The sequence below is a fragment of the Drosophila elegans genome, unplaced genomic scaffold, assembly GCF_018152505.1.
Source record: "Drosophila elegans isolate 14027-0461.03 unplaced genomic scaffold, ASM1815250v1 contig_476, whole genome shotgun sequence".
Taxonomy (NCBI): domain Eukaryota; kingdom Metazoa; phylum Arthropoda; class Insecta; order Diptera; family Drosophilidae; genus Drosophila; species Drosophila elegans.
This window is the reverse complement of record NW_024545863.1, coordinates 4658871-5214346: the sequence shown is the minus strand read 5'-3', so window position 1 is coordinate 5214346 and position 555476 is coordinate 4658871. Positions and strand designations below refer to the sequence as shown.

General features: G+C 43.0%; 75 protein-coding genes and 1 non-coding gene across 115 annotated transcripts in view; 29 read left to right on the top strand and 47 right to left on the bottom strand.

Annotated features, from left to right (window-relative positions):
• Positions 1–43622, top strand: part of LOC108140374 (serine-rich adhesin for platelets) — a 51164-nt gene extending 7542 nt beyond the window's left edge. Inside the window, exons 2-5 of the mRNA XM_041709201.1 lie at positions 8264–8327; positions 25799–25956; positions 36454–42314; positions 42651–43622. Coding sequence (XP_041565135.1) covers positions 25833–25956; positions 36454–42314; positions 42651–42938 — 6273 coding nt within the window. The 5' untranslated portion in view covers positions 8264–8327; positions 25799–25832 and the 3' untranslated portion in view covers positions 42939–43622. The remainder of the gene's footprint in view (positions 1–8263; positions 8328–25798; positions 25957–36453; positions 42315–42650) is intronic.
• Positions 43485–44632, bottom strand: LOC108140776 (tRNA-specific adenosine deaminase 2). Its single transcript, XM_017263763.2, has one exon. It carries the CDS (start codon positions 44535–44537, stop codon positions 44055–44057), a length of 483 nt encoding a protein of 160 aa, XP_017119252.1. The 5' UTR covers positions 44538–44632; the 3' UTR covers positions 43485–44054.
• Positions 44633–45202: 570 nt separating this feature from the next.
• Positions 45203–47404, bottom strand: LOC108140774 (single-strand selective monofunctional uracil-DNA glycosylase). Its single transcript, XM_017263762.1, has 3 exons — positions 47210–47404; positions 45791–45931; positions 45203–45733 (listed from the first exon to the last, which is right to left on the bottom strand). Exons 1-3 carry the CDS (start codon positions 47402–47404, stop codon positions 45203–45205), a joined length of 867 nt encoding a protein of 288 aa, XP_017119251.1.
• Positions 47405–47676: 272 nt separating this feature from the next.
• LOC108140777 (baculoviral IAP repeat-containing protein 5) lies at positions 47677–48438 on the bottom strand. Its single transcript, XM_017263764.1, has 3 exons — positions 48195–48438; positions 47961–48140; positions 47677–47899 (listed from the first exon to the last, which is right to left on the bottom strand). Exons 1-3 carry the CDS (start codon positions 48342–48344, stop codon positions 47768–47770), a joined length of 462 nt encoding a protein of 153 aa, XP_017119253.1. The 5' UTR covers positions 48345–48438; the 3' UTR covers positions 47677–47767.
• A 519-nt stretch (positions 48439–48957) lies between these two features.
• On the top strand, positions 48958–54899 carry LOC108140715 (protein fem-1 homolog C). The gene is made up of 6 exons (XM_017263677.2): positions 48958–49703; positions 50883–51205; positions 51973–52603; positions 52666–53209; positions 53269–53397; positions 53697–54899. The coding sequence occupies exons 1-6, from the start codon at positions 49456–49458 to the stop codon at positions 53919–53921; spliced, it is 2100 nt and encodes a 699-aa protein (XP_017119166.1). The 5' UTR covers positions 48958–49455; the 3' UTR covers positions 53922–54899.
• Positions 54900–57638: 2739 nt separating this feature from the next.
• On the top strand, positions 57639–58884 carry LOC108140431 (mediator of RNA polymerase II transcription subunit 15). Its single transcript, XM_017263157.2, is given in 3 exon segments — positions 57639–57749; positions 57832–58092; positions 58094–58884. Coding segments are annotated over 3 exon segments (945 nt in total). The 5' UTR covers positions 57639–57734; the 3' UTR covers positions 58763–58884.
• A 485-nt stretch (positions 58885–59369) lies between these two features.
• On the bottom strand, positions 59370–61472 carry LOC108140382 (carnitine O-acetyltransferase). Its single transcript, XM_017263086.2, has one exon. It carries the CDS (start codon positions 61344–61346, stop codon positions 59418–59420), a length of 1929 nt encoding a protein of 642 aa, XP_017118575.1. The 5' UTR covers positions 61347–61472; the 3' UTR covers positions 59370–59417.
• Positions 61473–61560: 88 nt separating this feature from the next.
• Positions 61561–62596, bottom strand: LOC108140395 (chymotrypsin-2). Its single transcript, XM_017263103.2, has 2 exons — positions 61871–62596; positions 61561–61808 (listed from the first exon to the last, which is right to left on the bottom strand). Exons 1-2 carry the CDS (start codon positions 62577–62579, stop codon positions 61696–61698), a joined length of 822 nt encoding a protein of 273 aa, XP_017118592.1. The 5' UTR covers positions 62580–62596; the 3' UTR covers positions 61561–61695.
• An 834-nt stretch (positions 62597–63430) lies between these two features.
• Positions 63431–64536, bottom strand: LOC108140396 (chymotrypsin-1). The gene has a single exon (XM_017263104.2). The coding sequence runs from the start codon at positions 64430–64432 to the stop codon at positions 63614–63616; it is 819 nt and encodes a 272-aa protein (XP_017118593.1). The 5' UTR covers positions 64433–64536; the 3' UTR covers positions 63431–63613.
• Positions 64537–65446: 910 nt separating this feature from the next.
• On the bottom strand, positions 65447–67752 carry LOC108140394 (chymotrypsin-2). The gene is made up of 2 exons (XM_017263102.2): positions 67536–67752; positions 65447–66092 (listed from the first exon to the last, which is right to left on the bottom strand). The coding sequence occupies exons 1-2, from the start codon at positions 67733–67735 to the stop codon at positions 65465–65467; spliced, it is 828 nt and encodes a 275-aa protein (XP_017118591.1). The 5' UTR covers positions 67736–67752; the 3' UTR covers positions 65447–65464.
• Positions 67753–68256: 504 nt separating this feature from the next.
• Positions 68257–69423, bottom strand: LOC108140403 (chymotrypsin-2). The gene is made up of 2 exons (XM_017263117.2): positions 68528–69423; positions 68257–68466 (listed from the first exon to the last, which is right to left on the bottom strand). The coding sequence occupies exons 1-2, from the start codon at positions 69389–69391 to the stop codon at positions 68395–68397; spliced, it is 936 nt and encodes a 311-aa protein (XP_017118606.1). The 5' UTR covers positions 69392–69423; the 3' UTR covers positions 68257–68394.
• A 330-nt stretch (positions 69424–69753) lies between these two features.
• On the top strand, positions 69754–70765 carry LOC108140399 (chymotrypsin-1). Its single transcript, XM_017263107.2, has 2 exons — positions 69754–70547; positions 70611–70765. Exons 1-2 carry the CDS (start codon positions 69811–69813, stop codon positions 70681–70683), a joined length of 810 nt encoding a protein of 269 aa, XP_017118596.1. The 5' UTR covers positions 69754–69810; the 3' UTR covers positions 70684–70765.
• A 1046-nt stretch (positions 70766–71811) lies between these two features.
• LOC108140391 (chymotrypsin-2) lies at positions 71812–72799 on the top strand. The gene has a single exon (XM_017263098.2). It carries the CDS (start codon positions 71831–71833, stop codon positions 72704–72706), a length of 876 nt encoding a protein of 291 aa, XP_017118587.1. The 5' UTR covers positions 71812–71830; the 3' UTR covers positions 72707–72799.
• LOC108140400 (chymotrypsin-1) lies at positions 72740–73737 on the bottom strand. Its single transcript, XM_017263108.2, has one exon. The coding sequence runs from the start codon at positions 73625–73627 to the stop codon at positions 72824–72826; it is 804 nt and encodes a 267-aa protein (XP_017118597.1). The 5' UTR covers positions 73628–73737; the 3' UTR covers positions 72740–72823.
• Positions 73671–75078, bottom strand: LOC108140398 (chymotrypsin-2). Its single transcript, XM_017263106.1, has 2 exons — positions 74356–75078; positions 73671–73875 (listed from the first exon to the last, which is right to left on the bottom strand). The coding sequence occupies exons 1-2, from the start codon at positions 75070–75072 to the stop codon at positions 73780–73782; spliced, it is 813 nt and encodes a 270-aa protein (XP_017118595.1). The 5' UTR covers positions 75073–75078; the 3' UTR covers positions 73671–73779.
• A 194-nt stretch (positions 75079–75272) lies between these two features.
• On the top strand, positions 75273–76374 carry LOC108140397 (chymotrypsin-2). Its single transcript, XM_017263105.2, has one exon. The coding sequence runs from the start codon at positions 75280–75282 to the stop codon at positions 76093–76095; it is 816 nt and encodes a 271-aa protein (XP_017118594.1). The 5' UTR covers positions 75273–75279; the 3' UTR covers positions 76096–76374.
• Positions 76375–80003: 3629 nt separating this feature from the next.
• LOC108140375 (filamin-A) lies at positions 80004–112294 on the top strand. 10 transcript variants are annotated; one of them, XM_041709700.1, is made up of 18 exons: positions 80004–80214; positions 85092–85449; positions 91629–91773; positions 91834–92169; positions 92843–92857; positions 93798–93889; positions 93946–95238; positions 95303–95689; positions 95797–96363; positions 96848–97652; positions 97713–98165; positions 98225–98360; positions 101380–101460; positions 101934–102024; positions 108529–108669; positions 108728–108897; positions 108960–110991; positions 111591–112294. In XM_041709700.1, exons 1-18 carry the CDS (start codon positions 80200–80202, stop codon positions 111773–111775), a joined length of 7302 nt encoding a protein of 2433 aa, XP_041565634.1. In that variant the 5' UTR covers positions 80004–80199; the 3' UTR covers positions 111776–112294. The 10 variants fall into 10 exon arrangements, with proteins under 10 accessions (XP_041565634.1, XP_017118562.1, XP_017118566.1 ...); XM_017263070.2 differs by lacking the exon at positions 80004–80214 and adding an exon at positions 82948–83303; XM_017263073.2 differs by lacking the exon at positions 92843–92857.
• Positions 112295–112370: 76 nt separating this feature from the next.
• LOC108140377 lies at positions 112371–115900 on the bottom strand. Its single transcript, XM_017263081.2, has 2 exons — positions 115732–115900; positions 112371–115674 (listed from the first exon to the last, which is right to left on the bottom strand). Exons 1-2 carry the CDS (start codon positions 115810–115812, stop codon positions 112402–112404), a joined length of 3354 nt encoding a protein of 1117 aa, XP_017118570.1. The 5' UTR covers positions 115813–115900; the 3' UTR covers positions 112371–112401.
• A 485-nt stretch (positions 115901–116385) lies between these two features.
• LOC108140381 (serine/threonine-protein kinase svkA) lies at positions 116386–118890 on the bottom strand. Its single transcript, XM_017263085.2, has one exon. The coding sequence runs from the start codon at positions 118600–118602 to the stop codon at positions 116653–116655; it is 1950 nt and encodes a 649-aa protein (XP_017118574.1). The 5' UTR covers positions 118603–118890; the 3' UTR covers positions 116386–116652.
• A 470-nt stretch (positions 118891–119360) lies between these two features.
• LOC108140385 (suppressor protein SRP40) lies at positions 119361–123933 on the bottom strand. The gene is made up of 2 exons (XM_017263090.2): positions 123812–123933; positions 119361–121535 (listed from the first exon to the last, which is right to left on the bottom strand). The coding sequence occupies exon 2, from the start codon at positions 121500–121502 to the stop codon at positions 119853–119855; it is 1650 nt and encodes a 549-aa protein (XP_017118579.2). The 5' UTR covers positions 121503–121535; positions 123812–123933; the 3' UTR covers positions 119361–119852.
• A 512-nt stretch (positions 123934–124445) lies between these two features.
• LOC108140401 (thioredoxin domain-containing protein 9) lies at positions 124446–126687 on the top strand. Its single transcript, XM_017263110.2, has 3 exons — positions 124446–124555; positions 124765–125002; positions 125561–126687. The coding sequence occupies exons 2-3, from the start codon at positions 124826–124828 to the stop codon at positions 126032–126034; spliced, it is 651 nt and encodes a 216-aa protein (XP_017118599.1). The 5' UTR covers positions 124446–124555; positions 124765–124825; the 3' UTR covers positions 126035–126687.
• Positions 126688–127223: 536 nt separating this feature from the next.
• LOC108140393 lies at positions 127224–128579 on the top strand. Its single transcript, XM_017263100.2, has one exon. The coding sequence runs from the start codon at positions 127505–127507 to the stop codon at positions 128336–128338; it is 834 nt and encodes a 277-aa protein (XP_017118589.1). The 5' UTR covers positions 127224–127504; the 3' UTR covers positions 128339–128579.
• A 45-nt stretch (positions 128580–128624) lies between these two features.
• LOC108140387 (thiamine transporter 2) lies at positions 128625–130608 on the bottom strand. Its single transcript, XM_017263094.2, has 5 exons — positions 130132–130608; positions 129751–130052; positions 129349–129680; positions 129051–129292; positions 128625–128997 (listed from the first exon to the last, which is right to left on the bottom strand). The coding sequence occupies exons 1-5, from the start codon at positions 130338–130340 to the stop codon at positions 128739–128741; spliced, it is 1344 nt and encodes a 447-aa protein (XP_017118583.1). The 5' UTR covers positions 130341–130608; the 3' UTR covers positions 128625–128738.
• A 487-nt stretch (positions 130609–131095) lies between these two features.
• On the bottom strand, positions 131096–134190 carry LOC108140386 (thiamine transporter 1). 2 transcript variants are annotated; one of them, XM_017263092.2, is made up of 6 exons: positions 133582–134190; positions 133138–133473; positions 132994–133076; positions 132281–132582; positions 131660–132221; positions 131096–131599 (listed from the first exon to the last, which is right to left on the bottom strand). In XM_017263092.2, the coding sequence occupies exons 2-6, from the start codon at positions 133261–133263 to the stop codon at positions 131311–131313; spliced, it is 1362 nt and encodes a 453-aa protein (XP_017118581.1). In that variant the 5' UTR covers positions 133264–133473; positions 133582–134190; the 3' UTR covers positions 131096–131310. The 2 variants fall into 2 exon arrangements, with proteins under 2 accessions (XP_017118581.1, XP_017118580.1); XM_017263091.2 differs by having other exon boundaries at positions 133138–133531; positions 133629–134190.
• Positions 134191–134290: 100 nt separating this feature from the next.
• Positions 134291–140147, bottom strand: LOC108140402 (methionine-R-sulfoxide reductase B1). 6 transcript variants are annotated; one of them, XM_017263115.2, is made up of 4 exons: positions 139922–140147; positions 138116–138280; positions 137579–137743; positions 134291–134823 (listed from the first exon to the last, which is right to left on the bottom strand). In XM_017263115.2, the coding sequence occupies exons 2-4, from the start codon at positions 138225–138227 to the stop codon at positions 134600–134602; spliced, it is 501 nt and encodes a 166-aa protein (XP_017118604.1). In that variant the 5' UTR covers positions 138228–138280; positions 139922–140147; the 3' UTR covers positions 134291–134599. The 6 variants fall into 6 exon arrangements, with proteins under 6 accessions (XP_017118604.1, XP_017118600.1, XP_017118602.1 ...); XM_017263111.2 differs by lacking the exon at positions 139922–140147 and adding an exon at positions 139493–139666; XM_017263113.2 differs by lacking the exon at positions 139922–140147 and adding an exon at positions 139493–139661 and having other exon boundaries at positions 134291–134790.
• Positions 140148–140952: 805 nt separating this feature from the next.
• Positions 140953–142963, top strand: LOC108140392 (tetraspanin-33). The gene is made up of 2 exons (XM_017263099.2): positions 140953–141827; positions 142078–142963. The coding sequence occupies exons 1-2, from the start codon at positions 141278–141280 to the stop codon at positions 142398–142400; spliced, it is 873 nt and encodes a 290-aa protein (XP_017118588.1). The 5' UTR covers positions 140953–141277; the 3' UTR covers positions 142401–142963.
• A 406-nt stretch (positions 142964–143369) lies between these two features.
• On the bottom strand, positions 143370–144887 carry LOC108140389 (alcohol dehydrogenase class-3). Its single transcript, XM_017263097.2, has 4 exons — positions 144764–144887; positions 144609–144698; positions 144069–144530; positions 143370–144015 (listed from the first exon to the last, which is right to left on the bottom strand). Exons 1-4 carry the CDS (start codon positions 144782–144784, stop codon positions 143449–143451), a joined length of 1140 nt encoding a protein of 379 aa, XP_017118586.1. The 5' UTR covers positions 144785–144887; the 3' UTR covers positions 143370–143448.
• Positions 144888–145174: 287 nt separating this feature from the next.
• On the top strand, positions 145175–146833 carry LOC108140388 (HSPB1-associated protein 1). The gene is made up of 2 exons (XM_017263095.2): positions 145175–145241; positions 145495–146833. The coding sequence occupies exon 2, from the start codon at positions 145543–145545 to the stop codon at positions 146743–146745; it is 1203 nt and encodes a 400-aa protein (XP_017118584.1). The 5' UTR covers positions 145175–145241; positions 145495–145542; the 3' UTR covers positions 146746–146833.
• Positions 146759–150472, bottom strand: LOC108140378 (programmed cell death 6-interacting protein). Of its 2 annotated transcripts, none has more exons than XM_017263082.2 (6): positions 150155–150472; positions 149823–149941; positions 149479–149760; positions 147446–149041; positions 147192–147377; positions 146759–147137 (listed from the first exon to the last, which is right to left on the bottom strand). In XM_017263082.2, the coding sequence occupies exons 1-6, from the start codon at positions 150364–150366 to the stop codon at positions 147019–147021; spliced, it is 2514 nt and encodes an 837-aa protein (XP_017118571.1). In that variant the 5' UTR covers positions 150367–150472; the 3' UTR covers positions 146759–147018. The 2 variants fall into 2 exon arrangements, with proteins under 2 accessions (XP_017118571.1, XP_017118572.1); XM_017263083.2 differs by having other exon boundaries at positions 146759–147134.
• Positions 150473–150896: 424 nt separating this feature from the next.
• Positions 150897–154627, top strand: LOC108140380 (protein CASC3). The gene is made up of 3 exons (XM_017263084.2): positions 150897–151045; positions 151119–152737; positions 153342–154627. Exons 2-3 carry the CDS (start codon positions 151168–151170, stop codon positions 154079–154081), a joined length of 2310 nt encoding a protein of 769 aa, XP_017118573.1. The 5' UTR covers positions 150897–151045; positions 151119–151167; the 3' UTR covers positions 154082–154627.
• On the bottom strand, positions 154562–157959 carry LOC108140383 (peroxisomal carnitine O-octanoyltransferase). Its single transcript, XM_017263087.2, is given in 7 exon segments — positions 154562–155046; positions 155107–155219; positions 155221–155524; positions 155580–155710; positions 155776–156573; positions 157036–157423; positions 157864–157959. Coding segments are annotated over 6 exon segments (1857 nt in total). The 5' UTR covers positions 157414–157423; positions 157864–157959; the 3' UTR covers positions 154562–154913.
• A 774-nt stretch (positions 157960–158733) lies between these two features.
• On the top strand, positions 158734–162680 carry LOC108140761 (RNA exonuclease 1 homolog). Its single transcript, XM_017263747.2, has 6 exons — positions 158734–158949; positions 159002–160402; positions 160698–161217; positions 161362–161955; positions 162013–162272; positions 162433–162680. The coding sequence occupies exons 1-6, from the start codon at positions 158841–158843 to the stop codon at positions 162510–162512; spliced, it is 2964 nt and encodes a 987-aa protein (XP_017119236.1). The 5' UTR covers positions 158734–158840; the 3' UTR covers positions 162513–162680.
• A 9867-nt stretch (positions 162681–172547) lies between these two features.
• Trnat-cgu lies at positions 172548–172619 on the bottom strand. The gene has a single exon. It is a non-coding gene; the product is annotated as a tRNA-Thr (tRNA).
• A 12413-nt stretch (positions 172620–185032) lies between these two features.
• On the top strand, positions 185033–198663 carry LOC108140637 (DNA-binding protein D-ETS-4). 2 transcript variants are annotated; one of them, XM_017263558.2, is made up of 5 exons: positions 185033–185718; positions 192499–193279; positions 193338–193498; positions 195162–195348; positions 196946–198662. In XM_017263558.2, the coding sequence occupies exons 1-5, from the start codon at positions 185680–185682 to the stop codon at positions 197368–197370; spliced, it is 1593 nt and encodes a 530-aa protein (XP_017119047.1). In that variant the 5' UTR covers positions 185033–185679; the 3' UTR covers positions 197371–198662. The 2 variants fall into 2 exon arrangements, with proteins under 2 accessions (XP_017119047.1, XP_017119048.1); XM_017263559.2 differs by lacking the exon at positions 185033–185718 and adding an exon at positions 191853–191872 and having other exon boundaries at positions 196946–198663.
• A 22079-nt stretch (positions 198664–220742) lies between these two features.
• LOC108137378 (obscurin) lies at positions 220743–343746 on the bottom strand. 2 transcript variants are annotated; one of them, XM_017259030.1, is made up of 13 exons: positions 342859–343746; positions 322770–322846; positions 283895–284442; positions 253924–254037; positions 246994–247194; positions 241636–241776; positions 240915–241046; positions 239835–239932; positions 233704–233933; positions 231383–231784; positions 230423–230481; positions 223526–223564; positions 220743–222836 (listed from the first exon to the last, which is right to left on the bottom strand). In XM_017259030.1, exons 3-13 carry the CDS (start codon positions 284115–284117, stop codon positions 222718–222720), a joined length of 1758 nt encoding a protein of 585 aa, XP_017114519.1. In that variant the 5' UTR covers positions 284118–284442; positions 322770–322846; positions 342859–343746; the 3' UTR covers positions 220743–222717. The 2 variants fall into 2 exon arrangements, with proteins under 2 accessions (XP_017114519.1, XP_017114520.1); XM_017259031.1 differs by lacking the exon at positions 223526–223564.
• On the top strand, positions 295425–296746 carry LOC108137351 (odorant receptor 98a). Its single transcript, XM_017258986.1, has 3 exons — positions 295425–296185; positions 296240–296597; positions 296657–296746. Exons 1-3 carry the CDS (start codon positions 295425–295427, stop codon positions 296744–296746), a joined length of 1209 nt encoding a protein of 402 aa, XP_017114475.1.
• LOC108137380 lies at positions 315612–316485 on the bottom strand. Its single transcript, XM_017259033.2, has 4 exons — positions 316342–316485; positions 316104–316283; positions 315845–316038; positions 315612–315780 (listed from the first exon to the last, which is right to left on the bottom strand). The coding sequence occupies exons 1-4, from the start codon at positions 316390–316392 to the stop codon at positions 315714–315716; spliced, it is 492 nt and encodes a 163-aa protein (XP_017114522.1). The 5' UTR covers positions 316393–316485; the 3' UTR covers positions 315612–315713.
• Positions 343747–351857: 8111 nt separating the features above from the next.
• LOC108137387 (nucleosome assembly protein 1-like 1) lies at positions 351858–353521 on the top strand. Its single transcript, XM_017259046.2, has 6 exons — positions 351858–352104; positions 352165–352334; positions 352390–352513; positions 352750–352978; positions 353031–353122; positions 353176–353521. The coding sequence occupies exons 1-6, from the start codon at positions 351997–351999 to the stop codon at positions 353359–353361; spliced, it is 909 nt and encodes a 302-aa protein (XP_017114535.1). The 5' UTR covers positions 351858–351996; the 3' UTR covers positions 353362–353521.
• On the bottom strand, positions 353505–356824 carry LOC108137383. Its single transcript, XM_017259043.2, has 5 exons — positions 356434–356824; positions 355708–355981; positions 355530–355652; positions 355311–355472; positions 353505–355247 (listed from the first exon to the last, which is right to left on the bottom strand). The coding sequence occupies exons 1-5, from the start codon at positions 356718–356720 to the stop codon at positions 353832–353834; spliced, it is 2262 nt and encodes a 753-aa protein (XP_017114532.1). The 5' UTR covers positions 356721–356824; the 3' UTR covers positions 353505–353831.
• Positions 356825–357401: 577 nt separating this feature from the next.
• On the top strand, positions 357402–358734 carry LOC108137384 (28S ribosomal protein S22, mitochondrial). The gene has a single exon (XM_017259044.2). It carries the CDS (start codon positions 357491–357493, stop codon positions 358670–358672), a length of 1182 nt encoding a protein of 393 aa, XP_017114533.1. The 5' UTR covers positions 357402–357490; the 3' UTR covers positions 358673–358734.
• On the bottom strand, positions 358631–359908 carry LOC108137385 (zinc finger protein 627). The gene has a single exon (XM_017259045.2). The coding sequence runs from the start codon at positions 359822–359824 to the stop codon at positions 358748–358750; it is 1077 nt and encodes a 358-aa protein (XP_017114534.1). The 5' UTR covers positions 359825–359908; the 3' UTR covers positions 358631–358747.
• Positions 359909–360281: 373 nt separating this feature from the next.
• On the bottom strand, positions 360282–361618 carry LOC108137354 (protein FAM50 homolog). The gene has a single exon (XM_017258989.2). It carries the CDS (start codon positions 361524–361526, stop codon positions 360450–360452), a length of 1077 nt encoding a protein of 358 aa, XP_017114478.1. The 5' UTR covers positions 361527–361618; the 3' UTR covers positions 360282–360449.
• Positions 361619–361921: 303 nt separating this feature from the next.
• Positions 361922–408829, top strand: LOC108137372 (ankyrin repeat and fibronectin type-III domain-containing protein 1). 8 transcript variants are annotated; one of them, XM_017259014.2, is made up of 14 exons: positions 361929–362011; positions 375293–375704; positions 380295–380497; positions 381308–381725; positions 382312–382644; positions 389960–390342; positions 401786–402337; positions 402471–402549; positions 402623–402726; positions 402795–402932; positions 402996–403220; positions 403559–403765; positions 403821–404031; positions 404101–408829. In XM_017259014.2, the coding sequence occupies exons 2-14, from the start codon at positions 375574–375576 to the stop codon at positions 406577–406579; spliced, it is 5463 nt and encodes a 1820-aa protein (XP_017114503.1). In that variant the 5' UTR covers positions 361929–362011; positions 375293–375573; the 3' UTR covers positions 406580–408829. The 8 variants fall into 8 exon arrangements, with proteins under 8 accessions (XP_017114505.1, XP_017114503.1, XP_017114504.1 ...); XM_017259016.2 differs by lacking the exon at positions 401786–402337 and having other exon boundaries at positions 361922–362011; XM_017259015.2 differs by lacking the exon at positions 361929–362011 and having other exon boundaries at positions 375267–375704.
• A 1384-nt stretch (positions 408830–410213) lies between these two features.
• LOC108137374 (glutamate--cysteine ligase regulatory subunit) lies at positions 410214–411424 on the bottom strand. The gene has a single exon (XM_017259025.1). It carries the CDS (start codon positions 411284–411286, stop codon positions 410417–410419), a length of 870 nt encoding a protein of 289 aa, XP_017114514.1. The 5' UTR covers positions 411287–411424; the 3' UTR covers positions 410214–410416.
• A 392-nt stretch (positions 411425–411816) lies between these two features.
• LOC108137393 lies at positions 411817–412631 on the top strand. The gene has a single exon (XM_017259052.2). The coding sequence runs from the start codon at positions 411954–411956 to the stop codon at positions 412416–412418; it is 465 nt and encodes a 154-aa protein (XP_017114541.1). The 5' UTR covers positions 411817–411953; the 3' UTR covers positions 412419–412631.
• Positions 412628–415644, bottom strand: LOC108137392 (wolframin). Its single transcript, XM_017259051.2, has 4 exons — positions 415511–415644; positions 415350–415448; positions 413721–415288; positions 412628–413653 (listed from the first exon to the last, which is right to left on the bottom strand). The coding sequence occupies exons 1-4, from the start codon at positions 415572–415574 to the stop codon at positions 412823–412825; spliced, it is 2562 nt and encodes an 853-aa protein (XP_017114540.1). The 5' UTR covers positions 415575–415644; the 3' UTR covers positions 412628–412822.
• Positions 415645–415862: 218 nt separating this feature from the next.
• On the top strand, positions 415863–420049 carry LOC108137391 (nuclear pore complex protein Nup133). Its single transcript, XM_017259050.2, has 8 exons — positions 415863–416156; positions 416213–416387; positions 416449–416952; positions 417007–417319; positions 417378–418222; positions 418287–418965; positions 419026–419567; positions 419626–420049. Exons 1-8 carry the CDS (start codon positions 415981–415983, stop codon positions 419998–420000), a joined length of 3609 nt encoding a protein of 1202 aa, XP_017114539.1. The 5' UTR covers positions 415863–415980; the 3' UTR covers positions 420001–420049.
• Positions 420050–420152: 103 nt separating this feature from the next.
• On the top strand, positions 420153–424165 carry LOC108137355 (chorion peroxidase). Its single transcript, XM_017258990.2, has 4 exons — positions 420153–420454; positions 421051–422910; positions 422969–423138; positions 423621–424165. The coding sequence occupies exons 1-4, from the start codon at positions 420285–420287 to the stop codon at positions 423932–423934; spliced, it is 2514 nt and encodes an 837-aa protein (XP_017114479.1). The 5' UTR covers positions 420153–420284; the 3' UTR covers positions 423935–424165.
• A 608-nt stretch (positions 424166–424773) lies between these two features.
• LOC108137394 (probable cytochrome P450 6d4) lies at positions 424774–426757 on the top strand. Its single transcript, XM_017259053.2, has 3 exons — positions 424774–425525; positions 425580–425776; positions 425840–426757. Exons 1-3 carry the CDS (start codon positions 424837–424839, stop codon positions 426493–426495), a joined length of 1542 nt encoding a protein of 513 aa, XP_017114542.1. The 5' UTR covers positions 424774–424836; the 3' UTR covers positions 426496–426757.
• A 394-nt stretch (positions 426758–427151) lies between these two features.
• Positions 427152–428693, bottom strand: LOC108137359 (cardioactive peptide). 2 transcript variants are annotated; one of them, XM_041709093.1, is made up of 3 exons: positions 428622–428693; positions 427659–427722; positions 427152–427601 (listed from the first exon to the last, which is right to left on the bottom strand). In XM_041709093.1, the coding sequence occupies exons 1-3, from the start codon at positions 428652–428654 to the stop codon at positions 427309–427311; spliced, it is 390 nt and encodes a 129-aa protein (XP_041565027.1). In that variant the 5' UTR covers positions 428655–428693; the 3' UTR covers positions 427152–427308. The 2 variants fall into 2 exon arrangements, with proteins under 2 accessions (XP_041565027.1, XP_017114485.1); XM_017258996.2 differs by lacking the exon at positions 428622–428693 and adding an exon at positions 428017–428222.
• A 31-nt stretch (positions 428694–428724) lies between these two features.
• On the top strand, positions 428725–431661 carry LOC108137396. Its single transcript, XM_017259056.2, has 6 exons — positions 428725–428955; positions 429608–429728; positions 430549–430887; positions 430948–431148; positions 431208–431321; positions 431404–431661. The coding sequence occupies exons 2-6, from the start codon at positions 429615–429617 to the stop codon at positions 431521–431523; spliced, it is 888 nt and encodes a 295-aa protein (XP_017114545.1). The 5' UTR covers positions 428725–428955; positions 429608–429614; the 3' UTR covers positions 431524–431661.
• On the bottom strand, positions 431573–435928 carry LOC108137395. Its single transcript, XM_017259054.2, has 11 exons — positions 435915–435928; positions 435604–435820; positions 435343–435543; positions 435015–435281; positions 434600–434954; positions 433980–434165; positions 433756–433925; positions 433552–433699; positions 433261–433502; positions 432460–432934; positions 431573–431804 (listed from the first exon to the last, which is right to left on the bottom strand). Exons 2-11 carry the CDS (start codon positions 435745–435747, stop codon positions 431668–431670), a joined length of 2325 nt encoding a protein of 774 aa, XP_017114543.1. The 5' UTR covers positions 435748–435820; positions 435915–435928; the 3' UTR covers positions 431573–431667.
• An 807-nt stretch (positions 435929–436735) lies between these two features.
• LOC108137382 (GPI ethanolamine phosphate transferase 1) lies at positions 436736–439788 on the bottom strand. The gene is made up of 2 exons (XM_017259042.2): positions 438929–439788; positions 436736–438865 (listed from the first exon to the last, which is right to left on the bottom strand). The coding sequence occupies exons 1-2, from the start codon at positions 439707–439709 to the stop codon at positions 436881–436883; spliced, it is 2766 nt and encodes a 921-aa protein (XP_017114531.1). The 5' UTR covers positions 439710–439788; the 3' UTR covers positions 436736–436880.
• A 26-nt stretch (positions 439789–439814) lies between these two features.
• Positions 439815–450527, bottom strand: LOC108137381 (protein winged eye). 4 transcript variants are annotated; one of them, XM_017259034.2, is made up of 11 exons: positions 449510–450527; positions 449301–449447; positions 446413–446547; positions 446172–446288; positions 443730–445944; positions 443086–443665; positions 442759–443020; positions 442022–442608; positions 441238–441417; positions 441007–441168; positions 439815–440940 (listed from the first exon to the last, which is right to left on the bottom strand). In XM_017259034.2, exons 1-11 carry the CDS (start codon positions 449964–449966, stop codon positions 440662–440664), a joined length of 5121 nt encoding a protein of 1706 aa, XP_017114523.1. In that variant the 5' UTR covers positions 449967–450527; the 3' UTR covers positions 439815–440661. The 4 variants fall into 4 exon arrangements, with proteins under 4 accessions (XP_017114523.1, XP_017114524.1, XP_017114528.1 ...); XM_017259035.2 differs by having other exon boundaries at positions 443730–445941; XM_017259039.2 differs by having other exon boundaries at positions 443730–445908.
• A 481-nt stretch (positions 450528–451008) lies between these two features.
• On the bottom strand, positions 451009–454256 carry LOC108137390 (cytoplasmic aconitate hydratase). The gene is made up of 7 exons (XM_017259048.2): positions 454187–454256; positions 454041–454133; positions 453790–453959; positions 453003–453729; positions 452848–452948; positions 452013–452784; positions 451009–451957 (listed from the first exon to the last, which is right to left on the bottom strand). Exons 1-7 carry the CDS (start codon positions 454197–454199, stop codon positions 451128–451130), a joined length of 2706 nt encoding a protein of 901 aa, XP_017114537.1. The 5' UTR covers positions 454200–454256; the 3' UTR covers positions 451009–451127.
• A 467-nt stretch (positions 454257–454723) lies between these two features.
• LOC108137402 (E3 ubiquitin-protein ligase Rnf220) lies at positions 454724–456272 on the bottom strand. The gene has a single exon (XM_017259061.2). It carries the CDS (start codon positions 456132–456134, stop codon positions 454914–454916), a length of 1221 nt encoding a protein of 406 aa, XP_017114550.1. The 5' UTR covers positions 456135–456272; the 3' UTR covers positions 454724–454913.
• Positions 456273–456598: 326 nt separating this feature from the next.
• Positions 456599–460865, top strand: LOC108137377 (transmembrane protein 47). 3 transcript variants are annotated; one of them, XM_017259029.2, is made up of 7 exons: positions 456599–456743; positions 458541–458821; positions 458895–458970; positions 459037–459223; positions 459355–459504; positions 459566–459628; positions 459686–460865. In XM_017259029.2, exons 3-7 carry the CDS (start codon positions 458920–458922, stop codon positions 459844–459846), a joined length of 612 nt encoding a protein of 203 aa, XP_017114518.1. In that variant the 5' UTR covers positions 456599–456743; positions 458541–458821; positions 458895–458919; the 3' UTR covers positions 459847–460865. The 3 variants fall into 3 exon arrangements, with proteins under 3 accessions (XP_017114518.1, XP_017114517.1, XP_041565249.1); XM_041709315.1 differs by lacking the exon at positions 456599–456743 and adding an exon at positions 456973–457081; XM_017259028.2 differs by lacking the exon at positions 458541–458821 and having other exon boundaries at positions 456599–457081.
• A 1037-nt stretch (positions 460866–461902) lies between these two features.
• LOC108137376 (mitogen-activated protein kinase kinase kinase 7) lies at positions 461903–463120 on the bottom strand. Its single transcript, XM_017259027.2, has 5 exons — positions 463067–463120; positions 462712–463011; positions 462476–462655; positions 462278–462419; positions 461903–462216 (listed from the first exon to the last, which is right to left on the bottom strand). Exons 1-5 carry the CDS (start codon positions 463112–463114, stop codon positions 462032–462034), a joined length of 855 nt encoding a protein of 284 aa, XP_017114516.1. The 5' UTR covers positions 463115–463120; the 3' UTR covers positions 461903–462031.
• A 238-nt stretch (positions 463121–463358) lies between these two features.
• Positions 463359–470595, bottom strand: LOC108137375 (endoribonuclease Dcr-1). The gene is made up of 5 exons (XM_017259026.2): positions 469689–470595; positions 467788–469625; positions 466122–467727; positions 463943–466062; positions 463359–463877 (listed from the first exon to the last, which is right to left on the bottom strand). The coding sequence occupies exons 1-5, from the start codon at positions 470497–470499 to the stop codon at positions 463467–463469; spliced, it is 6786 nt and encodes a 2261-aa protein (XP_017114515.1). The 5' UTR covers positions 470500–470595; the 3' UTR covers positions 463359–463466.
• Positions 470596–470660: 65 nt separating this feature from the next.
• Positions 470661–472681, top strand: LOC108137401. Its single transcript, XM_017259060.2, has 4 exons — positions 470661–471503; positions 471738–472349; positions 472409–472462; positions 472521–472681. Exons 1-4 carry the CDS (start codon positions 470757–470759, stop codon positions 472587–472589), a joined length of 1482 nt encoding a protein of 493 aa, XP_017114549.1. The 5' UTR covers positions 470661–470756; the 3' UTR covers positions 472590–472681.
• On the bottom strand, positions 472535–475237 carry LOC108137400 (protein vreteno). Its single transcript, XM_017259059.2, has 7 exons — positions 474843–475237; positions 474556–474783; positions 474303–474494; positions 473419–474235; positions 473169–473353; positions 472923–473116; positions 472535–472863 (listed from the first exon to the last, which is right to left on the bottom strand). Exons 1-7 carry the CDS (start codon positions 475145–475147, stop codon positions 472706–472708), a joined length of 2079 nt encoding a protein of 692 aa, XP_017114548.1. The 5' UTR covers positions 475148–475237; the 3' UTR covers positions 472535–472705.
• Positions 475238–475487: 250 nt separating this feature from the next.
• LOC108137357 (zinc finger protein 239-like) lies at positions 475488–477442 on the bottom strand. 3 transcript variants are annotated; one of them, XM_017258992.2, is made up of 3 exons: positions 477347–477442; positions 476634–477292; positions 475488–476556 (listed from the first exon to the last, which is right to left on the bottom strand). In XM_017258992.2, the coding sequence occupies exons 2-3, from the start codon at positions 476787–476789 to the stop codon at positions 475771–475773; spliced, it is 942 nt and encodes a 313-aa protein (XP_017114481.2). In that variant the 5' UTR covers positions 476790–477292; positions 477347–477442; the 3' UTR covers positions 475488–475770. The 3 variants fall into 3 exon arrangements, with proteins under 3 accessions (XP_017114481.2, XP_017114482.2, XP_041565248.1); XM_017258993.2 differs by having other exon boundaries at positions 475488–476376; XM_041709314.1 differs by having other exon boundaries at positions 475488–477292.
• Positions 477443–477519: 77 nt separating this feature from the next.
• On the top strand, positions 477520–478488 carry LOC108137399 (chromobox protein homolog 3). Its single transcript, XM_017259058.2, has one exon. It carries the CDS (start codon positions 477609–477611, stop codon positions 478314–478316), a length of 708 nt encoding a protein of 235 aa, XP_017114547.1. The 5' UTR covers positions 477520–477608; the 3' UTR covers positions 478317–478488.
• LOC108137398 (mitochondrial ribosome-associated GTPase 1) lies at positions 478330–479458 on the bottom strand. The gene is made up of 2 exons (XM_017259057.2): positions 479207–479458; positions 478330–479154 (listed from the first exon to the last, which is right to left on the bottom strand). Exons 1-2 carry the CDS (start codon positions 479403–479405, stop codon positions 478382–478384), a joined length of 972 nt encoding a protein of 323 aa, XP_017114546.1. The 5' UTR covers positions 479406–479458; the 3' UTR covers positions 478330–478381.
• A 405-nt stretch (positions 479459–479863) lies between these two features.
• On the bottom strand, positions 479864–481312 carry LOC108137353 (O-glucosyltransferase rumi). Its single transcript, XM_017258988.2, has 2 exons — positions 481105–481312; positions 479864–481044 (listed from the first exon to the last, which is right to left on the bottom strand). The coding sequence occupies exons 1-2, from the start codon at positions 481238–481240 to the stop codon at positions 479945–479947; spliced, it is 1236 nt and encodes a 411-aa protein (XP_017114477.1). The 5' UTR covers positions 481241–481312; the 3' UTR covers positions 479864–479944.
• An 8912-nt stretch (positions 481313–490224) lies between these two features.
• LOC108137364 (neprilysin-1) lies at positions 490225–492850 on the bottom strand. The gene has a single exon (XM_017259005.2). It carries the CDS (start codon positions 492478–492480, stop codon positions 490261–490263), a length of 2220 nt encoding a protein of 739 aa, XP_017114494.1. The 5' UTR covers positions 492481–492850; the 3' UTR covers positions 490225–490260.
• A 76-nt stretch (positions 492851–492926) lies between these two features.
• Positions 492927–495151, bottom strand: LOC108137365 (neprilysin-4). Its single transcript, XM_017259006.2, has one exon. It carries the CDS (start codon positions 495109–495111, stop codon positions 493024–493026), a length of 2088 nt encoding a protein of 695 aa, XP_017114495.1. The 5' UTR covers positions 495112–495151; the 3' UTR covers positions 492927–493023.
• Positions 495152–495691: 540 nt separating this feature from the next.
• LOC108137367 (endothelin-converting enzyme homolog) lies at positions 495692–497898 on the bottom strand. Its single transcript, XM_017259007.2, has one exon. The coding sequence runs from the start codon at positions 497822–497824 to the stop codon at positions 495764–495766; it is 2061 nt and encodes a 686-aa protein (XP_017114496.1). The 5' UTR covers positions 497825–497898; the 3' UTR covers positions 495692–495763.
• Positions 497899–498318: 420 nt separating this feature from the next.
• On the top strand, positions 498319–508990 carry LOC108137368 (ubiquitin carboxyl-terminal hydrolase 46). Its single transcript, XM_017259008.2, has 2 exons — positions 498319–498423; positions 507332–508990. The coding sequence occupies exon 2, from the start codon at positions 507529–507531 to the stop codon at positions 508843–508845; it is 1317 nt and encodes a 438-aa protein (XP_017114497.1). The 5' UTR covers positions 498319–498423; positions 507332–507528; the 3' UTR covers positions 508846–508990.
• Positions 498321–528234, top strand: LOC108137363 (probable serine/threonine-protein kinase DDB_G0282963). 5 transcript variants are annotated; one of them, XM_017259002.2, is made up of 8 exons: positions 514704–515072; positions 517563–518456; positions 520398–521221; positions 521342–521900; positions 521963–522152; positions 523094–525676; positions 525915–526256; positions 526897–528234. In XM_017259002.2, the coding sequence occupies exons 2-8, from the start codon at positions 517853–517855 to the stop codon at positions 526916–526918; spliced, it is 5124 nt and encodes a 1707-aa protein (XP_017114491.1). In that variant the 5' UTR covers positions 514704–515072; positions 517563–517852; the 3' UTR covers positions 526919–528234. The 5 variants fall into 5 exon arrangements, with proteins under 5 accessions (XP_017114493.1, XP_017114491.1, XP_017114490.1 ...); XM_017259001.2 differs by having other exon boundaries at positions 520398–521900; positions 523127–525676; XM_017259003.2 differs by having other exon boundaries at positions 520398–521900; positions 526047–526256.
• On the bottom strand, positions 498908–500113 carry LOC108137370. 2 transcript variants are annotated; one of them, XM_017259011.1, is made up of 3 exons: positions 499506–500113; positions 499368–499444; positions 498908–499306 (listed from the first exon to the last, which is right to left on the bottom strand). In XM_017259011.1, the coding sequence occupies exons 1-3, from the start codon at positions 499521–499523 to the stop codon at positions 499039–499041; spliced, it is 363 nt and encodes a 120-aa protein (XP_017114500.1). In that variant the 5' UTR covers positions 499524–500113; the 3' UTR covers positions 498908–499038. The 2 variants fall into 2 exon arrangements, with proteins under 2 accessions (XP_017114500.1, XP_017114501.1); XM_017259012.2 differs by having other exon boundaries at positions 498908–499319; positions 499506–499539.
• Positions 500336–501081, bottom strand: LOC108137371. The gene is made up of 2 exons (XM_017259013.2): positions 500881–501081; positions 500336–500823 (listed from the first exon to the last, which is right to left on the bottom strand). The coding sequence occupies exons 1-2, from the start codon at positions 500890–500892 to the stop codon at positions 500431–500433; spliced, it is 405 nt and encodes a 134-aa protein (XP_017114502.1). The 5' UTR covers positions 500893–501081; the 3' UTR covers positions 500336–500430.
• On the bottom strand, positions 502378–503269 carry LOC108137352 (mucin-5AC-like). Its single transcript, XM_017258987.2, has 2 exons — positions 503258–503269; positions 502378–503195 (listed from the first exon to the last, which is right to left on the bottom strand). The coding sequence occupies exons 1-2, from the start codon at positions 503267–503269 to the stop codon at positions 502494–502496; spliced, it is 714 nt and encodes a 237-aa protein (XP_017114476.1). The 3' UTR covers positions 502378–502493.
• Positions 503788–507325, bottom strand: LOC108137369. The gene is made up of 2 exons (XM_017259010.2): positions 504331–507325; positions 503788–504275 (listed from the first exon to the last, which is right to left on the bottom strand). Exons 1-2 carry the CDS (start codon positions 504418–504420, stop codon positions 503871–503873), a joined length of 495 nt encoding a protein of 164 aa, XP_017114499.1. The 5' UTR covers positions 504421–507325; the 3' UTR covers positions 503788–503870.
• Positions 528235–539989: 11755 nt separating the features above from the next.
• Positions 539990–542749, top strand: LOC108137358 (alpha-protein kinase 1). 2 transcript variants are annotated; one of them, XM_017258994.2, is made up of 2 exons: positions 539990–540077; positions 540463–542748. In XM_017258994.2, the coding sequence occupies exons 1-2, from the start codon at positions 540060–540062 to the stop codon at positions 541834–541836; spliced, it is 1392 nt and encodes a 463-aa protein (XP_017114483.1). In that variant the 5' UTR covers positions 539990–540059; the 3' UTR covers positions 541837–542748. The 2 variants fall into 2 exon arrangements, with proteins under 2 accessions (XP_017114483.1, XP_017114484.1); XM_017258995.2 differs by having other exon boundaries at positions 539996–540077; positions 540466–542749.
• Positions 542750–552074: 9325 nt separating this feature from the next.
• Positions 552075–553475, bottom strand: LOC108137361 (putative mediator of RNA polymerase II transcription subunit 12). The gene has a single exon (XM_017258998.1). It carries the CDS (start codon positions 553470–553472, stop codon positions 552075–552077), a length of 1398 nt encoding a protein of 465 aa, XP_017114487.1. The 5' UTR covers positions 553473–553475.
• Positions 553476–555476: the final 2001 nt, after the last annotated feature.

The following is a 555476-nucleotide window of genomic DNA, read 5'->3' as shown; positions in this document are numbered from 1 at the left end:
TCTTTCTGACCACTCAATATATCCTATGCCAGAGTAATTCGGAGTTAACGATGTGGAAATACTTAAGGGCTTAAAATGCAAAGACCAGTGCCTCGCCTTAACCAAACCGCAATTATGACTACACCAGGGGGGTTGGAGTTTTGGGGTGCTGAGCCTGGCAACCAATTACTTCTGCCCTTTGGCCATGATTTGTCCCCGGTTCCTGAAAATGGTAACAAAATTGCAACCTCGTTTGCAGCACAAATGAGCCACATTGTAGCCAAACGAAATGGTGGAAAGGGAAACCGGCCGAGACAACTAATAGACCACATGGACACAATTACCGACAACCACAATTACCCGCCGGCAATTTGCCGGCATTAACACCCATCTCACACACAGGCATTGGCTTTTATAACTTCTTCAGAGCCGGTAAACTGAAAAACTGGAAAACTGAATAACCGAAGAACCGAAGAGCCCAAGGGAGTGAGGCTGTACCTGCATAAATTTATTATGACCGCGATGAGATTGCAACGGCAGACGGGCAAATACGACCTTGAGGAGCGCCTGGAATGGTCTACGTGATGCCCTCGGGACAGGGCATCGTTGCATTGTTATTCTCCCCTCCTTAAGTCCAACTCAAAGTCCGTCATCATCATTAAAGCCTGGCCAATAAATAAGCAGGGACCAAAGCGATTTGCTAAGGTTTTTATTGTCCGGCCAGCATCAGGTGTGGATGGCTTAAATTGAATTAAATGCCGATGCTGTCGGAGACTCAAGAAGAACTCCATACTAAGAAAAACATATATAAAGCCATGGAAAAGTGTTAATGTGTTTAACTTGTATACCAAAGGACTAAGATGATCTTCCCTAATTGCATACATTTTGTTTCTTTTTGATTTATGAATTTTTATAGTGTTTTAATGCTAAAAAACCTATTTGATAAATACAATAATTACCAACATCTTTTAAAATGTTAATTTAAATCTATTACTCTTTTTTACTGTGTATCTTTTGTTTTGCTTAATGCATCAGTTAAAACTCGCCCAAGTCAGAGATCAAAGGGAATGGTCCTGAAACCATAATAAACCAGAAAAAAGATATACATCCTAGGAGGCGTTTTTGAGCCTAGACCCATGGGCCACGCCCCCTCCATTGCTGGCCGCGTGATTTAATGAGTTCCACAGACACTGATTTATGCCTAATGACTGGGCCTAAATCGTTCCGCCCTTACACAATTCTCTTCACCCGCCAACCGCCACCGTAAAGGCCCAAAAACATGTATGCAAATTAAGCAGCCAAGTCAAACAAATGCAAAACTAAATTGCTTGAAATAAAACTTTTTGGCAGATTTAAGCCGCACATCGAGTGGGAGGAATGAGGCCGAGATTGTCGAGGGCTGCTTTGGCTGCAAAAGAATGGGAATCACATCAGAAGTGAGCAAAACAGATTTGTCACAAAACCACAACAGCCAGTAAATCAGCATAAAAGGCGAATGCAAGTCAAAACATTTCAGAAATTATGACCCCGGCCAAGGGCCGCTCCGCCAGAGGGAAAAGTGCGGGTCAGGGGTCCGGGGTCGTCTGCCACAAGACCAAGCCGCAAACTGAATGGGCCTGCCAGCAATGGGAATGGAGCAGTCGGAATCGCGCTCGGACTCGGATTGGGGTTCGGGTTTTCGAAGCGGATTGGGGCTTTCTGCGGGGAGTTGGCCAATGATAATTGCCATTGCTGCATGTGGCGGAGGGGACTCCCCAAGCGACTCGCAATCCCAAAATTTAACAACACCCAGAAAGGGCACTCCTTTTACATGCCCTTTCCGATCGCAAGATTTCAATTTTTCAATCCTTTCCCATTTGATATAAATACCGGCGTAAAGTACTCAGTTGACATATTAAATATAAGTTCACATATACACATTACAATATTTGAAATTTCAACAAAACCCACAGAGAAATAAGACTGTGTATGATGTCGCAATATCGAGTTTCAAAATGAAATGAAATATGTGATGCCCCATGAAAGCGTATAAGAGCAGGAAAAAGAGGGTTCTGTATTCAAAAGGCACATACTAAAGTCGGCGAATATTTGTGAAGTAGCTGCTGCAGCAAAAGTAGCTGAATTTCATAAATGCAATAATTGCTGCTCCTTCAACTGGTGTGAGTGTGTATCTGTGTGTGTGCCATGAGAATGTGTGTATGTGTGTGTGTGTCTGGATGCATGCACAAAAGATGCAAATCAGTCGGACATCTGGACATAGGCAGACGAACGAGCTCACTCTGGTAAGCATAAATAAGTCGTCTGCCCCGCATCCCAAACCACGCCAAAAATCCAACGAGACCGTATTCATTACAACCGAAAGTGCAGCAATGCACTGAGAAAAACCCATGTATAACTAGGCTCTGGAAATTAATCATGTTTTTACTTTAAATAATAATCCTCTATTATTATGTAGGTGAAGATAACGGTAATGAAAGCAATTAGTAGGGTCAAATGGATATTATTATGAAATAATTAAACACCTATATATAAAAAAATTCAAGAAATCAAAAAAAAAAATTCTTGAATCTTCATGGTGAACGTGCTTTACCAGATAAATTATTCTGTCAATTAAGTTACATATACATACATATATAGGTAAAAACTAGCCAAACGGCTTGCCTTTTTTCTCAGTTCAGTTCTTCTACACATCTTGGTCAACTGTAGATGGCCAGAAGAGGGAAATGGATTGAAGAGTTAGGGCGGTGGATGGGCATAACAAACAGCTTGTTGTTGGCTGGTTTAGTTGAGCAGACATCGGAGTAGCAACAGCCCACTGACACTTCCTTTTAGGCTTTGTTTTTTTTTTGTTCTCCGCTATGTTATAACTCATGCTTGCAAAAACAAAGCAATTAAAAGCTTTAACTTAAAGCACAACATCCCAAATCTAAAGCAAATTAATTGTGGAGTTACAGTGGGTGTTTTCCTAACAAAAAATTATATTATCCCAAAAACAAAGCTATGAGCCTTTTTTACTTGATTAGCAATAATTTGTTTTTTTTTTGGTTTTAAATCTTAACTTCAATTTTCTCGACAAAACTATTAATACAATGTGTTTAAAAGATTTGCAGAAAACTAAATAGCATGAAAATAATTCAAGCAATTTGGTATATATAATATTCACTGTATTTAAGCACACACTTTTCATGCTGTTATTTATTTATGGTCGGTCAGTCTGATGCTTATTAAATAGTTTTGCATTCGAAATTTATTTTGGTCAAAAATCTTCTTTACTGGGGGTAATAATTTTTGGCTTTTGGCGCATGTTCACACACGCACAGACTTTACAGGCATTTGACTTTTAAAAGTTGAGTGCGTTTCTATTTCATGCTATGGATATAAGTATTGCAGGCATTTTCTATGGCATTTCAGGCTTTTAATTGAGGCAAATATCATTTAAGAGCATAAAGAAGAAACAGAAGCTGGCATGGAAAACTAAACGATAAATTCTAACCGTTTTTGGATTAAAGTGTGTTGTAATAATTGAATAGAAAAATAATTCAAGTATTTCAAGAACAGCTAGATATCTAGCAATTTTCGCTTTAGATCTCAGGGGAAAGATGTTTGGGGGCTGGGTAAATTCTGTGGAAATGACAGGGCGTGTCAGGTCCTGCCAAACAAAACGCACACATGCGTGGAGGCCCCACCCGTTTTCCCACTTCATGCTACTTAAACTTCAGCAAAATGTTCTGTCATTTTGACAACATTTTCCCGAGCGAAAGACAAAAACCCAGAGAGGAAAACTATGGCCATGAAGCCAAGTATTAGGCGACGTGAGTGTTGACAAAAAAAAAAAACGACGCAAAAAATGTGAAAACCAAGGAAAACTAACATAACTGCGGAGCGAAATGTGCTTGAACAATAATAGATTCCCACACAACGAGAGATGGGTTCGGGCTTGAGTTTGAGTTTGGGTTTGTGTTTCAGGCAAAGTGCAGATCAAATGCAGTTAACTAGCTTGTTGACATCTTCACACACAATTTGCTGACAAACACAAACAGATTCAAGCGCTTTCTGGGTTTTTTCTTATCCGGTCGTCTTTGTTTCACTGGCGTTTACTTGCGTCAGGAGTTTGGGAAAATGTTTGCATCCAGAGCGCTTTACACTGCATTGTTGCAAAAGCCACAAGAACCCACAACACCTGACAAAATTTTCAGAGTATTGAATAATTTTTATTTGTGCTTAACGAAAAGCTCATCAATTTTGAGTCCTATTTTCTTCGACTTTAGAATATTTATGAAATTAGTATTCCTATTTAATACTCTCAACTCAAATTTTGTTAGTTTTCTTAGCTTTTTATTATAACTAACACAAGCCGGCTTCATTTTACGTATTTTTCCTAGGTGTACCTACACAATTTGATACAGCTGCACATATAAATAAATGTGTAAGCGTGCGGCACATGAATGTATTTTTCATAAGTAAAGTAAAATGAAGAAAAACAATGTTGTTGGCCAAAAAGGATTGCCATTGCCAGCAGTGCGATACCTACGTGCGTTTGCAACAAATTGCAGCATAAACACTCCACAACGTCCACTGCGTCCTTCAATGGGGCCACTCATGAAAGAGTAAACGATTTTTAAATGCAATTCCACAAATGGCTCGGCCAGCACTCTCCTTCGTCTGGCATTGTCGCAAGCAAGTTGTCAAAATATATTATATGGGGAGGTTAAAATTTAATGCCCAGCCAAAGATGAAATTTTTAAAAGCATTTTGATTTGCTCAGGCCGCACCTGCGGGCCAGGTTATAAAATGTCCCATGGAGTATTCATGTCGGACCGTAAAAAAACGGAATCGGAAAATATTTGTATCTAGTAAGCGTTTGAGTCTGCATTCACGACTGCCTCGCATTTCAGTGGGGACATTCAAGTCCATACCGAGTTCGTGGCAGGAAGAAACGCCGAAGATTACGAATCCCAGATGCTCCGGAAGTTGTTTAAGTCCAGGCCTTGACCCCCCGCAAAAGCCCACGAAACTGGTGCTGCATGCCACTTGGTAGACAGACTCAGGCTTTCGCATTCGCTTTCGCATAGTTTTGCGGCCTGCATGCCAAAAAGGTGCTCGCCCCCAGGACCTTTGGCAGAAAAAAGCCAGCTAATCGCATACCCTAGCCTGGAGTTGTATCAGAAACACTGTACAAAGATGTTAATATATAAAAAAATAAATTTAAACTTAAAATAGGTACACCCAGAGAAAAATCATGGTAAATCCAATTATTTTGACTTTGAATTAAATATTTTCGGTACCGAGGGGTGTTTTGTTAAAATTAAAGTGTTTAATACTTTCATTTTTATTTAGTTTAGTTTAGTTTAGTTTTAAATAAAAAAAAGGAAATCTACAATTTTCCTATTAGATAAACGAATTTAATATGTTTTTTTAAAGCCTTTATTACTGATTAATAAATATTCATGATACAAGCGAAAATATTAAACAAATTGTTTCCGATTGAAATAATACTATAAATATAATTTATAATTATAAATTATGTAATGTAGTCAGAAACATGAAATTAAAATATACTTCTTTCATAGGAAAAGTTGTTTTTGTATAGCGATTCTAAGTTCGTAAATGGAATCGTAAAGCTCAAAATGTTATTTAAGTGCCCAAAATGTCGTGCAGTGAATTGCTCCTATTTTATTTCCATTGCAAGAGCGTGTTGGTCATTGTGGTTCAAGCGGCCAAGTAAAATTTCTTTACAACTCACTTAAGGTTCTTGTTTAGTATTCAAATCTCTGCACCGGGCAAACACTCTTCGATTGTGCTGGGCAGCCATGGTAGTGCATTTCCCCAGTCACCTACGAGTATTTCCGTTCAATTTCCTTCGCTTTTCACACACTTGCCTTGTAAATCTCTGCCTTCGATTATGAAACGTTGCATACTTCGGCGCACAGGCTTACACAAAATGTCAAAAATATGCTGGACCAGTTCGTGTGCGTATCTCGAGCCCATCGTGGGTGTATCTGGATCTATATCTGTTTCTATATATGCGAAATTGCTTACTGTTACTCAGTTTTTTTTGTGTTTTCCGCACGGACGAAAGTCAGTCAATGATACAGACAACAGACGGCAAATGGGGAAAACAACAGGAAAAAGTTCGTAGCCAAAAGCCAAAGCAATGCAATAAACGTAATTACAATTGAAATGTCCCTGGATGAGAGTTGGTTACGAACGCAACAACAACAACAACAACATGTTTGTCAACTGGCATACATAGGAATTTATTAATAATTCCCAAACAGACAGCTCCGGAGTCCGTTCCTTTGGCAATTACACAGACGGACTGGTCCTGAACTCAGACTCCTTTGACTCCATTTTTCAGCTTATCCAATACAATACCCAATGCACGTGTTCCTATCCGTTTCGAATGTCGAGCTGCCCTGCCGTTTTTCATTGTTTCGCCCGCAGCCATTTGTACTCATTTTTATTTCCTTATTTTACCAGTCCTTAAAGCTTTTAATAAAGATATTGGCAATATGCGTTTAAATGAACATTTGAATTTTTAGGAAACACTTTATAGTCGACACATTTTAGCTTATAAATGAATCTGGAGTAGTAGGTTCTTATATTGGAAAAGCATGCTCTTGTTTTATACATTTTACAAGTAATCTATAAAAGTTGTAATAATTGTAACTAGAAGCAATTACAATCGGTATTGTTGTAAAACAATATTCACTGGAGATTTAGCAAACTCTCAATTTAAATGTAAATTTATGCTTTTTGCGACCAAGTAAGAATCCATTCTTTAATGCTTAGAACAATTCTTATTTCATTTTACACACCTTGTGCTTTAAAGTTCAGATGGATTTTTGTTGGCCGTTGGCCTTAGTTACTCGACGCTGCATTGACTCAGGAAATTCAATTAAAATTGTTGAGCAGGATGCCAATTGTTGACGGATTAGAGAGACCGAGATTAAAGGCATTCCAACCGACTATGGCTTTAATCACAACCCTTGGTTTTTCAACTCAATAACTTGACTCAAAAAACGCATTTACCCTGGGCGCAGTTTAGTTTTTGGGGAAACTATTCCCTTAAATTATTTATTTGTTTTTGTATTTTTTGTTAAAGAAAAAGCTGCACACATATAATACAAATTTGAATTAAAGACAAGTCGTAAATGCAAATTAAAAAATTAACTTTAATATTAAAAGTCGAAACTTGATGGTAAATATTGCATTATATATTTTAATTGAGATGCTTTTTGATCGTGTTGTTTTAATGAAAATGAATTTAATGAAAATCTCCAGAGAATTTACAAAAAACAATAAACTTAATGTTTTAAAAACGTTGTAAATGTGGATAGGTATAGCAAAAATTATTGCAAAATTGGTTACGCATAACAGTTTGGGATTCTTTATGTACGAAGTATCAGAATTTTCCGCGGTGCCTTAGAGCTGGGTCCTGGCAATTGATGTTGCTGTTGCGATTTCTGCAGTTGCCAGTTTTTGGCTTGCTGAAAGTGGCAGGCAAAGGTGGCCAGCAATGCAGCCAGCCACCGCAAACACCCTCGGGCAGCATGGCCAAGTTTTCGGACCGCGTTCCGAGAGGCGAAGGGGGCTTCCTCTTTCGGGTAAACAGGCCTACTACTCTGGCCTGGTGAAAACAAGCGTGAACAGATCCCGCCCACAACAAAAAACAGGATGCAGTGTTGCCGTGCATCCGGCGCCTATGGCGGTTGCCTTACTGCCCGAAACTGCGACTGCCACTCGAATTCTGAATTACGAGCAGGATGGGCTGGCCGCGTGTTTAGATCCACTTCCCGGCTGCCTTTGAAAGTTTTATGCCCTCACCCATCCGCCGTTTCCCGCCAACTTTGCAACTGTACATAAATTTAATTTCGTTTTATGAGGAGGCCCAGCAACAACTTAGCAACTTAGCGCACCGCACACGCACACAAAGAAAATGACACTAAAATTCAGTATAAATTCTACAGAGAAAAACGTTTGCAATTTAAATACATGCTCATGATACTCATACACTTTTAATAGCGAACAATTTTTAGTAAGTGGATTATTTCTTCAACGAATTAAGGTCTAACCAATCAAAGAAATCTTACCAAATTGCTAACGTTTATTATTATAAGTTCAAAGAGTTCCAATTGTTAAATAAAACTAAAATGAGAACGAAAGGGATCACTAAAAGAAGAGATTTTTATGGACTTAGAGTGTATATATTGTCAATTGATTTCTTTTCGTGTATGCACCACTAAAGCAATTTTATTTCTCACTCTGCCATTTTTCATTGCAGCTAGCCCTTGGCCATTTTGCACAGCTTCCTTTTTAGGGCGGCACTTTTCGGGGAAACTGTTTCGGTGAGTTAAGTATGAATTATGTTGTTTTAGCGCAGCGCTTCTGAGTTTGAAAACTTATTGAAATATGCGACGGCCGTGGAAGAGCAAACTTGTGTGTGTCCTTTCAGCTTAATTGAAACTTCGGGGCCACTTACACAATATGCAGGCGATGGAAAAGTTTTACCTTGGCTGTAAATTAGCGACAGCTGTTGGCCAAAAGGTAACAGAATTTCCCAGGGCAACGGTTCAATTGAATTTACACATTCCTATTCACATTCACATTTTACACAGCCACAAAATGCTTGTCAATCAGAAACATTGGGACACTGCGGCTGACATTTGAAAAACCAAAAATCACGCTCACCATCAGTCAGTCACACGGAAAAGTTCTATCTTCATCTTGAGAACTTTTCACGCACAACAAATTTTGCTGGTGGAAAACAAGTTGGAATAGAGGAAGTGCAGAGCAAAAATCTAACGAACGACAGAAATCTTTTGCAGCTGCTCATAAAAATGTCAGAAAATGTCTCCATCCTCATGCTCCTTCAACATCCAAGTTGCAGTTGCTTTTGTGAGCAATTTGTTATTCGATTTTTATACGGCCATGCAAAACTTGAACAGTCGAAACTTTACTCCGCCAGAAGAAGAAATAGAAGATGTGGAAGTGACTTGGCTGGCACCACGGAAATGGCTTGAAATTGTCAGCTGCGCAATGATGCACATTAAGTGTCAAGTGCCAAAAGTTGTTGACAACAACAAGAGAGTGGGATAGATTTGTCCTCCACTGACATATCGTGTCATTCCCCCCCGACCAACTCTTAATATTTATTTTGTTTGTCCGTCACTTTCCCCATTCAATTCTTTGCGATTTCCACACGTGCTGCTTTGTGTAAACAAAATTCCAGAATGCCGAAAAGAACCCAACCCAGTTTTGGTTAAAGCTTCAGCACAACAATGAAGCAATGAGGCCACGATGTCGCCAATCTCGATATTTATTTACGTTTTCAATTCCATTGAGAAGCTGGGGGAATGCCTCGGAGTCTTACGTGCTGCACTTTCAACCAGCAATTATATAGATGCAATATATAATATTCTGATGCATGTTTGCTGAAAATGCAATATGTTTTTATTACTTCTTCGCAGCTCGAGCTGCACTTGGAGTGTATATTTGCAGTGCGCGTTTTGCAAACATTTTGTATTTTAAACTCAGCATTTTCATCAAAAATTGAAAAAAGATGTGACACTGAGTGAAAATCACTTTTCACCCAGGCACAAACATGAGTTTTCCTCTCCTAGCAAGATCATTCAATTGGAAAAGTTGTAAAATCAACAAGTCATTGGCAAACAGCGGGCCAGACGACAGCGCAAAAAACATTGCTGTTAAAATATTTTGCTTATTTGCATAAAAAAATACACATGGTGCAGTGAGAAAGAGATAAAGCGTTGGGAAATGTTAAAAGAATACATTCAAAAAATATTTTGATATTTTTATTTTATTGAGTAATTGCCAATTACTTATTTTAATTAACAACTTTGGGAGCCATAGAAGCTTGGAACTTTATTTCTTTATAAGCTGGAAATAATAGAGTGATTATTGAACTTCAGAATTTATAATTCATATTCATATTCATACGTATTATTTTGCAGTAAGGTAAACTCTTGATTTATCGAATGATTGATATAATAGCAGTTTGTGACTAAAATTTGTTAATTTAATAACCTATTTCTTTCTGTGCTGCCAAGCTTTGTGAGTGAGCAAACATTTGCTGCCGGGACTAGAAATGGCTCCGGGTGGACTGAGTGCCGGAATGCCAGGCGGACGGACAGGCAGTCAGTCAGTCAGGTGGCTGATGCTGCTCAAGTGCCTGAAACAGTTGCAATGGCTGCCAGCAGTGCAGAAATAACAATATTTAGAACCGGAAACGGAACCGAGCGCATCCATATGTGCTCGTGTGTCTGCGTGCGGAGCAGATGCAGCTTTTCTGGCAATTGAAACTGCCGGGATTGTATTTTCTATTGAAAAACTTAGAAGGATCGCAAGCCACCCTTATTTTGCTTGCGGAAAGGACACTCCCGGCGAATGCAAACATCAAATGATCCGAGCAACGTCAAGTACATCGATTGGGACTTTTTTTGGTCACTTTGAAACCAAAAGCATTATTAATTTAACTTCCCTGGAAAAACGTAGCAATTTCAAAACGAACTCAACCATTCTGTATATAAGCTCATTCAAACAACACGCATCCGTTGCGTTGAACTAGCTTTCTCTGAGACTTTCTTTCAAGACTAAGCCGAAAACGTCGTATTTTATAACTGTGAGCATTTTTCAGTGTTTATTTAGTATGGTAGAAGCCAAAGAATAAGAAGCCGCCAGTTAATCATAAATTTCCAAAAAACACTTCTGGTTTTAGAAAAGCCTTGAATCTCAAACCAATTTTAAGTATAGATATTGGTTGTATCAATATATTTTTAGAAAACATTTTCTTTAATTAATTTATACTTTTAATGCTTTATCTGAACTTATATAAACAAAACTAACTTTAAAAAGAAAGGTCGTTAGTTAAAATACTATACTTTTCTAGAAACAAAAATTTGTATAGTTAAAGTGTCGCTTTTTCATTTTTTAAATCCCAGAGTTAAAACAGCCAAAACGGCTGCTAACTTTTTGTTTGCAAGCGCCAAGCGGCCGGACGGCGAACATTTTTGCAATTCTTGTGCAAATGATGCCCTCCGGAAGAGCCGGACACATGGCTCACGGCGTCCACACAGCAGATCTGCCGTGGATTCGGAAAAACAGGGAAATCGGGGAAATGGGCGTGGGTTTCCGAAAATGGGACCGTGCCCCGCGTATCCGCAGAATCAATGTTAAGCTTGTAACGTGCAAAAGTTAATGCCCAGTCCGCCCAAAAGAGCAGCAAAAACTGACCACACAAGGCCGGCCCAAAGCGCAACTAAAAAGCCAAGCGGAAAATGGCCCCAAAACAACAACATACGGCGGAGCAGAGGCAGCAAAATAAATACGCAAAACAAAACCAACCGCGAAAATAATCAACGAGACGTAAAAATGCTGCCATATTTAATAGGAAATTGTGTGTGTGCAAGAGAAACACTGAAACTGAAAATTATAAATGCAAAAACGATGCTCAGAACGCCATGAAAACCGAATGAAAATCGAAAAACCGAACTCCACATGAATAGATATTGCTTCTATATACATAAACATATTTATATACACATATAGCATGACGGACTACTACAGCGAACAAGGGCTTCAAAAAGAGCAACTACTCGTGTACGATTTTTGGCTACACCACTTGACTGGCATTGTTTTTGGCCTCTATTGTTGCATTTCTGTTGTCATTTTTAAGCCAATTTCCGTTCATTTTGACGCTTCCGCTGCGCTTTCCCACACCCAAAAATATATATGTAGATTTTAAATGGTTTGGAGATGGGTTGTTTATCGAGTTTTGGTCTCCAAAAATACTGCAAACAAAATGATTTGAACTTTAAGCTTGAGTTAGCTTGGGTTGTTTCTTCAAAATAAATAACACATTATTTGTCAAAATATGAAAGAAAATTTTTCGTTATCAAATCGCAGTTGGCCGATTATGAAAACTAATTTATCCAACAAAAAATTTATCAGCACTTGCAGATACTAAAAAAAAGTGTACAAAATTGATTACCCAAGCACTTTTCCAATGCCGCATGTAATATTGACGGCCAATAACCAATAACGTCAGATATGTGCAGATATATATGCATGGCATCGCAGATATAAACATATAAAGTTTATTTTTACACAATACAAGACCTAAAAATATTCAAACAGCAATTGGATGGGCTATAAATAATATAATGGGTTGTAATAAATAATTGCAGTACATTTTAGTTAAATATTGGATACAAAAAAGTTACTAATGATCGTCTATGTTTATGTATTCTTAAAACATTGCGGTCTATTGAGAATAGCAATTTTGAGATTATTGGCTATTACTCCAGTTTTTAGATGTATATTCGTCCTCTCTCAGCTTAAGATTTTACGGTCATCAAATGTTTGTCATAAATATAAAGCGAATATCTTTGATGATATTAGAAACATTCACACAAGAATTAAATATTGAAGAGATAAAAGAAGAGAGATTTTTGATAAATTAAAGGTGTGTAAATTCTGATAGAGGTCTTCCAATAAAGTGGAATAATGTTCGATTCAAGTTTCTTTTTTTGCATATTGAGAGCAAAAATATCACTCATGCCATCAGAACCGTACACTATAGTTACAACAGCCGCAAGCGGGGTCGTTGCCACATTGAAGGCCCAAATACAGGGAGTATTTGTTAATATTTTCGCCCCGAAAGCCGCTGACAGTTGCCGGACAATGTCAACAAGGCCGTTGGAATTGCATAGGTCGCTGAAAATGGCAATATGTGTGGCCCATTCAGCCGTAGGATCTGGGATACGATATGGCACACAGTTGTCACGCTGTTTGCCGGATAACCGTTATTATATCCTACTCCGGCTGTTTGTTTGCACGGCCCCGTTTGGGCTTCGATCCATTTGACATTATGACAACGCATCACCGGACAGAGTTGGCAAATGTTCGCCACTGCATCAGTCAGCAATTTAATTGGCGCGTTCTGTCCACCACCGATATCGCTGCGTTGATTATCACCTTTGGGCCGGTCATTGCAACTTTTTAATAAGCTCGTTTTGAGGAGGTTTAATTAAAAACTGTTGCCCAAACAGCGTCCACTCGAAGAACAGTAGAACACTTTCTCTAAAATAAAATAATCTTAGTATCGAAACGTTGTGTATTTGTTTTATTTAGTTGGCTTAAAAAAATCAATTCAGAAACTTCTTTAATTGCTGTACTAAAAATCATATACAAAATAGCATCACCAAACTTTAATTACGTTGTTCTCCAAATTTCAATTTTTTTTTTGCTATTTACACTATTTTTTTTAAAGTGCACAGTGCAGTGATGCAGAGTGTTTGCTAGCTTTGACCCCATGGCAAAACGTTTGCAGGCGAGGCATTAAAGAAATTTCATTATTGCGCCAGATGGACGCCGATCCAAAACCTATAGTTCTTACCGATGTTTGTATTTCCCACATACGCGTATGCACATGAAAGCTTTATTATTCCGGTTTCGGCGAAAAGTTTCACTGCCCCGAAAGGGAAACATCTGCAGGCCACATTGTTAAAGGGCAAAGAATTTTAATAATACATAATGAGATGCAGTTTGATGAGCATTTTATTAAAAAAGAAATTGCATCATAAAAACGAGAGCAAATATAACTACAGTTTTGGGTGGCGAAAGGTGCAAAAAGTTTATTAATTTCCACAGCCAACGAATATCGTTGCCTACTTATGCGCACAAGAACAAGACAAATAGGGGGTGGCAGACAAACAGCCCCTAGAACACACAAACACACATGTTGCCCAAATATTATTGCCTTGTATTTCATTTTTATGTTGATTTTTGTCTCAGTTTCCCTGCTTAACCCACCGAAAAAATGTTTATTTGGCGTGTTGCAGCAACACAAATAATTGTCGAACAGCATGTTGCACGCGTGTGCGTCTCTGCGGTTATTTACGATTGTCGTACGAAACTTAGATAAATATTAAGTATACGCAACATTGTCAAGTCAGGAACTAATGAAAAATTGCTCAAGGCCTTGGAAAGAATGGTTCAGAATTTATGCTGATGGAAAACTTTAAACGATAAACCATCGATAAAAAGCAAACGCTGTTAGTTTTTCCGGAAAATTCAAACGGCAACAGCTGGGCGAACAAGGCAGACTCAATGCATATATTGTGCCACCCATATATGTACACTGTAAAAATAAAAACGTTTCCTTAGATACATTCTTGATTTATATTTATTAATTTGAATTTTTTAGATGGTTAACGATCAATTGGTCCTTACTTTGTGATTTTGAAATATAAGATATTTTAATATTTTAAATAAACATTTATCCGTTTAAAATGGGTTCTCATCTTTTCTAAATTAAATGACTTAAAACTGATTTTATCATTCTGCAAACAATCTAAAACCTTTTTAAATGTTTTTTCATGTATAGATACAAGCCTATCTATGTCTCTATGCCATCCGCCAAAAGTAAGCTGCAGAATAGAAAAAAAAGGGAACCGCTTTTCAGGAAATTCGGAAATGCTCCTGCTGCTACTGCCTGCCAGTGTCCATGTGCGCGTAAAGTCCATTAACATGAAAGACAAACAAACAGCCAGGCCAGAGCACAGTTTTGGACACTTCATAAACAACCGGGCACAAAAAAATGGCTCAAAACAAAGCAAACCCTCTCGAAAAAGCGAAATTCCAGCTGCAGTTTGCAGGCGAAAAATGTGTTTAAGGAAAGCGCACACATTTTGAGTTAGAATTTGATGGGGGAATTTGATGACTTGCAGCATCGAAAACCTAAACCAAACCAGAAATATATTAATTAAAGCATACCTTTCAAGGACATTTAGTGTAACAAAATACATTGCTTGAAATTAATTATTAGTTGCGATAGCAGTCTGGAATGTGAGCCAAACAAACAATGTGTAATTTAAGCCATTTGATTTTATGTTGGGAACTCATCAGTGAGTTTCCTCTGCATTTGGAGTGTCGGAAATTGAAGTACTCCTAAAGTTTGCAGGCCAGAAAGGTAAGTGAGCTACTAATTGGGGAGGGGGGGGGGGGATGGTTTGTAAGGGAAAATAGCAAATAACAGGAATCAGGACAATTATTGTTGGCAGTATCGGTTAGGTCACGCCTTTAAGCCAATCAACTAAATCAACAATACGCATACGCCATGTGTGCCAAACACACACACACGCAGAGGCGCACACAAACGCTGACCCAACCCGAAAATTCAAGGCTTAAAATCTAACCAAATAAAGGGATTGTGATTGTGAGGGCTCGGACTGACAAATATTATGGGAAATGTTTTTCGGGTGTGGGAGCATTTCATTGAATACAATGGCATTAACAACAATAACAAAGATGCGCACACAATCGAGCAAATATTTAGTGAAGGGAAATAATTTCTAATAGGTTTTCCTTCCAATTGAAATCGGATATTATGTCTGGATGCGGGTTCGTGTGTGTAAGTGGCTGATTGTGTTTAAACAATGTTAGGCAGCATTACACGCAACTTCATGCAAATATTTGCCCTTCCTTTGATTTTGACCCCAAACTTTTTAATTAAATATACATGCGGCACTACAGCTGCCAATCGATGGCTAAATAATAAGGAGTTTATTATTTAGCAGTGAATTTAGCTAAGTCCTTTAAGTTGCTGCCCAGACCAAATAACTAGTTATGCAAAGCACATAACAAGAACTATGCTTAAATGGGTCAAGACCCGAACTAATTTCCAATAGCACAAAGTATACAAAGACCAATAATTAAACCAGCAACTGATGTTTGGTCCGGTTCACTGCGAAATTAAGCTGTTGCCCCAAAAAAAAAATGAAATGATTGTGAGCAAATATTTCGAGATGCACGAAGTTTCTTTAGCTTCTAGGATCCCTGCTATATGTACATACATGTGTGCTTATTTCACACCTGAAGTGTGATGAAAATATGACAACAGAACAGTAGCACATCCCACCTGCAGACAGGTGCCGAGTGAAAATTCTCCTGTTCGCTTGGCATCTTGAACGTGTGACTGTGGGGCATTCGTGCTTGAAGACTTTTCTCCAGCTCTCCGAAGCCAAACATAACTGAAGTTCTTATTTCACAAGCAGCCTTCCCCTTGTTGCGATTGCACTTCGAAAAACATCTAAATGGAAAAGATGACTAAGAATGATGTGTGGTTTTGTTACGGAAATCTCAAAAAAATAAGAGAAAAGGAAAGCACAGTACAAGCAAAAGACACCATTTGCAATAAATTAGATAACATAATTTGTACTTTCCTATATCAAACTTTGCTTTCCAAATTAAATTTATTTAGTATATTTATTGGGTAAGAATTTTTTTTTTTTTGTTATATTTTATTTATTTTATGGTTTCTCTGATTTATGTAAATTATTTTGATCCCACTACGAGTAATGTTCCTACCATTTGGCCAACATACTTGACATCATCATTGTTTGTTGACATCGATATTGTTTTTTCTCGTCACCGACACTTTGAATGAAAATGCAAATCGCCAAAAGGTTGGTAGATATGAACAATCAGTTCAGCGTTTCGCTTGCTACTTTTTGTACTTAGTCAATAGTTATCAGCCTTCAATCCATATCCCTTTCCTGACACTCGAATAAACTGTGCCCCTTCATCATGATAATCAACTTAATCGACAGCATTCCATTGCAGACGTCCAAAAATCTGACAAGTCACCAAACTTTACCCAACTCCCAACCCTCATGCTATATTATTTCCCCATATTTATTAGCATTTGGCTGATCATCCAATGTGAACTAAACACACGTGCAATAGAGCAAATATGTTCGTTTAATGTTGTACGAGAGCAAATATTTTTATGGCCTTGACAAATCAGTTTTCCTCTTATTTTTAATAATAAGCAGCATGACAAAAAGCCAAACTTACCCACACAAAAGTCAATCGATTGGGGAGCTGCCGAAATTCCATTGGGAACAGAGGGCGAAGCTTGATGACAAAAAATAGAAGCCGTGCTAAAGTCATTCATACATGGCCTGAATTGATTTCGGAAACGGCAAAAATAAGCGAAGCAAGTAAGCACAATATATATTCACAATTATGGGCAAAATAATAATTTTGAAAATAATTATTATTTTGCCCATAATTGTGTATATATATATTGTGCTGACTTGCTTTGCTAACACAATAATTTGGAAATAAATACTGCTGCATGAGTTATTGTTAATAACAAATATTCTGAATTTATTAAAGTTTTTAAAAATGTTCTCTAGACTTTTGGATAAAAGCAGAGACACCTAAATAAAACTAAAAATAAAACTATGTTTTTAGCTCTATTATTTTTCTTTTGACTGTACCTCTCCCTGGATATACATCAAGCTCACTCACACGGCCCGCAAAGAAAAGAGCAAATTTTGGTTGCCTTTTGTGAGTTGGTTCTCCAGTTGCGAGAACGACACGGCATTTATAAAAATCATACGCCCTGTTGTACCAGCAGCACACGGCAAGAGTGGCGGCATGACAAAGGCAAACGGCAATATATTCGTATCGCTTGTCAGCCAACATGTTCGCGAACGATTTCCGCATACGTAATGTCGATTTCTGACAAAAACTGTCACCTTATTTGAGGGCGTCTGGTGGTTCATAAAAACTTTAGCTCCTTGGCTCTGAAAGCGTTCGAACTTCGAAGCGCCAAATCAGAATGAATCCCCATCATTAACAGGCCTAATCCACTTGCCGGCGGTGAATTGAAGTGTGAAGGATCCGCCCAGTTAAGCAAATCACTTGACCATTGTTTGGATGGCTTCCACTCTGCCAACTTTTGCCTCTAATTTGGCCATAATTGATGTTGGCAGGTGAAGCTCAATTCAACCACTAAAATTAAATTTATAAGGAAAATCTTAAGGAAAACAGTCTCAAATTTCTGACATGCTTAAGAACATCTTTCTATTAAAATAAATTATTAAATGTTGGTAATTACCTTCCCACATTATTACTTTAGTGTTTTTGTATTCATCATGACATTAACAAACGAGGTTAAAAACTGAAAGGTATAATTTAAGTACCGCCCAGCTAATTTTTTAGCAAAAGAAATTTCTGTATATTCTGCGGAATAAAAATTAAATATCTAATTTGAAAGAACCGATTTTTGGGTTTTAAAATAAAACGTTATAAAATAATAACTCAAATTTTTAAGTTAAGTTATTGAGTTGCGAGCGAACAGGAAAGATAAAAACAGCACTTTTGACGTCATGAAAAACTACAACTCAATTTATAGGAAGCTCCGCCACCCGAAAGATACCTGCTGAAAGTGGTTAGAAGTTGTCTATCGGCAACATTTACACCTACGAACACACGCACGTCAAATGTGACAGGAAATTGAAGGGGCGTGTGTGAGTGTGGGCGTGTTCTTAGACAAGTCCTTCAATTGCTGTAGCAAAAAAACTTTGCCCAATTTAAAAAGGAAAAATATTGAGAGTGGGTGCACAATAAATAAAATCGCAATTAAATCAAAAGTTGGATCTTAAAGTGCACATCGAGGGCTTCGATTTATAGAATTCACTCATTTTGGCTATAATATGTGAAAATAAAAGTTTCAAAAATCGGATTTTACATTTCATTTAAAACAATTTCATGACAATATTTCCAGTGTCAAGCCCGAAAGAGATCAGGTATTAGTAGCGTCTTGACAGATTCCGGCCAAATTAAAGTGTCTTTCGTAGGCAATCACTCCCTCGTCACTTGGCAACGATTTTGAATCCGAGTCTGTCAATCAGCACTGGCTTGTATTTGCTGTTTTGTTTGTTTAAGGCAACACAAAAAATAACAAGCCGAACAAACCAACTAATTGGTTAAAATGCAAAGCAGAGCAGCAAAGCAAATTTTTTGGGCCTGACAAAAGTTTTACGCTTATTACACCAAGAGCAAAACAAAGTCAAGTGATGCAAAAAAGAAAAGCAGAAATGGTGTTGAGATATTCATGATTCATTAGGAAAGTCTGAGCGGCGCAAGTGGGTAACTTTTCAGCCACGTCTATTGCACCCACTGGCAGCTGCCTTGGCTAATTTGAATTCTTTTGGAGCCGCCAAAGACGCAACCACCGCACCGCACCGACGACGGCGGTGTCCCATTGGAAGTAGTCGGGCATGACAGCTCCTTAAGCGCCTGAGTGATTGACATCAAAAAGGTCTGAAGCAGATAATAATGAACGTTCCTGCACTCAGAAGAAACCCGACTGAAGTTAATATTATTTGAAATGCTCTTTGTTTAATTAAACATCCCAAAATGATGAATGATAAAGGTTGATGAAACCGATAAATTCGTTCCACTATGTATATTTAGTACATATTTTAATTAATTATATGTATAATTTTAAAAGCCCTTCCTATTTAAATGTATCTTCATTTATTTAGTTTTTAATTAAATGATTAGCTCATCCTTGTATTCCTTCAATGTATATTAATAACTATGAAAACTTAAAAAATTTTTCTTCAAGAGAATAATTATAGTTTATTTTCCCACAGTGTACATATTGTACGCATGTATTTAAGGTATATAATTAAAATTGCGCATCATTAGGAATTCGTAAATTTGCCTAAACTTGTTGCCAAAGTTTAAACAGCCAATGCTGAAAGATTGAATGAGAGAGCAGTTTTTCCAAACTGTTTTTCGAGATGTCCGCACTTGAAAATCCCTTAAAAGGAAGTTGCCTAAGCTCACTAATGATACAAAAAAAATAAAGCCGCCTAAAGATGAGGGAAAATTCACCCATATTTTCCCGAAGGTTGTTGGGGACAACGTTCTCGACACTTGTTCAAAGGTAATTTAAAAATGCTAAGGTTTCCCGGGACAACAACAAAAGACTCTACAGTTTTCCGAATCAAATATTGTTAGAAATAAAAGTCTGGTTCAACACAAAACCTTTCCATCTGACAAGCGTCTTAAGCAACTGGCTAACAAATCTTACTAAATGCCAAGACAAAAGTAAATGAAATTGCACTAAATCTACGCGGAATTTGTCTTGGAGAAATTTCAACCTTTTGCCCCAAGCTCGATGGGGTTTTCGGGGATTTCTCGAGGATTGTTGGGCTGGCATCATCAAAAAGGTACGAACAGGCCTAGGCCAAAGTGATAAACCGTTTGCACTGACATTGCATATAAATCTGCGACAAAGTTGCGTCTGCCACGGATAGCTCCAAAATCGTGCCGGATTTGTCACGCCAAATCGCTGGAAATGCTTTGGCCTTGTTTATGCCCAACTTTCCTCCCACTTTTCCCTATTCTAGCTTACGAATTTCGCACAACAACAATGAGAGAGTCGTAAATCTTTGAGTAGCTTATCTCCAACAAAACTGTGCGCTTTTTTAATTCGCTGGGAAAATATATGCAAAACAGGGACAGTCACAGAGAAATCAAGAAGAAATGTAACCGAAAAATGCACAGAGAAAATGCTAAATGATTATTTAAAATGAGGCACATGATCTACGCGGGGGAGGAATATTATTTATAGAAGAAAGTGGGGATAACAGCTCTGGAAATTAGGTTGGCAAATACAATGTTTTTCCTCTGGTCAAAACTAAGATCAACAACTTGTAAGCCGCTTTCAACTCGACACCCACACCGAGATATAAAAAAAACAAAAGCCAGAAATCCGCTTTCACATTTCCCAGCCATTTATCATAAAATGCCAACACAATGCCTCCGATGTGCAGACAAAACCAAATTCGAAGATTATGTCTTTAAGTTGATAAACGAGATGTCACCGAAAGTATTTTGTGTTGTAGCCTTAACACCTCGACGAATCGCAAATTGGTTTATTGAAAATGGCCCAAAACCAGCCGACAACATCAAAGTTTGGCATCTAATTTGCGATTATTTTAGTTGGTAATTAGTCCAGGACGAAGGGAAAAATCAAAACAAGAAAAGCAGTGATAAATCTGATGATAATTTGATGAATTCAATGAGACTTTGATGTGCCAAAAATAATTGCATGCAAATTTATTTTAATGCATATTTACCCTCGTAATTGCTGCAAATTTACGTTTCATTTAATCGGCATTGTCGGAGGGTCCAAACCAGACAAAAGGAACAACACGATTTTTATTATTTTTTATTATATTTTACGGTGAATAAAGGAGGTCGACTTAAGAATTACCCTTTCAATTATATAAAATATTAGATTTAAGTCTCAAATTTTGAAATTGTGTGCTTATTACATTACAAATAAAACTATCTTTAATTTAAAATTTTACAAGCTATTAGCTAGATGAATATTATATTCCTTGTAAATTAATACATTTAAAGTAATTGGCAACTAACCTATATTTATTTCTGATTAACGTTTTTCGACATCATTATTTATTATTATCAGTTATGTAAATAATGTCACCATTTAATTGACATTCGTTATGAACTTTACTTTACTTAATATACCCTTTTTTCACTGCTGGGCAGTCAAATGGCGACCATGAAAAAGCGGCAAACAGATTATAACTCCCAACTGACATTTGGGGACTTTATTATTTGGCCATTGAAAAATGCGAGACTATCCGAGGGGTGGTGTTTTTTTTTCGCTGTTGGTTTTCGGAGGGGTTGGCGCAAGGGACCCAAGTGGATTTTAATTTTTCAAAGTTAAACAGCGTCGGCGACCCTTTTTTTATGCCCCAGTCGCTTGACTGGACACTGGAATTTGCGGATCGAGCTATGTTGTCCCGAATGACGCGGCTGGAGCTTTATTGTTTACCTTCGCGACTTTGCACTGATTGATCCCTTGGGTGTCTCAGCACGCCTCGATTTTGACGGGGTGCTGGGTGTAATTAATTTCGCTTTTTGATTTGCGATTTGTGCCTGGGCAAAAGCATCAAATTGTCACGTAATTATATTTGCGTTAATGATGTTTTCGGACCGGCGCGACGAGACGGCCAGCGGAAAAGTCAATTAATATTTTTGGTGAATGAACAACAATTTAGACCGTTGCGGTGCTGGACGACTTTAATTAAAATGCTTTTGGCCGCAATTTCAATGCATGGTGGGATTTTTAATGTTCATTGAAATCGTGACAACCGATTTTATTCTCCCTCCCTCTTTGTCTGTATTTCTCGCATTCTTTTTATCATTTGTATATGTACGTATTTTATTTTTGCGGGCACGCGACTTTAAAAACCTGCTACCAGTCATCGACGTAATGGCCAGAAAAATATTTGGCCATTAAATTATATGAGCCCTAAGTGGTTGTTAATCTCACTTTAATTTTATCAGACAAAACTTGATTTGGTTTTGTTCTGTTTCGTAAAACTGAGTGCTGTATTAAATGCAAATTATAAATGTCTGGCGTATTATGTCACAAATAAGATTTCCGATATCTCGACATTAAGATATTTTTTTTTCTGCCATGATTTACATTAAGGAGGATTCGTTGGCAGCTAAATCTGAAAATATAAGTCATACGTAAGAAGTTAGAAATTCCTTCGCTCTTCAATTAATCGATATTTTATTCTGACACAGATTTAAACAGCCAAACAAACATATCATATTATACCGTTTTAAAACTCGGGGTCTTGCAACTTTCGGAAGCCATTTATTTATAGAGTTCATAGGCATACTCATTTGAGAACGCCTTAAGCATTTCGAAGTTTGTAATTATCATAGCATGATAAGCTTATATCATAACAATTATAATAAAACTGTTTTTGATTTTAAATGAAAATTGCACAGACGCAAAAGTGCACAAGCTCAAATAACATAACAGAACTTTTTAATAGAGAACACAAGCACTCAAATATATTACGAATTTTCAATTTTAATGTTGTCCGACACTTGACCGTCATGTTTGATGGCTGATATTGTTGTTTAACACACTTTATATATGTATTCCTATATAGGTGTACACATGTGTAGAGAAAAGGGTATGAAAGCGGACGTGATGTACCCATTCGTCTGCTCACGTGCTGCATATTCATGTCGGGAACTTGACTTTACTTGGCTGGAGTTAAGTAGAAGTGTGTGTCACTGTACACAGAGAAAAATTCCAACAGAAATATATATTTTATATATATATTTTTTTTTATATAAGAGTAAATTAATTATTTACTTAAAATATCAAGGACACGATAAATTATTATTTTTGAAAGCAAAACGGTGACTATAAAAACGTTTTTTTAAGAAACGAGTCGAATAATATTGTTTTATTTTAATACCTACTATATTAAAACACAAATAAAAATTCAACTTAAAATGGATAAAAAGCTTTTACCGAAAATGTAAAGTAAAATAAAATTATGTTTTAAGATAATGAAAATCTTGATTTATTAGCTTTTTTCTCTGCACCCAGGTAGTGTGTGGCATCAGTATGAATTACTATTAATGACTTTTATATAAATCGAATTTCATTACATGACGACGTCAATTAAAAGCATGTAAAACTCAATCGGCAATGACGTTTTTTAAATGCAGCCAAGCCATCACCGAGAAGAATCGGAATCAGGGCCACAGGGGAAAATTGGGAGGTGGTCGTCAGAACATTGATGTTGGCTTAATGAGTCGGCAAATGGCTGATAAAAATGCACAATGAATATGAAAATCGCTGGCGCTGACACTCGTGACGTCGTGACGTGGCGCAAAGTTCTCGAAACTGACAGGAAACATTGATAAAAGTGCCAACTGACATTGCGTAATGATGGTGCGCCTTAATAGCCGGCTCATTAAACCAGGCGTGCATTAAAAATACAACAACAAGGAAAAAAACGATGAAAATGGAAAATCACAGTGCAGTAACGCAAAAAAAATAATATAACATACATCACGAACGAAACTTTTTTAATCAAACTTGCCGCGCCTGACATATTTTACATTTGGTAATATTAAAAATCTAATTAAAACTTAAACAGAACTCTGTGTTATGCACTAGCAGTGCAGCGGCATTTTCGCAGTAAAAATTCGTTTAAGCTAAAAGCCCATTAACAATTATGACTTTCCTTTGCCGCCCAAGTAGTTGAAACTTAAAAGGAGGAAAACGCGCTGTTAGTGACGCAGGCTCTGCCTTTTCTTTATCCCCTTTACCCCCTCGGCTTTGTCATAAGTAGTCGACAGTTTTTGTACGGCTGTCCGACTTCCCCGATTCAGAAACTACTATAGTACTATATATTTATATATATGTATATATATAGAGCAAAAGCTCCAGCAACATCGGTTCAACAGGGCTTTGGCTTTGGCTTTGCTTCATTTTCAGTTTTACTTTTCAAGTTTTAATTCTTTGAATCTTAATGACTTCTCGTAATAAGTTTTCATTTCTCATAATTTTTCGGGTTAATAGAATCTCCGCAGCTTTATGTGTATGGCTGCTGCCGCACTCCATGTAGACCAACTTTAAGTTCTATAACCGTGGGCACCGATTAAATTTCAATTAAATTTAGTCTTGCTTTGGTATAGTTTATTATGGCTTAAACTTCAACACAATCTCTTATATATACAAAATATTCTAAATTAAATAAATTACCATTTGAAATGAATTAAATAAGGCACATACATATAAAAGAATTCAGAACTTAAATCGAAAGAGTTAAAGACCATTTATGTTATTATTTTCTGAACACGGTAGTTTAATGCTCAATTTTAGAAGTCATTAGTAATTGGTTATTAATGTTAAATACAATTCTTAAGCACCGAGTGGAAGAAGTACACTTAAGCATCTCAAAACCACTGTGCCCAGCTCAATAAAAGTTTTTTGTTGCAAAAACTATAAGAAAATAGCAGAAAACTATAATTATGAAGTTGACACAAAGTCAGGCAGCAGTAATAGCGGCCGCTGCCAGTGAAAAAGCAGACGACAATAATGACTCGGACGAGTCAAGATGCGATGGAGGTTGTGGAACGGAGTGGGTCCTGCGACGGGGGAAACAGGACTATGTGGAGTCCTTGGCAGCTAAGAATTCTATCAAAGAGGAAGCACTATAAATGCATAAAAGTCGGACTGCATAAAGCGCAGCAGGACCGCAGCAGTTGACATTTATGAGGAACTGTCACTGCTGGCTTAAAGTAAACTTGGCCAACTCGAACTGGCTGCCCAAATGGGTGGCGTAGTGAGTGGGAATATGAGCAGTGGATGTGGACCACGTCTTGGAAGTGGAAGTCCTTGAACATTAAATACTTGGCTTCTGATTGCACCGCTCGGTGGTTGCGGCTAATCATAAATTCAAAAGCAACAAAAGTGCAGCAGTAGTAACAATTAACTTATTAAATGGCGAAGACAAAAGCCGAGAGGATGAGCGAATGGAAATTGTGGAAATGATAGCAAACGAGGCGTTCGGTGGGGTTCCAGAAAAAGAAATTAATGTGAAATAATAAAGGGGACTACAATATACCTTTCTGCTCACCAATTAATATTCTTGGGTCTGGATAAAAAGCTCGGGAATAAAGATATTTAAGTAATACAATAAAGCTATTGTGTATTCTGCAATATAAAAATACATTTCTTTTCTTGATTGTTCATTTAAAACTAAACAAAATAAGCATTATTAATATTTAATTTTTCTGTATTAAGTAACGAACAAACGTAAATAAAAGTTATTGTTTATCCAAATTTTTAAGTTCTGTATAAGTTTCCTGAGTAAATAACAAATTTGTTTTTATCCAAAGTTACTAGAGACTTTTGCTAATTAGCGAAATTGATTTGAATTTTATGGTGCGCAAAAATGTGCTGCCTGAAAAGTGGGACCATTGAAAACAGCACGGCACCAATTGTAATTGAAAGTAAATGTTTTGCATTAAATTTACTGACTCTAGCTAAGAAATAAAACTGTTTTGCAGTAGGACTGCGAGTTGCACGCAAATATCTCAACACTTCTATCCATTTCTTTCGCCACTCTCTTTTCAGCTATTGTGACATTTTTTTGGCAAAGCAAAACGCAATGGCGCCAAAGACGCCAAAGACCCCGCCATTTTCGCAGCTCGACAAAATGGCGACAAGGACATCCAGTTGGCTCTGCCGCCTGCTGCTATTCGGCTTTTGCATTGGCGCCGCCGCCGCTCGAGGTAAATATCCATAAACATTTATATAAATTCATTCCCAGCTCTGGTGCATAAAATTCGCCGGCATAGACGGCTTTTGTGGCTACAAAAAAATACACGCATTTTATATATATAAATTGTCGGAGAAATAAAAACAGCAACGGCACCTGCGGCCTTATGGTGTGCAAAAACTAATTATGTATCTGTCAAAATCGAACGAGCAAACAATGCTTTCCGCTGGTTTCAGCGTGTGCCCAATACCGCACATAAATATTATTAATTAATCTGATAGTTTCGCTTTAAAAACTGCATGAAATTCAATTAAATTTATTTTCTGGGCATCGGCACAAAATCATTTGCTTTTGTAGGCTTACAAAAAAAAATAGCGAATATTAAACCTATTGTTTCAGCAGTCACAACATTTTGAAGAAAATTACTTAAAAGCACAAAAGCACTGATGTATTTAGGGATATATATTTATTTTAATTTTTTATGTAAGGTTTATGAGAAGGTTTTGTTTCATAAATTGAATTTGAATATAATTTTTAAAAGCACATTAATTAGCCGTGGCTGCCTAATGAAATGCAACTTTTGTAGAGCAAAAAACTAAAAGACTTCAAAAGTCACAGGTACCAACTGGATTTGAACAATTTAAATACCAGTTATGCAAGCACATCGAGCTCAGATAAAATTTCTGACTTAACAACAAAATCCCCAATTCAACTGATACATACAAAGAGTGCACAAAAAAACTAACGCGATTAAATTTATCAAAATAGTGTTGCAGTTGACGTTTCAAAAAATACGATTGCATTTGCACGTGATACCCATGGTTGTTTTAAAAATCAAAACATGCCTGAACCGAGGAACAGGACGGTGGACCGCCAATCATGCGAATTTTATTGCAATATTGCGACAATTTTTATTAAAATTTTAGAATTTTCCATTTATTTAGCACTCGACCCAGCAGGCGGTCTCCTTCTGTAGAGTCGCCAGCATTTTGCTCTTTGATTTGCTGCAGCTGCGTGAAATTTGGCCAGCAGATATTGGCCAGTAACGAAACGGACACTGTACGTGATTTGATTTCGCTTTACATGCCGGACTCTTTCCGTTCAGTCAGCACAATATTGCCGCTGGCCATTCAAAGTATTCGCTAGTTTCGGATTTTCGAGTTTGAAGGATTCCCCGCTCTTTGTTGGCCATTTAAAGCGAATCGAAAGCGAATGTGAATCGAATGTGTGGCTAATAGAGTTCCAATTGAATCGGCCATTTCGTTAATATTTTTTTGCCCTTAAAAAAGTTTATTGGCCAGACAGGAAACGGTTTAGTATCTATCCACTTATAGGAAAAGAGTGAATGGGAAATGCATTGGCATATAAAACAGGCCAACGATAGAAGATGCTCTCAAAGAAAAAATTATTTATACAAAAGTATGTATACCCTAACTTGAGAGGCTTTTTATTTTTATAACTAAAGAATATTCCAAGTAATTTAAATGTAAACTTATAGTAAAAAAAACCCTACTTCTTTTCTGAGACAACTTTTATTTTTTTTTTTCCCCTCATTAAAAACTGCTTGAGTAAAAGTCTTGCAATGTTCGAAAAGGGTGTCTTAATTCTAGGGCAGTATCTCCAGATTGTTCAGTGGCTTCCTTGTCTGGTCGGCGGGTCTGTCAACACGCTGATAAGTTTTGCCGTTGCCGCCACACCCCAGTTGTCCTGCATCCTGTGACTGCTGTCCTGCTATCCTGCTATCCTGCTGTCCTGCGACTCCTGTTGACCCAGGCAAATGCTAATTTTATTATGACAAATGCGCAGTAGACTCAGGTAGAGAGTTCTCCTTTTTTCAACTTTCTGTTTCGCAATCATAAGTCTAGACAACACCCAGCTCCTTCCATCAACGAGAAGCCTCATTTATTACGAACGCTAATCTAACAACAATCTACAAAGTGCTTCGAGTCATTGGTTCGTTAGCTTGGCTTTATAAACGATGCTCCCGCACTTATCCCATAATCGGAGTCAAGCTACCGCCTTACCCACAACAGCTTCTAAATCACGCCCCACGATGGGGTCCCTAATTGAAAATGATCACCGGTTCGCAGCGGATTCGCCCCTCAATTACATAGTTGCTGGGCTTAACCTAAGTAGACGGTTTGTTAGTTTGTTGAACAACATAAACACGCCTCTGGTCAAGCAAATAGAAAAAAACCAAATTGCTGGGGAATGAAGATCTTGCAACCAGTTGCGGATATATGTATCTGTATCTATGTATTCGCGCCTGCGTGCTGCGGCTCCCACTTCTGGCTGCCTCTTCCCCCACCTAGCTTGTCAGCTCTAATCTAAATAAGCGATTTGTCTGTGCATAACTTTGGAGCGAGACCAAGAACCCAGCCACATGCCAAGAAGTGCACAGAGAAACAGTGGTTCGGAAATTTTAAAATGTTAACCAAAATGATTTACGGCTAGGTATGTTAAACTGCTGATCTTGAGCATAGACGTACAGTTGAGGTCGAAATAATACCAGTTTTTTAGCTATGGAAATTTCAATCAAAAATAGTTTTGAAGCAACTTTTAAATATTTGTTTATATTTTCGTAAAGCTAATGCTATAAAATACGTTTCGCAAATGTAAAAATTCACACTTATCAAAGGTATAAACGTTTTTAATATTTAAAAGAAATTGATCCGTAAAAAATGATTTTTCCACAACTATTATTTTGACTGCTGTTATTTATGTATTCCATTTCTAGAATGATACACCAAGGTTCAGAAATTCTTTAATAAGTATTTCTGTATTTTTTCCCACTGTATATGCAACTCCAATTGCAAGTCGTTTGTGCCGCAAGGAGTTAAATAATAATTTGTATAATTTATCCAAGGAATTATTTTTCTTGCGCAAAAGCCGGAATTTACCAGGCGATAGCTTCTTATGGCCAGTTGATTTATCGGACCGGGCGTGGAATTTGTTCTGGGCAAGGAGTTGGGCATAAATAATTAACACGTGCATATTTTGAATTGCACTTTGCGACTGCCGGTTGGCGTTTTTATGGCAAGCTGTTGACTCTTTGATTGTCCAGTTTGAAACCTAAGAAGCTGCGACTCTATTCTTTTCTTGAAAGCAGCGAATAAAAGCACTTCCGGAAAGTTGTTGAGTGTGGGTCTTTTGTTTTTCCCGAGAAGTTCACTGTCTGTCTTGGACACTCAAAAACGTTTAATTGTTTATTCATGGCATTGTTTGGCCAGCTAAATATATGTAAATGACCTCCTCAAAGGATATAAATATTTGATTGGGAAAAGTGTTGAATGACTGCTCTTCAAACTGAAATGGTTCTCTTTTTTTCTAGGTTTATTTGGTTGGAATTGCTTGGTTGCAAATTACGAAATAATGTTTATTTAACCAACTGATTGTCACACAAAATCCAGCGTAAAGTTCTATGCTTTAGTCTGTGTGCCCACTGTGGGGAATTTTATTATTATTGACAGAAAACTAATGCAATAGAAAAGTTTGGTGTGACATAACCATAACCAGGAGAAGAACAACTTCAATTGCCACAGCAAAGGGCAAGGATTTAGGGTCTCATCAAGGGGCTTCCGCTGTGGCGGCTGCTTTGATTGCCGCTCTCAAAGTTTTCCAGCTTACCACAGCTGACTGTGCCAACAAATTCAATTAATTGTCAGCAATTCATTTACCGAACAGTGTGTAACTTTGCCCAACTCCATTGTCGTGTATTTCTGTAATTGCTACAGCACAAACGTCTACGTCTTCTCGAACCTACATCATCACCTATTTCCCACATTTAATTGTGGCTTGTTTGCGGGTTGATTTTGAACAAGGTTAGACAGACTGAAGAGCCTTACTTCTGAGTTTACTATAAATAGTATATATATATATATATATATATATATATACTTGGGTATTTATTTATATCTTGGGTATTTAAATAACTAAATCTTACGTAATATTTAATGTAATTCATCTTTTGAACTGGGTGCAGTTTAGAACTTATAACGGAAGGCTTATGCTTATGTGTAAGAAAAGCTTTTAATTTTCTTTATTATTTTAATCGACAATCGAGGGAGTGCACAAGAAAATTCAATTCCAGGAAAGGATAACTGACTTCTCTGCAAACGATTTCCTTTAAAGCATGCTGCTCTACTTGTACTCGCACATGTTGTAATTGTTATTATTCTGCTGGTATTGCAGCAGCTTAATTGAAAATATTGTGTGTGTCTGGCTGTGTGGTTTCTTTTGTTTGAATGTGTTTAGCTACAGCCTGCGGCCTCCTTGTGCGCCACTCCCTAAATGAAATTAATTGAGGACCCCGGGGCCAAGTGAACACACTCCCTCAATTGGTAACTAAAGTTACGCCATACATATGTAACTTTTTATACGCCCAATATCCGGGAGCTATTGTTGCAGTGTGGCGGAGTCTTCACCAATCTGGGGGCATCAAAGGGGTACAGGCAGGAATGGATGCTAATAATGAAAGGGTGTCGACCGACTCCAATACATGAACACAATAGCTGGAAAGTTGATCAATTGTTCGGGGCTGGACTTTCTTTGGCATATGTTGGGCATCTTTAAGGCGAATGTATGTATGGAACATTATGTTTAAGCTAGCTGACCGAGAACATTTTCGCAATTTATTATCAATTAAAGTAGGACTATATTACACAAAGGAAGGGAGTGTTTAATAGTAGATTATTTAAATTTAGTTTTAGTTTAATTAGATTTGTGTTTACATTAACCAAAAAATAATAAAATATTTTTATGTATAACCCGGTCGAAAACATATTTTATCCTTATTAAAGTCACGAAAATTGAAGAATTGACATCAAATTTGATGGCAAATTTATTCGCTATAGCTTAGGAAAGAAAGAGGAAGCATGTGGGGATGAAGTCGGAGCACGAAGCTCTCCTAATGACATTAGCTTTCACGCAATGTGATTAACTGTCTGAGTAAATTGAGCAGCAAACAAAACATCAAGCTGCCTGGCACACAATTCATTACACGACCACCTCACCACCAGAGCACCAACGTATATATATATATATAAACATATATCTTTGGGCCAGGTTTGGTGCACAAAATACCTGCTAACACGCCATAATCCTACGGCAAGAACATAACATAAGTCGTGCAGAAAAACTCCAATGATAATAATGCAGCCCCAAGGAGGTCAGCGGCGCCAAATGAAGTAACTTGGCCAAGTGACTGGTAGCTGGTATCTGGTAACTGGTAACTGGCCCAAAGGACTGGATAACCGGACACCAAGTTAAGTCCTGGCTAAGACGAGCACGTTCCAGTTTCGAGGAAGCCATGGGCTGACCTTCACCTTAACGGCTTTGGACCAACCTCCACCCACCACCCACCACCCACCACCCACTACACCGGCCACTCGCTGTAAAAGCCTTTGCCGCTGCCTTCATCATAATTTCAGTTAGCAGCAGCAAAATGGGCAACATTGTCTTTGCGCGTGTCCTTTTATGAGGCATTGTGACTTTGTAGTTGTATTGGTAGTTGTGTGCGTGTGTCTTTATGCAATTAAATTAAATATTAAACTTAATTACACCGGGAAACTAACACGCCAAGGCAGCAGTGCCCGTAAGGAGCTCCTCGAAGGAGCTCCTTCGGCCTGTCAAATATGCCCAGCACCAGGCCTCAATAATGCAGCCAGGAATGTAAGGAATAATGAAAGTCAATTGTCAGTCAGGCCATCGCTAGATTTTGTCCTGCGTCTTGAGTCCTTTTCTTAGGGCTAGAAGACAATGCTCTTATCGTTGCTGCACTGAAAATATTATTGTGATATTAAATTAAAATACTAAAATGTCTTATATTAAAAATTAAAGAGTGGTTGATAATTCCGAGCATTGAAACTTACAGAAAAATTTTAATAAGCTTATTATTAGTTTCTTATATCCCAGTCAAGAGAAAATATAAACAAAACATTTTAGAAAATTTAGTTAAAAAAAAAGAATATAAATGTTGTTTATGCCAATATTAAAAAAGGGACTATAAAAGATCATAAGAAATATTCAAACTCCACTTAATTCAATGTTTTATTCAAGTTTTAGTTTTATTCAAGACACTTAAGTAGGACTTGTCTCAGTGTACCTTAGATGCCATCGCCTGAAACCGTAATGACAATGTTGCTTTCATTTCGTGCTCCTGTTGCCTGCTAATTGAATTTAATGTAGTTTAATTGAGACGAACGTGATTGTAACTAAAAGCGCTTTATGCTTAATTTACCGGCAGGATGGCAGGTCCTGGGACCCAGTTACCCCATCCAACGACCCCTTACGAAGCAAGCGGATGCCTCTAAATAGTTCAAATTCAAATTAATTGCTCATAGTGTAAGGCAATTCCCAGTGAGCTGGTTTTTAGCGCGAGGTTGGGGTGCCGAAGGCATTTAAATATTTAACATTTCCCTGCCAGCTGTCGGCAGCTTTTCCGACAAGTTTATCCAGCGTTGCCGCATCGCCATGAATAATGCATAGTGGCGATTGTGTCACACGCAGCGTATGAGTAATGACTGGAACTGCCGGCCAAAGCGAAATTTCTAAGGAACAATCGATGCCCTCAAGGACGTTTGCCAATATTAAAATCTGTTCGAGCGCAGCGCAGCGCGAAATTCAAATGCATCTGGCGCATCGCATTCAAAATCGGTGTAGGAATAGAAAAAAATTCAAAGGAGACTCCAAAATGAAGTCCGACAGATGCCAGAATTAGCGAGAAGTTCACTCATTTTTATTTTTCTGTTTCATTTTCATCCGCTGTCAAAAAGCAGCAGCTCAGGATCAGGAAAGTAAGGAGTATTAAACAGAGAGAAAAAATTTGAGGGTAAAATAAGAGTCATTAAATCATAAATTAATATTAACTTTGACTTTGTTCTAGGTTAAAAATATATATGCAAAGCCTACCTCCATTCATCTAACAAAATAATATTGAAGTTTAAACCAATTACGTTTCTTTTTCAAGAATGATTTTGTATTTGTTTTGGAAGATCTATGATGTTACAGATTAAACTTTTTCTTCTATACCCTTATATTCAAGTATTTGTTCTCGACTAGTATTTTTGCAGTGCAAAAAGTGGAGCAGTAGAAACAGCTGCCATCTTAGAGAGAAAATGGCTAAAAACTGTCAAGCTGCATAATAAATTGAATTTCCTGTAGTTGGTCATTTGCCACCATGAAATTTGAGCGGGGCCGGCGGAACAGAATGAAATGGGCGTGGCATAAACATGCACTTCAAACGAAAATACGGTTCTCCACTATCCGGATTCCGGACTATCCGGCCAACACGTACGTAACATGAAGACACAGGCGCAAAATGCCACCAGAGGCAAATGAAATTACCGAGTTGCCAGCCCGGCGATGGGCGAAAGCTCAAAAATCCAAATATCATATTTACAACTTTCAACTATAAGGTCCTCGGGGAGTTTTTTCATGGGAATAGTGATAGAGGCAGATGGAGAAAAAAAGACCCGGAGTTAAGGATATTAAAGAATGAGACAAGCGACTAATGTCAAGCTGGTAACTGGCATTTGAATTTCACTTGTTTCATTGCACTCTCTGAGCCATGTAATAGAATCACGTCACCAGAAGCATGATAAGGATTGAAGTTTGGATAGAAAAACTATTATATAATTGTCTTACTTGCTATTCTCGGAAATACAAAAAAAAATATTAATATAAATCCCAGTAAATGGCAATCTGAAGAACAAGTTACCATTTTTGTAGCATTTTTAAATTTTAAATTTTAAATTACGAACTCAAAATCAGAAAATGTATAGTACTTAATTTCAGAATAATAATAATAATAATAATAACTATTGTTTTTGTATTTTATTTATACCCAAAAGTATTTAAATTTCCACCAACTCCCCTTTTTCGGCACCCTCAATTCACTATCTGTGCAAGTTAAATTACAAAACGCCTGCGGTAGCAGTATCAAAAAAAGGCAACAAAATCAGGCACAGAATATAATGGCGAAACTTTTAATGACTAATTAAGGGACATTTGCTCTGACTGCTTGTAACAAAATAGCCCATCAAACACACACCAAAAACAGCCTCAAGCGACATTGAAACGCTTATAAGCGTTCCCAGTTGACATTTTGTAAAACCTCCAAAACAAACAACTATAGGGACAGAAAAAGATATAAAAGTTGTCCATTTGTGAAGATTTCTATTTATTAAATGCAAATGTAAATAATAGACATTGCTGTTCAACGAAGCAAACTCAATGACAGCCAGCTGTGGACTGGGCCACAAAAAATTAAACCGCACAAGCCAGCCGCTCAATAAATATTTAATTATCAAGGAAAAATAGAGCGAAAAATGGAAATCACAATTTGTCACTTTCGCCAGCTGGCTGGGCCATGAAAATGATGCCTTATAAAAACATGGGAAAGGGGGAAATTGCACATGGTGTACCTGTACTTATGCATGCTTTTATAACTAAATTTTCGTAAACCGTAACGTGCCTAAATGTTGAAAATTGAAATTTTAATGCAATGAACTGGTGGTGTTGGGGCATGGGCATTGCTGGCTGCTGCGTGGTGGCTGTGGGTGGCAGTGGCAATGGCATATCCGAAACTATTTGCGGCCATGCTCTGCGGTCAGATTGTGGCTAACCATGTTACGCCTGCTCCCGGTTGGCAAATGCCAGCGAATATATATACATATTTATGGAGGGAGGAGGGGATAGCAACGCATAAGTTTGCGGTCGCATTGCCGCGCTCTCCTTTCGTTTCATTTTGCATAAGTTCTAAAGTACACATCATATATAATTAAAATCGTAAAACGGTCAATTTTCCCTCAACTCTAGAGGACGGAGGCAAGGATCCTTGCCATCCTTCCGACTGCTCCGACTGGTACACATCCCCATCCTTTTGCCGCCATTTGTGTAATGGGTTTAGCATTTTTGGGCTTTCGTGTACAAATTGAAACTTTATGTTTGTTTGCCAACGAGCAGCGGTCCAAGCCGTGTGCTGTGAGGCGTTCTACTAAATTAGTTTACATTTAAAATTTAAGCGTTTTACCATTGATGCAGATGGGCGTGTAAATACACGGGGTCGTAAAGAATTCAAGTGGCATTTTGTTATTTGTTATTAATACAATAATTTTTTACAGACTCATATTAAGTTATGACTCTTTAACATTGTATTCATTTCTACATGAAATTTGTTGAAGGTAAGTTTTTTAGGACTTTTAAGCCGATTTATTTCAGTCATAGGAAAACTTAACGGAAATAGCATTACTTACCTATAATTGGTAGTTTTAAATTAAATTTCATACAAACATATTCACACATTTCGCCTTCCTTACACTGAAAGTTTCCATCAATCTGACACAATTTTCCACTAATAAATATTCTCGTCTGTTCGTCCTAACCACAGTTGGTATAATTAAATTTTATGGCCATTAAATTTGGCAATTTTCATAAGAATTATGTATTTGGCCTCCGGCCATTTTAACCATAAACCATTGGCCAAAGCTTACATGCTCCAAAAATAACAACAGAAGGGCGAGGAGAAAAAACGAAATCAAATATATTAGACAGTGACTGATGTAAATTTATGCCTAGACCCGGTCTAATTTTTAGCCGCGCATTTACAATGTTCACAGCCTGTTGGCCCCCTTTATTACCAAGACTTGGTATAGGACAGACAAGAAATGTAAGGGCGGATAAAAAACATACCGAAAAAAAGCACATACTCACAATTCATTTTCGAAATGAATTTGTTCCGCTGTAACGGGCATAAATGCATTTAAATTTATTAGAAGGCAGAGTCTGCTACCAACAAACAACAAGAAAAACAGCAACAAATTGAAAAAGAGGACTCTCGCACATTGAATGACAATAAATTATCAATTTTATTTTGACAGCGCGAAAAATCCCGAAATGAAAAACGAAAGATGAGCGCGTAAAATGTCAAACCAAATTGAGCAAAATATATGTGGATAGATGTGTTTGATATCCATGTACTACATATATGTAATATATGCATTCGAGAGAATTTGTGACAGAAAGTTTCAGTTCAATGGTTTGTTCCAGAGGGCGATTTCAAATTGCCTGGCCATATATACTCAAAAAATAATGCTAATTTGTAGATTGATTCTCTTCAGCACAAAAACAAGTTAAGGAAACGCATTTTTTATTTAAGTAAATATTTTATTGAAAGATAATGCAGTTTTATTGAATTTATTTGACCTATGCTGTCACCAATGAGACAAAAACAAAAAGATTTATTCTGATTGTTTTGCATTTTGATTTAAACATCATTTTTTCCTTTGATTCAATGTTTATCGAACTTCTCTTTTGAGTTCATTAAGCCAGTTTTAAATTAAGTTAGTTTGTTATCTTATTTCACTTATATATAAATTAAGACCGTACAAAGTTGTTAATGGTTTTCTAAGCTTTGAATAGTGAGAAAGTAGTATACTACATTTATAATCGCATTAATTGAGTTGGTACAAACATCAAAAGCTAATGGCCTCTTCCCTTGCTTTTATTGCAGACATCCCATCGCCAATGGCCCAGACAGAGATGGCCTTCTACTGTCCCGGAGAGGGTCTGTTTGCGGACGACTACGATTGCCGGATTTATTACCGCTGCGAGCGGCGGACGGGCCAATACATTCGACCCTATCTTTTGGCCTGTCCAGAAGATGCAGTCTTCTCGCGTTCGCTGCGAATGTGCCTGCCACCAGCGATGGCTGGAAGGGATGAGTGCGTGGACCAGGTGAACGAGGTGGACGGCGGCAGCGTGGAGAAGTGGGAGCAGAACGACTACGGCCAGGACGGCCATAATGCGATGCTTAACCTGGCCGTCACACCTGCGGCCAATGAGCTGCGAACCTATACGTCAACCCATCGGCTGCCCACAAATTATGGCCTGACAGGTCTCAGCGGTGTCTCTGTCATATCCTTTTCCAGCTCATCGTCCCTGCGAGCTATTGGCTCAGAGGAGGAGGACGGCGGTGCGGCAGCAATATGTCGGGATGATGGCTTCATGAGCGATCCCAGCGACTGCACCGTGTTTTATCGCTGCATCTCGAATGGTCGGGGCTACAACAGAATCGGCTTCCGCTGCTCCGATGGCACTGCGTGGGACGAGTCCCTGCAGTCCTGCAACCACATGTTTGACGTACGTGCCAACGGTGGCTGCCGCAATCAGGCGGAACCACAGAACGATGGCTATTACGCCGGCCAAACGTCAACACAGTCGTCGCAGTCCAGCCACCAGAACTCCACCTCAAGCAGCCAGCAGAGCTCGTCCACTAGTTCGTCTCATTCCTCTCAAAGCTCCAGTTCTTCATCCAGTTCGACATCTAGCTCGAGCTCGAGTCAGGAGTCCTCCACATCCAGCAGCAATCATCAGTCGAGCTCTACGTCTAGCAACAATCAGGAATCCAGCTCCGGCTCTAGCAACAATCAGGAATCCAGCACGAGCTCCAGCAGCAATCAAGGCTCAAGCTCCCAAAATTCCGGCAGCAACCAATCCTCAAGCAGTAACCAGAACCAAAACTCTGGCAGCACTCAAAGCTCTGAAAGTAACCAATCCTCAAACCATAACCAAAACTCCAGCAACAACCAGAACCAAAGCTCTCAAAATTCTGGCAGCAACCAAAGCTCAAGCAGCAACCAAAGTTCTGGAAGCAATCAAAGTTCTAGCAGCAACCAATCCTCAAACAACAATCAAAACTCCGGAAACATTCAGAGCTCTGGCAGCAATCAATCATCCAACAACAATCAGAGTTCTAATAGCAACCAATCCTCTAGCTCCAACAGCAATCAGAGCTCCTCGGGCAATCAAACTGCCAGTGGATCCAATAAACCTGCACCCACTGAATGCGAAGATGAGAACACTTATATCCCCGACAAAGAAGACTGTGCCAAATTCTACAGATGTCGCAAAGATAAGGATGGAAAATTGGAACAAGTGCCATTTACCTGTGGTCCCGGCACTGTATGGAACCAGGAAGATAAGGTCTGCGATCTACCCAATGAGGACCAAAAGAAGAAGTGCAACATTCAATCGAGTTCAACCAGTGGTAGCAACAACTCTGGTAGCAACAACTCTGGTGGCAGCGGCAGCTCCTCCAATCAAGGCTCATCTAGCAATCAATCCTCAAGCAACCAAAACTCGTCTAGCAATCAATCCTCTAGTAATCAGGGTTCGTCCAGCAATCAAGGCTCCGCCAACAACCAAGGCTCCTCCAGCAATCAAGGCTCATCAAACAATCAGACATCAAGCAACCAAGGCTCATCGAGTAATCAATCATCCAATCAAGGCAGCAGTCATGGCTCATCGAACAATCAGTCCTCCAATCAAATCTCATCATCGTCTTCCACATCCAACAACCAAAGCTCATCCTCCAATAATAATTCATCTAGCACTCAAGCAACAACTCCCAAGCCTTCCAATCCCGATGGTGAATGTAAGGATACTGAAACATATTTGGCAGATAAAAAAGACTGTGCCCGATTCTATCGTTGTGTAGAGAACGGTAGCGGTGGCTTCAATACTGTTTCCTTCGATTGCTCTCCGGGAACGGTCTGGGATCCCGATACTAGGGGCTGCAACCATCCTACGGATGTGCAAAAGATACAGTGCAGAGCAATGGCCAGTGGCGGTGGTAGCTCATCCAACCAGGGATCTTCTTCCAACCAAGGATCTTCCTCCAATCAAGGTTCTTCCTCCAACCAGGGATCTTCATCAAACCAGGGATCATCATCCAATCAAGGTTCCTCCTCCAATGAAGGGTCATCTTCCAATCAAGGATCTTCATCAAACCAAGGATCCTCATCTAATCAAGGGTCTGCTTCCAACCAGGGATCTTCTTCCAACCAGGGATCATCATCCAATCAGGGATCTTCATCCAACCAGGAATCATCCTCCAATCAAGGATCTTCCTCAAACCAGGGTTCCTCTGCCAACCAAGGCTCCTCTTCCAGTCAAGGCTCCTCTTCCAATCAGGGATCTTCTTCCAACCAGGGATCATCTTCCAATCAGGGATCTTCCTCCAACCAAGGATCTTCTTCCAGCCAGTCCTCCTCTAATCAAACGACGTCCTCTCAGCAATCATCTTCTTCTAACCAAACTTCGTCCTCAAGTACTGAAGAATCCTCATCCTCTACCACGCAGAAACCCTTTAGGCCCGCTGAGAAGTGCGAGAGTGAGGAAACTTTCCTGGATGACAAAGAGAATTGCTCCAAGTTCTACCGCTGCGTGGACAACGGTAAGGGTGGATTTAATAAAGTCTCCTTCACCTGTCCTCCCAACACTCTGTGGGATCCTGAGGCCAACAGCTGCAACCATCCCGATCAGATTCAGACCAACCCGCTGAAGTGCAAAAAAGTGGTCAATCAAGGCGGATCCTCGTCTAGCAGCAGCAGTTCTTCTTCGAATAGTACATCAAACAACAGTGGATCTTCCTCGAACAGTGGTTCATCCTCTAACAGTGGCTCCTCCTCAAACACTGGATCATCAAACAACAGTGGATCTTCTTCGAACAGTGGCTCCTCCTCAAACACAGGATCTTCAAATAACAGTGGATCTTCTTCAAACAGTGGTTCATCTTCAAATAGCGGCTCCTCCTCAAATACTGGATCATCTTCCAACAGTGGCTCATCTAATCAAGGCTCCTCGTCCAATAGCGGCTCTTCATCTGGTGCCAATACATCCGGAAGTGGATCTACTTCTTCATCTTCATCATCATCTTCATCCTCTTCAAGCAACAACAATAATCAGGGTTCGTCCTCATCATCCTCTAGTTCATCCTCATCCAGCAGCAGCTCAACCACATCGAAACCAAATCCTTCTGAAACCTGCAAGGTCAATGGCCAATTTGTTGGCGATCGTAAGGAGTGTAACAAGTTCTATCGCTGCGTGGATAATGACAGAGGCGGATTTAACATGGTGGCCTTCAACTGCGGCCCTGGCACAGTTTGGGACGCCCAACTTCAGGCCTGCAACCATGCTTGGGCTGTAAAGGAATGCGGTGGCATTGCTCCTACTCCAACCTCTCCTCCCCCTACCACATCACGACCATTAACCACTACCACACCCAGACCTTCAGGCCCATCCTCCACATCCAGGCCATCAAGCCCATCCTCCACATCTAGGCCATCAGACCAATCCTCCACATCCAGACCTTCAGGTCCGACCTCCACATCCACTCCTTCCAGTTCGTCTACCACCAGACCAACTACTTCCTCCCCAACTTCATCACCTCCTACCCAGTCACCCAATACTGATGGAAAATGTGCCTCAGAGGGCTTTATGGCCGATCCCAACAATTGCTCCAAGTTCTATCGCTGTGTTAGGAACAACAAGGGTGGCTTCACTCAAATTCCATTCCAATGTGGTGCTGGTACTGTTTGGGATCAGGATCTACAGACCTGTAACCACAATTTCAACAACTGCAACACTGGCACTGAAGCACCCACACCGAAACCTCCCTGTGAACCGACAACCAATGGAACTTCGGCCACAGAGCTACCTACAACCACACCAACGCCATCAAGCACTACGACTTCTTTACCACCAACAACAACAACAACTCGTTTGCCTTCCACGACAACAACACGTTTACCACCCACCAACACCACAGGAATACCACCCACAACCACTACAGAGATACCAATCAGTACCACAACTTCTGTACCACCCAGTACAACAACAATAAGTTCGGAATCTGAGATCACAACGTTAACGCCTCCCATAACAACAACGAATCAGCCATCTACAACCACTATGAAACCTCTACCAGCTGGCACTGAATGCACCGGTGAGGGTTACATGGCCGATCCTGAAGACTGTAGAAAGTACTACCGATGCATCAGCGCTGGAGCCTCCTACAGAAAGTACAACTTCACGTGTCCAAAGGGTACAGGATGGAATGAAGATGTCCAGACCTGTGACTACATGGAGAACATACCAAGGTGCTCGAAGTTACCGTCGACCACAAACTATCCAGAGACTACAACACCAAATGAAGAGTCTAAAGAACCTGGAAGTACTACCCCACAGCCATCGGATGAGCCCACAACGGTGACAAAACCCATCACAAAACCTACCGAAGAGCCAACAACGGATAAACCGCAAAAACCCACTACGACCGAATATCCCGGAAAGCCAACTTCAACTGAAGAACCTACAACAGAAAGTCCCCAAAAACCCCCAACAACCGAACAACCCGGGAAACCTACCACCCAGCAAACCACTACCACAGATATTCCCGGCTATGAGCCAACAACAACAACTGTTGTGGTAGAAACTACAACCGCTACTCCAGGTTATAAACCCACTACCACCGCTGAGCCCGTAACAGAACCCATTACAAGCACGATACAACCCAGTACAACAACCACTGTTGGAGAAACCACGACCCATGTTCAACAATCCACTACCACACCGGAACCCACATCAACAACCCCGGAAATGCCAGAGGGTCAGACTACCACAATTCAGCCTGAGCCCCAGCCGAACTATAACTGCACCGCCGAAGGATTCTTCCCCGATCCCGAGGATTGCATGCGCTACTATCGCTGTGTGGATGCGGCAAAGAATGGAAAGTACCAGGTCTATGCTTTTAAGTGCGGTAAGGGAACTGTTTGGGACACATCCACCGAAACTTGCAATCATGCCGATCAGGTGTCGGGCAATTGTTCATCTGGACAGACGACTTCATCGCCAGGAACTACGGAAAATACAACCGGTTCTAGTACCCCTGAGACAACAACCTCGAAAGTCCCCGAAACCACTGCCACAGAAACGACTACCACAGGAGCTCCAGAAACCACTACCACAGAAGCTCCAGAAACCACTACCACAGCAGCTCCAGAAATCACTACTACAGCAGCTCCTGAAACCACTACCACAGGAGCCCCTACAACCACTTCCACAGGAACCCCCGAAACGACTTCTTCCGGAAGCACTGAAACCACTAGCCCTGAAACAACTACAACTGAAACCCCTGACACCACCACCACAACAGCCAAGCCAGAGACCACAACCACAAGTGGGGGAGAAACCACAACCAATAAGCCAACGACTGAGACCCCAACCTCTACAGAAAGCCCTACTCCCGGCTCCAATATCACCGCACCTTGTCCGTCAACCGGTCCCGGACAGAATGTGTACGTCTGTCCCACCGGATTCCGCCAGCATCCGGAGAAGTGTGGCATGTTCTACCAGTGCAGCGAGAGTGCGGATAGCAACGATCTAAACATCGTGGTATTCCAATGCCCCAATGGTACTGTCTACCATGACAAGACCTGCAGCTGTGGCAAGCCCCAGGCGGGTGACAAATGCTCCAAGGATATGAAGAGGACCACCAATTTGTTCGAACAGGAATCAAAACTTCAGAACGTGGTAAGTTTTAATAAACCTATAGCTCTATAAGCCTGGAACACTATAGTCTATATAAAAATAATTTTAATTAAGGTGCTTTATAGAGTTACTCATAAGAAATGGATGCTCTCTGTTTCTTGGATGCTCTCTAATATCAAATTTAAATCCTTAAAAAACTTTTTTTTTTAATTGTTGACTTTATTTTATAATGCTGGTCTGACTTGACTTGTTTTTTAGACATGAGCTAGAAATGACAATCAAATTTTAAATTGTAGAACATATTGTTCAAGACTCTTGCTACTTTCTAGAACATGAATTCACATTAACAACACAATTTTACTCTACCCCGTGTAATAGGTACAAATCAGCACGACGGCACCACTCTGCCCGGATGAGGGTCACTTCGCGCTCAACGACGACCAGTGCGGCCAGCTGTTCGTGAAATGTGGCTTCTCGGAGCTGACGGGACGCATCGAGGGCCAGATCCACCGCTGTCCCCAGGGTTTCGCCTACTGGAATGTTAGCCGGCGATGCGAACCCGCCCGGAAGCTGCTCAACTGCACACCAACCACCTACAATGTGGGCGGAAATGTGCCGCTGGAGTGGCTAAACATTGGCCATAGACGCCGCAGCATGCGCATTTAATTAGATTTAGTCTAGATTCGCTTAGTCGCCCGCCATTGTTTGTTTGCTGTGCCTGCACTTGATAGCCAGATTAACCAAGCCTAATCGGATCGAGGAAATTAGCTGGCACCGCAAACGATCGAACAGAAGAGTTAGCTTAGGACGTAGGGAAATTACAGTAGGTTAAGAACGGGTTTAACCCTCCGAGATCAAAAGTCTTGAAAGGGAAATACGAAAAATATTAAATTTAGATGAACTTTAAGGACAACAACTTGTGAGTTTTTGAACAGATTTAGATATACTTCTATACATTTTGGTACAACTTTATCTCTATATCAAGAGTATTTAAATTCTCTCAAGAAACTAAAGCTAAATCAGCTTCAAAGAAGTCACATATGATTTAAATGCTAAATTTCCCCAAGTTTTGATTGTTGGAGGGTTAAATAGATTCTTGGTGTCGGACTGCAAGACTGCACTTTACGCAAGTGGAAAGGAAACAAAAGGTTTTATGAGTAGTCTTCCTATAGTGGAAACAGGCACAGCCTTCACTACACACACGTAATGTTGTAGCTTTCATGCAGTAATTGTATTTATGTTTAGAGTTTAAACATACGTTCTGAACGCCATATACATATATATATATATATCTTAGACTATGCTTAAAGATTATAATAAATTGAAACATATACAGAAATCGTCGACGAATGCTACAGTGGAACTTATTTGACTTTCGGGAATTAAATGTTTTTTCGGGATGCAATTGTGTTTGGATTTCTTTTGTAATTGCTGTTTTCTCCTCCGAATATCTTCTTTAAGATTACTTTCATAAATATGACTTTGGGTGGATTAGTTGTTCCTTTTTTAGGGAATAATAGTTTTTTTCATTTGTCCCTTTTTAAGGCAGCGGTTTAATAAGTTCTGCCTTTTGACTTTTAAGAAGTAGGTGCTATTCTTGTTTTACTTTGTTGGTAACTGTTTTTCTTTCTTGAGAAATAGTTGGTATATGGTGCTTCTCCTCCTTCTTCCCCATGTTTTTGGTTCATTCTCTTCTTGAGTGAGATCCTATGACCTATCTCGGCCTGTGGATCCGTAATGAGTAGTTCCGGTTCCCGAAAGTAGCTGGTTCCTCTGACTGATCTACTTATTCTTTTTGGCCTGCGGCGGTGCCGCCGGGTTGTCGCCCTTGTAGAACTCCTTGAGCAGGGCCATCGCCTCGTCCGCCCGCACGCCTCCGGTGATGTCGATCCGTTGGCCAACGACGGCGGCCACGTCCACCACAGTCTTGCCTCCGAAGCGGTCGTTCTCGCAGCCGAAGATTATTTCCTTGACACCGAGGGTGTGCAGGGCGGCGGAGCACATGATGCAGGGCTCCACGGTGACCACCACGGTTATCTCGCTGAACAGCTGGCGGGCGGGCAGACGCTTCTCACGGCAGGTAGCCAGGATCGCGTCGATGCAGATGAACTCCGCGTGGCGGGTGGCGTTCCGGTGGACGTTCACCTCGTTCCCGCCACGTGCGACCACCTTGTCCCCATGAACGAACACACAGCCCACGGGCACCTCGCCGGCGTCACGTGCCCGCCGAGCCTCCACTAACGCTTCCTCCATAAAGGCGGCCATTTGGCATGGAAATAGACTCGGGCGAACTAGATGAAAAGCCGCAGCAGGTCAACAAAAACAATAGGCGACCACGGAACAGCTCTCACTCTGGCGGCATTTTGCAACACTGCGCAGCAGCTGGTGGTCACGGTGAACGGTCACCTTGCGAGCAGTCACGGTGACGCAGCGAAATCACACTTCACAGAACCAAAAATTCAGGAATTTACTGCATTTAAAGATAATTAAAAAAAAAAACAAATCACACTTATTTTTCTTTTTTTTAAGATTCCGAATGCACTTAGTTTGGAATTGAAAATAATATCTATCGACAGTACTTTCCTGCTCCTTCATAAAAACGTATTATGCAGAATCTATGTTACTCATAAAACCTCTTTTCAAATTAGTACTATTTACTTTGTAAAATAAATCGAAATTGGTTTAATTATGATTTTTGAATCCTTTATTACGCCAAATTATTATAATGTTATTTGCACGAATTGACAATTACATTTTTTAATTCATCTTAAATATGTTTAAATTAATAAAATCAAATTTTAGTTGAATATTTATTAAAATTCTTATTTACGAATTACAAAATTTGTACTTTGTATTGAGTATTGCCAATTTTTAAACGTTAAAATACTTTCTCTTTGTTCATAAATGCATTCCGAATGCATAATTGTCCTTTAAGCTTCATTCCGCATAAAGTGGATAAGGTTGTTATCCTCTAAAAAAGTCTGAGCCTTTTCCGGCCAATTGTTATTGTTTGCAGATCGAGGACTTGGATGTGGCAAACGAAGCACAGAGACGGACTCAGATTTGCAGTAAGCTGAATGTTTTAGTGCGGTCATAACGTATTCTCCAACAGCCACAACCACTTGGGGCTTTAGTAGAACCAATTGCTTCTCTAAGGCTTCAAAACAATAATCTCGCAGCTGCTTTTTGTATGGACCTTTCAGTTCACTGGGTGTTAAGTTCTTGCCCGCATCATCGAAAAATGAAAGAGGACAGAAATTGTGAACAAAGCATTGCTGGGAGAAGATCTCCATGTTTCCTGCTAATCGCAAAAACAGTTCCCAAAGACGAACCCCACTGGGTTCCTCGATCCTGCAATCCAAACCATTTACAGGACGTTTGGGATGCTCGACAGGGGGTTTATCCACGGATCCTGATAGTTGCATTAGAACCTTAACAGTCCGCACATTTCCAAAGGGTATCTATTAGAAAACATACTAACAAACTATTTGCTAGGATATAAAGCAATACAGACTTACGCCGGTTTGAGCCATTCCATTGGGTCCCGGATTCATCCCAATAAACACCAGCTTTTTGGGACCATCCATATAACGACGCAAATAATCACAATGCAGCTGTGACGCATACACTATCGGGTTATACAGGGTGGGCCCAAATAACTGTCGCACTTAATTTTTGAAATAAAAAACAAACCATGAGATATTTTAAGTAACAAATATTATTTATTTAATATATATTAATATAGCTTACATTACTAAGACTTAAGTTCTAATCTTTCCCCTTTGTATTTTCGGGCGAGCTTCAAACGTTTCTTAAAACTATTGCAAGCGGCACGCACCACATCATCAGGAATTTCATTCCAAATTTTTGTCAAGTGTCGCTTAAACTTTTCCAAATTCATCTTTTTTAAATCCTTTAGTCTATCCAGCATGTAACCCCATATGCAGAAGTCTAAAGGATTTAGATCTGGTGACGATGGAGGCCACTCATCAACAGCCATGAAACATGGAATGTTATCTTTGCACCAGTGCTGAACAGTTTTGGCCTTATGAGCCGGAGCAGAGTCTTGCTGGAAGCAAAATGGCTTATTCCCGAACAGCTTTGATGCATGGGGATAAAAATGGCCCACAAGCACTTCATCCAAATAATATTTGGCATTGATTTTCACGCCTTTATCGATAAAAAGAAGGGGTAACTTACCTTTTTCAGATATGGCCCCCAAACCATGACAGACGTTGTGTTTTGGAATCTCTCAACAGCAATTTTTTCTGTTGAAATATCCTCCATACTTGCTGCATACACCCGATCATTCTGCGGGTTCAGGCTTTTTTGCAATATGAACAACTTTTCATCAGAAAACACAGTATTGCAACCTGCGTGCCGCCGAAGTAACTGCCCACTTCTTTCCTGTCGCATTTTTTTTGACGTTCTGTCAGACCATGAATTCTTTTTTTTTGTAAGGTTTCAGTCCCAAGTCATCTTTTATGATGTTTCTAATTGTTTTGCGGCTCACATTCAGCTCATTGGCTAGTTTTCGAGCTGACCTCGCACAATTTCGCCTAATTCTTTCACGCACATTCTTTATTATTTTAGGGGTTCTAACACTTCTTTTCCGACCAGTTTTTTTGGCTATATCAACACTTCCAGTTGCCTTCAATCGAGCCACAGTGCGCTGAACAAATCGCCTATTCACATTGAGATTTTTTAGCAACTTCACAATTTCACTTGTTTTTTTCCTTGCAAATGCAAGTTTTGCACTAGCTCCCGTTTTGCTTCCATCGTCGCCAAAATTCTAACTTGCACTGATCTTATCAGCAATAAACCCCGTTAGTTACGAAATAAGATAAAGAAAGAAGAAATGAAAAAACAAAAAGAATAGAAGCACTTGTTTAAGAGTGCCGAAGCTTTGAAAAAGTGCGACAGTTATTTGGGCCCACGCTGTAGATGCACGTAATGTTTGGAGGAGGGATCAAATTGTCTAGCTCCTCGTTTAAATTTTCTTCGATTTTATAGAATTTCAACCACAGGGGCTGGACAAAGAAATCGGATGTACTTCCTTCATGAGGATATGACTTCTTGGGCTCGTCCTCCTTCAGGTTATCTTTTTGCTGGTTCAATTTGCGTTTTAACATAACGCTCAATTCGACGGATAACCGCAATTTAAAACGAGTGTCAAATGGTAGGGGGATTCTTAAAACTGCTTACAATTTACTTTTGGTGGTTTCAATCAGCTGTTTCGAAAAGGGTTAGTATGACCGTGAAACCAAGCGAAACTTTTGATTTTGGGTTCGCTGTAATTTTCATGGCAAATTTAACAAGTCCCTGATTTTTAGATTGTTATTTATGAATTCTTTCGCAAGCCTCTAAGCATCTACTTTTGACTGTAATTTGTGATGACATATTGTACGGCATAAACATTCCTTTTTATTATAAAATCTTTATACATGACATGTTAAATATATGTTATATTATTTTAAAATTAAAAAACTAGCGCTCTATTTTGCATTATGCGTAAACTCATTTAGACGCTCTTCGTTTTCCCGGATGAAGCTCATTTTAAAGGCTTTGCATGTTTTCTCTATGCTGCATTTGACAACGGTTCCGAGTATTTCGAGGAATTGTGAGACCTATAGAGGGGGTATCACGGGTTACAGATGTTATATGAGTTCAGGGACCATGCAAACTCACAGTTAAATCCTTTTCGGCACACGATAGCTTTACGAACTCGCATTGGGGGGCATGTTTGAGGTGCTCCTTCCACGGATCATCCTCGGATTCCCAACCATCGAGGGTTTTTCCGCACACAAAGCAAGTGGCGGTGTCATTTTCCCGTTTGGTCCCTGTCCAATAGAATCCCGCCTCAGCCATCTGTCGAGAGATGCTTATAATAGATTATATTAAATATTAAAGCCTCTCTTTTACCTTGGAAATGCTGCATGAAGACGTCTCGGGAAAGGGCCAATCTTTGAAGCTCTCCACTCGATGCTGTTCCAGAAGGTTAAGCTTTCGGAACACTTCCAGCTTTTCGCCACCCAAGCCCGCTGCTATTTCGTTTACCGCCGAAGATTCCATCTGCTTTTATTACTCAATTTCGGGGCACAAACAATAATAATTGAAAATTTTCGCAAGCAGCGCGTCGTTGTTTCTGTGGTCTTTGAAAACAGGGTTGCCACCAATGAGTAAAATATCGATATGTGGCAACTATCGATCATGATCGAGGGACGCCGAAAACAGCATAAAAAAGTCACAACATGCGGTGGTTGGTATAATTTAAAGTGTTTTTTAATGCATACTGAAAAAATATTTCAAAATTAGCTGAAATTTTGTATAATATTTTTTAATGAATAGCTGTTTTTTGCTTACAGATAACAGATTTTAGATTTCATTTCTACAATAATTATTAAATTATAGGAATATGTAATATACAGCTATAACCCTTGCAATTTGATTTATCGAATTAATTTGCTTGAAATTTTAAAGAGTTTAATCCATTCCTAAAAATAAATTGCTTTGATATGAGTACAATAAATTTGTTTCTTAAAATCTTAAAATAATCGATAGCCAAAGTTATTTTAATTTCGTTCCAATTCTCGTTAGAGATGGGAAAACTTCGATGAGACCCTGCCAAATTAAGATATACCGATGCCTTGAAAACGTCGATGTCATCGATGTTTCCTCATCTCTAAGGAGCAGCTGTTTCAGTTATTGTCACCCCTGTACACACTGTTTTGACGTTGAAGTTGTGCTCACTTTTTATTTATAAACAGAAAACACGGAAAAACATGGTGTAAACCGTGAGGCGAACACCTACACCAACACACACACCCCGCCCTCGTTGTTGTTGTTCAGTTTTTCCAATTGCAAGTTGCGAAAATCGCCCAAGGAGCCTATAGATAATGCACCCAAGTTGCACGCTGCACAGACACAGAAATTGATTCGGAAAAAAGGAAAAGCAACCAACCAAGCAGAGATACAGAGAGAAAAAAAGAAAGTACTCGGACGGCCTTGGTCGAAATCGGGAGCAGCGCTAGATAACCCAATTAAGTAGCCCAGGCTGGTGGGTTTAGTAGGTCACTGCCGCACCGTTTTCGCAAGGGGCAGTGGCCCAAGGACATTCGGCAGGAGGAGGCCCACACCCACAGCACCCAGGTTACGGCCCACCCAATGAGACGGTGCGCTGGCAATGCGCTCACTTGAAGGCAGCCGTCGTCAGGTCGAGCAGCTGGAGCTGGAAGCCAAGGATCAGGGTCAAAATCCCCGACAGGAGCAGGCGCTGCAGCAGGCTGACCCACGGCCATCGATGGCCAACGAACGGAAGCAGAGCAGTCCCAAAGTGGAGCTAACCAAGCTTAGTCACGAGCTGATCGAGGAGTGCAAACGCAGCCAGGAGGACTCGCTGCTTTCGCGCCACCTGCGCCACGAACTTGAAAAGTATGTACTTCAAATAGAGCCTACGATTATCCAATTCTGTAGAGAATAAGCCATCTGAGTAGGGCCTTTCGAAATGTTAGTCTCTACTATGAATTAACCTAATTTCCTATTTTGTTTGTATGTCTTATAAACTTAAAAACAAAATGATTTGCTTATTCATTATCTTAAACAAGGCAACTTAAGGATATAGTAATCCGATTTCCATGCTTTTCTACTTACTTTTGTACTTATGCAGTGTTATTTTAAAAGCTTTTTGATTGCCTTTGAAACGTACATATCGCCTGATTATACTAAGAAATAATGTAATTACTGTATAAGAAACCCCCCCACCAATTGAAAGTTCCAAGGCATAAGCATCCCAAACAGAAAGACAAAAATACATTAACCATTAGGAATTATCAATTATGCTTTGCATATATTTCTTTTTTTTATTTGATTTCCACAAAAAATGTTGCTTACTCAATATTAACAAGAAACTATTAAGCAGTCAGAACATTAAAAGTTTTTGTGCAGTGTTGTTTTAATAGCTTATAAAGAGCCATATAAACGGACAAACAAATGGAGTATGTCTTAATCGTATCGCCTGACTATTCCGATTAATAATGTATACAATTTGCAGGGACGCCACCTGCTGCACGCAAATTACATACGTCATCAATTGAACTTAAATGAAATAGCTGGGTTTACCTTGACTTTTATATTCGAACTTAATAATTCTAGTTTCACTAATCACAGTTATATTAATTTTTTAATGGGCACATTCAGCAATAAAATTACAATTATATTGATAGCTTGTAAGGACGATATAACGCTCATTAATTTCAATTATTTAATTATAACCTCTATTTAAAATTCCTCAGAAACAAAGTAAAATTTAATTTACAAATTTACAGTATTCTAAAAAATGATTAAATTTGAAACTGGAATATTTGAACATAATTTAGTCAACCATAACTTTCTAGTCAGTCGTAGGTGTGATTTCTCAGCCAAAGGCACTCAATGATTGGACGTCGTTGAACGCTAAATCTTATCAAGAAGTGTATTCGTCAAATCATTGCCCCTGCACGTGCTGATCATTAGCTATTTCCGATTCTCTACCCTTAACCTTACACAAAAAAACAATTCTTGATTTAAAAACCGGAACTGTACTAATAACAATATATTAATTTATGTTTTTAGGTTGCAACGCGATGCCCGTCGCGAGTTAGTGCGAAAACAGCGAAATGGCTGCGCACCCCTCTTCATCGCCAGCAAACGGGGCGCCGTGGTTATCGCCGAGTATCTGATCACCATCTGCGAGGCGGACATTGAGCAACGCGGTCACTTCGAGGTGCCGGAGGATAATAGCTTCCACTATGTGTCGCCCCTTTGGGCGGCCGTTGTCTCCGGGAAACTGGCCATGGTCAAGTACCTGGTGCGGATCGGATGCGACATCAATGCCACCTCCGATTCGGGATCAACTCCCGTGAGGAGTGCCTGCTACATGACCCACGTTGATATCGGTGAGAGCTCATGATATACAATTGACTTTGAACTATTGCTTTCTGTACATTTCGTTGAGAGCTATTTATTATTTATTGGCATTGAGGATTCCTTGAGTGCTAGACCTGTTATTTTTGTTTTTAAGTCACACAAGTGGGGTGCTTAATTTATTTTCACTTTTCATTTCCACAATATTAACCCAAGCGCCATTTGTTAATTTAGTTGCAACTATGATTTGACGCACACACCCACCTTAATTATACTAGCACTAATGATTTCTGTAAACCATAAAAGAATTTTACTGAGCGGGTGTACAGATCTCACAACTAAAACTTATGCCCTCTTAAAACAACCACATTTCATTTCCAATACTTAAAAATACCAATAAATGTTTCCAGTAAAAAAAAGCAAAGCTCAGATATTAAAAACATTCAACACAGTTTTTTTAATTTCCAAATCTGACTTTTAGATAAGTTAAACGTAAATGCAAATTATATTACTTTTTGGCAAATGTGAATTGGCCCAATAGAAGCGATTTGTTTATGATTTTTAACCAATTAGGTCAGTGAAAGCTGCTGGGTTATGCTGGAACGGAGCTTAGATTTCAAGAGTTTTGGTAAATCTTGTCAAAGTAGCTTGAAGCTATCTTCTAAATTTTTTCAAATATTTTCTTCAAATGGTTTGTTAGTTAAAATTGTGCAGAGTAAAAAAAACCTATATTTTGAAAAGTATTCATACAACTTGTAATTATATAATTCATATTAAAACTTCTCACTTTACCTTACAGTCAAGTTCCTGGTGGAGAATGGAGCGGACATCAAGCGCCCGAACATCAACGGCGGAACTTGTCTCATCAACTCGGTGCAATCGGTGCAATTGTGCTTGTATCTGGTGCGGAAGGGGGCGGACATTAATGCCAGAGACATTCAGGATAAAACGGCGCTCCATTATGCAATCCAGGAGCACCGGCTGGACACCACAAAGATGTTGATCGAGCAAGGAGCCGACCCGTATGCCAAGAGCCGGTACGGAGACGATGCCCTTCGCACTGCCTGCTTAAAAGGAGCCCATCAGATATTCGACTTCCTGAAGAAGGAGCTCAACTATTTGCCTGCAAGGCTGGCCGAGGCACACGAGCTGATGGGATCGACGTTCCTGGACGAGCACAACGAGTCGCGGGTGTGCATCTTGCACTGGCGCATGGCGCATCACATTCGGGCGGCGTATTCGCCTTATATTGAGAAGAAGCCGCAGGTACCACTACGCACTGCCTACGAGAATGCAGTGGAGTTTAGTACGCTGGAGGAGCTGGACAATATTGCCACCGATATGGATGCGATGCGAACGCAGAGCCTTCTTATTTGCGAGCGCGTCCTGGGACTGACCCATAAGGATATGCTTTTTCGGTTAACTTTCAGGTAAGTAGTTGAACTGCATTGTGCTTGAATCTGTATTAAAGTAATATATACAATATTTTAAGGGGCGCCTCATATGCGGATTCGCTCCAGCTGCAACGTTGTATTGACCTGTGGCGCTTCCTGCTCGAGGTACGCGTGTCCAATTGGTCCATCCTGCACTTTGAGACTTGCTTCGCGGCCCAGGCGCTGGTGCGTCTGATGCTGGACTTGCATGTGCAAAACTCGAGTCACATACGAAGCGATGCGAGAGCCAGATTTGTGCATCAGGATAAGGTGCTGCCCAGGTTCGAGGATGTGCTCGGGGTCTTTCGAACTCTGGCGGATAGCGCCATTGTGGTGAAGCACCTGCTGCTCCTGAGGCCTGTATTCAGGAGACAGCAGGAGAACTACGATCGTGTGATGAGGTGTCTGGCTCACCTCGTCTACTTGCTGATCAATACCGTCCACACAGAGGCGCAGAGCAAGGTCATCTGCCAGGCGGTCCACGAGACAGTGGTGGTGGGCAACCTGCGCAGCGCAAGCACCGCCGACACAATGCTCCATCTCTGCGCCTCGCGGTTGAACGTCATCAAGAGCGGCTACATTACCGACGACAACTTTGCCGATGTGCGTAGCATTTGTTTCCATTAGATCTGTTTTCTAAACGTCCTCTTTAACACCCTCAGAAGACTGTGTTCCCCAACGCGGATGTCATCAAGCTGCTCATCCAATGCGGCGTCGATGTGAACATCAAGAACGAAGCCAAATCCACGCCCCTGCATGTGGCCTGCCAGCCGTACAACTATGACAATGAGGTAACTGAGCCGATAGTCATGGTGCTTGAATCCAAAAACCAATGCAGCAATACAAATGTATACCCTTGGGGACATTTTTAAGCCTTCAGAAACACTCGTTCCCAAAAGTATTATTTTTCCACTATAAATTCCCTTAAAAACCACAACGAAAAGTAAGCAAATTCTGCCATAAGCCTTAACTGTAATGAGTTAAAACCTTATGTCTTTGATCTACACGTTGGTTATTTGGAACAAAACTGTCTTTTCTGGTATTTAAAAAAATATAGTACAAGCAATTAAAGGTAAATCTCTCCCCCCAGATTGTTCACCTGTTGCTCAAGTGCGGAGCGGACATCGATCAGCCGAATCGCGCCGATAAGCGGCCCTACGACTTAATAGCCTCAAATCCCACCAGCACCATTCCGCTGCTCAATTTTGTGTCTCTGCAGTGTTTGGCGGCGACGGTGATCAGCAAACATCGGATACCCTACCACAATCAGCTGCACAGGCAGCTGGAGAAGTTCGTCCGGAGTCACGAGCCGTGAGGAGGTCGGAGCCGGGAAGCGTGTTTTTAATGTCTATGTCTTATGTCTAAATTATAGGCGTTTCAGCCTAAGTTCATTTCCCGCTTTCGGAAATTTCCAAAAATTCACCAATGTCGGTAGCTTTGTCTCGCTATATATATAAAATACATATTTACAGATATCTATATCTATTGTTATCGGCTTAACGTAGTCTAAAACCACAATCGAGATCAGAAGTGTTTCTTCAGCAGAATCAGAACAACATTGTAACAGAACAAGCAAAAAGTGTAAACGATGAACGTGATATTAAAAACTATATATATATTGAGAGTGTATCGGAAACATTAATATTTTAGAGAACTTACAAAGCGGATGGCGGATTTTAGTACTTAACAAATTCTGCTCTGCTGTTTGATTATTAGATCCTAAAGAGAGAAACTCACTGTAACGCCAATAAAGTTTACACATTATCTACATAAATACAATTACGCCTGAAACATATACTAAATATATACTATATATATATAATATATACATACAACTAGAATAACTAATTGAACACTTGTTGAACCACTTAAATCGAACTCGATAACTTCTTATGATTACCACTCTTTTTAGACCTATGTACTTTGTGCATTGTCTTCGCCCGCACCAAGTATTTTAACAACAATTTCTGTGAGACCGATGATAATTTAAATGTGAATTACAATATTTGAGACGGTCAAAGTCCCTAAAAATGTTCGACAGAATTTGTCACCAAGTTCTTATTGTTACCACGCATTTTAGACCTATGTACTTCGTGTATGTGTGCGGGCCAAACTATTGTCTTGGCCCGCACTAAGTATTTTAACAACCATTTCTGTGAGACCGATGGATTGAGTTCGTTTAGCACACGTGTTGCATAAGACAGATCGAATAATTATCTACTGAACTCTGAGTAAAACGCAAATCTAATCAATAAATTGAATAGTTTTCAGTTTACGTTTACTGTCAATAAAATGCTTGAGGAGAGTGTTTTATTGGGTGCTTGCCTTAGTCTTATATCTTAGCTTTACAAAGACCATTTTGATCATTTGAAATGGTTCTGATAAAATCCACAACACCTAAAGAAATTTTCTAGCTTATATTGTTCTCCTGTTTTATTTATTTTAAATGTCCTTCGCCCTTACTTTTTGATTTTATTTTTTTAAGTATTTTGGTTACATTCTAAATGTGAGACACGTTTGTGTAATTAAATGTTAAGTTAAGGAGGGCTTTTGAAAAATTATCTCTGGTAAATGAAAATGCAAAATTATAAAATCAATTTTTAACATATTGGCTCCTCTGAAGCAACTTGTAATGCGTTTAAGTGATTTCTTCAAAAAGACAACCACTTAAGTGGTTTCGGATATAATTTGTCAATATTTATAGCATAGCCCATGTAAAACTGTCAGCTTAAGCGCAGAAATGACAAAAGCTTATTCGTTCCACATGCTTATTATAAAAGTCTTGGTTTTGTCTTTGGTTTGGTGGGCATCCCAAAATAGTTGTGAACTCGGGTTGTCCCATAATTAATTTTGACTTATTTTTAGGCCAATAATTAAAAACGCATTTATTATGCTCGGCTGGTAGGCCTCGCAGCGTCACTTATCGCCCAGTCAATTGGATGTGATGGATTTGGGATGCGGATTCGCAGACGGACAAAGGTTGGGGTTCGGATTCGGTTGCTAATGCTATGTATAGAAATGGACAAAGGCCGCCAGTGTCAAAACCTCTTCTCCCATGGTGTGAATTAATAAATTAAAATAAAATAGTTTTGTTACGCAAATCATAATTTGTGTCCCGTCAACATTCACTTTTGTGCTTTGGCTAATCTGTGCAACGAGTGTTTTGCATTCAATGGATTTTAGCAACTTATTCGCTTTGCATAAAATATGCAAAGTGCGGCAATAGTAGGCACGCATTAATCACAGGTCAGATTCCATTTCCATTTGAATTTGTTATTTTTTTTTTTTTTTTGCTACTTTCGTCCTAATGCATTTGGGTCTATTAATTAATGACAAGGTAATTTTGGTTTCCCATTACAAACGACAATTTATCGCATATTTCTCTGACAGATCGTTGCATCTTTAATGCCCCACATAAACAAAATTTCGGATTCATTTCGCTGGTTTTTCATGGCTCACGAAATTGGCGTGAGAAAGTGGGAAACCTGTTTTTTGGTTTCGAACAGATAACAGCCGTTAGAAATGTGGGCTAACTTATCACACGTTGGCCAGTTCGCCCTTGGCAGGTTTTGTATGATTTGTGGGCAGAATTCCCTCCAGCTAATGAGATGCACTTTGTTGAATGCACACGATGTCGCGATACATATGCCTCAGGTGGGTGAGTGGATAAGTATAAAATTTGGAAAGGAAACAGGGAATCTTACTATCTCTATTTCGATATTGCAGTATACATTCACCGCATATTATAAGGCCTGCCAATTAGCCCTATAAGGCCTATATCTAAACTCATTCCGTATGCATCGGTTTCGTGTTTGTTATGACAACTAATTTCCTCTGGAAGTTGGGCACAGCCAATTGACAAGGTATACTTTCGATTTTATCGGGTGATTTACCTTCACTTCTTCGGCTCGAAAACCGATACCAATTCCAAGACCAAAAATACGAGCATTTTGTCTCAATTTGGCACATTTAGAGCTGACAATATATCGCCCAGTATCTACGCCCCATCGAATGGACACATAGACCTAGACCTTGGGCCAGAGCCCAAGACAGATGCGAAATACACTAGTCCCCGTATATACAATTTTAAATTTCCATTTGATAGCTCAAGCGTAGGACAATAAAACAAATTGAAGACAATGGGACCTAAGACAAAAGTGCATTTTAAGTTGGGCTTGTAACCTCGTCGCCTATATTCGTCATCGATATTTACATATTGGTCTGTGCCGCTCAACTGATCTGCAAAAACTGCCAAGAAAAACAACACTTTTGTATTAATTAAAACGAGGCTTTGATTGTTTACTTGGCAGCCAAAGCAACGTTGCTTGAACATCTTAATAATATTAATATTTGCAATGCCTGAAGAAAAAATCGGAATGTTTTTGTTTTGATAGTTTGTTTGTAATTTGGATTCAACAGGTTTTGGTGAGATATTTTGTATTAAATATAGTGCAACTAAGCCCATTTTCTGCTATTAATTTCATAGAAATAAAGTTATTTGTTCCATGATAAAATTCCGAAAAGTATTTAAAACATATCCCTTTTGCTAACATAGATTACTATTAAAATCCAAAATGAAATATATTAATATCAGTCTGTGCATTGAACATATGATTCCTTACATATTATTGTCATGTTCTTCAAACGATTGTTTAACACTATCATATGCACTATTTTAAAATACACTTCCCCTGTCTAAAATGTAAATCAAATATATATGTAGTTTCTATGTGTCAAAGTGATTACAGATCTACTAACTTGTTAACAACGATGGCAGGTTTATTCCCGTATGTGTATCACCCATTGTTGGGATTTCCTCTCGCTCGACTTTTGTGGAACCCCTTGTAAAGTTAACACAAAAGTCCACTTGCCACCCAACCAGATGATGGGTCCAAACCAACCTCTTCGCCAAGCATAACAAATGTTTTATGACCCACCGACTGTTGCAACTGTTTTGGCTGCTGTTTCACGATTTGTTTCCGATTATAAACAAGTTGTGATCGCGGATCGGTATAAAAGGCCCGGTGCCCGGTTGACCCATCATCACAGCACCAAGACACTCGGACAGCGAGGTAGCATCCGGTTGAAGACAGCTAACCAGCAGAGAGACACCCATCCAAGCGACAGCATGAAGATATTTGTGGTGCGTTCGACTGGGTTTTGGATACGGATTGCCCCCGAAATGGATAACCGAGGATTATAATGATTACTTTTTCTTCTCGCAGACGGTACTCGTGGGGGCCATGTGCCTGGGCCTCGGCCAGGCTGACATCAGTTTGACCCAGCCGGGTTACAACTACCGCATCCAGCAGCAGCAGCAGCATCAGCAGCAGCAGCAGCCGCCGGTAGTGGCCCACCTGCTGAACCAGCAGCTTCAGCAGCAGCAGCAGCTCCAGCCGCAGCAGTCCTCACACCCGGTGCTGCCGCCCCTGCCACTGCCCTATCTGCCACCTGGTGGCCAGTTCCAGTCCCAGTCCCATCCTGCCCCCCCGTCCAACCACCGGATCGTTCCCCATGCCCACCAACTTCCCCGTCAACTTCCAGACCGCTCCCATCCAGCAGCAGCGGAGGGCTCGTCCGCGAGTGAGGATACCCAAGCGGCCCATCGTCACCAAGAACTTCTTCATCCACTCGGCGCCGGAGGAGTCCGAGGACGAGGTGCAGGACGAGCTGAACCAGCTGGCCCAGCAGCCGCGCAATCACTACAACGTGCTGTTCGTCAAGACCCCGGCCCAGACGAACCGGGCGGCCGCTCTCAATCTGGCCAAGACGCTCAAGCAGGAGAAGACCGTGGTCTATGTGCTGGCCAAGAAGACGACCGCCTCCGATCTGCAGGATGCCATTGCCGAGACGCCGCAGCACATCAACAAGCCGGAGGTGTTCTTCATCAAGTACCGCACTCCCGAGGAGGCCCTGAATGCCCAGCGGCAGATCCAATCGCAGTACGACACCCTGGGGGGCAGTTCGACCATCACGGACGAGGGTGTGGCCCCCATCACGTCGGTGGTTGGCTCCCTGGACCCCCCCGAGGAGGAGGAGGAGGTGGAGCAGCCGCTGCAGCAGCCATCCGAGGGGCACTTCGTGGAGAACGGTGCTGGAAATGGCAACGGAGGACCCATCATCGGCAATCACTATCTGCCCGCGAACCAGTTCTAAGTATTCTTCATTGCTCGCCACATCAGATCTAGTTAGCTGTCATCAATGTCCATAGTTTTAACTTTTAAGTGAATTCCAATTGTTACCTAACTCCGTATTAAAATAAATTCATTAAAAAAAGAGGTTTAATGTTTTTTGGAAAAGGGTTGTTTGGTGTACTGAAGGTGTTCAACTGAGGAAGGGCATTCCACTCCGACTCTGACTACATAAGATCTACAGATTGCATGATTGGAAACAAAATATAAAAACGGTTATAGAATTCATATAGTTTTATTTAATTTAATTTAATTTTGTTTATCTTAAAGATCAGGTAGATAATGTAACTTTCCTCTGTAGTTACCATTTGGTTTTACCTTAATAAGTTAATATTAAATCATTATATTGTACTATGTTAAATACAATGCATATTAAATTTGATTATTTAATATTAACATATTTTAATTAATGTGGAAATATTACATTTTAAACAGTGCCATCTGTTTTGAATTGACTAAGTTTGAATTGACTACAACATATTTGGATTTACTTCGTGAATTTTACCACTCTACTTAAATTAAGATAAATTTTATGATTAAATTAATGTGTGATGAAATGAATATCAGTGACGTTCCAATAATAATCTCTGCCAAAATTTATTAATTTAAATAAAAAATATTCAGACTTTGCATTTTGGCTCAGGTGGTTTCTCTGGCGGCTCTGAGCACTCAAGAACAAGCTTCATTTCCATAAAGGACTTTTCGAGCATCTTGGCAAACTTCCAGGGATCTGTGACCTGACAATGGCGCCAAGCAGATATGGCCAAAATGATGTCACATTCACGTGGATTGTAGCAACAGGCATATCCATCGTCCGTGGCCGGTCCATAGCCCATGAAAGCATCATTTTTGGAGGCTACCTGTGAGGTTGACAGGCGAAAGTGACTGGACTTGACATAGCCTGGTGATTCGAAGAACTCTGGGATGGGCAGGCAGTTCTCCAGAGCCATCAACTTCAGTCCGAGCAGGTGACGATCGACTCCTCGACCTTGAAGAGCCAGCTTCGCGTACATCTGATGGCAAATTACAGCCTCCCGCAATTTTTCGACCCTCTCCTCTGCTGAGACTGTCAAATCCTGCATGGCGATGCAAAAATCCAGGGATTCATTGGAACATGACCTTATAGTCTCAGTTCGTCCGCCATCGAAAATGCGTAAGTGAGCCGACTCGTATTGCGCAGCTGGCACTGAGTGCATTTTAAAGAAGGCCAGCTGCAAGGCCATCTGAATGTAGCTATCCGGTCCCAGTTTTTGTTTCTTAATGAAATCCCTGCCATAGCCGTCGAACCGCAGGACCTTCATTTGCACATTCCTGACAAGTTTATCGATGTTTCCCTGGGCAATAATCAGCCACTGCTCCACACATTTACTGAGTGGACAGAACTGTATTTTCTTGGCTGGCGTAACATCCTCCGATCCGCACTCCCCATAGCAAGGATCCTCCTGCATCTTCTTCACCACATAGTCCATCATCATGGCGATGGGTTGGCCCTCGGCTGGGGAGTGCTCATAGGTAAACCCAACGTTTCCATTCGGATTGACCACCAACTGAATCGTTTTGTCCATCCAGCGGTTGGCACTGTTGCATCTGCTGCCCTTTCCATGGATCAGTGAGAGAATTAGCTCCTCGTCTTCCTGACCTTCTTTTGGAGTGGTGCACTTGTCCAGTGAGACAGTGAACAGGGCACCCTGAATAGTCTCGAGGGCTCCCCGATTACGAGGACTATCCGCCAGGTGTTCGTAGGCCTCGGCCCAGTTGTCTCTCGAGTCGGTGGTCAAAATACCATAGGGAACCCCCAATTTGGTCTCCTTCCTCATGATCTCCTCCAACTGACCGGCTAGACATGGAGCCACAATGAGTTTTCCCTCCTTATCATATATTTGCAATTGGTAAAAATGATTCTTGTAGATAACGACCACATAATCGGAGCATGGATTGTAGACCATTTCGTCTGTCATCCGTTTTGGTATCCGACTTGTGCCGAATACCTTGCCAAACTGACTGTTGTCCAGCTCGTTCTTGCCCATTTTAACAATTGGAATTTTGTTGGCATGCACCAGGTCATTGAACTCACCCAAACCGAAGATTACTCTAGCCGTGTAGCCGATAAAATCGTGTGCACTTTTAAAGTTTTGTCTGGGGAATGTCATGCCTGGACTCACAAAGGCGGTGACTGGTGATCGAAATTGAAGGTAGGCGACTTTAAGCCATCGCGGGGCCAACCAGTTCTTCTCCTTACTACCAACTTCTTCCAAGAGCTTTTGCAATTCAGGTCCTTGCTTTTTCATAAAATTAGCAGTGATTTTCTTTTGCTCCTTGAGCTCCTGTTCTGTTAAAAGTGGTTCAACAGTGGTCATAAAGCGTTTCATCGTTTCTTCCAGCGGCAAAACATGATATGGCAGTAGATTTGGCTGCTTCGAGTTCGCATTTTCGCTGGTTGAGCTGTAGCTAGCTGTTAGCAGTTTTTTGGACAGCGCATTTCGACTCCGCAGCCTAAACGAGCTCTTTGTCAAGTTCAATAGAATTTGTCCAGTGCCAGGGCACTTCATCTCGCCGTCCTTAAAAGAGGCAGCACCAAACAAGCGGCTCCAATTTATAAAAGTGAAAATTACGAAATTTCCTAATAAATGAACATTGTTACAGTAAATTTCCAGTGTGTTTTGTTCAACAATTTTATGAATTGTGAATCTAAAAAGCAGAGACATATGTTGTTTCCTGCAATATGAGTAATTGAACAAAGATTTTATTTTATTTATTAGAAAATTCATAAATTACGGATAAGAAACGTAGAAAGTTTTATATATCATAATCGACTTTTTTATATAATATATAGACGTTTTTTAATTAGCTTAAAACGTTGTTGTATAGGGAAATTACTTTATAAGCACATGTTAAGTATTAATTTCCGACAGTGATCAGCTGCTCCTGATTATCATCGATGCTGTCCGTTTTAGAGAGACTCAGGTGAGTGCGTATGAAGTCATGATAGTAGGCAATGGAAGCATGTGCATCTGGAACGGGTCATTAATTACTTTTAATATTAAGTTAAACCCATTTTAACTCTCGCTCTCACCTGGATAACCTTTGGCACAAGGCAGTCCCCAATTTACCAGAGCCACCAGCTTGCCATTGTGCACCAGTGGACCACCGGAATCGCCGTGGCAGGCTCCGCGTCCCTTGTCGTTGAAGGTGCAAACGTGGCCAATGTCCACCCGAGTGCTATTGTCGTGGGCCGCTCGACACTGCTCGAAGGGGACATATTTCACCTCCAGACTTTGGAGGCGGGTGGGCACATCTCCGCCCAGGGAAAGGGTTCCCCAGCCGGTTAGAAGGAGTCGGGATTCGGGCACCAATGCCTCATGGTCCAGTTCCACCGGTTGGGTGGCATTGTCGAACACAATCGACTCGTTCAGATGCAGCAAGGCTATGTCATTGCGATATTTGCGAGGCGCATAGTTGCTATGCTCGACTATCCGATCGGGATAATAGTACTTGGAGCTATTCTGCCGCAGATCCTGGGTGCCTGTGAGGACTCGAAAATCTCCCGCCTGTCTGCCTCTGGTACAGTGAGCCGCCGTTATAATCCACCGCTCATCGATGATTGCACCACCGCAGGAATGGGCACCACTTGCCAGTCCTTGCAGGGAAATCTGGTAGGGTGCCACGCCCTCGGCAGCCTCCTCACCGCCCACAATGCGACTATGGGTATACTGCGGTGGATACAGAACCTGACTGGTGGCAAAAGAGCTGCACAGGATAAGCGTTAGTAGGATCAACAACATAATGTCAGCTTAAGCAACTTTTTAAGCAACTGAACTTTTCTGCCTTTTGGGAAAGTTTCTTATAGGTAAATGAGGTCTTACCATTAGCAATCCAGTCACGGCTCGCAGTCGATATCATATCTGGTTGGAAACGTCCAGCTGAGTTTTGTATGGAACCCTTCAAACTATGTAGGCACTTGTGAAGCCACAAGGTTAGCCGCTGATAACTGAAACTTTTGTAGCCATCAAATAAACATTTACGTAATGTGAAAATTAACTTAGTTGATTATGAGTGGTTTTAACATAAATAGACCCCTTGTGGGTTCTGCTAGTAAAAGATATGCTACCAAAACATTATGTATAATTTTTTTAGTTTTATTTTCTATTTTCCGTCACTATGTATTAAGAACGACTTTAAGCATTTAAACTTTTATTTAAGTTCAGAAACTTACCGAATAAATTTTAGAGATGATATTGTATTTTTGTTAATCTTTTGAAAAAAAAAGTTCATATATTTAATCCAAAAGATTTAATTTATTTTCTCCAGTGCTGTTATAATATTGTACTTAGTAATATAAAAACTACTTCAGTAATATATGGTTATTGCAATAACCAATCATAGTTGTGGTTCTTATCTTCATATTTAGTAATTCCCAAAGTAATATAGTTATCAATACTTTTGATTCCCACTTCTTCCGAACTGGCGCTTGTTTATTTGTTGACTCATTTTTGCGAACTAAATGTTATGATTGATCGTAGGAGTGACTGATGGGTGGAATTATCTTAAGTGGGGAATTTATTTAAAAGAGTCTCGAAGACTACAATTACTTCTACCACCTCCTGAAGTATAGAAAACAAGACATATGAAAAAGTTTAGTTAAAAGTCAAGCGCAATTGCTTATTTATTTGTTCATAAATAATTTTGGGGCTACGATATCTGAGTGATAAAATTTACGGGCTAATTTGATCATTTGGCCAGTGCCATAAATTGACAGCACACGTGCTATTTTTGTTCGTTTTGTGGCTTTTGCCCCCCTCGGGTGACTTTGAGACCTTTAGCAGGCGGTGCCCGAAGCGGTCATCATCTGCTCGATCCAGTCGCGGTAGTAGGCCACTGAACCGAAGACATCCGGATAGCCGATGGCGCACGCCTCGCCCCAGTTGACCACGCCGACGAGAGTCTGGTTAGCATCCACCAGAGGACCACCGGAGTCGCCGTGGCAGGATCCCTCGCCCTCCTGGGTGTACGTGCAGATGTGTCCTTCGCTCAGCCAGTTGGCATTGCGCACTCGCGTCGCGCAGTTGTCGTGCTCGATGTAGTTCAGCTCGATCTTCTGCAGCTGGGTGGCATACCTGCCCCAGGTCTTGGTGCTGCCCCAGCCAGTCAGGGTCAGCTTGTCACCCTTCTTGGGCAGACTGCCCTTGGTGGCCAGTCGGATGGGTTGGGTCAGTGAATCATAGACTATCGGCTTGGCCGTGTGGATCAGGGCAATGTCGTTGTGATAGGCCGGCTTGTCGTGACCGCAGTGGATCTTGGCACCATCCACCAGATACTCCGCTCCGGGCTTCGTGTAGTCCGAGGTGCCGGTGACCACCTTCAGGTACTGGGTGGGCCACTCCATGCAGTGGGCGGCGGTGAGGATCCATTCGGGCGCAATGATACTGCCACCGCAGACATGCTCGCCAAAAGTGTTCATGATGGACACCTGGTAGGGGGCAAATCCAGTGGGGGAATCGATGCCTCCTACCACCCGGGTCTCGGGCTTCACATGGCCCAAGTGATGGTTCAACTGAGGACGACGGTGGATTTTTATATTCTTCGCCGAGCACTGCGACAGGATCACCAAAACACTAATCAGTACCAGCCACTTCATGTTGGTAAGGGTTTCCTTTTTTTTTTCAAATTAAATGCAATAGTATTTTTTTTTAAGTGTTACGTTGTCTTCAACTTCCGTAAACGGTTTGCCCACTTTTCGGCACTCGTATCGCTTTTATAGTCCCGTGGTCTGTGCGAAATGTGCTTATCATGCCGAGAGTTTCTTTTTAAATAAGTTTTGCGATAAAGGGGCTCAGTTCGGGAGTAGCTTCGGCAATGACATTACCATAGCCAATATAAAGCTCCTGATAGGGGGAATTCGACAGTCAGTTGGACTGTGAGTGATAGACAACTAGCACACGACCATAGTAAGATTACTCATACGCAGCGGTGGCGGACTTCGGACGTAGCTCGTACTAGGGAGATCTTCAGACGAGTTTCCTTGATAGGGCCGTAATCGAATGGAAGTTTACTCAAATTTCAGCTGCAATAATTGCGAAATGATTGAAGGCCCCTCAGAGATACAGAAGTTGGCATACCCTTAGGGTAAACAAGTTCTGTGGAAACATTTAACTTTATAGATAAGGCAACCGCAAACAGAATTAATCGGCGTATTAAAATATAATTCAGATAAAAACACTTTAGAACCACAACTATTTGTATTTGAAAGTATATCAAACTGTGTTAAAATAAACAGCCCATTTAATTTGGTATTGTTGTATAAGTGGGTAAATACTCAACGCTTTCTTTAGAGTATTATATTATTTCTGAAAAACCAAGTACTTTTATGGCTTCAATGAAATTTGAACAACTCACTTATCACTCAGAATTACAAAAACGTATAGACGTCTGGTCTAGGGATTATCAAGATTTTAAATTAATCAATTTCCAATTTAATGTTTATATAGTGGACTTTGGACATTGACATAATTTAGGGGATACATTTTTAGCTAATTTAACTGTTACTTTAAGAAGCACCACAATTTTAAGGGTTTTGCTATCCAACGAAAATTTAAGAAAACGTTCCTGTGAATGAGTTTGTCACCATGACTGATTTAGAAAGTCGGACCACAATTTTCAAACAGCTTTATTACTTAATAGCGCAACCGTTAATCGTGGATATAATCCAGCTGTAGTAGTAGCTAATGCGCGCGAAGACGTCGGGGAATCCGTAGGCGCAGGGCACGCCCCAGTTGCCCACGCCCACCAGGCGACCCCGCCTGTCGACGAGGGGTCCTCCGGCATCGCCATGACAGGCACCGGCACCCACCTTTCCCACGGCACAGAGATGACCCCAGTCCAGGTCTCCAGTGCCACCGTACGTGGCATTGCACTTCGCCGGCGTCACGTAGGTCAGGTCCAGTTGGCGCAGCTCCCAGGCGAAGTCGCTGCCGATCTCCGTGCTGCCCCATCCGTACATGGTCAGGGTCTCACCCTCCGTCAAATCCTCCAGCGGAGCAATGGTGATGTTCTGCGTCACCTCGTCGTAGGCGAACAGCGTTTCTGTCTTGAGCAAGGCGATGTCGTTGTGGTACATCGGCTCGTCGAAGTTGCAGTGCATCACGATCTCCTCCACGGCATACCACCACCCCGCTCCTCCCCAGTCGTTGTAGGTGGTGGTCACCACCCTCACGTTGTTCTTTCGCAGTCCAGCCACGCAACTGGCCGCAGTGGCCACCCACTGGTCGTGGATGATGACGCCGCCACAAACGTGGTTACTAGAAACGGTTGAATTATGATCAGAGGATATAGGAATTATGGTGATCATGAGACTTTAAAAAAAATACAAAGATTTTAAAGTTATAAATCAAATGGTACTAGAAACGGTTAAATTATGGTATGCGAAAAAAAAATATTGTGATTATGAGGCTTTAAAATAAAGAAAAAGATTTTAAGTAATAAATCAAATGCTATTGAAAACTTTTCTATTATAATTATAAGAAACAAGAAAGAAAGCAAACTTCGGCAAGCCGAAGTTCATATACCCTTGCAGCTATTGCATGAATTAAATACTTTTGAAAACATTTAAATTATGATTTACTTCAGTATATACTGAAAAACAGTGAAGCTATGATGATTTGCAGCTCAATTATTAGATAGTTATTTTATATATTTTTATTAGTTCTATGGGAGCTATATGATATAGACGTCCGATTTTGATAAAATTTAAACCATAATTCAGAAATAATTAAACATTGCCATATGTCGAAGAACTAAACAAAAAATTAAAAAACAGAAAAGTTATAATTTTTTTCATTTATTTCTCCGATTGTTCCTATGGGAGCTATATGATATAGTCGTCCGACTTTGATGAAATTTAAACCGTAAATCGAAAATATTTAACCATTACTAAATGTCGAAGAACTAAACAAAACATTAAAAAACAGAAAAGTTATAATTTTTTTTCATTTATTTTTCCGATTGTTCCTATGGGAGCTATATGCTATAGTCGTCCGATTTGGATGAAATTTAAACCGTAAATCGGAAATATTTAACCATTACTAAATGTCGAAGAACTAAACAAAAAAATAAAAAACAGCAAAGTTATAATTTTTTTTCCTTTATTTTTCCGATTGTTCCTATGGGAGCTATATGCTATAGTCGTCCGATCCGGCTCGTTCCGACTTATATACTACCTGCAATAGAAAGACAACTTTTGGGAAAGTTTCATGCAGATAGCTTTAAAACTGAGAGACTAGTTTGCATATAAACGGACGGACAGACGGACAGACGGACAGACGGACAGACGGACGGACAGACGGACATGGCTAGATCGACTCGCCTAGTGATGCTGATCAAGAATATATATACTTTATAGGGTCGGAGATGTCTCCTTTACTGCGTTGCAAACTTCTGACTGAAATTATAATACCCTCTGCAAGGGTATAATAAGAATTATGGAAATATTAAATAAATAAATAAAATAGTAAAAATATAATGGAACTGGAAAAAAAGCTATATTTGTATTTCTAATCTAAGAAGTTATTCAATTATTCAACATTTCAACGAATTCTTTAACCTTTTAGTTTAACTTTCAATTAAAATTTACGTTTTTCTGTGCACGCAAGAGTTCTTTTTTAGACTCAATCACAAAACTATTGTATAAAAATATCCTGAAAGTGACTTCACTATCGTAGTGGTTTAATAACTAAGTTTAATACCCATAAGCATTTTGAATCGAGACTTGATAGGGAGCAGCTAGGACATCGGACACTTCTCCTCCAACGATTCGGGCGCTGAACTTATTCGCGGAAGTGGAAATATCAGAGGTTATTTCGCGATGACGAAGACTAGCCTCCGAAAAGGATATCGTCAGCAGGACGAGAACGAGCAGAGAAACCGCCCTGATTTTGCAAGACATCTTGGACGAGCAGCTGAAGTTGGACTAATTACAAGGGAGTGCAGCTGAAAAGCAACTAACCTCCGATAAACGATATTCGGTATACGATATTAGATAGCTGGCGTGATATTAATGAGCTGCCACAAAGGTTGTGCAATCTCAATCATGGTCAGCCCGACCGAAAACCAAGAACTCTCCTCGAAAAATCCCATAACTTTTATTGAATCAGCAATACAAATCATGTCTACACTGAGGACAAAATTGAATGGCAATATTAATTGATTCTGTAGAGTAATCAGGCGATATTTTTTTTTTTTCTTTTCAAATATCAAATGAAAACGAAAACAGGTTTTCAAATCGAAAAAGTTGTACAACTTTTGGAACACTGGGATCAAAGTACTTTTTAGCATTGATGAGAAAAGTATTCATACTCATAGTTAAAGCCACACACTACTAAATCTATATAATCGCAATGGTCAATTTTACTTGATCTTTCATTTCAAGTTAGTATATGAAACCCTTCCCATATTGTGATTCAATCATTCAAATCGTCATAGTTCAATATTTAATACTTATTCAGAAAATCAATTGCCAATAAATCATATACAATCTTATTAAAAAATGTATTTCCAATCGAAAATCGAAATTTCCGCAGTGCACAGATAAGAGCTGGCCAATGTCTAGGCGATCGTACACCCGTTCATGGTGGTGCGGATCCAATCGTGGTAGAAGGCGGCCCGCGCATACACATCCTAATGGAAATAGGGGGTTATAAATACAAGTACTATTCGATATGGTTGAACAGGTACTCACCGGATAGCCACGTCCGCAGGGCACGCCCCAATTGCCGATGCCCACCAGGCGCTGCTGTTCGTCGATGAGTGGTCCGCCGGAGTCGCCGTGACAGGCGCCCTTGCCCTCGTCCATTTGGACGCACACATGGCCCAGATCCACGTCATCGTCGTTCTGCAGAGTCTGGCGGCACTTGTCCACCGGCAGATAGGTGCCCGAGGCCTCCTGCAGGTACCGACCGTAGGTGCCCATGGCCTCCGAACTGCCCCAGCCCGCGAAGGTCAGCTTATCGCCCTCCTGCAACTCATCGATGTCCGCCAGGGTTATGTTCTTCGTGAACTCGTTGTACTCGATGTCTTCGGACAGGTGCAGCAGGGCTATGTCGTTGTGGTACAGCGGCTGGTCGAAGTTGCAGTGCACGTGTATCTGGTCCACACTGTAGTAAGGGGCGTACAGGTCCCACCAGTCCGAGGTGCCGGTGACCACGAGCAGATTGCGGGGTCTCAATCCCGCCACGCAATTGGCAGCCGTGAGTATGAATCGCTTGTCGACGATGATGCCTCCGCACAGGTGATACGAGTAGACATTCTGGATGGTCACAATCCAGGGCCAACTGCCCTCGGCGGCAGTGGAACCTCCGGCCACGCGACCTTGCGCTCCAGCAGCCACCTCCTCGCTATTCCGGTGCCTATTTACATTGGCCACACCCGCAAGCGGTTCCCCTCGCATCCGCATGGCCACGGTGGACTCCTGGAGATGGAGGATGATGCCAATCAGGCAGAGAAGCCAACTATATCCACTCATCGTATATGGTATATTCACAGTACAATCGAAACTAAAACCCCTCGAGCGGACCACCTTAAAATTACGCCTCATAAGGCGCATCTTATCGCCAAGTTATTTGGATAATAAGAAATTTATGGATCTGGACGGAGGCGATAAGTGGCATTCATAATGCCTTGCGGCCGTGGGCATTGTGAGCTGGCCAGCAAGTTGGCCCGGTGCATTTATAGAGTGCCGAGATTTGCCAACTCACACAAGTCCAAGTCGGTTTACGGGCTCGCCTTCAATTGAACGTCCCGCCGTTACCGATTGGATTTTATCCTTAAAGCCGTAAAGATACCTCTGGGTGCTATAAAGATTACTGACCAGTGGTCAGTGGTCAGCACCAAAAACGACGGGCAAAAAAACCCGAATGGGGTGCGATAAAATGGGTTTATTTGGGAATCCATATAAAAACGCCCAGTTGGGTCATACAATTTTCCATTGCTGGTCATTAATTCATCGTCTCCGGAGTCTTTGTGATGGCTGTCCATTTGTCTCTGATTTGGCTGCTTCTCTTGCTGTTGGGCATTTCCATTGACGTCACGCGCGGCAAGCGTTTGGATCGAGGTCGTAAACCGAGGTCCGACAACCGAATTGTGGGTGGCCAGCAGGCGGATGACGGGGTGGCCCCTTATCAGGTGTCCATTCAGACCACCTGGAAAACGCACATCTGCAGCGGCGTCATCCTCGACGAAGAGTGGATCCTGACGGCCGGCCATTGTGCGCTGGACTTTAGCATCGAGGATCTGCGGATTATAGTGGGCACCAACGATCGCCTGCAACCGGGTCAGACTCTATTTCCGGATGAGGCTCTGGTGCACTGTTTGTACGACGTTCCCTATGTTTACAACAACGACATAGCCCTCATTCATGTCAACGAGTCGATTGTCTTCAATGATCGCACCCAGATCGTTGAGCTGAGCAGGGAACAGCCACCGGCGGGATCAGTGGTCACCCTGACGGGTTGGGGTGCTCCGGAGAGCAGTTTTCCCACGGTGCAGCACTTGCAGACCATCAACTTGACCGTAATCGGTCACGAGGATTGCCGCCAGAGATGGGACTACCACAATGGCATCGACATCGGTCACATCTGCACATTCACGCGGGATGGCGAGGGTGCCTGCTCCGGCGACTCTGGAGGTCCGCTCATGTGGGAGGGCAAACTGGTGGGCCTGGTCAACTGGGGACGAGCCTGCGGCGTTGGCATGCCAGATATGTAAGACTAAGCCTTGGAAACCCCATCTCCGACCTTAGGTAATCTTCTTGATTTCTCCTCAAGGTACGCCAACACTGTTTACTACCAGGACTGGATCCGGAGGACTCCCACTGGATGCAAGAATCGTGTTAACTAGTTGAGGTCAAAGGAGTTTAAGGGCGTATTGCCATGATGTGTACTGGCATGAATGTGTAAAATATATTTATTGATCAAAACAACACTGATAGCATATTCCCTTACTCATTTGGTCATTAGCTGCTTTAAGATGGGCAATCAATGCTTTTATGGATCTGTTTACCAACACATTATGACGCTAGATAATGATTTGCTTGCTGGCTGTCCAAATTTAGACCGGAAATGCTTAAGACACATAAACAAATACTTTTACTTAATTTAGTATTTGCATCTCAATGACTAAAACTCTAAAAAGTCTTACTTTTTATTACTATGTCTCTTGTCAATAAACTATTTGTATACCCATGCAAAGGGCATTATAGTTTCAAAGAGTCGAAATACCTATGTCCGTCTGTCCGTCCGCTTCTAATGCACAGTTTTAAAGCTATCTGGGTGAAACTTTATTTACTATAACATATATCTTCGACAAACTAACAATCAAAAAAAAAATGTTATAACTTTGCTATTTAATTTTTGTAATTGCTGCGATTACTTATAAAATTTTTTTGGTCTAAATCTAAATTAAACATTTTTTTAGAACTTGGTCAAATTGGTAAACATAAAGATTTAAATGCCAATAGACTTTTAAATGTAAAAGTCTCAAATAAATCTTATTTACAGTCCCTGCTTAGAGTTTAATCGGAACACACAATTTTATTAAATTAATAGTACTACTTTTTTATAATATCCAAGTGACTAAGTAAGGCTCATTTTTTAATGTTTTTATTGACATAATGGCATTTATTTGTGCCCATTTATAAAAATGTTACTTTAGAAAAAACAAGTAAATCGAAAGAGTTGCAGCGCCTGCTTATGATAAGATCCATAGTGCCAATGTCCAGTGAGTGACCATTGGCATTGAAATTTCCTCTGCTGGCATTGCTAACAATGATTGCCCTGTCACAAAATCATAATCAGTGTGCGTCTATATCTTTTTACGATACCAGACTTTATGGCTTATATATAACTGGATAACATATGACTGGGAACATCGATTCCGATTTACGATAAAGCCGCAAGACTTACGATATAACGCTGAATTGTCCGAGTATAAAAGCAAAATCACGACCCATATGCAGGCTTAATTGTCCGATCAAGCAGCTGCAATAATGGTTCGATTGCGTCCATTTGCCACCACGATCCTTGTGATCCTGCTGGGCTGGAGTGGCTACACTCCCAGCACAGCCATTCGCCTGGCGCAGCTCAGTGACCAGCAGCTGGAGTGGATTTCGCAGTCGCGAGGCGGAGCCAACTTGCAGAACCGCGTGATCGACGGCCAGGATGCGGAGTTGGGCGAGGCCAAGTACCAGATATCGCTGCAGGGCATGTACGGCGGTCACATATGCGGCGGATGCATCATTGACGAGCGCCACATCCTGACGGCGGCCCACTGCGTCTACGGGTACAATCCCTCGTACCTGCGCGTGGTCACGGGCACTGTGCGCTGGGCCCAGCCGGATGCCATGTACTTCGTGGAGGAGCACTGGATTCACTGCAACTACAACAGTCCCTCGTACCACAACGACATTGCCCTGATCCGACTGAACGATACGATCAAGTTCAATGAGTACACCCAACCGGCCGAACTGCCCACTGCTCCGCTGGCCAATGGCACGGAGCTGCTCCTCACGGGCTGGGGCTCCACGGTCCTCTGGGGCGACACCCCCGATGTCCTGCAGAAGGCGTACCTCACCCACGTGGACTACCCCACTTGCCAAGAGATAAACAACCGTGATCCGCTGAACGGACCCTGCCACGTCTGCACCCTGACGAACGGCGGACAGGGTGCTTGTCACGGCGACTCTGGCGGTCCGCTGACCTGGAAGGGCATCCTCTACGGCCTGGTCAACTGGGGCTACCCCTGCGCCGTCGGTGTTCCGGACAGCCACGCCAACGTCTACTACTACCGTGAATGGATCATTAGTATGATTTCGGGGCGCTGCAGCACCTGCCACTGCTACGCCAGCAACTATGCCAGCCGGTGATTGAAACGCTTTATTTCAAACTCTTTTTTTACATAGGGCTTCAGTTTTTCTTTATTCTCCTCTGTTTAATACATAAAGTTTTGATAAACATTAGCTATTTCCATTTGCTAAGTACTTCTAGTAGTAGCACTTGTCGTTGCCGCTGATTTTGCTGCGTATCCAGTCCAGGTAGTAGTACACATTGGCCTGCACATCGGGGAATCCGACCCCGCAAGGTCGTCCCCAGTTGACCACGCCCACCAGGCGGCCATCGCTGACCAGCGGACCGCCGGAATCGCCATGGCAGGAGCCCTCGCCCTCCTGCGAAAAGGTGCAGATGTGGCCCACGCCCATGCTGCTGGTCTGGTTGAAGATGTCGTAACACTCCTTCAGCGGCACAAATCCCAAGGACAACTTGTGCAGGTCCTCCACGGAGCCACCGTAGGGCTCGTGGGCACCCCAACCCGTGAGGACGATCTCGTCGCCGGAATGCACGGGTCTAGTGGGCAGTGCGATGGGTTGGGTCAGCTCATCGAAGGTGATGTTCCGGGTGAGCTTCACCAGGGCGATGTCGTTGTGCATATAGGGCTGATCGTACATGCAGTGCATGTGGATCTCAGCCGTGTAATAAACGGCACCCGGCTCTGCCCATTTGTTGGTGCCCGTGATCACGTTGACCAGCTCAGGAATAAGCTTTTCCACACAATGTCCGGCGGTTATGACCCACTGTTCGTTCAGAATGGCCCCACCGCAGTTGTGCGAACCCACAATGGGCTGCAGCGAGACCTGGTACGGGGCAAATCCGACCTCCGCCAGCTCGCCGCCCTTGATCCTGCTCGATGGAGCCGTGGCATAGGGTCCCACCACTCGCTTCGCCTGGCTGGGATGCGGGGGCTGCAGCAGCAGCAGGAGGATCAAAATACTGGGGCAGAGCAGCTGCATCTCGAGCGTTTGGACACGTACTGAACACTAAAAGCCACCTCCATCGCTATCAAAAATTTATTCATTAGCCAACTCTTATCGAGGGCTATTTTATCGAGGCCTTATAAACGGGTCTGCTTTATGGACATCGATAGCCGCAGAATACGGAACCTTTAGGTCTGGTTAGAGCCGAAGCCAGTGCATTTGGCATTGCCACTCATGACATCGCGTATCCAACTCCGATAGAAATACACACTGGCATGGACGTCCTGCAATGAGGGTGATATTTGTAGTTCTGGGCTTACAAGTTAAGTGATTTGTTAACTTTTACACGACTCCAAGAGATGTGGAGCATTCAAATATTTGTCACTATTATTTTGATATAACATCTAACATATCAAAAACAGTTTAAGTTTCATATAATATTCATGCAATCAAAATCAATATTTGCATGGTTTTATCTTATCTTTCGATGTTCTATGGAAGTTGTTAAAATATGATTATCTTAAACAAGTTTAGTACAAAGGTTGTTCTATGACTTCATTGCTTAGGATACTTATATACTGCTTTGCAAACTTTGCAAACAAAATCGAAAATAAGATATTTAAGTAGATTGTGCAAAACTTAAATGGCTAGAGTTTCTTTTGGTTTGAGTTCACTGCTAAAAATACTGCTTTAAAACTCGAGATCGATAATTCGAAATGTCGATCGCACAAGACTCGAATGGCTGGAAATTCCTTATCACTCACCGGAACTCCAGTGGCGCAGGGCCATCCCCAGTTGACCAGTCCCACGAGGTAGCCATTGCTGATCAGGGGTCCGCCGGAGTCTCCGTGGCAGGCACCCTCTCCCTGTCGCAGAGGGTGGCCAACATCGCAGTCCTCGTCGCCGCTGAGCAAGATCTTGCACTCCCGATGCGGCACGTACTGAAGGTGAAGAACCTGCAGATCGATGGGACTGGCGCCCCAGAGGACCGTGGATCCCCAGCCGGTGAGGATCACCTCGTCACCCGGCTGCATGGGAACCAGGGGCAGTGGAATCGGCTGGGTGCGTTCGTTCCACCCAATCGGCTCAATCAATTGCAGCAGGGCGATGTCATTGTGCATCTTGGGAGTATCGTAGTTGCAGTGGATGTGGATGGCTTTAAGCAAATACCTGCCTCCGGGTTGGTTATACTTATTGGTGCCCGTGACGACCACCAGCCATTGGATGTTGGCACTGACCACGCAATGGGCTGCCGTCAGGACCCATCGCTCGGAAATGATGGCACCGCCACAGGAATGGGCGCCGGAGATGCCTTGCAGCGATATTTGATACGGGGCAAAACCATCGTCAGCCACCTGACCCCCAACGATCCGTTGATTTTCGAAAATCCCTTCTTCGGATGAGTTTCCTTTAATGCGAATGGCTGAAATGGAAGAGAATCCTTCGAGTACCAGTAAAATGAGCAAAACCACTGCTGACATCTTGGTTCTGGCCCCAGTCGGGTAATGAAGTTTGCAACTATAGCCCGGCAATGCCTTTTCTGACCATTTATCGGAATCAGATAAAAAAAATCAGTTTATGGCCCGATTGGTAGAACCTTTGGTCAGGCCGTGTTGCCTTTACGATGGCTCTATCAAAATCGCAGAGGGTAAACCCAAACAAGTTCAGTCTGCGATTGCCATTCAACCATGTCGTTTGCACGGTTCTACCTACCTACCTACCTTTTCCTTTTTGGTTCACTTTTTGGCGACCTCCTGGCTCAGGAGGACTTCATAGTGGGCGGTCAGAATGCCGCCGAAGGGGATGCTCCGTACCAGGTGTCGCTGCAAACGCTGGTGGGCAGTCACCTGTGCGGTGGCGCCATCATCTCGGACCGCTGGATACTCACGGCGGGTCAGTGTGTCAAAGGATATCCAGCCAGCCGGCTGCAAGTGGCCACTGGAACAGTGCGGTATGCGCAACCAGGCGCTCTGTATTATCCGGAAGCCATCTACCTGCACTGCAACTTCGACAGTCCCAAGTACCACAATGACATTGGGCTGCTGAAAGTGAACGAGACCATTGGCTTTGATGCTCTAACGCAGACTGTGCAGCTTCCGACCTCCCCACTTTCTCCACAAGGAACTTTTGAGCTGATCTTCACCGGCTGGGGAGCCCAGTCGGCGGCGGGCAGTTTGCCCTCCCAATTGCAGCGCGTCCAGCAGCAACATCTCAGCAAACAGGCCTGCCGATCCCTGCTCTCCGGCTACGAGGATCTGGAACTGGGTCCCGGCCACATCTGCGCCTATCGGCAGGCCAACGTTGGCGCCTGCCACGGCGACTCCGGAGGTCCTTTGGTCCACCAGGGCACCACCCTGGTCGGCATACTCAACTTCTTCGTTCCGTGTGCTCAAGGCGTGCCGGATCTATTTACGGATGTCATGTACTACCGCGATTGGATGCGGCAAACGATGAGTGGCAACGGCAAGTGTGCGCAGGTCAATCAGCAGACAATAATCGGCTAAATAAATACGCTTAAGCAAGCTCAAATAAACGATGTCTATGATGATAAGCAAAAGGGAAATCTAACTTCGATAAGACGTAGTTTCTATACCCTTGCAGAATGCTTAAATCCCGATCCAACTAGGGAACAAAATGTAGTTTTGTTTGTACAATATATTAAATGTACTCATAATTATTAATAGGCAGAAGAACATGAGTGACGCAACTGATGATTTCAATCAATAATGCTGAACTATCGCAAGTGTAAGAAGATTAATTTATTATGATTTACAAATTCTTAGAGATCTGTTAATTGTTTTTAAATCTAAGAAAATTTTATTATGGCTTGAAAACATAAGTAAATATTTTCAAAACAAATTAATCTATTGTTAATCTGAATCTGCTTTTCCCAAATTCCTAATATATACTTACACAAACTGTGAAATATCTTACTACTTTCTAAATTCTAGTTTGTAAAATGATATCATAGTTTTTGAATGAATATTGACTACGGATAATTTGAATGCTCCAGGAGGTCAATTGAATTCTTGGCCACGGGCCAGCAGGCTTTGCAGACAGACAGCCGGAATGTCCGACTGATTCATCCTCGCGCCGCATTTTCATTTCTGATTTATGCCGGAGACAGGGAAGTGTCGCATTGGCCACACGTGTAGCGGTGCTCTAATTGGATGCAGGTAGACCCAAAAGAATCAGACAGCCGTGGTCTTAGTCATGTTTTCAGTTAGGAGAAAAATGTCGACAGAAATCGCTCACGGAGCATGGAGATTCTGAAAATATTTCTCGCTCGCCATTCAGCTAGGGAAAACCAAAAAAAAAATGAAAATCAACAAGCAGAACAAAAACACTCAGTTGTGGGTTGTGTTTTGGCATTTTCGAAAAGATTTTCAGTTGCTGCATTGACTTGGACGTGTGCGGTGCGGATTTTGATATTCTTTTGGAATACGCGGCGTATACGCAGTCCGTAAACTATATGTAGGCGCGTGTGTCGCTCATATTTCTATATATACACGAATATATAGCAAGTGAAATTTCGCAACTAGTGCATAATCGTGGGTTCAATTGTCGGAAAGCAAGGGAAAATGCTAAATTATGATTAAATAATGTCTCCAATAAAGGCAAATGTGCGATAAAATATCCACGACATATCTACAAAGAGTGATGAATAATACGGCCAAAAGTGTACGGCCGGCCAACTATACATTTTAAATAAATATATGCAAGAAATATAATAGATTCCGAATATTTCATGTTATGTGAATTTCTGGTTGAAATATTGCGTACAAGGCGTTGCCATTTTGTGATATATCCCGCCGATGAAAGCCCTCTTTGCTGGATGCCAGCAAAAGAGCCATTAATGTTTAGCTGTGAGAACGTAAAGTGCATTTATCTGTCGGGCGCCAGATGTTAACCCCGCCTGCGATCTTTATTTAGCCACGATCGCACGCTCTGGCTCACCTGTGGTACTTTCGGGGCATATCTATGGGAAATTGAGCAATTAGTTTTTCCAAATTATTTATTCTAGACAGATTTTCGATGACTTCAATAGAAAAAGTAGAGTTTCTGGGCGCCCTTAATTAGTTTGTCGCAGGGTCCTTGGATCTTCTCGTCACAAGGAGGTGACACGGGAATAGGTGCAGGATTCGGCCAGTCCCAAGTGGAGGAATCTTGGTCAGAATACCAAGAGGAAGTTGTGCTGTCTTGGGCGAGAGCACAGGCTGCCAGGGCACACAGGAGCACAATGATGGTTAAGAACTTCATCTCTGCAGATTTAAATACAAACTGATACATCGTATATATATTTTTTTTAATTTTATATGTTCTATCTTATTTGATTTTGATTGTTAGACAAATTGCTACAATAAAACAGTTGGACATGTGGTTTATTTTTAAAGTAAACAGCGTCATTACTCTTCCAAATATTTAATTTATTTATACGATTTCCAAATTAAGGGACAGATGTGAATTTAAAGTGTGTATTTATTTTAGAAGTTTGAAAAGTCGGAACCACCTTTGTAACCTTTACGCACAATATTCTTTTTGTCCCGCTGAGCCTTTGTTAATTGTATGTAATTAGTAGTCGGCGTTAAATATGTAAGTGGCAGAGGCAGAACTAGGAAAGCAAAAAAAGCAAAAAAAAGCTTTGGCACGTGTAATTTCTTGTTGGCAACGAGGCGTATGCGCAGCATAAAAAATTAACAGCCGAAGCAGCTGTTGGATAAATTTGAAATCAATGAATAACGATTACCAATACAAATAAAATTTATTAAAAGTACACGCGCTTCGCGTCACAGGCAACGTCAAAATTAATTGGTTAATTTGAAATAGAAGAATGTTTAGTAGTGAGTTTGAATGTATCTTGAATTGGTGCAATGGTGCTTCAATTTTTTAAGGAAGAGCTCTTCATTTTTTTTTATTAAAAATGTTGATAAATTTTTTAATTGGTTTACCCAAGTTTACTCATAAATTTTATTTGTTTTTCTCTTTAAATCGAATCTTACCGAGTTTTATCATAGTTTTTAGTGCTGGTATAACATTCACGAAACTACACAGCATAAATAAAAACGGAATTTCTTATAATCGCTTTTGGTTTTGGGGTTTTCTTCAATAATTGTATTTAAAATTCCTAAAATTTGGGCTACTACAAAAGTTTAGTTGTCTACTAAAACTTTACTTACACTTCCAAATTTTAAAATGACATTAACTTATTAATTTAATTGACTTATTAAAATCTTATGTTAATATGTTTAATTTGAACAGTGTTTGCAGAGTGTTTAGACTGGAATTTAATTGGAAGAGTTTAATTGAATATTTCCTTGTTTTATGGCAATTTTTGATTTAGCTTTAGCATATTTTATTCGCCACTCATGAGTCAACCGGCGGGGCAACTCGGAATGCGGAATGTACTTGGTGCGACCGCCAGCGATGGCCACAAACGAATCATTTTTGCAGGAGGCACATTCAATTGTGGCCAGCAACAGAGAACACCTAAAAAATACAACAAAAAACTGAAAAAAAAAACACAAAAGACCACAACCAGTTCTATGAATAGAATAACAACAAAATCAGCTGCGCGTCGAAACTCACATTTGCGATGAGTTGCAGGGGGTTGTATGGGGGCAATCGGTGGGTGGTGATCGGGAGTCTTATGGTAGCGTCGCCAAAAACCTGCCAAACAGAGTCAAGAGTGCAGTCGACGTCTGCGTCAACGTCGACGTCAAGTCAACGTCACATGCAATACCAAAAACACAACACAAAACATGAAGCGAAATAAATATTGAACAAATTATGTATTGAAGACGCGACACACTCGGGGATATCCACTTATACATTTGTTAGTTAAATCCATATTTGAAAAATTTTAAACTTTAAAAAAATGATTCCATACTTACAATATTAATAGGCTTTGATTTATTGGCTTTTTAATCCTATGTACTGTATACTTTGTTACTCTTCCAACCTTCAGCTCACAATAAAATATCTTGAGAAAACAGTTTTCTGTAGACTTTAAAACTCCAACTTAATACAACTAATTATAATGACATTTATGTTGATTCAATTTGTTGCTAAAAATTAAAACTTTGTTAAATAATATCAGCATCCTGCTTTCACTTGCTAATGATTTTAAACAGGTTTTTTTAATGAATAAGATTTCGTATACCAACATTAGATTGCTTTAACAAATTTAAAGTTCAATTTTAGGCAACCATCCTCGCCTGTCTGATTTATCTGAGAAAATAATAATAAAGAAATTGAGAAATAAGCTGCGCGCATTTGGCTGCATAAAAACTTTGAGCAAGGAGGCGCACACAACTCAGTCGAGTTGAGAAATTGTCGCGGCCAGTACGAGTACGAGTACCGAAGAAACCGAAGGCACAGCGCGCAGCTTGTGCAAATATTTTCAAAACAAAAATTTGAAAAATCTGAAATTTGTTTACGAAAGAAAGGAGGGGCTCCTAGTTTCTTTGTGTTGTGTTTTTGAAAAACGTGCTCGCACCGCCAGGCATTGTGTAATTAGCGGGCAATCAAGTGATCAGTATTAAGTACCCACTGAAGTATTACGACTTGAGATCATTCGGCAGCAATTCATATCAACAGAATCCATCGATATGGCGTCCCGAAAAGTGAGTGTATATGGTGCAGGGGGTAGCCCTTATCTGACCTCTGATTGTTGCATTCACCCACATGATTTTCCATCGCTGGCTTTTATTTACGTTATATTTACGACGAAAATGGAGGACATGTGGTTTTCATTACCTTTTCATAAAAACAAAATATTTGTCAATTTATTTTTAGTCAAACAAGCGAGCCAATTTCGTTCACTTGCGCCTTCGGCGTGTAAATGTGGGGTGTAATTTTAGTTTCAGATAAATTCAAATTAATTAAAATGGAAGTGAAAATTTATTAAGCATTTCATTGGCGGCGCTTTGCGACGCTGATTCACTCGATTCCCCAGCAATGCAAGTGGCGCCTCACGTAGTCGCCAATCGCTTCGTCGCCGTTTTTGACCCGATTTGCTAAGTTTATTTCCATATAAGGGAATCCAAGCTAGACGAACACACTGTATTTGGGCACCAGTCAAAAGTCGCACTCCCTTGTGGAATTTGATAAAGGACTGGTTTTCTAAAGCGTCATAAGATGAGTTGTACATGCATCAAGCATGCTCATTGCTTTGGGCTTTTAAAATTTCGACATTATTTTTAATATGTGGTCCAAGACGGGTGTTGATAAGTAAGGATACCCTCAAAAAAATAAATTTATTTCTACCTTAAAATATTTATTTTTTGATTAAGAGAAGATGTACAATTTCTTGCCACCTCTTTTGCCGAAAGGTTTGGTCATTCTTTCTACTAAAACCCAAGATATATTTGCGAACTTAATAGAAGCGTTTACAAAAAGTGCTCTCTGCACTGAAAATTATGTCCCAAAAATAATATATTTTTTTACCTTTTTTTAGATCTAATCAGACTTACTTTTACATTTCAATTATAAGCAATTCTATAGACTTAGGGGTATTTATGTTTCGTTCGTCAAATTTGTGACAAAATTAACAAATCACAGAAGGAAAAGAGTAGCGAACAACTTCATTTTGGCAACTTTGTATCCACAGTGATAATTAAATGGCAGAACTTATCTGATTTATACTTTTGGCTTTTCAAATATTGACACAAATGCTAATGTATGCAAATCTAATCTTAAGAAACGAAACAATTGGGTAAATAGTACTAAGCATTTACCCGCCTTTTGTCTAGAAATGTGGCAGCTTAATTTTAAGCAACACACGTCGAATAAATCAAGTTTGGCGGTTTACGACCCATATAAGAGTCATGAGATCTCCCTTGGGGAATTTGGAGAAGGATTCGCAGCCAAAAAAAGGCATTACGCAGTCCCCGGGCATCGATCTGCCATCAATCATACATAGCTACTTGCTTTGACTTTGACTCATTTGGCTAAAATAAACGATTCCTAACCATATCGAGAAGGTCGCTGGTTGTCAGCCCCATTTGCTTAGCTCATTCACTTGTCTGGCCGTCGCAGTGCATTTGTGTCTGCCTTTCGTTTTTGCATTTGATCAGGCGGAAAAAGGGGGAGTGGAAATAAAAAGGCATTGCCAAAAGCAATCCACAAAAATGCCAAATATTTACCAGAATTATTTGCTCATCTTTGGTTATGGGTGCGCAAGGGGATCGTGAATCATTTTATTTGCTTTCTGTTTTGGGTTCCCGTTTTGAAAAGGGTCAGGACTACCCGCGTATCTCGGGTTTGGTCTCTGAAGTTTCAAGGTCATGCTGTTTATAATAGTGTTCCCGATAAAAAAAACATTTATTTTTATACATTACAAAACTCTTGTTTTTAATAAAGCGGACAAAATTAATCGTGCGATTCGATGACAAGTTTATTAGTCATTGCTTCCAATACAATCCGAATTACGTTCTCACCAATAAACAGTGATGAATAACATTTTCTGAATAGTTAAAACAAGTTAACTAATGTTGATTCATTGGTAGGATCTAGAAATAATTAAAAATTGCATAAAAATTATAAAACTTTTTTTTTTTTTATTTAATTCCTTAATTAAGATAAGAAATGTACACATGTATGCATAATTTTTATAAGTTGAATTTAACTGTCTATTATTAAACATGAAATAAGAACTCTTAACTCACAACTGAGATTTCTGTATTTTAAACCATCGAATTACTATTTTTTTTATTTATTTGCTGATGAAATTCTCCCTGTGAAAGAGTAATCAACAAAGCAATTTATTAGGTTATAAATCTAAAAAACTAATTTAATTTATACAAATCTTTTTTTCCTGTATTTGTTTTTTATTTCTGCAATTAAAATTATTCTTGCAAAACCCAAGTTATATTCCACCGGTAAACAAAGCTTTATGTCAACGATAAGAAAAAGCGTTAATATTTGATAAGCGCCTTGCAAAGCCTAGTGCATACTTTGGGGCTCAACGAAAATTCCACAAAGTATTTAAAATTATATTAATAATCAAAAACAAATATCAAACCTTACGTTCTCACACTGAACTTGAATTCGAAGCTGCTTTTGTAAATAAAACTGGTTTTCTTTTACGCATGAACTTTATGATCAGAGAGCGCTGACTGAGAGAGAACAAAAGAGCGGCAAACACTTTTTTGTAAGCAAGAGAGAGCGGTAAACAAACTTGACAGCTGAAAAACAACAACAAAGACCTCTAGCAAGAGGGAGAGAGAGAGATAAGAGAGCGATCACGATCAGAGTAAGAACAAGCAAGATGTACAGCGAGCGCGAGCGAGACAGGGAGATGGCACAGACGGAGAGAGCGAGAGAAAATGCCGGTGCGCGACAAAAAACTTCAACGTTGAAAAATACAAATTTATTTAACGGTGGTACGCGCAAGAGTAACAACGCTGACGGTCCCGGATCGGCAAATATTACACACGGCGGTGAATTAGTGCAAAACGCGAACTATACAAACGGTCAAACGACGCAGGCGACCATATTTCTCAGCCACAACAATAACACTAACCACTACCACAGCAACAATAGTCACGGCAGAAATAACCCGCCAAATTCGCAACAAACTCAGCAAAACGCGTGTGTTTACACAAACAACAATAACAACAGCATCAACCATTCGGAGCAGAATTTTAGCAACTTAAAGTTCTACGCCCAACAGCCGCTACAACAACAACACTACGACGTTTGCCATCAACAGGTGTGTGTGTGAGGGAGAGAGAAAGAGACTTCCTGCGGCAGTGTGCGTGTGCCACAGGAGAAATTCCCTAAGTAGAACTTTCCAAGAAATCAAAATAAATGGGAAATAGCTTTTGGCAGAAAGAAATAATTTTGAGTCGATAAAATCAAAGGGTATACATAAATATAGTTTTAACTATTCTTCGAGAATATTTTTCTTAACATAAAATTTAAATATATTTTTATTAAATTTAAATATGCTTAAAACCAATTAAATTACGTTAAGCATTCTGTTTGGTAAATGTGTAGCGTTTCTAAGAGTTTAAGTTGACATTGTTTTAAAAAATTCTTGAGAACCAATAAATTCGAGGAACTCTAATTCAAGTGTTCGGTTTGCAGCATACCATTTTGAAAGGAAGTTCTAAACCTTAAAACAATTAATGTATTAAAAAAATTTGTTTTAGGTTGAAAAAAGTTTAGAGCAATAATTTCATATTTAATTAAAGTTCTACATATATGCTGGACGAATTTCTAAATGGATTCTTAAGAATTTTTGAATTTAAAGAACTTTAATATCATGTTTTTCAAATATAATGAAAATTAATGTGTATTCTTTTTGTATTAATTTTTCGGACACAAAAATACTTGCCACTAGTTTTAAATTATGTCAGTTTGAGTTCGGTTTACTAAGGCCCATTTTTTAATTGCTGCAGTTCCCATTGCGTTTTGTCGCGGCATTTCGCAATTAATGAAAATGTTAATGAACTTCACACGCTGCGCACTCGAGCACTCCACTCCATCTTCTTTTTCTAGCCATATTCTCTTTTTGGCCTGGCCCAGACTAGACGGGCAACAGAAGGGGCATCGGGGGCCCTAATTCTCTATTTCTGTTGGTTTTTGGGGACGACACGCGAACTCCGTTTTGCTCCCTTGTCCGTCGTCTCCTCTCCTTTCCTCCGCTTTGTGCTCTTGCTTCGCGGGCATTTCTGTCTGTATACCCTTTTCGGGAACTTTTTGGGCAAGTTGGTAAACAATGTATTAGGCGGAGTTACCTGGGAACTTGTTTCGCCGGTTAAAAGATAAGGGCAGCTCTGAGGTTGAAAATATACGGACTTCTTCAACTCGAACCTCTAAAAAATTATTTTGCATTTATTTTCCATTATTTCGAAACAAAGCAAACACTTTTCTTTATCATTAAGAAGATATATATGCTTTAAAAATAGCTTAAGACTTAGTCAACTTCAGGGATATCTTTATAAATTATATACAGCCCAATATTCGTAAAACATATTTACCGAAATTGCTAAATGAAAGCATATCTTTTTTAATTGCCTAAATCTCGAAATAAAATGATACATTACTGAATTTTGATCATAAAGTACTTCGATTTTGAAGATATGTAAGTTCAAACTAATATATGTCCCTAAAAAGCGTATTCAATGTCGCCAGTGTATCTTTTCTTCTTGATTGCCACTTGGCTGTGGGACATGTGTGGAAAGTGGACAGTCCACTTCATTGATACTGAAGTTCTTTTTGGCTGGCCTTAAGAAAACTAAAACAAGTCTTGGCTTAAGCCACACCTTGTGTGATCCGATCCGATCCGCCGCCGTTCGAGTCAATTTGCTCCACTGGCTCCAGATGTGGAGTTGACGGTTTTTAATGGAGATCACCTTTGCATAGTTGCTAAGTGATTTTCGAAGTAAAGACATCCCACACGCAGGCACCCATACACTCATTCACCAGCACCACTACCACACCCATCCCTAGCGAACCCGGCTAACTTGATCTCTGCGTAATCGCTAACCCACAGACGAACGACTACTACCAGCCAAGCCAGGAGGGCCAGCAGGCGGAACAGTACGAGGAGAACTTCGACGAGGACATGGAGGCCGAACGCGATCTCGCCGAGGATGCCCAGTGGAAGAAGATCCAACAGAACACCTTCACGCGCTGGGCCAATGAGCATCTGAAGACGATCGATCGGTCGATCAACAACCTGGAGACGGACCTGTCCGACGGCCTCCGACTGATCGCCCTGATCGAGGTTCTGTCCCAAAAGCGAATGCCCAAATACAACAAACGCCCAACATTCCGCAGCCAGAAACTGGAAAACGTCTCGGTGGCCCTGAAATTCCTCCAGGATGAGGGTATCAAAATCGTTAACATTGGTAAGTAACACATATGAGCATATTCTCAGAATTCTCAGATTAACTTGAAGTCCAGAGAGTGGGTTGGGTCTCATATACATGTGTATCTCTAACAGTTTAGCAACCGCACAATTGTTGCGGTCGTGAATCAACTTTATGAATTAATTAGAAAAGCTCGCATCGTTGGCCATCAAAAATGTTTCCATTGCAAATTGCATAATTCGCTCTTTGAACGAGGAGATAAGTCAATTGAAGATGAGCCGCCAACGCCGCAAGAGTCTTGGGTTAACACCAGATCCGCAGTCCGCTGCATTCCGCACGATCCCATGTGGATCTGTTGTATTATTTATTTGAAATTTCAGCCTTTAACGATACGCTTCCAGACTACAAAACAAAATGATGTCATTGCCGCGTTTATTCAAAGCGCCAGCTTCAATGCGAGTTTTACTTTCATTTGTATTTATATGCATAATTCAAGATTGTGTTTAGCAATTTGCAGTACCTGCACAGTACGCAAACAACAGAGTTGAATACCCTTTAAAATGGGTATATTCGGCTAAGGCCGAATAGTAGAAAGTTTGTCCTTACTTTTTTAGATATTTTGTGTATATGTAAAAGTATAAATCAAACAACATTATATCTATGATATTTGTTTTTCACACTTTCGGCTATGAATTGGATACAAACAAGAGAGCACCAGCGAAGCGTGGACAATTTGGATGGTTAATTTCATTAGAGCACTATCGCTTTCAAAGACCATTTCCATTGCCAAATCACGAGCGTAACAGAACCCGATATATCAATGGCCAACTAACTGCATCTTGCTAATTTGCTTGATTGAAAACTATATGGAGGGAGCATGTGATACGGCGGCTTTTTGTGACTCACAATAATGGCCCTAGCTCAAGCATCAGTCGGTCATTGAAGCATTCAGTCGGTGGATGATTCTCCCGGGTATTACATTTCATTCACAATGTAATCAGTTACCCTGTACGCTTTTTAATGGCCCCGTGACGTTATTGATAAGAGCGTGTTTATTTGTCAATCTCGCTTGAAATAATTTTAACCATTCAGTAGAGAGTTGCTACGCCTTATAAAACAGATAAACAACTTCAGTATCTAAATGTTCCAGAAAAAAAGGCAGTTTGTCAATAATTGCCAGCTAGGTAAATAATGTTTACAGATATGTTTACATACACTTTTTTATCAACACAAGGGGAGCTGGAGCTGCCTTAAAACGTAGATACTAAAAATGAAAGCCAAACAAAAGTGTTCGTTCACTGAGAGCTAAGTAAATGCAATTTAAAAAAAAATTTAAAGCGTATTGCTTTTCGCGTTTTGTTGTTAGCGGTACAATCGCCGGATTCAGAGGTATTTTTATAGCTATCAGCACTTTCGTTTTCGTGCGATAAAAATATCATCCAATTTGGACTTAAGTTAGCGATAAGACGGTTTCATATCTACCTCCGAAATTTTTTTCGTTTAAAATCCAAAATTCGAGAATTAAATTTGTGTTTGTTGAAAAGTTTTTCCAAGGAGAGATGATTCATCTGTTTATTCAGGTTGACTCTTTTTCATCAGCTTAGTCATTAACTAAATTTTGCTTAAATGGCATTATTCACAGGAATACAAACATTAATTGCTCGTTTATTTTGGCAAACATTCCCATAACAGATAACGGAGCCAATTTCGGAAATTATCGTTGAGCAAATAGGAAAATTATAAGAAAAAGTAGTTAATTAATTTAACGAGCCGCACCTCTTCCTATTGTCCAATTTTTGTGGTTTCGACCGACATAAATTGGTACAGTGAAAGCTTCGTGTGAAATTGTGGTTCTCAGTGCTTAGAAACATTTGTAAGCCTGCATTTGGGGTTCCCACTGTATCGCTCAGATCATTTGTGTTCAGTTATTTCCTTCCAAGATGTTTTTTCCTCTCTTGTGCTGTCAATTGAATTAGCGCGAAATTTCGTGGAGTTATGTGTGTGTCGACTTGTGTGCCAAAAACCACGCAGCTGCCGGCTCAAGAGCTTGTCTTTGAATCCAGACCACCGGCTCCAAGTGGGATTGTAGATTTCCATGGAGCGCCGCTGCTCGTATCTACAAATGTTTGCGCTAAAAAGCCCCAAAAACAATAATAAAGTCTCTCGGGCGGTCGAAATAAAATGCAAAAAAATAACAAAAACAGCATATAAGCAAATAAAAATAACAAAATTAAAAGTACAAAGCAGAGGGAAGAAAAATCCTAATACGTGCCGGATAGAGTAGAGATAAAGTCGCTCAGAGTCAACTCCATGACATCATCTGGTTTTGGGGTATCAGGCAAACTTCGCGTTTTGCCTGAAGTCTTGGAACCGAAAAACTTACCAGCCAGCAGCAGCAAACCTAATGATTCCTATAAAGTCAGGCTCAATTTGTCACAGGCAATTGATTGTTATTGATGACGCCATCATCGCCCGAACATCATTAAAATTATCATCTATGGAGGGTGTTGAAGATTTTTCCAGGCGATGAGTCAAGCACATGAATGCATATTTTACTTAATGGAAGCCCCCTTGATGATCCATTTGAACCAATTTCATTCCTGTTGTGTGCTTGTTAATAATATGTACAAATTTTTGTGATTTAACCATGATGTGTTGATCACCATGAAGGCAAGAACTTAATTAAAATGCATAACAATTGAAATATACATATTTCTTCATTTTATCTTTTCTACGAAATTTTCTTAAAAAGATTGTATAAAATTCCTTGCAATTTAGTCACTTTAATTGTTTGCAAAAGCATAGCTTAAGTAAGTGAGTTAAAATGCGTATCATATTATACAAATTTTGGTTTTATCAGTGTTTAAAAAAAAACTGCCTAAAAAATGGTATAACATTCTTGACAAATTAGCAATTAAAGTTGTTTTCGTTCATGCTGACAGCTTCCGGTTCCTAGTTTAATTTGTAAGACCCATCTTAAGGTGATGAATCAGCTTGAAGTATGGAAATATGCAGAGCCCACACTGTCAGCTAAATTTCCGTTGAATTTCTGCTGAAACGCTCAAAAAATGACACGACTTAACATCAATACTTGCATTGATCACCCAGCACGTACTCACCGGTGTTTTTATAAATCATTTGCAATGGTTCAACATGACGCCATCGATTCGGATACTTCACCGTTGAGCTGCGTTGAAAATAGAAATGATGGCCAATTCCTCGTCACACTCCAAAGGCAATTGTGATAAGATTAAGTTGTTATGAGCATCGTACCTACTCGATGGAATGGAATGTCGAGATTCCCTGGCCACGACACTCAGTCAATTATTTAAATTAGCAAAAGCCGGCCGTTAGAGAGATCGAGAGACCCGGCTCAATTAACCCCAAACAAGTGAAAAATACACAGAAACTTTCAACGCTTGTGACACCACCCGAATGTGGGGCAACCCACATCAGAAATGCGCCCAAAATGGAGCTCTGAGCGGCTTAAAAAGTCTAAGCCAGACTGGCTCCGACTTTCCAAGCAATGTCAACGATTTTTTGCAGCTTAGCCCTGCCCTGGCTCTAATTTAATTAGCCGCGCAACAGTTAGACGTCTGGATGGATGATTGGCCCCAGACCGACCAAACGGAAACAGGTTTTTCCGTTCGGAAAATCTCTTCAGACGCTCCATTGTATCGTGGCCGTTTTTCCAACTCCAACTCGGGACTCTGGTATGCGCGTGCCGCTCAAAGAACGTGTCTGTTGACCCAAGCCGGTTACCGGTGACTGCAACTGCGACCGGGATTGTGGCCTCGGAATCCGAGCTGCAGCCTCAGCATTCTTGCTATCTGAATGTTAAATACTTTTCTGCCGTTGCACTTAACATCATAATAACTTTGCCCGCTGCAAGGCGAGAATCGTTGCACATAAATCATGTCATGTCATCATTTGACATGGCCAAACGATTGGAGGCTTCTGTAAACGAGTCTGAATCGAGATTCTGTCTCTGGTTTTTGGGTGGACATATCCGATTGCTGTGGCCAATGACAGCGAAATTATGATACATTGCGACCGAGAGATCTCAGAACTTTCCAATCGTCGCTATTTCTTTAATTTAACGCTGCCTTCCGCATCTAAAAAAATCAAGTGTTTGTCTCGATTAAAGATAATAGAGTACTCTGTCCGCATCATATTCCTATAAACAGATAAACTTATCTTAACCAACTAAAGGGGTTATCTTTGCTGTGCAGTGTCTTTGATTCTTAGGGGAGACTCTATTCCGTTGAACAACAAGTGTATATTCTAAAATCTTGATACATCGTTAGACCTTAAATTTTTTACTCTACCTTGAAATTCCCAAACAAAGAAAGTACGTCCGATTCATTCACCCCAAAATTGGTCGACAGTATAAAGTTTTATGTCAAAGTCTGAAATTTGATAAGATTATCATGAAGGAATATGTGTCAGTGAAATTATTATTACTAGTCGAAAAGCTATTAACTTGTAAAAGAGTACTAATAAAGTGTTATTGTAGGCTAAAGGGTTATTTATATAGCGGGAAATGAAATTTCTTTCATGGATTCCAAGAATGCTCGTGTAATTTTAACCTCGATCACATTAGTTTGATCATGCACTCATCGGGAACCCAAAGAGTTTCTTTGTACTTTAAAGATTAGGCTTACCCTTTTGAAGAACACTCGTTGGAGCAGTTTCTTTTCTTGTTCTCCGCGATGGAGTGTATGGAGTGCCTGTCTGGTTAATATGGATTACATATTCCTATCGCAGTTATGGCATCTCGTGCTTCTCACCAGACATTAGCATATTTCTATATAATTTACAGCATATTTTCTCGTTCGCGCTGCCGTGCCAAAAACAAACTTTGGTGTCTTGGAGTTGACGAGGAACCTGTTTGAGTTCCACAACGACATGCAGTTGGAGTGGAGTTTTGGCCAAGACAGTTGCCGAAGCTCACCGATTGGCATGCCGACTGCTGCCTAATAAGCCAAATCATTTCTGGCTATTTAGTTTTTCCATGCCGTTTTAATTGCGGCTTTCTTTCGACGCGCGAATGGACCTGTTGCGCAGCGTCTTCGATGTATTTTTCATAAATATGTCAACGGGCTGGGTTTACAGATTGGCAGCTAATTCATTTGTCAAGGCACCACTCGACCGTAAAAGTATTTTAAACGTCCAAACGCAGAAATGGCCGGCAATTTGATGGCTTTTAGGAGAGGCCGAGCGGCCAACAAAGCAAAGCCATTCGGCCGTTTGGCCATTTGGCCATTTGGTCAACCCATCCAGCCGGTTTCCCTGTCCAGTGGCCGCAAGTGGCCGGCTACTCAAGTAAACAAAGCCAAATTGCAAATTTTTTTGTAGCAAAAAGTGGTTATTGCTGTTGCGGGTGTTGGACAGTAAGTGGCTGGCAAGAGAGCTGGCTCTATCAGCAATCGTTTAACGGCTCGTTGAGCAGGCCAAAAAGCACAAAACGAGCCCGGGTTCTAGTAGAAAGCCCTCGCGGTCAAATACAAAGAAATGTAGAACATCTAGTACGTCAGTGGACGTTGCTGTCTGTCGTCACTTGGCATATTCGGTTACCATCATTGGCCAAGCACTGAGTTTTCCCCGTGGCAACTTTCCCCCATGATGGAGGCGGAATTCCAATCGCGTCATGGCTCAGTGCATGCCAAATGCATGTGCCGAGGGCCCCGGTGTTGACTAATCGGTGATAGGTAATCAGAACGATCCCCACGTCTTTCACCTTGCGGTGTTAAAGCGCTATTAAAGATCCCATTATTATCACAGGTTCAATAAACCCACCAGCGACTATCTCTCTGAATGGCTTTAGCATGACAAAAGACAATCCGTCTAAAGAGCAGGCTATGACCAAGTTTAAGGTCGACGGCGACGGAGACAACGATGGTCCGCCGCTAAACCGGCAAGACCTGTTGATTGCGTGAATAATCAGCCCTGAACTTGACCAGGAGACAAAGTGGTTGTAACAGTTAGCGGACATCTCTGTCCATAATTGGCAGGTTGTCGAATGGCAACAGGTTTGCAGCAGCCCCATCAAAGTGTTGCCAGTGACAGATGAGGCTGCCTGCAGCCGTTGCAAATTGTCGGTGCAATTAATAGAAACATTAAGTACACACTTCGACTGGTAACGGTGAGCGTTCTGGTTTTTGTGCCACCAAAGCCAACAAAGTAATACAATCTCTGTGTTATTCTCTTGCCCGCAGACTCCTCGGACATTGTGGACTGTAAGCTGAAACTGATACTGGGCCTGATATGGACGCTGATTCTGCACTACTCGATATCGATGCCCATGTGGGATGGCGAGGACGAGAAGCAGCTCAACGGATCGGGCCACACGCCCAAGCAGCGGTAAGTGACGCCTACCCACTTGGATTGGTGGCCAGTACTAAATCACTCTTCCGTTGGCAGCCTGCTGAATTGGATACACGCCAAAATACCCGACTTGCCCATCAATAACTTCACCAACGACTGGACCACGGGCAAGGCGGTGGGCGCCCTCGTCGATGCCTGTGCCCCCGGTCTCTGTCCAGACTGGGAGCTCTGGGACCCCAAGGATGCCGTCCAGAACGCCTCTGAGGCCATGGGCCTGGCCGATGACTGGCTCAATGTGCGCCAACTGATCAAACCCGAGGAGCTGGTCAACCCCAATGTGGACGAGCAGTCCATGATGACCTACCTGTCGCAGTACCCCAACTCCAAGCTCAAGACCGGAGCTCCCTTGAGGCCCAAGACGAATCCCAATAGGTGAGTGCAAATGCTTTCTTAGTGGAACTAATCTAACTCAAACAGTTTCTTAAGGGATTCTTTTCACACTCTAAGTCTTTACATATTTAAATTATTTATATAAAATTATTAAATTAAATTATTTTTTCATGGATCTTTATGGACAACTTACTTTACTTTGGAAAAGATCTTATTTAAAGCTTTAACAAGAGATATAAACATAACGTATAATAAAAAACCTTTCAAAAGAAAATAATTTAACAGTTATTTTTATCTTTGAAAGAAATGATTTGAAAGTTGTTCTGTGGCTTGAAGTCTTGAAGTCTTAGAATCTTGAATATGTAATATGGCAGGTTCCAGTTTGAGTTAGAGAAGTTCAATTTCATTAGAAGATCTTTGAATCCAGCATTGTTCTTTTCTACCCAACTCTATTCCAAATTCAAATTGTACGTTTTAGTCCTTCGTCTGTTTTTCTGGCTAATGCATTTCTCTGGTTCTAATCTACACTATATCTATCTTTCTTCTCTCTCTTTCTCCTTTTATGTCTTTTTCCTCCGTGTACATTTGAGCAACGATTTTAATGTATTTGGATTTTGTTCTTGTTTTCCCTATCCGCTCCGTATACATAATGTGTATATATACTGCCAAACCAAACCATATATATTTATTAAACGCCTCAAAATGCAAAAATCAGCATTCCTCCGCCGCGGTAAGTTTCTTCGGCATGCCTCCACTCGTTCTTATTCGTTCCGTTCTGTTCTGATCTGTTTTGGCCACCACCACTTCTTTTTGGCCAGCGTTCTTTTTCGTTTGATTTTCGGTTTTTAATTTATTGACTTCTTATGGCATTTGTGATTTAAGTGTTCCACCAGTTTCGGTTACTGTTGTTGCTCTCCGCTTTCCGCGCTAGCCCAGAGCAATCCGTATCTAATGGATACCTCAACGCTGCTGCTTTCCTGTTTGTATTGTTTTTGTGCTGTGCTCGCTGGCGGCTTTTATTGCTCTGTACAATTAGCGCTCACTAAACGCATTCATCTTGGCCGACGCTGATTTCATTTGCCGCTTTGTTAAGGTACCGAGATTTCGATTAAAAGTTGGGGAACCTCGGAAATTGGTTTTTCCCTTAATTTTGGAAGCTTTTTCTCTCTTTCTCTCTTTATATATTGTGTTAAAAAATAACTTTGCTAATATTTGTTCTATTTTTTAATAATTTTCATCTTAGGAAAACATGTAAATACAACGAATTTAAATTTTTAATCAAGTTTTAATATTGCTTATGACTGTAAAATCTGTTTATTTACAAAATCCAAAAAGTATGCTTTAGAAAATGTATTTTTGAAATTAGTTCTGTAAATAAAAGCATTCTCTACGCATTCTAAAGTGGCGCCACCACTAAAAATATTTAATTGCAAGTGTTAATTTAACAAATATTTTATTTATAATTATATAAAATTATTATATTTTGGTAAATTTAAATACTTTAGTTCTTTTGCAAATATTTCAATTAGACTGCAAAGCCCTGTAATTAACTGCTGAGCTGTCTGCGATTTCAATGTTAGTCCATAGTATCAGAATTGGCTTTGTAGAACTCTCTGCGTTTTTGAAAATGTTAAAAAATATAAATAAATAAATAAATAAAATATCCACAGAGTGCGCGCCTATGGTCCTGGTATTGAACCCATTGGTCCTGTGGTAGGAGCCCCAGCCAATTTCACCGTTGAAACCTTCTCCGCCGGCAAGGGTAAGTATTTAGAGTTTTACTTACGGGAAAACCAATTTAAACTATTCGATATGTAGGTTCTGTGGATGTGAACATCGAGGGACCCAACGGGGAGATCGAGAAGGCTGATGTGCGCTTCAACAACGACAAGAACCTCACGTACACTGTTTCGTATATTCCCAAGGTTGAGGGATCGCACAAGGTGGCCGTTAAGTTCTCCGGTCGCGACATCCCCAAGTCGCCGTTCCCCGTGAAGGTGGAAGGACACGCTGGTGACGCCTCCAAGGTAAAGGTTACGGGTCCCGGAATCCAGCCCAGTGGCGTGACTATCAAGAAGCCCACCTTCTTCGACATACTAGCCAAGGATGCGGGTCGCGGCGTGCCTGAGGTGATCATCATCGATCCGGCTAACCACAAGACTTCCGTGGCGGCCAAGGTGCGTCAATTGGAGAACGATACGTGGCGCTGCGAGTACGTGACCGCCCTGCAGGGACTGCATTCGGTGAATGTCTTCTATGCCGGCACTCCCATCCCGAACAGTCCGTTCCCCGTGAAGGTGGCTCCGCTGTCGGATGCGCGCAAGGTGCGCGCCTCCGGCCGTGGACTCCAGGCCACGGGCATTCGTGTCGGCGACGATGCCGACTTTAAGATCCACACCGAGGGAGCCGGCGAGGGTGAGCCCGAGGTGCGCGTTATTGGTCCGGGCGGCATGAACCAGAACGTCATGCAGTCGAAGGTCGACGGCAATACGTACGAGTGCCACTACTATCCCACCAAGGAGGGTCGCTACGTGATCATGGTGACCTTTGCCGGCCAGGAAGTGCCCAAATCGCCGTTCGAGGTAAAGGTGGGCCCCAAGAAGGAGTCCTCGATTGTGGCCTACGGACCCGGACTGAGCAGCGGCGTCATTGGCTACCCGGCCGCCTTTGTGGTGGAGACCAATGGCGAGACTGGAGCCCTCGGGTTCACCGTGGCCGGTCCCTCGCAGGCCGAGATCGAGTGCCACGACAATGGCGATGGCTCTGCGCTGGTGAAGTATCATCCCACCGCTGTGGGCGAGTACGCCGTGCACATTCTGTGCGACAACGAGGACATCCCCAAGTCGCCGTTTATCGCCCAGATCCTGCCGCGCACCGATTTCCATCCGGAGCTGGTCAAGGCCAGTGGTCCGGGACTAGAGAAGAGCGGCGTGACCATCAACCAGCCGACCAGTTTCACTGTGGACCCCAGCAAGGCGGGCAATGCCCCGCTGGACGTTGTCGTCCAGGATGTGTACGGCACCAAGTTGCCCGTGGAGCTGAAGAACAACCCGGATGGCACCAAGAAGGTCACTTATACCCCTACTTCTGGAGTTCCCCACACCGTCGAAGGTGGGTCTACGCTTATTTGCCTTTATTCTCTTTACTAATATGAAGTACAATCTCCGAACTTCAGTTAACTATGGCGGTGTTTCCACGCCCAACTCGCCACACCGCGTTTACGTCGGCGTTCCGGTTGATGCGGCCAAAGTACAGGCCTTTGGACCCTGGCTGCAGCCCGGAGTGCGTCCGAATGTGGCCACCCACTTCAACGTCGATGCCCGTGAGGCCGGCGATGCCGAGCTGAAGGTAAAGGTCGTCCACGAAGAGTCCAAGGTCGAGGTGCCGTGCCGGATCATTGACAACGAGGACAACACCTACTCGGTGGAAGTGATTCCACCCTCTAAGGGTGCCTACACCACCACAATGACTTATGGCGGTCAGCGAGTTCCCTTGGGACAGAAGGTCGTCGTGGAACAGACGGTGGATGTGTCCAAGATCAAGGTGGACGGACTCGAGCCCAGTAAGTATCCGTAGATTAGACAGCAAATTTATGTTATATACAAGTGCCCATCTTGAGTGCGTCATGGTCTAAGTCCAAGTCATCATTTCGTTCACCCAAAACAAAAGCCGCGCCCCTGAACAGTTTACAGCAGTTCCGGATCATCACCCATGGCCTGCCCAAGGCGGATCTGGCGGTGACCATCACCAGTCCGTCGGGCAATCGCGTGAAGGCGCACATCATACCCACGGCGGAGGGTTTCCTGGTCAACTTCACGCCCACGCAACTGGGCGAGTACCTGCTGAGCATCTGCTTCGGCGGCACACCGATCACCCCGCGACCCTTCCGGTTGCAGTGCCTCACGGGCAGCGATTCGAACAAGGTGCAGGCCTTTGGACCCGGCCTCGAGCGTGGCATTGTGGGCCAGCCGGCGGAGTTTATGATTGACACCCGTGGCGCCGGCCAGGGTGGATTGGGTGTGACGGTGGAGGGTCCGTGCGAGGCGGCTATCAATTGCCGGGACAATGGAGACGGCACCTGCAACGTGGCCTACTTGCCCACCGAGGCGGGCGACTACACCGTCAACATAACGTTCAACGAGCGCCACATCAACGGCTCGCCCTTCCAGCCACTGATCGTTCCGGTACCCAATCTCAAGAACACCCGCGTCAGTGGCATCGGCATACAGCCGCATGGTAGGAGGACTTCCAGTTGCCAATTGCCAGTTGACAGTTGCCAGTTCCGAGTGTTCCTGCTGCCATACAGCTCTAATCCACTGCGCTCTACTCACCACCTGACCAAGGTTGCTTGCTGCAATCGCCTTGCCACTCCTTTTTATTGTTGTGATGTCCCCATTGTTTGTTTGAATTGAGCTAAACCATAAACTACTAATCGCCTTTGAAGTAATATTTTTCGAAGTTTTATGAATAATCTCTTCGGTATCCGAATTATGTGGATAGACCAAGTTTAAAATCGCCAGGTCAAATTGATGTTTCATATACCTTAATGCTCAATTATTAATGGAGATAATTATTTACTTTAAAAACCTTATACCTAGGTAAATAATTTCCCAATTCCATTACTTTTAAATGCATCGTAATCTTGTTGATGTTGTGCCTTGATGTTTTAAAGTTTCCCAGATGATTGGCTCTTTCTTAGTAATTGTTGATTTCCCCCCAGGTGTGATCATGAATGCGGCCACGGACTTCATGGTGGACATGAGCAAGGTGGGCAGCAACATTGACTCTGGCAAGTTGTCCTGCGCCATCTTCGACCCCATGGGCCACGTGCTGCCCAGCAAGATCGTGCAGGGCCCCACAGACGACATATTCCGCATCATGTACACGCCCTTCGAGGCTGGACGTCACACCATTGAGCTGATGTACGACAACATCCCGGTGCCGGGATCGCCGTTCGTGGTGAACGTGAAGAGTGGCTGCGATCCCACACGCTGCAGGGCATATGGACCGGGTCTGGAGAAGGGTCTGACCAATCAGAAGAACAAGTTCACGGTGGAGACCAAGGGCGCGGGCAACGGAGGACTTTCGCTGGCCATCGAGGGTCCCTCGGAGGCGAAGATGACCTGCACGGACAATCGTGACGGTAGCTGCGATGTGGACTATCTGGCCACCGACCCGGGGGAGTATGACATTACCATTCGGTTTGCCGACAAGCACATACCCGGGTCTCCGTTCCGCGTGGTCGTCGAGGAGACGGTGGACCCCAGCAAGGTGAAGGTGTACGGGCCGGGCATCGAGCACGGCCAGGTGCGCGAGAGCGTGCCCACGTACTTCAACGTGGATGTGGGCGAGGCTGGTCCTGGCCGCATCGCCGTCAAGCTGACCAACTCCGAGGGCATACCCGTGGACAATCTGCGCGTGGAGGACAAGGGCAATTGCATTTACGCGGTACACTATGTGCCGCCCAAGGCGGGATCCGTGCTCACCTGCCAGGTGAAGTTCTCCGAGGTGGAGGTGCCATGCAGGTGGGTGGCCAATTAACTACTTCTAAGTTTAAACTCTATAAAAATCTCTTTTTCGTGCAGTCCATTTGTGATGACCGTTTTCCCCAAGTCGGAGCCCACCAAGGTGAAGGTGAAGGGTGTCAACGAGAAGAAGAAAACACCCGCCTCTCTGCCAGCCGAGTTTGAAATTGACACGAAACAGGCCGGCCAGGCGGACATCAATGTGGCCATCAAGAACCCCAAAGGCAAGCCGATGCAGCCGCGCCTGGAGGAAGTGTCCACCGGAACGTATGTGGTTTCGTTCGTGCCCGACGAGTGCGGCACCTACCAGTGCAGCATCAAGTACGGCGACAAGGAGATCGAGGGCTCGCCCTTCAAACTCGAAGCATTCCCCACCGGCGAGGCGAAGAAGTGCAAGCTGGTGGAGCAGGCGCCCAAGATCCAGACATCGGGCAGTCAGTCGCACCTGAAGGTGGATGCCCGTGAGGCAGGCGACGGAGCGGTGACCTGCAAGATCACCAACAAGGCGGGCAGGTAAAGCTCTTGATTTGGGGTGTATAATACATGTTTAATCATACCATCAACTTCGCCAGCGAAATTGTGGACATTGATGTGATCGAAAAGGATGGTTTCTTCGACATTCTGTATGCCCTGAACGATCCCGGAGACTATGACATCAACGTGAAGTTCGGTGGGAAGGACATCCCCAACGGCAGCTTCTCCATTAAGGTAGCCTGAACTACATTTTCTATCGAAACTCTCTTTCGACTTAACCATATCAAACCAAAAAGAATACAGACACAGCCAAATCTAGTCTAGTCACAAATGGGAATTGTTGAAAATTAGCAATTATTTTAAAGTTTATCTATACTTAAGCGTTTCTCTAGTCATTTAAACCAGGTTGAAGCCGTTTAAAGCTCAGCCGCATCGACATTATTTTCTAGTCAAGTCCATTGTCATTGTTTTGATTTTGTGTGTTTCGTGCGTCCCCTCAAATTGTTTTCAAATTTTTGTGTACATTTTTCATTGGGCTTCCCCGAAAGGAAAAACACGCAAACAATTTTCACATACGAATTAAGAGCGCTCAGCAAGAAGAAACAAAAGAATACGATTTAAGTGCAACATTGTAAAACATGACAACAAAAATAATAATAAAAAAAAACATTTAAACAAAAGAAACAACTTTTAGATTGCCCACCAAACAAGCTCAAAAATCTCTTACGAAAATTTTAAAATTAATTGCATGAAAATTGTTTCGTTCTCAAAATTATTTCCGCTATGCTACACTGCCAATTGCGCTTTGTTTTACATTATGCATTTAATGAACAATTATTCTTAATGCTTCTATGTTTGTAAGCTAGCCAGCCCTAGTCTATGTAAGTTGTTTGTGTGTCTGTTTCTGTATTTGATTTAAGACTGATCCGGACGCACTTACGCAACAAAAACCAAAATGAAAACCCAGAACTACACAACTGGTTGCACTCACTTGACGCTTGAGCACAAATTTACCAAAAAAAAATGTTGATTAATCACAGAATAATTGCTAATTTAACAACAATATTCCTAACCCACGTAGAGCCTTTACTATGCACTTGCCTAAACATTTTCTTTCAGCGGAAAGGGGGTTTGTCCTGTAAGTAGAATGGCGAAATCCTTTACGTGTGCCGCCTGCGCTGACAAGCTGAAAAATGAAGTCTCATAAATATTGGGCAACAATCATGCGACCTGACAGCCACAAGAACAATGTTTCTAAGAGTCGGGGACTTCGGGCATAGTGCCCAAAATAAAATTTTTTTTTCTCGAGTGGTTGAGTGCTCGATTCGTGAACCCAAGATTAATTGAGTTGTCTGTTGTTTTCGCACAAAATTTATGTTTAACAGATTTGCACAATTAGCTGGCTACAAAATTAATTTTATCCGCATTTCTCAATTTGTAAAGGGAGCCCAGAACAACTTCGTTATTTGGGCTGTCAAATTGTCTACGTGATTTGCCGCACATAAAAAGATACATAAATGTTTTTGAGGCTTTTTCTCAACCACATTTGCTATTAAAGAATAATATCTTTTACTAGTTTCGTTTGCCAAAAACATTTAAATTGTTATATTTAACTGCACATAAAAATATTAATTACTGAGACACGGCAAAATTTGATGTATACAATTATGTGAAAAACATTTCTTGTTCGTAAGTAAGATTTATTGTGAAGGTTAATATGTCTTTAAATTAATGTTGATATTCATTAAAACACGTTTCTTGTGCCAGAAAATATTTAATTGTAATATTAAAATGCAAAATACTGCAGACACGCAGAAAAACTTAACGTTCACACTTCGAATTTAAGTTGTTACTTTTGAAAATTTAGAATCTTGTGAGAATAGAGTAATTGTTTTGAAGCCAAACATTAGATTTATTGTATGGGTGAATGATTCTTTTAGCAAGGCTTAAATGATTCCAAAGAAATGTGTTTATAAAGGTTTTTTAGAACAGACACCCAAACAATTTTAAAACATCTCAGATATTTGTAGACGTCTTTGTTGGTACAGGGTGCTCTGTAGGACTTAAAATTAGATTTTATTGCGACGAAATCACCCTAAAGACTCCTCCATCTACGCCACTGCAGTCTATAGAGGCACCAAAATGATATCGGGGCGGGGCGGGGCAGTGTTGACATCCCACGCTGAATCAGCATGTTCTATTCGCTGTTTTTGTAATAGTTGCGCTGGTCGGCCGTTGATGCTTTCGGCAGGTTGCAACAAAATCAAGTATACGCCGCCTGGCACGACGACTGCATATGAAAAAAAATGAATTTGTATTGCAAGCAGCGGGGCCAGCGCACAAAATTCGCAAGTAATTAAAATAGGAAAATGAAATTATGTATAATGAAAATGGCGCAAAGTGTGTTGTGCTGATTTCTGCTGCCAACGCCAGTGGAAGCGCCATAAAGTGTGGCTAGAAGAAGACCGGATTCCCGACACTAGTGGCAGCGGCTAGCTAGCCGATCTAGTCTAGTGTTAGTCATAGATTGTCCTGTACTGGTCGTTGTCGTGATCGTGTCGCAGCGGTAACTGGAAATTGAAACTAATTCGGTGTGCAACATTGCCATCTTTTGATGGCCAAGATGGATTTCCCGTCAATGGGCCAACACACATATAGTGTATTTAGTATACGGATTCAGATGCTGAGCAGGAGCCACATCTGTCGCCCGCTGGCAATTCGATTTTGCTTGCTGGTCTATTGATTGGCCGTGCATTGGCGTACTTCTTATTAATAGCTCAAATATTTTATAGCGATTTGTATCTTTGACTTTTTCGATCTGGCCACGGATACGAAATGATTTCGATATGTACAACGTCGTATATAAATATAATTATTTGCTTATGTAACAGCTGCAATTGTGGAAATTCTTTTGCACAATCGTGCCCGCGTCAATCAATCCCACTTCCTCTCCAATAATTTCAGTCGTTTATTGTTGGCTTCCATAGTTTCGCACTTTCAAGTTCCCCATATCACTCACTACGCCCAGTTTTAATAATAAGCAGATCCCTCTAGTTCCTCAATATTCACAAGTGCAAAGTAAATGGGCCCGAAGAGTTAGCCCAATTCGGGCATTGTTCTCATTCTCCAGACTGTCATGCTAATGATCTATTGGCTGCTGGTTTGAGTGTGTGTTTGTTTGATTTCTTTCGAAGATTCCATCGAAACAACATTCGGCATTTTTAATTTTTAATTTTATTTTCATTGACCTCAGGCTGTCGAAAGCATCGAACAATACTCGCATAGTGAATATATCGAGGAGCACACGACCAAAGTGGTGCAGCAAACAACGCAGGTGAGTTGGCTTCGCAATGAACATTTAAAATACCAGATATTAAAATGAGTCAGGCCATAATACTAAGAAATTTGATTTGATAAAAAAAACGACACATTCATAAATCTATTTCTATGAAAGGATAGACAATTTTGTAGATCTAATGACTATATTTAATAAATGACGTGAATTTTGGCCTTTTTTTGGTAGAAAGTTATTTATTGCAATTAATTTTTAAATACTGTGAAAAATCAAACTAACGACAATAAACAAAGTTAAAGTTAGTTCGCCAGATCAACTGCAAAATACAAAATTTAATCGTTGAATGCTTTAAAAGAATGTTAACTTAGTAAGAACATAATTAAGTAAATAATTTATATACAATTTTAAATAGCTTTTAACTTTTTACTTTATTTACAAAAATTAAATTGGGTTCCGCGGTTCCAAATTAAACATAATAGCAACGAACTAAACATCGAACTAAACATTTCCAGAGCGAGCTCGTCAACGGAAAATCTGAGATCACTTACCGCAGTGTAGCATTTGAGAAATTACCTCTACCCACGACAGGCGGCAACGTAACAGGTATGCACAACCAAAATTCACTATAAATATTAATATTAAATAAAAATATTGCGTCACAGCAAAGTTAATCATTTGCGAAAACATACACCTAGCCGAGCATAGCCATGCGTTTAATTAAATCGCAATGTAAAAGAGTTTATTTAATCTAGAAAGTATTTATGCGCCATTAAGGCGCGGCCAAACATGTATTTCATATCTGCCAGAATCTAGCGCAGATGGGGAAAATATAAATATCATAGGTGGTCTATTGTCAGACGAAAATATTCGTGTGTCGTAGATCTCTGAAATGAATACAGAAATATAAATACTCAACTAAACATTTGCGATGCGGCGCATTTGGACGGGACACCATGGACAAGTGGCAACGCACCCAAGATTTTGGGTGGGGGAAAATGGTCGGACGACGGGCAAGTGACGGCTTATCAGGCTAAAAGCTGACAGGCGACAACTTAATTAGACAATGCCTGAGTTCTGGGCGGTCTCTAGTATTTTGGCTGCATTTCGCGGCTATTTTTCATGGTGGGCTTTCCTTTCCTTTGTTACCCATTCCGACACGTTCATTGACTTGGCCACTTGTGGGAAACTCGTGGGAAAGTAATTGGGTATTCAATTATGTGGAGGCCTGGTAATTACCCACATTTATTTAGCCATTTTTGGACGGACGAGCGATTTACGAGTTGCAAAACGCTGCACCGCAATTTAATGAACATTTTCAACAACATGATTAATGAGGTTTCCACCCTCGGCATGCAAATCATTGAACAGCATTTGCACTTTCCTCTCCGTGCAAATATTTGTTCGATTTTTCACGCTTCCATGCAATTTTCAAGCTGTTTTGCCTCTTTGGACGTTTGAGGAGGACCAACGGGGGGGCAGTGGGTACCGGTCCTCCTGATCATCATTAAGATCACAGGCCGCGCCACGTTTCATTTGGTGGTTTTTTTCTGGACCACGCCTCGCCTTGTGGGTTTTGGTTTTCTATGTCGCGCTCCATTTGCTTTGAAGATGGTTTATTGTAAATGATTCGTTTTGGCCAAATGACATAGATTTGTTGCGCATTTGTTGCGTTGATTTTTCATTGCCCGTCAAATGAAAGGGCAAAATAAATATAATTATAATAACGGCTAATGATCGAGTCGCCTTCTATAAAATAACAAAGTTTTTATTGGCTGGAATAGCGTTATTCGAGAAAAACTAATTATAAATCGCATATTTATTTTCGCAAGGGTATGTAGATTTTGATTAGTCAATCATCGCTGCCAAGTACTCATCAAAATGTTGATTGATTTTGGCCAATTGCTTCAGTTGTTGTTAGCCAGCTAGCTGGCCATTTGCAATTTCAAATTGATTTCGCATTGCCAAAAGCTATTACATAAGTATTGGATAAAAGCGTGCGGCTCATCGAATGGAATGTTTTCCACTCTAACGATTAATACGACATAATACGGATATAGAAACGAAATGATTAACACATTTTCGGCATACCAACAAGACTATATTTGTATTCTATGGGTTTTATGGCCGAATCGCTGCTTTTACGCCAATAAAATAAAATATCGAATTGTCCATATGTTTGTTCGTTTTATTTTTAAACGCTTCCCTCGCCGGTTTAATGCTAAAATATTAATAAATTCTATGTCGTCCGAGCTGCAATAAGTAATAAATTTGATTTCGCTGACGATCCTCCATGGTTATTCACATCCAAATATACCATATACCTATGGTTTTGACCCGAAGTCCCCCTTTTTGCACCTTTCGAGTTCGAAACATTCGAAATGGCGACTGTTAAACCAATACAAACACCAAGATCGAGCAGAAATGTATGCTAATACTTGTATATGAGATATATATACATATACGGCACACATAGATTCGGGCGCATAGCAAATATTTCCAATTTTCTATCTTTTTATCTTTCATATGTCGTTCATTGGTCTGATCTCTCCTGCCTGCCTGCCTTATAGCATAGCAGTCGGCCATATTTTCGAAAATCCCCGACTATATTGGAGTGTGTGAGTGTGTGTGTGTGCGCTGCTGCTGCGCTGCTTTTGGGCCACGGCAGCAGACGCATCTTGGTGGTAGGAACCGATGTGCTTTCATATTTTGGCCTTAATTTCGATTTGGAACTGTCGATGTTCACTTGAAATCGGGACGTGGAGACGCGTGGACCTACAAACCGTCGCTGGCAGTCAAAGAAAAAAACAAACCGTTCTCAACCGAAAGACACCACTAATTTAAGCAAATAATCCAAGTGCATAGCAATCGATTGTCAGGACTCTCTAGTAGCCAGTGCAGGACATTCGCTCAAAGAGCCTCCGAGATCGTATAGATTTTATTGTAAATACCATTATATAACCTTTCTAGTCGATTGCCCAAGTGTGAGTGTCCAAATCAATTAATTTCCATTCCGAATAGTTTCGAATATCTCAGTCTTTTTGGCTTTGGCCAGCAAGGATATGTCATGCAGTTAATGCGAAAATTTATTCCTTGATTTGAAATTTTCTCGCATATCCTTGCTGTTTGCTTGGCCAGGAGTGGTATTGTTTCGTTGTTAAATTAAATTGTTATAAATTTTAAGTGTCTTTTTTTGCAAAACCAATCGCGTACTCTCTCTGTCTGTTGCGAACCAAAAATCGAATTACGGGAAAATGCACTTCAGTTGGTTGACGGAAAAACCGCCCACGCCGCTAGCCACCTGGGCCGATCACTCGTATTTCTTCCGTCCGCAATACTATAAGGTTACGGTATCCGAGCGCGATCATCCGGAGCGGACGCACGTGTACTTCAATGAGACGATAATACCGGAAAACCAAGGACTAAATGGTTCAGATTTTATGCCAGTGAATTTCAAATCATCGTTTTCAATTGTTACGCATCAAGGTAAATTGTTCATTCTGGAGGGCCCAAAAGGGTGCCCACTTTTTATTCTTGACGCTTTGCCAAACGAAATGACGTCCATAATGTCACATGCAGCCACCGTATAATCCTGACTAAATCCCCAAGAATTTCCCATTTGTGTTAATGACAAATCTGACACCAAATTCACATTCAGATTCGCAATCGCATTTGTATTCACAATTTTCAATTCAACTCAAAGCGCGGTCAAGCGCCAAGCGAGCCCACACAGAAAGCACTTGCGAACTGGGCAAAGAATTTTGAATTATTACTCAAAATTCGTCCCCCGGTCGGATGTCGTCCTCCGCTGGGGCCCCCAAGGCCCCATAGGCATTTGTCTGCAAATTATATTCTATGATTTATTATCAGAATATGCAACAAAGCGTAAAATTCGTTTGGCTTCTTCCACATGCAATTTCTCAATGGTTGCGTACTAGGCACCGAGATGATAGTTTACACTGATCAACGTGGGTCTTTGCCCATTCCAATCATTGCCAAGACTGGTTCACGCCGATTAAAGTAATTGATGGCAACTGAAAAGAGGTCTTAATGAAATAGTTATACAAAAAAAACAGATATACTACAGTTGAATTTGCAAAACTTAAACTTTACCAAATCTTTTAGAAATGTAAAAGAAATTATGTTATATACAACAAATAGCATCCTACATTTAATTGGGGAAAAAAATTCCATTACAATAAACTAAAAATAATATATGTTTATCTGGTTTTCTTATTTTAGAGCCGAGCTCATAGTTAGTCAATCCAAATAAATCCCTTGTTTTGTGAGAACTTTTGTAGCAGAAAAATATTTTAGTTTGGAACTCATTCATTGGTATGCTGCATTCAAAGTATTTGTAAAATTGGCTAACAGGATGGGAGCCAGCAAGTTTGAATCCCCTCAGCAATTTGCAATTATTTTTTGGTGCATACAATCAATTATTGAACTGCCATAATTCAAACTATTCCTAAAACATTATATTTCGGTGATATAAGTTAAAAACACAAGTTTTAAAAGATCTTTAACCTTTTGTTTATGGAATCACAAATACTTCAGAATTAAGGGAAAGCTAGTTGCTTGCTGACCTGTGTACAATTTTTATTCGCTATGCGCAAATGGCAAACTCTCGCAGATATATCGAAACCACATATATATGCGACCCCCCCCCAGCCATCTTTGGCCTGCCCATAGCGGCCCAAGAGTCATTAAATCTTTCATTTGTATTGCCAGCGTCCATTAGATGCCAAAGATGTCCGAGTTGTGGTGGCCACCGCCTCGTCCTCATCCTCATCTTCATCTTCATACCCATCCCCAGTCGCAGTCGTATCTCATGCTTCAATGGGCGGCGATGGCAGGTGATCGGCAGTAGAGGGGTAAAGGAGAGGCGTTCAACGACGGACAGCAGCAAATGTTTAAACATAAATATTAATATTTTCAGCTTTTTTTTTTAAGGGGCTCTGGGAGACTCAGAAATTCACGCATAGGGGATAAAGTTGTCTTGGCAGCCATTTTTTAATACATTCAATTTCTCAAGAATTTTTATAAAAAGCTTTCTTTCCATCAAATGCCTGCACTCGACGCAATATTTTATCGTTAATTTGCAAAATTCTGTTTGAAAATATTTCGAGTTCCCCTTTTGAATTTTACAAGTCATTAAAAATCAAAAAAGCGAGCAGCTGAAGGCAACTGTTGGAACATATTCTAAAAATGTGCTTTTATAAACTCGATATATGTGTTTGATTTGAATTTTTATTGACTTCTACATGTGAATTGCATATTTTCTTTAATTGTTTTGCATTCTGCAAATGTTTCTTGCCTTTGCCAGCCCATAAGTTGGCTATAAATTTTGCCATTTTCACTTGCCAGATTCTTCAAAGACATGTTCGCATTTTTCTTTGGCAGCCATTGTCTTCAGTGTTTTGAGGTGCTCACATATAGTTTCTTGTTCTAAATTTTGGTTGGGCACGCGACACGCTCCCCTGATTTATCTTTGTTTTTTGTTTAGGCTTCTAATCGCAAAAAAAATGCTCATGAATTCCAAGGGATCAAAGCTAAGCGGAATACTATTCCGATGAAAGTCAAAAGCTTAGTGGCTGCTTTGAACATATTTATGATTGGTTCGACATCATATTTTCTTGAGAAATTAAATGTTGTTTTAATAAAACAAAATTTACGACAATAATCACGTGGAGTGTCATCACATTTCTATATTTAAAGTGATTAATATATTTGATTGTAAAATTTAACTAAGAGGGTGATTCACCCCTTTCTATATCAACCCCTTGTATCTTAATTTATTCAAATAATTTTGTCAACAACAGACTTTCCTTTTCTAACTAATGATCCGCCTTGCAGCATATATGAGATAATGTTTTGACAGCAAAGAAAATCTTTGGAATGCCTGTGCATATAAAGATTCTTCCCGAATTAAAAAATATCGATAACTAAATACAATTTCAGACACGTGCATAATAAAGTCTTTCCATATTGATCGGTCCAGTACATAGATATTGGTTTATAAATACTTTTTTATGCATTTATGACATATACTTTAGGTTGGGAAGCGAGGGATATGGATATATAATGTTTTATGTGGAACATATACCTACATACGTGACTAGGAAGCTTAAAAAGTGTGTCCTATATTTGACCTCAAAGAGATTCAGGAACGATGTTGTTTTTACTTTTCTTGCTTGATGGCGTGGGAAAGTATAAAAGCAATTGTAGGCGTTGGTGAAATTTTCTTTGGAAAGCCACAAGATTACTTGCCACTCAGTCGATGCACAGCATTCGTTCAGTTGAGAAGTGTTTTGGACTCCGGGTCCCAAGTGACAAGGATAATTAAACTAGAATAATTAAACAAGGATACACATCCAGCCCAAACCAGAATTACCTTTATCTATATATTTTTGTGGGTGTGTCTTCTCAAGTACTAAAAAAGTATGTGAAATTCTGTGAAGTATTGTGAAATACAAAAAATAAATTTATTGGTTTATTAATAAGAGTGGTTTATAGTTATATGATATCCTGTTCGAAAACTTTGGAATTCTTTTGAGGCAAAAAACATTCGGTCCAATCAATTTACTTTTCGGTGCGGCACAAAAGCAACACGGTCTTCGATCTTTAGATCTGTGCAGAGACCAGAAATAGATTTTTTGGAATAAAAAATGGCACACAAATTCGAACATAAAAATGAAATTATGATTTTTTCAAACTTGTGGCGCTCGCCCACGCAAATTATTTAAAAAATGTTTTGGTGACATAATTCAGTGAATACAAAACACATCCATTAAATGGTCTCCAAATAGAGTTTTCGATCGTATGTGTTTTAAGAGGTACTGTACTTTTCGAACTACCAAGGAAAATAATTATTCCGGTTTTGATGATCCCAATATTTATAAAATATCTTTTATTATTTTAAAACACTTTGCTATTGTTGGAAGTTAAGGATTCGAAATCAGTCTGGTTTTCCTAAGAAAGCAGTACAAATATTTTATTTCCTAATTTAATCAGAAAAAGCTTTTAGAATTTAAAAGTCTTAAAGATAAAAATATAAAAATTGAGGCTTGATTACTTACCTTTATTGCTTTCCTTTTTTATAATTTATAGCTGAAGTCAGAATGCCGAGCGGTAAAGTAGACAAACCCGTGATCCAGGACAACCGTGATGGAACCGTTTCCGTGAAGTACGATCCCCGCGAGGAGGGATCCCACGAGCTGGTGGTCAAATACAACGGAGAACCCGTGCAAGGTGAGTGTTGTGCACCAAGATTGTCTATTTTAAGTGCTAATTTCTGTTTGACAAACAGGATCTCCCTTCAAATTCCACGTCGACTCGATCACCTCCGGCTATGTGACTGCCTATGGACCCGGCCTGACCCACGGAGTCACCGGTGAGCCGGCCAACTTTACCATCTCCACCAAGGGAGCCAGCGCCGGTGGCCTAACCATGGCCGTCGAAGGACCCAGCAAGGCGGACGTAAGAGTAATTCGCCACCCAGCTGAAGATAGTTAACTAAATGGAGCTAAATCCCTTTGCAGATCAACTATCATGACAACAAAGACGGCACTGTGTCCGTGCAATACCTGCCCACTGCCCCTGGCGAGTACCAGGTGTCCGTCCGCTTCGGCGACAGGCACATCAAGGGATCGCCGTACTTCGCGAAGATCACCGGCGAGGGACGCAAGCGCAACCAGATCTCGGTGGGCTCCTGCTCCGAGGTGACTATGCCTGGCGACATCACCGACGACGATCTGCGCGCCCTCAACGCCTCGATCCAGGCGCCCAGCGGCCTGGAGGAGCCATGCTTCCTGAAGCGCATGCCCACGGGCAACATTGGCATCTCGTTCACGCCCCGTGAGATCGGCGAGCACCTGGTGTCGGTGAAGCGCCTGGGCAAGCACATCAACAACTCCCCCTTCAAGGTGACCGTGTGCGAGCGCGAGGTGGGCGACGCCAAGAAGGTCAAGGTCAGCGGATCCGGCCTCAAGGAGGGTCAGACGCACGCCGACAACATCTTCTCCGTGGACACCCGCAACGCCGGCTTCGGCGGCCTCTCCGTGTCCATCGAGGGTCCCAGCAAGGCGGAGATCCAGTGCACGGACAAGGACGACGGCACCCTTAACATCTCGTATAAGCCCACGGAGCCGGGCTACTACATTGTCAACCTGAAGTTCGCCGATCACCACGTGGAGGGTTCGCCCTTCACCGTCAAGGTGTCCGGCGAGGGCAGCAACCGCAAGCGCGAGAAGATCCAGCGCGAGCGCGATGCCGTCCCGATCACCGAGATCGGCAGCCAGTGCAAGCTGACGTTCAAGATGCCCGGCATCACCTCGTTCGATCTGGCCGCCTGCGTCACCTCGCCCAGCAACGTGACCGAGGATGCGGAGATCCAGGAGGTGGAGGACGGCCTCTACGCGGTGCACTTCGTGCCCAAGGAGTTGGGCGTGCACACGGTGTCGGTGCGCTACTCCGAGATGCACATACCTGGCTCGCCGTTCCAGTTCACCGTGGGCCCGCTGCGCGATTCGGGCAGCCATCTGGTGAAGGCCGGCGGATCCGGCCTGGAGCGCGGCGTCGTCGGCGAGGCGGCCGAGTTCAATGTGTGGACCCGCGAGGCGGGCGGCGGCTCGCTGGCCATTTCCGTGGAGGGTCCCAGCAAGGCCGACATCGAGTTCAAGGACCGCAAGGACGGCAGCTGCGATGTGTCGTACAAGGTGACCGAGCCCGGCGAGTACCGCGTCGGTCTGAAGTTCAACGACCGCCACATACCCGACTCGCCCTTCAAGGTGTACATCTCGCCGGACGCTGGCGATGCCCACAAGCTGGAGGTGCAGCAGTTCCCGCAGGGCAACATCCAGGCGGACGCCCCCTACCAGTTCATGGTGCGCAAGAACGGCGCCAAGGGTGAGCTGGACGCCAAGATTGTGGCCCCGTCCGGAACGGACGACGATTGCTTCATCCAGGTGATCGATGGCGAGATGTATTCGGTGCGCTTCTATCCGCGCGAGAACGGTATCCACGCCATCCACGTCAAGTTCAACGGCGTCCACATACCCGATTCGCCGTTCAGAATCAAGGTGGGCAAAGATGTGGCCGATCCGGCTGCCGTCCATGCCAGCGGCAACGGACTGGACGAGGTGAAGACCGGCCACAAGGCCGACTTTATCATCAACACCTGCAACGCCGGCGTGGGCACGCTGGCCGTCTCCATCGACGGCCCCTCGAAGGTGGCCATGGACTGCACGGAGGTGGAGGAGGGCTACAAGGTGCGCTACACCCCGCTGCTGCCCGGCGAGCACTACATCACGGTCAAGTACAACAACATGCACATCGTGGGCTCGCCCTTCAAGGTGAACGCCACCGGCGACAAGCTGGCCGACGAGGGCGCCCAGGAGACGTCGACGGTGGTCGTGGAGACGGTCCAGAAGGTGGCCAAGGGCGGCAAGAACACCGGCGTCCATCTGCCCACCTTCAAGTCGGATGCCAACAAGGTGGTGTCCAAGGGCATGGGCCTCAAGAAGGCCTACATCGGCAAGCAGAACCAGTTCAGCATCTGTGCCACCGACGCGGGTGAGTTTAAAGCTTGATGGGTTTTGGGGACTTATTTAGATCGAAATTCTAAGACTAAAGATTGGATTTTAATTAATGTATCACTATTTTTTCCATTTTCGGATAAACTACGTTTTATCGTTCTTTTTAAATAAAAATATTGTTTTAAGCCAGATAACTTTTGGAATAAATTTGGGATAGATTACAGCAGTATTTAAAAACGTCACATTGATTTTCCTATACTTTATTGGAGCGGATGAGTTTTTTCTGAAAAATATTAACATCAACAATTCTTGGGCTGCACTCAAATGAGAGAGTTTAAGATTTGCTAACTTTAAACTTTGTACATTCAATAACTAAATAACTTGCCTTTTAAATATTAGGATTTAAATTAAAACATTTCCAAATGGAAAATATTTTATTTTTCTGAATTTGTAACTTCATGTTTTTGAATCTAATATTGTTATTGATCATTACAAATCTAATAACATGTTTAAATGATATATTATCAAATCATTAAAAAACAAATCCAATATTTTTATTTTTACAATTTTTACTCAATTGAAAGTAAAAGATATGTTGCTAAAATTTGTTTTAATCACATATATTCTTCCTTTCAGGCAACAACATCCTTTATGTGGGCATGTACGGACCGAAGGGACCCTGCGAGGAGTTCCACGTGAAGCACGCCGGCCACAACAACTACAATGTGCAGTACTTGGTGCGCGACCGCGGCCAGTACGTGCTCCTAATCAAGTGGGGCGAGGAGCATATACCCGGCTCCCCATTCCAGATCGATGTGTAGGCTGTGGACTGTGGGCTGTAGGCAGGCCGGCCAGGCATATGTGTACGTGTAGATGTATGCTTCGCATGTGTATGTGTGTGGGCGCGCATGTTCCAGGGTCAAAGGTCGTGTGTTTCTTGTTTTCATCGTAAAGCTCTTTGTTTAATTTTAATTTCTTGATTTATCACCATATTTTAGGTAAGTTTTTTGTTATTTGTACATACATGGAAGGAAGAAGCTTCTGTTTTTCGACGCGCCATTTTCAATCTTTAAATTGATCCTACGTTTTATTTGTTTTCTTGTGAATACATCAAATTAACAATAGCCGATATGAATTTAGATAAACTTTTATGAGAACGAACTTAAGCACAACTTTGACACACAAGAATTACTATTGCAATGCGAATAAATCTCTTAAACAATTATTTAATACTTAAGCGAACATTTATGATGATTATAATGATTATGACGTATTATGTTTTCTATTATCACTATCGATCATGTAATTTACGTGAAATAAATCAAAACTTAAAAAATAAACATCAAAAAATGTTCTTAGTACCTTTTACATGGATGTGTTTAACACAGCCTAAAAAAGCGTCGTAAATAAAGCTTAGAAATAAGTGCCAGTAAAGGAAGAACAAAGCTTAAGCTTTAGCCTTATCGACACCGGTTTTCTCGAGCACGCTGTACACCGTTCCGTATCGGTTGAATTGCTCGAAGATGTCATCATCGCTGGAACCGGAACTGGAACTCGAGATGTTGGCGAGGGTCTGCTGCACATCCTGCGGAGCACTCAAGGCGGCGGCCAACTGCGGCGTGGGCTGGTAGTAAACCGAGTGCCGGCTGTCGAAGCTGCGACTGCCGATGTGGTATTTGAGGTACTTGCGGGCCCAACGCTCACCAATGATCTTTCCAAGAGCCTGCTCGGTTAGTGTGAAGTTGCCGGCATCCGGTGCCGTGGAGCTGCGCAGCAGGATGCCCCGCTTGGTGAGCTTGAGGGGCGGCCGAATTGGCTCACTGGCAGCCGGCGGTTCGCAGCAAGTGGTGGATGTGACCACCGTGCAGTCCGGATCGCCGCTCGTGGCGCCGACCTCCGCCACTGAGCTACCCGTTGGTGAAGTCGAGTCGTTCGTCGTCGCCTGCTCCTGGGTACTGCTCACGGCGGCTGCCCTCTTAACCGTTCGTCTCTTGGGAAGAACGCGATTGCAGGCCGTATCGTTGGCCAGAGCTGTGGAATTGCAGGCAACACTTTGATTGTTAAATATCGACACAGATTGCTCGATCGGCGGGAGGTCCTGTTCCTTAGAGGTCTGTTTTTTTGCTTTCCGTCGCTTCAGTTGCTCTTCCTTGTAGGTGGCCTTTGACAAAGCTAAGGCTTTCTTTACATCCACCTCCGAGTCGGATTCCTTGTTGGTGTTATCTTCCAAAATGCCTTCCGCAACAGAGCTTCTGGACTTTTTCAAATTTGTCTTTGGAACTTTTAATGATGGATTTAGTTCGGGCTTAGTCTGTGAGTCAGATGATCGGTTGGGCGCCTCCTCAATAATTTGTGGCAAAGTTGGAGTAACAATTTTCTTTTTTCCTGAATTTCTTTTCGTCTTTTTTACTGACGGAGTAGGAGCCTTTTCGGTGGCCTCCGATTCAGCTATTATTTTGACATTTGAGGAACTCTTTTTCGGCTTTTCCCTTGATACAACAGGATTTTTATTCAATATTTCATGCGAGGTTGATGAGCTAGAGTTGTTTATTTCCAGGATATCGAAATTTGTCAATTCTTTGGGAACTTGAAGTATGGTGGGGTTTTCATCCGGATTCGTTGTCTGTTTGGAAGCCTTCCTAGCAGCAGTACATTTCGACTTAACACTTCGTTTTCGCTCTAACACTTCCTCGCCGCATTCAGCGGAAGTTTTGCTCTCAATACGTGCATGAATTTTCTTCGGAATGTTCGATTCTTTGTCTTTTTTATTTTCTTTGACCAAGAGAGTTGTAATGGTCTTCTTGGTTTTTTTCTGGCCAGATCCTGGCAGTGGCACAGCTTTCTCTTCAACTTGTGGGAAACTCGACGGATCTGCTGTAATAGCCTTTGGATTGCATTTCTTTGCTGAAGTTACCAATGGTGCAGACGACTTAATGGAGATTTCTGGATTGGCTTGTTTTTTTTCAGAATATTCGCCTTCGATCTGTGCATGACTTACTTTTGTACTGATCAAGGCCTCATGTCCACTGATTTGAGGCAAATTTAAGAAAGGCGCCATGATGACCTGTTTTGCTGCTGGTGTAGACGCCCTGATCGGTTTGGCATTTGCCACGGAGAAACTTACTAAGCGTTTCCTTCCCTTAATCTCAACATCGCTTTCATCGGAAGACTCGCATTTGGCATGTGAATGAGTTAATTTCGGAATGGACTGACCTTCGCTCTCTCCAGACGAATGTACCCTTATTATGTCTTCTGATGAAGTAGACTTTTCTTCTTTGATTTGTGGCAAACACTTGGATGTCACTGGATAAGCCTTCTTGGAAACCTTCTTCTCGCTAAAAGCTATGTATTTTGTGCTTCTTCCCGACGTCTTCGGAGTTGTAATTAATTTCCCTTTAATCCGCTCCGAAAAGTTTAACAAACGCCAATTTTTCAAGTCCCTTTCGTCATCGGAAGTGTCACTATCGAAATTCGGCATGCAGTTAGCTTTAGATCTAACCAATTTTGAGGCGGATGCAGCTTTAATTTTCGATACTCTCTGCTCGTGGCCCTTGGATCGGGTGGATTGCGGAGCCACCTGCTGCTTGTGCTTTCGGGCCTTAACCTGCGCCTCCAGGAGCTCAGGGCTGCTGCGGTTCTCCACCACCCACTCCTCGGTGGAACTGTTGGCAATGTGCACCACATTGGAGCAGAGGCGTTCGCTGTTGCAGCAGCTGCACTCGTTTTCCGGCAGCCGTGGGCGCAGGTCCATGTCCATGTCCATGTCGAAGGTGTGATGGCGAAGCGCGGTGTGCATGGTCCGGGAGGCCGCTTGGCGGTGGTGATACTCACGTTGACTCCTGCTGTAGGGGCAGTATTGGTAGGCACTCCTGGATAGGGCGTGATGTCTCCGGCATGTTTGGCAGTCGCAGCCGTTGAGCGATGGACCTTCCTCACTGCTGAGCGACGAGTCACAGAGCCAGGAGTTGGCGCGTCGCTTTCGCAGATGCTTGCGCCTCACATGAGGACTGCTAGAGTGGATGCAGTGCATCGGCGTGGCGGCCAGGTAGGCCAGCTTGCGCTCTTTCTCTTGCCGACGGTGCAGCAGTGCCTGCATGTGGTGGTGGTGTTCCTGCTCGTCATCGTAGGCGTACTTGGCCCTCAACTCGTCCCGTTTGTGCGGGTTCTTGCGGTACATCTTAATTGTGGTCATGTTGGAGTTTTTGCTGGTCAGGTGGGCCTTGCGCCGGCGACTTTGTTGGATGTAGCGGGCGGTGTCAATGGAGTGCAACGACTCGTCGCTCTGGTCCGAAATTGAGTGGGCCTCCGAGTGGAGGTATTTGGGCGAAGTGGCCTCCAGATAAACGTTGTTGTGGCGCCGCATCCAGCTGCCCACATGGTGCTCGATCTGCTTCTCATCGAAGGTGTCCAGGATGCGGTCCAGCCCCGCCTCACGCCACTTGCGTTTGTGCCCCTCGACGACGGGCACCGTCTGGTTGAGGAACTCCTCTATCTCGGCCTTGGTCTCGTCGTCCTTGCCCGCGCACAGAAGGAGGGTCAGTTCTGCAACGCTGGCGGTGGTGGTGTTGATGTGGCCCAGCTCCAGTTTCGCGTCCGGCACATTGTCCTCCGCGGCCTCCTCCTCGTCCTGCAGGTCGGGGTTGTCGTCGTCCTCGTCCTGGAACAGGTCATCGAACTGCGCCACATCCAACTCCATTCCGTCACCCATGTTCGAAAAATCCTGCAAAAAACACAGCAATGAGAAAAGGACGCCACTTGGAAAGGGCCGAGAACTCACCTTCAACACACTGGACCAGACCATGGACCGCTCGTAGGCCATCGCCTCCAGCGTTTCCTCGTTCACCAGTGCCTGCGACATGTCTGGAGGCTCATTGGCTTTTCAAAAATGTAGTCAAATACAGTGGAAAACTATACAATAGTGGGAAAACGAAACAAAATGGCTGGAATGTTGTCACCAGTGTGACCGTGGTTAGAGCGCCAAAAAATACCAAATGGCAACGGTGGTAATTTTAACAAGTTTTTTTTGTAACGGAATATTATTTCAAAATTGTAATATTTTTTGAGGCTAAGCCAATATACAGATAGCTCTCGGAAGATACACCTGTTTAAAAGCTATAATTACTTGTTCAGGTTTTAAAAAATTTGGTTATTAAATCAATATTTGCAGACGTACAGTACATAGCATCGGATGAAGGGACAATTTATCTAACAATCTTGAAAGGTGATTAATTTACAAATTATAAATTTTTTTTTGTAGTTTTTGTTCAACTTTTAAGACTTCAAAATTAGGTTTACCTTTTTCGAAATATTTTTATAAAGCTTCTAGGCTTTTCAAATGTAAACATATCTCCTAAAGGAACCAACGTGGCCACATCGAGTCACTACATCGCCTGTGCTGCCACATTCCCACATGCGCGCCAAATTCAAATGCTGATTTTTGTGGGGTTTTTATTCTGAAGTTATATATGTTTTACATTAGATTAATATTGCAGATAAACAAACGAATACATATTGTATGCTTAAATAACTGTTCAATTGAAATACATGTACATCGCTCCCGCTCCTCCGTTGGCCACTAAATGTCGGAATCTGTTTCGCTCCAGCGTTTCAGTTTGTTTTGTCTCGTTCTCGTTAATATTGTTGTGTGTATATAGTAAAGTAGGTTGCTTGGAATCGGAATTGGCTACGTCTTCGTCAGCTACTTGCGGTTACGTATGGCGCGGTCCATGATCGTATTGATGCGCGTCTCCGAATAGCCCGGAACGAGCATGTGGATCAGCTCCTTCATAAACAGGTCACTCACGCCGGGACTGGAGCGCTCGGCCAGCTCGAACACGGACTTCAGGTCGCCAATGTCGCTGCCCACGCCCAGGTTGCGTCCGCCGCCACCAGATCCTCCTCCGCCACCAGATCCTCCGCCGGAGTACTTTCGCTGGATGTCGCTCAGCACGGGGAATAGGAAGTTGTTCAGACAGGCGCTGTTCGTTTGGACTAGGCGTTGTCCCGCCGCAGAGTGCTTGACATGGCTTGCCACATGGTTGGTGGCCACATGCTCCTCGTGGCTGTGGTTGTTGCTAATGCTGCTGCTGCTGGCGGCCAGGGCGGCGTTGGTTGCATGGAATGATTCACGCTGGCTGCTGCGACGCTGCTGCTGCTCAGCCAACGATGTAGTCGAAACTGTGGCCTGCAGGGGCAGGCCCAAGGAGGCGCGGCGATCCTCCACCTGATCCAGGGGGGCGGCGGAGCGCGACTGGCGCAGCTCCGGCTTGGAGCTGGAACGCTTCTGCTGCAGTTCATTGGCCGACGAGGAGCTGGTGACGCTGCTCGGCGACGGAGTTGCATTCAGCATGGTCGTGGTGGCGTGCTTGTTGCTCAAGTTGCTGATGTTATTGTTGTTATTGATGTTGTTGTGGACGTGGCTATTCTGGGGGGGCAGGGCGGATGTGGATGTGGATGAGACAGCCTCGTTGGCTGTGATGACGGATACGGAGGAAGCTGACGCCGCCACGGCGGAAACAGACGAAGCTGATACGGATGCGACTTGAGGGGCCTGACCACCACCACCACCACCGCTACCGCCACCGCCGGCGGGAGAGTGTGTAGTCTGCATCAGCTTCTGCATGGTGAGCTCGTGCTCCTGCAGCTGGAAACTGTTGACGCCCGCCCGCGGAGCACTGTTGATGTGCAGCCCCTTGACGGTCATGATCCAGGGCTCGTCCTGGCTGCTGCCGCCCTGCTTGGCATCGGAGTCCGAGTCGGAGTTCTCCGACTCTGTCTCACTCTCGTCGCCCTTGGAGAGCTTCCACTTCTTGAAGCGATCGATCAGGTCGATCAGGTAGGCGTTCTTCTTGGCCTTCTTGATGAACGGGTACTTGAGCAGCTCCTTGGCCGTGGGCCTGTTCTCCGGGTCCTTGTTCAGGCAGGCCTCTACAAAGTCCTTGAACGACTTGGTGTAGTTGCCCGTCAGCTGCGGCGGATTGTTCTTCGGGATGAGGAAGAGCACGCGCATCGGATGCAGCTCCGAGTTGGGCGGCTCGCCCTTGGCCAGCTCTATGGCCGTGATGCCCAGCGACCAGATGTCTGCCTTGGCGTCGTACTGCGACTGCTTGATCACCTCGGGCGCCATCCAGAAGGGCGTGCCCACGAACGTGTTCCTCTTGGAGGTGGTGTTGGTCAACTGGCCGGCGACTCCAAAGTCCGCCAGCTTGACGTCGCCCTGCTCGCTGAGCAGCACATTGGCCGCCTTTATGTCCCGATGCAGCTTGCGCTCCGAGTGCAGGTAGTCCAGGCCCTTGAGCACCTCGCGCAGAATGATCCCGATGTGCATCTCCTCAAAGGAGCCGGCCTTCATCAGATCCAGGGCGGATCCGCCGCCCAGATACTCCATGATGATCCACAGCTTGGTGCCCTTGAGGAAGCTGCCATAGTACTTGGTCACGTACGGTGAGTCGCACTGCGACAGCACCATGATCTCCTGCTGGATGTCGTCGATCTCGTCCTCGGCCTCCTCCAGGTCGATGATCTTGATGGCCACCACCTGCTGGGTGCGGTTGTCGATGCCCTTGAACACCTCACCGAAGGAGCCCTTGCCGATGCGCTCCTGCTTGGTGAAGATCAGCTCGGGGTCCACTTTCTCCGTCCAGGACATGTTGGCTGCTGATTACCTGGCTGCTTCTACCCACTTCCCACTTCGTGGCTCTTCAATTCCTCCTCCTCCTCCTGCTGCTGCTCTATTTCCCAGATTCCCTGGCTGCTCCACTGGCTCTCGACTGGCGTGGAGTGGACCCGACCGAAGTGGACTTCTCTATGGGCTATTTGGTGGCGCTGCTTCTCTGTGGGGGCACTTGACTAATAATTTTCGTTCGTATCTCATCTAATCCGAGAAATCTCTCTCTTTTTTTTGCTGCGAACAACTTTGCCGGTGTGACCAGAGGCGGGAGCGCCGCTTAATACGGAAAATACTAAACAGAAAGTGGCGCCACTCTGCGACGCTTTACAACATTGGCTGCCACAGAATTCCCTTTTTCATTTTAGTTCCCAGCATGTGTAAAATGTACATTATTTATTATTTTCGACAAACATAGACCATTTTAAAATTGATTATTATTATGTTAGTTTCCAAAAAATTATTCTTAGCTAACCAGTTAATGTATTAAATAATTTTAAAATTTATTTTTATCAAGAACTAATACCATAAACTCAGTTTAAAATTAATTTTTAGCACGGCCTTTAGATAATCGTATATAGTAATGTCAATAAATGATATTTCTAAAAACCATTTAAAAATATATTAAAAAAGTGAAGTTTTTTATAATTAACGATTTAATTTGTTATATAACTTCTCGAAAAAATTAAGGTTTTATAAACACCCAAGAATATATACAAGTATTTAGGTAAACCACTTTGTTTTTAATATACTTTATTTATGTATTACATGTGTTAATTTTTACAAATCAAAAACTTTGTTCCTTCTGTTGAATGTGTAAAAGGAAGTATTTTGTTGGCGGAAAGACGAAACTTTCACAAATATGTGTATGCATATAAAACTTTTTTATGTTTCTTATACAAATACGGCTACATATATTGGTTTTTTCCCGGTTTCGGTACCCACTTTACCTGGGTACCGATTATACGATTCGTCGGTGATTGGCTGGGACTTGAAAATTCTGAGAGAGCAGCCAACCAGCAAGGAATCCTTTCAAGATTGGTTAAAACTCAAACCTGGCGTAAATTTCCTTCGATGAGAAAATACCTGTCCAGGACTGGCTATCAAAGTATCTGGCGGAAGCTCTCTCTTAACATGTAACTTTACGTCTGAACACAAATTACCAAAAAGGAGCAAAACGGATATGCTAAGACATAGACTTATTAACTAGGGGAAGGGTCTGTTGGGCCGTATTACATAATTGAGCAGCGGGAGCGGGCCTCAGCTCCAGCCACATCGGCAACCTCCACAACGGGAGGAATGTTTTCTCCGTCACTGGACTTCTCATCGACATCCTGGCCATCGGCGTCCTGACCCTCGACCTCCTTCTCGGCGGGGATTTCCTTATGGGGCGAGCCCGCCTTCTTTGGCGTCTCCAGACCGGCCTCCTGGCCCACGGTCACATTCTTGCTTGCCTGCTCCTCCTCGCCCTCAACCTCTTCTGGCAAGCTGTTTGAACATGTGTGTACTTGATGCTCCTCCACGCCGGAAACGTTCGGCTCCAGACACAGACGGGTTGGAGAACTGATTGTTGTCTTTGAGAATCTTGATCGCAGCAGACTGAAGGGCGAGGCCAGGTTCAAGCTGAACAAGTCAAAGCGGGCACGCTTTGGCGGCGACATTTCCACATCTTGACCCAGCTCACTGGTCGACTGTGATGCCGTTAGTGGCGGGGGAGTGCGCTCGCGCTTGCGGCCACGGCCAAAGAACGAGAACGAAAAGGACGAGCTATTGGGAATCTCCGATCCCACGGTGGCATTCATGCTGGCGTTCGTGCAGTTTGAGGTGTCCAGATCACTGTTGCCGCACCTGTACGTGCCCACTTTCGAGGGAGTCAGCGAGTCGATGGCTCGTATGCTTCGCCTGCCGCTGATCTGGGCGAAAGTGCGGGCCGGAGTTCCTGCCGGCGAGCTAGAGGGCTGGGCAGCCAGCCCCACGTCATTGATCTGCTTGCTGCTGCTGCGGAAACCGAAGAGATTGCGTCCTGGTGTAGATGTGGCCGTCGGCAGAGCATTCAGATTGCCAATAACGGTGCGTATGGGCGAGGCGTCCATTTGAAGCGGTTCCATGTCCGCATCTTCCTGTGGAGTCAAAGAGACAGCATCTATTTCAGTTTCCTTCTTCTGGGATGGCGAAGCGGGGCTCAGCTTGCTGACGGGCGACTTTTGTTGGCTGCCTGCCTTGCGTGTAGACCTGCGATCCTTTGAAGGAGTGCTAAGTTCTGGAATGACCTCTACAACATCTTCGAGGTCCACCGTGTCCAGAGCTGGTTGAGAAGCGGTTGTGGTAACTTCAGCGGTAGCTTCCTTTTTGGCCTCTTGGTTTTCCATCTTGTCGGAACTTGGGGCCACATCTTTATCGCTCGTCTCGACCACCAACTCCTTATCATTCCTTTCATCTAACTCATCCTTTACCTTCTGGTCGGCTTCAAGCTCCGTATCCATTTTTTCGGCTACAGCCTCCTTATTCTCGCTGTCCACCTGCTCCTTCTTTTCCGGCACATTATCTTTAGATTTTTGATCCTTTTGATCCTTAGAGTTTCCGTTCTGGGACTTCTCCTTGCCATTGCTGGGCTTGTTGACGCCATTTTGGTTGGATCCGCTGGACGAAGAGGAGCTGGTAGACGAGGATCGTTGCTGGGTTGGCTTTTTCAACGCTTTGAAGGATTCTGTAATTTTTTTGTTGCCATTCTGGGGGCTAATCGAGCGGCCGTTACTGCCCGACGACTGCTGCAGGCGGGACACGGTGGTTCCACCACTCAGCGAAAGCGGTATACGACGTCCACTGCCGCCGGAGCCACCTCCACCTGCGCCACTTGAGTTGCTAGCCATTTTGCTTAACATTGGTTGGGTTTCCTTTGACGTGTTGCACGATGTCTGCAAGGGACACAAACAAAAGGAATGATTTATTAAATGATTACGGACTGCTTACAATTCAAGTGCAGTGGAAATGAAAATGAAAAACCGATTGACTTGCGGTTTGTTTACACCACATTCCTCTCGAGGACCGGCTTCGAAATCAATACCACCATCCACTTACCACAGTTTTGCTGTTCAACATGAGAATTTTTTAATCACAGTAGGTCTCAGAGTTGTTCCACTATGATAGGATTCTAAATCTGAGAGACGCTTGGCGTTTAATATTTTCGGATTCGCTAACACGTCCTCTTGGTTGCGTGTCTGAAGCTTAACTTAAACGGATTTTTAGACCGCGCTGTGTTAAGTAGCGAACTGAAGGACCAGGACGAGTGCAGGTAATCGGAATATTAACCAGCTGAGCAGAAATGGACAACCTACCTGTGGCGACAGCTGCAATTTATTGTCCATCATAAATGCGCATAGAGATTAGGATGTGCTAATTACCAGAGAGGAGGAATTACCCGACGACATATGCTAATTTTACTTCGAAATGTCTAAATTCAGGAAAAAACGCTTTAAAAATGTCTTCTTTTTAATTTCGGGGTGGGTATTTGCGTTTCCCTCCGTACTTACTATATTTTTGGTTCTGCCTGAGTGATTCGCTCCCCCAATATTTTAAACTGGCTTCCGTTCTATTAAATGTATTCGAAACAAAGTGAGACACTAACTTTACAAATAAGGTTCAACACGCAAAGCTAGAAGCAAACAAACCACTTTTCCCCTTTTTTTTCGATTTTCTTGAAAGAATTCTAAATGGTAAGAAAGGCACAAATAAAGAAACAGTACAAAAACAAAAATGCAAGGAGAGGGAAAATTTCTTGTCAAAGGCCGACCTACACTGCACAGACAGTTCGATGCCAGATAAATGCGAAAACGAAAATGGAAATAAAACGAAGTTTAAATACTCTAAGAAGTCAACTTAAATATTATTTGTCTATATAGTTTTTGTTGGTGGAATTAACTATTTTTTCGATCAAAATGTATTAAACTATAGGTAGATATGATTTTGAAAAGTATGGGTTCACACAATGATTTACTGGTCTCAAAACCAGGGTATGTTTTTAATTGATAAAAATAAGTTAATAAAATAACCAAAAAAATTAATTTTTGCATTAATAAATAAATGGATACAACCTAAGTAAGGGTATAAAAACTAGTTGCACCCCAGGTGTATTTATTTAGCAGAAGTGATGGGAAAGGTAGGGGACGGCGTTTAGAAAGAAACTGCAACGAGCAGCGCGGTATTGGGTTTTCTTTTTAGAAAGTGGAAATGCGAATGCTGAAAATCGCGGACAACGAACGATGCTGCGAAAAATAAAATATAATGAACACAATTGCAGCGACAGACTGCAGATATGATATGTACATAAGTGTGCGTTGGCATATGTGCATGTATTTTTAGCCAAGCCCTCTTTGATGGGGAATCATTATTGTAATGCCTCTTTCGCCGTTTGTTTTGGTACTCATTTCGCGGAGTTGATTAAACTCGGCGGCAAGACGAGCATAAATGCCTGTTTATATGGTCGAGTGGTTAATGGAGGTTCTGCTCCAAGTCAAGTTAATCAATTTCAACGAGTTGTGATCGGATCAGCAGACAAACATAAACATACCAAGGAATAAAAAATCAGAAACACACACACACACACATGTGCTCTGCAGTCTGTCTGTGTAGGTAACAAAAAAAAAAAGGCGGCTTACAGTGCGCGCCAAAATATTGGGCAGAGTTTAAAAACAACGAAACTAAAGGGATGTTTCATATAAAAAAATATTCAAGAAAACATATTTTCAATGACAACAAAATCTTTTTTCGTGCTAGTTGCAATAACAAAATTATCTTTTTTTTTCACAGTTTCATTGTCAACGTAGACCTCTACGCTTTGCCACCACTGTACTAGGCAATTGTCGGAGGCTCAGATACCGCGTTCGTTTTTTAAAATGGCGGCGCGACAGTCGCAATTGGCGATAATGCATTTGAGAAAGAAAAACTAATAAACTCATGTGCCAGGGCTTTAAAATAGACACTTTTCGGGACTAAAGCAGGTGTCAATAGCCGCTACTTCTATTTTGTCATACTTTTCGCAATTCAGAAATTCATTTCCTGTGTCCGCGAAAAAATGTATGTATGTACACCAAGCGCACAATCCTACCGCAACAAAAAGGATGCTCGGTTATTTCTTGCAAACGTCACACATTTCAAGATTTTAGTACAAAAAATATTACTTAGTCTCACCCACCTCGTTTGTTTTTTAATTTTGGCAACACAACAGTTATTTAAGTAGCAATTACTTTAAGACAAATAGCTTGATTCCAATCCAACCGACGCCGACACAAACAAATTAAAAGCAACGCTTCAGTGTGACCTTGGCTGTTTCGTGAAAATATACCGTTGGACACAAAAAGATATACTTAAATTCACCGAGGTATTTAGACTAGCCACAACATATGCGAGCGTTTCCACCGCACCGCTTCTTCAAAATTATCGGTGGTCGTAATCAAAATATAATGGCGAAGAATCAATTTTAATTTAAGTATGGCGATGGCGACCAATCGCAATTTTTTTTGCAGTGCGTTGCGATTCATATCATCGACAGGTTCCTTAGAAAAAAATGTTCCAACTATTATTGTTTTCGTAAATAAGTACAACTTTGGCGGAAAGTCCTTAGAGTTTTATTAATGCTTGCTTTTTAACTTTAACAAATTATGGAAAAAACTACCTTTAACCTTAGTTACCTCTTTCTGCAGCTAATATTAAAAAAATAAAAAGGCAAACAATTTTAAATAAATACATTCAAAAAAGCTTTGTAGAATATTGTCGCAGCTATTCACGCGTTATGTTATTGGTACATTTATGGTATTCCCAAATGTTAATTTAACGTGGAAGCTTGGTATTTTTTAATGTAAAGGCCGAGGTCACACCGATTCCGACGTCTAAATAAACTTTAAAGCAGTAAAATCAATGAAATAACTGGAAAATAAGCGTGAGTACCCTCTGAATAATCGATTTGTGGCCGCCTTTGCCACTACACGGCCCAAATTCGCCACAACAATGCTTACTTAACTGAATTTTCCCCAAAACATGACGCATCTGCGGCGGCTCCATGGCTACGCCTTTCCATTTGTGCCGGAACCACACGCACATACACACTCTCACCGACCGTCGACGCCAACACAAACGCACCACACGCAGAGGGCGAACAAACGGAAATACTGAGAAACCAAGAGGAGCAGCAACTGGACAACTCGACATCATGGCACATCTTCTGGAGAACCAACTGTTCACGGCGGCCAAGACCATTGAGCAACAGCTGGACCAGCAGCTTGACCGCCTGGACAACCTAGACTCCGACGATCTGAAGGCCCTTAGGGAGCAGCGCCTCCGCGAGATGAAGGACCTGAACAACAAGAAGCAGGAGTGGCTGAGAAACGTAGGTGGTTCTGTCCGGGGTTTTCTCATAGGCAGGTCCTACGATCTACAAAGCGTTATGGACCATTTTATTGTGTAAACGACGTTTAGTGCATTCTGCGTATGCACTTCCCATTTTTGTTTTATATATTAACCTAAACCAAACCAAAGAATTAATGTGATTATCATTTTCTCCATAAATACCAATAAGACTCCTACATTTTGATCTTAATGGTATTTTACAAACGGTTCCAACGAGCCTCCGATATTTTGCAATTTTGTACTTCGCTAGCAATAATTTTTATATATATTTTGGAGCCCTTGATTTCCCGTAAATATGCGAAGTTTAATGACTAAAATGAAGAAAAAAGGTAAACAACTAGTAATAATAATATATTATTTAAAATCTCTCAACTGGCTTCAATTACTGAACCCAAAGTCTTAAATTTTAAAGTCAGGGTAAAAAGTTCACAAGTTAGCTAAAATATAAAAAGTCTCATAGTTTTGAAAGTTATACTAAATATTACATTCTTCCCTGTCTATTTAACTCTAACTAATGGTTTTAATATCTACATTATAGGGTCACGGCACCTACACCGAGCTAGCTGACGAAAAAGAGTTCTTTGAGATGTCGAAAAAGTCGCCAAACATTGTGTGTCACTTCTATCGGGACAGCACCGAGCGCTGCAAGATCGTGGACATGCACCTGAAGATCCTGGCCGCCAAACACGTGGAGGCCAAGTTCTGCAAGGTCAACGCCGAGAAGACTCCCTTCCTCACCCAGCGGCTGCGCATCAAGGTGATACCCACCATTGCTCTGGTGAAGGACAGTAAGACCAAGGACTTTATTGTGGGATTCACCGATCTGGGCAACTGCGACGACTTTGCCACGGAGATGCTGGAGTGGCGCATCGCCCACTCGGGGGCCATCGATTACAAGGGCGATCTGATGCAGCCACCAGATGTGAAGCGTAAACCATTCATCAACCGCCCACACAAGACAATACGCGGCGGCTACGACTCGGATGACTCCGATATCGATCTGGATGACTAACTGCGGGCAGCCCGTCCCACACTCTCGATTCCCCCAGCTCCAGCTCCAGCTCCAGCTCCAGTTCCACACTCCCACACAAACACTAAAAAGCGATGGAGAAACGAAAACAGACACACACAAATCAAAACCTAGCACATGGATCTAAACCAATTAGGCGTACTTTAGCGTTATTTATTTAATTATACAATTCCGATCACTCTGCTGCGGTCCCCATCGCCACATAGTATAAGTGGCTATTCGGTTGCCTTTCCCCCGATTATGTGCTTTAATATCTATCTGTTCAATCAGCCGCCTCGAAGGCTGAGCCACTCTAGCGAGCTTAAGCGTACTCAAAATTTGATCTTTATGGTATCTGCAATTTCAAATCATTGTGCACCTCTCAAGTATACATATATGTTTAGTGGAATTATAGATTTACAAATCGCTCTCGCTCATGAAAGCGATCAGAGTAAAACAAAAAACAAACAGCATAAAAGACAAGCAAAAACACATCTGGCATATATATATTTTTAACAGTTCAACAAAAGGTGTACTGCATTTCCTACTGTAGAGGTAACTAACACTTACATATTGTACAAGTTTTTTATATTTATTTTTGTAATTCTACAAAGCATCAAAGAAAATCAAATATTAAATTGCATGTTAAAAACAAAGCAACCGTACTTAATTACAAGTGTCTTGGTAATTGGCTGTAAAAATGAATGGTTTTTATTTCAGATAAAACAAGAGAACGTTCTTGGGTAGCTTATTTCCATGAAATTGAAATTATTGTCTTGGCAGTTTTAAAATTATTTTTCGCTGGATACCGTTAAATGTGAAATGATTATTTAAATTGAGTTTGGTTTAAAATAAGCCCGTAATTTTTCTTCAAACAAGTTTTGGGTTATCACAAATATGAGAATTTTTATCAACGTAATTTTAACAAACCTTTACATTTCAAATTTCAAAATAATAGTTAAAGTGGAGTTTAAAATATAACGATTTAAGTTAATCCAGTGCAGGAAATTTAGTGTTTTTTTAGCTGCAAAATTTAAGTTTATGAGATTTTCAATTAGGCGTTAATATAAGGAACAACTATTTACCGCTACAATAGATTTTTCGAATGATAACAAAGTTGTTTGATTCGCTTGTTGGTATTTCACAGCTGACGCCGAGATTTAAACATTCCTCCCTTAAAACAGCTGCTTCATAAGGGTTGCCATCCCTGCCGAGTACAAATAACGGAAAGGCCGCCAAGGGTAAAAAAAGGGACGCCGTGTGACGCTATTTACCTGAAATGCAACGACGCAGTAATCCAGCTTGCTCGCCATAAAGTACGCCAACGCCAAATTCACCTATACCTGCAATTATAGTTTACGTTTGTCAGAATATTCATGTTATCATACAAATAACGAGTAAACAAAACAGGGGCCAGCATTCGCATCGCGAAACTTGAAGAGCGAAGAGTGTAGAGCGAAAAGGTTATCCAAAATGGTACTGGCTCCAGAGGTTCGGAGTATTGTGAAGGCGCTCAAGGGTTCGAATAGCTGCGAGGAGATAGCCCAGATCCTGGAGTGCGACGTGGAGAGTGTGGTGAGCTGCATCCGGGAGTGTGAGCTGCTCGAGGGCAAGACGGCCACATTGAGATTGCCGCAGAGGCCAAAGGCAGCTGCCACGCCAGTTAGCGCCCAGGAGGAGGAGAAGAGGCGCGAGGTGGGCCGACCCAAGGTCCTGGAAAACCGGCAACTCGTCGAGCGGATGCTTGCCGACCATCCCCACTTCACCTCCATCGATGTCCAGCGGGAACTGGCCCGGCACGGCATCGAGGTGAGCCGCAGGACCCTACAGCGCAGGATCAGCGAGATTCGCTCCAAGAACAACCAGCCACAGACTTGCTCTCCGTCCCCCAAGAAATCCAGCAGCCATGGCCTCAGCGAGGAAGCCAAACGGAAGAGATTGGCCTGGGCCAAAGCCCATCAGGATTGGACGGTGCGCGACTGGCGCAACATCTTCAACATGGACGATCTTAAGTTCGTGGACGAATCATCGCCGCCCAAGGAGATCTTCCTGGACACCTTAATGGGACCCGAGGGCAGCGGCAGCGTGTGCAGTGACCTCAATCTCCTCGAGCAACTGATGGCCATCATCCAGCCCAGGATCCAGAACCAGGCCCCCAACAATGTCGGCGAGTTCCGTGCTGTGCTGTACGACGTTTGGCACTGCGACCAGGACATGGTGGACAAGATCGAGATGCTCTACGAGTCGATGACGTGGCGGGTCTCGGCGGTCCTCCGCTCTGGCGGGGATCAAACCGAGTTCTGCTAGCCCAGCTATAGATCTAAATTGTATTCCGAATTCCAAAGGTTGGATTAAAAATGTACATGCATATATTCTTATTTTAAATCATATTTGATTACTTTATTAAGTTTTTGGTGGCCATAATATGTACATGGTACACTCTGATTGGTTTTCATACTCTAGTAATTAATAGTTTTTCGACAAATTGTAAAACCTTTTTACTTTTGACAAAGGAAACTATTAAATAAAGTTATTGTAATTAAAAATATTTCCTTATTTCCTTTTCCTTATAAACATAATAAAAAAGGCTCGATTAATTGTGATGTATTTTATTTAAGAAAAACTACTAAATTCTACATTTTCAACCAATAATAACAAACAAATATCTAATCTTTTTTCAAACTGTCTTATAAAGTTCAGTAACTGTTTAGTTAACTTGAATCGACTTTGATCTCCTCGAGCATGACCATAAATATTGCAGCACAACGGCTATAGAATATACTACTCCAATAACTATGAAATAAAATGCGTAGACTGTGAACTGCTGGAAAACATCAAGATTTAGATTCGCTTTCTCTGAGACGACAGCGAATGTGAGGATGCATTGCAGGATGAGGCCTACAAAAGTGTTGAAACCGAACACCAGAGCGAAGCTGTCCTCCAATAAGCTGCTGGCCAACTCCGAACTACAAGAGCAGAGTTGTTAATACATATTGGAATAATTAATAAATGAATTTACCTGGCCACCGTTATGGTAAAAGCGAATAACCCGCCGTAGAGCACATAGCCCAGGTAGGAAAGGTATATGTTGGCGGTCCAGCAGGAAAGGAGCACACAACCGCCCTCGAGGATCGACAGAAGAGCCATCGAGAGCAGGCTGCTCCTGGTGCTCAAACGTCCGGCATGGAAGTAACCGGCGAGGAGGGCGAAGACAGCACTCAGAAGGGTCAGAGCAACGTCCACAGCTCCATTCCAAGCAATCTGTTCAGGACTGACGCGTTAACTATTTACTCTTTGGTGGTTTATGATTTACTAACTGTTGGCTCATTCTCGAAAGACTTCCACACCACCTGCATGTAGGTGGTAATCTGCAGAAATCCAGCCAGGCTAACGGCATACCATAAACTCCATTGGATCACCAGGCCATTGGTATAGGCACTACGGAAATGTGACCAGATGAGCTGCCAGGCTGGTAACTTCTCACTGGGACTGGACGATGTCTTCGACTCCATTTCCTCTGGCTTTCCCTGATCTGATCCCTTCTCCTGGGCTCCACTATCCGCCTTTGTGACTTCGGTTTGGTTGTGGAAGTACAAACTCTTTTCCACTTTGGGCAGGCCAAAGGCCCAAAGTAGTGCCGCAACTTGAGCTGTTTAAATAGTTGATTAAATAGCAATCAGACTGGGTTATCTCTTTTAGATTGCTCGCAGGGAACCTACAGCTCACGGAAATGTAGAACAGTTGCTTGTAGTTCATCCACTGCATGCCGATGACCAGCTGCGCCAGGAGTCCGGCCACCAGTTTGCCCACGAACATGGCCGCCCGGGTGTGCGAGGTCACCCTGGGATAGTACTGCTTGTCCACCTTGGCGTAGATGTATGAGTAGTAGGCCACCTCGGCCGCCTGGTAGAAGCCATAGAACACCTCCACTGCCTGCAGGCCACCCAAAGTGCTCGTCCAAATGAGTGTGCCCCAGATGCAGATGCCCGTTATGGCATTTGCGATGATCACGGGTTTGTATCTGCAACGGACCAACAAATCCAGGGCTATGGCAGCCAATAAAGATTGCATTTAGGTTATTACATGGCATACACATATACCTGAGTAAGTCCGTTATGAGGAAGACGAAGATTAGGAGCGACAGGTAGGCGTAGGAGCCCACCGGATAGACGGATCGGTTGACCTCGTCCTGGGTGACGTGGTACCACTCGCCCATCAGGATCTCCGCATGGTAGGGCTCCGAGGGGCGGAGTTCCCGCAGGAACCCGAATATGCAGAGCAGCCACGATATCTTCAGCCAAGACTCCATCCCGCCACGATTGTCGACTTCGGTCTAATCGCAATATTTACGCTAGCCCGCGAATGACTTGCTATATGTCTGGCAGGGTGAAGCTTCGACCAGCTATTACAATAATTGCACATTCTTCCGAGGGGTGAGCAGGCTAGCTCCGAGTATAGAGATTTACTTACCTTACCTTCGACGCTTGTAATCAGCGCCGACCCATTCGCGATTTACGATTTTGTGCTGGGAAGCGGAGCAAAGGGTGGTTGAACGGGAAGTTTCCGCTTACACCGAGCATGATCACGATCTTGATTGAGTTGCCCGCGACCGGTGTGGTTCCCACTCCAAGTTGGCCATATCAATTATTAACTAATTAGCCCATTAACGTTGCTTTAAAATTCTCAGTCAATCTAAAAGAGCCAGTCTGTTAATTAATATTAGTGAAATGATTAACATCAACGCTGATAAGTTTATAATCAGCAAAAGACTGTTTATAATTGGAACCCAAATTGTTCCGGGTATATTAATAAATCTAAAGGGAATTCCGCTCGTTTAATTGCTTCAAGAAAAATCGCTTAAGTAATACTTAAGTCCAACTGAAGCGAACAAACATATGTATGTATAATTGCTACCACTTACTCCCTGGTGTTTATATATAATCGACTTTTTAGACTTGGAAATCGCTATCAGCTATCAGGGTACCTCATCGATCTTGTCTATATATAAATTAAAGCTTATTAAGTTCGGTAATCGTCGAGGTCTATTAGTGAAACACAGAGTGATTCTATAAAAACTCGGTATCTTTATTCCGCACCACTTGAGGCTGATTGTGCGTTTTTTTAATGAAAATCTGCACAAAATACTTGGAACTCGGCAACAGATTGCAGGTAAATAGATGACTTGAGTATTCTGGGAATACAATCAGCCATCGCGGAAAACCATCTAATGGTATTCCATCAATAGGAACATGCATTTCTTAAGTAACAAATTTGTGCCCTTAAGTACTTGCTAAATGCATCTGGAAACAATCCAAAGAATTCTCCAGCTTCTCGATATCGCTGTCGCGGCACCAGATCCACTCAACCAGCACGGATATCAGATAGAGCAAGCCCACGGCAATGAAATAAAAAGCATAGACCGTGTACTGACCAACGGGGTCGAGCTCAAAGCCTGTATCCGTGACAAGGATCATGGTTAAGAGCGATTGGAAAACGAGGGCCACCAAAGTATTGAAACCGAAGACTAGTCCAAAGCTGTCCTCTTCCAGATTTCGGGCCACCTCAGCACTGCAGAGATTGAAAAGAAGCCAGGATTATAAATAATACTGGATGTTAGAGTATGCTTACCTGGCCACCGTGATAGTAAAGCCGTATAGGGCACCGAAGAGCACAAAGCCCGTATAGGACCAGAAAATGTCCTCCGTCCAGCAGCAGATCAGCACACAGCCGCCCTCGACGGCGGACAAAAGGGCCAGGATCAGCAGCGAAGTTCGCGGTCTGAGGCGACCAGTGTGCAGATAACCGGCGGCGAGTGCACACAGTGCGGCCAGAGCTGTCAGAACAGCGTCCACGGCTCCGTTCCAGGCTATCAGAGGCTCCGGCTCAATTACTTTCCACAGAACCTGCATGTAGTAGGTAACCTGTAGATAGCCAGCCAGTCCAATGGCGTACCACAGACTCCACTGAATGACTCGCGGATTGGTGTAGGCATTGCGAAAGTGAAGCCACAGGAGACCCAATGCTCGTGGCTGCCTGGGAGTACCCTCCTGATGCTGATCCGCCACCTCCATGTGGCCTTCTCCGGGCAACTGGGTCTGCTGATCCGCAATGGGCAACTGCTCTCGATGGAAGTAAAGACTTTTGTCCACTCGGGGTAAGCCAAACGCCCAAAGCATGGCAACTAATTGAGCTGCGAATGAAATTCAATTTATTTCTGTAAATACAACAAGCTCTTATTCAGTTTCTTACTTGCCAGCGTTATATAGTTGAGCTCTCTGTAGTTCATCAGCTTCAGATAGAGCATCAGCTGCGATATGATCCCGGAAAGCAGCTTGCCGGCAAACATAGCCGCTCGGGTGTGGGAGGTTACCTTGGGATAGTACTTCTTGTCCACTTTGGCATAGATGTACGTATAGTAGGCCACCTCTGCGGCCATATATGTGCCGTAAAAGACTTCTAAAATCTGCAGTGAAAGCAGACTGGTGGTCCAGATGAGCATGCTCCATATGATCACACCAGTGGCACCAATAATGATGATCAGGGGCTTGTACCTATTAAACAAATAACAAGTTATAGGTGAAAGAAAGTCACTCGATTTTCCGATTTAAAATTTTTGGTGTTGCTTTCACGTATCAAATTATTTTGGCTGACTCGAATTAAATTTTGCGATATTAAAGTCAAAATTATGACTTTGTAGAGTCAAATTATTATCAAACTTTTTTGCTTAACTAATTTTAGTCAGATTAAATGTTTAAAACAGTTTTTAACTATGTGCTTTATATGTTTGCAGAAAGCACTTTAGTTTTAGTCGTTAACACGATAAGGAATTAAAAAAAAAAAAACAAAAAAATATCTAAATAATGTAAGAAGATTTTAAAATGAATCTATGATGATTTTCCCGTAAACTTAATGCTTGAAATTACGATGAAAGCTTTTTACTACTATAATTTTTTTGTATTTACCTGAGGAAATCTGTGATCAGGAAAACAAAGACCAGCTGCACCAAGTAGGAATAGGTGCCCACTGGGTAGACATCATGCGTTAGCTGGAACCAAAACAAACTATTATTGTTGTGACTGGCTAATTAGCAACACTATACTTCACACCTGGTCCTCTGTGATATTCCGCCAGGGACCGAGCAGATATTCCGTGACGTAGGGCTCCGACGGACGGATCTCGCGGATGCAGCCGAAGGCGCACAGCAGGCAGGAAATCTTTAGCCACTCCTTCATTATTACAATTGTGTAACGGTCACTGACGTAATGCGTAACGTAACGACACGTAACACCACTAGATCTGACGTAGAGCGGTTGATTCGGATGCCGTTAGCCGGCTTTCTGCTTCTGGACAGGTGAAGCTCAATATATTGCCTAGGTTCACGGGCAATCTGGTGTTTCATGCCATGGTCTCGTCGTCGTCGTGGGCTCAATCTAATCTCTTCACTGCGCGGATCCGAAATTATCACCACCAAGTGCCCGCAATGTATTTACACAGAAATCACTGTTAGATAATTGCGAATTTATAATACGGTCTGTCACTCTATCGTTTACCTTTCGAAATTCATATTATATACAAACAATGGCATTTAAAAACGCACAGGTGGGTCGGTTTTCCAATTTTCCATACACCCTACACACGTGTTGAATGCTTAAAACTGAATGATCGGCAATTTTCATAAAGCCGTTGTTATCGATTTGTCGCCAGCACATCACTTTGGGCAAAATTAACATTTATTCACCTTATACGGCAGCGGCAATTAAAATCAATTGACTTCTGAGCCATAAATAAATTCGGTTTCATGTTGTTGCGTTGCCGGCTGTTACGTCACGCGAAAACAACAACTACGACGCAGCATCTGTTCGCTGAAACAGCTCGAATGGTTGGCAACGCGGGTCAGCTGTTCTGTTCTCACCTGGCCTTTATTTACAGCTGTGCTCAAAATAATAGTATTCAATATTAGAAACCATTTAGTAAATAATTTAAAACTTTACAAAAAAGGTTTTATGTTCGATTAATACATTCGAATTCAACATACTGAAATTGAACAGGACTCCACAGTATAGTTTTGACGTTGTCTAGTGTTTTCTTTGAACCAAATATGTTATTCTTTTGTATTGCAACATAACTATAAGTGTGAGCACGGCTGTAAATGCTTTGTAAGCTTAAAAACTTTTGCAAGAATAGAAGACGCGAGGCTCTGTAAATATTCTCCAAACAATTATATTCTACCCATCAAGGAGTGTTATAAAAACATAGATATTGTAAAAAACACACGTTTATTTAGCGCGCTCAGTTTAAAATTAGTAATTAGTTGAGTGTGGTACAGAGTATTCGGACTTGTATGCATATCAAACAATTTTAGAGGCACAAAACGTTAGCTATTTACACAAACAGAGGGGCACACGTAGAATTTAGAAGGGGGTTTTGACTGACTACGAGCTAAAATTGGCCACGGAAAGTTTGAAAGATACACGTAGAAAAGTTCTTAACAGCAACGAGACACTACGGTTGGGCTTCTCTGTTGTCCGTGGATGGTTAGCCATGGCAATGGGGGTTGCCCTAGTTTCCTCACTGCTGCGCAATGGGCGTCGAGGTGGGCGTGGCCACGGGCGGGGTGGAGGTGGCGGGATCTGCGTTCACGAACTCAATGGAGGCAGAATTGATGCAGTAGCGCTTGCGGGTCGGCTTTGGACCATCCTCGAAGACGTGACCCATGTGGGCGTTGCAGCGGGCGCAGCGTACCTCGGTGCGTATACGTTCTGGATGTGCGATTAGTAGTAAAATATTGCCCCCTATTTAGTTTGCAGTTTGCCATTTTGTGGGATTAATTGGATACGTTTTGGTGGTTTTTTGTAGCGCATTTGTTTCACATTTTTTTTTTACAATATTTTGATTTTTTTTGGATCGTTTTTCAAGGTTAATTTAAAGTTTTCATTGTAAACAAATCAACAGAAATAGAAAATTGATTGCATAATGGGTGATAAATGAAAAGCACAGAAGAGAAAAACAGAGACAGATCGAAGAAATAACGGCAAATAAATGGGAGGTGCATCGAAGAGCGAAGAACGAGGCGAATGAGGAGGTGCAGGAGAGAGCGATAAAAAATAATGGACGGCGGTAGTTGAAAATTATGAAATGATATCAATCACATAAATTAGGTGAAAAAACATGACGAATCAGATAAATTGACAGTTTTCCGAGTGATTATGTGTACATGTTATTTTGGTTAATTAAGCATTTTATGTGTCGTGTTTTGGGTGTTACAATTTCAGCAATGAGTAGTGTTTTTTGTTAGCAAAACAAACCCCCAAATAACGTTTACAGGCGTACATTTAGTTTTTTTTGTTTTTGTTTGGTTTTGGAAGCGAGTTAAAAAAAGAGAAATAGAAAATATACGAAAATACACATTATTCGATTTGCTTGAGACACTCTATATAGTTTATGGATAAAATGTTGGTTACAATATTGGAGTTATGTTATTTAAAAATCATTGACCATGAGTAAGAAGCAATGAAATCAAAATCATAAACTTAACCAAACTACAACACCAGCAAATAAAATACATATGCGAAATATTTTAAAATAAAAGCTCTTCACACTTACAAACATACACATGAATGGCCCTGGCCCAAAAATAAAACCAACCGACCTTGGATAGTAATCGAAATGGGAATATGAAATAAGCTCTTATGTTTTCCATTTGTTGTTTGTGGATTTATAACCAAAAGTGGGGTGAAAAATGAAATTCAACGGAAAAACGTAGATAAACCAAATAAGGAAAGCCTAGACCGATCCTTAATACATTTGTTGCTTTGCGCAAACATAACTTCATATTAAATATGTAAGCTCCTACGAAATATGTTAATTGTTATTTACCTACAATAGTTCCTAAGATTGGGAATGCTAAAGAAGTAGAGTTTGTTGTTCTATCAAGTAAAAGATGAGGGTCAACCAAAAAGAGAGCTCAAGCCAAAGCAAGGAATTATAGATTCCTTATTTCGTTTACAAAACGTGCATAAACTTTTATAAAATTTCTCCATTTTGCCACCATCCGACAGTTAATATAGAGGTTTGAAACCGAAACTGAGTAGTCTTAAAATTAAAAGGTAAAATAAAAAATAAGTAAATGGGATCTTGGGCTGATCTACAACACTAATTTCTCACTTCACGTTCCATAATACATTTTCAAACACCGTTGTTGTACAAGCTTTGTTTTTTGTTAAACTTTCTGTGGCATAATAAACTCCTATAAAATTGCTAAATATTTTTTTTTCAGGCATGAAGCTCTTAAGAGACCCCCAAGAGAAGTGCTGCAGAGATCTTTCTGCTCTGGATCCCCGCGGAACATATAGTATATCGTCCAGGTCTATATAGGGCTCCTCCGGATGTAATCTTCCTGGTGGTTATTTTTTGGACGAGGCCGTCGGGGGATCCGCCTTCGATGGCGCCGCACTCTTCACAAAGTCGATGGACGCGGAGTTGATGCAGAAGCGGCGGTGCTTGGGCGGCGGTCCGTCGTCGAAGACGTGGCCCATGTGGGCGGAGCATCGGGAGCAGCGCACCTCGGTGCGCACCATGCCTAGCGTTTTCGAAATGACTACTGTTGGTTTAATCGGTTTAACAGTGATACTCGGGGTTTTGGGTACAGAGTCGAAATGAAATTCGTTTTAGTTTTTTGTGTATGTTTTGGGTTTCATTTTTTTTTTTTTTGAGAGAAAGAAATTTTGAGAAAGTCAGGCGGGATAGAAGAGGGGGATAAGAGAACACAATACTCGGTTAGGAATTAATTTTAGTCGCTTCTCCTCGCTCAGTTGCACATTCAGGTGCTGCAACGGCAGCAGGAACACTCACAAGACACATTCAACGCCACAAGGCTAGACAGTAAAACAGTATAACAACAGCAAGGCCAACCAAGGCCAACGGCACAACTACAGTGAAATCTGGTCAATGGAACAGGTTAAAGTCGAGTTCAAGTCTATGGTCAAGACAAACAAAGCCAAAACATAATTACAAACAAGGCAACACAAAACAGCACAGATCAGGAATGAGTATTTAACTATTTCTTGGTTCAATTTTACTACGTTTATATGCCTGAGTTTTTGTCCCAAATATCTACTCTTACTTAATATAAAAGCCAATAATTATTTTTTTATGATAACCAATGGTTCTACATCATTATAAAGAATACATACTATAGACCGTAGAAATGGGCCACTAACTCAAAGTAACAAACTTTTTAAGGCGTATGTACCTATAAACGTAGTAAATATTTGATTACGTTTCTAAACACTACTCGTTTAATTTTATGACCGCTCTTATTTGCACATGATAACTATGCATGTTTTTGTTTAGTCCAGACAGGGCTTAATTGTCACCTAGTCGCAACGCAAAGTACATTCTCAACTTTTGGGTGCGGCAACGAAACAGCAACTCAAATAAAAAACAGAACTCAAAACGGTTTGCAAATAACAGCTAAAAGTGCGGAACAATGTCTAGGCCATCAAGTGGCTAGCTGGCCTGGAAGTGTGCCGCATGGGCGGTACGCACCTGGTATGCTGGCATCGCGGTGCAGGGTGACCTTGCCCTTGTCGAGGACGTCGTTGAAGGCCGGCCATCCGCAGCCGGAGTCGTATTTGGTGTCCGAGCTGAACAGATCCTGGTGACACACGATGCACTGGTAAACGCCCTTCTCGTAGTGCTTATTGTAGCAGCCTGCAGAGTTCAGAGACATAATAATTTAGTTGCAGTCTTAACACTTTTAATTCCTGTACTCTACTGTTGTTTTGGAGCGTATTTGATTTTTAAATGCTTCACATTAGGTGGTTTTAGAAAAGATTTTTAACTTCTACAATCAAATTTGTCCATCTAGATTCGATTTAGTCCAATAATAATGACTTTAAAGTGTCTTTTGAATTGATTTTCTTAATAAGTCGTTATATCTGATATTAATTAGAGATTTAAATGCTTCCCCTCCATGATCAATTTAAATTAGTGAAGTGAACTATTGGACAGAAGGATTTTCTAAAAGTAATCTAAGCTAAGGTGGAGTGTATTCTGTTGTTGATAGTTTAAGGGATGGCCCACCTGTGAATGGGCGCTCTGTTCCTGCCTCCTGGGTAACTTGATACTGCATCGGGGTCAGGCGCTTGCGCAACTCCTCCTTGTTCACCGTAACCTTCTCGCTCTTGTTGTCCATAGTTGCTCCGCCGGAATACCTCTTCGTCGGGTTGTCGCTGTCTTGACGTGAATCTGAAATTCAATACTTCAGTGTTTATTCTGCGGTTGAGTTATGTGTTTGCTTTTCTGTACCCGCCTCCTGTCTAGCTTACCACCACAGTTGGGTAATGGAAACTGAGTAATTGCTGTGAGGGCTGTGAGGGTTGCCAAGCTGCTGTAAGATTTCCCTCGGTAATCTTTTACTTATCAGAGGGACTTTGAACTAAACCCTGGGGAATCAAAATATGCTGATTTAAATGCCATTTTGTGGCACACTACCCGATAAGAAAAGGCTGATTTGGACTATCTGCGATGAGTTGCGAGAAATATTTTCTCAAAACACTTTATCATCATGTTTTGGTGGAAACTCGATTTGAGCCATAAACGAGACGAAAATAACTTGTCTTTATAACCTTGATAAAGAAAATAACTTACAATAAAAACGCCTAAATTATAAATGATTAGTCAATTCTACATTTTTGTCTTAAGGATAGATTTGCCCTTTTTTGAATACGTAGTTTTATTTTTTGTGTACATTGTAAAGCATTTAATGTACACGAAAATGGGAATTAGCATTTCCCAATAAAGACATAGGCTAGAAATAGCAATGAAACGAATAAATTGTGTATTTTTCCCCCAACAAGAATGTAAAAGCTTTCACTCAAAGCGTAGGCGGTGGATATACAAATCTGATCACTTCCAATTCGGATCATTAGACCCCATACATAAGGAATTCCAGATTGGAGTTGTGCAGCCATCGAATTTGTATACAAACATCGCGGCTAATTGGTGAAGGTGTAAACAGATTTGTTAAGTGCAGCCGTCAAATGGAGTGGAGAAACAAAAACGCATTCGGCCAAAAATAGTTTTTCACGCTGGCCGCCGGCAATTAGGCAAAGTGGCGCCTAAAGAAAACACACGAAAGCACACACAATCGGAGGTGGTGGTGGGGAGTCACCTTTTATTTTGGGTTTTCCGAACGCAACAATAGAAAAGTCAGCGAAGTGTGTCGCGGGCAATTGAAGACAATGAATTAGTTTCGAGCAGAGGCTGAAAATAGCGGGGGAAATTGCGTTTGCTATTATTCGTTCATAAAGAATGCAAACGAGGCGGCAGTTTGAACTAGAAATTGTGTCTAAAATTAGAGGATGGCCAATCGATGCGAGTGGAGTATTGTTTTTGGATGAAAGCGGGACACACCCACAGGTATTCCAAACTAATTAATTTTTTCCACCTGTCACTCACCTGAAACTGAAAAGTAGCAATTTGTGGCGAAAACTCGAGTGCGCCGCAGTGCGTGGCGAGAAAGTGAAAACATTTTCGTCCAATTTCAGGCGACAACTATCTGGTTATTTAATCAAAAAATGAAAAGCGTCGGAAAGTCAATGTTTTGTCTACTGCGCCCACGCGAAATAATATTTATGCAATGCGCGTTGCCACTTCCGTCTTTATTCGTATTTTTATTTCTCCGTTCTATTTTCGTTTGGCTTGCACCGTGTGTTTGTGTGATTTGCTGGGAGAAAGCGCATTAGAGAGAAAGCAACGCTCATAAGCGGAAAACTCGTAGTCGCTCGCAATTCTTCGCCAATGTCAATAGAGAAAAACACACACAATCACATTTTTCCACACTAAACACGCGTGTCCTTGGGTTGTTTTCCCTGGAAAACTGCTCACCTGCTAAATTGCACCTGAAATGGTGTTGCTTTGCTTCTATTTTTGGCCTTTTGTTTATGAGTCCGCCAAGCGCACAGCAAGCGTGCGTCGCAATGTTGCACAGCGGTGGAAAATTAAAAACTAAGACAAAAAAAGCTGACCGAAAAACAGCTGCCCATGAAAAACCAAAACAGTTGGTTGTCAGTGTTGCCAATCAAGTTGATGTTAATCGAATGCATTCGAAATTTTCAAAACATAGGTCTAATCGAATTTTGACTCAATATAAATGTTGCAGTATGGTAACACTTATTTGCAAACAGCTGACTGGCCGCGTTGCCAACCACTGCGAAGTTGGACAGTTAGCTCGGCAACTCGTCTGGCAACGCTGGGTACTTTGTTATTTTTTTTCACCATAAAATGGTTGCAAGCGTTGCCAATCAAGTTGATGTTAATCGAATGCATTCGATATTTTCAAAACATCGGTCTAATCGAGTTTTGAGTCAATCTAAATGCTGCAGTCTGATCGAGTTTTGAGTCACTCTAATTTCTGCAGTATGATAACACTTATTTGCAAACAGCTGACTGGCCGCGTTGCCAGCCACTGAGAAATTGGACAGTTAGCACGACAACTTGTCTGGCAACGCTGGGTACTTTGTTATTTTTTCACCATAAAATGGTTGTCAGCGTTGCCAATCAAGTTGATGTTAATCGAATGCATTCGATATTTTCAAAACATCGGTCTAATCGAGTTTTGAGTCAATCTAAATGCTGCAGTATGGTAGCACTTATTTGCAAACAGCTGACTGGCAGCGCTGCCAACCACTGAGAAATTGGACAGTTAGCACGACAACTCGTCTGGCAACGCTGGGTATTTTGTTATTTTTTCACCATAAAATGGTTGTCAGCGTTGCCAATCAAGTTGATGTTAATCGAATGCATTCGATATTTTCAAAACATCGGTCTAATCGAGTTTTGAGTCAATCTAAATGCTGCAGTATGGTAACACTTATTTGCAAACAGCTGACTGGCCGCGTTGCCAACCACTGAGAAATTGGACATTTAGCACGACAACTCGTCTGGCAACGCTGGGTACTTTGTTATTTTTTCTCCATAAAATGGTCTATCAGTATTAAAAACAAAGAAGCAGGGCAAATAATTACAGCAGCCTTGGCGAATTATCAGATTTGGGCCACTGCCACGAGCCACTGCCGCAGTTTGAAAAATGCGTTAATTGCTTGAGCAGGCCGCAGAAAAGACCACACGCAAAGAGGGCGTCAACGGAAAATAGTGGGGGAGGAAACCAGAACAAAAAGACCAGGAAAAGCGATACTCATCCGAAAACTCCACTGAAAACCGGAAAGCGGAGCTCCCGAGGCGATGAGCAACCACAGATACCACCAGGGGGGCAACTACATGCATCCGAGGATGTCATACCCCCACCACTTCACCTACGTGTCCTCGTGCGTGAAGTACATGATCTTCCTGCTGAACTTCCTCTTCTGGCTATTCGGCGGCCTGCTCCTGGCCATCGGAGTCTACGCCTTCATGGACAAGCTGAAGGACGGCAACGGCTGGGTGAGATTCGACACCGTCTACGACGTGATCTTCAACATCTCTCTGGTGATGATCATCGCCGGGGTCGTCGTCTTCTCGGTCAGCTTCGCCGGCTGTTTGGGCGCACTGCGTGAGAACACCTGCCTCCTGAAGTTCTACTCCATGTGCCTGCTCATGTTCTTCATCCTCGAGATGACGCTGGCCATCATCTGCTTCGTCTTCCCCCAGTACATGAACTCGTTCCTGGAGTACCAGTTCACGGACAAGATCATCCACTCGTACCGCGACGACTCCGACCTGCAGAACTTTATCGACTTTGCCCAGCAGGAGTTCAAGTGCTGCGGTCTCAGCAACGCCGGCTACCAGGATTGGAGTAAGTAGAAGGAATCTGCACTTTAGCCATCCAAATCCATTGGTTCCCGCCATTAAGAACATAAAAGACACTAAAAATCATTAGCGCCTAATGGTTGAACTTGGATTTGAACTGTATTTGTAATTGGCAGGGTTTCAACAATTAAAGGGTTGATTATATATATGTTTCTTTTCTGTGTGAAAACATTGTTTTGTTTTCCAATGATCAGTGGTACAGGCATTTAATCGAATCCATCTCTCCCCAAACACAGGCAAAAACGAGTACTTCAACTGCTCCTCGCCGTCGGTGGAGAAGTGCGGCGTGCCGTACAGCTGCTGCATCAATGCCACCGACATCAGCTCCGGCCTGGTGAACATAATGTGCGGATACGGCGTGCAGGAGCAGTCGGTGGCTGCCGCCAGCAAGCGCATCTGGACCAGCGGCTGCATCGAGATCGTGCGCGTCTGGGTGGAGCGCAACCTGTATGTGATTGCCGGCGTGGCCTTGGGCATCGCCCTGCTGCAGCTGTTCGTGATCTATCTGGCGAAGACCCTGGAGGGCCAGATCGACCTGCAGAAGTCGCGCTGGTCGTGAGTGCAATGCCACCATCCGTACATGTACGGATACCCGCCCTGCGAGGACGACCCGTACTACAATTCGCGGATGTGAGGCGGACTGTTCTGGTCCTGCCCCTGCTCAAATAGTTTCAAGCAGAAACCAACTCCTAGAATAATCCATAGCTCCCTGTACACCATCTCTTGTGTTTTTGATAGATTCAAGTTCTAGTGCCCCCCCAAACAGTCTTGCAATCGTATTCATACTCTTCTAGATCTAAGGAACATATTTATACTCGAATGTATTTGAAAATTGCAGCTCTGTGTGTTTTTAACGACAGCGAAATTCTTAGTCACAAGCAAAGTCGATCAAATTAAACGTTTTACTCGTATATGCAATATCGTACTATTTAAAAGACACTTGTATATAAGCTAGCCAGTTCCATGAGAAATATGCATTTAAAATGAGAACTATATTTAAACGACGAAACCAAAACTGCATGCACGTTTGTTGAACACAGCAACATACTAGACTTATTAGCATTTTTAAGTAATTGCGCGCGTGTAAGTGCGTACTCAAATACAGGCATTCTATACGTGTAACCCTGACTTTTCATTGCGGGCATATCTGGTTTATCCATCTTAATTGGTGCGTAGCATAATAATACTTAGAGCAATGCAAATATTTTTTGTTTTTCTAACGAATCAGTCTAATTAGCTTGGCAAAACTTGTTTGTTCTAACTAAGACGTCACGACTGCTTAGTATTCATGTGCTATTTGCAAAATATTTGATACTGCGGAGGATGTCCGGCTTAGAGTCCATTTTGGGTCATCGGGATGCCTTGATAATTATTGACCAATGTCACGAAATACTTTATTTAAAGTAGCCACAATCTCGAAGAATTCAAAGTCGTCGAACTTTGAGCCCGATAGCCTTAGTGGGCCAAGGCAGATAAGCAAAGCCGAGCAATTATGAGTGGCGGAACCAGACCCCCAATGCAGATAGTATTACATACAAACTGGGTGTTTATTATTCTAAGCAATCGCATGGTGGTATAAAAAAAACGTGAAAGAGAAACAATCATCTTCAGTACTTGATAATGGAGCGAATGCTCTCGCCCCTGTGCATCAGGTCGAACGCCTCGTTGATCTCCGCCAGCGGCATCTCGTGGGTGATGAACTCGTCCACCAGCAGATCCTTCTTCAGGTAGTCCTCCACCAGTTTGGGCACATCCGAAACGGAGCGCCAGCCTCCGAAGGCGGAACCCTTCCACACGCGACCCACGACCAGCTGGAAGGGTCGCGTGGAGATCTCCTGGCCGGCACCGGCCACTCCGATGACCACCGAGGTGCCCCAGCCCTTGTGCGTGGCCTCCAAAGCGGCTCGCATGGTGTTCACATTGCCAATGCATTCGAATGTGTAGTCGAAACCACCATCGGTCAGGTCAATCAAGTAGTTCTGGATGGCTCCCTTGTCGGCCACATCCTTGGGGTTGACAAAGTCGGTGAAACCGAACTTCTTGGCCAACTCAAACTTGTCGGGATTGATGTCGATGCCATAGATCTTGCCAGCGCCGGCCTTTTTGCAGCCCAATCCCACAGCCAAGCCTACGGCTCCCAAGCCCCAAACTGCGCAGGTGCTGCCAGGTTCCACCTGAAATGACATTTTAGGTAACCAATAAGAAAGAGGAACTTTAGTGGACCCACCTTGGCTGTGTTCAGGGCGGCTCCATAGCCCGTGGAGATGCCGCAGCCCAGCAGGCAGACCTTCTCCAGCGGCGCCTTCTCGTTGATCTTGGTCAGTGAAATGTCGGCCACCACCGTGTACTCGGCAAAAGTGGAGGTACCCATGAAGTGGAACAGCTGCTGGCCCTTGCAGCTGAGACGGGAGGTGCCCTCGGGCATGACGCCAGCGCCCTGGGTCAGTCGGATCTTTTGGCAAAGATTCGTCTTGCCGCTCTTGCAGAACTTGCACTCGTTGCACTGCGGGATGTACAGGGCGATGACATGGTCGCCGGCCTTGAAGTTGGTCACTCCCTCGCCAACGCTCTCCACGATGCCGGCACCCTCGTGGCCCAGGACCACTGGGAAAAGGCCCTCCGGATCAGCACCGCTCAGGGTGAAGGCATCCGTGTGGCAGACGCCTGTGGCCGTGATCTTTATGCGCACCTATTTGGGAGATTCGAGGTGATAACCGAGTCGGATTATCGGGAGTGGAATTTTCCACTGAGATATCTATGTACATACCTCATGCGCTTTGGGCGGCGCCACCTCGATGTCCTCGATGACCAGCGGCTTCTTGGCCTCCCACGCCACTGCAGCCTTGCATGTGATTACCTGGGGGTGAAATTGACAAGCAATGAAGTGTTTCTGCTAATTAACATTCCCGCTGCTGTACTCACCTTGCCCTCGGTAGCAGACATCTTTTTAGTTAAGTGGAAAGTTTTACGACAAGATCCAAATGGCGAGTGGAGAACGAATGGCGATAAGACAGAGGAGGCGGGAAAAGCCGGGCGGTGGCAGTGTGACCAGGTAGCGATCGACGAAATACCCCAAAAAGCTCATCTGGAGACAGAAAAAAAGATTTTAGCTTATACGGCGGACAAAACGAATAGTTCTTGTAAGAAATCAACAAAATTGTTAAAGATCGGCTTAAACAAGATAACTTTTAATGTTTACATTTATCTTTTCATTTATGTAAACCATTTAAAATATTACTATATTAAATTATTATAACTATTACCATATACCAAACCATCATCTGTAGGCAAGTCAAAAACAATTGAGCCGTTATTTCATAACTCTGAAGAAAGGCGAATTAAAGCCGTTATTTTTTTATTGAAAAACAAAAGACAACATTTTACTGGTATTCAATACAATGTAAGCCAGGTATTTAATTAGTATAAAACCATTTTAAATTTAGTAGAGCTAATGAAGTTGTATAGTATTAAACAAAGCATTCTTACTATATGGTAAGAAAAATTAAGCGGATCTGTAAATCTCCTAAATAAAACTTCATCTTAAATTTAAAAGTATCTTAAAAGTTTTACATTGGTTGAATTCTAAAGAAAAGCCGAATAAACTGTTTTTTAATTAATAACAGAAAACATAACGTTATTTTATCAAATTTTAGGTATAGCCACACTGGCCCCAGTATAATCAAAATAAAAACAATTGAAAAATGTCACTGAACTCCAAGCTGAGGGAACTCATCCTAAACACCCGCGTCCCTCTTATCCTGGACCAGTTCCCGCTGGAATGGGAGTGCTTCGGGGGCTCCCTCCACGATTGGTGCGAGCGTTTCGACCAGGAGGCCACCGATCCTCCGGAATTCGAGCTGATGGCCCTGTCGGACAGCACGACACCCCAGTGGGAGCGGAAGCGGACCAAGACCAGCCACCTGGGCATGCAGCAGTTCCTGCGCGAGTATGGCGTACTGGAGGAGAATCAAACCCACTGGGCGGCATATCAGTACAAGCGTGCCCACGAGATGCCAGCCAGTTGCCTGAAGGGCATCGACTTCTCCTGTTTCGGCTTCCCGGAGCACGGCAACGACTTCAGCCTCTGGCTGGGATCGGAGCAGGCCAACACGCCGTGCCACTACGACACCTTCGGCGTGAACATCGTGGTGCAGGTGCACGGCTTCAAGTCCTGGCTGCTTTTTCCGCCCGAAACGCCACTGCAGAGCACGAGGATTCCGTACGAGGAGTCCAGTGTCTACTGCCTGGACAACTTCTACGCCCCGGATCCGGACAAGATGCAGCGGTATGAGGAACTAGGCCGCGATGCCTATCATTGCACCCTGCAGGCCGGCGATGTGCTCATCGTGCCACGCCACTGGTGGCACTACGTCGAGGCCATGTCCACCTCGCTGAGTGTCAACTACTGGGTGCCGCTCAAAGCGGACATGGATCTGGCTCTGGACGAGTTCCTGGTCAAGCACATCGTGGAGAGCTGCGTCAAGGGCGAGAGCCAAGAGATGAAGCAGTATCTCCTCAATCCCAACCAGCTGGACGATATCTCGGCCAAGCCCAGCGAGCTGTTTGCCCAGTTCAAGCAGGCGGTGCAGAACATGGAAAGCGGCCAGAGCAATCGCAAGCTCTGGGAAACCGACTACATCAGCCAAGCGGATTGGCAGAGCCTTCTAAACAGCATCAACCTGTCCGTGCGACCCTTGGATGTGATGCCCCAGGAGGAGTACAAGCTGCTGCTGAAGAGTAACGCCAGGAGATTCCAGATTCCTGGGGCAAGTCACCTACCACCTGAGCCCACTCCGATATGCTCCACCTGGGAGCTTCTGGTGAGCAGCATGTGTGCTCCGCGGGTAATTGCCGGAATGAAACGGGAGTTCTTCCGGAGACTGCGACAAAGTGAAACGTCTTAGCTGAACAGACAAATCTAGGGAAAGCACTTTACTGTGATAGGTGATAATATTGTTGCATATATGAGATTAAAATCCAGTAAGCCATCAACATGTATGATACAATTTTCAAACAGAACCAGAACACGGAGCATTAAATGCCGAATACCATCCCATCTTGCCTCTCCATCCATCCATCCAACCAGACTCAACCGAGGCTCTGCCATGCGATTGACCCTTGGGCGGAACATGCTGTGCACTTGTGGACATGAACTTGATAAGTTTATGGTTAATGGTTTACCAGCCCGGTGGCTTCTGGTTGGGATAGCCGCCCTGCTGGTTGGCATAGCTGCCGGGGTAGGTGCCATAGTGGCCGGGTTGAGGGCCCTGCGGGAATCCCTGGTACTGATAGGCTGCTGGAAAGATTACTCATTACCGGAAATCCAAATTATTTGGGCTCTATCACTTACTGCCAGGATACGGCAAGGTGGCGTATGGATTGAAGCTCTGTGGCATGGGCGCGGGTACATAGGCGGGATATGGCACACCTGGCTGTGCTCCATACGGCACAGGCATGCCGTGCACCTGAGCCGGATACGGAATGTTGCCCGTGGATGCCACTGATGGCACACTCGGGGCGGAGCCAGGTGGAATATCTAAGGGAAGAAATCATAGTTGATATACGTTTCCATATTAAAGTTAAGAGAGAAGCTCCTCCACTTACCGCTGCCACTGCCCGAGGTGGAGGCGTAGTGCGAGGGCAGTGCCGGAGTGGCCGGACAAGCCTGGCGACTGGACTCCGTGGTCAGATCCTTGAGCAGCTCCTCCTTCTCCGTTTTGCGGGCAAACACAAAGTCGCTAATCTTGTTTTGAAAGACGACCAACAGCTGTGTGAGGTCGTTGTAGAACTTGGTGCCCTCCTGTAGGTTTCCGGACAGCTCTATGTAGCTGTCGTAGGCGGTGGCCAGTTCCTGGTACAAGGTGTCCCGCGAACTGCCGCAGCTGCCTGTCTCCGAGACAAAAGCACCGTGGGCGCTCTGGATGTCGGCAACCAGCGACTGCTGGCGCTCCACGCTTTCGCGCACCTGCTGCTGCAGGGGATTGAGCACCTGGCCAATGCGAGCCAATGACAGAGCGGGCTCATCGATGGCACCATCCTTCTGCAGGGCAATCAAAAACTCGTCCTTCATGTCGAACGTAGCCGCCTTCAGTTCCGACTCCACGGCTTCGCGCTCCGCCTTGATGGTCTCCACGTCGTCCATCAGCTTCTTAAGACGCTGCACGCTGGAGCAGTTGGGATCCACGCTGCCGCTGGCCGAGGGAAGGGACTGCTGGATTTGATCGGGTGGCAGGGACAACAGTTGGATGCCCTTTTGGTTGGCCTCGAACTTCTGGCGAACCACCTTGTCGGCTTCAATGGCATTGGTGATGACTTCGCGGTACTTCTTCGCATTGGTGCGGAACATCTCCGTCAGCTTGTCGGAGCCGATGCGAGTCCAGCGCTCCTTGAACTGAGTCCGCAACTGGTTGTCGGAGTCGCGTTCCTCGTCCAAAAGTCGTTCGGTTTCATCCAGGATCTCGCGGTTGCGGTTTAGCAGCTCGGGTAGATCCTTGAGCAGCGTCTGCACATTCTCAATGCCGCCCTTTTGGCGCACTTCAAGGGCCTTGTCCTTCAGTGACGGCGGAAGACCACTGTTGCCATCAGCCGTCTCTACAGCGGCTGGTAGATTTAAGCTGGCCAGCACTGCGTTCAGAGTCTGCGTGGCCTCACGCAGCTTCATGATCTCCACATTTACGATCTCATTGCGGCGCATATCGGAGGCGGTGAGGGCGCGATGCAACTCCACGGGCACGAGGCTGGAGAAGATGTCCTTAAAGTTTGCTGCCAGAGGCACACCGATGGGCAGCGGCTTGGCCAACTGGGCCTTGCCCGGCGAGGGCAGCGTGCTCAGATCGGGTATAATTTCGTTGTAAATAAACTCATTGTCCTTGGTGGACTCGGCCAGGTTGCGCTTGGCACGGCTGAAGTATTCGTCCAAGTAGGTCTCGTTTCCACCGCGAGATTGCGCCGCCTTGAAAAGTTCAATGGCATTGCGCAAGCGGGCAATCTCCTCGCCAATTTTCTTGGAAGCACGGCACACGAGACTCTGGTACAGTTGGGTGAGGGCATGGAAGCCGGCCTGCTTGCCAGCCACTGTCGGGATCCACTCCTTCTCCCACAGACTGCGAACAGACTCCTTTTGCATTGCACGCAGCACATCGGCGTAGAACTCCTCCGCCTGGCAGCACAGCTTGGCGATGATCTGGTCCTTCATGTTATCTGAGGGTAAGTTAAAGTACATAGGTCATACCTTTGGATTTGGATTTATCTTTGCAAAAGACTTCTGATAAATTTAATAAATGAATAAGCGTTCCATTAAATACAGTATGTATAAGAATGTTAATCTAAAAATGCAATTAATATATTTGATTGTTTATAAAGTGTAGGACCTACGAGTTTTATGTTCAAATTTTTTAGGATAACAATATATAAGATAATTTTAAAATGGATTTACAAAATAAACTAACATATTTTAAAAGATTTTCAATTAAGAGCTTTTCAAAATCTATTTAAGTTATTAAACGACGACCTATTTAAAGAGACTATCAACTGATATAATAGCGATAGCCTTTTGTAAATAAAGAAACTAAACTCATAGATAAGAGCAGTTTTTTCTTGTTGTTTTTGTGCCATAATTCGAATAAGTTTCAGCATACCTTTAATGGCCTTCAAGATGAACACCTCCTGGGCTTGAGCGACCATCAAAGCCTGAAGCACGGTCAGCGTGTCCTGGCTGAGATCGGGCGTGGGCTCCGAAGGCACCGCTGCCGGCGTGGCCCCCTTCAAGTACTGGAAGATGCCGGCGCTCTGCTGGAGCAGCTTAATGGCCAGCTTGAGCCCCTCATCCGAATCTAGTGCCTGATTAGCAGCGATGCTGCTCTGAAGGGCGGCAATGTTGAAGAGGACACATACCTTCTCGTAGAGCAGGGAGGTGTGGGCTGTTGAGATTCGGATGGGAGGTCAGTGGTGAAATAAATAGGCCTATGGATGAATCACTCACTCAGGCTGATCTTGCCGCCGAAAATGGAGCCCTTGTCGAAGGCATCCTTCCACTTGAAGGGTATCTGCAGTTCGCTAACTGAAATCTTTGTCTCCAGCGCACAGATCTGATCATAATAGCTACGGATATAAAAGAGATGATAATACCCGGAGGCAACAATACCGATTAGTAAACGACTACGTCATCCGATAGCTTGTTTACGTCTGACCACTCACTAATACAGAAGCACCAGGTAGCACTATAAGTATGAGTGTGATTGGCTCCTACTTTTCAGCCGGTGACTCATCCGGATATCCCCGGAAAAAGGCCACAAAATACCTCCAAATACTCACGCATATACAATCTCCAGTGAAGCCTCGTATTTCTCAAAGAATTTCCAAATCGCCGTATTGCGTTGTTTCGAAAATTCGTTTACTGCCTCCGCATACTTGCTTTTCTCCTCCTCCGTCGCCCCGTTGTAGGTACTTTGTATTAGATTGTTCAGTGGCTTGACCACATCCACCTCCGACGGTTTCTTCAGCGGCACGCCCAGAAACTTCGACATCTTTTCCTGTTCTGCGGAGTTGCTTTTTGCCCGTGATGTGATATTAATTAACCGTCTGTCTTTATTCGAACTCCGCTTTGCGCTCTCTTTCTCCTCCAACAGCTGGCCTAGAGATGACACAGCGCCGATTACAGTTTCGATTACGGGGATGGGATGCACACACTGAAAGAAAATATATAGGAATTTGAAAGAAAATACGGTTTTCCACGTACAAATATTTCTAATTTAAGAAGCAATTGGACATTAAAAGAAAATGAATTCAAATAACCTAATTGTACAATGACCATTTTTGACTTGTTTTAGTCCTAAATGTTACAGATAAAAGTATGAATAAATTTTACACATTAAGTAAATATATAAATATAGTCACAAATATAACAAAATTAATTTGTTTAATTTTTTTTTTTTTTGTAAATTTAAAAATGATTAGCTTAACCACCATGGCCAGTACTGCAAAACGTTTTATTGCCACGTTACGTTTTCTCACCCAAGGCTTACGTACTTGTGCTGTGTAGCATTTTGCAGCACTGCGGCGAAGGAGAAAGGTAACCCTAGACTTTCTATTTTCTGATTGCGTTGTTGTCGAGAAAACTCAGCGAAAAGATTGGTTTTTCTGCACAATTTCCATTTCCGAACAGCATAATTAATAGAGCAGTCAGCACTTAGCGAGGATTTGCACGTGAGTTGCGATAGGAAACTGTAGCGTAGCCGTCCCAGTGACACCTAGAATCCCAACCCATTCCATTCCCCAGAAGAAGCAGCAGCAGCAGTAGCGAGGCAGAAAATCGAAGAGACCCCGCGATGGCCGAAGTGGAGAAACCGACGGCGGCCACGCCCCCGACCGACATCCCCCAGGCCACGCCTCCCATCGCAAGCGAGGTGGCCGTAACGCCCACAGCGGATGCCGCCGGGGATGTTGAGCCGGGCACCTCGCCCACTCAGGAACCCAACTCCAATTCGCATCCGCACGACTCGGAGTACGACACGGCCAGCGATCTGGAGGGAGGAGAGGATTACGACGACGAGGAGAGTGCCAGCGGAAGCGCAAGTGGCAGTGGAAGCGAAGAGGAGTCGGAGACCGACGACGAGGACGAGGAGGTGGGCAGCGAATCGGAGGATGCCGAGGGGGAGCAGGCAATGGACCGCTCCGTCGCCGACAGCGAGGCCCAGAAGAAGGTGGACGAGGACCGTAGCAATCCCCAGTACATCCCCAAGCGGGGCACTTTCTACGAACACGACGACCGAACGGCGGAGAACGAGGGCGAGGTGCTGATCGAACCGGAGAACGGTGCTGGCCAGGCACCGACGGAGCCAAATGGCGATCTCAACGGACTGGCGGCCGCCGGAGCAACGCCCACTGGCCAAACGCCCCAGATCTCACAGGCCTCCAAGACCATGCGCAAGTGGCAGCCAGCGTCGGGCGGCGATCGCTGGTCACACGATCGCTTTGAGGCCGCGGATCAGGGGCCCAAATCCCGGGCAGAGCTGTTGCAGACCTACGGCTACGATATAAGGAACGAGGACGCACCGCCTCGGGCCCGACGCCGCCGTCGATATACCCGCGGTCCGAGCAAGTACTCAAGGAACTGGGAGGACGAACAGGCCTATCTAAAGGCCAGCAATAAGGAGCGAAAACCGCCACGTCCACAAGACTTCCCGGCCCTCAATGAGCGGAAGCCACGAGGGCCAAGAACATCCTCGTCGCGCGAGGAGAAGGAGAACCGACGCTCGATCGGTGGCGGAGCTTTGGTGGCCGAGAAGCAGCAGCCCTTGGCCAGTGGCTCGAATCCGCACAGATCGCAGGAGCGGGAACGCGAGCGTGAAAGGGAGCGGGAGCGGGAGCGTGAGCGGGATCGCGAGCCCAAGAACCGCAACTTTGGGCGGATGAACGGCGGCCCAGGACGTCAGAATGGCATAGAGTTCAAGAAGAACAACCGCGGACAGCAGCCACGTGAGCGTGAGAGGGGACCCGACCAACTGGACAATCGCAACCAGAAGCAGACCACTCCACGCTCCAACCAGCAACAGCCGCAGCAGCAGCAGCAGCAGCAGCCTCAGCACCTGCAGCAGCCACAGCAGCAGCGACAGCCGCCCCAGCAACAACAGACCGCGCAGACGCCGCTCTCCACGACCAACCTGTCGCAACGCCTGCAGCAGGTGCAGCAGCGCAACGATCCCAGCCATGTGGGCAGTGTCCAGATGCACTCGCTGGCCAGCCAGAGTCAGGCGCCACAACAGCACCAGGAGCAACGAAACGCGCCCAAGCGCTACTCCAGCTTACGACGTTCCCAGCAGGAGGCCTCCCAACACCTGGCGGATCAGCAGCAGGCCCGCTATCCCCAGCAACAGTCTAGTCTGGAACAGCAAATCGGTAAGTTGAAAATTCAATATCGGTAATATTGTTCATATCTTTTAAAGATATGCATTACGTAATAAGTTACTTGGTTTCCTGCAACTTAATATTATTTCAAACTTATAAATAACTAGAAATGTTAAACAAGTTGACAAGACAGATGGATCTAATTTGGAAAAGTTGTAAGAGTTCTTAATTTTAAGATATGGCGGCTATGTGATATAGTAGTCCTACTTACAATTAAATACTTTTGGGAATATATTATTCGGACTGAGAGACTAGTTTCAAAATGATCCAAATATAATATTTCTTTACAAAAATGACAGGCAAGAATTTTCAGGAGCTATTTATGTACATTTTGTATCAACGTTTTCATTTCAAAAGTGTAACCCTTAAATCCAAACTGACTGTTACAAACAAAAAATAATACATTTTGCTTCACTTGGAATCGATTTTATATTCCTATTTTTAACATTGAAATTGATCAAATTTTTAAAGGAATACGATATCTTTAACGTTATCACCAGGCGAGTCAAAATACATACGTGTGTTCGCCTCTCTTTTTGGGACACAGTTTACCTTATACATTTCTTTTCTTTTGGTATCATCTAACATCTTGCAGGATTGTGTCACCAGCAACAACAACAGCCGCAGCAATCGCAGATCATGATCCAGGACCCACACATGCTGATGCAGATTGCCTACCAACAGCAGGAGCTGCAGGCACAGCTACAGACCATGCAACTGGGACCCACTGCAGCAGGAGCAGTGCCAGCGCCACCAAAACCACATGCCCCGTCGGCCGCCGCATATCCACAGGCCCAGGCGGCACCGTATTACGTGACCGGGACGGAGCCAGTGCCCGTGGCGGTGCCCCAGGCACCCTACGTAAATTCGGCCAGTGCCGCCTATTTGCCTCCCACTCCAGCTGCCGTGGCCTACGCCCAGGCAGCGCCTTCGGTGGTGCCGCAACCCACACCGCCGCCCGCCCAGGCTCCGCCCGCAGCGCAGCCCGCCCAGCCGTATCAGAACTACAACACGGTGGGCGGCACCACCTACTTTGTGCCGCCGGCCCAAACCGCCAGCCGACCAGCTGCCCTGCCCCAGCGTCGTCCCACGAACGCCATCCCCATCCTGCCGCCCTCCGAGAAGCACAAGGGCAAGGGCGGGGCCAAGGAGGAGGGCATATCGGACAACATCGATCACATCATCGACAACATGTTTGTGCAGCGACCTTCGGCCTTCCAGGCCACCGGCGAGGGCGCCGCACCGGGAGGAGGAGGATCGAAGGACGAGGCAGGGGCCACTCCACCGGCTGCCGAGCAGAACCTCCAGCCGGTGCCGGCCACTGGGCAGGAATGAGTGCAGGCGTACGCCGGCTTGCCGCCACAGCAGCAGCAGCAGAGACGAGGTCAAAGGATCGCTCCGCCTCCCTCCGCCGGCTACTCAATGCTGCCGCCGCACGCTGGCTACTACCGACCTCCGCCCCCGCCACACTAGGTGAACGAACCAGCTCCAAACTCAGCTCATCTGATTTTTTTTTCCCCCATTCTGTCCTCGGGTCTGCGACTCGGCGTGTTGCATTGAAATGTAGAAACGCAGTAAGAACCATTTGTAATTAGCATTTAGCTCTCAGATAATCGAACTTACTAACGAAAGCTTTTCGTATATAGAACGAGTATATATATTATGTAATCCGGCGCAAGCTCCAATTAATTTTTACGTAGTTTCTAGGGCCAGCTGCAGCGCTCGCTTTTTAAGTCGAAAGTCAAAAAGTGTTGAACGTATTCAAGCGGCTAGGCGCTTAGCTTATTTAGCCGCATTTTAGAGTTGAAACAAGAATTACCGAGAGAAATGTATTTGCCTAAACTAATCGAACATTGAATTTAAATAAACGTTTAACACGAAGTTACTTTGGAATGCTGCACACCCTGTGTTGACATATTAACTTACACACTACCTACAAAGGGTCAGTACTCAATTATATTCCGATCAAAGGTGGGTAGAATTAGGAAACTTCTTAATAAAATGAATCAGCAATCAATTATTTGCTGGAGCAAAAAGTTTTATAAATTCGGTTCAGTATTCATTAAAAAGTAAATAAGCATTGAAAAGTGTTCTGTTTGATCGAAATTATAAACGAGAACAGGAATAGATAAATTAAATAATTTCTAAATGTGCTAAGATGTGCTTTTTACAGCTTTGACACCTTGGCAAGCTGCTCCAACAGAACGCTAATGCGACGGAACGAGTCCTTGAAGATGTCGTTGAACTTGCGGGCGCTCGTCTTGATGCTATCCCGATAGGCGGTGGTATTGATGAACACACTGGCAATGGCATAATATTACATTTTGGCGGAGTATAACAAACAGATAGAATAAGCTTACGCTTCCGAGGTGATGGAGTAAAATACGCCATAGCCATCGAGTAGCATGGGCGCCACAAAGCCCACGTTGGCAGTGAAGCCCAAAGTGCTAGATGAGAGCACAAAGTTGCCCCCCGCCGCCGCTCTTCGTGTACAATGGATCATCGTAGAAGGCGGGAATGTCCATTTTGTTTTCGTATGCCGCGCACCACAGGCCAAACAAATGTCTGTCGATGCCATGTCCCTTACGGGCCTCGTTCATAAAGTGCTTGTGCTCATCGACGGCTTTGCGGAAAGCCCGGGCCAATGACATGTCACCGACTTGCTTGTTGGAGGAGGCTTTCAGAAATTCGGCCACAGCATTTGTGCAGGATCGCAGCGTCTCCGTCCGTCCATTGTAGTACTGTCGCATCAGGGCGGTCTCGTAGGTGGGAGCAATTCTGTGGGGTATAAAGTTAATCCAAATTGTGCTTAGAACACCCGTATAACAATTACTCTTTATGCATTTGGTAGTAGGTCCATTGCATGACCACCTGGACAAAGGAATCGGGATGCAGGCGGTGGGTTTTCATAAACTCCTTGCCGTAGTCATCGAACACAGTGAAAGTCGTTGTAACATCAATGCCCTAACAAGGTTGAAAAAAGAAATGAGTTAATTATCGAAATGTATATATATATATACTTTACATACCCTATCATCGATATCCTTTTGAACGCGCTTAATCTCGCTCTTGAGAGTGTCGTCCAGCTGGAACTTCAGCTCCTTGATCTCCACCACTTTGCCGTGCTCGGCCTCTGTCCAGTCAGGTTCTGGCACCTCCAAGAAGCTCAGCTGCATGAAGGTGGCGAAACTGATGCTGACGGTGCCATCGTAACAGCTGTGCTCGCCCGTCCAGTTGGAGCGTCCGTTGCGGAAGACATTGATGCTGCTGCTACGATCCGCCCAGCGGGAATGGAGGTCGCCGAACAAACCCAGCTGTGAGGACTCCTCGTAGTCCTTGGGCGATTGGTCGTACCAACAAATCTCCATGCTGGCGCTCTCCACCAGCAGCAGAGTCTCCTTGTTGGCCTCCGAGATCTCCCTCAGTCTGTTGCGGTTGCGAGCCCACGTGGTCCGGTCGTCATGGCTGAGAGTGGGCACACAGTCACCCAGCGGCTCGTAGTCCAGGATGCTGCGCAGTCGTTGCACCGCCACCAGAATTTCGGGAGCCGTCAGAATAGTGTCGTCTTCATGCACACAGTCCAGGATGAATTGGCGTCCCTTGCCGGAGATCAGGATGTGACTGGGCGTCTTGCCCTCATCCTTGGTTAGGAAATGCTTCTCGATGTGGTCCTGCTCCTCGCCGGGAATACGACACGTGGAAAAGAAGTGCTTGTAAAGTGCAGAAGAGTATTTAATCTTCCCTCCGTTCGAGGAAAGTGGCTTGATGCTGGAGTTGCGAGTCAGATCCCAAAACTCAAGGGTATGGTGAATGTGCCGGGCCAAACTCTGAGCAATTTTGAAAGTCAACCAAGAAATTACACAAAATTAATAAAATATAAATACAGTAGATTCTTCAAATTATACTTCGATCGAAAGAGTTAAATTAAACAAAACATGAATATTTAAACACAAAGTAGCTTAACGGACAAGTTTGCTGCCTGGGAACAGTATGTCTTTTTAAAACCAAACTGTTTAATTGCAAACACAATTTGCTACTCAAATTTGTTCTAAGTATGCCAATTTTTTTGTAGCTTACTAGCGTTAATTGAAATTGCACATTTTTAAAATCGACCTCTGCATTGTTGAGGTAGTAACAAAAATGATGTGACAACGGCACCAATCTAAAATCTTTGCAAAACACCAAGCTTAGGTAAGATTGATTGCTTTTTATACAATTTATATTCCAATATTCTACTATCTTACGATTTGAATTGCTCTTATTGAGCTTGTCTAGGTCTGCAAACTCACCTTGAGCATGTATTCCGTGGTCTCCGGCACACCGACCATCTCCAACTGACAGGGCATCACCATAAGTTGGTAGGGCAGGAGCGGCATTCGGGTCAAGTGGTATGCGTAGTCCTCCCACCAAGTTCCCAGCCAGTTCTTCATGCTGGCCGCCCGTTTCTTGAGCTGTTCGTGGAGCTGGGCGCCCACTCCATTCTGGAACTCATTGATGGTCTTTCTTGCCTGAGTCAACTCCTCCTTGGTCCCGAATGGCTGGATGGCGGTGAAGTACCGCTCCATGGTGTCCTTTAGTTCCGGCAAAGGGAGCGACGGCAGCGTCTCGTCAAAGTCAAAGGTGTTCTTATCATCTTTGTTCATGAAATATAGGCTCGCCCGATCCATGGTGGTTTATCTGCAGGGAATAGTGCAGAGTGTGAAGATTAGTTTGCGAGTGGCTAACAAAAGGCCTATGTTCAGACTGAAAGCAAAACACTAATCAAATCTGGAACCACTTTCGTGTACATTTCGGGTCCAAAGTTCCAACAATAAATACATTCAAACCGAAAAGAACTTGTTATCAAGATATATTTAACAAATCTAGTAGGATAGAGACTAGGAATGTTTGCTAAAATCACAATTTAATGGTAATTTAATATGTAACTACGAGGTGTGAATGTGTGAAGTTCAAAGTCATATGTTTGGTTGGCATAAAGGTAGACAGCGAGATAATCCACCAATCAGGGGCACAAAGTCCGTGCTTCTCTGTCGGATTGGGTGCTTTTTAAATATTTATATTCCCAGAGAACTGCCGGCGCGCTGGTGAAATCACTGGCCAATTTCTCGGCAACTGACCTTTGGACTCGATTGAATTTACGTTTGTCTAAGAGACCCGAACCGCCAGACTGCCGTTATACGACTGAACCCAAACAGAGGTCTGCTATCGCAGCAAACCTCGTTGAAGCTCTATATACATACTATCGCATCGCGGGGTCCGCCTACCGCGTCCTCTGACTCAGTGTGATATTACATTTATCACCTCACTCATTAGCAATCGATGGCAGACTGCGTCGGCAATTGATAAGAACCGGTTTCATTTGAATTTCTATATAGATTTCTAGATTATAAATTCTAGCGTACACACCCACACACCTGCAAGCGAGACGGCAGATAAATAACTGAAGTTTATACCCGATTTAATGTGCTACTGCAGTTAGACTTATAACTGATAACATTTGAGCAGATAAGCAAGCGAATTAGTAGTTATTTTAATTAATAATTGTGTCATTTAACTGAAGACACTTTGTTTACAAGCGATTGCAAAACCGCTGGCAGTGCGAACAGCTGACTATTAGAGTTGCCAAGCTTTTCGCATGCCTTTGTTATTATTCGCTATTATTAAAATACAACTTTGTTCATGATTTGTAATAATTATTCCACAAACTGACGTTATTATTTTAACATTTAATCTCAGAGTTTTTATTGTGTCGGAATTTTGCTGAATGAAGTTTCGCGCCAAGCAGACGACGGAAATATCACACATATCAACTGTCACTATTTCTAATATTATTAATTATTATAAACTAAACTTATTCTTGCACTTACAAAAATTAAATTAATTATATTAAATCAATAAAATAAAAAATATATATAAACAAATGAAATGCCAGTCATAGCACCCAAGCTGCCACCCATCTGGTAACGCTGGAGAACAGCTGTTTGTGACAACTGACGAAATGAGAGAAAGAGACGGCAACAGAGAAAATAGAACGAAATTTGGGACGCTTTATTGAGCGGCTTGAATAAATTGCGAATCCTCGCCAGCGCCCGAAATGCTGCCGTCCACGGGCCTCTTCAAGGGCTTTCTGTGCCCGTATTTCGACGGCAAGGATGCAGAGGCCTGCCGTCGTCCCTTTTGTCACTTCAAACATGCCCGCAAAGGTGAGAGCTTGCAGTCGATTTGCATGAAACACTAACCACTTCCGGTTTTCAGACGATGTGGAGGCCGCTCCGCCCGCAGAACCCGCCCCCGTGCCCGAGTACAAGCCGGCGCCCAAGCTGCTCTCCCTGCCACTGCCCCAGATCGCGCTCTGTGCGCCGCGGAAGAAGTCCAACCTGGAGTACCACCCGGAGAAGCCGGCTCTGAACGCCTCGCCGGCAAAGAAGAAACAGGAGGCGGCCGTGGACAATGCCCCCAAATATGTGCCCGGCCAGCCATCAGCCACAAATGGAGGAGGCTACGACGATTGGCAGGCGGTTCTGGAAAAAGAGATCGACGAGCAGATGCAGGTGGAGATCGAGGAACAAAGCCAGGAAAACAATGACGAGGAAGAGGTGGTCAAAACACAGTCGGAGGAGCAGCCACAGAAAGTCGTTGACTGCCTCAAAAAGGAACACAAGTCGAGCAAGGAGCGGGAAAGGGACAAGGACAAGGAAAGGGAAAAAGTGAGAGACCGTGACAAGGAAAAGATCAATAATAGGGAGAAGGAGAAAGACATTTCAAAGGACAAAGAGAAGTCGAAAGAAAAATCCAAAGAAAAGGACAAGGAAAAGGAGAAGGACAAGCGGAAGTCATCCCAAAACGAAAAGGATCGTTCCAAGGACCGCCACACCTCCAGCTCAAGTTCCTCCAAGCACAAGTCTTCCAGCTCGTCTTCCAGCAAGAAGTCCTCCAGCAGTGACAGGCAACGGGACGAGAAGAGCTCCAGTAGCAGGCACAAAAGCAGTTCCTCATCAACCGCCTCGAAGAGTGACCACCACAACTCCAGGTCCTCGAGCTCGCGCTCCAAGTCAAAGAGCAGTTCATCGTCCAGCAAGAACACCGGCACCTCCAAGAGTGAGCCAGAGGCGGAAAAGGAAACGGAAGCAGCTGCAGCACCGCCAGAACCCATTGATTGCCCCGACGAACTGGACTTTGACTTCGAGGTGGACACCTCTGAGGGGGAGATAGTGCGCCAATGCGAGATGATATTCGACGAGATGGAGAAGAAGTTCGCCCAGATGCACAAGGACGAATGCGGCGAAGCCAATCCAGAAAGCTCTCGCAAGCGAAAGGCTCCTTCGCCGGACATCGACACCTTCACAGAGGCGGCGACAGCGGCTTTGCAGAAGCGGCGGGTGGCCCACGAGAAGGCGGACAGGATCAAGCCACACGCGGCTGCCTCGGTGGCGGTGCGCAAGCCCAATCACATCCGGAATGCAATGCAGGCAATCTTCGACCGGCGGGCGGAACTGAGGCGCCAGGAGAAGTTGCAAGCCGAGGCCGCTGCCGAGCAGCTACGACTGGCCCAGGAGCGAGTGCGCCAAGCGCAGGAGGAGCTCCGTCTGGCCAAGGTCAACTCCAACCTTACGCCCCTCATCCCGCGAAGCGCTTTGACTCCCCCAGTGCGTTCAGGTAAGCACTGTTGTAACCAAGTTAACAAGAAACTGATGTCATTATTATTTCGATGAAATTATGGTTATTGTTTTGGTCGCTATTTCCTTTTTCGTTGTACGTACCTTCACACAGGTAAAATAATGAGTTCATTTTGAAGATTATCTTAATTTCACATGAAAATGTAATATTTAAGTGATAAGTAACTACTGATGAGATAATTCTAAAAAGTAACGAATTATCATTAATGAATAATTTAGATACACCTAGAAATTATGAAATGTATATAATGTTGCTATCATTAACTATTTTGTAGCTCGCAGCATTGCGCCAGTGGCCAACATAGTAGCCATAGCTCGGGCCAAGAAGAAGATTGAGGAGCTGCAGGCCGAGAAGAAGCCAGCCTTCACGCCTGCCCAATCCTTTAAGAGCGCCGGTCGGGTGGCCCACAAGCCGACGGCTGCGCTGGACAAAGCTGCGCCGATGGCCAGCGAGGCCAATCCAGAAAAGCCCACCGTTCTGGATCCAAGCAGCTCCAAAATTTCCTACAACGTGCGCATACAGTATTACGAGATGATGGTGAAGCACTGCACCATCATCTATCCGCAGCTAGCAGACGCATGGGAGCGGGCCCAGGTGGAGGAGTTGGCCGTCTTCAAGAAGTGCAACACGCCTGCCATCTACAAGAACAGCTGCATGCTGGCGATTAACAAGCTTCGCAAGGAAGCTATCGAGGCGGGAAACAGACCAAGTGTGGCCAGCAAGACGGTCTCCCATGAGATGATGCTGGGCGGCAAGCGGGCGCTCACCACCTCCTGGAGCGTAGAGAAAAAGGAGTACGTTAGTGATTTACATAGTGGATATTGTTTTAATGAACCACGGCTCTTACTAACAGCTCCGTTTCATAAATACAATATAAATTTTTATTTATTTATTTATTACATTAACAAACATTAATTAGGAATCCCTTCCTTTTCCAGCAAACTGGGCTCCTTGGGCAATGGCGAACCTTTCGACGCTTTGGACGCAGAGAAAGCGTACGAAATGGTCTTCGATCTGCGCCTAACGGAGGAGCAGTTGGTGGAGAACGGCTATCCGCGACCGGGCGAGAAGCGGGGATCAGCAATAATACGCGCCTGCCGACCCAACCGCCGGCCCAATCAGAGCGAACGTTACTGTTCCCGCTGCGGCAAGGTGTTCAGCTTGGATATATACGAGCACAAGGGCTTCGATATGTGCAACTATCATCCGAAAAGCACGGGCTACCGGCGAGGATTCACGGACAACCAGCACCGCTGCTGTCAGCAGCCGGCTGGCACTCCGGGCTGCACCTATGCCAATTACCACGTAAGCGACTACTACGATCCGGACAAGCTAACCTGTTTCGTGAAGACGATCGAGCGGGGTGAGGAGTTGGTGCCCACCAAAAAGGATATCTTCGCATTGGATTGCGAGATGTGTTACACGACTCATGGAATAGAGCTGACGCGCGTCACTGTGGTGGACATTAACGGACGCAGCGTGTACGACGCTCTGGTCAAGCCGGATAATCAGATTGTGGACTACAATACCACGTAGGTGTAGATGGTTTAGACGAATATCTTTACTGATCAAACATATTTCGGTTCTAGCTACTCGGGCATCACAGAGGCCATGCTCTCAAAGGAGACGCGCAATATACGCGATGTTCAGGCCGTGCTGATGTCCATGTTCCATGCCAAAACCGTGCTCGTTGGCCACAGTTTGGAGAGCGACCTCAAGGCACTCAAACTCATACATGACGTGGTGGTGGACACCTCGGTGCTATTTCCCCACAAGATGGGTCCGCCAAAGAAGCGCGCCTTAAAGACACTCTGCATCGAAAACCTAAAGCGTATAATACAAGAGAACGGTGAGTTTGTCACAGGAAAAATAAATATAGCTAGGCATGGTTTATTAGTAAACATTTGGTTTCTATGGTCTACCAACCATTTTTAAATATGCCTTTATTTTAAAAATAAGTATCTTTGTGCGGCGAAGAGTGTTTTGTTCAATACGTTTTTCCTCCACAGAGGCCGGCCACGACAGTGCCGAAGATGCGGAGGTGTGCATTCAGCTCATCAAATACTATCTGCGCAACAAAATCAGTTAAGCTGCCTTAATGTACCACCATCAGCAATCAGTTCAAAAGCATTACATACATCTGTTAATTTGTATATCATGCCCATTAAGAAATCAAAGCCTTAGCCCCTAACTGACCCATATTTTGTAAGCTCAATCTGTATTTATAAATAAACCATTAAGCTTTCACAGCGGAAAAGTACTGGTCCTTTTTTTTTGGCCATATAAGTGTAATCCGGTTTCCAAGGCATGAATTATATAAATATACCTTTCATACATAACATGAGATTTTAGTGATTTAAGTTTGATACATTTTAATTTGAGTATTCGAGTATTTTATTTATATTCTCCCTAAATACCGAAATAAACAAAAAACTTAAAAATATATGAGGAAACCTTTTTATTTTTAACTATTTATTACGTTAACTCTAAACGAATTTATTGAGTCCTTTTGACAATTTCGTTTTTCCACTTTCAATCCCAGGCATTCTTTTATTTTTCTCTATTTAATTTAGCCCTGGTCATTTTTCCTTACTTTTTTGGTTCTCTTTACTATCGATAACAATTCAATGAAAAGCAATTGGAAAGTTTTGTAAAGTTTTTTACCTGGCACAGCGTTACAAACTGTAATTGCAAGTTTCGTGCCTGACGCACATCACAGAATGTTCGCTTGTGGCTCGCTGCTGTTCTTTCCCGCCTCCAGTATCCTGCCATGTTTTTGTTGCTTTTATTTAAATGTAATTTTAATCAGATTGCGGCGATATTTTATATTTTTCAATTACACCCGGCTTCGTCTGCTGGCCGTGGGCACCATCTGGATGTTCGCTTCATGTCCTCCGCGTTGCCGCATGATTTTTCAATTTTAACGTTTTATAATTTTCTGTTTCCCGATTCGCGGAAAGTTTAACTTATTGAACGGGGCCCATGGTATGCAGGCAAAGTTCCAGCACTTAATTTGGCATAATTGTTGCCGCCGGCAATGTTCCATCGAATGACAGGGCATGTCATAAGCACAAGGTGGGGTTCCCATTCCCCAAAACCCCCTTTATTCGAGAAATGGGTGATGGCGACACGTGTTTATCTATTGAGCTGGCACAACACAACCTAACGAAAAGTAAATAATATTAGTGGTACTTGGCAGTGACAATGTGCATATGTGACCCAGTACGAGGAGGAGGCCCAAAGGCCACATCAAGCACACAAACCAGGATGCGGAAGTGCTGCTTGAGGCTTAGCAACAAGAGCAGCATCGCTAGAAACGCAGTTACACAGAAAGTAAATATTTCAATAAAACTTATTTCACACTTTTGTGATTAAAAAATTCACACATAAAATGCATGCCTTTATAATTTAATATAAGTTCGATTCTAATTCACTAAATATCGCTACCAATTGCAGTTATTATAAAATCCCCTTACAGAAATACCAGGACTTACATTTTCAAAATCTAGACTTGACTAGCTTGCTTTAGGTTGTATTTAAAATCACTGTACCATTTTTTTGTTTTACTTTTTTTAAATCTTTTCTGAGTAATGAGTTTTAGAAGTCGAATTGCCATAATTTTGTAATTTTTTTCTCTGTGCATTAGAACAAGGCGGCTTGAGTGGAGCCAGTGGGCAAAACAAACACTGGGCCAAATACAAACACAAATAAAAAGCCAAAAACCAAGGGGTAGTCGGCGGTTGGGCTTGGGAGTTGGCTCTGGGTCGGTGCTGCTTGACTTGTCACACATTGTTGTTGGGCCCCAGCCTGGTCGGAAGTTTACTTAAGACCGTCGAAATAGAGGCATTAAGATCTTTACAGTTAATCCCTTGAGCAAATGCTGTGTGGTCGCGACGACAACACCGTGTTGTGCTGCGGTATGGTGCGGTGCGTGTGTGTAAGGATGGGTTGTACAACCTCGTCTAGTTTTAGTTGTAGTTAAGGCATTAAAAAAGGCTTAAAGGCTTGCCGAGCCTTTTCGAGCCCCAAAGCCCGCATAGGTAAGTATATTGGCCGGGCCCCGACTGCCTATGAATATTTCATTCCGCCTTATGACAACATGCATGCCGACTAAGTGCTTTAAACATTTAGCCTAATGCGCCGCCCCCTTTTAATTTGCTCTGGATTCGTCACTTATTTAACCAAATTGCGCATACGCCGCATCGTTCGACTGCAGAAATATTAAAGTGCTCTTCTCCTTTCGAGTGCGGGTCTAAGCCTGCAGCGCATCTGGCCTGGGCCAAGAAACCTTTTTAGAACTTTTCCGTAGCGCAAGCAACCAAAAAAAAAACTGATAAGCTGCCGCTATGCCCAATCTAAATAAGGTAGAGGCTAAAGGCGGCGGTGGCAAAGGAAAAAATTGCGACCGTGGGCGGACCGAAGGGAAAATAAAGAAACCTGGCAAAGCAATGCCGGGGGCCAAGAGCCAGATGAAGGCAAAGCTGGCGGTAAACGCAAAATAAAGTCATCACAAACATATTAGCAGCTAAAAACACCTGAGCAAATAGATTTATATGCACGATAAAGCACGAAGTAATTTCCCCTAGATCCTGTCAACCACCACTGGGTAGTATCCCACCAACCCAGCCACGCCCACAAGCCCACACGCCCACACGCCCACACGCCTACACGCCTGTTGCCTAAGCCGCAAAGTAGCAGGAAGCACAAGATAACATCACTTTATTGTAAGAAAGTTAAAACACAAAAATGCAAGCCAGTCCCAGCTGGCAGTGAGTGTGTGTATGCCATGGAGCACTAAAAAAATATCCAAAAAGTACCTTTGTATGTGCCAAATTTGTGGGCTGGGCTAGGCTGGGCTAGGCTGGGCTGGGAAACAACAAAGCCATGGCGTAAAACTTCTCAATGCCGTTTGCCGCTGTTTTACGAGCCATTTCCGTTTTTGGGAGGCTGAGTGTGAGAATGAGGATGAGGCTGATGTTGCTCTTCCGTTTCCTTTAGGTGTGAAATTATAAAATTTGTAGCATAATTCTAGGCTGCGCCGCCGGCAAGCAAGTGGAGCACGCGTGCGTCCACGTTGTAAATACATAAGTTCAGCGGATCCGGGTCGCATTTGTAGTTACGGTATATGCACGGAATGTCCCGCGACTCCGGGGAAGTCGGCCAGTTTATGGCCCTGGCAAGTGCACGTCAGGACACACACGTAACGCTTTTATTTCGTACTTAGCAGGACATTTTTGTGCACTTGCCCGGAGTGGAATTACTCTCGCCCGGGACTGAAGAATCGGGTCGAAACTTGACTCGGCTCAGTCACACAGAAAGATTTTTTGCTTCTTATTTTTTTCTTAAATTAAAAATTTTAAACAACCATTTCGTTACCTAACAATAGCCAATTACAATGTCTATTCAGTTCTTTTTTGACTTTAAAAAAAAGAATAAATAAATTTTTGATGTTAACCTATTTCTTAATTTAATATCTTGTTAACTTCTTTACCTTAAAATAGGCAATTATAAATAATGTCTTTTTAGCCATTTTTGTCTTTAAGAAAATATTTCTGTAAAGTATGCCTGTAAGATAATTTTATTAAGTGTTTCACAGGAGTTCCACATCTGAGGTTAAGTTTTTGCATTATTTTATACAGTGAACCGTATGCTTTTTAATTATTTAAACAATAAACAAGCCAAGAAACATTTTCTTGAACATGACTAGAACGTGAACATATAAGAAAATAATAAAACAGTGGGTTGGCCACCTAATTTCCTGTGCAGCCATGAGCTTAAATTATCAGAACTTTAATTCTTTTTGAAACGAAGCAAACTTGGTTCATGTGTGGATTCCCATTCAAGCCGCCATTCAGAAGCAATTTCCCCAATGAGTTGTCGAGTGCATGTGAGATTCGTTAGGCGAAAATTGTCATCGGTCCCCTCTTTGTTTTTTTTTGCGAACTTTGAAAAGCGTGGGTGGAAGTTGGAAGGGCGACCCAGGCCATTAGCAGAATGCTTGACAAATAATAAGGGCAAAAACTATTAAGTTGTCGCCCGTACACTCGCCACACTCACATACATGACTGATGACGTCCAGTGAAGGATGGCACGCAGGACTCGAATTGACATTGCTCAACATGCCAGTCAAGTTGGCGACCAAAGTTCAGGCAAAAACGGCCAAGATTTGCCGCGGCTGGCAACTAAAAAAGTTAATTGCAGTTAATGACGACATTAATCACAAGAAAATGAAGCCGGGCGCAATGACAATAAGCACAAAGCGACAAATGAAGAGCCAACTTGAAGCGTCCGCTTCTAAGGCTGTTGCACTGAGAAAAAAAATTCATCTTGCGGAAGCAATAACTGGGGATTTTTGACAAAAATTTCGAAAAGAATTTTCCTAGAAAAAAGCTTGTATTTAATTTCCTTAAGCCTATTGTCACTTCTAAAACGGAAAACCTTTTCATATTAAATTATTAGGTTTTTAACTCTAAGTTTAGGATGCCTTGATTTATGATGTATGAATTTTAGAAGCTAAAGTGGTAAATGTGGTAAACTAATGACATAATTTTTACCAAAAATTACATATGTGAGGCAACTGCAAATTCAAGGTTTGATAATTTAGAACTTTTATAAATTAGGTAAATATTTTAGGATGGACTCTATGTCCTCCTGGTAAGCGGAAAGTTGTTTCAAACCAGATAACAATTATGGATTTTGGCTGTCAAAATTCTAATTTTTGCTTTTGAATATAAAAAATAAACGAAATAAAGCTAATATTTGTTTAAAATATATTTATTTTTGGCAGTGTCTTCTGTGTTTTGTTGCTTGTTGCAGGCGAGTCCGGCAGCCAGGCGTCTATTAACACCGATCCCTGGGACTTGGCCGGCACTCACAAAGCCGGCCAGACAATGGGAAAGTTGCGTCAGCCCCAGACTTTCGAGAGCGGAGCGCAACAAGCGGCAACAGGAAGTGAGCGCGTAGTAGGAAAAGCAATTTTACTGCGAGTTTCCTCAAGACAAATAAGTCCGCTGGATCAAAAAGGACTTTCAGACGGGGCACAATAGAAATGAATTATAAGCGACAAGCGGGCGAGGAAGTGGGTATTTAGGGTGTGTAGTAGGTGGGTAGTGGGTGGGTAGTGGCTGTTCTTGGGGTGGCAGTGTCAGCGATAATAATGAAGTAGCATGACTGATGATGCCGCCTTAGTGCAGCCTGGAAAAAGAACAACTTCGACGCGGTCCATTGCGATTAGGCGGCAATAAAGACAGCGACAAGCCAGTAAAATGTTTTCCTTTGTTTTCTCTCTTCACCTAACCGCTTTTGTTTTTGCCAGCCTTTGTATATTTATTGCTTTTGTCTTAGGCATTTTTTTTGTCCATCCCCCAGCTGTATGGAAATCAAAGTGGCTGCGTTTATATAATGAAAATGAGCGCTCGGCAAACGCTTTTCATAGTTGGCATTAATTAAGCCAGATTCCCGGCGAACTTCCATTGATTGTGCTGACGTGGGGATGACAGTGGTCGGCCCAGGGAGATAAGGGAGCCAAGGGACTTCTCCTTGGCTGGTGGTCAGGTAAATGAGCTGCACGTTCTCCAGAACTTGACGCACGACCGCACAATTTCGCTCAAGGAAGCTGCAGCTGCTCCGGGTTCATTGGATTGGTGGTGTCAAAACAAAGGCACTTGCGGAATTTATGCAACATGAGCATCTATAACTTATCCAATTAAAACTCAATAAACGCCGCCTGCCAAAGCCCGGCAAACAGATGAAGACGCCATGCCAACACCCAGACAGTCAGTGGCATCTGCCAAGTTGGATGTTGGGCTCGGAAACTTCCGCCCGGTTCAATAGCATCCAACACCCATCCGCCCTGGCTTAACACAGCGATTACAAGTGCCTTCATCTTGTAATCCACTTTCGGAAATGCACCGCACACACCCATACCCACACCCGCACCCGCACCCAAATCCCTTCGAGCGATCGAATGCCTCCAGGAAGCCCGGAGTGACAGACACAAATTGAAGATGACAAAATGTCTAAACAAGTGAGTGGGAGTTCAGTCGATGGCAGTGGCACTGGAACTGGCAGTGGGGTGTGTGTGGGCGTGGCATAGAGCATATCTAGCGGAATAATCAATAAATTACACACCTGTCTGGTCACAGCAAATTTATATATCCCCCCGCATTGGCAGAGTTATGGTCATGGGGAAGGATCCGCAGTAAGAGCAGGACAAGAGCAGGAGCAGAGATAAAAGGAGCTAGATAAGACAGGAGGAGTGCATAGAAATATTTTTCACAGAGATTCCAGCGAGCGTCGGCGGCATTCCGCAGGTGCCGTCTCCACAGGATGCCAAGGAAAGGTCCTCGTCCTGTCCCATTGGACATCGCCGTCCGAGTCAAAGTCCTTTGCAGTCAAGAGAAGAGATCTTAGCTGCACTCAGAAAAAAGCAGGCAGTTTGCAGGCTCAATTATAGTAATTCCAAAAGCATTCCACTCGTTAAATACACTTTAAATACTTTTGAATAGTCTTACAATAAGAGTAAATAATGGTTTTCAACTAACTATTTAAGGCCTTTTGAGAAAAATTCCCCTTATTTAAGAAATATTTTCTTGTTTTTAGAAAGTAGTAATCGTTTCTTGGACTTAAATTAAATAAAGTTTTATGGCAAATTTATTATATTTAGAGTGTGTTTTACTTTGAGAGTGAGCTGTAATTATTTTTATATTTATTTAAAACAAAAGTAGATTTGTTATAGTTCGTTTTATCTCATTAGAGATTCGATATTTGAAGAGCTCTGCATTTCTCGCAGTGCAGTTATTCCGCTTGAGCCTTAATATTTCACGCTAGCTGGGTTTTCGATTGTGTTCGGCTTAGACTCGCCGTGGACTTACCTCTGTACTTGTCTGGTAATTGCTCTGCCCAAGGCCTGGACTAGCGCTTAGCCAGGAATTTTTCATGACGAGCGAATGGGGAGGGGGGTGGGGAAAGCGAAGAAGGACCTGGAACTGAAACTGGAGCTGGCCAGGACTCGTGGCACTGAGTGAGTATTTGTGCGTGCCACACTGACAGGCAGAAATGCGAGGCGGCACTGAATTTTTGATTTATGTGCCTTACTTATGCTTTTACTTAGTTGTCTGCGGCGAGTTGCCTCAGATTCCCAGACTCCGAGCCGAGTCTTATGGACGAGCCACCAAATTGATGCTAAGTGCTTGGGTGCGCGTGCGAAATGGGTTGGCTGGAAGCGGCATGGAGAAAGGAGAAAGGAGTCCCTGCCCACACGAGACTTTCACACACAATTCCGAGCAGCTACACACTCTTTAGTTTGCCAACACATACTCACACCCATTTACGCATATTAAATACCATCCTTGGAGAGTCATCAGCATTCCTCGAGCGGTTTTTATTTCCGTTTTCATTAGTTGCTTTTTACACAAGCGACACTCACTCACCCACACAAGCGTAATAGCATTAATGTCTCGTTTACTTCTTCCCAGGACCCTTTATGCAGTGTATGTGTGTGTGATATGTGCTATATATGTGTTATGTCAATGGCAGCCATTTCTATGTTTGCTCACGTATTCAGCTGTTGACATTCCAGTGCACTGAAGAGCTACACCATCGGACATCGGACATCGGACATAGAACATCGGACGCTGACCGAGTGAAAAATGAAATGAGAAATTGCCCCGTATATTTTGCAGCATCAACAGGCGATTTATCCAGCACTCAACAAAGGATTTTAATTTAACCCGTCGTTAGGCAAGCAGCTAATTTGTATTTCATAATTTTTGGGTGAGAAAATAAAGCAAGCAAGAGGTTTGGTTTTGTTAACTTATTTGACAAAATAGCGCGTTTGTTGTATCAAGTATTGGCATGGCTTTTTGTAACTGCTAGAATGTTAAGTGAGTTATAGCTTTTCTATGCATTTTTGATATAAATATTAAAAGTATTGCACCCTCAATAGTAAAAGACTGGCTTGTTGTGCCAGGAATCTTGCAACAGAAATTTTAAATACAAGTTAAAACACTCATTGTATGCATGTTACATATATATATATATATGGGGTTTGTCAAAACATTACCCTAAGTCCAATTTAAACAAATTAATAAATTTAAGACAATGGATTTATTGCAAATACAATAGTTTTGCCTTATCTCTAACAAAGCGTTTATTTCTCCGTCTTAGCTGCATTGCTGTGTGGGCCGGATTTGGACTCAAAAACAGGACGAAATAGGATTTTGGGCGCTAATCAAATCACGTACTTAGCGAAGTAAAATACATGCGCACAGACCCATAAGCACAGAGGACGAAATGAAAGCAGCTCAAAAGTGCGCCACACATTTTGTACTCTACACATTTCGTGGGAGGTGGAGGTTGTGGGTGAGTTGGGTGTTTTCGAGGCCGTCTTCTAAGGAGGCGCATTAATATCACATCTACACGAGAGTGTGTGTACGTGTGTGTGTGTTTCTATGCCACATGTACACACACATGTGTATGAAACTTTGCTGGCACAAAGGCAAATTACGAGCGCATTTAAACTGGGGCGCGAGTGCTACTTAAATAACTCATTTAGGGGCCCAGTTTCCAGCAGAGAAAGAGATGGCTGGAGGGGCAGTAAGGAAGATGGAAAATGGCACACACACCGATGCCCACACCCAAATACACACACGAACTCGTGAGTGTGTGGCCACACAAAATCAACAATAAACTTTGTCATCTCAATTTGCTTATTACCAGTAGGATGCCACCGAACTTTCTTATTAATGGTGGGCGATTGCAACATGTCCTTGCCTCTGTTCCACCAACATGCACTTGAAGAAATATCGCGATCATAAGGACATTATATTGAAGTTTACCATCTATTTTTAAATACTTAATAAAGTTATAGCTTAATTTTAAATTTAAGTAAAGAAATATGAATAAATCCGTTCAAAGCTAGGCGAATTAAGACAACAGCAGCTTATTAAATTTTACCACAAAATATTATCAATTATTTTTGATTTCAAAAATCTTAGATGTGGAATTGAACAAGTAGAACATTGTTGAAAGTAAAAAGTCTGATGTTATTGAAGAATTTAAACCCTCCTCTAAAACCTGTTAAGGGCTATTATCTATTTGTTTTTTCCGCGTGCACTCCGGCAGCGCGGCAAACTTTTCATTCCAAAGTGTTGGAAACCCTGACCAAGACGCGCCGTAATGCGGCCAATCCCCTTCGAAGAACCGCAAAATGGCAGCGCGAATGGCAGTGAGGTGTGTCCTGTGGCACATCCTTCCTGCGTCGCTGCCATGTCTTGCGGTTAGCTGCACGTCGCAAATTACAGAATCCATAATTAGTGTCTGTCATGTCGACCCCCGACCCCCGACTTCGTCCCCATACCCCAAAGCCCATCAGCCATCGCCCATCGGGCACCTTCAATCCACTGAGCATCCGCGAAGGCGCGGCTGAGCTGCACTTGAGTGGCTGCTGCTGCTCTAATTGCAAGTAAATATTTTATGCGGCAAGCCAGTTTTAATTGCCAGCTGAAATAAATACGGAATCATTATAAAATTATTTAAAATGTGTTGCGGCAGGGTAGTGGTAGTGGTAGTGGGTCTACTGGCCCACATTTGTAGTGGCAGCAAGTTTTAATGATGCCCCATCCTCTCCACTCCTTTCCTCTGCTCCCCCCATATCCAGTCCTCATCCAAATCCACTTTCATATGCATTCGCGTTGCTCGTTTCTGGGCCGGATAAATGCAAAAATCACGCAAATTATCGAAACATGCGCAAGCACACTCCACAAACTTCTGGCGACTTTGCCGCATAAATCTTGCCAAAGTCAAAAAACATAAAAAAATACTTTGACCGGCGAACGAGCGGGAGCGAAGGAAAAATATTCTATAAATCTTGAGGTAGCAGCGTCCAGGCACAAAGACGAACTTTCCACTGCCGCAAATTGCAAAACTTCTGCATTATCGTATTAAGTGCGAACACGGCGCAATCGATTGGAAATTGCAGCAGAAGCAGCAGCATCAGAAGCAGCAGCAGGAGCAGCCAGTTAAGGCCAGTTTCGAAAAATCACCACAGCAAAAGGTGCGGTATATATATGAAAAAAATTATTACATTTTGGACAAAAAAAAATAAAAAAGATTTTCAGTTTGTTGCCCCCTGTGAGGGTTGAACTCACGGCCTTTGGTTTACGAGACCAACGCTCTACCACTGAGCTAAAGGGGCGGGGTGAAAGTTGACGGTCGGATCGTATTAGATCTTAACTGCTTGCAACGATCGTTTTGGAGAACATTCTGGAATTGACTGCCTTATCGATGCACTACCTTACCGACATACGATTGAGAAAAAAAATAAGAATTTCAGTTGGCAACATGAACCAGCTTAGAAAAGTTGTTGGCCACGCGGTCTTGATCGTTCTTCAAGTATTTTCATTATAAAATAAAGGCACTCAAAAGTGTATTTGTAATTCTAGGATTTATTTTTGCCTTTTTAAAATAAGACATGTTTGACATTGAAATAAAAATTTAACCGAAATCGGGAGGCTGAATTTTTAATACCCTTTAAGTTAAAACCGTAAATGACTAGGTGAGTTTGGCTCGATTACTTCTACGATTTTTTAATTTTGAATTAAATCAAATAAGTTTTAAGTTTTATGTTGATGTGTTTTGAAATCTGTTCCACACACTACGAATAAACTGCATGGAAAAGATATATTACAGCTCATTCGATAAATAAATGGCTATCAATAAAAAATAAGTGTTTAATATTAAATATTTCTACCTGCTTTAACACTGAGAGGTGTCACACCTTAGAGCTGTTTTGCTTGGTTTAGTCATAATTTTGAAGTACCATTCTAGGCTTAAGTGTTTGCTAATACTGCAGGACAAGTCGCAGACTTTAATGGCCTTCGGCAATCTACCTAATTGCCAAACACATCGCCGATATCAATGTCCCGTCATCTTCGCGGTTAAATGAGGCGTGATATGGCCAATGCCGTGGACTTTCATTACCCCCCTCCTCCGGGATTTCTGCACTGTCTGATTCATTGTTTTCTCAGCTCGGCTTTGCCTGAAATTATGGCCAACGGAGCGACGTAAAGTTTTTTGCAAACTGCCAAATGCAATTTACTTGATAGGATCAAAATCTTTGGGCCTTCCCTTCTCTATCGCGGTTTCTGACTTTGTCCTGTCATCGTTCTTTCTTCTCCGCCTTGGCTTTTTCCTACTTTTGCTGGCTGCATGTAAAGTGACTTGCTGGCTGGGGGAATTTTACGATTTAAATGCGATTTACGGCGCTAATTCGTTGTGGCAATGGCAGCCAGAGCAAGTCGCCGGCAATGCCAGGCAATGCCAGGCAATGCCAGGCAATCGAATGGGCCAAAATGGGCGGGAGCTCATCCTTCGGCTCCTGCCGCTGTCTGGCTGCCTTATAAACCATAGCATACTTTTCAGCATCATTTGATTCCGGGCGCATTTATCATAATGGCGGTGGCAAACGTCGGCGCATCCGCATTTGCCGCCGCACAATGGCTGCGAAAGCAATTTTACGCTGAAATGTTCCCAATCTGATTTCAATGGCAGTTCGAGCGGGTCAATTATTTGTTTGGGTATTAGTTCAATTACCGTACATCCAAAAGCGCTGAACAAATGTGGGTTTTGCCGGAGGAACTGAAGTGCCCTGTGTTATTAAGTGATAATGAACAGCCAGCTGGCAATTAAGAGCAGGTAGTTTTAGTTATTTTATCCCTTTGTTGGTTTTCAGAAGTGTATGGAATTTTTTAACAAGAATTTAAATGCATAACATACAATTTATAGACTTTTGTTAAATTTTTAAAATGTTTTGATTGCATTGTTTGCTTGAGTCTTATAAAGGTTTAGTTGGCATGTTCTAGTGGTCAAAGTATTTAATGTATCTAATAGCGATTTTGTAATTGTACGGAATACAATATCAGAAATAGAATTTAAATTCCAGAGATTTTTCAACCACTTCAAATTGACTTGCATTGTACGGAGCACGCCATTGTGGCATGACCGGGTGGGTCCTCATTTTCCAATTTTCTTGCAGCCAGCCAGCCAGCCAGTCCTCATCCTTCCGCCCGGTCTCCCTTCTGGTAATCTTTTTGATTTCCCAACTATTTCTAATGCGATTGCTGCCGTGCATTATGGCCGGGCCAACAATTGGTTTTTGTGGAGTCGCTCGCATTCGTTGTCCCCATCTTGTGCCACCTTATTGGGTTCTCCAGCTTCGCTTGTCTGCAAGCCTCGAGTGCACTCGTCGGCGCTTGAGCTCCTCATCTATGTGCTCTGCTGCCACTAACAGTGCCACAACCACATCCGCATCCGCACTCGCATCCTTTGAGCCGGCTTCAGTCTCAGCCAGTGGGATTGTCAATGGCAATGCAAGCCTGCTTATAATGGTAGGCAAATTTCGTTATCAGCAACGCGAAGACTGGTTTTAATGCGAGTGTCTTCTGACATAACCACCTACCTCAGTTTATGTCTTCCTGCACGGAGGAAAATGGATAATAGTGACAATATTATACATAAGTATTACGAAATGTAGTATTCTCTTTTAACACAATTCGCTCATTTCGCTTTAAAACACTTTTGATGGAATGAAAGAATCATATTAAACCTCGGGAGAACATTTCAAAAATCTGTTGACTATGTAAATTACATAAAATATTAATACATTTCTTTAAATCTAAAACTTTAACTCAAAAGACGATAATTTTGTAACACGTTGAGTTTAATAAACTAAAACTTACATGTTTTTACAAAACTAAAAATTTTCTGTTAAGAACCAGCCTGAAATTCGATAATATTTCTCCGTGTGTACGCACCATTTGACGCGATTTGAGTGTGCGATTATTTAATCCTAATGGCTTGATAAATGAGATATTGAAATTGAGCTGGTGCAGAGCATTTAATTAAATAAGCACGATGTCAGCTATCAGCGCCCACATATCGGTACCGCCCCAGCCGACAACCGAACTCAAAACGCAAACACAAGCCCTCAAGCCAACTAATTGGCAACTAATTGCGAGCGTGTTAATATCAACTCGCAGCGAAACTAAAGGCATTCCGGATACTGGAAGTAAATAGGGCGCAAGTGAAGGTCAGTTGCTGAAATCCTGAGCCTCCTGTTTGATTTATGGCTGTGACTTTAGCGGTTGTGCTTTGTGTGGCTGACAGCAAACTAAGTGCGAATCATTTAGAAACTGCCCTGTAGTTGAACACACAGGGCAGAGGGGGGATTGGTGGAGTGGCATTGGAGCATCCGTGGCAAGTCAAGACAAACTTTTAATAATAATTTGCAAATAAATTACAAGTGAGTTGGCGGCCATTAGGGGGAACCAATTGCTCTGCCACTGCCGCTGTACATTAAGAACTCATTGGCATAAATTGCAATTTAATGTCTGCCCGCTGTGGCCTCCACAACATCATCTTGCTGTTGTTGAATTCGTTTTAAACTTGCCAGCCGCCATTGCCAAATAGTTGAAGCGTATTTATTGCCGCCGCCGAGCTCCCCTCCCTTGCAGCCCTTCATTCCTTACTGCCATGCCTTTGATACGTACACTGAAATAAAATTAACTTTGGTTAAGTTTTAATTTAATGTTGATTAGTTTTAGTAAGTTTAAATAAGTTAGTTTTTTTCATTTTGATTGAGGCAGTAATAGCAGAAAATTACAAAAAAACTCTTGAGTCAATTGTGTTTAAATAAACTTTTAAAGATAAGTAAAAATACCTTCTCATTTACTCATTACTCATACTTACCTATAAAATAGAATTTTCTCGGCAATTTAATTTGGAATAGTCCAATTAATTATCTCAGTGTATTGCCACTGCCACACTGGCCACAATTCACACTAAGGGAGGAATTGGAGGACCGGAAGCCGCTATCAGCTGGTGCTGCATTACGCATACGCCCCATTGGCAAGCAGACAGCATAGCACACTTCGCCGGGCGCCGGCATTTTATAGCTTCGCACTTGTGTGTTTATGGATTCGCACCTTAATTTGCCTGTTGTCTGATTTACCAACCCGCCCCCCCCCCTCACCACACAGCGCCCCGGGGCCAAGTTGAATTAATGTGCTTATATTTCTGGGAAATTGTTCGTTGCCGGATCGCTGAATGGTTCATGCCTTGGCTCGTTCGCCTTTCGGTTTGTCATTTATTTGTGTTGCCCCCTGTTTAAATTCCCTTTGATTGTTCCACGAGCACTTTAATTAAAGTGCCGGTCCGAGTTAATTACGTTGAGAATGAATGAAAGACCTGGTAACGATGGTCGGGGAACGGCGAAAATATTTCCCGGGTCGTTAATATGGCTGCAATTCCCATGGAGAGAGCGAGAGAAAGGGGGAGGCACAAACGAAAGGAGAAATTTGTTAAATTCAATGGCAGCAAGTGCATAAAAATGGCAGCCGGCCAAGTGCAGTGCGAGTGGGGTGGTAATGAGCGAGTGTCCTGCATCTTAACGTCCCTTTTCCCCTCTTCCCTCACCCCTCTCCCAGCGACCATAATTGTGTATGTAATTGTAAACGCTGAATTAAACAAGCGTCATTAAAATGTAATTAATTGTAATTTACGTTCACGTTCCACTTCCCGCACGTCGCAAGGTGCTGGCATCCCCTTCCTGCCCGTTTCTACATCTTTTCCCTTTTTTTTTTAAGATCAGTGCACGGTGCGTGCAATGAAAATTGTGAGCAGCGGCTGCCAGACATCACGGCTTAATGACTTTTTCATGGCTTTCATGGCCTTTATGACTCTTTAAGGCCTGCCTGCAGATCATGTCATTCCACTCCACAGCGATTCTCACTGAGATTGCGACCTGTGTTTCTGGCTAATAAATTGAATTGCAATTGATATGAAAAGTTAATTTACATCTTTACTGGTTAATTTGATTAAGGCCACCGCTGGGCCCACGCACGAATCCATTGCGTAATTTATGCCCCAATATGGTGGCAAACACGGAAAAACAACGGCAAAATCAACCGCAGAACAAACAAAAAAAAATGGCATTGCGTAAATATTGTACTACGCTGCGTATGCGCAATCAATTGAGCGGCAAAACACTTGCCCGAACTCAATTATAATCGTCGCGGGAGGAGGTGGGGAAACGCAATAAAATGGATCGGAATGGAAGGGACAGCCACAGCCACAGCAACAGCCGGCTTAATGAGCGCCACAGTCTTGGAAATTGATGTGAAAACATTTGCATTTGCATAAATAGCGGAGCAGCGGGCAAACAAAATAATTAAACGCTCGGGATGGGCGAGCTCAAGAAAAATGGCGCGTTTACATGCAAATTATGCCAACTCGGAGAGCTCGGCAATAAAATGTGCGCTATGTGCAGCGGGCTGCATAAATATTTACATGTGGCAGCCCTGCCGCTGACATACCGTTCAACATTTGCATATTTTAATTATAAGTGCAGCAGGAGCAGCGGCAACAGCAACAGCAGCAGCAGCAGCATTTGTCATTTTCATAAGCAAGCGACTAGCGGAGGAGCTGGCTCCTTCGTTCTTAGCCGCAGTTCAATGAGCAGAGCAATGTCCCTTTGCCTTTGCAAAGACCTTCGATGCCAGGCAGCACACTCGCCCGCCAGCTCAACTAAACATACATATATATATGTGTGTACTATATATACCCTCTCATTTATCTGTGTTGCGACTTTGATGGCTTTTGGGTCCGAGCACTTTGGCTCGGACGAGTTGCTTGAGTCTCGGCGATATCCTGCTCGGAGAAGGCACTTCAAGGAGTCCTTGGAACAGCAGGGTATACGAATCTCGCTCATGCACGGCGATAATCTCGTTTAGTTTCCAGTTTTCTATTTAATTTTGCAGCACGCTTGCAGCTGCTGGCGGAAACTTCACTCCTTGCTGCTCCTTGGCTTGAAGGATAACTCGTGCAATGACATGGGAGGGCTAGGTGGACAAGGTGGATGGTAAGGAGGGCTAGGAGGGACCCCTGGCAGTACTTTCTGTTGAGCTGTTACCCCTGCTATATATTTAGATTTCGTTTTATTCCCCTGCGGGCGCACTTTTTGCCCGCTTCGCGTTTAATTGACTGTGGCTAAGTTGGCAACATCCAGCAATCCACTTTCGCACATCCAGCTTAAGCTGAAAACTTTCGCCCAACTTGGCACGAGCGAAAGCTGCTGCTGCCTGCCTGCCTGGTTTCGATCGTCTTCAAGTCGGGCGGGTAATCTTTAAATAGCATTAGAGCCCAGCCAGGCTCTGCCAAATACGGCAGTTCAAAAGGTGCAATCAGGCATTTTCATAATCGCATAAGGTATTTTCCTACTATTCCGCTATTATACTACATAGTAGTAGTAGTATTCACTATACACATCAAAGATTTAGACACACGGCAGCTTGCAGTTATCAAACAAAAATTGCACAAGCACAATTCAATTTGTTCGCAAAAAGGATTTAACATACAATTCCGGTGCGAGGGACAACAAAGCCATTGAAGCGCACCACCAAAGGGGCGGAGGGGTGGAGGGGTGAACGTGGGGAGTGGCGGCATGCAAATAGTGAGGACTCGAATGGTGATGCACGTTATGGGACAGCACTAATACACAGCAATAAAAGGGGTAAATTATTGAAATCGTTTGTCTTTTAAACATTCGGAGGCATATAAAATTAATCATATTTACACTTATTGAACCAAATTTCAACCAAATTTTTAACAGGCATAAATATGCTTTAAAAAATACTGATTGATTGCTGTCCAATCTACTAATTTATTGGTATGCGTAAAGTGAAGTAAAGATTTTCGGCAGTATTTCTTTATATGCACAGGAGGAAGTCGATGAAAGGTATGGCGCTTACAGCCATGCAGAGGAGAGGTGGGCAGGAACTCTCGAAGATGCTCAAAATGCTCCGATGGCGTTTGCATTTGGGGAAGACAATGGCAATGGCCGAGATAAGTGCGGCCGGGAGGAAAGGGCTCAAAGGCGGGCCAGGTGATTGGGAGCAGGAAACTCGGAGCTGGGAGGCTGTCGGAGCCAGTCAAGCATTTGGTTTCGGGCTACGCCATTTGCTGCTCGATTGTCTTCTCTAGGTCGACTTCTGCCATCGCCTGGCCCTGGCTGTTGTCTATCGCTGGGGAGCCCTTGAGCAGGGCCATAATTCAATTGATTCCTGGCAACATTATACACGAATGGCCATTACGTTCCTCGCTGCCAATAATAATAGCTGCTCGCCAGCTGGCGGAGACGCTGGCGGGGGCGTTCACCTGTTATCCTGTTAGCCTCCTTTCCAGTTTTCAATTGCCTGTACTCGGCTTTCAAGGCAAATGAGCTCTACATGATTACGAATTGGTTCAAGTGACTTGCCATTGCCGTCACTGCTGCTGAGTGGTAAAAAGCGAAGAAAGAAGCAAAGAACGTATATGGTACACGTGTACATATTTTGCCCTGGAATAGAAACTGTCAGCTACTTTTGTATAAGGAGATCGGCCTTGCTTCAACCCAGGCACTCCACTCTCGAGTATTCGTAGAATGCAAAAAAAAAAGAGCAGGCCCAGAAATCCGGTAAATGAGGGCAGGGAAAGGCAATGTCAAAGGCAACTGATTGCACTGAACCGCAAATTTGCAATTAATTATTTGATTGAAAACGAAAAGAGATTGATTCGATGATGATGTTGGCAAAGTAACCCCAAAAGGAGATTGGGAAAAGTCCGAGTATCCGAGTATCCGAATAGAGGGGGTCGGGCTAACCGCCAGGGCAAACAGAAAGTGGTGGTTGATGCTGTCTTCCTGTTTCCGAAACTCAAATAAAACGTTTCGCTTTAATTAATAAATAGCAAAGACAATGGAATCATAATTCGACAAAAGGTTTTGATTATGCAGAAAGGAAACACACAAAAACAAACACAAACAGTGAAACACTGAAGTGCCCAAAAAACGACAAACTGCAACAAATTAATCAACTTCTGTCCGGACGGACAGTAGGTTACGGTCACTGGTCAGTGGTGGGTTCTTCATTTGCATAACATCAAATGCATTTGCCCGTGGGGTTTGTTTGTTTGTGCGCAATCATAAATTTCGGCTTAAGTCCTCAAAGTACCATGCTCTGCCTAAGCTTGACCTTTGACTTTTCACCCATTTATGTGTGTGTGTGTGTGTGTGTGTGTGTGTGTGCTTCCCTTTCGCCGAGTTATGTAAATGAAAGCAACGAAAGTCTTTGTCTTAGGCCTTTAAGTCATTACTTGCTTTATTTATTATGCATTGAAGTTGTGTCATGAGCAGGTCCGTCTGCCTTCGAAGAAGTCAAAATAACTATTTATAATATGAGACCGCAAAGCACGCAAATTCAACCAAACGAAATAGTCCGTTTAATTAAGAACCCTGCTGCGGAAATAATACTTTAAGTGGACAGTTGTGGCCCGTCGTCGAATGCTCTCGAATAGCTGACAATCGGCACGTGATGAGCCTGCGAAAACAGCCCTTGTCTAGTAGTCTCATAGTCCGTAGTCCGCAGTCCGTAGTCCGATTTACGTAGCTCCAGGACTCGAGCCGTGATTTAAAAATAATTAAACACGTACAGCGAATAACTGTAATTTCCAGGCGGAGGGCACAGCGCATTTTTAAAATTAACATTTTTATTTATTTGAAATCAACGCGTCGGCTCATTGAGCTGACACTCAACATGTCGCGCTTCCTTTCTCGCCGGAGTTGAGGTGCCCGGAATCGAGGAGAAGCAGGTGGATGATTACGATGGGCGGCACGGAATCGCATCAAGTGCCCTTCTGGGACACCGGTCAAATCGCTAACGGCACTTGCAATTATTTACATACCCGCATATTGAGCTGGCTAGCGGATTACATTTGTGAATGGTTTTTGAGCGGATTTCCAATCCATCTGACACCGCAACGATTCGTTTGTCGATTCGATTCAGACAAAATCCTGCCACAAAACTGGGATTTGCCGGTAGCATCCCCCACTCATATTCTACGCTTTTAGTGTTGACAGATGCAAATGGGAAAAACTGACGAAACACACACCATTAACATCATGCGAGTATTGGAACTCACATAAAAGCTTTTTTTTAAGAAACGTTATAGGTTTTTATCAAAAAGACTGATCGATTGAACTTTAAATGCTTGTATGCAAACTTTTTATAAGCGAAAATAAAACATTTTTATGGTTTCAAGTTATTGTTAACCATGCAATAACATTTTAAATCATGAATTTTCCAACAGCTTAAATTTATTTTTCCAATATAAATAGTTATCAATATTTCGGTTTTTTTGCGTGGAAGTATTTTTTAAATTGGGAACCTTTTTTATCAGTAAAATTGATTTTGCAAGGTAACTAAGACAATATTTTTTTTAATATTATAATACTTAAAATTTATAGATATATATATGCTTTTTAAATAAAACACTTTTAAATAGTTCCTCATATAAAAACAGCATTCAATTCCAAATGAATGCCAGTAAGCAATGGAAAAAGCTAAACTGTTGGAACTGCTCTCAGGGGTTAGAAGTGCCCAAAGGACTGCTACTCGAATGTCGAACGGGCGTGCAACAGTTTGCTCGGCGATCCGACCCGTCGAGACGGGAGATGTGCCCACGCCCACGCCCTCGCCCACCTATCCCCTCGTGGATGCAGTGCTTCCGGAGTCCGGAACGCGCACGGACCATTGTGCTCGGCTTAAGCGAAACGGCTTTCATTTACATCAATGCTCCTGCTGTGGTCTCCTCACCGGAAGTGTCTCATTGACCATCCATCCGGCTGCATGCGCTGTCACGCCTCACGTCGTCTTTGCCCCGCCCATGTGTGAGGCTTGTTTTGACCCTCTTCCTGCCCGGACTCACTCCGTCCAGTCCTCCATTTGTATTTGTCTGGCTGGGCGGCGGTGGCGGGGCCACCCCTTCCGCTGCCACCCCTTCGACTAACGCATTAATCCTTGCTTTGATTTAGGACCAATGAGTGTGAGATCCCAGTGGCAGGCCATGCAATGCACATTGGGGCCCCTCAGTCGCATTAGCTCGGATCTCTTGGTACTCATAAGAGTACGACATGATGTCTGACCAGTCGAATGAACTCTCCGGGTCTCAGCACTGGGCCTAATTCGAATCGACAGTCAGCCGCAGTCTATTCTGCAGCCACAGAGTGTCCTGGCCTGGCCCACATGTCCCCGATTGGCAGCTGATTTAACTTGCATTAGACTGATTAAACGATGCTTTGCGGCGGCTTCTCTTTTCTTCGATTAGCAAATCTTGGAATCGGAAAGGATACATACCTTGTAAAATCTAATTGACTTGTCATAACTTTGTGCAAAAACAAGATCAACTTCTGATATGCCTTGTTTTAAACAAGTCCAATTTTTAAATTATAATATAAAACTTTTCACCTGAATCACGATTCTGCAAAGCTGTTGTAAGTAAATTTTAAAAATTTAACGCCAGAGTAACAAACTCAAAAATCCGATTTTAAAGGGTGAAATTAAATGTTTTAAAGTGGAAAAGAAAGACAAATTTTTTGGCTAACCGTGTGCGACCTTTTGCGACCTATTATTTTTTTGCAAATTTGTTTCTTGGAAATTTGAAATGTGCAAATGCAGATTAATAGGGAATAAAATAGCAAGTTTTAAGAAATTTTAAAGGCTAAATAAAAAGCTCAAATGTGAAGAGGAAAGCCATTGGTTAAGCATGTGCAACTCGCTCCCTTTTATCATTGCTTAAGGGTAATTGCAACTGCCGCTATAGGAAACGGAAACCATGCAGCCTTTCACTGGCCATCCCTGGCTTTTAAGTCCATCCCCAGCCGGCATGTCTAAGCGGGTGGCCCATGGAGCTGTCCCAGCTTGCAGAGTTGGCTTCATTTCCCCATTGAACGCTCTTCAGCCCCAGGAGCTGATTCAGCTGTTCATCGCATCCTTTGCGTGTCCTGCCACTTCGGCACGTTTGCCAGCCAATCCAACGGAGCCGTGGGTCAATGTTAATGCTGCCCCATCAGGAGTTGCCCCACCGGTGCTCTCGGCGGTAGCAGCTCACCATTAAGCACGCCGTTCCTTTGAGCCGGCTGTCCATCGCGGGACACCGCTGAGAGTGATAAAAGAGCTGCACCCCCAACCTTCCCGCTACACAGAAATTAAAAACACATAAATGCATCTTGAAGAAAAATTAGATTTCTACTGTCTGATATTAAAAGAAAATATTTTGATGTGCATTGGCTTGAAAAGCAATTGAAAAATGCATTTGTTTTTAAAGCTTTTCTTAGTTTGTTTTCAATTAGAATAAAAAAATACTGTTTATCAAAGAAAAACAAAACGCCTTGTTTTATTTTTGCTTTAAATTGGTTTTAAAGATTTATGTGATGGAAACTTGGGTAATAAATTAAGAAAATATGAATTATTTTGTTGCTGTGTATGAAGCTGTCCGCTGCTAAACGCAGAGGGTCCGGTATCTGGCATAATGATGGCCATCGGCGGGATGCGAGCCGGCTCATCCGCAGAGTATCTCCGGCTGGTTGGCTGGCTGAGTGGCAATTGCTGTTGACATGCCTTTCATTTTAGGCGACAGAGCTTCCTGCGAGGCCAATTTAACCCGGCTCAAAAGCATTTGTCAAGGTAAGAATCGACGCAGAATCGATCGAGCTTAACCATCTCCAAGTTTTACTACCTCGAAAATGGCGGTGAGGTTTTGAAATTCAATACAAAAGATTATTTTGTTTAAGAATCAAAAATTTAAGATTAAATTTTACTTTTACATAAATTACCTTAGGACCGCACACTTCAAATCATAAATCAACAGAAATTGTCATTTTTGTATTTATTGCCAAATATTTGTTTTAAACAAGTGCAATTTCAAGTGTGTTTATAGCATAAATTTATATTGGAACGACACAAAATTAGCATTTAAATAAATTAGATCAGCTAAAAACAATTTATTGCTTATGAATGATTGAAATGATGAGCTTAAAATAAATGGTGTTCAAAGGTATTTTGATTTTAATAATTTTGTACGTTTCTCTTAAATGGAGTCTTCAATTTTAACACTTTCTTGCAATGTTGCTTGGTTGGCTCAATTGGCATGATAGCATCGCTCGGTTCCTTCCACGGAAGTCAATGGCCGCCAGGACCCTGGCCAAAAGTATTGAAGAGGGGTTGGACGGCAGACGGCGTCGCCGTTTTTATGAGATGTCAAAAACCAGTGAAATTGTCCTTGTCCCATGAAATATAAATGGCAGACGAAATTGTATTTCGGCTGCAACTCAACATTCAGGCAATTGCTTGTGGCGACGTCTTCGCATCTTATGCCACAGAAGCGGAAATGATAATGCAGTTGACGTGCATCGGCCAGGAGGAATGGCAAATGCTGTTTGCCACGAAACTCTTCTGGTGGCCGTGGCTGCGGGCCATTCAATCTCAATCACAGTTGCACTTGCAGTTGGCCCAGTTTATGCAAGTGTGTCAGTTTATGCGAGCAAATAAATTTCATCTCACAATTTATGGACTTTTGTTTGGCATCGATGGCTCGCGCCGATGGCTGAATGGCAAAGCTGGGGTGCCAAAAGCTGGCCCTGTCTCCAGTTTCTGAGCTTCTGAGCAGCAGCAGCAGCAGCAACCAGTTTGGCGGCTCAAAAGCTCCGCGCATGAGGTAAGCGGAGCGATCGATCCGCATACCGCTCACAGAATCGAGCTTGAACACTTGGCGAACGGTCGACCAGCGGACCGAGCGAGAAATAAAGACAGCGTCAGAAATAAAGACAGAGCGAAAGAGAGAGAGAGAGAGAGAGAGAGACAGCCAGAGAGACAGTGAAAGAGAGAGCAACAAGTTTGCCAGTGGAAATTTTAGTAACGAAATGCAGTGAATACCCGTCCAGTGAATGCAAAAAACTGGCTTAAAAACAGCCAATAAACCAATCTTAAAAAACAACAACAATCACAAAACAAAAAAATCGAAACTCGAAACTATTCAAAAGCTCATTATGAACACAAAGGCCGAGCCAGTGAAACAAAACGCTGAGTGAATCTAGTTGAATATTTCGAAGAGACAGAAACAAAATCAAAATTAAAACCAAAACAGCAACAAGTGAAAGAGCCAGAAAGAGACGGCCAGACCGGGAGGCCGCGAGTGAGAACGAGACAGGCGAGACGAGACTTTCGCATCCGAGGTTGATTTTTGCATGCCGAGAGATACAGCTACAACTATAGCTACAGCTACAGCTACAGCTACAGTAGCTAGAGCCTGAGAAATATCTGCAAATACCAATTCTTTGTTATTGCTGAGACAGCCAGTCAGCCAGTCAGGCAGTCAGGCAGTCAGAAATGGAGTACGAGAAAATGATGTATATGCCAGGCGGTGAGGTAAGTCGAGCACATCGAGCATCTTGGCGATAATGTATCTGTATCTGCTTGAAAACATGGCTGTAGCGCAACTACAGCGCCGATAGTTGATAACCTTTTGCCCGCCATTATCATCGGCCAGTGAAGTCGGAATTGGAATGGGAATTGAAATCGGAATCAGTATCTGTATATTATGCGCAGTTCGTTGCGGCAGGAAAGCTGCGGCTATTTTAATTAGCAGCGCATCTCGTGTAGGCGGCAGAAGTATCTTGCAGTTTGCAGCTCACATCTTGCAGCTCGCGAATGCGTGTCACTGGGTGAGAGTAGCTCCCATCCACTTTTGTCTTATGGCATTTCGCTTTAATTACAATAACAGCAATAGCAATAGCAATGGCAATTGCAATAGCAATCGCAACCAACGATGGCAGCAACTTTCAAAAGATGCTTTCATTTTGCAAGAAGTGATTCTAAATGATTGTCAACTATGGCATGACAACAAACAGTGCCACAAACGCCGAGTAAGAGCTGCCATGTCGGCCGGCCTGAACTGGCATTTCACTCGGAAAGTGCATTCCAATCCAGCAGATACTTTTTGTTGGACCTACTTAGGCCCCATAGGCGATGTGCGCAAGTCTTTGACGTTTGTCGCTGCTGCCCCAGCATTGCAATAGAAGAAAACACATGAGCAGCAGCAGAAGCAGAAGCAGTAGCAGCAGCAGTAGAAGCAGAAGCGACGCGGTTAAAATGAGGGAGAAAAAAACTTGTATTTACCATTTTTGATTGATTTGATGGAAATGTGTCTCCGCGCTTTTCCAATCGCTGACACAGAAGCAGACGGCTTGCAACACCGCTTAGAAATGCACTGCAAGATGGCAAGATTGTAAGACTGCATGACTGAAAGACTGCCTGCCTGACTGACTGACTGACTGCCTGCGGCAGCCACACTCATGTCTCATTATATTTATGGACATAATAAAATAAATACTACTGCCAACAATTATAAATGCAAGCCGCTTTCGCAGCTCAGCCACGCTAAGCCGAGACGAGTCGAGTCGAGTCGAGTTGAGTCTAGTTGAGTTAAAGAAAACTCGACATGACATAAATACTTCAACTTGTCAGGTTTTCTTTCCCTCAGCGACAGGCCTTTCCATCGAGAATCCATCGAGAGTGGCATTTCTAAGTTTGCACCGACAAGGGCCCTATCCAATTCTATCCAGAACGGCTGGTTATCAATCAAAACGATTATACAATAATAATCACTTTTTGGGTGTGGTTCCCTTCTCGGGCATTGTTATGGCCACAATGCACTCAGCCAAATTAGCTTCTCAAGTCTTGTAAAATATCTTCAGTGTGCTATCCTCGTTTGTTCAATTTTATTATATGAGAAAGCAAATACCGCAATTTGAGAACATATTTTCTTTTATTTTTTACTTTTACGAGATCACATCATAGTTTTGAATACCTTAAACCAAATTTATATTATTTCCGAATACTCATACCTTCCATTATATTATATAAATTATTTGATGTATATTAATTTTAAATGCATTTATTTTCTTTCAGTACTGACTTCATGGTAAAGCCATAACCTTTTATTGTAGAATTTTCTGAGTGTAAGGCTAAATTATGGCCACGGCAGCCTGTGGTATCGGGTCTTGTCTTGTGGCTTCAGCATTGAATCTCGCCTGGCTTTTATGCAAATTGAAATGAGTTGGCTTCGCATCGTCTTTTATACGGAATAATTGTCAGTGCGTGCAGTGCATAATGAGTGCAGAAGGGATTGGGTTTGCAGGGCTCGGTGCCTAGACATAAGCGCATTCCTGGCCATTCCTATCCCTATTCCTATTCCTGTCGAGAGTGTGGGATGGGCCGAGAGTCCAGGGTCCCAGCCGTGTCATTCAGGCGGTGGTTGGATGGGTGTGGGTGTGTGTCTGGCCTGTCCATCAGGAAAGTGTCCAAATAGTTAGCAGCTCTTGAGCTCTTGAGTAAGTGGCCAATCAAAGCAGGGGCGTTAATTAATTTCGGTTAGTTTCCAGTGGCTTTCCCAGCGACAAGCCGGAACATACGCATTCTGAGTCGTTGCAGTTGTAAAGACACTTGGCACATTAAGCGGACTACAAAGAATTCAGCATTGCAGCATAATTGAAATGTTGCACCCATTTGAGATATTTATTAACTTCGCCGCCAGCCATTTATCTAGCATGAAATGTCGACAATTAAATGCAATGCAAATAGCGAAGAATGGCGGGAACTGCATACAGAGTTCGCCCCGTCACGAAATGGCTACAGATACTCGTTTAAAAACAAAAAAGCCAGAGATACAAAGATACAGATACAGATACAAAGAATAATGAGTGAAACAAACAGAAGGCAGGCAGGCAGTCAGGCAGGCAGTCAGGCAGGCAGTCAGGCAGGCAGTCAGTCAGTCGGGCGATGTAAAAATAAGCAGAAATAAGTCTTGTCTCTTTGACAGCTTAACCCACGCATCCGAGAGCTGGTAGATTGTACGTGGATACCGCCGGGGGATTTGCCAGAGTATCTGTATCTCTATCTTTTTATGTCTAGCTGTGTATGCATGTTGACAGCGCACTTCAACATGCCCTGCCAGAGCGTATATATATACATATATACCCAATCCCATCCACTCCAATCCAAACCCTAAGTGCGCGAATAAGGCGAACTTTTCATTAAACAAACAATTTGCGCTTGCGCATCGGTCTAAGGGAGGGGGGAGGGGAGGTCAGTTTGGCTTGGCTTGGCTTTTTCTGGCAGCTCCATGGCCATAATGCGATTAGAACAGATTACCTGACAATTGTCGCCAGTTGCCAACACAACTCTCAGCTCCGAACACCTGAGGTTGCGACCGTGCGGCATTAGCATAGTTTGTTTATTTAGTTCAAAGATACATATAAATTAATTTAAATATCACCTGGCCATAACTCAGCGACATGTCAGCACTCAAGGCCTGCAAAGCTGCAAAGCTGCAGTTGCAACTGTTCTGTACTGGTACTGGCCAACTTAACTACCTTTTGTCTGACGTCGATTCGGATAGCGATACTCCGATTCTGATTCTGTTTCTGATTCTGCTGGGGCCAATCAAGGTCTCCTTTGTCTATGGGCCTGGGCGCGCCCCGTGTAAGATCTGGTTAAAATGGGATTTATTTAGATCGGTCGTGAGTTCGCCTTAGGCGTTGGCCCGTCCATTCGTTCCATTTATTATACTTCTATACGCGGGGTACGACAATAAGCTGACTGCTGCCTGCTGCCTGCTGGCCAGAGTGCTATCTGATCGCAGCTTTTAATAATGCTTTTGTCGTTCTTAAAACGTAAACTTGATTTTATTATTAGGCGAAGCCACAAGCAAGCACAAGCACCAGCAGCAGCACACACTCACTCGCAAAGGCAAATAAATAAATATGCCACATTCTTGACAGTGGCTTCGACTTGTTCTAATGAATTTTGTTTGAGTTGGCCAGCCACAAAAATCATAAAACTTGTTTTTCTGTTGCCTTTTTTTTTGTGGCCTCGGCCCAAGTTGGATATTTTCAATTTATTACCAAACGCTCTTACTCTCTCTCACACATTTCTGCCATATTATTGTTGCTAATTCGGGTAAGGGTTTTTCAATTTACTGGCTCTGAAAGGGAAATCAAGTCCAATATGCCACTGCCTTTGACAGCGCCGCAAAATGTTTGCTTTAACATTGTCTTTATATCTGATTTTCACAACGCCATCGTAGGCTTTGCTCTGATTTGAATTGATTCGGTTTGGTTTGGCTTATTTTGTTTTGGCATTTGTTTGGCTTCATCTCTTGCTTTTGCTGGAAAATGACCTTTTTGCAGCCTGCTGGAATTTTAATAAATTCGGCATATTTGATTTTTTTGCTCGTCTCTGCCCGTTTGAAATGAGTCAGCTTTGAAGTTATGGCAATTTGGCTGCTCAACATTGCTATAATTTAATTGGAATCAAATTCTTCTGGTGCCAGTGCGTGTCAGTCGACATTGGACGTGTGAATTCCTGGCCATTGGATCGGATCTGTGTTTCCGAGTGAGCAGCATTAGTCATAACGTGTCATGTTCGTGTTCCTCGATAAGAGTTTTCATCGAATCGAGCTGCTGGATACTAATGTATCCTGTTCGTATACAGGTGGAAAGCCCAGAACTTATCATAATTCCCTTTCACCACTCCACCCTCGCACATGCCATATCAGTTTGGTGGCTTTTGTAAATTTGTTTAAAAATAGAATTGCCGGCTAAATGTGTCTATTATGGCGCTGTGGTTTTTCTAAAAATACAATCCACACCTGACAGCCACTTGTCCAGAGCCGGGGCCAAATCCTAATTACTGCCGGGCTCATTGTTTCCATGTCCCGACTTTGACACCGACCGCTTGGTGATCGATAACGAACGCAAAACAAACGCAAAACAAGCCGAAACAAGCCATTTGTGACGTGGATGGGTGCGGGTGCTATTTGGTATAGACCGTCGGACAAATCAGTATTCCAATATATTATATATGGTACATGCTGCGATTCGATATGTTCCATTCTGGACCCCGATCTCCTCTTCTCCCCCCAAGTTTGGCCCAAACAAAAGCGTTTATTGACAGACGCCCCATGTCGGACACGCCAATGAATTATTACCGGCCAAAGCGTTTTGGCCACAAAAAAGCCTTTTGTCCGCATCTCTCTCCGGCATCTGGGAACTCCGATTCTGTCAGAATTGTTGAGCTTGTTTTCTCGGCTTTTGTAGAACGAGATTTAATTAAAATTTACGAGTACGATCAGCAGGAAATTCATTTACTGGAATAACCCGAGTGATCTAATTCGCCCAGCTGCGAGGATGTGGGCTTGTCTAAGGGTAGGAGAATATAATGCTAAATAATCAAAGTTTGTCAAGAGCAAACGAAAAAAATGCAAATTCCGTCCGTTTTTATTGGTCTAAGATGGGCAATATTTATTAGCCTTATTTTGCATTAGCTATTTAGAGAGTTGAAGACCTTTTTAAAGGGAAATTTAGGGGTGGTAAGTTAATGGCCATAAAATAGTTATTATTTTCCATAATTTTTAGAAACTGTTGTGGGAAGGCAGTGTAATAACTAGCTGACATTATTTCAGCCAGTATGTCCGTCCTTTAATGGTCCATAAATGGCCCGTAGCAACTCAATTTATTATGCAATTTTTGCCCAGCAATCACAATTTTTATGGCAATTCGGCTGAGTCATTGGCTGCAGCTGCTGAATCATGTCCTAGGTTTTCCTTGGTACTTGGATTTTAAATCGTATCCAAGCTGGGATTCGGGTGAAGTACACGGCTTCGATATTGCTCTAATAATATGCAGATTACGCAAGGTAATCACCAAGTGCTGAGGCGAAATCAAAATGTTTGCACTGGCAATTAGCGGGCAGGCGAGAAAAGCAAACTGAAATCGCTCATACGCCCCGTTGCTGAACAATTAAAAAACAGAAATTGTAATAACATCGTGACTAGTTAGAACTATGGCGTCGTCGAGCGCTGCCAATACTAATAATGCCCACCGGCCTCCCCTGAGTTCCAAAAGCAAAAAGTACTATTCGGAAAATCCAGTATGAGCTGTTTTATTAATAATAAGCACACAGCGCATAGACATATTCAATGCACCTCCTCGTCCCCCTGGGCACCAACAAACCTAGCTGCTGCATTTAGTTGCTTAATGAAAAACCAGTTTCTCGGAGGTAAAAATTGGTAGCGCATTCGGGCCGAATTAGCATCGCCTACTTCTATGACGCTTTGCGAAAAAAAATAAATAAGAAAAAATAAATAAATAAAACACCCTAGCCTAGAGAGAGAGATATGGCGGTGAAGCCCAGAGCTGGGAGACCGCTTTGATTTTGATCTAGTCATTGTTTGGCCGTTCGTAAAAAGCACACACCCCCCTCGTCCACGGGGGCTCTGGGTTTTTTTCCTTTTCGCAGCTGCCTTCTGTGGCGTCACAGTCGAAGTCGCAACTTGATAAATGAGAAAATCAATGCCACTCCGAGCTTAGTACGCCTCTTGCTCTTGTCTTGTTGGCTTCGATTCGAATCTATACAAATCTTTAAAAGCATCGCCAGCCGTGGATATTCTAAGGTTAAGCTCAGTCCCCAACTCAACCCAATCAGAACCGAATCAGAACCGAAAATTTCAATACTTTGTCAGGTAGGTGCTGCGAGTACGAGTACGAATTAGAAAGGCGTCCGCACATACGCACATATTCGAACTGGAAGCGGGGAAATAAAACTAATTAACTTTCATGGGCGCGATAATTAAGACAGGTGGCCGCGATTTGGCATCTCAGATGGCCGGATAATTAGTGAGGCCCCGGCAAGATGGCGCCATAAGTGTTTTGATTTTCAATTAGCAGCCGATGGCCTGGCCCTCTTATTTTCTTAGTTGTAACCAAAAACTTCAGTTCTTGTGTGCACTGGCAAAAATTGGGTTTAATTGTGTTTGAAAAGCCCTATATTAGAATAATGGCGAAGCGAAACAATCAAATACATATTTAAGGCATATACAATTTTTGTTGTGATTTTTTAAATTTTACTTTTGTAAGTAATAAAAAAAGGAATAATAAAAATATTTTAAATAATTTCTAATTTTTTTATTTGTGGAAATTTTATAGATTTTGTTAACTTTTTATGATATTGGATAAGGTTTCTTTTTAAGCTACACATAATGCTGTTAAAGTTTTATAGCTCTTTAAAAGATTTTTCTTCTGTGAACAAAAATATTATTATTTTTTAATGTGTACTTAAGTTTTGGCCCACTTTTTTTTTCCCGCACAGATGCCGCATAGTCCGCAGCTGAAGGCACATCAGTTCCAGGCCCAGACGCCGCCGGACCAGTACTCTGCCTATGCGGACAACTTTGACCTGTCCTTGCTGCCGCAAGAGTCCGCCCCCATTCCCACCACCGTCTTCCAGTACAACGCCCCCCAGATTAAGGTCGAGTGTGCCTGGGATAGTCAGCCCCTGCAGCAGCAGCCGCAGCAGCAGTCGCAGCAGCCCGCGATTCCTCACCCCACCTCCGGCCACCAGCTGATCCCGCCGCCCGCCTACCCACACAGCGCCTACCCCTCGCCGCAGTCCAGTCCGCTGCAATCGGAGTTCGCGGCCTACGGATTCGGCCGCTACGACAGCCTGAACAGCCCGTCCCCCTCGCTAGAGGCGGTCAGCATCAAGCAGGAGCTGCACATCCTGCCGCCCTCGCCGCCGGAGTCCAACTGCGAGACGCCCTCGCCGCGATCGTCCTGCGGGGAGAGCATCAAGGCAGAGCCCCTGGACGCGGAAATCGAGGGCCTCATCGACCTGAACTCGCTGCTCCAGCAGCAGAGCCTGCAGCAGCAGATACTGCAGCAGGACACCAAGCCCGATCATCAGCTGCTGCGCGAGTGCCTGGAGGACACCAGCTTCCAGAAGCGGCACAACCTGAAGCCACTGGCTCTGGAATCCTTCATCGGCGGCTTGGCCGAGGTGCGCGGGGACTTTGAGCCGGTCATTTCGCTGGCCCTGGAGCATGCCAAACGCGAGGCGGACGCCATCTGCGCCGAGCTGCAGATATCGCAGGGTGAGTTAACATTTCTTAAATCAAATGCAATATAATCAAATATGTATTTCCGATCCAGATCCGAATGGCTGGTCGCCCGCCCAAGTACACGCATGGCTACGATCCACCTTGGCCCAATTCAGACTGCCAGCGGTGGCCGATTTGGAGCTGCACTTCTGCGAAGACGGTGCCGCTCTGACATTACTCAGCGAGGAGGAATTCGTGCGTCGATTGCCTGAGGTAAGTCGAAAAGTCTTTCATAAAGGTGTCACTGAAATACCTTTGCGATTTTCATTTCGTTTGACTTGCAGAAGTCTTGAAAATAATTTCAAGATTTTATTATACAAATAATTGGGAAACCATAAAACTAATATTTAGATTTCTATACTGCTGAACTGGTTTGATTTAATGGAAGCTACTAAATATCAAATAGCTGAAGCCATTTCACCGAAAAAAGTCTTGGGTACTAATCATTAACAACGGGTTTTAAATTATCGAATTGAAGAAATACTTAAAAGCAAGAAATTTGTTAGCTGTTAACTTTATTATTAAATTAATTTTATGTTCAACCACCAAAAGAGAGTGTATTTCGTTATATTTTGAAAAATTATGGCACATAAAAAAATGGTTCTGTTTCAATGGGTACCAGCTATGTGTCCAAATTCCGCGAATCTAAAAGAAACCCACAATTAGCCATTTCAATGACACCTAGACTTTAGCTATGGAATTAGTTGGAAATATAAAAAGCATAAGAAGTGTGAGTCAAACACGTATGACTTAACTGGGCGAGTGCCAAAATAGTTGGGCATATTACGAAATCGATCAGCACAAAGCAACGGGCCAATAGCCCATGGCGCATAAAACAATAACACAATGCAAACGCGAATAGCAATAGCAAAGAGCCAATATGCGAAGAGGCCCAATCAATGCGATTGAATTGAATTTCGCGTGCGGGCCGAAAAGGAATGGAAATGGTTAAAGACAACAAAGAGCAAAACAAAACGAAACGATGCGATACGATACGATACGAAAACTAAAACGAAACAAGTTTCGTAACTGGCGTTGACGTCATGGCTGGCAGCCAGAGCGACTTACAGGCCCAGTCGGAATCAGAAATCAGAAAGCAAAACGCAAAACTTTAAAAGCCAAAGCTCAGTCCTCAAACCCCCAAATCTGTTGCCAGCAATTAGGCAGAGATGGCGGCGTCTAAAACTACTCCACATCCACAACACATCCACATCCACATCACATCCATCCAGCGAACACATGTGCTCTCCGATGTTGTCGAGAGTTTTGCCAAAAATATATCAATGATTAAATTCGCCTAGGCTCGTTGGCTGCTGCTTTTGCTACCAAAAGAGAGTGCAGTGAAAAAGGCCAGAAATCAAAAGACTTAGGCAACGAACGTGAACGCGATCGCGAACGCCAACGAAATCGGAGAGCAGTAAGCAGTAAGTCGCAAAAGAAACAAAATTAGTAACCGTGGTCATGGCTGTAAAGGTGAAAGAATGTGTGAAGGTTGTTTGGTGAAACTGCAGCACTTGGACGGATTATTACGAGCCATCGCCGCAGCTCGGATGACTGCCAGAGGGGCGGAAAAGGGGGCAGGGACGGACTGGCAGCACTGGCAGCAGTCGAACTGAGCCAACGACCAGCAACGACATTGCAAGGTGAAAGTAAGTCGTCGTCGCCGTTGTCTCTGGTTGCCACTACCACTACCACTTCCACCACTACTACTTCGACAACGGCCAATGCAATGCGGTTTGGACCACGGAGACTGCACATAATTTATGCACTTCGATAGCCTAAGAATTCCCAATTGATATGCCGTCTAGATTGCGATCTAGCCAGGATTAAGGCTCTGTGCCCATTCGAAATGTCTCACTTTCGGCTTTCATTTCAGAGTGGGAGCACGCTGCACGCCCAGTTGGAGATTTGGAAGATGGCCTACGCCGACCAGCCCGCTCATCAGCAGAATCCGCAGCAGCAGCAGCAGCATCAGCAGTCGCACCAGTCTGCAAACGGCAATCTCTGGCCAGCCAGCTATGCGATGCCCAATTTGAACCTGGACTACAACGAGGACAGCGAAGGTGAGTTGTGTGGCTAGAAAAGCGAAGGTGATTTGCATAGCGGAGGGAACAGAACATTTTTATTAGGTAGTCGCGACTTAAGGCCATTGTAATTTAAAAGCATTTAATTAATTTTGAAATATTAACCTTTTAAAAAATGTACTCATACGTACCTTTAAAATTCGAAATTTTTAATAGCATAGAAATATTTACCTCTTAAAAAATGTACTTATACATTAACCGTTCGAGCCATCATATCATAAGATTTTAAAGATTTAAAATTTATAAAAGTTTCTTAAAAATATTTTAAAACAAGAAAGAAAGCAAACTTCGGCAAGCCGAAGTTCATATACCCTTGCAGCTATTGCAAGAATTAAATATTTTTGAAAACATTAAAATTATGATTTACTTGCGTATTTAAACCATAATTCTAAAATATTTAACCATTGCTATATGTCGAAGAACTAAACAAAAAATTAAAAAACAGCAAAGTTATAATTTTTTTCAATTATTTTTCCGATTGTTCCTATGGGAGCTATATGCTATAGTCTTCCGATTTTGATGAAATTTTAACCATAATTCTGAAATATTTAACCATTGCTTTATGTCGAAGAACAAAACAAAAAATTAAAAAACAGCAAAGTTATAATTTTTTTTCAATTATTTTTCCGATTGTTCCTATGGGAGCTATATGCTATAGTCGTCCGATTTTGATGAAATTCAAACCATAATTCTGAATTATTTAACCATTGCTATATGTCGAAGAACTAAACAAAAAATTAAAAAACAGCAAAGTTATAATTTTTTTTCAATTATATTTCCGATTGTTCCTATGGGAGCTATATGCTATAGTCGTCCGATCCGGCTCGTTCCGACTTATATACTACCTGCAATAGAAAGACAACTTTTGGGAAAGTTTCATGCAGATAGCTTTAAAACTGAGAGACTAGTTTGCATATAAACGGACGGAAAGACGGACAGACGGACAGACGGACGGACAGACGGACGGACAGACGGACGGACAGACGGACATGGCTAGATCGACTCTACTAGTGATGCTGATCAAGAATATATATACTTTATAGGGTCGGAAACGTCTCCTTCACTGCGTTGCAAACTTCTGACTGAAATTATAATACCCTCTGCAAGGGTATAAATATTAATTTTAATACATATACGGTTTAAACATTTCAAAAAATTTGTAATTTAATTTAAAGCTTTTCAATTTTATTTGCAATTTTTAAATTGAATTGAAAAAAAAATTATTTTAAATTTGTTTAACAGAAATTAAAAAATTTGCCATAAAAATGATTTTGGAATTTGATTTTGGTCTTCAAATTTTTTTAGACACATTATTAATATTAGAGGGTAACAGTAACCAGTCGTGATAAAAAAAATATTACAACAATTTTCTTAGTCTTTAAATGTTTTTGGCTTCTTTAAATGTTTTAAAGATTTTTAGTTACTATGATTTTATTTAATGTTTTGAAATAAATTTTTTTTTTATATTTAAAGGGAAATCTATGAATGTTTAATGTTGTTTTTCATTTGAAAACTAGAAATATTGCTTAAATTGACGTTCAGTGATAAACCAACTTATTTCCTCTTTTTGCAACAGATGATGAAGAAATGGAGACAGAAGCCGCAATTACAACACTTACCACCAGCAGTTCCACCTCGCCGCCTGCAGCCACGCCCACCAACGGCGGTGCAGCCCCGCAGCCGGCAACAAAACGGCCGAACGGAGGACGGACCGGCGGCGGTGGCTCCCACATCCACCTGTGGCAGTTCCTCAAGGAGCTGCTGGCCTCGCCGCAGGTCAATGGAACGGCCATCCGGTGGATCGATCGCAGCAAGGGCATCTTCAAGATCGAGGACTCGGTGCGGGTGGCAAAGTTGTGGGGTCGGCGCAAGAACCGGCCGGCGATGAACTACGACAAGCTGTCCCGCTCCATCCGGCAGTACTACAAGAAGGGCATCATGAAGAAGACGGAGCGGTCACAGCGCCTGGTCTACCAGTTCTGCCATCCCTACAGCCAATAACAGGATGAGCACTGGCCAGTTATTTATTGCTAGTTGTAGTTGACCCCGCTGTCCCACTCCAATCCGATCCGATCCGATCCGATCCGCTGACTATGCTCGACTAGCCTTGTGGGCCTAGCGAGTTCTAGTTGTCCAGTCCATGTACATATCCACTTCCACTCACAATCTTGTTAGGCACGAAGGTAAGTTCGTGCATCGATTAAGTTTGGCTTTAGGTTAAGCTCAAACCTGTGCCCGCTGGCGAAGGTAAGTTCGTCGGGGCAGGGTTTTAAGTGACCCCACATCCCACATCCCAGTTTCACCGCAATCGATCGTAGATGTAACTCTGATCCCGCACTGCAGCATGTTTGTTTAATTCGGCTGCATCTGCGCATGTTTGACTTACCGGCGACATCTTTATTCAACTGCTGCCTGTCCGTGCGAAGGATGACCAACCGCCAGAACGATGTCCTGTGGCTGGAGTTTCGTCTGGAGCTGTGACCGCCATTAGTAGTCCGAGGCGAAATTGGCCAAAAAGTTGCAGCAACCAGAGCTCTCCACAAAAATGGCCACTGGACTAAATCTGGCGGGAGCATCCTTCGTTGGAAGCATGAAGGTGTCGAGGTAATTTTAGGAACCATATATCTATGATATATCAAAAGTAAGTTCTATGAACAACTTAATAAGCGAACAAATGTTAATAGTAGCGTTAAGGACCCTCAATTAGCCATAGGTTTCCTTGAAAGTTTTTTCTCTCTTGCACGCAACAAAAAAGTTAAAAACCTTTCGACTTCGTCCGCATAATGCTATGCTATAACTCACAGCGATATCAATTATTTATTCATTACCAGGTGGCGGTTCAATTTAGACATATTTTGTTTCACTTTATTTCGATTATACGCAATTAGCATAATTCGAGCATAATTTTTCTCTAGTTTCGTTTATGTGACGGGTAGCGAGTTTAAGTTAATTTTAATATTTATTCGCTGGCCCAGCCGAGCGGTGAAATTATGGAAAGTCAATTATTTTTCTGCTATTTGCATTAGCATTAATGCAGGCGCTTTAATTGAATTATGCCACTGCCAATTGGCTGCTTGGCTTATTTTGTTAACCAAATAGAACAGTTACCGTTTATGAAAATATTTATACGTATATTCTTCACCTAATTAGGACATTGCCGGCCTGGCAACTAGTTTAATGCACTTTACACTTTTTACAACACACCAATTATTTATTTATTTATTCAACAAACATATTGTCATGCTACACTATCAGATAATAAAAATCACAGCAAAAAAAAAAAAAAAACAGTTGCCAATTACGGGTGTGTATTTACATTAAATCTGTGCGGGCATTTTTCAGTTGGCAATTGAACAGAAACGGGAACTGAATCTGAATCTGAAACTGAAACCAGTGGTAATTTTGCATCAAGGAGGCTGCTCTTGTGCAGCCAGCAAAACATTTTAGATTGCCCTGTCAGTCGGTCACTGCATTCGTGTGTGACCGATGCAATTTTCAATCAGCGAAAACTATTTTCGGGCCCTGGAAAATCATGGACGTTTTGTAAAGGAGTAGATAACACCAGTTGAAATGCATGCAAAGTGGGGTCCGTATTAAGTTGCTGCCTCAAGTGAAATTAATTAAATAAGCGAAAGCTACTACCCTTGGGTCCCTGGATAATCATCATTGCTCTGGAGAGGATAGATAACACCAATTCAATACTGAAGGAAAATCATAGACGTTTTGTAAAGGAGTAGATAACACCAGTTGAAATGCATGTGAAGTGGGGTCCGTATTAAGTTGGGCCCCTGGAAAATCCTCATTGTTTTGGAGAGGAATAGATAACACCAATTAAATACTTAAGGAATAAGGAATTCAATACTTTGGAAGCGGATTAAGTTGCGGCTTCGACTGTGGTTAACTTGCTGCAGTAATTAATAACATTTTCAGTTAGCGCTAACTATTATTGGGCCCTGCGAAATAATCATTGTTTTGGAGAGGAGTAGATAACACCAAATCAATACATGAGGCAAACGGGGAACCGGATTATCGTGGCCCTGTATTAAGTTGCTGCCTCGACTGGGCTTAATTTGATGCGCCCCAATGAGTCCATCGTCTTTGTTGTGCCACGACCAGGGCCCAAACTCCAGTGCCATCCCCTTCATTTAAATACGAAATCGCATTAAATGCCATCAACTGGAAAATTCCCAAAAGCAATAAATTCATTCCCGCCAGCCGCCAGGACTGCTTTCACTTTCTGAGTGAAAGCTCCGCCCAGTTCCGCGCTCTCGACAATATTTGCATTATGCCGAAGCCGGGACGGCCTGTTCATCCTGAGCCGGCAGCCTTGGCTTTCTCGTTGCCTACTCATCTTGGGATTCAGTCCTCATCCTCGTCATATTTTCAAAATCCCTCCTGCGCTCCTTTCGCCGGCGACAAAAACTACAAAGACAAATATTTAATTGAATTAGTGCAGCTAGCGTTAAGTTGACGCAGACAATGTGCAAGGACACGCCCATTTCAGGGCTTAAATTTGAATTTCGTGTTTGATTCATCAACAGGTTCGTTACCGCTCGAGGGCATAAGATATGCTGCCTTCTCTCCGTGCAACGTAAACGTTATCCCTTCTACATTCTGCTGCTCACTTGGCTAACCATTCTTATGTTAATTTGTCAATTCCAGAAGGCAGAAGGCGTTTACGTCTACATATTTTGATAATTACGCCTTGGCTGTCAATTGACCCAAGCCCTGACCAGTTGGTTAGCCCTTTTTTGAGTCTCGTCCCCTTGGAGCCTGTCAATTTTGCCGTTTAAAAATATCCACTAGGCGTAAAAACCGCCCTCAGTCATAAACGGAGACATTTTGCGCGCATTGTTGAGCTTGGGCTTTTCCACCTCCGCGAACGAAAGGCTGGCAGGCACCTTTAATTAGCATAATTGGTGACATTGAAGCGGGACGCGGACCAGCCATCAAAGCATTATGAATGTGCTCAAAAGCCAAGCCGCAATGGAACAGAAATATTCACTGCTAATTAAATGTCGGGCCTAATCAATTAGCAGCTCAACCCCGTTCTCTGGCCAAAGAAGACCAAACAACTAACGAAGAGATGAGCAGATGGGCAGATGGGCATACCAAAACTGAACAGAAAACGCCTGAGTTAGAGCTTAAATTTTACATTAGACTAATTCAGGACGTAAATTGCCGAGTGTCTGGGCTGCATACGAAAGTCCGGGCCCATTCTCATCCGCAGGTAAGTGAAAATTCAATTTAAATTGATGTCGACTGGTCGAGGCCGTGGCGGGGAGGAAGGTGCATAGTATATGCCATTTAAGTTAAGTACCCTGGCCACATACTCACCCGCTCCGGCTCGCACTCGGGCGTTTTGTGGAAACATAAAATGGCTAACAAGTGGCCGGGCATTTGGGTCCTGTGGCCTCACGGCTGCCCATGACTGCGAAATCAGCGCCGGCAGCCGCCAAAACAGCAACATTTTTAAAAATTCATAAAAAGGCCTTAGTCGGCAGTCGGCAGACAGCGGCAAGTGAGAGAGAGAAAGAGAGAAATAGAGAGTTTTGGGCACCTTTGGCGTTTGGTTGCGGTTGTGCTTTTCCGGGCACCTTCATTTTTCAAGTGTGTTTCAATTTTTGCACTTGCTACCCAAGACCCGCGTCGAAAAACACACCCACCTTCGAAGTAACCGCCTGTCGGTGGTAATGAAATTACAATTTTTATAGGCCAGGCCATGAAAAATAAATGAGACTTAAGCACATTGCCGGGCACTGACTGAACCTAAGCTGTTTGCCGGCCAGGAAGTTCGGACAGGAGATGGCGATCCCTGGCTGGGCGCCACATATTCGTGGGCCATTCAACAAGTCCGGGCCGCCCTTCGAGGCCTACGCATGGATATAAATATCCTGGCTCGAATCCCAGTTCTGATCAAACGAAAACTAAAGTTGAAACCTTTTCTGTTCGGCATTTTGGGGTATATGGGTAAGGTATCTCGACTGTTCTCCAGTTTTGTGAGTGGTATGCGCATTGTCCATACCCTTGCCGCCGAGTCAGAGTTTCAATTAACTTAAACAAGTTTCCAATTGGGAAGGAAAAACGTTATCGGTCGGTCCCTTTTAACAATTTTGCTTTTCCACTCAAATGAAATTTATGCTGCGCGCAAATCGTTGCCTACTTTGAAGCGCAGCGGGTAGAGAACGGAGAACTGAGCACTGAGCACTGAACACTGAACACTGCGACCACATTTAGTTTAGTTAAGTGCATTTGATTTGGCCTCTAAATACCCTCGGGGCGGGTTAACAACATGGAATTGCAATTTATTATCTATCCGTGACAGCCCAGATATGCCGGGGACAATAATCGCATTATGCGGCCAGCTTGGTTCATTACGAACACATAGTTATATTAGTACATATTTGGCCATTGGTCAACTGGGCCAATGACCTCGATTGGCAATTGAATTTCGGCACAACAAATTCCTTTCACGGTCCCTGTCACGTCGCATTGTTGGGCGTTTTTAATTAGTTGTGTCGTCAGTTTCCGATTCGAACTGGCCCCGGCATTGGCATTTAATTTAATCACGCACAGTATACCGTATACCGTATGCCGTACGCTGTATGCCGTCAAATATTTGAGCAGCCAAGGCAGTGGAAATTGCGTATGCGCCATGTGGGCCGGGGACTCAGACCATTGTCTGACGACCTCGGAATCCTGAGGGAGACAATGCCGCTGCTGCCGTCGGCTGGCAAATGTGTTGACGCATTTTACAATACACACTGGGACCTGGTGGAGCATGGAGTGTGCGTAATTATGAATTCCATAATCATTTCGTTAATATGCGCAGCACGCAGGATAAATTGCAGCAAAGGCGAAAGCAAAGGCAAAGGCAAGCAATTCAAGGCCTCTGGAGTCGCAGGCGGGCTGCTCGTTTCATGTGCGCTAATCCGGCGGGGAATTAAAAATAATTTGGGTCGTTTTGGTGTTATGTTCCCCTGTCCCACCCTTCAGCTGCTCCTCTCCCAGGACCTTTATCCTTTCTCCAGCTGCCGCTTGTTGTTTGCCATTTGCCGTTTCCCATTTGCTGGCAGGTGTTTGCCTCGGCTTCCCAGTGCGTGTGTTGATTATGGCTTAATTTTTAGTAATTATATTAACATGATTAAATTTGTTTGTGATTTCGCAGCCCTTGCGGTGTGCCAAAAATTATGGAAAATACCTGGCAAGGGACTATCAAATGGAATTAACCGATATCGGAAATTTAGCTGACGCATAATTAGACCGAGTAATCCAATATTGAATGTTAACTCTGCAGCCGGCATTAGTTTAGTGCGATATTTGGCTTCCGCCAGGCATTCATCCCAATACAATGCAAATGCGCTGTAGCGTAGCCCCGGGAAATTATTTTACTAAAACAAGCAATGTTTCCTGCTGCCTCATGTGTGTTGGTGTGTGTGTGTATGCCATCATGTTTTGGGGTGTGGGCGAGCGTGCTTTGTTATTAATTAAAAACGCACATGTGCAACTCATTAAATGCTCACAATTTGCAAATTCATTTTTATTTTTATTGACTCGCCCATAACGCGTTATTATGGCAAGTAGCTAACGGTTTGTTCTCACCCATTAAGGAACAGCTAGCGGCCAAGTGGCGATGGCAGGCGTTTCGCGGGGAGGGGGTTGCACAAAAAATAAATCTGAAATTATGCAATTAAAATCGCACGTTCCGCAGCCAAAGCGCCCAGAACAAAGGCAACACGAACGGTGGCAATAAAAACAATCACACGCAGAAGCACAATGTTTTCAAAAATGACTATCAATTATCAATTCACTTACCAATAACGAACCAAAAATTTAATATTAACAACAAATGGTTTTAGCAGCATAATTATTAAAAATAAAATCATCATAGAACACTCAAATTTCAATTAAATAAATGGAAAATGCGTTTTCATGCCATTTGAAAGACGACCAGAATTTTTTTTCTAAATATAAGACAATCAATTATAACATTAGTTTAGGTGTTAAATCATTCAATTTTCAGGAAGGGAAACGTAGAGATTTATTTGTAAAAATTATTTACTGTCTTAACTTATTTTTCTAAACATGAAAAATGATTAAATTTTTTTATGATTTCCATATGACATTTTGTAAGTGGCCCATTATAAAATGGTTTTCTGGATACATATATGCCCCGTTCAGCAAAGGCAAACGACGGGGGCAATAAGGTAAAAGCGCTGGGCGGCAAATGGGTTGAAAAGTGTATTAATTCCTTTTAAACGCAAGCTCGCGTGTCAAAGGAGGGGCCCAAATGGGCGGACTGCGACCAAGTGGGTGCGATGGCAACTTCATCGCCCCGTCCAACCAGTTAGTGGCCTGCATGTGGGTGGTGATGCTGAATGCCAGCGGGTGGCTCAGTTGCCGTGAAAACTACCTGCGAGTCGCGAGTGTGAATTGCAGCTAACGAGGAAACTCGCAATATTTTCGAATTACCGGAGAAAGTATGCAAGAAAGCGGAAGGTGTGTAAAAGAATGAGCTACGAATCGCTCGCCGGGTATCATAAGTTGGCTGAACTTTGCGTAAGTCGATGACTTGTGCTCTGTAATTGCGAGCACTGGTCCTTGGTCCTTGCAGGACTTTTCAGCCAACAGCTTCTAGTAGTTGTCGTTGTCATATTGGCGCATTGCTTTGTGCTGCTGCGTTTTTGTGCTACGCTGAACGAAAATATATTAACTCTTAAGCCATTAATCACAAACAAAAATAAAGGAAATACAAATGTTTGTTGTTGAAGTAATAGCACATCATATGTCGGATTTCTCAATGCTAATTCTGTTTCAGAAATAAAATCTTTCTCTATATCTTGTATTAGTTTATGTACTGAAAACTATTACTGAAAATTAATTTCTGGTTATTTCAAAACATTTGAGTGGAATGACTACATCCAAAAAAACAGTAAGTTTAGTTTTAATAAGTGTGCCTTGAAAATAAACTACCAACAGTATTTAAGTAAGTAGTATTAATTCAATACTAAATAATAAAACCCATTTACATTTCAGTTTCATTTTTATATCGAAAAGTTTAAAACTGTACTCAAAGGCCCTATTTTCAAACTACATATTTTGTATTTTGATAATTTCGTGGTACTCATTTAGCACTCATCTTATTGAGAAATTTTTTATACCGTATAGTTTTAAACTCATGTAACAATGGTTTTTTATGACAATTTTTTCTTGGGTGTAGGGATTTTACTTTCTTACCTTTTCTGCAATTTGTTTGAATGAAGTCTATTTAGTAGTTTATGGATAATAGCATTTTCTGAGTGTATGATGAATGTCCGTTTCACAAATGAAAAAATATCCAATCGATCATTGCATTAGATCTGTTTTCTTTCGGTGTGCATTGGCTGCCCCCGATGCAGTTCGTTATAGCATACGCAACTCATAAATAACGCAGGGGTCGCGAAAGGGTGGCGCTGGGTATTCTACGAAAGGGGGGGATTTCGGGTGACGTGACCCCCCCGCATCACCCCACGGCAAGTCGAGCCAAGCCACGTACTTGCACTTTTGCCACTTTTCTACTTACTTGCCGGAGACGGCTCGCGTGTGTGTGTGTGTGTGGCACTTCAACTCTAATATAAAGTTTGCACTCGAAATGTGCTGCCAGCACTTTTTGGTATTACGCAAAGTTTTCGCACCCTCCCGCGGGGTAGCTGTGTGAGAGGTGGGCCAATAGGACGCAGTCAGGATACGGAATCCGGGTTAAGGGATACGGGCTACGGGCTACGGGCCACGCGATAGGGAGTACCAGCTAGCTGATTCCCACGGAGAGCGAGAAAAAATTAAATTGCTCGCAATTTGCACAGTTCAATGCGCTTTAGCTAAGAGAATTCTCGCACAGATTTTCATAACTTAGAGATGTGCAGTCAATGTCTTTGAGGGCTGCCGCCTGCAACTATTTTATTCGATGGAAAGTTGTGGCAGGCGTCGCCTGTCATGTGAGTGGGTGAGTTCACTGTACAGGTGTGCGGAGTTGTAAACTAACGCAATGACAAACGCAATCACAATAAGAAATTTCACAGTTAGTTAAGTTTGTCTTGTTGGGGTTTTGTTTTGTTTTTCACTGTTCTGGTGCGATTCTCACCTGGAAATTTATGCTTCCCTGTACATGTACAGTATATATACATATATTTCGGTGTGTGGGCGGCACACGCCTTTGTTCGCTCCACAAATATGCATAAATAAGACCCACAGTTTCCCCACTGCTCCCTGCAATTACAAAACATTTTCGGCTTCCTATCCTGCTTCTGCTCAAATGATGACAAATTATCATTAAGACGAGCAGGCAAACTCCCCCCTTTTTTCGTAAAAAGGGCAATAAATTGCGACTCAAGCGAAAGTTAATAAAAAAAAAAATAAAAAGTTCAATAAAATCGAAAAGGGTGCTGATTTTGATGCCATGGGAACTGGAAAGGGACAACGAACCCTCATCATAGTTCATTAAATGCGTAAAGAAATAAAAGAAATAAAAAAAATGAACTTCCCAAAAAAAATATCACATAAAATTCAGCCTATACCCGCCCACTCAAAAGAAAGGGGGCATGGAGCGGCCTCACACACATAAAAGCATTTAGTTTGTCTGCTGCCGGTATTGCATTAAAGCAAAGGCAAACGGAAAGCGACCCGGCGAGCATAAATAAATTTTGTTTTATGCGTCAATAATGATGAAGTTATTACGACTCTATTAGAAGGCAGGCGAACTTCAGGTCCTCATCCTTTTCCGCCCTCCCCTTCCTCCCTTTCCACCTCACTCTCCGAAATGGCTGCATTAAAAAAGTTTATAAAAAGCGTGGGGAAGAAGGGGCGCAACACACTCACCTCTAGGACCTCTGGATATATATTGTATAAATATATATACATACTTGTGTATTAACCGCAACCTCGCCCTTTTGTCCGACCCACTTAAGCGACGCCGAAACTTTTTTATTAAACCGTGCAGTCGCAGTCCGGCTAATAGATGAGGGCCATGAGCCGGGATGAGTCGCCGGATTCGGCTAGGGATAGAGATAGACAGGGATAGGGATACCCGTAAGCAGGGTCTTTTTCCAAAATGGCCGCTCGGCTGCGCTTAATAAAATTTATGATTTCGATGCACGGCTTTGACAGTTCAAATTAAAATGGGTGCCCCCTGAGCACCGGAGCGGCCAGGTGGGGACATCGGACTCGGTGGAGGCGGAGGATGCTGCGCCCCAAAAACTTGATGGTCAAGAAAGTGGAAAGCCAAAAGTTAAATACAAAGTTGGGCGCACAAATTGATAATGTTGGGCCACAACTCATCTCCTCTGGTCGGTCGGTCGGTGGGTGGGACACAATGCAAAAACTGACATGGCAGCCGCACAATATGAAAGATTATGGCATGCAGCGCAACCAGCGCGGAACGAACTTTTCAGGCAAAGGAGCAAGTGAGTGGATTAAGGGGAGAGAAAGTAGTGCGGAGGGCTTGGCTCCTTCCCCGGATACGGCCAAGACGAGGACGACTTGAGGCGGAAACGCCGCTGCCATCAAATCATTTTGCAAGCGGAAAATGGCGCTTGACAACGTACTCAGGGCCCCCGACGAGTCATTGTTGTTTGCCATCGGTGCATGGCCAGCATTTGCGGAGCTCCATAAAAAATTGCAAACATTTCCAGGCAAATCAGGAAAAACTTCACTCAAATAGTTGCGACCTTACAATTACCTTGAATTGAATATGTAATGGCGGGATTTGCTTTTCAATTTTGACACTTTTTGTTAGAGTGCTTTTCATTTCAAGGGACGATGTTAAAGTAATGATTTTTTATATGATTAAATATAACAACTCTAAGAGCCTTTATAAGCTGTACTTAATATAACATTTTAAACATTGTATATGAAATCGGATCTGATCTTTTGGAGAACTACAATAATTATTATTAGGTTTAAACTTATATTTTATGATATACTTAGGTATATGTTAGCATTAAAAGAATTTTAAAGGTACTTATTTATTATTATTATAGTAATTTCCTTTTATTAATTTCAGCACAAAAATAACTTTATAGGTATTTGGTTGTATACGAAAATAAATTATACTATTAAATAAATTTCCTCATCGAGCTTATGCTGAATATTACTTGTTTTCAGAGGTTTTTATTGAATAATTTCTCTGAAATGGGCAGAATTTTTGGAATAGTTGAAGCACGCGAGTAGTAAGTAATAGTAAGCGGAACACACTGGAGAAGTCTGAAAATTAGTTTGGCCAGCTCAGCCGGGGGAAGCACATAATCAGCAGGGACATGGACATCGACATGACTGGCTGTCCGGGCGGAACTCGCCGCTGACCAACGGCCACGTTTCGTTGCGCTTAGTTATTTTATAAAAATTTCTGTTCTTCATTTTTTTTTGCCGCTTGCTCGTCCTTGCTCCCTGGTCTTGTCTTCTTGTTGGCTCCGCCATTCAGCACGTTCCTCTGTTTGACTTTCATAAACTTTTAACGACTTTTGCCTTTGCCGCCAAGGCTTACATGTGGCAGAAGCGAGCTGAAAGCGGCGCTGAGAAAAATTTTTCAAAAACTTTCCACTTTTACCTATTTGTTTGTAAGTAATTTTGCCGCTCCCCCATCCGTCAGGGCCATCATGGCCAACACGACCATCATAGCTATCATCGGTCAGCCGAGCCGAGCACGCTTCATTGCCGCCTTGCTCCCGCTCGATTGATCGGGATTGAAGTTCATCTTGTCCGGTGCTAAATGCCGGATTAATCTGCGCTCCTGACTCCAATCGAATGCAACTCCTGCAGAATAACCAAATTAAACACATCTGTGTGGTGCCGGTCAACACAAGAGGATGTCGGATGAAAGACCTTGCGGGTGTGCATTCATCACGTATTTATATGCCCACTCCACTCATGTCGGCATATTTCGACTTGATTCTGTGGCTGTATCATCCTAGTACACTAAAATATGTACTCTTGGTCAAATATTTTCACCACTACACTTTCATCTTTAAAATAGCTTGACTTTTACTTAAAAGTTTGTTTGTCATTTAGAAAATAAATGATATTATATTTGTATTTCAATTAAAAAAGCAACTACTACTTTCAAGCAACAAACATCTCTGTGGTGTAAAAGTAATCTCCCAGATTAATTTAAAAAAATATACAATTTAATAAGTATAAAGTTGAGGTTGGTTTAAATTTGTAAAAGTGTTATTTAAGTTCGCAGATGAACGAGCTAAATAGATATGGGATACTATAGATTATTGCCAAAGTTCTTTATTTTAAGTTTGTGAAAATCTTAGATTTGTACGTAGTTGAAAAATAAATTATTTTTGTGGCACCTAATAAACAAATATTTTCTTTTTATTTGTTGCCACAAATTATTGTGAAAGCTTCTCAATCTATATCAAGAAATATACTTATGCATGAGGTTTTTTATTAAATTTGTCATAATCTCAGACTTCCAAACAGAAGAAATATAAATGGATTTTGAAGCACCCAATAAAAAAATTTAGTTCAAACAGCACGTTGCTTATTGTTTGATACTACAAATGGTTGTTAAATTTGGGGAGTGCATACTGCCTTTCGGATGCGGTCGAGCAGTCGGTCTGCTGCTAACCCAATGACCCCATTCCGAGTGCGGATCGTGTGACAACATGGAGCGGGGCCGTGGTCCTTGCAATTAGTCAGTGCCGGGGGCAAACTGCTGCTCGACTCCACTCCTCTCCACTCCCCTCCATACCACTCCGCCGGACGTTGGCCAGTGGCCACAAATTAAATCATATAAATGCACAATTATTTAATGTCAGAGCGGAAGAATCGGGAGCGAGACAATAAATTAACATTGTTGTCGACCCGGCGGCATGAGCTGCGGCCAAGTAACAGTTTCGCTTATATTGAAAATACGCGTGGAATAAATGTAAATTAAAATACATAATTTATGTGTTTTTTGCAATTATTTACAAAGAGACACATTAAAACGGCCAGAGAGATAATGCGGAGTGCCACTGGGGAAGGTCACTGGGTGAGTGGGTTGTTTTTCGGAAGGGGGGGGCGTAGTGGGGCAACAACAGTCAATTGCTCATTTGGTTTTGGCAGCACGCAGCTGCTGGCCGCAACAATGAAGTCCCTGCGGACCAATGAATGCGTAATGGCCAACACACACACACTACCGTTTGAGTGGGTGGCAGTGGCCCTAATTGTGCGTGTGTGCGAAAACCGCCTTATCAGAACCGCTGAGCGGGTGTCAGGTCTCAACTGAAAGTCGCTTATCGTGTGCGCAGCTGACCCCTTTGGCGCTCCACTGCTGATAATTATATAAATTAAATGGCAGCCCTACTGACCCAGCTCGAATTACAGTCCATTACGGCCCATGGCTACATCTACATCTCCATCTACACGCCTATCCCTATCCCTATCCATATCCCCAGAAGGGTTTATGGTTACTCAATCGAAATGTCAAAGTCACATGAGCTGCGAAATCGTGCAAAATGCATAAATAAATTTCCTTTAAGCGCCAGGTGAAATGCCAACAATAGGGCAATCGCAATCTGTGACAAACACTCGCGGTGGTGCGATTGAGCGATTCAGTGGTTCGCTGGGTTGGTGGTACGGTGGGTTGGTGGATCGGTGGTTCGGTGGTGCCGCAGTGCCGTGATACCAAGCCAGTGTTACTGTAACTCGAGCTTAGCAGCTCATGAATATCGTGCTCATGCAAACGGGTAACGAGCTGTCAGAGATTAAGTTGCAAGCGTTATTTTTTATTATATTTAGCGAGAAAGGGGAGTTTTAAAACTGGGTGAAGATAAGGGGCAAAAACACACAGCCAAGGCAACAGGAAAAGCAAGAAAAAGCTACATTTTGCATATGGTTAAGAGGGTCGGTTGGTTGGTTGGTCGGTTGTTCGGTTGTTCGGTTGGTTTGTTGGCAGAGGGAAGAGGGAAGAGGGAGAGACTGTTGCCAACGAGCCAAGGCAAAAATCGTTTTGACCAACTCGCTGGCAAACAAACAAGCCGGGGTGGCAAAAAAAAGGACCCCTCGAAACAGGCGAAAGGCAGATGAGAAAGCGCAGCAAGCCAAAACGAACACTTTTGCGGGGCTGATCAGCGGGGGCGGTGATTGGGTGGCGGACTTGAGGCAGGTCAGCACCATCCACCATCCGCCATCCGCCATCCGGGTGGCCAAGCCACCCCCGAAAAAAAAGCGACCACCCCTCGGTCCTGAGGACACAGTTGCAAGCGAATTTATGCGCTTTGTTAAACAGCAACAGCAGTGGCGGCGGCAAAAGAAAAAATATGGCAAAACGAGAAACAAGCAATCCGCGTTGCCTTCGAAACAGGGGCTTGGGGCGTGGCAGGGAGATAGAGAGGTATAGGGTCAGCATAAATAACACTGTCCCATCCCATGCCTCTCTACCCCAGGCCATACAAATGAAAATCGTGTTTGCGTTGGGTGTAAAGTGGCATGTGTAGTGGTGGACGGGTGAACGGTTGGACCAAGCCGGTAAGCAGGCAACGTTTTCGCTTCGTTGTTGCTCCTTGTGATTTACAACAAAACAAATATGCTGGCAGGACGAGGATGGGGACGAGAAATCGGATGAGATGGAGTCACGGCTTACCCTCACCTTGGCACTCGGCTCTCCGACTGACTGATTTACAAGGCTGCAAGTTGAGATTGCATGGCGCTGGGTAAATAAAATAAACGCCAGAGGGTTCGTAAGCTGGCCAAAGGGGTCTAAAGCAAAGCCATGGCAGTTTCGCATTTCGCATTTCGTGTCTTGGGCGGCTGCCTCGAAATGCAATTCCCGTTTTCGCATTTCGCGAAATAATTAAAAGTTAAGGAAAACTACTCGCCGGCGGCCATCAGATGCAGGTTCAGGTCCAGGTCCAGAAAGACACCCAGACATGGAGTTGGAGCCAAATCAGTGAGGAGGCCATCATCCAACTATGTTGTGTGCCAGTTAATCGCCTGAAGCCGAGCAGTTGTCAAGGTTGCTGCTAAAAAACTCAGCAGGAAGTTGCATGCCTTCGATAGCTTTTCACATGCCCGCATGAAAAAAATATGCACAAGCACATGCACATGCACATGCACATGCATGGAGGGTTGAGATCGGCGTATTTATCAACGGAAACCATAAATAAATGCCAGCCGCATATTTCACACAGCACCGAAATCACACACACGACCGGCACATGTGACATATTTTTTTATCTCTTTTAATTTACAATCACGCTCATTGCAAATTTTAATTGTTGCATAAACGAAGCAGACAGCGGCAGGACACCAGGATAAGGCAGCTTTCCCTGGCAGTTGTCTGCCGTTCCCCTTCTTTGATTATCAGAAGCAGATTGAGGGCCATGGGAAAAGGGAGGTCAGCATAAGGAGGTGGCAGTGCGGATGCGAGAGCCACACCCAAATAATGTGACATAATTGCTTTTAAAATTAATTTCAATTTGCAGGCACAAAAATTAACCCATAATATCCAAAGAGTAAAGCTCTGCTTTTTAATATTTATGTTTGGTATAAAAGCCCTTACTCACATGTGCTAAATATTTGGGAAAATCTTGGCCTTAACTGCTTACTTCCATTGCAAACAATTAAGCAACATAAGTACAAGTTTTAAAAATGTTTGATACACATATACAAGTTTAACTATAATCCGTCCAGAACAGATTGATGGTTTCAACACTGGAAATAAATTTTCTTAGCCACTGCTAAAAATTAAAAAGTTTAGCAAAGACAACACTATATATATATTTGATATACACTGGTAAAAAATCAAAATATTTTATATTGAATTTAAATATTTTCCCTTTATGAATATGAATATAGATATGAAAATATTAAAAAATTGTTTAATTTTTCATTTGCATTTTTGCTGTATTTGATTTAAATATCTGAAAAATTTATTTTAAACTTAAGCCACATTTAACTCAAATGAAAGAAATTTAAATAAAATAGGAACTAATTAAATCTAATATTTTACACATTAATCTAATTATTAATTATTAATCATGTAATTAAATAGGGATTGATTTCATATTTAATTTTAATATTCAATATACAATTTTAAATTCACTAGTTATTTAGTAGTACATAGTTCTTTAACAAATGTTTATTATTACTATTCCTAAATTATTACTAAACAAGAGGAAATGATTTACAAAATATTACTTACAGTTTAAAGTTACTGCTTATAACAAGTTACCAACTCGAATATGGGTATTAGCCTTAACTCTGAAAGTCTTGCCCACAAAATTGAGTATTCTTATAAAGAAGATTGTGGCCATTCTCGAAAGTAAAGAAGATTATTGGCTCACCAGCGTGGAGCGCTCAAATTAAGCTGAACGGGAAATGCAGCTCTGACATCAGCAGCCATTTCTCATAACCGGAAATCGGAGAGGAGAGGCAGAAGGATTCGCCGGAGGATTCGAATTATATGGATATGGTCGAGGGGGTGGGGAGGGGTGGGCGGGTAGGTGGGTCGAGCTTCTTGGCATGAAATTTATGTTTTCCTGCCATAAGTGGCACGGCGTGGCGAAACGGAGCCAGTTCGGCAGGGGGCGTGGCCAGAATTTGTGGATGTGGTCAATGTGCTTGACAAATTGGTTATTGTTATGGTTTTTGCGGATAGCCATCGCCCCATCGGGGCCTGGTTGCGACACAGGGACTCTCCTAGATTCCATTCCGAGTCCATACTGCCCAGGCGCTAAATATGTCTGCTCATTATTTTTGGGCTACGTGCGGGCCGGCGCCTCGGGTACTTGACAAAAAAAGGAAATGTCGCGCAAATGCGGCCTCGTTAATTGTTTTGATTAATGAACGCTCCCCCAACCTCACGTTTCTGCGGGTGGTTGTGAAGTGTGGATTAGGATTGGGATTGGTATGGGGGTACTCCGAGGATCTGGGGGGATTACGTGGGTAAACTTGGTCTCTCCCATATTACAGTTGCATGTGCGACCGACCGACTGAACGACCGACCGACCGACCGACCCCTTAGGCGACCTGATTCGGCCTGGCTCAAAGCGCAGGTCGTCGGCTCGACCCGCTGTTTATTCGACTTTGTCGTGCGATGAATTTTCTCAATTTGCACTTTTTGCTGGGCTCTTCTTCCTCATGCCACGCCCACCTGCTCGGCCCAATGCTTTATTTACTTTTCTGATTTTTCAATTAATTTAATGCAGCAGTTTGGCGCTTGTTGCATTCCCTTTGCTTGCGTGCTGAATTTTCCCGAACATGCACGCACTCACTGCGGCTGTAATTAGAAAATTGTGGCACTTTGTTAGCCCGTGGTCCACATTCTATCAGAGGGACAAGTGTGCAATTTCAGTAATTTGCGCAGCGGCTAAATTAAGCAATTTGCCAGGGAAGCGGCAGGCTAAAAAGCCACTTTAAGTTTAAGTCGATGGGGATTAAGGCCTGGAAATTTTGTAATTTCCTCATTTCAAAATTTGTTGACTTGTCATTTTAAAAATTAAATTTTAAAACTATTATTTAGGTATATATACATTTTTAAACAACATCATTCGGAGAATCGAAATAGCCATATAAGTCGAAACGAGAGGGAAGGGACGACTAAATCTTAAAGCTCCCAAGGAAACAAAATGAAAACATTTTAAAGTGTATTTATTTAATCGAGTGTTTAAAAATAATAATTTTACGTCACAAAATTTGATATCAGAAATGTTTTATGTTGGGTGCGATCGTCACGACATTTTTACCTCGTTAAGGGGTGTTTTTGTTTGACAGAATTAAGTATTAAAATCTGCTGAAGTGGGAAGTGGACAGTGGGCAGTGGAAAGCGGGAAATGGGAAATTGAAAAGGAGGAGTACCTACGGAGAGAAGTTAATGCCACTTCAGCTGGCAGCTGGCTGACAACGCCCAGATACCACGATGGCGATGGCGATGGCGATGGCATGCATGCATGCCATGTGCCGGAGTTGTTGTTGGAGCTGGAGTTGGAGGCTCGGCTCTGTGACAACAAGCGCTTGACAGCCGGGCAGTTGGGCAGTCAGCCAGTCACCCAGTCAACCAGTCACCCGGAGTCTCCGGCTGACCCGGAGTCCTAAAGTCCGGCAACCACGGATCCAGAGGAAAGAGAACGGCAGCTAAGTAAGCGCCCCTCGCTGGACATGTGCACTAATTGCGGCCGCTGGCCAGCATGTTAAAATGAAATGGATTTCCATCAACAATTGGCCAGCGAAGTGGGCTCAGCGGGCAAGCAAAGCTCGACCCCACCCTATCGCTTATCCCGCATGCGTCCAGAGCGATCTTTGCTGCAAATGGGTTAGGCATTTTAACTTATGATGGATTATCGCTTCAGCCGTGTGTACAAAGTTGGCATCGCACTCGTAGTTGTTTCAGCTGCTGTTATGGCAACGCTGAAAGCCCGGTCACAATGTCCCGCATAATAATGCGATTGCCGAGAAGTAGACCATGACTGGAGCACGGGCTTACGCTGCAGCGGTTCACATGCAGTTGGCTAGACTCCCTATTCGCCATGCCACCACATGGAGCGGCAACTACTGCTCTGCGGGAAGGCGAACACATGCTGCCACTCGAGGGGAAATGCCGCATATACAGAGAAACCAGTGAAGGACACTACCCCAAAGTGGATGTGGGTGTGCGGGCAACAAGTGTGTGGGTGAGTGGGTGAAGTCCTCGGCAAGGACAAACCAAAGTCAAATGCTGGCCACAAAAATTGAAAAACGGTGTGGGAAATGTTGACATGGGAGACATGAGAGAAACCAAACTGAAAGAAAATTATGTAGATTACGTTATTGTACATGGGAAATCCTTGTAGGACACACCACCGCACACACACATACAGACACACACAAGAACACACAGATACAGTTGCAGGGCAAGCAACAGTGTGCAGTAGAATCGAACAATTGGCAACTGGAGGCGCCGAATCCGTGAATGTTGGACAGGCAGAGGAAGTAGGGGACTCCCCCAAGTTACTGGTCGATGTAGCAGTCCAAAACGACAACTTCGTTGACGCTTACTCCACGGGAATTGCCCTTAGAAAGATATATAAAAAAGGTCTTATTCTGATTCGATTCGACTCGGGTTTATCCACCAATTGGTGAATATTAACTAAAAGTGTTTCGTATTATCAAAGATATTGATGCGTCTTCCACATCTCTTGAATTTGAGCAATAATCCATATATTTCTAATTTTTTTTTAATTTTTAAAGGCTTACTTTAATTAAACGATCAATATATATTTAACCATAAACTGTAAAATGTAAGTTACTTTTATATGGAAATTATACTGAAGTGCCGGCACTCTGGACCCAATCTAAAAATTACTATAAAATTATTTCAGAATTATAACTTTATCGATTTATGAACAGGAAATGTTTACTTTAAACAAAATGGAAGAGCTAACCTATTTCACAAATTAGTATGAAATTAGTTCAGAATTATAGTTATATCGATTTATGAACAGGAAATGTGAACCTTAATTATATGTTTAAAAAAAATGGAGAGCTTACTTAATTCACATAGTGTTATTGTATTAATACCAGATTCGGTTATTTTTGAAGCGTACCTTTTTCACATACCAATAAAATGGTTTTAGAATTATAACTATATCGATTTATGAATAGCAAATGCGTACCTTAATTATTTTGTTAAAGAACTGGGAGAGCTTACAAAGTAGTATTATTACCACTTTGGATTATACATACAATTGGAAATCTTTTTAGGTTATGCATTCACAGTCCGTCTTTGTCTGCTTACCCCATTTAAGATGCCCGAAGACAATATACCCTCGAACTCAGTGACTGCCGGGTATTCGTTGGGGAAAACAAAAATAGAACGGAGCTGTAAGCGGGGTAAACATACAAAATCGGACAGGGATTCGAGATGGACGATGGGCGACGGGCCATGGGCCATGTGCGATGGACGGTCCGAGAGGGCAAGCTAGCAGTTGGCAGTCCTGGCAGGACTGAATAGCAGTGGCTGCCTCAATTGTGGACATGCCACAGAGCTCACAAGGATGCTTACATGTAAAATCACTGAAAAATTCCGCAGCAACAGAAAACGGATGGGAAAGCCAAACGAATGAATGAACAGGGAAAACACAATTTAGCTGAAACAAACAAACAAACAAAGAACAAAATTCAGCGGGCACCAAAGGCGATGCCCGAGGCAGCGGGAGCGGTATACGTTTTTCTTTCATTGAGCAGACATTAAGAAAAAATAACAAAAAAGTCAACGGCAACAATTCTGTGCAGCATAATAGCAGCAACAGCGTTGGCGTCAGTGGCAAGGATACTCTACGCCAACAAAAGAAACCAACAAATCCATGCAAATCGGATTTTCTGATTTGACTGCCAGTTGCCGGTAGTGCTGCACCCTCCCCCCCCGCCCCCTTGCCCCGACCACGTTCACGCCCATGCCCTCCCCCATGTCCACGCCCTCTTTTTGGTGTCCCTGGCGCCAAACAAACTTGCTATTTGTTGTATTTCTGCTCCTGCCCCGTTTTTTACAATCCTTTTTGCTGCATTTGACTATAGTTTCAGTGGCCCCCTCAGCTGCTATTTGCTTTGGCATTCAGCTCTGGCAACAATTGCAGCCAAGGCAAGCTCGTTAGCGCTTCTGATTCTGCTCCTGATTCTGCTCCTGATTCCGATTCTGCCAATGGTACGACAACAACTGTCCAGGTCCAGTCATTCTCTGGGGTCGCATTAGCTGCACATCAATATGTTGGGAGCGGGCCTGTTGTTAGGCGTATTTATAAATAATATTACGTATACGAAGCGATGTCCCAATTTAAGGGGCTAACAATGAGCTGGTCGAGCAACAATGTTATGAAAAACATGGCCAGCCAACAATGGAGGGGATTTTTCTCGAAGGAATCGCATGACTATTCAAGAGAGGCTTAGGTTCTGTTCCCCATTAATGAGCTTTGGCAGAAAGGCTTTCAATGACGAGTAGGAATTTAAGATTGAATTTAATATTTTGCATTGAGCTAAGTTTTTCGCGAAAACTTGACAAAGCTGTCAGCTGTGATGAACAGCGGATAGATACAATTTCGCTCGCGGCCAAAACTAGATCTCTCATTTAAAAATCCGTGTTGAGCTGTCATGACGCCGGCGGTTCGATGCACAAAGATTGATCTGGATCTGAATCTGATTCGAAAATGGAATCAATTTCAGCAGTGCCCAGTGCGATGTCAGGATGGCAAGCGGCGGTGACAGACAACACTCAGCCGATGGACAGCATTCTGGAGGGCTTAGGAGCGCGGGCGAGTGTCGCCACAAAGTCTTTGTGACATCCTTTGGACAGGGGCCATGCCCCTCACCAGCGCCGCCGCCCTTCTTCCCCTGCATTATGAATTAAAAACGCTGCCAAGATGCGGCATATAAATGGCCATGTCAACGGCGCTGTGGCAGCCTATTAAGTGCTTTTGCTTTTTGCCTTCATTGTTTCCATCCAGTCCGCCTTTTGAGTGGCACTTGTTACACGCACAACCAGCAGTCTGTCGAGTATTCAGTGGGTGTGGGTGTGGGTGTGGTTGTGGCTGTGGGTGTGGGAGGCTCTGGGTTAGCCCGTCAGTTGCAAAATGGATTTAGCACTTTTTTTATGACAGTGGCAGGCAGGCGGCTTTTGTTTCCGTTCGCTCCACGCTGTTTTGTTTTCAAATTCGGCGCGCCTAAAAGCATGCAAATGCATTATAGCGTCTTACCATATTGGCAAGCGAATTAAGCTTTGAAGAATTTAAGTTAATTTCGCGGTGAAAATCATATTCCCGAGTTGCGGCAATATCCTTGGCGGCCACTTGAGGCACAAATGTCGAGCTCGTTTGGCAACGACACGGGGGCTTAATTACAGTCAGCTCCGCTTTGTCTCGACTTTGCCGGAGACGACTAAGGCGCATACGTGACCCACTTCCGGTGGCACAAAGCGAATGTGGATGGGGATGCCAAGGAGAAAACCTGGTGTGAAGGCTGCCTGAGTGAGAGTTGTCATGACATTTGTTTTTTTTCCCACCTCGCCTTCATTATGCACCGCTTTCTCCCAGAACAGCCAAGTTGGCCCTATTTCGCCTGCTTTTAAATCTTGGCTTATTTTTAGCATAATAAATATCGTATGCAAATATTTATGCAGCGGTGTGAGTCTGGGTGTTTTTGTTTTTGTTTTAGTTTTTGTCTATGTGGTGGTGCGATGCGTCTGTGATATTTCAACCAGTGTGCCCCCCAACTAGCCCGGTCGAGGCTCCAGGCTGGCACACACGATAAATATAAGCAGCGCCGAGTGGCGTTCGTGTTGTTGCCATAATGCATTAGAAGCGGCAAAGGACTTTATGTAAACATGTCGCACACACGTAGGCCTACGGATCCGCATCAGCATTTGCAAGCGTATGGGCTTTCGGGGAAGGCACCGGCACCGGGACAACAAGTAGCTCATAACGTGAAAACAGCAGCCAAACGACAACAGGAAGTGGAACGGGTACGACTACGGCAACGAGAATGGCATTGAGAACAGTGCCCAGAAGTAGAACTCGCAGCAGAGCAGAGCAGGTACAGGGCACCGAAAAAAATTCATTCGAGAGCCAATTTGTGTGTTTTAATAATCTGTTGATAAAGCCTTTAATATCTTATATTAATTTGTGACAGTTGTTAAAACATATTAAAAAGTCAAAGCGAAATTGATGAAGTATTAAAGGAATTGTTTAGCTTTGGCATTTTATTGAATGTCATATAAAACAAAGCGGCTTTATTATTTAATGACAGATACATGGACAAAAACAACAGCAGGGACCATCATTATAATCGATATTAAAAAAAATCAAAATATTATTGTTATTATTGATTTTTATTGATTTTGCACAGATTACGTTTGTGTTTAATCATATTTATTAGAAAAGATAATCTAAATAAATACCAAATGGTGTAATTCAATAAATTATGCTGCTATTATAAGTGCTTGATTTTTTTTTTATCAAAATAATGATTATTTTTGGTGTCTGATTTTAATGTATATTTATTGATATTGTATATTGGACTAAAAAAAGTCACTTTTTCCTAAATTAACTGTAGCAAAATAAGAAAAGTCATAAGCCTAAACCATAAATCGGTACTCTGTGTTCTGAAACACATTTCTGTTGCTTAAAAAGTGATTTTTAATCACTTAAGATTCCCGATCCTCTGCAAATATATTTCTGAGTGTCTTAACACCAGGACCTGGCTGAACAACAGCACCAGCAGGCAACATACTCGTGTACGGGGCCGAAAACAATGGCCGGAAATGAGGTGCACACACGCACATGTGGAAGATGCGGTGCGGTGCCTTGTTTGGGTTTTGTTTTGGCCTCTGCACACTTCCCCGGCCCAGAACACAATTCACTCGTTCGCATTCACTTTCCATTCCGGGGCAAAAGCAGACAGGGAAAGAACTTTTGGGTCGCCAGTTCTTTGCGGTAATTTTATGCCATTTGCACCTTGCAATTTCGAGCTCTCGGAATTTGTTCTTTTAATTTCGCTTTGGGGAAATTATATATATTTATTTTTAAGGTTTTATAACATATGCAGTGAGAGATTGGCAATATTATGCCACACACGTTCTTAAATGCTGGCCAGGCTGAACTTTTCAATTAACTTACCAGCAATCCCCACTTTAAATTCTCCTTGGACTTTGAAACGGTAAGCAGGGTATATGTTACATAGCATATATCGCCTGGACTAAGCTACTGAAGGCCACACAATGCTGCTGGGACGCACATGTGATTTGGATCGCATTTAAAATGCCGTTATGTCTGTCTGTCAAATTTTCCATTTAAAGTTTTTCCTCGAGCTGCCAGCAGTGCTTGTGTAACCATTGCTACTCCAATCTGGCTACCGAGTGGAGTGCTAGGAGGCAGCAGGAAAACTTTTCCATTTTCATTTCCATTCCATCATGTGGGATGGAAGGTTGGACGGATGGTTGGATATTTAGATGGGGGATGGGGGAACGGGTCGTCATCTCTGCCGGCTCACTTAAATGTCTACACCGTCATCGCTGAGCAACATACAAAAGGTGAGCCGGCTGCACTGGGCGACGACAACTGGTTGGAGTAAATAAAATAAACCAAGTTTGCATTTACGCAACGAGCTTTGCTTGTGCTTCTGCTCCTCGACCCTTGCAAAATACACATGCGCGCCGCCAACGCACTTCTATCTGCATCTGAATCTAAATTTGAATATGAACCTGAATCTGTGTTTATTCTGTAACGTCTCCGAATGTTTGTTGGCCTGTAAGGAGTTTAAAAAGGTGCTTGATGAGCATCATCATGGTCCTGGGAAGGGTAATCCAGTATTAGAAGTGGAAAAATACATTCTGAAAGGGGCTGCATAAATTATAAGCAAAACACAGAAGAGGTTGCAGCCTCGGGTTTACATTTATATGGTAATATAGACTTTATTTATAGTTTTTGAAAAATTTTACAAAATAATCAAATATACATACACATACGGTTTCTAGTCACATATACATTCAATACCGAAAATGTTCTGGTGTGTAGGTAAGTATTATAATTACTTTAAATTAGATTTGGTATTTGCTGCACTTAACAAAATCGGATAACTATAACTAAGCGGTAAATTACACATACAAGTAACGGCTCGATCGCTATATTCAGGTGTATATATACTGAGTACCGACATCATATCATCATTTAGCTAACTTATCGATGGGCTCCAGTCGCCGGACCAAAGCAACTTTTGAGTGGGAATCGTAGAGGGAGAGGGAAGTTTGCGGATTTAAATTTTAAATTTTATCTGCGGTTGTTTGTGTTCATATATTAATTGTATCGCTTGTTGCACATCCATTTACATTCACATTAACACAAATTATGTTTGCTGTAAGTCACTTTTCCCTTTGTGTGGCCAATCGTTTGACAGCAGTATTAATTACACATTTAGTTCTATACTATTTTTTTTTGGCTTCTCATCCGCCATGCCCACATTTATTTAATTCTAGAAAAGCTGAATGCGTATCTTGTATATGGCTGAATTTATTTGGGAATTATCAAGTAAAGTTATTTTCCTATACATTTATATGTAGGCTTCGATTTCATTAATCTCATTACAATATTCACTTATCGTCTAGCTCATACGTGTGACTGACAGAATCAAAGGTGCATTTTCAGCTTGGCCTTCGGGTCGGATTGCAAAAAGGGGTACAGGGTAGAAGGTGCCGGTAAACCAAACACGAAAGGTGCCATTTGTTTTGTGTTGAAGCAACAATACGAGTATCGAACCGTAAGTACATATATATCATGAGATTTCGTATGCCTGTGGTGCAATATATTTACATAAAACAACCTTGGCCACATCCTGTTCGGTGTACGACATTAAAACCCTTAAGTTTGGGTATCCTATTCTCTTGGGTATTAATATATTTACTGTTGCGATTCACTGTTCAAATCTGTTTCTTTACTCATATTTATTTACACTTACGCTCTAATTGTAATCGAATAGCCATATGGAGGTTTCTATATGCCGTCCCCCACGTGTGTATATTCATTTACATACCAAATCAATAGGTTTGTTGACTTATTTAATTGCATATTTGCGGTCAATTAAGCTACTTAGCTGCTACATACATACAAATTGCAAAAAGCTAGAAAAACGCTGTCTGCAGTAAGCCATGGTAATGCGTCTGCTGCAAATTAGTTCGATTCTGACCATTTCATCTCTCATCAAATTTGACTAAAATGCGTGGTGTGGCGAATGGCGTGTGACGTGCGGCAGTGGCGTATCTGATAATTAGTTTATGCATTCATGTATTAATTTAATTAACTATCCGCATAATGCTACTACTCTCCACCCTTTGCAATTTATGGCCATCAAGTACGTACTAGTTATATGTAAATGTATTTCTTCGCTCGTCGAGTGACTATTTCTTTGGTGCAGTTTATTCCTAGGTATGTAAGTATGCAATAAAATCTATGTACACTGGTTTCGAGTGCTGGAATGGTCGGCGAGTGTGAGTGTGTGGGGTGTGTGTGTTGTGTATGTGCTGTGTACGCTTTATGGGTCCTAGTTTGAACAGTTGCATGCTCTTTTACATTGATTGTTACATGTATAATGTATGGTTCCTTTTCCGTTTCTTGGTTAATTTGCTAAACGTTGCTTGAGTTTTGAGAAATTCGAATCGAACAATGAGAAATCGTGGTTGTAATTACGCTTATGCCTATGGTGTGGATCATCCCTTGGGCCACCAGTTACGACTAGAGTGTTGTGGAGGATTGCATTCTCCGCTCTGCATTCCGCATTCTGCATTCGGCTGTCACAGATCAAAGTCAATCGATTCACTTTACTGCTATTGGCGGTGAAATTCGTTACTCAGGTCGAAGTCGAAAGCAATTAGGCCACCAGCAGGCTCAGAGCCAGAGTGGCGGAACTCAGGGCCAGGAGGCCCAGTTTCTGTCGGTTGATGGCGCTGCTGCCGTAGAAGGTGACGCTCAGGTCCCGCATCTCGTTATCTGCAATAAAGATGGATGCGATTCGCTTTTATTAATCCGCTCAAAAAGGCCTCAAAAAGAAGTGGCATAGTATAGTATAGAAATCCATCGCATTTTTCACACGAACGAATGTATGCAATGCCATATTCATTGGGCTATGGCCTGGCCGTAAAACAAATTGGTTGAGCATGCAAGTCGACAGATTGAAATTTACTCAATGGCTATGGCTATTCATGGATATGGTACATATATGGAATACACCTCGCCAGGTTAGGCACGCACACACATGCACACACACACCTGCCATCTAAACGGACTTTCAATGGCAGACATTAAAACTTATTTTCGGTCCTCTTCTATTTCGTTTTCTGTTGTTGATCGAGTTTCGAAATCGGATTGGAAATGGCACAAAAAATAGTTGGTCAACTGACCGGACAAACGCATTTAAATAAATATATTTGTGTATGGTATATGATGGAATTCCGATTTCATGTTCTTATTATATAATATTTCTGTATTTGGTTAATTCAAGTTGGCTTAGCGCATACATTGAGCTGGTTTTAAAAAATAAATATCATGCAGACGGAAACATGCAAAGAGAGTAAGAGAGAGAGGAGACATACAGAGTAAAACAGAGAGAGAAAGAAAGTTAGGAAAATAGAGAGAGAAAGTTGGAGGGCAGACAGAAAAAGAGGTATAGCGGGACTAACCTGACAGATTCAAATAGGTTGACGGATCGACAAGTCCATCTGCAATTAGTACGTGGAGCAGTCGTTGAAAGTTAGGATAGTTGAAAGTGGGCAAAGTGTGCGGTTAACAAGGTCTACGGTGCTGCTATTAAATAAAAAGCCCCGCCCTTTTGCCTGCCAAAGATTTAAATCAAATCCATGCGGGGGTAAATAAATCATTAACGCTTAAAGTGCAATCTGCAATCAGGAGGATTTACTTTTGCGCAAACGATGGCGACTACTGAACGGCATATGCAGATGGCCAATCGAGTGGGCTTTGCCAGCCAGGCCAGTCAGTGGGTGGGTGGGCTGAGCCGATGCGCCAGCGAGGTCATTCCACGGCTCCACGACAGCCAGCTCATTTCGTTAAGGCCGCCAAATTAAATGGCAACATGCTGCATCTGTCAATAATGACAAATGAGCATTTGGCCACTGGAGCCGGGCTTCAAAAGGGCGCATCTGACTCTGTAAACACCAGTAAATGAAGGCATCGACCGAGCAGATCTTTCCCTGCATAAACTATATGTCCCATTCGCTCGCATATCGATTTTAATGAAATGTCGAGGCTGCCAGGGACATCGCAAGGATTCTATGCACCCTGTCAGAAGTTGCGGGCTTACCAAACTTATAAATATTTGACTGCCTGCCAGCCAACCCGTAGAATCGTATCCAAAGCACACACAGCAATCATCTCATGAATGGTCTTCGAGCCAACGATGGCGGACACATTTTTAATAGACAGCCAATGCCGAGTGGCTCCTCCTCCTACTACTCCTTCAAATGCCGGACAAGCTATCAATGTAGGTTGCATGTTGCACACGTGTTTGACCAGCAACCGGGACAGCTTATCTATCGAGGCATCTGGGCTGCCAACGCCTCGAAACATGACACCTTTCGAATGCTCGCCTTTACACTACACAGAAATCAAATTTGTTTTCCTTTTTACAAGCTGGTCGTTAAAAAGAAGAGCATAAAAATAAGTCACACCATATTTTTCATAACCTATTAAAAGCAGTTGAACCAAACTGCAGTTAGGTTTGCTGTGCTTAAAATAGTATAAAATTTTGTCCTTTCACCTTCTCCTAATCTTTTGTGAGTAAATATTAAAAAAATATATAAAAATAATTTAATAATTAATTCAAATCTTATATCCAACTTTTTGTCTCATTTCGGACCTCATATGTCTCTATTCATTAGGCCATTTAGTCGATGGCCGGCGTTTGCTAAGGCGACTAAGAAAAATGGTCTGCCGGCGGCGATCAAATGCATTGCACACTCACACTCCCTCGGACATCACCATATAAATTCCCTAACTGTCAACATAAAATAAAAGCAAATTGTCAATTGCGGAGCCAGCTAACGCCGGCAATTTTGTAATGAAAACAGACGCGGCCACGGACACATGATGGCGCAAAAGATAGAGGCAGCAGGATGCATGATGCAGGATGTGGGATGGAGAATACAGGATACAGGACGCAGGAGCAGCTGGACTCGTGACCATGTGGCCGACTGGCTAATGTGGCCCAGCCATCGGTACGGCGACTTTTATTGCTTGCGGTTGGCGGCACAAAACCGTAACGTCACTTGTGATATCTCGGTTGCGCAGCTAAATAAGCGCGAGCCCGCCATCGATGTCGCCGCAATGGCGATGGTCCGGCTTTCGGCACCTGTCCGAATTCGGACTCCTCCACTTCCTCCATTTCCTCCACATCCTGCACATCCTCCATATCCCCCATATCCTCCACGCGCTTTTCACGTAATAGCATTGCGGTGCAGCAACACATTCGAATGGGCGAATGCAATCGTCATGGTCGCACACGGATTTGTTGGGAAGCTGCTTTTACACATGAAACAAAAGGCATTCAAATATATATATATATATTCAAATATATATATATATATATATATATTTGATCAAAATATCATGGAACACTAAAATGAAACTTAAATCTTATCTGTTTAAAATGTCACTGATGTCCAAAAATTGTTTATATTTTTTATCTTGATTTATATAATTTTTAGATTCAAAGTTTAGAAAATAGAATTGAGTCTTGAGCATCGTTTACAAACTGGTAAACAGAATCCTTTAATTGAACACCAAATTATAGAAAAGGTTCTTTCTGTGTAAGGATTTTGCTGCTGTGATGTCCTGTTACCGATGCTTGTAAGTACTACACAGCAGGCAAATCGCACAGTTGACACATGACGGTTTTGCCATTGGCTCCGAGCTGCTATTGCTGCTAGTTTATTAGAGATTCACAAAAAGCGGCGGCGTCACCGCGGATTTCCAAGTTTGGCAGGCAAACCGAATTTCAACAATGCTCCACGTGCACTTGCACTAGTGGCTCGTTTGTTGCCGGATGACCGCACGGATTTGGTTCTCCATTATATCTGGTTTGCTGTTTGTTGTTTTTGTTTTTGCCGCCCGAACTGGCATAGCGGCCCTTAAAGCCCGGCTTAAAGCTTAGCTCCTCCGGAATACTTGTGCCGCAGTATAATGCAGTTTCGGATTCCTTTGTATGCGACTGCGAGCAGCGGCACTCAGCACTTGTGGCCAGGAACTTCAGCAACAGTGTGTCTCAGTGTCCTTCTGGATGCTCCACAAGCTCCACAAGCTCCATGCACCATGGTGTTGGGCTGGCATTGTGAGACCTGCACTTTACATAAACATAACATTCACGTGGAGAATTCGCATTACACATCTGGCGACTGAGGGCGCAACGGGGCGGTGCTATTTTTGCCGTTGCCCGTGTGCTTGTTATGCTGCCACTACAAAACTTGTGCCGGGTCTTCCCTCATTTTCTTGCAGCGTTTTTTCCATTTTTTCGCCATTCTCGTTTCGTATATGCCTTGGCAAACTTTGCAACTTACATGCAGGCAAACAAACGGGAAGGGGGTGGCAAAACAAAGTAGAGTATCGCAAAAAGCGATGACGCTGCTGCCTGGGCCTCGACTAAAGTATTCCCAGCGGCAACACAAAAGCTTCAAACGCACAGGGAAAGGGGTTTGGGGTGGCAGGATGGCAGTATAGCAGGATGGGATTCCCGGTGGCCGTCGTCGACTAGGACGAGTAAATTGAAAGTTTTGAGCAGACGCTCAGTGCCAGGAGCGGCGACGTCGCCCCAACGCATTCCAAAGGACATGCAGTAAGGGTCCACTTTGTCATCGTTTGAATGCCTTGCCTTGTTGCCGCTGTTGCTGTTGTTATTGTTATTGCTATTGCTGTTATTGCCACTGCTGCTGCTGCAGCTCCTCAGTTGGCAGTTTCAGCAAGTTTTACGCAACTTTCAACGAGTCTTTCATTTTCTGATATTTCTTAATGGCAAACGTCCGCCCCGAAAACGCACACAAACATTCGCACACCATCGCAGACTGAACACTCGTTGCCTTACTTTATGTTGTAATTTTATTTAACTTCTTTTTTGCTTTATGTCGAGTATTTTTTCGCGTGCACAAAATGCATTATTTTTTATGTCTCTATGTGCTGGCTATGTGCCGCCTGACCCCTGAGCCCGCGTGCTCTTGCATCGTTACTATAACTGAATTTCATGATGTAAATAGCTGCATACCTGGTCTATTTCAACCACCACCACCCACACCTCTCCAAGTCACATCCACGCATCGGGTCTATGACAATGGCAGCACAAACAAAAAACAATGCCAACAAGGATAACATCAGCGGCACATTGCGACGCGGTGGCAGTCGAGGACTCGTAAAAATTAAATGCTCTTAGAGACCATTCGCAATGTGGATAATATGGCCAAGGAAAATCGAAGTTGATATGCCCTTTGGGAGTCCTTAAGCTGACCCGTAATGCCATGAATAAATTGTCCTTCCAAGTTTTAGTCAAATGGGTTTGTCGCGGAAGCTCTGTTCATTTTATATACTGAAGGTCTAAAAATGTGAGTTATGGACTACTAAAAAAAGAATATATAACTTTGTTAGGATTTCCTTTAACTCTGAGTATACAACTTTAGGCACTTATAATCAAATATAATATGTTGTCTTTAAAACATAGTCATTATATGTTAATAATATCCATAAGACATTCAGTACGTATTTTGTATTTCTCTAGGGGGTTTTCTTTACTTTGTATCATACTTTCTTACAACCAACTTAAATTTGCAAATATTATTCAAATTCTAAAAGTATATAGGAGTTATTTTGAAAGACGAAGTTAATAGTTTTAGTGCATACTTGTGGAACGCTTTTGAAGTGATTAAACATCTAGTGATTTCATTTTAATATAATTTTTAAAATTTAACTAGATAAACTTATTTCAGGAAAACCGTTGCTAACTTAAGCCTGTTGTTATCCTTAATGGCTTTGCCTTGTGGTAAGGGTATTATTGTTTTGCAAACGTCATTTGTAGCTTGAGTGTATCTACCTGTGGAGGACCGTCATATTGCGGATGCCGGGATCTTAAATGCGTGGCGAATGGAGTCGTAATGTGAGCTACAGACGACCCCTCAATTGGCATTTTCTTTCTTTTAGTGGCCAGGCGAAAGCCAGGAGTCGTAGTCCTTGCTCCACTTCCACAACACGTATACGTTCTTTGGTACAGGTAAATGAACTTGTGATACTTCTGTGACTGTCTGACTATGTGTGTGTGTCTAGGACGATTGTCGTCCTTTAGTGTTACGGTTATTGTGCGAGGGTTGTAGTTATGACACTACGGGCTCATTAGTTGCCGCTTTGCTCGATTGCACCTTGTTGGTGGTGGTGTTGCTGCGGCGGTTATTATTGCATCGCATGCTCGGTCACTAATTGCGTAAATTGTTTACGTTTCGAAAATATAATGAAGTCATTTCCATTAGCACAAAGCGCAACCATAACTTGCCGCCAACGAAGTTTCAATACGATGGGTATGAAAGTAGTATGAAAAGGAAGGGGGGTGGTAGGTTTCTCGCATTTCAATGGCGCGTAATGAAGTTGGATGCCAGGACTTTGTGTACAGCATCTTATACGGATACGTGCCGCCAGGCGACATCGATACCTTTCCCAGCATCGAAAGACGCCCTTTTGTGTGCGGCATTCACGTTTTGCTTTATTAAATTTTCGCCGATACGCTTTGTCCGCGTTACCAATGCGATGCGATTTCGAGTACGGGTACGAATACGAATACGAATACGGGTATGTGAATGGGTATGTCTATGAGTATGGGTATACGAGTATCTCACTCACCATGTGCGTGTTTATTGCATACTTCTTTTGTAATTGTTCTTATTGCTGTTGCCACTGCATATTTATGCGTTTGTTTGCCCGGGGAACGCAAAAGGCGGCAGCAGAAGACCCACCAGCGTAACTGCAACAGCCGGAGTGGCACTGAACCGTGCACTATTTGCATTTGCATGCATTTCGCATGGCAGCTATGGTTGCGATGGCTGCGATGGCAGCCAAAAGATGGCAAGACAGCGGATCTGGAGCCGGCGCCTCCAAATGTGCGTCATTTGCATGGAAAATCGCTTCTCTGCTCGCGCCACATTTCACGCTGGCAGACCTCCGTTTTCTCCCTCGAATTCCGTATGCAACGCAACAATAGTTTTGCATATAAATGGATTTCGAGTGTGCATTTAGAACTACCCACCTGGCTGGTCTGGATGGTCTGGTCGGGAAGAAATCGCAATCGTCGTGATGCATCTTTGTTATTTATTGCCACGGCGTTGGAGACTTTCAAGGAACTTTGCAGGACTACGTGGCTCGTCTTGCGGCCGCCGACCGCCGACACCTCCAACATCCAATTAGTGATGGCTTGTCCTCTTATTTACTTTTCACCCTCATTATGCAGAGTCAAGACTGTCATCAATTAGTTATGCACACACATGGATATTCCCTTAACCGCGAATTTGTCAGCTGTCAGTCAAAGTATCTGTAAACGCGGCGTATACTTAATGCAGGCTTAGGGGGAGTTCATTTATGCTGCGGGGTTAGCACAAATTTGAGCAATGGTATTCACTAACCTTCCAGTTTATTTTTATAAACTATTTAAATCGTTTTAAAATGTTTCCTTTTGTTATCCATTTAATACGGTTTTATAATTCCAGTTCGAAAGATGAGTTATTCCTATGCTACCTTATTGAATCCCCTGAAGTATGCAGCATTATTTCGAATCAGTCAAGTGTATAATGATTTTCTTTGAATTACTAAAGGGATCCGTTTAAGAGCTTTTTTAAGCCGCTTTACTTTTTATAATAGTTCCTCCCAACTATTTTATGATATGCAGGAATTCCGTTGATGATCCTAACATGTGATTAATATAAACTAAATGGAGAATGGCTGATCTCTACTTTAAGTACTCGTTTAACTGCAGTTTCCACCTGTGAGTGCTCCAAAGAGTGTAAGATAAGATACATGCTGTTCATGTGCAAGGTGGTCTGAAAGTGTGAGTGTGAAATGATTGCTAAAATTTCCGCAACGAAAACAAACGAGAAAGCGACGTGTTCACTTCACGCTTCACTGGCCCGCTTCAGCAATAAATTTAACTGCATTAAGTTATGACAGCTTGAACATATTTCTCGTCTGGCTGCGATACAAAGCTATTCGGGAACTTTTTGCTATTTTTATGGCTTGCCTTTGTGTTTGCGTGCTGCAGCTTCATTGTGATTTTTGTGGATTATCGGCGAAAGCAGCGCATAATATGAAATTATTATGCATGCAGCCAGAGCAACAGAAAAAATATAAACAAATGGGATTCAATTGACCCACGGCAAGCCGAGGTTGTAATACCCTAAAAGATTACACATTTTTGCAAATCAATTAAAACACAATTTTTTTTCTTTAATTTTCTGTTAGGGTATTCGCATGTATGCCTTATGCAAAAAAAACGGGTTTTTGTGTTTGTCGACGCTGTAAAGAGGGATATCGCAGTTGGTACTCACCATTTGATGATGTGGAGAACACAAAACTGTTGGTCAGATCGCTCCATCCGTAACGATTCCTGCAATGGATAGCCGTGTACTGTATTAATTAAGCAGCTCAGGAACATTGTCGGTATTAATATGCAAATCGCTGCTAATGACGACAGCTCCCCCGCTTTGCGGCTATAAATAATATCTCGGTGCTTGAATAAGCTAGCGCACAGTGAACCGATTAAGAGATTTTTGTGTAAGTTTATTATCTTTTCCTAGAGAAATTAATTAAGTTACTCTAAGAAGAATCGGATAAGTTCCAAATATAACAAAAATGTTAGCATGTTCTAAGCCTTCCAAATATTCAAGCAAATCTTAATTTTAAGAAAACTAATATCAAAATAGAGTAGTTCAAATTTATATCTGACTTTAGAATTAAATATTTTATGTTTCACATTTTACTTAAATATTAAATCATAATGTTAGATAGAATTCATATTAAAATAATTAAATTTCAAGATTTAAAATGGTTCCTTTTTTATATAAATGCATTTTATTAAAGTCAAGTAGGTTTTAAATTTTCAGATTTTAAAATCAATTCCCAAAATCTTGAAATTTAAAATAACTTAAAACTGCAATGGATAAAACTCAAAGAGAATAATATTTAAATTGAGTACAATATATTTGGATTACCAGTTTATGTTTGAGGCCTTGAATATATTTTAAAATACTATTTTATTGAAAGAACTACGGATTTTGTTAGCCTATATTTGCCTTACTTATAACGATAAGTATTATAATCCTTATTAAATTTATTTATTATAATAAAGGCTTCATTCTAACGCTACAATTCTTAAAACTTATAAATTATTGCCCTAGTCACAGAGTTAAATAATCCTTTACTGATGCTTCCTGCACTACTGTGTGGAAACACCCAATAAAACCCGGCGTTAACTTTGGCCCTAATTATTCGGCTCTGCAGTGACTCACCTGGACTGCACGGTGGCCTCGTAGTGCTGATCGGGATCCAGGCCACGGACCATGTAGCTCATGCCCTGGACATAGTGGTGCGAGACGGGCACCGCCGGCAGGACGACGTTGCGCCAGTCGCTGTGGCCCCAGTGCATCACGTTGCCGTAGCCGGAGTAGGTGCCACTGCCAGGCTGTCCGGAGAACCCGTTCATGTTGCTGCCAATCCGATGCGCATGTAGCCCCGAGCCAGAGCCGTACATCTGGGACGAGGAGGAGATGGAGGACGAGGAGGAGTGCGACGAGGAGGATGGCGAGTCAATAGCATTGCCAACGACCTCGTGTCCTTGCGGCAGCTTGCGGAAGGACAGTTTGTACTCTTCGATGGGAGAGTGCGAGTCGACGGCCCAGGAGATGTTGTATCTGCAATAGGGGGAAAGGGGAGGTTAGACAGTAACTGGCTGGGTTATGGCAAAGTTTTTCGCGTGCAACAGTTGGCCGGGGATTTATTCCGAGGCGCTTGCAATCAATATGTAATTGTTAAGTTCTCCATTGAGAGCAGCGAGAATAGCTTTGGCTGGGCATGGACGCGAAGCTGAGGGAGTGACAACAACAACGTAATCAATGGCTGACGACAATGGCCGGGCTAAGATACTGCGTATGAGCCAGCTTGCAGCTCGCAGCTCGCAGCTAGCAGCTTTGTTGTCCGTGGTTGCTGGAGCTGTTACTGCAGTCTTAACATAATGCCCGCCCTCTCCATTGTTATTGGCTCCTTGTTTGCCCAGCTGCCCTTCGCCGTTCGCTTGCTGCGTTTCAGAAACTGCTTTCGCACAATGCGTCCATTCAACCGAAAAGCCAACAGTCCTGGCACATTCTCAGCTCAAGTGTAAATGAAGTTATATGACCGACCCCTGACTTCAGCTGGGAGCATTGTGCCGTGATTAGGGACACAAAGAACAAGGGAGAGGGGTTGGGTAAACTGCATTTTTGGTCATTGCCCCCTGCTTGGATTAAAGGTATTTTCCCTCCCCTTAAGTTTATCCATGCTTTAAAGGCGGATCAGCTCATTAGTCGCCGGAGCTGATGGACAAAGTTATTTATGGCCACACTCCAGTGGAGATGCTCAAGTAAACAACTAATTAAGGGCCCAACTTCCCCATTCGCTATTCGCTATTTGCCATTCGCATTTCTCCATTCGCCGTTTGGCATTACAAAGGCGCAAGTTCATTGCTTTGCGATAAGGCCGACACACAATTTGAATGTTAATCAGCATGGGGCTGGATATGGATTCCAGCGAGAGTCTAGCTTCCTGTTTTGTTCCATTATTTGTTTTGCTATCGATGTATTCTGTATGATTATTGGGCCATGCGAACTAATAACTTCAAGTCCTGGGCACAATAAAAACATAAAACGCCAATCAGGAAACTTTTCGCATATAGCATATAGCATAAAACTAACGCAAGCAATAAAAATGATTATTAACAATTGAAGAGCCGGCGACTGGCGCCAGACGGCTTGTTGAAAGGGGACCGCTTTTGCGTACTTTGTGTGCTCGGTCGGGGCTTTTTTGGTAGCTTAATTGCCGGCAGCTGTTTCGGGCAGCGAATCAGACCAAATGAAACGAAATGAAATCAGCGCCAAAGTTGACATGGCTAAAATGTTCGCTTAGTTGCCTTATTGCAAAGTTGCGTAAACGGGGCGTATGCGAATTATGATGGCCATGGCATCTGACTGTCTGCACAGTTTTCGAAAATTTTTGTAGCAGATTATTGGTCTCAATGCGAGTTGAATTATTGAAAGGTGTTTTGCCTGTCACTCCTCTGCCGAAAAGTCAGTGTAAAGCTATCTAGCTGTCGCGGCTGTCGTTTTCTCTATTTCCACTGCCATTTTCTACGAGTGTGACGTGAGATGTGCGCTTGTTTGTCGCTTGGCTGGCTACCCACTCCTTTTGGCCCCTTTTCCATCACTAACCGCCTTTTGTCTGCCCACATATGCGACGGGCGTGTGAGTGTGTGTGTGCGTGTGTTGGATGACAGCTAATCCAATTAAAAGTTTCATTCGTTACGTTACGTATACGCACTGGCGGCCCAGAGGGCTTGCCGTCCGTCAGCCGGTTGCCATGTCAGTCAACGGAATTAATGTAATAAAGTTACCCCGAGTACATCATCTCTGGATGGTGTCCAATGTCCAATCAGGCCAGTAAACCTGACATTTGTTACGGATTTTGCATTTTATGCTCAATTACAAAGTCGTAGCCGGCCCCTGCCTTTCGTTTCGTAATTAGGCAACCCAATCAAGCATTGTCTAACTCGGCACGTGGCCTGAGCTCATCCAACTCTTACCTGTCCTTGTACTGACTGATTGGCGGTGAATTAAAAACGGCAACGTTCGGTTTTCCGCTCAACTGCAGGGTCTTGCGTGCCTTACCGAGCTGATTCTCGGCCACACAGGAGTAGTTGCCAAAGTCCTGCGGATGCACTTTGCGTATAATCAGCGTGTGCCGCGATCCCCGCGTCTCCATGATGTGCCGCTCCGTGGTATCCAATTGCATGGTGTCTTTGAACCAAATTACCTGTAAATAATTGAAAACTTGGTCAATCGAGGCGAGCACGAGTTGCCTGGTGAACTAGTGAACTGGCGAACTGGCTAGTGTGTCCAAGTGGAGTGTGCGTGATTGCGTTTGTGTGTAGGTACCTGAGAGTCTGGGGTTCAGTCTGAGGTGGGTAATGCGGTTGCTTGAGGTTTTAGATGGGGTCGAGATGGGGCAAAAGTTAAGACGATTTGCGACCAGTACTTCCACTGCCACTTCGTGCGGCTGTCACTTGAGCGTCAATTAAGCGTAATTCCTGTTGAAATTGAAAACCAGATCGACGTGCCCCTCCTACGGCTATTGATTTTCCATCAGATTTCTTTTGCGTCTCAGCAGTTGGGCAACGAACGTCTCGCTGGAAATTCATCTTCAATTTCGCATTGTTTGTCTCTATTTGTTTGCTACATATTTTCCAGCCGGCATCGACAACATGTTTTGTGAGTCAAGCGAGCCCGAATTCCGTGCAAACATATCCCTACCTCCCCCCAAAAAAATAAGGATCCGTGAGAGCTCCCAACTATATGGATAAACGGACGGACAGACGGACGGATAGATGTGCGTGTTTTGTAAATGAATTGGGCGCGAGAGTCGCTGCAGCGCCCTGCTGTCGCCGCGCTGACAGCTCGCAGACAGGATACGCCGGGATACGTCAGGATAGAGCAGGGCCGTAGTCGGCAGATAAGCAAGGACAGAACGCTCGAATTAACAGGGGATACGGGTTCGGATACAGCAGAAGCAGAAACAGAAGCAGTAGCAAAGGCAGCAGCAGGTGCCCGTTGGCATGCCGCACATACCAAAATCCAATCTCCTGCTCCCCCCAAAAGGCACAAATATTAAAACAAATAGACGAAAAAAAATTATAACGACACTGGAGGACGGACTGGTATGTAGTGGCCTGCTATCTGTGGCAATTCTATTTTCAAGTCTGGTATTTATTTGCTCCTATTTGGCTAGATTAGTTAACGCCGACGGTGCTTAGCGGCATATTCCATTAAAATGGCTGTCAGCAGTGCATATGTGTTGTCATGTTTTCCACTCACAGCAGCACGTTTTCAGACATTTTCCCTGTGTGTGTACGTGTGCATTTACAGCTATACCGTCGTGCCATAAATGTTTTTTGCCCATGCCGTTATTTGTACGAATTGTTGATGTTTGCGTTTTCCATGCCTTTTGTTTCTAGGCTGTGGCAGTTGGTTTTACGCTTTTCCCTTAATTTAAGCTCTAGTTAGGGGCTGGCTCTTCCCTTTCCCACGATCGCTATTATCATCGGCCAAACACACAAAAAAAACACAAACAAAATCATTCTGGCGCCATTCCTTCAACCGTGCGTAACGAGGCGTAAGTGTTGACGTGGCAGAAAAATGGCCAGAAATTATTTTATTTAATATTTCTCTCCGACGGCTGGCCGAAGATGGCTAACCGAATTAATTGCTCCACAACCTGGATGGGGCAAGCAATGGCAATTGATTGGCCGCCCTGTGTGCACTTCATTAATAGATCCACGCAAATGTTACGCCAATCAATCTTTTGCACTTGCGCTTAATTTTCAAATGCGGAACGTGAACACAAGGGAAAGGAAACGAATCGCATCGAGCAAATCGATTCGAAACAAGAAACTTGACTAACTTTGAAGCTGTTGCCCAAATAAAACAAAGCGAAATGAGACGAAGAAGCGGTAAGAAATTAGCATTGATGAGCAGCAAGGCGAGAAATACCAATCAACACTAATCAGCCAAAAGGAAAGAAGAAAGAAAAGAATATGCGTGCCACTGCCACTGCCACTGCCAACTGGCTTTCTACTTTCCCTGCTCCTTAATCCTGGCTTCTAGATCCTCCTTTTTGCCTTCCGTTCTGACTGGCAATCTATTATGCAATACCTTCCCTCGCTAGCACAGCGGAAATTGCCAAAGGAAGAGTGTTGTTAGATGGGTGGCAGCTGCGAGTGAAAACGCGCCAAAGGAGAAGCGAGAGCCAAACAAATAATTGCAAGAGGCATGTGGGAATTACGCATACGCCGCGTTGGCACGCCACCACGCACTCACGAGAGTTGCGTGTGGAACAAGAATCGGCTGCCACTGGTGTCGCTGTTAATGGCCACAGTTTGACTTAAGTTGCCGCCTACACCACTACACTACACTACTACCAATTGGTCAGGGCCCAGCTGCTCCCCAAAGTTGCCGCCCTGGGAAAAGCTAATAGAAATTAGATAATGACAATAAATAACTTTGCCGTAATTAATTATAGCAGTTAACAGCAGTTTAGAGTACCGGCCTACTGTGTCATTAAGTCTATAATCGGGCAATCACTTCAAACTTCTCTCGTACTTACTATATATATGATCGTACATATTTCACACAATTAACACTAAGGAAAGCCCTGAAAGTTGGGATTCTCAAGTTTGTTTGCCCAATGGAAAGGGCAAGGGTGTTTTAAAACATTCCAAATAACTTGAGCTGTGCTGTTTGTTTAAATTTGAACATGCATGGCATTATTGTTTAATATTTAAATGGATTCCATTGTAACTTGGAACCCTTTAATCTTAAACGAACTTTTACAGAATGGTAAAAATTTTTTGTATTTTTTCAATATTGAATTTAGCATGCCACAGTTTACATTTTGTAAACATGTGAAAATGGTTACAAATGTAAATATATGGATCGTTTAATATTAGGCAAGAGTTATTTAAAAAAATAGAAAAATTAAAGCCTTTTGTTAATTGTATTGTAGCTTTAGGTGATCTTTGTTGACGCAATGACCCACTTTAAATGTATATATCAAGTGGGTTTTGTGACGCTGTCGGCAAGCAATTTCCAGAGCGACGCATACTCCAATTATCTCGCAATTTTGTGCCAACTAAACATCTCATTTGGGATCGGTCCAATAGGCCAACTTGCAGTCCTTCACCCGGAACAAAAACTCATTAGGTGGGCTGCGTTCATGGCAGTGTGTGTAAAAGTGAAGAAAATTACCAATTTGGAAATTAATTTGCAAAATAATTAAAAGCCATAGTAGCGGCATGGCTGCCATATTTTCCTCTCTTTCTCGCGCGCTGATGGGCGATGAAAGCTCATCAACGAGAGTCCATGTTTAGGAGCGCTGGTGGTGTGGAGGTGGGTGTGCAAGTGGGCGGTGGGCGATGGGGGTGGGCGAGTAAGTGGGTGGTGTGTGGGCGTATAGGGGAACAGCGGCTGTCCAAACGGATGCCCATTAATGCTGTTAGCTGCTGACGTTGATGGCCCTGTCAAATGCTGCTGCATGTTTAATGCGTGCGACATCGATGACGGCGACAACATCGTTGACAATTCTGCCGCCCGATGACGTTGATAATGATGTTGTCTCATTGCCGTCGCTCATGTTAATGACAATTGCTCCAATGACTTTGTTGCTGACTGTCCTTACGGGTCGTGTGTGTGGTTTGGGTGGCTCAGTTCAGGGGACAAGTAGAACGGGCAGAGCTTAGTGCTTGTTTATGATATTCATTATGCAACAAATCGACAATATCAATGGATTATGATTATGCCAGACTTGGGCTTGCGGTGCAATGCGTAATTAATATGTAAATATGCACCTAAGTGCCAGTGCACAGGCGGCAGACTGGGAGATTGTGAGTGTCTGTATGTGTGTGTGGAGTACCTTTTAATGCACGCTAAATAATTAATATGCTGCCCCCCCCCCGAGTGACATAGTTTTGCGGTTTTTCCGCTGCACAATGCCTGCTCCAACGTTGACAAGACATAATTAAAATTGCAGGCTGCACCAGGAAAATATGAACAATGATGCGTGGAAGCCACAGACATACCTCCATTTGCTATCTGAACTGATTGGTTTATTGGCTGCCGATAATTTGCACCATTGTTCCATCATTTCCATGCCTTTAGTTAAATTCCGCTATTTATAATTCATACCGTAATAGCACGCTCTGTGCGGCAAACCATAGCTATTTACAAACTTTAGCATTTTAGCTAATTAAACTGACCTTTGGCGGTGCATTTGGTTTACATGCGACTGAATTCCTTAATTAACATTTAAGGGGTGCAAAACAAGAAAAACTCGGGTGAGTAAATCAAAAAAATCTCATACTTGCGCGTCTGTGGTGCTCTTGAAAGTTTTATATTTGCAATTGCAGGTGGAGCGAAGTCAAGTACTTGGTGGCTTGTAAAAAAAGCAACAAAAAATAAAAAAAAAAAAAAAAGTTTAAAAAAAAACAACCAAAAAGGAAGCGTTAAATTGTATACACTTAGCCACAGGGATACAAGCAAATAAAAAAGAAACAAAACAACATTTAAATGAATGAAGAGAAAATGACGAAAAAGAGGAACGTCAAACGTGGAGGAGAAAGCAAATGTAAAAATTGCATGCGGAAATGCTATTCTCAAAGACTACTAAATGCCACGCCCCCATCCCCTGCCGCCCTCTCTGGCGATGATGGCATGCACAATGCAAAGCAGGAGGCGTTGACGTTGACGCTGGGCTATGACGGGGGGGTTAAACGGGCGAAGGGGGGGCGGGTTAGGCGTCCGAGGGCCAACGACGATAATGAAATGTGGCGGACAGAGCAAATAAAAAGCTGCAGCAAGCAGCTAGCTGGCAAATAAATAGTTACGCTGTTCACTGGGAGGCAGTCAACTCTTTACGGCCACAAAACGAGGTCCGAAAAAAAGCGAAATGTTAAAAATTAAATAGCATAAAAACTTAATACGCTGCCGGAATTCGTGGAACGGGCTCAGACGCGCAACTTACCACGAATCGAGGCAAAATGAAACGAAACAAAGTGAAATGAAACGGGAGCTGTATAATTTTAAGGATTGACATTTGCGGTCGCAAGTCATTATTCGCGTTTCCTTTGTGTTCGTTAGGGTGGCTCAAGACTTGTTTTTTCAGAAATAAAATAGACAAAATGGAGTATTTTGAGTTTTAAAGCGCAGTCGTAGTAAAACTAACTGAGTTGTAAGGTTAATGCCTGACTTTATCGCTCACAAGCAGTGTGAATGCTTTTGGATGATAAATGCCTCATAATTATTGTTTATTTCATTTTGATGATTTGTATCATTTTTATAATTTGATGATAAACTATGTAATTAATAATTTGTATTCCAGAGGATCACCCTAGTATATCCGTATCGCTCCCCTTCCGCTCTCCTCTTCGCGCCTGTGTGTGCGCCATGTCATTTTGGGTTCTCTTTTCAGCTCTTTGGCATTGCTCTTGTGCTTTTTTTGTGTGTTTCGGTAGCCCGCCGCTTCTCACTTCCGCTTTGGCAACTTCCGCAATTTTACTTTGAATTATAGCCGAGCGTATTAATTTAAATGTCGACAAAAGGCGCAGAGCACAAAAATAAACACCAGAAGCGGAGAGCCTGGCCAAAAGTGAAGTCGAAATTACTGCAGAAACAGAAAAACTGAATGTTCGTATACCAAAAGTGCATTGGGCAACAGGACAATGACAAGGACACACAGCCGCCATCTCAGTTGGACTTTTGTGAGCTATGTTTGATTAAAATTATGCTCGGCGCCTTTCTTTTTCGTCCTGCGTCCCCTTTTTTTATCTCCCATCTTTGTAGTGCACTTCAATTTGCCTTTGTAGACTTTTAATTAATGCGTAATGGCAGCAGGCAGCTGCTTTTAGCTCAGCCAAACAATGGACTCTCCGAGTTGGCTGCTAAATCTATGGATATGTCTATGGATTATGGACTGTGGACTATACTCTATGGACTATATAATATATGTACTTCAGAATCTGTCCGCATGTATATCTGTATCTGGTGTATCTGTATCTGGTGTATCTGCTGTCGCTGCGGGGGCGTGTGGTTCGCCTCTGCGGTACGTGTTTCCAAGTGAGCAAGCGCGATAATGAAAATTTATGTATGAAATTTAATTAAAACATACCTCAGGCTGTGTTTCGCCGTGGACGATGCAGACCAGCGTGGCCTCGTGCCCTTCGCCGGAGAAGACCACGGGACGCTCCACGGAGATTTCCGGCGAAACTGCGGGAAAAATGCAAAAAAGAAAAGGAAGGGGAGGGGAGAGGGGAGGAGATGAGAAGAGAACGTTAAGAAATTAGTTAATAACATGAACATTGTCCTGCCTCACGGAATGGCAGCGAGGAACGCGAATAATCAATGAACCCCTCCTTGACCCCTCCAGCCATTTGTGCCACAAAGTGTAAATAGAGATGGAAACCATGTAATTAGCACATGTAATGACCACTCCGCATCGGTAACGGACTCCCATCAAAATTATACATATAAATTCTTAATAAATGTCAGACCGAACGCCAGGACCCGCCAGGCATTTCAATAATTGCCAGCCAACCAATAAATGTCGGTAAGTGTGTGAATGTAATAAAAGCATTCCCCTCTCGCTCTTGCTGGTGGGCGGCCAACCACGCCCCTTAGCCCCACACGACTCTATCATCTACGCCACTGCATTTGCCGCGAGAACGAGAGCGTTAAAAGTCAATACCCGTTCGAAATCGAAATCAGATTTGACATAAATTGGACTGACAGTCGAACTCCGGGCCACAGTAGCGTTCGGAAAAAAATTAATTCGTTTCGCTGCCATTGTGTGTCTGCACTTGAAAATATTATGTGTTGGACAAAATAGAGATACATTTTTACTTTGGCTTTATATTTTACTTCTGCCCTTTTTAAAGTTTATATCGATTTAGGAAAGGAAAACTGTTTTTCTATACTTTTTCTAACTAATAAATTATTATAATAAAACAAGAAATAATAACACATATTTTTGTGCTACAAAATTATTAATAAAATTGACTAAGTATCGTAGGTTTTGTTCAACAATTTGTGAGTTTACTTGAAGCCTTGATATTAGTCTGCTGTTAATTTGTTTTCAAAAGTTTTATATCCTAAACCGTAATTTGTGTATCTTTGATGGCGTTTCTTTTCCCCATATTAATTTCTGTACATTTTCCGAGTGTTCAAATATGAAAGTGGGTGGCATACTTACACAGGACATGGAGCACGACCTGGCTGGAAGCGGGCTGTCCGACGCGATTGTTGGCAGTGCATATGTAGACGCCGCCCTTGTGCCGATCCACATTCTCGATGGAGAGGACGTGCGAGTGGAGCTTCTCCTCGCCTGCAACAGAGAGCCATGAAAACCGAATGAAAAATGCAACTCTATAAGGTCGGCATCCGGGGTGTCCGGGTGTCCATCCGTGAGCCGTAGCCCAAGAAATGACAGGGCCAATTACGGGGAATCAACGTGCGGCCAAGTGACAGTGATGTCCGGCCGTAGTCGTCTCTTCGCCGCGGGTTGACCGCCAAACAACGAAGAAACCACCAACGGAGACGCACTCACACACTGCGCCTTTGCCTTTGCCGGCAGAGTAAGCATTATATTTAATAATAAAGGACGAACAAGGCGGTGGGCGAAGCCGGGGCAGAAAATATAATTTCTTTGACTTTCCATTTTTATGGAAATTGTTTAAAGTTTCTTTTACGACTGTATATTCATTTACGTTCGCCTCCGCCGCTCGTCCTTTGTTGCTCTTTATGATTTTAATTTGCTTGGTCTTTGGTCGGTTGGTTGGTTGGTTGGTTGGTTGGTTGGTTGGTTGGTTGGTTGGTTGGTTGGTTGGTTGGTTGTCCGGTTATTTGGTTATATTTGGTTACATGTCGGTCGGTGGGTATCTATTTTTCTTTTTTATTTTTATGCGCAATCTTACCGTTGGGCAAAATATTATTTTTGCGGCTCCAAGTCACATTCGGCATTGGATTACCCGTGGCCGAGCACTCGATGCGCACCGACGAGCCCTTCTTGACTTGCAAATGTCCGCCGGTGCTAATGTGATGAATCCTCGGCGGCACTGGAGGGCAAACAGACAGAAAAGCAGAGAAGAAAACACATTAGAAATGGCCAAACAGTCCCTGGGTCCCCACTGTCCACCCAAAATATATGCAAAGTGGGGTCGGGCAAGGACATCACACAATTTGAATAAATGCGCCCCGAATGCAAATTGAATGAGAACAAACGGCATTTACGCATCTCCAACTTTGGACTTCGGCGCTTAAAGTACCCCTCGGATCCCCATTTTTTACCCCGCCGGGGCATAGTTTGATTTAATTCGAGACCGGCGTTTATTTATACTTGCGACCGCATTATTTTACAGCTGTTAAAAATTATGTCTGCCGAGCGACGACTAAATCAAGGACAATGCCAGCTGACGCCTTCGATGGCTGTTGGCTATGGCTTCATTTAATTTTATGGACATTTCTTATGCATTATTAGAGTTTGTTTGGGGCTACCAAATGGATGGCAGTCGTTGTTTTTGTTCGCTCTGTGTTTTGTGATTTTGTACTTACTTTATTTCCAGTCTCGTTGTTTTTCTTGCCATGTTAAAGCTCTGGGAGATTTCGTTAATTTGACTAGCCCGTAAATTGAGGCCAGCACACACTTTGCTGTTATTTGGTTTTCCCCAGAAATTTTCACATTTAAGTGCGAGTATCAACAGCTCAATATACCAAGGGGCGCACAGAGACACTTCAATATAGTCAACTCAACGTGCAGAACATGCATGTCAAATGAGAGTCCATCTCCACAGGGGCGCAACCGAAAAGGGGTGACTGCATCACTGATTAGGCCCCAATCAAATCACTCACTACGCCAGTGGACCCACAAACATGTGTTATTGATGCAATTCTTTCACAGTACATACGATTTGCAATGTATCAAATAATATATTCTATTGCTCTGGCCAAAACAAATAAGCCGAGACAGGATGGCAGAGTTCTCGCCCTGCGGGATATTTGCATTCGAAAGGATATTACAATTGATCACTGAGAAGCGCACAAATAGCTCATGGCCCTTAACCCACAGCTGCACTGAGATATATTAAATCCTTTTTTTAGTTAGTTTTGAACGATTAAAATTCTTTATTGAGTTTACTAAAACAAGGGTGTATAACATTACAAAATTGAAGCTAAAGAATTGAAATGTTAACAATTCTGCAGAAATGAATTTCGGAAGAGCTACAAAAGTCTCAATGTTCGTAAAATCACTTATAAAAACTTATTAAGAGAATGCAAAAATATATTTAAAGTCCGGAATCCCAAGAATATTATTGCATATATTTTATTTTTTGACCACATACTTGAAAACACTTATAAAAGGGATTGTTATAAAGATTAAAAAGAGGATGATATAAATAAGATATTTTCCAATATTAACTCTTTTTTATGATACTGTTTTAAGCTTAGTATGGATCCTTTTCACTGTGTAGCTCGTATGCGCAGAGCTGAGTCCTGCTGCAGCCACAAAATATGCATTAGACTGTAATAAATCATGAGCCTGGCAAAAGGCGCAGCGAGAAGGACTCGTATTCGGATAACAACTCGCAATGAAGTTGCAGGAGGGCATTTCGCCACCCATTCGCCTGTGTGCTTGGTGTATGCTCAATTTTCTCACGCTTTGTACACTCGCATATTGAATTCAATAAATATGTCCCGCTATAATAGGTTGTGGGCGGGGGCCCAAAGCCCTTTTAATACTCGATGCCGGGGACTGAAATTGATTTTGGCTGTGCGGCATATAATACGTGGATTGCGGCATGTAATGTCGTGCAGATGACGACTACTTAATGGGCCTCAATCTTGCAGACTGTCAGCGTGGTTTTGCTTTGCTGTTTTTGCTGCTGCTGGATTTGTGACCAGCTGGCAAAAATTTTAATAAGCAGCTCTTTCAAAGCATCCGCCGCAAAGGCCGCAACGTCGGGAGAAGTGATGGTTGCGGCCAGTTTTGACAGAGTTTGTTTCATATTGATTTCGGAGCAGCCACGGCGGATGGTGGTGGCTCAACTTCGGTCCCTGGTTTTGTGGAATGCAAAGTTGCACACTCACACAGTAACCCACACACTCCACTCGACCAGCTAACCACCCACCCACGCACACACACTTATATTTGCTCCCGGACAGGCTTAAACTTTAAGTGCGCCGGATTGTGGGCGGCAAAACTTCGGAGCATGTCCGTTAAGTAATTTAAATCCATATTCTGTTGCAACCGATAAAGTTTAGTGCTAAAACTTAGGCGGCTGCCAAGCGAGAGCCTGGCATTTAATTGTGGGATCCTTGTCCTGCAGCTTCTGCTGCAGTGTTGTGTTGGTAATTTGTCTCAAGTATCCAAAGAACTTCGGTCAGTGCGTGTGCGTGAGTGTGTGCGTGTGTGGCTTTTGTTTATCGTTCTTGTGGCATATAATTATATACCACACCGCCCTGGACAGCATCTTTTGTTATTGTACAAACGTTGTTGTTTCGCCCATTGTACCGGGATCTATTGTCGACCAGCCAGTCGGCCATAATTAAATGCTTACCCCCTGGCTCATTTCTCCCTTTACCTTTCCCCTTTCTCCGCACCTGTCTCTGGTCTCCATTTGATGTGGTCACATTCAACTCCACATCCATCTCCCTGTTGTTTTGGCATATTGTGCATATAAATCACACCAGGACGCCGAGCTCCATTTTCTATGCCAAACCACACACACACACACATAATTATGGCTTCCGGTTCAATGATTCCATTGTTATCGATACTTTAAGCGGAGTCCTTGACTTGGACTTCTGCGGCGAGCCCCTGTAATTACACAGCTAATTGAGGTACCCCGTGACATTTGAACTAGCTGAAAACCGGAATGGTGGCCGAGCGATTTTAAAGTCACACGCCAAATGCATTTAAAAATCACACCGATTCGGCCGTGATAAAAATGTGCAAATTGCCACAATGCCCGACCGCACAGCCACCGCATAACATAATGTTTTGCGGTTGTATTTGGGTGAGCCAGCCATCGTCAACATCCCGCCATCCCACCATACCGCCAACCTGGTTAAAAACCAAAACCAAACCGAGTGGCGACAGCCTGCCACCGGCTAATGGATGGGCCATGTCGAAGCCTAATTGGTTTTATTAAACGTCACATGAATAATGCCCCCTGCAGATGCATTCCAGCAAAAGCGCTTTCAAGTCCTTGACACAGTTTTCCCAGGATCTCCATTCCATCCACCCCATGTTGACTGCTGGCCAACAGATAGCAAACCTTGGACTCGGCCTCATCAAATATTAAAGCCACCTTTTGTCGGTTAGACCGAGCTAGGTGAGTGGCTGATGCCAGATGTCCTGGGATTGGGACTGCAATTATTGCGGGGCCGCCAGATATTAATGCCCGTGCCATATTAAAAGATTTGTCAACGGGCAAACTTTGGTCTTTTTGGCCCGAGGGGTATAGCAGCAATGCCGGACTCGGCTGGTCCATTTTTTGGCCATCGCCCGTCTAATGTCTTTGTAAGTGCTATGGCCACGGCGAAAACTTTGGCTGTGGCGCACATTATTTTTTCATCTTTAGTGTGAGCCAAACTGAAAGTAATTTACGCTCGTAAAAACTGCCAAGCCGAGATGCCACTGAGCGGCAAACTTTATAAAATTTATATACGAAAATACATGGGTGGGCTTTTGGGTTCGGGTTTCTGGATTCAGGGGTTTTGATCTGATTTGGGGAGGCTGCCCTTGTCCGCCACTGGCCGAGTCTGCTGCTGAGCCTATAAAAACTTCGACAGCGCATTATTTTGCCTGTTTTCTCCTTTGACAATAATGGAGATTGGTGCGGAGGCAATGGCAACGACAACGACAAAAACAACGACAAACGGCAAAGGCCGAAAAACCAGGGGCGAGAAATTTACGTGCGCTTCGAAAGTTCAATAAACGAAATATTTCTGGCCATGATCATTATTTGGCAAACGTAGCGCATAATAAACACATAAAATAAACAAAACTTTTCAATAATCGACTTTTTTCCCTCACTCTTGTGGCTGGCGAAGAGTTTCCCGTTTTTCCGTTTAATGTTTGCCTGCGGCGGTGACCGAAAAAAAGTACAGAAACAGGACCAGAACCACAAGGCAGGACCAAGTTTCAATGACAAATGAAAAAAGTTGTCGCCGCTAAAATAAATACGCATTTTTTATAGGCCTGCCCTGGCGTATAATGCTTTGGCGCAAATCCATACGCGTTCGCATAAGCGTTTAAAGCGCCTTTAAGTCTGAGGCTATAAAACTATTTTTTAATCGTTTCGAACTCGTCGAGAGATAGAAGAGTTGAAGGGCGGCAAAAAAGCGAGACAGAGCACTTTGGAGATTTGGGGAATTGTATCGCAATTTGCATGCACCGCACACATTTACAGCGTAAGGAGCAGTTGAAAGGCAAGTGTTAGCAAGGCGGGGGGGCGTGGCTCTCCCCCCCCCCACACACACACACAGAACAGTCGTATGCAAATAAGGGGCAACATTGTAATTGGGGGAAATATATGTAAATTATTCATCATTGCTGATTAGAAGCCCAGCCGAAGACGCATGCCGAAAGGGCAGGGTAAAGTGAAAGGGAAAGGCAATGGCAAAAGAAGGATACCCAGGATACCCAAAAGGAGCCAGAAACAAAGCTGGAACCGTACGCTTGTTAGGCACAACGGGTCTCCCAGGCAGGAAGTAGTTGAGCAGGACTCGGAGCCAAAGGAGCAGCAATTTGCATCCGTTCTCTGGCTCGACAGCTTCTTCCAGCTTCTTCTCCAAGGGATCTGCTTCACTGCTTTTGCACTGCAAGTGGAAATGGAAGTGGACCAAAATCGAGGGATGAGCAGCAGCAGCAGCCATTCCGGGCAAATGGCAGATTAGTTTTGATTTTTTCAAACGCTCCCAAAAATTTCCACTCTCTATTGAATCTTTGGCCGTAAAGCGGCCAAATTGCAGCCGACCTACTTTGCATATTTGAGTGGCCCGGACGCATAAAGCACTAGGCACTAAGGATTTAAGGATATGTTAATTTGACCAACACACAACACCCCAGCCAAGCTGAACTGGTGCCGATGCCGGTGCCCAAATGATGAAGCCTAACAATGGGGCCCCAGTGATTTGAGGCAGCCGCATAAATTTCGCCCATAAAAATCCCATGGAACGTCAATCTGGGAGATTGGAACTTTGCATAACAATGCAAACGCCGAAAATGGCGAAAAGTCGTTGGCAAATTTGTGAGCCTATAGGCTACTTACCCAGTATCTCGACCGTGTGGGTGATTTCGCGCGGATCCATGGTGGCAATCTGGCAGATATAATCGCCGGCATCCGTGGGCAGGGCGTCTCGTATCTGCAGGTTGAATCCGTTGACTAGGCGAACGCGGGGATCGGGAGTCACTTTCACGGAGCCGGCGGTTAATATGGCGATGCCACGCTTCCAGGCCACAACGTACGTGTCTGCAATGAGAGGCGAATTGGAAACGAAATCAAAATCGAAATCAGAGCTGGCATTTATAATTGATAAATTATGTTCGAGAGTTAGTAAATCGAATGGCAGATCCGAGTGCCTGCATTGCACTGGCAGCGCAAATGGAAAAGTCAGAATTCAAATGACTCAATTACGGCCCGCTTCAAAGGATCTAAAAAGGCTAGAAATTCAATTTGACATGGACCAGCACACATACACACATACACACATACACACACACACACGCAGCCAGAGGCAGATCCAGAGTGGAATATAAACCGCAGACAGGCGGCATGAACAACACTGGATGAGAGTCAGACAGGCACTCAGTAACACCCACTTGATATCCGCTAATGTGCGGCATTTGCAATCATATGCCAGAATGAGAGGCAGTCAGACACTCGGATGCCTTCAACAGCAGCGGCAGCGGCAGCAACAGGAGCAGGAGCCAGCCAGGATGCTAGCATGCCAGAGGAAGGATGCCAACCAGACCCATGTAACCCAGGGTGGACCATTATCACCCCATTGGCTTCCTTTGATATACAAAACTAATTAATTACATACATTTTTTACTGATTGTGCCTAAATAAAAACATAAATAATAAAAAATCAAAAAAGAAATTAAAAAAAAAAAAAAAATTATAATAAAACCAAAAAAAAAAGTTTTCTGTTTCCAAGCAATTTGAATTTCTTATATAGATGCCTATATTCAATTATTTAGTCATCTTAAAATCTGCATGGAATGAATTCGAAGTCACTTTAAAATCCCAAGTTTAAATGAAAATGATGTTTAAAAAAATGAATAGATTAATTTAGATTCATATTTTGCATATAAACAGTCTTATTATTAGCATTATCAAGCTTGGATGACTAAGGTCCGCCCTAACATGCACAAATACTCTCACACCCTCATTCACGTACGACAGTCCAATGGAAATGGCGTGCTCATCGAACTCATTAATTGTGATTCCTTTTTCAATTTATGTGAGTTGCTCGATGTAAATTTCCGCGCGCGTGCAGAGCATAGATGGTCGGCAAAGGGAAAAAGGGAAATTTGGGGAGAGAGTATGGGTATACTATGGGGAGTTGGAGCAGCAGAAGTATTGAAATTTGTATTGAAGCTGCCGGATTTGCTACTAATGATGTATGACTTCCGTGTTTCGGTGCCGACGAGCAGCGTTCATTAAAAATTAAAACAATTTCGCCCGCCATCGACGACTAAGTGTGCTCTACTGCTGCCCAAAAATCAAGAGTACGGGAAAAATGATTCACAGCTGCGGTCAAGCATGTGGCACTGACTTTAAAAGTTACTTTAAAAGTTTACGTGTTTTACACGTTTAAAAGAGTTCGGATTTTGGAATGTTATTTTAAAAAAAATTAATTGTTTAAATAAATTAAATTAGTTTGACTTTTAGACATTATCAAATAACAATGTTCTTTATAAATTAACGCTAAATATGCTATGCTGCCTTTCGAAATAAAAAGGGAAAATAATTTGTTCCATTATTTGGTTTTGATTCCTATATATATTGATTCCTATATATATTGGTCTGCAAGACCATGGCAAATATGTTAGATAATTAATAAATAATTGTATATACTATTTTGATCTCCGCTGTAAGTAGCCGACTCTTCCTTTTTCAAATTGATTCCACCTCGCAAGCACACACAGAACCGTGAATGAGAATGAGTGTGTGCAGCAGGACCTCAGCCGAGTTGGCTGGGCTGTAATAAAATGCTTATGAAGTCATTTACATGCGCATTCAAAAAGCGTATTTATTTGCAATGAGTTCAACAACATCAACAAGCCGGGCCGCACGGTCTCCGGCACCATGAAAAGCTGAAAGGCAGGCAATGCAGGCGCAGTGCACTGCAAAAACAAATAAATAAACGAGCACCACCTGCTGTCGTTAGCGTGCTCTAAAAGGCGTCGGAGGTGGAGTTGTGGTTGCAGCATGGAGCTCCAAGTGGGTGACCGGGATGTGTAGATGGTGTGTGTCCCTGCCGCATAAGAAGAAAAGGGAAAACGGGACGTATAATTCCTCAGGCTGCCTGGGTGGCGATGACGAGGTGCTAGGGTATTGAGTTCTGGGTTTGTAAGTCCCACTCCTCGCATGCATATGCATCCTGCTTAGAAATTAGAGGTGCAAAGGCAAAGGCAAAGACTCCTCCGGCCGGGTGTTGCAACATGAACGTGCTGGCGAAGTGCAGTCATATCATATTAGCCGCTTGATTGAGTTATGAATGAAGCAACGTCAGTCGTACTACAGTTGATACATTGCCAAGTCAATTTTGGCGCAGGGATATGCAAATTGGGCAACAGCTTTCAAATTGCAAAAGTCAGCATGTCAATTGTTTGGTTCCCTAAGGGAGTATTCAAGCCACACAATAGCCTAATTCCATCGATTTCTTACTTATTGGCTGGCGTTGTTTTAGAACTGTCAGTTCATTTCATTTGTTAGTTAATAAAAAAGATGATGATATCAGGATTTTTGGAATTTTCGTACGAGAGTGGAGTTTTAATTGATGCTGTCAATAAAATAAAAAAATGGTGTACAGAATTGAGTAACAGATACAAGATTTACAAAAGTAACAAAGTAAGATTTAAAGAAATACAAAAATATATATTTATTTTTCAGAGTGGCAAAATAATTATTGGCCAGGCAATAGTAGCTAAATTTGCGCAGGACTCAGGACTCAGGAATCTTGTCCGTTGCAAGTGTACACATAAATCAGCAGCCTTGTTCATCTGTGTACACTGCCGGGCTGCAACTAAATAAATTGTTAACTAAAATAACAACAATCCAACGAAAACAAGCAAAACACGAAACGCCTCAATTTCCGGTTTAAGTGTTCTAAACTAAATAGAAACGCACACACACACACACACACACACACAGATGGATGGCGAAGGGGGTGAAAGGGGAGGCATTACGACAACAATACATGCAAACAATTGCGCCGTTAAGCGAGCCGCAAGTCCTGGAATTAGGAGCAGGAGCAGGAGCAGGAGCAGGATTAGGATGAACTAGTAGTGGCTGGCGTGGGGCGGAAACTCGGTAAAAGCATTTCGGTTTTTCTATGTCAGGCTCATCCTCAGTGGGCTCACATAAACACGGCCTCCGCCTGGACAAATGGCCGACCACACACGTCCTGCTGCAGAGCGCTGGTTCATTGTTTACAACCGAAAGCCAACTTTTAGCTTTCCACACTACACCCAGTGACAGAGATCCTACAAACGGACATATGCACATAAACAGGCAGCAGGCAGCAGGCAGCAGGCCAACAAAAACACATACCCCAACCCGACCAATTCAAATATGGCCACTGTTCGCATTGTTGCAGCGCCTTTGTCTGTTTGCTCTGGGCATACTGTGCGTATGCGCAATATGCCAGCCATCCCATCCGCCTTGAGCTCGATTTTCTCACAGGGTAAAAACGGACTAAAGGCCGACCAACGGACATGTTGTTTGTCTGAGCGCAATTTATTGCATGTCGGAAAGGCCAATATTATAAGATGATGACCCCCGAAGATAAACGATGTTGCGGCTTAGCCGCCGCAGGCAAACTAGAGCGAAGGGTCCACGGGTACAGGCAGGCACTACGGGGCGGACTTATCTGCAACTTCTTGCAAAACTTTGTACTACGACTACGACAATGTTTGCCCGGGTGTGAGTGTGTTAAGTGTGCTCCTGCGTTCGTGTTCGTGTGTGTACATATACATGGTAGTACGGAAAAAGCGAAATTAGAACTGTAAATGGCATTAATATTGAAACTTTGTTGCCGCCGTACCGCTCGTACTTCCACTTCCATACGTTTGCCTGCAAAGTCGAGTGGTGGTCCGTTTTGCTGTTTGCACAACTTCAACTTTTGCGGTACGATTCCATTTCCGTTTGCCGGGTAATAGTTTCAAGCGCCGACGCTCCATCAAAGCGTAATGAGCGTTTGTATGGCCGCAATGGCGGGGTTTTTGTGTTTTGAATTTTATTGCATTCGAGTTTACAGTCACACAGGCCGTTACAGCCAGTTACCAGTTACCAGCTACCAGTTACAAGTTAGCCATGGCCAGTTCTTAAATGTTTTTGCTCCTACCATTTCGTTTTTGTGTTCCTGTTGCAGCGAGACCGCATTGAAGAATTCACACTATACTGGCTTTGCATGCAGACAAGTTGAGCAGTTGATAAAATGGCCAGAGTAATTAATTAGTCGATTTAGAAAAGCTTAAAAATTGCAACAGTGCAACGAGATAAGTGCCAAAGCAAATGGCTTCTCAAATGAAAATATTTTAGATTGAAATTAAGTTGTATTTTCCATCTCTGGCATATTGTTTATTTGGAAAGTTTTAACAATTTGCCAGTTTACGGGCATAAATTATTTAACAATATTTACTTGTCTCAAAAGGCACAGGATTAACATGCAAATTTTGCCAAGCAAACAAGGTCCAAAAGAACAACCTGCCACCTGTCTTTGTTTGCTTTCCTTGCAGGACACCCCAGTCACTGCCCAGGACACTCCAGTCACTGAATGAGATATTGTACGCAGACCTAAGCTTCTGGGATATAATTACGCTTCGACAATATGAACTGAACTGAACTGAACTGAACTGCTTTTCTCTTATGATCAAAGCAACCTTTGGGTTTTCCGAAATTGATATTGTCGAGCTGACATAAGTACAAGCATTTCCACTCTAGACGGTAGTATCCTGCTGGTGAAAAGGAATGGCAAAGGCAAATTCAGTGACTAAAACAAACAGAAAAAAAAAAAAAAGACAAGCCGACAAGCAGACAATGGAATAAACAGACTTTGCGTGCCAGACATTGAAGAACAAATAAAAATTCAAATGAAATGATAATGATGAAATGTTCCACTGTTTCACTGTTTACTCGCACTCAGACACGACTATCGCCGCCACTCGAGCTGAAAGATTACTCTTTCGGGGTGCAAAGCTCCGTAATAAGTGTTTAAAGGCATTTTCATATTATATGGAAATTCTAACGCACACGCTCACACACTTAACCAAACGCACAGGCCCTTTGTGTGATTTTCGTTTTCTTCGCTTTCGAATTTTACGAGTTCGTATCCATAAAACGAAAAGAAAATGCGCATAAATTGTAAAAAGTGCCGGGGTGCAAGAGTTTCGACGTTTAAGTGCGGCTTTAAAAATTCTATCAATTATTTTTTACACTTTATGTTCGCGGCCATAAAAAGGGATGCACTGCATTCCGGCTCACCTGCGTCCGCCATCAGGCCAAATCGTCGGGTACTCGTTTCTAATCATATTTCACAGGGCGTGCCGCATAAAGCACGCGTTATTAAAAACAAGAAATCGCTCTGCGGCTTCGCTTTTAATTATTTCGTTTAAGGGCGCGAGTAAGCCGCGAGCTGAGCAATGGCAGTAATGAAATTGTCGTATGGGCACTTTATTAGCATAATGCAGCATTAGCCAAGGGGACAAACTGGCAGGCTAGCAGGCTGGCAGGCTGGCGGGCTGGGGTAAGTGCAGAGTAAACCAAACGCCCAGGCAATTTATTTCCCCCCAACCGCTTCGGCTTTGCTTGTATTTACTTTCTTGTGCTTTATTCCGGTATTTTCCGTTCTCTGCTTTTTTATTATTAGTACCCAAATGCCCGCAGCTATAATTTTGTTGCAGAAATTGTCTATGTATCGCATAGCCAGCTCTGCCAGCTCAGTCTTCATCTTCTTCATCCTTGTCTTGGCCTTGGTTGGTCCTTTGTCCTGGTCGAAGTTGGAGAGTTCGTCGTTGTCGGAGGCAATCAAGTGCATAAGAAACGCAAATGAAATTCTTTGTTCTGTATTTCCTTTCCTTATAAACGGATACTCCCACCGCAGACGTCTCAAGCTCACATGCGTCTATATAAACGGCTACATATGTGTGTGCACACACTACAGAAAAATGTTAGCAATTAATTTTCAATTGGCGAAAAGCAAACAAGTTATTTTTCTCAAAGGAGTAACTCTATTTTTAGCAATGGTATTGAAAACTTAAATGTTTCCATAATAAAATATATATACTATATATATATATTCTTATTTGTATATATTCTTATTTGTAAGAAAAGTTTCTTATTTAACTAAATAACTGTATGTCTTCATTCAGAGAAATTGTAGAGATATTTTCACTGTGTAGAAAGTAAAATGTGTTCCAAGTGTTTGGGTCCGAGTTTTTATGTATCGTTTTTGTCCCCGACGAGTGGCACAAGTTTCGACCATCTTGGACGGCATTGTCTTGGCCCAGCATTATTTTATTCCGCCCACACATTCTTGCCGGCTGCCTGCTCCTCGGATGCCGTTGCTTATGCTAAATCCTTGTTATGTACAAATAATCTCGCACACACGACCGCATTTAAATTGAAAAACGTACATCGACCAAATGCCGGGACTTGGGTGGAGCGGAAGGCCGAAACCACTACACATGTCTTGGATGGATGCCACCAACCAGCCACTCGGTGGACTTTTGACCGCTGCTCCTGTTTTTCTGCGGTCAGAGAGCAGTCGGATGAAATTTAGTCCGGCCGAGGGATTAATGCATAGTTGTGGCCATCGCATAATGTCGGCTTAATTATTTGTACGGCAAAGCTTTCGACCGCAGCATTTAAATGCAAACTGCGTGGGCGAATCTGCTCGTGTCGGTATGCCTGATGAAAAATGGGTTTTTGAACCCACATATTACTACCCAACTTCCCAACTGCCCAACTTACCCGTATTGGCCACCTCGCATGGCAGAACTATTGTCTCGCCGGTGATAAATTTGAAAGTCTCCGAACGTGATATGAACATGGGCTCGTTCTTGGTCATCATGCTCTGGGCGGACACTGCAAAGGACACAAGGAGAGACAGACTTTTAATATCAAATGCCTTTTGGTATTTTCATTTCGTACAAAATATAAAGTAAATTACTCAAAATATTATTACTCGTGTGTGCACACATTTTGGTCAACGGACATCATCTAGATTCTAGATCAGCACACAACATCTTGTGAGTGGCCATGTGGCTAATTGGTTTAGTGCGCTTAAGATATTTGTCAAATGTCGGAAAGTTCATAAAGTGCAATTTTATTATGCCCATCCAATGAAAGTTGTCAAATTTACGCACAGGATGGGCGAGTAATTTAAAGCACTTTCTGTTGATTTGCTAATCAATTTTATATGTCAATCTCTGGTCTTGTGTGTGTGTGTGTGCATGTGCGTTTTGACTTGTCTGTGCCTGTGTGATTGTAAAGTGTTAAAATGCACTTAAATATTAAAGCATACTTTTTGGCCAATACCCAACTGAGCCTCGAATTAATTCAATTGCATAGGCACAACGGCACGCACAAATACCGATACCGATGTCGATGCGATGCATTTGCGTTTTAGATAATTCGTGTCTTGCATAATTTATTCAGGCCCACGGTGACCACATCAAAGGCCCCGGCATGCAGGGCATTAGAGTATTTATTTGGTTTTGTAATTAAACAATGATTATTGCATAAATAGCCAGGCATTGTGGCCGGCCCAATCAAACTCGATTAAACCCAACACAGCACCTTTTGGGGCAAGTCGGGAGTCGGGAGTACGCCCCCCTCGAAAAACGGATACACTCATATCCGGTTACAAGGTAATCGATTACTTTTAGTGTGACAGGGCCGAATGCGGATACAGATACGACTACACTGGCCGCACTTCCGCACGCAAACGGAGCGCCATCAAGGATCCCCGAGTGCTTGGGAAAAACAAGTAACGAAAAAAAGAAAAAAAGAAAAAGAAGAAAACTGTGCGTCAGCTACAACGTCGATGTCGATGCCAAAAGGCGACGGCAAACAATTTAATACGTTTAAGCGAATGTGTCAACAGGGCAAGCGGCCTTGAGCCTTGCGGCTCTCAGCGATGAACAATGAATGGTGGAGAAAGCGGATGCGGATGCCGATGCGGATGTGGATGCGAAGGACCTAGGACCAAGGACCGAGGACCAAGCACTTTTGACACCATGACAAGGCCTGACGTGGCCAGCCAAGGACCTGGAATTGAATTGATTCGATTACGCTGCGGGCACAATAATGAAGTGTCAAATGTTGTATTTATCTGCTGCGAAAACATTTGGCAGTGGGGCAGGACAAGGCAGGCAGCCACCAGGACTTGGCCAAAATAGGTAAGCAAGGCCAAAAGTCAGCAGCACGCACTTGCAAAGAAGTGGAGGCTGTCAGGCGACAGGACTTGGCACGACCCCCGATGCCATGTTGCTGGCATTTTATTTGATTCCTTTGCTGATTTTTTGTGCTCTTGGCCCAAACGACCGACCCAGCGACTGGCCGACCTGTTTGTGTTTTGTTTTCTCGATTTCTTTCTTTTTTTTCCTTCCACTGGCCTGGTAAATATAATTTCTTTTGTAGCCAGGCTAGTCTGTTTTGAGCCTGGCTCGTTGCTTGTGACAATATTTTCGCAAGACGGATAGAGGCGTTGGCAGCACGTGCCTGTGCTCCTGTCAATCGAGTCCTTGATGCGGATAATAACGAAATAATGTCAGACGGGGAAAGTTCTTCCATCTTCCTTTTTTTCTTTTTTTTTTGTTTTTTTTTTGCTTGGAAGCAAGGGGTCTGTTTTGGGATTTGGCATTCGAGTGCTAATAAAGCAAATGACTTTGTGCCACTTGGGCACTGATCCGCGTCCCAGGAAATTCACAATGGGTGGGGAAAGATGAAAGATAAGGCAGAAAAGATGAAAGAATCGCACTCATTTGCACACACACGTGCCCCAGGAATAATTCCAGCATATTTATTTGATTTCAATTTTATTCGCCAGTCCCCAGAGGTGAATATGGACTCATTGAACCGAACTTTGAATTTGAGTTGAGTTTTCTATTTGCGTCTGTCTGGTCAGTTTGGTCGCCTGTTTTCGTGCCTGTCTGTGTCTACAATTCAATTTCAATTTTCCAATTTTTGTGCCCATACTCGGCCCCCAGGCCCTCGCTTCCGTTTTTTTCCCAGGATTTTTTGTTTTTGCGGTTTGGTATTCAAAGTTTTTCCATTAAAGTTATTCGCAGAGAATAAGAAAAGTTTGCCTCACATACTAGTACAGTTGCAAATATTCAATTTGAGTAGAAAATTATCAAACTAGTTCTCGTTTATTTTTACTTGCCCCTGGGAGGCAGCACCACTGACCTTCATCAAAGTGTGCATTTACGCCCACCGGTGGGAGAGTAGACGAAAAAAGTTACAATTTTTGGTAGCACGCAAAGTGCATAAAATATAGAAAAACCGGCATGGTTCCTGCTGCTCGCAGTTCGCAGTTCCTGCCACATCTGCTGCACCTGCAACCGTTGTAATTTCGAGTGCAGCGCGGCAGCTCAGGGACGCACCTGCTCTGGTGTTCTGGGAGCCGGAGTGGCAACTGCGACAAGTGAAACGCGGCGGCGGCAGCTTGCCGAGCTCCCGAACAAACTGGGCAAAAAAGGGGAAATTCATTAAACGCTGCGTTAAGCGGAAAACAAACTTTAAGCCAACATTGTAAATCCCTTGATTGAGCGCCAAAAGAGCAGATCCTAGCAGTTGCTTTTAATGGCAGTTGGCAAAAGCAAGCCAGCAACATCTTTTGAACGGCTACTTATGCCGGAGTGGCCGTTATCCGGACTGGCTGACTGGCTGGCTGGCCAGACGTCTGTATAAATCTCCCATATTTCGGCCACACTAAGGCTCCCATCAAAGCTCCCCGCACTATTAACGTGCCCTGTTCAAAAGGCCAGGAGCATTGCAATCTGACGGGTGAGGCGATAGGGAGCCCAACCGAACAGAACAGAGCCAAACTGAACTGAACGGCAAATTTAGCACAAGGAAATCAGGGATTACCTCTGCAAATACACACAGCACCACATGAATGGATGCACTGAGAGAACTAAATAGCAGAAAAATAAAATCATATATAAGATCAAGTATTTAAGATGCAATTTAACAATTCAACCAATATAATATGCAATTTAACTATATTGTCATTAAATCAATCCTTTGGTCATTCATTTGCTCTTAGGTAAAAACTTTTCTTGTGTTTTTTAGTACATAAACCAACTGCAGTATAGTTTTTCTTTCGATGCATCGAGCCACAATTTCCGAACCGTTGTGAGGACACAAGCCTGAAAAGCATTGCCAAAATTGAGTGAAAACCAAAGTTTGATACTGTTGTTGCAACGTTACGTGCCACTCCCTCGACCGGCCACGCCCTCTTCCGCCACATGTTAGAACAATCTAAAAAGTTAGCGGGAAAACAATGTGATTGCAAGTGAAATATTCATGGAGTGCACTTTTGACATGAAACTTGGCCAAGCCGCAAAAGACGGCGAACAAGGCGAGCTGCAAACGCGACTAGTTGTTGGCCAGGTATTATAGGAGTAGTGTGTAGTGAGTAGGGAGTAGAGAGTAGTGAGTAGTGAGTAGTGAGTAGTGAGTAGTGAGTAGTGAGTAGTGAGCATTCCAGGCAGTGGAGCGCTAATTTCGCGGCCACACCGGCCAAGCGGCAAACTGATAGTAAACTCTGCACCCCCTGCGAACCTAAACCGCACACAGTGAACCCACAGTGAATACCCACAAGCCATACCAGCACCACTTTCTATGCACTCCATTCCGCCATTCTCTTTTCGCACACATGTGGGCCATAAAATCTGAAGTTATGTTCAACAATTTTTGGCCAACTGCTGTGGGTAATTTGTTTGCTCGCGTTCCTGTGGTTTAACAACATGTTATCCAGCCTGGTTCTGGTTCTCGAAAATCAATGGAACGCTTCTCGCTCGACCACCGAATAAACTGCTGCTGCTTTTTACTACTACAATATACAAGGCTTTAGTATTTATTAAGCCCAGTTTCAAGCGGATCGTTTAAAGCAACAAAAAGAGATGCACACAAATGCACAAATCCACAGCTACAGACAGTCGTACTTAGACTAATACACAACAAATGGAGCAGGACGAATGCAATGTGTCACCTTTATGGCGACAGGAAAATGAAATCACGTTGTCCCCCACGTGACAAATGACCGGACTATGATAGATGGCTGAGGGGTAGCAGTAGCCGTTGCCGGATCCGGATTCGGGATCCCGGAACCGGGCACGTTCCAGATGGCCCCAGTGACGACAACACGTAGCGAGATGCGCATTAACTTGTGAAAAATGGAATTTCTGGGCAAATCAAAAGCGTATTACACACAATCCCCGAAATAAGTGAGACGCAGCAGCGCAGGACGAAAAACAAATCAATGTCAATGCTCTGACGTCTGGCAGGACCTTCTGCATTAGACGTAACACCATGCGAGTGTCGTCGCCACGTGATTAGGGCCCAGGTTTTCGCTTTTCGCTCTGATTTCGCCTTTGGTTTAGGTTTTGGATTCGGTTTCGCCCTCCAGCACACATGCCGCCAATGAATATCTGGTAGCATATTTATTGACTTGTCGACGGCTTCGTCATCCGGGGCCTTTTACAGAGCCACCTGACTGTTGCCGCCTCTGTCGCTGCCCTTTGACCTGGTAACTTTCGGGGACTTCGACACGCCAGTTGAGTGCCTGCTCGTGCATTAGTCAACATCCAGGCGCTCCGCTTATGCCTACAACATTTTCACACTCAATTGCCCGGGCAACCTTTTCGCAGGATCACGCGCCGTGGCAGCCACCCTCGCAGCTACTTAGCAAGTGTGTTGCATGCAACATAGCACAACACACTCACACACACACATCCCTTCGGCGCAAGGACAACGAGTTGAGTTTACCCTTCGCCAGCGGCACCATTTCGTGGGACCCTTTGTGCATGGTTCTTTGTGTATAAATTGTATTTTTTGATTGTTGTTGCCGCTTTCGGTGACATTTTTATTCACCCAACTTGTGTGTTGTGTGTGCCTGCATATCAGATTAGCGCATATATCATACGTAATGGTTTCCAAATGATGGCAATGATTTCAATTTCGCGATAGCCCAGAGGTGTGTGGGTGTGTGTTGGAACCCTTAAAGTATTAAAGTGTTTGTTGCCTGGCGGGCAGATTGAGTAATCAAAGTTATTACCGAATTCCTGTCTGCCAACGGTGCGTATGAGTAATGCTGCAAGTCAAGAGAAAAATGTGCAAAATAATAGGCGGGAAGAGCGGAAGTGAAATGCTTTCTTCTCCCCACCTTTTGCAACTTGCCTTTTTTGGTACGTGCTATGTTTTGTAGCCAAGTGATTGACGATAATTGACTGTCGCCAGCGTAGGACATCAATCATGATGTCAAAATGGACAGCAGGCAGCATGTAAATTGCATGCGATAAAAACGAAATTGAATTCGGTAAACAAAATGATAAAAATCTCCCCGACTCTGGCCGATAATTTATGCAGGGGCCAGTCAGCCATCGGCCATCAGCCAAAAGCCACCAGCCACCAGCCAGCAGCCACCAGTCGCAGCGGAAGTGCGAACAGTGGGATGTCGCCGAAAATGCTGCAAGTTCATGCTATTTGTTAGCCGTTTAATGCGCAACGAAATGAATTTGAATATATCATGACTTTCAGACAAGGACACTGCCTTTTCGCCTGCCATTCCGTACGGCTCCTTCCTGCTCCTCGCTTGTGCATATTAAATATTTCTGCGTGTCAAATGAAATTTTTGTAATTTTCCTGGTGGCGTCAAATGAAATTCATACAATTCGCACAGCCGTAGCATGGTTTACTTCTGCAGAAGCCATTCGCATGGGCCCCTATTTAATTCACTGGAGTGCGATGCGAAATGTGACATGTTGCACGTGCAGCGGAGAAAGTTTCGTGAAACGTGAAAAAAGAAATGCTTTAAGCTTGCAACGGGGGGACATTCCTTAGTCCCCGTTGTTTGCGCTTTCACCAGCGGCCCGGAGGTCTAGGCCAGAATGCAAAATAAATTGCCACAGAAATCGCTAAGGCAAAAAGTGGGAATTTGCCGGACATGTAGCTAACGATTTGCTGCGAACCGGGAAATTCAGCAACGCTTGAAAAATGCGTGTATGCAAATTTCACCTGCCTGCCAAGCGGTACAAAAAATGTATTACACTTTCTAGTACAGGTGTGTGGTGTGTGTGTGCAGAAGGCAAGAAAAGTGGTGGCAAAGGTGAAAGCACGAGCTCAGCCGGGTCGGGTCGTGGCCTAATTTTCGGTTCGCAATGCGGTGCAACCGAAAATGGTGGAAAAAATTGCAGGCGAGCGGTAGAGACTCAACTTAATTAGGGGGTTTTTCCAGGGTTTTCCAGGCTTTTCATCAGCGCGGTTCTGGCGGTGGAGGTCGTGTAAATACGATTCACCAGCTCTGTATATATGCCGTACATAATGCCATTCCTGCTGACTGTCCAGGACGATCGTCATCGTCCTTCCTGTTGACTCGCTAACTGGCTTTCTGTTTTATCCGGCAGTGTTGTTTCTGTTGCTGTGTTGTCGTTACACTTGCCGTATAGTTTTGTTTTTGTTGCACGGTGCACGTGTGTTTTGTGGAAAATATAATTCATAAAGTGTGAAAAAGCAGAAGCAACAGCTATGGCGACAACCACAACAGCAGCAAAGAGGAAAACAACGCACAAAGGGAAACAAATCGGATTAGGGAAGCGGAATTGTGGACGAAATGTGAATGTGTGTGTGTGTGGGCGGCATGACCTCCATGTCGGAGTTGTCCTCTCAAATCCTTCTGCAGCTGCTGTCCAATTTCAATTGCAGTTTACCGTATGTGTGACTGATTGCATAACTATATGGAAATCGCCCGAGATGGCTCTTAAAGCTCCTCTGTTCTTCAACGGGGTCATCACAAGCTCAATAAGCTCTGCATGCGGGTCCTTTTTCACACATCCCGTACTGTAATCAACCGGGAAGACACGCCTTAAAGATAATTAAAGTTCAAAAGACAAACTACAAAATTAAAATAGAGAATACATCTTTCAAATTAGATACATTTCTATTTTAGTTTAGTTTCTTATTCAAGCCAAAAATTAGTCATATTTTATTTAAAATTTTTATATCAAATGGGAACTATAAGGGAAAACTTTGAAGGAAACCGCTCTGGTTTTTCTTCCAGTGTTCAGGCACCGGCACTGACACAAAGCACCTTAACTAGGGTGTGCGTGTGTGTTTGTGCCAGGACATGGTGCATTTTTTAAGGACAGGCCAACCATTTAAATACTTCAACAAAGGCCTGAGCTAGAGCTACATAGAGCAGACAAAGCAAAAATGTTTGAAAAATGCGACAGGGCCAAGTGCAAAAATGGGAAGAGGGTGGGGGAGTGATTTAAAGCTGACAATGATGCCGCTAGGAATTTAAGTGGCCACATAACTTTGTCGCCTGGTGACATAAAGCTGAAATTAACCTTGTAATGTCACAGGGACAATGGCAAGTGCATACAGGGCAATGCTATATGCAATGTCTGTGGGGAATTGGGAAATGCGAAATGAAAAGCGGCGGGGATGGGAAATTAATTACGCACCAATGTCGTAATAGTTGGCAAACTAGACTTAGAGCGGCCTAGAGTGGCTGGCAAATACAGGGACACAAATGACATGAGCGAATTCAAGTGAATCACGCTGACAACGGTGTGGATGGGGGATGGAGGATGAGGAATCAGATGCCGAGTGAGATAAGCAAACAAACAGCCTTAGTGCTAAATTTTAAGTGTAACAAGGACAACAACGCGCGGTGTGTTGATGTGTGTTCCAGTGTGGGTTTGTATGCAAACGGAGATGGCAAAGTCCTGCGGCTGTTTTCCCACTGTTTAAGTATCTGTGTGTATGTGTGTGTGCGTGTGTACGTTTCTGAGCCTGCAGCACATGTGTGTGTATAATTGTTTGCCGTTAAGCTTACGGCAACCACAGGCGGTGGCAACAATCGGCGGCATATTCAGCAATCAGCCAGCTTCTGCTCCTGCCGCTCGATGAGCTCGACCTGGCAATGGTTGCCTTTTGACACTAATACCCCAACACGCACAGCGGTTGTCAGGTCGAACGGATACACACACACGCACACACACTTTGAGAGAGAGACATATAGAGAGACAGACAGAATGAAGTCTCATTATGGCCCTCCAAGTAGTTACTGGAAACGGCTTTGTGCTCGCACGATAATTTTATTCATTCCATTCGGCTAGACCTCGCAAAAGCAAACGGCAATCCAACTACTTTGGCTTTAATTACGCCAAGAGCCGAATGCCATAATTAAGTAAGCGGCTTATGATGCACAATTAAACGGTTGCCTTGACAGGAGTTTCATCATCATCATCATCATTGGCATTGTCAGTGGTATTGGCATCTTTGCCAGATTCCGCCACCGCCGAACCCAATCAAACTTGAAAGGCAGAACACGCATACGCCACGTGGGACGCACACAGTATTAGCATAAAGCCAGCGCCAGGCACTGGCCATAAACAACTTACAACTGCCGCAGCTCGCACGCGCACACTGAAGGAAATGGGTTAAATAAAAGTAGCTTGGGATTGCAATTTCTCGATTTAAAATAGTTGCCTTCCTTTGTAGATACACATTAAAAAATGTTTGATCAGTACAATTTTTAAAACTCAATTAAAGAAAAGGTTAACAAAAGGCATTAAAAAACTATCAGATCAGTATGTTTTAGTGATGTTTTTTAACAAACGACTTATATTTGATGATAACAAAATATTTGTTTACTAAATGTTTTGATATTTAATAATGTCTTTGATTTTCGTACAACATTGTTCCTTGTTGCCTAATAGTCAATTCTAAATATATTTAATATTATGTGTTTTATGAAAGTATTTGTGAAACCAATCGTTTTAAGGCAAAATTGAACCGACTTTTTGAGATCTAAATTTGCCTTTCTCGAGCACCTAGTTCTTTCATTCATTTTTTGGAGCCGTGCACACACACTTACGTTCTTGGAGCGTTTACATGTATAATTCAGACGGGTCGCACCTTTCATCTAGGGAAGCTATCACCCAGGGCCGAGCACGTTTGATCTAGCGCAAAAAAGGGTCAACATTGTCATGGCCACCTCGACTGGCACTGATTTTGGCCCCCTGCTCCTGCTCATGCTCCTACCCCTCTCCTGCTCCTGTTCCCAGGTCCTGGAATATTTCGGCTTACGAAACGCCCATAAACGCACCGCTCCAAGGGTGCTGATATAAATGTCAACACACAATTGATTCTCTCGCACTTTTGCATCGGGATGGGATCGACATCGGCATCGACTATGGCATCACGTCTGCTGTTTGATTTTATTGGGCCACATTTTTTGTGCTCCACTTTCTCGGCCTAGCAGCCGTAGTAGTAGTAGCCTCCGCAGCAGTTTTTATTTTCCAGCTTTTCTTTGCAGTTTTTCGCTTTTTTCCGTGACGCCATCCAAGCATCCATCCACCCATTCCATGGTTTCCCCATTGGGGCGTTGTTTAGACGACCCGGGCAATTGTTTACAGTCCTTGGGTTTCATGGCGGGTCTCTGGCCGATGCTTGTTGGGCTCTCCTGGTTACATGCTTTGCATGAAATCACGTCGTCATCAGGCTGACATTATGTCCCTGGGATTAAAGTATCGAAATGGCAATTTGAATTTATCGCTCAAGTTGCAAAGTGTGATTTTTATTGATATTGATACTCTCGACTTTCCACTTGCCAGCCTTTGCAGGCAACAAACTTGCGTGAGCGAGACGTTTTATCAACTGGCAAGAAGTTAGTCCCTGTCCCAGGAAATGAGTGTGTATGCAAATATTGTAATGAGCGCTGGGTAAATGCCTGCAAAGTTTTACTATCTTGCGGCTCAGGACTGACTTCATTTGCATAAGCCTCGAAATAAATATAAAATATTTTGCATTTAATTATCCCGCTCCATGGCTCCTTGAGTCCCCGCTGCTTTGAAATAATCAACAAGCGGCCATGGAGTTCAGCAGCCGAAATAAAAACTAAATTGAATTTCACAGTAAATAAAAGTTTATCCCCCGGAAAGGCAGGTGAGCGGGTTGTGCTACTGCAACTGCCACTGCACGCTACGTGCATTATTTACGGAAACTGGGCAACCATTTTACCCAGCACCATTTCACCCACTCATTGCCAACTCCAGCTCCAACTTCAACTCTAGAGCCACCTGGCTTAATTGCAAGCCAAGACGTGCGTGAGCTTGTGTACATTTTTGCGTCAATTAAGTTTCAACTCTCAGATACTTGGCAATTTACGTGTTGAACACATAGCCGCTCTGATATTGTTGCCGTTGCCGGCTGTCGCAAGTTTTAAAGCAGATTCTCATTACGCGATTGCAAAACTTTTAATGTTGTTCTTTTGTAAGTTTGGCCTTGCCCCGCCGTTTTGCTCATTGTTTCTCGCCTTCAGTTTAGCTGATGTTTCTGCCGCTGGTACTGCTGTTGCTTCTACCGCCAGTGATTTATGTGATAATTCCAGCTCAAGGATGTCCCGGCCGCAGAAGGCTCCTCATATGCGTTTTTCGCAGAACGGATGTGCTCGGGATATGAACAAGTTTTAGTGCCATAGTTAGTTGTTTATTTTGCGAGCTGCAACTTATTTTTTATGTTCACTGGCAGGAAGTAATCATCCTGATGGCTCTTGAAATTTATAGCGTATTTTCGAGATGTAGATGTAGCTGTGTAGCTAAAGCTGCTATGAAGCTGTAGCTGCGTAATGAACTACACGATTTGGGCATTAAAGCAGATGCTTGTGCCGCCTAAGCAAAAAGCCAAACAACAATTGGCAAACACATTCGCAACCGCCGGCCTGAGACAAAATGGATAGCAGAACATGCCCAAGACTACGCGAGCAATTGTGGGCGTTTGCTGGCTTAAAACCCCAAGGCGGTCTGTCTGGGCGTGTGTGTGTGGCTGTGTGTGTTACCGACAGCTTAGCACAGCCTTAATGCCGTTAAACTCAACTGTCGCTAACGCTTTTAACCTGAGGTTAAAATTTCAATTTGCTTTTACGCTTTTTTGCCGGCTCAGACACAATGGCAAGCCAAACCAAACCAAACCAAACCGTAACCAGCCCAGTCAGACAATGGCAATTGCCTATGAGCATGTGTGAGTGTATAGGTGGTGAGTGTGTGTGTGTGTGTGTGTGTGTGTGTGTGTTAACCGACTTTACCCACTTTATGCTATGGCAATGCCAAGGCGCCTACAGGTTTTTCCGCAGCACCGCAGCAAATTACTCTCAAGCCGCCTCTTTGTATTGTTTTTCATCTCTGAATATGCTTTTGTTGTGTATTTTTTTTTATATTTTTTTTTTATTTTTTTGGCAGACAATAATACTTATGCACGCAGTCAGCTTTGGCTTTTGCCTCTGACCTCTGCACTTGAATTTCGCCCGGCAAAGACTTGAAATTAATTTAATTCTATTGAATTTTATTAGATTTCGCCCGAAGAGTACAGAGTACAATGATCGTCATCATCATGTCGATGGCGAGGGCACAGCCAGGACTGGCACTCAAAGCAGTGGGTTGTACAAATTTTAGGGAATAAAGTCAAAAACTCTCCTAGCCTTCTCTCAAATTCCTTCTGCATTTCTATATCTACACAGTGCTATATATATATATATATATGTGACCCCACATAGCTGGCTGTTTGTTGAAGTGCTCTTATAATTCAATTTCTTGGTGCTTTTGTTGGGGCTTCCTATAAATTTGTTGAAGTAGCATATTTCATGCATTAATTTTTGTTTTCCGCCCCAAGTTGGGCAATTAATTTAATCGCCCTCAACAGTCGAGGACACTGTCAAGAAACAATTACGGCCAAGGCAATAAAAGAAAATAAAATTCAATTAAAAATTAAATTGTGAATTGCAGGGCAAGGACATGCCTTTAAAGCCTAAGCACAACCAGAGAAAGGAAAAGAGATGGAGGAGAAAGGCAAAGGCGTTCCAAGGAAGCCGGAGCCACGTTTGCATGGCATACTTTTGGGCGCTCTGTGAAGTCGAATGCAAATGCTTCCGTTTCCGTTTCGTAAGCAGAATGGAATGCGTGTGCGTGTGTGCGTGCTTGGTTGGTTGCCTATGCCTCCAATGAAACCTTGACACAGAAAGGGAAATCCCTCACACCCCATGTGCAGAACTCCTTTCATAATTCATCTAATTACCGAACCAGAGCAAAATAAAGCACTACACTTTCAGCTGAACGTAAATATCGAGAGACGCGCCAGAGCAAGTTGCAAAATGCTCCTGGCAGCGACCTTTTCCTCAGCCAGTCGCCAAATTTCTGCAAATGACACGAAGTCACGTGTTAAACTTGGCGACTTTGGCGCTTGTTAACTTGTTAGCCCGCTGGCTAATGGCTAAAACGAATTCCCTGTTTGTCATCCAGCGACATTTAAGACTGGCCCAAGATTTAATGAAACTCAGCCAGAGTTCTCGTCGTGTAAGTATTAGTAGGTATGTGTATTATGTGTGACGATGGCGGCCAATACAAAAGTCACTAAATCTCTAAAAGGAAAACCAATTACGGCCATTACCACATATGGCAATTACAAGGGACCGTTTCCTGTCTGCACGCGCTCGAACAGCAAAGTCTCATTAGTTGGCCACAAAACTGGAGAGAGGGAATGTTGGGGGTGCCACTTACCGCAGATGTCGAAGGATCCGGGATCAGGAAAGAGGGGTTGTGGCAAGAGCAGGAGCAGGGACGGGGATGTAATGCTCGTTGGCCACGAATGGCTGGCAATGGTAATGACTCTGGCAAAGACTCTGATGGCAAAGATGACGAGCACTCCGCGCACTCCTCGAATGTCCTGGCAAACTGTTGCTAATGCAATAAAGCGACCCATTCACGTTCAACACACATTTTCTGTTCCCTGTTCAATCAATTTACCGGCTAGCTGGTTGAAAAAACCAATCGAGTTTCTCTTTTCCAACCCAGCCAACTCAGCCGAAATGCAACAAAAATATTACACTTTTTGATATATTTTTATGAACCTTTCAGGCCGGACATTTTACGGCTCCAAATCATTTTGCACATTTCGCCACAATTTATAAAATAAATATGGGAGCAGAAAAAAGCTTAATGGAATTTGTAGAACAAAAATGCGTATGCATAAATTACAATAACATCTGTCCCCGCCCACCTATCTTAGCCACTGCCACCCCACCACTCAATATCTGCTCACCTATATATATAGGACATAGTACATATATGTTTTCTTCTTTTTTTAGTATGCTTTTCCGTAGGAATTTCATTTGGCGAATTGTTTGCCTTGTGTCGTAAATTTGCAGTAGTAAAAATTGTTAGTTGCGTTACGTTCAGGACGCGTAGGACATCGAACAACTACTGCCGCCATATGTGCGTGTTTACAGGCACAACACACACCACATACGAATTTCATGATATTCCATAGTTTATGCCATCCAGATGATCTATGGATTGGATTTTCGTTTTCTTGTTGTTTCGCTGCCACATTGTTTTCCCTTATTGGGCATGCAAAAACCCATTAGCATTGCTGTATCCTAGGAGTTTCGTGTTCGGTTCGTTACGTTTCGTCACCCTCCCAGAGCAAGCAGAAATTATCTCATTAGCATATTGCGTGGCGGGGGCCTATTCTCGGCGAATATCGATAAGGTTCGTTAAAAAGATTGAAATGTGCGATTTAGGGCGATTTACTCAATGTGGCGAAATTGCGGGGGAGGGCTTAACCCGCGGGGGTTGAGTGTTCAGTTCGCAGTTCCCTGTTCCCTGTTTTGACACTTGTCACCATTAAGTTAACAGCGAGAACAAGGCCAGAAGAAGGGTGCTGTGTATGGGTGGGTGGCTTGCCAGCTGGGAACCTGGCCTTAAATTCAGCCAAGGCGCTTGACATGCCCGCCAAAATGTCGTTCGTCTACTGTTTGTTGTTCGCTGGCTGGCTGGCATTTTATGCTTTTCAACTCAGTTTAAGATTTTTGTAGCCCACTCACAGACTGCCAATGACAACGGGGAAAAGACGAGAAGGAAATTCCAGAAAAGAAGGGGAAAGGAGAAAAGAGCCAGATGGAAATTCTCCCGAGATGGAGACTTGGGGCACATGTACACAACCATCCCCACCCCCACCACCCCTTCCAACGCTCCGTTTTCCATTTCTGTTAGTCATTTGGCTTTTACTCGGCGCGGATTACGTTTTTATCCCTGTTGCCTGAAACACTTTCACAGCCAATTTTATTATACGCGAGTCGTTTGACTGGCTTTCGTTAGGAAAAGCCTTTGTGTTGCTGCTGCTGCTGACGCAGTTTGCTGCCGGCTTCGTGCATTTTTATGCCGCATATAAATAAATCTGTTAGTTGTGCATGTTTACGACTTTTAAAACCGACTCTGGGGAGCCGGAGCGCCACGCTGTCAACTTGTTCATAAGCGTCACTTTTATGCATACTTCACTGTGTAAACAGCGTAAAATTTTGTAGCGAGCGCTTGGCAAAATTTATAAAAAGAACATTTGGCTCGGGAGGGGAGGGGAGTGGAAGGCGGTGCTAAATCCATTCTCGACTTATGCAAATCGAAATGAAAAATGAATGCCAACTGTTTTGGCGCATGTTCGAGCTTATTTGCTAGTTCTCGCCCGAAAGGTCAAATATGGCCCAGACCAATTGGCCGGTAATTCCCAGTTAAGCACCTACAAATGGCAAGTCGGAGGGGTCAGAGGTTGGAGGTCGGAGGTGAGACAAGTGTCCAGAGCTTATTTGCCGGGGTGCTGATTTAGTGCCCTGCACTTGAGCCCTAGTGCGTAATTTTATGAGGCCCATTCCCGGTTTTATAAGCCAGCGCCGACAATAAACTGTTTATGTTTATTATTTGCTGATGACCTACGTGCAACAAAGCGAAACCAGGAGCCACGATCTCCGCCTGCTTTCCTTTTCTGCTAGTGGCGCATCAAATAAATCACTTACGGCCATTTGGCCGGGCCGACTAAACTCTTGCCCGGTGAAATTCCACACCAGAGCATCTGAAAATGTTCGGCAGTAGTAAAAGTCGGATGTGGCCTGACTGCGTAAATTACAAATTAGCAATCACACTAAAACCGGCGCAATAAATTCCCAAAAGCTTAAGGCAAAACACGCTGCCCAAACTTTTCATATTCAAAGCGGCAACTCATTAAACGGCCCTCGTCCGAAACTACGAGCAGTTCAACCCGAATCAAATGAAGCACGAAAAACAAATCAAAGTTTCAACGCTCGCAACAGCCACCCACCCAGCACATTTCCCCTTTTCATCTATACATACTTGTATATCCAGATATCCAGATACCCCAGTTAAAGTTCCAGTTCCAGATTCAGATACAGATACACACATATACACCCGTGCTGGGGGCTGGGTGCTGGGTGTGCAAGTCGGATGCGTGTGCGTTGAGCAATTTGAGAGCGGAAATCAAAAATTGACCTTAAATCCCTGAAACGAGCGAAGAAACCAGAAAAAGGTGGCCAAGGGGAAGGTGCAGGGTGCAGGGTGCAGGGTTCGAATCAAACGCGTCTGGGCCATTAAATCGACACCTTGTGGAGGGCCAACCTCCGCCCGAAGAAATGAAGTATAAAAGTAGCAAAATAATAAAAATTTATTGAGAAATAAAAAACAATTTAATTTATTAGTATTTAGTGTAACAGGAAGTAATCGAAGTTATAAATTTTTTATGCCAGGCCAAGCCAATCGAGCTTCTGTAAGCCAAGTGAGTGTGAATAGGATATAGTGGCGGCCACTCCCCCTAAAAGGGGCGGCCGAACAGTTAAAAGGCAGAGGGAAAACAAATGAATTGGAATACGTTGGCAGTCAGTGCCAAAAATAAAGCGGAAATGCTGCCGGATGTGTGTCCATGTTACGTGCATGTGTGATTGTGTGATTTTGTGACTGTGCGAGTGTGTGTGTGTGTTGGTAATAAAAGAAAGGAATGTGGGGGAAATGGAGAAAGCTAGCCGTGTACGTGTCTATTTGTGTGAGTTAGTGTTTCAGAAATGCTCGTCTCGGATGTTGAGTTCCCAAGTCCTATCAAGTGTGTAGATCTTACTTATGACTTTGGCCCCGCGGTCGGGCATTTAAGGGGATTTTGGGGTCGAAAAGCGGTTAGGCACCGAGCCATCGCCTTCCGAAGAAGGAAAGTCCAAATTTGTTGCCTGTCGTTGGTGGCCGGGTAATTTAATTTATCGTCCTCTCTGTTAAATGACGCTCAAGAGTATAATTCGCCATCGGAGCACGCAACTAATGCGAGCACACATTGTGCGCTACCAGCGATGAGATATATATCCGAGTATATATACGAGTATCGGCAACACCGTCGACCCCTTGTCGATTTTTGGTTCAAGAGTGTCATCACTTAGTGGTTGCACAGAGTAAATATCATCCATAAGTCCTTTTTAAATAGGCTTACAACTTTTCGCTAATTTATTACATATATCACAATCCTTTAAATTTATTTTTATTATCGCCTGCTGGAAATTTAAATAAATCTTTGGAATTCTGTAACAGTATTAAATAAAGTTAATAAATTTAATGAAGATACATTTTTGTTAAACATAAGAAATTATTTTATTGTTAAGAAATTTAAGGCCTTTCAAATTTCAGATGTAGATTGCATTACCTTTAGTTTCAGGTTAGTTAACTTTAATGCATCAAATCTTTACCTTTTTGCGCTCAGTTTCGGTAAGTATACACAGGTAATTATTTCTCCCAGTGTGCCAATGCCAGCAAGTGCTCACTTTAGCGAATGTTTTCGCTGGCGTCGAGCGCGTCAAGTGTGCGGCTTTAAAAACACAAGCAAACACAGACGCATTCCCATGTGCGCAGTATGCAAATGCTGTTACCAAAAACTCAAAGACTGGCAAGCGGAGTGAGCCGGAGCGTAAACAATGCACATTTTAATTTCAGCCCAGTTCAGTTCGTTGCCACAGAACACGGCAGCACAGCACAGCACAGCACAGGACAGCACAGCGCAACTAGAGAGCGGGTATATGTGCCAATAAAAAGTTTGGCAAACAAAGTTGGCGTCACAAAACTGCAACACATTGCAGCTGGAACAGCACTAGAGGCAAAACTAACTGCAGAGCCAAAAATCGGAGGCAACGGGGCAAAAACCCCAACCGAACCGAACCGAACCGCAGAGCGGGGTAATCAAGTACTCCTGGTATAACCTGATTTTCGCTCTTGGGGTCCGCCCAGCACTGTCTTTAAGTTTGGCCAAAAAGCAAAGTTAATTAACCCTAATTTGTATGTTGTGCGTGGTTCTGGCTCTAAGCTTCTGGGTCTCCAAAGTAAACTTGGAATGCACAATTCACCTGTCACACAGCACTAGTCCCCCCCCCCACCTTTTTTTGTCCAGACTGACTGCAGCCCAGCAGCATAAACGCTGTATAATTTATGCATTTTATGTGGACCGCAGCAAAAGAAGCCCAGCTGTCCCAGACACCAAGATACGTGTAATATGTATGTGGCTGGCACATTTTTTTCCGCTGACTAGCTGACTTGGCGAGAACTGCCTTTACCATGCATTTTGTGTTTTTTTTTTTTTTTTGTTACCCTCCGCCTAGAACAAGTGCATTTTCAGCGCACCAAATCACAGCATGTCGCCGAAAAAGCAGGCAGTAAAAAGCTTAAAGACCAAAATGTTGTCGGCAGTCGACAGGGAGAATTCCCTGTGCGAGTTTCCAGTTTCCAGTACGACAGCCAGTCCTTGGGCATAGCTAAGCAGGCGAATTGGATGGTGTTCCCTTAAATATGCTGGCACTTTATGTCTGTGCTAGGAGATTTTATTAAAAATAGAGCAAGTTGTATGGTCTTAGCCAAATTCAATTGAGAGGCAACAATTAGCCAGCTTAACGACAACGCACTTGTCGCCCAGTCAAGATATTAAAAAACATAACACTTGTCGCGGCTCAACATTAAAATGGAAATATTTTCGTTGCTTCGCGGGCAAGGCGAGCCATTGGTTTTTATGCCGACATGCTCGCGCATTTTAATTAAGAAATTAAATTAAATACAAACTGATGCGTAACAGATTCCTCGTTACTAATTAAAATTCAATTTCTTGCCATTAAAATGAGCAGTAAGGGCAGCGGAGGCGGCAGCCAACATCGCCAATTACAAGGCGAGCCCTTGGCGCCCCCGGAAAACCGGGAAGAACAACAGACACGCCTACGCCTCTGCCGCCCCTCGACTGCCACGCCTCCACCCCCGCCCCCTTTCTGGCCAGGCAAAAGCTGGCAAATTAAGCACGCAAAATTAATACGCAATAAAAAGGCAATAATAAAAGTCGAGCCGAGAGGAGTACTCCGATAACTGAAAACAATTTGTTGTCTTTCCTTTAGCACTTCACTTTTATGTGAGCTCTTCCTTCCGACATTTCTTCCTCGCTGGCTGCGAAAAATTGAATAATTTCTTAATGAGAGTTGGAAAAGTTTGCAGCTTCAAATTTTCCAATTAACATTTTATATTAAAACCGGCATTTGATTGATTCGCTTTAAGGCTGAGCCAGAGTCGATGCAACGGAGCGTTGCGGTTGGAAAAGCCGCTTGATTGAGAGCCCCAGGACCATCTAGCAGCCAACATACAAAATCCAACAATGGCAACCGCCGGCCAGGCAAACAAACAGAAGCTGGAAAATACTTGAAGCAACTATGCCGAGCTTGCCAGCGCAAAAGAGTTCCCAAGCTGGAATAGTGGAAAAGCGGAAAACTCTTCGACCGGGCAGTTAAGTTAAAATTGTTTGCTATTTGCCCGACTAAACGGCCCAACAAAGCGTTTTGGGCTTAAATGTGGGAATGGGGGATGGAGAGTCCTGCAGGGGTAACAAATTACTTAAGAAAACTGTTCTTGCCTTATTGGATTAAGTACGGAGTGACCGAAATTAGTTTCAGGACCTCTCAGCGGCTCTTCTATACATTTAGGCCAAGTTAAAGCTTCTTCATCTTCATCTGCCAACTGTCCGCCAGTCTCATCCTTTCGCCGGGATTCAATGTTATGACCACGTCAACTTGCAAATACTATTGGTCCCCTCGCAGTTCCCCATACAAACGTGGTCTCGTCTGGCGCACGTTTATCCCAAAAACCTTGTATTTACCCTGGAGGCCCGTTTGCTATATTGTTATACAATTTTGTTGGAATTTATTTACGGAGTTTGTGCCACACAGTATAAACATCGAAGTTGGCACAATGGAGGACTGGCTGGCTGGCTGGATGGCTGGCCACAGAAACAAAATCAAAACCAAAGACCAATATCGAAGCGAAACTCTGCGCTTGGCCAAGTTATGGCTTAAATTTCTATCCCAGCTCGCAGCGAGAACGGATAGCTGGTTCGTGTTCTGCATGCCAAGAGGGTATCTATATATATAGTATATTATATATATATATAGGAAAGGAGGGGGGGGATCAAGGGTTCCTGACGGGGCGTGGCAGAAAACACAAACAAGATAATAAGTTCATAAGTATTATTTGCAATACAATCTCTCTTCTGATTTGATTTAAAATTTTCGCAGCCAGTGTCAAAGTTTTGTGACTCCTGGCCATTTTCAGGACAAAGTGCGGGGCCAAAGTCATTGCTTTGAGCTGGGGATAAGGCTGAGGCATTCTTAGTTAATTGGTCATTTCTGTGGCAATCTGAAGCCCAGAGTCGGAATGAGATAGCTAGCTTAGGGATCAAGTGGCAAGTGGCTTTGCTCTGGCTTAGGAGCTACTGATTGGGCCACTCGTTGGCTCAAACAAGAATAAAAAAAATATGATATGCGTCACGTGCTATGCCATCCTTCTTGTTCCTATTCCAACTTCGCCGCTTCACAAAATCTCGCTCGATTTGCAGTGCAAACTTGAAAATTGTCAAGGACCTGCAGCTCCAGCTCCAGCTCCAGATCCAGCTAATTAATCAGGCCAACGCCAAGTCGCAAGTAAACAGCAACTGCCACCTAACAGCATTTAGCTAAAGCATACTTTGGCTAACACTTGCAAACTTGCTCCTCCTGCGGAAACGGGGGCCGAATAGCATGCTCCACTGGGCTCTCGGGCAAACTTTCGCTGCCATCTTCTAACTGCAATTTATGAGTGCAGCGGGCCACCGGGCGAAATTTGTTTACAACTTAGGCGTTAATTGACACAGCCACAGCTCGAAAACCGAGTAACTGAGACAGAGAGGGGCAGTAGTTGAACACGGCCAAACCAAACCTAACCAAACCAAACCAAACCAACTGGGTTTCACAATCCAATGGCCAGGGCCCAAAACAATGCTCGAAGAGATGACAATATTTATGCTGGCGAAACAGAGAAACTTTTCAAATAAAATGTAACACCTCTTGCAGGTGTGCCCCCGTGCCCCCCTAACTTTTCAACTGCAACACCTCACTCTTTTGAGGTTAAAACTTGCCTGCCCGACAACTTTAATGAGACAACAAGGGGGAGGAATCACACCAGATTGTTGTGCAATTAGCTTAAATGTGCAGACTTCCCCTTGACATTCAATCCCTTCTCAAAAAAAGGACCTGGGGACAAAAAAAAACATAAGCAAGAGAGCGAGTAAGCCGAAGGCATAGTAAATCAATGTCGCCTTAATCCTCGCATAAGGCACTTTATCAATCAATGCAGAAAGGATTTAGTTTGAGTTTTTTGTCATCGGCTCGTTAATGCATGACAGAGGAGGGTAGCGAATAAAAGGGAAAATCCTCAGCCAGACACGCCCAAGTCGAGTGAGGAAAAAGTAATAAGCAATAAGCGGTAAAACAAAGTAAGACCGAGTAACACGGTAAATCACAGGATAATGCCGCACACTCACATACGCAGCCATCGAAGCAATCAAATTAAATCCCAATCGCACACTTATGCGGCAAGGACGACAAGAACGACAAGGACGACAAGGACGACGAGGACGACCAGGATACCGCGCCGACACGACAAATGGCGATAAAGCGTTATGGTTCATTAGGCCCGCCGATTGTTAAACGGTTTTGGCTAAGGTTAGCTATGAGAATGGAGCACACAATAGATGCGTATATCGTTTCAGGACACCAACCCCCCTGCCTGCCACATCGGCACACACGATGACATTGAGCTCCTACCCAAGACGAATGAGGACCGAGGGTTGTGATTTGAGGCTTAGGGGTTGCAACCTGGCTTGCACTTTATGTCAATATCATGAAGTGCTGCCATATGGGAACTGCCGCCACCGGCACTCGAATGCAGCAATTGTCACCCAGCTCGGAACGTTCGCAAATATTTGCAGCAGGAAATTAGTAAAACAAACACGAGACAAGGGATTCCCGCACTGAGATAAATATCTTTTACCCTAAATCAGTTTTATAAAAAGGAAGGGTACGTATTTCATTTTCATCATTTTTTTATATATTTTTAGTATTGCTTTATTGCTTAACTTCTGATTTGGGTTTGACTTAAGGTTTTGGGCAGAACATTTATTTAAACTTCTAATTTAAAGACATTTTTGATACGAATGCAATGTTGTTTTGGCGCTTTGTATCTTATAAATACGATTATTACTTTGAACATAAAATCACTTTTTCCAAAAAAAAAAAAGGGTATTTACTAATTAATTATTTTAAAGTTAGGATTAGGTATAAAATTAGAAAATAGGATCACTCTTACTTAAATTTTTGAGTGGAACAATAAATTTAAGAATATACAAATAAATTTGTAAAGATTTAATATTAGGAGTTCAAATAAGTATATAAAGATTTAATATTAAGAATTCAAATAATATGTACCCCTAAACTTATTTCCAAAAGGGTTAAGCACATTTTTTTCCAATGTGGGTAGACCATGTTCTGTGTCGAAGGGCAGTCAAATAAATAAAACATGCGACGTATTTGTCAAATCTGTTGCAATTGTTCCCAGTCCAGCCAGGGTGTGACCGATTTTAAGTCCAGGACCTTAGCTCTGCATCACATACCATCCAATCTCATCCTGCCCCGCACCCTCTGAACAATCGAATGCCCGGGCACGACTCATTAAACTTGCAAACCCCGTCTCGTCCATCTGACCCGTAGATGGGAACTCGTTCCCAGGAGCTGGCCCTTTCCACAAAACTGTTTGATTTATTTGACACTTTGTGCGTTTGTAGCCCGACACCGGAGATCTGACACCTGCGCGCCAAATTAATGCAATGAAATTTGCCAAACTTTTATGAACGAGTTAAGTCCACTGGCCAGAGAAGCGGTGTGCCGGCGGCACGAAGGAGACGAAAGCGCTAAAAACGCGAGGAAAATACAATATTAATGAGTTTCCAATGTTAATAAGCCGAGGAGGGCAGAAAAGAGGAGGGCAACTGGGCCGGACGTCAGCTGCAGTTCGCTGGCGAAAATCCCTTTATAATTTCATTTTAGCCTCGACTTTAGAAATAATTTAAAAACTTTGTTACGCATTCTTAAAGTCATTTAAGCGCAGAAGTTGCCAGGGGCAGGCTGCAAAAAAATGTGATATTATAGACGCCATCGTTGATGAGCTGCTGATGAGCCGTGCTACTATATATAGGGAAACCCCCACCCGGCGCTATCATCTGTCAACCGGAGTCGAAGTCCGACTTCGCCGGTTCTTCAGCTTCAGCAGCCTGCGAGGCCGAAAAACTTTGCGCTCGCCTTTTGTGTTTTCAATTTTTTTTTTAATGTTTTTGTTTTTTATATTCTTTATTTTCCTCTGCCACCAGTCGCAACTTTGCGAGCATAAAGAAAAATGAAAAATAACTGAGGACATGGGGCTCACAAAAAAAACACACAAAATAAAATGGGAAAGGAAAGGAAAGCTTAAAACAAGTGACTACATTTTGTGAAAGGCCGAATGCCCTTTTTCGGTCTAAAAGTAGGAATTTCCCCTTGAGCTCGGCAGAATTAATGGAAAAGTGCGAGGACCTCTAACTCAGGCATAGCACACTTTTGTGATTTCTCGCCTCGCGAATCGTAATGATGGAAAAAGTATCTCCTGAATATGAAATGAAGCAGCTGGACAAATGTCGCCGGCGAAAACTCGGTCCTCGCCAACTTGAGCCGGCCCATTGCCACTTTGTGCCGGGGATAATAATAATAAAGTCGCTTCGCCTGGTGCGGTTGGACAACAGCTGCGTTGTCCTGGCTTTTGCCAGCACTTTTGCTTTGGGCCAGGTCCTGGCATGAGAACGATGGTAAGACTGTGGATGTGGATGTGGATGTGGAAGCCCAAACAAACGCACAGCTGGCGTCGAACTTAAATTAGCTTGTACACACAATCCGCTTTTCACAGCGCCCGGTCAAAGTTCTTATCCGTGAATTTATCTTTCATATGGCAATGTGGAAACTTTCGCCTCCATTCCCGCACTGTTTGCGGTGGCACTCTCGATTTATTATTGCAACAACCACCGACCCGACGGGCCAGCAACCACCACCACCACCGACACGGACCGTGTGGCCAAAGTGCTTTTGATATTGTCGCCAATATAAACATTTTATCATAAAGAGATTAGACGCCGATAAGCGGAGTTGTGAGCAAACAGTTGAGCGGAGGCCAGTCAAATGAGATCCCCGATCCCCGATACCGGATCCTGAGTCCAGAGTCCTGAATCCCGAATCCGGAGCTCTTTGTGCCAGACCCTGATTTACGGCTTCCTGATGCCAGTGCCAAACAATGCCGGGCAATTTCCCCATGCGGTGAAATTAATTTGAAGCATTTGAAGGCCCACCTACTTGCCAGGAAAGTGCATCAGCATCAGCAGCAGGAGCAGCAGCCGTAGCAGCAGCTGAATGGTTCCCAGCCGTAAAATGGCCACATCCCATGGGCCATGGGCTACACCAGGCACAAACAAAAAGAAACGGTATAGTCGAGTGTTCCGACTATTAAATACCCAAATAATAAATATGCTTCCTGAAGATGTTGGGCTTAAGGTGGCGCCATCTGCCGGACAATTACATTAGTGCTTATAACTTCTAAATATAACTTATAACTTCAGCTACATTTTACATACTTTTCATCGCATACAATATACCCTTTTATTCTACGTATAACGGGTATAACCAGGATTCCTGAGCCGGGAAGAGGGGCCTTGGCCATCTGTTTGCCCAGCGGGGGCAACGTTGAGTGGTGGTACTGCATTCACTGTCAGTTAAATCCCGGCGCTGCATTACGACAACCTTTCTCTTTTTTAACCCTCGGCCCCCCCTCCCAGCCCCCCTTACCGCCCTCTGCCCGACAACTGTCTGAAGATAAAGCTGCAAAAATATTTTAACCTCCTTTGGCAGGATGTCGGATGGCGGAGGACACTTGGTCCGCAATGCCGCCTCATTGTGGCCTCTGGTGAGCCTGAGTCTGAGGTTGCCCACCCACCTTTACATCCACCAGCACTAAGCAATGTTTTTGTGCTGTGGCTTTTTTCATATTTTATTTGCGGCCCAAAAAAACAATGCCATCATCATCATCGTCCAGGTGCATGTCCAGCTGCAAGTTCATGCCAATTTGCTGGAAGTGCTCCTCTCAAGAGCCGACTAAGCCAATGCCAATGCGCTGCAAATTAAAATTTCCCAGCCGTTGTGACATAATGAAATGCCTTTCTAGTTTAAGCCAGCTAACAAAGAAAGGGCCAGATTTTAATGAAGTTCCTAGAGGGGGTACTCTACTAAGTAGGGTGCCAGGGCAGACAGAGAGTCACTTTATTTTATTAGCAACTTGTTTGCCAAGCATTTGCACACAAATTAAATATGGTCCGCTACTGCAGAGTGGCAAAGTGGTTTTCGCTGCCGTCATTACCAGTCGCTTCCAATTCAATCAGCCCAGTTAGCAGGTCAAAGGCCAACGCCAACTTTGCAGACACGTTAATCGGGCCGAAACACAATTTCTTCGTTTGCTGGGCAACTTTTTAATATCACCTCAATCACGATGATGACTTTTCTTGGTATGATGTTGCTCACTAGGCACAGACCCACGACCAAAAGTCCTGTGTGGGCAACAAGTTCTTTCCCCTTTGCGAGCAGGACTCTCGAGTCCTGGCACACATGCACCGAATGAGCAATAAGCGGCATATTGCCTTTTGCTCTGCGTTTAAGTGCGATTCCATTTCTGGCCTTAAATGCTGCAATAAACCCGAATCGCTTTCACTGGCTGTGGGTGAACTGGCTGTGACTAATGTCAGCTCCTGACATTCATGGCAATAAAATTACCTTCCTTACAGCTTGTCAGCCTCTCACTCTCGATCCACTCGGTAGATTTGTGCGGTTTGCTTTCGTCTTTATGATTTAATTGTCAATAAAATAATCATTTGCAAGCCTTTTGCCACTGCAACCGCAGTACGTGCCAAACAGAGTTGAAGCAAATTTTTACCAATAAACGAGTGTGGCAAGAGGGCAAAGGCGAATCAAAGCCGCAGGCCGCAACATGCTACACTGAGAGAATATTTTGGTGCAAATGTTGTAGTCGGTATCATTTAAACTCAATCAATTTTGGTTTCTTGAATTTCAAATTAAACCGAGTTCGAGTAATTACGTTCTTAAATTAACAACATTACGTTTTATTCAAGAAGAATTGATATAATTCCAACTCCAGCAATTTAAATGTGTTTAATTATATTTTTTTCACATACACAAAACGTTCTAAAAGGAACTAAATTTGAAACAATGTTAAGCTTACACCCGGGCAACCTCAAACCTTCTATAAAATACTTCCAAAAATGGCTTTGTCCGTCGCAGGACATCCGGTGCTTAACTCATTATTTATTTATTATTTCGAGAACAAAAGCTGGTTTTGGAAATATTTCTTTGTGTGTAGAGCAAAGCCGAAATAAACCGACTAAAACTGTGGGGGTTGCCACAGGAACTGAGAGTCCTGACTGGCACTTAAGTTATTGACGAGATAAAGTTGAGGATTTTGTGTGCATTTTTGTGAAGTGCCAGCCGAAGCCCATAATGACGGAGCTCTAGCTGGATAGCGAATGGAAGCAGTTGAATATGGAGCTGTTAGCTGATGTTGGAGCGGAGCTGGTTGCGATGATGCCGTTGACGTTGATGTTGTCGACAGTTTTGATGCCTGGCTCCCGGCAGCCTCACGTAGAGAGATGAAGCAATATGTGCCCGGGCTAAGGGCTTTGAGTGTCTCGTCCTTTGCCCTGCGTGTGTGCTTGTGTGTGATTGTGTGATGGCAGGTCTGGCCTGTTTGCTCAAATGCTGCTCCTTTGCTCATGACACCAGAAGCAGGACAACAGCCAAATCAAACAAACCAACAAAAAGAGGCGAAGGAAACCAATAAAAAGCCAAGCAAAACGCAGGCGGAAAAGAAAACATTGTGGCCAAGCAGCAAAGTTAACGGCCTTTACCATACACCACAAAAAAGTAGAAGAGTGTCTGCAAATAATTCTACAACAATCGAAATATTAATAATTGTTAATCATAGTTCCATGATTATCCATCATTTTGTATATCTTATAAAAAAAAATATGAAAATAACAATTTTGTAAGAGAAGTTTCAAAATAATCATTTTGTGTAAAAGTTTCAAGCATATTTATAATTGTTGAAACTATGTAGCTTGCAATACTTTTTGAATATTCATTTTAAAAATTAAAATTTATATAAGGAAACATCATGTTCAACTCATAAATTAAATTTTTTTTTAAATTGACTGAAATTTAAAGCTAAAACTTTGACCAGGTTTAGATTTTGAAAAATTTTCACATAGAAAAGCTTAGAAGCTTTTTAGGCTGATGGAATAGCCCATTAATATGATTGATTTATTTTTCTGTGTACATGTAGGCATCGCCTCATCGATTTTCACTTGAGCCTTGAACGCGACGAGGAATTCTCTGGAGTCGCACAAACAAATGCGCGTAAATTTTGCTTAGCGCGCAATTCAAGTGCAAATACTTGACACCGCCGCACCTAAACTGGAGAAAAGTGGAGAAAAGTGGGAAAAGTAGAGGGTTAGGAGGTGGAAAATGGGAAGAGTGATGGATGAACGCCCGCCCACTCAGTCCTGCAATGCCATCAACTTGTAGGCCTCAAGAGTCTCTCGATAAGTTCTTGTCCCCGTCACACGTCACACGTCAATATCCTTTTTGTGGTTTGGCTTCTTTTTTTTTGTTTATTTTGCTTTTTGCTTACCCCTAAACATTGGCAACTTTTCCGGTTCAGCTGCCGCTGGCATTGCCCATATTATCGTCTGTTTTAACAAAGTTTTGCTCTGCCCGATGTCTGATTTATTTGCATTTGGTTTGTGGTCCATGCAGTTAATAAATTTCACTTACCCACTTGCATGTGTATGTGCAAAGTGTTATCTAAAAAGGCGGGGGGAAGAAAACAACTTTTCCGAAATGCGAGTATCCAAAGTTTTGGGTTAAAGTTTTGCTGCGGCAACTTACCTATGTCAAATTGATTAGTTGAGTCGGACAGCTGAATCCAAATCTGTTATTCCCCCCAGGCGAATGGGGGATGCAGATAATTTGATTGTGTGATTTATGTCACAATATATATTCAACATTAATGAAGATGAAGGAGATTTGCGGTTGGCAAATGCGAACTCTATCAGGGCATTCGGCAAGCGTTTTGCACTTCATTAATTGTTCAAAAATGTGGGATAAAAACATGGAAGCCGGCGCATTGAGACTGGGGGGAATGCAATACAGTCGACGTCGACTGCAGTCTGACAACCGCAAATGCAAATATTTGAAAACGGAGCTGGGTTGTCTGTTAACTGGACTACAAGCCAAAACTAATTGTTACCGACACTCGCAGTTTCGAAGAGTGCCAGACAAACGTCCTGAAGCAATTGAAAAACACCAGGAAATCGACGCGAGCTTGACGGTTGTCCCTAAAAAGCGGGAGCGGCAAATGCGGACAAAGTAAAGTTATTTGCGGTTCATTATTCACTTTTGGATTTTATAGTATTTCCTCTGCGGTGCTCGTCCGGGCACGATCGAAGACAGTGATGGACAGCAGATTGAAGTCCGTTCGGAACACGTTGCCCTTCTGTGCCAAAGTTGCATGCAAAATGACCCGACAATGGAGCCCTATCCTCCTGACCAGCGAACTCGGATTTTGGTTTGCACTCGAGTCGAGCAACACGACGACGTTTAAATTGGGAATTTTTGCTTGGCTGCATCCAAAGCAGCAATCGAGGAGCATTTTTGCTCTTTGCTTATTCATCTAGCAAGTTGAAAAATAAATTAATAATGCGTTCTTGCCACTGACGGCAGCTGCAACCGCACAAGGAGCATGGCCGGGGGGAAAATCGGTGGAACGGTGTGGGGAAAACGGAACTGAGACACTGTCAGGGACTTGGAAAATTCGTGCTGAGCTTTTTGCGCGCGCTCGCTCTATAATGCACTTTATATCTGTCTCGACACCGGAATCCCGCATTCGTCTCCACGTTCACGTCCATCTACATCTTCTAGTTTTTTTCCTTTTTTTTCTTGTTCTCCCGACACCCCTGGTCCTAAAATTTAATTGCATCTTTTTCAACAATTCTAGCACGAAATGAAAATTCATGCAAACGTTGGCAGATAAAAACGGAATCCCAAAACCAGTCCCTGTCCCTCCGCAATAGGGATGAGGGGAGTGAATGGCCAGAGGAATTTAAGCTTTCAGTTTAGTTCAGTCAAGATATGAATACTAATAGCCACTGGAATGTTTGAGTAGCCAGAGGACATTGCACCGCCACATCCCCAGTTCGTTAAATGAAGAACCGAGCGCGACCATCTCCATCTTCGTCTCCATCGCCAGATCCCAAGATCCCAAGACACTGGGCTCGAGCTAGGGCCTCCTTTCGCTGGCAATGGCATTACTCTTATTTGATTCCGTGGGCATTCGCATAAATGTCAGATTGAGTTTATGCACAGGCAAAAGTTGAGTCCTTGAAATGCACCCACTGTCGGGCATTTAAATGCAAAGGCCTCGTCCCGAGACAAAAACGAGGCGAAGAAAAGCAATTAGCGAAATTAATTGCTCAAGTTTCGCTTTGAAATATTCATCCGTGAGATTAATTCGCCGGCCGACAAAGCTGGACGTCATCGAGCGTTGCCCGCTCCGCCTCCGCAATTTGTGGCTTTGTCAATTGAATGGCTTTGCGGCCGGGCCCGCTGATTGACTGCTTGCTCTTGCAATTGCTCTTGTACGCGATTAAATTTGCAATTGCCAAGGGCCCGCCAAACTGGGATCAGTGGTGCCAGTCATGGACTGGCAAAGCTTGAAAAATCCCACATTAAAATTATTTTATTTTTATAACCAATCAGATTGGTCCCCAATCAGATACCTTTTATATTCATGAAATCCATTTTTGCATGAATTATCTGGCTTTAAATGTAAACATTTCAAATTACGTAAAAAATTTAAAAGTTTTGACTTACGGTTTGTCTTTAAAAATCGTGTTATCACGCCACTAAATTACAAATTAGCAAGGTAAAAGCAAAAGCATTTTGCATGTTGGTCTACTATTTATTTAAAGTAAGTTAAAAATAATGAAATATTTATGCTAGTATATATATTATATTTAATGTACTTCTAACACTGTAATGGCTCAACGGATCTTTAGTTTAATTAAGCTTCGCTTGCAATCAAAATAGTTGTTAACAATGCACACTTATTTAATAACAGGGTCAGTGAACGGAATATAAACAAAGCTTACGGTTCGTATTTACTTAGACAATGCAGTAATATAATGCCGAACTTAAGTCTAATATTTATTTTTCGGCTGACAAAAAGGTTAAATTCGTTGTCGAATATAATGAATTTTGAAAAATGTATTTATTTTTTGTCCACAAATTCGATATCGAAAGTTGTTTGTGTTGAGAGGTGTTTTTTGCAACAAAGTTAAGAGTGTCTTGGACTAAACTTACCACTGTCGAACTGCAGTGAGACTACTGTGATGGCCAGGAACAGAATGTGGGGCAGGATCATCACCTGGCGCTGATTGTGGATATGTCCTCGCTGGCTAATTGTCCTCGCCTCGGCGGCCATTTTGCCGGAGTTGCTGTTGTTGCTGCAGTTGTTGTTGTGACTGGGACACTCGAATTTGTAAACAGTTCTGCTTCTGCTGCTCGCCGGCTTAGTCAGGGGCATTGAATTAATTATTCCATTGCTGCACACGAATTTGCAGGCCGCAGATTGTGTTGCGAGCAATGGTAGACCCGGGTTCTTTCTGTTTTGCAACAACTTCCACTGCCACTTGCCACTTGCACTGCCACTTCCAGTTCCACTTCCACTTCACCTTTGTCGACGTCTTCGACTGCAGCACTTACGGAATTTTAATTATTCAAAATAGGTTTTTAGCACAGCAGGCGGCGGCGGCAGGATACTACAGGTTCGGTTCGTGGTTGCGGGGCTGCACTGCTTTAATTGCTTGTTTTGCTGCAATGCATTTTCCTGGGGCGTTGTAAATTTATAGCTGCAAAATAGAAGGAAAACGATATGCGTTAGTTTTCTGCATGACCACAGAGAGTCCTTTTTGTATGTATTTGTGTGTGTGTTGTAAGTAAGGGTGTGTATGTGTCTCCATATCTATGTGCTGGTGTCCTGTGTAATGCAGCTAAGCCGCCGTGCCCAAATACATAATTCCTATGCAAATAAGCGTGGCCCAGCACTGAAATTTATGTGCGCACAGCGTTTTGCATAGATATGCACACAGAATAGAGGCGACCAAGAGTGAGATACCCTTGTACACTTAAAGAAAAAACAACATTATCAAGTTTAAACTTCATAATACTTCAAACCAATCTGTTTGAAACTCCAAATAGATTATAATTATAATGCCCAAAAATCGATAGGTATTATTCTTGAAATAGATAAGTATTTTTTTATAGGCCCAGAAACCAGAATATTAAGAAGCATTTCGCTTTGAACTCTAAAATTTTCCAATAAAAATGTGACAAGTTCATAAATCACCAGCTAGATGATTTGAAATCATTTTTCATATGTAAATATACCGTTTTTCATATTCTAAATGACTAGTTTTGGTCAAACAAAACTTGTCTTTTTTTTAACTGTGCACATACGAATATCCGTATAAATTCGAGTCTTCTTTGACTTTTTTCCGCAGGCAAATAAAACTCAAGCAAAGCGTAAAAAAATATAAACGATGGCAGAGGCCGGCAGGCAAAAAGCAAAATGCCAACGCAGTACAAGCTGCCAAATTAACAGAAATTTGGATCGTAGCCCGAACTTTTAGACTCCCCAGGATAGTGCACAGGACTCGAACCCTCACCATCCTCAACCCCCACCCAATTCCCCTCCATTTGCAGTGACAGCAAGCCAACTGAAATAATCCCGCAAAATATTGTGTGCGCATTTTGGATTTGTTGTCTTTGATTTGGCGCGGTTTTCCACTATTCGTGTGTTTATTTCACATGGCTTTTTATTCGGCGTTTTTTTATTACAATTTCTTCACTTAACATTTTTTGGCAGTAGCGCATGCTGTTGGAACCCGCAGAATGGAGCACAATGAGGCCGAATGCCGGCGCTGCCAATATGGGGCCCATAAACAATTCTATTAAAATAAATGAAGCATATTTATAAGAACCACGACAAGCACAAAGTGAAAGCAAAATCAACCTAAATGCTTTATAAATCGACTCGAATTTGTTTTCGTTTCAGCCTAAGACCTGATAAAGTAAGAACGAGAGTAGCAACAAATTTTGATGAAAGGCAGAAACACACAAAAAATATTGATAGAGACGGGCCAGCAGAAAGATGATTGATTTTATGTGTTTGGGGTGAAACAAAAAAGTCTTGGGCAGGGAAAATTATGATGACGAGCAAAGCAATGAGTGACCGCTCGACCAAGAGGATAGAACAGGAAATACGCAAAAATACAAAAGGATATTACGAACCCAAAGCAATACGAATATTCGGCTTTTATGGGCAGGACACGAGGATGAGAGTTCGAGTATCCAAGATGTGAAAACCGAGAAACCAGACCGCAAAGGCAACAGCCAAAAACCACACTCACACAAAAATGCCAAAACGTAAAAGAGTGAGGGTGCGTATGGGAAAATTTGTGTATTTGCCATAAAATAATTTATCAATTGGAAAATTTCTAGACACACTGAGGAGGGGAAATGATGTCCTGAAAGGAGTGAAGCAACTCATGGGCGGAACTCGAGAATGCGAAGGAAGAATGCCCAAGTATTTTGCTATCGCCACCCTTCATCTCGTCCTTCGAGTGTGTGTGTGTGTGTATTTGAGGGTAAAATTATGACAGGAGGAAATAAAAAAGCATAAATTTATTACCGGGCCGAGGACGATGACTACTAAAACTTGGCCACAGGCCCGTTGGGAGCACTCTCTCGTAAGTAAAGATCATAAATAATCGAAAGGGCGACAATATTGGCGCAGGACAATGACAATGAGGGGGTCGTTTTTTGGAGCATATAAATATCATTCGATTCCTTTCGATTCGATTCGACTCATTGGTCGAATTAAAGAGGTTTCTAAGTGAAGGACAGGGAACGGAGGCGAAATAATTGTACAACAATTTGCCGTAACAAGGATATCAAATTTGCACAAGCTGAAACCGAGTACAGACCGCGACAGCGAAGCAAAATAAAAAGGATAACGAGCACAATAAGAGAAATGAAATCGTAGCCCCCGAAACAGTTGCTAATTGGACAAAGCAACCGAAAAATGGAAGCCCAGCAACAAGAGAGGATATACGCGCCAAGGATTCCCGACCGCCGTGTGTGACCCAAAAGCCAAATATGCTCGCTTTTCTTTTTCCCCACTCCCCACCCCCCTAACGCTATTCAAATGCAACCGAGCCAACAGAAAAAGGGACACAAGAAGGAAACGTATCCGAAATGAAATTAAAGAGATTGGCTTAGTTAGGTCTAATTTCTCGGGCAGACAAAGTGCTTAAAAAATAATTACACGCCGGCAATCAGCAAGTTGCGCTGGCACAGGAAACAGGAAACGACGGACACGCGACATCATCCGTCCGTCCACCCGTCCATCTCAGTAACCATCCGGCGGTACTGGCCCACCGAAATGGGTGCTGCAGGATGGTGGGGCAACTTGTTAGCAATTGACCGCTTGCTGGCACGTCAAATTCAATTTAGTTGCTGGAGACCCGAAAACGCCATGCCGCAAATTCGCCAACTTACAAGTAATTAGGCAGCTCAACTGCAGCTGGCCACGCCCCCGCCCACAAGGCGTCCAAAGGCCATTCGCACACACACACACACACACCACACAACGGCAAACACAAAAACACACTCAGATGTAGCCAGGACACTCAGGACACGCGTCGTCAGCTGCTTTGCGTGGACATCGGCATCGTTTGCTTGATTGTCATCGCCGCAGTGGCGTGTTGGTGCAGCTATAGATATACACAGAGAAAAAATAAAAAGTACTAGCACTTATATACATTTCCATCTCGGCCAGAAATGGTAGCACTTTTACTTTTCCATTTAAACTATAATTTAATGGAGGCTTTCATTAACAGCTTCCAAAATTAAACAAACTAGTTCCAAAAACAGAGTTTTTTTTATTTTATTAATATTTTTCATGTAAGTAAACGTTTTTACGAATCCGACATTGATTTGACAAGTCTAAAAATAGCTTTTAGCGACAATAATGTCATTTATCTTCCGTCTGTGTAAGCCAACCATTTTTAGCACATTTCAAAGTCCACTATAGTTTAGCCCTCTTAAATGAAGAAATGAATTCAAGCATGATTTTCCCCCAGTGTTCTTATATTTTTGTTGGCTGCTGCAGTTTCAGTTGTCGTTGGCTAATTGCACATTGTTCGGAGATGGTAGCTGGCAGCTAGAAACTGGTAGCTTTCTTTGCCGCTCACTCCATCGCCTTTTTACGTGTTTGACATGCACTTCAGCCTGGGTAATTACCAATTTGCGGCGCCAATTTGGCTACCCATATCCGCCAGCCAGCAAAATTTAATTAGTTTGCCATCCAAATGCTCTGTCACAGTATCTTTCGGGCAGTAGTCCACGCAAATGACACTTTTGCAACAAGGACTCGACGAAAAAAAAAGATACAACACTCAAAAAAGAGAAGAAGGAGAAAAGGCTTTCGATGGTTGGCCGCAGGCGTCGCGCAATTATGAGCAATCGCAGCCATCCCTTTGACCCTTTGTAATCTCTTTAATGGCAGGACATTGACGATGGCCACAGGAAGAGAAACGGCGACAGCAACAGCAACAGCAGCAGCAACGGCTGAAATAAAAGCGTTTCGGGACCAGTTTAATTTACTTCAAGTGGCCGTCAATTAATTTAATTTAAGCCTCTCTCGTACAAAGCATGATTACACTTTGACACTTTGACAACGCAGAGCCGGTTACCCGGGGACCAAATCAGATATGGCAACATCAGCGAAACCGGCCCAAAGGGCTAGCTCGATAAGCGGTCCAAAGGTTTCCAGGGCAATCGATGTCGCCGTTAAGCCATTGCCCAGCTCAAGCCAAACCTTAATTAAAGCAGTTTCTAGGTGACTCGATGCACTTGCCCTCCGAATATGCACATTTATTCGACAGTGGCACATACTGACAAGGACATAAGGCAGCACTTTTTCGCACAAGAAGCTGTGCACTGAAAATTTAATTAAACTGATTGAGCAAGTGCCATTTTTTAAACATTTTTATGTCTTTACATCATTAACAATATTTTCTTTTGCTTTAGTATTCTAAACCAATCAATCAGTTCTGCCTTGAATGTAGCATTCTAATATCAATATATTGATCTCTTAATCCAGGAAAAAATCCATCAGCTTATTAAGTCTAAAAGATACTCATATCTCAACTGTGCTACAATAAAATAGTTTTTAAAAACATTTAAATATTACTTAACTGAGGCTTAGTTTTGTTGAAATCTCAATTATAAATGAATCAATCAAAATAAAAATTAAAACTTATATCATCCATTTCCTTTTACAATTTAGACAGCTTAGTTTTCCCTCTGTGTGCATGAGCACAGGAGCAGATGCTGCAGCTGTATTCGATTTCAAGGACACTCGATGGGGCAGCTGCCTCATCCGCATCCGCTTCTGCTGGTAGCCGGAACAGCTCTTCACAGTTTATAGCTCCAAGTGGCCTTGGGCAAGTGCAAGTGGAAATTCTTGAGCGCACTCGGCTCTTCAACTGATTACGGTTTGTTTTCCATGCAAGCAACACTCTGGCACACTGAGGGCTGGGCCAGGGGCAAAGATAACGGCCAGGATATACTATACTATATATGTGAGTACATGTGTACTACGAACATGTACGTGAGGGGATAATGCGCTAAAATGATTAAGTTGACACACTGGCAGACAATCGAACTGGCTTTTTAATTGGCCAGAACGGAAATCGCACGGACGTTTAATGAAAATTTGATTAAACGTCTAATTGATTGGCGGTCTAGGGTGCAGGCATTGATTTTTGTCCATCCAGGGGGATGGTATTTTTAATTTGATTAAACTCAAGACGCTGCAAATATTTAACGCTAATTAAACTCGACAGCCAGCAGAAGCCATTCAATGGACATGCCAAGGACTAATTAAGATTTTGTCAATTACTTATGGCGAGTGCCACGCCCAGTGAACGAGAGGGATAGAAAAGGAAGGACCTGACGCAGCAAACTGCACGCTTCAATGTATCCTGTGTGTGTGTGAGTGTGTGTGACTGTGTGTGTGTATGCAATCATTAAAATTAATTTATTGGTTTCATTAACTCGACTGCCGCCGAGTCTTTAGCAGCTTGGAGCACATTAGGCGCTTCTTCATCCGCCAATATCCCCCACCGTCAACTAAAAGCAAAGCTGCAGCAATTCCTTTCTTTCTTTCCTGCTCCTCTGGGTCCTTTGGCTCTATTTGCCCCTAACCCAGGTCCTTCCACTGGTCCCTTCGAAGCCAAATGACACTCTGACGACATTTTGTTTCATTTTGTGCGGCAACCAAGCCAAAATCCGTTGAAAGCATAAGCCTGAAAACAGAGGCAGCGGGATCGAGCAAAGGAAATGGTTCTCTCTGACTTTTTTTTCCCCCAAAAGCCTTCGCGCTTGGCTGACCAACAATGAAAATATAATGTCGTCGGATCCACCGCACCCAGGCCCATGCATCCCGGCATCCCAGCCTTATTGTCAGTAGCTGGTTGGCAACAAAATAATAGCGCTAAATGAAAATGAACTAGAAATAATCATCATTAGGCACGTTGGCCACCTTTATGAACCTTGGCAACAAGTACGTACTTACGCCCAAACTCGCCTGTCAGTTTTTAAATTAGACCCACCTCGGAAGTTGCTAAGTTTCAGCTTACTTAGTTGAACAGTCAAGTTCGAGAAAACGCAACGGAACAAAAAGTATTGAGTTTCATGCCTAAATTTAATTATTTGTCACGTGCGAAACAAAGGAAAACACATCGTCTGCGATATGAGTGCTGTGCAAATAGTTTACCCCTACTTCTGCTAATGATGAGTCACACATGCACAGCTCATGCACTTAAAGAATTTTTTTGTGGTCAAGGTTTTGGCTTTTTTTAATAAGACTCTGATATTGATTTAAAAACTTTTGTAATTGATAAGCATTTAAACAAAAAAGAGTTTGAGCTGAACAATTTTGTTTGAGATTTAATTAATTACAATGGATTGATTGTCGTATATATATTTATATTTTTTTTTTTATTAATGTTATAAACCTTTTTTTGTATATCTTAACGTTTTGATAAGTAATTCGGTTTTTTGTTTGGCAAGAAGACAGAGCTGGCTTCCCTATTCCCACACAAACAAAAATCTATTTCCTGGAATTCACAAGCCCTTTTCTACAGTGCCATACACCCGAGTAGCTGTCAGGTCTGTCTATGTATATCTAAGCAGCTCAACGCCCATTTTACGCGGAAAAGCCACCCGCTTGATGCATTGCACTTTGGCGTGTTCCTGACGCCGCGGGCGAGCTGCGAATGCCGCAGTGCATTTGGCAAATAAGAAAAATTGCATAAATTTCATTAAACTCGAAATGTCAAGCAACTGTCGGGCAAACACCTCCCCGTACTCCCAGCACTTTAACCCCACGCTGTTCGCGGGGGTGTGTGAATGTGAATGGGAATGGCTGTCTGGGCCACGGCCTGGCAATATTAAAAATTGTTCACCAAAATCCCCGAAGTAATTTATTAAGATGCCTCATGATGTTTCTACGTTTTGCGTTGTTGTATTTTTTGTTTGTTTATTATTATTTACGCGCCGCTGACTTCACGCCATTAACAAACACGGAGCAACCTACATAGTGAACCCATTTTAAATGCAAAAGTTGAAGGGGAAGTGCAACTACAGGCAGACTTGCCTCATTGGAGTCGAGCTTTGTGTTGCCTGAAAGCAGACTCAAAGATGAAATGGTGCTACCATAGATATAAGGCACAATCCAATACTGGCCGACTAATGCATCTGCAGAGCAGCTCCCGGCCGATTCGCATCCATCGTTAGCCGCCTGACATTTATATGAGCTTCTGGCCTGGCCTTAGCCATTTTTGGCTTTGATTGCAATTCGCAGTTTTTGTGGCCAAGGCATTGTCATAAATTACTTTGCATTGCCGCTCGTACTGTGCGTGTGTATTTGAAAACCGTAAATCAAAATGGAGCAAGAGAAGACGCAGTAGAAGAAAAGGAATAGGGTGAAGAGGGGAGGGTGTAAACCAGCGTCTTTGCCACACTGCGTATGTGTGATATTTCATAAGCGTGTCATGAATTCTAATTACCTTCTGGCCAAAGGAGCAATTGCCATTTCTACGCTTGGCTTTTGCATTTTATGTGCACACAATTCATAAATTTTATTTTTAAATTGCTTTTTAAACTTTTTACACCACGCACAAAAACACACAGACACACACATCGGAATATCGTACATATGCCAGTTAAAATATTAAATTCCACAGCGCCAACAAAAAGAGCATAAAATAAATAGAATTAAATAAATATTAGTAGATAATGTGAATAATTAAATTGCAACGAACGCATAACTACATGATAGCATGCAAATTTAATGTGAAATACAATAATAATTATAACAACAATAATAATCATAGTGGCCATTTTTTCTTCTGCGGAATATTTAAATGTTTCCTTTGTTGTGCTGTGCATTTTATTTTCACGTCCTTTCCGCCCGTTTCCATTCATTGACTGGCATTCAGTGCAATAATTCATTTTAGTGTTTCCAACGTCATAATCTGCGTTATGCAGTTTAGCGTATCAATTACCGCATAGCAGCAAAAACTGGCATGTGAATAAAATATATTGCCGCGTTGTGCGGCTCTCATCAGCGAGCGATATTTACTGCTGATAGTGACAGCGAAAGGGACTCGAATAAATAGCGAAGAAATGCATTTCAACTAAAAATCTCGACCACGCATTACCAGCTGGGTTTCAAATAGATTTGCGCTCAAATTTCTATACAACTGTAGAATTATAATTATAAAATAAAAAAACCTGATCTAGTGATTACAAACAACATTTATAATTTCACGAATCTTCCTCACTGGAATTTTATAAAGAGAAAAAGTTTATAAATGTTAATACACATAAAATGTAATTGTAATAAAATTTAAAATAATTTCATGAAATTCAACTTCAACTAATATTTCATGAAAATAAAAATGAATTACACATTTCCATTTAAAATTGTTCACCCATCATACCCTGCCTCCCACAAAGCCATGTGATATATGAAAACATCCTGGCCATCTCGTTGGTGGAAATAAATTTACAATTTTTCGCAAACAAAAACCAAACTTTCCTTAACCGTATGAATAAAAGATGTATATCTACCAAATCAAAAATTGATTTGAATGGGCATGCGGTAAGTACAGTTGAATTGGGGGTCGAAATGCGATGGGTGGTGAATAATTGAGACGGGGCAATGGTCAATGGTCGAAGGTTCAACATTGATGACATGAAAAATTCATTAAACGCGCCAGGCCACAAAAAGGGGCAACCACAATGGGTGCGGTCCTCAACTGTGTCTGCAAATGGGCAAACGAGCCACTGATGGACGCGGTGGAAAACGGCATTAGAAATCTCAAATTTGCAAAAATTCACTTACAAACAGGTCACATTCACGCGGTGGTGGTTCACATTAGCGCTTCCAGCAGTCTGACAAATATTTGCCTCATTTTCCGTTCGTCCAACTGGGGCATCGCCCGAGTTAATAAATTAGTAAAATATTTCTGGTGACAATGTTGTTGGCCCATCGGTTGTCAAACGGCTGGCCCAACTATGGATATGATAATAGAATTTTTGCAGCATTTTTGTTCACATTTTGGGCATGAGCGACAGCTGCAATAATATTAATAATAATAGGAACTAAAGCAAAAGCAAAAACCATCGGCAGCGAACACCAGGCAACATCATCGTCAGAGGCAACTAAAAATATGTTAGACAAGCGCCAACATTAGCAAAGTGTTTGTAAAATATGCCAACAACTCGATTTGCCTAGTTTTACTGGGCTCAACACCCAATTTCCGCACACCCCTCGGCCTGCACTCACATTCACCCACAATTTCGGTCTAGCATTCTAAATATTTTGCAAAAAGCATACAGCATGTATGCGGATCCATACTATACAATACACACATTGCCCCACACACACACAAAAACACACACCCGCCATTTTTGAGGTCGCCGGTTGCCGGCCGTCGCTTTTGACGTTGCAATAAATTTTCACGTTTATTTATTATTGCGCCGCACGTCACTGATAATTAAAAATAAATCAATTTTTAATGGCTCTGGCTGGCAAGCTAAACCGAGCCCCATAACCGTGCTCTTTCGGATGAGTGGACTTTGGTTACGAGGTTGCTGCGTAAAAGCAATTAGCACACGTTTAGGAATGAAAAATGTAATAAGGTACCCGCTAGTCGAATCAATAGTGTAGGAAAAGCTGGGCACGTAGACACACACGCTTTTAAGCAAATCAATTTAGGATCCAGGAACACTAGTTCATCAGGCGGCGCCTTTCACTTGGCCAGCCATCGCACACATATGGCGCGTTTGTCCCAAATGGCCAACAATAAGGCTCAGATCAGGAAAAAAATAAACGAAACAGTGATGCGTCACGTTGCCGCAATCATTAGGCCCAGAGGCAGATTGTGTTTGGAATCAGCAAACGTGGTGCATCCAAGCCGCTGAAATGGTTAACAATTGTCCTGGCCAATTGCCAGCTTATAGGATGGCCGGAGAAGACGGTCTAATGAACTTTTTGGCCCAGCCAGCCCAGGCATGATTGAAGGTCATTGTGTGCCGCTTTAATTATGCAGTCAACTCTTTGCGGTTTATTTGAATGTCAGCCATTTTATGGCCGTCGCATCATCAGCATCAGCAACGCAGTAAATCTAATAACATAAGCCCCGGTTCCCAGTTACAGTCGCAGCAAGAGTTACAGTATGCGAAAAAGTCGGAGACCCTGTTATTTATACGCACGCCTAAATATCAGGGCCAGAGTCTGAACACAGTTGACTTGGCAACCGCAGAAAATGGCATAAAAGACAACATGTTGAACAGCGGCTGGAAAAATATAGCCCCAGATATTATGCTGTAGTGATGCGTGTGTGTGCGAGAAGACTTTTCATATCTGGCCAGGCTATAAAGCATAAATTACGGCAAATGTGTTACGCAGCGCAACAGTCCGGGCCGCTGAGCCATCGCACGCACAACTAACTAACAACTATTAAGCCTGTGGGTTGTGGGTCTCTGTCTCTGTCTCTGTCTCTGACTTCATCTCCGGGTGAAATATACTATATGGCCAAAGACATCGGCCGTAATCAACATGCGTGGCACTCTGTGCGTTTTACACATGCGCCATGCCATTTTTCCGGTGATTAAGTGTTGATAAGTCTATAAATTAACTCGAACACACGCGTCTGCCGACAACGCAAGTCAGACAATGGCTGGGAAGTGAAACGGTGGCCTACATGTCGGCTACGCAATGTATATGCTAAAAGTACAGACACATCCATGCATTAATCATGCCTCAAAGACATTTACATCTGTATGGCCAAAACCGAATGGTCGATTGTGGGTAAAACTGTTGCCTACTTAATGATACGGCCCTGGGGAGAAATAGTGTGGAAAGCAAAACAAATTTGAAATTCAAGCTGAGAAACGCATTGCAGGTGATTACAATATCAGAAATTCAACAAATAACATCATTTCTTGTATTCACAGCAGAAATAAAAGTTCAATAACCAACTGTTATACGATAATTGATTATTTTACGTAGTAAGCGTGGGAACTATTTAAAAGTCTTGATTCTTGTGCGTAGACAGCGTGGGAACTAAAAGCATTAAATTTGCATTTTTAAGGAAACGAACGAAACAACTGACCCATTGGCTAAGATAAATACAGAGTCTTTGGCAATTGCCACATCAGTTTAGGTCAAACTTGAAGACCGCAAGGAAGCGAAATGTTTTTTAAATATTTGCGAAAGCCAACTCCAACGGATCTCTTGACTTCAGGCGAGGCTTTTCAGTATTTTGAGTATGGTATGTCGGTGCTGGGTTGGATGGCTCCACCAAAGTACCAGTTTGTGTACAGCATGATGGCATTTTTCCTTATTTCCTGGTGTGTTTACTACCTGCCGATCGGAATCATAATCAGTTTTGTTATAGATATCAAAAACTATAATCCCAGTGAATTGCTTACTGTTCTGCAACTATTTTTTAACTCCGTCGGTACGCCTTTAAAAATACTAATTTTGCGGGTGCACCTGTGGCGATTTCGCGAGGCCAAAAATCTGCTTATTCAAATGGACAATCGCTGCACTGCAATTGTGGAGCGCCTTGAGGTTCATAAATGGGTGGTCAATTGCAACAAGGCCTACCTCATCTATATCTGTATGTATATCGGATATACCTTGTCCACTTTCCTCTCGGCTGCTTTCTCGGGAGTGCTGCCCTGGCGCATCTATGTCCCATTTATTGACTTTCGGCATTCAGCAACGAGTTTCTGGATGGCTGCCACACATGAGACCTTACTTATGCTGTTTTCTGTGTCGCAAACGCTATTAACCGATATTTACCCCGTGCTGTACGGACTTATGCTGAGAGTTCACATCAGACTACTGCGAATGAGGGTCGAGAAACTGTGCACAGATCCCGACAAGAGCGAAAACGAAAATATGGAGGATTTGATCAGCAGCATCAAGGATCACAAACTTATTCACGAGTAACGATTACGTTGAAGAGAAATGATTAGTTAATATTAACATCAATATTTCAGATGCGCTCAAATGATTCATCCTGTCATCGCTCGCACTATCTTAGTCCAGTTTCTTCTGATCGGCCTTCCTCTAGGATTCTCCATGATAAATCTATTCTATTTCGCCGATTTGTGGACAGGTTTGGCCACAGTGGCCTATATAAACGGTCTGATGATGCAGACATTCCCGTTCTGCTTCCTTTGCGACCTGATTAAATCGGATTGTGAACTTCTGCAGATTGCTATATTTCATTCGAACTGGCTTAACACAAGTCGAAGATACAAGACCTCATTGATCTTTTTTTTGTTTAACTCCCAAAAGTATGTTATTTTTACAGCTGGCTCAGTTTTTCCCATTTCCACGAGCACAAACGTTAAGGTAGACTTCAAATTTACATGACTTTTTTTTGAAAATGTACTAATATTTTATATTTTCAGATGGCTAAATTGGCATTTTCCGTTTTTACTTTAGTGAGCCAATTTAATATAGCTGACAGATTGACCACAAATAAAAATAAAATACAATGAAAAATCCTGTGCAATTTGTACTCTTAGACATTGTATTTAGAAAAAAAATGTCATAATTAACCAACTGCTTTTGTTCTCTGTCATAATGCGAATAAACAAACAAATATATATATTATTAAAGTGCTGCACAATACTGAAAGTAAATTTATTTTTTTTAATTAGGTGGCTGTTTTATCTTTTTTGGTAGTTGCTTTTGTAAGACAACTGAACATTGTTGACAAATTGACAAAAAATTAACATGCAGAATGAAATTATTGCACAAAATAGTAGAATAGAATAAATTAGAGAATTGAAAACCAAAATATTTGCTTTGCCATAATAGTTCACCTGCAGCTAAAAAGCATTATAAATTGCACTTTGTGTGCATTTAGTTTTATTAATTTCAATTAACTTTTTCCATTACTGCAGATAAAGAATTCCCTTGCAGGCTATTTCTGTGCTGTGGTCACCTTTGTAAGCAGAAATTCGGAAAGCTGACAAGTTGAAGGGGGATTAGACATAAATGATCTAAGTACACATGCACTGCGCTTAGCTCCAAAATCAATTTAGACCATCCGCAAAGGAAACATATTGATAACCACAACAACTACCAATTTTGTGGACTATCTAGAGAAAGTTAAGGGAAAACAAGTATATAAACAAACAAACAAACAGGCAGAAAGGCCAAAGGGAGTAAGGGGCAGATGGCAAAGTCAATTAAAATTCAGGAAAATTAATTGCTTAAAATACGCATAGAATTGATTTACAAATTCGCCAAGGACATCGTAAACAAGAAATCTGTTTTAATTGCGGTTGAGCCGAGAGCCAAGAGCAAGGACTCCACACCCAGACCCAGACCCATAAGCCACCATTTCAGAGCAGCAAGTTCAAAGTCTAGCCGCTGGCGAAAATACTCTAAGGCTGTCTTTGATGTGCAGCGAAAAGGTCGGTTTCTCAAAATGTCTGGAGAGGAAGCGGCAGTTTGGCAGGATTTACATAAACCGAAAATGGAGGCCAAGGCAAGTGCCACGAAGATGCAGAGCGCTCATATTTAATGGGTACCACAGCAAAAAGCCTGCGGAAAATTAATTTGCATTTTTCCCAAAACAACAACAGTGCCGGCATATCATGATGGCATACATTTGCAATTGAGTTTGTACATAGTTTTCTGCCGCACAAGTTTTCACTTGGCCAATTCACTTGGGCATTATGCTGGATTCTGGGTTTCAGGGGAATCGTTTAGTTTCGCTGTGCCGCCAAAAACTTAATTCGCACAAATGGCCAACTACGAGAACAACATTTACCTGGGGGCCACAAACAGGTCCTTGTCTCCAGCCAACAAAAAGGAGTTTCCAGGACGCGGCACGCGTAGACGCATTAAATCAAATTAAAAGCCCTGCTAAAAGAAGTGACAAAACCCCAGGTAAATTCCATTTTAAATACAAATAGCATGCGTATGCCTTGAGGGGCTGCGGATGCGGGAGTCGTCTGTCTGTTTGTCTGACTGTCGGTGAGTGGTTTTGCGGATTTCCCGCACCGCCACAGCAAGGACTCAGGACTCCACCTCCATTTCGCTGGTCGCTGGCACACATTTTTCCACAGCTTAGCGGGCGGCGCTTGTAATCTTAGTTTAAGTTGATTGTACGACTCACACAGAGATAGAAAAAAAACCGAGAGGAGAGTGGGGAAAAAGCGAGGCCAACACGATCCCGTGGTAAAGTGCTTTAAATAAAAATTTGTGGGCCTGCCTTAGAGGTGGCAAATGTGCCTCTGCTAGTCTGTGTCTGTGTCTGTGTCGATGTCTGTGTCGGTGAAAGCCAAATGCTAAGGGTTCACTCCCGGCTAACTCTTTGGAGTTTCGTCGGGAATTGCTTTTAGCGTAATTGCAAGATTTCCCCCAAGGTGGGCTAAAACTCTTCCCCAGTGCCTGCTCAGTTTTTAGGCCGAGCCGCTTTTCAATTAAGCCGCTTCGAAGGTTTTCCCCCTTTCGTTTGCTTTGCTGTTTTGCTGCATAGTTTTTTATTAGTTTAACGAAACGGACCAGGCGCAATGCAAACCCCATCATTGCTGAGAGAGATCGGCCAAAATCAACGCGTTAAATCAATCAGGCGATCAATCAAAAAAAATCAATCACCATCAACTGGAGGCGACGGTGGGGCAACATTCATTTAGCCGAAAAACCCTTTGGCCCCAAAGCCGAAAATTGCAAATCGGCAGTTCAGTACAGTTCAGGTCGGCTTAGCTTACTTGACTATTCAGGCAAAAAACAGTTTGCCTTTCTCTGTGTAGTTTACAATGTTTTTGGTTGTTTTCTCTGCGATTGCTTTATCGTATAACTTTAGTACATGTGTTTGTGCGGCTTGTAAAAATCATTTTTAAAAGCATTTTGGGGGCAGCGGCCGGTGCGACAGATACACGCATTGAAGCGTGGGCACTTTTGCGTTTTCCAGGACGAAACGAAAAGACCACACCCGTTGAGGCAGACTGCCAGCCAGCCAGCCAGCATATTTATTTTATTCCAGCTCGTTCTGGCAGTGCATAAAACAGTTTTTAACATGTCGTGCTGCCTGTTTTTGTTGGCATCCCTTTTTATGCCAACTGTAAGCGATCTACACGGCACTGACACAAATACGGGGCCGCTGGCTGGGAAGTGCTGGCTGGGAGGAAATGCGGAAGGGCGGAAGCCGAGTGTCGGACAAGCAGATTTAAAACGTTACGGTTTACCTGACACCACACTCGCACACACATTCTCAACACACTATATATATGCATATATATATATTTGCGTACACACGTGCATACTATATTTAAATAAAACGCTTTCGCAGGACAACACCGCACTTTGCGCAATCACAGACAAGGGCGGCCAGTCGAGGGGCAGTTCTCCACCAGGACAAGACCATGACGAGAAAGGCAGGCGACGGCTGAATGAAACAGCTTCCATTGATTTCACACAGCTTTGGTGAAGAAAAACATATAAAAACCGTGGCAGGGCAACAAAAAACGACAGAAGCTTAACATTATAAAAAAGACAGAATGCTGCACTCGATGGATTCGACTGGAAGTTACCCCAATCGCAATAGCTAGTTGTATACATTTTTAAAATGACATACAAAAAGCACATATTTATTTTTTATTTTATTTTATTTTTTATGCTGAATTTTGTTTGTCGATTCAAATTTTAAACAGCATTTGATTTCCCTTCTAAATAAAACGCTGACTTGCTTAACCGTTTTAATTCCCTATAGCTTTGCCAAAATGAACAATAATATATTCATATTTTCTAGCTTCGCAATGATGTGGACAAATATGGTTGAGCTTAGAGTTTTCCCCAGTTTCAAATGAAAAACTAAAATATTCAACGTGGCAATCCTCATACTGCCACACATATTTGCACAAATACAATATACCCGTGTACCCTGCAAATACCTTTTATAAAAGGAAACCCATCCACAAACACAAATGCAAATGCAAATGCAAATACAAATACAAATAGCGCTACAAATGAGAAGGGGCGAAAAGCGGTGAGTGAAAATGTCGTCGTCACGTGGCCGCTGCATAAGCTGAAATGAGTTACATCAAATGCTTTTGGCTTTCACAGGAAATGGCAGTGCAATGCATTTTTATTTACATCTAAGGACAGCAGAAAGTGGAAAGGAGGGAGCCGGTCGAAAGCAAGCCATTAAGGAATTGCTCGGCAATTGAAATGGCCAAGTTAAATAAAAGGCAGCCAGACACTTCAGGGGGGTGGGGGTGTTATGTGTCATGCATTTGATTAAAATTAAAAATACTCGGACCGGAGCCAAGGCTTTGATGTAGACCACAGCAGGATATCAGCGGGATTTCCACCGCTGCTTTGGATTTGCTCCTCTTTTTTTTAATCAGTATTCTCCATTCCCGGGACATTGATTCATGTGATGCAACTTAATGAAAAGTCTGTATCAGCTGGCACAGGTAACACGGCGTTCAGCGTTCGATAAAGCTAAGCGAATATAAATTACAAGGTATTAGGGCCGACAAACGACGTGCTAAAAGTGTTTTTCTCATTGCTGCGTTACGCATACGCAGCGTTGCCGCTCGAGAGCCTCGCACTCAGACGGCAATCCATCATCCATTACGATTAAATCCATCAGGAATTATGCGTCAAATTGATTGAAAGTCAGTTGGCACATTGGACACTGAATTATGGCATTAAATCAATTTTCCCTAAGTTAAATCAATGGCGCAACTATTGCGCCAGACTAACTTGGGCCATTGGCCCCGACTTTAGCTTTGGCTTCAGTCCGGGCATTAGCATCAGCTTCTGCCGTCACTCAAAGTCAGCCAGCTGGTTGAGCTGAGCTGAAGCTGTAGCTGTAGAACTAGAGCTGAAGTTGAGCTGATGGCCGGCTGCGATGCTGTTGCTGTTGCTCCTGCAGAAACTTGAATCACCCAGGCTGCTTCGGCTCGAGTGACGGCACGAAACTTTTGCCAGGCCAATAAACTACGGCCAAGTGATGGCTGCCGGAGAACAGGAGGGCCAGTACCGGCCAGCCAAGCCCAGCCTCGACACTGTGACGCATCGACCTGAAGTCGTCCTTCGGTCCTTTGGTCCTCCAATCTGCGGACCGAGCTGCAAGCCCCTTAAGAAATGAAAATATTTTCTTGCAATTGCAAGATAAAAAAGAAATTGCAGGAAATGCAGGGGGGAGCATAAAAAAGCAAACCCAATGAACAGAAGGAGAACTGCAAATCGCAGCGGATCCGAGTGTCTGGAGTCTTTGCAAGCGGAGCGCGTCAATTGACTGCAATAATTCTGGAAAATGTGCAAAGTGTAGAGCCCGACAGTTAGACTGTCGGACTGCCGAGTAATTTATTTCCCAAGTTTCAAGCTGCAGCTTGAAAACTTAATACGCCGCCAAATTGAATGCAGACTCCGACTAGAGTGTCTTAAATTTCCGAATCGCCGTAATCATAGAAAATGCTGTGCTGACTTTAGGCACAGGCACAAAAGCCCCACGATCCGTTGACTTTGTGGGAGAGCATGGCACTAGCCAATTTGCACTTTACCACAAAATTCAATTTACGCATCCTGCAATGCAGCAAAATCCTGGCCAGTAAGTGGCAATTCATGCGTGAACCTGACAAGGACACCCGCACCCGCACCCACACCCGCATCCACTTGCCAGCACAAGCAAATAAAAGGGAAATGGCAAATAAAAAATGCGACAAAAACATCCGAACCAGAATCCTTTGTGCAAAGTATCGGATGACATTTATGCTGAAAGACATATGACGCTGAGGACTTGACAGCTTTTCTTTATAGCCCCGCCAAAGCCCCAACGAAGCCAAGCAAAGCACTCGAACCCAACCGCCCACCACAAATATTGGCAGAACGCAATAACCGGCTCGATTCGAGTGCAATGCAGAGCAAAAGGGAAAGTGTGCAAAACTGACTGCCACTATCGGGGCTTTCATTAGGCCCCAATTCCACAAACCCTTTCCTTGCCCTCGTTCTTGGCCCACTTGTAATGTATCGTTGGCTGGTCGGCCCTTGGCCCTGCTGAATGGCAAATGCGAGCAGTCTAATCGAAGCAAAATATTCAATATAAATAATTGATGCGCACTTTTTCCAGTAGTGGTTGTAACCCTGTGGACACAGCGGCGTTAAAAACAATGGCCATGCCAGCTGCTGCAATTGCAAAACAATTTTGCATATGCTTCGATATGCATGTATGTACAGTTGCGATCAAAACATTAGCTTATCTTGTGCTAAAATAAATATTCTAATAATTTATTTCCACCTAAAATATTTATAAAATAATGGAATACAAATGAAACCAGCAAAACATTTATTTAAAAGCATGGACAGATTAGCATTAGTTCTGGAATTTATTATACAAATCAAGTTCAAGTTTTTTAACTAAATAATATTATTTTCTGACAAAAAAAGAAAATAAATACATATGTTCAAAATATTTATTAAATATTTATTTATTTATTATACAAACTCAAAACTTTGTTTGTGAAATCAAGTTTAAGTTTCTTATTACATGAACGTGACTGTAGAAAAGCTGATCCTTGTGCGCCTTTTATTTTCTACTGATTGATGTCCTTTTTTCTGTTGTTCCCATTGTACTTGTTGTTTTCGCAAATTGGTTTCTATTGGGTCAGAATGCATACACATATGTAGTGGGCGGGTTGCTTAGGTGGAGCTCGTTTCAAGGTTGCAGTCGCATTAAGAGTCTACACGCACACACACACACGCATACACTCACAAGCAGAAGCACAAACAAAAAAATAAACCATTGCATACTTATGAGGGCAAAGTGTATAAGGCTCAATTATAATTTTACGCCCTTTTGCATTTTAAGTGCATGTGCATGGAGGGGCAAAGACGGGCTAAGGACGTGGGTGTGTGTGAGCCATAGGCTCGACTGTTTGGTAGTTAGCCGTCAGCAGCTCCGGACTTGTTGTTGGCCAACTTTTCCCCACAGCAGCCCAAAGCATTCACATGTGTGCTAGCACTTTGTTTTGGGGCTGGAGTGCACAAAAGCGTATTTAATGAAACGGAACTTGAAGCATAATTGAGTAAGGGCTGCAAGGGCATTTTTGACAAAGCGGAATAGCTCTGACCCCTTCAATTCTAGTGTAATAGAGTTAATTCTTTAAACTCCATGGGAATATGCAAATCCTTTTTGCAGAATATGTGTTAGGGCATCAGAAAGTGATGCTTCTGATGAAAATTGAGGCTTAAAGATTTAGCTTCGTTTTAAAGGCAAAAGTAACTGAAGCTAATAGTTTTATATTTATTTTTAACGTAAGCAAAACAATTATATACACTTGAGGGGTAGAAAACAGGTAAAATTAAATCTTTAATAAATTAATCATAAAACGGTGAGGCTTATTTAAAACTTTAAAAATAGCCTTGTTGATTGCCAAACCATCCCCATACGTTCCAAAAATGGTAAATGTGCCATGACCAATAATATTTTTCTAACAGCAGGCTACTTTGACAGCATCAAAAACTATTATTGCAGTTGCTCGAGTTGTTTATCCAACCCAACACCCAACGCTTTGTCTAACCCGCATGTGCAATTCATTTTTTATTATCACTTATTTTATTGTTTCTGCCGCCGTCGCTGCTCGAAAAGAAATAAAAATAAAATGAACTTGCAAAATATGTTGAATATTTTACATAGAGCACAACAATGGCTATAACTAAAAGGCGGCAAATGAAATATGCAACAAAAACGAGCGGGAAGCATGAGGATAAATTGAAAAAGTGCAACACTCAGACAGAAAAATCCAAAACAAAAAAATATGGCAAAGGGAAAACGGGAAATGCGAAATGTAAAATGGAAAATGAGAGAGAACATGGTTAACAAATTGCTGCGAATATTAGAGACGAAGTCTAATGCACCGGCAACAGACAATGGACCCATATTTCTGACAACGAATTAAACAAAATCCAACTTGAAAAGAATGCAAGACTGGGATGAGGAAACCAAGTAAACTGCGAAACAGCGCAGACAACGCAGACAACAAACTAAAAATGAGAAAAGTAAGGACTGGCAATTGGATCGATTTTGCTGATAGTCGACAAGAACTATTCGATGATGTGCAGCCAGCAACATGTGTGCGTTTTTCCTTGGGTTCAGCAAAGCATTTCGACTGGGCCATGGCATTCAGCTTGACTGGGAGCTTTCATATTTCAGCCTCAGTCTGCTGGCAGGACAATTTTTAAAAATTCAATTTTCCCCAACATCTAAGCGGTTTGGCTGGGCTCTATATGTTATGTGTATGTTATAGTATGTCTTCGCCATAAATGTTGCAGTCCCCTGGCTGGAGAAAATTGCCTTTTGCGGCGATTCCACGGCAAGGGGCAAAAATGAAAACAAAAATATCAACAAAAGTAAACCAGGAATAAACTATAAAAATAAACCCAAAGCAATGGATATATTGAAAAAACGTGGCCTAGGCAGCCTCAATTGCCCGCCTTTCCATTTTTAAGCAAAATGGAAATGGAAAATTGCAGAAAATGCAATTTATGCTCATGAAGTAGAAATTGAGAGAGAAACACACATTTTGCCGGGGCTCCACATCCACTGATGTGATATATAGGCAAAAAGCACAATTTCATTTATTGCCAAACACGCCCGGCCACGCCCTCCAATCGAATGATGCATGACCCCAGTGGAGTGCCAGACGTTGCTCAGCTGTGCGTTGATGTCTAATCCTTAATATTAAATCCAGACAATCAATTTGCAGACCTAAATTGTACAAGGGGTGACAGGGCAGTATTACAACCCAGAAGCCTGGGTGTATCTGGAATTCAATTTTCTGCATAGATACGCAACAGCGCTGATGTGTGCGATATGAAAAGTGCAAAGGAAATAATGAAAGTCACCTTTGGCACAATAATTCATCATTGTGCTCCGGCAGGGGCAGCAGCAGCAGCACCATCGTCATACCAAATGAAATGCATAGTCATGCGATGTCAGCGTCCCAGACAAAGCAGCCCAGAGTCCAATACGTATGTACACAGTACTGTGTACCTAACAACGTGGAAAAACAAATAATGCAATTTTTTGCTGCTCCTGCTCCTGCAGTGTTGGTGACATCAGCCCATCTGTATGGCACTTCCGACTGCAATCTACGCACGCAGACAGTTGATGTATGACCCACAATGGGCCAAATGGGCGGGGTCAACAGCCAGGGAATCGCTGAATAGATGAGCGTACAAAACGCTGGCCATATGTCAGGGCATCAAATAAATATCATAAATTGCTGGGCCAGAAAGGGGAAAGGAACCCAGGGCGTTGAGTAAGTGAGTAAGTGAGCAAGGATCTGCAGTCCTGGGGCCAAAAAACAATCAAAATTCCCCGGCCAATGCTGTTAAAGAGAAAGGCTCAACGCTTCTTTTAATATTCTTTTTTTTACCAAAAAGGCCCTAACTATTTGCGGAATTTATTGATTGGATTACGGTCAGCCAGCATGAGAATTTGGCAAGAAGTATAACTTGACTCACTGAAGTTTCAATACGCTTTAAGGCAGACATTTTAAAAGCAGTTAATAACTTGTTAAATATATCAAGTTCATTCAATAATACCAATAAATAATCAAACAAGAAAGAAAGCAAACTTCGGCAAGCCGAAGTTCATATACCCTTGCAGCTATTGCATGAATTAAATACTTTTGAAAACATTTAAATTATGATTTACTTGAGTATATACTGAAAAACAGTGAAGCTATGATGATTTGCAGCTCAATTATTAGATAGTTATTTTATATATTTTTATTAGTTCTATGGGAGCTATATGATATAGACGTCCGATTTTGATAAAATTTAAACCATAATTCTGAAATAATTAAACATTGCCATATGTCGAAGAACTAAACAAAAAATTAAAAAACAGAAAAGTTATAATTTTTTTTCATTTATTTCTCCGATTGTTCCTATGGGACCTATATGATATAGTCGTCCGACTTTGATGAAATTTAAACCGTAAATCGGAAATATTTAACCATTACTAAATGTCGAAGAACTAAACAAAAAATTAAAAAACAGCAAAGTTATAATTTTTTTTCATTTATTTTTCCGATTGTTCCTATGGGAGCTATATGCTATAGTCGTCCGATTTTGATAAAATTTAAACCGTAAATCGGAAATATTTAACCATTACTAAATGTCGAAGAACTAAACAAAAAATTAAAAAACAGCAAAGTTATAATTTTTTTTCATTTATTTTTCCGATTGTTCCTATGGGAGCTATATGCTATAGTCGTCCGATCCGGCTCGTTCCGACTTATACACTACCTGCAATAGAAAGACAACTTTTGGGAAAGTTTCATGCAGATAGCTTTAAAACTGAGAGACTAGTTTGCATATAAACGGACGGACAGACGGACGGACAGACGGACATGGCTAGATCGACTCTACTAGTGATGCTGATCAAGAATATATATACTTTATAGGGTCGGAGATGTCTCCTTCACTGCGTTGCAAACTTCTGACTGAAATTATAATACCCTCTGCAAGGGTATAAAAAGGGAACATGAATTAGAAAAAACAACTGTGCACTGTGTATAGCTGTATACACTCATAATATCCACTTCAAGGGCATAAAAATCAAGAGACTTAGAGAGCGATAAAAAACGGATTTACGCCTTTGATTTAAGTGACAGAGCGACAAAAGAAAGAGGGGCTCTGTTGAACAGATAATGTCAATATTAGTCGCCTGCATAATGTACAATAAATGGCAAAATAATACAAAAGGCTGTGAGCAGTAAGCAGTGAACAGCGGCAGGACAAACCACGACCAGCCAAGGGATGAAAAATCAATAGCCCCAAGCAACAAAGGAACAATGAAAAGGACCCAGCACACACACACACACACACACACACACACACACACACAGAAGCACACTTACAAAGGAACGCACCAAGCAGGGACACCGAATGCGTGTAACACTTTTGTATCCGAACCGGATGCCAAATAAAAAAGAAATTTGTCAGTTATGGTTTATGTGCATTTGCCACAATATCCAATTAATCATTCGCCGTAAGGATGGACTTGAAGTCTGCCGTTCGCCTTGCCGCCGGATTAGCATTGGTCGCACGCGGCCAACATTTTTATGAAAATTACAAACAGTTTTTGAGAAATGAATCAAAGCATGCGCACGTCATAAATTCCGTAAAAAGCATAATAAATAAAGTGAAATAATAACATTTTTATTACGCTGCAGTCGAAGCGAAGCCTGAAGGCAGTGGAGCATGGCCTTAAAGCTGTCGAAGACGCACCACCTACCACCATACCATACAAAAAAAAAAAAAAAACCCACCCATTGGCAACAGCTTCTAATACTTTCGAATGGCAAAAGTTTTGCAGCTCACCGTTTGTTGCTTTTAATGATGCCATCATAAATTATTACATTGCTATTTCGTTTTATTGTTTCATCCGCGATTGAGCAGCTGGAACTGTTACCTCGCGGACGAGCTGAGATGGTGGCCAAAACAAGGCTAAACGCAATTATTATTACTTTTAAAGCATTTTTATGCCCTTTTATTTCCCGGCCACACGATTTTGCTATTAACAGCGCGCGCCGCTCTTCGCTGAGTATATAACAATCTTGGCGGCCAAAAATTTCACTTCAGAGTTTATTATGATTTTTATGGATATAATATGGGCCCCCGACTCCCAAAAAACCGTCGACACTGCGCACGTGCAGTTGTAATGGAGTGGGTGGAATTCTGAGGTCCTGGCATCCTGGAGTCGCCACCTGTGCGATTCCTGGCTCAGCACAATTACCGACTCCCATCTCCATTTAGCCGAGCATATTGATGCCGGAGCATGGTTTCGGGGGAGACGGAAATTGTTAAAACTGTAATTGCTAAACGAATTTTAATGAGCTCATTAATTTGATAAAGGGATTTACACGGTGTTGTGGTCTGGCGGCAGGCTGCTGACGATGTCCTCGTTTTCGTCCTCGTCCTTGTCCTCGCTTTCCATTTCGTCCTCTGACCAAATGTAGCTGTGCGGTTGACTCCGCCCACGATACACAGAAGAGAACAGAACAGAACAGTCTGTTGGTATATCCTCCGTCTGACTGTATCCGCCGGCACTGCTGCCGGCATTAATTAAAATTTGCTTCAAATTATTTTCCACCAGCTTTTTTAACCAGCTGCCTTTGCTTGGCAAACAACATTTGTTTGACTTGCTAATATTGTTGGCGACGGTGGGCAAAAGCCCCGAAATTCACTTGCAATGTCAAAAAAAAAATGAAAGCTCAGTGCTGAAAATTGCACAGCAATAAGTATACGCAGCTTCGGATCCAGTGCGAGAAAATGAAGCAGAAAAACTAAATAAACGATGCGTGAAGAGATATGCAACCGGAAGGGTTACTATGCGAGTGTGTGTGTGTGTGTTGGCCACAGTTGGTCGCAGTTACAGTTACTCGGAAGTTGCAATGACACTGACAGACGCAGACAACACAAACACACATATAGATAGGCCATGGAGTGCCGCAAACACACACGTATATTCTCACTTTTCCGTAAGCCGAGAATGATGGCGCAACATTTTTCGGCGCTTCTGGTTTTTTCGATTGGTTTTTTTTATGCCAACAGTCTACAGTTTTTTTTTTCTTTTGTTTTATCCTGTCGTCGCAGTTCATCACGTGTCCGAGAAAACGGCGGTCAGTTCCAGGCGGAAAGATCAAGCGGCGGATACTGTTTCGCCGGTAACAAGTGCTCCACTATTGTTGCCCAGAGTAACTGTAAGCGCCTTGATAAGCACAGAGAAAGCTAATTGGATTTCATTCAATCGAAGTGGCTCCAAAAGTGGTAAAACGTTCCAACCGATGGGGTGTGGGAGCCAATTTCAATGGAGATAAGAAAGACAGACTTCAGATATGTCAGACTTTTGTATTTCATATTTCGATACCAAAAATAACAGAAAATGGATGGAATGGAAAAGAGCAACTCTGCCCTTGAAATCTTTCGAGTTCGAAAATTAGGGTTAAACAAAAATGATCACGTGTATATCAAAATTATTTAAGAACAAAAGGACAAAGTGCCAAAGTTGTAAAATTCTTTGAACAAAATTCTCACAATAACGAATACTTTGAAGATAACAAAAAAGAAAGAACAAAAATAGATTTGACCTCTTTAAAAAGCTTGAGTATAAATCTTGAATTTCTACTTATTTCTGCCATTTTCTTATTTACCTCTCGATACTCAGCCAAACATAATTTTGTCGTAAAGCTCCACTCGCCCACAAGCTGAGCACAATTTGCACTCATAAAGCAATTTAAATTCATGCCAAAGATGAAAGATATCCTTCGCTGGCCAGCCAGGACAAAGGCAATAGTGTGCAAATTGCTGGCGCTGTTTAAGCAAATGTTGCTAGAGGAGGCAACAGAAGGGGATGAGAACCACCAACCAAACCCGAAAAAAATCAATTGTCGCTGTACCTGTATAAAACCTTCCGACAAAACCAGGTGTGTAAGCAGCGGGAAAATAAAGAAAAACGGGACGGTAAGTTACGTAAAACAAACACGAAAAAGAAGACATTACGCACCGCAGTAACAGATAAAATAAAAAAAATAACAATAACAATAAAAAAATAATATTTTCGCAGCCATTGGTTTCACATTGTGGACCCATCGATGTCATTGTTTTCACACTTTTAATACACAGCATTTTGCACTTGCATAAATATTTGTTTGCAATCGATAAAGCTGCAACAGAGCGCTTTACTTTATACAAACCGGACTTTAATCAAGCCATCAAAATATGGCCAAATATACAAATTCAGAGCGGAGCTGGGTGCCAGAATACCGAGTCCGCCATCAGGATCCTAAGCCCATTAGCGAGTGACGGGAAAGGATTTTCGGCGGGTGAAATGATGAAGCCAAATGTTGCCAAGGCGCCAAAGGCGTCAAACGATAAAATATTCAGCAAGCGAGCTGAAAAAGCGGCAACAACAATGACAACATTAGTAACATTTGTTTGAATTAAAATGAAAACGCTGACAATCTCTGTGACTTTGAATGCCAAAGGCGGCAGCAGCTTGTCTCACCCAAAGGGGTGTGTGCGAGTGTGTGTATACGCTTAAATAGAATTAACATTCGTCTTGCCAGCAGCTACGAAAAAGCAAAAACAACAAAGCCGTGTAACCCTGCAGCCAACCTTTCACTAGAAGCGAAAACACGACAGCAGATTTCCTCGGCAGCTCACTCATTTTGCGCAGCCTGTCTGGTGCTTAGATCCCACGCTCACGCCCTTACTCCTCCCGCCCCCAGAAAATCACCCATCCGCCACCGAAACCCCAGCTAGCACTACCCACTTTTCCCGGGCATATCATTTGTATTCGAAGCATTGTGTCCTGTTGAACATTCTTAATTAGGTTAAATCTACTGTGCGACGCCGGGTCCTTGGGTTGGGCCCCAGGATTTGGGTCCCGAAGGGGTATGCCCCACTACACCCCTCTACACCCCACTACACCCCCTACCCCACACACACACACACCCTTTGCGGAAACCCGTGATGAAGTCAGTTCTCCGGGGAGGTGGCGCCCGGAACGCGTGTTCGCCATTTGGCATAATTTAGTATGCCGCCGGCCGCCAAAGACACAAAACTCATATTTGCAATTTAAATCCTGGAAATTAAACAATTACAAAGTTTATCGGTTGCAATCAACCTCACAAGCCCTCTGAAAAATCCTACCATGTGGGATGCCACTCATGCTACTAATAGGATACACTAAAATAAAAGTAAATATAACAACAAATATTTTCACTTTTGTTTAAACCGAATTAAAATGAAAACGAATCAGTAGTTTGCCAAACCAAATTTAAAGCATTGGCAAATACTTTTGAAGAATAAAATCACTTGGAGTTTAACAAATTGTATAATATAAGCTTACAAAAATTGTTGGTAAAATTAAATATGTTTGTTTTTTTGAACATTTTTATAATGTAACTCAGTAAATGTGAAGATCTTTATGAACCAAAGCGCAGACCCCCATTTTCATTTTTTTTGAGTACATTGCAGGGATTTTCGGAGTTTCCCGGAAAAGCCTGCCTGTCAGCCTGCTGCCAGCTCAAGTGCTTATTATAAATGAACTTAAATTAATTAAATCTTTAATTAAGAGTTTGCCATATTTTGTTTCAGTCTGTCTGGGCACACGTCTCGTCCCCATCAACTGGGCCATCATCATCAAGATGGTTTTGTTGTGTCTCCATTTCAGGCTCCATCACGAACAATATTAACGTCATTGTGTGGCCGGCCACTCCAGGTTCACTGCGGCGCCCAAAAAATGTTTTTAACTAAACTTTTACCCAAAATAACACAGCAAAACTCGACACGAAAACCATAGCCGTAAACGGCGACGTAACCATAACCGTAGAGCGTGCCAGGAGCAAAAAGAGAAACTTGAAATTCACTTTATTCGCGGGGCAACAGCAAGACAAGAAGACAAGGCCAAAAAACCAATGTGTATATAGTATATACTTGTGTGTATGTCAATGTCCTTTTCCTGTCCTGTTTTCCCTTATATCAAATTGAATTTCGCCCTCGGACACGGAAAGAGCCCAAGAATTCAAAATGAGGCCTTGGCGATATGTTTATGATGCCACTTGTCTACCAAATACAATTTTCGTATTTCTTGCACTTGGCGCTCATATTTCAGACCGTTGTTGCTTCTTGACAAATTTTGTCGCTTTTAAATTTGCTTTGACATATTTGGCCGACATCGAGTATGGGCTGTGTTATATTGAAAGGAACCCAAACACGTCCCACGTCTTTCAGGCAGTCCGGGAAATCGAATTAAAAACTCATCATTGCTCAATTTTGCTCGCTCCTTGTCTCGCAACCCATGACCAACATTTCTCCCAACCAGTCGCAGATGATTTGGGCTCGTGTCCTGCCTAAAATACCATTCATTCTTTGCCAGCTTTCCAATGCTCAGCGTCTGTGTGTTTGTGTTTTCCCTTTTTTTTATTGTTTTACTAGCAGAAAATCTGTTCTATTCGTACGTTTTTATTGTTGCTACGAGTAATTTAATGTGTATTGCATTTAAGCTAATATTTGAGTTGTTGCTGGGAGGTTTTAATGCCGCTTTTACGATCTTTTTATTGCCTTTTTATTTGCTGGCCCTGGACCTGACCTGGTCGGCACTGGTCAATGGCCAAAAGCAACTGTTCAGGGGATGCCCAACTTAACTCAACTAATTTTAGGCAATTACAGCCCAACAAAGGGATGAGCGGCAGCCTCTTTTATTAATTATAACTTCCTTCTGCCAATTGCTTTATTTATGAGGTCCAACACCGATATCAATCATCGTAAAGGCCATTCTGGGTATAAACCCTTTAAGGACGTATTTGACACACTTGGCTGGCTGCCTTATGGGTGAGAGCCAGCCCCATTCGGAATGCAAACAAAGATAATCTTTGCCACAATTTATTTACCTTTCGCTGACCAAACCAATTTACGATTTTAATCAAACCCGAGTCAGAGCAGGAGCTGCCATCAAAGCAAATAGTTGAGCTGCTGTTATTTGGCAAAGGGCAAAGGGCCAAAGGTCCAAAGTCAGCCGACTAATGCCCAGTGTCCAACCTAATTTGACGCTGAAGAGAAACGAGAGAGAGAATGAGACTGAATGTCCGCCTGTCTGTTTTTCCGAGCGTCTGTCTGTCTGTCTGACTATCTGTCTGTCCGTTTGTCCGCTTGTCCGTCTAACCAACTGACTGACGGACATCAACAGTCTGTGCATAATGCTTATTACCACAATCATTTACAGCACTCGGCCATGGCCCCTTTATACGAGGCCTGGTGCGGTGAGGATGGGTCTCTTGGTTGAAGTCCCATTTTGCGTGGAATGCAATATGCAATCTCCAGGCAAACGCACTGGACTCCCGCACATTAGTGAAAGTGTTGTGAGCAGTGAGAGAACAAGTCAAAACCCTCCCAACGCTCAGAGAAATAACGGATTTTAAACCATTTCACTTGTTATGTATCAGTAGCTTTAATTTTTCCGCTTCAATGAGTTCGAACATTCATATTTTTAGTACTCTTACTTGTAATGCATTGTAAAAACTTAATTTTAAATTTGATTATAATAAGGCTAATGGATGTGCACCATTTTCCTTGCATTTTTATTTTTTTCATTGTTGACAGTTTTATTGACCCTAGACTTTTGTTACCCGATAAAGCCATTATTAGCCCTTGGCTTTTTTGCCCAGTGTTGAGATGCAACAGTTTCCACTATTTAATGGCGATCTGCGAGAAGCCCACTCTCCAAATGGTTAGCACACATGCGCCCGGGTGTGTGTGTGTGTCTTGGAGTGGTGTCATATTGGCTATTATGAATTGTGCAATTGTCGTCAGCGCCAGCGAGATGCCAGACCCCATTCTGCGACGCTTTACGTTCCCCGCTTTCATTCTCCATCTCCAGTTGAGCCGACAGTCAGTCAGTCACTCCAGCTGCAACTCCTGCCCCAGCTTTTGCACCCACATCACTTTTTCTGTTAGTCACTTCTAGTGCTTGGTTTCATTCCGATTGCCTGCTCATCATCCAGCAGCTCTTTGTTTGGACGAGGACGAGTACGGCACACACGGCGTATACTGAATGCTGTCTGCGTTTGCGTTTGCCTTCGTTTTCCAGCATTTGCCGCCATTTTTCCTTTCACGCTACTGGATGGGTTTTTGTTATTGTCAGTGCAACTACTACTACTACTTTTGTTGCTGCTCGGCACTCCTAGTAAATGACTCTTCAACGTTTGTCGTATTTGTCTGGCAGCACTTTGAAGTGCCAAATATTTTTACATTTGTATACAGCTGCTTTTGTCATTTGTTTCGGATAAAACATCGCTTCAGTTCGCCGCCCTTCTGACAAATGCTCTTGCCCAAAAATCGCTGCCCAACCAGTTATGACATCGACGGCCCTCTAATTAAGCCAGCAAGTGCTAGCAATCAGTCAGTTAATCAAGCGAGCAAGTATTTAATTAAGTGCGGAAAGTGTTGGATGTGCATGCGATGGGCTTCATTATGGTCTTTACCCGTAAAACCTTTTACCGGCATTTCACAGGGTTCCGGTGGGGTAAGCAAGGTGTATCGCTATAACATTTATGCACTTTTCCCCGGCACATCAAAGTCATCAAATGGAACGAACGAACGAACAGTTCTGGCAATTCCTCGTCGCTCCATATACACACATATGTAACATATATTTAGTTTATCTGAATCTGTGCGCTCTGGGTGTGAAGCTGTCAGCTAGTTTGCATTCATCAGCAGCAGAGCCGGCAATTGAGTGACACCATCCTCGTATATCCGATATCATCAACCACATCATCATCATCATCATCATCATCATCATCATCATCATCATCATCATCATCATCGTCTGCAGTCGCATCTCAAAGATTTACATGACGGCAGTTGCAGTTCGTTCGCTATTCATTTGCTGGCAGCCCTTTTGATTGCTTGTATTAGTGATTGTCAGTTGGCTTAAAAGGAGGCGGATGACGGAGGAAGTGGGCGGGGCTGTCTATCCATTTGATTGCCATTGCCACACGCAAATCTCTTATGCTTATGAATATGCGCATGGTGAATAAAATTCCATGTTTGTCACTCCGCATTGATTGAAGTGTGAGTCCTGCGACACATATACGTCCTCTTAATTTCCCGAGTGCAACTATTATTGGTGTGCTCAAAGGAGCTTTGAGCGCTTTGAAACCAATTTATTGATTTCTCGCTGCGCAAATGAATGGTGCCCAAAGCTAAAACCTTGGGTAGTATTCCTAATTCCTAATTCCTAATTCCGAATACCAACTACCGACTGAATCCCAATCAAACAGTTCATACCCCATTGTGTATGCTGTCGACACTGGCTAAAGCATTTAAGCCATTAACACGCAAAGGTCGCCAAATGGTATTGATTATGACCGCTGGTCAGATGAAGGGGCCCTTCGAAACGATAACAAATAACAAATAACAATAACAAACAATCGGCACAAAGAGTCCGTGTTTAACTTGGGGTTTGGGTTCGTCTGGGGGGAAATTCACGTCTTCCATAAGAAAATGTTTTTGCTTTCACTGTCTAGCAGTTATCGCCTGGGAAATCATTTAAGGATAAGTAAAAGTATTTTTGAATTAAAGTTAAATGGTAGCAAGCTGTTAATTAATCCAATCGCATGTTATTACCATTCCCATTCGATAGTGTTCAAGTTAATTGCCCGTTAAAGTCATTAAAAATGTTTTAATATTTTAATAAATGATTTGGGTCGACTCCCACTGTACAAGGTTAAAATCAAAAGTATTAACTTAAATATACTAAATCGAAATATGTCTTTCACCCAATCACTAACTGCTAAAATAGGAATTCTATAACAATGGTAGCACCAATCAATTTTTGAATTTTTTACAAACTAAAAATCAAAAACATATCTAAAGTCATACAAAATACTCATGACATTGATCATTTACAGACTTTTTCTCCAGAGCACATCATGAGCTTCTGCGTCTATTTTTTAAAGCCCTTTTCCTTGCTCTCTTCGAGGGTTTCAGGAAAGACCTGCGGGCACAAGGACAACATAGAGCTGATCGAAGTGTGGGAGCTGCACTTAATCAATAATTACCATTCGCCCAAGGGCATGTAAACGTTGCACACGCAGGCGTTCACCAAATGCAGAACGCCGGCGATTACGCCGAAGGCGCTCGATAGGTAGAACATGGGTAGATACTCGTTGCCACAGTGATCGATCATTGCCACCAGCAGGGTGACGCCGGTGCCCAGGCAGACGATCCCGCTGGCCCAGTTGAAAGTCATCGCCTGAAAAACACACTCGTTGAGCATTCATCACCACCAATGGCCCAAACCCATCTGAGTGTACGCACAATTGGATCGAGGCCCACGGTGGTGCAGCACAGCCGGAATATAACGAGCACCGTGTTCTGAAAGGCGATGGCGGGCAGCATAAAAGTGTACATCCACACCGATATCCCGTACTCCTCGCCTCGAACACAATGACTGGATAGGATTCGGATGAGGAGCAACAGGGCCAAGACCTCCAGCACCTAATGGTCAAAGCTATTACTAGACCATTACTCATTAAAAGATTGCAATTGCAGTCACCGCCGTCAGTAACTGCAGCACAAAGTTCAAGATACGAAAGGGGAAGCTCATAATGGTAACCAGAAATTTTGTTATGCTCCTTGACAATAAAAACAAATATGCCTTGAAATTTATAAATACTATCTGTTTGTTTAGTGTGACCAACTCCTTTGAAACTATAATTTTAAAGCTTTTGGACACACTAGTCTCTTGTAAATCCATCTGTTTTCATTTTAAAAAATGATTTAGAAGATATAGTTGACTTCAAAATGAAACAAGTTAACATTCATGGTCCAATTTCGTGAGTAAGACCAATTAATAAAATGGCTTTCGCTATGAGTTTGCAATTTGGGATTCCGCATAAGGACTGTTTATCTGTTTATCTACTTGGCAGCAACATTTTATTGTTTTCAGTTGTTCCTTTTTATTTTTCATTTTGTTTTGGCCCCGCTAATCTAATTGGCCTCGATGGCGCTTGTTGAGTGGAGTCGTTGCCCTGCTACGCATTTGTTGCTTTGTTTGCACTAATTTCATTACTTGTGGAATGTGGCGATGATTTCATGCAATTTAAAGCCACATTTTTCAGTGGCAAAGTATTTAGCATAGTACCTGACCAAACCGGACCGTCGAAACCTGGGGACCAAGAGCTCAAGAGCCGTCCCAAAACCAGCTAGAGTTGTTGAGCTGGGTCCCACCGAATCCACTCCAAGCTTTTATAATAATTGCCTGTTGACACGGGATGGCCGAGGGGCAAAGTTAGAAGCCACGGCAAAATGGGGCTTTTCGGAATGCCGACTGGGATCGAGCAATGGAAATGCCGTTGATAAATGAAATTTTCAAAACGTGAACCAACAAAGGGGACAAAAAACAAACGAAAACCAAGCCGAACCGGACCGAACACAAAACAAGCGGAAAAAGGGGCGGCAAATATAATTTAATTTGTTCGCATTTCAAAAGGTGCTCAGCCCCGTTTCTTTGCCCCTCTTCTATATCTGAAACTAGGTTTGGTTAAGCGTTGATTGAGCAAAACACTTCAATTATTAAACAAAACAAATCATTCTATTGATCGATACTTTTGCCAGTCGATTGCAGAGCTGGAAAAAAACTGTTTCAAAAGACATATATTTTGTCAGCTTTGTTGCTAAAATTGCATATTAGCCAAACATGACAACGCTTCGCCTTTTTCAGTGAAATTTATGGAAAAATGTGGCAAAGACAAAAAACTTGAGAGAGATGCAAAGTGAAGTGAACTCCCAAGAGCGGCAAAAAAGGAGAAGAGAAATGTTCTCGAATAAACAACAGCGGAAATGTAGGCTATGATTTGCTTACTTGCCAGCAGGTCAGGGGCGTGGGCTGTGGAGGAACTGTGAAGGGGGCCCATCTGCCAGGGGAGTTGGACCAATGACAAAGGCGGTGTGTGGCAAAAGTTTACTCAGTCAGGGAGCTGGTGTAACATAAATCAAATGCATGTACCATTTTCGTACTTTCCGCACACATATCCTGATCCTGTGCAAGTGCATTGGGCAGGCCCAAAGCAGGACAACCGGTGGAGGAAGGACGAACCAGGAAGGACGGTATATTGGTGGGCGTGGGCGTGGACTGTGCGACAGTAAGTGTGAGTGGGAGTGCGTTGTGTTTTGTGCACATCCGTTAACTTTGTCATTTTTGCTCATTTCCTTCCGGCATGTGCAAGAAAACTGCAGCCAGCAGCAGTAGCAGCAGGGGCAAGCGAGCAAACGAGCAAACGAAATGATTCCCAGCAGCGCTCCACTGAGCCACTGAGCCACCGAGCCACTGAGCCACTGACAAGCCGTAAGCCGTAAGAAAGCCAACCGAACAACTACAAACACAAGGCTGACTGGCGAAACAAAAGCAATGCGGAAAGCGGCAATAAGTTGGGGGCATAACTTTCGGTGCCTTCAAGAACACACACTCCAGTGGCGTGCGAACTGGGGGGTTTTATGGGTACGAAATGTAATGTTATAGTTCTCTTTGAATACTCTTAACAGTTCTTTATTTTTTATGGTGCAACTTATAAGTTAATTAATAAAAATAGTTAGCAGCTTACTTATTTTTAAAGAATGTATCTTAAGTAAACTAAAACTGTTCAACATTTGTTTTTACCTCAAAAATATAAAAATTTTTAATTTAGATCGGCAAGTATTGTAAAGTTGTAATACAGCATTAATTACAACCACAGAGTTTCATAATTAAGAAACCAAATAAACATTTCATAATTTCATTTTTTAATTATTCTTCTACACTTCTACACTTTAACTAATTTTTTTAAATAGACATAAAAACCCTTACGAAAACAATGGTTAAACTAGGGTAAAAATACAATAAAATCCCATTTTTTTTAAAGCTTGAAAAAATAAATCCCATTAGGGACATTATTTAACTGTCAATTGTTCAATAACAATTATTAAAACATATTTATAAATACTTCTCAGTAAATAATATCGGGAAAAAAACCTTTAAGGCCCCCTTGTAAAAGCCAACGCCACTGAATGAAGAGATGAGAAAGCGCAGAGCATTTTGCATGAAATTAGAGTCGTAAGACACAACAAGAGCCGGCAAAAAGAGTAGGGTCTATAACTTGTTGGAATTTAATTATTTTGCAGTTGCTGTTTCAGTGGTGCAACTTGGTCACGGGGGTCTTATTTTTTGTACATTACACACCCTTTCATCCCCGAACCCCCCTCCTGCCGGGAATCATGTGCCAAAAATAGCAAAACTTTGCTGCAATTTTCATTCGCATTTATTGTGTTGACATGCTGCCACACTGCGTATACGTATCCTTGATGCAGCCATACAATTTATTTATTTAAGTTGAGTTGAGTGGCGAGGAGCCGGTGAAGGCTGGGAAAATTTTTGCCGTATGTTTACGTTTAAGAACTGGAAAGTAAAAATATTTGTACACTTTCCGTTGTTTGCCGTTGCTCGTATCCGATTAGATGTCCTTACTGCTCAAAGGGTAAAGAGCTGAACCATCGTTAATTCCCACGCCATCTGCATTGCCAGAGAGCATATGCATTCAAAGTCAAAGCCACATTAATTAGCATGCTTAGGTGACTTTTATCAAAAACCAATTAAATCCACACACTCGCTCACTCACGGGCACAAAGTAAAGTTGATAATTAAATGAATCTGTGTGAGTGGCTTTGAGTTCAAAGTTGGCAGCTAGCTAAAACTCTGTGAACATAATTTGTTCTTTATTTTCTCTGTGCCAGCACTTGGTATAATATCACATGCGAAACGGTGACGTTTTTAAAAATATGCATGGCAAAAGGATGAAATAAAAAATCACAAATAACATTATTAACGTTAAATTAAACTTTGGAATTTTGTTTTTGTTTTTGCCACTGCCAGACAGAGTTGAGAGGATTGAAAAGAAAGTAAAGGAGTAACTTTTCGGAATGCCTGAAAGTACATTAAAACAGAGACCGGAAGTTAAAACCAAAGGCTTGTTGATGTTTACCCTAATTTGCGGCTCACTCTGAAAACATAATCAAAGACATCAGATGGAGCCACAAAGAGTTGGTCCTAAATCGAGCATCTTACCTAGTCGACTTCTACTTTTCCAGATTTTTTTTCGCACAGCTTTTCCACAGACGCTCAGCCCCGCCCACTCGTATTTGTCAAGTTGCAAGCGTATGCGTGACACGTAGTAAATTAAATGTGAAACTCTGTAGCAGAGTGTAGCTAACTGAGAGTTTAGTGTTTGTGTAAGTGTATGTGTAGTAGCTGAGTTTGAGTGGCTACAAAGAATGTTGTTAAGCACAGCTATAGCTACTATATCCCCGATTCCCTGCCCCGGCTATAAATCATCAAAGTTCAACGTTTGCCATTTTGTCTACAATGTGTGTGTGTGTACGAAATAAGTGTGTGTGTGTGCGGCTGTGTTTGTGGGAGTGTTTGTACAAAAATGTGTTTGCTTTGCAATTTCCTTTTATTTATTTAAAGTTCTTTAGCAAACCCACCCTCCCTTTTCCCGCTGGCAGGCGGCAGGCAGCAATGTTCACATTAAGTTTTCTGCCAAAAGTTTTAACAAGTAATCTTTTAATTAAGTGCCAGCCATCCTTAGACATCTCCTCAGACACTCTGGCATTCAGAAATCCTAGAATTATGAGAGCAACAGGAAGAATGCCGGGAAAAACGCACAAATCTAATTTGATTAATGGTCAAATGCTAAGCTTAATTAGTGGAAACAGCAGCGAAAAACGCGCCAAGCCAACTGGAATCGACATTAATGGTAGCCACAAACACAAATACAGGGAGAATAAGAAATTAAATAAATAACCACAAAACAACAACTAATTGCACCACAAACGACAATGAAAAAAAAACAACCAGCGAAAAAGAGAGCGGAAGAAAAAAGGGAAAAAGGAAAACCTGAAATATTTCGCAACTAATAAAAACATTGCGGCGTACTAAATCAACTGGAAAACTGTAAAGCACATTGAAACAAAGGTGCGCGAGAAAAGCGTAGGAGCACACAAAAAATGCTGTGGAAGACCACAAGATACCCAGTATATTTTGTTTAGTTTTTATAATATATACAAAAATAGAAACTTTATGAAAGCCTTCTCAAATTTCAACTTATATAAACATTTATTTAAAAACTTTTCATTAACAATATATTTTCTTCAGATTTTCAGAAATATAATATCCCCTCCACAATTGCCAGGTATAAAAAGAAAACCAGGTGGAGGAGGCGAAAATAAATGAGAAAGATGGTAAAGAGTTTTCCCAAGGGGGAACAGAAATAATGGCAAGTGACATTTAACATTAGTTTTCCTGCGCCATGAACAATTATTTTTTCCTGTGTCCCTAATTAAAGAGATTGTCATGAATTATAATTGCAGCACTTAAGCAGAGCAATGCCATAAATGCATATATGCAACGATATCCATTCGCTTAAATTGTTCGGTTTAGTTCTTTTTTTCCGCTCAGTTTCGCTCGCAACTGAAGTCAATGTACCCACATCATGCTGTTTTCGCTTTTTTTCTGCCATTCTAAAGCATCGGATCACATTTCATACAATTGCGAACCGGAGTTAACATTTTCGTGAGAGTTTTTTTATTGTCGAGTAATTGGACTCCACTTTCAATTGCTGTGATCCCTAAGCGTCTCTTGAGTTTTCGACCTTAATTGCACTTTAGCAACGTTTCTGGCTTGTTTGTGTTTGACCAAATTTCATTGCTGCTGCTGCCGCTCCCTCTTGATCGATTGATTGATTGATTGATTGTTTGGCCGACTGTTGTTCAAGTGCTCCGGCCAAGGGAGAAAAATATTTGCATAGACTTAACTAATTTCCGAGTGCAGTCCACTTGACCAAATGTTTAACCCAACACAAAGAGTTTAAAGTTTTGTATAATCGTTATAAGCCTATCGCAAAGTAAAGAGTCTTTGGCTAAATTGACAGAAGGTCATAAGCTGAGCGACAATCATAATTAAGCTTCCCGGCAAACGATTTCAATTAGCAGGAATAACAACATCCACACAGCTGGCCAAATCAGCCAATCTCTCGACCTTTTTGGTAAAAAGTGCAAACACGAAATGGAAACTTGTACAAAGTTTAGCGATAGCTGGAGACTCACCAGCTGCCCCTAATTAAAGCCGAAAATCTCTGAAATCTCCAGTAAAAAGCGGCAAATATGAGGGGAAAGTTCAAGCGACGCTTAACCACTTTTCCAAGATAAACGACACTTTTGCCAATTTATTTGGGCCACTGCTCAAAGCTTTTTGGCCAGCACATTTTTGGGGTATTTTCGGGTAACATTTCAATTTCCTAGCCCATGAGTAATGGCAAATTTCCAAGAACTGCTGGCCGTGATAGTTGCCATTTATAAGCCATCGAAATATAAGCCCAAGCCCAAATCGAGGGCTTGTGGCTAAGTTTTATGGCCGTCTAATTGAGCTAATTGCTTAAAAACTGCTGTACATATTTAAGCTGAATTTCTCAGGGGTATTTTATAGACACAGAAATGCATTTTGTCAGTAGCCCGTCATTCAAATATTTATAGGGGAGGAACTGAACAGATTTCATATTCAATTTAAGCGAGTTTATTAAATGATATTTCCTCGTAAGCTGACAGCTTCGCTCAGAATCACTTTGGTTTTCCTCGATGACAAACCAGACATTGACACGAGAATTCACTTTTGAGCAAGCACACACGGTTGGCTGTGCAGAAACTTAATAAAGCTGCATGTTAATATTCATACCATTTCAAATTCATAACATTTCAAATTCCCGTACCCCACTTTCGGCACTCACAAACGTCACAACCACTGATGTATCTAGATATGAATGCATATTTGTGGTACATTTTCAACCAAACTCAATACTCATTTAATTTTGGGACTAATATTAATTGAAGCCATCAAAAATGCCCGAGTGTAATAGCTGATATAAAAAATAAATAATTTAACGAAAATTTAATTACCTGATGGCTATTTGTTTTGGCCGACGTCGGTTTTAATTGCTATCGATGCGACAATGGCGACGACAAGATCATGTGGCCTAAAAACGACAAAAGGGTTGAATATCAGTACAATTATTTAATAAATAATGCAGTGAAAATGTGTGCGTGAGGGGCATGTTATGAATGAAAATATGTATTTGGGGTCAAGAAAATTTGCAATTCAATATAAAGGCAGCGTGAAAACGCGGCGGATCTAGGACCACCGCATCCGCAATCGCTAAAATTAATTTAAATTTTATTGCAGCAAAGGAAAAAGGATAAAGGTTGATGATGAGGATGAGAATGAGGATGAGAAGGTGTAAAACAAATCTGCAGCCTTCCCCGCAGGACGAGTGAAATATGCAGATCAACTCGGCTGTCAAGTGGCGAGAGCGGAGTGAAGTGGAGTGTATTTCCAGCAAAAGCCAAACATTTATGAAAATGCAAAAGCGTTTTTAAGGTTTACCCCAGGTAAGCTGCTGCAGAGCGATATTAATGTGAATGGCTGCCAAGCTAAAATAAAATAACACCGAAACTAAACTGGCAGCAACTGCTGGGGGATAGCAAAAAACAGAGCATGAATTGCGGTTTAAGCATTGAATTATGAATATTTCTTTACCTCGACCCCGACCTGGATTTTTCGGGTGCCAGCGAACATTTATCATCCTGCCAGCCGAGATTCTGATTAAAAGCGAGAAATGTTTCGTAATAAACCCCCAGCCAAACGAAACATAACGAAACGAAACGAGTCAAAACCACGGCTGTCTCTTATTCACCAAATGCAAAATCGCAGCTCACGAAAATGTACGCATCAAAATTGCAAGAGCCTCTGCCCCAAAAATCTGTGCCATGACTTTGAACCTTGTTTAAAAACGTGAAATTTGGCGCATTTCCCAGCTTTGTTTGGATGAATGATTACGTATAATGAAGAGGAGAAAATTTGCATTCAATTTGTAAAGCAATTCACTAGCTTCTTATGCTAAATGGCACTGGCATTATATAAATTAGACAAAAGCGAAAACTTTTCGAGCGGCGAGAATTGTAACCTCCGACCATAAGCTCAGCCCCGGGGCCTCGAGCACTATAATTGGCCCAACTTTTGCTCGGTTAGCATGAAAACTCATTTATTTCAGCGCAATCAACACATATACACTGACGAGCCGGCGGACAGAAAGTGGAAGTTATAGCAATTAGCGGGCTCAACTGAATGGAGCCAAAAGAATTAGGCAACAGTTCAGAGTCCAGACCGTTGTTGCCAGGCAACATCGCAAAAAAGGGAGAAAGTGGGACTCAAGCCAATTGAAGAATGGATGCCATGAAAGGATGTTTATCTTTTCTACGAACTAGCCATTCTTGCGCCTTTGAGTAATTTGCTATATACCATTTGCACAATAAGAAAATACAAAAATATCAATTCATTAACTTGAAAAACCCTAAGCTGTTCTAAGCTTTATAAAAATTTGTGAGTCTTGATCAATGACACACAACACAAGTACCAAATAATAAAGGAATATAATCCACGAGTAATAACAACTTACATATGCCTTATGCTTATGCTCTTGGTAAAAAAGTAATGTTGCAAATAAAAAACTATTTCGGGACTAAAAGTAATTAAGGAAAGATTATCTACCCTAACCATCTATTATCAAGAGTTCTATATATAAATTACAAATGTAATTAGCTTATTGTTCCAAATATTTCATCGATGTCCAATTGTCCCAATCCCATTTAGTTTGCCATTAACAACGGATGATAGTTTTCTCACAACACTTTTCATTCTTTTCTGAATATTTATAAATATTTGGGATATCAACATTGTATTGATTTACTGAATTTTGTTCATTTTTCAATAGCTGACTGACCAAACTCATTAAGGTCTTTTCATATTTTTCCTATATGAGAGCGCTTTGTCTCTGCAATGTGGTCCTTTGTTTTCGTTCCGGAAAAAAAAAATTGTCATTTAATTAAGTCGGCAGACAGAAAATAATTTGCGCAATTTATGCACGACAGCAATTTGCATAATGCAGCGCAACAAATCACAAATCAAATGTTTATTAATGCCCAGACATGGACTGAAATCCACAACCAGTAGAAATTTCAATCCGTATCCATATCGTTTTGCATTTTGCAAACACGCTTCGCTGGCCTGTCCTCATGAATTATGTGAAAACAACTCAATCAAAATGCAAACTGTCAAAATAGGGCTGTTGGAAAAATACCAAAAAAAAAAAAAAAAAAAAAAAATTATAAACAAACAGCTAGGAACAAATGAATTAGCCATATCTATGCTCCTGCCCATGAGAGTGTGACTGACGGCGTGATAACGCGTTATTACACTATAAAATCATTAATACGGCGGCTCTAATGTCGCGGATATGTAAATGCGGTCCCTGTCACGCGAAACGCTTATAAAATACAGTATAGACAACGAGCCCAGAAATACGGCATTAGCTGCCTATAGTCGAGATCCTTTGACAACGCCTACCATTTGAGCCCATTACCCAACACTTTGGCCATAAAAATAAGTGTGTGCGCCAGTGCCAAGGCAACGAAATCTATTAGTTTTCCGAGGCTTGGCGGAAGTTCCAGCCAAGGATGAGGTGGAAAGCACTGAAGAGCTGTGACAATTCCGTAAATTTGATATGCGCAATTTTTTGGCAAGCGAGGACACAAAGACACAGGACGAAGGATGAAGGACGAAGAACGAAGAACGAAGGACTGAAAGAGTGTTCATATAACTACCAAACCGCCTGGCAACCTGTTGCCGCTTGTTACGCACTTTTATGACGCCAGCGGGTGGGCTCGAGTGGATTGCGTGTGTGTTTCTAGGCCCAGCCCTGGGAAAAAGCCTCCTCAGAGTAGGCCTCATTAAAGGTAATATGCCACATGATGCGCTGATGGAACTCTCACACGTCCTTTTCGCAGGTTGCTATAACATAATCAGTAGTCAGGCCTTCTGTATGGTTTCATGTCTTTATTAACGCTCTAACTCTCTTGAAATATGAAAACACAAACTATTCCTGCTTAGATGAAATCTCACATTTCAAGAAAGCAATTTTTTTGTGAATTAAAATATGTTTATTTAACTTTTGTTTTGTGTGCTATCTCAGCATTTGATATGCAGAGAAAAAGTGCATAAGTTTTTGCAAGGCCCCGATATACGTATAGCTTATACTTTGGCAAATCTCAGTGCAAGACAAAAGTAGCCAACTCGACTTAAAAACTTTCTTTTTTTGCCTTTCCTGTTGGAGCTTTTGGCATTTCTTATGCAGCTGATTGCATTTGGCCAAGAGCAGCGGGACAACAGCAGCAGCAGCAGCAGCAAAGGCAACTGCAGCTTGCAATTGAATTTTATAACAAACAATTTTACGCTTTAAGCACACTAGAATGTGCTACCAATGAGGCCACTGCCTTGAAGTGCCCGGAGTGCGTCATTGACTTTGCCTCTTTTCTCTATTTATCGTTATTTACCATTAGCTGTCTTGCATACACCCGCACACCCGCCTTCAATTTCTGCACGGACCTGACTTTCCACGGACTCTGTAACGACCACAATAAGCATTCTGGCCCAGCAACTTGCGCTCGCCTTCATTTTCTGTGGTTTCCTCTTCGGCAAACCTAAGGGTAATCGGGCCCCATAAGCAGGCACAAAGTTTAATACAAAAAAGTAGAACAAAAACGAAATCAATTCACCTGCCCAAGTAATTATGGCGCAGCAAGTTGTTAAAGTAAAAACTTATTCAAATGGCTCTTAATGAAATTAAGTTTCGGCTAAAAAGCCAACTGTAAAGCAAGCAGAAAAAAAACTCGGCAGTTAAGTCAACTTTTACATTAAGATTACAATTTTTATGGATTTCTTACGAACTGTTTGCCTTCAAAGGCAAAGAATATTCGGACAAAATTGGTAATCTTTAAATTTAGTTTCCAATTAAGTTTTTAAATATGGTTTTGCATTTTTGACATAATTCTTGGCTTTAAATCAAATAACAATTTACTCATCTCAGGCTTTATTGTGTTCTAACCGATTTATTTGCCTTTTAAATTTAATTTTAAAAATATTTACTTCATTCATTAAATATGGTGAGTGGATTTACAGCATTAGCATTTTTAACAGGCCACACTGAAGACATACACACTTTTTGGACCGAGATTGAAGACAAAGTTGGCACTCCCGGGCCATTCTTATCCCGTTTCTGCCCCAAGTGTATAATTATTCTATCTGTCGCATATGCATGAGATCAGCTATAAGGCATGGTACACGCCCCCTTGTCTTCATCTGGCCTTATGTATGTGTATTCATATGCGTACGCCCAACTTCATCGGCTTCCCATTCCGCAGCTTCATTAGCAAGTTTGTGCGTATTCATTAGAAAGCAGCAACAGGGGGCCATAGAGCCTCCCAAAATCTCCCTTCGTTTCCAGAACACCGAACCCACAGCTGCGACTGGTTGATAAAAGATTTATGCGAGCACTGATAACCCGACAAAACGCCCACATCCACAGACATACTGCCAGGATCCTGGATAAATAAACCAAAAAATAAAAAAAAAAACAAAAAATACAGAAAGCCGAAAATTTCTATGGGAAAAAGTCTCAAGTCTGGTAGCCAAATGAAAAAAAAAACCGAAAATTAAAGCACATAAAGGCAGCTGCTTGATTTGGCATTCAACATAAAAAGCGACGCCGTCAGCTGGGGTTCTTCCATGCAAAATCAGCCTGTCTGTCTGCCTGACTGAGGGGTTTTGGGCCCTCCACACAAAAAAAAGGTACCCGCCGCTCCTTTAAAACCGCAAGTTGTTGCAGGAAATGTTTTTCCAAAATGTTTGGTAACTCGACGGCGGCTCTTTCACATGTTCATAAATTAAAATGCCGCAAATCAAATTCACATAAGGCTTCAAAACACTCAAACGCCCTGGCTCAAAGCGCTGGCAAAACTGACGGACAGAGGCGGCGGGAGATTGAGTGGCAGAGGGGGCGACCCTAAAAAAGGGGCCCAAAAGAAGAGAGGCAATCCTTGAATTTTGTCTAAACCGAAAACCCCAAAAACTGGCGCGCCGCTGCATGTTAAATTATGTTCACACTTCTGTGGGCTCCACTGGCCGGACCCAAAAAGCCCCGAATCCGGACACGGACACGGACACGGACACGGACACGGACTACGGCGGAGTCCATATGTGGGTGGGCGTGGCCGTGGATGGGCGGTTTGCATGTGCGGTTTTTATACTGGCCAACCACTTAATCTCCTTTCGGTTTATGCCGCTTCTGTCTTGGTTCGTTATTCAAGTGAAATTTATTATATTTTAATCACTCCCCGGGGACTTGTTGTAGCAGTTAAAGCGTATTTTTAACTTTCTTTCTCTTCACTCACACAGTTTCTGGCTGGCGTACGCCTCGGAAATATTAACAAAATTGCCTCCGCTCGCAGCACTTTAAATTGCTTTAAGCGCGGCCCAGCAGCAAACAGACGCAGGCCCGTCATATTTCTTCTTTCGCCGCCCCATTTCTTTGGGGCGTTTATGGCCGGGACAAGGCAAACGGGCGAACGCGGCGTATACGCAACATTCGCAGTGCTACACCCGGAACGCACTTAATCATTTTGATTGCCGTAAATGGCGCATTTTTAGTGCGTCGCAGCTCGTTTCTGCGGCTGCCAAAAAGGAAACAGTTTCAGCTCATTAGTGATTCATTTATTTATGCTGGCCATTACTTAAGTTATTATTGTATGATTAGGCGAAAGTGCGGCTGGCTCATTTATTATGCATCAGCACAGCCCCAGCAAAATGCCAAAGATCGAGTCGAGTTGCCCGATTGGAAGCCAAAGGCAGCTGAAGGCCGTGCACACACCCAGTGCTTTCGGCTTAACTGTCAGGCACACGGAACATCGATCGACTTGGACAGCTATTAGACATAATCACGGCCGATTCACACAAAGCCCAGTCAGCTGGAGAACGGGCAAAGTGCAAGGGGTTTTCGGGGGTTTCGAGTGCCGGAATAAATGCCTGCATGGCATAGCCAGCAGACGGGCCAAAACTTCCGGGCGGCAGAGGAAAGGGAAGGGGTTTTAAGCCAAGGCGAACGGCAACCGGCAAAGGGAAAGGCAAATCACGGCCGAGCACACACAAAAAAAAGGAGAGGAGGAAACCGTCAAACCACAGGGATATATTGATTTTGCCTTTCGGCCCAACACAACGTCGTTCATGGCCAAAAACGTGAACAAAGACAAAAATCAAAGCCGCATGCAGAACGCAGCCTGCGGTCTCAAGGAAGGAGCCATTGCCATCCTGCCTCCTCCATCTGGCTTCTTCAGCTCACTTCTCGTCCATATCAGTGCCGACTCCTTTGCTGGAGCGTTAACGAGCAGTTTGATGGCTCGAGGAGCAGCAAGACACTGGCTTGCACTCGACGAAAATCAATGCAATATTGTGGCTTAAAATTGGCTTCCCCCTTTTGAGCTATTACAGCTCGCCAATTTTGCCAATATAGAGTGGAAAATAGTTCTGTATGGATTTTACATCTATTTAAAAAATAAAAGCAATGCGCTACCAGCAGATTAAACGAATATTTACTAACACTCTATAACAAAAAAATGTATTTATATATATTTGGTTGAGCTAAACATTATAATGATTGAAGCAAAAATATACTAGCCATGTTATTTGGTATTAATATTTATTTATCCTGGGTATTGATTGGATCACTCAAATATAAATCAAGCTATTAACCATATTCCTTCAAAAATGTTCTGCAGAAACTGTAAAAGTTGATGTCACCTGGTAAATACTATATAAGAATTGGATTGATTTTGGATAAATAATTATATGAACTATATTTACTTTAAGTAAAAACTATACGAAAATAGTTCAATGCTTTTTGTACAGTTCATTATAAATTGGCCACCCAAAAGTCGGCTTAAAGCTGGAACATAAACACACAGCTTGGCCAGCTGTCCCGCCCTGGCCCTCATAGATCAACGGCACTTGTTGGCCGCTTTTTTCCGCCAGCTCGGCATTTTTCTTCAACATTTTTTTGGTTGTGTGTTGCCTGTGTTGTTGCCCCGGTAGTGTGCAAATGTCGTAACGGGCGATGCACAGCCACAAAGCGAAAAATAACACCACCCCACTACTCCGCTTTGCAGGCCACATGATGCACGTTGATTTTGACGGCTCGCTGCTCGAGCCCATGGATGCCACATGCAACGGCAACAATGTTTCCGATTCGCTGGCACCCGGCTCGGCTTGGATTTCGGCTCGTCCTTGCCGTAGCAATTCCCGTTCTGCGGTGGGCAAGGCCTAAAAGAAGAGAAAAAAAAACAAAAAAAAAAAAAGGGGCAGCGAACAATTCTATTGATTGACAGTTTGGCAAAACGCACACGCCAACAAAAGCAAAAAGCCGAAAAGCGTAGAGCCGCAGGCGTTACCATTGCGGATGTGCGCTTAAAAAGGTTGCAAGCAACGTGAAAAAATGCTTCCTCCATTGATTTGTTATGCAGAAAGGTGCAGGCCTGGCCGGAGGCGTTGAATGTGGTGCAAAAAAACATTTTCGCCATTGTAAGGGGAGCGGGGGGGTGGGGCTTAGATCAGCATTCAATTTGTACGCGATGCTGCAAAAATTCTTTAAATTTTTGGCACAGCTCGCACAGCCAACTAATTGACTTGATTGGCGGTGCGTGATTTCCAAGGATTTTGCATGACTTGCCATACCAAAATACCAAAATGCCGAAATACCTGTATTTCTAGCACCGAAATTGTTAACTTGATTGATCAGCTTTCGTATTGTACCTGCTGCTGGCCGACAGTGTCAACTTTTCCGCTGACCATTAATCACCATTAATCAAGGGCTATGGACACTTTACCAGCCAGATGTCAGAAGCTATGTATTTAAATGTACGCACCCGGGCCGGTCTTCATTTATTTTTTATCATGCAAATTAAATTTAATTGCTTAACAAGTTGTGGCAATTGGTGGACAAACACACAGAGTACAGAACTCCCCTCCCCTTCCGTCCGCCGCAAAAGTTAAAGAACCCTCCACAAATTATCTGTGCTGGGCCAGAGCCAGACATTGCGGCCGGGGATCAAACAATAACTAATGTCAGCCAAGCGCAAATTGCTTTATTAAATAAAGTTCAGCCAAAATAAGCAAACCAAAAAGGGAAGTATTCCCACACATCCCAGGGGACAAGGGAGTGGGGGGGAGGGGTGGTAGTCCCTGGGCGGCAGAAAGAATCAGGGAAAATTGTACAATGTGGCCAGTGGCAGGGTCAGTCGGTCTAATCATTGTGCACACACTCCAACTGGCTGTGAGAAAAGGCTGCGAGTGGGCCAATAGGGAAAGGGGCTGGTAACAAAAGGACTGGTAAGGACATTGCCAAGCGGCCACAAGGACTGAAAGTATTTTAAGCTAATATCAATTTTTCATAGTTCAAAGATTTTTGCGCAGACACACACACAAAGAAATCTGTGTGCACATGTCGGGCTGCCATTGAGGCAAAAGGAAATTTTCTGCTATTCTGATTATAAACGATCCTCTGCAGTGTCCTGGCTCGAAATATATATCTCCCCTTAAATGTGCACACTTAAAACGTAGAAAGCTTTTGGCTTCCCCCATCCAATTTGATTTGTATTTATTTTTTAAGCTGCAACGTAGGAAATAGCTAACATACAAAGGGATTTCGGCCCTGCCAGTGATAATTTATGGTCAGTGAGTGCAAGGCAACATATTCAATTTTCGACAGCCGCCACTGTAGGGGATTTTTCCAGATCCAGGCTATATGATTTCATTAGCTGCAGCTATAGCTGAAGAACTCCAGGCTTCACTGGATTTCAGGCAGGTGTAGTTTACCTGCTTAGCTCCTGTTCTCCGATTCGATGTGACAATTTCAATGTGTGCTCATCGTAAATTTTCACCAAGCGTTATCGACACAGACATCCTTGCTGCTCTATTGGCCCATGTAGCTGCCTTTATATCCTTTCAAAGGGTGTTTTAATTCTGGTCGAGACAAGGTTGACTCTTAGCAGAAAATCAATTCAACTCAACGGCCTTTGGAATGATATTTTTTGAGATGCAAACGTTTTGAAGAAACATTTTTTTAAAGCAAAGACAAATTTAGCAAGCAAAGTTAAATTTAAAAATGAAACATTATATTTGGTAATTCATTTTAATAGCAAAACACTTTAAAATGTGCATTTGTGATCGTTTCTATGGGATGTCTGAGTTTTTAAACAGCAACTAATTTATATACCTATTTTTTGTGTTGTAAGACGGAGCTTTCAAGATCATTTTCCCACCAGAAGGGTATCAAAACTGCAACTTCCCCAAGAAGTTTTGTACCGCAGGAGTTGGGTTGGTCCTGTGTGTCACCCTCCTTAGCCGACTTGCAGCTGCATTGTTTATGTGCCCTGGCCTGGCTGGAGTCGTGTAAATTCTCCCCTTCATCTAATGGCAAATTTATTTGGTACGTAAACAGTTTTTTGGCAAGCTCACACAGGAAGACGTCGAGATAGAGATACGATGCGAGGCGTCAAGGAGGGAAAATATCTGTTCTGCCGTTGGCTTTTGTATTGTCTGCTGCTTGGATGGCATGTAATTCCTATGTCAGCCCGAAATTGAATTCCATTCGTAGCCACATTGGAGTGGGTAAGCCGAACTTGCTAATAATGCAGGCAGCTGGAGGATGGGAGCGAGTGCAACAGAAAGTTTTCCAGTCAAACCAACAGGTTAGACATTGACTCACTGAGTGATTGTCTAACTGTCTATTTGTTTGTTTGCTGCTTTACCATACGGTGGGCTTGAATTTCGTATGCGTAAGCGATGTTGTGTGGTCTTGTTTTCAGTTTAATTGCACAAATCCATTACGCATACGCAGCGCTGCCGCCAGAGCACAAACACACTCACACAAACACATACACACAAGCAGAGGCACATAGATAAAGTGAATAGCGAACGGCAAAATTAATTTTTCTCAGCCACAAAATTGAAACCGAACAGCGTCGAAGCGAGTCGGCAAATTTACACACCATTAAGTAGTTTACCAACACACACAACGCACACACACGGTCAAGGTGTGTCTACACCCTATTCACCCACTCACCCACACAAACACAAACACACACATGATCCACATGGGTAGTCATTGTAATTTGATATCGTGCTGCCAAATGGCGGCATGTGCTGCCGGGATGGTGCACACAATGGCAGCAACTGAATCGGAATCTGAATTCTCGGCTCGATAGAGAAAATAAGCAAAGTAGAGCCGTGGAAATATAATAAAATAAAACCCAATATCCGGGCCAAGCTCTGCCGAAAAAGGAGTGTGTCTGCATGTGAACTATTCAATTCGCTCATTTCATTAAGTTTCTTGTCGCACTCAAGCACTTGACGTTGTCAACGTGCCGTATGCGCAATATGTGTACGACGAGGTTGTAAGTAGGTGGAGCCCATGTTTATCAGGCCGCATAACGATGTGTCACTTGTGTGCGTGGCCCTCAATAGTGGCGATGGCCCATGGACCGAATCTGAAGTGGGTGTTCGGTGCACACTGCATATTGATATGCTAATCGAGCTGGCAACAAAAGCAACAGCAAATCGCTTTTGCCCAAGCGAACGAGTGTTCGTGTTTGCACGCCTAATGGCATAAAGACAAAAGCTCGGCGCACAAATGGCAAAAACGCCGAGCGTGATGTCCAGGACACATCACAGGCGCTGTGTTTGCGGCTCCTGACTTTAGAGGTGGGTAAGCGCTATTAAGCGCATTATTTAGCCTTGGACACAATGCCAACACCCACACAACAGCGGCAATAACAACAACAACAACAACCTGAACAACTGTGTAGATAAGCAGGGGTTTTGACGCTGTAATGGCTGCGCTGACCACTTTGTATCCTGTGTAACCATATGCTCGTCCTTTTTCCTTGCTTTCCCTCTCCAGCACAGACAAACACACACACACACTCACATCTAAAGTGCCCTTAAGTGTCCTGGACAGACCACATAAGCGACGACACCTAAGCAAAACACGCAAACAACCAAGTCAAGCCAAGTGCTTGTTGTCCTGGCCATTTGGCGTATAGTCACCTCCATTGATATGCCAAAACTCAGTTTGGTTCCACCCCAGGCCTGCGGTTAGTTTTTGGTTCAAACTAAGCGGGTCGATTGAGTAGTTGCCTCTCGGCTGATTCTGACTATTCAAGCTAATTATAAATTATTAAGTCCTCAAATTGTATCTTAATTATGGTATTTTTTACAAGATATTGAAACAAATAAATGAAGCATTAATAGACAATTGCAGGCAACTTTAACTATTTTTATCATCATCATATAACTTTCTTTAATTGTTTCCTTAACAAAATCCTTGCAAAACTATCCTAAGCCAGGTGGATATTTCTATGTCGTCTTGATCTAAGCAAAATACTAGTTTAAGAATTTAATGAGTTAAGATTCTATTTAAAAACAAAGACTCTACATTTACTTAGCCGATCTCAACCGGCTGCCTTTTGGGGAGTGAAAGTAAGTGAATCGTAATGAGGACGATTTGGATAAGAAGGCAAAACTGGTAATTGACAAAAAAGTCATAATTTTAATATAAAGTTAAAACTGAAGAAGATCTAATCGACATTACCTTAACATTTAGTTAAACGTTATCAAAATAATGTTTTCTTCGTCAACGCATCTTTAGAATGTTATGCAATTAAATCAGATTTCATTTGAAAACAAGCAAGCAAGCTACAGTAAACATAAAATGTTTGGAATATAACGATAGTAACTAAATCTCTAAAGCCTTCAAAGAAAAATGAACAGAATTATTAATTTACTTTACAAATGTTATTAAACAGGACTAAGACATCTTAACTATAGCCTTTAGTCTCTAGTTGTTTTGCCAAAGCCCCGGCCATTTATGATTTTTCCCGTGCACGATTCATACAAGTAGACTTTTGCAAAACAATTTCTTGGGTTTTAATAAAAGTAAACAACCGAGCTTAGTTCGCAAACCCCCCAAATGACATAAAATTGGGTAGAAAAGAATGCAATTTTCGTGCCTATTCAAAGGACAACGTGTATTACTCAAAAAGGAATTAACTTTTCCTTTCCCACTTCCGCAAAGTATTCCATTTGCCTAGAGTGGGGTCTGTGCAAATGAGCTCACGTTAATCCTAAAATCTCCCCGAGAGCTGTCTGCTAAAAAAAACAACAACAACAATGGCAAAAATAACAGATTCTAGGCGTAAGAAGCACGCACACAAGTTCGGCAAGGAAGGAGAGATAGAGAATTACGCACATTCTGACAATGTACACACTGAGCTTCGGTACATGGCTGCGTATACGCAATATGGCTCCACTTTCGTTTTAATATGAATGCTAATAGGCTAAGTCGGGATTTCTCTGGACGCTCTCAATGGCTCGGGCTCCTCGAAATGTAATTTTCCCACAATTTTTGTTCACTTTACGCATGGGGCCCAGACAATGCGAGTCCCGAATGAATGGAACACTTGGCAATATGGTGCAGAAAGCGGGAGCGGCAGTGGCAGTGGTAGTGGCAGCAATACACAATGGCCAAGCCATTTTTATCGCTTTCTATGCCGGGGCTTATGTTCTGCAGTTAACCAGCGAAGCCCAGTAAGTCCACCGAGGCCGGCATTTTGGGCCCCATCTACTAACATTTAATATGACTTTACTTACGCAGCCACCCACCGAAAAAAAGGCAAAACGAAATGAAATCTTTCTCATGTTATGCAAACGTCTTAGCAGAAGCGGTGACCCCCAATGACCCAAAGCTAGCTAATACACATAAATATTTGCGAAAACATATGTACTTTTGTGATATCGTACACTGGGAAAATGCAAGTCATTAAATAGTTATTGAAACTTGTGAGTTGTACTCAAATTTAAGCAATAAGCTTTCTAAGATGATTGATTTGTTTATTTTTGTAGCTTTTTGTGTATGTAAATAAAATAAATTATGATCAAAAATCAATATTTGCAAACTCTTTTTGTCTTTGACCTATTTAATTTGCTTGTTTACCATTTACAAACAAAACCAAAACTCAAACGTTTTCGGATTGACTTATATTTTTATTAAAGTTATGTACAAAAAAAACAGTTCATTATTTCATGAATAAACTGCTATCACATCTTTTGTTTTCTAAGTGTGCTCGTCCACTCTCGTATTTGCTTGTATGAGCCATCTTTTGTCGTTAACAAGCTTGCACTCTAATTTAGGAGTCGCCTATTGTTGCCATTTCTTTTTCTGCAGAACGCTTGGCGACGGACGATGTTTATCGTGGAAATTACGCCGTGTCCCGGCTGCTATAATTGGCTGTTAGGTCCGTTAAGATTGCGCTTCAATTTCAGATAGGTGACATTTCGTTGCATTTTAATGAGCTTCATTCCACGCGGTGCCACGCCTCACCACGGCACGCCATTCCATTTCATCAGCGACTTATCGACTTATCTGCCAGCTGGTAATTGCGTGCTAAATTTTATGCTGACTCTGGCCAAAATACAAAGCAAAAGCCATAGCTATAGCAATAGCCATACAACGCCTCCAACCCTGGCCTAGCCACCTAGGCCATAAAATGCTGTCTAAAAATCTGTCCAAGCAGCAGGTTTTATGAATGCATGGAATATGTATGGCCTAATCAAAGGCAATGCCAGTCAAATGTGTCTAAATAATTCAAGTGTTTCGAATAAACACATTTAACAGGTCGACGCCGAGCCAAGAAGTCAGCCAAAGGGCACACCAACTTTCGGCATTAACAAAGGCAAAAAAGCTCAAACGGCAAAAGGCCGCATAAATGATGCAAAGTATTCTTTTTCCTTTTCGCTCAAAAACAAGTTTAAACAAAAATCTCTTGTTTTGGGGTAATGAAACTGCAAGGAGCCGCCAGCAACGATAGGGAAAAACGGAAGTGGGAAGCGGGAAGCGGGAAGCGGGAAGGAAAACCAGCCTGCCTACCTACACCTGCTGACAAAGACATTTACTCAAAAAGTTTTTGCCGGCGCATATCGCAAAATAAAAGGCAACAAACAACAACATCCACAAACTGGGACACCGGGGCACGACAAGCATTCCTGGCAAAACGCCCGCGCCCATTAAGGGAGCCACAAAGGGCGCGTTTTTCATTACCATCGATGGGTGGCAGCAGGTTGTTTGTTGCTAGAGGTGTGGGGGTGGCTCTTAAAAACGCCGTGTAAAAGGCAACAAAAGTCAAGGATACTGTCAAAAACTGCTGGCGGGCATTTCCTCACTTTCCATTTCACTTGTCCTTGCAATCGCTTCGTCGACTGCCGACGCCGACTGTCGACTGTTTCTTATATGAATGTTTTTACTTTATTTATTTTTTTTTTTTGGTTTTGTTCTTTTGGCCCTCTCGTACCTTTTTTGGATTTAATTATTTGGGTTCCTGCGGGCAATACCCTCGATCAAGCCTGAAAACGAAAATAAAAATAATAAAGAAAGTGTTGTGGGCCTTTATTTGTATTCCGTCTCAGGTTTTGACTTTGAAATGCACAACCAAACTAATCCTCCAGCGTTCCTGTTCATACTTTTATATTAATTTATATGTGTTTATATTTGCCATTGACCCATTCATTTATTATTCGATTTGTTCACTTAATTAAACCGAATTTAATTGCAGCCAAAATTGTTTGTTTATTGGATTATGTGTATCTTTTGCAATTAGACAAAAGACTGGTAGGATTCTCTACCACAATAGTAAGGTTACATTTTGAATAACACACAAACATAATTAGATGCCAAGATAACCATTTATTATTATAAGGAACTATTCCATTAAGTGCATTTCATTATGTTAATTAAGCCAAATGATTTTACAAAGGAATTTAGACAATCTAAAGTCGTATTTAAGGCAGCAGATTAACAAAAAATAAGTATCACTTTTTTTTGGTTCCAGTGACAATCACATGTTAGTTTTATTAACTGAAAACTTGCAAAAGTAGAATCACCAATGCTAGAAATAAATGTTCAACCACAAATGTCAACTTAAATGCTTCGAATCAAATATTTGCTGTTGCCTGTCGGTAAAGATATTTAATAAAATTTGTTTAAAGATTTCTAATTATGCAATAGTATGGAGTTTTTTATTTATTGCCAAATTTATAACATGAAATGTTTTAAAAAAGAAAGAATTGCAAAATAGAAAATGAATCTCTTAATGGATTGTGTTAAATGCAGAATAGAATATTTAAAAAAAAAAGTGTAAGTCGAAAAAAATTGCTTTAAAGAAACAATATATTCATGTAACCTTTATCGTATAATTTAAAATGTTCTTTCAATAATATTGTAAAGTAAAATGTAATACTTTGTGATAGCTGGTGGGATGATAATGTTTATGTCGTGTAGTGCACTGAGCTCAAGCCTAATTAGCAGCACGCACACACATGCAGCCAGACTAACACACACACCCAGACTGAGTCCTATAACAACAGCTTACAATTTAAGCTAATTACGTGGTGCACGTGAGGCTATGATTTAGCGTTTAGCATTGCAATTAAGTCGACAACTGGCCGTCGAGGGGGTATTCCGGCTGAATGAAATTTGGCCGCCAGTTGGTGGCTCCAGCTAACCTTATCATATCAGGGCCAGCACGCAAAGTAGCTCTAAGTAGAGTGTGTCAAACCATAATGGACAAGGGCGACAATAAAGCCGCGAGGAAAACAAATGCCTTGGGTATAAAACAAAAGCCAATGCCCGTTGACAAGTAGCGAAGGCCAACAGGCTCGAAAAAAAAAAAACAAAGAGGCAAAGGCCTGAGGATAACCAAAACGCGAATGCGTGCACGACGGACGTTAGTGGGGTAAGTTATGGGTCCACGACCGCAGCGAAACGTGAAGCCATGGGGGCGTGGCCAGAGAAGTGCAACAATTAAATTTAATTACCAGTGTCATAAATATGCCATATCATACCTCCCACTTGAGCCCACACAAGGCCACCCACAAAACGAACGCAATTGCAGCAGCCAAATAATCAAATAACATTCTGCCACGGCCCCGAGAGCGATTCACAGCCGCACAACCCAATGCCGACCAAAAAGCCAGTCAACCAACGTGTAAATTACCACTGCACAAATTAATTATTCAAATGTGCACACTCGGATGGCTAAACAAACGACGCATCTGTGAGTGTGTAGTCCTTGGCATTAGCCCGGTAGCCGAAAATGCAACTGCAACAGCAACAGCAACACAGCAACAGCTGCAGCTGCAAGTGCAACTGAAGCTCCAGCGGCAACTGCAGCAACGGCATCCTAATTAGCCGCAATAAAGCGCATAAGCAGGGATTTTAGTCGAGCGCAGCCTGGCTAACCGAAATTGCAGCATAATTTGAAGTCCAACCAAATACTGTGAAATCAAGCATCAAATGCGGAGATAAAATATAGAGTGGTGGTTAACCTAATTTCCCAGGAATCCAAGTCGAGCTTACACCATTAAATCTTCTTTAAATCAACATATTAAATGTGCTTTTTCAGAACTTCTCGATAACTCCTTTAATAACTTGAAAAGTTTTGAGTAATCCTTTTTTTGTTTACTTCATTGTCTTAATTATTTAAAAATGATTTTTTTCTCTTAGAAGGCTTTAAATACCAAATTGAAGAAAAGAAACTTTATAATTAAGCAAGTAGAAAAATATATTTTTAACAAAATATTTCTTTAAGAAATTTAAAATAGAACTTACTTTGAAAGAACACCTTCCTGGCATTCTTTTGCGTTTTAAAAACATTGACAATTACAAGAATCGTAGCACACTTCAAAAGTTTTGGTTTATTAAAAATACTTTTATTTACTAAAGCTAATGCTTTAAAGAACAATTAAAAGAATGGAAACTGTATAAAAAGTAATACAAACTTATAATAAATAGAAAAATATATATTAAAAAAAATATTTCCTTAAAATAATTAAAAATAATAAATGTAGTTTTAGTACCCAAAATGCCTTTCATGGCAATCACGTAAAAAGGGTTCTTTTGCTAACTGGAAAATTTCTCCAAGCGAATCGTCATTTTTATAAAATATTGACAATAAAAGGAATCGTAGCATACTATTGTGCACTGGTTGCAGAATTAGCCATTAGCAAATCAAAGATTGCGTTTACCCCTCAGTAATTCTGCGCCCGAAGACGTTTTCATATTTTCACTATTTTCTGCGCCCGAAGATGTTTTCATATTTTCACTATTTTCACGCTCATTATGCGCCAGCCAACGCTCATTGCCCCGGTTTTTAGCCCTCTTACAGCAATTACCTGAGCTGCTGGCTCATTTTTATTTTCCTCCTTGCGCTACGATTGCTGCCACATTTATTTTACTTACTCGCTGCTTCTACCATTTTCTGTTTATTTTATTTTTGTTTTTTTTTTTGCGGGCCACAAACAAAGGCAGTGAAGAGCGTGGCTTGGCGTCATAATGAGCTCAAATTTATTGGGTCATTTGGAAAAATACGAGAAATCTACTGTAGCTCCTCTGTTTGTGCGAGGCATGGACATTCCCTATTTTGCTTTTGCTCTTGCCATTTGGCCAGAAATTTTAACATCAAGCAAATACACGGTCCATGGAATAAGAAAAGTAAAAAGCACCCGAAATAGTTGCTTATTATGGCATCTAGATTTCATTCTCCTTTCGTTTATTTTTTTTAATTAGTCAATAGTTGGAAGTGACCGGGGGGGAAACACGATAAACCTTAGAAAGGAAAATGAACTGTGAAATGGGTGAGCTGGAAAATAGCCGGAAAGAAAGCAAATTCATATTTATTAGGGGGTTATAGATAATGTAAAAGAACTGAGTAAAATGTTAGAAAAAAAGCAGAATTAGTATGGCATTTGCGACACAGAAATAGTATCTAAACAGTAAGCTGCTTAAAACGTGTTGATCAATGGTGTCCAACTTTAAGCAAACAACTAGCTCTCAGAGTAATTAGACTAAGAGACTTATTCATTTGCCTTGGTGACCATGTAACCAAATAATTCTCCTGCCAGCCACTCTATTAATCTCTCATCTCAGCAAATACAATTTGTAATTAAATGTCGATAATTAATTATGAATTCCAGTGTGGCGAATGAACTAATACGTTCGGAGTTCCTATGCCTGACTTCAGGAACAGGATACAGGAACAGGAAAAGGAAAAGGACGAGGACGAGGATGAGAAATCAGGTAATAACCAAGGACCAATCGATGCACGCACAATTGAATTAAAGCCAATTGCAGTCAGTGCGTGCCTGGCTCTGTGACGCATTTTATTGTTATGAATTATGCTTTGTTGCTATTATTGTCATTGCCATCGCCATGGAGGCCAATATAGTTGAACATATGCACGGAGCTGGCCTGAAATGTTCGACTAGTTGTCTGTGGTCGCCCCGGTGGATGGTAGTATTTACATTATACCATTATTATGGAATATTTTCCTATGTGCTTGTGCGGTCTTGTTTAATTAGCCAAATTTATGTACGAATGCTTTAAAACAATTACCACAGCAGCAGCAGCAACGCCAGCAGCCACGCCCACACGCGCCCCCATAATCATGAGATATGCGCCCCTAGTTTGTGTTTGGAATTTTGAATAACAATTGGAACTTAATAGAGTTGCTGGCTCTTAAATTAAATTGCATTTTGCAGGTCTGGTTGGGGGCTCTCTTGCAGTGGGAATTAATGGCACTTCGAACAGTCCGGGATGCTGGGTATCCTGAATAATTGCTGTCGAACTCGACCAATGAACCGATGAATGCAGCTCAATAAATATACATATAAATATGAATGTCTTTAACTATTATGGCATGTGATTGCTGTGGCTTTTGTGCGTCTTTAATTATTTAACCATTATGTGCGTTGGCTTATTTATGCCCCAATGTGCGTGTGAGTTCGTTTGTGTGTGCTGTGTGTACGCTGGGTGTTGACTCCTCGATTTTCCTCCGCGGGCGGGACGTACTTATTTATTGATATGTCTTTCATTTTTAAGCGCTGGCGGCTGCCCGCAGTATTAAACGGAAATTAAAGTTGCCGATACGTTGCCTGGGTGAAAATATATATTTACGATATGCATGAGTTTAATTTAAAACCCCATTTTCACCACACACATACAGGTTTCATATATTGAAACTGTTTCTTTGACCTTAACCCTTTTTTATTGGAAATAATACTGAGCTATTTTCGAACGAAAAGGTAGGGAAGTGGAACATTGAAAAGGTATTTCTCTGAATATTTATTAACTTTATTTATTGATTAAAGTTAACTTTTCCTTGCTTTTAAGCGAGTAATATTTTGTGAAATTGGTTATAATATATATTATTAGGATTATTATTGTAATTGATCTATTTCAGTTTAAGGCAAGTTTAATATAAAATGTTTTATTAAATCCATTTTCCAAATTCAATTTCATTACAGAATTTAAGAATTTTATTCAACCAACAAAATAGCATACCGCAAATATAGCTGCGAATATTCATAATTTATACACATATCAATCGGTTAAGCTCCACTGGCATATTATGCGAGTAAACGAACTGTGATTGTCACATCCAGAGCTTTGCTTTTTCTTTTGGATTTATGCCATTTCAATCAGATCCGCTCGGTGTTTTTTCAACTGGCGCATAATTGTTTTCTGTATAAACTCCAGTTTTACAATGTTTCAAACCTTTCAAATTGCAATTCGCAATTTGCCATGGCCAAACGCCTACGGCAAATAGCAATTTATGGAAAAAAAAATGATAAACTGGCACCGAAAAAAAATAAAATAGATTCCTGGCAACCAATTGAAGTGCGAAAACACATCATACATATTTTTAATTAATTGTTAAAAAATACAAACAACAAAACAGCAAGGGAGAAAAATGCAACGGAAAAAAAAACAATCGTGAAAATCGCATAGCTTTATTTTATATTAATTATGCAGCTGAATGATTGCAGCACGGCCATTTAAAATGCAGCAGCGGCAGTGGAAAAAAAAACAATGACTGCAATTAAATCGTGCGATTGCTTTATTTCCCTTAATGCCACTCGTCAACGCTGCTTTGTATCTGGATGTGCATATGAATAATTGTATTAAGGATTCCACTCTCAACAGGTGACCGGACTTACCTCGCACGAAAACTGGGAGATTGTCCCTGTCGTTTTGTGATTCTTTTTGGTCTGTTAGCCTGACTAAGCACTTTGACCCGATTGTTCGTTTGTTTATTTGTTTGCCTGGCTTTATTTATGGCTGTTTTGGCTTGGCACACACACCATCTATTGCATATGTATGGGATCTCTGGGACACAGGACACACATAGGATATGTCACTTTAAAATGCGCACGGAAGTGTCGTGGAGTCCTAATTTAAAAAGCCGTTCAATTTTCCAAGAGCAAGTATTTAAATATTTAATATCCAGTGCTGATTGTTTACATTTGGCGTGGCTGCTGTTGTGGCGGCTAGTATTTTTCAATCTTAATTTAATTAAAAATCTGCGTCTTGCTTTCGCATTTGGTTGTTCTGCGACTAATCGCAATTTATGGCGGGAGTGTGCGATAGGCGGTGCTGAACTCTTGGTCGGCGGTGTAGGCCTCACGGTACTTCGCGAGAGAGAGGGCGATTTTGACAGGACGAGAGAGCACGCGTGGATGCCAAAAACGGTAAAGGACGACACGAGGGAAGAAAATCGAACCAGTTTTAGAACCGTAAGTCCCGAAACGCTAATTTAGTTTACCGGTTTTAAAACACTCACTGTTTATCGACAGTATTAAATTGATAGTTATTTAATAGTTATAAATGGTTTTTCAACTTGATTTTTTTCTAAGCACTATTTTTTGCCAGTTATGGTAAAGTTTTTTCGAGTTGATTTCTCCTAGATTGCTTAAGCGAATTTAATTTAACACCTTTGATAATGTAGTATCATGCTTCGATTTTCGGCTCGAACTTGTGTAAATTCAATTGAAACACTTATTTTTTGAGTGGCAGTGGGACGAGAGAAAACACAACCGTCTGCTAGCGCGATTCGAAAAGAACTGAAGACCGTAGAATTCAGTCGTCGGAGGTCGCACGAAACGCGCCGAAGTAGCCTTCGGCAACCACTCGTTGATTCAACAGTTAGCCGAAGCGAGCGCACCCGAAGGCAGGGGCGTGGGAGAAAGGACGAGAAAGGGGGTGCGTACGAAGGACTGGCTCAATGTAATTGGTATTACAGCCTCCTCCGCTCGATGTGGTTGTTGCTGTTGCTCTTTTCGCTTGCAGTTCGACAGCCGCAATAAATGTGTGCCACACACGAAGAGAGAATATCCCGCACAAAGAGGGAATGTTTGTGGAACTTAAGAGAGAATACTGGGTGGACTGTGGTACTTAATTCAAGGCGAATTAGTTACGGTTAAATTTAATATTAAAAAATTGTTTTATCTTTAATAAAACAGGAAAAAATGTATTTTGAGAAAATAAACAAACAAATAATATTTTTCATAAGTCCACTTTAAGCTAGGTTTATAAACACCAAATTTAAATATGTATGAGTTAATCTTTACAAATAATATTAAATTTATTTTATTTCAATCACATGCATACAAACACATAAGTGCCTTGCTAATTTAACCTACTTTCAAGTAAATATTGTGCTAACAAATTCCCTTAAGAGTTTAAAAGCTGAAAGCTTTCTAAAGCTTCAGTTTAACTTAAATAGGAAATTGGTCGTTATAAGTCCTTAATGGCAAGGGATATTTTCTCTTTATTTGATATCCTTTAAAAAACCAAAACTTAATAATAAACACTTTTACAGTTTCAAGACTTTAGTACTTGACTTAAACAAAAAAAAAGTTTAACTTAAATCCTTATCTTAATTTTTGCAAAGTAAAATGTAAAATGTAATATCAAAAGTTATCTAGACCTAAACGACAATCGAAACTGTTTTAAATGGTTTTTGTTGATGAAATATTGTATATAAATAAAAAAAACTTGCCAAATTACAGGATGGAAAAAAAGAGAATATAAAGTCGTTTGCCAAACACAAAGTAAAAAGTTTAAGCATTTTTTTAATAACCTAAAACTTGACCATGCGTTTATGTTTATTGATTAATATTGAGTTTTTATGCTGCCGTCCCCTAAATGTTCGAAAATTGTAAAATGAAGTACGGAACTCTGCTAATTGACAGCTTTGTGGTGCTCCCTTCTGTTCTGTGGTGTTCCTTGTTATTTATAGTTGTTTGCTAATTCTGCTGGTCTCGTACCATTGACCATTTGAACCATTTCGGCCATTGTGGCCATGGACATGAACTTAGACTCGGGTTCAGGCCTCATCTTCACGCTTCAAGGCCGACACACACTTGAAATGCGCCCTCAATTCATTTTCTTTTCTTACTTACGCTCCTCGAGCCAGTTTATTGTTATTTCGGCCGTTTCTGTTCTGTTTTTGTTTTTGTTTTCTTGCAAACTTCTTGTACTGCCATCTGCGAAAATGGAGCTTACCGCCCATTGGAGTCTTGTGCCGGCCTGTTTCCCCAGCAGGACTGGCCAGTGTCCAAGTGTCCAAGTGCCCGACTGCCCCAAACTATTTGCCATGCCCCGCTCCCATAATGAATATTTATGAAGATTTAAAAACCATTTTCTTCGCGTCTGTTGTTTTATGATTTGCAAGTGTGCCTTTATTTTTTCCTTCTGCCAGAGTGCCGTCAACTCAACGGCGTGCAAAGTTCTCTACTTGTCGAGTACGATGGAATGCCGCGAACAGGGACACTGGAACGACCACATCACATCACACATACCCCACAGGCAAAATCATGCTAAATACGCATCCTGCCATCGCTGTTTTGTCGCAGCAGTCTCAATCGATGCAGTGAGAGAAAACTGTAATTAAATTAATGATAATAACTATTTTTTTTAAAAACTTAATTTAACCCGTTAATGTCTTAACACGAAATTAATACAAAAAAAGACAACAGTAGAATATTAGGAATTGAAGGTGTTTCAGGGAGTTACTGTAAGAAGTCAAATATCATTTTCAGGAAACAACAAGTTTAGACATCACCAAAAACCTTTTAATAGCTTAAAAATCTAAAAATTGACAAATTAATGTTATAATCTTTTTCGAAATGTTGGCTCAAATTTCAAATTAAGTAAATTACCTAATAATACCATTAAAAGACTTACTTTTTATAATCTTTTAAAAGGTTACATTTTTTATTGGACTCTTAAGCCGCTGAATCAATGATTTATTTGATTAATTTCTTTGTTTCGAAAGTTTTTTTTATCAGTGCTAATTGGTTTGCTGCTGCTACTTCTGCTGCTGTTGTTTTCATTTTGTAAATGATTTCATTATGTGCTACAAACGCCCCATCGTTGGCGGGGGTGGTGATGTCCATCGTGATGCTGCTTCTGCTGATGGTCCTGGTGAACTGTGGCGGTGGCGTATACTTGATATTGCCAGTGCCATCGGCGACAAAAAGCAAAGAACGAATTTGCGTCGGTCATGGCTCCATGGTGGGAATTTATTGATAATTTAATTTGACATTTGCGGTCCCTGATTGTCATGATTGTTTTCATTTTAATCTTGTTGTTTTCCTAGCCGCTTCTTTGTTCTTTGCTCTGCCTTTTCTTCATTTTTATTTGGTCTTTTATATGCATTGTGTATACGATTTGTTGTTTTTTTTTTTACATTGAACATTTGGCTGTTTGCATTTAGGTTTTATGCTCTTATTTTTCCCACTTTTCAGCGGGACTCCTCATCATCGTCGGCGGAAGACGATGGGAAACAATATCGATGGGGCGTGCTAAAGGAATTTACATGCCGTTATGGCCCTTAAAAGGGTCGCGCCGTTTAACTTTTGTTTGCTGCTTTGTGTTTTGAGTTTTGTGACTTTCTCCACGCTTTGTTCGGCTTGGCACATTGCAAATTTGCATGCGAAAACAATGAAATTCATTGGTCCTTGGCTGACCGGGCTGCTTCGTGTCTTATTGAAATGTCCTTCGTCCTGGCAGGCCTCTCCAAATACCTTGAGCAGCAGCAACAGCAGCAACAGCAGAATCTACAAAATGTAATGTCCTTAATGACATTGCCATAGGAATTTTAATTAAACTATTTCCTGCCTGACTTGCTTGCTGGTGCTGTTGGCACTGGGCGTGGCTAAGCAGCTTCAAATGTGCACAAATATTGAAATATTTATGGGAGCAGCACAAACACATGAGCTAACAGTCGAAAAAACACAGGCATATATATTCAACTAAATTTCGATTTATAAATGAAATCACAAACATTAGGTAAATATATAAATATACAAATTTTCCTGGAAAAGGCTACAAAAGACTTTTACAGTGACAGTGTAATCAAAATGATGTATGGAATTAAAAAATTATGCAATAAGTATTGAATTACAAATAACTGAAAGTTTATAAGTTTTGTTAAAAAATATACCAGCAGTGACTTTTATAAAGAGCTTAAATATGTAATCAAATATAAACAGGATATTAAAAACAGTAATAGAGAAATCAAATACATTTTTTATTAATTTTTTTTATAAAATGTCTTACCTTTTGAAATGGAATAATGCAAAACTTTTCTGCTCAGTATCACCAATGGGGGAAAATCGATGAAAATACAATGAAAATATTTAAAAATAAAAAATATATATATAGAATTTCGTTGTGGGTTTTCCTCTGTGCAAGTGGAGCAGCATCAGCAAACCGAAACGATTCAAGGCAAAAGCCAACCCAAATCTGAACCCAATACGTTGCCTGCCCTGGCCCGTAATGCAATTTTAATTTCAGCCAGCAGCACGGCAGGCAGGCAAAAGTCACGGGGAGGTCATGTGGCGGCATCAGCTGTGCAGCAGATTTGCACCACTTCTCCCTACAGTCCCTACAGTTTTCCAAAAGCACTCGGAAAGGAAAGAGCCACCCAACGAACCACCCATCCACCTTGTCGCGTTCCGTTTCCGCCAAGCGCTGCCATCATTTCCGCTGCTCATTTTTGACTGACTGCTGACAAATTTGTATGTCTATGTCTTCGCTTTGTGTTTTCGTGTTTGTCTTGTTGGCTGATTTGATTGTCGAAATGCTGAGCAATTTCGATTGTCATTGTCTGTTCTTTTTTTTTTTATTATTATTTTTACCATGGGACAATCAGCGGCAATCCGGCAAAACATTAAAGTGCCTTAAGTGGTGCCAAGAAGGAGCATAAATTGCGCGGTAACATAGCCGCAAGTTATGCGCCACTGCCACCAAAACTTTGCATCAATATGCAGGAGTTTTGCCCAATTCCTGGGAAATGCGGTGCAGCCATAAGGAAATTTCATTATTACCGCGCTTACACGCTAATGAAGCATGTAAAATGTCAATGTATGTAGTTGTATATACTCCTGCCAGCCTCTATGTACACACACAAGGGTGTCTGAATTTGTGTACGAGTTGGGTTTCTAGTTTTATTGCAAATGTGTGTAATGAATGTAAATTAGTAAAAAGTTTTCGGGCGGCGGAGGTGTCTGAGGAGGCTGTGCTGGCTGAGGCGCCAAGGAAGCGTTTGCCAAACTATCCTGCGGCTGGCAAGGAAATGCTCCTTGTGCGCACACGTGTGTGTGCGTTATGAATAGCATTCGAATTAGGATGTCGGGCAAGACGAACTGCAGGTGAATGCCTGTTAATTATGAGCATCTAAGCTACCATTTTATCGAGGCACTCGAGAAAAAAATGTATTTCAACTAAATATCATTTAATGTCGTTTAAAATCACATAGACATATTAAAACCGTTTTACCATTGATATTTTATATTTTTCAAATTCTATTAATTTTCTTTTAAATTTATTTGAAATTACAATTTATAGTTTTATTTAACGTACAGTAATATTTCAGTAACATTTCTTATTGGTACGAAACATAGACTTTTATTAATAGGAATTCGCTTGTTTAATTATTAAATCAGTAAATAATGTTTTTCAAATTAGTAATTTCTTTTTTAATTTTAATTAAATTCTTTAAACATAGTTGTATCTAAAGTTGATTATATTGTCAAATTCGTACTTTTCATTTGGTTTTTAAAGTATAGTTTTGTCGAAGTTAAATAATTTTGCAAATATAATCAAAATTATGTGCTTTTAATATTTTTTTTATATATTTTTATTGGCATACTTTATTGATATTATGAATTTTTATTTGTTTGATTTAATATAAAATGAGTATAGCTTTAACTTTTTTTTTTGGAGATGTTATCAAATATGAAACATTTGCATTTTACATTTAAATAATTGAATTAATGAGTTGTCGATCTCGTTTTATGCTCATTTTCGCTGTGCAGCAGCAAAGGTATTACGCCGAAAAATACCAAAAGCAATGACCCTCTAAGCCAATTAGTTGGCTATGCAAATTAGCTGGAGATATTTTGCAAGTTTTCCAACTGTTAATTATCATTTAACTAATAACATTTAATGGCAAACACAGCTCTGCACTTTGAGGCATTAGGCGGGGACCAGTAAAAACTTGAAACTTCTTTCGCCAACTGAAAAGCAGAGGGTGGCAACCGACAGCTGCAACTTATTAGATGCGTTGTCTGGTTTATGCAAAACCAAAGGCAACATTGGCCCTTGTCCCTTGTACTGTGGACTGCGGACTTTGGACCACTACCCGGCTATCTGCACCCATCCGCCTCCAAGCACCTAGTTCCATTTAAAATAAGCAAAGCAAACTAACAAAATTCGTTTATCAACGCCAATGCTGTCTGCAGCTCAAGGAAAGTTCAACCAAGGTGCAAAATAATTTGTTGCAATCAGCTTAGCCTGCAAGGATTTCGACCCGGCCCTGCCCGGCCATCCAAAAAGGAGCTGCGTTGCTAGCCGGGCAAGTTTTCAATTTAAGTTGAATTATTATGACCTTAATTAACACGTCGTTTCATCATCAAATGCCGCACTACATCTTATGCTTTTGTTGCAGATATTTCGGCATGGCGCCGGAGCTCCAGGACCAGGTGAATGTGGAATGGAGCTCCAGGATGTCGGGATGGCGGGATGAGGACGTTGAGCTGCTGATTCGATTTTCTGCAGACATGCACTTTTGCTAGGAAGGAGCTGCAGCAGCACCAGCAGCGGGAACAGCAGGAACAGCAGGAGCTCTAATCCCTGCGCCAAGTAAGTAACTGTTGCTCCGCCTGGTCGGGCTGCCCCAGACCTGTTCTGCTCTGGGCTTTACTAATTTCGGTTTTAATTAAATTCAAACTATGTTGACGCTCCCGGCACTGACGACCTCCGACGAACGGCAATCACGTGGGTGATGGCCATAGCCGTACTCCGCCTTATGATGACGATGATGATGATGATGATGAGGCTGCTCCATTACTTATGTAGCTTCATTTTATGCACCTTCTAATTGAATGACCGAAATGTAAATTGAAAGTGCCTGAACAGCTTAAAATGCTTCGCACTTAAAGGGCCACGGTACAGGCAGCCGAAATTGGCAAAGGTTTGAATTGGAAAGCTATACATCACTCAAAACTCATAATTCAATAAAAACCAGATTTAATTCTCCTAGATTTATTCAAGTATTTTCTGACGATGTTGACCCAAAAATACGGACTTTCTTTATAAAAACCATATACATCTTTTAAAGTATTATTTAAATATTTGCTTAAACAATATAAATATAAAAAAGATAAGCACAATATACATTTATACTCATTATATTTCTTGTGTACTTGAATTTTTATACATTTGTTGTATTACTTGTATAAAAGTTTAGCTATTAGAAAAGTATAGAATTGGATTAAATTAAAAATGTTGGGGATTGTCAAGCTTTTTGTACTGTGTAGGCATACACTTACATAAATCTCGGAATTGGCGAGCCAAGCCGTCATCATAAGATGGCTGGCTGCCCTACACTATTTGCCTTATGATTTCTTTTTAATTTCCCAGCGGTATTTAGGGAAAAAAATTTAATAATATCAAATATGAGGACAGCTAAGGGGGTGGTTGGAATGGGTATCGGTGTGGGAATGTCCTTTGGAAACTGGACATGCACTGCGTACATGCGCGATGTGTATTTGTAAGCAAACATTCAGCAGCGCACAACAATGCGATCTCGCTGTTTTCCACTTTTCCTCTGCGGTTTTCCCTTAGCGGGTGCGTGTGAGTGAGTGTGTGTGTGTGTATGAAATGTGTGTATGTCTGGACTTCCGCTTGGCTAAATTTGTTTACAGTTTTTTTCGCCAGCCGCCGAGTGTCCCACTCATAATTTAATTTTGAAATGTTTGCCTGGGGCGACAAAACTCACTTGTTTTTTTCTACGTTTTTTGCTGTTTTTCACAGCCTGACATATGGCACTAAGGCTGGCCCACATTATTAAAACCAGCGACAAAAGACAACCCAAAACTGGCCGAACTCTTTGAAAACGGAAAACCGAGAACTGAGCTCGGACCATTTAACAGACTCCAGGAGGCGATGGCTGAACCCCGGCAGCACTCAGCACGTGATTTGCATACACTTAAGCGGCATTCCCACCCCAAAGCATCTGGCCCACACTTAATTACATGCCAAATGAAAAGTTGGAGGGAGGCAAAAAAAAATTGAGGAAACCAAAAATATAAACCGGAAAAAACAGAAATTAAATGTGCGTTAAATTGCCAATAAACATGGCCTGCATCTCAATGGCAACACAAAGCAAAAGGGTTCTTAAGCCAGAAACAATATGCCCCAAGACATTTACACATAGAGAAAAGATGGATGACCAAAATACTAGCCTTAGTAGGACATTATTTATGCCAATAATCTAAAAAATGAATCGAAAACAGTTAGTTAGTAATTAAATTTCAGAAAAAAATTGAAAGCCATGATCATTTTACCTTTTAGTTAATTATTTGTTACCTATTTGTTAAAACAAACAATACATCCTATGTCAAAAGTTAGGTTTGGATCTTAAATGGTGGCTATAAAGGGTTTAATTGAGAGTGGGTTTATATTTTTTAAAGGCCGACTAGCCCCAAAGTCAATTAACCCTTAGGTTTGAATTGATAGGTACATTTTAAATGCTTTTCTTAGATCTTAAAGTTTTGGCTATCAAGTGCTTAATTTAAAATGATATTCAATACATATTTAAAAAGTGGGCGCTGATTTTTGTGCTCGAACTTTTGATGCCCTACTACATTCATTCTAACGACATCAGTCAAGTCTACACCATATATCAACGTATATTACAAAATTAAAACTTGAAAACAATCGCAGCAAAAAGGCGAAACTTTCGAAAAATTTGCTTGTAAATCCTTGCGCAGAGGAAGAGCCACCAAATGGCGAACCAAAGACCACTCGTCGATCCAGCGATGGATCCCATGCGGAACAGGAACGCGGCTCGGATTAAGTTCGGTACTCCTCCGGCACCGAAAACAGAATCGCATGTGAGTGACTTGGTGTGAATTGATATGGGCATGTTAAACTGACGCTATGCCTGCATTTAGCCTGAAATGAAGTACAGCGAAGACGAAAAGAAGACGATTACCAAACTGAAACAGCTTTATCTGGAGACCATAGATCTAGACGTTGCCCTTCAGAAAGAGATTTACAATTTGGAGAAGAACTTCCAGGAAAAACATAATGTCATTTTCGAGAAGCGCAAAAAGATTCTAGAGTAAGTCACTTTATGTTCTGCCTGGTCAGCATTAACCAATCCGAATCGTACACAGTGAATTTAGGAAACAAAACTACGGTGACTCGGAACCAAATCTAAGCGTACCTAATTTCTGGTTAAAGGTTCTCAAAGCCTCGTATACAGAGTTCATAAGCAAGAAGGACGAGAAAATATTGGAAGTGAGTATTGGACCATTAATATTAACTATTAATGCCTAGTAGAATTTTTTGCTTGGTAACCATATTAAACAAGAGATTGCGCAATGGTTGTTGACCCTAGACTAAGTCAGAGGTTCCTTAATCAAAAGTCGCACTCAAAAAACAGTACACATTTCGTATCACTTAAAATTAATTTAGATGCTTAAAACAATTTTTAATTATATCCATTACTGATGTGGCTTTGATTTTTTGCACAGTGCTTGTGCGATATCCGTGCCCGGCTCCATAACGATCCGGTCGTGAAGTTCGACATCGAGTTCCACTTTGACCCCAACGATTTCTTCACCAACACGGTGCTGACCAAGACGTACTTCCTCAATTGCCTGCCGGATCCGGAAGACCCGCTCTCGTACGACGGCGCCGAGATCTACAAGTGCGTGGGCTGCAAAATCGATTGGAAGCAGGCCAAGGACCGCCAGAAGAAGGGTAAGGTTATCCGAATTGCCATGATTATCAGTTACACAAACTCCTACTTCAGACGACACCATCGAGCAGTCGTCCTTCTTTGACTTCTTTTCACCGCCCGTTTTGCCGGACGACACCGAGGATCCCAACTACTGTGACATCAACGTAAGATCGGATTAGTCCATTTTCCAGAAACAAAATACATTTGTCATCCACAGGCCATACTGCAAAACGACTTTGAACTGGGCTTTTATCTTAAGGAGCGTGTGATTCCCAAGGCGGTGATCTTCTTCACTGGCGAAATAGCCGATTGCCAGAGCTCCAGCGATTCGGAAACGGAGACTGATGACACCGAAGACGAGTCGGATGCCGAGGAGGAAGAGGCGGCCTCTAATGACAAGTAACCGACTCCCACACAATTCTCAATTTTACACGATTTTCCACAATTTATAAACATTTTTTAACTCGCTGACCGAAGCACCAAACAAATTATTGATCTGTCCTTACTCGCTACAGAGCTACCAAATAAGCATTTCATTATTCATTATACGTATACCAAAATGATCGCTCGTTCTTTAATGCCTATCTAGAGGAATTGTTATTGTGGTGTTGGGATTCTTGGGTTTATACAATGCATTGAGCCTGGTGTATAGTACAAGGGCGTGATTAGTTCGGAACGTAATACTAGTGGGCTGAGCTACAGCACTCGCTTGTAGCCAGCGTTGTGGGTTTTTCGGCTTGGCCATGTCGTCGTCGTCGTCGTCGTCTTGCTAAAATCCTAATATCCAGCACGGCCCAATTCGACAGAAAAATGTTCACAGTACAACAGGATACAACAAACAATATAGTTAGTGGGAGGAGGGCGGTATATCTTCTATGGGACCGCTAGTTGCTGGGATGGAGGCGGTGATTTCGGTGGCAGCTGGTCATGATCCGTTTCGTCTCCGCTGGGTAGCACAACCTCCTCCTCCTCCTCCCCGACGTCTTCCTTCGACACTTCCGCGAAATCCTCATCGGCTTCCTCAGCCGCCGCCAAGTGGCTGGCCACCACCTCGCACTCCGGCTTGCTGCTCTGAAAGCGCCGCAGTCCCGAAAGCGTTATGCTCGTGCCGCTCACATCGATGTAGACAAGATTCGGCGAACACTGAACCAGATGCTCCAGCGTGTGATTTGTGATGAGGTGGTAGTTGCGCAACGACAGCCGCTCCAGTCTGTTGTCCGGCGAGCGGTTGACGTTCCGGATCCACACAACGTCCGGCTGCACGGGTCGCGTCGCTCGGCCAAAGCTATAGATCGCCCGATCGGACACAAAGTACTGAGGTGAGGCCTGACAGGTCGACGGGCGGTGACGAATTCGCCGGCTGTGGTCGCGATCCAGCGGGTCCAGCATGTTCCAAAACATCGGATGCTGCACCACCTGGTCGAAGTTCGGACGCGTATGTGACCGATGACGTCGTGGATGCATTACGACCACCGGGTTCGTGGGATTCATGTAGATAACCTGATCGTGACGCGGCAGGAAACGGCTGAAGGCGGGATTATTGCCGCGCCAGTTGCGAAAATGTTCCGCCTGTTCAATAATGGCCACCATATTCCGCTGTTGTCTGGGATTTTCATTCCCGGGTGGATTAGCTTCGGGTACGTATATGTAAGCGCGCGGCGAGGGCACCGGTCTGGCCTCCTGCCCGGGGGCATCGGGATTGTCCGCATCCACTGCCGGCGGAACTGGACGTGGTGGAACATCCGCGGCCACGCTGGGCAATGCAATAACCACCAGCGGCGAGCGCAGGGGGGCGCGACCACTGTGGCCATTGCTGCGCGGCGAAGCAACCTCCGATTTGTCCGACGAGGACGCCGAGGTAGCCGAGGTGGAGGATGTGTCCTCATCCTCGGATTCCGACGGGGCTCTGATCCTTTTCCCAAGGATGTCTTGGATATTCGAAGCAGACTCTGTCGGGGCCGCAGACTGCTCCTCCTCCTTTCTCTCGTTGCAGTTGTCAGAGTTGAACATATCGGCACCCTCGTCCTTGGCCTGCGCAATCTTGCATGCACGCAGGTGCTCCATGGCGGCCCGCGATGTGGACGGCTCATCGTCGTTAAGCAGTTTAAGCGAATCCGGCTGCGGGGGCGCAGTCTCGTCAGTGGCGTTGCCGTTGTTGGTCTTCTCCGCGGAGGTCTGTTCGGGGTGCAAGTTGGGCGGCGACTCCAGCAGCAGCTCCTTGAGGTTCTCGATGGCGCTGAAGCACTGCAGATCAGAGTTGGTGATGGGAGTCAAGCGTAAGTCAAGCGCCTGAAAAATATAGTGTATTCAAATTGGCGCTCACTATTTATACTGCACTAGACCAGATCTAACCTCCAGTTTCTGAAAACCAAAGCGGGCCGCCATGCTGCCGTACGGCACAAACTTACAGAGCGTCTGACAGCCCTTAAGACTAAGACGTCGCAAGGAAGGCAGCTTTGAGAGGGCCATAATGTAATACGGCTCGAACCAGTTGTTGTCTTCGATGCTGAGATCCTTCAGAATATAGAACGAAAGTTATTAGCTAGAGGATCTTTTCGAATTGGAACGCACCTCTAGGTCCACCAGATGCATCTCTATGGTGTGAAATATGCTCTTGACATTGTTGCCCACTTTCACGCTGCAATCTTTCAGCATCAGACGCTTCAACGAGACCGGGAACTCGGATATGTGTATCTAAAATGGCAAGGGCACTGTAGTCAATTGGGGTAATGCTTGGGGTACAACCTACGTATTCGAAGTCCAGGCTCACGCCTTGCAGTTCCAGCACCTTCAGCTGGTTGGCCACCTTGGGAAAGACGGAGCTCAACGTCTGGGTGAATTGGCGGAACTCGCCGGCAACATGCTGCGAGGATGGCGGTCCGCATATCTTGATGGTGTGCGTCTTTTCCGTAGCTCGGCCGAGAATCTCCTCGAGTATTCCCATTGGCAGCGGTCCGTTACTGAGATCTATGCGGTGATAGAATCGGCGGTCCAGAAGTAGGTTCTCCAAACGCGGCGAGCAGCTATAACATTTTGTGGGTTGATCACGGTTATTGGGAAAATGGTACTATAGAGGTTGCAGAAATCTCATAAATCTATAAACTATTGTAAATTAAATTTAACATAAGATTATTAATCTTGCAGATTTTAACAATGCCTTAATGTCCGGCATGTATTGTATAACTAATACGTCATGTTACTTAGTTTTAATAAATTAAATATAAAATCACACTGTGATTAAAGTTGAATAATAATGACAAGTATGCCGCTTGGGAAGACCAAGGCATTAACTGCCATTAACTAGAAATTTCGTATACCTACATACATCATAAAGATTTATGCTGAAATACATCGTTTTGGAATTAATTTTGGTCAAAACGTATAAATTCAAGATAAATATTAGGGATTCCCCATATATGGATAGTACCGCTATCTCAAGAGATTTCTGCAACGCAACTGATAAGGGGAGACTCACTGCATCACCGCCATGATGGAGAAGGTGTCCAGGTACTGGAAGATCTCGCAGAGCAGCTCGTCGCAAAGGTCCATCAGGTTGGGGCCCGAGTCCGAGTGCGAGTCCGAGATGTGCTGCAATCCCTCCTCTTTTTTGCGCTGTTTCGTCTGCGGCTCCTCCTCGGTCGGGATTTCTCGCTGCGGAGGCTGTGGGGGCGTGCCTGCCGGCTCCCGCCCACAACGCTCGCTGGCCGGATAGCGGCGCTTTGGCGCGGCGAGGCACGCGCTGCCCACTTCGGCCTTGTCCATGATAGAGGCTGCTGCTGCTTTTTATTGCCAATTTTTTTCCTGCAGCTTTTTCTTCCAGCTAAAATGCAAGTAACCAGTGTGACCGCAGCCAGATCACGAGCAAAATACGAGCGGAAAAATACCCTCGAAGACTACGCAGCACTGGTCCAACTAGTAAAGGTAATTAAATCTGAGAAATTTATGTAAATATTTGAAATATGATTTCTAGAGCAGCTGGGCCTATGTTCCTAAATATAAACATCATCATCGCCTAGAACTACGACATATATATGTAATAAACTCGTTTCAACAATTACATTGATTATGAAGTTATCAAAAATTTGCTTTGTTGGCGAGCCATACTTTGACAAATTAATTACTTAGAAAATATACAAATAAATGTTCAAAAGGAACATAAGTCTAACTTACCAGCTATAATATTATAATATTTTATTTAGTTTATTAAGTCAGCAAAAGTATACTTTGGGTATTCCCGAAACGTCAGAATCCCTGAATTGCTGAAAATTCAGCAGAAATTTACTGATATTCGGTCAGATGTTCCATGCAAATTATAAATTTTCTGTATATTTCAGCTGAATTTTCAGCAATTCAAAGATTCTTTCGTTTTGGGACTATCCAAAAATATATCGTCATACGTTATTGTTCCACCTCTAGCGCCTGAGACCCCTTACGCTCTCACCACTAGCAAACAGTGTTGCAAAACCTCGCAGTGTCGTCACTAATTTCTGCTCTCATCTCGTGTATTTTTGTCTGCGGCTTTTTGACCTAAAATGCACCTGCTGAAGCATCTTCGCCAGCTGAATGGGCTCCAAGGACTGCGGCAGGCTATCCGCCAGGTGTCCTCGGCCCCCACCAAACCCTCCGCACTGCAGTACGAGCGGGATCCGCAACCACTGTTCACGGACGCAGAAACCCAGCGGCTGCTCCAGTCCATGACGCAACTGAACTTGGATCGGGTCTACCGAAAGCGCACAGTGCCGGACAACAGCAGCGAAATTAAGTTCATGACCAACGAGCAGCTGGACTCCGAGTTCCAGGACATGGTACTGCGGGCGCAGCACATGCTCCAAATGCCACCGATCGTAGAGATTAAGAAGGATGTGCAGCGCGTAATAGACAAGGATCCCGCGCTTAAAGACTTTGCCAACACCAAGTACGTCTTCACGGACATCACCTTCGGTCGGCGGCAGTCGGAGCGTAAGGTGTTCGTCCGGGAAACGGACGGAACTCTGGAGCACGCCACTCTGGACACCACCAAGCGCATGAACCAGTTGTATTTCCCACTGGAGGGCCGCCAGTCGTACACTCCTCGTATGTTTGCCTTGGAGGAACTGCTGTCCAAGTGCCTCACAGAGCACAAGTACGAGTTCATCCTGGATCGCCTCCTTGTGCAGTACGAACCTTATGAGGCCGAATTCCATAATATATCTGCGCGCGTCTTCGAGCATCTCAACGAGTCCAAGCAGTTCGATCTTCTGCGCTCCACGCGCCACTTTGGTCCCATGGCCTTCTTCTACGCCTGGCATCGCTGCATCGACGATCTGCTGTACGACATGATCCGCCGGGATTACCTGCACAACGCCGTGGAGTTGATTGCCCTGAGCTACAAGGTACACAACATCCCGGTGGAATACGAGGCTACGCTAACTAAACTGGACAAACTGCATCCCACGCCGGCGCAGACTGCTCTGGCGGAACTAAGGAGCGTCTTTCGGCGACCGGAGGATAAGCAGGGCATCGAGCAGGAGATTCACACGGCCATTGGCAAAACGGACCAGGATTTCGCCGCCGATGAGATTAGTTTGAAGTTCATCGAGCAGTACATAGCCAGTGAACATTCGCTGAAGAAGGTACAATTGGAGCTTGCTGTCCAGACCTTGAAGGAAGTAAATCGCGAAAAGCAGTTGCTGTTCCAGGGTTTAAAAAAAGCCCACGGCGTGCAGGCGTCGTAGGATTATCCCGCTTTATTGTTATCGATTTCTATATGCTAATAAATACCAGTTAGGTCAAACAATTGTACATGCTACTCATAGTCCCTTAAGCATTGTCTTTGAAAGACGTTGGTGGTGTGCGAGGATGCACTTTCTCCGGTGCCTCAAGCAAATCCTCTCGCAGCTAAAGCGTTTCAAGCAAACAGTACATCGCCTGGGATCTGATTTCCCGTTGGCCAGCTTGTTGTGTTTTCGGAAGAGGGTGAGCAGCTTCGCTTTGGAGCACTGCTGCTCCTTTTCTCGATGCATCAGAAAGGAGGTGGTGGACTTGAAAAATCGTCTGCACTGAAGGCATCGGTAGCAATTCCTGCCGCTGTGGTTTTTCAGGTGCTGGAGCAACTGCTTCTCCGAGTGACTCATGGCATTGCAAAGTGGATGCGGGCACTTGAAGAGCATTGTGGACTTTCTGGGCGCCAGGCCGGGACAACTGAGTTTGTGTCGCCTCATTAGGCTCTCGTGGTCCAACTGCCGGCCACAGCGGAAACACAGAACACTGGGGCCAAAGTGCACGGACATGTGGGCCTGGTGCTTCAGCAAAGTGTGAGCTATTTCGCCGCACACCTGGCACTCCAACATTCCGTTGGGAAACATGCTGGTCTTCTCGCTGACATAGGTTAGGAATCTTCCTTCCTGGCTGTCGAATGAAGGGGTTTGGCTGGCACTACCCTTGTGCTGATCCTCGGGCAGATTCCACTCCACCGAATTCCGGCGACACTGGATGCCCACATCCCTCGTGCTCGGCTCCTCCGTTTGAATGGCTCGCTCTCGGCAAGGAGCTGTCGCCTCACTGGCAAACATCCCAGTGGCTTCGTTCAACTTGTCCTGCGGTGCGGGCTTTGGCACGACATGCGAACCCCCACCATTGGTCATTGCATCCTTGAGTTCATTCACTGGTAAACCGTTCTCCATCGCGTATCTCCTTGTCACCCACTTGGTCTCCACGCAGACGTATTCCGGCAACTCGTAGATGGGCACTTTGACGGGCGTAATCACGCGAACGGGGGCGTGGCGAAGATTTCTTCCGGCGGACACTGTTCTACCGGCGTTTTCCGGGATCGAGAGATGATGCATTTGCATTTTGCCCAGGGTTGCCATTAAAATGCAGTCAACCATACGAATACCGATAACAATTCCTTACAGGAATACACATTTCTATCGGGGATCGTTTCGATTTCGCTTAGTTGTTAGGACGCACAATAAAAAGTGTTTGTTCTCAAATGTGATGGCAAGACAGCTTTTTTTCCGCCAGATCTAGCTATTTTTCCCCCGTCTGAGGTAAGACCAAAGCAGTCATTCTAATTTATTTTTTTTTTAAATGAATGAATTGTTGAAAGTAATTTCGTTTCTATTATGTTTACAAATTAGCATTAAACCAAATAATTAAAAATATAGAAAGTTGCCAGAGCTGTTAAGCGCAGCACTGAATGAAAACAGCTAACAGTGTCATTCACAGTTCACATTTAAAAGGCGCGGGATTTAAAATAAAAGGTAAATATTTTTCAATATTGTAAATGAATTGGCTTTCAGCTCTCGGAAGAATGAATTCTTTCTTTTATTTAAAAGGCAACTATTATGGTTTTTTAGGTGTTTTATTTCAACTTATTATGCTTCGTTTGAATAAACAAAAACTATTGTTTGTGATACAAGCTTTTAAATAAATTGTTATAATAATGTAATTTATAAAGGGGGAGGCAGAAGGGGTAGCAAATTTGCTCATAAGGTTGTATCCAATAAAAAACTACTTTTTGCTTTTGTCTTTATCCTTGATGGTGTACTTGTCGTAGGATTTGGTGGGATCGTAGGGCTCCCAGCGGCTGGCAGGAAATATATGCTTGTTGCGTTCGTACCAGGAGCGGAGGAGCACCTTGCCCGCATGCGACTCTTCCTTCTCCACGGAGGCGTCGCTAATCATGCGCACGTCGTCGTGAACGTCGAACTGGAAAAGCGGACCGGATTTGCCGCGAGCCTTGGTCACGATGAAGTCGTAGAAGGAGTAATGGTGTGGCAGGATTAGATCCTCTTTGACGTACATCAGTTGATCAGCCATTACGGTCTTCAGTTCGATGAACTCCTTGCGCAGCAGCTCGAGGCACTTTTGCAGAAACTGGTAGATGGAGTTGCCCTTCTTCATCAGCACACTGCGTCGATGGCCTGACCCATCCCAGTAACTGAACGTGATGGAGATGTCTTCGTCCTTGAGTTCCGCCTGCTGCATCACCCATTCCTGACGCAGTTGCTCGCGCAGTCGGTTCTCCTGCTCCTCGCGCTCGCGATCTGGCAAAAAGGAGGTGTCCACATCGGGATTTTTGCATATTTTCTTTTTCTTTATGGGCACAATCTCGTCCTGCATCTCCGTCCACTTGGGCTTGAGTTTCGGTTTTTCCTCCTGCTTTATTTTGGGCTCGTCCTCGATATCGTGGTCTTCATCCCCCTCCTCGTCCTCATCCAGGTTGAAGGACAGTGCCTGGATCTGGCGCTTCTGCTTGTTTTTCTCCGCCTGAATTGCCTCCAGGGCACGCTGCTTCTCCCGGTCCTTTTCGTCCTTTTTCTGGGCCAGTTTTTTCTCCCGTTCCCGCACTATATCCTCCTGCTTGGCCTTCATCTCGTCCAGGGTGACCAGGCCAATGGTCGAGGACTTGAGCTGCTGCTCCACGGCATCGTAATGGGTGGCAAACTTGTTCTCGATCTTCTCCAGCTTGAGCTCTTCCTCGATCTTCTTCTTGCGAAATTCGATTTCCTGCTGCTGGATCTCGCGCTTCTTCATTAGCTGGGCGGCACGGCCCGCCTCGCTGGCGGCACCTTTATAGTGGGCCATTCTTGCTTAATTGTATATTTCGTTACCTATTTATTTTAACTATACTTTTCGCATGTGAAATTTGTAAACATTAAAGAAGTGTGACCGTTTGTGGGTAAGATAAAAATATCGTATGCAAGCTCGAGTGTTGCCAGACACCCTAAAACACTATACAGACTTGCCATATTTTTATATTAGAAACGACAGTGCTGCCATATTCTAAAAAACCCCATTTTATACCAGTCACCTTTTATTACTTAGCGTTTCTGTCGGTTAATTTTCAATTTGAAGGAAAGCTTTTAACGTTCGTCCTTTAAAGTCCTTCCGGCGAGCTTTCATCTGCGTAGCATGTTATTTGTGTTTGGCCCACGCCGTTGGCCGTTTCAGTTACATCGGAACTTTCAAACCCATTGGTTATTGGTTGAACGCGCGCATTCAGAACCGTTGCGAGAGTGTTTAAGAAGTTTTTGAACCCAAAAACAGCAGTTAAATGGCTAAAGTGAAATGTAAAAAGTTATTGGGCAACGGATCGAATTGTTTGGAGCTGTGGCTGGAAACTGGTTAAGGATTATGCCGAGCAGGGCCTGCAAAAAGTGTGCTGGACCAAAAAAACGTTGGCAAGGACACTACGGACAAAGAATTGTGCCAATTGAGTTTTAGATAAAGATGTTTGGGGGACGTTGCGGAAACGGAAGTGGCAAATTGAAACGCCATTTTAGCTTGGGCAAGAGATTTGCCCCGACTTCGTTTACTGCTCATCCGGATTCGTGTGGTCAGAGCACTCAGATTTCTTGAGGGGGATTTTTATTGGAAAGAAGGGGGATGTTGCAGGATCCCCAGATGACTCTTGGCGTCTACGTTGGCACTCCTCGCTCTTGACATTGATTATATTCATGAGGCCAAGTCATAAATTCCCGACCCAGCCCCACTGACTGTTTACGAGGATTCTGTTCCCCAGTTTGCCCATTTCCACCCACCCCCCAAGTCGTTGCCCAGTGGGGCGCGGAGTGCCAATAAAATCATTAACTGTTGCAGCGCATTAAATTCATGGCCCAGACGATGCTGCCGTTATTCAGCCAGCAAACATTGCCATAAAACCTCGACCCATTCACGCCATATTTCATCTCGATTCGTCGGCCCACCTCACCAGCTTCTTGTCTCCTAATTGCCAAAGATCCCGCGTTCCGAATCCCGAGGGCGTGTGAAAAACTATTAAAAGGCCGTTGTGCCGAGCATCCTGCTCCATAATTAATGGCGACAATGACTTGATCGGCCGATAATTAATTTATCGGCATTATAATTGCCAAACGCATATACTATACACACATGGTCAGCGTCACCGAAGCTATAGTCGCTCCCACGGGAGCGAGCGTTAATCGTTCAGAAGTTCGGATTCCTCTCAGTCCCTTCCAGAAATTGACAATAATTTCTGGGCCAAAGTTTCCTATGGAAACCAAACTAGAGCCAACCAAGTTTTAGTTTGTTCTATTGTATTATCTTGGCTTTGGCTCGCACATGCTTCCCCCGCATAGTTCCGACCACAAATTAGTTTGGCAGCAATGGATTTGGCCGGCCACTCGGTTACTCAGCATTTGCATTCCTCTCGACAGACTTCTCCCCTAAATTCGACAAACTATTTTCGTGCTGAAAGTTGCCAGGAAAGTTTTTCGACAGCGACAAAGAAATCAATTGGAAAAGATTGAAACCTAATTTCCCAAATGGACTAAATACATAAATCAATAAATTAGGTGTTTTTGAAGGTGGGCATCGGCAGAGTACCCTCACTCATTTGGGGAAGCTTAATGTATTTAAGGGTTAATTGTATTGATCCATCTGTGTTTAGACCAATGGAATGCTTATTCATATTTCATTTATCAACATGCCTTTATTTTTTGTCTGGCAATTAAACAATAGATTATAATGGGGATTTTTATCCATTTGTCTATTCTCTTTTTAGGCAATGTCCAAACATATTAGTTAACTATCGATTTATTTGAAATCAAATTATAAAATTGACCCATTTCTTGTTTAATTTTGATCAAATAGCTGTTCTCCTTAACATTAGGTATATAAATTATATATTTTCTTTGTTTATCAGAAATCTTTATACTCAGAATAATGAAAATGTCATTTAAAGCAAACTAAATAAGTTATTCCATGTAGTTGACATTAAAATATATTTTTGATTTTAATTGTAGGAGTATCTATCACCCAATTGAATGCCAGCTGGGTGAAACTTTATTTACTAGTTTAAAGCCCTTGCTATATACGTTAAGCAGTTCATTCAATTGAACTGGACAATTTGATTTAATTTTGTTTCACCATATTTACACAAGTTCATATTTCGCAATCAATATTTGTACAGAAAAAAATAAATATTTTCGCTTCAGTGGAACGCAGTGAACTATTAAAACAGTAAAAGTTCGTAATCTGATAAAAAGCTTTTTATCTATGGGTATGTCGGATCACATTAACCTCAAGTCTTATCGATTAGTTTATTATTTTGTAAACCTTTCTTCAATAAATAAATGTAAAATAATGCGAATTCTATTATAGTCCTAGATATGTACAATCTGCTGTTTTGGTTCCTTAGGGTCATCCTAAAGCATACATCCTAAAGCATACTTTGCTTGTTTTATCCCCACACTTTTTGTGGTCTTAAGTCGCTGTCCTTGTCTTGATTTCGGAAATTGTTTTTATCCACATTTCATTTGTTCGCAAAACTTTTTGCATTGCGCGGGCAATGGAACGTCGAAAAAAAATTGACACAATTTAAACTTTTCTATAAACAAAAGCAATGCAGGGCAGCCGAACAGAAAAGGTTAGCCAAACGAGCCATTTGTTCCCTCTGCTGTTTACTTTCTTTTTTGCAACACTTTCTTCCCCTTTTTAGCTGCGGCGGTTGTTTTTTTGGCATTGGCAGTTTATTACAGCACACACAACGAACGCTGGCGGGTTTTTGAAATTTGTCAAAAGGGAAAGGCAGCTCTACTCGTTTTATCCTTTATTTTTGCACTGTTGGTTTCTCGATTTCACTTAAATTGAGCACATTTGAAACAATTTGCCATCAGCAAGCGCCCACACATGCATTTTTTACACCAGGCTGCATTTTGCGGCTTGGCAGAGATTTATGCAGGCTTTTCACAAAAGCTGACAACATGACGTATGATTAATATCGCTGCCTGCTCGCCGGGTTGTTATTTTGCTGCATTTAATTAAATCTGCGAGACTTGATTAAGTGCTCATTTTTCTAGCAAACAAGCCCTTCAAAAATATATAAATATGAATATATATGCATTTCTATTTCTGGGCCTCCGTTCCTTAACAACGGAGTATAATTGAATTCGCCACTAAAAATATAAACGGCGAGGACAATGTTGTGCTGAAAATACATTCGATATACCATACGACATGGCCTCAATAAATTAGTGAACTTCATGACAATGACGCCGTCGTCAGACGATGCGTTTCGAGAATTCCAACATTATATATTGTATGCCTGCATCTGCCTGGTTGACATTTCTTGGCCTTTTTAGTGCTCCCATTTGTGCGAAAATGCCAACGTTCATTGCAATGCAATTAATAAAGATGACTGCAGATGGCCAACTTCGGTTTGAAATATGAATGTCCTTGGTTTCTTCATGGAATCTTAACAAGGTATAGGGATACTTGTAGTTTGTTTTAAATTAGGCTTGACATTGGATAAAAAGTGTCTAGTAAACACTGTAAGCTGATTATAACCAGAACAATATGAAACATGACCCTTGCTTTTACTAAAAAACAATAAAAGAGTTTTAAAAAACAAAGCACTTCTTTTAATATTTAATTTTAATCGAGAACAAATTTTGCTTATTTTTTTTGGGACTATTTTGGTTGTGTTATTTCACTGCTCTTTTTTGCCTAAAATGTTTTTATTAGGACTTTGGTGAGGATTTCCAAACGACCAGCCTTTATTTTAATTGATACAAACGGCTTGTTTGCTTTTCATTTTTTTTCGCTTCTTTCATTTCACTTGCAATTTATATTCATAGGCCAGTTGAGTTCTTTTATTTATTTCTGGTTATTATGCAATATGACCTGCGCACGCCAATTAGAGTGACATTTTATTGTACCTTTGTTGCGGTACGTTTTAATTACAGGTTTCGCTTTTAATTAACGCTCCTAATTAAAGACGCCCGCAAAGTGAAAAAATTTAAAAACTCTCGCAATTTCCGGCTTAGATATTAGCAAGTGCGCCAATGAAAACGGGGAAAATGGCGCAGATACAATCATTTCGAAGGGGATTTGCACCCCCGCCGGACCCTCTGTCTATTAGTATGATATCCTTGGGGCTTATCGCAGTCTTATTACCAATTCGGTTGCTCTGTCTGTTCCACTTTTATGCTTGATTAATGCCCGAGATGTGCATTGGATTGCGCCGGGATCTCGGGCTAAAACAATGGCTGAAACACGAAGCTCGGAGCACGGAGCACATTGATTTGTGCCACCTGGCTGGGGAATGGCCTCGGTGCCCAGCGGAGACGCATCGTAAATCATGAATGAGAAAGTCGTGCTGGCGTTTTCCCCAGAATTTTCCCCAGCTTTTTGCCTGGCCCAATCCGGCGATTACCAAACTGCCGGTAGCGATTTTATGGCTCTACTTCCCTTTTGGCAGCAGAAAGTTTTTGCCTTCGATTCGTTATTCCTTATTCGTTATTGGTTGCAATGGCAAGTTCGCTGACTTTAAAGGCAAATTTCCCATTGCCAAAAGGTGTTGGCCGGAGAATGGTATAATAAAACTTTGCTCTGCTTCCTTATCCGCATTCTATTCATCATCATCATTATTATTCCGCTTGCTTTTCATACACGTACAACAACGGAAACATTCATTCACTCGAACTAATGAAGTGTCAAAAATGGGCGCCCCGAAAAATGTGCTACGCTTTTGCTTTTTAAAAATATTTCACAGTCGGGCGAGTGTGTATATTTGTATAAGTGTTTATGTGTGTGTGTGAGCGGGTGTGGGCGTGTGGGGTCATGTGACCTTGGACTATAACTATGAGCGAGTGCCGACTAAAATAGCTCCATAATGTCGAGGCGAGCGGTCCGTTAGCGTGTGTTTGTGCGCAAATGTTTGCAGTTGAAGGCAAAGCGCGAGCAAACAAAAAGCAATTCTGATATGGATGGTACTTAACGTTTGGCCAGCCATGCCTTTTTATGGATAAATATACACCAAACTAACGTAATTGAATCGGTTGTGTGCCATCGATACAATTTGTTTTGATCTCGGTTGGCTGCAGCCAAATTACAGTTACACTGCGTCCCTTTCTTTTTAGTTGTTTCCAAATAAGAGGGAAGTGAAATCGCCGGGTCTTTGTGATACAAATTGAACGTAATTGTCTTTTGCTTCCCATCAATCCCTCTCTAGTTTCCTTTGATGTCCCCTTCTCGCATATGTTTTGTTTTCCTTGCTTGCTTTATTTCGGTTTGTGGTTGATTTGGGTATCTATTTGGGTTTACAAATTGTTTTTTGCTATACAGATACAAACAAATCAATTTGTTTTTTTTAGAAATATAAACTTTGCTTTTAACTATTTCAGCTATAAATAATATCGTAGGCTATAATGGTTGCCTAAAATAGCAATAAAATAGAAAATGAAAGTAGATTTTTCGCCTTACAACTAATATTAAAAAAACCAAACAAAACCAACCTATTTTTTAAAGCTTGTAACAAAAATTAAAGATTTCAATTTAATTTAATTTATTTGATTTCCCAGCTTAGCAAGTGTACACTTTTATATGTGTGTCGCTAGTCACGTTAAATGGGAGGTTCAAACTTATGTTAAGAAGTATACACTTATAACTATTACTTATTACTGACATTATTGTCTGACTCAAGATTTTAGTTTAGTATTTTTGATAGAGCGGATCTTTCAATTACCATTTTTTTACAATTTTCTTTTTGTTATTCATGTTACTTTAAGTATTATTTAATTTAAAATTTAAACTGATTAATGTTCCAATCAGGTATCTCATTATTTTCCTTCTTTTATGAACCTCAAAAGCTTTATATACGTTTTGATACTATTATTATTACATATTATTGCTTCTGCGGCATTATATAATAAGTATTATATTTTTTGGCAGTGCCTGTCTAGTTCTGCCATCGATTTGGTTGTGTAACCGGCGGTGGATCGGCATATAGGGAAATTACATTTGTAGGTCGCTTATGCTCGGCGCCTTTCCTGCCCTTGTACTGCAGACTTTCGCACATGGCCCCACCAATATTTGGCCATCTCCCACGCCAGAATGTTTGTCGATTGGGTTTCGCCCCAGAAAAATCTGTACGTTTGTCATTTTTTTCCTGGTACTTCCGACTTTAATGTGGACAAATACCGATGCTTGCTTGGGATTTGTTTACGGAAGCGCGAATATGTTTTATTTCCAGCGCCTTGTTTTCCCCAACCCAATCCGGTTTATCTGTCTCACGTGCTTGTTGGATATTTGCCTTTGAGGGGATTTCCCCAATTATTTTCTTTTTTGTCCAACATGCCTGTCTATCGGCCGTGTGTTGGTTTTGCCAATTTGCGCTTAAGCGAGCGCTTTGACCGACCGACAATGCCAATCAACACGCATACGCCGTGTAGCCGCTCGCGGATATTTTATACCGCGCCCACTTCTAAGCTGGGTGGATTTACGAGCTGCTGGCCAGTAGATCCTTGGCCATATTGTTATTCAGTATTTAGCATAAATGCCAATTTGCCTGATTCCAATTCTGGGAGTGTACTGTGCTCGTGTCTGTTGCCTGGTCTTAGATAAATTTAATTACAAAATGCAATTTAGTTTTCGGGCTGGAAATTGAGTTTTCGGTTGCCAATCGACTTCTATCATGCACTACTTCAAGGGTTCGGATATGTAAACACAATCTTGCTTTCTCTAATTTCACAATTATGCTAACGCAGGGCAAAATGGAAATTTCGTGTTTGTGTTTGTCTTTGCCCTTCCATTATTGGCACTCAAAAGTCCTCGACTGCTAAAGTGAAACATTAATTGTGTTTATCTTAAATTTAATTTTCAAATTGCTTTTGCGGCTGATTCAATTAGTCTGTCAATTAACACTTGTGACAGAGGGTCAGCCATAAATATCCCTGTCCGGGATTAGGCATTCTGTGAGCTTAACCCCAAATTGTCCTGTGTTCATCAATCGTCTAATCACCTCGTACCCAGCCACTGAATAATTGCCCACTTTCTGGGTAAAGAGGGCACCGGATTTTCTCCTTAACAGAGGTCAAATTGTCAGTTCACTCACTGTTGGCTTTTGGCCAAGGGCGGACATCGTTCCCGGGCTGGCTAATTATATTTGCTCCCGAAGCTACACATTACCGAAGCTCCCCTATAATTTCCAATTGCACACTGGGAGAAGCCTCTGGATAAAAAAAAGGGAGCAACGTGCCGTATACGCAATGTGCTGCTTGTAATGTGTTACGGCAATTCATTTCTTGATTAGCCGCGGCAAATTGTTGACAGCAAAGTAGTGATAAAAAAGAGGACAGAGACGGAACAAGCACAATAATGCCCGGGGCCAGTGCTTGCCGGAATAATAAAGCCACAAATAATACACAACGAAGCGTGTCCGCGTTCGTGTCCTGCCTTGTTGTCTCCATGCTCTATGCTGTTCCGTGCTTCTGCTCCTTTCCGCTGGCTGGCAGTCTGAAATTTCAATTTAAAAGCTTGTAATTTTTCAAGGCCCCCTTCGCCGCATAGATAGACATATGAAACGAGGGTGTGGAGCATTTCCAGGGGTCTGGCCTGGTTGTCACCGCGTTTCAGCATCATCATCATTGCGCATATGTGTGCTGACCTACACCACCATTTCCCTCTCTCCATCCACTCAATCCACATTGAAGTGACAGTAAAAGTTGGCCTAAGAGAATTTTTCATAAGTTGCGAGCGGGCATATGCGTTCGAATTTGGCTGCAAAATTGAAACCGAAAGTAGAAAGAAATATGTTAATCGAATTCCAAAAAAAAAATCTAGAAGTAGGCACTTATGTGTTTTTTCAAAGATAAATGTTCATAGTTGTCATTTTTTGTGACATTGAACTATTTAATAAAGAATAGAAGCATTGATTCTTATTTATTGCAAATGTTTAAGCTTTAATGATAAAGTTTAAATATATTAAGTTATTCAATTAATAAATTAGAATTCCTTCTTTTCTTTGCAAACGTTTTAATTTTGCAAAAAAGGAACATTAAGTTCACTCAATTAAAAGAAAAGCGAAATATGCAAATATAATTCCTCTCTGTTGTAATAGGGGGGTTTAGATGTTAAATATAATAAAAACTTTATTAAATAAAAGTAATATTTAAATAAATAAATATAAACTTTATACAATAAAAGTAATATTTAAACATAAGCTACTTTACCAACATTTTTGGAAACAAAAGAATTCATTAATTGTTGATTTCCATGCATTTAGCTGGTTTTCACTGTCCAGTGACAGAAGTGCTTGTTTTTGGCCAGCGTTGGTTGGCTTCTTTGTTGGCATGTTTGTTTTTTGTCAGCTGCATGCAGCGAGGCATAAAATCTGTGCAACCTTTGCTCGCTTGCCGGTTCCCTGCACCCCATTGCCTCACTTTGCCAGAGGGATGATTGTCCAGGGCCCGAAAGCTATTTGGCTGACGATGGGGAGAAACAAAACTACTGCCAGTCAATGGCGGCATACAATTTCAGTTAAAGAAAACAAAACTTTGCTACTTTCACCATAAATGTCGGGGCAAGTCAGACGAAAGACGACAACACAAATGCCCAGTGCCTGGCGTATAAATACACTTCAAGGCTGGCGTTTTCATGGCTGGACACCCGAATGAAAATATCGTGCGGACGCCACTCATACGCCCTGTTGTCTAATATGTGTCTGACTCTTCCAACGCTGCTCGCTTAGTTTGTTGGGCCGCCGACGCAGCCTGGATGTATTTAAATTTTATAAAACACAGGAACCCTTGGCAGACAAGACGCCTCACTTCACAGCCTCCAAATTCCATCCTCCGACAAATCCTAATCCTCTTAAGGCGTCGCCTTGTTAACATGTCGCATTTCATCCGCATTATTTACGCTCATCACTCGTTTTGGCATGCTTTGTTTTAACGGCTTTTGTTAGTCCGGCTATTTGCACTGGAAAATTGTACTCAAGTGCTAATATTGCGGGCCGTGGAGAGACGCAGATAAGACCATACATAATGCTAAGCCGACTGAGTGCTGAGTGGCAACTGTCTTCATATGGCCAGACAATATCAGACAAAAAACAATTGAGTGGGGCGGCAGGAAGGTCAAGTGGGAAAAGCTGGGAAAATAGCAAAAGACGTATGTCAGTATCGACAAAATATAAATGGAGGTATCCTGGGGCAGTCTACGGAAAACAATAGACTTCAGGGGTCATTTTTCGGCTAGGTGTATTGAGAGTGTTTGGCTTAGATAACCTCCTGCAAGGGACGGTAAGCTAGAGGTCCTGTCGATGAAGCCGCTCAAATTACCTTCATGTTTACGTAAACGGGGCTAAACTGCCGTCAACCTAAATTTTCCATAAATAGCTGGATCGAAAGGATTTTAAGTAATGAAATTTTCTAAGGCGCTTTAATTTTCGCTTAAGATAAGATAAAAATTATCTAGATCAAGTCTTTAATTTGTAGTTTATGAAAAAAAATTCACAATTATTGCAGCTCAATTTTTAATGTCTTTACTTTGTTCTCTTGAAAATTATAGTTTTTTTAAATTTTATATATTTTAAAATTTTTTCAATTCGAACTTTTATTTATTCTTAAAAAAAAAAAACCTCGCGTTCCTTTTATAAGCGTATTCCTCAGGATTGTTTTAATATATAGTACAATTACGCCTTATTATTATTTTAAAGTTTTAATTTTTTTGATTTTAAAACATAGATGAACAACAGTGGATAAAATACAAAAAGTATGCAATGCAGAAGAAATTTATGTTTTTATTTTATTGGATATGAATTTTTATTTCAAATACTGATAATATTTCCTTTAAAAGGAAACAGTATAGAACAAAATAATGAAGAAGTTTTGGATACTAAAAGTGAAACCTAATCACAGGCTTCAAAGCTTATACCAAATACCATTTATGCTGTCCCAGACAAATTAGAGAGAAATTACCCGAACGCCCATCCGATGTTAGCATCCTCGCCCACACACTCTCGGCCAAATTGGGGCATGTTGACAATTAGTCCTTTAAATTAGATGGGCGGGGCCATTCGAACCTACAACGCCGAGTTCCTGTGGCTGCCCCTTCTATTGTTGTGTGGCGCTGGATGAAATTGATTGTACTTTTCGCTGCCCCACTGGGAAATCGGAAGGGGGAATGGGGAGGTGGGTGCTAACAGGTGTGGCTGGCAGGATTGCTAAAGCACAAGCTGAGCAGCTCGTTAACTTAAAGTGCTTTGGCATTTGGTATTTGCCTTCGTGGCCAGGCCAGCAGCGGACAATGAGACGCAAAGCCAAGTAATTAAGACAGTGACAAATACTCAACGGTGCCACTTAAAAAGGAGCAAGTAGACAGACAGTGTACGAACATCAGCTCAAAGGACAAAGGTCAGCAAGCCACTTGGCTCGTGTTTATGCGCCTTTTATTCTGCAACTTCATTAAATTTTACTTTTATGAGGGCAAACAAATCGTTAAAAACATCTCAAAGCTCCTGCACAATGCCGACCACGCCCCCAACCACTCCACGCCTTTTCCGTCATGCCGCCCGCGTCAGGAGCAGACAACTGGGCCAGGAAATGTAGCCGGACAACGGTTCTTTTAATTACTTTCTGCATAAATTTGCACTCATTTCCGGCCCTCGCCCACTCCACGAATATGTCTGGACCAGCTGGACACTAAATGGAAAACAAACAGCGTTTTCTTAAAGGTTTCCAAAGAGGTTTTTAATTCACTCTGGCTAAAAAAATATTAATACAAATTATTTATTAACAGTTTTTTTCAAACATTATAAGAAAATTAGGGTTTCAAATGAGAGTAAATAAAAAAAACTACCTATTTTTGTAATTTATTTTACAGATGCTTTAAAATATAACACCCATGATAAGTGTGGATTTTTATATTTCTCCCATTTAGTTTATAGTGTTAGCTGCACAAAAAGGTTTCAATATTTGCTTTTAAACTATTTTTGATTGATGTTTCATTTCCATAAGCTAAGGAACTACTATTATTTTGACCGCTATTGTAGGTACATGTTTGTTTGCTTGCCAGCTTAGCGCTTTGTTGTGCCGAATAAAAAATTATGCAAAGAAAAAGTGCAAAGGCGAGAGGTCCTCGAAAACGTTGGCCCATAAAGGGAGTTGGTCTCGTTCGCATTCGCATTCGCATTCGCTTTATGCCAGCCACTTGATGGCAGAGCGCGGCTCTTAATGCTCCTCACTCAGCCCTCCTCCACCTCCCTTCATCGCACATGTGCGAGTGTCCTTTGGGTGTCCTGATACAAGCTGCCATTGGCCCAGGGTGTTGAGCTGCCCTCCGCCCCTTCGCTGTTCCCTGGCAAATTGTTATTTAATTATGGCATCTTGCACCTTGCCCCGCTGCTGAGTCGTAGTCCTGGACCACAACCGGTCACGTCCCGGCGTAATGGCGAATAAATCAACGGCGGAAGCGTAGCAAGTGACGTGACACCGATGTGGTTCGGCTGGCTGCCCCGCTCCACCTGTCCAGGATGTGTCGTTTATCGTCCTTTGCCTCACCCGTCAGTAGCTAGAAATGATTGACTTTAAATTCAAATTGCGCAATCTATGCAAAAGGTAGGAGCCTTTGGCGCGCCAGAAATGACTTGCAACAGAGACACAGAAACGGGCTCTTAGCCAGACCTGCTCCCGGGTTCCAATCAGCGACGGAGCTTGGCATGACATTTAATTAACTCGATGCCAGGCTCTAGACCTGGCCAAAAGCCAATTTCTCATGCATATCCAGTGATATCCGTGAGGCGTTGGAAGCAATTCGGAAATTAATTCTCATGTCAACTGCTCTCAGTGGTCAGAAACGGATTTAATTGCAAATATTTCAGTTTGAACTTTTAGTGGTCTGGTAGTTCTTTAAGCTACTTTACAAAAAACCGTATTAGAAATTGTATTTTTTGATTTTTAAACCTTTAAGTCGGTAGAGATTAACTCCACTTTTAATAAAAATGCTCAAACAAAAATAGCTAAATTAGAAGCCTTTCTTGTTAATTAAAATATATTGATTTTATTTGCTATAATCAAAAGCTATTAATCTTAAGCTATTATTTTCAAAAGGAGGTTTTAAATATTTTACCATCTCAATCATTGCACGAATTTCCTGATCCGCTATGCTTTTGTTTCTCTTCTTGACTGGATAGTATTAAAAACATATATAATATACGATATGCTGAAATTTTACTACTTTTGCTGGTTTTCTAAAAGCATTTTAAGCACTGGCAAGAATAAAGCCATTAATTTGTTCTATGACAGATGCACAGCTATATATTCTCAGTAAAATCTATCTGCTCAACTTTTCGTCTCTGGTCCGCGCGTGACTCCGACATTCATCTGGACTTGACAACATCCGGCTGTGATTATCAAATCAAGATATAATTGCTCCATCGTCATTACCCTCAACGAGAGTGAAGCTGCTTGGGCAAGCGGAATCCAGACATCCAGAATCCAGCCAGGGCAGGTCGTTCAGGAATTGTGACCCAAATACGGCGTAATAATCATTTATCAGAAGACTCAGTGGCGGTTCATTGGATTTAGCCAAGGACAACAGGCAGCCAGGCACAATTTGATGGGAATGGGATACCTGAGAGAAATAGTTTTCGATTGCCAGAGAGCAAATAAGTCAATATTAAGTTAAGCGACAAGCAGCACTAAGTCGCCTTTTGTGGCATGTCCCATCGGTTTTGGCCGCACAGCAATTTCGTATCCTTTATCAAGGCGAATGTCGCACACAGAGCATCGTGCCTGCATGTGAGTTTGTGAGCATGTGAGTTTGAGTCCTGAGAGTGCTGGAGATGTTTTCAAAATCCACTCAAGCTCACTTAGAAGTCAGCAACGACAGCAGGTGGAAAATGGGAGGGTGTTCGGTGAGACATTCAACTTTATGCTGTGAACATTGTCAGGGATTCCGGGGATTACCTGTGCCTCCCCCCACCCCCCACTGGCACGCCAATAAACTTGACAGTTAATCCGTAATTGATCTGGAAAAAGGTACGATTATGATAATGAAGCTGACAATAAGAACGCCGATTGAACTGAAAGTGACAATGCGGGGACATGCAAAGAAAACTCAAAGAGTGACCGAAAATAAAGCGCCACCGATAAAGACTCTTGTTTATGCCCACTTTCTGGGTGGGTTAAAGTCGCCAGCCAAAAGCCACATGAATTTAAAATTTTATTTGACAATAATAAAAGAAAGAAGAGCGTGGCAAGACAAATGTCCTTGGCTGGTGGTGGCTGGGGAAATTCGCATTTATGGAAATGCGTAAAACGCCAAGAAATACGCAACTTACCTAAGCAGTCATAACATGAGATCATAAATAAAACAATATCATATGAATGCTTACGAGGCGTATGCGTAATGGCGGGAAAGTGGGATTTTCTGGGGCACAGGGTGCAAGTGGTGCTGTGACAAGTAAGCAAAATGTTATTTGCTTCTTGGCACGCCATTGTCAGACAAAGCAACGAGCAAGCTGGGAGCACGTGCAGGTCCTGCCAGGATATGTAAATCCGGGCGTGTGTGTGCATACATAGATATACATTTATAAACCATGTTACCCACTTTAGCTCCATCGAAAATGGCGATAGTGCAAGTATTAGTGAAGCGAATGTAAGGCGTGAGTAAAGGGCGAAAGCATAAGCCAGAAGTGAGAAGCCGGCAACCGAAGGACTACGCCAGGAGCATACGAATGCCAGCGGCCATGGCGCAACTTGTCATAAGCGGCTCTGGCGGCTTACAAGCAAAATAACCAGCCAGACAAAAGGACACCAGCAAGTGACGTTAAGGCAGGCAGCAACCTCAGCAGGATACAGAAGTCGCGAGCAGCAGCAGCAGCAGCCACACCGAAATGGAGCAGGATACTGCAGCAGGTCCTGCCAAGAAGAGCGGCACCACCTTGTCCGTGGACCGGGCCGCCTTCCTCCTGCTGCGCGTCAGGAAAGTGTTCAAGAAGAAGCGACAGCAGCGCAAGGACCGACAGTAAGTCGAATGTTTGCCATTACTTAACCAATGCGGGGGGTAGTTCAAGCATACTACCATAGTGGCCGGGATTTGCTGAGTTTCCCAGGTTCCCAGTTTTTGCAGTTTCCCAGCCAGCGATGCAAACCCAATGAATTGTCAGCCAGCCGAAGGCAAGCAGAATTAACAGTCTGTTTGAACGGTGAATTGAAAGCGGATTGGGACGCAATCAAAAGCGATTTAGTTGCCCATCGATGAGCGCGGACCAAAACTAAGTCACATTTTGCCACAACAGATTGATATATGCTTTATAATTTATTTATTTTCATATTTTTAACGTCAAATATATATATATTCATTGGCTTTTATCTAACTATCTTAAACTCTACTGGCATAAATTGATTTCATTTTGTGTTTAAAGATTTAAATTTAAAGCAAAGCTCAATCAAAAAAAATATATAATCTATAGTATTTTCTTTGCAAATAAAAAGTTTCTGACGCAAATGCTTAGTTGCATAATAATATTCTGTTTATTGAAGTTTTAAAAGAATTCCAACATTTACAATTAAATTTGACAAACATAAATTTAAACATCTTCGATTCTGAATTTTAAACAATGGAAAAGAAGATTTATTTTATATGTTTTTTGGTTTGTTATCCCTTCTTTTGGTTTTTATAAGTTACCAGTTTACTTACTATTTAAATTGCATACCTACATATATTATCTATTATTTCTCTATCGTTTAAGTTTGTATAAATATGTGATCTAATTTTAGGTTTAGTAAAAGTCTCTTCAACTTGAAGTATGAGCACTTTTGTTAGTTCCCCAAATTCACTACGGAAATGAATGAAAAACAGCTTTTAGGTGCTTGCAATTCAGGGGCATTTAAGCCAAGTTCAATTGAGTTCTTGGCAACGCATTTGTAGCGCCGGATGCAGTGTGTGAGTGGAAAGGAAAGTGGAAAGTGTGTTTGGGAGTGGAAAGGTTAAGATGAGTGGGTTTCAACCTCAACCCCCCCTGCACGTTCTGTTGCGAAAACTTGTTTGCTGCAAACGCAGCTCGTTAGAAACTCGCAGCTATGTTTATCCGCCATTTTGCCTGTTCTCTCCAACGCACTTTATTGCATTTGACGGGGTGTGCTCCAGAGAAAGAGGAATTTTCGAAATTTTTTTACCAAGCTGCATTGCGTCTTAATGAAAATGCTTTTTATGTCCTGCCATTCGCATGCTCAACATTTGCTTAAGGAGCAAGGACTGCCAAGAAATGCCAAGTGGCAAACTCAATTAGGCACAAGCAACCCGTTTTTCAGGAACGAATACCTTCAAGTAGGTTCGCTTAAAGTTCACTCGTTCATCCTAAAGTTCATGAAACCTGGCGGCAGCCTCACTTAACCCATTTAAATGGGGCGTGGCAAAGTGTCCGTTGAGCTTAAAAAGGGTCCGACTTCCGATGAGTTGATCACACGAACAACATTCACTCTAATTATGCACGCACATGTAAACACAGCAGCAAATGCAATTACACGACCCCCCGACACAACACAAACACAAACACAATCACATGCTGGATTACAGGTCGCGCACACTGCGAATGCGTAATTTGGCAAAGCCTTACGGCTCAGTTGGCCTTTTTACACACAAATGCCGCCCAAAATGCGACAGGAATGATGTCGGAGCTGATGCTAATACGCCCCCAGAGAACTTCATTAGTTTTCGTCCGAAGTGCCAACAGAAAGCTTTAATTGCAGTATGCCAATGGCAATGGAGATAATCCTCGAAGAGTAATTGAATCACAAGGTGTCCATTGTCAATCCTTCCCAGAAATGCAATATTTCATATCCCTTTGAAATCCACATCCTGACGGCTGTTGGCTCATTTAATAACCACTTTCTCTCTTTCTCTGAAACGCATGGCTCCATTATCAGGGTGTTAACTTTTATGCAGGCCCCATCTTAAAACACTTCTCCCAGCAATTCCGGCAGCATGTTAACCTTTTTTCACTCCTGCCCTGCACTTTCCCCTCTCGTGTTTGGGGTAATGTACGATTTACGGTTACGAGTATTTCACGTCAATTATGTAGATCCGCTTTGAGTTATGCCAGTGGGCTGTGCCCCGCAACCCCTCGCCCTTTGTTGCGATTTAGCACTCCTGCTGCGACCTGTAACAGCTTGCCTTCAGTGGGTGCTGCGGCATTATCCTCGAATAAGTGCCCCTTTGTGCTCGACAATCTGGAAAGCGCCCGCCGGCAAACCTCAAACCTCTCAACTGCACAGCGAAAATATTTTCACAAATTAGGCATTTGTTTGCTTTACGAAAACTTAAGTTATCCTCTCTGGCACAACATTTTAGAAAAGTTAGCTTGCATTACAGTTGGTGGAGATACACCTGCTAGAAATATGCATAAAATATCAATTCAACCACATAAGCATTTTATAAAAAAACATTGACAAGAATCGAAATTGATATACATTTAGTTGGGCTATTTATTATTTTATTTAATTGAAATTTATTGCAAGACAAAAATATTTCAAAACAAATAAGTTAAAATCTATCATTTTAAAATTTGTCAGTTCTTAAATCGTTATTATGTTTAAAAATTATGATTTGCTGAATTTAATTAATTTTATGAATATTTTGGCATAACAAAACATTTCAATTTAGGTCAATATAGTATAATTACTTAAAGGTTAACCTTTTTTAGTTTATCTTTTTGATATATTTAAAATGTAAATTTTTAAGTGTTTTTTAAAACATATTTTTCTCTGTGTGCCGTAAAAACAAAAGGGCCCTTAAAAACTTTAAGTTATTTCGCTAAGGCATTATGTAATTTTCCATTTATTTATGTTATGTGTGGACATTGTGTTGTGTGTGTGCTGGCTCTTTTGGCCGCTTTAACTGTTTCGCATGTTTTCTCAAGTTGTCTTCTTTGGTTGCAAGGACGCAGATAGATTGCTTACATGTTTCTTTTGCTTTTTTCTACAACTTTACTGCACTTTACCTCTATGATAGAGAGGAACTAAGTGCGGGTGCAGCTTTTTGCCATGGAGAAGCGATTGAATGTGTTGTCCCTAGCTGGGATCTTGTAAATGCCTCTGGGTGGGAAAAACTTTGCTGATTTCTGTTCATTTGGCAGACCCGCCTGCTATCACCATCAATATTGCAGGGAACTTGTTAGAACTCGGGCAGATATTCGAGCGACTAGGCAAAATGTCAAAGTCAGAAATAAATCAAATAAAAAGTTTTTTAATTTTTTTTAGCATACTGCGCTTGTATTTCTATACCCTTGCAGAGGGCATACATTTTTTATTATGAACATTGAACTAGTCAATATTGCCAAGCTCTTTTGTCCGTTTCAATGAAAAATAATCGTTAAAGCTGTTTGTATTTTCTTTACCATAAGTATGTAGTACAATTGGACTATTAAAATTTAATACAATATTTTACAGTTTTATACAAAGGAACTAGCGGAAGACTAGTGTAACTTATACATTTGTATTATACCTGTTAGGGTATATAAACTTCAGCTTACCGAAGTCATCTTTCGTCTTTTATCAAATGCATATATGTATATAGCGATATGCGTGCAGTTCAAGTGCTGTATGGGTCGGTTAAAATGGGTTGTGGAACTGTTCCATCAGCTTGACAATTGCCACCGGAGGACCAGGACAGACACATCTGGTGTAGGCGTCAAGTTGGGATTCGAATTCGAGTGCCAGGAATTCAATCACATATCAAGCTGGCTTCAGAAATAGCTAGGATTCCATGGAAAAATCAGAAAGGGGCCGGGAAGTTGGCAGCTGTCGTAGGCAGCGGATGAAAGGATGGTTTTTCAGGTCCTGTGGGATGATGAAAGTAATTTCCACACAACAATCAAATAAAATTCGCATGCGAGCGCTAAAAAATGCGCAAAGCGACAGCTGACAAAAACACTCTTTCACCGCACAGTTGGTGGAAGTAATAAGCAAATTAAATTCTTGTCATTTGCTTGGCCAAGGGACTGTGTTTTCATCAAATATCGAGAAATTGTGACATTTACCAGAAACTGGACTATCGTTAACTGTAAAAGGCAGTTTTAAAGCATAGTACTGCTATTATTTAAATGTAAAATGTATTTAAGTGTAAAAAGAACTAGCTACAAATATTTTTCTAACCTAGTTTCATAAACTTATCATCTTTGAAATACATTTTTCGTTTAAAAGTGAGATCTAATGCTGGATTATGAAAGTCAGAGTCTTAAATAATATGTAAAAAGTCGTCTTAAGGGGTTAAAATATATTAAAGGCGTTCTTAAAAAGCTGAAGAAACGTTACCGATGCCATAAAAGAAAATGGGATTTTTGCCAAATTGCCATTCCTTTGGCTCAATGTGCAAAGGAATATGCCCGAGAGAGCCATGGATGCAAGTGGGTAGTACATGCAAATGAAACGGAAATGGCACGTAGCTGGGAAATGAGGACGGAAAATAATTGCATTTGCTGGCTGACACTCCTGCCGACTCGTCACACTCAATAAATAATAGCATTAACTTATTATTGTCGCTTTCTTTCGCTCTTCCGCACCCTTAACTCATCCATTCACTCGATTCCTTTCGTTTCGTTTCGATTCATTTCAGAGCTCAGCAGAATGCAGCCGCCGCAGCGGGTGGTGCGGCTGGAGGTGGCGTGGGTGGTGCAGGCGGTGGCTCAGGGTCACAATCGCGACCGGGCAGCCGCAAGCTGCCGCCCCCATTGTTACGCTCGCGCACACTGCCCGCCATTATTGTGCCAGGACTTCCGGTCGTCTCGCTGCACACGGATAAGCAAACATTTCAATTGGGTGCGTAACATACAACTGCATTGGAAAAGCGGTTAATTATAATGAAAAATCCTGTTGGACAATTATTTTATAAAGACTGTAATTACTCAAAAATCTCATTTCGGTTAATGTTGCATAAATAATGACTGCGATAAAGCTTTTGTAGTAATTGCATGCAAAAAGCAAATTTAAATTCTTTCGAAATACACTTCGTTTTTTTTGTGCTGCAAGCTGATTAAAAAAAAGTTTGTTTAAATGATAACTTTGAAATTCAAAATTTCGCATACGTTTGGATTTAATTTCAAACTGTTTTGTTGCTCTAACTGCAATTAATTTGCTCTAAAAATTGATTATGTTTCATATGTTGTATATTGACTTTTGAAAATATATTAAATATAATTAATTATTTTCTTTTTCAATTACAAAACCTTAAAATTGCAAATAATCTTTTGTTTTTCACTGTGCATGTGCATTAAGCGTTAAACAATTTAATTGAGGTAGTATTTGGGTAGGAAACAGAAATTGAATTGAAATTGAAATCAGGTCAATTACAACCAACAAAAGCATAAAGGTATAATTCTGCCTAAGCTAAAAGCTGATTTTAAAGTCATGTTTGTCAGCTTTAACACCAGGTCTATAATAAATATATTCTGCAATTTCCCTTAAGAGTGTTAGGAAACAATAAAAATGACAGGTTCTCAGTACAAGTTATGATTAATATTATGAAAGTGCACTTAATCCACACACACAGCCATGTATATATACTTGCAAAATCAACAAAAATATTTACCCTACGAATTAACCGATTTTCCATTGCATTCGCCCACACAGACGAGCGTTTGCTGGGCAGCAAAAGCCGCAGTGGCAGCGCCAGCGGTCATCGTTGGTCGCTCCTCACACGTACCAGCAACAGCAACAGCAATAGCAGCACCAGCAACAACAATCCCGCCAGCAGCAGCAACATCAACAACAACAACTCCCATTTGACCAACAACAACAATACGCTGTTGGTGAAATCATTGAATTTGCCCAAAGACGATAGCAATTTGGTCTACCGGCGAAAGTCCTCGGGCAGTACGCCCCATCAGCATCAGAATTCGCACCACCACCACCATCACCACCAGCAGCAATTGCATCAGCAGCAGCAGCAACATGCTCACCTGCAACATCTGCAGCACCTGGGGGATGCCTCTCTGTTCCACGTCTCCGATGATTTCGAGTGCCACGCGGACGGATCGCTGCTGCTCAGGTGGGTAAACCGCACAATCCTGAATCCTTAGCTAAGATATTTTGAAAGTGAAATCGCCCTAATCATTTTAGTAGATAGAAGGATAACAAAAAATCAAGATTAAAACTTGGTCAAAAAAAGTATATAATAAAATTGGTTAAAAATTATTATATGTGCATTAACTTAAATGTTACCATGCAAAGTTAAAGTTGCAATTACTAAATTTAATATTGGTCCCACCTAGACAGATTCTTAATAGAGACAATGAAAAACTTTTCATTTGTGAAACTGTCACAACAGTCATAATGATTGCTTGAAAATGAATAATTAAATTAAAAAATTGTGGTAGAACTTATCTTAATTATTTTACTTAAATCCATTTTTTTTTTAATTTTCACAATGTAGTTTCTTAGAGAGTGATTTTTAAATAGGGCAGCATGTCAGTCAGTGACACTTATGATTGTACTTTTATTTATATCTTTGCAATTTTACATGAATGTGAAAAATGTATTTATTTTTAAGATGTAGTTTCTTTGTAAGTGTTTTATTAAATAACGGGTTGACATCCTTAAATTGTATTACTAAAACTTAACCGTCTCTGTTGCAGAATTCCAGCCCCGCATGTGGTAGCAGCGCGAGCCTATCGACTGGCGGCCCGAAAGCGGGCCTCAGCCTCCTCGGGGGTCTCAACGCCGATGTCCCGGGAGCACACCCTGCACGAGATGCCCCTGGCGGAGACAGCCAGCTCGGGATCCGGGTCCGGCTCTGGATCGAGCACGACCCTCACACGGCTGGCCAAATTGCTGAATCAATCAAGCGCCCTGGCAAGCAGGTCCAATTTGCAGCCACCGCCGTCGGGTGACAATGCGGTCCAGAGTCTGGGACGTGGCCTGGGATTGGGTCTCGGCGAGGAGGCGCCACGTCGTCTGTCGTGGGAGAGGTGCGTATACGTAATTTACAACATTCCCTGCACTCGCTGTCTGTCCCGTGTCCCGTGTCCTGTTCCCTGTCAACTTTCACCTTGACTTGTCTGGTGGAGAGCCATTGCAATTAGCTAATATTATTTACGCCCTCGAGCTGGAAAGCTGATCTCGGTCGGGTGTCTTTGGGTCTCTTGGTCCGCCACCTAATGGTCGGCCATATAAGGTGGGTCAGACTGGTGGACGGATGGATGGATGGATGGATGGATGGACGGCTTGGTGACAGGGCAGCAGCTTGGTCTGCGCTGGAGTGCCGCATTTGTCTTCATTCGTTACGGTTCACGGCAATCTAATGGAGACACATGCAACCCCAAGATTAACACGCCCGTGGCATCTCCACCCTTGCAGCCCTCCAATCGCCACGATGCTGGCTTAATTAACGTCACTCGCTTTACACGATAAGTTGCACAAATCAAACCGCAGCTGGCTGGATTGCAGGTGGTATTAGGTGGACTTAAAGGTCCTTGCCGTTCCAAAGGCAAGACCATTAGCGAAGCCTTGGCAAGCCAATTAATTAATAATCCCAGCAGGCCACTTTAGTGATTATCTAAGCCACAAAGTGTATTTGGTTCAAAAATATAAATATAGAAAAATATATTTTATACGCATTTTTGTAATGGACTCTGAGTGTAGCGATAAAATCGCAGGAAAACACGGCATCCATGTGCCTTTTAAAAGACCCCAGAAATCAATGCGAAGCCTACTGCCTTAACATGTTGCTTTCAAAGATTGAGCCCCAGGCCAAGTTTGTTCAGCTATAGCATGCCAAGATAAACAAAACGCAAGACAGGTTGGACAAAATACTAAGCGAATCACAGACAAGGATCGAAAAAATAGACACTCAGCAAACAGAGATGGAAAAACAACTGCAATCAGTACATTGGGACTGTATTGCCAGAGAAAGAAGTGATTTGGACAAAAACCATACCACCTTATTTCGAGAGGTTTGGTTCCAGGTTCTTTCAGATCGTGAAGGAGGAGAAAAATTGGGCTAGCACTTGTCGTGAGATGGGTGGTCATCTTGCCTCCTTTCAAAACCAAGAAGTGTTTGATGCCATCAGCGGAAAGTATAAGAACGATCCCTACTGGCTGGGCATCAACAATCGCGGCAATTTGGACACTTTCGTTTCAATGGCTTCTGGCAAGCCAGCACAATTTTTAAAATGGAGATCGTGACAACCTGTTCCTCACTGTGATAAAAATTATCGATACGTTTTTATGGCCGACGGCAAAATGAGCATTTATACACACTACGCCTCCTATTATTTCATGTGTCAGGCTGATGAAATTTAGCTATGCGAAATGGTACTCTTTTATTTGTGTTCGAAGCTTAAAAAACTTTAATTACATACAAACAATAATAATAAAAATAATAACAGTTAATAATAATAAAAGTTGATAACAGTTACAGTAATTGACATCCTTTAATTGCAAAAAATTTAGGCTTCTCTGCATTAACCACGAAAAATGAGTAAAACAAGTGTAATACCCTTCATTTAATTGTGGTTTAATTTCTGATTTTTGAATATTTGAGAAGGGATGCATGTTAAATCAGTTTTCCTAATTTTAGCTCTCGGGGTAATTTCAAATGCACATGCACATTTCAACGGATTTGTGGCTGAATCAAACTAGTGCTTATAAATTATGCAAACGCATTTATCGACTTTAAGGGGACGGGCATGTTTACGGGCCAAGCCCGGTCTGGCCAATTCACATGTCCCCGACGGGATTAAGCAATTTACGAGCGGAAAGACTATGCCTTGAACTCTCCTTCTCACTACCCTTCACTTCACTTTAGAATGGACCACTTGCCGTTGACCATGGTCAAGAGTGTAAAATTATTTTGGCAAACAAGCCGCAGGAGGTACAAAAGGACCTCCCCCCGAACACTGATTGCAATGCTCTCGTCTCGTCTTCTCTGTCTGACAGCAGGACACTAGTTACTGAATGCAATCTACTATACTATGCCGTGTACTTGGCGCAACAACGTCACTACCCATGGCACTGTTTTATGTGCTTAAACTTTGATATTTTAAAATGCAAAAACCGAAAAACTGAAACAAAAGAAGTCCGCTTTTGGGACGGGTTATGGCCATCGTTGTTGTTCTGTTTGTATTGCATTACGTTGCTAAATTTAGAGCCAACGAGCTGGTAAGCAAGTAAAACAACGTAAATGGCAACTGTAGAAGCCAGCAATCCGCATAATAATAACTGCAAAGCTCAGCCAAGTTGGAGTGAGTTGGGTTTGGAGCGGAGGAGTGGGCCAAAAAACTCCCCAGTTAGGGTCTTAGTTGGGGTTTTTTCAGTCCTCACTGGCTTAATTGTGAATGCATTATTCATGAGCCAACAGCCAAAGACAAAGATGGAGGAGGACCCCACAAACCTTCAGCATTTTAAGAAAGTGAAGAGGAATGAAGGTTGTCGACTAAGGGATATCTGCTCTACGAAAACGCAAGTTTTTGTAACAATATTTCATTTTGGGTCACTGTTTTAGCGAAACATCAATGTGGAATTGAAATTTACAACAAAAAAAAGACCTTACATTTTTGTTTCTATCATAATTTGTTGATGATTTTAAGGACGTATTTAAACAAGGGGTAAAGAAACTGCATAGGCTATGAGGCTATGAAACTGCATAGGTAATAAAAACAGGAATATGTTTTAAAACTTACTGCTTACAGTTTAAAAAGTATATTGCATTATTTTTTACACTGTTGACAAGTTAAATAAATTGAATCAATAATCAATCTCAGGCTGAAATAATTTCACAAAATTGTAAAGCGCAATGTTGTCATACGCAAAAAAGGCTTTTTCGCTAATCGAAATGGATTTATAAAAAAGCTTTACATGGATTTGTTCTCTGAATTGTGTTGAACAACTAATTAATGCATACAACAAATAGCTTTCATCTTTTCACACAGATTTCTGTACAGCTTTTTATAATGTCTAATGAGATGTACTGTCTAATAGATCAAGAGATATAGCCTATATCACGGCTATATCCCCTCTGCTTAACACAATCAGAAAATACATGAATTCTGGCATGCCCCTGCAAACTACGAGCACGAGGTACAAAAAGATGGAAAGGACGCGAAGCGGAGCCAATAAAATCGTGTCCTGCCACCGCTCTGCCAGTCTGGTGTTGTGGATAAAGTTTTGTGCGTCTTGTCGCCGCTGCTCCTGTGGCAGAAAGAGCCACTAAACTAGCTGGGACAACAAGATGCCACTGGAAGTTCGAGTAAACGAACCATAACTGAAATTGCGCATACGTCATGTGCGCCGTGCACACCAAGAAGCCGCCCACACACACACACACACAGATACGAAAACAAATACAATGACAAAACTCATTAGCTGGGTTGCGTAGGCGGCGGCATGTTATGTAGTGTAAATTTTTATAAATTGCAGCCGGCTTCGTGAAATAAACAAAAAAAAAGTAACAAAAAAAAGTTGTGCTAAAAGCCAAAGTCGCCGACTTGCTGATGTCAACATCAATTTATGTGCCACGGCCGCCATTCCGTTCCTGATTTATTTTCAGTTTCATTTTGTGTCGTTTGAGCGGGGGAAGTGCGTGTGTGCGAACCGCATAAAAGGTCGCAAAATGCGAGTGGAAAACCCGCTCTGATGATGAGCGACAGACAACAGACAACAATTTGGCAGATGTGGCCTTGTAATGGTCGACTGGTTAAAGTTGGTCAGCTGTCGTTTGGCCAAAAGTGCGCCTCATTTGACCAGGGCAAAACACACACAGGCGCAAAGGATATCGATCCAGAGTTAACTAACTTACATATCCCAAATGCAGTTTTTACTCACATCCAATTACTGTGCAGGCCACACTAAGCCATGTCCCAGTCAATTGTTTCGAGGCTGCCAAGCCACATTTGAATCAACTGCCAGCCAGCCAGCTCTTATTAGGAGCACTTCCCACACTAGGTTGACAGTTCTCTCCCGCCCCCATGAAGTCACCTTGAAAGCTTAAAGGGGTTTTCCAGAGAGATGCCGAAAATTTCTACATAATTTCACGACACGTCTTCCGAACGACGTACGAAACATTTAAGGCCAGAATTCTGTGCTTAAATGTGTCACCTGTTCTTAACACATTGCCTGGAAATAACCTCTGATGGCGGAGGTTGTGTGATAAGTGTAAATAAGGAGCCCAAACGACAGACAAACCAGGCTTGGAAAGACATAGATATATATAATAGATAAACGGATATTAGAGAAATAATTACAAAGTTATATGTCATACAATTTATTAAATTCATATTAAAATGCTCGCATAACTCTAGCATATCTCAAATTATTTTAAAGTCAAATTATAATGCATTTTGTTAGTAGTAAAAATCGTAGTTTAAATCATTTTAAAAATTTATAGCAAGCTTTTTTGAACCAATTTATTTGAAGTTTTGTCATATAAAAATGCTTGCATAACTCTGGCATATTTGATATTTATTTAATAGCTAAAAGAGTTCATTGGTAATATAAACAAAACAAAATTTCGATCTCTTATTTTAAAATGCCGATAATACGATAAGATAAGATAATGTTTTATAAATAACTCTTTTCTCTGAGTGTTCTTTGTATCCAATCGTTCAGGTCGTTTTGTTAGCCTGGAAAATATATGCAACTTTGTCAAGTCAAAATGCTTGGCAGTCTTGTTGATTTCTCGGTATGGCATACCAGGGAAAGAAAAACACAGGGCAAGTTCGTTTGGCACAGCTCTTGACTTATTGCCACCAGTGGGTTAAAGTGTTTGGCACCGGAATATATGCATAAGTTAATAACAATCATTACTATCGACAGCTCCTAGAAGCCGACTGCTGCCAGCTCATCCAGAGCTACACTTTGAGGTTTGTTGGCGAACACGCTGCAATCTTATGGTGGTTAGGCGCACAGAACCGACAACACGGGCCATATGGGCATATGGTCGCCTGTCATTTCTCATCTGCATCGCATTTTGCCTACGATGAGGTTGACAACTGGCAAGGGCAACACGCCACAGCAGCAAGTCAAGTAGAGCTAACTAGGGTCTACATTGCCGCCTGTCGCCTGCCATGAAATGTGTCTGTGGCTTGGGGGCTTCTTATACTTCTTTCCACCCCACTAACAAAAGCCGATCCCCAATCATACCCCACTCAACCCCTACCATCAGCCATCAACGACGATGACGAGTACAAGTTTTCGCAGCACAGTTTGTACACACAGAAAAATATCTGTGTCACAAGTTCCATTATTTTAAAAGACATAGTTTTAATTATTTATATACTTTTTTTCCAATGAAAATTTAAATTATATATTATTATCATAATTTTATAAAAAAAAACATAAAGCGATTTTACACTTAATCTTTAATATTTCCATATAAATTATTTTGGAAAAATCAAGCTGTCGCTTAAATTCTTAATTCATTTTTAAAAGAATTCCTTCATATTTCACGCAGTGTGCGAGGGGGAAAGGCTGCTTGATGGGCAAAGGGTTTCGCACTTGGGGTTGGAGAAACACTTCGTTTGTTGCTTAAAAGCGTAGTAATTTGATTGAATTTGCGTTGATTAAGCGTATTTAGCTGTTGGCAAATTATGAATGTGTTTAATTGCAAACTCACTTAATTGTCTCATGGGAAGGGGCCATGTAAAAGACGGAGATCGGCAAGAGCGACACAGGATGTATTATGGTTTCGTATTAACAGTGTTAGCGAGTGTACAAGGAGGAATTACTTGGTCTCCAACATCCCCTAACCAACTTTCAAATTGAGTTTAGGAAGGCGTTGAGATTGCTCCGACAGCTTTTGCGGTTTTAATTGAAAATGTTGCGCATACGACATGTTGTACAGACACACTTCCAAAAGTCGCATTAATATATGAGCTTTCATTAGAGGACAAATTGGTTGTCGGTCGCTGGCATAGAGAAAGTTGGCTCAAGGTTGGTGCGTGCTTAATGTGGTCGAGTTTTCAAACTTGTCTTTGATTATGCAAATGAGCAAAAGTGCGCCAACAGGGGCAACACAATTTGTGTGCAGCCTGCAAATTAATACAGGGCGGAGTAAACACAGCAAAATATGGTGCAGCAAAAGACAAACAAAGTTCGCAACTAAATTTCACTGTGAAGTCAAATCATGAACTGTCAGCCCATGTCCGATCCCCAAGCGGATGGCAAATTAATCTACTAGGCCGCCAAGTCGACCGTAAATTGCAGTTACTTTGACCCATCAGCAACATCACTCACCTCGATTTGCTGGCCATAAACTTGGCCAGTCATGGGCAAAAGCGTGCCAGCCTAACGCAACGCAAAGAAAAGTGCGGAAAAAGCGCAGAAAAGTGTTTGACTTGAATGAAGAAATACGCTCGGCCAGCTTTATACATGCGTCAACTTTGTCAGCATAACCCACAGCAACACATTAGCGCCAGCTGTCCGCTGCTGTAGCTGCACTTGCACAAAACTTTACTACATATTAAAAAAATATGATTAAAACAAGTCAAAAACCAAATTCAGTATCTTAAACTTACAAAAAAAATTACTTTTGTAAAATGTAATCCGAACCTCTTGCCTAAAGACAGAAAAATATATATATATATTAAATATATGAACTTTTGGTTTTTTTAAAAAACAATAAAGTGTATTACATTAAAATGGGAAATTAGAAATTATGTACATTTAGATCTTTATTACATAAGATTATAACACAAGCCTAAAACTCATTTAAAGCGTTGACTATTCACTCTAATCGTTTTTTTGGCAGTTTTTAAAATACTTATTTAAAATTAAAAACAAAAATTTTAATTTTCTAGACACATAATTTACAACTTGAAAGTGTTTTTTAGTTGTTGCTATTCATTTGTTAATTATAATAATACTAAATGAAGGTATATGAGCCATATTATAAATTCAGCATTGAAAACTGTTGATGGAGGTTGCCTACCTTTTCGAGGCGACTTTTGTTGTATTGATTTACTGAAAATTCAAATACTTACTCTCAGTGTAACTGCACAGCAGTGGCGACACTTGTGCCGCTGCCCCGGCGAGCGGCTTTCTCCTCTTGGCGTGGCCATAAAAAACAGTAACATTATGGCAACTAGGCCGGCCAGTGACCGCAGCGGCACTTAACGGTCTGCGGGCAGCTCATTAAAATGTCAGACAGCGTGAAGTAATTACGATAGTCTGTAAGTTTGCACTTGTTACGAGATCCCCTGGACGTCTCCTCCAAAGGAATCCCCACCAGAACCCATCGAGATGCTCATCGTGTTTCATGACTTTGGTTTATGTCCTCCCTTTTTGCAGGCGCAAGGACAGCAGTGCTCTTCAGCGCTCGGCCAGCATCGACTCCTTTGCCGAGATTGTGTTTAGCGATTCGCCACGCCCCTCGCTGGCCGTCACAGCGCCAGGAGCCTCCTACGGATGCGTTGGAGGAGCCCCCTCACCGTTCAGTAAACGTCCCTCGGCCAGCAGCCTGTACTCCACCTCCACGTCCAGCTCCTTTGGGTCGCAGGTACAGGCCCAGCTGAATGTCAATTACAGTGACTCGGCAGCCGGATCCGGATCAGCGAGTGGAAGTGGACCGGGCACCGGTGGCAATGGAGGCAGTAGTGCCGGCAGCAGCCGGCGCGAAAGCATGCTCAGCCCGTCTTCCACACGCCGCTCCAAGCTGACCAGAATCATAAACGGTGAGTGCGGAAAATCGGATGGGGAATCCACAATTTCTCTTTTTTGCCAGGCGGTGCGTGCCATATCTACGGATTGTTCTGGGAAATATCTTTGTTTCTCCCTTTCCTATTCATCCAATTTATTATACAATGTTCCACTGATACCACTAGTAATGACACTTCTTATTGTTTTTTACCCCTACCATTTAAATACATTTAATGAGCATTAGAATGCATTAAGAGTTGAAAGAACACTTTTCAAATGTGGCTGATAACTAAAAAGATGTTTCAATAATGATGCAGATTATATCAGTAAATGCAGATTAGAACAGGACACAATATACAAACGTTGTCTGGTGGTAGAGCTTCTTCTTCTCCACTTATCTAATTAACTGTCAAAGTTAGAAGAAAAGATTTGGTATTTACTAACGACTTATATATATTAATATATTAATACAAAATATTAATTTAAATTTCTTGTACCATCACTATTGGGTTGGGAAGTTAACATATTGGCCAGAAGGAAGATGAAGTGGGCGGAAAGAGCTCATCGTTCTAGTCATCGGTGGCTTGTTTATTTCGCTGCAGTCGGCTGATTGAAATTCAAATGCGCACTTCAGTTTTCCGGATGAAAAGCCGGGCAGGCGCTGTATTAAATCGATTGCCACTTGGCCCAAGTGCTAAAAGCTCAAAGTCTAAGGGATCGGAAATCAGAGAGCGGCGTATAAATCAGAAAATCAATTTAATGCAACCAACTAGAGAATCTACACAAGCTCTTGTTAAAATGGAAATATTTAGCAAGGCCGCCGAAGTAAACAAACTTTTTAAGGCCTTAAAATACTCAACAAGCTAAAGGTGAAAACTTTTTACTCAGTGCTTAGGAGTTCAATCGGTTGAAATAGTTACTAGAGTAAAACCAAAAGTTGTTGAAAATACTTAAGCGGTTTCCTTTTGACAAATTTTATGATCAAACTTTTCCTGGAAGTGCATTTCAAAGCCTATCGGAGCATAAGGAAAAAAGAAAAACCGGAACCAGCCCACGATTAGGGCAAATCAGTGAACTATGGAGATTAATATTACATTTGGAAAACAAATACTAAAACTGTTCCACATCTTTGGTGTATATGAATATCAATTAATTTAGTAAAAGCGTACTAAGCACTTAATTTTTGGATTTGGCTAAAACTTAATACTGAAATTCATTATTTTCTAAATTGATCAATTCAAGGCAAAGCTGATGGTTTTTGTTTCTGTGTAATTATATAGACTTCTCTAAAAAATCGCTTGAGATATTAATAAGGCCGAGCTTCCTCTCCCAGCCTCCGAGAGAACGGATAAGGCTTTTGCGCGATAGCAAAAAATAGACTTGCTGAGTAATTGATCTTTTCTCTCCCACTCACTATCTCGCTTTGTCACTGCCACCAGCAGAGGAGCTCCAAGTTGCAACGTCGCAGAGAGTGAGGAATTTTCAGAGCTGCACGTTCAGCTTTGTTCCCGAGAATTCTAGATATTTTATATTGAAAAATGAATGGATAGGTTGATTAAAAATGGTTTCGATAAAATTGGTAGAGTAGAATCTCATGATGTATGATTTTGACCGACTATATATTTTAGTCGTTATTTTTGTTAAAATTTGGAAACAAACTTTACTGCTTTTAAAAAATAAATATATGATTTTTAGATATATGCTACGACAAAGATTTGTCTTATAGATGACATAACAAAGAAATCAAAAAAATAACCAAATATGAACAGATAGCTAGATTTTTGGTCTTTTTTTTGGCATCACTGCGATTAACTGACCATTAACGGTCTACGCCAACGCCGACGTCGACGGCGACCGAGACCGCGACCGCGACGCCGGCAGACAATAACGATAGCAGGCGCAACAACCATCCAACAAACTTCCATTTTCTCATTCAACGATCGTCTTTTGAGTGGAGAGCGCACAACGCGTCGGCGTCGCGAATAAGAAATCCGCTTTTGATCGTTACTATTTTGAAAAGCGCTCCAATTGGTGAATAGTCCCATAATCCACATCGAGTGAATATCTATTTTTCTTTGAAAGTGCTGAATAAGATCACCGGATTACTGGCGAATTTGTGAAAATTGTGCAAATGAAAAAACGCGTCTCTATGCATTTTGTTTCTGCTTCGCTTGTTGCGCCTGCGTGTGTGTAAGTGTACGTATACGCTGCTACCTGTTTGCGGTGGCTCTGTGTGAGTGTGCGAGAGAGAGAGACCGTGTTACCTGTGCGCAGAAGAGAGAGCCAAAAAACTGAGAGGGCCAAAAGGAGAGTGTGTGCGTGTGCTGCTTAAGAAGTGTCAAAAAACTAAAAGGCGTCGCTTTCGTTTAAAAAAGAAATGTGAAACGTAAAACCCAAAATAGTATTTTAAAACCAGTAAATTGTCTCGGGGCAAAGAGAAATTTGTATGTTTTTTTGCAATGTTAATTAAATATTACGTGCTGTAAAAACTGCAATTTGCTGGGAGACAGTTGGTCTCTAACGGTAATTGGATTGCATGTCCAACTTGGTGGGAGCCTCGACAACAATTGCTAAAGGGAAAGAAAGAGAGGGGCAGCGAAAGTGAACTTTTGCTTTTGTGTCAAAGCGGGACGGAGAATGGGAGAGCAATTTACTCACGTGTCTATCAAACTGTCTCCCTGTTGATGCGTCTTCTTCTTCTCCTTGAGCCCCCTTTGCTGCAACATAATTATGTACACAGAAAGATAAATAGTATTGATTTGCTTATTTTACTTGCCTTATGAACCCTTAATTCAATTTTAAATGTGAAAAGTGTCCATTTTAAATATAAAGGTTATAGTTACGAATGTATTTGTTGAGCTTAATATACAATATACAACCTTAAAGAGCACACTAAGACTTTCGGTACCAAGCTCAACAACGAATGTAGAATTTACTTGAAGAAACCAAAATTAGTTGCCAAATTTTAATATTCTGATTTGAGCTGATTTTATTTCTGTGTAACCTCCTCTCTCGCTCGCACGCACACTGCCATAAGACCCTGCAAATTTAAAAAGCTTTTTGCAAGCCGACTGATCTTTGTTGTTGTCTTACTTGTTGTGTTGTTTTTCACAGTCGACGTTTTCATTAAAGTGGTTTTTGCTGCAATTTTAAATACGATCCCCGCACAATGAACAGGTAAGCACACGCACACATACTTCACCTTTAGCACACACTTTTACACAAAGGCAGCCTCTTACTTTGTTGTTGTTTTTGAGGTGGGGGTCGGGAAGTTGGGGGAAAATATGAAACGACATGAAAAACTTGAACTATTGCAACATTTCTGCGTTGTCTTGGCTTTTGTTAACCAAGGTTTATTCACACCGCAGGAAAGTCAAAGTTGTCGGCGTCTGAAAAGGAAAATGTTTCATCTGTTAGTCGGAAAAACCAGCCACTATAAAACTCTTGTCAGCTAAGTTTTTCGTTTTCCACTGCTTTTCCCAATGCATGTTGTGCCTTGCGGTCTGTTCACTACAGTTTCTGCAGTTGACAGCTGCACATTTGGCTCAGCACGCAATTTTCGTTTTCCACCCACTTACCACCCATCACCCCAATGGCAATTCAAGCTGAAGTTCACGCTGACCATTAATATTTCAACGGTTGTTTTCAGCCATTGTTTTTATCTTGGTTCGTTTGGCAAAACAAACCCGTAAACCCCTTCTTAAATTTCGGTTTTTCGTTTAGCCGTAAAATAATACAAAATAGTGTATTGCGAAATAAGTTTTTCTGAGACCCATGCACGGAGGAAAAATTATATAAAATAAGGAATATTTGTTTCATTCTAGCAAAAAAGGTTTAAGCTTTAAAGATTTTTCCAATTATTTAAATAAAAAGAAAATTAGTCATCGATAAAGAAAAACCATTAATTACAATTATTTTTGTTTTCAAATTAAATGTAGTTATTTATTCCCAAAATGGTGACAGTGTAGCTAAGTTTTTCAGACCCCAGTCACCTGAAAGCGAAAGTTGAAGCGGTGGAATGGTGTACCGACCTGGAGCACTTAAGAACGCTGGCAGGCCACAGTTTATGTTTGTGTTTGCTATTTTATTTTATTTGGAGTTTTGCACTTATTAAAAAGTTTTAAATGTTTGATTAAAAAAGAATTCATCGCAAAATTTGTTGTGGCGTATTGCCGCGAACTTTTACCAATTCCTTAAGTTTGTTTACTTTTAGCCTTCCTCCTCTGCTTCCACCCGTCTTATAGTTATCGCATTTGTTGGTCTTGGCAGCTCAAAAACTTGCGCGGCTCATGGCTGAAAAAGCAAACACAAGCAACAGAACACAACAACCGGGTGAAGATATCAGTTGTCGTCGATGTGTATTGTATAATGTCTGCAGATAAGGTTTAGACCCCAACCCCGTAGGTGTGTTCCCAATGATTAAGGTAGAATGTGTGATTTGAAACGATGGACATTGTTTGCGTTTTGCGAAATGGGGGAATAGCGTGACTTGTTTGGTAACGATATTTGAATAAGAACCGTTTTTATAGCGTTCGTAAACGAAAACAAAAGCTGCCTAAATCATCGTATGACAAATCTCATTTTTCAAGCAGTTATGCATTTAGCATTTTCTTTGGCTTTCATTCAATTGCTTCATTAGCACCGGATCTAGAACGACTCCGCCCACGCCTGACTCATCAGGTTCCAAGAACCGTTCACTTATTGAATCTCGGCCTGTAATAGGAGCAACTCTTTAAAGGCCTTCGCATCGATTTTCGTATTTCAAACCACGCGAGCAACGAGTCATGCAAATTGGTAAGATAAAATGGTTTTTAGTCAGCCATCAGCCCTCCAGCGCCCTCCTATGTATAACCCGGCTGACCTTAGACTCTTCTCCAGTTACCTAAAGCTATGTATGTCTATAGACATTTCTTTGTCTATGTGTGAAGCGGCTGTATTCATGGAAATCGCTTTACAAAGCAGATAAGCGAGGGAAATCAATCAAAAGACTTTTATATCAAACAATATAAATGAAATGCTCTGGCTGTTGCCGTTGTCGTTACTGCTGTGATTCTCTACATATCTTCGACGCCTGAATTGAAGTTTCGTTTGCACGTTTGTCAAAGAACGCAATGAGCACGTAGAACCCACACGGCGAGCCCCAATCCCAATCCCAAAACACGGCATCCAAGCGGATATCCAGAGTTTGTAGATACAGATACATAAAAGCATGCAAATGAATGGTTATGGGAGGTACATATGTCAAATGCTCTGTGGCTGCCGCAGAGAAAACTTGTGCGACTTTTGAACTTAATGCCCTCAAAGGTCAAACGAACAGGCAGCGAAACACGCACTTGTGGTTGTGACTGACCCAAATGTGTCGCCGGAACTCTGAGCTCTTATTGGGTACATTTGATCTTCTACGGAAATTGCTACATGACAGTAAATTCTGGAAAGCTCAAATGTAAGTCAATAGCCAATGTTACTAGGAACTTTTAGGAATTTTAATAACAGACTTTTTAAAAGTCAGAGAAATTAGCTCTTTTCTAATCTACAGTGCATTGCACTAAAACAAAAAAAAAATTGTTAAATTGAGAAACTTCACATTAATGTTTTCGGTATTAAAGAGTTATTATTATTATGAAAGTAAAATAAATATTTGAGTGATGTTGGCTTTGATGTTGGTTTTTTTTTGTTAAACTTTTTTAGTGTACGTTAAACATGTTAATAGAGCATCCCCTTGTCCCGACCTCTGGCCCATATCCCTCATGAACTTTTCAATTTGCGGGCCAGAAGTCCGAGAAGTCCGAGAAAAACCTTTATGCACGACAGATTTACGCCTTGACCCCTCTCAGGAAAAAAAAGGGAAATCCCAGAAAAAAAAACCAGTCAGCGGCAAAAACTTTGTGCAAATCGCGCTGGATTTACATAATTTTAAACGCTGGCTTATTGGTTTGTGTTTGGTTCCACAGCGGATCAGGCGGAAGATGGCAGGGGGAAAATGGGCCAGGAAGTTGGGCGAGACCGAGTGACCCGGTCGAAAACGTTTATTGCCATTTTGGCTTGGACTTTTTCTGTTGGCTTTCGACTGACAGTGTGGGTTTTTTTTTATCAGTTTTTGTTTTTGGCTCTCTGATAGCGACGAGGGTACAATTTGCATATCTGATTAATATGAATACGTTAGTTTCGTGATTTGGCACAGTAAACCAATAGAATTAAATGCGTTTGCTGATTGCAGAGACAAAGGTCAAGTTGTTCTGCTTTTAGCTTGAAGCTGCTTCGTCTCCCGCAGAAATGCCTTGGGATCTGGTTACTTAAATTCCATTAGCGTTTCCGCTGAACTCCTCATAATGCGATTTGCCTTCGAAATCAGAGATATAAAATATGCTTTTTGTTTGCGCCTGTCTGCCTGCCTTCTCTGCCTTTTTCCTCATTTCCAAGTCGAGACTCCAGACCGAAGCATCCAACGTTCTCTGAGATTTTATTGAGGAAGCGACAAATTTATTTAAATTAAGTCGAAAATGCTTGGTTGTTCGCGCGCTCGCTTGGCTGCTTGTCTGCCGTTCGTAATTGCTAAATGTGTGGTAGATTTGACAATTATGACAGCGCAGAATGTAAGATTAATTCTGCATAATTTACGGGGTTTTCCAAAGGGGAGTCCTGCCAGTAAAACCCATTATTGGGACTCCCTTGTGTCGTCTCTATTAAGTGGATTAAGTTGTTTTGTCTACCCCGGACGATTTTGGGGCCCATGGATGACCTCTGACCCGTCCTCTCATATTATCCCACTCCCACAAAGCTGTCATCGGGAGCGTTCGCTGTGATTTATGTTGGGCAATTTTGTGTGGCGTAGCTTCATAAATTTTATTATCCTGCAATTGCAAAACGGAGTGCCCAGGGCACCATGCCTAGCCTCCAGCCCCATCCTCTGACTTACTTTTTTTGCTACTGTCACTCTCTTTTTTCAAGTTTATGGGTCAGCAAATTTTATTTATTGCACACCCTCAATTGACAGTTTAGTTTGATTTGAGCAGAGAGAGTAAACTCAACTCCCTGATGTAATCAGTTAAATAGCCTTAAGCTGATCCGATATGTACAGGAAGACATTGCCAGTCATATTTATGTTCCAGAAATGAGTTATTTATTGGGAATAAGATACTAGCAGTGAAATTCTGGCAATGTACAAAACAATTTAAGAGTTTAACAAAAAAAAAAGTCATAGATTGTTTTTTTTGCTTTGTATTTGGAGTAAATGAGTTCTCTAAGTTGGTGATTGCCACACAAAAAAGCTTACTACATATCATATACAATAATATGCATTTTAAACAATAAGTTTCACGAACATTTATTTAAATGCGTTAGAAAAAGTAACTATGATGCGTTGTCAGATAATTACGGTACAGCATATCTAACAAACGCATGCCGAAGTTATAAGTTTTCAGTTTGGTGGTGAATCAATTAATGATATGTTTATCTTAACCAGAGTTTCAGTCTGAAGCTGAGTCACCGTAACGCCCTTCGTTACTGACCTCACCTAAACGCTTTAACATTATAATAGATGATTTCCGAGACCCACTAATTTCAAGCATTTCCGAGGAGCTAAGGGGCTGTTGACAGGTGGACCAAAACTAGCGTGCGACACTCATCCACATGGGACAATGTCTAAAATTAGCAAACAAATGGAAATCAAACAAAAACACACACGGTTAATATAAGCAATTTGAAAAATGAAATCAGTTTCGGTTCGATTGAGGGCACACTCGAGTCTGGGATTTGTTTTTCGTTTTCGGGTTTCCAATTAGTTTTCCATTTTGCTGCCCTGGAGCATTTTGTGAGGCTAATCAGGGACTGACTTACGACGACTCCTAGGCGCGACGTAAATTTCATTTATTCCATTTGTCTTCATTGCTGAGGGCGACGACAACACCTATACAGCAGCCGACAGCAGACATCGATAAATCAGGGTCAGGAATCGTAGACAGCAGCCGCAGGAGCTGCAGTATTCGTCCTCCAAGGACCCATGCTTGTTTGTTTTTGCTTTACGGTGCTTGAAATACCCGATAATTGATTTTACAACACCCGCAAGCAGACGGAACAAAAGCATCCTTAGGTATTTATCGGGAACCGCCGCAGCTTAAGCGAGTTTAAAGCCAGGTATATGCCCGTCTAAAATTAAACCAAAAGCGCGAAGCCCAGTAAACAGGGATCAAGTAGATAGATATTTCCTCAAAATAACATTTGGAGGGTAGGTAGCGGTAGCGTAGTGGAAACTGAGTGAGGGAGAAAATAAGGTTTGAGCTCACATAGAGAGAGAGCTACCTAAGCGACCCTCTATATAGGATGTATTTCAATACACAGCAGCGGGTTAAATAATAGGACAAGATTTAAAAAACAATTTGTCTGTAAATATATCATTGTGATTCATATACTCTTGTTTATAGTCAGTTGTTTTCAATTTATCTTCTAAATTGTTAGGTACAATAAATAAAATAATCAATTATGTTCACGTATCTTATCTGGTCGCATTTTAAGGGGAAAAGGTTACTAGTTACTAGCATTGAAACACCTTATTAACTACAATGTACACACATATAATTGAATAAAATTCTATCTTTATAAGAAACGATATACCCTTGATCCCCTTAAGAACTTCAATAAATTGAAGGACTTTTATAATCTTTGAATATAATTTATGTTACTATTTTGCTGCCCTCAACTGTTTGGCGAGAGATCGGAAAAGAGCGATAAGTAAAAACAGAGAGAGCATGCGATCCAGAGAGCCTGTGAACTATGTATTTGCATCTGAATCACGTACCGAAACTCTCAGTTTGATTTTAAACCACGCGACGCGCACAACGGAAAATCCTGGCATAAAAATCCAAGTGATCGGAAGACGGAAAAACTAGACACACGTCCTCCGTGCCTTCCTGCAATAACTAATTCATGGAAAATATCGTAATAAAAGAAAAGGAAAACCAAAAGTGGAAAAAGATAGATAAAGTTAACGTGACCAATGGAGCGTCGCAAGGCTATCGGTTCGTATGCCAAGCTAAAGGATCGACAGGAGGCGGCGGCGGCAGTAGCAGCGGATATGGAGACGCCGAAGAAGGACAATGAGAGCAGCGACTCCCTGCCCGCTTTGCGCCGCTCTCACTCCGTCCGCTCCTCCCTCCGGCGGTTGAAAAACAAGCTGCACAGTCCCGCCCTGCCAATGCAGTCTCCATTCAAGCTGCGCAGCCAGCTGCACATGCGCAGTCGCAGCTCGCGAGGATCGAGCACTTTGGACAAGAGCAAGGCGGTCAAGGCACTGCGCATGCTGGGCGATCTGGATGCGGTGGCTGTTCTGACCACCAAGGTGAAGGGCAAAAACGAATTTGTCCCGCTGAAAAGGGACATGAACTCCGATGCCTGTGACCACGGAGAGCTGGGCATTGAGCGGCTGATGTCCACATTGCCCGTGGGTGCAACGCTGCCCCGGAAGGCTTGTAAGTTGCTCCAGATCCCCGAGGTCTACTGCCGTCAGAAGGATCGTGCACCGAAGGCCACACTAGACTCCGACCTGGAAAAGACTTTGAGCGGCGAAGAATCCAGTTCCGTGCTGGCGGACATCACTCTACATGCTCAGCAGGGCATCTATGGAACGACGCGCATGCGCACAGCCACTATTCGGAAACCGATGCCCTACCTGAACAGCCGTAGGTGTCCCTAACACCCTTTTCTTTAAGTCCCTGAAAGAACTCAGAAGTGTGAAACATTGCTACCTTCCAAAAGTGTATTGTGAATTTTAGAAAGAATTTAATAACGCTAAGATTGGGAAAATGTGAGCAAGATTGATATTACCCAAAGCTAAAGAGCTAAGTAAAACTATATAGTTTTGTGACATAAAAAGTTGTTTAGTTCACGGCAAAGGTCAGTCAAACTACCCCAACGAAAAAATGGATTTTAATTGAATGTTGATTTTATTAAGAGACCGGCGTTCTACCTGAGCTTTGAAGGGGCCCCTCTAATCCTTAACAAGATGGAAACGGGTATTAAGTACTTATTTCCTTTGAGTGCAGAAAAATAATATGCTAATGTGAGAACCATTCCAAGTGCGCTTTGTGCGGGGAAGTCTTCATCATTATGCATTTCCTTCTAGCATTTGCGACTAAAAAAGTGATTCAGTGGAAGCTTATGTATCCCCCAGTTATGTTTTTATGTGTTTGTTTGTGTTTTGCCAAACTCTTTTATTGCTCATCCATCAAGTTTAGATTTGGGATTTTTATTGGTCTGCAAGTAGGTCAATGAACTATTCGAAATGGTGTGTGTCACACACGAAAATAAAGGCAGCTGTTTGTCTATCTCAAGGGTAGGGTATCCCAGGCCAGATATCCCCGTGCTTTATCATTACATCACAAAGTGATATTTCTTAGTAACTCGTTTGCATTTCTCTTTGCCATGCATTCAATTTGCTTACAACCATCGGCGAAACCCGTAAAACGAGTGGGAAATTTGAGTCGAGGATGAATATTCATTTCACGGGTGTGCATAAGCACGCAGATATACATAATACACAAATGTTAAGACAGCATAAACTGGCTTAATCCATGGCCAAATTGGATCGTTAATGTTGTGTGCTCTTGCAGATGCTACCACAGCGATAGCACTAAAGTCCCCAATACGCCGCAGAAGCTCCCCATGAGCAGCTGTTTGCGTTCTCCGGCGGTCTTCGTCCGCCAGAAATCGTTTCACACGCTCAACGAGCTGACCAGGTTCTGCCAATTGAAAGTGTCCCCACATCGGGGCACTGCCACCTCGTCGTCGTCATCATCAACATCATCGCCAGGGGCGCAACAGCAACGTCGCCACAGCCACTATGCCATCGATGGTAAGAGATCGGTAGTTCTCTGCCCTTAACCCGTATATTAGACATGAGAAGCCCCCATGAGGGATAATTAAAAAAACAGAGCCACGTCATATCATCATAAATGCTCGCTCACACAACCCATATATATCAGCTCTGTGGCAGCGAATTAAAGGCAATTGAATGAAAATTGGTGGGTGGCTGGCTTCGCTGACTGGATGGGTGGGTTTCGTTAATTCGGGTCCAGGTGGGTTGGCTGCTTTACGAAGACCACACTTAACACACTCCACTCACGCTCTAAAACACACTCAAACAAACATCCAACATACGGTTTGCGCATAATTAATTTAATTGGCTTTTGGTCATCGGCGACGGCATTCCCAACCACATAGAATAATAGCTTCGATGAATAGGAGAAAAGGGCATTTATTTTTAATATTTAATTAATCGCAAGCAGCAACGACAATTGCTGCAACTAAATTACATTTTCCACTCACATACATACAAAGCGTGGGCCCACTGGTCATTTGCCATTGTAAATATTTGCACACACATCTGCGTTTAATTTCTATTTATCCATTATTTGATTTTCATTTTTGCATTTAATTTGATATCCAATATTTATTTTTATTCAACACAAATCACACACGACACAGACAACATATTGCCGCAAGATAAACGTGACAGTGACATCGATAGTGTCAGGCTGCGGGAAAAGGTGGCCAATCCGAGTGCCGACAATAACAACCAGGACAACTACCCCGCCTACTATCCGGCTCCATTGCTGTCCACCAGTCGCTGGTCGGAGCAGCTGACGCAGCATGCAACGGTAGCCAAGATACGCACAGCCATCTCCTGTCACTCCCAGGATCTCAAGGAAATGGAATTCCTTCTGCCCCACTCGCGATCCGATGCGCAGTCCAATTCCCAATCCCAGTTGTGCATTTCGAGGCACTCGCAGCCCAAGAATGCCAAGTTGCGGGATGATCACGACGAGACGGGCTCCTCTGAGCTGGAGTCACCACCTCTGGGCGATGAGAATGCCTCGGCGAATGGACAACTTTCGGTGCACAGGCAGCCGGTACAGCTGCGCAGTAAAATCCCGGGAAATACCCCACATCCGCGGGCCAGCAAAATGTCCAAGAAACAGCTTAAGTTGGCCCAAGCCCAGCTGGACAAGCTGACGCAGAGCAATCTGCACTTGCATGGTATGGTCCACAAATCAATCCCAGATACTTGGCACGCATCGTCAGCGCTCCTTATATCTTTAAAGCTACTTACTTAGACTTGAAGACTTTTTCATAGAATTCTGATTTCTCCTTCTACTTTTTTTATTAACAGCTCTGTTCTCGGCAGTGGAGCATGGCCATCTGGAGAAGGCGCGCACTATTCTCGAGTCAACCGACGTGGATGTAAATAGGTAGGTTTTTAGCCTTGGTGATTAATGCTAAAGTGTTTTAAATCTTTAAATAATTTTTAAACTTTTAACCTAGCATCAACAACGATGGTCTTTCTGCACTGGACTTGGCCGTTCTAAGCAATAATCGCTCCATGACCAGGATGCTGCTCCAGCATGGCGCTATGGAGGGCTCTCAATGTAAGTGGATCCGGCCTGGTTGTCTTTCGACTGTTCTTTTTAACGATCAATCTCAATCTCACTTGCAGTTTCCGTGGACACCATTGGCACCAAGCTGAATGGCTTGCTCAAGGACGCCGAGTCCCGGATTCACGATCTGAGCGGGCCGGAGGGTCTGTGCCCGCCCATGTTCGCATCGCGTCCCTCCATCTCCAGCATCATAATTGGTAAGTGGTCATCCAGTCACATGGAGAGTGCACTTAATCAGCATTTCAATCTGTTCCCCGCAGGCAATTCGAGCGCCTCGGTGACCGGATGCACGGGCAGCGAGGTGGAGAAACAGATCGGCATCTGGGAGCGACGAGTGAAGGGACTGCGCCGCTTGCAGCTCGGCTGGGATCAGGCCCGGCCACCAGATGCACCCGCCTCCGTGGTCGTTGACGTCACCGGCGACAATTCCATCAGCGTCCAAATCCTAGAGCCCTTCGAGGGGGCCATCGGCACGAAATTCAAAGGTAAACCGCAGGTGTTTCAACGTCGCGTGGCTGCCACAGTCAGCAGCTGATTGGAATTGGTCTTGTGATTGTGGTTAGGCTGTCATGCTGTGATTCTTGAGTTAATTCATACTGTTTGTCTGATTGTACAATTGTCTTTTACGGTCTATTAACGAGCAGAAGCTTTTTTTCGACTTCAGGGCAAATAACATTTTTGTAACCTAATTTATTATTTTTTAAGGGGTATTAAAACGGGGTAATACTGTAAAAACATGCAAAATGTATGTCCTTTGGGCTTTTTATGTTCTTTTATTAAGCTCAAGTTTCCCATTTATAAAAATGAATTTAACTAATTGCAGTTCAATGGTCAACCCGCGCGGATTTCAACAATATTGTGGGCGAGAGTGAGTTGCTGGAATGGATCAGCTTCCATGGCACGATGGGCGCCCAGTGCCACATATCGAGGCTCACCCAGGGTCGTCGCTATTTCTTGCGAGCCGCCTGCGGCAATGTCAAGGGCTGGGGTGCCTTTAGGACCTCGGTGCCAGCCAGTGTAGTGCCCTCAAGTAAGTTTAAACTATTTTTTGAATCACTTAAATCTAAACGATTTCCCTTAAACAGCTTGGCGGGATTTGGACAATCGGGAGGATCGATTTGTGGGTCGCCACCGCATCCTAGACAATCTGTTTACCGCCGTGCGGCTGGCCAGACCCGCCGATGTCTCCGAGCTGACCTTGGATCCAGCGAGCGCCCAACGGCGCAATCCCAAAAAGAAGACCACCATCAAGCAGCTTTTCTCGGTTACCTCCAAGTTCCAAAAAACTTTAAGACGGTGAGCATTGTGGGGGATGTCAATTATTGCAATACCTTACCTACTAATCTACGTGTTCCCCGAAAACAGCGGCATATACTTCTCTTGCATTATTCACTGCGATGACAAGGTGCTGGTCACCAGCGAGGACTTTCCGCCGGTCATCGAGGTGGACGAATCCTATCCCAGTGCCCTGCACATGGACTACTACTGGCTGATGAAGGTGGCCTGCACCTGGGAGGATGTGAAGTCTCTGCGCTCCGATATGGAGCGCAATCTCACCTCCGCCGTTCACTTCCGCACCAAGCTCCTGTCGGCCGTCTGCCAAATGCAATCGGCATTGGGCATCACGGATTTGGGTCAGCTGTACTATAAACCGCTGAGAGATGCCCAAGGCACTGTGGTGCTGACCTGCGTGCAGTCCGTGAAGAGCCAGAAGACCGTGTCCATTCTGAATTCACGATGGCTACCGGTCAGCAAGCTGCAGAAGAAGCTGGGTGCTCTGCACGACGATTACACAATCAACGAGCTGCTCATCTCTTCGATTGGAGATCAATTGCACTACCAGCAGGCGGCGCTGCAGCGTTTGGAGCCGGGCCTCTACCTGGGCTACCTGAAGATGCAGTGCTCCATGGACCAAATCCAGGTGGTGGTGCCGGTGAAAACGCCGAATGTCCTGCCCCACTGCAAGGTGCGCGAGAACAGTCACATCACGGCCGAGGAGTGGCAGGTGCTCCACCGCTGCACCAGCGATCCGCTTCGCCTCCCGCTGGACTTCAGCTCGCAGGGAGGGGAGTCAGCTTCCGGCGGAGCAGCGACCACGGAGGTTCAGCGTCTATTTCTGTACGATCTCACCAATGCAATGCACAAGCTGTTTGCCAGTATGAACATCAAGGTGGCCGATGCAACCACCCACCGCCTGTACGACGTGGAGGTGATTGAGCACAGTCCGGACATCAGTTTCCTAGTGGTCTGTCCATCCGCTGAGGCCTCGTGTGCCGTGCCCGGCCAGTCGGAGTTGCTGCTCCAGAGGGACGATTTGGCCTGCTTGAGTATCCAGGCCTTTGAGATGATCCACCTGCGTACGTATCAGCCGGCCATTATTCAGAAGTATGCCCGCCTATCCTGCATCCTTGAACTGGACACTGCCCTGGCCACACACTCACTGCGCGAGGCCTTCTCCAGCAGCGAACTGCAGGCCGCCAAGGAGCGTTTGGCCACGTTGCAGGAGCTTAGTGCGAGCTTGACAATCGTGTGGAAGAGTGTGCGCTGGTTAATGGACGTGGTGGCATATGCAAGAAACAAGAACGCACAGCCCTCGCTGACGATGCGCGAAATCCTGGACTTTGCCCAGCAGCGACAGGATGAATCGGTGACAACGTCGTCGGCGGCGTGCTCAACCAGCAAACAGCTGCTCCAGCTGCCCATCCGCGAGAGCAAGTCCTCCAAGACGGGCCAGGGAAGAGGCAGTTGGCCTGGGCCAGGAACCAGCGAAGATCCAGCGCAGGGAAAGTCGGAGCATTCGAAGTCGGAGCAGAATCTAGAATTGAGGGCTATTACGCCGGTAGAGCCTGCAGTCAAACATGTTCCCACACAGCAGCAGTCCCAGCAGCATATGCAACAGCAGCAACTTTTACAAGTTTCCACGACCAGCGAATATGCCGGCTCCATTTGCTCGGAAGTATCCTTTAGGAAGAACAGTGGCGACTCCGTGAGCTCCACCTACACGTCGCGCAGTTTCTATTCCGCCGTAGACTCAGCCTCGGATGGGAACAGCACGAACAGTGTGTTTGCCATGCCGCCCTCGCGTTCCGATGACACTCTGGCGGATGCACTGCGTCACTCGCAGGCGGTGGCCGCCCAACGCAAGCGAACCAGCTCCAACATCGGATCCCATACCAATCCGCTGATCACGGTGCATGGCTCCAGTTCGGCTCCGTATCTGGCGGGGTCCAGTGCTTCTTTGAGGAGCGGCGGCCACGGCGCCTTCGCCACGGATCTGGAACACAAACCGCTGAAGCCGGCGGCAAAAGCAGTCTCTAGCGTTAACCTACGCGAAGGTGGACCTTATTTGAAGAGCACCCTAGCTGAGCTACGAGCGGTGGGTGGCGAGGAGCCGGTGGCCAGTACCTCGAAGGCTTCCTCGATGAAGAGCTTGTCGCGGCAGAGCAGCGAGGAGGACACCGCCAGCTGCTCCAGTCTCAATGCCGAACCATCGCCGGGTATTATTCAAGTGTATACCGCGTACAACACGGGACTGGCCAGTGGAACCAGCCTGAAGCTGCATGTGACATCCAAGACGACCGCCCGCGAAGTGGTCAACCTGGTGGTGAAGCAACTCAACATGGCCGTGGTGCTCAAGGGAAACAATGGGCCCGTCTACGGACCCGAAGTGCTGGAGAACTTCTGCCTGGTGGCTGTGATCGGAGCACGGGAACGTTGTCTGCGGGATGACTTTAAGCCACTGCAGCTGCAGAATCCCTGGAAGAAGGGGCGTCTGTATGTGCGCAAAAAGCACGAGCTCCTGGCGGCCATCGAGCACTCTAACCGCAAATCGCATTTGATCTGAACCATCTGACCCAAATCGCACAGGAAATGGAGAATCATCGAAGAAGTGAAGCACTTGATATAATAATAGTCCGGACGGCAAAGAGATCTCTAGAGATTTAAAAACTTAAGATGCCTGAAAGTAGGCAAATCCTTTGTTCATACACATTCAATTTGGTTTTTGGAATCCTCAGAGATTTATCGGACTTCTTCCGTTCCACACGTTGTACATTTTGTTGTGTTTCGGTTTTTGGGATCCCCAATCACAATACCCAATCACTCCCACCCCTCTTCAGGGCAATGATCAATTGACCAATTCCCGAATTAGACTGAATTACTTATGTATGCTGCAAAGGCAAACTGATGAAATTGTATTTAAAATGGTATTATACTTTGAGTAGTTATACATTCAACATTACCCAAACAAACGCAAACACACACACGAAACGGACTAAGCAAAAACAGATTGTTGTTAGTTGTTCTAAAGTAAAGAAGGTTACGACCATACATAAGTAGTATGTATGCTATAGAAATATTATGCGTGCATCAATGTATTTTATTGTATGTATTTTGTAGTTTAGTAAACAAATATTTTGATTGTATTTTTGTGGCATTTTTAGGGGCACATTTTTTGATCTAAATGTTAAATCGGTAAATACGGAACACAAAACCAAACCAAAACCAAATCGATGTCAAAACTTAAAGAGCAGATAACAATATGCATTTTAAGAGTCAATCTTGATGTCTTTGATGTGTGTGTGTGTTCTTGAAAATTGCAATTCCTTTGGATTAAACATAATTAATTTAGCTGTAATCAATTGCTTAGTATGTAAACAAAATCACCGCAACAAAAATGATAAAAAAAAAACGGAGAATATTTTTTAAAAATATATTGGCACAACTGCATGTTGAAAAAAAAGCAACGGGCAACTGCAAAGTAAAGTTAAAATGTTTGTATTTATAAAATGTAGCAGTGTGAATTTGATGTCCGAAACCTATCCACTCCACTCAGCAATTGGCTCGACGAGCTTCATACCTACTTGATAATCCTATGCCCCATTTCCCCAATCTACTCAACTGTTGGCCCACTTAGAACCCACATTATTAACGTGGCTATCTCAATGTGCAAAGCCGTATGTGTCTATAAATAACTATTCATTCTACTCTATACTCTTTCAATAGGAAATACCATAAGTAAATTAGAGGAAAATCTTCAGACACACTTGTTTGTTGTGGACCGGTAGACAAAGAAAAAAAGACAAAGTTTCATTGTCAAGCTCATGTCCCAAAATATAATATTTTGTTTCCATTGGACGACAAGTCGAATTTAGATTGGAGTCGCAGGTCGTGAAAAGTATACATTTTGAATCTTATGAGAAACTAGACGAGAACACTTACTTTAAAGAATGTGCAACACAGAGTCCATAACAGAGATATCGAACTATTTAAGATGTCTACGACCAACAAACGATTTTTGTACGTTTTCTCTTGTTTTTGAGATGTCGAATGTGACGATTTTGATACATTTTTACTATATGGTTTACCAGTCCTAGGGCTCGAAGAACAGCAACGAACGTAGCTATATATTTTGACCCCAGATATTACATCCCCCTCATGCGTTCACAGCCCGGTTTCAGATTTGTATCAGCGCCACCTAATTGCCTCGATATTCGAATGGTCCGCAGATCAGAATGGTCGAACGAACAACGAACGTAGTTGTAAACAAGTTCCAAACTGAGTAGAGTGGCCAGTTTCAGTTTGTTAATTCGGAATGCCAATTAAACGATTTCAATTGTCAGACACAGTGTCCGTCCCCAGCAGAAGAGCGTTTGGTTTTGTTTGGAGTGGAGGCGAAATTATACAGAGTATTATTTCGAATTGCGATCCAGTGAAATTAGTTTTTACGATGCAATCTAATTGTAGCTATAGCTAATTGTTAATGGCCTACAAAGAGCGAAATGAAAATGTAACCAAAAGCATTGAACGATAATTGTTGTAGTCTTTCCGCATATGAACATGAAAAACACATCAACGCAGACAATTCCTGTAATTAGATTATAAAGAAGATGAAACTTATCAAGTGTAACTAAGCCCAATGTCAGTACATTCATTATCGACTACCTGTGTACATGTTTAGTGTGTTAATGGGCCTAAAAATATACACTAATAATACACTCCAAATGTGGAGCTAAAAAGAGGACAACTAGCGTTGGTAAGGATTCAAAGAATATTCAATTAACTTAATAAAGACTCAACAATTGTTATGGTGTAATTCCAAAGGCCTGTTTTACTTATGGGGGTATTTGGAAGGTACTGGAATCCAGATAATTTAATGATATGCAGCGGAAAGTGCAATATCATTCAGGGGCAAGTCAGCCGGAACATAATGACGGGTCACATTAAATACTGGATGTGGTTTATAGTCGCCTCGTTACGTATACGCCCTGTATGGTGCTCGGCTTATCAAGCGGCACTGCACTTGGATGCGATTTTGTCTTACAAAATAGTAAAAAAAAAAAAATAGGTAATAATGATAACGAGCTGATTACGCCCGCTATAACATATAGCTACAACATTTCACCAGTTGCCAAGATAATGTCCATGGGTTTGATTGTATTCCAGAGGCTTCTTTCCAATGTTGAGGCACAATGTTGCTAATGTTTATTCTGGAGGCCGATGCGTCATCTCTGCTGGCCTGAATGTATAGCAGATACTCAATTAGTGACGAAACGAGCCCGGCGCTGTAAAGATCGGCAAACAAGTTATATTGAGTCAGCTCATTCCATTGGGGATTTTGGAAACAAGTCATTCTAATGCGAAAACAACGCGATAAGTGCGCTTAGTGTTTGTGTTTCCCGTGCCACAACGCTCTCATCTATTTATATGAGTTTTCGAGTACTTTTATTAAGATACACACAATGAAAACGGGCACATTGTCCTTGAACTATGCCCCCGAAATTACAGGTTCCGTCTCGCACCCACCTTTCTGGCCACGCTCATTAATAAACCATTCGGCCAGCAACTTCCTCCACTTGTCAATTAAATGCCACACTTACGGGTCGTGCCGCCTATTTTACCACCACTCCAATCTCAAATCTTAACTCACTTCACTGCACTCCACTCGAATACGGCTGCTGTAAATTTTCGCCACAGATTAGTTTGTTTCATCCGGACAGTCTTCACATGTTATTATTACCACTTATTGTTGTGCGATTTATGGCCAGTGGCTGTTGCACCTTGCCAACGCTGATACCATCCAAATCAGCAGTTATATATTTAATATATCTGCCGTTGTATACAATATTCTAATCAACTGCGGGAATTTATTTTCGTCGTATCGTCGGCGGGCGAACGGCGGCGGGTCAGCCACGTGATCTGGATGGGTCGTCGGGCGAGACGCGTCTGCCTCTGCTTCTGCCTCTAATTAGATTTGAGTCCACCAGAAGCGGAGAGGCCTGGGCAGCGATTAGCGGGGCAAATAACAAGCCAGCACAAGGAAATGGTAAAGAGCACTTGGCTGCGATCGGAGCATATAAATTACACCAGCTGGACGTATACTTAATTTGCAACCAGAGGTATTCAAACCGGTTGTGGGTCGGAATCGCTGACCCCCGGGGCAGCTGGATGCAAGTGACACACAACACAGCAGTAGCCAATTGCCGTTTTTGAAACGCTTTATGTTCAGAATAAGTATTGAAAAATCGTTTACAGTTTACAGTAAAATCAATCGATCGGCTTCGAATCCTCAATCGGGGTTTTGTATAACAAACAATAAGTACACCAGTATACACGAGCATACATTACAAACATTAAAACTATAGCCTAGCATCTGGTTATGGGGGGGGCAGGGGCACTAAATCTAATCGCTGGAACGCGAGGCGCCCACGATGTATCCCTTGGCGGTGAGGACGCCTCGGCAGCGGACGTGCACCTGGTAGCGCAGTGACCAGTCGATGGAGTAGTCCGGCGCCAGTGCGGCGAACTGCTCCTCGGGCAGCAGGAGCTCGGGATCGCTGTGTGTGTTCAGCTGGATGTCGTGGGCGGTACAGAACTCCTGCAGATCCGCGGGCACCACGCAGCAGGTGGACAGATTGACCTGGGCAATGGTGGGCGCCACCTGGGCGCCCTTGTGCAGCTCCTCCAATGCCGCCGCATCCAGATCGGCTATGCCCAGCTGGGTGATCTGCTGCTTGAGGGCGTACTGCTCCAGGGTTTGGTACAATTCCTTGAGCTCCGACACTCCTTCCTCGCCGTTTCGCAGGCTCCAGGTGCTGGCCTTGCTGGCCGAGATGCCCTCAGAGCAGGGGGACTTGGGCTGGCCGCCTGTTGTGGCCACCGGCGTTGCGCTGGCAACCGCATTAGGGTGGTAGGCCAGCACCACATTGTCCACGTGCGTCACACTGAGTATGTTGAGCAGCGCCTCCACCGCCTGGTTCACACACTCTGTAGAGTGGCGATTGAGGAATATCTTGGCGCCGATGCTGATCTCATTGCGGCCGTTCTCCGTCAGCCGGGTGGTCAGCTCCTGGGTGGCTCGCTGCACCCGGCCGTGCAGCTCGTCGATCTCCTTCTCCACCACCACGCGCTCCACGCTGGGATCGCTGTGGAGCGTTATCTTCAGGCCGTCGTACAGCTCCTCGTTGGACTTGCGCTGGCCCAGCTCTGTGGTAATTATGTTTCCCGTGCTAATCACCACGTTCTGGTACTTCTTCGTTATGGTCGGAATCATGATGACGGTGCTCTCTGGGGTTCTCCTTTTTTGGTATTTGCTAAGCTCCGCGACCGCCAGTACAAGTGGGTGAAACGCGTGTGTTCCCGACAACCGAGCGCCTGGCCACTTAAATACACTTTGCACCGAAATGTGGTGAAAGAGAGCCAATGGTGGGCGATAGTCGATAGCACAGCGCGAATCTCCTATCGATAGATCGAAAGGGATGTAGAAATTCTTAAGTTTAATTTATCTGGGAGTTGAAACTCGTTTCAGATCATTCCAATTAACATTGTATTTTTAAATCATTAAAAAACCTTTATTTGCTTTCGATTTTCACTAACAATGTTTAGAGTTTTCTTAAAAAGAAAATTGAATATATTTCAGAAGTTTATTTATTAGGCCGATATATATTTCGGTTTTCTAGTCCAAAAACTGATCATAATCAAAATACAGCGTCGAGAAGACCTAGTAACAAACATAATAATCAAATCGGATGTAAAATTATAAAATAATTTTTAATGTCGATAAGCTTATAGAAATCAAATTTGGAACCGATACAAAGTGCCATATCGAACCAGATATTTTAACGGTCGTTTTGCCGGCTGTCAAAAATGACAGCACTAAAAACATCCAAATTTCGAGAAAAACTTAACGCAACGCTGGAGAGTCGAATCAAACGACTGGAATGTGCCATCGAGCTGTACGAGAGTGGCTTGTGCTGCTGACCATGGAGAAGTACATAGGAAGGTTTCTGGACCGGGGCTACGACAGTATTGCCCACTGCAAACTGATCTTGGGCAGCGATCTAATTATGCTGGGAGTGGATGACGCTTCGCACCGGAAACTGTTGCTGGACGGAGTTCAGTTTCTGAACAACGCGCCCGAACAATTCATCTGCATGGAGCCATGTGAGCTGCATCACCAATACGAGACTGATCCGGAAGTCGATTCTGCCATCTCCGAATGCTTCAAAAGTTTTAGTTTCGTGAAGGCATTGGGGGATAAGCCCGTTAAAAGGGCTTTAAGCCAAGCATTCAACAAGTTAAATCTTCGGGAACTAGTTGAATCAGATGGCTCGACACCCGAGAAAGGAGAAACTTTGGCTGATGAAGAAGATTCGACCGCAGCAGTTCTGTCGTCCCTCGATTAATATCCGTCAAACAACCCTAATCAAAAAATGAAAAGCTTTAAAATTTGTGTTAACCAAATAATATTTTAGAGCACTGATTAATAACTTCTTAAGCAAAAAATGTATGTTTGAGCTTTAATAATAAACTGTGACTTCTAGTCAATAATATATAATAAACCACTCTTAGTGTTAATAATTAAGCTTTTATACATTTATAAAAACCAATAAACTTATTTGTTTTAGCTGTTTTAATTGATTTTATAAATACATTCAATCAACAAAGCGTTCATATTATAAATGCAACGCTAATATAGAGGAAGATCCTCCTGGGTTCTAAATACATACATATTTATAGGTACCAATAAATATTGGAGAGCGCATGCCAAGAAACTCACTTTTCTTGGGGTCTTTTAATAGGAAGGAGCTTATTTAAATGTAATCAAAGGATTCAACAAGGCGTTCAACAAGTACTTTATGCCCCTCATTAGATCCTGGAGGCGAGCATCCATGGGCGAGGTGGCCACAACCCGTTCTATGCTCGCCGATCCCAAATCCGGTGACTGGCAGTCCACGCACTCGATGGTTTTTAGGTGTACCTGCACGTTGTCCCCCAGAAGCCGTGTATTGTGCAGAGTTCCATAGAACAGGACTATATCGCCTTCGTTCAGGAGTCGGGTAAAGTTGCCAAAGTCATGGTGAGCTCGTAGGATCACGTTGGTGGTAGTGGAACGGCCCAGCAGACGGCTAGCTTTCTTGCTGCCCACTTTCACCAGCACTTCGTACTCGTAGTGATTCCAACGCTGCAGTGTGCAGCTTCCGCTCTGCACCTTCAGCTTGATCACGCTGCGCCACTCCTCGCACTGGGCATCCATCTTGGGATCGCACCTGAAGTGCTGGGATATGTTCTCGCCGTGCACACAGCGCAGCATTCTGCCCAGCCACATGGGCAGATAGTTGGCAATGACATCCTCTAGCATGTTGGACACCCGCGAGATCTCCACTCTCGTAATGCTGCCCTCCCAGGTCACTGGCATGCCATTGAGATGGGAGCAACGCAGCTGCGCCTTGATCTTGTTCGGCTGCTCGTGTATGGGTTGGGCACAGAGAGTGTGGAACCGTTCCCACTGCAGGGTATCCGTTTCGGCGAGGGCGTGCAACCCCACTCTGGGCATAGCGTTGAAGCGGGGCGTGTCCTTGAAACTGGATGTCATGTAGGGAAAGACCAGTAAGCAGGCTGTCGTAACCGCCATTAAAAGCTGCAAAACAGTCATTAATAAACTTACATTCCTAATAGTTTAATTTGTTTTAATAACAATCATTCACCTGCAGCATGGTGATGTATTTCTGGGTGGCTCGGTTCAGGGCGAGGACGCAGGATAGCACCACCACCAGCCCGCAGGCGATGGCCGTGCTGCCCCAGCGCAGCTGCTCGCTGGCCAGTCCCAAACTATCGATGGCCACAAAGACAGGCACGAGCAGAGCTACGATCCCGAAAAGAGGCAGGAACAGGACGATTCCGGCCAGGCCGAGGGCTGCCCGCATCACTCCAAACATGGTGGCACTCTGCGAGGTGGCGATGCACACTTGCAGCCAGCTGAGCGTAACGCAGTGAGGGATGAGGTAGGTGTAGACTCCATGCCAGCGGGAGCGTTTCGCCATCATCACCAGCAGAACAGGAATGAAGAGGTACAGGGCGGTGCGGCAGTTCAGGCAGAACTCAATCCCATTGCCAATCACAAAGGACGAGAAGGTGGGCACGCGTAGATCCAGGAAGCGCCAGCGAGTGGACACAACCTCGTCCATCTCATACGGATACTTGGCAAGCACATTCACGGCAAAGGAGACGATCACCAGCCAGTCGGGCAGTAGGTGGGAGGAGGCGTACATGGACACGCCCATGGTGAGGAAGGTGAAGGCCCCGGATACAATTGTCAGCTCCGAGTGCGGCAACCAAGCGTCGGTTACCAGCGGATACACGATCAGGTTGCATATGAAGGCACCAAAGTAATACAGGTATGGCTTCATATTGTTGCGCAGAAAACGTTGCTCCGCAATGTCCGCCTCAATGTTTTGATCTCCGTAGCTGAGAAACAGCCCCGACCAGATGCGAAAGTCGACGAACTGCTGCTTGGTCTTGAGCATCTTGCAGGTGGCCCAAATCATGATGCCCAGACTGAGGTAATAGCTGACCAGGGGCAGCATGTGGCGGGTGCTCCACCAGGAAAGCGCCACCAGCACACTGCAGCGCACACTCAGCGGGATGACATTGGGTATGGAGACGATCAGGTTGAGCAGGCGGTGGTAGAAGATGGTGAAAAAGATGAGCGGGTGGAAGATCATGCGGTAGAAGCAGGGCACATGGTCCAGGCTCCTCGGATCTGGCACGGACAAAGTGAGGGCATCGTTAACGCTGGGCATCTGTCCGGCACTGTAGTTGGAAGCAGCCGAAACCAGGTGAGCCTCGGTGATGAGGCGTCGTCGCTCCACGTTGGCCACGCCAATTGTGGGCACATCCTCCAGGGGCTCGCACTCCGGCTCCTGATCCTGCTCCCCTTCGCTGCTCGACGAGGAACGATCGTCGTCGCGTCGACGCCGCTTACGTTGCAGGTTGTAAATGCGTCGCATCTTGCGCTCCAGCTGCTTGGGCGTGATGTGCTCATTGCCGTTTGACAGGCAGGCAAAGAGCTCCCGGGCTGCTTTTCTCGCTGCTCGTTCGCCGGGCGTCATGGCCAGGCAGCGACGCACTTCATCCGCGTTCTCCGCCGTAATGCCGCTGCCATCGTTGTAGCACTGCCGGAGCAGTTTGGCCGCATCCTCGTGGCCATTGTGGGCAGCACTTACCAGCCAGTTGACGGCCTTCTGGTTCTGATTGCCCTTGGCAAGATTGGGTTCTGCATGGAACATGGAAATCTTTGACACCCCGCCAAATCTCTAACAGATCCTTCCGCTTACCAATGGCATTGTCGAGCAACTCCTTGGCCAGATCGTATTGCATCTGGGGACATCCCTCCTCGGCAATGTGATGCTTCAGTTTGTTCAAGGAGGCGCGATCTGCAATGGGGAATATATCCATGTTTGGAACATATTTCACTGCCATATGCTTTGAGATATACCTTCCAGATTCCAACGCCTACGCTTCGTGACACCTGTGGGCTCATTTTGTGTCCAGGTGGCCATCTAACTGGAGTATTTTCGGTTTGTTTACAAAAATCTATGAAATTCAGTCAAGTTGCCTTAGTGATGGCAACGCTCGCCAACTTCTAATAGAGATGGCCGAAGTTAGTCGATTAACGATTAACGGAAAAGCATTTGTTTAAAACTTTAAAATGATTTAAAAAAAATGTTTATTTATCCAATAATATGTACATTAAAAATTTAAATTTCTTAAATATTTGATTATCAAGGTTTTTGGTCGTGACTATTAATCGATAATTTTAAAAATAGTTGAACTGTGACTTCGATATTGCGCCACCAGCAATCGCCTATCGAAACGCACACATGCCGGCGAAATTGTTTAGTTTCGCAAAGATTCTTGTTTGTTTATTGTTTATAAGTGAGTTCTAGATAACCACTAGCTAACGAAATGGAAAGACCCCTGCAGAAGCAGCTGTACGCCATTTCGCGCGAATCCTCTCCGGGCGTACGGAGATATAGCATGCCGGCGGCTTCGGCAGACAGCACGCGAAAATCCTTTTTTGGCGGCAACGCCAGCTGTGCCCAGTTGCCCGGAAGCCTCAAAAAGACTGCCCTGACCAACAGGTAGCTGTTGCACATCCACTTGTGACTCCCCACTAAACATAGTGATTCATTTCCAGCCGACTCAGCCTGTCTGTGCGCTCCACTCAATCGATTCCCGGCATCCGCTCCGATTATAATGTGGTGGAGAGCTTTGGCTGCCCACTGCCCGTGGTGGTCAATGAGGCTCTAACGTTTGCGGGATCGGGAGCGGGCACAGTCACCGCCAAAGTGACCCAGAATGGTTGGGCTTGGGTAAGATATCGGACTCCCCTGTGCAACAGGTTCACAAACTAAAAGGTTACATCTCTTCCAGGTTGTCCAGGGCAGACGCCTCTTGATTTGGCAGTACAAAGACACGGCCAAGTTGGGTTCGCCACCTCGCTTGGGCAAACCTGGTAGGCGTGGCGGTGGCCTGGCCCAGTGCCGGGAGCTGACCCTGCCCTACAGCGACCTGGGTCACAAGAGCGACTTAGTCAGCGTTTTTCAAACGGAGGGCCAGCAAATGGCCTCCTGTATTGCCGTTTCCGCTACCGGAGAAGTGCGTTATTGGTCGTCCATCGCCCACGATGGGAACTCTGTTGATCTCTCGATCCTAACTGGTCAGGAGTTCGTTCAGCTGCTCAATCTGCCAACGCAACAGGGCTATCTAGCCGTTACCACCACCTGCAATTTGGTTTTCCTTCGGGTGGGCCTCACCAATGGACGTTTTACACTTCATCATAAGACCATTAAGCCGGCCACTAGTTTCCTCGGTGGATTTAGCAAGAAATTCGCCTCCATTTTGATTGGCATGAACACGGGTGGGGACAAGGATCAGGTTAGTATCTTAAAAAAGACATTCAAGACTATCCTTAAGAGTATTTGTTTGCAGGCATTGGTTGGCATGTGCTGCGAAAGCAATTCCGAAAGTGGAGAAACAGTAGTGGCCGTGCTCTCGGATCGTGCCATCCAGCGTTGGAGTCTGTCCAACAAAGGCAATGCTGAGAATCTTCTGTACGAGGATGCAGAGGTGGTGCGCAGAATACGTGAAGAGTTCAAAACCAAATTCTGGAATGTCCGTTTGCCGGCGGACAATGTGGAAATCGATCTGCATCTGCTTGACTTTCACTTGGTAAAGAACAAGGTTTATATACTGGCTGGAGCTGTAAATGCTGCTCATGCTCCACAAATGTGCTATGCTCTGGGTAAGATTAAGGTTTGACAAATAATATTGTTGTGTATATATATCGTATTGCCTTTCAGTGACAGCCAGTGCTCATGCGGAAAGTATGCTCCTGGAGTCGTTCACGCCGCTTAAAATAAACAAATTCTTTAATGCCAAGACCGAGGAGGATTGCCTCAGCCTGCGCTTCGTGGTTGGCAGCAGTCACATCTATCTGTACACGCCGAAGGTGGTTTACCCACTGCACTTGTCCAACTCGGTGCCCACAGCGGAGCTGGAGGCGGAGAAGATCGAGTTCCATCTGCATGACGATCGCATTTTGAGTGCTGCCATATGCAATCAAATACCATTGTTCTTTAGCCGCACCCATGGCTTGATTTCAATCACTCCAGGTGATTTTGACAGCACCGAAATGATGAACATGAGCTCCTGCAACACACCGGATTTATTCACACCCAATTCGTTTAGCGCCAGCTTCGAAGCTCCCGACCAGTCTCTGACTGCTCTGACTGGCAGCACCAATAACCTGCACCTGTTCGAGCTGGATCCGGATGAAATGTACAACGAACTGAGCGACGAGGTGGGCCAACTTAAGGCAGCGTTCCTCTACCACCTTAAGCGCAACCACAACATGGTCAAGACAATTGTCGGAGAGCTGCTGCGCAGCGTGTCTGGAGCCGATCCGAATGGAGCACCCATGGATGCCTATAAGTTGGACAGAATTGTCATCACCATTGCCGAGGACTTGGCCGAAGATATTCCAATATCCGATCCGCGCTGGGAGGAGGCCCTTGGAGATCAGGAAAGCAATCGGCATGCCATTGGCAGTTCGCGTTCCATGCAGATTATCAATCAGTTAAGGGACAAAATCATTGCTTTTCAGCATTTCGTCACATTTCTGCATTCCAGTGGAGTTTGGGAAAAGGTATTAAGCATTAAATTAAATATTTAGAAAGCTTCATATTAAACACAAAGTTGTCTATTTCCAGCTCAATGCCATACCTTGCGGTAGTCATTTGCTAAAGCCCACCAGCTTCATTCTCTCCGATATCAGCGAGAAAATAGTGGCTGCCATGGCTCTACGTTCGCTGCAGACCAAACTGCCGAAGTTAATCGAAGAGGCCATAGAGGCCACCGTGGCGTTATGGGATGAGAAGCCACAGGGCAGCCTAACTAGCCAGGATTTATTCTACGTTAAGCTAACCAAGTTGCAGAACGTTTTCGAGGCCCTAGCCGACATTGCCGACGATCGGATTGCGGCCCAGAGTCAGACCACCGTGTCAGTGGCCCACTTTGTCAACGACATTAACTCCATTGTCCTGGACACGCTGGGTCAGGTGCTTAGGCATCGGGAGCAGCAGGCCAGTAGCTTCAGGCTGAGCAACGACAAACTGTCGTCCTACGAGAATCTGCCCTGGACTGCGATGGCGGGCAGTGCCGGTGTTCGCGACACTTTGACCCGCCTCATCGACATCAGCGTTCGGTATGGCGGCCACTGCGTTAGCGAGACCGAGTTGAAGCAGCAGTTGTACCAGCAAATATTCGAACTGGTCGATCTGGTGCTGGATGGACGAAGAACCTACTTGGAAAGCGTGCGGGACTCTGAGAAGTTAAATGTGCTGCAACAGCAGTTTGAGGCTCAGCGCAGGGAACTCATTTCGCTATTAAGTAAGTAACAAGTATACTGTGAAGGGTAGATTGCAATATATTCTCATGCATAATTTATAGTCAAAGATCGACAGTATGAGTACGCCGCAAAACTGGCCGAAAAGTACCTGGACTTCCAGAGTCTGGTGCTGATCTGCGATGAGACGCAGGACAAGGATCGCCTGGATGACTACACCCGCAAGTACGAGGAGTTCGACTTCTCGCAGTTTGCCATCAACTGGCATCTGCGTCAGAACCGGCACGGCGAGATCTTCGAGCGCTTCAAGGGCAACCAGACGGCTCTGGCGCAGTTCATGCGCGACCATCCGTCCCTGGGCTGGATTCAGCTAATATTCAACGGCGACTTCGAGCGGGCGGCCAAGGTGCTGTACGAGCTGGGCCAATGCGAAACGGAGTTTGTTGCGCGTAAGAAGTCCATGCTGTCGCTGGCCAAACTGGCCGCCTTCGCAGCAGCCGAATCCGATCTAACCGCTCAGGTCGAGAAGATCAATGCAGATCTTACGCTGGTCGAATATCAGTCGCAACTGGGCCATGACGTGCTGTTAAGTTTTGGCTTTGACTCGACGGAACAAAAGGTTCTCAAAGCAGAGGAGATAATCAACGTAAGGCAGGTCTAGTTTTGCATTGCCATCTCTGTTACAAGTTACCCACTATCCACAGCTCAACATTGCCGAGGAAAATGACACGGCCACGGAAGTGGAGTTCCGCAAAGCTCTGGAGATTTTGAGCTACGTGGAGCAGCCCTACGAAATGCGGCACAAGATCTGGTGTGCAGCCATAAAACGTGATAACTGGACGGACTACGATCCCAACAACGCCGTGGACTACATGCAAAAGTTGCTCTTCTTCAGGATCATCGAAATCTCGCAGTTGATGGGCCACGAGACCGAGAACTTCTTGCCACCCATGGAGGACTTTCTGGAGAGCGTGGAGCTGGGCGAACTGCCGCAGCAGAAACCGTTCCAGTATCTTTTAAAGCTGACCTACGAGTATGTGGCCGACATGTTCAGGCAGCCAGACAATATGGAGCTCTAATCGTGCACCCCTCACATGTCATTTATTAAAGTTTACGCTAAGAATCCGAGATGATGGCTGATGTTCTTAACCGGTGGACAGTCGTGCAGCCTTGTTGTGGTGTCGCTCAAACGCTGGCATTATAATATATTATAAACTAAGTTGCTTTGTTACCGCGCGGCGCTGCCGGCGAAAGTATCTGAAGTGTGGCGAGTGGAGAGTCGGAGAGTCGGAAGCCCGCCAAGTGTTCGGGGCAGCCCTGCTGGCTGCATTTGCCGCCAGTGTGCATCAGTTTAGCTCTGATCATGACGGACGAAACAACGCCGTTGACCAGCGAGGCCGCAGCTGGAGGCTCCGGCTATGTCGTCCTTCCGCCCTATCAAGGACCCGAGCGTGTCTTCCCCGGTGGTGTTTCGCCGCGCTCGCGTCGCAACAAGATGCGGCAGTTCCAGTGCTGCATGGGCATCACCTTTATGTGAGTGCGACATTGTGGACATCTGTGGAAATTAACTTGAAAAGATTTATTCAAGTGGATTAGGAGATAAGGCTACTTTTATACCGTGTGCATTGCCTTGACTGCAAAACTTCAAGGACTTTTGAACAAAGTAACCGTCAGGACAGCTGAATTACTCGTGATTGATTAACATATCAATTTCGGTTCGGAATAGTGAAAAGTTTCTGGGAAGTTTTAGGAAATGTTACAGGTTTTAAACCCACTAAAATGCAAAGGCTTAGTACACCATTTAATGTACAGTAAATGGGTTTAAATTCCATTCATCCAAATAGTAAACAATTATGGTTTTATTATGAATTATTATTAGGAATAATGGTTTTTTAAGCGATTTAAATGGAATTCTATTTTATTAACCATTCAATGTAAAGTATTTAATTTTCCTTGATAGAGGCTTTTTTAAAGGGAGTACTTTATGCCCTTTAACTTCATAGAGAAATTTTAAACAATAAGAAACCAATTGTTAGCCCCCTCCACCGGGTTATTCAATACCCCAACGTTTAGTCGGCGCCTAACCACACCATGCTAACCACACAGTGATTTCACTTTTCCGCCCGCAGAGCGATTGTGTTTACCGCCCTGTGCTTGGCCCTGGTCTTCAGCGATTCCCTCGGTGGTGCGGACGGCGGTCCCAGTTTCTTCTTCGTCGTCAATGGAACGGATGGGGAGCTGCAGCCAAACAGACCGCTGCCAGACGAACCGGCGGCAGATTGGGCCCTGCGACAGGCGGCACTGAATCACCACGATGGCGCCCAGGCGGTGAGTGTGGGCATCAAGGCTCTGGGGGATCGGGAGATCCTGGAGGAGGGTCTGCGACCGAACGAGGTGAACACCCCGGCCTTTCGACACTACCGATCGCTGAGCACAAATCCGGAGGCAAGGAAGCTGGCACGACGTGGCTACGTGGAGAACCAGGCCACCATGGACATAGCCAGGAGATTCAATTACACCAAACGGCCGGGACGCAGCGATATTGGCTGGGGACCGCAGATAGTGCTGCCTGATCCCACGGTGCTCCGGTTGGAGTGCGATTTCAATGCGCGCTACAGAAGATCCACGGGGGTGTGCAACAACAAGCAACACCCCCGGACTTATGGAGCCTCCATGGTGCCCTACCGCCGCATGGTGTCTCCGGACTACGCCGACGGCATTGCTGCCCCCCGGGTGAGCCACCACGGACGCCTGCCGCCTGCTCGCCAGGTCTCCCTGCAGATCCATCGCTCCAGCTACGAGACGGACTCGAACTTCACAGTGATGCTGGCCGTCTTTGGGCAGTTCATGGACCACGACATCACGGCCACCTCGCTGACCACTTCGCAGGAGGGTGAGTCCATCGACTGCTGTGTGGCCGCCACCAGGGAGCAGCATCCGGAGTGCTTTCCCGTCGACATCCTTCCCGACGATCCCTACTACAGGCAGTACAACATCAGTTGCATGAATTTCGTGCGATCTGCGCCGGCGCCAACGGGCAGATTTGGTCCGCGGATGCAGCTGAATCAGGCCACGGCTTTCATCGATGCCTCCGTGGTCTACGGCAATCTGGAGCAGCGCCAGAGTCAGTTGCGCAGCTTCATCAACGGCTCGCTGCGAATGTACCTCACGGACGATGGCAGGCAACTGCTGCCCATCTCCTCGAATCCCGCGGATGGCTGCAATCGGGTGCAGATGACGCGCCTGGGCAAGTACTGCTTCGAGTCCGGCGATGATCGGGCCAATGAGAACCTGCTGCTCACGTCCATGCATCTGCTGTGGGCCAGAAATCATAACTACGTCGCGCGACAGCTGCAGCAGCACAATCCCCACTGGGAGGATGAGCGTTTGTATCAGGAGGCGCGCAAGATACTGGGCGCTCAAATGGCCCACATCACCTACAATGAGTTCCTTCCGGTCCTGCTGGGCAGAAATCTCAGTGAGACCAAGGGTTTGCTGCCCAGCAAGCACAATCTGAATGCCCCGGACACCTATGATCCGGAGGTGGATCCGAGCATTGCCAATTGCTTTGCTGCGGCCGCGTTCCGCTTTGCACACACCCTTCTGCCGGGATTGTTCAATGTGTCCAGGGACAACAGCAGTCCCGAGGCCATGGAGCTGCACAAGATGCTCTTCAATCCGTTCTCCCTTTGGGCGGAGCATGGCATTGACCATGCCCTAATGACGGCGGCCAATACGCCGGTGATGCAAGTGGACCGCTTCTTCTCGCTGGAGGTCACCCAGAAGCTATTCGAAGGCAACGCCGAGGACAAGGTGCCTCTATGCGGACTGGACCTGGTCTCTTTGAACATTCAAAGAGGTCGCGATCACGGGATACCCTCATATCCGGTTTTCCGGCGCCATTGTCGTCTGCCCCCGGTGGACACGTGGGAGCAGATGGCCCAGGCCGTGGACAACTCCACACTGGACTCCATCAGGCAGATTTATGAGTACGTTAACTTGGTTGATCTATGTAAACTGGTGATTATTTTCTGGGCATCCCATTAGATCCCCGCAGGATGTGGACGTCTATACGGGTGCCCTAAGTGAGCCTCCGCTGGGAGGGGCCATCTTCGGTCCGCTGCTCAGCTGCATGGTTTCCGATCAGTTCCTGCGCCTCAAACTGGGCGACTCCCACTGGTACGAGCGGAAGATGGGGCCTCAGAAGTTCACCAAAGGTGGGTGACCCACTATGTATACCCTTGGCAGAGGATACTATAAATTTTAGTGTAAAGTGGGCAATGCAGAGAAGAACTAACGTTAAAGTAACGTTTCTAAGCTTTAAAGCTATATGAATTAACCTTTTCAATAGACTTTTCTCTATAAGTTAAAACAGACCGACTTATCATATAGTTCCCATAAAAAAATCCTTTTTTTTAAATTATAACATCGTTGTTTTATAAATTATAACAACATACTTTAAGAAACCATTACTAGTTTACTGTTTTAAAACTACGGTTCAATTTAAGAAAAATCAGACAACCATAGAATGTTTTGTATTCATATAAGCATCTAAGTATAGTCGTTTTGAATTTAAGATTTTTTATTTGATAGCTTTATGTGATAGCTTCAAGGGCTTATAAACTATGACCTGCCGAAGTACGTTCCCTCTTGTGTATGAAAACACAGGCTTACAAATTTAAATCTCCTTTTTCGATAGCTCAACTAGCGGAGATCTACAAAACCAGTCTGGCCGCCATCATCTGTCGCAATTCAGATGGCATAACCCGTGTACGGGAACACGTAATGCAGCGACTGCGGGAGAAAGACAATCCTCAGGTGAACTGCCAGGACCTCGAGGGATACCATTTCAATTTCGAGCCATGGTCCGAATCCGAGCACCCGCAGGAGCTGCACAGCACAGGAATTAATAGGGGAACCACTTCGGTGCGTGTGATGTCCGATAGATCGACTACGGTCAAGGAAAACCATAGAACAGCCAATGTGCCTCTTCACATGGCAAAAGGGATCTAGTTAAGGTAAAAATAATAAATTGATTGAGAAGAGAGGGTTATGTGGTTATGTACAATTAACCATTGCATATCTTAAAGGCGGGGCAGTGCCCAAGTTAAACCCATATTTAATAAACACAACTTTGATTTTTTTGTTCAATTTATAGGAGCAAAATCTCAATAAAAGTTAAAGTAAAAAAACGCCAAATCAATAACTTTTTCAAATTTATTTCTCAACCTTTATACCTTAGCTTAAATAAGAAAATTAAGTATCGATCGGCATTAGACAATTAAGAGCTTTTAAATCATGGAATAAAAATATTCAAAGAGCAAAAATTCCTTCCATTCGATTTTTTAAAGAGTATTGTTTAAAGAGAGGCTTTTTCGATTAAGAGATGCTTGTGAATATGGTTTACAAGATTGAAGTGGTTATCAGTGTCAATTTATATAATAAAATACATTTTGTACTCTTAAAATGTTCTCTTTGTATAATTTCACAATTCTGCTTCTGTTGTCACGAAAAATTTCTCTGCCTGGTGATAAATGGACGGCTATTTATAAGTTTATCAATTAAGCGTTACTGGTAATCCATTCAGTTACTCTGAAGCTAGCGAAATTTAAAACTTATAAACTATAATTTTTAAACAAAACGTTAACCAGCAATTGCCATAGTTTTACAAATATGTTATCAGAATCATCGTGCTCTTTTTGGGTTTGAGAACCTTTTCCTATCTACAATGACATAAACAATAATCAAAAGAGAACACAGTATTATGCCATATCAGAATTGATTATCGTAAGAGAACGTTTAACTAATAAGCGTTGAGTTTTGCCCATATAAATTGAAATCCAGCTCTTTGTTAGCCAGTTCAATATAGACTAGCTTCGCGTAACGTTCGGGCTAGAAAATCGAATCGATTGATCATGTTTTCGCTATTTTTGCTGGCGCTGTCTCTTTTGACATTGGCGTGGTTCTATATTAGGCACCATTATGACTTTTGGGCGCGACGCGGGTTTCCCTACGACAAGCACTCTGGGATTCCGTTCGGATGCTTGGACAGCGTCTGGAGGCAGGAGAAGAGCATGGGCCTGGCTATCTATGACATCTATCGAAGGAGCAGGGAGCGTGTGCTGGGGATTTACTTGCTCTTCAGTCCGGCGGTCTTGGTCCGCGATGCCGAACTGGCACGTCGCGTGCTGGCCCAGGATTTCGCCAGCTTCCATGATCGAGGGATCTACGTGGACGAGGAGAAGAATCCGCTGTCCGCCAGTATATTTGCCCTACGCGGTCAGAGCTGGCGGGCCATGCGGCACATGCTGTCGCCTTGTTTTACCTCCGGCAAACTAAAGGCCATGTATGGCACCTCCGAGGATATTGGCGACAAAATGGTGGCCCATCTGCAAAAGAAGCTGCCAGAGCAGGGCTCCGAGGAGGTGGATCTGAAGAGTGTGATGCAAGACTATGCCATCGACATCATTGCCTCGACCATCTTCGGCCTGGACGTGAATAGCTTCGAGAACCCGGACAATAAGTTCCGCAAACTGGTGTCGATTGCAAGAGTCAACAATAGGTTTAATGCCCTATTCGGTATGCTGATTTTCCTGGTGCCCTCGTAAGTGATCCTTTTACTCCTCTTGGTTTATTTAATCCAATTGATTGTCTGCAGCATAGCCAAGTTCCTGTTCAGAATGGGACTTCAAAACCCAGTTGGTCTGGCCATGCTGGAGATTGTCAAGGAAACCGTTGAGCACCGCGAGAAGCACGGAATTGTGCGTAAGGATCTGCTGCAGTTGCTCATTCAGCTAAGGAACACGGGCAAGATAGAAGAGAACGAATCCTTTAGCATACAAAAGACACCCGACGGTGAGTGATTAACAGAGTAGTTAAGGTTAAGGTTAAAATAACTATCATATTCGATGTTTACAGGTCACATCAAGGCCATTTCACTGGAGACCATTACCGCCCAGGCGTTTATATTCTACATTGCTGGCCAGGAGACCACTGGCTCGACTGCAGCCTTCACCATCTTTGAGTTGGCCCAGTATCCGGAGCTGCTGAAGCGCCTGCAGGATGAAGTGGACGAGACGCTGGCCAAGAACGACGGAAAGATCACCTACGATGCCCTGCACAAAATGGAGTTCCTGGAGCTGTGCTTCCAGGAAACCATTCGCAAATATCCCGGTCTTCCCATTTTGAACCGTGAATGCACCCAGGACTATACTGTACCCGAAACCAACCATGTAATACTGAAGGGCACCCCAGTGGTGATCTCGCTGTATGGTATTCACCACGATGCCGAGTACTTCCCGGATCCCGAGAAATACGATCCCTATCGGTTCGCCGAGGAGAGTCGCAACTACAGTCCCACCGCGTTTATGCCCTTCGGCGAGGGTCCCAGGATTTGCATTGCCCAGCGGATGGGTCGTGTGAATGCCAAGCTGGCGATCATCAAGATCCTTCAGAACTTCAACGTTGAGGTGATGAGCAAACGCGAAATAGAGTTCGAGAATCACGGCATAGCCCTGATGCCCAAACACGGAGCTCGAGTGCGTTTGTCCAAAAGAGTGCCCAAATTGGCCTGAACCCTCCACACTGATGAAATACAATAGTTATAAGTGGCAGTTAATTCATTTTTGATTTAAACCAATCCCTTATCGCTGATATGATAAATAATAATCCCGTTCAGCAAATTGTCAAAACATTATGTAATATTTTGTTGATAATTTGTATAATAGATCGTGTAAAAATGTTTAATTGATTAACATTAATTTATACAATAGTTGTAGGTCATTACTAACAAAAATCGTACCTTTAAGAATTAAAAAAATTTAAATGTTGTATACATATAGTATTCCTGTTATGTTTCTTTTAATCAGATTGTTTATTCATATTTAAGTATTCATTTGTTGGGTTGATGCATTCCATCGATTTACTTTCGTATTTTATTGAAATTCTTAAGGTATCTTATCGCTATCATTGGATCGCAACGACAGAAGCCCACTGCGATTACTGACTACTAAGTCCACAAAGAGATACCATATACTAACAAAATTATATACATTTTTGTCAAAAGAATGTTTATTTAAATATAAATAAACCTGACTAAAAGACACTTTCGATTATTGCGATAGAAACGTTGGTAGGCAAGCAAAATGTTTAATTTATAATTACTTCTTCGATTTTTGATACATTTTTTTTATTTATTTATCCCTATTTATATTTAAAACGCACCCAAAAGTCAGGTCAACAATTTTTATTGAATGCATGCCAGTGCTGTAGAATCTTTCGCAGTTCGAAGAGTCATAGGTAAAGATATATGTACAATAACAAAACCAGTGTGGTAACTATCCAGTCAATTTCCATTCCAGTCATCCGATTGTTCCGAATTATCAGATTTATTTGTTCTCAAGCTCCTCCAGTTCTCTCATCTCCTTCTCATTCTGCAGCATTTTCTGTTTGTTCTTTTGCCGAAAGATTTCCTTGCTGGCCTCCTTGATGGCCTCGAATATTTTGGCCTGCGACATGATTTGCTTTTGTACATTCTCCACGGCGGGTTCGGCATTAATATCGATCAGATCACTCAGACCCTCAGACAAGTATTCATTGTTATAGGGCTTGTCCTCGACTTCGTTGCGTTTGAATATTGAAAATGGCGGAAACGAGGGGTATGTACGCTTGCGTCCACATCCTAAATACATCTGCATTAAAAACTTATAAATATATATGTTTTATGGACCCTAATTACCTGTAAAGGCATTGCAAAATGGTCGCTTTTCATACTTCCATTGTATAACGCCACTTAGTTTGTGCTGCAAATAATATTAAAATAATTAATTAAAATAAAATCACAAGAAACATTTTATGAAATTGACGAAATCTGATTTAAATATTAGTTAATACCAATGTAGTATATGCATTTACATATTATCTTTATAAAATATTGCAAAGCTATAATAAATTTCATTATCAATTTAGATTAAAGTTTGGCGTGCTTCTGACTAATAACATTACGTATGTTCTTGTGCTAATGATTAAGAACAACATAATTTCACCATGGCTTTCCACTTTTTTGCTATAGTTATGAAATAGTTATTAAAGCTCACATTTGCCATATTATTGACTTCGTTGTTTTCCCTTTCCAGTGAAGCCTGACAGGAGATCAAGCAAACCCAAAGCGCCACTAGTCTCAGCGAAATTTTAATAAAAGTTTTCATGGCGAAGAAGGGTGCTTTGTACTTTTAAGATGGAACCACTTAGCAAACCGACGCGCTTAACACTCGGAATATAAATGAACGGAGCCGCAGCTTGGGCCTTGGTCAACATCTCGGCTACGCAATGTGAGACTTGTTGCTTTCAGAATGCGACAGGACCTCCAGCTGGGCCTAGAATGTATTTTGGTTGCCACTTAATGGCTTTTTGTGTTTTTCCCGACCTTTCCCAGGCGGACAGTCCCCGCACAGAAATATTGCATTGACGTGTGAAGGATGGTCCTTGCCCTTGCTTGCAGAGGGTGTTAAAAACCACTGCAAATTCAATTTAAAACTTGAACTAGACTTGAACTTAAAGCGTGAAATCGTGTAGAAGTTTGCAGATTTCCCCCACATTTCGGCCAGTGTAGCTGCAATGGCCACATTTCGCTCGCGAGCGAACTGAGACGAGTGTCTATTTATAAAGACCCGATCCGAGATGTCCGAAAAAACACACTCACAGATCGCTCATATGCCACAGAGCAAGTGTGCATTTTCCGAAAGTTTTCCTCACACTTCCACGGGACTTTTCCGAACAAACAGTAGCCATTTCGAGTCGATTCTCCACCGAAACGGTTCGCGTGCTACTCGATCTGCGGAATTCGAAAATTGCATGATCTGGAAAATAAATAACCATTTATACTCATCTTCGGAATTTTGAATAAACAAAACGCATCGCCGCCAAGAGATATAATTTGTAGCATTAGTTGAGTTTTGGACCTTTGTTTTTCGGCTTTCCCACGAATTGGTGTCGAAAGCAAAGGAATTTCTGTGTCACTTCTACTAAAATAGCATGTGAGTAATTTGGAAATCTATAAATTATGCCAAATTAATGAGAATACCTATCATTTAATTTGATTATGGAGACCAATTTCTGTCAACTGATGCCGGAGAAAAAACTTGAGAAATCGTTTATATCACATTGCATGCAATTTCGTGTTGCCAGTGAGAATCTTCTGTACCTTGTTTTTGTCTACGTAAAGTAAAAACCTAAAAATACCACGGCTATTTTGAGTTTTTCTCACTTTTACTGTCACACTTCGGTTTGACAACTTTTCCTCTGTCCTGTCTCTTTTTTAATTGTCGCCGGCTACCGCTTTTCCCTTTCTTTTTTGCTTTTTGTTAATTAAGCGAGAGCATTGCTAAATGTTTTTCCGCTTCTTTGTTTATATGAAACATCAAATTCCTTGCATATTTCTCTTGCCGAAACTGTAAACACTTCAGCACGCCTGAGCGGTAATTTGCGCTGAAAATTACAACATTATCGTGAGCAGATCGTAAAAAATAATTTTTGAATAAAAGGTGAAAAGCCCAGCAATTTTATGGCCCTGTCGAGTGACGCTGCTGCTGCTGCTGCAGCCAAAGTTTGTTGTTTGGTCACATACACAGTCATTTATTTATAAGCATTCAATTTATTTTATTAATTTCCCCACTCGCCTATAAATAGACCGAAGATGTCAGAGCCCGCAGCCCAACAACAGCAGCCCCAGAATGGAAAGGAGCGCTCCAAGTCCACGGAGGAGAAGGAAATCCCACGCGAACCGGCGCTGGTCCTAAAAGACATTGACGTAAGTTAGAACACATACCACATATGCAACTACATGTCATAAATGTATGCCATACAAGCCTATTTAAGAGTTAATTTAGGCAACTGAACATTGCTGACAGCCGAAAATCCATTAAATCAAAAGTAAAACGAATTTCATTGCAGTCAAGGAATGGAACCGATATTTTATAAAACCATATGATATAAAACCATATAAGGCAAAGAAAACGCGACTTATAAACAAAATGTGTGGTCTGTATGGCAGATATATGACAGCTTTAAGATATAGACAACCAATTTGGAGCAAAAACCAGCAATCTATATTTAAATTTTAAAAAATAAGTGAAGAATGAAGTGAGAATGAATGAAGTGAAGTGAGATTAAACGTTTAGATCTGATTGTTTGGTCCCATTTTACAATACTCTCTGCAAGGGTTCATCCCCCAATTTTTCATAAATATTAATATATATATTTTCATTATTCTAGAAAATTGTTTAAAAGATTTTTAGATCAAAATAATCTTACTTGTTCTGCCTGTACATGACGAACAAATTTGTCGTGAGCACAATTTATTGCCCATTTGTGAAAATATATTCGTATCATTAAACTGAAAGTTTTACAAAAATGGTTTTGAAAAGTGAAATATATCACCACAAAATGAATATTTTGTATATAAACGAAAACAAACATTCCAAGTTGTTTGAAAACAAAGTTATGCATTTTATATATTTGCATTAAAATGTTTAACATGTGAGAACGCGATAGCCTTTTTAATAAAATTATTCTTATTTCGAATTTAAAAAATGTTAAGATTATAATGTATTGTCTTTTGCTCGAAACAGATAAAGACTGAACTAGAGAGCCTAGTGAAACTGCTGGACGGCAAGATCTACAAGGAGGAGGAGGTGGCCATGGAGGAGCTGCATCAGTATTTGATCGAGGACGATGGCTCCTGGGCGCTGGGCGACAACTTCCTGGTGTTTGTGCAGCGCGTGCTGCGCGACAATCAGGCCTTCTCCCCGGACACACGGATACACTTGATCCGCACCCTGGCCTATGCGGCGCTGAAGGACGATGTGATCATTATTCTGCATCAGGATCGCAGGGATCACACGCTGATGAACTACGCCCAGGACATTGACAAGCAGACGCCCGAGGAGCAGCAAGCGTGGGCCATGTTTGTGAGTAGATGTCCATTTTTGATCTGAATTTTCCATTTCATTTATTTGCGTATAAAACAGATGTGCAATCTCTTCGAGAACCTGGGTCCCTCCGAATGGCTGCTGTACATTTCCGAGTGGGAGTACAATGGACAGACCATCTCCAACATACGTGTGACCACCAAGGTGGCCGTCCACTGCATCCTATCCAATTGCCCGCAGCTCAAAAACATTGGCAGCATGATCCTGTACAACATTGCTATCAAGGAAGTGAAGACTGTGGTGAGTGGGGAATTAAAGCCTGACCAAAACACATATACTAAGGATGTGCATTTTCAAAGGTATTTGACGATATTGCCGTGGAACTGGCCATGGCCATTCTACAGTTCTTCCAGAGCAGTCCCAACGAAGACCAGATCTTCCGCACATTGAAGGCCCTCGCCCGCTTCCTCGAGGTATTGACCCATATTCGATTTAGCCATTATTGACAGCTGTCATACATTCGCAAATATTTGTTTTATTTTTGCAACTATTTAGGTCTCGCAAGACGTGCCGATGATCATTCAAATGATTGGACCGCATCCAAAACAATTCGCCGGCAAGAGCGAGCGCGTGGACGAGCTAATAAAGATCATTAGTCGCAAGGTGCCCGCCTAAGGGAGACTTCCAGAAAATAAAAATAAAAACATAACCATAGTTGCCCTTTTTCTAATCTATATATATATATATATATTCTAGACCTTCACTTTTGTAAAGCATTTTAGCGACTCAATAAACATTTGTACCCCCTAGAAAGGTCGACTACATGGCTGCATCGCCGCAGCAGAGTTTTAAAAAGGGAAATCCATTGCCTCCAGTGGCTCGTAGTTGCAGCCAGTGCTTCTGATTGGAGACGAACATCTCGGAGGGCAACTGGGTATCCTGGGCGGAGGCATCCTCTGCGAAAATAAAACTTCAATTCTTACCAAACGGGAAAAAATTGCATATATGGGATTGGCACAGAAATCACTTGGTGTGTGAAATAACTTACATGGGTGCCTAAAAGTATGCATTAAAATAAAGAATGCCATATTTCGCAGGAAAGTCCATTAGATGTCCGTATTGTTGCACACTTTTTTTTTTTGGTGATTTTTTATGACAAAGTATTGAGTAGTAAATAATAAATTACCCTTTTCAATGCGGTGACTAAATTTTTTAAGAACTGGATCATCTAAAAACAAAAAATGTCCACAGAATCAGTTAAATTACACCATAAATTCGTTTTTTACTTATGAAAAATATGAATTTTTGATAAAATAGATAATAATTTAACCATTTTTCCGATTTTCACTAAAAAAAATCAATTTTTTGGCTACAAAAATGATATTTTTTGGAAAAAAGAACGGAGGATTTAAGACTTAATTTTGAGGTGTTTAATAAGCCTGTCAAATTTCAAAAAGAACGGTTCAGTAGTTTTAAAGTTATTTTGGTCACCGCATTCAATGATGCCATTTCGAGAAAAACGCGCCTTATACTTAAAAAATATTAAATGCATAAAAGTGTTTTCGAAACCCTTGTGATTTCTGTAGCACCCTAAATAGATTGTCAACTTACGCGCTTTTTTGTCGAACTTGGGCGACTGCGCTATGGAGATCACGTCCTCGGGTTTGCGGAGCAATATCTTGCCCACGCCCTTGCACATTCGCAGCACCTCGTGGTTGCTCAGCTTATCCAGCTGGTCCTCATCCAACAGAGTGCAGGCCAGTATCCATTCGCGCACATCGTCGAAATCGTTCAGCAATCGCACTGCTCCATTCACGCTGAAGCGGATGCGTTTCTGGTAAATGAAATCCAGCCAGGCCTCGCAAATGAGCTTCAGGATCAGCTTGAGTATGACAATGTCCTTGGTGGCACGTATGGTGGGCAGGTAGATCTCGTCCAGCACATAGCCCACGTACAGGCTCTTCTCCTCGTTGTTGTAAACATCTCGCTGCCAGAAAGTGGCACCGGGAAAGCAAAGGGTAAAGTTGGCCAGGCTGAGGACTCGACAAACCGCTGACAGGATCTGAACACACTCGTCGGTGGTTTTCTTAGGAGCAAGATAAATATTTGTATGACTAGACAATTTCTAGTATGATATTAAATTCTTTAATTTAATGTTTTGTATTATATAATATTTCGTTTTATGATATACATAGCTGAAGACAGTAAACTTTGTTTAGGAAATTTAGGATTTTTTCCAGGAATGTGAGGATCATTTGAGAGTTATATTTGTGGACACATAAACTGGCATAAACAATTTTTTTTAGCGAGTACCAAAGAGGTTCAAGTTTCAATCGATCAGAAATCTCTCACACACCCCTTAAACAATAAATTTGATTTTTTCAGTGGTAGATCATCAGTTTGCGTACTCACCTTAAGCTTGTCTATGTTGGCATTGACCTCGGCGATGAGTTTGGTCCGCAGGGCAACACAAACCAGCATCAGTATATCGCTCAGGTCGGCAGTGAGTTTCGGCAGTTGAAAGGTGATGAAGACATTTAGGCACAGCTTGACATCGTGCTCTAGGATCTGGAAGAAGCGATCCATTTTCCACTCGCAGCACAGGAGTTTCGCCTGTTCGGTGACCCAGAGACGCATTGAGTGCACCGAATGATCTGCAAATTGTTCAAATAAAATCAAGCATTAAAATTATAGCCGGCTTACCCAGCCTATGAAGTATGGGTATCTGTTCGGCCACTGGCAACAGACTGGAGTTATTGTGCGCCTCCAGATTAGAGAAATATTGGTTACTCAAGTTCACCAAGTTGGCGAAAATACTGATCCAGACGGTGCCGGTTGGGGTGCCAAATTCCTAAATAAAATTTTAGATTTTGAAGTATAATGATTAATTTTATGTATTTATATTACATTTTTGGGACAATCGCGATACTGTTCCGCTACCACATCCACCAGACGGTTGGTATCATTCGAAGAAATGAGGGTGAGTCGGAAGAGCTGATCCCAAATGTTGTTGCATACAAATCCAGTGAGGATCTCGCCAATACCACGTAGCGTTGAGTAAACAGGTTCGGGTATGTCTATATGTTCATTTTAAATTTAATTTATATTTATATAGATAGATTCTTACTCACCATTGACACTCTGATGATAAAGCCAGCTGCGAATGGAGTCTATATGGGTGAGACGATAGCAGGACACGGGGTTATCTATCCACCAGAGCAGTATATGATCCAAAATAATGCCCACATATGACCAGAGCAGTCGCAAACCCTTGACAATATAAACATTCATGTCCACTGGACCCTTTTTGCCATTATCTATTAACGATTGGGAACATTCGATTTGTTTAAAGGTTAAGGGTAGGTTCTTATTTCTTTTGAAAGCTATATGTAAGTAGAATATGCGTACAAAAGAATTTTTCGATTCAATTTATATTTACACACCTTATTTATATTCACACACCTTATTTAAAACTTTAAGCGCATTTTTTTCGAAACCATATTTTTCATCCGAATTTTAAGCACAATTCTTAATCTATTGTTACGATTTTTTTCATTCAAGAAAATTTAATAAAAATTTAATTTGTATGGCTTATTTTTAAAATATTTTCTTAAATATTTTTTTTGCAATGTCGTTATTGTCCATTAAAAATTATACTCAATGGTTGTATTATGCGAAAAATAAGTCCAAACTTAGACCTTTTTTCAGCCAATAACAGGAGATTCTTCCCTTAACTTAAACAAAAACGTACCGAAAATGGTCGGACTTATTTCCGTGGCCTTGGCTATCAGCTGGGCGATGAAGACCCGCTCCTTCTGCAGGAAGCTCTCCGTGTGCTTGCAACGCAGGCTCTGGTGGTCGTGGTCCTGCACCTGGAGACTCCCGTCCGCCATCTGCAGCTGCATGGACTTGTAGTCCTGGGCGGTATCGCAATACGGCTGGTAATCCCCGGCGGCAAAGGATATGTTCAGGGTGCGCAGAATTTCGAGGCTGGAGGAGGTGGACTCCAGGTTCTGTTGCGTCCGCCAGGCATCCTGTTCGCCCATGTTGAAGAGCCCGAAGACCAGATCCAGGGCATTCTGCTCCACTCGAGTCTGGGCCACAAGCTAAGTAAAATGATTTTAAATAGGATCTAACTTGGTAATTAGTTTAAAAAGAACTCCCACCTGCAAAACGTAGCCAAAATCAATGGACTTGAGGGCCAGGAGCAGGGCCGGATACATGTTGCTGCAGACATTGGCGGGCATTTCCTCCTTCCTCTTGCCACCCAGCTTGGGCTCCTCTTCCGGCTCCTCCTCACCCGGCTGGGGATCCACCTGCACCGGCTCCAAAGGCTTCTCCACCTTGCGACACTTGTTATACAGCTGGGTAATGTGCAGGGCCCAATTCAGCCACATCTCCGACTGCATAGACTTGCGGAGTAGGAAGCTTAGCTGCAAGAGATTTGGAATCACTCCTCAATGGGGATTGGGAAACCCTAGACTCCAGACCCACCGTTCGCTTGAGCACAAAGGTGAGCTGGCAGAACCTTCGGTCATTGAGGTCCATGATCAAGTGGAACTTCTTCATCAGCAGCTGGTTGTAGGGACTCCTCTTGATCTTCTTGGAGAGCGACTGAAAGTCGGCGTTCTTGGTCTCGTCCTTGAGGTTCCAGTACTGCTCCACCACCCGTTCACACTCCTCCAAAATGGTGTCCTTTGGGGAGATTTTTTATTAATTTAACTACTTGTACTGCTGAGATGGTGAACCACTCACATGCTCACTGAATATCGCCGAGTTGACATCGATCACTATGCGCTTGGTAATCCGACGCAGCTCCAGGCCCAATTTGCCGATTTCCGCGAACGTGTGCATCGGCTGGGATTTGTTGCGGCAGTACCACTTCGGGGTGGTGCTCATTTTCGGTTGGGGCCTGTCCGCCGGTGGCGGAACTACCCCCTGCCTACCTGCACCCTGCTAACTCAACCTGGTACTAGACAAATCGCTTTTTAATTATTGTGTCTCCCAGGCACGCATCCGTACAATCGTACATCCGTCGACCCGCGTCCTCGTCTTCCTCGTCTTACCAAGTTTCCGCGTTTCCAAAGCCTGGCGAATGCAAATTTTCCAAATGTTGGATCGATGCCGGGTCTCGTGACCCCCGCAGCCAGGCAACGCACGCATCTGACAGCGACGGCGGGCAGCGGATGTACCCAGTTGAGGGTGGCACACATGGGTGGTGGTGCCACCATGATTAAACATCATCGACAGACACGCATTCGTCAGGCTGCCCCTTATGCAAATGGGCTATGGGGTCACCGGGGTGTGGCGATGCCAAATCAAATGCTAGACTAACGACGTCATAACGAGCAAAGTTTCAGTAGCCCGACAGGCTTCACTACCACCTGCCAGTATGCGGAGGAAGTTGGATAACAATTACTTTGGTAAACTAAGGCCACAAAAACTTTTTATCAAGTTCATAATACCGTAGAGAAATAAACTCACAGTAAGCTATAGTTTCATCACAGAACAACAATCCGCCAGTCACAGTGCATTCATTATATCGACTTGGGCATGCCAAAGGAGATGAACCCTTTTTTTAAATATGGATAAGGATAGAATGTAAGTCGTGGTCTGCATTTAAACATAAATTTAATTAACAAATTTAATTTATAGATATTTTAATTTAAATATACAAATCGGCGATTATATTTGAAACAAAAGAACGCAATACTGTAAAAAGTGCAAAACAATAGACAATATATCCGTAATCTTTTCAGAAAAGTGTCCCTTATTTTCTTTTTTGGGCAATTGAAACTGGATTTTAAGAGAGTATTTTAAATTAAAAATCTGTTTCAATTCGTTTTAAGTTTTGGTCAGTTCAAAAATGTAACCCCTTTAAAATGGCTTTTTAAATTAATAAAATAAGTTTACTCTGATTTAGTGCAAATTGAAAGTCAAAAAGTATTTTAACGGTGTAATTACATTATACAGCATTTTCTTCAAATAAGATAAATAAAACCAGACAATTTAGACACTTTAACCGGCTTAAGCTAAGCCTGACTCTCTTCAACCAGAGACGTAGCATTAGCGACTTCTGCTCTGGTCGGTGGCTTATCCTCTTTGGTGTTGCAGAGGAAACCCTTGGCTATCCAGGAGCACACTAGCAGCAGGATGATGAACACATGGGTCACCAGCAGATGGTCCAACGATTCGCGCACCTTCTGCCAGGAACCTCTATTGTTGACAAAGTAGCAGAAGTACAGGCTCATGGTGTCGTTCATCAGGAACAAGCAGATGAAGATTGAACGGGCATTCTTGCGTCCAAAGGACACCAGGGCGTATATGCTCGATATAACGATAATCGATGGAATAAATATCTTTAGCAGGATAAAGGCTGCGATCAGGTGAAGGGAGAACTGGGGGAAGAACAGTCGCGAGGTGATGGGTTTGAATGTGAAGTTAAAGAACCAGTGACCGGTGCCAAAGAAGGATATGTAGAAGTACAGCAAAATGAGAGCCGCATAGCGATAGGATAGCCTTAAGTGGGTCACTGGACTCGTAAGTCTTTCATTTTGCAGCTCCTCTTGGACTCCATCACCTTCCCCGTCCTGATCCTGATCTTTAATGTCCAACGACTTGTTGCTCGCCTCGTAAAGTTGGAGGCCCAAAACGAACTCAGTGACCATGATCTGGACAAAGAGCGAGGCCATCGATATGGTCAGCATTATGTGAACGGTGAGCATATTGAAGATGATCAACTCCAGGCGCCGCTTCAGCTCCTCTGTTCCACTGTAGGGGATCGACAGGAAGGCGAAGATCAGGTACGACCAGCAGGCGACATAAACATAGGTGCAGACGGGCTGATTCGAGTCCCATTGATGGATGCCATAGGCTGCCGCCAGTAGGGCTGCAATGTTGATGATCCAAACACGTTTGGCATGACGATGCCTCAGGATCAGGGGACGAATCACGGATAAGACCATGCTGAAGTAAACCACATGGCTGTTACCCACATAAGCTCTAATGTCATCGGTGATGAAGTCCCAACTTGGGTTCTGCTTCACCACCAGGATGGCGCTCAGCAGGATGACCAGAGCAAGCCAGAGGAAAAACTTCGGCGAGGGGTGGAGGAAGGACCTCCGATTGTTTAGGCACACCATCACCAGGTAGAGCAGTCCAATGTGACTGTTGTGGAAGGCCATCAGTACGAGGAGGCCAGCGGGTAAGACGATTCCGACCAAGTGAAGGACGGAGAAGTGGCACATGCACCAGTTCCCCTCCAGGGGACGTTCGGCCAGGCCGAGGATGATGATGCCAAGGGGCAGCAGCAGATAGAAGGCCGTCAGCCAGGGAATCCTCTGTAGTATCATTAGCTCCATGAGTATCAATCCTCCCAGGGTCATCAATAAAGTGGTCCAAGTCCTGAATCCTCTTCGCGCTGATCTCGGCTGGACGGATTCCCGGGTGAGTTGCACCAGCAGCAGGTAGAACCACAGCAAATAGGAGGCGGTGGTGGCCACCAGCAGGGGCAGGTGATAGTAGCCGTGATAGTACTCCAAACACCTTTGCGCCACCTTGGCCATCTTCGTACTTATCTTCCGAGCCTCATCGAAATATTCCTGGGCCACCAGATACTTCATTCTTTGCGGATACTGATCTATCTGGGCCGAGTCCAGATCCTCGAATTTGGGCAGCAACGCATACAGAATGCCGTCCTCATGACGCTTTATCAGAATCCTGGCCTGCGACAGCAGCTGCATGGCATTCAAGTGTAGGGCCTGCACTTCATATTGAGCACTAGCATTCAGGAATCCCAGGGGCAGAAGTGCCATATTATTCATGGGAGGGGGAAGACCAATCAAGGCCGACATTAACGGGGCCAATTGTGTCTGCTCCAACTGGTACAAAGGCAGAGTGAGTCCTTCATTATCGACAGTGAAATTCTGGCCGGGATCGGGGGCCCTGCGATTCACACCTGCTCCCCAGAGCATAAAAGGGGTTTCCACCTCGCGATCTCCTCCACCGCCATGCTGCCCTGAAACATAGGTTGCCTTAAGTGATGATGGACCCTTAGATGACTCTAGTGAACCCAACCCACCTGCATCATTCATGCCATGATCTGCCGTCATCAGATAAGCCGTACGACTGTCGTTGAAAACGCTTTCAAAGAGATCGTAGGTCTGCCGGATTCCGTGTTGGGTGAAGTTAAGCTTCTCTTTGAAACTGGAGCCGTAGGGCGTGTAGGCGTGGCCGGCCAGGTCTATATCGGCTAGGTAGACGTAGAACACCACCGATGTGGTGTTGCGCAGTGGCCGCACATTCTCCTCCTGAGTGAGGAACTGGCGCACCCTTCCGAAGATCCACTCATCCATTTTGAGCCTGCCCGAAATGTCCGACCTGGTGAAGGTTTCGAAGCTCAGTGGAGCCCCACCGGTGGGCAGGTGGGTGAACACTTTGGCCACCACATCCTGGGTCCAGCCAATAGCATTTCGGCTGCGATTGAAAACGGTGTCAAAGATGGATGGGTTCCAGCCGAAGTTGGTGAGCGCTGCAGCGGGATCCTCATTGAATCCGCCGAAGATGGCGATGTGACCCGGACGAGTAACTGTGGGCGGACAGGCGCGGGAGATGCCCACCAGTCCCTGGCTGAGGAACAGCTCCCGAAGATCCGGCACAGCACTGCAGTTGTTCGCCAGCACAGACTCTGCCCTCAGGCCATCGACCACAAAGACCACGAGTCGATCCGCCGGCGGTTCCAGGCCCAAATCCCGGAGTGTACTCAATGGCTCGAGGTCCGACAACACGGTGGATTGAAAGTAGATGCTCAGGATGCTGCCGAGCAGCAGGAGATGGACCACCAAAGCCTGAACACTCCACATGATGTATAAACTATTGAAAATATATAAATATATGTGAGGTTATTATTTGAATTAAATTTCCAGGTACATATGTCTTGAGTCCCGAAGTTCAAACACAGAAAGCTATTTCAATATATCCGGCAAGTTTATTGATGTAACTAAAGATAGGTTTGATTTTATACGTTGCTGTCCTTTTTGAATAAACGAACTGTAAATATTCAACACACACAATCTGCTCTTGATCTCTTATTTATCATCTATACTTATTCTCTCCTCTGTACACATCAACATCTGGTTTTGTTTTGCTATCACATTGAATTGTTACATTTATAGTAGTAGTTGCTGCATGTTGCCTGCTTAAAATCTTTAAAACACGTTTTAAATTTCATCTGAAACATGTACAGGTATACACGTAAGTTAACAAGTGTATCCTATATCTGTATCTATAGCTCTGGCTCTAAGTGTGGACTGTGTTTGATTGGTTTTTTTGTTTGTTTGTTTGATTGTTGGTTGTGTTATGTGTTGTGTTCGAAGGGACTAAGGATCAAAGGGGATTGTAAGAAGCACACATTTCTTTTGAAAACTTTCGCAGAACTTGAAGTGAATCAACTTTGTCGTCATCAAAGCGCTTTTCATGTTTGTTTTTTGCTTTCGCTTTTGTTTTTGTTTTTACAAAATTAGACTTAAAATTGCTTGCGCTTGTCGTAACTACACATTAATTTAGTGGTTGTTGCTTAGTTCCTTGTTCTCTCTCTGTTTTTATCTCTCGCCAGTGTCCTTTTTGTTTAGCTTTTTTGAGTTCTCAAAGTACATAATACATTTAAAATATATAGAAATAATATTTGTATACATATAGGTATATATCTGCTCCATCTGCTCACACACGTATAGTAAAATATATGTATAATGTATATATATTGTATATATATAGATCTGTATGCACTATGCCTAACCACGCCTCTCCACTTCTCGCTTAATCCTCGATAGTAGTTTCCGTAGTAGTAGTAGTAGTAGTATTTGTATCCTGCAGCTCTTCGAGAGTTGGAATATCGTCTTGTAGTTTTAGCACTTGTAACCTTGGGTTATAGTGCCCGGCTAAATAATATGTATCATTGTTATCGTATATGGATTGATATTGCTTCGAATCGGCGCCGAACTTGTCGAAGTAGCTGCCAAACTGCAGCACCTCACATCGATGCGAAATGGTCTGCACATCGTTCTCATCCTCGTGCGGCGATTCAAATAGAGCACCCTGTTTCAAAAGAAATGAATTTTGTAAGTCTACTGTCCTCAATGGGGGCTTCAGGGACTAACTTACCGGAAATTTAAGCTTTGGACAACCGGTCGTCTCCTCCGGATGATAGAACCAGGCCACTCGCACCACCTTGTTGCCCGTGGTCGTCTCCCACATGGACTCAATGCGCCCGATGTAGGGTCGATCTGGTCTGCCCGTCGATAGAAATACTGCACTGTCCCCGACCTGCAAGCAAACATGTGAACAAAGTTAAATACTGTATGGGACTGAATAAATGAACGAGTGCACACTTACCGTGATAGTCTCCTTTCCCCTTTTGATTGTTTTGTAAAATTGCTTTCTGGCGCGTCCCTTGACGCCCGCCTTGCGGTAGGCGGTACCATACCAACCCCACAGCTGCCGTTCCGGCAGGAAGGCGGCTATCTTGCTGCTTCCCTTGGAGTTGTTATGCTCGACCAGATCGTCGCCCTTGGCCTGCGAGTGCAAAATTGGATTAGTTCAACCCTTCAATTACACAAACCCTTCGCCTTGCGGGCTACTACAATCGTTCCCTTGTTAATAAAATCCCGATTTTGTAATTCAGATATAAGTTCGGGCATTATTAAAAAAGGAACAAATGGTAAACAAAAAGCATTAACTGAAAAGCTATTAGCAATTAGGCGAATTCAAAATTGAAAGGGTTCATATGTGTACTTTTGAAATTATAATGTTTTGAAAGGCATGGTAAATATTTAATGGCTTCTATTTAAGTTGGGATGTTTTGAAAGATGAGGTAATTATGAAATTTTAATTGGAAAAAAAACAGAGCAAGCATGGGCCTTTTAATTGTTTATATATTTAAAAAGATGGGAAAATGGTGCACAAAATAACAAGCATAAATATAATTATTTATTATTATTATAATTATCAATTAGCACTAAATGACAATACTAATACCAATAAATAGGGTCAATGAAAGAAAAGGATTTAAAAGGGATGGAAAATATTAAATGGCTGATATTTATATTTAAATTTAGCTTTTTTCGGCTTACAGTTAAAAGTGAAAATAATACACTTGCTTTAATTTTGCCCAGCTTACCTCATCGGATATCTCAGACATGAGATTGGATGCGGTCTCCTCTTCCATGTCCAACTGCTCCGTCTTCACCTTGACCTCCACCTTAACGCGATTCGTGGTTGGCACTGGTGCTGGTGAAATCTCCGCTGGCGGAGCCTCTGCGGCTTCCTGCGCTGCCGCAGCAACCGGTTGCTCCTGTGGCTCCTCGCTGCCATTCTTGCGATGATGCTTCTTGTGCTTCTTGCGCTTCTTGTGCTTGTGGTGCTTGCGGGCGGCCTCCTCGGCACTGACACCTTCGCCGGATGCGGCGGGATTTGCCCCGCCGTTGGTGGCCGTGGCCGCGCTGACGCCATTCTGCGCCTTGGACATCTTCTTGAGGCTCTTCTTCAGGCGCTTTTTCTCGCTGCGCTGCGTGAACAGCTCCATGGTGGCGGCCAACGAGGTGGTGTTGTCGCTACTCATCCCCAGGCTGTGGTGGCTGTGCGAGTCGTCGCAGCCGGGCACGCTTAAGTGATCCTGGGTGATTCCACCGGGGCCACCACCATCAGAACCGCGCAGAGCGCTTCGCTTCTGCTTGCCTACTGAGTAGAGGGGATTATCGTTGTACTCTGTTCCGAGGGTCAAGGGTTGGAGGTGGGCGGGATGGTGGCGGGAAGAACGAAAACAACAAAGAAGTAAATAAGGGGGCACGCACACAAGAAACTAGTGATGGGATGGAGGTCTGTTTACGCCCACGAAAGTGCGCAATGGACACACACCTGCTATGGGATAGTCGCTGAGCAGCAGGCGGATGTTCTGCAAGCGGATCCTGCCGCTGTCGCCGTCGTCGAACTCCACGCTCACAAAGTCCGGCGTGGTTGTGGCGGAGGAGTGCGTTGCACTGCTAACCGCTCCATCCTCGACCTGCTCCGAGTCGATGGCCCGTCCAGGATAGAGGCATCTATACTGCTGGCTCCAATAGGCACACAGTCGCGTGCCCACCGGCACGCTCTCCACGCTCTTCGGCGCCACCTCGAGGATCTGGAAATGAGTAGGTCACGTATATATATATATATAGAATAGGATAACCCACCCATTCCACTCACCGTATCCTTGAGTATATCCTCGCGCGACATGACATGCGACTTGTTGCCGCGCTCCCCGTCCAGTGTTATAGAGTACACGTCCGGCGGACGCAGTGGCTTCATCACGCCCGCATAGAAGAGCCCGCCCATGTCGGTTAGGACGCGGGTCTCGTCGCGATACAGGTGCTCGCTGGTCAGTTGCAGCTCGCGATCGATGCCACTGACCCGTCGCTTGGCCTCCGTGGCCGTAGGCTGCTCTCCAGCGGCGCCACTGGCCATGGCCTTCATCTTCCGCTGCTTCCGCACCGCAGAAGCCGCCTGCTTAGTGGAAGGCGAACAGACGGAGGAGGAGGCGGAGGTCACAGAGGTAGTTGGGGCAATGGCTACAGCCGCGTCCAGGGCACTCGGCTCCAGGCGGACAAAGGACGAGGTACTGGGCGAGCTGCTGCTGGGCAAGGGACTGTGCTCCGGCTGGACTTGCTGCAAGGACGGCGGCGGGGGAAACGAGTGCGTCTTGTCCGGGAATCGCAGGAAACTGGACGCCTGAAGGTTGCTGCTCGAAAACTTTGGGAACTTGTAGTCGCGCAATGGGGATGAGGTCCTAAACGGGATACAATTTGCATTAGTTTCGAGTGGAGAGCAAGGCCTGGGAGTAGACCACTTACCCCAGGACACTGGAAAGCGTCATCTGTGGCTGTTGCAGGGCAGGTGAGGGCTGGACCTGAACCGCCTGCTGGACTGCTGCTTGTTGCTGCTGCTGTAGCAGCTGCAGCTGCTGCTTGGAGCACTTCTTCTTGGTCTTCTTGTGCTTGGAAATCTCGTCGAGCTTCCGCTTCTTCTTGCGGTACTGCCGCGTCACATCCGCCAGCCGCATACGCATGCTATTGTCCATGATGCTGAACACCTCCTGGCCAAAGCGCTGCGCGTAGCTGGGATCCATGGCGTGCAGGGCACTGCGCAGCTCCGACTGTAATTGCTCATCCTGCAGGTCCACGTCCTCCTCCGCCGGAGCGGCCAACTGCTGGCGGCTGCTGCTGTGCCGTCGCTTCTTCTTGCTCTTCTTGCTGCAACGCGCCGACTTGCGGCTATCGCTGCCCGACGACTTGGAATGTTTGTGCTTCTTCCGCTTCACGGGCGACAACTCGGCCGCACCAGCACCACTACCAGCACCAGCCGTCGACGTGAAGGGCAGCTCGATGCCCTGCATCGAGGGGAAGCCGGGCGAGCTCAATGGCATCTGAAAGGAGGAGGCGGAGGAGGGGAAGACGGATGCCTGCTGCGGCTGCCCGAAGGCAAAGCAGGACTTGGCCTCGAAGGCGGGTGGCGTTGTCTGCGGCGTTGGCGTGGGCGTGCGCGAGGAGGGCGTGGCAAAGAGACTGCTGCCCTGCACCACCTCCTCCTGGATGCGTTGCTCGGCCAGGGCGCAGAGCAGCTTAAGCCCGCCCAGCGGCTCCTGGGCGGGCGTGGGCTCCATTTCCAGCATGGGCGGCGGCGGCGTGTTCTCTTGCGGCATCAGTTCCACAGGCTGCGGCTGCGGAGGCGCCGGTGGTGGCTGCTCCACATGCTCCAACGGCTCCTGCTTGACGCGCACCAGCGGCTTGCTGTTGGTGCTTATGTTCGAGAGCAGCTCCAGGCCGGTCAGGTCCTCGGGAGCGGCCTGGTCGGCTTGCGTGGCCTGGGTCATCATTTGAACGGGTTCCGGGGGAGTCTGCTCCGCCGACTCCTCCTGGCTGGCACTGGGTATGTCACTGGGTTCGGTCTGGGTATGGCACTCGGTCGGCTGGGTATGGCTGGCCTCGCTGGTCTTGCTAAGCGTAAGTTCCAGCGGCTGTGTAAGGGAGGTGTCCACTGCCTGCTCCGGCGGCTTCACCGGACCCGGGAAGCTCTCGTCCTCGCTGCACACCGGCGTGTCCGTCTGTATGTTGACGTCCTGCATCTGCGGCAGCATCGGAGTAGTGGCTCCCGGCACGGCAATCTCCGCCAGGCGCGGCGGTGTCTGCGGCGTCAGCGGTGCGTGCAGCTTGTAGTTCAGCGCCGCCTCGTCACAGACCGTTGGCAGGGGCGTGCCAGCGGACAGCTCGCCGCCGGCGTGGCCATGCATCGACAGGTTGAGCAGGGCTGGCGTGGGCGTGGCCGTCATGGCAGCCGACTGGAAGAGATGGTGGGGCGTCACATGACCCAGGGAAGACGGCTCCATGGTGGCCGACGTGGGCGGCGTGGGCAGGCGCATCAGATTCAGGGCCTGCTCCTTGTCGCGCGCCGCCTCGAGCGGCACAAGCGGCGGCAGGGTGAGCGGCATCGCGTACTCCTCCTTCATCCCGGGCGGCGGTGGCAACGATAGCAGCGATGGCATCTGCCCAGGCTGTCCCGTGGCCAAACTAAGGAAGCGGGAACTGCTCGCACTCAGGCTGCTGCTGCTGCTGCTGGAACTCAGGCTGCCATGTGGATTGCCACTCTGGGTGAGCCCCGATCCGCCGGCGGCCAGACTCAGGTTGATGGTGGAGTTGGTGGTGGTGGTGCTGCTCGTCTGCTGATTGCTATGCTGGCACATTGTCGAGCTGCCCGTTGCCGTGGCCGCGGCGGCCAAATACAGCTGCAGCGTGGAGGCGTACGAGGGCGTGGTGCCCAACGCCTGGTGGCCGCCCATCGGCGGGAAGATGAAGTTCGGCAAGCTGGACAAGCTGGACAGGCTGGACAGACTGGACAGGCTGGGCAGGCTGGAGAGATTGGGCGACGGCTGGAGCGAGGCAGCGGCGGCGGAGTGACCACCGGGAGCCGGCGCCTGGGGGATGTAGGCCGAGGGCCAGACGAAGGCCGCCGCAGCCGCTGCCTGCTGGAACGGATCTGTGGGCGTTAAGAGGGGAAAATTTGATATGCCTGCTGTGCATGGGCGTGGTAGCGATTCAGTTTTCAGTCGGAGGTTCAGTTTTGGAGTTGGAGTTGTCAAAGTTTGTGGGCAGTGAGCAGTGGGCAGTGGACAGTGGGGAGTCGGGGAGAGAAGCGCAGTTTAAAAGCATGAATTAGTTTGGTTTTGGCGAATCGAATTGTTTCGAAATCATGCGGAGTGCTAATGCGTATGTGAAGTGCCTATCCTCGGGCGGACTTACCGAGCGCCGTTGGGCCGGCCGGCAGCAGCACCACCTGTCCGCGGCTGGCCTCCCGCGAGTACTGCAGGCCCACCGTGGCGGGCGACATGGAAATCACTGATTCAATGGGTAATGCATCTACAAAACGCAACGGAAAAGAGATAGAACCAAAATAGAGAGGCGGAGAAAAGATGGGATTTCTTCGGGATCTTCACACAGTGGTGGTGATCTTATGTTCTGGTGGCAGGGGGGGGCAACTCACTTGGATACTGCCAGAATGTGGAGGGAGCACGGCTCACACCTGCCGCACTGAGAGCCAGTTCCTCGGCGGTGGCCGTGCCGGTTGTCATCAGGTCGCCGTTGCCCGTAAAGTACAAATTGCCGCAACTGGTGGCACCTGCAACGAGGCAAAACAAATGCTTATTTCCTGGCGCTTCAATATATTATATATTATTCGTATATGTAAAGTAGTAATTCTGCGGAACCACCTGCCAACCTCTCCGCTCGACGTTCGTTTGTTTAATAGACTTTCGGGCCTGCCGTGTAACTTTAGTTGTAAGGGAAGATGTGTATGTATACGTGAAATATTGCAGTGTCCTTGAACTATGCATTTGGTGACCGCCTGCGCCCGCCCACTCGCCGCCCACTAGCCAGCCAGCCACCCACTCACTTTACACATCAGTAACCCACCCCTGAAACTGCGGCTGGATTATTTTACAAAAATTCGATTAAACCGAACGCGATGCGTTGTAATTGCATTACATTAAGGGATCTCTGTAGTGGGCAAACCACCACCCCAGCAAACGAAATGAATGACAAGTATTGGCAGTATGTGCCATCTCCGAAACGCAATTAGAGCCACATCTTTTGACAAGTGATTTGTTTCGGGCTGCGGACCTACAACTACCCAGCAAACGTTTATAAATAGCCTGTGACTTGGCGCAGCCGAAACGGAAGGGAAAAGAAATAATAATAACTAAAGCTATGTTAAGGCGACGCTGCCATATGGTCGTGTACCCAATCCATTTCAGCGTGTCATGTTGCTGGGTCCTGTCCTGTCTTGTCCTGTCCCGTTCACGGTTGTGGATGACGACTCATTCCGGTTGAAGTCCCATCCCCGTGCGAAACCAGTCGAGCATCCATCCAGCTCTAGCATCCCCTGATGCTGCTGGCCTCCTTGTCCCTTGTTCCTGGTTACCCTTACCCTGATTCCTGACTACCTCTAAGCACCGCCTCCCCCGAAGCAACAGCCACCGCTAACTTGTCTGAAAAAATACACCCACCCCTGTGCTCCGTCCATGAGTAATCTGTCTTTGGATTCTCGCTCTGATGTGCCTTCCCCTCCACCATCCGCCCACGCTTATAGAGCTTCAGGTTCAGCTTCAGCTTCAGCTTCGGTGGAGCGTGATAACGAAGCCGAAGCCCCCAATGCCCTGCTCACTGCCGAAGCATAAGTAATCCGCATACTTTTGTCAACTTTATAAAGGTTTTTTGGGTAACGAAAAGTACCAGGGCCTGGCTGGTATATTCCAAGACCACAAAAATCTAAAACTTATCAACGGAAAAAAACCCCAATCGTTTGTTTAATTTTTTTTTTTTTGCTTCAGAATTTTATATTAGTTTAGAGCTTTTGTGATCAGTTGGTACTAAATAAATTCCTAGAAAATAAAAAAAAAAACCCCAAAAGCAACTATTGATTTTGCCTTTCATTTTCATACACAAAAATAATGAAAGTTCAAAACGCACTAAGTTGTCTAAAGTTCTGTGTGCTTTTATCATCTGTTATTTTGTTTACTAAATGACTATTGCACTTAAATAAATAGATTAGACTTATTGAACGGATTGCTGGTAAATTTTGTATTTTGTTTAAGCGAAATTCAGAAAAAGAAATTTACAAAAGTAAATATTATTTAAAGCAGAAAGAATGTATCTAAAACGCAAAAATGTCCATTTATTTGGTGTATGTATCTATAATTTTAAAATATGTCACATCTGTTAATATTTGATCTGAATTCGAACCCCAAACCAAAGGCATTGTTTTTTTTCGTAAGATCGTAAAATAATGAAGATAAAGTTACAGCTGAATATTTCGCCATCAGAGAGCTTAAAAAATAATTCCGAAAATAGAATATGACGGGGTGTTGCGACAACACACCCCCAAGTACATAAACATATTTAATGTGCCCATCTGAAGAGCAGTTTGAAGTCGACAAAAGCCAAAGTCGAAGCCTCCCCTCTACAATCGCAATGTGTTTCACTTTCGTTTTATTTCCGCTTTAGAAGTTCGTATGATTTACCACCGGTTTCCTTGTGCCCGCAAGGGAGGCAAAAGGGAAGTGTGCTCCTGGCTCGAGTCGATTCGAGTCGATTCGGTGGCTGTCACAACAACGACAGCCGCACAACAGGCGGCCATCATATGATTCCTGCCCTCTCAACTCTCAACTCTGACGGGGTGTTAACGGCGGAGACGGAAACGACACCCCCAGCTCGCGCTCACTGAAGGAATTCCGCAACAACGTTCAACGTTTGCTGGCAATCTTATTAGTGGCATAATTGAACGACGTCCACGTCCTGGCATTATAAGCATCATACAACTAGTGCCCCTTGGGAACGCGAGCGCAAACGCGAGTGCGGCGTTCATTAGGGCCGCTCAAATCTGGTCCCTCAATTGAATTAGATGTCCAAAGATTACACAAAGGGAAAATTATATATGATATGAATATACTTAATAGGGCTTTACATATCATAGTAATACCATTAATATACAATCTATATTTTCAAACATTTGCATATAACATGATCAATTGAATTAGATAAAAAAGTGAAAAAGGTAAGATATATATGATATATATACTTAAGAGGCCTTCATTGGAGGAGATACCATTAACATTCAATGTACATATATTTTTAAATATATGCAAATACTGTTCATGATTTTTAGCCACAGTGCTATTCCAAAAATACCTGGATATTTTAAAGGGCTTGGTTTAATAAACATCCAAACAAAAATTAGTCAGTATCTTTTTATGTTTTTGTAATTTGATATTTGATTTTCTATTGAAATAAAATAGGCAGATATTTCTGGTACATAATTGTATATATATGTACATATGTATATTTTCATTTTTCCCTGTGTAGTTTGACACTTACCGAGGTCAGCGACGCGTATGCCAAAGCAGTTCATGTCCTTGTTGAGTGGTGGCTGCAGGGGCAGCGTGGCGGGTGTGTTTAGAGCCGGCACCAGGGCTTCCTGCGGCCGTTTCCTGGCCACGGCGATGCCAATGGGCACTGAGTTGCCTGCCGGAATAGGGACTTGCTCGTGAGTAGCTCACTTGACCAGTTGATGGGCCATCACCTACCTGAGGACTTTTCCAGTTCCGAGACCTTTGGCGAGGGCGCCTCTATTTTCACCAGCGTGGTCAAGGTGGAGGAGGACATGGTCTTGGAGGAGGCTGTCATCGAGGCGGAGGAGAGACCCTGATGCTGCACCTGCTGCACCTGCTGCACCTGCTGCTGATGCTGCTGCTGCTGTTGTTGTTGGTGGCAATTGTTGGAGCTGATCTCGGACACCTGGCAGGGCTCCCGCTTGATCTGCACAAAGGTGTAGGACGAGGAGTTGGTCTGCTGATGGTGATGGTGCTGTTGCAGGGGCGCCGCCGTGTAGCCACCAAACTGGTCCAACTGCAGCTGGGCAGGATGGGCAGCAGCAGCCGCAGAATGCGACACTGACGAGGAGGTGGGCACCAAAAATGTGGTCGTTGTGGCGCTCAGGACATCGGCGGCACTGCTGCTGGCACCCGGATTAAAGGCTGCCATCTAGATCTTATAGCTATATCTATATATCGCTATATATTACACGGATATGGCCACGACTAAAACTAAAACGTCCATTATCCGCACACACACACACTGACACTGACTTGGGCACACACATACAGTCTACATTTTTACAGGTTTTCGCTGCCTCTTTTTTTGGATGCATTGGCTACTGGGCCTGGGCCTGCGGCAGTTCCCCGTAAACAAATGACATAATCCAAAGCGACGCGACGCCACTGGGCACTCTCTATAAGGTCGGAGAATCTCAAAGCACCCACAAACACTAATCGCAAGTCCCAAAATAAAAAACCCTGTGCGATCCGAGATCTTTTTTTCTTTTTTGGGAGGCGGGGACGACGGAGGCGCGACTTTCCTGCTGCGTTATTGCGTTTTTCCGCGGTTCTTCAACGATATTTCACGCACTAGCTAAAATGATATTGGCCAACGCGCGATCTGTTGCCGTATTTTGTGTTTTTATTTTGCAAATTGGAATTAAAATCCTCTGGAAAGTCCACGGGACGGACAAAAAGCAGCAAATTATTAGAGGTGGAGAAATATCGCTGCTAACATCGCTATATTCAACACATCGGTAATATCGATTCATGGCTGGAGCTATCGATTAATTTCCATCTCTTATGAGTAATGGTCACACCACATAACAAAATTCAAAGCTCTTACGTTGTAAACGATTTCCCTTCAATTACCTTCTAGTTTTCAATAAAGTAATTACGCATTCACTTATCTAAATGCAGTAATATAAACTGAAATTAATAAGAATTTTGTTTTATTTCCACATGATTCGAGCGGATGTAATATTAAGTTCACAGCGACATCAAGGCGTAAGCCAATTTTCTTACGTCACGATTACTTTTTACGTAGCTTTGTTATCGATAAAATAAGATCCGGGCAATTCGAATGGGTATTAAATGGAACTTTCAGCAAAATTACGATTAGATGGGTTTACTATATATTTCTTTTCATTACTCTCTATTGCAAATGGACTATTGACTCAACAACACAAAAACTGAAAAACAAGTTTAAATAAAACCTTAATAACATCATCTCACAGATGAAGTGTCAAACTTTATTTCCCATCACACAATAACAAATAACCGTCGGTAAGAAATGCACATGGAATATAGAAGTTAACGAATGCAATTACTAATCCAGCATTTTGCGGATCATGTAGTTCAGAATGCCACCGTTCTTGTAATATGTAATGTCCACTTCGGTGTCAAAGCGGAGCGTGGTCTCAAACACATTGCCATCAGCCTCGACCTGGATCCTCTGGCCCGGCTTCAGTTCCTCCTCAGGCAGGGCTATATTGAACAGCTCCCTGCCACTCAGATTCAGCGACTCGGCACTCTGTCCCGGCAGGAATTGCAGTGGGATGATGCCCATGCCCACCAGATTGGAGCGGTGAATGCGCTCGTACGACTCGGCGATCACCGCCTTGATGCCCAGCAGGAATGGACCCTTGGCGGCCCAATCCCGCGAGCTTCCACTGCCGTAGTCCTTGCCCACGACCAGAACCAGCGGCGTGCCCTCCTCCGCATACCGCTCCGCCGCATCAAAGATGTCCATCTCCTCGCCACTGGGCACGTGCAGGGTGTTGGGCCCGGTTTTGGAGGCCAACCTGTTGACCAGACGGATATTGGCGAAGGTTCCGCGCGCCATCACCGCATCATTGCCGCGTCTTGACCCATATGAATTGAAGTCGCGAGGCGTCAGTCCCCGCTCCGACAGGTATCGCGCCGCAGGGGATTTCCGGGCAATGGATCCGGCTGGCGAGATATGATCGGTGGTCACCGAGTCACCCAGCAGCAGCAGACAGCGAGCCTTCTCGATGCTCCTCAAACTGGGCAGCTCCCGGGTCATTCCCTCGAAGAAGGGCGGACGTTTGATGTAGGTCGATACTCCACTCCAGGGATACAGCTTGCCGTCGGACACCTCAAGCGTCTGCCAGTCCTTGGAACCCAGCTGGATTTTGCCTGTAAAGGGGATACAATTATAACTATACGGAATTATTTAGGCAGAAATACTCACTGTACACCTCCTGGAACATGGCCGGAATGACGTGCTTTTGCTCCACCTCCTGGATCTCCGATCTCGTTGGCCAGATGTCCTGCAAGAAGACGTCCTTTCCATTGGCGTCCACGCCCAGAGGTTCCTTTTCGAAGTCAATGTCCACACGTCCTGCAATGGCATAGGCGATCACCAACAGCGGACTTGCCAGGTAGTTGGCCCTGGTATTGGGATGGATGCGACCCTCGAAGTTGCGGTTCCCCGACAGCACTCCACAGCAGACCAGACCGTTCTTCTCGATGGTGTTAACCATGTTCTCATCCAGTGGGCCCGAGTTGCCGATGCAGGTCATGCAACCGTATCCCACTATGTCAAAGCCTAATTTCTCCAGGTAGGGAATCACCCCCGACTCCCGCAGATAGTAGGTAACCACGCCGGAGCCGGGCGACAATGAGGTCTTGATATAAGGCAGGATGTTCAGGCCCTTCTCCACGGCCTTCTTGGCCAGAAGTCCTGCACCTAGCATCACCGAGGGATTCGAGGTGTTCGTGCAGGAAGTAATGGCCGCAATCACAACCGAGCCATGGCCTATCTTGTAGCTCTTGCCGTCGTCCCACTGGAACTCGCCACTGGCAGACAAGGCACTTGGCGGCACGGCGAATCCCTTGAACCCCACGGGACTGGACAGGCACGACTTGAAGTCTTCGCACATGCTGGTCACGGAGACACGATCGTGCGGCCTCTTGGGGCCCGAAACCGAGGTGACCACGGTGGATAGATCCAGGGTCACAGACTGAAAGGATTGGGTAGAGTTTAGAAGTGAGTTTCAGTCATTAAAAAGGCCAATATCACTCACCTCTGTATACTGGGGATCCTGATCTTCGAGGGAATAGTCACGCAGCTGTCGAGTTGCCTTTAAATACTGCCGGATGATATTGATCTTCTTTTCGGAGCGATCTATGAAGCAATATTCATTAATACACCAAATGGAAGCTACCAAGATGAACTCACTAGTCTGTCGCATGTAATTTAGAGTGTTCTCATCGATGGGAAAGTAACCGACTGTGGCTCCATATTCCGGGCACATATTGCTGATGGTGGCGCGATCCGCAATGCTCAACTCCGCCACTCCGGGTCCATAGAACTCCACGAACTTGCCCACTACGCCCAGCTGGCGCAGGTGCTTGGTGATGGTCAGCACCAGATCGGTGGAGGTGGCCAGAGGGCCCAGTTTGCCCACCAGCTTATAGCCGATCACCTCGGGCAGCAGCATGGATATGGACTGGCCCAGCATCACGGCCTCCGCCTCGATGCCGCCCACGCCCCAGCCGAGCACGCCCAAGCCGTTGATCATGGTGGTGTGTGAGTCCGTGCCAACGACGCTATCCGGATACAGGATCTTGGAGCCATCGGCTGCTTCTGTTTCGAAGACCACGCGTGCCAGATACTCCAGATTAACCTGGTGGACAATGCCAGAGCCGGGTGGCACAATCAGCATGTTGTCAAAGGCACGGGCTCCCCACTTGAGGAATGTAAAGCGCTCCTTGTTGCGCTGGAACTCCAGGGACTCGTTCTTGGTCATAGCGTCCGAGGAGCGGACAAAATCCACCTGAACGGAGTGGTCAATAACCAGGTCGGCGGGGCAGATGGGGTTGATCCTCTCCGGATTGCCGCCCAGTTCGCGGACCGCATCCCGCATGGCAGCGAAATCCACAACGGCAGGAACGCCAGTAAAGTCCTAAAAAAAAATAACAAAGCCTTAAGAATGAACATATATGGATTATGACCTATGGCCAACCTGCAATATAACACGCGCTGGCTTGAAGGAGACCTCCACATCGCTGGTTTCCTGCCTCAGCGATGGTGTCCAGCCCAGGATGCTCTGGACATCCTTCTCCAGCACATGGAAATTGTCGCAGTTGCGCACCGCGGATTCCAGCAGAACGCGAATGGAAAAGGGCAATGAATCTGTGGAGGGCCAAAATAATAATATATGTACATATGTATGTATGTAGATAACAACAATAATAAAGATTAAAGAACAGTCACCATATTTGTTGTCGATGGAGGGCAAATCGAAATACTTGTAGACGCTGCCGTCTTGGGTGAATGATTCCTGGAACTGGGCAAAGGGATTGGCACCTGCAAAGGATCAGTTATCAGCTAATGGATCAGTTTTCCCAGTTAAATCCTACCGGAGCCGGACATGGTGGCGAAATTGGACAGAACTGAATTCCAAGTAATGTGAACTAGAGATGGAACAACATGGAACTTAAGTTGTAAAAAAAATAGCACGGAAATATGAACCGTTGGTTTTTAAAATTTCTTATTAAAATCAACTTTTATTTTATTCATTTGGACTATTTACCTAAATTTGAGTTTTTAGACAAGTAATTTATAGTCTTGAACTTGAAAATAGTTTAGTCACGATTTAGACACTGACCCATCTCTAATTTGAAACTGTTCTTTCAGTTATCGATAACTGGTCAACAAATGAAGCCGGAATACAGTAAAAAAAATGTTGAGTTCAAAAACTTTTTGGACAAAATAATTATTTCGAGTTTCTTTTTATATTCAAAGCTAAAGTTTATTTAATTTATTATTCCTTGTTTAAATCTAGAATTTTGAGTATATAAGAATATATACTTATTTCCACCTTTTTAGAATTCGTTAAAACACAATTTTACGAAAAACACTGCTCTATCCTTACACTAAAAATACATTTGTACAAATATGATGTTTTGTTCTGTGGTTTATTGTAATAGTTACATATTAAGCTTATTGTAATGTCACGTATCATAGTCGGTATCTGTTATCTATATAAATAATATGTATAGGGTTATCAATTACGGCTGCGTCAAGAGCAAAGCAAGCGTTTTGGCAGCGGGCATAGGATAACAAGTCGATAGTGCATATCCACATCTACAGGTAGATGCGACGGAGGTCCTTCGGCGTGGTGATCGAATTGCACTGCGGGCACAGCTTGCGCGCCCCCAGAGTCTGCAGCCAGCACTGCTCGCAGTGGACGTGCCAGCAGGACACGGAGATGGCGGGATTCTTGTAGTCGTCGATGCAGATCAGGCACTTGTACTTCCCCTGCGCCTGCTTCTCGTAGAGTCGCAGCTTGGCCTTCAGCGATTCGATGACCTGCTGCTGGTTCTGGGAAGCGGAACGCGTGGACCGCGACGTGGATGGCTCCTCTCTGGCGGATAACGTCGCCTCAACGTTGCTGATTGTGGCAGTCTCTTGCTCGGTGGCTGCTTCGCTGGAATGATTGGCCTTGGGCGGCCCATCGCTGGAGGAGATTAGGCGGCGCACATAGCTGGTCACATCTGCCTCGGACACATTGCCTTCCGGGTCCTCGTTAACCAGCGGAATCACATCGCCCTCGCCGTACTGGTTTGGCCCGTAAATGTGCGTATCGTCCTCGTCCACATTGAGATCCTCGTCCTCATCCTCCTGCGCCTGCTGGCTGCCATTGTACTTGATCGTCTGGCCCAGCCCCAGGGCGGAGTAGCCTCCCTGGACGAGCGTGGACACGCGAATGCGCTTTTGTCCTGCCCACTCGTACTCCTCGTATTCCTCGCTGTCCTCCGAGTCCTCGCTGGAATGCCGCTCCCCGTTGGCCTGGCCATTCCGGCGGCTCTGGCGCAGGCAGTGGTTGACATGCTCCTGGATGTTGGACTGCGGGAAGTTGTGGTTGCACACGGGACAGGTGGGTTGACTGGACTCTGGAGGTGCGGGGGGAGGAGGCGGAGGAGCTGCAGTTGGAGCCGAAGCAGCTGGTGCAGGATTAGGCGCTGGTGGACCAGGAGATGCTGGACGCTTCCTGGTGCGCTGGCGCTGGCGGGCCTGCCGGTTGCGCTGCACTCGCTGAAATACGCTCCACGGCTGTCTGCCTCCCGTTCCCATACCCGACCCGGATCCCTGAGTTGCTGATGCTGCAGCTGAGCCGTCGGATTGGGCCGACGGATTGGTAACGCTGATCGGGTTGTGCAATCGCTCCATCTCTACTTGGCAGTGATCGGCCACCTGACTGCGCTTGATCTTCACGTCGCATGTGGGACAGATCACATCGTCGTCGCCGTTGCCAGTTAAATGCTGGGCGAAGTTTTCGCCGTTGGACACCGTGTCCGTGGCCATGGATTCCCGGGGTCCACCACGGACTCTTTAGTACGGAAACTGGAGCTTCTGCTTGTAATAGGATATTGTTTTGTACGCTAATCTGGCGAAGCCACGCGACGCCGATTCCCTACGTTCTCGTAATGTGGCAAATGGTTACACTGTTTTTTAGGATTTAGTGCCATAGCATGAGCAGTCACTGTTTTTTTGCTGCCTGCGATATTTATCGGATAGGATTTAAACCAAGACCTATAACGAATTCGATCTAAAAGTCGACAGACAGTGGGTGTGCAGGTGTTCGCAAATTCTACCTAAACTTACTCTGAAAATTGATTTTTTAGTTTTGATGAAACGAAATTGATAAATATTTTATTGTTTACTATAATAAAATGCTTTTTTTTTCCTGAGTTGGCAGTTCGCCTTAAACAGTGATTTTTTTTTACTGCGACCGTCACAGTGAAACTCTTCGGTATTATGCGGTGCGTGCACACTAATTTTCCGTTGTTGTCTTGTGATGAGGGAAGCAAAACATTATTATTTTCGTCGTTTTTATTTTTTGATTATATAGAAAAGTCGGTGGTCGCGGATCATGTGAAAAGTGGAAAGTGAAAAGATCTTTTTTAGCAGATTGTAAGTGCACAGGAACAGCCCAAAAGCAATAAACCAATTTGCGAAAGTGCAAGTAGACGGCGAAAGAAAAAGGCTGCGAAAAGAGAATAGAGAAAAAATATAGCGTGTGTGCGTGTGTGTGTGTGGCATATTGTTAAAAAAAACATAGTAAATCAGGAAAAAACAACAATGCAGCAGCAACAGCAACAACAGCAGCAGGGCAACCTTGCTAACTACAACAAAATGAACGTCTTGCCTAATTACACGCTCAGCGGAATGAGTTCCTTTGACGCCGAATCGCTGCCAGATTATTCCGAATTTGATTCAGAATCGGTAACTCTGGACTATTACAAGGAAAGGTATACCTTGACTGAAAGAATTCGCATTTTGTTTTGCTTCTGTTTACCTTAAAACACACATACATATACACATTAATATACTCGCCCTTGTCATTGTTGTTGTTTTGCATTTGGCCGTTTGCCCCAATTTTGCCTGCCGTTGCCGTTACGTTCTATATAGCAATTAACCGATATGATCCTGTTGCCACGCCACTCACCCCCACACACACACACACACACACACACACACACACACACACACATCCCATTCTCTTTCATATGCGAAATGTTGTTGTTGTTTTCAATTTCTAGCCGCTATAAATAAACTATCATCTACTTGCATACATATGTACATCTGGCCCGTCTAAATATCTCGAGATTTTTATGACGCTACATTTATATATTATATATTTGTATCTCAGTTTGCGTATCTGCATTTTGAAGACGTTAAGAAATGGGAAGTAATCAAAATCATAAATCGTAAATCGGCCTTATCCTGATTTATATTCAATATTTTATAAACTGCGGAGTTACGGAAACTTTTAGCGATCTTTTTTATGGCCTTAAGAGATTATGATAATTTTATATTTATGAAAAACTAGTAGGTTTTCTAGAACAGTTTAAAGCAACCATACTGTGAGACATAAACAAAAAATATAATTGATCATTTGACAGACATACGTCAAAAATATATATCCTCTACAAGGGTATAACAATGGAATGCGGTCGAATAATTAGTAATTTTCAGCATTGAAATTGCTTAGGTGCAGTTCCCTCGCAGCATACATACATATGTATGTAAATTATGTGGGAGCTGCAGCTCATCGCCCCAGCTTCCGTCTTTTGTCATTTCTGCTCCTCCCCCTTCACAGACTCAAATGTTTCGCCGCACTTTTGTCTGTCACAATAGAGTGATTTTAATTTAAACAATCCCAAAGGCATTCAACTGTGGCAACGCATTGTTTCCTAAATTGCAACAGTTAATCCATGACATACATTGACTGCTACAGTTAAATATAAATGAATATTACCTGCCTCTTAGTTAGAGCACTAACCATACCATTAGTGGTTAGAGTTAGGAACTTTATCAAGCTGTGTTATATCAGATTCAATAATTTAAAAATAGTTTTTTCTTACTGTTACTTTCCTTTTGTTTCCTTTGGAGTCGATTGGAAATAAAAGAATGGAATAAAGTACTTCTAATTTTAAGGATAGGATTTTACTGAACCTTTTTATTTAGCCACAGTTTCTTGTTAATTTGACGGAGTCAAAGCCATAATCTAAAAGCCTTAATCCTTTGCCATTGTCTTTGTCAGTGTTGTTGCTCGAGTTGTTTTGTGCATGTTGCTGCTGCTTATTTAAGTACATTGATGTAAACACACTTTTTGTACAAACGTGGTGCGCCAGTTTCTTTAATCGAATGCCACCAATTTCTCTGTTTCCTGCCCCGCTAACAAACGTTCCCCCTTTCGTAATACAGATGTTGAACGGGCTGCTTCCGCCAGCAATTTGAAATTCGGAACTCATTGGAAAAACCTCAGCGCGCAAACCAAAAGCAATAAAACGCCAATTGAAGCATTTATATTAGATTGTTAAAGCCAACCGGAGTAGCATTTACTCGCCTGCCCCCAAAAAATCAAAAAAGAATTCCCAAAAACCCTTCCAACATCCCACTAAGCAAAACTAACCAAGAAACGCATTGAAACGCATTCCAATTAGTAGCTGCGGGCAGCACTTTTGCCTGCATACATAGTCGATAAGGTGAGTTGGCTAGCTTGTGAAGCTAGTAATCATGTTTCTGCCCCGCAATAAATATTAATTGTTATGCATGCAGTGTTCTACGTCCTCCAGCGGAGAAAATGGCGCCGACAACAACGATTGAGACCATCACAATCACCAGGCCGTTGAAGGTATGCACTTGGATGCTCTAAGTTGGAGATTCGGCTCATGACTAACCGCTTTCACTGCTTCCACAGGTGATTGCATTTATTTGCGGCGTCATCGTGGTGGTCTTGATGATCATGGCCCTGGCGTCCACAGATTGGCTGATGGCCTCCGACTGGCGACAAGGCCTCTTTGTGCACTGCATCGAGGATGATTCGGTGGCCCCGCTGCCGTTCAACATCCAGGATCCGCCAGGATGCTACTGGACCCGCGATGTGGGTATGTTGAAACCAAGAAATTGAAAGAGCTTGAAAGTTTAAGTTACATTAAGTAAAATTATATAAAACTGCAGCCATTACAAGTTGATTGCATTTTCAACCTTATTTAACCTTTTTTCTGATAACCCACAGGTTACATCAAGGCTACAGCCGCACTCTGCATTATCACGCTGATAACGGACGTTATAGCCACAGTACTGACAGGTCTGGGACTCAGGACGCAGAACCATAATCTAAAGTATAAGTTCTATCGCATAGCGGTTTTGGTGATGCTTGTATCCTGTAAGTTACTTCCTAAATTTAAAAGGTCAGAAAATGCTAAAAATATTCCTTATTCTTGCAGTGCTAGCCGTGCTATCCGCTTTGATCGTGTATCCAGTGTGCTTTGCCGGCGAACTTACCATGGGTATTTAAAGCACAATTAATGGGAAAGAGCACTTGACTTACGTATTTACTATTTTAGCCAACCGGCGAGTCTGGGAATTCGGCTGGGCATATGGCGTAGGCTGGGGCGCGGCAATCTTCCTGTTCGGGGCCGTTGTCCTGCTGCTCTGCGACAAAGAGTCGGAGGAGATCTACTATAAGGAGAGGAAAATCGTACATGAAAACCAAATGCGCGCCTAGGCAAGGCCGCACGACCTGCCTGACGTCGTTCTGTAGACTAAGTATATAGCAACCAACCGAAAACAACACACACAGACACATAGATTTCGATTTAAATCCGACTCAAGAACAGAAGCAATTGGCAGCTAAATGAATGTGTTATAATTATGATTGTGTATATCATGACCATTTCAAACCAAAAATCCGCCCACCCATCCCCAATATCCCATAGTACTCGGCATTTGTTTAGATGAGGTTTCCCCAATCAGTTTATTTTGTGTTAGTTTCGAAAGGTAATCGTAGACAAGCCACAAACACACGTCCCACATCTATCATGTAGTCAGTCACATGTACGTCTAGGAATTCTGAAAGCTAATCGCATTAACCACACCCGTATATACAAATTGCATGCCCCATGAGTTTGAAAACATTGTAGTCAATTTTTAGAGCTTGCGTTTCGGTAGAAATATGAGAGCAAGTTGCAGTTGAAATTAGACCTCTTACAATATTGTACTCATACTCAGCTATATATACAAAGCAATGTACTCTTCATGTATCTCAAACCTAATCGTGAGCAAAATCCAAATTAGAATTTGTATATGTACGTAATCGAGAGACTAGGTAACCACGACAGATTAAGCCCCCAATATCATCGTCATTGTCAACGTTTCATGCCGATTACGCTTTCAAAAAATTATGTTTATACTCTATAAATCCGTATCGAATATTGTAAATTATGTGTTTGTCCCAGAGTATTATTGCGCGACTAACACCCATTGTACTCGAATATGTGTTGCTCTTTTACCTTTTGTAAAATAGTTTAACCATCTATCTGTCCAGTACTTTACTTGTCCCAGAGCCGTTTAGTTATTGTTTAAGCCGACTTTTAAGTGTATGCATTCGTTTTTTGTAACCGTCCCTTTTGTAACCACATATCCTTTAATAATTTATTGATATTTGTGTTCTTAATATACTCCAAAACATATCACATACAAATGACAACAATAAAACGTTTATGACACCTTTTGTTAACACTTTAAGACATACTTTTATTTAAAATCATACATTTTTAAGGTTTTTATGTTATAATTTTTTTTCCATACATGTTAATATCCGTGTTTTTTGTTTACAAAATCAGCATAAGGTACATATGAGTAATGGCGTTAACGCAACAACTATTGAGTAAATCATACTTTTATATTGTTATCTTTGGAGTTTGTATCTCATCAGTAAATCATTCGAAATTCGTCCATTATATCTCGCAAACAAATCATCCTATCGCTTTTTCTGGATTCCGTTTCGTTCGTTTCTGTTTTTAACGATACAATTTTGATTAAACGCCGAAATTAAGCGAAGAAAATGCAACCAAAATTAAATGCGACCTAAATTACAACAATACAAAGGGAAATATATATGCTTGAACATCCATATATACATATATATGAAGAAATTGAACAAATCGTAGGCAGGAACGTGCGGTGAAAAAAAAGACGAAACGAAAACAATTATAGCGAGTATAAGACAACAATTATACCAAACCAATTAAATTAATTAAACTATGCTTGCATACACGCATGTTTATATATAGTTATATATATAAGTTTAAAGTATGTAACATTTATTAAAAACGAAAAAAACAAAATCAAACATATTATTAACGAAACAATTATACTCCAAAACGAAACTCTACGAAACGTTACAGTTTTCCATTGTGTAACTAACCAACACACGAGCGAGGATCATTTTGTTTTAACAAGCAAACAACATATATATACAAACACATATGAATATATTTATTAAAACGTTTTAACATTTAATTTTTTTAAATTTACATTCGATAGAGCAAAACAAAAAAGAAAAGAAAACAAATCAAGAGAATAAGTAAAATTATCAAACATATTGCTAGTGATCCATATTCTGTAAACCATATGCCTAGATCATATTTTATAAATTCCCTATATGCATACCTATACCCGCAGCTACCGAAAATAACAAACTATGTATTTCCCCAAATTACGTTACACTTCAATGGACGTAACTCTGAATTGAAAATTTGGCGTCCCATTCCCCCAAGATCATTCAACACCCAACCCACCCCATCCTCGTAATCCGTACAGTATCGGTAAAAATGTAAATATTTCAGGAGAGTTTTCAAGAAAATAAATTAGTGTTTAACGTTCACATAAATATCCGTTTGTTACTTGGGTTAATTTGTGAGAATGTAATCCAGTGGCTGAATGGGTCCAGCTTCACCAGTGAATTTCTTCATGATATGAGCCACCAGTTCCATGGAAAACCTCCTCTTTGGATCCACGTCCCAACAAGCAGTTAATAAACTGTTTACATCCTCGGGACAGCCTGCCATAATATCATCCAACAACGGTCTCTCGCCTGTAAATAGAATATCTTTACTTTGAGTGGAGTGCGGAGTAATCAAGACAGAATAGCTTGCCTCCATTTATGGCCAATTTCAAGGCCCAGGCAGAGGTGCCATCGTATTTGTCCAAAGGCATCTTGCGCGATAATGTTTCCCAACAAGTGATCGCCCAACTGTGCACATCACACTTTTCATTATAGCGACCGCCTTTGAAGACCTTTGAGTAAATAAAAGACGATTATCAATGTATCTCTTGGGTTAAAGATCTCGAACCTCTGGCGCAATGTATCTGACGGTGCCCGTTTCCAGCGACATCGATAGCGTCTGGTCTACAACGGTGCCAAAATCACAGATCTTCAGACTGAGGCCCCTCTGGCCTAGCAATGCATTGTGCGGCTTGATATCACGATGAATGACCGCTTTTGGTCTCATGCCATGGAGATAAGCAACCCCCTGTAAACCATATCAGCATTATTCGGCTCCATAACTCCGCTTATCAGCCATAACACCTGAGCGATCTGGAGGCTCCAGTTGAGGGCGTGGGCAAGCGAATAACTTGGCCTGGATTGCGCATGCAGAAAGCTGAACAGAGATCCACCATCTACGTACTCCATCAGTAGGAAAACTCTGTCCTCGTGCTTGGAGATACCATACAGTTTTATGATGTTCTCGTGGTCAACTCTTGCCAGTTGGTTGATCTCCCTGTCAATTTTCCTATCCTCACAGCCTGCTCGTATTCTCTTCACTGCAATCACTCGGTTTCTCCAGTCGGCCACAAATACACTGCCAAACGACCCTGAACCTACACCCTAAAATAAAGGCACTGATCTTATTCAGAGTTAACCCATTTGTCCTGCTCTTTACCTTTCCTAGTTTAAATTCTTCAAATGGAATTTGGTCTACTGCCGCCATGTCTTCTCTAATGCCAATTTATCACTGAATTCTGATACACGAAGGTTGTCGTTCTTAATATGATAAGCTTTCAGCGCTTTAAACTTATCTATACCTACACATATAATGCACTTTCTAAAAAAAATGATGCTTATCAGTAACTCTGGATTTGATATCTTATCGAAGTCGATTAAAATTGTGCAAAAAAAGATTTCTATTCCAACTTTGATTCAGTTAGGAGCAAGAGGTACAATAAAATTTACGATTTCACAAAGCGATTCGACAAATACAATATATTCAAGATTTATACAAAATAGTTATGCTTAAATCTAAGTGTTAAAGCCTAATGAAACACAATTGCAGCGACGACTTTCTAGTCTTTTTTGGCAATCAAGCCCTGCTTTTTGAGTTGGCGCAGTGCGCATTTGGCCGCGGTGCACTTGGCAATGCGATAGTTGCGCCCGATGCCCCGGAAGGTGCCCTTGCAGAAGACATCCACGGTGACGCGAACCCGCCGCCCGTCCGCCAGCTTCTCGGGCTTACCGAACTTGGCCGTCTCCGGCTCCAGCTCGAGGAGCTCCCTTATGGGCGACTTTGGCACTGAGTTGCTAAACTGCTCGATCTCCGGGCTCATCATGTTGCTGTAGACATGCCACACAACGTCCAGCGACATGTTGGAGTCCAGGAAAATGGCGCCGGCGATCGACTCGAAGACGTCGCCCAGTGCCTTGGGCACTTCCACGTCCTCCGCATCGTCGCACTCCTCCTCTGACAGCAGGTAGTACTAATACAGAAGAAACCAATTAGCAGTTGCCGTTGGTAATTGTATGGTATGATGATATAACTCACCTCCTCGCTGATGCTGTGACCATTCTCCTGCTGGATTCGCACAAAACGATCGATCACATCGTTAAGACCCGGCGAGAGGTGTCGGAAGAACTTGTGAAAGCCATGCCGAACGGCTAGGGAGGCGAAAATGGTGTTGTTCACCAGCGCTGACCGCAAGTCGGTTAGAGCGCCTGGAGAATGCTGGCGAGGATCCTCGTACAGGTGCCGTGTAATGAGGTAATCCAGCACAGCATCGCCCAGGAACTCCAACCGCTGGTAGCAGTCCGTCAGTCGATTGGGTGTGTAGCTGGCATGTGTCATGGCTTGCAGCAGGTAGGAACGATCCCGGAACTGGTAGCCCAGGCTCTGCTCGAACTCCTCGAAGCCGCTCAATAGCTGGTCCAGTTCCTCCGTGGCATTGGGAGCATAGTGCAGCAGGGGACTGCGTGGCGTGGGCCAGGCGCCATAAACGGTGACCATTTTGTCGGCATTTGGTCTCGTGCTGCCGGGTATTCGCTCCTCCGCATTTGCCGCCTCCAGTTGCCTGGTGAAGGGCAGCACCCGCACCCCCAGCCAGGCCATAAAGAGTAGTGCTCCACGCGGACCGCACTCGATGAGATAGGCTCCGATCAGCGCCTCCACGCAATCGGCTATGGACTTGTCCGGAATGCTGTGCTGCGAGACCAGGTTGTATGGGATAAAGCAGCTGAAGTCATTGCAGCTATCATTGGAGTCGTCCAGTTGACCACTCTGGGCAGCTCCATTCTGAGCTCCATGCTGCTCCAGACCCAGGGCCTCCGCTTTTTCGCGGACCATCTCACAGATCTGGACACTGCTTAGGTTCTTGATGTCCAGCAGATCGGCCAGCTTCCAGTGGTGCGTTGGGATCTTTGCCTCGATGAGCGCCTTCTCCAGCTCCTTGGGCACGTAGTAACAGGGTGGCAGCCAGTTGTCGTGGGGCTCGAATTTGGTGGCTATCATGTACTCGCCCAGCCTCTTTCGCCGCCCCAAGCGATACAGATTGAGATTGGCCACCTGCTTGGAGCGCAGATGGCTGAGCTTACCCTCGTGCACATTCTCGTAGGTGATGTACAGGTAGGTGGTAATGGCATACTTGAGAAAGGAGTCACCAATGGTTTCCAGGCGCTCCAGATTAATGCCATCGTTGGCATTGGACATGGTAAGGGCCTGCAGGATGATGCTGGGACTGGGTCCTGGATGACCCACTAGATTCGGTTGCAGGTCGAAGCTAAAGCCCGATGGTAGTATCGACGACGATATGTCCTTCTTGGGAGTTGCAGGCTGGATTTCCTGCCGTTCAAACCGCAGCTTCAGCTGTTTTTCATCCAAATTCAGTCGATGATGGTCATTGTAGTTGTCAAAACTGTCTCCGCAGCCCAAGACGCTGTAGGTCTCCTGCTCATGACAGGCCACCCAATCCGCATTCAGCTCCACCAAATCCGAGAGCAACAGCTCCCGCTTGTCACCCAGCTTTTCGGCCAACAGCTCCTCCTCCACGTATGGCAGCAGTTGCTTCAGCAGCTTAATCATCGAATCCTTTGTGTCCTTAGTTTCAGCGACACTGTTTCGTTTCAGAACCAATTCCTGGTCGTGGGACACCAGCATGCCGCAGCTTTCGATCTCCGTCTGTAGCTTAGCTATCGATTGTTCGTATCGGCCAGTTGGAGGTGCCTCCATGTCCTCCTTCTCCACCTGCTCAAAGTTGAATCCAATAAGCAGGTTCTTTGTCTGCTGGTACTGCCGCTCGTTGGCATTCGTGGCCTGGATGATTGATAGTTGCTTCTGTCGCTTCTCCACTTCCTGGGCGGTTTCAATGGTCTCCGCCTCGTTCTTGGAGGTGAAAGCAATGCGCCCGGCATCGATGTCATCCGCCACATCGTCGTCATCCGAGCTGTAGTTGTGGTGCATGTAATTGAGCGGCCCGCAGTTGTCGTCATCGTCATAGCTGGAGCCCAGCGAGTTGTCCGAGTCATAGTAGTTGAAGGAGGGCTTTGCCGGACCCTTTCCTTTGCCCTTGCCACCGGGTTGAGTGCTTTGATTGTGCTTTGGCGGCTTGAAGCCACCCTCTCCATTGCTCACGTCCCAAAAAGTGGGCGATCCATAGCGGGTTTGTTGATCACCTGCAAGATACATTTTGTGTTTAGTGTTTTCCCTCGTTCAAGGTGCTTTAACAACTTACAAAACTTTACGTTGGCTGGCAGAACTGGCAGGCGAAAGGCCTCATCCTCGTCCTCGTCGTCCTGGTTGAAGCTAGCTAAGTCGTCGGCCATATCGTTGGACCAGGTGCCTATCTCAATAAAGTCATCCGCCTCTTGCAGCTTTTGTTCGCCCTCTATTATGAGTTCGATGGCACTTTTCTCCACTTTATCGGCTTTTGGATCCTCATCTATTTGAGACTCCTTTGGCGGCTCCTTCTGATCCTCAAGTGAATCTTTGCCATTGACCAAAGCCTCCTTAACCGAATCTTTTTGCTTAGACTCGCGCGACTTCTTGAGCACCTCGGACAGACTCCAGCCAAAGTCCAGCATGGGCCACTCGAACTGCTCCTCCTCGATTTGCTGCCTGCCCAGTCCCAGATCCGCAGAGACCTGCTTGCGAATATCGTCGGCGAGGAGCAGACCGTTGATGCGGTACAGAATGCAGGGCAGGCACACAGCAGTGCGCCACAAGGAGGCGGGGAATGGATGCACGGTGCACAGCTCCGGCACCAGGATTTGCTTCTGCTCGAGATTCTCGCGCTTGGCCCGCTTCGTCTCCTCCGAACTGGTGGGCAGGGCCACGCCCTTGCGGTTCACGTACCGCGGTGTGAGGAAGTTCAGCCGAGCACTGGTGTGGTCCACGTCCAGCAGCGGTTGCGAGGCATTCTGTATGGTCAGGCCATACTTGACGAGGTAGTAGTGCTTGAATGTGCGGTAGTTGTCGCCGGGAAAACAGCTGAGTGGCGAAAGGTGTGGACAGATTTCGGCCACGTAGAAGTATTGCGGTTGATCCTGGTTGCGGTACCATGGCATAACGACGGCATCTTGGAAGCGCTGCGCGTCGAACGCCTGCGCCTGTCGCTCCTCATCGGACACCGCCCGTGGCATCGTGTTGCCATTGGCTTGGATGAGCTCTAGGAACTGCCAGTCGATGTGTTTGCCGCCCGCTGGCGTCTTCACCGTGGGCACAATGAACACACAGTTCTCCGTGGAGTCAGGATCGAAGAGCATGAGGAACTTCTGCAGTCGCAGCACATTGGTGAACGTGTAGTTCAGGAAGCCGTTGATGCAGACAATCTGCTCGCTGGTCAGGACCACGCGATCCTTGGCCAACTCGAGGGAGACCTTCACCTCTCCGGATCGTGTGAATATCGAGAAGGCGCTCAGCTTGGGTATGCGTTTGCTGGTGAGTATGCCGAAACCCTGCTGGGCATCCTCCGGCGGATAGATCTTCCGGCCTCGTGTGTTCTGCTCCTCGGGAATCGGACACTGCAGCGTCAGCTGAATGAAGTACAGATAGCAGGGTGCCCCGGCCACCGGACGGCAGTCGCAAAACTCGGATGCAATGCGTTTGTAGTAGTACTGTCGCCGCTTTGTCGTTCCCGGCCGAGGCTCATCGCTGAGCTGCACAATCTGCTCGTCCTCTGGCTCCAGATCGAAGCACTCCCAGTCCGGCTCCAGGGCGCGAAATCCCTCCTTGCCGATGGGCTGCAGCTGGTCGTCCAGCTCACCGATCCTGTGCAGCTCAACACAGGCCTGCAAGGCGGCCAGGCGACGTGCCAACGTCTGCGTGGGCATCGGGAGACCCTAAAAGAAAAAAAGGTTATAAGAAACAACTGGAGCATTGGAGATGTTCCGCCCACTTACCACAATGTCGTGCTTCAATGGCGAGTTGATGGGCAGCCGGAGTGTGTACTGAAACAGGGTCACTCCCGCTCTCTCGCTGCGGGTGCAGCGCCACAGGGCCGTCAGCTTGGTGAAGGTGTCGCTGGGCAGGCGAGCGCAGTACTTGTTGACCAGCGCTATAGCTGATCCGAGATCCACGGAGGCGCCGGTCAGGAGCTGCGGCTTGGGTCGATAGGCAGCCAGGCAGGCACCGAAGCGTTCGGCCTCGCTTTGCTCCTGCTCCGGCGGCTCGGTGTTGGCGCACTTGGACAGCAGCATCTGCTCGATCTCGCGATACTGTGCCATTTGGTGCACCAGGTCCTTCGTGGTGCTGGCCAAACGATCAACTGTTTTGGCTTCGGGACACGATTCTATGGCATCCTCTGGCTCGGCTTGGAGGGCCAGCTCGCACTGGAAGCGTCTGGACTTGCGTTCCGTACTGCTCTCACTAGGACTGGTGTTGCTCACGCTGACGGCCTCGTCGCTGGAGTTGCTGGTGTCCAGCAGCGCTGCGGCCGGTGACTCGTCCTGAATCTCCTGCAGCTTAATGTCGCACGCCGTGGGCGGTTGTTTGCTGAAGACCTCGGGATTGAGGATCTTCACCGTTCCCCGGGCCGTTCCGAATGTGTAGGGATCAGAGCCATATGATCTTGGCATCGCCGAGTCATCCGAGTCGCTGTCCGCCTCCACAGCATCGCCCGTTACCGACGACCCGCAAATGAAGCGATGACTGCGTTCACTCAGCTGCACTGCACCCACAGTGGGGCTTTCGAAACTGGGTGCCACTAGGATGACATGGTAGGCGGGAGCTGCTCGGGCTCGTCCCTTGCACTGCACGTAACTGCGATATGTTGTGGGCGGATCCCAGCGCACCACCAGATTGCACTTGGGCACATCGATGCCCTCCTCCAGCACCGAAGTGCCGATCAGTACATTGCAGTCGTGCATGCGGAATCGCTTGAGCACCTCCTCCTGCCGCCGGTGCTCCAGCTCGGCCTCCTTGGGCTCCGTGGTGGGATCGGCCACCCGGTCTGTGGTGTACTGGCAGCGTAGGAACTTGAGATCCGGGTCTCGCCTGCTGATCTCGGCCAGCAGCTCGAAGAGCACACGTGCCGTGTGGTTATGGTTGCAGTAGATCAGTGCACAGAGCGTGTCGCTGCCGTCATGCTGGTCCCGGTGGTGGCGTCTTGTGTACACTCGCCTGCGGGTTCGCGGTTGTGCCGTGCTGGAGCCACCGCCTGCCTTAGCCTTCGCCTGGTGCGGAGCAGGAGCAGAAGCAGGAGCAATGCGAGCAGCGCTCTTGGACGGCTGCTTCTCTTCGGACGTGTGCAGGATCTGCTCGAGATTGGCCACCAGGGCCCGTGTTTCCGTCGGTTGCTGCTCCAATTGGTCCACCAGCCGGCACTTGCTCTCCAGCGCGTGCGATAGCCGGTTGAAGTCCGCCTGATCCACCTGATGGCGCATCCTGCGCAATCCGTCCGCCTGGGTGTGCACCTCTTCGGGCTTAAAGCATCGCAGTGTCTGCAGCAGACGTCGCACCTTCGGGCTGGAATAGCGTTCGATGGTCTGGCGCGAATCGCCTCCAGTTCCCTGGTGGCGCTGGAACGCTTGGTCGCAGAGCGAGTGCAGTTGGATGAGGGCCGTGCTCACTAGGCAGTAGAGCAAGTAGTGGCGCTCGTGCGGCGTCTTCACCTTCAGCTTCTCGTTGCTCTGGTAGAAGTGGTGGGCAGCCCGCTGGGTGCACCAAGGACCCATCTCGTGCAGCACGGCCAGCAGCGAGTTGATGACGTTCAGCGGGTCCACCTTGGGATCTGGTATGTCTGGAAGTGGCTTACGGCCGAATTAGTTGGTGACTTTGGGCACTTTTTTCGCAGAGAACTCACCCTTTAGCTCCTCCATAAACTGATCAGTGCCGTAGATCTCGTAAGGATCGTAGCGGTGGTCCATGAGGAAGGACTTGTGGGTGTTTAGGACATCGGCCAGCACCAGGGACAGCTCGTCCATCTCGAAGGGAGCGCACTGTACGATATACTCGTGCGGGCGGGAACAGTAGCGCAACACGGTGACAATGTCGCTGGCCGTCTCGATCCGGCAGAGCATGTTCCGCTCCAGGGTGGCCAGCATGGAGCTCAGCTGCTGCAGCTCACAGCCGGCACTGTGCAGCGGACCAGCCAGTCCCAGGATACGCGGTCTGATCGCCGGAGCGGCCGGCAGTATGTGCTCCACGAAGAGCGGCATTACCCTCTGGTAAACCCCACAGTCGTGGCAATCCTCCAGCACAATCAGCTCCACACTGCTCAGCAGCAAGTCGCGACACTCGAGTAGATGGAGAAATCCCTCCGGCCGTAAGATGGACACGTGGTAGTCCATCCAGCAGTGGTCGAAGGGAATCTGCATGTCCGGCTGCTCCTGCCAAACCCGCAGATCGGTCAGGTGGGTGAGCATGGTGTAGATGGAGCAGGGCTCCTTGCTTCCGCCCACCTCGCAGCTGATGTAAATGCTGACCCGGCCATGTCGACGTCCGCGCCGCGAGAGCTCCTGGAGCAGCTTGAGGGCGATGAATTCCTTGGAGCTCCGGTGGCCCAGGCAGATTATCGTGTTACGCTCGTAGGCGGCGGCCAGAAGTTCCACCTGGAAGTCGCGCGGCGTGAACACGGTGGTGTGCAGGTTGTTGTCGCACCAGTGGAACGCCATCGTGGCCAGGGGAATCACAAAACTCGTTCCTCGAGATGATTTCTGCCAAAGAATAAAATTCCAAAGCCGGCTAGCTGCATGCTAGTGTGACCGTTGGTTGGTCTAACGAAAAATACCACTGCCACATCTTAAGTCCTTGGTCACACTGATTTGTTGCTTGAATGAAGTTGCGCCTTGTCTTTTTTTTTTCTTTTTAATAAATAAATTGCAAATTCTGGTACCAACTACAATCGTACAGCACAATACTCAGGTTTGCAATGCGGCGTTCAAAGGCTCCTTCAATGCGCCTGGCGGCCAAGCGAAAAATCGAAGATCCGGAGCAACCTCCAGAGGAACTAGGAGCACCTTGCTCCTGGCCCAGTAATACTCCACCCATGGAATGGGGCTCCTCCAGCGGCTCCGAAAACTTTGGACCCCGAGAACTGAAGGCTGGCGAGAATCCCCTCCGGGAAAGCCGCATCTTCCATGTGCTCTGGCGCAATCAGACCACCAAGAAGCACAAGACCTGGACTGGCAACGGCACCCTGGTGGTCACCGGGTCCAAAGTAGCCCTAAAGGATGACACGGGCAAAGTTGTGGACAGCATGACATGCTTCAAGCAGCGGGACTTCAAGGAGAATGATCTGCTGGAAGTCGGTAGCAAGGATGTGGAAGTGCAGGAGGAGATCAAAACCTTGGAGGAATGTGTAACCCAGCGAGGGCTGGAGATTGCCAGCTGGTGCAAGAAACTAGATGCCCTAAATGGCTTGGATTCGCCAGTTCATGTGGCCAGTGCTCCCTACAGATCTCATGTACTTAAGAGAGCACACGAAGAAATCTCATTGAAAGTCCAGAACCCTGCGCCTTCGGGATTCACCCAGAGCGGTATAGAATCTTCACATTCCTTCCGCGAAGGAACTCCTTCGGGACCCACCCACGTGGAATACCTATGCCTGCTAGCTCCAGCAGAACTACAGGACAACATTTTGCACTTTTTGGCTGAGTACATCAAAAATTCCAAAGTGGTAAGACAGATTTAGGTCAAGTAACAATGCTGGTGTCCTAGAATTTTCAAAGTATCGTGTTATTTTAATATTTACAGAAATACAGATACTAGATAAAACGAAAAATTTAACTTATTGGCGACTGTCTGCCCTTAATATTAACACTACAATACATTAAAAGGACAAGGATTATAATAATAATAACAAAAATAAAATAAATTATTATTTTAACTTTACAACTTTGATGTGTTTTAGGAACCCTCTATCATCAAGGAAATGGTTGAAGTGGTCTGCGATCATCCTGTGCTACTTAAAACCCTCGTCAAGCAAATTGACTTTAAGGACATAATGCAATTGCTGGAGCCGAAATTGCCGCCCTGGCTGGACATGGGTATCTACGACTCCGCCAAGTTCGAGTTTGTCCATCGAATGCTGGACCATTTAGTGGTGGAGCAAGGCGAGAAATGTTGTATTTTGGCGAACAGACAGGATTGCTTGAAACTGGCTATGGGCTACTGCCAAAGCTATGATTTAGATCATGTGCAGCTGGATAGTCCCCAAAAAGTAGCTATGTTCAACTCTGATGGGGAAGATTCACCAATGGTTGCCTTGGTCTTGACCAGTGACTTACCGGAGATCAGCTCTGTTTGCTGCAAAAACCTCATAATTTATAATCATAATGCCAGAGAGGAAGCCAATAATCTGTTGTCCACTGCGGAAACCGACACCAAAATATACACAGCGATCACATCTGGAGGTTGTCCGGACGAGCGGCAGTTCTATCGAAGACTTGGTCTGAGCAAAGACGTTGATTCTCTAGTGGACATTCAAAATTACAGCAGAGATCATATACCACGCACTAGATATGTGAGTATTCCCATTTGATAGCGTATTTCAAAAGCACTTCTTTTGTTATTGTATCTCAGGAGCTGGCAACCTGGACCAAGATTGAGCCACCTTACAGCACTGATTTCCTAAAAGTAAGTTTTTTAGTAGTTTTCCTAGTGATTCGAATATTATTCAATTTGTTTTTTACAGAAAGCCAATATCGCTGATAGTCTGGAAAACGTTCAACTTGTTTATTCAAAGAATAGTTTAAAACCTTAAAAACAGATCAGGAAGAGATCTTGAACTTCAGGATTAAATATATAAGGGTGATATATAAATTCATGGATTGATGTCCTGTTTGGTTTCACAAATTTTGTTTAATTCTTTTGGAGAAATTATGGCAGATTTAAAATTTCCTGCAGTTTGTCAAAGCGAACGGAATAGTTATTGTCTTCCTTGCTGTAAATGATCTCGCTGCAGCTCACGGTGGAGCCCACTGCCAGAAACTGCTCGAGACGTTTGATCTGCTCGTCGGTGAGCTCGCCAGGCCAACCTTAAATAGGGTATTGAGTCGATTATTTTAGTTAGTACATAGTACACTGTGTTATTTACCAATTAAATCCAGCTCCGTGGTCATCATAGGGAAAGTAAACTGCGGCGGATACGGGCGTATGTCGCTGACATGGGTCGGCACAATGTTTCCGTAATCGATAAACAAAATGCTGGGATATCCATCACCCACCGTTTCCAAGAAAAGACCACGGCACCACTTCCCCTCGTATTTAGCGATACAAATCGTATGCTGCCTAAATGAATAAAGTTTTAAGTTGGTGTAAAATAAATTGTTGGTAGCTTTACTGTGGAGCATAGCTTTGGCACTTTGCAATCTTTTCGCCATAATCCTGCAGGTCCCGCTGCATTTTGGTGATTTCGTATGCCAGATCTATGGGCGTGCAGTAAATTAAGCCGCACTTTATTAACGTGTTGTCCATCACAACCAAATCGATGTTCTTGCCAGTGGGCAAACGAATGTGGGAAAGCCACTAGTACAGAAAAGATTAGTTACAAATGTAAGCCACAAAACTGGTTATCTTAGGTTTTTACTTACTTCCTCCTTGTAACCCATTTCCGATAAGCCCGGCTCCACAGGTGTCAATATGGTCTTAAAAATACGGTTCAAGCTGATATTTAAATCGATCTGGGTCATCACTACGATTTGCAAGCCCTTGCTAAAGTCGTACTCGCGCTTGGAGTATTTAATATCAAATATCAATTCCTGGTCAAGATTGTACATAATTTCCCGTATGTTGGGAACCAGAAAGCGCCTGCGAACTCCGCGCAGTTGCACCGCCACGGGATAACAAGGCAATGCAGCCAGATAGGGACTACAGTCGTAGAGATTTTCCAGCTGCGTGACTTCGACGCTGCCAAAATCGATGCAGACCACATAGATGTCTTTGGGATCATCAACATTGAGCACCATGGCTCGCGAGATTTTGGTCTCAAACTCGTAGAGCACAATCTGTCCACAGACTGGTTTACTAAGCAGTTTGGACGCTGTTTTACCCTTCATCATCACCTCCGTGAGAACGGAGTAATAGGCGATGTCCACCTGAATGTCAGCCGAGCGGACATAGACCACATTTGTCTGCTCGAAAGCGGTGATCCTGACCTTGGACCCGGACGGCGGCAGTCCGGGCTTCGGAAACTTACGGCCCACCTTTGCGTCAAGTTCGAGCAGCTCTCCCTTGCCGCACGCCTCTTTGTGCTTGTCGGCCACATCCGCGAAACAGGATGCATTGCAGAAGGGCATCTTGCACAGCTTACAGAAAGTATCTGTCCAGTTTTGGCACACCACGCATTTGCTTACTCCCTGTTCCAAAAGGTTTTCGGGTTTGATCTTATCATCGGCATTAATCGTTGAACTAAAGAATAATTTAAATAGACATTCTAATTCGCGAAAGAAGAGGATGTAAATATATTTATACTTACACTGGAACAGTTCTTCCGGATCGAAAGTGCAGAATGACCTGGGAAATCTTTGTTTCGTCCTTCACTCTATAGACACCGTGGCGCTCCAGGGCGAACTCGTACTTGACATTGAGATAGCGTTGATTTGGATCGTTTCTGGCCATAAGCGATCCCTTGGCTGTATAATCCTCTTTGGTGACCAGCGGAGGGCGCCTAAAAAATCGAGTAGTATATGGGTAAGGCTAGCTTAGCGAGCTGAAGACTAGTAAGCTACCTGAATTCAGGGTGTTTGTTCCTGGCGGATGAGACTGCAATATTACGGGCATCCAGATCGACAGGAGTACGCTCAGTTAGCGAGAAAGCCGGACTCGGTTTTGGCATTGGCTCATTCGATTTCAGGGACTCGGGGACAGTGCTTTCTCGCTCCGTCTGATGGCGACCAGTTATGCACCTGATCAGGTTTGGGAATCGCTCCACTCGCAGTCGCGCAGTCTCTAGGGATCTTCAAAAAGTTAATCTCTATAAGTTTTGCTAAATGTGCGTAGACATGTTTGAACCTACCCAATGTTGGGGAAATAGACAAAGTAAACGCGCGAAACCCTGCGGTATTCCATGTCGTGAATGAGATCACGTCCAAAGAAGTTGATAAGCATCATTTCCGTCAAAAAGGGACTGCTCTTGGGAACCACCAGATACGGATATTTGGCCTGCCTGGTGGCGCGTTTCTCCTTTTCATCCTTGAGCGGAGCAGGTGCTTCCTCGATCAGATTCTGTCCCAATTCGTTGGTGTATGTATTCTGCGCCTCGTCGTAGAAATCTTTGGCCATGGGATTGAAACCAGACCAGTCCTCCTCTGAAGTCTCCATCGAAGCTTTACTTCTGAATTCACCTGGGATTCGAATTTCACTTCCTAGCGCGTGGAATTGAAAGAGTGTGACCGTTGCTCCGATTGCCAAATATCTTTTCTTTATAACTGTAAAAGTGAGGTGGGCTACATAGTGACAATGAGCACCGGAAGGCGTGATCAAGGAGACTACTATATAATAACGACAATAAATTTTTTCCGACCATATATGTAAGTATTGCTTGAATCGTTCGGATTCCGACACATTATAAAATTAATAGCTCACAGTTTTAGGCTCAGACTAGGATTCTTTAGAATTATTTAATTCGTTCCCGAATTCTGCAAAAAAAGGATGGCATATCTATAAGGGAACCACAATTTTATTACCAAAGAATACAAGTTATTCGTTACATAAAGTTATTAAATATTATTATTGTATTAAATTATCTCGCAATGTTTGGATGAAAGGAAATGTACTGCGTAAATGTTCCGATCGTGTTTCTTACCACCTGAATCATCAACAAAATATTTAAAAGATTCTTTGACAAACATAATAATGGACAACAGTACAGTATAACAACTTATAACGTTCTTTTCAAAGGTAAATGCAGAACTAAGCTGTGCAATTAATGAGTCTAGGTATATTCAAAAGTCTTCGTGGGTTAGCAAGTGACGTTGAAGAGTTGATTTTAGGACAAAAGTCTTTGAGCTGTGGGTACAGTTAAATGGTCGTTCTCCCCTGTGGGTTCGCAAGTGTACATGAAGACTTGAACTCTGTGTATATGCATTTAGGCATTTGTTGCACTGAAAAGGTCGTTCTCCAGTGTGCGTTATCAAGTGTTTTCGAAGACTTGAGTTCTGGGCAAAAGTCGCCAAACAGTGGGTACACTTGTATGGCCGGTCCCCTGTGTGGGTTCGTACATGGGACTGAAGAGATCCTTTTGCTTTAAAAGTTTTTGTGCAGTGGGTGCACTTGAAAGGTCGGTCTCCTGTGTGGGTACGCAGGTGCACCTGAAGATGCGAATTTAACATAAAGGTGTTTGAGCAGTGAGTGCACTTGAAGGGTCTTTCTCCTTTGTGAGATCGCAGGTGGGCCTGAAGATGGGAATTCGTTGTAAAACTCTTTGAGCAGAGCGTACACTCAAACGGACGGTATCCTGCGTGTATCCGCAAGTGCAGCTTGAGTTGAAATTTATTTTTAAAAGTCTTCGGGCAGTCGGTACATTTGAAGGGACGTGATTTTGTGTGGACCTGCAAGTGTATCAGAAGAAGTGAATTATAGGCAAACTCTTTTGGGCACTGGGAACACTTGAATGGAGGTTCTGCTCGGTGAGTACATAGGTGATCCTGAAGATGTGAATTTGTTGTAAAAGTCTTTGAGCAGGAAGTACACTTGAAAGGTCGTTCTCCTGTATGGGTTTTCAAGTGAATCTGAAACTGTGAATTATATCTAAAGGCCTTCGAGCAAAAAGTGCACTTGAACGGAAGGTTTGGGACCTCATGCTCACCATCATCCGTTTCAGATTCAGTTTCAGTGTCAGGTTCATAGTCTGTTTCATCGACAGAATCATCATTTTCCCGCTTTTTGTCAAGTTCTTCGTCTTTATCATCATCTTCTGCTTCTTCTTCATCTTCTTTTTCTTCAACACCATCATAATCATCATCTTCCTCCATCTCCTCTGTATTTAAATCGCAGTCAAACTGATCCCTGACGTAATCTGAAAATGGATGGCATTCCTCATCAAAATCGTCTTCTACAAGTGGTTCATTCGTCACTCGGAATTGGTCTCCAGCTGCTTCTTTCATTTCATCTAAATCTTCATTTACTTTATTATTGACTTGGGAAATGTCGTTGTAATGTACTTCACAAATGTTTAATACATTCCAACCTTCTCCACTAAATGAGTCCTCTTTCAGAGATTCCTTCCTAAACTTGCAGAGGAATTGAAAGCTCCTCTCGTAAGTTCGCTTGATGTCGAATGCCATTAGCACATCCTGTAGGCATGGCGGGCAAATTGTTTTGGGAAATTCATCTTCTTCCCTAACTATATATCCAGTGCACTCAGAAATCATTGATGCAATGGAAATGCCATGGGTCCCTTCGAAAATATTTATCATGTGTTTAGGAGTTCCCAGGCAAGCACGGCATTTGGATGGCTCCATCGCTCTGAAATACAACAATGGAAATAATGTGCTGTGTAAATCAACTTCAATTTCTTACGGTCGCGTCTAGGTACTTCTGCAGCACGGTAAAGTATATTGTCGAAATGCTTTGTTTTTTAAATTCTATTTTTATTAGAGATGGAAGTCCGTTTCGATAGTCATGGTGAAAGTCTTGCTGCGGAGCGTTCCCAAATAAATCGACTGCAGTGCGAACGGCTCATTTTGGTATTTTTAAACAATCGACAAACGGCCACACTCGATGAAGAAAAATCCAAGCCAGTTGAAAAAATTGTAAACAATCTTTAAAAACCCCAAAAAAGATGGTTAAAAACGAGCCAAACTTCGTGGTAGAGCGCATCATGGACAAGCGCATCACCAGCGACGGTAAGGTGGAGTACTTCATCAAATGGCGCGGCTACACGTCGGCGGACAATACCTGGGAGCCTGAGGAGAACTGCGAATGTCCAAATCTAATCCAGAAATTCGAGGAGTCCCGGGCCAAGTCCAAAAAGCGTGGCGAAAAGAAGCCCAAGTGCGAGGAAATCCAGAAGCTGCGTGGCTACGAGCGCGGCCTGGAGCTGGCAGAGATTGTGGGCGCCACGGATGTCACGGGGGACATCAAGTACCTGGTGCGCTGGCAGTTCTGCGACGAGTTCGACCTGGTGCCCAGCAGTGAGTTGTCTGAGAAGGATCCGCAGATGCTGATAGCTTACTACCAGAAAATGGCTCCGTACACCCGCCACATCGCGCGCCGAATGAAGGGGGTGCCGGAAGAGCTGCGATCGGTGGCCTCGCGCACCAGCTATCCGCACATCAGCAGTGCTCCCGTTGAGGTTCACCCGGAGGTGGATCAGGCTGCGGATTTGGTGGGACATCATCTCGCTGGCATGCCCCAGGTTGACCAGGTGCCCCAGCATCCTATGGATTTGGCCGATGGCCCCGACGACTTGGCCGGCGTTTCCTATTCGATTCCGGTGGCTGGCGTTGGCGACATTGGCATCGATGTGCCCATGGCGGAGGATCAATAAGAACGCCAGCAGATTCAATCCACTCAATGTTTAATCTTAGTCCTTAAGTTAACCCATATGTAAAGCTATCTGAAACCGATGGGCTCGTCCAGATTGATGCGACCTAACTGTCCGCTCCGAAAGAAGTGGATAAACTTTCGCGCGGCCGCCAATAAATTTGTCATCACTTCCACCCGTCCGTCGTACTGTTTAACCTTGTGGAAGAGCTCCTCCCGCTGGGCGTACTCCGCCAGCACGGCGGTGATATTGTCACTGGGTCCGGAGCTCAGTTTCAGCTTCTCCACATAGTCGTATCGGCGGTGAGTGTTCAGCCAGTAGAGCAGGTAGTCGGCTATCAGGTCCTCACCCACAATGTGATCGGGAAGGCAGCCCACTAATGCCAACTTCATACCCATTTCATCGTCTTTAATGGAGGGCTGAAGGATTCCAGGTGTGTCGATCATGTAGACAGGAGGATTCTCCTGGATTTTGATGCGCTCCCCCACGGCTCTAGTGATTCCCGCCTCTGCTCCCACACGGGCGGCACTTTTCCTTTTCAGGTGCACATTCCTCAGGACATTGATCACGGAACTCTTGCCCACATTGGGCACTCCGATGATCATAAGGTTGTGCTCCGCCGCCTGCGTGCGATTGAAGCGACTACTTTCGCCCACGAGGCGAGTGGCCAAGGGCAGGATGTCCAGCACGCCGTGGTTTCTCTGATCCTTGCAGTTGGTGAACAGGATGTGCCGCAGTTCGGGCTGCTGCCTCCTCAGCTGTTGAATCACATTCTTCTGCAGATTTGCTCCCAGGAGATCGACTTTGTTCAGGACCAGAATGTGCGGTTTAACGCCACTTCCTAGGGGAAACATTCAGATTAAGTTGTCATACTGGGTTGTAGATTTATGCACCTGTTATAGTGTCAAAGAACTGTGAATTCCTGCCCGCCAGTGGGATTCGTGCATCATGGATCTCAACTATGCAGTCCACAGTTCGCAATTTTTGTTGGATTTGACGCATGCCCTTAGTCATGTGACCGGGGAACCAGTTTATTCGCTGTTTCGCAGGCAGCTGGAAGGCCTTGCGAAAGGGATTCAGCTGAGCTGCCATGATGCGGAATCCATGCAATGCTATCAAATTCGAAAACAAAAAACAGCTGTTGGCCTGTGACGTAACAATTGACCATTGCAGTGATGGGGTCACATTGGCCGAGGGAACTTTCATTTTCAAAATTGGATACTTTTAAGCATAATATATTAAATATTAACAAGTCATGAAATGAAGGTGATATCTATTAAAGACCCCAATAATAGTAATTTGTTTCGGGTATAGCCAAAAGTGAATCCCAATCGCTTGGGTGTGGTAACCCTGGCTGGTTTAAACTGAAATTTAAAATTCTTTTAAGGTATTTCAAATAGTTAAATTATAATAAATCCACAAAGCTCCAGTTTTCCTCGTCGTTTAAGTTTTGATGTTAAGTTAAATTGCTCTTACGGAAACATTATCATTAACGAGAATGTGAGCATTTTACCCAGATTGATGTTGTATCTTTAAAATGCAAACACGAATTTTTAGAGAATCATTCGAGCTGGAATACTATTGTTCAACTTAAACCCTATTTAAACACGTCATATCTCAACCTATCCGAACTACAGTTCATCTTTTTTATGCGCAATATAGATAAGGTTGTCCTCCGGCCGAACCTCGTATTTCAGTAGCTTCACATAGTTTTTAAGCAGCTTCCGCCAGTAGCACTTAATATCCTTCATGCGTAGGTGGTTCCAGATGAAGTCGTATCCTCGTTGGGCTATTTCTTGGGCCAATGCATCGTTTCTCTTAAAAAAAGTCAGGATTTCCTCATATTCCTGCTGACTGGGATAGCTCTTCAGCGGCACATAATGCACCCACGGCTTCAGTTGGTCGTAAAAAAACTCCTGCCACTCGTCGCCCACATGGAAGACCAGAGATTTGCAGAGAAACAAGTGCTTCAGTCGGAAACTGGCGGCCACTCCGCGGAAATTAAACAAGTATTTGTACTTGCAGTGGTCCTCAAAGGAAACCTCATCAGCGGCCGGTGTATCTAGAGTGTCCTTTGGAGACTTCCAGCCCTGGTTCTTGGTGTATTGGGCCTCCACCAGCTCGGGATTGCTGCGGGAGAGCAGAATTAGAGAATCACGCTCGTCGGAGGTGCGTGAGCCGCGAAAAAAGCCCATGTCCCGCTTTTGTGACCATGGAATAGCCGCCGCCCGCTTCTCCAGCTTGTCCCGCATCTGATCCCAGCGCCCGATGCCACGGGGATGTAGTTTGGTGGCCGGTCCGCCGGCCCAGAACGTCCACGCTGGATACATGATGTCCCGGTACTCCTTTGTCTTGGAGAACGAGAACACCGGGCCACCGGCAGTGTTTCCCCAGGCGGTGTTCAGCTGCGGGTAATCTCTGGTGTTTATTATTAGATCCATGTTGGGTAGCGTAGCCACCAGCGGCAGAAGGAAGTGCTCGATGCCCTGGCAACGGGCTGGGAACATGCAGTTGGCATCCCGGTACAATCGATGTTCGTAAACCTTATATTTGGTGCCATATCTCGCCGAACTTTCGATCATCTGCCGGCTGACACCTGTTGAATTGTAGGGTGCCAGATCCCGCTTCAAAACATCCGCGTGGCAGGAGCAATCGGTGTCCTTCGGGTCACTGCTGCAAGGCTTGTAGTCGGCATTAGCTTTATCGATCTCCCGACGTATTTTAAAGCTAACTAAATGCAGGAGTAGCAGTTTTAATAAAGTAAAATCAATGAAGGCAAAAAGTAGCTTACACTCATCCTGGTTTATGTCCTCAGGTGAATTTTGCCCACAAGTTTTTTGCTCGGCACTACATAGCCCTTCATCTTCTGCACCGCTTTTTTGTCCAAAACATGTTAATAATGCGATTAATATATGATTTAAAAGCATTTTTTTAAAGGTAAACAAATTTGGTGCCTACGATTGCGGCGTCAGCAATAGGGTTACCAAGTGCTTAGAAAATTATCGATAGGCACATTAACTCGTTTATTAAGATACTTTAATTTGAATAAAGGATTGATATCAATAAATACCTAAAATAAAAGCACAAACATTAAACAATTAAAAAATTTGCTTAGGTTGTATTTCGTTAAAACTCAATAACTAATAGCGAACTTCTTTTTACAGAATAAGATGTTGGATATTGTGTAAATTTTCTTGATTTAAATTCGAAAACTAGTGTTAAATAAACGATGCAAATTACGAAATTAATATATACAAATATTTGTTTCTAAAGCCTAGCAACCCTGCCGTCAAAACAGTGATTCAACTGTTAATTTTTTGGAGGACCGGGTTTCACCATACAATACAAAGCCTTCGTAAAACGAACAGCAGCTTGCATGGTGAGTGGTGCTTTGGTCACCCTAAACGCGTAACTGTTACTCTAGTTTTACTTTTCCACCACGGTGTGGTTACACTGGCCGCTATTACCATTATAAGAAAACCAACAAGAAACGTCGAAAGTTTTCTCCGTGTTTAAACCAACCAAATAGCCAAGTTACTAACGAAAACGACGATTTGCGAATCGCAAATTATGCGTGCGGCACTAAGTGCAATCGAAACCACGTAAACCCAACGAACGAGAGTGTTTTAGACCACCTGCAACTGAAACAAAAACAACCACCATTGTACATAATTTACACGAACATTTTTGCAACAACAACAAAGGACGCCGCGCTGAAAGAGAGAAGTTGACATAACTGCAAAAGTAAATTGTATTAAACAGTGGTGGGCACAACAATAAAACCCGGATAGTAATTTAGGCAACGAAAAGGAGAAAAAGAAGAAGAAAACTGCACACGCCAATTGGAGTGGGAGTGGCCGATTGCAGAAATGATGTTGTTTTGTTGAGCCAATTGCCAAAAACGCCATACAAATTCTACTGAAAAAGGTAATTTCATCTGTGCTTAATACATATTGTTATTTATTTTCAAGTGTATATGTATTTATGTGTGTGGGCGTACCGCGAATAACAGTTAATTGAGCACTCATCGATTTTTTAGCCCCTTTATTGTGGATCGTAAAAAATCAACTTAAATTCATTTTAACTCACGATCCGATCGGCAGATATAGTAGAAAAAGCAAAAACCGTTGGAAAAGTTGCCAGCCGTCGTCATTAAGTTGATTTGCTACCGCCGCTGATGCTGCGATTTAATTTACCCCATTCGCCTGGCATTTGGATTGCTTTCGAGCTCCAGTTTCCCATTCCGTCGCTTTCTGCCTGGCTTTTCGATTTTTAGTTTCCCATCGCCATGGCCGGATTTTCCTCGCCCAAAATCGTATCGCTTTCGTTTTCACATTGGACGGCGTTATAATGGTTTTTTTTTTTGGGTCCGCGACCTAGGGTCGCACCGCTCCTCCTCCTCGGGCGCCTGCCGCCCATCAAACCAACTGACTAATTAATGTTGAGTTATTAACTTGATAATTATCGCTAGCCATGAGCGAGGTGCACTACATTCGTTATGCAGAACAGGGAAACTTCCGTGATTGCAAACCATGTAAAATATTTTAATTGTGTAGTTGACTTAGAGAAAACAACATATTTGTTTTTATTTTTCAAGAAAAGAGTTTTTAAAATTATAATTAAAAATGTATGTTTTGGCATAACTTTGAGAACATTTTCTTAACCGACTTCTTTAACCCACTAAATCTTAATGAAAATAATTACTGTTATTCAAATTTAACAAGCTAAAGCAAGCTTAGGTTAGAGATACTTTGATGAATAGAACTAATAACCATTTTCCTCTTTAAGTTTTTATTCCTTTCTTTTAATTAAAGTGGGTCATAATATAATTGTTTCCCTAAAATAAAATTAGTCATATCGAAATAAACGGTAGTCGATTACTTTCGTAAATATTTGCGACACCGAAAAACAATTGACTTGACAAAAAATTAAAAATATATCCTGATAGAGAAAAGATTTGAAGTTGATGGAGGGAAAATATTAAGTTCTCAGATAAACTCTAAAATTAGAAAAGTTTCAACGAAGAAGAGTGCAAGTTACGGAAGTACAACTGTAGCTGTGTCTTGCAGTGACTAAGAAATAACTTTGATATCTTTGAGGTCTTTTTGTTAAACTCGTTTGAAACACCATATCGAAAAACTGAAAAAACAAAAACACAAACAGTAATCCGAGCTTGACGCTGACAAAAGCTTCGCTTTGTTTATGGAAATACATATCGTCATAATCAAGCTTTGGGCTCTGAAATCACACGTAAATCTCTGCGCATTCGAACGTATCAATGCGATTGGGAACGCTAACTATCTGGGAGTACGCTTTTCCAATCAATGGTTCTTGGGAAAAAAACTGCGACTCATTTGCATATCAATGGCGTGGCTCTAATGACTGGATTGATTTACATTTTGGGTAGCCTTTTTCGTTTGTGTAATGCCGGAAGTTGTTATAAATTCTTGAATTGATTACGTATAGATAATAGTCTAAGACTGTTTACAAACGAACGTCTGCCAGTTGGTCTGCTACCGTTGGTTAGTGGCCAACTTTAACAGCTGCCATTAGCCGCAGTCACGCAGTCTGGCCCATACATCAATTATGTATTCCTTTGGGCAGGCAAATGACTCGACCCCCGCCCAAAACCACCCAATTTTACACCCACTCCACCCCAGGAGCTGCATGCCTAACCCAACCAAATGATTCATCAAAACTTGGCGTAGGCAGTTTATGCAGATTCTTTACCTTTATGTCAGCCAAGTGGCTGTAACACATTTTCATTATGCTCTGCTCTCGCTCCCAATTTCGCCCTCTCAATTTTTCAGGTATTTTCTGGCTGTCACTGAGCATGCGCATTGGAAAATCGCTTTTCCAGAGCGGTAACTCGTATATTGAGAGGTGTGTTGAGTTTACAATTGTCAGGGTTGGGCTAACAACCTATTTGGGAAGTTATTTTGACATGCTAGTTTTATTTGAAGTTCAAATAATCTTAAAACTGTAAAATGTAGGCGGTTCTTAATCCTAAACTATTTTAATTACTGGAACCACTTTAAAATACTCTGTACTATAATAATTTATTTTTTTTTATATATTTAAAAAAAAAAAGTTTTCTTTTTAAAGTTATTTGTATAAGCATTTCGCTATTCTTCTTCATTTCCTCGTTTCAAACCAAAGAAGCATAAGCTGAATATGACAAACTGATTTTAAAAGCTTTACCAATTGGTTTTGCTTTGTACTTAATTTTAATACGATTTCTAGAGATAATACCCTTACATTTTTCACCTCAAAGACAAGTTACGCTTAGGAATTTTCCTCGTCTTGTTAACTCAATTGTGCACACTTTTTTTCGGTGATGATTGAAAGTTGGCTGCCAAGAATAATGTATCCATATCGCCGCGCATTGCATGTCCAGCTGTGTCAGACTCGATGGGATTCTTTGATGTTTTGAAACAGGCGGTCCGTAGATAATTAAGTACGAGCATATTGCGTGCCTGCTGAGTGACCGCTAGTAAATCATTAGCTCATCAGTTGGCGATTGTTAGCTAATGGCTGATACTGCAACTATGCAGTTGCAATGTAAGCTATCTGTTTGTGTCATTCACCTCGGAACGGGTTTCCTTGCTTGCGTCTGGCGGTGGATCTAATCTGCATAGAATGCGGATCGTCTTGGAAATGTCAACCCCCCATCGAAACCAGTTCTTCAATTGCCAGTGGGCCAAGCACGATTGGTAATTCGCTGTCGTTGGGGCGCATGCGTGACCGATCGACAGTTGGCTTTGTTTTCCTTCGGTTGTTTACTTTTTGGGTTATTGATCGGCCAGCGCACGATTCTATTTTCCGTCCGCTTATCAGCACGCACACAACGGAAACGCTAATACGGCGGATCTAGTCATGGGCTGTGTGTCATGCAGCCGTCGGCTATCAGCACGAGCACAGTGCTCCAGTTTTCCGACGCAGCTCCAGGGGCACTCTCCTGCGACTCTTGCTGGATATCGCTCTCCGGAATGCCCGGCGGACTTGGTTGTTCTCAATACCCTAACAGTGGGTAACGTGAGTGTTTTTGTGTCTTTTATAAATATGTTTCGTTTCAGTCGGGTGTTGAGATTATAAGCTCAAAAGATTTCAGAGACACCTCAATTTGTAAAACTTAAGTTTAACTTCATAATAACTCACATATATTTTTAATAAATTTAATAAATTTGAATTTTAATTCGAAAATTTCGGTACATCTTTTGTAATTATTTTATATTTTTGGACATATTAGTAATTTTATTCTCTTTTAAAAAATTAACTTCATATTCAGTAATTTATTCAGAAATAAATGATTTATTATTTGGGTTTGGTGGTTAATTTTTGGCCTATGCTGGTAGCCATATGCGACTGGAAGTGTTGGCCCACTGTGTGTAAAAGGCCTGGGGTAACTACCTCTGCCTCTGCCGCTGCCACCGCCACCGCCTTATGCTGCGCGGGCAGCGCCAGCATAACGGGCGGAGTGAGATGAGAGCGTTGCGAGCCGAGCGCCCAAATGAGTTACAGAGCAGCGCCACACATCGACGGTCGACGTTCGCTCGCCTTTGCCTGCTCACTTTGCTCGCTGGCTAAGTGATTCGGTCGTGGTTCGGTCGAAAATCGCCTTATCGTGTGTATCCCCCATGCGGAATTGAAATTGGAAGTGTATATGTCCACATGTCTTTATTAAAGTGCCTAAAATCGTGTACGATAAAAACATAAAGACGGTTAAGCCCTCGCTTTGCTTTCGTTTCACGCGACTAATTACCAAATCGATAAGTCCTGAGCAAAAGGCAAGGGTTCTCAGCCCCTCGGGAAACTCACCACACTCACTAAATTCTAAATTTCGTATCTCTCCGGGCTGTATTTTCCATTTCCAGCAGTGCGTAATGTGCATTTCACAATAATTTTCATTTGAGAATTGATTTCCATGTGGCTATTTTGTTTAACTGAATCACTAGTCGCCAAGTGTTCCGCTTTGTGTTTTTGTGCATATGAAATTATCAATTGTTTACCGCTTTATCGCTGAAACAAGGCCTTTGTAAAGTATATATGATATAATGGATACAGTCACTTTGTTTACTTCTGCACTGGATTTTCCTGCTTGGATCAACTCAAATTTATGTTTTGCAAAGGTAAATGGTTTTATTCATTAACAAATATATCTGCCAAGGCAGCCACAAGTTTGCATTTGTTTTGAAAAATCGATTTTTTAGAGAGAGAGGACGCTGCTCTCTTTCCGCCTCTCAGCTGTTTGTGAGGGCGAAGTGGGCGGTGGGCGATGTGCGATGGGTGGTGCTGTTCCAGCCCCTTTTCCTTGACACGCTACCTTTACTCGCAGATACTTTTCTTTTGCGTGCTGTGTGCAATTGATTCCGCTCCCCAATGGATCGCCACTGAGTCACTGGCCCACACTCTCCAAGATGTAGTTTTTCGGTGGCTGATGTCCAAAAGGCCATGCTAGAACCACATCGGCCAGCTGGCGGAAGAGGGTTGTTCCATGCGGTCGACGCGACATGAATATTGGCCACCCCTTGGTCGTGTGCCGGAACACTTTCTGCAAGGCAACCAATTTGGCCCTTATTTATTGGTTTCGAATCCCTTGGAACACGCCCCAAAAGATTGCAGTCCAAAGTCTTCTGTTAATTAAACACGTATGCAGTATTTATGGAGTTTCAGTATTAATCAGATGGTTTGCCACACTGAGAAAAGATATCAAACTTGATAGATAAAAAAGTTACTTAAATTTCAGAATTTGGGAGAAAACGTATTATTCAACGCTTTTGAAATCAATTTTATATTTGATGACTAAATAAATAAAATCCATCAAAATATTTAAAAAAAAATGTTCACAATACAAAAAAAAATGTTTTATTCCAATAATGTTCTCAAATTATCTTAATTAACTTAGTATATTTCACAATGATGTCAACAAATTTTGATTATATGTATGACATATTACATTTTTGCAGCCCATGGTACTGCCTTTAATTTGTAATGCCTTAGAATAATGACAAATTGTTTTGCACAAAACTAAATATGGGCGCACCTCAAGCTGCATATATACTGTGATCAAGAATTCAATTGACTGAGAAATAAATTTCATTACCTATGGCTTGCCAAAGCCGCATGTAAAGTATTTATAACCTGCACATATGCACAGTGAATAAATGGAGGCCATATATGACAGCCCAGAAGCGTCGCCCACATGCGAAGTTGCCGCAGAGATATAATAATAACTCTGAAGCAATATGTGTCGAGATATGTGCGTTCCCCAAGCTTCGCTCTCGTTTCTCCCTGGCGGTTGTCTTGGGCACAACGTAAACAGTTTTAAATTACAAAAGTGTTTGCAACGAGATTTGTCTGATATCTGAGATCCAGTCTCCCTTAATCTGCTTTTCTGTGAGAGGTGGTTAAGATACCAAAACCTGTCCATGCCATCAAGTGTTTGCATATCATCACTTTTACTGCCTGCAAAGAGTTTTCATTTGTTTGAAAGAATTTCCCCATCACTGCCACACCTGCTGGCCATTCATTGATCTGTGTTTGGTCTGTTCTCTTGGCCATATTCAAGATCAATTTGTTGGAATCCCGCCCGACATGTGTAGAACCACTTAGTGAGGGTATCTCAACTCTTCGTCCGCTGCTATTTGTTTTTATGAAACTAATGTAAAGACATTTTCGAATTTGGGTTAAAAATGTGTGAATGAAATATTGAATCGCTCCTCAAACATTATAAAAGAACAAGCAGACGTGCCCGGGGGAATCAGTAGTCTTTGGGCCGCTTTTTTTGTTTTGGAGTCACTTGGCATAGATTGGTAATGCCACTCGAAGACCCACAGTCAGGCAGTAAGATAGATAGAAAGATAGATAGGGGGCAGGAAACTGGGTCATTTGCCTAGCGTCTGTCTTGTTTAAATACTTGTGCCTGATTTATTGGGACTTTGTAAAGTTGATTAATCAAATTGACTCTTGCGCGGCGGCATTTATTTCTGGTTTCTTTTTTGGCCGCTGCAGTTTTAGGCATTTTTCTCACATTTTCCTTTACGTTTTGGTTTTTGGTTTTGTTGTCAAATTTATGGCCCTTTAGGGTCTTTGCCTGCGATGATATTGTGGAATTATGTTGCATAAGTTATGCACAATCTCCACCATTGTGTCCGTAGATAAAGCTTCATTAAGTCGCTTTCAAAAACACACAAAACCGGAAAGGATGCAAAGGGAACCGCACCTTTTTGTGAAATCCTATTAAGAGCGTAGGAGTTTCTAGGCCGTTCTTTATAGTTAAGTTCTTTGGGTCCAGAAAACCCATTGAACACAGATGTCCGGTGGCAGTTGAATAACCCACCCTTTGATTTCCATATGGAAAGCCCCTTTTGCATCGTTATTTTTAATGGATTATCTGGTGATTATTGTTATTGGCTTTCCCAAAGCTTCCGTTTCTTGCATTTCTTTCTCTTTTTGCTGATTAGCCAGCAAGCTAGCAACAAACGGTGCCGACGACGCCGATTTGATGGCCGTTGTCTCGCCAAAGTCTGATAATTGTGGGGGAAGCGAGATATAGATATACTTAAAGGTGCCCGGGGGGTACGTGGGGTTTTTCGGGTCCACAGAGGCGGGAGACATTTGCCTGGAATTTCGCGCCGCTTTATGGTCGTTGTTGTGCGAACATTTTTCCCATTTGTTTTGTGGGGCCCGTAATGATATACCCAAGACCATGGCATCTTTTCCAACGAATGTGAATTGAAAATTACTTTGCTGGCTCTTTTTATTAGGTTTTGATTTCTCTTTTTTTGTGTCTTTTAAGCGATTACAAAACTTCCACCATTAATAACGACGATAGTCTTTTTTCTCCCATGACGCATCGAGACGAAAAATTGTATGCCATTTTTGCATAGCTGTAATTGATGATACGCTCCAAGAGTTTACAGAATATTATGCACTGGCCATGGTGCACTTCCGCTCCATTTGAAGTCAATGAGATGCTTGATTGCGATACCTGGCAAATGGGGTCGCAAAACTGGTATTTTCATTTATATTCTAAAAAATCACATTTATCAACTCAAATTTTGTAATTTTCATAATTTAAAAAAAAATTTCTAAGAACTCAGTAAATTTAAATATATTTACTAAAATTATATTGGCTAAACACATTTAATTCAATGAGTTCTCTCTATTCAATAATAGCATAACATTTTGCTCTGTTTTTAATTGAGATCACCAAAGGTGAATCAATAAATTAGCTTAATAAGTTCAATAACAATATTTAATTGATATAGAAATGTCATGAGATGTCGTTTTACAAATGTGGCTTTTATTTATCGTACTTCTGCACAATTTTGCTAATAATTCTTCTCGATTCTTTTGTCATTGCAGGTAAGCTTCATGTTAAACTAAGCGGAAATGCGTGCGTCTCACATCCCATATGGCCATGGGCAATCGATTGACAGACGGTTCAAGGTCGCGGGGGCTGCCCACATCCGATGGACGGGTATTAACGAGTGGCCATATCTCTCACTGAATCGGTTTGAATTGAGCGCTGCGTGCTCGAGTGCTTAAAACCCAGCCCAGGCTGTAGACACGTCGAGCTGCGTCCAAGAGATTCGGTTCGATTGACACAAAAACTGTGAGGCAGCGAGAATTACTATTTAAAGATTTCTGTTGTTGCAGTTCAGTCAAATGATGAAAGCTTAATGAATTGTTAAAGTTTTGTTCTCTAAGTAGGGTTAGCCATTTTTGAGAAACAACTAGAAAGAATTCTACTCAATTTAGGCTCCGATTTTCCTTTATTGATTTTTAAAATTTACCAAAACAGGAAAAAAAACATATTTTCAATACTTTTCTATATATTTTTTAAGTCCATCAAAAAGAAAGTGGCAGCACTACGTCCCACTCTTGAATCTATAATTCTACACTTGGCTTACTTTTCAAGTACTTTATTTACGCCTTGTCGTCATTAGTAAACCATACACTTGTCACCACTGTTCATCGGCGTGCCCAGAGCACAGCCAAATTCACGACCGAACTCCGCGGAGTTGCTCAGCGGTCCATTCACGTCCCACCTCTCGGGTGTGTGCTGCATCAGGGGCATCGAGTCCAGGATGGCTTCCTGATTGTCCTTCGCCCAGCAGCGCGTCTGAGCAAAGTATATGAAAAACAGCTGGGTGTTGGTGAAGTTCAGCTCTGGCAGTGTTTCCTTGGCTAGGAGTGGGCGCATATTGGGATCCTGCTGCTCCAGCCAGGCCAAATAGGCGTTGAAAGCCAAGTTGAGACCGCTGCCCTCGGCTATAATCTTCCTTAGCCGGGTGGCATTGCGAAACTCGCCAGGTTCATTGTAGAGGTAACTACTGTACTGAGACCGCTGACATTCGCTGACATTTCGGTAGCCAGACATGGTCAGCTCGTTCCACTGAGACGTCGCCTGTGGATGCCGGTTCCATCCCTCGTCGTCGAATGCCTGCACCAAGGCGCTGGCCAACCTTTGACCCAATAGAGCATACTTCAGTGCCCTGGGATAGAAGTAGTTGTAGTAGGGAGCCTGGAGCAGACCCCAGCCCACCAGGACCGTATGCTGGCGGGGTGACAGAGCAGCGCGCACTTCGAAAGCATCCAGGATGCCGTCTCCATCCTGGCCATAATCGTTACCCTTCAGGCCTTCGAACTGCTGTTGGGAGCGGTATTTGAGTGCAATCTCCAAACGCCGCCAGTAGTCTTCCGACTTCTGGAACTGCAGAGCGGAGAGATCCAAGCTCTGGTAGTCCGGCAGAGTGACTCGGTACTGCGAGAGTCTGGTCCTGGCCGCCCTCCGATCGTTCTCGTCCATCCACTCGACGTGCAACTGCTCCTCCAGCGCCTTGATCACATCGCTGAAGACGGCCTCCAGGTCGTGTTTGGCATTGTCGCGCTGCACATGGCGCTGGAACATCTCGCCGAGCACCTGGGGAAAGAGGCGCTGCGTCACCAGGACGCACTGGCGGGCACGTTGCGATGGCGCCTCTTCGGGCGGCTGATTGAGCTCGTTAAGGGCCAGGTACATAATGTAGCCACCGACAGTGATGCGATTGTTGGCCTTCACCGTCCTCACCAGATGTTTCACGTATTCCGGGGAGCGCAGGTAGACATCTGGTTGGTATTGATTCTCCAAAATTACCTCCACGAACATTTTAAAATCCAGTTGATTGCCCATTTCGCTTGTGAGTTCTGCTAAGCTCATTCCCGGCTTTTGGCGATGTAAACGCTCTTGGCCAGTTCGCGAGCGGGCTGCATAATATGGAATAGTGGGTTGGGATTCTTCTGCGGGCTTTTGGGTATCCTCGTCTCCCATTCGCTTGCAGAGTTCAAATTCGAAGCGAATAAGATCTCCGGCAAAACGGGCCGCCTCCCCAGTGTCAATGGCAAACCAATCGCGCAGGTTATCAGCCACCTGCTGCTGCACCCGGGTATGTACTTCATCCTTAACATGAGCTTCCCGCGTTGCCAAGGCATTGCAATGCTCCGCAGGAATAATGGTTAGCTTGGGCTCGCCCAGGTATATGCTTTTCCCCTGCATATTCTGTAGGTTCAGATCGATTTCCAATCCCAGAAGTATGTCCAATCCGTAGTTCCGCTTCAATTCGCCCAAAGTTTGCACCCAATGACGGTTGTGCTGCCAGTTGGAGTTGGGTACATTGCGTAATCCCCCATTGTCCTTGAGGATCTTCATCAGGAAGCGACGTCTTTCGCCAGCATTCGCTTCCACGGCCACACAGGAATCGTAGAAGGCTCGCACTTTGCGGACATTCGTCATACTTGGTCCATTGTAGCCATTGGGATGCTGTTGCGGTGGCAGTGGCTGCGTGAGGAGTTGCTGCAATTGCTCCGAGATTTTGTTCTCCATCAGCTGCTGGGCGGTGGACAACTCATCCGGACGAAGTTGCCGCTTGTGATAACGACCCCACTGACCACAGGCATACTCGAAGAAATCCGCACATGGATCGGCACTCTGGTTCATGTACTTTTGCACATCCGCCGACACTAGTTGGCGCACCATTTGTTCCTCACGTGAGTCTGGAAAGTTTCCGCCCATCTGCATGCGATTCATGTAGTGTCTGGCTCCAGTCACTTCGCAAAGCTGGATTTCAAAGAGGAGCAGCAGCTCGAGCAGCAATCTCAAGCAAGCGCTTTTGGTAGCTCTCATCTTGGCGTTAAAAAGTCAACTGACTTGCTGTTTTCAAAGGTTTGATAAGCCGCAGATCGTAGGCATTCTCCAGGCTTTGCTTGAACCTGGGAGAACTGGGTCAAGTTCGCTCTCAGTCCCTGGGGGTTATCGCACCCATCCAAGCTCTGGGATCTGCGAGAGAAGTAAACAAACTCGGCCTCGTCAGCCGAGAACTTGGCATTGGCAGCAAAACAACATCAGTGGCTTGGTGACAAGGTTTTCCTCCTATCAAGTCAGCGAATGCTGTAATTCCTCAGTTAGAGACAGGAAAGTATTTCCGTTTATTGTATGTAGTATCAACAAAATCTAAGCTACTGTCGATGTAGTACGAGTATGTCTAGGAAAAGGTTTAATTTGTTTATTTCCAAGATATGACATGTGTCAAATGTTTGATGATCCAAAGGACCAGATATGTTTAATAAAAGTTAAGTTTAATTTCTTTTATATTTGTATATATCAAATATTTTGTTTAATAATTTTGTATATGCTGCAGCCTTTAAGAAGTTTATAATCAAATTTGTATTAGTATATGGTGCACTTGGTGGCAGGATTCATGGGTGAGCCAATGGGACAATGAAATTCCCTAGCAAATTCAGCTGAATTCCGCAAGGGTCCGTTCACCTGCAGCCGGGTCCAGGTGTGATTCTGTCTTGCACTGTACAGGAATCCCCCTGGAATCCATTGGTTATCCCTTGAACGAATCTCGTCCAGACTACAGTGCTGTTGGGCGTAGGATACAAAGAATAGAGCCGTGTTCGTATAGTTAAGACCCGGTAGCGTCTCATTGGTCAGCGAAGTGAAGTCGTTGTTTGGCTCCTGGAATCCCAACCAGGAAAGATAAGCCCGAAAGGCGACACTGAGAGCTCCACTGTCCGTGATCAGCTGCCTGGTGGCACTTGAATTGGCTCTCAAATAATGTTCTACCTGCCGGGCAAAGCATTCGCTTCGAATGTGAAATTGCCAGGCTGTCAGCCCATCCCAAGTGTCCCGCTCGAGCAGGCCAACCGACCAGTGGGGATCGTCGAAAGCCATAACCAACTGTTGTGCCAGCCTAACGCCCAATGTGGCATAGCGGAAGGCGTGGCCATAGTGACGATCGTAGGCAGGAGGCTGCAGCAGGGCCAATCCCATATCCAAACGCTGCAGAACTGGTCTCAGTCGCACCCTGTCCTCAAAAGCCTCCACGGGATCGGAGGGCGGGGGTCTGAATTCATCGGAGAGGCGGCTCATTCTCTGCGACTGAACCGCTCCCAACAGCTGGCGGAGATTGTGCCAATAGTTGCCGCGCTCCATCTGCAATTTGAGGATCAACGGAGTCTGGTAACTGGGCATCTGAATCTTAAAATTTTTTAGCTTTTCCTTGCCCACTCGCTGGCTGCCCTCCTCTAACCAATCTGCACTCAAACTTTGCCTCAGGGCTGCTTTCAATGTCTGATAGAGTTGTTCCAGATCTAAACTGTTAGCCTCAGTTCCAAACTGCCGCGCATATAGTTCGCCCAAGGCCGAGGGCATCAGTTCTTTGTTCCGTTCCAGACACTCTTTCTTTCTCAACTGCGGGCGATCCTCCAGCGGAAAATTCAGAGCAGACACCGCACGGTACATGATATAGTTGGCCACCAGACTCATATTATGAGCGGTCACGGTTCGCTTTAGCTGCCGAAAATACTCCGGTGCTGCCATGTAAACGGGCTTAACGATTTCCTGGCCAAAACTCGCCCTCACATACGAAACCAGGTCTAGTTCGAACAAATTCGAGAACTCATGCAGTGTTTTGCGGGTGTAGTTTGCCAGGTAGAGCTGCTCCTCGGCATCCCAGGGATCGAAGGATCCACCTCGCATTCCACCACACAGCTCATGCTCGAAGCTGAGGATGTCGGCGGCCAGGCGAGCGGATTCCTCACTGCCCAGGGCCAACCAGGCTTTTAGTTCGGAAGCCACTCGAAGTTCCAGCGGTTCGTAAACGGAGTCCCTGATATCTGAGCGATTTTGGGTGCACAGCTCCCGGGGAATTAATGTGCTCGGTTCGCTTAAATACAAGCTGTTCTCGTTCACATTGCCGTAGTTGTAGCCCACACGGAGTCCGATGAGAATGTCCAATCCATAACGTAGCCTTAGCGTGCCCAGCACCCTTGGCCAGTCGTAGTCGTGGTGATGCACCGCCCACTGTGATCCCGGAACTGCGGGAAAACCTCCATTTTGGCTGATGAAGTCGCTGAGGAACTGCTGCTGTTGCTGATTCTGCTGAGCCTGGACGCAGGACTTGAAGAACTCCTTGGCCTGTCGCGCTATGACGCTGTCCTCTCGCCTCACAGTCTCCTCCAAGAGCTGGATAAGATCGCGGTCCGTTTGCTGCTGCAGTTGCTCTCGGGGTGTGGATGTTGACTTCCAATTGCCGCAGGCATAGGCGTAGAAATCCACACAGGGATCGATGCTATCGTTCACATGTTTGCCCATCTCCTGTGCCTTGAACTGGCGCACTGCCTTTGCCGTTTGGTAGATTCGCTGGAAAGCCGGTGGCGCATCCTCGCCAGAAACAAATGCATTCTGTCGTAATTGTGTCAGCAACCAGAACAACCAGAGAAAAACGGTCGTCCAAACCGGGTCCGACATGTTGCCGGAGCTCGGTGAAGCTATCGACTGCCTTGCCCATTCCAAATCGCATTCACGAAGCAGAGCATCCGAGTTGATATGACCAGGGGTCAGTTGGGGTTATCGAACAGAAAGAGAGTGAAGCGGGCAGAGAAATATATTCGTTTCCAAAAGCTGATGGGAAAACGTTGTAAGCATTACAGAAAAATAGTCTGGAATTTTTTGAGTCACAGCTAAACTCAAATATGCTTGCATAATTGATGAATTCACTTTAATTAAAAGACACTATTAATTCACTAATGCCTATCATCATATACACATACATTTCTTTATGGTAAACTGAATTTTTCTATGCATCCTAAAATAGGAATAAGCGTTGAGCAATTTATCGTTGATAAAACCCATGGAAGTTAATACTTTTCAATGAATTTTAAAAACAAAAAGTTAAATAGTTTAAGTTAGAGGTTATACTTGATATAATTATCATCAAGTAGCTATTGTTAGGTGTGTTTCTTTTTTGGACTACCATTTTTATTAAATATGGGTCATGTTTTATAGAATTTGTAAAACCGTTATTGTAATCAATAGAAACTCAAACAAATGTGCATTATAAGTGTTTATTTCGTAGGCTGCTGTTATACATTTAAGGCGTAATGGAGGGCAGAGACTCCTCTTAGTATAGGTTGCACTTGTAGCGGGCATTTAGCTTATCTCCTCTGGAGCAACTGTAGGCGTTGGCGAACTGCTGCGAGTTGGACAGCGCCGTGTTGATGCGCAGCTGCTCGGGCAGCTCATCGAACCGCTCCACAGATTCTGGATAATCGGTGCAGTAGAGTTGCGCATAGCCCAGGTAAAATAGCTGATTGTGGTTGTAATCGAGCAGCGGCAAGCTTTCCCGCTGATAAATAGCCGGAGTTTCGGCGGCATTCTTAAGCCACTGTTGGTAGGCACGATAGGCAATGTCCAAAGCTCCATTGTCAGCCACAATCCGACGCAGCAGATCCTTGTCTTGCACGGGTTTTCCCTTGAACTCCACAAAGATGGCATACTGCTCCTGGAAGCACTGAGTGCGTCGAGCGTAGGAAGTCTCCGAGGTGTCATCCCACCAGTTGTTTTGGTAGCCATGAGCATCGTATCGCCTGCCCACGCCATCGAATCCGTGCAGCATTTGACGGGCCAGGAGCACGCCCAAAGTGGCGTACTTCAGGGCATTGGGATAGGCGGGATCCCAGAAGAATCTCGCTTGCAGGAAAGTGATCGGTACCTGGATGCGGTTCTTCTGCATCTCGTAGTGCGGCAGCTTGTACACCTGATCTTCGGTAATCGGTTCCGCCATTAGTTTGGCCAAACCGCGCTGTGTCTGCCACTGGAGAACGGCCACCAAATTGGGGTAGAAACGTTCCGGATGCAGATTAAGTCCGTGCATTTGGCGTATCAACTTGTTGTCGTCGTGGCTCCGGAACTGCAGATTTAAGGCCTCCAGTTTGCTGATGGCCTTCTGCCTGGTCTCCAGTGTTAGCCAATGCAAACGCTCCGAGGCCTGCAGATCCTCTTTAAAGACCCTCTTGATATCCGACCAAGTGGACTGCAGCTCATTGATCATCTGCATATGATTGTAGTTACGGTGGAACAGGCTCTCCAGCTGATGTGGGAAATAGCGCTGGGCCAGCTGGACACACCAAATGTCGGGCGGCTGGGATTGCGGCACTCGAGCGGCATCCAGAGCCTCCAATGCCTTCCACATAGTGTAGTTGGCCAGCTTCAGTTTGGGTGTTTCCCTTATGACATCCACCAAATTGGACATATAATCCTCGGGATTCTCATATATATCCATGTACAAGTTATCGTTGAAGATTAACTGCAGATAGCGGGTCACATCCACGTAGCTGCCATAGGCGGCCTTCATCTCGGCGGCGGTCCTTTGGCGAGTGGTTTGCTCCAACGTGAGGGCTGCATTATGGGGCAATCCCTTGGCCAGCTGCTGCTCCATTTCCAGCACCTGATTAGCCACCTCCCGCAGCCAGTGTTCCGTTTGATCGGGGAAATAAAGCTGTAGCTTGTTAAATATTGAACGTTCGTAGAGTTCCCGCGTCCCTGCAAAGTGAGGGTGCAAATAGTGACGACGCGTCATGGGTAATTGGGGGGCTCCCAGCTTTAAGCGGTGCATTTTCTCCTCCTTGTAGTCAAGGATCACTTCCAGTCCAATGAAGATGTCCACGCCCAGCCTACGTTTCAGATTAGCCACCACCTGCAGCCAATCGTACTCGTACTGATACCAGGAGGGCACCCGAATCTCCGGCCAACCGCCTCGGAAATCGGCAACATTTAGCAGCGTAGCCAGAGCGGATCGTGTGTCGTTCGTTTGAAGACGGCAAGAGCCAAAGAAGTTTTTCAACTGCCGATCGGCACTGTTCTCGGCTCCCCTCGTGGCACTCTTGAGCATCTCGGCGCTTTTCCGTATGTACAGCTCTTGGAGCTCCTCCAGGTAGTTGGTCCGCAGATTGGACACTCGAGCGGGATGCAAGCGGGCCCAATTGCCGCAGGCAAAGTTGTAAAAGTTGCTGCAAGTCTCCTCCGGGTTCTCGCCCATATACGCCTTTATGTGGGCCGCTTTGGCCAGGCGTAGGATGTCAATCGTATAGTTGGTGGCAAAAGGATGCGGAGCGGCAGCATCTGACAGGCAGATGGAGACCAGGATGACTCCCAGCAGGAGCCTTAGCGGTTGATAGATCATAATCTACGGCGATACGGCGACTGTGATCCGTGTGATCCGAATGATTGCCGAAACGAAACTGAGCGTGAATCGAGAGATGCGTCGATTTTTGACTTGAGCACAGAACACAGAGCACTGGCTTATCGTCACCACCGCTTGATTGGTTAATTAGTTCCATTAACCGTTGCAGTGAAATCGCTCAGCTGCTCAATTACGCGACTGACCTAAAATTCTAATGCCAGTGCTCATTTTCATTCTCTGGCATCTGGCAATCGCGTTTTGTGGGCTGTATTCGCACTTGACCCTCAAGGTAGCTGCTCGCAGAGCCCCCCTCCCGTCTCTTATAAAATTGTTTAGCTAATGAGCTAATGACTTTTCCGGGCCCAAGGTTGGGGCCGACTCATCACCATCCTGTAGGGTATAATTAAAATTTGTTTGAGCTCACTTAGTTGCTTCGTGCCGTAATTCTAATGATGCCCCTTCTGCTTCTTCTCCTCTAATTGCAGATTGAAATTTCCCTCAAGCTAGATTTCTAAAAACATTTTTACCACGGAAATTGACTAGAAATTGCCAGCCAGCAATCATCACCAGACAACGGCCATCAAGGAAATTTAAACACGGTAAGGGATTGCCTTTTCTTTTAAGCACTTACAGTTGCGGTCAACATAATAGTTATAATAATATTAAAATTAAATAATTAATAATTAAAATTGAAGAAACAAGGCAGCCATTAAAAAATTTAGTTTGGTTTCCATTGAAAAAGTCTCAAAAAGTATGCAATGAAAATTTATATTAGATTTATTATTATTAAACCAAAATTCAAGTCAATATCACCAAGTCACTTGTTTCACTTGTAAATTTGTCTACAAAAATGGACAGCTTAATGTTTTTTAGAGCGAGCAACTATGTAAAAATACTCCTCATTGTGTGGTTTAACTATGAATTATCAAATGTTTGATATTGACCGCAACTGTATGTTTTACACATTTTTTGCACTCGTAAATTGTAAAGGCTAAGTGGACCTTATGGCACAAAGCCAAGACAAAGAGCCATAAATTACTGCACTGTCATCCAGCTGGAATCCATTTACTGTTTGCAACAAACTTGCTTTTCAAAGTTTTCGTTTATTTTTTCCAATGGCGCTAGAACTTCGGGGAACTTCTAAGTTTTAATAAATAAATTAGTATTTGCTACAACTAGTTTCTTAGTCACTAATTTAATACTTGATGTGCCGTCTAACCAACGGTGCTTTTAAGTGTTTGTCCGTTGAGACGTTTGTCAATCTCCAGGGGGTCCAGGGAAAAGTTGTACTTGACATGATAGCCACTGTTGTCGGCCACATAGGTGGCCGTTTCCACATACACATAGTTGGTCTCTTGGCCGGTCAAAAAGTATGAGGAGGTGCGTTTGCCCGTGATGATCAGTTCGGGTTTCTCGCCAGAATCCTCGGACGTATCCTTGAGCTCACCTTTTTCATCTCTCTCCCCGAAGACCTCCTTGATGCTAAATACACGATCTTAAAATATGATTAAGTTTATAAAGAATTAACCAATTAAAAACTTACTGAAATTCATAAAGAACTTTGGTGGAAGCATAATTTCGTTGGATATATAAAACAAACAATACGAACACCAACAGGAACTGAAAAAAATTTTCAAATTGTTTTGTTTACTCCACGTTTTTCCATTACAATTCGACTTACTGTTCTAACTCTGATCATTATAGTTCAAGTTGCTGGAAGGCACTGAATGAATGAAATCCATGATGCGATTACGATATTTATTTGTTTTGTGTTCTTGCAGTATATGCAATACAACGGAACTAGTAAAACCGGTCGCTAGCATTGCAACTGAGAGTTTTTGATCTAGCGATTCCGCACCACTTATTCTTCGGATAGATAGAAATTGAGAGAGATATATTTATGATATTGCTGATGTGCTGTCGGCAAACGCCCCAAAACGGGTTTCCACCACTCGTGTTGTGACTATTTCCATCGGTATTGACTGGATTTAATAATTGCCCCCCAACGATGCTGATTGACAGTAATTGCATCTATTGGAGCGTCTAGTCTTTGGGGGTTTCTGTGTCAAATAAGCTTCGGGGAAAATCTCAGGGAAATTTCGAAAATCTTTTCAATTTGGGGTTGTAACTATTAATAACAAATTAAATTTCCAAGTCCTTAAAAATTCTCGAATGCGAGAATTTATAATACTTTACTTTGCCAAGCCAGCCAAGGTTCAGAAGTCGTAACTATATATCAGTATGATATTTTGTAACAATGCTTGGGTTTGGTTTGGTACTTAAACTTAGTTTTATATGTTACTAAAAGTTTATCTCTCTTTGCAGTGTTTTTTTTTAGCGAAAACGAAAAAGTTCTAAAAAAAACTTTTAGGTAATAAAGTAAGCGGTGCATTATGACACAAATTTTAACAACATTTTCAAAGTAGTATAGGAATAGACCCAAAGTTTTATGTGCATATCCTTTGCAACCAATGTAAGCCAAGTTATGACATTTCTTTAGAGTCGTAGTAGTTTGTTATGAAAGTGTTGAAAAGTTTTATTTTTAATGAGACGTACTGCATTTTTGCAATGATTTCCAATAGAAAAGACAGCTTACAACGATTGTGCTAGCCTAAAATGACGAGTACTTTCAAAAGTTGTGAACTCAGTCGTGTTCCAATACCAATGGGAGCGGGTTCACACTCAACGGGAGAACTAGGCACATTTTTATCAAATATTTCCCTGCTGACTTGCGTTGTGCTTGATGTGGAAGTCGGTGCCAGAGTTGGTAAAGGTACTAGTCTTCTTGTACTGAAGTCTCCAGGAGTAATCGTCGTACTACTTTCTTGTTCATATGGCAAGAACTGGGAAGAATCTCCTTCCGAATTGGCAGTCACAATGGGATTACATAATTTTCTATCCACTGGAGATTCCTCAGAAGTCCTCAGTGGGTTTAAATAGTTCAAGTTTATGCCAAACGAATTGGCAAAAGCAACACAGCCAAGTAGGATCAATAGAGACTGTATATAAAATTATTATAAAACAATCACTATAATGCGGTTAACTTGGATACTTACAATCGGTTGCATTTTTGATCTGATACTGAGGGAATAAATCTATGACAGTCGGTTTTATATAGCTTGCTGTTAGTAAATCATAACATTACTCATTCAGTTATATAGTAAATTGAAACGGGTTCAGATTGTTAGACGCATTGCGACACAATCTGCTTGACGTTTACAAAAACATTAAAATTCCATTTATAATTTTTCTTGGAACTCGAAACTTTTTTTTTATACTAAACAATTTTTTTTATGAATAAGCCATCTACTAAGCTAAGATAACGAGAGTTTTAAGAGTTTTTTCATCTAATCGTGACCCAATACCCTCGGGAAGGGTTTCACAATCTGTTGGGCCCAAGGTGAAAGTTTTTTTAAGGGGAGGCAGAGCTTCAAGTTCTCCTAGACTAAGGAAAGGTAAATTTTCCTTAAATGTTCCTCCGATGTGTTTCGAGGTGTTTAAAGTGAAAGTTGCAGGAAGATCTGGTAAAGGTGTTCTTGAACCTACGTCTCCAGGACTTATTGTTGTACTACTTGTCTGTTCATTTGGCAAGAACTTGCGGAAATTACTTTTCAAATTTGTAGACCCATCAGATATTCCTGGTTGGCCTAAAAATCTCACGGTTAGGTCAGAAGAAATGGCAAAGGCAGCCCAGCCAAGTAGGAGCAACAGAATCTGTAATAAAAGAACAAGTTGTTTTTATTTGGTTTAAAAATCTGGCTCAGTACTCACACTCGGTTGCATTTTAGTTTTTTACTGAACCAATATATCCCTGGTCGTCGATTTTATATGTTTTAAACCGACATATAATTAGTAATGCATAACATTTCCCACTAAGATATACAGTGATTGAAAACGAGTTCAGATTATTAGATGCATTCTGACACATGGCGTGCCGTTTGAATAAAACTATTAAGGCATTTTAAAATACTAGTTGATTGTTTTTATTGCTCTAATTTTTTATATGAGTTTTAGTAACGAGTGATTTTAAAGTTTGGGCATCCAGTCGAGGTCCAACCCCCTCGGGGTGTGGTTCGCAGTCATCCTGAGAATCGGGCGCCTTTTTATCACGTATTTCCTTTCCATTTTGTGCCGCGCTTGAAGTGGAATTGGGTGCCAGAGTTGGTAAGGATGGGTCTCCAGGCTTATTTGTTTTGCTACTTGGCAATAACTGGGAAGAATCACCATCCGCAGATGCATCAACCATGGAACTACACAATTTGGTATCCATTTCTGGCTTCTCAGTGGTCCTGGGTGGTTTTAATAAAGTCTGGTTTAATCCCAAGGAATTGGCGAATGCAACGCAGCCAAATAGTAGCACTAAAATCTATATGTGAACAAGTTAATAAGTATCTATAAAATCCGGGTTCTTTGGATACTTACACTCGGTTGCATTGTTGATCTGAAACTGAAGCAATAGCTCTCTAGCACTCACTTTTATATTGATCTCGCTATTGATTAGTAATTCATGAAATTACCCATTCAGTTATTTAGAAAATGAAAACTAGTTCGGATTGTTAAACGAGTAACACTTGAAAAAACTAATAAAATTTATTGGTGATTCTACCTTTATTTTAGTCAAAAGTTGTGTTTGAATTATACGATACTATATATTTCATGATTAACATAGCTAACCTACTGTAGTTTTAAGAAGGGTTTTTAAAGTTTGAGCATTTAATCGGGAACCAATGCCTTCGGGTAGTGGTTCGCAATCATCCGGAGTTTGCTCACCGTTTTTCACGCTAACTTCGGTTGGACTTGAGGTTGAAGTGGGTTTAGGAATTGGTAAAGGTTCCAGTTTTTTTGATCTGAGGCTATCTACATTTCCATCGTTTGTTCTTCTAATGAGTCCCGCAGTGCTAGAAGTTAATGTTGGCTTAAGCGTTGTTAGAGGAACTAGTCTTCTTGTGCTGCCATCACGTACATTTTTAATGTCTTCTCCACTGTTGATTTGCATTGTGCTCAGGCTGGATATAGGCTTAAGAGTTGGTAGAGGTACAAGTCGCCTTCCATTGAGGTATGGTACATTATCAATATACTTTATACTACTGATTTGAGTTGAAGTTGAAGTGGAACTGGGTGCAAGAGTTGGCAAAGGTACAAGTCGTCGTGTGGTGGCTTCTTCAGGTGTAGTCGTACTTTTTGGCTGCTCATTTGGTTTCGAACTCGTAGTTTCAATGGGTTTACATAGTTTGTAATAACTTTCTGCTTCTTTAGTTGAAGGCTGATCATTGTTTTCATTAGATAATTGTTTTCTTGATGAAACTAAAAACAGTTGGCTTATGCCAAATGAATTCACAACGGTAACCGAGGCCAGAAGAAGAAATATAATCTATACGAGAAACTTTTATTAAAACATTTTCACAATGCAATCCGGTTTACTTGAATACTTACACTCAGGTGCATATTTGATCTGATACTAAAGCTTAAACTCTCTGGCATTGGGTTTTATAATGAACTCGCTCCAAACAATTTCCCATCGAGATTGAGAACACATAACAACTTGTTTAGTTTGTTTAAATGATTCTGAAACATACTTAGGGGCGTTTCAAAAAAATCAATATAAACAAAATAAAGTAAGGGAAATTAGTTAGGCTTTATTTTTGCAAAATTAAAAAAGTTTTAAACCATCTCCTTCGGGATTATTATTGTTTTCATCACTTGGAGTGCTGGTGCTTGTTGAACCTATCGATCGATTACATTTCATTCGAATATGAAAACGGGTTCAGATTGTAAAAGCATTTCGGTGCGTACTTTAAGGCATTTGGAAAAAATTAACGGAATCCAATTCTATTTGTCAGTTGTTATATATATGTAATGCATTTTGTGGAAACTGGTTCCAGATTGATTGAATTCCATAAGGCGTGTGAAAAGTCAAGTCACCGAGTAACAAGTCAAAAAAATCAAATTGAGAAATAGTAGTTTTATGAATTTAATAAATTAGAAACTTAATTAATTTTTTTTTTTCAGTTGATACCGATAAACAAATATACATAGATCAGTTAATTTATGCCAGAATCTTTAGTAGAGTTGCACTTAGTCTTGTTCCAATAGATTCTGGGTCGCAGTCATCCTCAAGAACTGGATTACAATTGATGTCTGTTGGCTCATCATTGGTTTCGGATTTGATTGGTGAATCTTTGGTATAGTTATCCCTCGCAGGTTTTTGTCTCAGAATAGTAAGAAGCTTTTGGATTCTTGCCTTTGATTTTAGAAGATCTTTGTCGGTAATGGTATTTAAATCGTTTTCCTTCGCTCTGTGCCTTATTGCATCTTTGAACCATTCGGTTGATGTTGATAGATCCTTGTCAATCAATTCACCGTTTGTTGAGTTTTGGGTGAGGAAACTTCCGCCTCCCCAACTTAACTTCAGCAATACAATAACGCATACAAGGATCGTAGTCAATAAAAACTGTAAGAGAGAAAAATCATTTATTATTATCCTCTGAGATCGTCTCGGTACTTACAATCGCATGCATGTTCAGTTGTGTTCTGTTATGAAATTCCACTTGGTAGTGAGTTTTATATCGACGTGGCATTGCTCGTTTGCAATGCATAAAATTACCCAGGTAGACAAATCGTTGTCATAGCTTATAGTTTTTTTTTTATTGTGGGGCGCACGTCCAGTAATTTTGTACGGGCGTTGTTAGAATTGGGAAAATCTATTTTAGACTACGACTAGGGGCTTGAACATCGTTGAACTGTTCTATACTTATAACTGTGAATGAGATTTGCTCACGGCGGCCAAAAGTTGTAAGCCATATTAGATAACCAATGTTTTAGAGCTGATTCATTCGATAAGTATTATGAACAAATTTTAATAAGTTAATGTATCATAAAATTGATTAAAATGATAAGTGCGACAAACCTGACTTCTTGGTAATTGCCTCCCTCGGATGGCACGCGTCATGACACATAATATTAGTGACTATGACTAGTCATTACTATCATGTTAAAGCGGTTTCTAATGTAAACAAACAAAACACGTTTTCTTAATTCTGGCAAAGAGTGTTCTGTTGTCGTCTCTTAATAAGCAAGGTAATTATTTTATATCGATAATTATTTTCGTATCATATCCTGACTATTACAAATATCTAGTAAAAAAAATAAGTTAATAAGTTAATTGTGTGCACGGCTTTATTATAATTGTGGTTATAAGGTGTCTCTTTTATTAAAAATTACACAATGTAAACATTATCAAGTAGCGACTCAACAGCTAGCGTAGAAATTAATGAATGAGCTTATTTATTTAAGCCACAATTTATAATCTTAGTAGTAATCAAACGTATTAATCGAGATTAAGCTCACTTGTGGACAAATTTAAATATAATACAAAATTAACAACGCAGATTGCTAAGGACTTTCCTACAATCCAGCTAGCTCAGTTTTTAGTATTGTTTATAGCATTATTATATAGTCCAAAGTTAATTATCGAATTTTTCAATAAGATGCACACATGGTTTTCTCTAACTGCGTTTTAACTTATATAATCCTAATCGATTCATAACTCCTTTCTCAGTATTATCATAGTATCGTGTTTAATACATAAACAAAAATACCTGTTTTGATGCAAAAATAAGTCGCACAAAGCTAATCTTCTCGGTATAATTGATGTATTCAGGAAATTCTAAGGAACTCATACTTGATTACCATAGTTATTGTTCCAGAAAAATGGCACTATGACATAGTTTTTGTAAAAATACCCCCTGTGATCTACATCGGTATTTATCCGAAGATAGAATTATTAAAAGTGGTTCGAAAAATCCCCTCCAAACTGGCGCAAAATTAATAAGTTCACGTAATGCATTTTAAAAAGTACAAATGAGCTTAGCAAGACATTTTTTATTACCGAAAGTTCATTAATATTGGTAAGATAACAATAGTTTTTAAAGTTATAAAACAGTTTTGTAAAATACTAGGTGTATAGGAACAATGCTGTTAAGCAACTGATATTTTTTTATAGCAAAACATTTTAAAACTTAATCACTTAAGGGTAATCAGTCAGAAGATTTAGATAACTGGCTCAAAGGACACTTAAGTTAGAATCTTCAGCAATTTGGCTGAAAGATTATTGACTGGTTCCGTGTTTAATCCGTTGCCTGCATTTGTGTTTTTGGACAGGAGTGAATAGTGACGCTCCAACGCGACGGGTGCTTTGGACTCGGCTGAAGATTCCTTTCAAGGGCGCCGGATTCCGGTGGTGGAGCTCCTCGAATAACTGCCTTCGATGCTAGGGAATTCGCTTATCCAAAAGTTTTAGGGGCTTGGCTTGGCGCGGGCTCTCGTTAGTTAATGTTTCTTCTGGTGTCTGGTTACAGTTACTGTAAGTTTGCAGCTCCCAGCGCTTTGGCTTTTATACGATTCTCGGCGAGCGCGGAGCGGGTGCAACGCCCGTGGCACACGACCTGCACTCGCCGCCAGGTCGGGCGGAATTTTCCCACTCAACTACTGCCATCTAACAGTTCACAGAAAAATCACCGAACTCTCCAATTACGGTCTATAAAATTAACACTATATTTAGCCACAGTCGTCATCTCTCTAGGTCTAGACACCGGCGTCCGACCCAATTTACCCTGAAGCGTGCTAATACGAAATCGAAACCAGCTGGTTATGCTGATTCACTTCAATGTTTGCATATGTTTAAGTTCAGCATATTTGTTGGTTTTATTCACACTTGGACTTTGGCCACTATCCGTTAAATATTTTTATGGTCATTCACTTAACCAAAAATTGTGCGTGATCATCGTGAGTTAAGATTCATTCAGTCACAAAAGTAAAATTGCTCGAAATCTCGAAGATGACCATGAAAGGTAATATAGAAAATTGAAAAAAAACTTATCACAAAGTCAAAATCAATTTTAAAACCTTGTTTTAAATTTTAAAATACATACATTCATTTTAAAAACTAGATGCTTGACCAATTGATGGACCCATCTCTTTGTTAATATATTAAATATTTAAAAAATTTAATATTCTTTATAAAAGAATAGTTAATCTTTTATATAACAAATGATTAAGACGGTTGTTGGGATATTCTACTATAAGATTTTATGTAACAATTTAATTGCTTATTTTACAATAAGTAATTTTAATTGCACAAAGTTTATATAAATTTTAATTCTTGATTTTAAAACGATTTTTTCTCAGTGATCTCCCATATGAATTACCAAAAAATTAATATAATGCAAAACACTAAAGAACAAAAATAATTTTCAAGAGGGGATATGAGAGTTGAATCTTTGAAGATCTTCATTTGCTTTTCCTTACGCATTTTAGTTTTATATTTTTTTGCTTAGTTTTTAGTGTCGCAAAAGAATGATTTATGAAAAAAAACGAAAAAGTAAAAGAAATCCAAAAGAATACTACACTAAAAATGAAAGCAAAATTAAAAATATTTTTAGTTTCTGTTGTTTGTGTTATGCGAAGCAAACTCACGTGTATCCCCTCTTCAAAATTATTTATTTTCAGGCAGTATAAGAGTGTTTTGCGCCTGTGCCCCCCAAAAAATAGCGAAAGCAAACTGTGTAGGCCCAGATCTTAAATGCTCTAACCAAAAGCCCGCGCGATCCCGGCGAAACCCCGAAAAACACGAGGACGAATCAATCAAAGCAACCACGGTGTGGTCATTTCTGTACCGGTGTGCCGCTGCAGCTCCTGGTGCCGGCATGGGCGCCAACGTTTCGCAGCTGGAGCGGGAGATTGGCTCCGACCTGTTCCCGCCCAACGAGCACTACTTTGGGCTGGTGAACTTTGGGAACACCTGCTACAGCAACTCGGTGCTGCAGGCCCTCTACTTCTGCAAGCCGTTCCGCGAGAAGGTCCTCGAGTACAAGGCCAAGAACAAGCGGCCCAAGGAGACGCTGCTCTCCTGCCTGGCGGACCTCTTCTACAGCATTGCCACGCAAAAGAAGAAGGTGGGCTCGATTGCGCCCAAGAAGTTCATCACGCGGCTGCGCAAGGAGAAGGAGGAGTTCGACAACTACATGCAGCAGGATGCCCACGAGTTTCTCAACTTCCTGATCAACCACATCAACGAGATCATATTGGCGGAGCGGAATGCCGGGCCCAGCAATGGCAATGGCAATGCCAATCCCAAGTTCCACACCGGCGGAGCAGCCACCAGTGCCATGGCCAGCAGCACAGCCAGCAAGAGTAGCTCAACGTCCAACTCGAATTCCAATTCCAATTCGTCGACGAACTCGAATGGCAACAGTAGCAACTCCACGGGATCGCTAAATGCCACCACAAGTGTGCTGGATGCCAGTGGCAGTCTAACGGCTACCACAACGCCCATAATTGGATCAGGAGGGTCTGGGACTGGAACTGGGATAGGGATAGGGACCGGAACCAACGGGGCCAACTCGGAGCCAACCTGGGTGCACGAGATCTTCCAGGGCATCCTCACCTCGGAGACTAGGTGCCTCAACTGCGAGACGGTGAGCAGCAAGGATGAGAACTTCTTCGATCTGCAGGTGGACGTGGACCAGAACACCTCGATCACGCACTGTCTGCGGTGCTTTAGCAACACGGAGACCCTCTGTTCCGACAACAAATTCAAGTGCGACAATTGCTGCAGCTACCAGGAGGCGCAGAAGAGGATGCGGGTGAAGAAGCTGCCCATGATCCTGGCCCTGCATCTCAAGCGCTTCAAGTACATGGAGCAGTTCAACCGACACATCAAGGTCTCGCACAGGGTCGTCTTTCCCCTGGAACTCAGGCTGTTCAACACCTCCGACGATGCCGTGAATCCGGACAGACTCTACGACCTGACCGCCGTGGTCATACACTGCGGTTCCGGACCGAATCGGGGCCACTATATATCCATTGTGAAGAGCCACGGGCTGTGGCTGCTCTTCGACGACGATATGGTGGACAAAATAGAGGCCTCCACCATCGAGGATTTCTACGGACTGACCTCGGACATACACAAGTCCTCGGAGACGGGCTACATACTGTTCTATCAGTCGCGGGACTGCGCCTAATCACCTTATGTTATCTCCTCGTAGATGCTAAGTTTAAAGTTTCCACTCTCCTACGAACGAGTTGTTAGCGCTAAGTCCAAAATTTGATGACGTTTAACCAAGTCTATACTACCGAATAATCAATAAAGATGATCAATAAACAAAACTCGATTGCTCTAGGTCAGGGAGCCTTGGTTGGCTGTCAATCGGAGCCAGAATCTCTGCGCCGGTCGGTTCAGTCAACCCACAGGCCACTCACCTGGGGGCTTGCCAACTGCGAGCCAGTGCGCACGTAAACAAATGGGCGAGTTCCCGTGCCAAAGCGGTTTCATTGTGCGCCCAAGCTGGTAATTTGCGAGACACTAAGCTGAGCGCGCTTAGGTAACCCGGCGATCGTTGAATTTCATTAGAAATCCCCCCGCCAAAAGTTGGTTGGGTCGCGAGCCGTTGAGGCAACTCACTACCGGTCACACAGGTGCTTTGAGCCAGCCACTAATAGCCATCCTCTGGACACCTGGGATGAGCGAGGGGTCGGCGGACCAGCATAGTCGCACACTTAGTCACGGCGTCACAAGCACGTGACGCGTTTGCATATGCCATATTGGTCAATCGTATGGGAATGTGCAAATTCCGACCTGACCAATAAGCAGCATAAATCAAGTGCCACAATTGTCTGGAGTTTTGAGAAGAGTTACTCAACAGATTAGATCAAATGTGACACATCAAAGGCATTGAATTCCGGTTAGCACAACAAGTGTATATTGTTACTACGAAATTTTAATTGCTCTCGAAATGTTATGCACTGTTAGAATGTTCCAGAAGTTAACTATCTTTGCATTTGTGTTGAAAAAAGGGCTAATAGGTTGGTGCATATGAACTTAAAGAATGAAATAGTTCAATAATAAAAAGAAAATAATACTAAACCAAGTTTTAATATAAAATCACTTTTGTAAATAATAGTGTTTTATAAATAATTAAAAAAAAATAATTCAGTTTGTCAAAAAGTTTTAAAAAATCTAAGTATACAATGAAATTTTATCCCTGTCGTGGCTAATTACAGCAAATATCCATTGACTAAGTGAATTTTCAAAGTGTCTTTTAACGAATATCTGAATAAAAAATCTATTCATCCATAGGTAATGGCAAAAGCTTTCACATAAACACATTTCCTTCGAAAGAGGAGAAAACTGACATTGACAGTTTTGATGGTTATGCAAGAGAAACAACTTGGCCACTCAGCGATGCAACAGCGATTCAATTTTCATGTTTTTGTTATTTATTATTGTAAATTTCAAGGCTCTGCACATGCAATTGATGGTGTTGTTTTGGCCAGTTATCTATGCATTGGCAAATGACATCGTTAAGCAATGCCAATCCCACGGAAAGATTGTGAACACGAAAAACAGGTTAAACGGAAAGTGAGCCCAAACGCATATTTATGGGTTTTCTTAATGACGTTAAGTTGTTAAGTGTGGAATAAAGCGTATCTGCCTTGTTTTTAATTAATTAGATGAGGTTTGCAGTCAACATCCGAATTGGTTAACTCACGACCTTTATTAAATATGTGTAACCATTAAGCTATTAATATTAATTATCGCTTATATTGTTTTATTTCAAATAGTAGATAGGATTACGCCAATAAGTCATAATCATTCATTTTAATAATTCAGAAAGTCCTGTTTATTGATTATACGGCCGTCAATAGTAAATACCAAAATAATAAATAATTTGAAAAACTAATTTAAACTTATTTCTTTTAAAATCAATATTAAAAATAAATCCAATTATAAATTGGTTGATCAGCTAAATAAAAAGCTAACTTTTATCGCTCAAATCTTGTTTGCACAAATAAATTGAAAACGAATAAATTTCGGTTACGTTCTCAAAATACCAATTCGCAATGTCATTTACTGAAAAAGTCATTTTTACTTATCTTTAAGAGTATTAAGTGTTCGATGATGTTTCTTTTGCTCAATTTTAACAATTCTGTATGTCTTGTCATTGGAAAGATTTACCAATTTGTAAGCGTTAAACGCCATTGACAAGCGCGGAGTGAAAGATAGTTGCACGCAACGAGTGGCTGCGTAGGTTTTCAGTTTTCAGTTTTTTGTCGCCTGTCTTTATGCCCCCAGCTTGTGGCGCACTTGATCGATTGGTTTTATCTTATGGTGCGAGTAGACTGTTCCGCATTTTATGGAGCGGTAATTACGCATGATTTCGACTTTCACTTTATGACAAGAAAAACCACACTTGACGCAATTTCTTTTAGCATGTGAAAAATGTTCGTCTGGCATGCTTTCGGTATTGTTTTTCGGTCGCATCCGAGCTGAATTGACATTTGACATATTGCTGTTGTCAGGGTCTTCGGAGCAACATCTAAAAACACCAGCAGGAACACATCCATGTGGTTGTCGAGCCATGTGCCATGTTGCAACATTTCTCCGGTCTCCGCCCATCTGTTTCACTTTTATTTGGGCCGATTGTGAAATTGTCAATATGTTTTTATCGTTCCCGCTGGTTTGTTGTCAAACTAGGAAGCGATTCGCCTGCTGGTTTGTGTAATCGAATCAGCTTTTGTAGCGAAATCCATGTAAATCTCAATTTTGTGTCGGTTTCCCTTCAATGATTTCTGCTGTGAAAACTGAGCCTCTTTCGAGTCTGTTCTTCGGGGCTGAGTAAGCAAATAGTCCTCCATTTTCGTCGCCAGTCTTTAATTAGCTCGTTGGTCACATGTGACGCTCTGCAGCGACACCCTTTTCGCGGCGATCGTTCGAGATTTGTCATCGAGGGGCTGACATAATTACGGCCTGTTAGGAAATTAAATATGTCATTAAATACGCTTCTATAATATTTGCCTTTTCGGTTGGCAGAATGATAAATGACCAGTTGTAGTGAGGCATCTATCGGGGAACGCCTTAGGTAATATAAAACCTTCGAAGGTCTTTGTGTTTATCAAAAAGTAAAGTATTATGAATTTGCGTAGAAGTTTGTTAAGCTGAAGGAAAGAAAATATTATAACCAGTAAAATCACAATATGCCTTAACATTTTAAACGTCATTAAATCATCTTTGAGTTAATAAGGAATAAGTATTGTAAGCTCACTTACCCAGATTAGTATACCGCGCTAAAGCTTAAATGGTTAATTATATTAAATAAGTGACACACCACATTTACTGTTTTTCTATTCAGCTAATCGGATTACTGCAATTTGTTGAGATAATAATGAAAAGCAAATCATATCTTTACACTAAACTGACATGTTAAACATATAATTATTATTTAAACAGTATAACCATTTTAAACTTTATTGGAACTTGATTGAATTTATAACAATTTCTTAACAATAATGTTATTCTAAGATTGGGGCACTAAAATTCGGATTCGGATATTTGCTATCTCAAATTTAACTAGCATTTAAATAATAATAGTTTAGAGAAATATTATTTAGGTAGCATTTAAAAGTCATTATTATCATGTTTTATTCATACTGACATTAAAATTGTATGGCTGCCTCATCCTGGTTTGCAAAATTCTCTTTTTTGCGTCTCAGGCTGTGCGCAGAATTTTTCGCGCAGCATGGGATGAGTTGATGGCCCTTGTTCGGGAGCAAAGTGCAGTCCCGTGTTGGGGAGCGACTTCATCCAGCCTTCGTGGTTGTGGACCCACCGCAAGGAAATCGGAGCTGCACTTTTGTTTACTTTGGCAACTTATTTTTGTGCAAGACCATTAAAAAAGACGCTCATGCGGGAGGTCAAGCGTTGGATGCACAAAAGATATATGTATATACATATATCCGAGGGTGGATTATTTCATGCTAATTTGGTGCTGCCACAATTGGATCAGCAGCTGGGGGCAAATGGATTTGTCATACTTGACTTTGCAAATCGGTGGATGAGTCATTCCCTGCAATTGGGGAAAAAACAACTAAATTCAATTAGAATACAGACCGAACAATAAATAAGAAAGGGAAATTCTGGAACACACCTAAAAGTATGCCAAGAATCGTGGATTTTCCACCCAATATCTTTCTCTTTCGCCAGCTGAATTTCAATTATATTTTCTCTCATTGCGATCGGGCTGCTGTGTCTGGTATTTTAATTTATGGATTATGATCACGACCTCCTCGCCTTTTCATTTCAACCCCTTTCAACGCCCACGAAATTGGCATCCGCTGGTCTTTTGAAGCCGACAATAATTAATTGACAAATAAACGTAGCAGAAAACACAAAGCGACAAGTTTTGCGTTTGTTTTATATATACTTTTTCGTATCTACATGTAAACAAGCCAATTGTTGTTCATTGAAAGCGATATTTGAATTTGTTTTTTCCTTTTTTTTTTACATTCCCTGTCTGTTTGAGGTTGATTTAATCAACACACACTAAGGCACATTTGGGTTGGCTTTCGAAAACAGCTGATAATAGATAGGAGGTATATTTATTTACAGGGTGCTTTGTGCTGGGAATGCCGATGATTACTTAATGTTTTCAACTCATTCATGCCTTGCTATTGTCTCCGATTTGAATTTCTTGGGGGAAATTTATGCGCATTTATAATAGTTTTATTGGAAAATGTAGTACGCACGACTGACTGGTCTGTTTGTAATTGTTAATGAGCACTTGTGCGCACCCCCGTCCTTTAACCCCCCTCGAACTCCGACTCAGCGATATAGTTTTATGTCTGGTGTTGAGTTTCATGAGGGGGCATATGTTTGCTTTGGTTGCAGCACGTGCACATGCGTTCGTTGTATCGGGAACTCGATCTTCATCCTGCCGGAAGCCTCGTCTTCAGGCCCTTCTGGCTCTATTTACCACCCTTGAAGTGGCGGAGGGTTGTTTATTTGGCCGGACAAAGTAGGCACTTGGTTTCCACTTGAACAGCTTCATTAGTTGCGGAGATAAATCAAAATCTGCAGTTGATTTACTTCCCAGATGGTCGGTGCTTATCTCTTTGATTTATGCGGATGGAGAGAAAAATATTACAAATATTACAAATATTTTTCAACAATTTAAAAATTGTTTCATATCAACTTATCTATCTATGACAAGGCTATATGATAGATGGATTTTTAAAACTTAAATAGTATAATAAATATAATAGAAACAAATTGTGAATACAAATGCATTGAATGATGATCAATTACGCTGACTTATTTACTTATTTACTGTTGGTTTTTCGATAAGATTTAATTATAGATTAAAATTTTTTATAATTTGCAATCATAGATTGGGAAAAAATAAAGCATAACTAACCCGGAATTGTATTCAGTTTCCTAACGAGAAACTACACGATTTAATATTTTAATGTAGAAATGTAAAACAAAATGTGTTTATTTTAAATTTAAGTTAAACAAGGATATCTGGCAATGTTAACTAGCAAAAAATAAAAATATGTTTAAAAAATTAATTGCAAGTTCGCATCTACTTCAACCTTATGGTATCCAACGGTTTGCACTTGCCGCGCCACAGATGGCGGCATCAGCCGTATCCGTATCCGCATCCATGAAGTCCATGATGTCGCTCTCGATTTCACTTTTCGCTCGCACGCCCCTTCTTTTTGGGGTTAACTCTGCGATGCACATTGTATAATGTTCCGTGGGCTACTTCGTGCGTTTTCGGGCGCTTTTCATTCTTTTCACTCGGATACACCCCGAAGATACTCTGGGAGGTGCCCTCTCACAGATACTCTCGCGCACACAGAGGCCTCGTCGCTTTGTAGTCGTCGCTTCGCCTCTTTACCAGCGTATTTGTTGTTGTTGTTTCGTTGTATTTCGGACTGTCGTGGCCCGCTCGCGTATTTTCATTTTCAGTCAGTCTCCTTGGGCTGGTGCAACTGTGAAAATGTGCGCTGCGTGTCGGTTGTGAAGAAAGCCTTGCTTTGATTATTATCCATATATATTTTATTTTCCGTTTCACATTTCGCTTAATTTGTTTACGCGTACGTCGTTCGTCGTTCGTTCTTCGTTCGTCTGGTGTGAATAATATAATAATAAGCTCGTAGATACTTTGAGTGACGCAGCAGCCCAATCAAAGTGGAATCACTTAAACAGCATTAATTGTGCGTGGGCCAAGCCCCATTTAATAACCATTACCCCGAAAAAAAATACTCGTCAGATTGGCCATCTTAAGTGCATCGGAAGCCCAGAGAGTGTGTGTGCGTGTGTTTTGTTAGTGTCCGATACGAACAAAGGAACAAAAGTTCCTTTTGACATCGAACTTTTTGGATTATCTAATACGCAATCTGTTTTGGGGTAAAGTAAACGCCAGCATTTAACAATTATTTATGAGTTTTCTGCAGTAGGAAATGAGATCATCCGGAGTCAGGGCAAATATCTAATCGTCGTTTTCGGTTGTCAGTTGCATTTCTACCAGCTTAAGGGCTTATCTTATCATCAGGCATGCCAAAAACGTTTATTTACGCCAAATCAAAACGTTCGCCATTCCTGATAAGCTGCTGTCGCCTGTCAGTGGCAACTGTATCTTTGCATTTGCATCTGGTTCTGTTTTTAGCCAGCTTCGCAAATAGCTTTGACCTTTTCGCTAACCAAAAGACTTCCGTGTCGATATGCACACATGCGTTTGATGATTTCGTAATTACAATCGCCACAAAATAGAAACAGCATATCTGCATCTGCAACTACAGCCGCATCTGTAGATGCATTTCCTTGGGTTGCCTCATTTAATTGGCGGGCATCATGTACTCCACAGAAAGAGTTTTTACGCTAGCATTTTCTATGCGCAATGTAGGCCAGAAAGTACGTTGAACTAAAGTGAAATGCTTTCATTCCCCTAGAACAATGTGGAAAATATATATATAAATAAATATATATACACTTGTAAGAGAAGGCTTGCTTTTAAGTCGTTAAAGGGGAGTATCACTTTCATAACATCAGTTTGAAAATTTTAAAATTAAACTTTTTATTCCAAAAAAGTAGTAGTTATCCCTTGAACTTAAAAACATGCACATTTCCTACCAATCGCTGATTAACTCATCGATTCAACCCTTTGAAGATAGCTTATTTGTCATTTTCCATAGAATTCTCCTCTTTGCTGTGCCAACACCTAAACAAACATTTTGGAAGAATTCAAAATGTGATTGAACCTGCACGTACACCTTGCTCCAACTGGGAAGAACTGTACTTTCGCATCTCGGCTACATGCGCTATTTATTTTATTTTTGCCCCGGCCGCAATTGCAAGGTGCAAAGAGAAATCCAAGCGAGTTGCGTGCGAAATCGAAACGCAACTGCAATTTTCACAATATTTTGCAGTGCGTCGGCTCCTTTACTTTATGTTTACGATTATGAATTCAAGAACTTCATGGCTGATGGCAAATACAAGGCAGCTGGAGCATGGCCATGGACAAGTTGCCGCCGTGTTTATCGGAGCTGCTTAAATGCCGCATCGATGCGAGAGCACTTTTCTTTCGTTTTATTCCTCCTTGTGGCAGAGTGGTGTTGGTTTTTATTTTGGCCGCTTGCCAGATGTGGGAAGCCGTTTGGCATTTCCCGAGCCAGGTCCTTGGTGCGCCTGAGCACTTCTCGGTGGCATTCTGCCCGCTCCTCAGACTTTCCCTTTTTCGATATTAGCCCACAGTCCTGAGGGTTTCTTTTTGCGCATTTGGCCTCTGTGGGTGGTTTCCATTTTGCAAGTCTTTGTCTGCAACTTCACACTACGGAAAAAGCTGGTTTTGAAAACCCAGAATACAGGTTTTTGAAAATATGTGGTTGAAGGAATGTTTTTCTTGAAACTCGGTAAAAGTCATTTGTATCTCTCTAAAATTGAATACAAGAAATAAATTTTTCTATCAAATACGTATACAAAATGTTTATTTAACATTTTAAAATAATAATTTTTCTGTTTTAAAACGTGTGCGCAATTTGATAATGATTTCTTAAGTGTAGTCGAGAAACTATCAACATTCAAGCTATTTTTGGGCGTGTCCAAGACAATCGCAAGTGGTATTGTAGTTGCATTTCCCTGCTAGATAATACTAATACAAATATTATCTTTTGCTGATGTCAGGAATCTAATATGCCAGATATACCATATAATCTCATTATGCCAAGCACCTGGTGGATCTTTTTTTTTTTTGGCAAGCTCATGTGCGCTCTAGATAGATTTCAATAGCAAACATTATGACACATGCTCGCCAAAAGTCGGACGACAAGTTAATAATAATGAACTTGGCTACGTTTTTTCGGCTGGCGATTTAAATATAGACACCTGCGAACCTGGCCAAAGCTTCAAGGCAAAAGCCCCGTTCAGCAGGGAAAGCCATTTCCGTTTTCTTTGGAACAGTAAAATTATTTTGGGCGGAAGTTTAAGGCCATAAATTAGGCTCCTTGAGGGTTTGCCACTAACGCTTTTGCTAACGAGCTCCGACTGCAGTTAATTTGCGCGCTAACAAGGCAAAGGCAAAGGAATTGCATTCGAGGTTGGCGCAAACCGCAGGGGCATAAATCGCCGATGGCAACACCCAACTGCAGGTTTTGTTTTTTTTGTCTGTGTAGGGGATCATTTTAGGCATTTAGGCATTTTTCGTTGAAACTCCGCATTAAAAGTTTTGGGAAAACATAAAAGTCCCGAGCCGACTGCAGAAAACTCGTAAATTATTTTTATATGCATCCCACACCGAAATCGAATCAACAGACACAAAACTTTTTGTGCGCTGAACAGTGTAGCATACACATTGTGGGTTATTTATATATATATATAAAACTTAGTCCATGTGTCGTATAGAGAGAAAACTTACGCATCAAGCATAACAACATTTATAAATAGCGGAAAACTACGAAGAAATCAAAATGAAAAGTGCAGCATAGAAAACAAAACCGAAGGAGATCCAAACAAAATGTGCAACCAATCAATGGAGTTGAACCCCTTAAAAAAAAGAGCCAATAACTAAAAATATATAGAAAAGAGTGAGCGAAGCCAAAAAGAGACTCTGCCAAGAACTTGGCAACATCGCAGCGTTGGTCCGCAGAGGACTGGCCAAAAATAAACCGGCAGCAACATTCGCTTGCAACTAGATGTTGTTGCTGTTGCTCGCCTTCATCATGCGATTCGTAGACATTTCCAAACGCTGTGCGGCCTGCTCCAGGGCCGGAATCGATTGCCCGCACAACGGCAGCAGCAACAACAGCGATGCCAACGGCAACACTGCCTGCTGGCAACATGTTGCCGGTGCCACCAGCAACAGCAGCAGCACCAGCAGCGGCTGCGACAGCAACAGCTCCTCCAAGGAGAATTACTACGTGCCACAACAGCAGCAACATCGTCTGAGGGCAAAGCCCACTAGCAACATTGGCGTGACCCCGCAGCAACTGGAGCAGATACGCTTCTACCAGCGCATGCAGCAGCAGCAATTGCAACTGTTGCAGCAGCAATTGCTGCAGCGGCGACGTCTGCAACAACAATTGCTCCAACAGGGCGTGCCATCGCCTCCCGCGACAACAATTACTTCAGCGGGCCTCACATGCAATCAACAGTATTTGCGACAGCAGCGACTGCAGCAGCAACAGCAGCAGCGATATGTGGACCACAACAGCAACAGCAACAATGACAATGACTATCTGAACAACTATCTTAACAACAATATTAACAATCAAAACAATGGCAAAGTTGTGGGCCAAGGTGCGCAGTTGTTAAGTCTTAGCTTTTAAACCAAAATCTATAATATGTATACCCACTAAAATATAGAGTATGTTTATAGGTAATACGCGAAGTAGGAACATATTTAACTATTTTTTCTTAATATTTTTATATTCATTTATCTAAAAGTATTATGACATAATGATTAACGACAAAAGTAATTAATTCAAAGGCCGAGATTTGAGTCATTTTAGTTATTTTAAAAATAAAAACTCATTGGTTAAGAATAAGATTTACAAAGCCATTAACCACATTTATAAACTGTTTATACTGTTTAATATAAAGAATCCGTTTATTAAAGTCACATTTTTATAATATTTTGTCCATTTAATTCTTTTTAAGCTGTACAAGTTTTCTTAACATTTCTTAGTCATTAATAGGTAATTGTCTTAATTTGTTTTGCCTGCGTGAGTTAAATCATACTATTACAATGTCTCTCCTTGCGAAAAAGCGTCGTCAATATTGTTTTTTTCTTGGCCTCGCCCTGACGCAACGTCTTGAACATCTCACATCTCGAGACGGGCTTTTGTAATTTCAATTAACTTTAATTGAGCTCCGAGAGGCCGGCGGTTGGCACTGGGCCTGGCCATTGCTCCGATGCTGGACCACCCTCCCAGCACGACGCCTATATGCATCCCATATCTACACACAAAATGCATTAAAAAAATATTTTTATTTGTCCGTAATCTTGCACTGTCCCAAATATGAAATGACTTTCCATTTCATATTTTTTTTGTTTCGGGGAGGGAGAGGATGAAAGATAGCCGGGCGGGAAAGACATGTGCTTTGCCACTTGTCGGCTGTTGGAAAAGTTCCCTCAGACAGAGGGAAATCTTTTGGAAAACACAATCTCTTGTGTCTACACTTTCTGGGAGGTGGCGGCCGGATCCCCCCTTTTTTCTAGCATTTGATTTGTTTATGCGCCGAGTTAATTTTAAATTTAAATTCTGTACCCGATACCACAATGAATTGCATAAGGAAAGTCGGCTGGCAAATGCAATGCAATCGATAGCAATGCGGCAAAAGAGGGGGTTTTCCTAAGCACTGAATTACCGCCCTGAGACATGCAATACCATCAAGTTTAACCTTTAATTGCCGCTGGCGGACGGGCATTGCATGTTGCATGAAGCGCCTCGCAACAAGGGAAAATGTCACATTTTCCAATTGAACTTTTTAGGCGATGGCACAGAGCGATCCGATCTGATCCGATTCATGGGTGTGTGTGTTGAATCGTAAAAATCTCTCAGACGTATAAAAATAATTTTAACAACTTTCGTTTTGGAAAGAAAAAAGAAGGAGGGACGCGAAGCTGTCACCCAGATAGTGTCATTCTTATTTGCTAGAACAGGACTGGCATCGTAAAAATTAATTGAAACATGCCAACAATAGATGGGCGCCTCCGTCAGTCAGGTTTTTACGGTTCCGAAATGTGTGGCACGCTAATGTCCATTAGGGGACGGAAAGTGCAAATGAGAATGGGGAAGGATCATTAGCGGGAGTTAGTTTCGCCCCGGTGCTGTGGCATCTTAATTGAGCCAAGTTCAGTGTCAATGCCGATTAGAGAGCATTGGTAGACCCTTAGGTGGGATTAACGAGGTATTTTAATCAGCGAAACTAATCTGCACGTACCCTAAAAACAATGAGTATTTTTAATTATATCCGTGGGTTATAATATAGAAGTATAATTTACTATATATAAATGCCGTTTAAGATCAGGATTGAAATATTTTAATTATTTATTTTAAGAGTTGCCTAAAGTGGCATTACAATAAAATACTTGAGTTTTTATATAGAAGCTAAAATTATAATATATAAATATCGTTCAGGGCCAACAAATAAAACAATAATGATAGTTGTACTTTAAGTATTAAATCTGTCAAAGAACCACTTATTAATGATTACAATAAATTACTCTCCTTGCAGGAACCAAACTTCGACGTGGCATGACAGAATTCTCAACAAACAACGATCACGGCAAACCGCATTTCACCGCATCTCAGCAGAAACCGCTTCAGAACTCACCAATTCACCAGCAAGCATTCACCCCATCCAATCCCAACTCTCACCCACATTTGCTTCACCGCTTGGCCCAACAGCAACAGCAACAGCAGCAGCATCAACACCCACATAAATTTCAGCAGACCCTGCCCTTCAGCCAGCTAAACAACGGCAACAACACGGCTGCCCACATACTGCCCGGATCATCGCCACATTCCCCGCTCAGCTACCGGAATCCGCTGAACAGTCCCAGCAACTCGCCGTTCAGCAACACGGCGCAGACGACGACGACGATTGGGAAGCGGTACCAGCAGCAACAGCTGACCGATCGCCTGCTGCAGCAGCAACACCTGCAGCAGTGCCAGCAGCAGCAACTGCAATCGCTGGGCAGCGATGCGGAGGAGGATGCCGCCGGCGAGGAACTGAGCGAGGAAAGTCTCAAGCAGAATGTGGCCATTGTGCTGAGCAACTTGGATCGCTACAACAACGCGTTGCGGAGCATCATCCTGAATGAGCAGGTGAGCAGCAGCATCATCACTCCCAGCGACAGTCTACTGTTTGGCGAGGATTCGGGCGGTCTGCTCTATTGCGACAACGACAACGCCAGCAGGAAGCACCAGGGCAACAATAACTTTCTTCTGGGCAAGATGGCAGCCACACCGGAGTCGGACTACAACAGCAATGCGACCACGCCAGGCGCTCGCAGCAACGAGCAACAGTTGCAGCAGCAGCAGCAGCAACAACTTGGGGTAGGTGGGATGCTTTGTGGTGGTGGCGGGATGCGGGAAACTACTAATGGCGGTGGCAACAATCTCAACTGCTCGTTGGCCTCGTCGCACGACTTTACTCACGACAATTCCGATTACCAGTGGTTCCTGGACTACGGCTATCGAGATGGCTGTGGCGGCATGCAGCGCAGCGTGTTGAGTTCCCTCTCGGCCTCGTACAACGCCATGGGGGACCTGATCTACTACGAGGATCTGGCCAAGAATCTGGATGCCAATCTGGCCGAGGTGGATATGGAGAGCTTTCGGGCCGAGGACATACATTCCCTGCTCTCGCAACTGCCCGCTTATTGCAAGAGTCTGGGCGGGGCCAACAGTCGTCTGCAGCAATCGTTGCTCCTTCAGCAGCAGCAGCAGCAACAGCAGCAGCAGCAGCTGCAACAGCAACAAATATTGCACTGTAGTAACATGTTGCCGCACAACATGTCGCAGACGTCGACCACCTCCACCAACGAACTGATCGACAACTCCTTCTGCAAGTCGGAGCTGCTTTTTTCGCCGGTGCGGGAATCGCACATCTCGGTGGACTCACTGGACATGGACGCCTATCCGGATGACGGCGAGATCATACTCACCTGCAACAAGGACAACTACACGATCGCCTTCGAGGGCAGTGTGCTCTACTCGGACGACAGTTTCTATGGTATGTAATTGGAGTATTCACCTGAAAGTCATAGCTCAACAGTCAACAACTTTGATTTATAGCGGAACCAAGTGACATTGCCGCCAGGAACAAACAGAACTGCATCAACTTGCACAGCAATCTGGAGGACATTGTGAAGCGCAACAAGGCCCTGGAGGTATCCATGTCGCGTTCGGCCCAGGCCTTCCAGCCCCTCTGTCCCAATTCGCCCAGGGGACAGGCGGCCACAGCGGCAGCAGCTAATCTACAGCGGTAGGTTCACCGAAACATACACATTCCGCACCAGATTCGCACATAATCCCCAGGATTGGTTGTTGTCGGGAAGGGGTTGACTACTGTTAACTGATTACTGTTTACATCTGTCACTTAAAAGGCACCATCTTAAAGATAAGGATTAAAACCATTTTTAAATATTATTTTGTCCTAGTTAAACTAAATGGCAAGCAAAATCCGCCTCTAATTACTTTCGGAAAGGGGTAATATAAAAAAATCTTTCAATATAAATATGACTTAGTTAAACTAAATGGTAGAGAAAATCATACACACAAAAGGTTAAGCAATTATAAACATACAGTTTAGTCAGTTTAAGGAGATAGCTATACGGCTCTCAAGATAAAGTAAACTAAATATGAGATAACTATTAGATTGGCTGTTACGTGCAACTGCTGAATGCCAAACATCACCATCAAGACCGGCGGATGTTACATATTTTGCCCTTCCTTGCAGTATGTTATCATTGCAGTCGTGTGTGGGGTCATTTCAATTGAATTCAATTTAGTTCCATTTGCCTGTCGCCGGCTGAAACATTAGCGTATGCCAGCGTTTAGAGGGGAAATTTCAAATGGGAACTGGGTCTTTTTGGCGTATATTCCACGCGAGCATATGCCAACCTTCAAGGGCTTTAGCCTTTGGGTTGCTCAAAGTTAATCCCTCAAGAAAATCAATTACGGGAATCACCCGCACAACAACTCATTCACAAAACGATTAGGCAGGACAACAGAGAAAACCCTAAAATATTATGCAAATAAACCCAGGCCAGACGCCGGCAGGTAAAATAAGTCATAAAACCCGACAGCAACCAATCCACATACTTCCTACCTAAATCAATGAGAAAACCAAAAAACCAGAAAAAAGAAAACCTTCCGCCAACAAAATTGTAATCCCAAACGCTCGACGTGTCTGTTGTGGTAAAGACGCTCGTTATTTCTTGTTTCGCCCGCCCGCAGGTATCCCTCTGGGAACAACAACACGGAGACCATCACCCTGACCCGACACCTACCACAGTGCTCCGTGCGCAAGAGCAGCAGTCTGCCCAATCTGCAGAGCGAGGAGTCCATGGCGGGCAGCTGCCCGGAGGAGCAGCCATCGGGGGCATGTGGTCAGCCAGCGGTGGCGCCACTGAACGTCTCCCAGGCGATCAGCACCTCGACCATGGAGTCGTGCAAGTCGCGGTCCAGGAATCTGCTGCCCATGTGCCAGATGCCCATATCGATCAGTGTGTCCGTTTCGGAGCGACTGCAGCAGCAGGCCCAGGATCAGCAGGAGGTACCCATTCAGCAGTTCACACCCACATCCCAGCAGCCACAACAGCAGCAGCTGCAACAGCTGCACCACCACTCGCACCACCACCGCCACAAGCAGCGGTGCAGTTGCTCGCAGGAGAGCCAGAACTTCCATATTTCCGGATCGGCCTCCTCGGGCAACTCATCCAATCCGCCGGCCTTCAATCTAGTCAAGTTGTTCATCAAGCAGAAGAGCACCAACAGCAGTGGCGGCCAGGAGGACTTGGGGGCCCAGGCCAGTGCGCACACCTGCATGGACGTCTCCTCCGGCTGCTGGCCCTCCAGCGATGCGGCCAGCTCGAGCAGCGGATCCCTGGAGCAGCGGCTGCGCAAGAAGAGTATGAACGACTCGGGCAAGGGATCGGCAGTGAGTCGCCACGACGAGGAGGAGCACTATGCGGATACGGAGACGCCGCGGCGGCAGCTGAGGGCCCGATCCGAGGCAGTGTTCTACGAGGACGTGGCCACGTCCAGTTCGACGGGCTCGTTGACAGCGACCAACTCACCGGCGCATCGTCGTCGCAGCATGCCGCTACGCAATCCCCAGCTGTACCAGCTGGCCGCACAGGTGTCCACCGGCAGTCAGTTGTCCTCGGCGGCCAGCACGGAGCAGCTGACCCAGGTGCCACGGCGAGCGGAGGCGGGCTGTGGGTCCAGCACTCGTCCATTGTCGTGTGCCTCCAGCTCCGAGATGATCACACGCTCGATGCAGACATCCTGCGGATCTCTGAGCACCACCCGGAGCAGCCTGAGCGATCGCTATCGCTGTGTGCCACCCTCGTTCCTCGAGAAACTCAACAACCTGGGCGAACAGCGACAGGCGCCCATTTACGTGATCTATCCGAACTATGCCCTGCCCGATTTGGGATTCGTGAAGACCAATGCCAGCACTGAGGTGATCTTCTCGCCCTTCAACTACAAGATGACGCTGGATGGAGCTGGATCTGGAGCCGGTAGCACCAGCAGCTCGGGATCGCTGAAGAAGCAGCGCAGCAACAACCAGAGCGTGAGCGAGGATGAGATCCTGAAGACGCTGGACTACAAGCACATTGCCGACTGGCAGTCGCTGGCCACGCTGCTGCCGACGGAGTACCGCCGGCGGCTGCAGCACATTCCGGAGGTGAAGCAGCTGGTCAGGCAGCTGGATGCGGAGTTGTCACAGCGTCCGCTCTTCTGCATGTCGCCACCGCTGCGCCGGAATCGCACGCACATCTGTGACTGCGCCAAGTACTTCCAGGAGCAGGGTCAGGGCCAAGGGCAGGGGCAGACCCAAATGGACGAGGCCTCCAGCTCGGGTTCGAGTCAGCCGCCCAGCTCCGGCTACCGTGGCTCGTCCACGCTGCTCACCGACTCCGAGCTGGATGTTGATCCGCTGAAGCAGATGTACGTGTACCAGTACGATCAGCAGCGCATGGATTCGGGCGTGGAAACGAGTCCCGGCAGTCAGTTGACCCCCAACCCGCCGCAGCCCATGCCGCGGAGCATCCTGCGAAAGGCTCACTCCGCGCAGGCCCGCAACAAGCGCAATTCCATGATCGAGGCCCAGCAGACGCAGAAGCTGAGCAAGCTGGAGAAGCGTCGCAGTCTGCAGGAGCCGCCGCACAACTACGCACTGGGCTCCAACGACGAACTGGCCGATGTCTTCGAGGAGGAGGAGCACAGCCAGCAGCAGGAGCAGCGTGAGCAGCCGGTGAAGCAGAGGCTTTCCCGCAAGGATCTGGATGCCAGGGCTCGGGCCGAGAACTTCCTGGCCTCGTTGCCGCGCTCTGAGCTCAAGTACTATGCCGAGATCGCCTCCATCCTGGAGTCCTCCGGCGAGCAGGTGGCTTACGATGCCGCCGCCCTCAAGAAGGAGGTGAGCCGTGTGCTGAGCCAGCAGAAGAAGGTGTCCTTCAATGACGAGGGTGTGGCGGCCGGACTGCAGCCGCATGCCAAACGCTTTGCCACTCCCCCCAACTCCCCCAACATCTCTGTGGCGACGCTGAAACGCGATACATTGGACGTGCTGGAGCAGCGCAAGATCGAGAGCAATCGCTTCAAGCGCCTGCAGATCCAATGGGAGTTGATGAGCAAGGACTCCAGCATGCTGAAGGAGCTGGCCAGCGAGGCGGCCACCAAGAGCGGCGGCTCCACGCCCACCTCCGTGAATTCGACGGGCTCCAACTCGGCGCCAAGGTCAAGGATTCCACGGCCAGTGAGCTACCCAGCGGGCAGGTTAGTATTCTATATACTAAATTCGAAGTATGGAAGTGCAAATCGGTCAATTAAATGGAATAATAAACCGACTTGGAAATCCCTTGATGAAACTTACAAAATTATTTATTTTGAAAATTTTTTATGTTTACAAAATTTATTTCTTTTCATTTTTCGGCAAACCATCCGTCCCCATCCTTGCGTGAAATTATTATTTTGCATGATGTTGATTTGTTGTTTGTGGGTCTCTGATGCTTAGAAGTTCCACGCCCACTTCATCACGTACTGCCCCCGTTATGGCCACGCCCTCACCGGCTCGGCCCGCCACCCCCAAGACTGTCACTAAAAGCCACAACAAACCCGGTCTTTTTACCTCCCCCCGCCCAAGCAGGCTCACCAGCGCCCAGGAAGCAGCCGGCGGCTCCAAGGTCAGCACTCGATCGCCCAGCAGGATGGTGCAGCCGAAGCGTTACAGCCTGGCCGGCACGACCACGCCCACTTCCGCCACACCCGCTTCGGCCAGGGCGCGTACGCCCACCAATCGAGTGGCGGTCACCGCGCCAAATACGCCCAAACGTCAGGCGGTTACCCCATCGCCCAGGTAAGTGATGATGTTTGGAGGTGAAAGCTACATAGCAAGGATGATATTTTCAAATTATTATTACTTATGTTTTTTGAGATATATGTTATTCATTAATAATTTGGCAAGTTGAAGTTCATATACCCACGCAGCTAATTTAATAGAATATTCTTTAAAACGACCATGTTTTGATTTAGTAGCGTACGTTTGGAAACAACGAAGCTGAATTTTTCGTTTGTTCCTATGTCAGCTATATGGTTTCGATGTCCGATTTAAATAGAACTAATATTCGAACTCTAAAATAATTAACCAATCTTATAACTAAAAGCACATTCGTTTAAATTGAAAAAATAAATAAAAATTTAAGTCATATTTTTTTTAATTTATATTTTTTACTTCCTGAAATAAAAGGAAACTGTACCTGAGTGAACATTACACTCTGCTAGGGTATATTGAATAACTTCGAGATCAGATAACAAAAACCTAGTTTAATCAAATATAAAAATATTTTCATTACTCAGTCTTACAGTGTGGTTAGAAAACAAGTACAAATTTGTATCAAACATAATAGTAATATTATCAGCCTTTAAATGTGGTTTCCAAGCCCCTTACATTTCCAAATTATATATAACCCATATTTAATACTCTTATTCATTTTCAGACCCACCTCGCGAGTGCGTTGAGCGTCCACACGAGTCCAAGCGTCCAAGTCATCCCAATTAGTCAACGGCAGACAACAGACAGCAAACCCCAAACACCCCAAGAAACAAAAAAACAAAAAAAGGACAAAAAAGAAAACATATTCAAAACAACAAACAATGCAACATTGTAAAATTCTAGACTAAGGCTTTGTGTGCGGCTCGATTGCTTAGTTACTGTTGGCCCGGAAGTGATATTAAGATGGGAGAGCAGGGATCAGTGATTAGTGATCAGTGATTAGGGATCAGGGATCAAGGAGCGAGAACTGATAGCGAGATGTGCTGGTATCTTTTGATTGATTTTGTTGTCCTCATTTGCGTTGAGCAGACGTCTGCGAAAAGTAGCTAAATTTTCTTTTTTTACAAGTATATATAATGAAATCTATACATATGCCAAGTACGCGTAAATTAAACAAATATTTTGATGTATATACACACACAAACGGTATACAAACATATATGCGTAGACTCGCTTTTCCACTAGCTACTCAAAATGAAATGAAAAAGAAAACTTTGCTACCCACAGGAAAAAGTACTAAAGTGTATAAAATATTTTCTATACCCTATGCTAAAAGGCATATACAGTCAATACTCGAGCAGCAGCAACCACAGTAGTGGTCTACAATACACAAATTACTTGAATCATACCAAGCTGGGCAGAAAAATAAGATAAATTGGGTACCCATATACAATAAATGAAAAGCTCAAGAGCGGATCCAATCGATATTACGCCCCGGGTGCATTAGAATATACTTATTTTGTTGCTTTTTCATGCTCACGCTGATCCTCTCCTAAATTGAAAAAAAGGAGAATATTAAGGAAAGAATTTTCCATATGGCCTTTAAATCATAAGCGATTGGTTACAGAATGCTTCGCAGTTTTTAATTTGGATTTACTTGCAAACTCAATTTATGTTTGCGTTTTATGCTGGGACTTTCTTTTCGTTTATAACGAGCTTATGCTGTTGAGCCCTGGCTCAAAAGTGATTTCAAATTGTACGATATATGTTTACCGCTATACCTACTATTAATCTTACTATTCATTTGTATCTATTTAATGCCTATCACTCTGTCTATGACATAACTTTAATTGGTTATTTAACTGCTGGAAGACATCGTCTATTTTATAAGTCAAACACTTTCTATCCTTAATTGTATAGCTATTCTTATTGTATCATGTACAAGCAGAAGAAACACATATTATAGATTTGCGGGAGAATTTATCACCAAATGGATATGCGGGAGTATATTATGTATTAAACCGAAAATAAAAAATGTATAAAAATACAAAATCAATAAAAATATTAATAAACAAGCAAAAAGTATTACGAAAATAAAGTTGAATGCGTTGTTTTCCTACTTTTAAAGGGACGGTGCAGCCGTAGGCTAAAATGTTAATAAAAGTATGGTTAATCTATTTAATTTTAAAAGAATAATTTTCTTTGGTTTTTGCAATTTTAGCTTTATTATACCGTTTTGAACAGTTCGTCTCAAACAGTAATTTAGTTTCTATCCAAAAATTTCAAACTGTACACACTGTATAACAGCCCGCGTTATCTTGTAACAGTTACCATAAAACTGTATTTTTTGTTATACTGTCGTATGAAACCATTTCACTTTTTTGCTTCATGAGTTATTGGAATAAACTAAATGTGTTTAAATTGGATGTAAAACACAGGCATTTTTAATTTTTTTGAGTATAAAAGAAAAACTGAATTTTTTGAGACTTTCAAACTGGTTAAAGAGTATTAGTACTTATTACTTATCAAAATATTTACTTCAGTAAATAAAGAGCGAATTGTTAGTTTTTAATTTACAACAAACAATATTGTAGTAATTTCTAAAACAATCTCACAAGTTTGTATATATCCTTAATTTTTTGTTAGACTATTAAGTATCATGCCTTTTAAAATTCAAGTTGTGTGGCAAAAAGGTGCCAATAGCCTTACTTTAAGAATTAGTTTTACTAATATAACTAAATATAAATTAAATTCGTTGCCCTACGTATGCACGTTCTTGGACAAGAGAATCGCGAATTACGCGACCTTATTGATCAAAATTATGGTTTTTATTTTTTCCTCAACCTAAATCCGCTTAAATTCTTCTCAAGCTGTAAAGTTAATTTCCCTGCTTAGCTTTCTGAAACAGGAGCTAAGCCTGAACCCTTTTTGGCCCATTTAAAGCAACATTATTAAAAGTAATTGTAATTACCGAGGCATATGTTGCGCTATGCGTGTGTGTGGGTGTGCACACATAAGCATGGGCTGGATGCCTTTGCATACTTTTACCTAATTAAATAAAATAATGAAAACGCAAAAGTTGCAAAAGGCGCGAAAGTATGGCTGGAAAAGTTTCATAAGAAACACCCGTCGGTCGGGCCACCGAAAATCCTGCACATACGCAACTGTTCACACATTTGCCTTGAAATTGGAAAATAAAATTACGCAGAAATATTTCCAAATATTTATTGTGGAGCTCGGAACATGTGTGTGTGTGTGATTGTGTTAGCTTGATAATTATCATTAGCCATGTGGCAGTATTGCCACTTTTGCATTTTTGCTTTTTCACTTTTAAAATTCGAACCCTAAAATTCCTATTAAAATAGTGGGTTTTTTTTTAAATAAATTTTAAAAATCTCTGTTAAATGCTTACAATTTTAAAATCTTGTAACGTCTGCAGAAGTATATACATTTACATTGAATTTTTAAAATAAAAAATAGAATTGAATACTTCTGGAATTACAAAAATTATAAAGAAGTCCATGCTAAAAATATTTGAAAATGAAATCCTCTTTATACAAATGTAAAATGTTATTATGTTATTATTTTTCTGAATGTAAGACAAATCTTCTCAAAACAGACCTTAAGTTCTCTCAGTGTTTCTAAAACTTGTGCCAAGGCAAAGAAAAAAGATGCTGGAAAAGAAAAAGGGTGAATGTGTTGTTAAGCAAATATTTTCACTTTTCTTTTCGTCTTCGATTGAAACTTGTTGGCCATTAAGTTTGCTCATTTTGGCCGCGAGCAGCCAAAAATTTGCATATGGAATTTTATACTTGCTCGCTTTTGTGCGTGGCTCCGAATGTAATTAAAAGTTTTTTGTTTAAACTGTGAAAATATAACTGTAATTCTCAAGAGCAATGTCGCTGCTGTCAACGCTGTTATTGTCGCTATCCTCGTTTGTGTGTGACCGCCACCCCGCCTGTGCCACGCCCCCTCCCCCAAAAAAGACAAACAAAAAAGAATAAAACAGGAAAAATAACTCGGTCAAATAAATTTTGCTGTCAAGCGAAAAGCAAAAGTGCATAAAATATGCACATTGCACTGAGAATGAGGCCTACAGTATTTGCATTCACATATTTTTACTAAAATAATTACATGCACATGACCCGCCAGCACCACGAACAACAACAAGTTATGACTAAAGACATGCCCCGACAAAGGACATGAGATAGGCGGTCGCAGCATGTCCTTTTTTGGATCGAGCTGTCCTTTTTGGATCCAACACAGAGGGAGTAGTGCTCTTATTACATTCAGTTTGACGTAGTAAATTTCTAAAAATTATTTTTATTTTAAAAACCATGGGTATTACATTTTAAGCAAGTTTTATTTGAAAAATTAAAGTTATATAATCTGGGGTGTCATAGCTAACTCTATAGAAAAAAAAGTTAAAATGAATTAAAAAGATGTTCAAAAATAAATAAAAAATATTTTCGATAATTTTTATTAACATCGTAAAGAAGTAAATGCATGTCAAAAACATATCTATAACAGTATGTTATAAATAAATTATATAATTATTTATTTTTCTCAACCCGTTTTCTTCAAAATACCAATAAAACAATTAATTATGTGAAGATACATTTAAGTGTATTGTAGATATAAGGTTTCTTAACAAAATTTTGTACTAAAGTTATCATTTCCAGAAACCAGATTAAGTTCGGTATAAACTATTATAATGATTTGATTAACTCATTGTAAGGATATTTAATGTTTCGACATGTAAATGGGACATTTGCAACTGTCCTTTTCCTTGTGGTTTTTGGCAGTGCCAGGACACGCCACGTCGAATGCCAGAAGCGGGAAGCCAAACTTTTCCAGCGCCTTTGTTGCCGCCGTTTTGTTTGCCGCTTCTCCTGCCGGCAAGTGGCATCATTAGCCTGTAGTCCGTGGTCCGTGGTCCGTACCCCTTAACCCCTAGCCCGTTGTCCCAGACCCGAATCCCCGGATTCAGTGCCCCGTGGACACGCGATGCACGGGGCGACGCTTGGCAAACACACCGAATGCCAAAATGAAGCAATAAAAGGCCATAAAACGAAATGCAATTGATATACAAAAGGGAAATTGTAGACAACACGGCACACATTGTGTTGTGTGTTGTTTTGTGTCAGAGTGCCAAAGTGCCAAAGTGAAATGCTTTTGGCGAATTCGCCGCAGGGGTATCCCTCGAAAAAGAGCGCATGCTCGACAGTTGGCACCACTTCGGTGGGTTGGTGGTTGGGTGGTGTTGCAACCGCAGCGAAATCGTCGACCGCGATTTGGCCGGTGGGTCTGACCTAGTTCATAGTGCTGGCCATCCACCACCCACTGCATTGTTGATGCACACCCCACTTAGCAGACACTCGAGCTTTGTTTTGTTTGCTCTGCGGATGTTTGATTTTAAATTTTAATATACTCAAACACATCAGAAACGGGTGGGGAATTCAATTTCCTGTCGTCTGGCCTTGTTTAGCAGAAAGTAGAGCGATCAAAGCAAAATATGCTTTGAAATGCAGTGGTCTCCCATAGTTTATTTAATAAAAACTCCCTATTGTACAAGATGAATTTGTTTCTTAAAGTGCATTTTTACTTTTCAAATATAAATTTTGAATGTGTATATGTGTATATTTGCACAATTTATTCATGTTTCTGAAATAGTTTTTTTCTTAAAATGTTCATTGTCGTTTCAACATAGTTTGTTTAATATAGTATATTTAATAGTACGAACAACATAAATATCGGTTCTACGGATCAGTACAAATTCTTCAGAACAAAACCAACAACATCAATTTGCAATAGTCAAGCTTTAAAATAAATATAAATGAACTGCGAAGGTAAGTTTTATTCAAATTATTTGCATAAATAAAGCACTCGTGTTCTTAGCTTCAGAAAATTAAATTAACCCGTTCAATATGACAGAAAAAAACAAAAAATGGCAACTCAGCACAGAAAAAGCTGGTCAGAGTGAGAAATTAAAAGGACCGCCTTTATGAACGTACATGTATAAATTTAACGACATGAAATACCAAAATCTAGGCACCCAAATACATCCAATAGTAAAGTGACCACTGTATGAATGCATGTTCTCTGAAGTTTCCTGCTCTTTTCACTTGAGGTCAGGGATTTTTAAAATTTTATTTTTTACTTTTTTAGTGCCAGGCAAATTCCCACATGCACTTTGGCTCACTTTCGCCAGGTGAGGGTATGGCTGGCCATACACAAAATATGCAAACAATTTTCAATTAAAAATCAATTTTATGCTTCAACTGCGACTAAGTGCAAAATAGTTGTTGGTATTCGTCGTTGTGTTGCACGCTCCTTTTGCAGGTTCATAAAATGCGCAAACATTAAGCCAAAGTTTTCAAACCAAGCTATTACCATCCCCTCCCCGCTGTGGCATCTTTCAAGTTGCAGCCGCAAAACTAAAGAAAAATCTATTGGGAAAATTAAGAAAAATACTTGAAATTGGTGCAGCTGTCAAAAGGCTTAACGCACGAAATTTGCCATAAAGTTTTTGCCAGTTATTCGGACCGGCGGGGAGTGGGCCAAAGTGGCGGTCAGGGTTAAGAGTAACAGCAGCTGTTGGCGGAAGCCATCTGACGAACTTGACATGCAGCCAAAGTTGAAGCGGAAAACCAGCAAGTGGCTGTCAATGTTTCCCCTGACCCTCGCGGGCGGCTCAGCTACACTGGGGGAAAATATTACTAAGATTTGTAATTAATTTTTGAGTATTCCTAATGGAAATTAATTTTATATTTGACAATTTCCAAACCTCACAAACTAAGATTTACATATTGAAGATATAATTATTTATTTAGAAAAACTGAACTCCTTAAGCAAAAAGACTAAAAATGTTTAATGTTTATTAATATTAAATTTTCAAAATTGAAAAAGTATTTGTAAGATTTACATATTGAAGATATAAATTATTCATTTAGAAAAAACTGAACTCTTTATATGTTCCTTAAACAACAAAAAAATATATAATTAAATTTTTAAATTTTTTTATATTTTTCTTGCCAGCTTCAAGTAGCACATTTGTTTTCTGTGTACTTTCCTTACCAGCAAGTACAACTCAAAGGGGTCTTAAGGGGTCCTAAGGGGTCTCCCGCTTCCACTTAGCGCATTACATGCGTTCCGCTCGTCGTCAAGTTGCGTAATTGGCGAATTGATTGCCTATCCGGCAATCGAGAGAAAAGATATGACGGGGTGAAGGGACAAGGCCAAGATAGCGTTTAGAAAATTTTCATAAAAACTTTTTATTGCCGCCATTCAGTGGTGCGCTACAATTGTTGCCAATTTCCCGGGCGCAACCGTCGTGTGTGGTGTGCGTTTGGGAACTGGAGTACTGGCTCTCGGGGGTCCAGCATCGAATGAACAGCTCAAAGTTTCGCCAGTCAAACAGTCAAACCGGCCACATATCCAATTACGTTTATAGATATTACGGAAAATTTCGCAGAAAAAAAAACAGACGAAAAAATACGCACAATGTAGCCATAAAAAATTGTACGTATACGTACAAACTGAAATGGGAGGGCGGGTTATGTGGCAGCTAAAGTGTTGCTAAGTGCACGACCAGCGAAACATTTGAACTTTCTGCTAGTTCAAATTGTCAGGGGTCTTAAAAAGTTGCGACTTTGGCTGGCTGCACCAGCCATTTTTCTGATCATCTTGCGTCTTAAGCGCGTGCGAAACTTAAAGTCAACCCTTGAGCAGCCAATTTGCAGGGCACTCCAATTTACGCATCTTAAATATTTAATGCAGCAAAAATCAATTGCTAATTTATGCATTCGGACAGGTAACGACAGAGTTGAATGCTTCATGATAATGGCCATAAATAGCAACTTCACCTCATCCCACCTTATTGCTCCTGTCCCCGACAGTCGTATACATTTTAAATTAGCTGCTCGTTTCCAAGAATCACCCCCGGATACTGAGAATCACACACAAACACAACGAAAGAAAGCGGCAATAATCAGCTCAACTCCAACGGCAGTTCCTTCAAAGGAGTCATAGTCATCGTGTTCATTCAATTGCGCCGCAAGGAACTCTGGTCTAGAGGTCTCCTTAAAAGTCTCTGGGCTCCGATGACATTCTATGGGCGTTTGTAAACTTTCTGCTAAGCTGGCCAAATGGCACTTTAAAGAATTATCGGTAAAACGTTGAAAAACGGTGGAAAAATACACAATTTGATACAACAACCGGTAGCTGCATGTATACTATTGGTGGACCGTTTTTAATTTAATTATAATTTGGTTGTTTTTGATTATATTAAAAAAAAAAATATTGCAAAACATTTTTGTTGATACTCATTAGCAAGTCTTTTTATGTTTTGCGAAAGTATTTTAACATTTTTATTTTAAAGTGAAAAACTTTTTTACTTCTATTAACAACTGAGCTTTAACTTTTGTATCCACTTTAATTTACACTATCTACCATTTCTAACTAAAACTAAGAAAACCCCAAGGTTTCCAAAACTCCAATATTTTTTTCCTTGTTGATTTTTATTATTCGTTGGCAACCCTTTCGTCGAGCGCCACATGACGTATACTTAACGCGAATTAGCTCAACATAGGTAAATGCGCCTTTAGAGACCCCTGAACAAAAAGGGAGGGAAGCAAAAAGACTTAGGGGGAAAAAGGGCACAAGGGCCCAAAACTAAACGCGTCGCTTGTTCTACAAAATTAAGTATTACATGTTAAGTACCATCATTTGTATATGCTGGCACATTAGAACGCACACAAAGGTAAGCACACACCCCCTGAAAATATGATTAAAAAAATGGTAAAACCTAAACTAAAACAAACGAACACCATTGCGTGCGTTTGTTTTCAGTTGTACACTTGGCTAGTCGAAACCCGGTAACTTTTTTAACTCCCAGAAGCTACTTGGTTGACTTTTCAGTTGGCCCTCTTATGAGCGAGTAACTAATTACGATAAGTGTGTCTGATTTTCATATTAATGGCATACAAACGAACCCATTGTGGCGCTCTTATCTTAAATGTTTGGGGCCAAACTAAAGCGTCAAATGTTGCCCACCTCGCATCGCTCCACTCGCTCTCCCCAGCGCACCAAATCCCTTCCTGGATCCTTGTGCGTTTTCTGATTTTTCAAACAAGAACATGAAAAAGCCAGCGGGGGGCGGCACTTAACAGAAAAAAAGATGGGGGAAACCGAGGAGGCTACTGCAGCGGAAGTGGCTTACATGAGCATGTGTTTTTAAGCCTCGTTGGGCACAAAACAATTAATATTGTGGCCCGCCCACAAGCGCACCCACAGCTAAGCGCAAATCAGCCTCCTGTGAAATGTGAAACACAAAAGCTCGGGCGGTGGCAGCCAACAGCAAGAACAACAGCGACCGGAAACGGAAGCGCACAACTCTTTGCGCGAATTAATCACATGGCAACTACAGCTCCAACTACGACTGCAAATACATGCGAGAACAAGGGCACCAACAGCCAGCAACGCAGTGAGCAGCGGCAAAAATGAGCAAAGGAACGACATGGACACGCATATAAAATGTGCCCCGTCCGCTCTGCAGCTCATATTCCCTTACAAATAATGTGGTACTAACTAAGGAAAGAAGTAAAATTGTAAACCAATATACCAATTTCATTGTAATCTGGAAAATTGACTAAGCCAAATAAGTAATACAAATTGCAAGACAAGACCATACTACATTCATATTTTTATTTATGCATTTTAATTGTCAATGTAAATAATAGAGTTGAGAATAATTTGGTTAACCAGCAACCATGTGCAATCTATAATTTAAAACCAAATTAGTTTTGTTATTAAAATAACACAAATAAAAACTGAAAAAAATACATTTTTTTACATTCTATTTATAAAACTGATTAAAAAATATGTTATTTAATGGCAAAGAAGATTTGGCAAATATAAACAAATTTATAATAAATCTATATTCATTATTCATCTGAAATGATGACATTCATTTCTCAAGGTAATAAATTGAATTGAGCATTATTTTTCAAATATGTATAATCAATGCTCTGACTGTTTGATTAGTTTATAAATGAAATGAATTGAATGTATGTTCAGCTAGAAGTATTTTTTACGATTTTTGTTTTAAGTTTTTGTTTTCGTCGACAAAAACAGTTCGTACTTGACAGCAAAGTCAAGTTAAGGTAAAAGTTTTCTTTATAATTTCGGATGTTTTTGTCGAAGAATTTGAGTTGAGTAATTGGATTTGACAGCGAATTTATTGTAATTTATTGAAGAAGCCAAAGATTGAAATTTATTATATTAAAAAAGGTGTAATTGAGATGTAAACCGCTTTCGTAAGCCACTACATACTTTCCTGACCCACGCAACCGTGCCGTCTTCAATCCATTATCATTTCAATAGCTAATCAAATCTGGCGCAGCGAATTCCCCCGAGGAGATCTTCACTGTAGCCCTGCTGGAGTGCGGTCACCAACTTGGCCACCCACCCCATGGCCACCGTTTCAGGACCTTCTGCACTCCTGCACAAACGACAGTGCAGGGAGCTAATTAAATATGCGTGTCTTGCCTCAATGCTCCGTCCGCTGAGGGGATTGCGTGCCCAATGGCTCCAACCGCTGCCCACTGCCCACTGCCCGCTATCCGCTGACCTCTGACCCCCAGCTCCCCTACGGCTCTGCCCCACCTTGGCGGGCTTTAATGTCGACCTAATCCCCCCAGCCCTCCGCAAGTTTATGGCGGATTTACGCCCCCTCAGGCGTATTCTGTGTGCGCCCATTTCGGGGGCATATTTGCTAATCATTTTACGTGCGACTCGCCTCCCCAAAAACATCCGTATATACGGTTTATTGTTTTTTAAAACGTGGGCGTGGTCGGTCGACGGAGTGAATTTAACGAGCGGTGGTTGGGACAATGGTCCTTTGTAATGCAAATTAAATAAACATGATTTTTATATGATTTCGCCGTGCGCCATGTCGTGTGGTGCGAATGCATTGTCCTTGAGCCTCCTCCTGTAATCGTGCAAGTGTGGCGGTGTCAATTTTATGAGCCGTCAGTCATTTCGCATTTCGCCAAACTCTGGACTGGGCTGAGCTGAGCAACGCCTTCGAGTGTAATTTAATTGAATAATTAAAATTTTTATTGCTGCAGTGTGTGTGTGTGTGTTTGGATGTGCTGCTTTGCATGTGTTGGTCAGAGGGGTGGCGGATATGCAAAGCGTGTCATTTTAATTTACGACCATGACGTTCAGCACTGCCAGATAATAAACACGCTCGCAATTAAGTATACGCCGGGGCGTACTCCTGCACATCCATTGCCAAGCATCTCACGCAAGCAAACGTCAATTTTTAAGGGGCTAAAAACTGTCTTTAGGAAAAAGTCATGTCCATTTTTTAGACTCTTATTTATTCAGTGAAAGCTCTAGATACAATTACGGACAGAAAGTAATGATGTTAATGATTTAAACAAGACATTATAAATGAGCATTATTTGAATCTTTAAATATTGAAAGTAGAAAAAAAGATTTTTTCCACTTTCACAAAATAACTTAAAATTCGTGACTTATTTAAATATTTAATTTAAAATATTTTTTCAAATAATTTATACAATATTTTTTAGAAAAATCATTATTGTTCTTTATAAATATAGGACAGTCACAAAAGAAAAATGCTGAAAATGTTAATAAATCAAAGCAGCTGAAAACTAAATTACAATAGAAACAATTTGATTCTCTACTTCCGTTGTGCGAAAACAAGAGCAGCATGGCCCAAATGTATAATAACATAACTGCAAATTAAATGCCAAACTCAATGCGGAATTTAATTTATAGACTTATGCCAGAAAGTACAGAGGGATAATTTCTCCTATACCACAAATTGTGTCGAGAGTGTCAAATTCTTACGTTTTTATCGAAGACAACCATTTTCGATAGACTAAAACTCCAGCTATTATTTTCCAGTTGACATAACCAGGTTTGTGGTGTTGAAAGTGGACCAGTTGACACAATATAAGTGTGCTTAGTTTTGTTGGCACTTGTATTTAGGCTCCGAAATTCCTATAGCTCCTATTGCCTTTGTTTTACCGCCCACTGTTTCAATAAACAACAATAAAACTGTGCATAAATACAATGCAAATATGAGCACGTTGCACATGGATGGTCGACCGACAGGCGTATCCGCTTTTGCTCCCCCAAAAACTGGCATTTCAAATGCATATTTTGGAAGTTTTTTTGTTTTCCCAAAAAAAATATACGGGCTCGCAAAATGTTACACAATATTTGATAGAGTTTTAAAACGACTCAAAAGCACAGCACAAAAATGTGAAACAGTTTTATTTATTTTATAACCCGCTCAGCGTTTGCATTTGCATCCCATGCTGCATATGTATCTGCATCTGTATCTGTATCTGTAGCTGGATCTGAATATGGATCTGCTGCATCTGTGCCCGTCTGTGTCATTTGTTTGAGCTCTGGTCCGAAAAAAACCTAAATGGAAAGCGAAAATATAGTATTTAAAAAGCGATTCCGTGTTGTTTATATTTGTGTGTGTGTGTGCTCAAAGCTATTGATTGGTCTGGGGCCCTCATGCCATAGAGAGCGGATTTATATTTTGAGCATGGTAGCAGGTAATCGCATTGGCCTCCACTAAGTTACATCATTTTTGCATTTGCGAGCAGCGAGCGAGAGAAATGAAATCATGTAATTGTAATTGAAATGAAGTAAGCGTGAATTGCGCTTAAAAAAAAGTACTTAGAAAAGTGACTGCCAGGGCAGCGGGAGCAACGATAGGAGCCCCAGCGCTCTGGGCAGCTGAGAAATGTTTGTTTCCTTTCAAATCAGTACACTTCCTTTTTGGCCTCGCCTTTCCATCGGTCTGCATCTGCAGCAAAAGGCAGTAGAGGCAGTAAAGGCATTATAGGCATTAAAGGCGGCAGAGGCAGCCAAGAAAATAAATGAAAATCACTTGAAAATACTAACGAGCTGTTACGCTTGGCAAGAAAAATATAATCAGCAGCATCATGTCTGCAGGTGCACTTAAAAGGCGTTCACTTTTACCCCGCCACGCCCCATTGCTGAGTCAAGAAAAACTGAACTGAAAACCGAACAATGGTCAACAAAAAAAAAAAATCAAGTTGGTAAAACAATTAAAACTAACCTTTTTTGCAGGAAAGGTGAAGGCAAGTCCGAAAACACAATGGCAAATGAAAATGCTTAAGGCCTTAAGCAGGCCCAAAGAAATGGAATCACAGCCTTCAGCTTTTGTCCAGCTTTTTCCCGAAGTGGTTTAACCACTTTTGACAAGGCACTCCAATCCACTGCACTCGACTGAAGGAGTGCTGTTTTATTTTGTTTCTTGTGCTTCTGGGACTGCCACTCGTGAAGGCCACCGATGATCGTGATCGTGGCAAGATCATAATGATGCTGCACTGGGATGGAGGCGCGTGCCTCAACTCAACTCAACTCAACTAATTCCTTGTCGTTGTCAGTGGAAAATGACTTTGAACTTTATTGTTTTTTCAAGTGTTTTGGCGAGCCGGTTTTGGTTATGATTTGCTTATTACATTTTCTTTTCCATTTTGGGGCTTGCTGTGCGATTTGAATTGATCGCGTAACTTAATTCATAAATGCATAGGAAAAGCGCTAGGGAAATGGCAAAATGGAAAAAAAAAAAATGGAGACAGGCAACAGAGCCAGGTCAACAAATGGTAAAGCACTCACTTTTGGCCGACCGCCTTCTATCAACACAGCTGAAGCTGCAAATTGTGTAAGAGTTTCTGTCCAAGTCCCGGGCCATATACTATAAAAACGCCACCTCAGCCACATTTCGGCCACATTCCCATCGCAGTAGTCGGGCAGCAGCAATCAAGGTCTAATCCCATCCTAGCCAGAGTTCGAAGCCCACCAGGCCAAATGGCGAACGTTAATTTGGTGAGTGAGGAGCGGCAAGGAATATAATGGGAGGAATGGACTGCACACTGGTACGGAGTGGAGTGGAGTCGAGTCGAGGATATTAAAAATGCATTATGCAAAAATTCTGGAATACAAAGCCCAGCCATTCAGCACATTTTGATATACCCCATGCCGCTCTTGGCATATGGGGTATATTGTGATTGTGAAATTGTAAAGTGACAAACTTATTCGGAAACTTCTTGGATTATTGTTCAAAAAATTAAATTAAATTACAATACTTAAATCAATTATAATTTTTTTTCTAAAAAGTTAAAGCTGGGTATCTTATCGTCATTCAATTCTGAATTTTATTCCCCTCACCTAGTGTTTTGCATATTAAATCGTTTTGTGTTATCCTCCGCAGCAGATGCCGCTCATTGCAGCCGCGACCACCATTCTGACAATTGTGGGTGGGGCCACCAGCGGTGCGGAGACGGCCCGGAACCACCCATTGTATCAGACCACGGGGTCTTTGTTCGACAATCGATGGCTACCAATGGATCAATCGCTGCCGCCTCCTCATCCCAATCATCGTTATGGTTCGTCTAAAATGCCACGCGGCGATGGGGGCGAAAGGCGTGCCTTTAGCAGGAGCATCAGTCATTCCGCGGGCTCCCCGCAAGGACTGGCCACGGTGCTCAATGGGCTCACAAATCTCTCGGGTCTGGGTCACATCAGCAATGGCTATGCCTCTGCGATGACCCCCAGCCACACGGAGGCCTTGGCCCTGGGCTCCACCAAACAGGAGATACCCATTTACGAGGACCACAATGAGGATGCCGCCGTGGCCGCAGTGGCAGCAGCTGGAGCCCATGCATTTGGGTCGGGAAATGGACAATCTGGCGGCGGCGGCCTGGAGAACAATCAGCATCATTCGCCGATATACAATTATCCCGGTGGAGGGCACAATGGCGGATTTTTGCCTGCCTATGGACAGGCGGGATCTGGTGTCGAGCAGAGCTACGAATCCTGGCCCGAGGAGCAGCCGGAACAACAGGCGGCTCATCCGTATGCGTACGATAAAATTTCAATGGGCAATTTCCTGCCGCACTACGAGCAGGGAATTGGATATGATGACCAGCAGGAGCACTTCGACCAGCAACAGCAACAGCAGCAGCAGCAACAGCAACTTTACCACCAGCAGCAGCAACTTCAGAAACAGCAGCAACATCAGCAGCAGCAGCAACAGGAACAGGAGCAGCACTCCACGTACTTTAGCCAACATGACCCATCCGCCTCTGGATCCGGTTCAACGTCGGCATCATCTGCCTCGGGCGGATCTACTGCCGATAACTACGAAGAGCATCCCGATGCGGGCCAGGAGCAGAGTTCCAACTACTTGTCGGAGGCAAGTGGTCAAGGCCAGGGTCACAGCCACCACTCGCATCATGTGGACATCATCAACTATGTGCCGGTGAAGCATGTGAAGAAACAGCATGTGCCGGTGGAGAAGGAGGTGAAGATACCCATTTCGCATGCGGTCATCATACCGGTTCGCAAGCCAGTGCCCATCCACATACCGATCACCAAGAACGTGCAGGTGGCCGTAGAAAAGGAACTGAAAGTGCCCGTGGAGCGATTGATACCGGTGCCCGTTGAGAAACACATCCCGGTTCCGGTGGAGAAACATGTGCCCTATCATGTGGTCAAATATGTGCCCATCAAGGTGCCCAAGCCCTTTCCCGTCAAGGTGCCCGTTTTCAAGACGGTGCTGCACAAGGTCAAGAGCTGGTGGTAGATTCATTCAGCACATTTGCATTCAGAGCACGCGAATTTCGTTATAGTTATAAGCACATTACGCATACGCCACCGCTTCCCCCCTGCAAACCAAAGTGAAATTCATTATGCAGTTTTGCACATTTCGTATTCCATTTTTAATGTCGAGTTTTAAAATTCATTTAATCCTCGTGATGTACAACAATTTTGTGACTCATTTAACATTACAACAATTTGCATTAAAATACAAATACGAACGGAAACAGAAACAGAAACCCAACCAGAAACTGAAACAGAATCAAAATCGGGAAATGGCAAGGCGCAGTGTGTGTGTGTGTGTGTTTACACACGCATTGCAAAAGACCGAGGTTTTTAGCAGCAGCGATTTTACGGTGCATTTGTCATGGACATAACCCTTTACCATTTGCCCACTTGGCACCTCATCTCCAACTCTTCCTTTATGGGCGTCCTCATTTATTTAATTTCACTTTAAGCGCACACAATGAAATTTGTGTTTAATGAAATGAAATTCATCTTCACAAAAGGTTCTCGCGAGCATTTTGCTCCTCCACCGTTGTTCTCAGGCTGCCAAATGCCATTTCCAGACCATTACATTGCCAGTTTGGTTTTTTGTTGGGATGGGCAAGCACAGCATCCCTATAGGTACTATATACTATACCTTTGCAGTTGCGGGGTTTTCAGAGTTTCCGGCTCTAATTAAATTAAGTGCACACCTTTGTTGTCCCACTACGCGTTGGCATGCCGCTCGTGTTGGCTTTGGCATTGCCATTGGCCCGTGTCCCACGTTCTGTGTCCCGTGTCACTTGTGCAGCTCTCTACTTTGATTTGCAGCCCGATTGAATTGGCCAAGGGACTCCGGACTCTGGACTCTCCCATCCCGATTTTTTCATGCCTTGCTTTCGCCAGTGGTTTGAAAAATATGCCACAAAGCTTTTAAATATGCACTGGACATGGACAGCGGAGTGGCCGGCGGGCAACGCTTACGTGCGGAAAGAAAGAGTAACATATCGCTTTCAGTAAATTTTCTTGCCAGCACGCACAGCCTCTTCCTCAGAAAGGCAACTCTCACTGCAGGAAAAAAAGAAAGTTACAGCTATTTTCGTATATCTTTTTGTGTTAAAATAAAGTCAGCTTATGCGAAATTATAAAAATGTTTAATTTTATTTATTATATCTGACTCAAGGTCAAATTAAATAAAACACAGATTTTATTTGTATGCTTTTTTTTTGGTTATTGCACACCGCATTTCGTTTTGCTATTAATTGAATTAAATTAAATTGGCAAAAAACAAACAAATCGAAAAATTATGCTTCAGGCATTTCAGTTCCACTTTATTATGGACTTTATGAATGCTATCTCTTCACATAAATAAGTACATGTATAATTTTTGCTAGCTTTTGTGCATCGCTTAAAATTTTTAAATAAAAACTTAAATTAAATGAGAAACACAAAAAAAAAAAAAATTTATAACTGTTTTTCTAATAATAATAAATAGATATGAGAAATTTTTTCAACAAAAAAGTTTTTATCAAATAAAAGAGGTTTTATAAAACGGGAAAATTAATTTATAAAAAGAAAGATCAATAAGCTATGGCTGCTAACCCTTGCTCTAACTTTAGTTTGTAACTTTAAGCTTACAGTTTGTAAATATTAAATAAAATTTGTCTTTAATGTTAAATAGATTTTTATTATATTTAAAATTGTTCCAAGTGTGTGCTTGGCAGTTCGTCCTCTGTCCTGTGTCGCTGTCGACTGTTTGTCGTTTGCCGTTTGACGCGAATGCGGATGTGGTTCCTCGGCCCTCACATGTCAGTCACGCGGCTGTCTTTGACTCCTTGCGCGAACCTCCTCCTGCTCCTCCTCGTTTTCGCCCTATGTCGTCCTGCCACTTGCGACTTGCTACTCTTGCTCCATTTACTGTGTATTTTTGATGTCTAAATTGCATTTTATTATGTCGCTCGCTCGCGGAAAGGCGGGATAAGGGGCAGAACTTCTTCGCTTGCCACATATGTGCTCGTTTGGCGTTGTCGGTGGCGTTGCTGCTGGGCTTTGTTGTTGCGGTTGTAAATTTTATTTATCATTTAGCATTTTTTACGCTCTTTATGCCCCTCCAGTCAGCCAGGCGGTTAGACAGGAAGCAGCCCCACCCAGCGACACACTTAAAGTGACTTTTCGAGTACTTTATTTTGCATACAAAATATTTGCCTTGTCGCCATGTGCATGCGTGCGTATACGTAATATCGCTGCCAAGTAGGACTCGCCTTCTCTGTTTCGTTCTTCAACTCCCTTCTTTATTTTACACACTTTTTATGTTGAATTAAACATTTAAAATGTTATTATGATTTTTTTTTCGCCGCTTTAATAGTACTATTTCGACGATACCCCAATATTGTGTTTATTCCGGCATAAAAGTATATGATGTTTAATTACCTATTTAGTTTTCTCTTCTCTTGAGTAAATATGGGATTGTATTATTAGTTTCTGCAATGTTTGCTTTGCGGTGGACATTAAATTAATTAATTTAAATTAGAACTAGGAAGAGAATGAAATTTGCCATGCGACTGCGTTTCTGTAGCTGATAGAAATTCACTGGTCGAAAAATAACGAGCTAGCTCCACAAATTAATTTGGCCAAGAACAATACCAGGTTTATGCAATTTTATGCATTCAAATGTTTAATTAAATACTATTTTCACCTGCCAGTATTGAATTGATCGAAAAACGAATATAACTTTATTATACGCAATTGCGAATAGGTGGGCCAACATCCACACTCTCATTTCCGCGTGGCAGTAAACAAAACTGTTGGTTTTAATAACGGCCAACTGCATGTGTGCATGTGGCCAACGGAAAAAGAGAGAGCGGGAATTTCGGGAGCCAGCTGCCACTATGTTTGCACTTTTATTAAAAAACTTTTGCATAATGAAAGTTTTAAGCTTGCTCTCCAAATTGTAGACGCAATATATAACTCCCAAAAAAGTTGAGTTCGGTTCGGTTTAGCTATTTATATAAATATTTGGAACAAGTTTTGGCCAAAAATGATTCTTTGAAGTGACTCCCAGTCTTTTTGTACCTATGTACCTGCCCACTGCCCATTAAATGGCATTCATTTCATTTACGGAAGTTTATATTGATTGCTGCTTGGTTTTTGACACATAAAAAAGAATATTAAAGCTTTTGTGACCATATTTCATTTTATCATTAACTTTTTGAATGCTTTACTTTAAAAGGCATATTTTAGACCCATAATCATACAAAAACTTCAAGACGTTTGTATAGTTTTAGTGGATATAATAGTTTATATTCAGATCTTTATAGAACATGAAAAGAATACAATTTCGATTAAGTTTAATTCGAATGCTTTTGAACCAGATCATAATCAAATTTTACATGTTTTTCAAACATAAAACGTTATTTCGTTTAACACTAAGAATAATAATAATAACAAATCGTAATAAAATAGTATGATTTTTCTCTGTGCACGCCCACACCCATCGCTCTCATACTTTTGCCATTTAGATAGGAATTTGTGCGTTTGCCGGGGTGTGCGAGTGCCAGTAACAACAATGATGGCTATATAATGGGAATGCGAATTTTTATTGTGGCCACAATGGCTGGCTGGCATTGGGCAGAGCTGGGCAGGGCTGGGACGTCTGGTAATATTAGAAGCACTAAGGAGGCCCGCGATGAGGACTCTCTCTAAAAGCCATGATACTTTTATCCCCCATGTCATTTCCACGTAAGTCCGCCACTCAGCGAGATGGCCGGGTAGCTCAGTATTTTCAGCATCCTCTCGGCCGCTGATGGCTGCTGATGGGCGCGCCCATTGTCGCCGTCTTCGGGTGTGGATTTTCGGGATATGCGGCGCTACATGTTATGAATTTTTTAGGGTCCTTGCTTATGGACATGCCAAGCGGCAAACGGCAAGCGGCAAGCGGCGGCAGCAGACGGGCAGGCAATAATAAAAGCCTCTGGCACGTGCACAGTCGCAATACCCGTGCGCCGAGATTATGTCTACGTTTTGCTCAAATGATTTACACATCGTCTGGGCCCGCCCTCTTACTACCTTTTGTTTTGGCCATCTTTTCGGATGAGCTTGGCTGGGATTGTCCCATCCTGTTGACAGCGCGCTAACGGTATACCAATTACCAATTTGCCATTGCCTTTCGCGGAATTTTCGAATTTGCGATGGCGGTCGAACAGGTCGGGAGCTTGGTTCTGCGCACCGGAAATTGCCTGACATTGAATGAAGGCATTTGCTTGCCACTGGCTTATGGCAATCGCTCTTAAAGCCGGCAAATGCTGATTTAAATATTATTGGCAAAGCAAATGATTTACGTTGAATACGGTCACATAAGGATAGCATTGGCAAAACAAATAATGTTGAGGAAATTAAGGAAAAGTTTTAAATACATTGGTAGAAACCATAAAAAGTTTGGTTTCTTAAATTGCAATTTAAATTTAAATATGGCAACTTGAAATAATGTAAATCAAATTTAAATAAACAAAAACAAATATTTCAACAAATCGTTATTAAAGGTATTAAATATCGCATCTTGAAATAATTCAAATCCAGCAACGTTTTGAGCAAGTGTTTATTAGAGGTATTTAATAACCTACCTTAAGGTAATTTAAATAAAATAAATGATTGTAAAATGAAGATCTTAAGTTGCCAGCTAAAACTAATTTAAAACAACTACCCTTTGGGCGTAATGCCTCCAACTATAAATTCTACAAAGCCGATTAACATGAATTTTGTTTTGCGGTTGCATAACTGAGATACGAAAGGAGATTCCTACCAAACCCAAATGTTCAGACAGAGATTCGTTTCGCCAGGACGACTTGAGGGCGTTTCGCAACGGAAGTGCATCGCAGCCATATGAAACATACCGACATTATGTACTTTCCGCCGAGCAGTTGGCTTTTATGGCACTCCAAATGGGTGTCTGCGTGCGGCTCAAAGGTGAGTGTTGTTTCCAAGCTGCCAAGCTTCTTGGCTGCCGTTTGCTCATCGTTGTTGCCACTTCAGCTGTTTTAGCCGTTGTATAGTAGTTGCAACTTTTGCTGCACCTGGCTGGCAGCTTTCGACCCAGTCAGCCGTGGCAAATTGCAAACTAATTTATTAAAAACGGATATAGGAGCAGAATTTCTATATACTGCGCCGGGTTTCAGCTCAATATTGCCGGAGTTCATAGTTTCTGGCCTGGCTGGGCGGTAAATAATGTGCTGTCAGCATGTCAACGGGTTTATGCATTCAACCAGCCACCTCCCCATTTTTGTTTATTGTGTGTGAAGTTTTTTGCTGTGGATTTTAAACATTTTTGCTCATTATGTGCTCGGAACACCGGTTGTCTGACTGCTTACAGTTGGAATTTGAAATATGATCCGGTGTAGAGAGATGTTTGCCTTTCAGCCATTTAGTTTCATTTCTCAACGGACTGCTGTCAACTGCTGCTGGTAGAATTGTAGATTTTGCAGCTGCCTTCGCTTGTGCTTTTGCTGCATTGTCTCTGCTGACACCGAGATGGCAATTCCCTAGGCTACCTAAAAGTAATCATATCTTTGCATTTTCCAGCATAAGCTGTCAATCAAAGCGATTCGTTTCCCCGCACTCCCCTGCTCCTCGAAAGAGGTAACTAAGAATCCATTCAGCTGAGGCAAAATAGATTGCAATCTGATATTCGAGAACACGTCAGTGAGCTTCAATTAGGGAAACTCAGATTGAGGCTCGGGCACAAGCTCCTCGAACCCCTTCGTCCGTTTTGTTAATTTGCGAGCCAGATGAGCTCCTACTCTCCAGAAAAATACTGTGGCATGAAAAATTCCAAAAGACCGAAACTTGCAGCACTTAATTGGCAGACCCCCCGAAGGGCCAAGTTGTGAAATATTGATACTCGTACTTATGCTTAAAGGCCGGGCCATCCCGACCATCACCACGTATTGAGCTCGATAAAACCAGCTCGTTTTGAGGGTCTCTCAGCTCATTTTAAGCGCACTTTAATGGCAATTATACGCCTGAGTAGCTGTTTGTGTTGGCAAACTTTTGCCGGCGGGCGGAGCCAAATTTTGGGTGGTGGTGAGTAAAAAGCGACAACATCACCAGACACTGGAAAGCTGGCAAGCAAAGTAAACAACCCACATATACACATCGTATACTACTCACAAAACACCAGACGATCCTGCAGGATGTTGTGACTCGACATAAATCCTTTGTCGTCTCTCTGTGTGTGAGCTTATAAAATACTTGCCAACATTTTGCTGCTGCACGCACCAGATTATTAAAGTTCTGTGTAAATAGTTTATGGTAATCATAAAAGATATACCAAACAGCTTCACTTTACGAGCAGGGGTGCGCAAAAATGAGGTGGTGTCCATTAAACGGCGAACATGAAATATCACTCATACGCTCGGTGGTCCGCATTGAATTTTAACTCTTTCGCATCTACAAAATTTTGGAGGTAAAGTGCCTTTTCCCCCGCATAACTTTGTCATTTGTCTATTAAAATAATCAAGAAAGTCGCTCCAAAGTCACCATTGCACATCAAAAATAACAGCTTGCCACCTGAGTCGCAAATTTTTATGATGCACATCAATTTCCCAAACAAAAATTGCTCCTCCCCAGACACATAACTTCGACCAAAGGATTCCCGAAAAAGGGTTAAAACTTTGCTTTTCCCGCGCTAAATGATGGCCGCTGCCTGTCATTTTTCAAAAGTGCTCCTTCTGGCACCCTCACTTTTCTGACCATTAAATGCTGCCGAGCGTTTTTGTAGCTGTTTACGCTTTTGGCTTCATTTTGGCCATCCGGCAATTATCAAAGTTTGAGCCAAAAGTGCTGATTAATTTTTAATGTTTATCTTTGTCGCCGTGCTCTCTTTCTTAACCCCTATTGCTTGGTTACCTGCTCGAAAGTGCAGAGTCATTTTCGAAATTATAAAGTCATTTCGTGGCCCTTTTCCAGTTAGAATTTCGGAGGAGATGAGTGGATACAAAGCCAGCCGGGCGCTGATTTAATCGCTTTCGATATTTTGCTTTTGCCATCTTACTGCATAAAGTGGTTACTGAGAAATACACACATAATTCGTCATGGTCAATTGGATTTTTAGTTCAAGGAAGGGAATGCAAGGATGATCCAGGTGATTAATTTCACATTCCAAAAGTTAACAGTACTAAGTTGATTTTGTTTGCCAGACAATCTTAGGTAAGACCAATAATTTACTTAACTACCGCTAATGCTTAAAATCATAGAGCTTTGAATTTCATATATGTATATAGAAGAGAATGCTAATGGAGTTCTCGGGAACAAACTTAAAAAGCTTACATAAATTACATTTTCAAAACATTTCGGATTACTAGGAAAACCTATTATTGTATTTTCTTTGTATACAAATCAGAATATTATATTTGTTATCAGTAGAAAGAAAGTTCACTGATAAAGAAATAGAACAGTACAAAATAATTGAATTCCAAATTTTATATTTAGTATTTAAATTATATATTTTATTAATTTATATTAAATGCTATGTATATTAATTTATATGATGGAATAATAAAATCTTTTAATACATATGGAATATATTAGGTTTAATAAAGTTCCTATTGGATTTAAAATTTAAATGCTTGTTTGTTTGTTAAACATTATTTAAATTTAAAAAATTTTAAAATTGTATTCTTTATTTATAACTAAAAACCGCAATGGGTGAAAATCAATGCGAAAAATGTTAGAACTTACCAGGGTGAAAATCAAAATAATTAATTAAACATACATGTGAACATATATTAAACATCCTGTAAAATTAAGCGATTCCGTTTGGTAATTTAAATAATACCACAGATTTGATAGCACGCGTTTGAAAAACAATCGCTCCCAATTTCTTAATCTGTTGTAGAGGTAATTAGTGGCAGGGGTTGAGGGCCAATGGCAAGGTGAAAGAGCAAGAGGGCAAAGGGCACAGGGCAATTGCGTGGACACTGGCGGGAGTCTCATCAGCAGATTCGCGGTCAGCTATCTGACCGGAGCCATGTTCATTGCGTTTTGTGGCTTTCGTCATTGGCCTGCGAAGTGGGCTGCTGGATTTGAGCTCTGCTCTGCCGGCTAGGACCCATTGCCTGTGGTGGCCTGTGGTGGCCAGTGGTCAGATGAGCAAAATTCCTAACGAAGCGGTTTATGTGGGCAGTGCAATTATGAATTTATGCTCATTTATCCCGCTGCAGGCGCCATTTACTATTTACGTACTTGTATAGTACATACGTAGATGTCCAATAGCAGACAAGCGTTGATTTCCACGAATTGTATTTGATTTTTAGTTGTTTCCGACGCTTTGTGGTTTACTTGGGCGTAGGTACGTGCCATATAAATGCTAATAAAGTGGCCAGCAGCGAATTGAGTTGATAAAATTGACCACACTGTAAAAGCAAAATGTAATGACTATCAGATTTGAATGCTAAAAACCAAAATGAGGATAAGTCCAAAGATAAACTTTTCCGTTTTTATACCCTTTTAGAGGGTATTATAACTACTGTCAAAAAAGAACTTACTTTAAAATACTTTGAGATAAAGTAGTTGTTTATAAAATTTGGAGGAATTCATCATTTGAATACCTTCCTTTCGTATTAAAAATTATTTATGATCGATTGATGATCGATTGACTTTTAATTATTTTATAAAAACGTCATTACATTTTAATATGTTGAATTCTGAAACAAACTAATAAAACGAAGTGGTCAAAGTGTTTTTTGACCATAACAAACATTTACAATATATTTCGAACGATTTATTTTTGGACTTGACCAATTAAAATTAAATAATGTATTTTATAAATTCATCATTAAATCAATTAGTACCTTGAATCCGTTGCAATTGTGTGTGGTGTTCCTCAACACGTCTTCAAAAATGGAGTCGAATGGCTACCACGTCAATTAGAGTAAATTTCATTAGCCGGCAATAACTTGCCGCACTTTCCAGCAGAAACTACTGGCCCGACTTTTCGCGACCCTTGCCACTTTCGTCGCTGGTCGAGGAACTTTACTTTTTGGCTAATTTTGTTGCTGTTTCGTTAACGCCTCGCTGAAGTTGAACGTCGCGTTTATTTTGTGCGTCATTGTTGCTGCTGCTGCTGCTACTGCAACTGCTGTAAAAAGTTGTTGCTGCCGGGGTTACATTTGGCAATTAGCCGCTGCATTTTCTTGCACTCTCGCCACTTTTGCATTGCAGCAGTGCCCGCCTTTGAGCAACCCATTCCACCCATCGCACTTCAATACATATTTATTAGCCGCATTTGTTGGATTTTAGCTCAATTAAAAAGTTTTACTCGGCTACTTTTCTTCATTTGGAACTGGGACCTGCCTTCTGACTCCGTCTTCAACTTCGACTCGAAATGTCTTGTTTTGTTTCGCTGGGACCTGCGATCTAGAAGCTGTAAGCTTTGCAGTAACTCCGCAGTTGCTGTCTTTTTACTTTCCTTTGTTCCACAGCACTAATTGCAATTACTTTGGCCTGGCTGCCCGGAGGTCAGCAGCAGAAATAAATGGGGAGAAAGCTAAACTTGAAATACTCTACCATCTTAGACAAAGAGAAATACCTCTTCAAAAATATTATAATTAGACTTTTTTCTTTAGCATAAGAATGAAATCAATAGATATTTAGTTTCTGTTTAACAATAGCCAAAAATAATTTTATTTATTAAATATTGTTTAATATTAAAATTTAAATATTTTATTTTTTGAACAGAGGGCATTAAAAAAGTTGAGGGGCGCTTAAAAACCAGATTACGAATTTATTATTTAGGACTTAAGTTAACCCTTTTGGGACCAACGGTGCCTGCGGCAACTTCATCTGCTTAAAGACTAACGGTGGGCTTTTCTTTTGTTTTTTTTTTCTGCTAACAGTCTGTATATGTCTACGGAACATATGAGCTTATAAAAGTTCATTTAAAGATCATTTGGATAGGTTATTCGGAAGACACTGCACTTGCTTCGGGGAAAATTGTGTTGCTAAGCTCGGAAAAGGTTTTTAAATAATTTTTAAACAATTTTTAATTGATTTACAATGATTAAAGTGAATCATAAAAATAAAATATGAATAAAAATAAATATTTCAAAATATAAAAATAACAAAACCAACATTTGTTAGCTCCCTAACCGATTGGCGTAAAAACTTTAAAATTAGTCCAAACTTGTTTTGAATTATTACCTACTGGAAAAAAGTTGGCCCCGAAAGAGTTAAGGAAGCTGGCGTAGTTCAGCCCAGCAGATGATTGCCGGTGGCACTCCATCCGGGTGCCGGGTGCACATAGTGGGGGTGGGGTCGCTGCTTGTGCACCACCGTGCGCACCACGGGCACTTTGACCGGATACGGATAGTAAACTGGCGAGACAACCGGCTTCTCCACTCGATAGGGCACCCTTCGCTCAACCACAAAGGGAATGGGTTGCTCCACGGGCACCGGTTTCACCCGTTCGATGGGAATCTTCACCTCCTGCAACTGAGGAACTGCCACTGTTTGAGCCACGGGTATTTTAATGGGCAACGGTTTGGGTATGGCAGCGATCACGGTGCGGGGCACTTGCACCTGGATGGTCTGCTTGTAGGGAACATGCTGTTTCTGGTAGTGAGTCACTGGCACATTCTTGGTGATCTCGATGTGCTTGGCCAGCGGCAATCCCGCAATGGCCTTGCTGCTCTCTGGCGTATAACGAACACTGGTGGTTACGGCAGGCAAATCGGCCTGGTGGATGTCCTTGTGGGAGTACAACAGTTGCTGATCCTGAGACACTCCCAATCGCTGTTGCTGCCGTTGATCCTGGGAATTTTGGAGCTTCTGTTGCTGATGTAGCTGAATGTGTTGTTGCTGATGTTGCAGCTGTCTCCCCTCCAGTGGCTGATATTGCTCCAATTGCTGGTGCTGATGCCTATCCTTTAGATCCTGATTTTGATGGTGAGTCGGTGGGGACTCCTCCCGCTGCAGCTGCCGTTTCACTGGGTTAGCCAATGCTTGGAGCTCTTTGGTCCGTGCATAGACACTGGAATCATCCTGCTGCTCCTGCCGCTCCTCCTGCTGCCGGTTCTCGCGATAATTGGAAATTTGTTCGAAATGGTAATGACCGGGTGGCGACGTGGGAAACGGCAGCCGCGGCACTCGATATGCATGGCTTTCGAAAGGCTCCCTGTGCCGGGACACCTCCTCAAAGCCAGCGGAATTTGGCTCATAATTTGCCGCATTAATGACAAAATCGATATGGGCCGATGGGTCGCGACGCGGCTCCTCATCCTCGGTGAATTGCGAGTGCAGTTTGGCGCTGTAGTGGAAGGGCACAAAGCCATTGGCCGTGCTGTCAAGGGATGAGGTCGAGGTGGCTGCTATGGGATGTGGAATGTGGTGGGCGTGGCTGTGGGTGGCGGCCAGAAGCTTGTGAGCATAATTTCCATATGTTGCCAAGTCATCGGCCGTTGCAGTGTCAGTGGGACCATAATAATTTTGCGTATATCCCGCTAATCCCGTCTCCTCCTCTTGGTAATGGGGTTTGCCATGTTCCAGCGGCAGGATAGGGAACTCCGCCAGCGACAGAGGCACTGGGGCATCGCCGTCTATGGCCTCCATTGTCATGGCCAACGAGAGCCACATTAATGCATAGATCATTAATGAACTGTGGGCATGTCGACCATTGGCCTGGCCGAAATTTGGCGGACCCATAACGGAGTCGGTGTCCTGTTGGCTGCTGTGTCCTAATCCTCGAGCGGAGTGCGTGTTCGGATGCAGCTGGCGTGGGTGTTGCTAGGCTTTGAAATGCAAATTTGTGACATCGCGTTGGCGTTTTTATAACACACCCTTCAAATGGTTTAAGCGCGCACTACTTGTAATTGGATACGTGGTCGGTGGGTCGGCACTTCAAGTTCATTGGCTTTCGGCAACGGGCTCTACATTGTGTAAGTGGAGGCCATCACTTTCACTCGGCGGCCCAACGGCCCCGCTGCCCAGATTGTGCCTTTCAGATACAAGAGAGACGATCCGCTGTCCGCACAATCCGCAATCCAAAATCCGCAGCCACCGCAATCGCAGGGCCGCTATGAACATCGAATTGATGGACAGTGGTTCAAGTCGGAAAGACAATTTTATCTAATCTGAGATTTTCAACACATCCCAAGCAACAATATCAAGGAATTTAAACCAACCGATATACTAACTCTAACATGTTTGCTGAAATGCTGAAATTTCTACAAAAGATTTATATTAAATTTAATTTTTATTTAATTAATGTGAAACGTATGCAAAAAAAAAAGAAAAAGGTTTTCATTCGTTGTTCTAGCAATAAACATTCTTTTCTTTATGTCTAGACTAAATTCAAGCTTAATAAATGATGTCTTCTCAAATTGTAATGCATTTTTCAATAGAGTTTTTCCCGCTTTTTGTAACTATGCGCCGCTTGGCTCCCAGTCGCATCGGATTTCACACGGTGGAAGTTTGCGGTCAATGTCGCGTCCATTTCGATGTTTGATTGCACAAATGGTGACGTGCGTTTCATTTGCTTGCGGTGCGGTGTTTGCCAAGTGCAAGCGTGGCCATTTGAAACTTGGTTCGCATCTCAGGTTGCCGCACTTTCAGTTTTCAATTGGATGCAGTCGACGACATTTGGTATCGATGTTCTTGCATAATTTACCTGTCACGCCTCCACCGCCCACACTCACTCGCTGAAACTGACAATAGTATTTCGTGCTAAAGTGATTCAATTTTAAGCATCCTTTGAGAAAATAGGATTTTCTGCGATTTCAGTGTGCACTTCAAAATAATTGTTCAATATAATAATATTCCCATATAAATTTATACTTTTTGTTAAGTTATAGATAATATTAAAAACAGTTTATGATTCTCTATGGTGGGTATAGATATATATTTTATAAGCTAAACAACTATTTTTTCGTATACTATATTTATTTATTTAATACAAAATAAAATATAAAAATGAAATATAATTATAAACAACAAATAAAATTGATATATTCGGATTTTTTTGCCGGCATTTAAAAAGGAAACATATTATTCAATTCGTTATTATGGGACGCTTTATCTAAATGACATATGTGGTAAACAATTTTCCTTGGTGTAGTGGCTGGAAATCAAATATTTCCTCAACAGCAGAGAGAAAGTCGGCGAAACACGGAGATAAAGTGAGTTCTTTGGTTTGCCAGCCGAGCGTCTTTGGATCATTCATCATTCTGCTCTGCATTTAAGTTGGAAAAGTTCACCAGGTTGGTACTTCCACCTTTATACACTTGTCTGGACCACGCCCCCTTTCACCAGCAGCAGCAACACTACTATTGCCGCCCCTCGTCACCGCACTTTCGGCACAAAGTATTTGCACAATTGCTGCTCGAGTTGCGCCCGAAATGACAGCGCAAAGTACACGTAAAGTGTATTTTCACATTGAATGAGGTTAAGCTTCGTTAAATTTTGCGCAGTTTGGCTGTATAGTAATAGAACACCCCACCCCCTCCCCTGGAAACCACTTTTCGAATGTGTGTGTGTGTGCGCGTGGTTACTTGTTGGATGCAATTTTTTCGCTTCTTTTTCATTACTTCAAATGCTTTCAAGTCTTGTGGAGCATATTTTAGCCAAGTTCCCATATAAAAGAAGCCAGCCAGCTAG

What these genes read in the sequence shown, in the direction of transcription:
- LOC108140776 (XM_017263763.2), bottom strand. Translation starts at nt 44,537, where the DNA reads ATGGCCGCCTTTATGGAGGAAGCGTTAGTGGAGGCTCGGCGGGCACGT.
- LOC108140774 (XM_017263762.1), bottom strand. Translation starts at nt 47,404, where the DNA reads ATGTTAAAACGCAAATTGAACCAGCAAAAAGATAACCTGAAGGAGGAC. An exon ending in ACATTACGTGCATCTACAGC is followed by an intron (nt 45,932 to 47,209) that starts GTGGGCCCAAAT and finishes TAAGTGCGACAG; the next exon opens with TTATTTGGGCCCACCCTGTA. An exon ending in ATGGAATGGCTCAAACCGGC is followed by an intron (nt 45,734 to 45,790) that starts GTAAGTCTGTAT and finishes GTTTTCTAATAG; the next exon opens with ATACCCTTTGGAAATGTGCG.
- LOC108140777 (XM_017263764.1), bottom strand. Translation starts at nt 48,344, where the DNA reads ATGGAATCTTCGGCGGTAAACGAAATAGCAGCGGGCTTGGGTGGCGAA. An exon ending in CTTCATGCAGCATTTCCAAG is followed by an intron (nt 48,141 to 48,194) that starts GTAAAAGAGAGG and finishes ATCTCTCGACAG; the next exon opens with ATGGCTGAGGCGGGATTCTA. An exon ending in GTGCCGAAAAGGATTTAACT is followed by an intron (nt 47,900 to 47,960) that starts GTGAGTTTGCAT and finishes CCCCCTCTATAG; the next exon opens with GTCTCACAATTCCTCGAAAT.
- LOC108140715 (XM_017263677.2), top strand. Translation starts at nt 49,456, where the DNA reads ATGCGCTCACTTGAAGGCAGCCGTCGTCAGGTCGAGCAGCTGGAGCTG. An exon ending in CTTTTTCGGTTAACTTTCAG is followed by an intron (nt 52,604 to 52,665) that starts GTAAGTAGTTGA and finishes CAATATTTTAAG; the next exon opens with GGGCGCCTCATATGCGGATT. An exon ending in CGTACAACTATGACAATGAG is followed by an intron (nt 53,398 to 53,696) that starts GTAACTGAGCCG and finishes CTCTCCCCCCAG; the next exon opens with ATTGTTCACCTGTTGCTCAA.
- LOC108140382 (XM_017263086.2), bottom strand. Translation starts at nt 61,346, where the DNA reads ATGAAGTGCCCTGGCACTGGACAAATTCTATTGAACTTGACAAAGAGC.
- LOC108140395 (XM_017263103.2), bottom strand. Translation starts at nt 62,579, where the DNA reads ATGTTGTTGATCCTACTAACGCTTATCCTGTGCAGCTCTTTTGCCACC. An exon ending in TTGTGCCAAAGGTTATCCAG is followed by an intron (nt 61,809 to 61,870) that starts GTGAGAGCGAGA and finishes GACCCGTTCCAG; the next exon opens with ATGCACATGCTTCCATTGCC.
- LOC108140396 (XM_017263104.2), bottom strand. Translation starts at nt 64,432, where the DNA reads ATGAAGTGGCTGGTACTGATTAGTGTTTTGGTGATCCTGTCGCAGTGC.
- LOC108140394 (XM_017263102.2), bottom strand. Translation starts at nt 67,735, where the DNA reads ATGTCTTGCAAAATCAGGGCGGTTTCTCTGCTCGTTCTCGTCCTGCTG. An exon ending in TCGATTCAAAATGCTTATGG is followed by an intron (nt 66,093 to 67,535) that starts GTATTAAACTTA and finishes AACCGTTTCTAG; the next exon opens with TAACCACGTTTGTGGCGGCG.
- LOC108140403 (XM_017263117.2), bottom strand. Translation starts at nt 69,391, where the DNA reads ATGCGCCTTATGAGGCGTAATTTTAAGGTGGTCCGCTCGAGGGGTTTT. An exon ending in CCTGCGGACGTGGCTATCCG is followed by an intron (nt 68,467 to 68,527) that starts GTGAGTACCTGT and finishes TATTTCCATTAG; the next exon opens with GATGTGTATGCGCGGGCCGC.
- LOC108140399 (XM_017263107.2), top strand. Translation starts at nt 69,811, where the DNA reads ATGGCTGTCCATTTGTCTCTGATTTGGCTGCTTCTCTTGCTGTTGGGC. An exon ending in GGCGTTGGCATGCCAGATAT is followed by an intron (nt 70,548 to 70,610) that starts GTAAGACTAAGC and finishes TTTCTCCTCAAG; the next exon opens with GTACGCCAACACTGTTTACT.
- LOC108140391 (XM_017263098.2), top strand. Translation starts at nt 71,831, where the DNA reads ATGGTTCGATTGCGTCCATTTGCCACCACGATCCTTGTGATCCTGCTG.
- LOC108140400 (XM_017263108.2), bottom strand. Translation starts at nt 73,627, where the DNA reads ATGCAGCTGCTCTGCCCCAGTATTTTGATCCTCCTGCTGCTGCTGCAG.
- LOC108140398 (XM_017263106.1), bottom strand. Translation starts at nt 75,072, where the DNA reads ATGTCAGCAGTGGTTTTGCTCATTTTACTGGTACTCGAAGGATTCTCT. An exon ending in CCTGCGCCACTGGAGTTCCG is followed by an intron (nt 73,876 to 74,355) that starts GTGAGTGATAAG and finishes CCCTCATTGCAG; the next exon opens with GACGTCCATGCCAGTGTGTA.
- LOC108140397 (XM_017263105.2), top strand. Translation starts at nt 75,280, where the DNA reads ATGTCGTTTGCACGGTTCTACCTACCTACCTACCTTTTCCTTTTTGGT.
- LOC108140375 (XM_041709700.1), top strand. An exon ending in ATCACCAACAAGGCGGGCAG is followed by an intron (nt 98,166 to 98,224) that starts GTAAAGCTCTTG and finishes CAACTTCGCCAG; the next exon opens with CGAAATTGTGGACATTGATG. An exon ending in AAGGACCCAGCAAGGCGGAC is followed by an intron (nt 108,898 to 108,959) that starts GTAAGAGTAATT and finishes ATCCCTTTGCAG; the next exon opens with ATCAACTATCATGACAACAA.
- LOC108140377 (XM_017263081.2), bottom strand. Translation starts at nt 115,812, where the DNA reads ATGTCGCAGGCACTGGTGAACGAGGAAACGCTGGAGGCGATGGCCTAC. An exon ending in TCTGGTCCAGTGTGTTGAAG is followed by an intron (nt 115,675 to 115,731) that starts GTGAGTTCTCGG and finishes TGTTTTTTGCAG; the next exon opens with GATTTTTCGAACATGGGTGA.
- LOC108140381 (XM_017263085.2), bottom strand. Translation starts at nt 118,602, where the DNA reads ATGTCCTGGACGGAGAAAGTGGACCCCGAGCTGATCTTCACCAAGCAG.
- LOC108140385 (XM_017263090.2), bottom strand. Translation starts at nt 121,502, where the DNA reads ATGTTAAGCAAAATGGCTAGCAACTCAAGTGGCGCAGGTGGAGGTGGC.
- LOC108140401 (XM_017263110.2), top strand. Translation starts at nt 124,826, where the DNA reads ATGGCACATCTTCTGGAGAACCAACTGTTCACGGCGGCCAAGACCATT. An exon ending in AGCAGGAGTGGCTGAGAAAC is followed by an intron (nt 125,003 to 125,560) that starts GTAGGTGGTTCT and finishes TCTACATTATAG; the next exon opens with GGTCACGGCACCTACACCGA.
- LOC108140393 (XM_017263100.2), top strand. Translation starts at nt 127,505, where the DNA reads ATGGTACTGGCTCCAGAGGTTCGGAGTATTGTGAAGGCGCTCAAGGGT.
- LOC108140387 (XM_017263094.2), bottom strand. Translation starts at nt 130,340, where the DNA reads ATGGAGTCTTGGCTGAAGATATCGTGGCTGCTCTGCATATTCGGGTTC. An exon ending in GTTCTACATTTCCGTGAGCT is followed by an intron (nt 129,681 to 129,750) that starts GTAGGTTCCCTG and finishes CTATTTAAACAG; the next exon opens with CTCAAGTTGCGGCACTACTT. An exon ending in CTTTCGAGAATGAGCCAACA is followed by an intron (nt 129,293 to 129,348) that starts GTTAGTAAATCA and finishes AGTCCTGAACAG; the next exon opens with ATTGCTTGGAATGGAGCTGT.
- LOC108140386 (XM_017263092.2), bottom strand. Translation starts at nt 133,263, where the DNA reads ATGAAGGAGTGGCTAAAGATTTCCTGCCTGCTGTGCGCCTTCGGCTGC. An exon ending in CTGATCACAGATTTCCTCAG is followed by an intron (nt 132,583 to 132,993) that starts GTAAATACAAAA and finishes TTTGTTTAATAG; the next exon opens with GTACAAGCCCCTGATCATCA. An exon ending in CAACTATATAACGCTGGCAA is followed by an intron (nt 132,222 to 132,280) that starts GTAAGAAACTGA and finishes TTTCATTCGCAG; the next exon opens with CTCAATTAGTTGCCATGCTT.
- LOC108140402 (XM_017263111.2), bottom strand. Translation starts at nt 139,565, where the DNA reads ATGTTTTCACTTTCTCGCCACGCACTGCGGCGCACTCGAGTTTTCGCC. An exon ending in AACAGAGCGCCCATTCACAG is followed by an intron (nt 137,744 to 138,115) that starts GTGGGCCATCCC and finishes TGAACTCTGCAG; the next exon opens with GCTGCTACAATAAGCACTAC. An exon ending in CCGCGATGCCAGCATACCAG is followed by an intron (nt 134,824 to 137,578) that starts GTGCGTACCGCC and finishes CAAACTAAATAG; the next exon opens with GGGGCAATATTTTACTACTA.
- LOC108140392 (XM_017263099.2), top strand. Translation starts at nt 141,278, where the DNA reads ATGAGCAACCACAGATACCACCAGGGGGGCAACTACATGCATCCGAGG. An exon ending in CGCCGGCTACCAGGATTGGA is followed by an intron (nt 141,828 to 142,077) that starts GTAAGTAGAAGG and finishes CCCCAAACACAG; the next exon opens with GCAAAAACGAGTACTTCAAC.
- LOC108140389 (XM_017263097.2), bottom strand. Translation starts at nt 144,784, where the DNA reads ATGTCTGCTACCGAGGGCAAG. An exon ending in TGTCTGCTACCGAGGGCAAG is followed by an intron (nt 144,699 to 144,763) that starts GTGAGTACAGCA and finishes TTTCACCCCCAG; the next exon opens with GTAATCACATGCAAGGCTGC. An exon ending in CGCCGCCCAAAGCGCATGAG is followed by an intron (nt 144,531 to 144,608) that starts GTATGTACATAG and finishes TCTCCCAAATAG; the next exon opens with GTGCGCATAAAGATCACGGC.
- LOC108140388 (XM_017263095.2), top strand. Translation starts at nt 145,543, where the DNA reads ATGTCACTGAACTCCAAGCTGAGGGAACTCATCCTAAACACCCGCGTC.
- LOC108140378 (XM_017263082.2), bottom strand. Translation starts at nt 150,366, where the DNA reads ATGTCGAAGTTTCTGGGCGTGCCGCTGAAGAAACCGTCGGAGGTGGAT. An exon ending in TCACTGGAGATTGTATATGC is followed by an intron (nt 149,942 to 150,154) that starts GTGAGTATTTGG and finishes TTATATCCGTAG; the next exon opens with CTATTATGATCAGATCTGTG. An exon ending in CGGCGGCAAGATCAGCCTGA is followed by an intron (nt 149,761 to 149,822) that starts GTGAGTGATTCA and finishes GAATCTCAACAG; the next exon opens with CCCACACCTCCCTGCTCTAC.
- LOC108140380 (XM_017263084.2), top strand. Translation starts at nt 151,168, where the DNA reads ATGGCCGAAGTGGAGAAACCGACGGCGGCCACGCCCCCGACCGACATC. An exon ending in TAGTCTGGAACAGCAAATCG is followed by an intron (nt 152,738 to 153,341) that starts GTAAGTTGAAAA and finishes AACATCTTGCAG; the next exon opens with GATTGTGTCACCAGCAACAA.
- LOC108140761 (XM_017263747.2), top strand. Translation starts at nt 158,841, where the DNA reads ATGCTGCCGTCCACGGGCCTCTTCAAGGGCTTTCTGTGCCCGTATTTC. An exon ending in CTTCAAACATGCCCGCAAAG is followed by an intron (nt 158,950 to 159,001) that starts GTGAGAGCTTGC and finishes TCCGGTTTTCAG; the next exon opens with ACGATGTGGAGGCCGCTCCG. An exon ending in ATTGTGGACTACAATACCAC is followed by an intron (nt 161,956 to 162,012) that starts GTAGGTGTAGAT and finishes TTTCGGTTCTAG; the next exon opens with CTACTCGGGCATCACAGAGG.
- LOC108140637 (XM_017263558.2), top strand. Translation starts at nt 185,680, where the DNA reads ATGGAGTACGAGAAAATGATGTATATGCCAGGCGGTGAG. An exon ending in TGTATATGCCAGGCGGTGAG is followed by an intron (nt 185,719 to 192,498) that starts GTAAGTCGAGCA and finishes TTTCCCGCACAG; the next exon opens with ATGCCGCATAGTCCGCAGCT. An exon ending in TCGTGCGTCGATTGCCTGAG is followed by an intron (nt 193,499 to 195,161) that starts GTAAGTCGAAAA and finishes CTTTCATTTCAG; the next exon opens with AGTGGGAGCACGCTGCACGC.
- LOC108137378 (XM_017259030.1), bottom strand. Translation starts at nt 284,117, where the DNA reads ATGCCCCTGACTAAGCCGGCGAGCAGCAGAAGCAGAACTGTTTACAAA. An exon ending in CTCACTGCAGTTCGACAGTG is followed by an intron (nt 254,038 to 283,894) that starts GTAAGTTTAGTC and finishes TGTCCTTTGCAG; the next exon opens with TGTCCGCCCAGAGCATGATG. An exon ending in ACGGCGAAACACAGCCTGAG is followed by an intron (nt 233,934 to 239,834) that starts GTATGTTTTAAT and finishes AATTATTTACAG; the next exon opens with GTAATTTGGTTCAAAGACAC.
- LOC108137351 (XM_017258986.1), top strand. Translation starts at nt 295,425, where the DNA reads ATGTTTTTTAAATATTTGCGAAAGCCAACTCCAACGGATCTCTTGACT. An exon ending in GATCACAAACTTATTCACGA is followed by an intron (nt 296,186 to 296,239) that starts GTAACGATTACG and finishes TCAATATTTCAG; the next exon opens with ATGCGCTCAAATGATTCATC. An exon ending in CCACGAGCACAAACGTTAAG is followed by an intron (nt 296,598 to 296,656) that starts GTAGACTTCAAA and finishes TTATATTTTCAG; the next exon opens with ATGGCTAAATTGGCATTTTC.
- LOC108137380 (XM_017259033.2), bottom strand. Translation starts at nt 316,392, where the DNA reads ATGAGCTTCCCCTTTCGTATCTTGAACTTTGTGCTGCAGTTACTGACG. An exon ending in TGCTGCAGTTACTGACGGCG is followed by an intron (nt 316,284 to 316,341) that starts GTGACTGCAATT and finishes TTTGACCATTAG; the next exon opens with GTGCTGGAGGTCTTGGCCCT. An exon ending in CCGTGGGCCTCGATCCAATT is followed by an intron (nt 316,039 to 316,103) that starts GTGCGTACACTC and finishes TGTGTTTTTCAG; the next exon opens with GCGATGACTTTCAACTGGGC.
- LOC108137387 (XM_017259046.2), top strand. Translation starts at nt 351,997, where the DNA reads ATGGCGAACCAAAGACCACTCGTCGATCCAGCGATGGATCCCATGCGG. An exon ending in AAGCGCAAAAAGATTCTAGA is followed by an intron (nt 352,335 to 352,389) that starts GTAAGTCACTTT and finishes AATCGTACACAG; the next exon opens with TGAATTTAGGAAACAAAACT. An exon ending in AGGACGAGAAAATATTGGAA is followed by an intron (nt 352,514 to 352,749) that starts GTGAGTATTGGA and finishes TTTTTTGCACAG; the next exon opens with TGCTTGTGCGATATCCGTGC.
- LOC108137383 (XM_017259043.2), bottom strand. Translation starts at nt 356,720, where the DNA reads ATGGACAAGGCCGAAGTGGGCAGCGCGTGCCTCGCCGCGCCAAAGCGC. An exon ending in TGAGCCTGGACTTCGAATAC is followed by an intron (nt 355,653 to 355,707) that starts GTAGGTTGTACC and finishes TTGCCATTTTAG; the next exon opens with ATACACATATCCGAGTTCCC. An exon ending in TGCATCTGGTGGACCTAGAG is followed by an intron (nt 355,473 to 355,529) that starts GTGCGTTCCAAT and finishes TATATTCTGAAG; the next exon opens with GATCTCAGCATCGAAGACAA.
- LOC108137384 (XM_017259044.2), top strand. Translation starts at nt 357,491, where the DNA reads ATGCACCTGCTGAAGCATCTTCGCCAGCTGAATGGGCTCCAAGGACTG.
- LOC108137385 (XM_017259045.2), bottom strand. Translation starts at nt 359,824, where the DNA reads ATGGTTGACTGCATTTTAATGGCAACCCTGGGCAAAATGCAAATGCAT.
- LOC108137354 (XM_017258989.2), bottom strand. Translation starts at nt 361,526, where the DNA reads ATGGCCCACTATAAAGGTGCCGCCAGCGAGGCGGGCCGTGCCGCCCAG.
- LOC108137372 (XM_017259014.2), top strand. Translation starts at nt 375,574, where the DNA reads ATGGAGCAGGATACTGCAGCAGGTCCTGCCAAGAAGAGCGGCACCACC. An exon ending in ACCGACGTGGATGTAAATAG is followed by an intron (nt 402,550 to 402,622) that starts GTAGGTTTTTAG and finishes CTTTTAACCTAG; the next exon opens with CATCAACAACGATGGTCTTT. An exon ending in CATCTCCAGCATCATAATTG is followed by an intron (nt 402,933 to 402,995) that starts GTAAGTGGTCAT and finishes TGTTCCCCGCAG; the next exon opens with GCAATTCGAGCGCCTCGGTG.
- LOC108137374 (XM_017259025.1), bottom strand. Translation starts at nt 411,286, where the DNA reads ATGATTCCGACCATAACGAAGAAGTACCAGAACGTGGTGATTAGCACG.
- LOC108137393 (XM_017259052.2), top strand. Translation starts at nt 411,954, where the DNA reads ATGTGCCATCGAGCTGTACGAGAGTGGCTTGTGCTGCTGACCATGGAG.
- LOC108137392 (XM_017259051.2), bottom strand. Translation starts at nt 415,574, where the DNA reads ATGGCCACCTGGACACAAAATGAGCCCACAGGTGTCACGAAGCGTAGG. An exon ending in TAGGCGTTGGAATCTGGAAG is followed by an intron (nt 415,449 to 415,510) that starts GTATATCTCAAA and finishes TCCCCATTGCAG; the next exon opens with ATCGCGCCTCCTTGAACAAA. An exon ending in AATACATCACCATGCTGCAG is followed by an intron (nt 413,654 to 413,720) that starts GTGAATGATTGT and finishes ACTGTTTTGCAG; the next exon opens with CTTTTAATGGCGGTTACGAC.
- LOC108137391 (XM_017259050.2), top strand. Translation starts at nt 415,981, where the DNA reads ATGGAAAGACCCCTGCAGAAGCAGCTGTACGCCATTTCGCGCGAATCC. An exon ending in AAGACTGCCCTGACCAACAG is followed by an intron (nt 416,157 to 416,212) that starts GTAGCTGTTGCA and finishes ATTCATTTCCAG; the next exon opens with CCGACTCAGCCTGTCTGTGC. An exon ending in CCCAGAATGGTTGGGCTTGG is followed by an intron (nt 416,388 to 416,448) that starts GTAAGATATCGG and finishes CATCTCTTCCAG; the next exon opens with GTTGTCCAGGGCAGACGCCT.
- LOC108137355 (XM_017258990.2), top strand. Translation starts at nt 420,285, where the DNA reads ATGACGGACGAAACAACGCCGTTGACCAGCGAGGCCGCAGCTGGAGGC. An exon ending in TCCATCAGGCAGATTTATGA is followed by an intron (nt 422,911 to 422,968) that starts GTACGTTAACTT and finishes GCATCCCATTAG; the next exon opens with ATCCCCGCAGGATGTGGACG. An exon ending in GCCTCAGAAGTTCACCAAAG is followed by an intron (nt 423,139 to 423,620) that starts GTGGGTGACCCA and finishes CTTTTTCGATAG; the next exon opens with CTCAACTAGCGGAGATCTAC.
- LOC108137394 (XM_017259053.2), top strand. Translation starts at nt 424,837, where the DNA reads ATGTTTTCGCTATTTTTGCTGGCGCTGTCTCTTTTGACATTGGCGTGG. An exon ending in CTGATTTTCCTGGTGCCCTC is followed by an intron (nt 425,526 to 425,579) that starts GTAAGTGATCCT and finishes GATTGTCTGCAG; the next exon opens with CATAGCCAAGTTCCTGTTCA. An exon ending in CATACAAAAGACACCCGACG is followed by an intron (nt 425,777 to 425,839) that starts GTGAGTGATTAA and finishes CGATGTTTACAG; the next exon opens with GTCACATCAAGGCCATTTCA.
- LOC108137359 (XM_017258996.2), bottom strand. Translation starts at nt 428,127, where the DNA reads ATGAAAACTTTTATTAAAATTTCGCTGAGACTAGTGGCGCTTTGGGTT. An exon ending in AAGTCAATAATATGGCAAAT is followed by an intron (nt 427,723 to 428,016) that starts GTGAGCTTTAAT and finishes TATTATTTGCAG; the next exon opens with CACAAACTAAGTGGCGTTAT. An exon ending in ATTTTGCAATGCCTTTACAG is followed by an intron (nt 427,602 to 427,658) that starts GTAATTAGGGTC and finishes AGATGTATTTAG; the next exon opens with GATGTGGACGCAAGCGTACA.
- LOC108137396 (XM_017259056.2), top strand. Translation starts at nt 429,615, where the DNA reads ATGTCAGAGCCCGCAGCCCAACAACAGCAGCCCCAGAATGGAAAGGAG. An exon ending in AGCAAGCGTGGGCCATGTTT is followed by an intron (nt 430,888 to 430,947) that starts GTGAGTAGATGT and finishes CGTATAAAACAG; the next exon opens with ATGTGCAATCTCTTCGAGAA. An exon ending in CCCTCGCCCGCTTCCTCGAG is followed by an intron (nt 431,322 to 431,403) that starts GTATTGACCCAT and finishes GCAACTATTTAG; the next exon opens with GTCTCGCAAGACGTGCCGAT.
- LOC108137395 (XM_017259054.2), bottom strand. Translation starts at nt 435,747, where the DNA reads ATGAGCACCACCCCGAAGTGGTACTGCCGCAACAAATCCCAGCCGATG. An exon ending in CGGCGATATTCAGTGAGCAT is followed by an intron (nt 435,544 to 435,603) that starts GTGAGTGGTTCA and finishes ATCTCCCCAAAG; the next exon opens with GACACCATTTTGGAGGAGTG. An exon ending in CCTTTGTGCTCAAGCGAACG is followed by an intron (nt 435,282 to 435,342) that starts GTGGGTCTGGAG and finishes AATCTCTTGCAG; the next exon opens with CTAAGCTTCCTACTCCGCAA.
- LOC108137382 (XM_017259042.2), bottom strand. Translation starts at nt 439,709, where the DNA reads ATGTGGAGTGTTCAGGCTTTGGTGGTCCATCTCCTGCTGCTCGGCAGC. An exon ending in TCATGGCATGAATGATGCAG is followed by an intron (nt 438,866 to 438,928) that starts GTGGGTTGGGTT and finishes CCTATGTTTCAG; the next exon opens with GGCAGCATGGCGGTGGAGGA.
- LOC108137381 (XM_017259034.2), bottom strand. Translation starts at nt 449,966, where the DNA reads ATGGCAGCCTTTAATCCGGGTGCCAGCAGCAGTGCCGCCGATGTCCTG. An exon ending in TGTCTGAGATATCCGATGAG is followed by an intron (nt 441,418 to 442,021) that starts GTAAGCTGGGCA and finishes TTGCACTCGCAG; the next exon opens with GCCAAGGGCGACGATCTGGT. An exon ending in GTCCAAAGCTTAAATTTCCG is followed by an intron (nt 440,941 to 441,006) that starts GTAAGTTAGTCC and finishes CTTTTGAAACAG; the next exon opens with GGTGCTCTATTTGAATCGCC.
- LOC108137390 (XM_017259048.2), bottom strand. An exon ending in CAGCGCGTGTTATATTGCAG is followed by an intron (nt 453,730 to 453,789) that starts GTTGGCCATAGG and finishes ATTTTTTTTTAG; the next exon opens with GACTTTACTGGCGTTCCTGC. An exon ending in AAATTACATGCGACAGACTA is followed by an intron (nt 452,949 to 453,002) that starts GTGAGTTCATCT and finishes ATTGCTTCATAG; the next exon opens with ATCGCTCCGAAAAGAAGATC.
- LOC108137402 (XM_017259061.2), bottom strand. Translation starts at nt 456,134, where the DNA reads ATGGCCACGGACACGGTGTCCAACGGCGAAAACTTCGCCCAGCATTTA.
- LOC108137377 (XM_017259028.2), top strand. Translation starts at nt 456,912, where the DNA reads ATGCAGCAGCAACAGCAACAACAGCAGCAGGGCAACCTTGCTAACTAC. An exon ending in CAATCACCAGGCCGTTGAAG is followed by an intron (nt 458,971 to 459,036) that starts GTATGCACTTGG and finishes CTGCTTCCACAG; the next exon opens with GTGATTGCATTTATTTGCGG. An exon ending in TTTGGTGATGCTTGTATCCT is followed by an intron (nt 459,505 to 459,565) that starts GTAAGTTACTTC and finishes TTATTCTTGCAG; the next exon opens with TGCTAGCCGTGCTATCCGCT.
- LOC108137376 (XM_017259027.2), bottom strand. Translation starts at nt 463,114, where the DNA reads ATGGCGGCAGTAGACCAAATTCCATTTGAAGAATTTAAACTAGGAAAG. An exon ending in TCAGATACATTGCGCCAGAG is followed by an intron (nt 462,420 to 462,475) that starts GTTCGAGATCTT and finishes ATTTACTCAAAG; the next exon opens with GTCTTCAAAGGCGGTCGCTA. An exon ending in GAAATTGGCCATAAATGGAG is followed by an intron (nt 462,217 to 462,277) that starts GCAAGCTATTCT and finishes TTCTATTTACAG; the next exon opens with GCGAGAGACCGTTGTTGGAT.
- LOC108137375 (XM_017259026.2), bottom strand. Translation starts at nt 470,499, where the DNA reads ATGGCGTTCCACTGGTGCGACAACAACCTGCACACCACCGTGTTCACG. An exon ending in CATTGAAGCACGACATTGTG is followed by an intron (nt 467,728 to 467,787) that starts GTAAGTGGGCGG and finishes TTTTTCTTTTAG; the next exon opens with GGTCTCCCGATGCCCACGCA. An exon ending in GTCACAGCATCAGCGAGGAG is followed by an intron (nt 463,878 to 463,942) that starts GTGAGTTATATC and finishes CTTCTGTATTAG; the next exon opens with TACTACCTGCTGTCAGAGGA.
- LOC108137401 (XM_017259060.2), top strand. Translation starts at nt 470,757, where the DNA reads ATGCGGCGTTCAAAGGCTCCTTCAATGCGCCTGGCGGCCAAGCGAAAA. An exon ending in ATATACCACGCACTAGATAT is followed by an intron (nt 472,350 to 472,408) that starts GTGAGTATTCCC and finishes ATTGTATCTCAG; the next exon opens with GAGCTGGCAACCTGGACCAA. An exon ending in ACAGCACTGATTTCCTAAAA is followed by an intron (nt 472,463 to 472,520) that starts GTAAGTTTTTTA and finishes TGTTTTTTACAG; the next exon opens with AAAGCCAATATCGCTGATAG.
- LOC108137400 (XM_017259059.2), bottom strand. Translation starts at nt 475,147, where the DNA reads ATGGAGACTTCAGAGGAGGACTGGTCTGGTTTCAATCCCATGGCCAAA. An exon ending in AACAAACACCCTGAATTCAG is followed by an intron (nt 474,495 to 474,555) that starts GTAGCTTACTAG and finishes TCGATTTTTTAG; the next exon opens with GCGCCCTCCGCTGGTCACCA. An exon ending in TCCGGAAGAACTGTTCCAGT is followed by an intron (nt 474,236 to 474,302) that starts GTAAGTATAAAT and finishes ATTATTCTTTAG; the next exon opens with TTCAACGATTAATGCCGATG.
- LOC108137357 (XM_041709314.1), bottom strand. Translation starts at nt 477,288, where the DNA reads ATGGAGCCATCCAAATGCCGTGCTTGCCTGGGAACTCCTAAACACATG.
- LOC108137399 (XM_017259058.2), top strand. Translation starts at nt 477,609, where the DNA reads ATGGTTAAAAACGAGCCAAACTTCGTGGTAGAGCGCATCATGGACAAG.
- LOC108137398 (XM_017259057.2), bottom strand. Translation starts at nt 479,405, where the DNA reads ATGGCAGCTCAGCTGAATCCCTTTCGCAAGGCCTTCCAGCTGCCTGCG. An exon ending in GTTCTTTGACACTATAACAG is followed by an intron (nt 479,155 to 479,206) that starts GTGCATAAATCT and finishes TGTTTCCCCTAG; the next exon opens with GAAGTGGCGTTAAACCGCAC.
- LOC108137353 (XM_017258988.2), bottom strand. Translation starts at nt 481,240, where the DNA reads ATGCTTTTAAATCATATATTAATCGCATTATTAACATGTTTTGGACAA. An exon ending in GGACATAAACCAGGATGAGT is followed by an intron (nt 481,045 to 481,104) that starts GTAAGCTACTTT and finishes TCCTGCATTTAG; the next exon opens with TTAGCTTTAAAATACGTCGG.
- LOC108137364 (XM_017259005.2), bottom strand. Translation starts at nt 492,480, where the DNA reads ATGAGAGCTACCAAAAGCGCTTGCTTGAGATTGCTGCTCGAGCTGCTG.
- LOC108137365 (XM_017259006.2), bottom strand. Translation starts at nt 495,111, where the DNA reads ATGTCGGACCCGGTTTGGACGACCGTTTTTCTCTGGTTGTTCTGGTTG.
- LOC108137367 (XM_017259007.2), bottom strand. Translation starts at nt 497,824, where the DNA reads ATGATCTATCAACCGCTAAGGCTCCTGCTGGGAGTCATCCTGGTCTCC.
- LOC108137370 (XM_017259011.1), bottom strand. An exon ending in AAAGTTCTTTATGAATTTCA is followed by an intron (nt 499,307 to 499,367) that starts GTAAGTTTTTAA and finishes TCGTGTATTTAG; the next exon opens with CATCAAGGAGGTCTTCGGGG.
- LOC108137369 (XM_017259010.2), bottom strand. Translation starts at nt 504,420, where the DNA reads ATGCATTGCAAACGAGCAATGCCACGTCGATATAAAACTCACTACCAA. An exon ending in AACTGAACATGCATGCGATT is followed by an intron (nt 504,276 to 504,330) that starts GTAAGTACCGAG and finishes TCTCTCTTACAG; the next exon opens with TTTTTATTGACTACGATCCT.
- LOC108137368 (XM_017259008.2), top strand. Translation starts at nt 507,529, where the DNA reads ATGGGCGCCAACGTTTCGCAGCTGGAGCGGGAGATTGGCTCCGACCTG.
- LOC108137363 (XM_017258999.2), top strand. Translation starts at nt 517,853, where the DNA reads ATGTTGTTGCTGTTGCTCGCCTTCATCATGCGATTCGTAGACATTTCC. An exon ending in GTGAGCTACCCAGCGGGCAG is followed by an intron (nt 525,677 to 525,914) that starts GTTAGTATTCTA and finishes TCTGATGCTTAG; the next exon opens with AAGTTCCACGCCCACTTCAT. An exon ending in GCGGTTACCCCATCGCCCAG is followed by an intron (nt 526,257 to 526,896) that starts GTAAGTGATGAT and finishes ATTCATTTTCAG; the next exon opens with ACCCACCTCGCGAGTGCGTT.
- LOC108137361 (XM_017258998.1), bottom strand. Translation starts at nt 553,472, where the DNA reads ATGATCTATGCATTAATGTGGCTCTCGTTGGCCATGACAATGGAGGCC.